This window comes from Balaenoptera acutorostrata, chromosome 15, assembly GCF_949987535.1.
Source record: "Balaenoptera acutorostrata chromosome 15, mBalAcu1.1, whole genome shotgun sequence".
Classification (NCBI taxonomy): Eukaryota; Metazoa; Chordata; class Mammalia; order Artiodactyla; family Balaenopteridae; genus Balaenoptera; species Balaenoptera acutorostrata.
This window is the reverse complement of record NC_080078.1, coordinates 71,041,596-71,618,311: the sequence shown is the minus strand read 5'-3', so window position 1 is coordinate 71,618,311 and position 576,716 is coordinate 71,041,596. Positions and strand designations below refer to the sequence as shown.

The window sequence follows — 576,716 nt, the reverse complement described above, 5'->3', positions numbered from 1 at the left end:
TACAAGAGACCCACTTCAGACCTAGGGACACATACAGACTGAAAGTGAGGGGATGGAAAAAGATATTCCGTGCAAATGGAAATCAAAAGAAAGCTAGAGGGCTTCCCTGGTGGCACAGTGGTTGAGAATCTGCCTGCCAATGCAGGGGACACAGGTTCAAGCCCTGGTGTGGGAAGATCCCACATGCCGTGGAGCAACTGGGCCCGTGAGCCACAATTACTGAGCCTGCGCGTCTGGAGCCTGTGCTTCGCAAAAAGAGAGGCCGCGAGAGTGAGAGGCCCGCGCACCGTGATGAAGAGTGGCCCCCGCTTGCCGCAACTAGAGAAAGCCATCGCACAGAAACGAAGACCCAACACAGCCATAAATAAATAAATAAAAATTTAAAAAAAAGAAAGCTAGAGTAGCAATTCTCATATCAGACAAAATGGACTTTATTATAAAGACTATTACAAGAGACAAAGAAGGACAGTATATAATGATCAAGGGATCAATCCAAGAAGAAGATACAACAATTGTAAATATTTATGCAACCAACATAGGAGCACCTCAATACACAAGGCAAATGCTAACAGCCATAAAAGGGGAAATCAACAGTAACACAATCATAGTAGGGGACTTTAACACCCCACTTTCACCAATGGACAGATCATCCAAAATGAAAATAAATAAGGAAACACAAGATTTAAATGTTACATTAAACAAGATGGACTTAATTGATATTTATAGGACATTCCATCCAAAAACAACAGAATACACATTCTTCTCAAGTGCTCATGGAACATTCTCCAGGATAGATCATATCTTGGGTCACAAACCAAGCCTTGGTAAATTTAACAAAATTGAAATCATATCAAGTATCTTTTCTGACCACAACGCTATGAGACTAGATATCAATTACAGGAAAAAATCTGTAAAAAATACAAACACATGGAGGCTAAACAACACACTACTTAATAACCAAGAGATAACTGAAGAAATCAAAGAGGAAATCAAAAAATACCTAAAAACAAATAACAGTGAAAACACGACAACCCAAAACCTACAGGATGCAGCGAAAGCAGTTCTAAGAGGGAAGTTTATAGCAATACAATCCTACTTCAAGAAACAAGAAACATCTCAAATAAACAACCTAACCTTACACCTAAAGCAGTTAGAGAAAGAAGAACAAAAGCACCCCAAAGTTAGCAGAAGGAAAGAAATCATAAATATCAGATCAGAAATAAATGAAAAAGAAATGGAGGAAACAATAGCAAATATCAGTAAAACTAAAAGCTGGTTCTTTGAGAAGATAAACAAAATTGATAAACCATTAGCCAGACTCATCAAGAAAAAAAGGGAGAAGAGTCAAATCAATAGAATCAGATATGAAAGAGGAGAAGTAACAACTGACACTTCAGAAATACAAAGGACCATGAGAGATTACTACAGGCAACTAGATGCTAATAAAATGGACAACCTGGAAGAAATGGACAAATTCTTAGAAAAGCACAACCTTCCGAGACTGAACCAGGAAGACAGAAAATATAAACAGACCAATCACAAGCACTGAAATTGAGACTGTGATTAAAACTCTTCCAACAAACAAAAGCCCAAGACCAGACGGCTTCACAGGCGAATTGTATCAAACATTTAGAGAAGAGCTAACACCTATCCTTCTCAAACTCTTCCAAAATATAGCAGAGGGAGGAACACTCCCAAACTCATTCTACGAGGCCACCATCACCCTGATACCAAAACCTGACAAAGATGCCAAGAGAAAAGGAAACTACAGGCCAATATCACTGATGAAAATAGATGCAAAAATCCTCAACAAAATGCTAGCAAACAGAATCCAACAGCACATTAAAAGGATCAATCACCATGATCAAGTGGGGTTTACCCCAGGAATGCAAGGATTCTTCAATATATGCAAATCAATCAATGTGATAAACCATATTAACAAACTGAAGGAGAAACACCATATGATCATCTCAATAGATGCAGAAAAAGCTTTCAACAAAATTCAACACCCATTTATGATAAAAACCCTCCAGAAAGTAGGCATAGAGGCAACCTACCTCAACATAATAAAAGCCATATATGACAAACCCACAGCCAACATTGTTCTCAATGGTGAAAAACTGAAACCATTTCCACCAACATCAGGAACAAGACAAGGTTATCCACTCTCACCACTATTATTCAACATAGTTTTGGAAGTTTTAGCCACAGCAATTGGAGAAGAACAAGAAATAAAAGGAATCCAAATCAGAAAAGAAGAAGTAAAACTGTCACTGTTTGCAGATGACATGATACTATACACAGAGAATCCTAAAGATGCTACCAGAAAACTACTAGAGCTAATCAATGAATTTGGTAAAGTAGCAGGATACAAAATTAATGCACAGAAATCTCTTGCATCCCTATACACTAATGATGAAAAATCTGAAAGAGAAATTAAGGAAACACTCCCATTTACCATTGCAACAAAAAGAATAAAATATCTAGGAATAAACCTATCTAAGGAGACAAAAGACCTGCGTGCAGAAAACTATAAGACATTGATGAAAGAAATTAAAGATGATACAAACAGATGGAGAGATATACCATGTTCTTGGATTGGAAGAATCAATATTGTGAAAATGACTATACTACCGAAAGCAATCTGCAGATTCAATGCAATCCCTATCAAACTACCAATGGCATTTTTCACAGAACTAGAACAAAAAATTTCACAATTTGTATGGAAACACAAAAGACCCCGAATAGCCAAAGCAATCTTGAGAAAGAAAAATGGAGCTGGAGGAATCAGGCTCCCAGACTTCAGACTATACTACAAAGCTACAGTAATCAACACAGTATGGTACTGGCACAAAAACAGAAATATAGATCAATGGAACAGGATACAAAGCCCAGAGATAAACCCACACACATACGGTCACCTTATCTTTGATAAAGGAGGCAAGAATATACAATGGAGAAAAGACAGCCTCTTCAATAAGTGGTGCTGGGAAAACTGGACAGCTACATGTATAAGAATGAAATTAGAACACTCCCTAACACCATACACATAAATAAACTCAAAATGGATTAAAGACCGAAACGTAAGGCCAGACAGTATAAAACTCTTAGAGGAAAACGTAGAACACTGTATGACATAAATCACAGCAAGATCCTTTTTGACCCACCTCCTAGAGAAACAGAAATAAAACAAAAATAAACAAATGGGACCTAATGAAACTTAAAAGCTTTTGCACAGCAAAGGACACCATAAACAAGATGAAAAGACAACCCTCGAGTGGGAGAAAATATTTGCAAACGAAGCAACAGACAAAGGATTAATCTCCAAAATATACAAGCAGTTCGTGCAGCTCAATATCAAAAAAAAAAAACACACAACCCAATCCAAAACTGGGCAGAAGACCTAAATAGACATTTCTCCAAAGAAGATATACAGATTGCCAACAAACACATGAAAGGATGCTCAACATCACTAATTAGAGAAATGCAAATCAAAACTACAATGAGGTACCACCTCACACCAGTCAGAATGGCCATCATCAAAAAATCTACAAATAAATGCTGGAGAGGGTGTGGAGAAAAGGGAACCCTCTTGCACTGTTGGTGGGAATGTAAATTGATACAGCCACTATGGAGAACAGTGTGGAGGTTCCTTAAAAAACTAAAAATAGAACTACTATATGACCCAGCAATCCCACTACTGGGCATATACCCTGAGAAAACCATAATTCAAAAAGAGTCATGTACCACAATGTTCATTGCAGCTCTATTTACAATAGCCAGGACATGGAAGCAACCTAAATGTCCATCATCAGATGAATGGATAAAGAAGATGTGGCACATATATACAATTGAATATTACTCAGCCATAAAAAGAAATGAAATGGAGTTATTTGTAGTGAAGTGGATGGACCTAGAGACTGTCATACAGAGTGAAGTAACTCAGAAAGAGAAAAAGAAATACAGTATGCTAAAACATATATATGGAATTTAAGGGAAAAAAAAAAAGGTCATGAAGAACCTAGTGGCAAGATGGGAATAAAGACATAGACCTACTATAGAATGGACTTGAGGATATGGGGAGGGAGAAGGGTAAGATGTGACAAAGTGAGAGAGTGGCATGGACATATATACACTACCAAACGTAAAATAGATAGCTAGTGGGAAGCAACCACATAGCACAGGGAGATCAGCTCTGTGCTTTGTGACCACCTAGAGGGGTGGGATAGGGAGGGTGGGAGGGAGGGAGATGCAAGAGGGAAGAGATATGGTAACATATGTATATGTATAACTGATTCACTTTGTTATAAAGCACAAACTAACACACCATTGTAAAGCAATTATACTCCAATAAAGATGTTAAAAAAAAAAAAGAGTCATGTACCAAATGTTCATTGCAGCTCTATTTACAATAGCCAAGACATGGAAGCAACCTAAGTGTCCATCGACAGATGAATGGATAAAGAAGATGTGGTACATATATACAATGGAATATTACTCAGCCATAAAAAGGAACGAAATTCAGTTATTTGTAGTGAGGTGGATGGACCTAGAGACTGTTATACAGAGTGAAGTCAGAAAGAGAAAAACAAATACCGTATGCTAACATATATATATGGAATCTAAAAAAAAAATGCCTCTGAAGAACCTAGGGGCAGGACAGGAATAAAGATGCAGACACAGAGAATGGACTTGAGGACACGGGGAAGGGGAATGGTAAACTGGGACGAAGTGAGAGAGTGGCATGGACATATATACACTACCAAATGTAAAATAGATAGCTAGTGGGAAGCAGCCACATAGCACAGGGAGATCAGCTCAGTACTTGTGTCCAGTTAGAGGAGTGGGATAGGGAGGGAGGGAGGGAAACACCACAAGGAGGAGATATGGGGATGTATGTATACGTATAGCTGATTCACTTTGTTATACAGCAGAAACTAACACACCATTGTAAAGCAATTATATTCCAATAAAGATGTTAAAATAAAAACATATTAAGCAACCAAAAAACATATATATCTGAGTTTTAGAAGAAGTAGGTTTTCTTTTTTTTTTTTTAACTGCTGCTGTTGCCACCACCTCTTGTTACCAAGTAAATTATCTTAATGGCCTTTCATATCTCATCAGAGAAACTGACAGGAAGAGAGCTCATCAAATGTGAGGGTGGCAAGTTGCTGAGAGGAATAGCAGACACATGGGATGGCAGAGAATGATGACCAGAATAGACCAAATCAAATGTAACAGGTCGTAGGACACATTCCTGCCTGGGAGACCATGAAAGTCTGTCTGCACAGCTCCAGGATGGGCAGGCTCAGCTTCAAAGCTTCGTGAATGAGTGATAATCTCCCTCCAAAGCCAGGCTACAACTTAGAAAAATTACATTAACTGCATTTTAAGAAGGACATGAACAAACTGGAATACGTCCTAAGTAAAAGGGGCAGGACCCATAGACAGCTGGAAGACATGTATTGAGAGACAGCAGAAGGAATAGGGGGTGTTTAACCCAGAGAGCAGGTGACAAATGAGAGATGAAGTAGGGGACTTGGGAGTGACCCTCAAACATCTGAAGGACTGTCATTCAGAAGACACTTGATCTAGAATGCAGAGCTACATCTCACGGATGGAAGTTTCTGGAAGACCTATTTTAGTGGAAAATAAGATGGAACTTTTCAAAATTAAAACTACCCAAGGATCTTCCTTGGCGGTCCAGTGGTTAAGACTTTTCCTTCCAATGCAGGGGGTGAGGGTTCGATCCCTGGTCGGGGAGCTAAGATCCCACATGCCTCATGGCCAAAAAACAAAAAAAAACATAAGACAGAAGCAACATTGTAACAAATTCAATAAAGACTTTAAAAATGGTCCACATCCAAAAAAATCTTAAAAAAAAAAACTACCCAACAATGGGATGGGCTGTCTTATAATGCAGTGAGTTCTCCATCACTGACAACATTCAAGCCAAGAATGGTTAACTATTAAAGTATTTTGTAATGGAATTTCTGCACTCTATGAAAATGCAGACTGGACTAGAAAAACCTCTGTGTTTCCTCCCAGCTCAAAAATGTTAAGATTCTAAAGTAGGCAGCCCCATGAGGGATAGCAGCAAGTCCCTCCTCACCAATTCATGCCCCCAATTCCCTAATTAGAGAAGCATTCCTTTGGCTTCATCTTCTTTTGATATTAAAATACCATTCGAGATTAAATACTATAAATTGTTATCAGTTCTGATCACCTCCACGTGAATGAGTCTATATGGTCCTTTCCCAAGAATAGGTTTCCCGGGAGGTTGACAAGAAGGATAATGTGGTCCTGAGCTATGAAAGCATCCATATTTTGGGAACCACTGAGAGGGAGGGAAAAAGGATGCTCCAAGAACCAAGTTCACAATCTTATATATCAACATACTGACTTGAGTCTTGAAATTCTGTGTTAATTTCCACCCCATGGTCCGGTGCACTCTCACTGTTTATTTAATCCAAGGGTGGTTAATGAACGCCAGACCAGGCCCTCTCCAACGACATGCGAGTTGGAGAGTGCCCACCCCACAATTGCCAACCAGCTGTGCCGCTGAAATTAACTTGCTCAGCTGGCCCTCCAAATAAAGCCATTTAAAGAGTGCAATGTACCATAGAAAGCAATTTGTTTCCTTAAGATTTAGTACCCCACGTGAAGATTGATTTTGATTTGAAAGACAGAAGTTTCTGCAAGGTGAATAATTTTAAGTTTAACATATTCTTCCTTTCAAGGAGCCAAATGTATTAAAATTAGGTGCAAAGTGCTTCTAATTTGTCAATCACTCCTTGGATAATTCTGTTCCTGCATTACCAGGGAAATTGCCCAAGAGACCTGGCTTTTGGCTCCTTTCACCTGCACTATTCTTTTAACTTGATCATGGCTGTAGAATGCAAATGTGACTCTGCAGCTGGGGGCTGGAGGGCAGGGTCCAGGATAAAGACAGCCCCATACCTATATTAAGTTTATCAGGAGGTCAGAGGTGCGACAGGCGTCCTAAGTTCTGTCACACATCAGGTTGTAGGACAGGGCGCTCAATGAAACAGCCGAAGTGGAAGGCATCCCTCTTTCACTGAGGATCTTGTGAGCGCTTGCTTGTTCATTTTGTCCATTGGTTGACACCCACCACCGAGGGCTTGCTCTGTGTCAGATGCTGTGCTCAGTCCCTTGGCACACAGATGACCAAGGACAGGCTGTGCCTTGAGGGGCTCAAACATCAGAGAAACAAGAAAACCACAACTGCTCCAGGGAGCGTTGTGTTGACGGTAAGCACAGGACACTCTGAGACCACCGAGGAGGGTATCTCTCCCAGCTTGAGAGGGTCGCCCGAGGCCTCTGGGGGAAGGGAATAATGATCCTGAAGTGATGTTCCTGAATGACAAGTGAGCCAGACTGTCCAGCTGGCATAGGACACTTCCAGGAGGAAGAAGGCGTATAAAGAGCATGTGTGCTACCATATGTATAACAGATGACCAATAAGGACCTGCATACAGCACAGGGAACTATGCTCAGTATTTTGTAATAACCTATAAGGGAATAGAATCTGAAGAAGGATAGAAGGATAGATAGATAGATACTAATAGTTAGATAGATATTAATAGATAAATAGATAAAGATATATGTATCACTGAATCACTGTGCCGTATACCTGAAACTAACATGACATGGCAAATCAACTGTACTTCAATTTTAAAAAAGAGCACGTGGAGTTACACCCGGCATTTTGGAGGTAGTTCTGGCATTCCAATCTTCATGCTAAGCACCTTATAGGTATTTTCTCATTCCATCCTCACAATGGCACTATGTAGTGGGTTCTATTACAAGGTAGGGACTATCCTCACTTCTATTATATAGATGAGGAAACTGAGGCATTGAAATGTTAAATAATATGCACAAGGTAACCCAGCTTCTAAGTGGAAAAGTCAGGATTCAAACCCAGTTAAGTCCAAGACAAAGTCTGTGTAAATGCATTGCTTTCCAAAAGACATGGATTGTTGGGGGAACTCATAGCTGGGGTGGAGGGAAGTGGTTCCAGGTGGTGGTCAAAGCACAGGCAGACCTATAGATCAGGTGGTTCTTGGAATCAGTGAGATCACATATGGAAAGCTCCAAGCACAGGACCCAACACACAGTAAGTACTCAATAAGTTTTAGTGGTGCTGTGGAGGAGGAGTGCTTGCGGGAAAGTGAAGAGATATAGAGCCAGACACTTCAGCAACTTGAGGAGCACCATGAGTCATGCAAGGTCTGGACATTACCTTGAAGGCAGCAAGGATTCATTCTAGGTGAGGAAGTGACATGCTTAAGGTTTGGCTGTAGAAAGGTGACAACATGAAAGGTAGATTTGCAAGAGACAAAGCAGAATCAGAAGGATCTTGTGCTCCAGGGTAGAAACACTAGAACTAGCAAACACAGAACAGAGAGGGAGGGAGATGGTTTTCAAAAGATATTTAGGTGGGAAAAGAGACTTAGCAAGAGATCACAAATGGCAAGGAAGGGAAAGGTTCCTGCCTCGGGGGATAAGGTGAATGGTAGTGCCATTCCCAGGAAAGGAAATGTGAGGATGGGAATACGGATTCTATTGGGATGTAAGACTGAAGTGGCTGTGGGATGTGCCTATGGGGATGTCCAACAGATCTTTGGAAACATATAGAATCCAACCCAACAGATTGGCAGGGAATAAAATGAAAGTGCCCATACTTACATGGCTCTGATAACCATTCAGGGTGACCCAGACTCATGCCCACAGAGCATGAAAGGAAGCCTCCAACACAACCTTGTCCCCTTCACTGCTTTAGTCCTGGACAGCTTGCCCTGACCCGCTCTGCATGCCACAGTGCAACCAGTTTTCAGTCTTGCCAAATTATGTCAACTTGATCTATACCCCATCTCCCAGCCTCAGGATTTGCTTCTTCTCTTTCTAACCTTCAGATCCTCTCTTTGGTCTCCCCACCTCAGGATCCCCCTGAAAAGGCCCCACAGCCTTCCCGCCCAGCACCAAGCCCCTAAGATCAGTGCCTCTGGGAGTCTTGACCTGGTGCTTCCACAGGGACATAAACAGGACTGGAGTAAGGTGGAGTGCAGTGGGCGTGAGGCCGTCAGAGTCTGAGGCAGTAATCACCCAAATGGTCCGCCCATGCCCATAGCGTGTCCAGTGCATGTCTTCCATGAAGCCAATCTCTTCAATCTCTTGGGATAATCTCGGCAGTGCATCTTTGAGACCCAAACAACCAAGTGCAGCACAGAGATGGCAAGAGAATTACTCTCCCCATTTCCTACACACAACCCTGCACTTCAAGGCATTTCAGAAAGGGGAAGGGAGAGGTCTTGCTGCACCTGCTCCAATGCACAAGGACAAAGTTCCAGCTTGGCTGGCCCTGATAGCCACACTGGCCAGGTCTAATCTGTGGACATGTCACAATCCTAGGAGGACTCCACAAGGGACTGCCTTCCTGCGACGGACAAGGTGTGACTATTTATGTTCCCATAGGTCAGAGAACCTGGAGATGTGGTTACAAATACGGCCAGCATCCAATGAGTAAAGGAATGAATGAACTCTGTTTTATGCTTGATATTCAGACTTCTTGGCTATTGAAGTAGGTGCCTCTCAAGAGGTAGTGAGTACTCCGGTCTTGGAAACATCCAAGCAGAGAGAGGCTGAGCGAGCAGAGCTGATGCAGAGCTGAGGGCCAAGCCACAGACGAGTTGTCCCAGCTCTGTGACTATGTCCTCCTGTGACCTGTCCAAGGTGGAGAAGCTAGGAAATGGCAGAGCTGGGACTGGAACGAGGTCTACTTCAGCCAAGCCCAGCTCCCTGGTATCTTGGCGACAGGAAACAGATTACTGCCAAGAGACAGGCATTCAGGGACCGCCCACACACGCACCCACCCAGAAAAGGAACAGCCATGCACAGCCAGCACTGCGCAGCACCTAAGGCTTACTTCTCGCCCTGCGTAACTGATGACCACCCCGTCTTGAACGTGTGACTCACCAGTATTAACTCCAGAGGAGCCCTCTGCTGCTTTTGTTCCAGAAATACTGCAAATTATTGCAAGTCTGTGAAGGAATGGAAATTGGTCGAAGTGAACTGGCTAATAAGCTGCTCCTTCCTCTGTTTCCATATGAAAAGCAAGAAAAAGCAATTAAGAACAAGGAACCTGGACCCACCAGCCCAGAGACGATTGGGCTAGCCCACAAGTGGGTCCAGCTAGTGCTTTGTTAGACACAACTGCACATGGACACATTTGTTTCAGGAACAAAGCAGCTGGCATCACCCGCCATCAGCCAAGGCTCCCATCCCACTCCATAGCCAAGCCTGAGAAGACTTTGCACCCACGTGGAGCTCTTGTCCCCGAACTGCTAAATCATTTTTCAATTTATATAGTAATGGGCTGTCACTGGGGTCATCTTCCCAGCTATCTGTTCCGGTGGTAGCTTTGCAAGAAGAGATTTGATCATTCCTGGCAGTAAAGTCAGTGCTCCAAGCAAGGCGTGAAATGACAAACAGGCACATTTGCAGCAAAGACACCCGGGTGGATTCACTGGCAACGATGATGACCGGGCACATCCCTTGATAAAAATCTCATCTTCCTCTAACCACCCAGGAAATCGTACCTTTAAAATCAGGGAGGCCAATTAGAGGGGAAGTTAGAGGGGACCATGAGAGGGACTGTCTCAGCTCTCAGCTGTGCTCCAGCTGACGCCTATGACTGAGATGGCAGCTTTGCTAAGTGTCATGAGAGGTGTTTATAATCGTCTAGAGGGGCACCTGCAACGGTGTGTGAGCGGGGACTAGGCTGCGGGGTTCCAGAAGCAGAGAAGGTGGAAAGTGGAGATGGTGCGAAAACTGAAGTGGGTTAGGGGTCTTCAACAAAGAGGCCAAGTGTCCCAGGTGGGCTGTGCAAGCTAGAGAATGCTAAGGAGCCTACTTCTGGGACCAGAATTGGCAGCCAACCTCTCAAATAGAAAATATATTCATGGTCAAAAAGGGAGCAAACAGGATATCCATGAATGGAGCCCAGCCAATGGCTGGAGGCACAGAATCAAAGACCCTCCCCAAGAAGGGGCACTAGCAGGGGCTGCACTCAGATCCAGCAAGGAACTAGGACGCAGAAGGGAAACTGAGACAGGTACCCTGGGCTACAGATGAGGGAAGACTGCAGCTCAGGAGATGACAACAGTGCCTGGCATAAGGTAAGTATTGATAGTTAACAATGCTGCTCAAGTCAGAATCTGTCATGTATTATATACTTTTTTATTAAGATATAGATAAAAGGCCAAGTCTTACGGGTCAGTGAGTTTTTATCTATGTGTACACCCATGTAACCACAACTCAGATCAAGATATATACATTTCTTGGGAGTTCCCTGGTGATCCAGTGGTTAGGACTGGGCACTTTTCACTGCCGGGGCCCAGGTTCAATCCCTGGTCAGGGAACTAAGATCCCACAAGCCACGCGGCACAGCCAAAATATATATATATATATGTACACTTCCAGATATAGCATGCTGCCCCAAAAATTTCTCATGCCCATTCTCAGTCACAAAGGAAGCACTTTACTGACTTCTACACCACAGATTAATTTTCCTTCCTTGTTGTTGAACTTCATTTAAATGGTATCGTACAGTATCTACTCATTGATACTAGCTTTTTTCATTCAACATGACATCTGATATCCATCCATGTCATTGCATGTAATGGTAGTCATTCTTTGTCATTACTGTGTAGTATTCCAACGCATGAATACTTTACAGTTTATATATCCATTCTATGTTGATAGACATCTGGGTTGTTTTCTAGTCTCTGGCTATTGTGAATCATGCTGCTATGAACATACTTACACTTGCCTTTGCCACTGGAGTATGGGGGACATATGTCCTCATTTTTCTCAGGTATGTAGCCAGGTCTGGAACTGTTGGCTCAAGAGGTAAGCATATGCTTAGCTTCAGCAGATATAGCTTTGCTGTTGTACTTTGTAATTTGTAGCCATGTCTGTACAACATGTGCCCTCTGTTATGTGTTCTCAGTGAATTGACCCTTTAATCATTCTGTAATGTTCCTCTCTGTCTCTGGTAATTTTCTTTATTCTGAAGTTCACTTTATCTTATATTAATATAGCATTTCTCAACCTGGTCCAAAAAAAATCTAATTGTCACAGGTGACAATTATTAGGAAAAGGCACTCTCACACATTGTGGTGGAGAAATATGATAACAAACCATCTGAGATGACAAATTTTGTAGTATCTACTGAAAAATGTAAATACATGCCTATTGACCCAGTGATTTTAATTACAGGAATCTATCCCTCAAAAAAAATAATTACACACGTGCAAAAAAAAGCTGAATGTAGAAGGATGCTGATTGCAGCATTGTTCATAACAGTGAAAAAACAGAAACAACCTGCATTGCCATCAATAAGGAAAATGGCTCAATTGACTATGTTGTATCATATTATGGAAAAGCAATGCAGCAAGTAAAATAATGAGGCCAGTCTCTGTACATGACCATGAATAGATGTCCAAGACCATTTGAGAGGAAAACAAAAGTTGAAGAATGATAAGCATGGTATGATACTATTTATATTTTTAAACTACACAACAGTATTACACTTTCAATGTCACGTGTGTGTGTGTATGTGTGTGTGTGTATGTCTGTGTAGTGACTACATATAGAAAAGGCTTGAAAAATAAATACCAAAGTGGGGGTAGGAATTGGGGTAGGGGTCCTGAGATTAGGGTGGAAGGTCAAAAAGAACGTTAGCCTAATCTACACTGTTTTATTTTTACAAGGAGAAAGTTTATATGAATTACTGCTGAAATTAAAAATTAATAAATAGGACCAATGTTAATTTCTTAGTTAGACAAATACACCACAGTAATGTAAGCTGTTAACATTAAGAGAAACTGGGTGACTGGTATACAAGAACCCTCTGTATTATCTTTGCAACTTTTCTGTAAACTAAAAGTAAAAAGTTTATTTAGAAAAACTTAAGATAATTGATTGAAATACAAAAAAAGAAAGCATAAATAAATTAACAAGGTATTTGTATTATAGATTACTATGTAGCCATAAAATATAAATCAATAAAATAATATTCTGCCATGGAATGATCCCCAAGACATATAATCACGAGGGAAAAAAAAGTCAGGTCTCAGAACAATGCCTATGGTACAATCTCAGTTATGTGCAAAATTAATAGAGTCTGTGAACATGCCTGGTATGTAGATGAATAGAAAACAGCATGAGAGTCCATATTCTAAACCAAGGGTGGGCAAACTGCTGTAAGAGCTGGATAGCAAATATTTTTGGCTTTGTGGGCCATCCTGTCTTTGTCACAACTATTCAGCTCTGCCATTGTAGCTTGAAAGCAGCCATAGACAATGTGTAACTGAATTTGGCTGTGTTCCAATAAAACTTTACTTGCATAAACAATCGGCAGAATAGATTTGGCCCGTGGGCCATAGTTTTGCCAACCCTTGTCCTAAGCTGTTAGCAGAGTAAGGAGTAAATGGTTTACTGCTAAAATAGTTTACAAAAAAGTATTAATGTATTATTTCTACTTTTAAAATATTAATAAACAGAGTGTCCTAATCCAGTGCCTGGCATAAAGAAGTCTTTGATTAAGTTTGCATCCTATCCCCTCTTCTGGCCATCAGCATCCTGCAGCTGACATCCCAGGATGCCTTCATGGTTAACCTGCTAAGTTGTCACAATTACTTGATCCATGCAACCCAGGCTGCCTTTCAGTTTTGAGATTATGAACCAGCTCCCCATGGAAGGAACAAGAAAACAGCAGGTGCCACAGCTCAGTACTAAAATGACCTCGGGCTCCCTCACCTGCTTCCCCTTCACAGAAGGCCCAGCCAGGTACAGGAATCTTCCAGAAATCTCCGGGCCCTCTCAGGGAGAACAGCTGAGGAGTGAGCTAATTGGCAACGAGGCTGAGTGACAGTTATGTTCGGGAATGATTTGCAAATCGTATTCTCCTGGAGCTTATTAGAGGACTCATTAAGAGTACAACAGTACATTACTTTCTGAAATTCTGATCTAAGCAGAAAATTAAAATTATCTGCTAAATGACCTAATAAAATTCAATAAAATGTGCTGAGAAAATGAAAGCTGCAATAGATCATCCTGCAGAATTTGGCTAAAAATAATATCTCTTTCCTGTCACCGAGAGGCAGTGCCGTGCCCTTGGTGCAGCCCTGGATGGACCTGGCGTGTGAGTCAGAGCCTCAGTGATCCCACCTGCAGAATGACTCACAGGCAAAGAGGACTGAACTGGATGCCAGTGGGGGGGCTGAGGGCACGTGGACTGTATTCCGTATGCTGAAAGCCCAGCATCCCTGCCACCTCCCCAACGTCCACCCCCTTAAACCCACCTAGTTCAGGCCACACCCATCATCTGTTGCTTCATCTGCTTCACCATCTAACTGATCTCCGACTGACCACTCCAACTAGGTCTCCATAATTTCTGCCAGAAAACTCCTTCCAAAAGGCAAGTCTGACTTTGTCACACTCCTTAGAACATTTTCAGAAGCAGCCCATTGCTCAAAGATCCAAACTCTTTAGCAGTGATTCTCAAAAGGTGGACCCTAGACCAGCAACATCACCTGGACATTTGTTAGAAATGCAACTTTCCAGCATAAACAAAACAAAAAGACAACCTACAAACTGGGAGAAATTATTTGCAAACGATGCAGCCGACAAGGACTTAATTGCCAAAATATGCAAACAGTTCGTACAACTCAGTATCAAAAAAACAAACAACTCAATCAAAAATGGGTAGAAGACCTAATTAGACATTTCTCCAAAGAAGACATACAGATGGCCAACAGGCACATGAAAAGAAGCTCAATATTGCTAATTATTAGAGAAATGCAAATCAAAACTACAATGAGATATCACCTCACTCTGGTCAGAATGGCTATCATCAAAAAGTCTGCAAATAATAAGTGTTGGGGAGGGTGTAGAGAAAAGGGAACCCTCCTGCACTGTTGGTGGGAATGTAAATTGGTGCAGCCACTATGGAGAACAATATGGAGGTTCCTTAAAAAACTAAAAACAGAGTTACCATGTGATCCTGCAATCCCACTCCTGGTTATATACCCAGAGAAAACTCTAACCTGAAAACATACATGCACCCCAGTGTTCACTGCAGCACTATTTACAATAGCCAAGACATGGAAGCAACCTCAATGTCCATTGACAGATGAATGGATAAAGAAGGTGTGATACATATACAATGGAATATTACTCAGCCATAAAAAGGAATGAAATATGCCATTTGCAGCAACATGGGTAGACTTAGAGATTATCACACTAAGTGAAGTAAGTCAGAGAAAGACAAATATTATATTATATGATATCACATATGTGGAATCTGAAAAATAACACAAATGAACTTATTTACGAAAGAAACAGATTCACAAACATAGCAAACAAACTTATGGTTACCAAAGGGGAAGGTGGGGGAGGGATAAATCAGGGGTATGGAATCAACGGATACACACTACTATATATAAAATAGATAAAGGACAAGGATTTACTGTATATCACAGGGAACTATTTCAATATCTTGCAATAACCTATAATGGAAAAGAATCTGAAAAAGAATATATGTTTATGTATACTGAATCACTTTGCTGTATACCTGAAACTAACACAATATTGTAAATCAATTATGCTTCAATTAAAAAATAAAAAAAGAAAGGAAATGCAAGTTTCCAGGCCCCACCCAGACCTACTAAATCAGAAACTCTCAAGGAGGGGCCCAGCAATCTGAGTTTTCATCTCTAGGCGACGCTGATGCATGCTCAAGTGTGAGAACCACTGCTTTCATAGTGTATGACACAAAGAAATTCTGCAGTCTGGCCTTGTTCTTCCTGATTTCTTACCCCTACGTCCCACCCACCCCGCCTTCCACCTATACCCAGCCACGTAGCCTTCTACCCCATCCAAAGAGACTGCAGGTTTGTACGTGCCGCTCCCTCTGTTGGGAAGGCCTCCCCCTTTTGCTTGGTGAGCATCACATCCTTCAAAGATCCAGCATGAAAATGTCCATTTATTTTCCCATTTGAACGGCCGACCTTCTACCTTGCTTGCGTCATTCTCCAAGTTTGCTGTTCAGCTGGTCAGAAGAACAGCCTTTCCTGGGAGCCCGGGGAGGTCATTTTCATCAGTCCCCACTGAGTTTTCTGTTTCCTTCATGTCTGTCTAGAGACTGGTTGCCCTGCTTAACTGTGAGGAACTGGGGGTGAGGCAGGGGGAGGCGGGGACAAAAACAGGATCTTCTCGGTACCTCGCATGGAGCCTGGGAGGGAGTTAGTGCTTAGAAAACACTTGCATAGAAAAGAATCTTACCAACTTCAGTGTTATGGGGAAAGCCTCTCAAAATCACTCCAATTCACAAACACATTTGGTTCTACATGCTCCCAGAGAGACAAAGATACTCAAAACAGCAAGTCCCCTCTCCCCTCCAATGGACGGGTAGCTGTTCAGCTCCAAGCACTGCATACAAAAGATCAAGCTCACATGTGTTTTTAGCATAAGCTAACAGTTCACTTAGCTGGAAAAGATGTGGGTACAGAGGTGTTGCCAAGGAGTACAGGCAGGATTTGCAGCAGCTAGCGGAGGCCCAAAGGTTTGGCAGCCATCCCTTCTGGGTTTAGTGAAGCGTAGGTGATACACTTATCAACATAAGACACATCTGCACTCATTCAGCCTAATGAGAATCAAAATCAACTCTAACTGGAAACATCTAAACCCATTAATCCTGTAATCTCTTTTAAAAACTAACGGCTCTCCTGGAGAACATATCTGGGCCATGAACCCCCAAATCGTTGAATGTACCAGCCCCAAACTCCAAAATGTGGTACCCCAAGAAATGACCCCAGGGAAGCCATGGGGACTTAACACCAATCTAAGAACCGAGGAAGAAGCTTTCAAAGCCACCCACCTGAACTTCCCGTTGATGCTGAGAGCTCCCTGGCTACGTCCTTGACAAACTGTGGGAGCCAAGGCTCACCACCCTCCAAAAAGTAACTCAAGGTTTGGCGTTGGGTCCTGAATATCCTAGAATGTCACATCTTTACGATATTTAAGGAGACACTTTATATATCATCTGACTCAGTGGCTACGGACCCAGAGATCCCTGAGCTACTGTCCAAGAGCTCAGAAAGACCAAAGAAAATCATATACTTGCCAAAAATAGAGTTAACCAGGCTGTTATTTAATTACACATTATATATCTGGGGAAAAAAATAATCTCTCAAAACATGATGTCCACCAAAGAAAAGCTGACTGAAGGAGACGCATTGTGTTGAAAAGATGATCACCAAGGATCTAATTTAACTTGTCTCCTTTTAGCAATAAGGAAAGTGAGGTCCGGAGAGAGGAGGTGACTTGCCCAACGCTCACAGCTACATGGAGTAGCAAGTAGCAAGAACTCAGGTCTCAGGACTTCCCTGGAGGTCCAGTGGTTAAGTGGTTAAGGTCCAGTTCGCTTTCCAATGCAGGGGGTGTGGGTTCAATCCCTGGTTGGGGAGCTAAGATCCCACATGCCTCACCGCCAAAACCCCAAAACATAAAACAGAAGCAATATTGTAACAAATTCAATAAAGACTTTAAAAATGGTCCACATAAAAAATATGTATACATTAAAAAAAAAAAAAAAGAACTCAGGTCTCTTATCTCCTAGCCTGGTGCTTTTTCAACACCATATCCGTTGTCATTCATAACATTAGTGAGCCCATAGGAGAGCAGTTCTCAAAGTGTGGTCCCTGGGCCAGCAGCATCAGCATTCCCTGGGAACTTGCTAGAAACTCAAATTTTGGGATCCATCCCAGACTTGCTGAATTAGAAATTCTGGGGATGTGACCTAAGAATTCGTGTTTTTAGCAACTCCTCCAGGCAATTCTGACACACTGAAAAATTAGAACCACTGCCATAAGGAAAGGATACTTCCATCCCCTGATGTTTTTCTCAATCTAGCTTGAAGGGAATGCCTTGTCTCAGTGTTAGATGAACAAATCATAGATTATAGCCAGCAGCCACCTTGGAAGCTTAGTCCAAACTGCTCCCTGCACACAAGTCCTCTCTATTGCATACCTGATAGATGGCTATCCATCTTTGGCCAGATGCCCCCAGGAATAGAAACCCATCACCCTTTAAAAATGCCCTTGGAATTCCCTGGTGGTCCAGTGGTTAGGACTCCACGCTTCCATTGCAGGGGGCACAGGTTCAGTCCCTGGTCCGGGGAACTAAGATCTTGAATGCCGCATGGCATGGCCAAAATAAAATAAAATAAAAAATAAAAATGCCCTTATCTTATTGCAAAGCTCTTGGGTTAGAAGTTTCTTCCTTATGGTCAACAAAGATCTGCTCCCTTAACCTCTACCCTCCACCTATATCAGCCCTGCACCCACTGGGTGGCCACACCACCCTGCAAACATGCCTTTCACTGAAGCCTCCATGGCTTCCCAGTCCCATGGAAGAGCAGTCACTGGTAAAGGCTGTTGAGTCTGTGCCCAAATAATCTCCCTTTCTTCTGGGGTGGGGGGAGGGTCTTAAAAGGAAAGTAAGGTCAAGTAGAAAGAAGCAGAGGGAGGAAAGGAAGAAAAAATGAAGGAAGGCAGGAGGGAAAGGAAGATGGAAATGCTTTCCAAATACTCACTTAGTATTTGGCATTTAATTCACAAAACAACACTGTGAGATAGACATTATTCTCCACCACTTTACAGATTAAGGAAGCAAAAGTTTCACGAGGTTAAGCAAATTAACAGCGTTGCCTACCCTCTCAGGAGTTCCTCCTCTCAGCGAGACCACCGGCAGCGGCTTCCCATTTAGCAGCCTAGTCATTTAACGCCCCCCCCCCCCCCACGGAAGGAGAACACCAGGTAATCAGTCTGTTCACCAAAGACCTGGGAACAGTTCTCATTGGGTTAGCTCATGTCACAGGCTCATGCCTGAACCAATCATTATGGCCAGGCGAGTGTAACGCTTTCATTGGCTAAGCCAGGATCATGTGCCCTCGCCTAGTCTGGGGGTGCGAGCAGCCTCAGTTAAATAAGGGAGGAGGGTTGCTGTTAGCAGTGGGGGAGGGAAGGAATGCTGGAGAAACAGAAAAAAATAAAGATTTCCACTACGCTTGGGAACAGAAGGGATTCCCATAGACACAGTGAATGTCTCCTTCTTCTGCCTGGTTAAGTGCATTCTGTTTAAAAACTCATATGGGAGCTTTCCTGGCGGCGCAGTGGTTAAGAATCCGCCTGCCAGTGCAGGGGACGCAGGTTCGAGCCCTGGTCCAGGAAGATCCCACATGCCACAGAGCGAGTAAGCCCGTGCGCCACAACTACCGAAGCCCGCATGCCTAGAGCCTGTGCTTCACAACAAGAGAAGCCACCGCAATGAGAAGCCCGCGCACCACAATGAAGAGTAGCCCCTGCTCGCCACAACTAGAGAAAGCCCGTGAGCAGCAATGGAGACCCATTGCAGCCAGTAAATAAATAAATAAATAAATTTATTTTTTTAAAAAAGTCATATGTATGTATAAGCACTCCGTATTGAATTATTAAAGTATTATAATAATGGTTAAGGGGACTTCCCTGTTGGTCCAGTGGTTAAGGCTCCGCACTCCCAATGCAGGGGGACCGGGTTCGATCCCTGGTCAGGGAAATAGATCCCGCGTGCTGCAACTAAGACCCGGCGCAGCTTAAATAAATAAATATTGATATTTTAAAAATAATAATAATAATCGTTAAGAATGAGCCAGAAAGGGAAAGTCTTGAGCAGTGGGACATTCCAGCCAGCACAAATGTACTGCTGGCGCCCACAAGCCTGACTGCTCTGTTCCCTTCACGTAGGTGAGTTGACACACATCTCTCCCAGGAGGAAGTTCAGCCTTTGCGGCTCTTTCCCATTTATTCTTCCCATGTACATAATCACTCTTTGAAACTCATTTTTTTTATTTTCTCAAATATTTCCAAGATGCTTCATTGGTTAAAGTTCGTTCACTTGTTCCCAGGATGTTCAACATTGGCTTAGTTATGGCCTCCAGCCCAGCTGGTATTTCACAGGAGGGGCCAGTAATGCACGTTTCCAGCTCGAATGCACAGTCTAGAACACATTTTACAGAAACCGCCAGTCCCACCCCAATACCAATCACTCATATCTAGTTACCATATATTTAAAAAGTAATTCACGACTTAGAAAATTTAAAACCACACAGTTCTTAGTATTATGAACACAATTTTACTAACTTTCAGTGACAATCATGTTTAATCTAATCTTAAAACTCCCTCTGGACTTAAATAGAAAACAACATTATAATTCTGGATTCATCTTATGTTTTAAAATAACATTCTTGGCATGTTCGTGTTCTGGGTTTCATTTCAGAGCCTCATAACAGATTAACAACTAAAACCCTTATAGGAGACTTATTTAATATTTCCTTTCACTCAAATCAGAAGCTTTTTAAATTCCTACTCAAAATATAGACAAGAGAAGCCACTGAATTCCTTCTCATGACTCCCTCTCATCTCCTTTGCCTCACATTTTCTTTAGACAAATTCAAAGAAACAAAGGAGAATGTATCATATTCATTCATTCATTCATTCATTCAACAGATTTATTTTTTCAGAGTAGCCACTGTGTATCAAGCACTGTGCTGAGTTCTGAGTGAATGATAGCAAAACAAATTTCCTCTGCCCTCATGAGGTTTATGGTCTAGTACAGGGGTCAGCAAACAACAGCTGGTAGGTCAAATCAGATCCACCACCTGATTTTGTACAGCCTGCAAGCTAAGGATAGTTTTCGTGTGTGTGTGTGTGTGTGTGTCATGCTTTATTTATTTATCTATTTATTTATGGCTGTGTTGGGTCTTCATTTCTGTGCGAGGGCTTTCTCTAGTTGTGGCAAGCGGGGTCCACTCTTCATCGCGGTGTGCGGACCTCTCACTATCGCGGCCTCTCCCGCCGCCGAGCACAGGCTCCAGACGCGCAGTCTCAGTAATTGTGGCTCATGGGCCCAGCTGCTCCGTGGCATGTGGAATCTTCCCAGACCAGGGCACGAACCCGTGTCCCCTGCATTGGCAGGCAGACTCTCAACCACTGCGCCACCAGGGAAGCCCAAGGATAGTTTTTAAACTTTGAAATTGTTGAAAACATCAAAAGAAGAATATTTCACAACACGAAAATTATATGAAATTCAAATTTCAATGTCTATAAATAAAGTTTTATTGGAACACAGCCATACCCATTCATTTACATACTGCCTTGGCTGCTTTCACACAGTGGCAGAGCTGACGAGTTACAACAGAGATGACATGCATGTCAAAGACTGAAATATTTACTGCTTGGCCCTTTACAGAAAACGCTGGCCGACCCCTGGTCCAGTGGCAATGGGAAAGGATGTGAGAAGAGCATGGCTACCTCCTCACTGTGGAAGGAAATCAGTCTCCCAGCTAACAGGTGGAGATGCCAGCCACTACACTTATTTTTGCAGTGAGAGGTCCCATAACACTCATTTTTCAGTCAAGGATTTACTGGCTGCTACCTTTCAGCTTTAACCTGACTTCACCATTTGATCGATTTTTTTTTTTTTTTTTTTTTTTTTTTTGCTATTGAGTTGTATGAGTTATTTATATAGTTTGGCTATTATTCTCTCATCAGACATAAAACATATGTCTAAAATATATGCAACTATTTTCTCCCATTCCACGGTGTTGCCTTTTCCTTTTGTTGATTGCTTCTTTTGCTGTGCAGAAGTTTTCTAGTTTGATGTAGTTCCACTTATTGATTTTTGCTTTTGTTGCTTGTGCTTTTGGTGTCACATCCAAAATTATCGTTGCCAAGACCAATGTCAAGGAGCTTTTCCCTGTTTTCTTCTAGGGGTTTTATGGTTTCAGGTCTTGTTTAAGTCTTAATCCATTTTGAGTTAATTTTTTGCCTGGCTTCACCATTTGAAGGCCACTCCCTTCTTGCCCATTTGTTAATCAACCTTTGAATGCCTCCCCTTCCCCCTCTACCCACACACATCCCCTTTGTCCTTCCAGACCTAACTAAGGGCCACCTATTTCTGGAGATATCTGATCAGGATCTTAGCAACGTAGAGCACTTAGAACAACTCCAGAGGGCACCATTCACATGGAGTTCAGTACACACTATCTTCCTTCTCTGAAATTCTTTGACTTTGGTAATGATGCCATTTAGCACTTACTTGCTACGTGCTTCCTGCCTTATCGTCTTAAAAGAGTAAGTTCTGGCAACTTACCTTACCTGTTGGTATGGCTTCCACAAATGTACAGAGCAGACACAGTTTCTTTGTTCACTAGTTGTATGGATGAGCAAGCGTGATGTCTGGGATAAGTACTAGTGCAGCTGTGCCAGGCCAATACTGCATGTTGAGCTCTGTGGACACAGCACCTTGACAAAGCCACCATGGTGTCAGCTCAATCCACAGCACTGCAGGATGAGAAGTGCAAAAGAAACTGGATTCTGGAGGATTCAACCATATATATGTAACTCACAAGAGCCAAATGCTATTTTATTAATTTCCACTGGGAAATGCAACTGCCAAAAAAAGGAATACTTTTATGTTAGTTAGCCAACATTTTCTGTTTCCCACTGGAAAGTTTTTTAAATGAAAAAATTATCACAATGTTATTTTCCATTGATCCCCACTATGTGCACGATAGACGATGTTGCTTTGATGTATTTTCTCTCTTCTTTATGATCACTCAACCATATATTGGTTATAGGTTCCATGTTAAACAGAACAATACAACCTACTTGGTAAGGCTGATGACAGATTAAATGAGAGAATGCATGTCAGGTGCTTAACTCAGCAGAGCACATAGCAAAGTGCTTGATAAATGCTCATTGTGGTTCCTATGGATTCCAAAGTTTTGAGAAGGATTTTCCATTATTTGTATAGACAAGAGCAGCTTCCAGTTTAGCCCTATAATAGCATATAGCAGACAGCTCCTATTTGCCTCTCCATGGCTCGTCTCTAACCTCTGCCAGCCCCTTTTGTGATGTCTGTGGTCCTGTCAAGAGGCTCCCTTGCCCTCTGGCTACTGGTTGGGTTTGCACAACGGGAAGCACCTGCAGGAATTGGGAGGGAGGGATACCAGTGAGGAAAGGGCATTTCTTTTCCCAGGTCCCTCTGTGCAGAGAGCTGAAACTGACCACGTCATACCTACTGTCAGGCAACCCTCTCCCGACAACCCTCTCTGTCTACAGTTGTGGTGACCAGTCCCTCCTTCCTTCTTCCTCCCAATTCCCCCATCCTCCTCTCCCTTTCTAACACCAGGATACTGCCTATTCTTTCTGATTTCTTCTACACTTTGCCCACACCTTTGGAATGAATTCTTTTCTTAAATGCTCTTCAAATTACCCAGTTAGAGTGTGCTTTTGGCTTCCCACTAAGACCTGACTGATACTTAACACAGAATTTCCCAAAACTTTTGCTGCTAACAGAATCCTTAGTGTCTCCATAATTTTTTCATGGGAGTACTAGGCTAACAGGAATACCTAACAATTGTTTATTTTTTAGGTCCAAACAATTTAACAAGATTTATGTCCTAACATAACTAAGTTAATAGCTAATTTTTTAAGTAATGTACATAAATTGATAGAAAAAATACTATTTTTTACTTCATTCTCAAATAACTGTACTTAGTAATGGAATGTATGTACCTGTTGAGCACTGCACAACTTCTCAAACTTTGGAATGAGACTGGACACCACCATCCTCACTGCTCACTATACACAGTATTTGATTTTTATCACAGCAACTGAAAACCCAGCTTTGCAAAGATATGATGTCATCAAAAGGAATGTAGTATGATCTAACGTTGAAACTGTGGATTACCTTGAGCTGGTCATTAGCATGATGTCCAGAGGATGTCAGGTTTCCCTCAAAGCATTTGAAATATCCCAAGGTACCCTCCTGAGTTTACTGTGGTGCTCTGTGGCATCCTGGTGTACAGTTTGGGAACCATGGTCATAGCATCATTCTCACGCTCTTGGATTCTTGTTTGCTTTTTGAGTAGGAAAGAAAGAGAAAGCGTTGTGGGCAGCTTAACAGGGATTGAACCTGGGAATCTATCTCAGCAGGGAAAAAAAGGAAAAGGTTGCAAACAGCTGGATTAGGATCATCAGTATAAAGGATCAACTCCATGACCCCATCCATTAACTTCGGCTTCTCCTAATCCTCCTGCATCTGACTTTGGCTCTACTCCTGAGAGTAACCCCTCCCCCCCCCATTTGGGGCCAGTAAGGTCCCCTCCTCTATCTGCAGAGAAGCCTGAAATGGCTTCCTCTGCCCCATCCTTCCTCTGCGTCTCCTGTCTCCTGTTGAGAAAAACCAAGCAACAATTTGGCTCTCATAGTCACTGTTCTGAAATTTATTTTTCTCTTGGTCTCTTATCTCCTCTGTTCAAAGCCAATGTCTGTTACCTCTTTGCAGCCAACATGGCCAGAGCTGAAAGTTTCTGTCATTATTTTCCCTTCATAACAAATCAGAGAGCTGCTTTATCCCATTCCTTGATTGCCTCTGTTTCAAGACTCATTGTTTCTAACTAGCAGAGGCACATATGAATTTCCTCTTTATGTCTTTTTTCTTCCATTCCCTGCAAACGCTTAGCCATTTATTCATTTTTATCAACACAAACATCGGTAACACTTCGGAATAATCGGCTCCACTATGATAGCTCATTTATTATTCATTGCAATAATCTTCAACTCACTCCACGTCAATAAAGCGGAAAGGGAACCAGCTCAGCCCTCCCACGTGTGGGCTGGGTGTGCGCACTCAGGGCTGCCACGGGAAGCCCTCTGTCCACAGCACAGTCAGGATGCCCAGACCCTGCCTTGGATTTTGTGCCTCCAGGTGCTTTTGGAAAGCAGAATGAGATCAACCAGGTGGTTCGAGGCTCATGACCAACCTCTCCATAGATTCCCTGCTGTTTCCTCTAACATGAGGCTGAAAAGAAAGGGGGGTTTTATGTCAAACAGCCTGAGTTTGAACCCCAGCTGTGCTGTTCATTAGTGATGGACTTTAACCAAATGACTTAACCTTTCCAAGCCTTCGTTTCTTCATCTGCAAAATGTAGCTGTTGCTACCTGCCTCCAAGCCTTGTTAACGATTAAATGGACTAGGTGAACTGCATGGTGCTGGCACACAGTAGGTGCGTTACTATCATTGGAGCCACGAGTCCACCCACACACTGCATCCAGCTTGCAGGCTTCCCAGTGATGGACAGAGGCAGCAAAGTGGTCGTGCGCGTGGACTTTCAAGCCAGACACCGGGTTTATTGGGACATTTCCTCACTTCTCGGGTCAGTGACCTGGTACAAGTTACTTAAACCTCTCTAAGCTTCTATAGAAAGAGGTTGAGACTAGCCCTCCTGTGTCGAGTTTGTTACGAGGATTAAATGTCTCAGTGCCTGGGAAGTAGTAACACATTGCCTGGACGCACTACATACACAGCAAGTGCTCAATGAGCTGTTTCTACAAACACTGGTAATATTTGCCAAAACTCCAGGCCACACTGGTCTGGTTGTAAAAATGGGTAACAATCTCACCACCTGGCGTATTTCTCTTGCTTTGGCTGTATGCACTACAAAAGGATATTTAAGCCCTCAAGGTCTCCTTTGTATTGGGGGTGTCCCTGGGAATTACCTACAGTCATCTCGGTTGCCTTCTCCCTCAGCTCTGTCTCTCGCTGCAGAGCGGGATCTGCTGTAGAGACGTCCAAGGCTGGCAAAGCCACTGACACTGACCTCAGCCCTTGGCTTAGAAGCCACACTGTGGCAGAGCCAGGGGGTATGGAAGGTACTCTACAAGGCTAAAGCCACCAGCATAGTACTTTCCACACATGGGACGGGGGCCTCCTGTGCCCTGACCACCAGGCCACAGGCCCCTGAGAGACCCAGCCCTTGCTCCCAGCATCTCCCAGGATTAAGGTAGGCTTCCCCTTTAGAGCTTGCCCGTACTCTGTTTACTCTTCGGCCCCTACCTCTGTTGGGCTGTACTAACTCCCTGCTAATGTGCCCCGCCCCTCCCAAAAAAATGGGTATCTGTACGAGCAGGACAGACTGCCAGGGTGAGGCACTGGAGAACGGGGAGGGGAAGAAGGACTCGAAACCAGGACAAGGTAGATCACCACAGGACAGGCATTGACTCCCTTTGCAGGAGCCCACATCCCTGGCTCTGGCCAGCCTTGCTGGGGTAGGCAGAGGACACCCTGGACGCCTCACAGGCCACTCCCATGTTCAGGTTGCCCAAACCTAGCAGGTGTTTTCGTTAAAAAGAGAAAGAACTGCAGTTTCCTCGGTCCCATTAGGAGATTTGAAGGAAGGGGTGTGTATTTGTTATCTATTGCTGTTACAAATTACCTGAACACTCAGCAGCTGAAAATAACAAAAACATACTGTCTTACAGTTCCTGTGGGTCAAGAGTCAGGACATGGCCTAGCTGGGTCCTCTTTTCAAGTCCTCACAGTCGGGCTGCAATCAAACTGCCCACCAGATCACGGCTCACTCATCTGAAGGCTTGAGCGTAGAAGGAACCACTTCCAGGCTCTCTCACCTGGCTGCTGGCTGGAGGCCTCCCTCAGTTCCTTGAACATGGGCTTGTCCACAGGATGGGACATGGTAGCTGACTTCCCTCAGAGCAAGCAAGAGAAAGCAAGCACCCAAGACAAAAGCCACAGCCTTTTTTTTTTTTTTAACATGTATAATTCACTGGGATTTCTTCTTTTATCCTTCGCATATGTAATAGGTGGTGATATTACCTACTCCACAGAGTTGTGCATGAGAAATAAACAAGGTAACTTGAGTGAAGAGCTTAGCATATCATAGGTGTTCGATAATGGTTAACTCGGGACTTCCCTGGCGGTCCAGTGGTTAAGATTCTGTGCTTCCACTGCAGGGGGCACGGGCTCGATCCCTGGTCAGGGAACTAAGATCCTGCATGCCACATGGCGCAACCAAAAAAATGATAATAATAATGGTTAACTCAATTCCCTTTCCCTAGACACAGGAGGCCTGGCCAGTAAGTCCAATTCTAGGAAAAATAGCTGGTTGCTGCCGACCCTAAAGACTTCTATTTCCTTACGGCACAGTCTTTTTATAGCATAACCTCCGAAGTGACATGCCATCACTTTTGCCACATTCTGTTTGTTAGAAGTGAGCCAGTAGGTCAGCAGATCCAGCCCACACTCAGCAGGAGGGAATTACACGAGAGCATGAACACCAGGAAGCAGAGATCCTCAGGCACCACCTTAAAGGCTGCCTCCCATAACGATGGTCTACAAAGAGACCAGAAAACGAGAGCCAATAAGAGGCTTTCTCTAGGTGGCTCCATGAAAGAAAAGCAAAATCACACAGAAAGGACACCTGAAGGGAGTGTTTTTGTAGGGAGCAGGAGTGACCTCTAAGACTTCTCAAAGTCCCGATGGCATAGTCCCTGATCAGCCAGGGCTCTGGCCTCAGACAAAGCTCAGTTCAAATACCAGCCCTGCCACTCCCTAGCTGTGAGCTCTTGGCCATGTTACTTAACCTCTTTTCAGCTTTAATTTCCTCCTCCAAAAAACGGGACTCGGCATAGAGCCTGCCTCGTTGGATTGCTGTTAAGATGAAATAGACACGCTCATGAAGAGATGGGCACAGCACCCTGCACAGAGAAAATAGGTAGTGAATAATAATTACTAACGAGCTTCACAAGCAAGAAATTGTTCATTTTGCCTCCCAGATACCCTCCATCACAAGAGGGCAACTTGTAGGGTCGGGGTGTTGTGGCCACTGGAAAAAATCTCTCCTCAACCAAAATTTAATCCAGTGGCCCCTGGCTCCTAAACGAGCATCTTAAGAGACTGACTCATATAGGTCCCCCACCTGCCCACAGGGAAATAAAAGATAGGTGTCTTACTCAGCCTGGGCTGCTGTAACAAAGTACCATAGGCTGGGTGGCTTAAAAACTAGAAATTTATTTTCGACCAGTTCTGGACACTAGGACTCTGAGATCAAGGTATTGGCAGGTTTGATCTCTTCTGAGGCTTCTCTCCTTGCCTTGTAGGTGTGTCTTCATCTGTTCTTCCCTTTGAGCTTATTTGTGTCTTAATCTCCTCTTATAAAGACACCAGTCAATGGATTAGGACCCACCTTCATGAACCACATTTTAACTTAATCACCTCTTGAAAGGCCCCTATCTCCAAACATAATCACATTTGGAGGTACTAGCGGTCAGGACTTCAACATATGAATCTGGGATTCATATGTTGAATCCCAGATTATAACCATGGGCAAAGCATTTCAAGGTGTGGAGTCCCGGGAGATCACAGCCTTGCTGCAGAAGCCCGTGCAATGTTGGCCTGCCTGACTCTGTTGCATGAACACAGGACTTGTTCACCTGCCACGGGGATCTCACCTCCACCCGGCCACTGAGGAGGCCCTGGCTATCAACAGCTGTGTCTCGAGTTCTCTCCATTACATGGTCAGCACTCACATTAGGAACAGCGGGAGAAATGCCTGAAGAGCCTCACAGGAGGATGTGAGAAAAACTGTCATCCCCCACCTGATGTGACACTGGTCTACATTCCTCTGCCAGGCCTTCCCAGGAGCAGAGAGCACTCCAGGGACAGCAGGTTTGGGACAGACATGGTTTGAATAAGGGAGGCGTCTCCGAGGGTGCAGGGCAAGGCCCCCTGACCACCACCATCTCTACAGTGGGTGAGGAGGTGGCCTCTCTGTGCCCAGGGTGGAGAGGTGGGACAGGCAGGCCCCACAGAACTGGGCCTCTTAGGCCATGACGATGCTCTCATCAGTGGGCGGTTAGAAATTGGACGTGATTGCTGCAATAATTATAATTATGCTGACCTTTGAACAGAGAGCTGGGAGAGGATTTTATAATAAAGCACTGATGAGGCTGAACAAGGAATGAAGAGCTCAGAGAGAAACTTGAAGAGGGTGCGCAGGCCTCTGTGTGTGTGTGTGTGTCTGTGTCTCTGTGTGTGTGTGTGTGTGTGTGTGTGTGTGTGTGTGTGTCTGGGAGATGGTGTTAACAGGTCTGCTTCTTGCCCAAGGGCATTTCTCCCGCAGAGCCAGCCCTTCAAAGAACAGAGACAGGAGCTCACCCGAGATGTAGCCTAGAGCCTCACAGCGCTCCCTGACAAGGAACAGGATGCCCAGCCTGGTGAGATGCGCTGGGACTGTCAGCCTCGTGCCAGGGCCTCAGGCTAGCCAAACTCAAGAGGAAGGAGAAAAACACTGATATACTTACCGTGTAGCAGCACTATTGTGCTTTAACACACTCCAGCTCGGTTTGATCCTCATAACAACCTATGATGTAGGGGCAAGCCCATTTTACAGGTAGGAAAATGAAGCGCAGAAAGGTTAAGTTACTTGCCCAAAGCTATACCACTAGTAAGAGGCAGTGTTGGGATTTGAAGCCAGGCAGCGTGGCTTGAAGGCTTGAAATTTCCACCATCTTAGACTATACTGCTTTCCTTGATTGAGAAACAAGAATGAGTTAGGGGGGCTTCCCTGGTGGTGCAGTGGTTGAGAATCTGCCTGCCAATGCAGGGGACACAGGTTCGGGACCTGGTCTGGGAAGATCCCACATGCCGCGGAGCAACTGGGCCCGTGAGCCACAACTACTGAGCCTGCGCGTCTGGAGCCTGTGCTCCGCAACAAGAGAGGCCGCGATAGTGAGAGGCCCGCGCACCGCGATGAAGAGTGGCCCCCACTTGCCGCAACTGGAGAAAGCCCTCGCACAGAAACGAAGACCCAACACAGCCATAAATTAATTAATTAATTAATTAATTAAATTTTAAAAAAAGAATGAGTTAGGAATCATGGCAGGTGGAGATCAGGAAACCAGGGATTGGATTCCACAAGCCCTCCAGGGCCACAAGGAGGGGTCTGGAGCAGGACTTCAAATTGCCAGAGGTGGCAGCTGCTGAAGAAGAGGGGTGGGGGAGGCTTGGAGGGTAAGCTAGGATGAGGGCCCCAAATGGGCTCCCCAATCCCCCTCTTTGGCCCATTCACAGGTGCTTCCACCTTCAAGTATATGCCCTCTCCTCTGCTCTGCCCTGGCCCTGGCTTAGCCAGACTTCACTTCCTTTATTCTCAGGGCAGGGCTTCCGGTTATAGCCCCATAGCTTATGTGCTGCTCCACACGGTGCCATTCACATCATAGTTTATGTTGTGCCAGTCAACCCTGCTCAGAAGAAAAAGGAGACCGGGGTTGGAGGAGCCCTCAGGAGAAGTCCATTAGCCCTTGCATCAGAGGACCATTTTACCTGGTATACCACGGGGTAAAAAGCAGAGAAATAATCAGGCTTGGGCTTCCCTGGTGGCGCAGTGGTTGAGAATCCGCCTGCCAATGCAGGGGACACGGGTTCGAGCCCTGGTCTGGGAGGATCCCACATGCCACGGAGCAACTAGGCCCGTGAGCCACAATTACTGAGCCTGCGCATCTGGAGCCTGTGCTCCGCAACAAGAGAGGCCACGATAGTGAGAGGCCCGCGCACCGCGATGAAGAGTGGCCCCCGCTTGCCACAACTAGAGAAGGCCCTCGCACAGAAGCGAAGACCCAACACAGCCATAAATAAATAAATAAATAAATAAATACTAAAAAAAAAATAATAATAATAATCAGGCTTGGTTGACACTCTCAAATGTTGTATAAAAAAGTTATTCATGAACTTATTCACCCAACACATTTATCAAGCCCCTATTATGTGCCTAAACACAAGGGAGACCCAAATGGCACAATTCTCACCCTCATGGAGCTTGCTAGAACTCCTCGTGGAGCAGGTGAAACTGACATCAGACAATCACATGAATAAATGCAGAATTACAACTGTAGTTAAGGGCAAAGATGGAGGGTTACGCTGTAAAATGAGAGCCTGGAAGAGGGAGCTCTGACCTAGCCAGGGGAGTAAGGGAAGGCCTCTCTAAAGCAGTGACACTTAGGTCAAGGTCTGAAGAATGAAGGGGGTCAAGGGAGAAAGATACCACCAAGCAAATGTAAAGTGTGTTCCAAGGTTCTATGGCTAGAGGGAGTGTATTAGTTAGCCATTGCTGTGTGACAAATCACCCCAAAACACAAATGTTGAACAACATAAGCAGTGATATTGCTCATGGGTCTATGGGTCAGTTGGGCTTGCTCATGTGTCTGCTGTCCACTGCAGGTCATGGAGGTGACTCTGCTGATCTTGATTGGGTTCTCTGACAAGTACGGTGTCAGCTGGCTATAGACTAGTCTAGAATGACTTCAGCCCAGACAATTGGGTGGGCTTTCATCCACCTTCCACATGGTCTTTCATCCTGCAGCAAGCTCACCCAGGATTAGAGTTAGGCAAAAGGGGTGAGTCTTACCAGTGCAGGGTTAGATGCCATCTTCATTTTAACTTTTGATGCTTTGTTCAACACAGATTTATTGTATCCATTTTTATTTTTTTCAAATATCCTCTATCTTGATTACTGACACTCTTGTGAATTCTTGTACACTCTTCTGGACACTCTTGTAAATTTCACCCCTCACCCTCGTCCCAGCCCTAAAAGAGGGACAATACTCAGCAACTACATGGAGGAAGGCAATTATCTGCACTTGAACAGACCCAGGAATTTTCTAGGGGAGGCAAAGCCTGAGGTGGCAGGAGGAAATGGGCAAGTGGACAAGGCAGGGCTCAGCATACCAGGCAAAGGGAACAGTGTGTGCCAAGACTCAGAGACGTGAAACAGCTGAGTCATAAGCTGCGGGGTAAAAAGGTACTGAGCAATTGATTTTGAAAAGGGAGGTAGAGGCCAACTAGCCAAGGCCTCACATGCCCAACTGGCCAGCTCAAACTCTGCCCTGTGTGATTGGGAGGGACAGAGTCTTTGAAGCAGTGAGACGATATCATCAGTGGATTCAATTTATTTAACAAATAAGCACTCTGTGCCAGGTGCTGTTCTAAGCACGTTACAGACATTAACTCATTTGATCATTGCAACAACCCTACGAGGTAGGTCCCTCTAGCAGATGAGGAAATGGAGGCACAGAGCGGGTAAGCGGCTTGTCCAAGTTGCCACAATTAACAAGGGGCAGATACAGGATTTCAACCCAGATAGCCTGTCTCTGGAGTTCCCATTCTTAACCACTACACTTTACTACTTCTCTGCCCACTCTTATTTTAGAGAGGTTGATTTGGCCAAAGTATGGATGAACAGGAAGACAGAAATTGAGGGGGCTGGGGGATGAAATGCAGGAGGAGACTGGTGAAGAAGTTGCTTTAGTTGTCCTGGAGGAAGACGTAAGTGACCTGAACTAGGCAGAAACATCATGCAAGAACTCTAGGTGCGTCAACCTCGTAGACAAGGGAGAGGCCCAGGGTGATGGCTCAGAGTGGAAAGGCAGGCTGGGAGCCAGCCTTCGGTGGATGGAGCCTGGATGGGGTCAGTGGGAGGATGGTGAATGGTGCATGAAAGGTGACAGCAAAGGGGGTGCCAGATTGCCACGGTAAGGGCTTCAAAGCAAAGGGGCATTTTGCGTCGAAAGGAAGAGCCTGGTTTGCAAGTGACAGTAGGAAATCAGGATATTATTGATGTTGCCTCCTGTGACCATGGAAAGCATGGTCTGTGGGAGAAAGAACCCCCTCCACTCAAGCAGGCAGCAAGAGGTGCTGCACCCTGGGGAAGAGCCAGGGTCTTGAAAGGCAGGAGACAGACAGAGCATCCTGCAAAGCAAAGAGGGTTTTGCCATGGAAAGGGAAAAGGAGAACCAGTAATGGGTCATGATGCTCTATAGGAGAATGCAGGGGAAATACAAATGCTCATTAGCCCCCCAATTCAACCAGATGACCAGTGTGCTGGCCCAACACCAGGCTGGACAGCAGGCACAGGTGACAAAGAGTGGAAGGGCCTTAAAGCTTTTTTAGTCAACACTGCTCACTGTATAGATGAGGTCTTTAGCTCACCTCTGCAGGCCAAGAGATGCTTACTGGAAACACATAACTCTGTCCAAAGACTTTTTTCCGACTGCAGAAGAGTCAATGCCCCCAGAAATTGCCCTCTATCAATGATGGCCTGGAAGTTGGGGAATAAATAACCCAGCTTCCTCGACCCTTGGGGGAGATAACTGAGGTGTGTCTTCCCCAATATTTCTCAGCAGAATTGTACCCCAGTTGCTCCGAGGGTAAGCTGCTTGATGTTACACTTCATTAAATTCCTACCTCTTTCCTGGTTTACTTTCCCAGTCCTTACTGGGGCTTCTGGTGATCACCTCCCAAATAAAATATTTGCACTCAAATCTTTGTCTCTGGGTCTGCTTCAAGGGATATCTAACTAAGACAGGGATGCTAGGGCCCAGAGAGGGGAAGAGATTTGCCATTGGTCACACAGCTTCTCAGTGCAGAGCCATGACCCAAAGCTAGGTCTCCCAACTCTAAGTCCATGAAGGCAGAGATTAAAAGCACAAAATATCTAATCACAAAGGACTGAATTCAATCACCTGTGTAGATTATATTATTGTCCTTTCTCTACCTTCCCTGTAAGAGGATTAAATATCTCTCCCCATTGCCACTAACTGCAGTACTTCCCTGTGGGAGAAGTAAACTTCCCTGCCCCATTGAAAGAAGGTTTGACCATGGACCTCCTTGGCCAATGAAATCTGAGAAGAAGCAATATATGCCAATGCTGAACAGAAACCTTAACAACTATGGCTGGCTACACCAACTTTCTTGCTTTTTTTTTTCCTCCGCCATGATAATAGCATGTCCCAAATAGGGGCTACTCTTTCAGTCTAGATCCTGGAATATAGATGGATAGAGTAGGGCAGCTGGTCTACGAGTGGTATAAGATAGGAGTGAAAAAACTTTAATTATTTTAAACCACTGAGATTTTAGGCTCATTTGTTACCACAACGTAACAAAAAGCTGACTAATACATTCAACACATATTGGCTATATTACCCAAAGCAAGTAACGAAACCTCTGTGAGCCTTAGTTTCTTCCTCTATTAAAAATTAGACTAGGGCTTCCATGGTGGTGCAGTGGTTGAGAATCCGCCTGCCAATGCAGGGGACACGGGTTCGAGCCCTGGTCTGGGAAGATCCCACATGCCACGGAGCAATTGGGCCCGTGAGCCACAACTGCTGAGCCTGTGTGTCTGGAGCCCGTGCTCCACAACAAGAGAAGCCACCGCAATGAGAAGCCCACACACTGCAACGAAGAGTAGCCCCCGCTGGCTGCAACTAGAGAAAGCCCGGGCTCAGCAACGAAGACCCAATGCAGCCAAAATTAAATAAGTAAAATAAATAAATTAAAAAATAATAATAATGGTATCTACTTAATAGGATTTTTGTGGGAATTACATGAGATAATGTATGAGAACACTTAATACGGTATCTAGCACAGAGCAAGCATCCAATAAATGTTAACTAATATTATTATCATTGTCATGATCATTATTATTATTATATTTTTCTCTACCCCACAGAGAGACTTCTTCAGAAAGCAAGTTCTCCTTGGGACTTCCCTGGTGGTCCAGTGGTTAGGACTCTGCGCTTCCACTGCGAGGGGCATGGGTTTGATCCCTGGTCAGGGAACTAAGATCCTACATGCCATGTGGTGTGGCAAAAAAGAAAGAAAAGAAAGAAAGAAAGAGAGAGAGAGAGAAAGAAAGAGAGAAAGAAAGAAAGAAAGAAAGAAAGAAAGAAAGAAAGAAAGAAAGAAAGAAAGAAAGAAAGAAAGAAAGAAAGAAAGTTCTCCAGAGAAAATATATTGTTCCTGCAGGGCTCGTCCCGGCTTGTTAGTAAAAAGTACTTACTTTCCCCTCCAACTGTCCTGCTCAGAGTGTGTTGCCCTCACCACAGTGCGAAGAGAAATGCCAAGGGAGGTGCTTGCCCACGTCCCAGCAGGCCTGCACACGGGAAACCCATAGTACTTAATGAATACCCATGGAGAGGTCCAGATTAGCCCTGGTTTATTACTCCAAAATGGCAGGGAGTCAGTTATCCATGAGCTATGGCCTCTCCCTGTTGCCATTACAACTTATTTATGAGGCAATTTGCACAGTGTCACGCTGGCTGGCCATTATGCTGCTGCCTGCTAACCACTAGGAGGGTGGCTGAACGCAGAGACAAAATGGTCCTCCCCTTGCCTCTGCTTTGCTAGTGAAAATGAGCCAGTGGTTCTCCCCCAGTGCGGCACGTTTGCTCTTCATGGAAGAGAACTCCTTCTCCATCACCAGCCCAGCAACTCAGAACACAGCTGGGGGTTTGTGATGAAAGGCCAGCCTAGAAAAGGCTGCTGGGAAAGCAGCAGAGAAGTTGGGTTGCAGAGAATTTTAAATTTAAATTTTACTCATGAATGATTTTTTTTTCTTTTTTTTTTTTGGCTGCATTGGGTCTTCGTTGCTGTGTGCGGGCTTTCTCTAGTTGCGGCAAGCAGGGGCTACTCTTCGTTGCGGCGTGCAGGCTTCTCATTGCAGTGGCTTCTCTTGTTGAGGAGCATGGGCTCTAGGCACGCAGGCTTCAGTAGTTGTGGCGTGTGGGCTCTAGAGTGCAGGCTAAGTAGTTGTGGCACAGGGGCTTAGTTGCTCCGCTGCACGTGGGATCTTCCCAGACCAGGGATCGAACCCGTGTCCCCTTCATTGGCAGGCGGATTCTTTTATTTATTTATTTATTTATTTATTTATTTATTTATTTTGGCAGGCGGATTCTTAACCACTGTGCCACCAGGGAAGTCCTGCAGAAGTTATTTTAATAAGCACGATGGAAAGACGGTTTGCAGGCTGCCATGACACAGACACCCCTCCAACTATTCTCATAGGAAAATGACATAATCTTGTGAAGTGTTTTGCACATGGCTTGGCACATAGAAAACTCTCAATAAGTGTTACCTGTTGTTGTCATGGTTATGACCTGCATCCCAGCTGGTTCCCATCACCTTGGGCATCATGCTCTATAGTAACTGGTCACTTGCTGCTACTACAACTTCAGCCCATGGATGCAGAAGCTTTTGATTCTAGGTACATGGGCATCATCAACTGTACAGAGGATCCTCCTACAAACAGGTTAGGACCTGAGAGACAGTTTCAGAGTCTGCATGTTTACACCGAAGGGACGCTATCTCCACAACGCTGTCTACTGCTGACAAGTTGTTAGCTTTGAAGTTTAACCTCATATCTTTGAAGTTCTTGAGTAGAATGGCTTCTGCGTTCCAATGGCTACTGCAAATTCTGTCCCTAATTATACTGCGGCTCCAATGCAATGGGACTCCACACTCGCCGCCCGCAGAAGGGGGTTAATAGATCTCCACATTTCAAGCATGAAAAAGAATCTATTGGAGCTGAACGTGGCCTGACTCCAGCGCCCTTTCTTCCATGGGTACTTCCTGTCTGCCATTCTCAAAACATCCCACCTCTGCAAGGACTGGCCCCCTAGGGTTTTGTTCATGAATTATTTCATTCTACATCACACAGCTATTGGACACAACCTTGGGTCACTATTTCTTGTTCCTTTTCCCCCATAACATCTTCTATGTCTGAATGTTCCCCATTCAATTTCAGTGGAATAAACATACTAGTTATTAACAATAATAGCTAAAATCGATTGCTTGCCTAGTGCCAGGTACCCTACAAGGGTCTTGCACACCTCTCTCTTTTAATCTTCATGATCACCTGGTAGGGTCTGTACCATCATATTTCTTATCCAACAGATAAGACGAGAGAGGTTAAGTAACTTGCCCAAGGTCACACAGCAAATATGTAGGAGAACCTGAGGTCTGAATCCTGGTAGTCTGATTTCAGAGTGGAAGCTTGTAGCAGTTTCTGTAGGTGCCCCACCCATGTTTCCTTGAGCCTCACCATTTCAGGACACATCAACCAACTGCTGTCTCTGGGGTCCACCAGCAAAGCAGACTAAAAATGCGAGTATCAGCTAGTGACGAATGGGAGTTGGTGTATAAATATCTCAGCTCCCTCTTCCTTTGTGGGGCATAACTCTGAAGTGTGTTTCTCTTCTGGCTCCCAGGGTTCCCCAAAGGAATTAATCTTCATTTGCCCACAGTGATAATTGCCTTGAAAATGCCTGAGAATGTACAGGCTTCCTTCCCTTCCCTGTCTCGCTTCCCAGTGTTTCCTACCAGTGTTTCCTGGAATCCAGTTCCAAATGGAGCTCTCGCTTTCCAATCTGTGTCTCAGAGTTGGCTTCCAGGGAAACCCAAACTAGGACAATGATCTTTTCCCAAATCAACTCAGTTCATTTCCCTTTTCCTAGAACTGAAATTCTTTCCTCATTGAAGCTACAAAATTCCTGAGCAGTTTTTAGGAATTCTGTTCTCATTCCACCCATAACTGTCCACATAGTTAAGGGGCAGCTGGTGCGTAAAGGTGGTTTAATCTGCCTCATGCAGGCAGAGTGACTATTCCACATCTTGATTGGCCAAAATCACCAGTGCCACAACTAGAAACGTTTTCAAACATACCATCTGGCTCCTGTATGGCTGAGTCTCATTCAAACGAACCCAAATTACAAGTGATTCCCATAATTATAACTCCCAAGTGTCCACTTTTCTGAAGCAGCTTATCTTTGTTTTACGGATGCACATCAACAAGAAGATGATGGGGGCTTCCCTGGTGGCGCAGTGGTTAGGAATCCGCCTGCCAATGCAGGGGACATGGGTTCGTGCCCCGGTCTGGGAAGATCCCACATGCCGCAGAGCAGCTACGCCCATGAGCCACAACTACTGAGCCTGCGCGTCTGGAGCCTGTGCTCCGCAACAAGAGAGGCCGCGACAGTGAGAGGCCCGCGCACCGCAACAAAGAGTGGCCCCCGCTCGCTGCAACTGGAGAAAGCCCTTGCACAGAAACGAAGACCCAACACAGCCAAAAAATAAATAAATAAATTTATTTTTTTTTAAAGTTAAAATATTAAAAAAAAAAAAAAAACAAGAAGATGATGGGTTTGCTGACAATCCCAGTCACTAGATAATGCAGGGGGGATTGAAGAGGATAGGATAGGATCTGATTAAACTGTGGAATTTCCACCAAGGAGGAGAAGTTGAGAGGAAGCAATCTTTACTACCTTCAGTGAAAACCAGTCCCAAACACCATAGGTCTTCCCAGAAGGAGAAAAACTTTATCCTCAGCAGGAGAACACTGCCCTTCATAACCCTTCCCACCTCATGCCTGTCCTGAACCCAATAGCTTCTACCATCGCAGGCAGCCAAGCCCTGAGTAAGTTACTTCACTTTTCTGAGCCTCAGTTTCCTCACCGAGAAATGGGAGTAACACTACCGACCTCATTCATTCAACAACTTCTTATTGAATGTCTACCATGTGCCAGACATTTGGAAGGACCAAAAAGAGATTAGGTATGTACACACACACTTAGCACACAGTGAGCGCTCAATAACCTTTAACTAAAATCATTATCACTGTTACTTTATTTGATCCCCAAAACAAAACTACACTGAGACTCTCTTATCTCCATTTTATAGATGAATAAACCAAGGCTAAGAGAGGATCCATGAACTTGACTAGGGTTGCACGGCCAGAATTTGTACCCAGATCTTCTGATTTTAAGACCAGGTATACTTCCACCGCTCAGTGTCTTGGGGGTCCCTGGACTATTTTAAAAAATACTCCCTAGGCTTCCCTGGTGCCACAGTGGTTAAGAATCCGCCTGCCAATGCAGGGGACACGGGTTCGAGCCCTGGTCCCGGAAGATCTCACAAGCCGCAGAGCAACTAAGCCCATGCGCCACAACTACTGAGCCTGCTCTCTAGAGCCCGTGAGCCACAACTACTGAGCCCACATGCCACAACTACTGAAGCCCACACACCCTAGAGCCCATGCTCCGCAACAAGAGAAGCCACCACATTGAGAAGGCCGTGTACGGCAACGAAGAGTAGCCCCCACTCAACGCAACTAGAGAAAGCCCACGCACAGCAACAAAGACCCAATGCAGCCTAAAATAAATAAATAAAATAAATAAATTAATTTAAAAAATACTCCCTAAGGGAGTAGAGTGTAGACCAGAGGTCAGCAAACGTTTTCTGTAAAGGTTCAGATAGTAAATACTTGAGGCTTTGGAACCATTCTGTCTCTGTTGTACCTACTCAACTCTGTCGCTATAGCACACAAGCAGCCATAACATAATGTAAATGGGTGAGCATGACTGTGTTCAAATAAAACTTTATTTACAAAAACCGGCTGTGGGCAGGAAATCACCTGTAGTTTGTCAACCTCTGGTGTGGACGAAAAAGCCTGAGCTTTGGAGCCGGGCAATCCAAGGTTCAAATCCCAGCTCAGACAATACTAATGCATCCTCAGGCTACCTAAACGTCCTAAGCTGTGCTTAGCCAGGCTTTCTATTATTAGTCAAAGCGGAATCATAATATTTAGTTTGTACGGTTTGTCAAAGGTTCAGGTTAAGGCTTTGGTGCTTAAACCCTCCTAGTCATTCCTCTTCCCCTCTGGGTTTCTGCTGAGGAACCAGTCACTTGAGGATCTGTGGACAGATAAGAAACAGAGTCTCAGCTTTATTAATGGCCAGGCACATGCACAATGAACAAAAGCAAGGGTCTCTAGGAGAGCACGGACAATTCCCGAGGTCTGAGTGAGACCTCCTATTTCTCGACCCCAAATCTAAATCTTGGGATGGGCATGCTCACCTATGGGAAGAAAGCCACGTGGCAAGGTCATCAGAGCAGACCCAGAGCCCATGGACCCCACCAGCCATGTGGACCTAGATGGCCAGTCCCTACTTCCCAGTGGCAGGAGTAGCGGAGATCTGGCTCATGGAAACGCAGTGACCTCACTCACTGGCAAGATGTGAGCCAATGCACATTAAGCTCTGGACAATTGGGTTGCCAACCATACAGGGGGCACAGAGGAGTCTGGAAGCCCCCTGTGTGGCCAGGGGAGCAGTGTGGGGCATTCCCTCCTTCGGGCATGGTTATGAGGACCCACCATGGCACCTGGCACAGAGAAGGCATCTTGGGGTGAGTCCCCTGGAAGCAGAGCCTGAGACAGGGATTCAGATGCACATGATGCATTGAGGGAATGCTCTCAGGAGAAACCAGCAATGGAGGGAGGGAAGGAGAGGGGCCCAGGAAGGATGGGGTTTGGGATAAAGTCTAGCCTTAACCTGATCCACAGGGGCCTCTGAAGCATAAGTTACACTGCAGTGTTGACCTGGTTTGGGGCCAGGGGCTGACATTTTGGAAACCTGGGACCTTTTACAGACAGAAGTTCTCACTAAATAAGCACTCTCTTCTCTTCCTCCCCACCTTCCTGCAACAGGTTCCCCAGCAAATGACGACAGAATGACCTTTGTCATAAACAGAAGATTTCTCAAATACAGCTTTATCTTCACCCATGCATCACTGGTTGCCAGTCCAATGAGAGTTTGAAGAAGGGAGATCAAAGTCTAGGCTTTCGGGAGTTCCCTGGTGGCATAGTGGTTAGGATTCCACACTTTCACTGCCATGGCCTGGGTTCAATCCCTGGTTGGGGAACTGAGATCCCACAAGACACAGGGCACTGCCAAAAAAAAAAAAAAAAAAAGTCTAGGCTTTCACAGGTGGAAACTGGTCTCATCCTACCCTTACCCCAAACCTCATGCCCCCTGTTATACAGGATCTAGTGAACCATTTCGTCAACACGAGGAAGTGTTGTCAGGTTCCCCAGGAGCTAGAAAAGATGTGTTTTGCAACCAGGGGGGAAAAAGGGAAAGAAACAAGAAACAAAGATTCTGCCTTGTGGTTGAGAAATATGAGTGTTTATGTGCATCCTACCTGAAATTGGCTCAGTTGCCATATGCACACCAAGAGGCTGTTCAAGACACCAAGACTAAACTAAAGCCTCTTTCAAAACACTATGCATTATGCAGGCTCCCGACACAATCATTTAAATACAATTATTAAATAGTCATTTCTGGTGGTTTATATTCCAATCAATTCCACAAATATTCATCAAGCACCCACTGTGTGCCCAGCACTGTGCAATAGTCTAGAATTAAAAGATGAATGAGTAAGAGGTCAGAGGCTGCTGGGGGAAATTGATGCATAAAAAAGCACATAGAATACAACGCAGCTGGCTGTCACAGAGGCAGGCACATAGAGAGAGGGGAGGTGTTGTTCCTGCCCAAGCACTTCATCTCCTTGGGGGTTGCTGATGGGGGGCTGGGTCTACAAGGAGAAGCAGGTCACAGGAAGAGAAAGGTGCTCTAATAGCATGGAGGCAAGACAGGGCATGGTCTAGAAGGGTGAGTAATTTGACATGGCTGAAGTATCACCAATGTGGGACGAGGGGAAGGAGATGATTATTATCACCAGCCAGGCCCCAGCTTGAATGTCACCTCCTCAAAGAGGCCTTTCCTGACGAGTCTACTAAAATATTGTTATTTCCTACGGCCTCTCCCTGTTTTGCTTTCTTTGTAGCACTTAACACTCTCTAAAGTTACCTTAATTACTGGTTTATTTGTTTGCATTCTCCCCAACCAGAATATAAATCGCTTATAAGAGCAGGGCCTCTGTTTGTCTTATTCACTGTTGTGTCTCCGGCTCTTAGAACAGGGCCTAGTAGGTACTCAAGACATAATGCTTTTAAATGAACATTGATTTAAATCAATTGAGATGAATAAATCAATCAATGGGGGATTTGCAACCTGAGTTTGTGGAACACTTCAAACCAGTAGATCCACTTTATATATGTTAGTTAGAATAACACGAGCTGCTATAACAAATAAACTCGACATTTTTAGTATCTTCACCCAATAGAAAGTGTTCTTGGTTGTAGGTGGTCTTCCTCTACCTGCTGATCAAGGACCCAAGCACCTTCCATTCTGTGGCCCCACCATGTCCCAGGGCCTCGATGTCCTTTGTTTCCAGCCAGTGGAAGCAGAAAGAGAGCCTCGGCTCAGAAGTGAAACACATCACTACCAGTTACATCCCTTTGGGAAGAACTAGTCCTATGGCCCCATTTGGAAGCAAGTGAAGCTGAGCTAAGGAATCTCTGGCTGGACAGGCACCTCTCAGTGACAACGCCACACTGTGGGAAGGGGAGAATGAGTTGATGGTGGACAAACAGCCGTGTTGGCCTCAACAGCCCTGGGCTCAGACAGGCGAAGCCATTTAGCCTAGAGCATGCCACTCACAAATGGTGTGACTGTCCCTTCAGTTTAAGAAGTGGCCAAGTCCCTCCCCTCCCTTAGCTCTCACTTATGCTAATTTTCCAAGCACTGGGGTCAGAAGGTGACATTTCTTGACCTTGCCCTAAGATGCTAAAGAAATTTCTTATCAGAATCCTGTAGCCCCTACAAGCAGAGGTTCATTTGTCCTGTTCCAGGGGCAAATACAGATCAAGTTTTTGAGCTAAAGGGTCAAGAAAGGAATGTGCTAGGATTTTGCCATGAGTGGAGAGAAGAAGCCAACAGGTGCAGAGGACAGGATGCTAAAGGAGAAGAGGGAGTTTGCTTCCATCCACAGCAACCCGCTAATAATAATAACAACAACGACAACTGGCAATGATTTAGCATTTTCTGTAGGCCGGGCACTGAGCCAAGTGCGTTATAATCATTCTTTCATTTAATCTTCAGAAAACCTAATATGATAGCCACTGTTATTCCCATTTTTGCAGATAAAGAAACTGAGGCTCAGGGACTTCCCTGGCGGTCCAGTGGTTAGGACTCCAAGCTTACACTGCAGGGGGCACAGGTTCGATCCCTGGTCGGGGAACTAGGATCCCACCTGCCACATGGTGTGGCCAAAAAAAAAGGAAACTGAGGCTCTGAGAGGCTAAGCAACTAGCCAAAGGAGACCCAGCCAGTCAATACAAGAGGTGGGATTTGAGGAGTTTGGTGCCAGAGCCTAAACTTTTCAGCATCTCATTCAGTGGTCTCAGCAGTTAGTGGGGCTGGTGGCCAAGGCTGAAACGTAGACCACCGAAGAGGTGTGGTCCAGCAAAGGTCGTCATCTTCAGTGATGGCCTACCATCTTTTCTCCGGAAGGTACCTGGGGGAGGTGGAACTCTGTTGGCTCCGAGCAGTCAGAGTGGCCTCTTTGCTCTACCAGGAGAATGAGGCATCTTTAAGCCTTGGGGTACCTCCTGGATCACAGCAGGGCTTGCTCCACCTGCCCTAACATCCCTGCTTTGCCTCTGATACACGAACATTTTTTCTTTGCCCTCATCGCAACAAACTGCGCTGCACTTCTAAGCCAAACAGTGTGACGTACATTCAAATTACAGTCCTCACTTATGATTATTCGGGCCTCTTAAGTAACCAATCATCGTGACTTTGAATGAGTTTAATTATCAGGGTACTTCAGTGCATAAGTAACTATGCACACCCTGTTAGCCAGGCTGACAGCTCTAATTAACTCCAGCAGTCTGGTCTCATCTGGTAGAAACCATTGGAATTTGGTCCTGACACTTTACACTGCATTGTCAGGACGACTGGAAGTGTTCACCCAGTGGAACTGCAAATCCCCAAGCCTGGACCTTTTTTGGAAAGACTCAAGTCACTTCTCTTCAAAGGTCAACTTGATTAAAAGCAAAAAGAGATGATAATTTAAAAAAAAAAAAAACTTCAAAGAGAGCATCCATTTTCGGAGCGCTTTCAGACACAGCATCTCACTTAATCCACTCAGTGACTGTAGAGGCACCATCCTCCTACTCAGTGCTAGAAGGATAATCAATACTATTGAATAAATGGAGATTCATAGATGAGGAAACTGAGGCTCAGAAGCCGGTCCAAGCTGACGCTGTCAGTCTGGGGCAAAGCCTGGCTCTTGATTTCAGATCTGCCAACTCAGTTATCAGATGGAGAATCTGGGACCAATGAGGCAGCCAGCATCCCCATCCTAGCTCATCCTCCCAGACCTACGTCCACCAACCTTGAACAACAGCTCCTGGCACCCAGGCCCTTCCAGCTCCGTCTTCTGCACTAGGGTCTGGAGCAAACCTGAGGACCACCCAGCCACAGACCGCAGCAGCAGTGGGTGGTCAAAAGTCCAGACACAGGTCCTAGCACATCCCAGAGCATCTTCTCACTTTTCTCTTTGACCGAAACCTCGTCCCCCTGGGCTCAGAGGGTAAGAGTCTCTCCAGCTATCTGCCTCCTTCCATGCCACGTTACCCAGAGTTTCTTGACTTTTTTTTATCCAAGGACTACTTTGGCAATCTGTTGAAATCTATGAATTGCTTCTCAGAATATTTCTAAGTGTGTAAAATAAAACACAATGGATTACAAAGGAAATGAAAGATAGTAAAATACATTTATCATTGTGTTTTTAAAATGTGATATGGAGACTTCCCTGGTGGCGCAGTGGTTAAGAATCCGCCTGCCAGTGCAGGGGACACGGGTTTGATCCCTGGACCAGGAAGATCCCACATGCCGCGGAGCAACTAAGCCTGTGCGCCACAGCTACTGAGCCCGCATGCCACAACTACTGAAGCCCGCGCATCCTAGAGCCCGTGCTCCACAACAAGAGAAGCCACTGCAATGAGAAGCCCGTGCACTGCATCGAAGAGTAGCCCCTGCTCGCTGCAGCTAGAGAAAGCCCGCGTACAGCAACGATGACCCAACGCAGCCAAAAATTTTAAATTAATTAATTAATTAATTAATTAATTAAAATGTGATATGGGAATATATTAATGCATTAAACAGAGGATCTATCCGAGGATCTAATAACTTTCATAACTTCAAAGTAGTGATGAACATGAATGATGTTTGAGATCTCTGCAATAACTACAATGTGAAATAAAATAAAAATATCGGTGATTTTCATTGGTAACAAAGTCACAGATACTGCTAATACTAATATAGTTTGTTATCTATGTTTAATCATTGAAGAAAATGGCAAATTTCAATTAGGTGTTAGTCAAAATAAAAATATAATATTTTCCTAAGTTCACAGACTCCCAGAATTCTATCTAAGACCCTTCAGTGGACCCCACGTTAAGAATCCCTGCTCTTGGGGCTTCCCTGGTGGCGCAGTGGTTGAGAATCTGCCTGCTAATGCAGGGGACACGGGTTCGAGCCCTGGTCTGGGAAGATCCCACATGCCGCGGAGCAGCTGGGCCCGTGAGCCACAGCTACTGCGCCTGCGCGTCTGGAGCCTGTGCCCCGCAACGGGAGGGGCCGCGATAGTGAAAGGCCCGCGCACCGCGATGAAGAGCGGTCCCCGCACCGCGATGAAGAGTGGCCCCCACTTGCCATAACCAGAGAAAGCCCTCGCACGAACCGAAGACCCAACACAGCCAAAAATAAATAAATAAATAAATAAATAAATAAATAAATAAATAAAAAAAAGAATCCCTGCTCTAATCCCAGACTGAATCACCCCCTTGTAAAAGGAAGGAGAGAAGAGCTTTCTAAGTCAGCATCCTTGACCGAGGCTGCCCCGAACCTGCATCCATCCTCACAGGCTCCTTGAGCCTCGTCATCCCAGTACCCTGCCTCCACTTGTCCATTTAGGCTATTTCCTAGAACCATGATTTCATACCTGCCATTCGTTTTATTCCTTCTTTTATCACATCCCTTCTTACTAACTTTTCTCTTTATTTGTACAAAACCACACCCCACAGTTCTTTCCAGCCTCCAGCTCACATCACCCCTTTTTATAGCATCTTCACTTGTGTAAAGTGCATATCACACTTTACACAGTCACAACACACAATGGCAAGAGGACGCCAGCCCCCACTCATTTACAACAGGCACCTCAAGTCCCAAGCTGGGGCAGCCTCTACCGCGTGATACCCATCACTGCCCCAACTGGGGGAGAACAAGCCACTGCCTTGGAGGTACCCTGTAACATACTACGAAGACCAGCCCTGTCTCCCTGAGCTGACCTTACACTGTGGTAAGACGCATGGACTCTGTGTGAACACGTAGGATAGTGACAGATTCGCCTCAGTTAAGTAAGAGTACGTGTTCATACACTGACCTAGGAACACTTCAAAATGAAAGGAAGCCAACAGGAAGTGCGTTGGAGAATTAAACAATCAATAGGCCAAGTGTGTGCAAAAGAGGAAACAGAGATGCCGCTAATCCCTGAAGACACACCTTCCCTAACCCAACCCTGGCCTCCAACCCGCCCTGTAGGAAGGGACTTGCTCTCTTGCCAAAGCTCTGTCCTCTCAAGTGTAGACTGAAAACTTTGGAAATTATCTGAGCATATGCTTGAGGGTTTTCCAACTCAGTTCCTTTTGCCATTTGCATTTGGGATTGAGCAAGGAGTGGCGTTTATTGGATCCACTCATGAGTTCTCTTGGCTTTTTGCAATTTGTAATCAAAGAAATGGTTAAGATCCACATCTCTTGTTCCAAATATTTCCAGATAGGCATGCAAAATAGCCAGTGTCTCTCATTGTTGCTGTTGTTGTTTGTTTTGAGGACATTCAAAGTTGTACAAACAATGGTTGATTTTTAATTAGGGAACTCTTCAAACCATCAAAACTTTATAACAAGGGGCGGGAGGAAGATAAGATCTCACACTGCTGTGTGCATTGTATCCAGAACCACCAAAAAAAAAGAAAAAACAGCTAACCTCTAGTGTTTTAAGTGTCTGACATGTAGTTTCTCCTATAATCCTCACAACAAAACTATAAGATAAATGGTATTTTATCCTCATTTGACAGTTAAGGAAATGAACTCAGGGAAGGGAAGTAAAAACTTAAGTTCACACAGCTAATAAGCAGCAGAGCTGGGATATGAACTCAGGCACTCTTGTTCTAGCCTGTGTGCTCACAACCACATAGATGTATAACATGATAGAAGAAACCCTTCATTTAGGAGTCAAAGCACCCAAGCTTTAGCTGTAGCTCTACCAGGAGTTAAAGCATCTAAGCTGTATCACTGGTTCTGCCACACACTTGCTGTGTGACCATGGGTAGGTCACTCCCCTTCTCTGAGTCCCATCCTGCCTTATTGTATCGAAGAGTATAACACTCATCCTATATTGTGAGGCAGGGAGTAGGTGTTAGCAGGCAATGAGAGCCTTGCTGAAGGTCAGGAAGGATGTGGAGGAAACGAGGGGATGCTGAGATCTGTGGCATCGTGGGAGGCAGAGAAAAATGCTGATACAAAAAGAGATTTTTTAAAAAGCAGGGTGCTGACAAACCTCTCTGAAACGTACCCAACGAAATACAGGTGCACCTTAGCCTCACCTTATCTTCATGGAAGTAGAGAGGAAGTGGGAGGCTGATAGCCCTACTGCCACTTGCCCAATTAGACCCAAGTACCCTAGAGAATTCACCAAACCTTGGTGCACCCTCCTTGAAAAATGATGCTGGTTACCCATGCAGACAGCTGGGGTGGTGTGGGCTTCTGCTGCACACCAATTTGCATCTGGGGTGGGCCCTCAGGTTCCAGGATGCAAGAAGGAGCACCCAGAAATGAGCCGAAGCTGCTACTATCAGAGGACCAAGATGCAGGAAAAGATGAAGGAAAACAGCTTTGCTAGATCTCTCCCAACTGACTAGTCCTTTAGGGGAAAAATTAAGCTGGATGCCTATCTCACTCTTTACACCAAAATAGAATCCAGACGAATCAAAGATGTAAACATAAAAAGGATATGCAGAAGAATACCATAAGGACATTTAGGCAAATAGTTTTATAGTTCCAGAATGGTGAGGACAATTTTTTAAACATCAAGTCAAGAATAGAAACCAAACAGGAAAGACTGACAGATTGTACTACATAAAAATAGAAACCTTCTGTTTGACCAATAAATAAACTTGGAAAAATATTTTCAACATATGTTACAGACAAAAGGTTACCATTACTCATAGAGACAGAGAACTTTACCAAAAAGTAAGGGAAAAAATGAACATCACCAAAAGAAAAATTAGTTAGCATATGACCTAGAAATTCCATTCCTAGGTATATATCCAAGAGAAGTGAAAACATATGTCCACACTAAAACTTGTACATGAATGCTCATAGCAGGATTATTTATAACAGCCAAAAAGTAGAAACAACCCAAATGTCTATATATAAAATGTGATATATGCATGCAATGGAATATTGTTCAACAACAAAATGAAATGAAGTACTGTTTCTTCATGAATACAACATGGATGAACCTTGCAAACATCCTAGGTAAAAAAAAAAAGCCAATCACAGAAGACCACATCTTGTATCATTTCATTTATATGAAATGTCCAGAATAGGCAAATCAATAGAGACAGAAAGTAGATTAGTGATTACATGAGGTTCAGAGGATTGGGGAAAATGGAGAGTGACTGCTAATTGGGGTGTAGAATTTCTTTTTTGGGAGCAGAAAAGTATTCTAAAATTGATTGTGGTGATGGTTACACAATTCTCTGAATACACTAAAACCCATCAAGTTGTAGTCTTTAAATGGGTGGATTATATAGTATGTGAATTACATCTCAATAAAGTTGTTATATTTTTTAAATATTTTTTTTAAATATGTATTTATTTATTTATTTTGTCTGTGCTGGGTCTTAGTTGCGGCATGCAGGATCTTTAGTTGCAGCATGTGGACTTCTTAGTTGCAGCATGCATGTGGGATCTAGTTCCCAGACCAGGGATTGAACTTGGGCCCCTTGCATTGGGAGCATGGAGTCTTACCCACCAGGCCACCAGAGAAGTCCCAATAAAGCTGTTATATTTTTAAAAAATCAATGTTCTTGATAATAGGATCAAATTTTGATTCAAAGTAAAAAGATATTAAACTGGAAGAATGGAGCCAATTATAGTGAAAGTTTAATTCCACAATGAAAATACAGATACCTCGAAACTTAAAGTACCAAATAGCATGTCATCAAAATATATAATACAAAGACTGTTGTAAATACAAGGAGAACTTGAAAAAAAAAAAAGGACTCAGTTCTTATCCCATGACATATCAAGGATACTAAAGATAAGCAGCTCTACACAGGACCTAATTAATCAAATTGATGAGAGAACCAATAGATAAATTTCAAACTCTACACCCTCAAAAAAGCATATTCTTTTTAAGTACCTATGGAATACTTACAGAAGTTAACTCTAAAGAAAACCTTAGTAAATTCAACGAAGTAGAAAGAGTACATAGCATATTTTTCAAATACAAGACATAAAACCTAATAACAAAAACCTAGCACAAAAGTTGACACAAACAAAAAAAGAAAGAAAACTGTATCGTTAAGAAATAAATTACCTCTTGAAATACTTTTGTTTCAAACAGAAATCAAAACTAAAATTGCACTAGACTGTATGCTCTACAAATTTTAAGACTTGGTTACTCCTTTCAAGTGTTTTGCAAACCATACTTTTCCAAAGAAGCATAACTAGATGGATGTTATGTTTCCATCCCACTATATGTCATTGGCTCCAGTTGGTGTTAAAACTAACCTATGCCCTTTGATCTGTCCTTGTACACCTAATTGTGCTTTTTTTTTTTAAATAAATGAATGTTGATCTTTTTTTTTAAACGTTTCTTTAATTAATTAATTTATTTATATTTATTTTTGGCTGTGTTGGGTCTTCGTTTCTGTGCGAGGGCTTTCTCTAGTTGTGACAAGCGGGGGCCACTCTTCGTCGTGGTGCATGGGCCTCTCACTATCGCGGCCTCTCTTGTTGTGGAGCACAGGCTCCAGACGCGCAGGCTCAGTAGTTGTGGCTCACGGGCTTAGTTGCTCCGTGGCATGTGGGATCTTCCCAGACCAGGGCTCGAACCCATGTCCCCTGAATTGGCAGGCAGATTCTTAACCACTGCGCCACCAGGGAAGCCCTAATTGTGCTTTTTTATTACTTTTTTACATATGTCCATTTATTTCTAAACCATCATGAAACCTACTTTTATAATTTGTTTATTTTCATTCTTTCTGTTTAGTAAGTCTAGTATTAAAGGCAATTGATTTTCCACTGATGGTAGCTTTGGTTGCTTCCCGGAAGACAAACATTTGAAACATTTTTCCTGATTATGAAAGTAATATTTTTTGTAAATAAAAAAGTAAACATTCAATAATGTATGACTTAGATGAGAAAGTACTCTGTTTTCTATCATTTTGCCCCCTACCACAACACCCACTCCCTTAACTAATGTTACTATTTGAATATTCCTTCAAATTTGTTCTAGAATATACATGTATATAATAATAATCTCTCTTTAACTGAAATGGAATTATACTTTCACACTTGACATAAAATTATTTTCACTTAACCATATAAATGGCAACTTTCCATATTAGTACATACAGGCTTCTCTCAATGGTAACATGTGAATACAATCATTAACAGGCCTGCCATTGATTGATGTTTTGGTTGTTTCCAATTTTTGGATATTACAAATACTGCTGCAATGAACATTCTTACACATCTTTGCACACTTGTACAAGTATTGATACTATAAGATTTGTAGTTTTCTCATTATTATTTCAACGGTACCAAACAAGATTGCCTAAGACCACAAACAACGTTGTCTAGGACCACAAACCCCATTTTAAAATAGCATGATAGGGGGCTTCCCTGGCAGCGCAGTGGTTGAGAGTCTGCCTGCTAATGCAGGGGACACGGGTTCGAGCCCTGGTCTGGGAAGATCCCACATGCCGCGGAGCAACTAGGCCCGTGAGCCACAACTACTGAGCCTGCGTGTCAGGAGCCCATGCTCTGCAACAAGAGAACCGCGATAGTGAGAGGCCCGCGCACCGCGATGAAGAGTGGCCCCCGCTTGCCGCAACTAGAGAAAGCCCTCGCACAGAAACGAAGACCCAACACAGACAAAAATAAAATAAATAATAAAAAAATAAAATAATAAAATAAAATAAAATAGCATGATAGGAAATTTCTTGGCGGTCCAGTGGTTAGGATTCCACGCTTTCACTGCAGAGGGCCTGGGTTCAATCCCTGATTGGGGAACTAAGATTCCCACAAGCCGTACAGCAAAAAAAAAAAAAAAGAAGCAGCATGATAAAAGAAACCACAATTGCATGCCTAAAATGGTTTCAGGATAGGTGGCAATGGAAGACTGCCCCCCCCTAAGACAGCTACAAATAGAGACCTAAATGAAGAAAAACGTAGGAGGATTTCAGTTTTCTAAATGTGTGAAACCAAAGTTGTAGGTTTCAAAACTTTGGGGCACCACAGACTGCCTTCTCCCTACTGACTCTCAGCAGTCAATGCAGGTAAAAATTCACAAGCACGCTGCTTTGACCATTCTACCAGTGCATGTGACTGCACAGAAGTAACCATGCACTGTAGAGGCAAATTCCAAGATCGAAGCAAGCAAGGAAGACTTCTGCTGGGATGCTGTTCCCACTGTTACTCTTGCCAAGGGAGACTGAGCCCACCCGGAGTGGGGAGCGGAATAGGGAGCCCACACAGTGAAAAAATCCTGTCTAGAGGGGACAACAGGAATAACCCAAGATAACAGGAAGGAATTCACTTGAAAACAGAAAAAAGACTGAGCTATTTATTTTTAAAAACTCCAAGAGGAAAAAAAAAAAAAAAAAACTCCAAGAGCTCAAATTTCAAAAAATGTTAATAATAAAATAGATAAACCAGTATACTATCAGGCTGAGCAAAGTCTACGCTGGCGTAGAAGAAGGAATACCAGTGGGGTGCAAGGCAAGGTGTAATGAGAGATAATACGGGAAAGGTAGGCAGACCCTAGATCATGGAGGGTCCTGGGCATCACAGTAAAGAATGTGGACTCTCTCCAGGGGGCGTTTGGGACTAATTGTGCCTTTCTAAACAGAGGAGTAAGTTTAATGAAACTTAAAAGCTTTTGCACAGCAAAGGAAACCATAAGCAAGACGAAAAGACAACCCTCAGAATGGGAGAAAATATTTGCAAATGAAGCAACTGACAAACCAACTGACAAATCTATCTCCAAAACTTACAAGCAGCTCATGCAGCTCAGTATCAAAAAAACAAACAACCCAATCCAAAAATGGGCAGAAGACCTAAATAGACATTTCTCCAAAGAAGATATACAGATTGCCAACAAACACGTGAAAGAATGCTCAACGTCATTAATCATTAGAGAAATGCAAATCAAAACTACAATGAGATATCATCTCACACCAGTCAGAATGGCCATCATCAAAAAATCTACAAACAATAAATGCTGGAGAGGGTGTGGAGAAAAGGGAACCCTCTTGCACTGTTGGTGGGAATGTAAATTGATACAGCCACTATGGAGAACAGTGTGGAGGTTCCTTAAAAAACTAAAAATAGAACTACCATATGACCCAGCAATCCCACTACTGGGCATGTACCCTGAGAAAACCATAATTCAAAAAGACGCATGCACCCCAATGTTCATTGCAGCTCTATTTACAAGAGCCAGGACATGGAAGCAACCTAAGTGTCCATCTACAGATGAATGGATAAAGAAGATGTGGCACATATATACAATGGAATATTACTCAGCTGTAAAAAGAAACGAAATTGAGTTATTTGTAGTGAGGTGGATGAACATAGAGTCTGTCATACAGAGTGAAGTAAGTCAGAGAAAAACAAATACTGTATGCTAACACATATATATGGAATCTAAAAAAAAAAAAAGGTTCTGAAGAACCTAGGGGCAGGACAGGAATAAAGACACAGATGTTGAGAATGGACTTGAGGACATGGGGAGGGGGAAGGGTAAACTGGGACGAAGTGAGAGAGTGGCATGGACTTATATATACTACCAAATGTAAAATAGCTAGCTAGTGGGAAGCAGCTGCATAGCACAGGGAGATCACTTTGGTGCTTTGTGACCACCTAGAGGGGTGGGATAGGGAGGGTGGGAGGGAGACACAAGAGGGAGGAGATATGGAGATATATGTATATGTATAGCTGATTCAATTTGTTATAACGCAAAAACTAACACACCATTGTAAAGCAATTATACTCCAATAAAGATGTTAAAAAAGAAAAAGATTATATAGATTGGGTTTGCTTTAAAGTTAACCTACACCCCACTTTGTTCCAGAGAAGATTTAATGCCACTTAAATGAAGGTAACAGATGTGGAAACCTGTAAAAGCTCCCCACAAGTGTGAAATCTAACCATTGATGACTAGCATTGACACCTTCTTGAACACCTGGGTGTTTAGTGACGGTTTGCAGTGTTGTGCAGGGCAAGCAGAGGGGTTGACGTTACCCAGCAGGTGGTTACAAGTGTGATCTTGGGGCCCAGAAGAAAGGCCAAGGTTTAAGAAACAAGTCTGGGAGTGGTGAGCTCAGTGGGTCTGGAATCAGGGCACTCACTGTGAGCTAGACACTACGCCAGACCTATTGTACCTGTTTATCTCATTTAATCCTGGAAGCAAACTTGCAAGGAAACTGTTATTTTTTTTTAAAAAGACATTAAAGATGAGAAAATGTGAGGCTTTCAGAGGTTAATTAGCCTCATTGGTGGGAATCCAAGGGACTCACGCTGACTTCTCTGTCCTTTTCCAATGATGCATAACACTCTGGGTCTGAAAGGGCAGAGCTGTGGTTCTACAGAAATATGACCCCAGCACCTCTGCCCAGCTGCAGCCCACACAGGGGTCGAGGGCTGCCTGGTGGGGGAAGGCCACACTAGCAGGCGGTGAGTCTGGGGGAAGAGCAAGCCTTGTCTCCTCTCTTTGTGGTTACTCATTCTCTTTCCTCTAACAGCAAGCAACCCCTGGATTCCTCCCTTCCCTGGCAGAGGAGAGCATAAGACCCTGCCGGTGGCTCTCATGCTCCCCTCTGTGGTCACCCCTGGCCTCATCTCTCAGTGATGCTGACCCCCACCGCCCCTCCCAGGGGCCTCGCTCAGCTACAGGTCATAGCTCAGTCTTGTGGCTGCAGCGGGACCCCTCTCCACTGAGGCTACGACTCTCCCACTAGGCTTGCACAACAAGGGTATTTCATTGTTAATTCCTTGCAGGTGGGTTAGGTAGGACTCTGGAGTTGGGAGGATTCTTTGCCACTCCGACAACATCTCCAAGGGAAACAGATGCTGTGTTGAACCAACAAAACATTTGACAAAATTCCCCAGTGTCAATTTTAACTAGTCACCTACTCTCACCTTTGACAGCCAGCCACCTCTCTGGTTCCCAACTCCACTTAATCCTAAACTTGGCGTTTCCGGCTGGCCCCAGGAGTGGGGAAATCCTGCTAGGACCCCTCCACCCCCGCTCACCCCTGAGATGACTCTCAGAGGTCAGGCATGGCTTGGCTCTATGCCAGGACCCCTCACACTAACCTGGCCCAGCCTTCATTCCGCTTCTACTGAGTCCTGTGGTGCCCACCCAAATTCCCCACCCCCCATATATGCACACACTTCCCATGAGACTGGCTGTCCTGGGTGACCACCAGCCACCAGGAGTCGGGATCTTTAGGGCTGGATCTTGGGCAGCCAGTTTTACCCAGGACAGCAGGAGGAATAAAAGAAGTCCGAGTCTGTGGGTTCAAACGCTGGGGGCAGCAAGTATAAATCCCTGGTCTAAAATCAGGGTCACGGAAAGAAAGAGGAGGGGGAGGGAAAGAGCCAGGTCAGAGCAGGGGAGGAGGTAGGGGAGGCAGAGCAGAGGCCCGGAATCTCACCAATGCTTTGTGGGCAGCAGGTGCAGGATGCTTGCGAGAATCCTGCCAGCAGAAAGGGCAAAGCCAGGTTTGGGGCCAACAATCAGGGTGTGCCAGGGACAGGGTATAGCCCCTTGTGACATGGTGTCTCAGCGGACCCATGTCCCTCCCCAAAGCTGGGGTTGCCACCTCAGTCCAGAAGCAAGTCCTGGAGCACAGATCAGCATCCAGAACCTGGAAGAGCAGGACTCAGAAGCAAAGAAGGTTCTAGAGTCTCAGGAGCAATGCTCAATGAGGCATGCTGGGAGCTCACCTAAGGTAGAGACACTGCAGTTCAGGGAGGCAACAGGACCTGCCCACAGTCTGGGTCACTCACTCAGCCTCCACTGGCGCTCCACAGGGAGGCATGGTCTGATCTTCGGGCACCCTTGGAGACCCCCGGGACCAGCGCTCAGCCAGGGTCTTAGAGACTCGCCTTGGGTTGGCTCTACGGGAGGTGAGGGTCCTGGGCAACCTGGCCCCCCTGCCAGGGGTTTCCAGTCCCCAGTCCTAAATGAGTACATGCTCATAAATATTTGCTTAATAAATAAATGAGGGGAAGGGACAGGAGAGACTGTAAGGGGAAAAAAAGGCAACAATCATAAGGAAAATGGGAATCGTTTTGAGTAGCTACTGTGTCATCGGCATTATACCCACACCAGCAGCCAGGGCTGAGTGAAAGGGGGAGTGTCTTTGCAAAACGCAAACCAGGTCGGGACATCCCCCTGCTTAAAAGCCTTTAATGACTCCCTACTGTAATCAGAGCAAAATCTAAATGCCGTAAGGATGCTTACAGGGTCTCCTGTGAACTGGCCCCGAGCTGCCTTTCCAGGCTCACCTCTGGCTAAACCCAGCCACACAGCCCACCAGCCAGCCCTGCCTGCCCTGCCCGCTGCATCCCAGTCTATTGAGTATCAGACTTACATTCATACTGTTCTGCCATTGCTTTTTTCATTTAATACATCATCGACATCTTGCTACACCCACATTTAGGTACATACCTGACACTTTACACGCATAAACTCATTTAATCCTCTCAACAAATCTGTGAGACAGGGATATTTATACCCATTTTACAACCAATGAAACTGAGGCTGAGAGGTTAAGGGACTAGACCAAAGTGATATCTCATGCTAAGCTATGCTCCTCCCATGGGGCACCGGCCAATCAGCTCCAAAGCTGACAGTAAGCACAGGACAGCAGGGGCTATAACAGGCTTCTCACAGTCTAATAATAGCTGGGATCTCAGAAATACTGGGTGGTGGTCTTCCTTTAGACAGGCCTGTCAGGAATATGACCGGGAAAACTGGCCTGGGGTGACCAACTTGTCACAATTTGCCTAGGACTTTCCAAGTTTTAGCATTGAAAGTCCCACATCCCAGATAACCTGTCAGTCCTTGTTTTGAAACTCAAAGTTCTGCATCCTGGGAATACCCCGCCCCCCCGCCTCAGTCCCAAACAAGTGGGGTCACCTAGTCACCCTCACTCAGGTCACTTCCTTGTCCATCAGATGAGGTGTCCAGGGATCAGCAGGGCTCCTGGAGATGAGCTCAGAGGCAATATTAAAGCTACAATTCATATAATCAAACTGGGTAAGACATCCATTCAGGCACAGCAAGACCCAGCCAAAAACTGAGGCAGAGGGAAAAGGAGCCCCCATGATGGTCAGGGGCTGGCCAGGAAAGGCTGGAGCAGGGCAGGGCAGAGGGGAAACCCCGGTCTGCATCATTGGCTGTATTATGTGCAGCTGTAACCCCAGTTGCTAGCACAGTGTCTGGCACGTACCAAGAGCTCCATGCATATTGCATGAGTAGATACAGGCATGCCATGCTGGGCCATCACAATTCAACAGCCGACTTCCAACAGATCCTCAGAACACCAACGGGACCCAGCTCAATGGTACAGCTGCTAACCCACGAGTTGGATTATGGGAGAAGATGCAAGGGGCCAGGATGGACAAGCCCATTTGAGACAGGTTTGGGAGCCTTTCTGCTAGAGGGCTGACAGCTGCTGATGCTTCAGAGGTGAGAGGCTGCCTTTTCAGGATCTGGCCATGTCTTCTTCTCTTAGGGGAGCCCAGGCAAACATAACCAACAAGACAAGCCTTTCACTGAGGCCTTCTCCAAAAGCCTTCATTGTGGGTAAGCCACCATCATTAGGTAAAATTCAAGGCCAGTCAAGCAGGGTTTTCGTTAGGCAATCACTTCTAACTTGTAAAGCGCTTTTAACAGTCATTACTGCAGCCACTACTTGCCTGGTCTCTTCCCGGGTCAGGCCTGGGAAGCAGCAGCAGCGCCATCTGGTGGCTCTTTTGAGAACATCAGAGGGCTGTTTCAGCCCCTTCACCCAACTGGGTATGTACAGCACATGCTGAGAATCCACAACTTTGGATATCTTAATAAGGACATCTGCCCTACTATTTAACAATCTGATCCACCCTTTATAAAGATCAAAACCATAAAATCCATCCCCAAATTCAGTGTGAATATTCAATGACCTTTGTGTTTTCAGGAAACTCAGAGCTTCCCACAGTAAATCCGCCTTTGCTGAGCTAACTGGGAGGCAATACCCAGGTGCCAACTAGAGAAAGGCTACACTTCCCAAGTATTCATTCTCTCCCTATGGTGGCACACCTATTTGCTCATAAAAGGAAATATGGTAGTTGTCTGCCATGCTGCTTATAGTCTAGTCGGGATGTCTGGCATAAGTCAAATGATTCCTGAAATAACAGTGCCCCGGAGAAAGTGCTATAAAGGAGGACACAGGTGCCGTGAGCCAATGTGATGGGGCAGGAAGTGTGATGTAGTCCAGGGGATCACATAAGGCTTCCCCTGTGATGCTTAAGCCCAACGTAAAAGTCTGAATTCTCTTCCAGGAAACTCAGACAGGACAAGAGCTTTTGGTGCATTATTCTACAAGCCTGAGGGAGATGATGGCTGAGAACAATGGGATTTGAAATGGTCCCCAGTTTTGGGGGTGTTTTATCTGGTTCCCTTTCACGACCCCACCACCACCATGAGATACACACACATCCACACACGTGCACATGCACAATTGATTTCTCATCTCTTTGTGCCGAAGAAGAATTAAATTACGTGCAGATGAGAACTGCAGTCAGATGGAGTCCTGTTCAGGTGGGGAAGAGCTAAGAGGTTCTTTAAAAGGAAACTTTATCTCCGAGGCTCAGACAAGGTAAGTGTGTAGAACAGAGGCTGAGACAGCCCCAGGGCAGTGAGTCTCCAGCCTGAGTCCCCCGAGGAAGGGGAGATGGGGTTACAGCTCAACACAGTTGGGTACTTCAGAGGTGCAGAAATTCAGGGACCTTCAAACTCAGCTCCTTCTGTTATTTGACGGATAGTGGAATGCATGTGAGTCTTAGAATCAGACAGACGTGGGTTCTAACCCTTTGGTTCCAGCATGATTTGACAAACTAAATTCTCTGAGGCATCTCATCATTTGAAAAATGAAATTAAGAATCTCTATGCTGCAACAGAGACACACTCTCTGTTCTGGTCCCCAAGGCTGGGCTCCTTCCCCTGAAAGCCCCTGCTTTCTCTTGCCCTGCATGATATGGAATTGTTTCACTAAATATTATTGGTTCTTTTTTTTTCTGGAAAAAGAAACCCTCAAAATTCAAGATTTTTACTTTGTATCAATGTTGTAAAGAGTAGATTTTTAGAACATGTTTTCCATACTGATATATATAAATCATTGAATAAATAAGCTAATAGAAAAAGACAGCTCTCCCTTGCAGAAGAATATCAGTTAATAAATGTAGAAGGAATGATGGAAATAGAAAATCACCAGTAAGCAAACTCCATGGTAATAACTGTCACAAGCAAATACCGTGGAAAGTACAATGAGAAACGGGATATTTGCATAACTTCAAAGTATCTCCCCTAAGATACTTATTAAATACAAACAGGAAAATAGTAACTTCATAGTGAAGAAACCTAGCAGACACAAGAAATAAGACATTTCAACATCTGTGATATGATGTCCTGAGAAGGGCATAACATGACCTCTGTGATATTCTTGCCAAAAATGCATAACCTCAATTGAATCATGAGAAAACACCAGACAAACCCAAATTGAGAGTCATTTACAAAAGAATTGGCCAGTACTCTTCAAAAATAATCAAGGTTATGAAAGACTCCTCCCACCCGCCCCCCCAAAAAAAAACCCTGAGAAACTCTCACAGATTAGAGAAAATTAAGAAAACACTACAACTAGATGCAATGTGAAGTCCTAGATCAGATCCCGCACCCAAAAAAGGGCATTAGTGGAAAAACTGGTGAAATTCGAATAAAGTCTGTAGAATAGTTAATAATATTATATTGATTGCTCAACATCACTAATTATTAGAGAAACACAAATCAGAACTGCAATGAGGTATCACCTCATGCCAGTCAGAATGGTCATCATCAAAACGTCTGTAAGTAATAAATGCTGGAGAGGGTGTGGAGAAAAGGAAACCCTCCCACATTGTCGGTGGGAATGTAAATTGGTGCAGCCACTATGGGAAACAGTATGGAGGTTCCTTAAAAAACTAAAAATAGAGTTACCATATGACCCAGCAATCCATCTCCCGGGCATAAATCCCAAAAAGATAAAAACTCAAATTTGAAAAGATACATACACCCCAATGTTCATAGCAGCACTATTTACAATAGTAAAGACATGGAAACAACCCAAGTGCCCATCAACAGATGAGTGGATAAAGAAGATGTGCTATATCTATACAATGGAATATTATTCAGCCATGAAAAAATGAAATAGTGCCATTTGCAGCAACATGGGCTAGAGATTATCATAGTAAGTGAAGTAAGTCAGACAGAGAAAGACAAATATCGTAAAATATCGCTTATATGTGGAATCTTAAAAAAGGTACAAATGAATCTATATACAAAACAGAGACAGACTTACAGGCATAGAAAACAAAGGGGAAAGTGGGGCAGGGGGGAGAAATAAATTAGGAGTATGGGATTAACAGATACAAACTAATATACATAAAATAGATAAGCAACAAGGATTTACTGTATAGCCCACAGGGAACTATATTCAATATCTTATAATAACCTATAATGGACAATAATCTGAAAAATATATATATGTATATATATATATATATATCCAACTCACTTTGCTGTACACCTAAAACTAACACAACATTGTAAATCAACTCTACTTCAATATAAAATAAAAGTTAAAAAAACAAAGATGATATTAAAAAATAAATAAAACAAATATATATATTTACATGTTTTATGTACATATACTTAAATGGAATTCTAATATATACATACATATATATGGTTCTATGACATGCTATATATCTTAGATTATATATCTGTCTTGTTTTCATGACTATATAATATTCCATTATAATGATAAATATGTATTTAACCAATCTCAGATTTGTCTCCAATTTTTCCCTATTATGAATGATACTGCTATAAAAGCTTGTGTATGTGTTGTATGTGTTTCAGTGTATGTGAATATATATAGAATATAGATAATTATATATAAATATTATATACACTGTATTATATAAGTATGTATTTTATATATATATATATATATAATAGAGTCAGAATGAGAGAACTTGAGTCAAAATGTAAAAAAAGTTTAAATTTGGAGCATACTTCCACCAACAGTGAATGAAAAGTGACCATTTTCCCATACCCTGACAAATAATAATTATCAATATTTTTCCAGTTTTTCAATAGAATGCCCAAAAAATGAATTATTTAGCCTATCTGAATGTCACTCCAAGGCCTCTGGCCATACTGCAAGGGAGATGTGGGTGCCTTGAGTGAAGTTCCGTCTCTCTGCTTGATGGCCAAGTTACTAGGCTCTGCAGTAGCCAGTCTCCAGGAAGGCCCCCAGTGATCCCTGTCTTCTGGTATGCATGTGGATTCCCCTCCCTCACTGTATCATGGTGGGTCTGTGTGCCCAATAGCATAAGGCAGAAGTGATGGTATGTGGTTTCTGAGGCCATTTCATAAAAAGGCATGTGGCTTCCCTTTGCTCTCCCTTGGATCACAGCCCTGGTGGAAACCAACTGCCATGTTAAATTGACCCTCAGGCCCCCTATGGAGGAGGTCTCATCAGTATCGCACAATGAGAAACCAAGGCCTCCTGCCAACAGCCATGTGAGTGTACCATCTTGAAAGCAGTTTACCCAGCCCCAGTTACATGTACAGACGATTGCAGCCCAGGCCAACATCTTGATTGCAACCTCATGAAAAACCCTAAATTAGAACTACCCAGCTAAGCCACTCCCAGATTCCAGTGCTCAGAAACCACGTGAGATAATAAATGTTTGTTATTTTAAGCCTCTAAGTTCTGGAGTAATTTGTTATGCAGCTATAGATAACTAATACACTCTCTGGGCCTCACTTTCCTCATCTGTAAGCTATGAGTGATCATAATATAAAGCCCACTTCACAGAGAGAAAGTAGCTGAAAGCAACTGCCACCTGCCTGGCCCATGAGCACAAGTGTCTGTTCACCTCTCTCATTGGGAGGCCCTTGTCACAGGCTGTCAGGTGCAACTAAACAGAGAGGAATGTTTTGAGTTGCAATGCCTTTGACCTTGTCATTTAAAATCCAGGTCAAATCAGCTTCTAATTCATTTCCAGACACATCATTTTGAGAATGAAGCGGGGAGTGAACTTCGTTGCAATGTGTTCTCTGCTCTTTTATGTGATGAAATTACAAAAGCAAACGGTCCAGTCGCTCTGGTCTTCGGAGAGCTGTCAAACTCCTCTCTCTGTGACCAGGGAGTGGCTGCTGGGGACCCTGGCCAGTGATGGGCTAGTGTAGTGTGGAGGGCTGAGGAGGGAGAGCCTGGCTTTAGTGTAGAAGTGTAGATGCCAGTACAGGAAACACACCTTAGTTTCCAAACAATGTGGACACACATACAAAAGATAAATTGCTCCTCCTTTCTCATCTGACGGATGTTCCCAGCGAATGGACTGAGCCCAGTGGTAGTAGGGGTAGACAGAGGGAAGCCAGGAACCATGAAAACCCCAAGGATGCTGGTCCCCAAGCATCCAGCCCAGTGGACTGAGCTAGGGACACAGGAACGACTGACTGCTCCTCTCCCCTTGAGTAGCCCACACTCTGTCAAGGCAGGGCAGCTTGGGGCCTCACTGGAGCATCCTTGGAAGCCCAAGCGCCTCCTGCCTCCCTCCCACAGGTCAAGTTCCACCCAGGCTGTAACTACCAGCGCTGCTCTCCACTCTGCCATCTGGTGGCCAGAGTCGGAAATTGCAGCTTTCCCGCAGGACAGCCACCTTCAAAGGCATGGGGATATCTCCCTCCAGTTGTGTTAGCAAATATTTCTCCTCTTCCCAAAGAGTGACCAGGATATTTCTGCTTAGTCCTCCATGCCAAAGAACTTAGGTAGATTTCCAAGGAAGGAGTCAGAATGTTTTAGATAGACACCATTCTGAGTCTAACTCAAAATGATTCCTCACCCTAGCTGCCAGCCAAAGCCTAGGTCAGAGCCTTTGTCTTGTCTCCAGCCAAGCTCCCTACTCCCCCCAGGACACTTTTCCTGGAAAGTGGAGTGGCCTCTGTCCCTGTCTTTGTTTCGTTCTTAATAACTATGTCCAGAGCCATTAATCCCAACAGTCTCTCCATCCATCCCCTGAAAGTACTGTGAGCTCTAGACACTGTGCCTAGTGGATAAATCCACCCACGCCAGATGCCAAAGGCCAGAGGCCACCTCTTTCAGACCATTCAGTTTCTCAAGAAAAGACTACCCCATTTTGTTGCTTGGCTACTCTGCGTTGGGGGAGGGAAGCTGACTTTTCTATAAACAAAACTCTGTTTAATTCCCATTTTTCAGCCACACGCCTTCAGCTCAGCCTCTGCTGTAGCCGACATCTTCAGGGCTCATGCACTCAAGCAAAAGTTCCTTCAGACACCATCTGCCATCTCCTTTCTGACCTCTAGAACTTTCTTGAAATCTTTTACCCACTAATGATCTTTCTCCCATTCTTTGAGTCACCGTGACTTGCTTCCTTTTTCATTTCTGTAGTGGGGTCTCAGGAAGGAGAAGAGATAAATACATATCATGAATCCACCATCTTTAACCAGAAGTCTCTTCACATTTTATCATTTAGAATGCTTTCAGCTGCATGTACCAGAAAAACTAACTCTAGTTGGCCTATTCAATAAGGAAAGGTATAGGCTTGTGTAAAATGAAGGTAAGATGGGCTCCAGAGTCAGCTTGATTTAGTACTGCAGCTCCAGCCCCCCGAATCCCCTGGGGATGCTGTTCTACCAGGGGCAAATGGCTGAGCAATTCCTAACTACACACCCACACCATGAACCCAGAGGACGATTCCCAGTCATTCAGTAGTGCCAAAGCCTCAAAGAAGCAGCCAAAGTGGCAGCCAGCTCTACGAGGGAAAGCATAGCTCTGAAGGGGACAGGACCAGCCTCGCAAGCTAAGGCAGATTGGGACATATGTTTCCTGAGCCCCTGAAGAGTGTCATTTAAAGAGTTCCCATCCTGAAACGAGGGCCATCTGGGAAGAAGCAGGACCACAAGCGACCTCTGTCTACTCAAGCAGATACAAGTAAGCTTTGGTAAGATGAGTCAACTATCAGACAGGCAGCTGATGGGAAAGGGTGGCAGGACCTGGAGAGTGAAGCAGGACCCTTGGCCTCAATGGACCATATAACAGACCAATCAGGTGCCCAGATAGGATCCTACTTAGACAGATCCTACCACACTGTATATACTGCACTGAATACCACCGTATTTCCTCATTTTATAGAAGGTGAAACTGAAATACGGAGAGTAATTGGCTTGATCAAGGTCATACAGCTAGAAACTTCATTTACTGAGAGTCGGCCCTGGAAATGACCCATCCTTATCTGAAAAAGGAGGGGGGCGGGGAGGAGAGGAGAAGAGGGACATTGGGATTTAAGATGGAAAGAAACATTCTCATTGAGGGAATGTGTTGGCTTCAGGTTCAGGGGCCTAGGATTCTGGTTCTCACTCAATGGTATCCAATGTGTGACCATGAGTGATGGCCATCCCCTTCTGAGACTCAGTTTCTTTCACTGAGATTCAGGGAGACAGAATAATGCCTAAGTGCATGTAAATAGTAAATGCTGGAATCAGGGCCCAACTCCAGATCAGCCAGCTGGAGAAGACCTGACTCTTGAATCCTGTGGTCTGGGGAGAAAGGGGGATGGGGAGCCCCAGGTGGAAGTGGTGTATGTGGCCGGCACAGAGGCTAGAAGTCATGTCCTGGAGACAAGCTGGGTGAGATCAAGCCCAGCTTCAAGAAACTGGCTGCAGTTAGGGATAGGAACCAGGTGTGGAGCCAAAATGTTAACGTAGGGGACTGAGGGCACCTAAAACTGAGGACCAGAGGATCAGGCAAAGGGTTGCAGCCTGGAGAAACCTGGAGGTGACGTGAACTGAGAGCAGCTGCTGCTTCTCCAGCCCCAGCACAGGCTGGCCGAGAGGAGCAACCCTTTCTACCCTACACAGAACACGTGGACCCTCAGCAAACCCCAGTGCACAGAAGCTATGGGACCCTAGTCATTCTGGAAAGTGAAGAAACTCCCCTCGGGCTCCAAGACCTCGGAAGAACTCATTCCTTCCTTCATTCTTCCCTTGGTCCGATATTTTTAGGTCAGCCATACAGAGGCCTTTTGTTGGATGCGGGGGCGGGGGGCGGGGCGGCCTCAGAATGGTCCTAGAGAGTTCAGATGCCACACTCCAAGGAAGGCAAGGAGGAAAGAACCATGGAGCCCATTGGGGGTGTGGTGATACCCAGCTGTGGCTCTTCATTCACTATTGTCCTGGGAACAACCCAGCAGGTGCAGATTTGCAGTGTGGAATGAAAAAGCAGGCATTGTGCTCACGCTGCTGGGGTTTTTGGAACCACACAATATGTTTGATTGAAAGGCTCTTTTAGAAGTTTAATTTTTTTAACATTAAAGAATTAAATCAATAATGTCCCCATTTTGCCTTCTCTGTGATTATGTCCTTTGTGTCCTGTTTGTTATTTAGTAACAAGCTTTCTAAAAATCACAATCTATGTCATCTGTACCAAAGATAGTCAAGGGAAGAGGGAAAGAGGAAGAGAAAGGAATTATCATAGAACAAATACCTACTATGTGCCAGGCACTGTTCCAGTGACATTACATCCATTGTCTTAGGTCGGCCTCCCCACAAACTCAAAAGGAATGTGTGGCTGTAATCCTCGTTGGATAAATTAGGAATCTGAAGCTCAGAGAGGAAAAGAGACTTCTCCAGGGTCATACAAAAGAGCAGAGCCTGGTTTAGAACTCTCCAGTCTGTTGGATTCCAAACCCATCCTCCTCCACTGCTTTCTTTGTTCATTTCCTCCACTTAGAGCCCCCCATCCAATAATACGACAACTTGGTACCAAGGACCTTCCTCTGGCAGGAAGCTCCCCTGTTTCCAGGAATGGCTCATGGAGCTGATGGGAAAGATCTTCGCATCTACCTGGCTGGGCCCCTCAGGTGATGCTGAACTTCCTGAATAGCCCTTGGGTTGGGAGGGGGAGGCCCAGGTCTCCTGTCTACAGAGGGTCAGGGAATTAGCCTGAATTCCTGAGAAGCAGGAATTTTAACATGCAGGGTCCTCAATTTGGGACCGGGAGTGGGGTGACTGACAGGGTTTAAATCCTAAAAGAAAATAAGTGATGTCCTAGGACTGAATGGCCAGCTATACAACTGGAGACAGGAATCTCAGCTTCTAGAGACATCTTTGCTACTATCTAGCTGGGAGACTTTGGGTGAACCACTTTTCTGAGGCAGAATTTCCTTGTCAATAAAATGAGACCAAGGCTATCTTCCACGAGGGTTGGAATGATTAAATAATAGGTTGTACAGAAGAGTTTTGGGGGGTTTTCCTACATGGTGTCCACAGAAGGGGTCAATGTTGCGACGCCCTATGCTGGGGCCACTGGTTGGCACGGGGACGCAGAATAACTCAGTGGTCAGTGTGCTGGGTGAGGTTTTCCTGTGTCTCGTATGAAGATGTGTCCTTGAATCATAGGTCAATTGTGTGGTCACAGATACCCACACTTAAGGTATAATAACAACTTAGATCAATTAAATCAAAATACTTGAGGGTGGCACCCAGGCATGAGTATTTTTTAAAGCTCCCTAGGTAATTGCAATATGCATCCAAGGTTAAGCTGCCCCCTGAACACCCTCCCCCAGGAGGCCTACCTTAGAAAAGCAGGCTCCTTAGAGCACCTAGCTGAGCCCAACCAGGCAAAACGATGCACTCACCTGCACTGATTGGGAAACCTAATTGCCTTAAGGTTCTGTGCAGAGCCGGCGGGGACTTAATCACTCCACTCACATCAAAATATTTACTACAAATAGTCATTACCATCTGGAAGGGGCTTGCAGGTAGTGAGGCAAGAGGGGGTGGGGGAGGCAGCAGAGTTCAGCATACCCTGAAGGGAAGCAAGCTGTTTGTAGAGGCTGCTGTCCCCCGTCATCCATTGCTCAACTATCCCTCCCACCCACCCCTCCCTGAGAGATTTCCTGAGTTAAGTGTTTGCACTTTAATGCTCCAAGGCCTGAATCATCCGATTCTGCGTGGCGCAGGTGCTGGGGCTTAGGAACATACCGTAGATGATTTACACAAAGTGAGCTATTTGCATGGAGTGGAAAATTTGCATGCAGTAAATAGCTAAGGGGAGGATAAAATGATGGCCCAGAAATGGCCTAAAATAATGTGTTAATTTGCAGCCCCAGTGTAATCTGAATGCTTCTCAGAAAAGTGAGCATCTATCTTCAAAGAGAGAGAGAGCTACCCACGACAGCTGGCAATCACGGCTCATGTCCTGAGAGTGTGACGGGACTAAGAATGAGGGGACACAGGACACATGGGACCATAGGTATCCTGGGGGCCAGGCACCTGACCCTTCTGCACCACCACTCCCTCTCAGCTCAGTATTATCAATGCACTTGGTTCATGTCCATATGTGGCTCCAAAGAGAAGCTCCTCCACCTGACTATGAGCTCACAGAGGGCAGGAGATGTATCCGATTCAGCTCCACACCCTGGCATCCAGCACAGGGCACAGCACTGTACTGTTTTCAGCTGCAGGTAACAGAAACCTCAACTAACAATGGCTTAAACCATAAGAACATTCGCTGTACTTAACAAGAAGTTCAAAGGTAGACTGGGGGAGGGGCAACTCGACAATCTCATCAAGAACCTAAACTCCTGGAATCCTCCCATCTGCCATCCTCGAGCCTTTTGTCTTGTTAAAACACTCAGATTTGAGGACTGATTTGTTATAGCAGCATAACCTAGCCTATCATGATTAATACAGCTGTAGATGCAGATTCTCATAGGATCCTAAGCAAAGAAACTGGAATCCTTTCTAATATCAAGAGGTCTAGATAGAGTCCCTAGGAGATTCAGGTTTCAATACCCTTTGCAGTCTCCACAGTGCTTAGCAGAGTTCCTTTTAATACACTCTCCACCAGTAATTTATTGCATGAGTTACTTAGCCTCCCTGTATTTCTGTTTCCTCATATATTCACTGGAAATTATAATAGTGCCTGCTTCATAGGATTGCTGTGAGGACCAAAGAGATAAGACCTAGCAATTTTACTTTTAGGAAATTTTTCTATGGATAAACTCACACCTATATGCAAAGAAATACATAGAAGGATTTTTCACTGCCCTGTTTTCTGTAAAAGCAGAGGACTGTGAACAACCTAAATACCCCTCCAAAGGAAAACAGTTAATAAGTTATGACATATCCACAAGATGGAATACCATGGAGCTTTAAAAATAAATATGTACAATAGATCTCTTTGGGCTAAAATGAAAAAAATTACCAAGATATATTGTTACATGTAAAAATCAAGGAGCCGTACAAAATACACGAAATACAATCGTTTGTTTTTTATCTAAAGGACATGCCCATATATGGTGGTTCATGAATTTTAAAAATTCTAAAATGAATCCAAGAAACAATCTTTGCTTCTTAAGGAGGGAAACTGAGAGCCTGGGGTGGGAGGGGGACTTATATTTTACTGCATATCTTCTTAAACTATTTTAAGTTTACATTTATTATTTTTAACAAGTGATCATGTAAATAAAGTGCTTAGCACTCAGTGCCAATGAGTATTAAAGATTATTGTCGTTGATGATGTTATTGTAATGGATTCGTATTGATTTCTTTTGGCTAACATGGCATTTGAGGGACTCCTGCCTCTGGCTCCCTTGAAAGGTCTGGCTCCTACCTCCTTGCCTTCTTCCCTTTTCTCCAAGGAGAATGAGAAACAGGAAACTATGGAGACCAAATTCCTATTTTCGGTCTTCTCTGGAAGGAACAATTCCACCTGGACATGTGTGCATGCCAACACAGCCCCACCTGCCTCTCAGAAAAGATAATGAGGTTCCGCTAAAGGTGCTGGGAATGTGACAAGATTACTCCAGCGGATGGAATCCTGCTGCTGCACTCCAGGAGATGGCTCCTGGAGAAACGCTTGTCCTTGAACTGAAGCCATGACTCCAGAGTCTATAGTCAAAGGTGACTTCCATTGCTGCTGCTCTATGTTCTGTCACCTGGGACTGGCACAAGCAGGGGAGGCTGGCTGAGAACATTTCACCCCCAATGTGGCCACCCTGCCAGCCTGGCAGGATCCAGCCGGGAGGCTGTCAGTATGGTAGGCTGAATAATGGCCCCCCAAATATGTCCATATCCTAATCCCTGGAACCTATGAACGTTAACTTATAGGGCAAAAGAGACTTTTCAGATGTAATAAAGTGAAGGCTCTTGAGATGGGGAGATTATGCTGGGTTATCTGGGTGGGCATGATGTAATCACAACGGTCCTTGTAAGAGGGATATAGGAGGCTCAGAGTCAGAGGAGAAAGCCACGTGAGAATGGAAGCAGAGATTTAAATGCTACACCACTGGCTTTGATGATGGAGGAAGGAGCCACGAGCCAAGGACTGGAACTCTAGAAGCTGAAAATAGTGAGGAAATACATTCTCCCCAGAGCCTCCTAAAGGTATATAATCCTGCCAACACTGTGGTTTTAGCCCAGTGTAATCCATTTCAGACTTCTGACCTCCACAACTGTATGGTAATAAATGTGTGCTGTTTAAACCCACCAAGCTTGTGGTAATTTGTTACAGGAGCCATAGGAAGCTAATACAGTCAGAATCCACTTCTCATTGTCTCTCTGCTCAGCTCTATTCACCTTCCCCTTTCAACTGCCTTCTCAGGCAAACGTCCCCCTCATGGTTCCAAGATGGCTGCTGCAGATCCAGACCTCCCGTCCTCTCAGCTTCAAGTCCCAAGGAAGATTCTCCTTGGCTAATTGATGCCACCTGCCACTCTCCAGCTCTACTGGAATGTGAGAGGAAAGATTTCTCTCAAACTGTAAGGACACTTGACTTTGCACAAGTCTGCATACCATGGCATTAAAGTAATGGTACAGAGCATGGATTCTGAAACCAGACTGCCTGTTACTACTGTGAGACCCTGAGCAAGTTATTTGACCTGCCAGTGCCTCTGCCGCTACACTTTAAAATAGGAATAATGATAGCACTCAGCTCTATGTTGTTACTAGGTTGAAACAAGTTAATAAACATAAAGCACTTAGAACTCGACCTGTGACATAGAAGGAGCTATAAGAGGATTTTATTATGATCTTCCCAAAGGAAATCAGGTGTTCTGAAGAAGAGGGACTAGATGCTGAATGGTCCAAAATTGATGAGTATCCACTATGGGGGCAGGAGATTCTGGGTAGGACAATGTGTATTTGTCTATTTCTAAAGTGCTAATGCAGGCTTTCCAAGGCTCAAAGCTTAGTACTACGGTGCAACAAAGAGTTAGAGCTCCTGGCCCAGCATGACTGCAAGTAACAAGGGGAGAGGCAGTAGATAGAGGAGGGAAGAGGAGATGGTAAGGAAGACAGAGTCTGGAGAGAGCTCTCAGTCAGAGCCTTCACTGCACATTCATACTGCTGATGTTGACTGGATGTTGGATACAGAGCAAGGAGGCACACACTGGCCCTGCCTCAAGGAGCAGAGGGGGATGAAAGACAGACTCAGAAATATAAAATAATGATGCAGTTAACCACTGCAAACATAACTGTATTTACAAAGAGCTGAGACAGCACAGAGCTGGCTCGCTGCCCACTTAATCCTGAAAGGCTTTGGAGAGGAGGTGTTATGTGCGCTGGGTATTAAAAGACGTGTGTGAGGGGGTGGGGGGTTGGAAAGAAGCTTAGATTGCTTAGTTGGATGAAAAAAATAAAAAAAGGATGCCTGAGCAATCTTTGGACAGAGAAGGTGAAGAGGGTGTCCTAGGCAGAGAGAACAGCCTGTGCAAAGGCACGGAGGTGTGAGCATTGTTACCACGAGAGAAAGGACACTTAGATCCTGGTCTTACGGAGAATCCTAGCCGAGGGCTACGTTGAATCAGCAGGCTGAACAAATAACATACAGTTTCCTCCCCCAGCCCCAAGACTCTCCAAGATCTGACCTTTGCCTTCTCTGATCCACTCTAAGATGATTCTCCCTCTCGTTGGCCTTCTGTTCCTCAGGTTCTCTAAGCTCAGTCCTGCCTGGTAACTATCTCTGCCTGGAACAGCAACCCCCATGCCCAACATCTTCTCATGGCTGGCTCCTTCTTGTCATTTACATGTTTGGGTGTCACCTCCTCAGAAAAGCCTTCCTTGATTACCCAACTAAAACAGTCACCCTCTATCATAACAGCCTATGGGGGAGGGTGGGAGCAAATGCAGACAGGCTTCACATGGACAGACCCACCCTTTCCCACTCTTGTAAATTTTCACTTCCCTGACTCTACCAAGTTCCACTCACCCCCTTCCTATCCCTTCATTCTCCCTTTAAAATGCCCAGCCACCTGTGTAAACACCCCTACAAATCAGAGTTGAGTTCAGTCCACGCTGGACTCTTTTCTCTATTGCAATACCTATGTTACTGATTAAAATCTGTCCTTACCACCTTTAACCAGTGTCCAGATTTATTTATCTTTGACACCAGGCACGAAGCTAAGAGTTTCCCATTACAGCATCTCATTTGATTCTCACGAGAACCCTATGAGATGAGGTCTCTTCTTACAGATGGAGAAACTGAGGGTCAGGGAAGTCATCTGCTGAAGACCACAGAGCAGGTGAGAAGAAGAGCCTGCAGTCCCACCCACTGCATACTTCCTACCAGGGCCCTGTCACAGAGAAGAAAGAAATCATTTGAATCAGAAAACAACATTCTAATCCCAAAGGTTACAAGGCTACAGGTTCCAAGCAGAGATTGGAGCTGTGCACAGGTGTGGGAGCCGCTGGCCCATCATCCATCAGCAGTAGGAGACAGTGCTGGCCGCCAGGACTGAGGTTTGCAGGGAGCCGGGTTCCAGGCTTCAGCAGTCACACCCATTTTCCTGAGATCAGCGCAGAAGCTCTGCTTCTCTGCCTCTCAAGTCATCGATTCTGACCCTGGCATCCAGCCACAAATGTGATTTTACAGCATCTTAGGGCTTTTGTGTGAAACCAGGTTTAGGTGGCAGGATGAAGGGCTTCCCATCCTCTTGCTATTACCTAGAAGAAATTTGCTTTGCCTCTTTTCTGTGAGATTAGAAATACAGCCCAATACTCCTGTGAAATCTACTGAGCCAAGAATGGGCATGAACAATGTTGCTGGGTCTGGTCTCTGCTCTAAATAGAATCACAGATCTTTGGATGATTTGACTGTTTAAAAACAATGTTGAGAAAGGAGCTCTGTACTTGAAATCCCAAGACTCAGGTTTGAGTCTTGAATATATCACATGAGCCCTCTGGGTCTCAGTTTCCATAACTCAAAAATGGTAGCAGTATCTCCAGCAGCACCTGCCTTAACTGCTTGGTGTGTCCATGCCCCATGGAAACGATGGTGGTCAATCCAAGGTCAACAGTGTCCATCCTTAACAACCCAGTAGCCCTTTCACAAGCAAAACAGAACCTAATTGTTGAAAGTCAGCCTGCTATCTCCCCCAGGAAGAGCAATGTGTTGTATTGAAAGCTCCATTATTTTAAATAGTTTAATTTCTATGCATTTTACCTTTGGAGAATAAATTCAAGTTTGAGAGATTCACTTTTTAATGCAAATTGACTTTGACTTGGAAAGAACTGAGACAGAGTTCTGGGGTGGGGCTTCCCATCTTAATGACCACATTTGCATATCAATGACCTCTCACTTCATTTGCTGCCTTGGCCACCCTCCGAGCTTAGATGGCTCTAGACATAATGGAAAGACAGGAGAAATGCTGGTCGTTCTTCCTTTTCAAAAAGTTTAAATATAGGAACCGCTCTGAAATAAAAATTTCCCCATGGACTTTTGAAGTCAGACTGAGCAGATAAAATAGATAATATTTTATCAAATTTACCAAGATTGTAAGAGAGTGTGGAATAAATCCTTTTACATTTGCATGGGCACACATTCCCTTTGGAATTCTCATTAGGCTCCAGAGAGGCCATTCATGCATCCCCAGATATTTGTTGAGGGCTAACTTAGTAGGAGAGCAGAATTTGCCTCCCCAAAATATAACTCTTTGGCAGATTAATTATTTTAAGCTGGTTATTTTCTAAGAAACAGCAGACATGGGAGAAAGTGTGAAAACTAAGTAGGAGTGACCCTTTTGTAAAAAACATTTACATTTACAGGGAGGGGAAATCTCCATTTGTAAGGGTGTCTCCCAGGCTGTACCACAAAGCAAGCTGACCAAATCTCTAGAAACTCATCAATGAAGAAGGCAATGACTTAAATCCGCATAACAACCTTACCTTTGTTTACTGTGCTTTTCTTGGTAACATCCCATAACTGACTCTCTCCACCCTCAACCTCTGCTTTTGTCTTTTGCTGGTATTTAAGGTAGGACTTCAGCCATTTTGGCGAGTCACTCAGTTTTTCTAGGTCTCTCCCACGTATACATGTTATTAAACTTTTGTTTGATTTTCTCCTGTCAGATTTTTAATCCGTTTCATGTCAATTTAATTCTTAGACCTGCCAGAAGAACTTAGAAGAACAGAGGAAATTTTCTCCCTCCCCAACAGTTGGCGGTGTCGGCAGGCTTCAACTTTACTTGCTGGATTTTACTTGCCCCAAGGCTGATGCAGTTAAAAGATCCTGGGACAAGGGACAAAACCAGCAGGAGGTAAGAATTCTAAAATTAGATTAGCAGGAGTAAATATCTGTGGAGCTAGTTCCTTGGACTTAGTAACTCTTGGTTGGTAAATTTGGTAGAGTACCTTTGGCTTTATCGATCCTTTTTCTCCCAGAGTACTCACGGTTTTTCTTTGTCTCTGTCTTTTGTGTCATTTGTCAAAAGGAGGAAAAACATTGGTCTGATTAGGCTTTCCTTTCATCTTGTTCTATGTCTTAAGAGCTTGGCTTTATAACCAGAGAGAATATTCTCTCTGGTCTCCACCATTCCGGAAGGTGCACGTACCAGCATGCATATGGCAGTCGTTGTATAGACTGGGATTCCAAGCAACTTTAGCCAGTTGGTCAGAAGCACAGGTAACAACCTGTGCTTGTGACTGGTGCCCCTTTGTCTGGCTGTGCCAGTTCTCAGGGGAGTTTATCATACCAAGTCCCAGTCCTTAAGGGGACTTTGTGGTCCCAACCTTTGTTGCTTTGTTAGCACACCATCCTTAGCACCTGTGCAACAAAGAACTTTGCTTTCTTAGAAATTTCTGTATCTTGTGAGGGCTATATCCTTTGCACTCTCTAGTGGGGATCCGCTTTCACCCATGGTTAAGACATAAAAAGGCTTATTGGCTTGAGTTGCTATTAAGATCCTACTCATCAATGACCAAACTTGAATCCTTGAATTGGAAAAACTTCTAAATTGGTAAATTTTTAGACAGCTCTCATCATAAACAGCTGTTTTACTGGTGCCTATGGAAAGATTAAGAAGTGGATACAAAGAAATAAAACAGCTAACCTTAAAAACTCCCTTAATTTAAAAAAAAAAAGTTTGGGAAGACTTACAGAAACTTTGGTCTCAGCTTCCCCTCATGGTCTTACAGATGTTAATAAAAACATTTTGTAATTAAAAAGAGAATGAGAAGAAGCCAAGGGGAATGTCAAGGGACTCCTCCTAACAAGGTGGAAATTTTTTGAAGGGTTATTAAGAAACGAGGTAAATAAAGCAAATATTGAAAGAGACAGAACAAAGAAGAAACAGAAAGAAGAGTCACAGGACTCATCCCAGCACAGTGGAAATTTTTTGATAGTTATTATAAATGGAATGAATAAAATGGACATTAATGGCGTTAAACAAAGGTCTTACTACAGCACTACCTAAGGTTGGGTGGACCAAAGAAACTCCCAGTTAGTCCCCCAATATTAAAGGGTCCCAAAAAACCCCACTCTATTTACCCCAGTTTGGGGAAATTTAAAAAGCCGAAAGGTAAAAATTACAGTGAGAAACTTTACCAGCAATTGCCTGAAGGCAACAGTTAGGCTGGCTAACCAAGTTAAAGACTGAAAAAAGGGCCTCCTGTAGGAATAGGTAATGTGAAATCAAATTTATATTTATGGCAAGACAAGAAAAATTTAAACATAAAAATTCTTCTCTGCCCTTTGGCCTCCCCTCTCTCCCTCTGTGCATTGTGTATCTGCATTATGCATTGACCAGACTTCCCCCATCAGCAGGAATACCTGCTCAGCCATAAACAGCAGCATTCTCCCAGCATCAACAAGACAACTCCTTAAAAGATAACATTCCTTCTTGATCTTGTGAGGGGTCACATGACCCACCACGATGGCACTTAAATCTGGATTATGTAAATTGTCAATACGTCATTTAATGTACAGCCCTATGTCTCAAAAAACTTATATAAACTGTGTCTTGACTTCTAACAGGTGGAACAGTTCTCAGAGCTTTCTGAGGTGCTCTTCCCGGGTTATAATCCTCAAATTTGGCTTGAATAAAGTTTTCCAGTTCTTTCTTAGATCAACTGATTAAATTTTTGCGACAGTAAAATGGCCAGGGGGATGGAGAGAAGTTTCTGGGATTTGTTGATGTCAGCATCCCATGAGCTGTGGTACTAAAACCCACAGCGGAACCCTGACTCAGGCTACAAGTAGATTGAGAAACATAAGTGCAAGAGTTGATAGGATTATAAAGGTTGGAATGTCTGAGCAGCTGTTACATGAAGAGGTTCTGCAACATTGCCTAAGTGTTTTATGGGAATGGATGTGATGTCTGGCCAATAACGCTTCCCCTACCCAGTATTGTAAGACCAAGACTTGCTGATGGGGTCCTAATGGAGGCTATGATTAGACATTAAGATTTGATGGAATTGAGCTAAAAGTGTAGAAAAATGATGTATCTGAATGGTGGTTATGTTAGGGGAACCACTGATCAAAACTGCCCACCCTGGCCAGGCAAGGCAGTAACCACTTGCATGAGCTATCTTACAACAGGAGGTCCTGGTAAGGAACTCAGAACTAACAAGTCACCACCAACTGGAAGAATTTGGGAAAGATCAAAAGGAGAGAGGAGACGCCAGTCCATATGTCCTACCAACCTCTCAGAATCCTTTTCACTAGACTCCATCTTGGCTGAGCTATGCGTGCACCACCAGGAAGGACCCTGAGTCAGAACAGTTGTGACCAGAGACAACCCAGAAACTAACCCCATTACCATAAACCCGAGACTGCGAGCCAAGTGGCAGAGCACTTCTCCCAGATTCCCTTACCCTGCTGCTCTCCGCCCAGGTGCCCCTTCCCAATAAAGTCTCTTGCATGGTCAGCACGTGTGTCTCCTCGGACAATTCATTTCCGAGTGTTAGACAAGAGCCCACTCTCGGGCCCTGGAAGGGGTCCCCTTTCCTGCAACAGTTATGTCTCTTTTACCTTGATTGTATTCTGGGGATGAACATTGTGTCTCACTGGTGAATATTCCCCTGCCTGGTATTGTAAACCAGGGTATATAAATCTGCCCCTTGGGCAATGTTAATTGAACATGCTAAAGGGAGCCAGGAGCGTTGCCTGAGCCCACACTCGTTAGAAGCTGGGAATTGATATTCCGGGGCTGGTAGGAGTAATAATGTAAGCTTTTTGCCCCTAAGGAGAATTGGTTTATGGTTGACTGATGTGCTCCGAAAGAGGACCCCTGTCAAAACGCCTTTGTGTTCAACTTTTTGTGCAGACTTTTTGAAGGCATGATGCACTGAACTCTGAAGTTCTAGAATATAGAAATCTTTGGATTTCCATTTCAATTGGAAATCTTCCCTCTGTATAAAGAAGCAACTTAAAAATGTAGTTGGATGGGCAGATCGGCCTTTTGATATCATTTAGGCAGCAGCCCAGTTCTTTGGGGAATTGAAAACAACTGTCTTTGTCTTGCAAATCACAGCCTCTTTAAATAACATTATATATCAAGGACAAAAAGAGTTTACCCTTGAACAACACAGGGGTTAGAGGCACCGACCCCCTGAGCAGTCAAAAATCCACATGTAACTTCCAACTCCCACAAAACTAAACTACTAACAGCCTACTGTTGACCAGAAGCCTTACCGATCACATAAACAGTTGATTAACACATATTTTGTATGTTATATGTACTGAATACTGTATTCTTACAGTAAAGTAAGCTACAGAAAAGAAAATGTTATTAAGAAAATCATAAGATGGGAGCTCCAAGTCCAAACCGCTGGACTAACAGAGAACCTCAGACCCCAGGGAATATTAATCAGAGTGAGGCCTCCCGGAGGTCCTCAACTCAGCACCAAGGCCCGGCTCTATGCAACCGCCTGCAAACTCCAGTGCTGGACGTCTCAGGCCAAACAACCAGTAAGACAGGAATACAACACCACGCATCAAAAAGAAAAAAAAAAATGAAATGACAAAAAATATGTTACAGATGGAAGAGTGAGGTAAAAACCTACAAGTCCAAATAAATGAAGTTGAAATAGGCAACCTACCTGAAAAAGAATTCAGAGTAATGATAGTAAAGATGATCCAAAATCTCGGAAACAGAATGGAGGAAATACAAGAAACATTTAACAAGGATCTAGAAGAACTAAAGAGCAAACAAAGAGTGATGAACAACACAACAACTGAAATTTAAAACACTCTAGACTGAATCAATAGCAGAATAAATAAGGCAGAAGAATGGATAAGTGAGCAGGAAGATAAAATGGTGGAAATACTTATATAGACTACCAAATGTAAAATAGATAGCTAGTGGGAAGGAGCCACATAGCACAGGGAGATCAGCTCAGTGCTTTGTGACCACTTACAGGGGTGGGATAGGGAGGGTGGGAGGGAGACGCAAGAGAAGGCGATATGGGTATATATGTATATGTATAGCTGATTCACTTTGTTATAAAGCAGAAACTAACACACCACTGTAAAGCAATTATTCTCCAATAAAGCTGTTTTTAAAAAAATGGTGGAAATAACTGCCAGGGAGCAGAATAAAGAAAAAAGAATGAAAAGAATTGAGGACAGTCTCAGAGACGTCTGGGACTACATTAAACACACCAACATTCGAATTATAGGGGTCCCAGAAGAAGAAGAGAAAAAGGAGGGGTCTGAGAAAATATTTGAAGAGATTATAGTTGAAAACTTCCCAAACATGGGAAAGGAAATAGTCAATCAAGTCCAGGAAGCGCAGAGAGTACCATACAGGATAAAGCCAAAGAGAAACATGCCAAGGCACATATTAATCAAACTATCAAAAATTAAATACAAAGAATAAATATTAAAAGCAGCAAGGGAAAAACAACAAATAATATACAAGGGAATCCCCATAAGGTTAACAGTTGATCTTTCAGCAGAAATACTGCAAGCCAGAAGGGAGTGGCAGGACATATTTAAAGTGATGAAAGGGAAAAAACTACAACCAAGATTACTCTACCCAGCAAGGATCTCATTCAGATTCGATGGAGAAATTAAAACCTTTACAGATAAGCAAAAGTTAAGAGAATTCAGCACCACCAAACCAGCTTTACAACAAATGCTAAAGGAACTTCTCTAGGCAGGAAACACAGAGAATGAAAAGACCTACAAAAACAAACCCAAAACAATTAAGAAAATGGTAATAGGAACATACATATTGATAATTACCTTAAATGTAAATGTATTAAATGCTCCAACCAAAAGACATAGACTGGCTGAATGGATACAAAAACAAGACCCGTATATATGCTGTCTACAAGAGACCCACTTCAGACCTAGGGACACATACAGACTGAAAGTGAAGGGATGGAAAAAGATATTCCATGCAAATGGAAATCAAAAGAAAGATGGAGTAGCAATTCTCATATCAGACAAAATAGACTTTAAAATAAAGACTATTACAACAGACAAAGAAGGACACTACATAATGATCAAGGGATCGATCCAAGAAGATATAACAACTGTAAATATTTATGCACCCAACATAGGAGCACCTCAATACATAAGGCAAATGCTAACAGCCATAAAAGGGGAAATCGACAGTAATACAATCATATTGGGGACTTTAACACCCCACTTTCACCAATGGACAGATCATCCAAAATGAAAATAAATAAGGAAACACAAGCTTTAAATGATACATTGAACAAGATGGACTTAATTGATATTTATAGGACATTCTATCCAAACACAACAGAATAAACTCTCTTCTCATGTGCTCATGGGTCATTCTCCAGGATAGACTATATCTTGGGTCACAAATCAAGCCTTGGTAAATTTAAGAAAATTGAAATCGTATCAAGTATCTTTTCCAACCACAACGCTATGAGACTAGATATCAATTACAGGAAAAAAAACTGTAAAAAATACAAACACATGGAGGTTAAACAATACGCTACTAAATAACCAGAGATCACTGAAGAAATCAAAGGGGAAATAAAAAAAATACCTAGAAACAAATGACAATGAAAACATGATGATCCAAAACCTATGGGATGCAGCAAAAGCACTTCTAAGAGGGAAGTTTATATCAATACAATCCTACCTCAAGAAACAAGGAAAATCTCAAAAAAAAAAAAACAATCTAACCTTACACCTAAAGCAATTAGAGAAAGAAAAACAAAAAACCCCACAAAGTTAGCTGAAGGAAAGAAATCATAATGATCAGATCAGAAATAAATGAAAAAGAAAGGAAGGAAACAATAGCAAAGATCAATAAAACTAAAAGGTGGTTCTTTGAGAGGATAAACAAAATTGATAAACCATTAGCGAGATTCATCAAGCAAAAAAGGGAAAAGACTCAAATCAACAGAATTAGAAATGAAAAAGGAGAAGTAACAACTGACACTGCAGAAATACAAAGGATCATGAGAGATTACTACAAGCAGCTATATGCCAATAAAATGGACAACCTGGAAGAAATGGACAAATTCTTAGAAAAGCACAAACTTCCAAGACTGAACCAGGAAGAAATAGAAAATATAAACAGACTAATCACAAGCACTGAAATTGAAACTGTGATTAAAAACCTTCCAGCAAACAACAGCCCAGGACCAGATGGCTTCACAGGCAAATTCTATCAAACATTTAGAGAAGAGCTAACATCTGTCCTTCTCAAACTCTTCCAAAATATAGCAGAGGGAGGAACACTCCCAAACTCATTCTATGAGGCCACCATCACCCTGATACCAAAACCAGACAAAGATGTCACAAAAAAAGAAAACTACAGGCCAATATCTATGATAAACATAGATGCAAAAATCCTCAACAAAATACTAGCAAACAGAATCCAACAGCATATTAAAAGGATCAAACACCATGATCAAGTGGGGTTTATCTCAGGAACGCAAGGATTCTTCAATATATGCAAATCAATCAATGTGATACACCATATTAACAAATTGAAGGATAAAAACCACATGATAATCTCAATAGATGCAGAAAAAGCTTTTAACAAAACGCTCCAGAAAGTAGGCATAGAGGGAACCTACCTCAACATAATAAAGGGCATATATGACAAACCCACAGCCAATGTCGTTCTCAGCAGTGAAAAGCTTTCCGTTTCCTCTAAGATCAGGAACAAGATAAGGTTGCCCACTCTCACCACTATTATTCAACATAGTTTTGGAAGTTTTAGCCACAGCAATCAGAGAAGAAAAAGAAATAAAAGGAATCCAAATCAGAAAAGAAGAAGTAAAGCTGTCACTGTTTGCAGATGACATGATACTATACATACAGAATCCTAAAGATGCTACCAGAAAACTACTAGAGCTAATCAATGAATTTGGTAAAGTAGCAGGATACAAAATTAATGCACAGAAATCTCTTGCATTCCTATACATTAATGATGAAAAATCTGAAAGAGAAATTAAGGAAACACTCCCATTTACCATTGCAACAAAAAGAATAAAATACCTAGGAATAAACCCACCTAAGGAGACAAAAGACCTGAATGCAGAAAACTATAAGACATTGATGAAAGAAATTAAAGATGATACAAACAGATGAAGAGATATACCATGTTCTTGGATTGGAAGAATCAACATTGTGAAAATGACTATACTACCCAAAGCAATCTACAGATTCAGTGCAATCCCTATCAAACTATCAGTGGCATTTTTCACAGAACTAGAACAAAAAATTTCACAATTTGTATGGAAACACAAAAGACCCCAGACAGCCAAAACAATCTTGAGAAAGAAAAACGGAGCTGGAGGAATCAGGCTCCCTGACTTCAGATTATACTACAAAGCTACAGTAATCAAGACAGTATGGTACTGGCACAAAAACAGAAATATAGATCAATGGAACAGGATACAAAGCCCAGAGATAAACCCACACACATATGGTCACCTTATCTTTGATAAGGGAGGCAAGAGTATACCATGGAGAAAAGACAGCCTCTTCAATAAGTGGTGCTGGGAAAACTGGACAGGTTGCATGTAAAAGAATGGAATTAGAACACTCCCTAACACCATACACAAAAAAAAACTCAAAATGGATTAAAGACCTAAATGTAAGGCCAGACACTATAAAACTCTTAGAGGAAAACATAGACAGAACACTCTATGACCTAAATCACAGCAAGATCCTTTTTGACCCACCTCCTAGAGAAATGGAAATAAAAACAAAAATAAACAAATGGGACCTAATGAAACTTAAAAGCTTTTGCACAGCAAAGGAAACCATAAAAAAGATGACAAGACAACCCTCAGAATGGGAGAATATATTTGCAAACAAAGCAACTGACAAAGGATTAATCTCCAAAATATACAAGCAGCTCATGCAGCTCAATATCAAAAAAACAAACAACCCAATCCAAAAATGGGCAGAAGACCCAAAGAGACATTTCTCCAAAGAAGATATACAGATTGCCAACAAACACATGAAAAGCTGCTCAACATCACTAATCATTAGAGAAATGCAAATCAAAACTACAATGAGGTATCACCTCACACCGGTCAGGATGGCCATCATCAAAAAATCTACAAACAATAAATGCTGGAGAGCGTGTGGAGAAAAGGGAACCCTCTTGCACTGTTGGTGGGAATGTAAATTGATACAGCCACTATGGAGAACAGTATGGACGTTCCTTAAAAAACTAGAAATAGAACTACCATATGACCCAGCAATCCCACTACTGGGCATATACCCAGAGAAAACTATAATTCAAAAAGAGTCATGTACCACAATGTTCATTGCATCACTATTTACAATATCCAGGACATGGAAGCAACCTAAGTGTGCATCGACAGATGAATGGATAAAGAAAATGTGGCACATATATACAATGGAATATTACTCAGCCATAAAAAGAAACAAAATTGAGTTATTTGTAGTGAGATGGATGGACCTAGAGTCTTTCATACAGAGTGAAGTAAGTCAGAAAGAGAAAAACAAATACCGTATGCTAACACATATGTATGAAATCTAAAAAAAAAAAATGGTTCTCATAAACCTAGGGGCAGGACAGGAATAAAGACAGAGACGTAGAGAATGGACTTGAGGACATGAGGAGGGGGAAGGGTAACCTGGGACAAAGTGAGAGAGTGGCATGGACTTATATACATTACCAAATGTAAAATAGATAGCTAGTGGGAAGCAGCCACATAGCACAGGGAGATCAGCTCGGTGCTTTGGGACCACCTAGAGGGGTGGGATAAGGAGTGTGGGAGGGAGATGCAAGAGGGAGGGGATATGGGGATATATGTATACATATAGCTGAATCACTTTGTTATACAGCAGAAACTAACACAACATTGTAAAATAATTATACTCCAATAAAGATATTAAAAAAAAAGACAATCATAAGAGAAAACACATTTATCAATAGTGTAAGTTTATGTTGTCTGTTTAAAGATGAACTGTCAGTACTTACATCAATATCGTCTTATATGATACAAAACACTGTATATGTTATATATATTACTAACACTAAGCATTAAAAATGAAAAGATAATGTGAAAAAGAAATTCATATGTATTTACAGGTATAACAATTCACACACTGATAATGAAGAAGCAGCAATGTGATTACTTTACAACAGCCTGGTGTATGATTGCCTCACAGGAGCCTAGTCTATAGATTAATAAATGAATCGTTATAAAATTTTCATGGCATACGGTATTACAGTCATGTTAATAATACAACATGGGAAACATTGTTACCTTTTTTTGAAACCACTTACCTGTGATGATAGGCTGATACACAGTTTCTCCAATTATGAGAGAGAGAAAGAGAGATGCTGTATGGTAATGTAATTCTTTGAAAGCAAAGTTATAAAACCGTAAGAAAACTAACACATTATTAACTTTGTATTACATATCACTCAGCTTATGCCTATGTAAGGATAGGCTGTCCACTTCAATACAAGTCTTGTATATGATGTTCTACATGACGAATACTTAGGTGTTGATGATGATGATGAGGATGGTGATGATGATGATACAAAAATGTCTCATACATTTCTTGATGTATGGTTATTAGATTTTCACACAAAGATATACTCATACACAACAGGTAAGTTTATTAACTGTATGGCACGATGGTCATTTACTATTCATTAAGTGGAAGTGGATCATCATAAATGTCCTTATCCTCATCTTCACATTGAGTAGGAGGAAGAGGAGGAGTTGGTGGAAGGGGAGGCAGGAGGGGCAGGCACACCTGGTGTAACATGTTTCTATAGGGTACCAATCCATCTTCCACCATCTGCTTTAGTTTCAGGGCCTGTATCATAGAAAGGTCCATGCTGTAAAAGAAGTCAAAAGCAGTCCTGAATAGTCGGAACCCTTCTGCCTGATTCTCTAATATCAGTTTGTTTTCTGGCGCTGCTTATTCATCTTCTTCCTCATCATCTGGCACTATACAGAAGCACTCATCTCCATCAAGTTGTCTTCTGTTAATTCCTCTATTAGCTCTTGAATTCAAGATCAATATCTTGAAACTGTTCAGTCCCCACCTTTTATGCCATATCCACAATCGCTTCTATGTTTTCCTTGATTGGCTCTGTCGTAGATCCTGTGAAGTCATGCACAACATCTGAATACAGCTTTCTTCAGCAAGACTTTACTATTTCAGGTTGGAAGGCTTTCATGGCTTTTTCTATAACAATGATGGCATCATCAATGGTGTAGTCCTTCCAGACTTTCATGATGTTCTATCAGGGCTCTCGTCCACAGCACTGACAAATCCTTTCCATAGAGTACTATGTGTAATGAGCCTGAAAGGTCCTTATGATCCCCTGATCTAGAGACTGAATTAGAGGCCTTGTGTTTGGGGGCAAGTAGACCACTTTGATGCCTTCCGTGTTGAATTCATGGGGTTCTGGGTGACCAGGGGCATTGTCCAGTATCAAAAGAGCTTTAAAAGGCAGTTTCTTACTGGCAAGGTACTTCCTAACTTCAGGGACAAAGAAATCCAGAAAAATCATTCTCATTATCTAGGCCTTCTTGTTGTACAACCAAAAGACTGGCAGCTAGTGTTTATTTTCCCTTTCAAGGCTCAGGAGTTAGCAGCTTTATAGGTAAGGGCAGTCCTGATCATAAACTCAACTGCATTTGTACAAACCAGTAGACTTTGTTTCTTTTGTTCGGTTGGTTGGTTGGTTTTTGTTTTTTTAAGACTAATGGAGACAACTCCCCATTGCCTATTTTTTTAATTTTAATTTTTATTTATTTATTTTTGGCTGTGTTGTGTCTTCGTTGTTGCACGCAGGCTTTCTCTAGTTGGATCGAGCAGGGGCTACTATTCGTTGCAGTGCGTGGGCTTCTCGTTGCAGTGGCTTCTCTTGTTGTGGAGCACGGGCTCTAGAGCACAGGCTCAGTAGTTGTGGCGCACGGGCTTAGTTGCTCCGCAGCATGTGGGATCTTCCCGGACCAGGGCTCAAACCCATGTCCCCTGCATTGGCAGGCGGATTCTTAACCACTGCACCACCAAGGAAGTCCCAAACCAGTAGACTTTGACTACCCCTTCCTGCCTTAAATCCTGTACTCACTTCTCCCTTACTAATAAATATCCTTTTTTCCAGGCATTTTTTTCCCAGAACTAGGCACTTTCATCTGCATTAAAAACCTGTTCAGGCAGACATCCCTTATCCTCAATGATCTTCTTAATGGCTTCTGGGAACTTGTCTGCTGCCTCTTGGTTGGCAGAAGCTGCTTCTCCTGTTATCTTGATATTTTTTTAAGCCAAACCTCTTTCTAAAACTATCAAACCATCCTTTTCTGGCATTAAATTCTCCAGCTTTAGATCCTTCACCTCCCTTTTGCTTTAAGTTGTCATACAATGACTTTGCTTTTTCTTGAATTGTTAGAATCTATAGGTATGCCTTTCTTATAGCAATCCTACATCCACATAAAAGCTGCATTTTTGATGCAAGATTAAAAGGTATTTTGCAAAAAGTGCAAGGTTTTCATGCCTGATAGAGTAGCTGTAGTGACAGATTTACAAATTTCCTTTGCTTTTGTTTTTTTTAACATCTTTATTAGAGTATAATTGCTTTACAATGGTGTGTTAGTTTCTGCTTTATAACAAGGTGAAACAGTTATACATATGTCCCCATATCTCTTCCCTCTTGCGTCTCCCTCCCTCCCACCCTCCCTATCCCACCCCTCTAGGTTGTCACAAAGCACAGAGCTGATCTCCCTGTGCTATGCGGCTGCTTCGCACTAGCTATCTATTTTACGTTTGGTAGTGTATATATGTCCATGCCACTGTCTCACTTTGTCCCAGCTTACCCTTCCCCCTCCCCATATCCTCAAGTCCATTCTCTAGTAGGTCTGCATCTTTATTCCTGTCTTGCCCCTAGGTTCTTTGAGACCTTTTTTTTTTTTTTTTTTAGATTCCATATATATGTGTTAGCATACGGTATTTGTTTTTCTCTTTCTGACTTACTTCACTCTGTATGACAGACTCTAGGTCCATCCACCTCACTACAAATAACTGAATTTGTTTCTATTTATGGCTGAGTAATATTCCATTGTACATATGTGCCACATCTTCTTTATCCATTCATCTGTTGATGGACACTTAGGTTGCTTCCATGTCCTGGCTATTGTAAATAGAGCTGCAAATGGTCCTTACACTGGATTCATTTATCTTGAGATGGCAAGCAACTACAGCTGCAGACCTCAATCTATGGTATGTATCAAGAATTTTTTCTTGTAATGTCATGACTTTTCTCTGCATTCAGCATCACTAGTGATACTTCCTATGGGTCCCCTGATGTTACTCAAGGTTAATGGTATTACACTAAATACAATGAAAAATATGTGAGAACCACGAGAAATCACTTTTTACTGTGATATGCCATTTACTACAGAGACAAACTGCTCACGTGGAGATGATTATCATCACACAGCATTTTAAGTGGACACTCACAAAACTTATGCTCACTGCAATAGCAACAGGAGGTGACTACAAAATTATTACAATAGTACAGTATGTACTACAGTTACTTTTATGCAGTTATGATTTAATACTGCATCTTTATGTTTGTTTCCATTTCTCTCAACTGTGAATGGCACAATGTATAGTCTATATGTGATTGTGTGCATGTTTTGATAAATTTTAACTTTTTATAATAGATTTGTGTATATTTATGGTAGTAAATAATAAAATGGACTAGTACCTAGATATATTTTAAGCATTGATGACATACCTAACTTTTTCCTAGTTTTTTTTAATATTTCTAAACTATGCAGTTCATCTGCAAGTTTTCTCAAACTGTCGCAAATCTCCAAAATATTTTCCAATATACTTATTGAAAAAATCCACATATAAGTGGGTCCATGAAGTTCAAACCCATGTTGTTCAAGGGTCAACTACACAAATCTTAAAAGTCTTTTCAAAAATAATAAAAAGCCTTAGCCATCTGAGCAGGTAAACTTAATTTATGCCAACTATTTAGAAACTACAAACTATTTATAAACTAGTGAGTTTTATATTGTACCTAATTCATGACAAAAGTTTTAAAATGAAAACTATGAGATCTGTCTGTATCTGTGTGTATAGATGTCGATGTATGTACATTATAGATATAGTATTTTTCTACCTCTGGATGTTATTGTCAAAATTAATTTATAAAAAGAGCTCTATTTAATTGGTTTTAAAACAAACCAGTGCTTATGAAAAACTCTCAAAAATATAGTAGAAACTAACCCAAATGTTTTCAAATTCACATGACCTAGGATTAATCTTTAGTAAATAGAAGCAAAATTTAAGTTATTGGTTTACTTAAAATAGTCATGTCTGTAGAGTTATCAGCATTAAAAATAAAACTTTTATTCTACTTGGGTGTACTAAAGTTCAAATAAGTTTATATTACCTCTGTTACAAAACTTGTCAGCAAGAAAAATAGCTTGGAGGGCTGCCTTTAGTCTCATGAAGTTTTCATGGGTAATCTAAACATAGTTGTTGAGAACAAATGATTTAAATGATGTAAATGGGCCAAAAGTTTAAAGGTGAACACCTTAGCAATAATTATGGTACATATACTTAAAAATAGCTTCTCCAAATCTTTTTGGTAACTTGAAACTTTAGAGTTTTGCTAAGTTAAGCTCAGTGATGGGAATTCATTGGTTGTCTAGATCATTTCCAAATAAGATAAAATAATGTAACGTTAATTGCTAAAAAAGTCTAAGTTTATCTACTTTACTCTTATTACAGAAAATCTAAGGATGTTGGATTTATTAGTAAACATTACTTTGTACCACACTGGAAAAAATTTATGCTATGTGGAAATGTATGTTTCTAGAAATTATGAAATGTATCTATAAGCTTGCCTATCAAAAAGTACTGGTAGAACAAACAGTTCACAACTTCTTCTTAGTTTTCACTAGAAATCAAGGTTTCTGAGGGCTAAGGATTCTAATTAATATATATAATTAAAACTACTAAACTTAATAAGGAAAACATCTTCATATGTAAGGAAAAATTTTTAATGTATATAAAAAATGGAAAAGCATTTTGTTAAAGGAAAAGAAAGTAATTTTGTCCTAAAAAAGGGGGCTTTTAAAAAAAAAGAGAAAGCATAGGACAAAATCCAAATGTAAAAGAGGGAGTTATAGAAGGTTTGTGGAAAGGAATCCTGAGAAAAGAGTATTGTGCTTAGTCAGGATGGGCTAAAATTAGAATGAATTTACATCTCACACCAGTCAGAATGGCCATCATTAAAAAGTCTACAAATAATAAATGCTGGAGAGGGTGTGGAGAAAAGGGAACCCTCCTACACTGTTGGTGGGAATGTAAATTGGTGCAGTCACTATGGAAAACAGTGCGGAGTTTCCTCAGAAAACTAAAAATAGAATTACCATATGATCCAGCAATCCCACTCCAGGGCATATACCCAGACAAAACTATAATTCAAAGAGATGCATACACCACTATGTTCACAGCAGCACTATTCACAATAGCCAAAACATGGAAACGACCTAAATGTCCATTGACAGATGAATGGATAAAGATGTGGTACATATACACAATGGAATACTACTCGGCCATAAAAAAGAATGAAATAATACCATTTGCAGCAACATGGATGCAACTAGAGATTATCATACTAAGTGAAGTAAGTCAGAAAGAGAAAGACAAATACCATATATTTGTGGAATCTAAAATATGGTATAAATGAACTTATCTACAAAACAGAAACAGATTCACAGACATGGAGAACAGACTTGTGGTTGACGGGGGGGAGGGGTGGGGGAAGGAAGGACTGGGAGTTTGGGATTAGCAGATGTAAACGATTATCTATAGGATGGATAAACAACAAGGTCCTAGTGTATGGCACAAGGAACTATATTCAATATCCTGTGATAAACCATAGTGGAAAAGAATATTTTTTAAAAATGTCTCTATGTGTAGAACTGAGTCACTTTGCTGTACAGCAGAGATTGGCACAGCACTGTAAATCAACTCTACTTCAATTTAAAAAATAAAATTTAAGTAAAGAATGAATTTAATTGAGTGAATGAATTTTACTATCAGAAGTAAGCTCTCTCTGTTAATAAGACAAAGTTTTCATGCACTATTGATCTGCTTTTGATAACATACTGTAAAATTTTCTTTATCTTTCAAGTAATCTGTTGTAACATTCTGTATTTGCCTTTGAAGTCTTTTATTGTCACTTTGGTTAAGTGGATAGCTAAGTATTACTTCACAGGGACCTATGATCCTCCTTGACCAAGTGTTTTAAAACCTTTTATATCTTTGACAAACTTCCCCAAATCAAATGAAGTCCTTTTGAACTCTAGCTTACTTGGGGATTTTTCAGAGGCCCCCTGAAATATCTAAAAGAGAGATATTAAACTAAGTAGGCTTATTTAGCATATTAAATTACATGGGAAGCATTGTCAAATAAGTGTTGATAAACCTTCTTAGGTTATTGCATGGAGGAATGTTATTAATATTTGTTCTAAAAATTAAATGAAATTCCTAAAAATCTGATGTCTTGGTATAATGTTATCAGTCATAATTCTAGTTATTACCTTAAAATGTTATGCATCACAGAAATAACCAAGTTTCCCTGTCAATTGCATTATTATGAATCAGATTTTTAACCATGTCATTTTGTCTTGTCATTTTTAGACAATTATTGTTTTACTCTGATGCTTTTACAAAAATGCTTCATATTCAAGAAGATTCATAGAAAGGACTTTTTGACAAGTACAGGTTTCTGATAACCTTCAGATCATACCACTGAACTGGGTAAGAAATTATAGAACTCTAATGGAAAATCTGATGGCTTCATAACACTGCTAACGAAAGATCAAGATTAATGAGAATTAATTACATGGGACTGAGTGAACTAATGAATATGATTATAATTTTTATGACTTTTTGTGTGAAATATTACTGGCTTTTTGATCTTTGTTTTCCAGTTATAAGGAAACCTTTTCTCTTATGCTAACTATTACTTACAGCAATTTGGTAAACAATGCCTTTGTAAGCAGAATTGAAACATTTATCTTTTTTCTCCCTACCTAATCCCTCCAGAATTCAGAAACTCTTAGTGAGGATTCTTATTTTCAGGGCAATATAGTTATTTACATAAGTTCACTAAGAATCTGCTCTCCTTGTAACAGGATACAACTGGAAACATTGATTATATTACCAAGGCTTTGACTGGAATGTCATATTTGAGAATGTGCATAGAATCAGATACGAGCAGACAGCTTTAAGGAACTAAGATTGACTTTACAGAGCATTAAGCCCCTTGGAGAAACTGCCTGGTATCTTGCTTAGTTGCTTTTGTTCTTCCCCCTATAAACTGGACTGGATCCTGAGTTCTTCTTTCCTCAAATGTTTGGCTACAACTCTCCAAACTAACATTTCCAATTTTTCTCCCACTTTTGATTCAGAATCACTGAGAACTAAAGCTGCCCTTTTCCTGAAGTCCTGCAAACTGAAGCTGAACAACTTGATATAAACTTAAGAGGGATCACCACAATAGCCCATGTTTAGACCAACTTCATGCCTGCTGCTGTGTAAGCCACTCAAAAAGTTTACCTAATCACCTGATGACATCATCAGAGACACTGCAAACTGCAAAAGATGCTTTGACCCTGACATCTAAAAATCTTCTCAGTTGCAGCTCTCAGGTCTCAAGACACTGGGTTTATAATTTGCTCCAACAATTAACCTTTGTTTTCTTTTTGTCTTTATTGCAATGTCTCTTATTCAATACCTGATTGCTTGCACCTTATAGGCCCAACTTTGAGAGCCCACCTGCATCACCACCTCCTAAAACAAGTAACCAGGCTGACCTATTGTCAGGACCAAGACGTGGGGTCAATGAGATATAAGGCAATCTATAAACTCAACTTCTGGACTGTGAAACTTCTTGGAGAAGTTTTAAAGGCAGGACTGTAGGGGAGCAAAATTTGCCTCTGCAAAATATCTCTTTGGCCTGTAGATAAGCCAGGCCCAAAAGACTCAGGAAGAACTTTTGACCTTCCCTCTAACTGCCTAAAAGGATTCAGATAGAGGGTCTGTTCCTGGAATAGACCAGAGACATCTGGAAAAAATAAAGGCTAGGTGCGGTGGGGGGAAACTGGGCAGAGCCTATAGATAAGAGTCCACTCTGTGTCCCACTGTATCTGCAGGGCCCAGCAAACAGATATCTACCAAATATTTGTTTTTCTATCTCCATGTGAATTGCCTTCCTCCCCTTTGAAGTCCCAAACCACTACTCCCAACATCCTCTTTTAGCTGGAGATGATATTTAGGGTGAGGGCTTTGGTCACTTTGGTGAGTTACTCTGTTTTCCTGGGTCTCTCCCATGTATACATGTTATTAAACTTTATTTGATTCTCTCCTGTCTCATGTCAATTTAATTCTTAGACCAGCCAGAAGAACCTAGAAGGGTAGAAAACCTTCTTCCTCCCCCACACCAGGCACTGTGCTACATGTGCTACCAAGGAGAAGAAAACAGATATGGTCATTGTCCTTCGGAGCTTGGCAGTCTGGGAAATAAATCTTAAGGAAACGTTGAACAACTGTGGAAGTATAATCTGTAATGAGGGCTAAGAATTAAAGATAGAGTTCTCTAAGATCTTGTAACAGGGGGGCTTCCCTTGAGGGAAGGGACTAACAAGCAAAGATGTAAAGAAAAAACACACATAAGGAGAACACACGTGCATGCATCTTGGGGAGCAGGAGAGGAGTTGTTTGAAGTTTAAGAGACTGAAAGGGGGACAGTGTGGCTGCAGAGCTGAGACCAAGGGGAAGAACGGTGCATAAAAATGAGGTGGATAGAGGCCAGGGGACTTTGCATAGGTTTTGGTCTTTTTTGAAAGAGCAATGAATATCCACTGAAAGTTTCTAAGTGGGAGGATGGTGTGATCAACTTTAAATGTTTAAAAGATACGTTGGCTGCTCTGTGGAGAGCAGATTCAGAAGGGAGCTTGTATGGAATCCTGAAGACCAGCTATGAGGCTATAGTACAATAGCAGCTTGAAGTAAGCTGGTGATAGAGAAGATAGAGAAAACAGATGGGCTTGACAGATACTTAGGAGGTCAAAACAACAGGAGTTGGTGATGGGCTGGCTATAGGAGGAGGGGAAAGAGAAGCCAGTATGAAGTATGATGTTCAAATTCCTGGCTCATGTAATTGAATGGGTGGTGGTACCATTCATGGAGACAGGGGACACCAGAGAAGGACCACACTTGGGGAGGGGCTGGTGTGGGGACTCACGAATTCAGTGTTGAACATGTTGAATATGAGGGACACTTGAGACAGCTTTGAGACGAGTTCAGTGTTGAACATGTTGAATATGAGGGACACTTGAGACAGCTTTGAGACGAGTTCAGTGTTGAACATGTTGAATATGAGGGACACTTGAGACAGCTTTGAGATGAAATAAAGACTGGGGAAGCAGTCTGGGCTGGAGATGGACATGGGAGAGCCCACTAAGCCTTGGGTTGGGCTTGGATGAAATGATGTCACAAGAGTGAGAAGATAAGAGAAGCTTTAGGCAACTCCAACATTCCTGCTCTGTAAAACTGTCTCCACTATGTGCTTTGGCCCTTGGCCCAGGAAATTCTTCCATGTGCCATGGGTAGCATATTTGTACCTCACTCCCAGTGTACTTTTTCCCTTTTCCAATCCAAACTTATCATCAAAACATCATCTCTGCAGTTTGTATTCTTTCCAAGGATGTATGACCTGAATCTAATCATGAGGAAACAGACAAATGCAGATCATGGGACAATATACAAGACAAGCAGCCTGGCCCCTTCAAAAGTGTCAATGTCATGAAAGACCAAAAAAAATCAGATAAAATAAATCAAGGGGACAGTTCTAGAATCTAGATTAAAGATGATGAGAAAAACATGACAATCAAATGCAATCTGTGCTCCTGGATTAGATCATAAGTCAAAAGGAAAAAAATTATAAAGGATATTTGGGGGTTGTTGGGGAGGAAGAAATTTTCCTCTACCCTTCTAGGTTCTTCTGGCTGAACTAAGAATTAAATTGACATGAGACAGATTAACAGGAGAAAATCAAACAAAGTTTAATAACATGTATACTTGGGAGAGACCCAGGGAAACAGAGTAACTCGCTGAAATGGCCAAAGCCCTCACCTTAAATACCATCTTCAGCTAAAGACAAAAGAGGATGTTGGGGGTAGTCATTTGGGACTTCAAAGGGGAGGGAGGCAATTCACTTGGAGATAGAAAAGCAAATGTCTCTGGGCGCTGCAGAGACAATGGGACACAGAATGGACTCTGATCTCCAAGCCCTGCCATGTTTCCCACCACACACCTAGGCCATATTCTTTGCAGATACCTCTGGTGGTAGCTCTATTGGGGAACAGACCCTTCACCTAAATTCTCTGGGCAGCTAAGGGGGAGGTGAAAAGAGAAATCTCCTGAGTCTTCTGTTTCTTAAAAATAACTTGTCTAAATTAATCCTCAAACCAAAGAGATGATACATTTTGGGGTGGCAAATTTTGCTCCCCTATAGGGACAATAGGGGAAACTTAAATATGGTATATTAGAGAATATTTATTGTATCAATGCTAAATGCCTTGGGTGTGATCATGATATTGGTGTTATGTAGGAGAATGTCCTGGTTCTCAGGAAGTATATGCTGAAGTGTTTAGGGATGATATGTCGGCAACTTTCAACTAGTTCAAGAAAAAAGAAAGAGAAGGAAAGAGAGAGAAATAAAGCAAACACTGGAATATGTTAACAAATTGGAGACTTTAAGTGAAGGTACATAAATATTTAGTGCACTATTCTTGGAATTTTTTTTTAAGTTTTAAATTTCTTAAATAGGGAAATTGCAATGACTTCTGAGACCAACCACCCAGAGTTAGGGCAAACTTCACAAGTTAAAGGTCCAGCCCTCCAGAAGGCTGCCTTCACTTCAGACAGTTGCCACAAGTTTGGGGGTCCCCAGGCCACCCTCACGTCTGATCAGCTGGCTGTGAATTTGGGAGTGCCCACTACCCCCTCAGATTTGGTAATTCACCAGACACAACTCAAGAAAGTGCTATACTTACGATTAGTTTTATATAGCAAAAGAATAAGCAGAACTAGCCAAACACGGCAAGGTCTGGGAGTGTCCTAAAAGCATAATTTTCATTGTTCTCTGCCTCTGGAGTCAGGACATGCTACGTTCTCGATGTGTGACAGTACACAGAGTATGGCCAACCAGGGAAGTTCACCCAAACTTTGGCGTCCAGAGTTTTATTGGGGTTTCATTACATAACCATGATTGATTGAATCCTTGGCTATGCCCCTCTCCCCTCCCAAGAGCTCGAGCTGATAACACATGGCTCAAAGCCCCAACCCTCTAAACACACCATTGGTCTTTCCGGCATGGCCTGTCTCCATCCTAGGTCATCTCATTATATAAACTCTTCATGGCCCTCCATGAGTAACAAAGACATTCCTGTCTCTCAGGAAATTCCAAGGATTTAGAGGTTATCTCCAGGAAACAGGGACTAGGGCCAGCCAACCTCTCTATTACACAGAAATAAGACAAAATATATTTCAAAACAAAAATTAAAAAAAAAAAAACTTGCATCAAAAAAGAAGTGGTGAAAAAAAAAAAAAAAAGAAGTGGTGGGCAGAAGACCTAAATAGACATTTCTCCAAAGAAGACATACAGATGGCCAACAAGCACATGAAAAGATGTTCAATATCTCTAATTATTAGAGAAATGCAAATCAAAACTACAATGAAGTGTCACCTCACTCCAGTCAGAATGACCATCATCGAAAAGTCTACAAATAATAAATGCTGGAGAGGGTGTGGAGAAAAGGGAACCCTCCTACACTGATAATGGGAATGTAAATTGGTACAGCCACTATGGAGAACAGTATGGAGGTTTCTTAAAAAACCAAAAATAGAGTTACCATATGATCCTGCAACCCCACTCCTGGGCATATATCTGGAAAAAACTATAATTTGAAAAGATACATGCACCCCAATGTTCATTGCAGCACTATTTGCAATAGCCAAGACATGGAAGCAACCTAAATGTCCATTGACAGGTGAATGGATAAAGAAGATGTGGTATATCTATACAATGGAATATTAGCCATAAAAAAGAATGAAATAATGTCATTTGCAGCAACATGGATGGACCTAGAGATTATCACACTAAGTGAAGTAAGCCAAAGACAAATATCATATGATATCACTTACATGTGGAATTAAAAAAAAAAAAAGATACACATGAACTTATTTACAAAACAGAAATAGACCCATAGACATAGAAAACAAACTTACGGTTACCAAAGGGGAAAGGGGTTGGGGGAAGGGATAAATTAGGAGGTTGGGATTAACATATACACACTACTATGTATAAAATAGATAACCAACAAAGACCTACTGTATAGCACAGGGAATTATGCTCAGTATTTTGTAATAACCTATGAGGGAAAAGAATCTGAAAAAGAATACACACACACACACACACACACACACACACTTAAAAAACTGAATCACTGTGCTGTATACCTGAAACTAACCCAACATTGTAAATGAACTGTACTTCAAAAAACAAAACAAAACAAACAAAAAAACACAAGTGGACCTAGAGCATTTGAATCAAAAATTACCAGACTCCAGCAACCCTGTCTCAGGTTCATGCAGCCTCTAACAGCACAGTCTGTTTGCATCTTAAGTTTAAAGAGGCCACTTAGATGTCACACAGTTCTCAGCTTAAAGGCGTCAGGATAAGTCATTTCACTTTTCTGCACAGGGTCAGCTGCAAACAGTAAATACGCAGCTGTGTAGGAGTAAAGGAATGGAAGAAAGTCATTTACATTTGTTGTCCAATACTTCCCAATTCAATTTAGTATGCCAAGTTCTTATGATAAGCACAGCCTATACTACTTCAGCCAGATCAGAACATTCTAACTCTCCAATTCAATCAGGGAGGAAGTCAGGGTTCCTTGAGCAATGTGAAAAATCACTGCGTCATTGTAAATTAGAACTGTCATCAGCCCTGTGGCCCCTGGACTGTCTTCATCACTAGGCTGTGAACCAAAATGACTTAGGGTGAATGTATCTGCAGGAGAAGAGCTTCAAGGCACAGGACAGAGGGAACTGCCTTGTTCAGAGAACAGAGGGAAGAAATGTTCATGAAAAATGAAAAGAGGAGGCTTGTTATCCAGCAAATAGAGGCTCTAGAAGCATCAGTAGTCTCTCTGTAACTAGTTTGTTTTTAAATATGAAAGTGAGGGAATTCCCTGGCGGTCCAGTGGTTACAACTCCACGCTCTCACTGCTAAGGGTCTGGGTTCGATCCTGGGGAACTTCTCCTTGATCCCAGCACCTAAATATGAAAGTGATACATGCCCATAGTTTTTTTTTTTAAAGTTCAATCAGCAAAAGGATATAACAGGAATTACATTCAAAATATTTTACAACAGCAAGAAGGGCACAGACCCATCAGAAGAGATTCCAGCCACTGTACAGAGTAGGACCCACTGAAGAGCAGTCTCTATGTACAACCCAAGAGTCTGGATATCTAGCACCCCAGAATCCCACTTGCACTCCCCACGGGGAACCACTGTCCATTTCTCAGGACTTGTTCCAGAAATGTTTTGTGCCTCTACCAGCATATCTGTGTGCCTATGGACTCCTTTTTGGAGAGATCCCTGTTTCTGAAGACACTATTCTGTTCTATAACATGCTTTTTTCTTTTAATCATGTATCTTAGACATCATTCTACATCTGCACACACAGAGCTATCTCACTTTTCTTAAGCTTTAGCAATGCTACTCAGAGTGTGGTCTGGGCACCAGTGTTAGGCCAGGAACTGTGTGTTCCGCTCTGAGAAAACCTAATGGAGAGCTTGCACCAGAATGCAAACAGTAAATACGTAGCTGTGTAGGAGTAAAGGAATGGAAGAAAGTCATTTACATTTGAAATCAACTCCATCTGTAAATACACGCTTTCCTTCAGGTGAGACAGACGTATATTTTTGTCAGTGAGATTTTGTTGTTAAAGTCGCTGCTTTACATTCTGGCTCCAGTTCCTTATCTCCTAGCAGACCAGCAACACACGAGAGAATGTCTACTTCAAGCAGCACCAGAATAGCCGTAGAGTATGTACACTGTAAGTTATTTGACCAATCCCCTCGTGATTGGCATGGAGGTTCATACAAGTGAGCATACATCTTATGCACCTGAGAGAATATTTCTATGGGAGAGATTCCTAGGAGTGGGATCAAGGGTTGTGCAATGGATGAGAATGCTGATCAGGACAGTGGCAGAGGTTAGAAGTGACCCCAGAGACAACTAGTCCAACTCTTGCATTTCATTGGGGAGAAAACTGAAGCCGGAAAGGTAAAAGCAAGCTCCAAAGTCAAACAAGTCAGTGGCAGAAGTAGGAATGGCCCAACTCCTCTGAAAGGCACTGGGTATCAGTGGAGCAACAAACTGGACATGAGGCCTTAGAGTCTGAGCTAAGGGGACTGGGGAGCAGTCCCAGGGACACGTCCAGTGACTGTCTCTGATATCAGTATAACATGGGACAGTTGAGGGTGTCTCAGGGTCATGCTGGGGCCTGATTGGCAGGAAATCCAGGTCCTGTTTTCATGGGTGTTGCTAGGCCTCTTAGGAAGACTTTGGAGCACACTGCTTGGGCCTGACTGAATCCATCTCGTGGAGGGAGGAAGGAAGAGGTTACATTAGCCCAGGATATCCTATGAAGGCAGATAATTCACCTGTGATAGTGGGTTGTGGTCAGAGGAAGAAATGGAAGAGTGAAAAGGAATTAGAGGCAAATGAAAGATTAAAAGGGCAGAAAACAAAGCTGTGTAAGACTATGACAGAGGGAGAGTTTCAGCAAAGGCTAGAGGAAGTCATCACAGATTTAGAAAAAGGAAAAGAGCCATGGAGTCTTGGAAGCCGAAAGAGCCAAGTTCCCAGAAGGACTAAGGAGACAGCTGTGTCAAAAGCTGCAGGGGTGCAAGTGAGATGAAAACTTTAAAATAACATTGGATTTGGCAACATGGAAGCCACTGATGACCTGGCTGAGAGTCACTACAGTAAAGCAGTGACAGCAGAATCCAGATTGCAGTGGCTTCAGGAGGGAATGGGAAGTGAGGAAATGGGGCCACTGAGTATAGATGTGCCGATGACTGGCAGACTGGTTGGGAAGGTGGGGGTGGGGGAGGCAGCTGTGGGAACCAAGGAGCATGTCCCAGAAGACCTTCGCTCCACTTCTGCCTCTACACGGGCAGTTTACTCACGCTCAAGGCCATAAGTAGCTGGAGAGAGAAAGCGGGAGCCCCAGCTTCCTGTACCAGCCTCAGCGGAATCATGGTTCCCTGGGGATTGGTATAAACTATCCACAGTAACAGATCCACAGTAACTATCCACAGTGCCCAGCCTGTTTGCAAGACCTATGCATGGGGTATGATCATAACAATAGTCACCATTTATCGAGAGCCTATTTATGCAGAGCTAAGAACTTTACGTAAATTACCTCATGTAATCCTCACAACAACTCTGCGAGGTAGGCCTTATTATTTCCTCCAGTTTGAAAATGATGAAACCTGAGATGCAGAGAGCTTCATTAGCCTGCTACAGGTCATCCAGCCAATAAACGGCAGCATCAGGATTCAAGCCCAGGTTCGTTCTCTCCCAGCAGTGCTCCTAACCATGAAGGTGGGGTCCCTCAATCTGGACCCTATGAACCACAGGCATCAGCGTCACCTGGGGAGCATCTGAAACATGCAAATCCCCAGGTTCCACAAAAGACCTACTGACTCCCAATCTCTGAAAGTGGAGCCCAGAATCAGAGCGTCTATCCGGCTCCTCAACTGATTCTCATGCTCACAGAAGTCTTCTTAGGTGAAGACTTTTATCTCCTTACTGTTCGAGCTGCTTGTCATTGGTTGTCATCCACATTGGGATTTACACTCTTCCCTGAGGTTAAAGACAGCCTGGACTGCTTGCTTGAGATAAAATAACTTGTCAGGCTTTAACTTGGGCCTGTTGAATGAGGATTTCCAGGGGAGAGGACTGGCCATCTGTGTATTTAGCAAGTTCCCCAGGTAATTCGTATCTTCAGAGAAGACTGAGAAATATTGTTCTGTTATTTGCAGCTGAAAGTATTGTAAGCACTACCCCAGACTCTAATTTAGGTTCTAACACTTAATTATTCCAAGATTCATTTTCCTTGTCTATAAAGTGGGCATAAGTATGCCCACCTGGTAGAGCTGGGGTGACGATGAGATACTGTACCAATTAGGATTAGATTTACCTGTGTATAACATAAAGTAATAATGGCTTAAACAAAAGGGTTTATTTTTCTCTCAGGTAAAATTTGGAGCTAGGCAATCCAGAACTGATATGAGGTCTCTAAGCATTAGGGACACAGACTCTTGCTGTCTGTCTTTCCATCTGCCCTGTCACTGAACAGGATTTCAATGAGGATTTCATTCAATCCTCATTCATTAGTAGCATATTGCCTCTTGGCACAAAATGGCTGCTGAGGCTGCAGCCATTTTTTCCATAGTCCCAGCAAGAGGGAAGGAAAGAAGGGATGCACCTGCTACTCAAGTCAGATCCCCTTAAGGAGTATTTCTGGCAGGTCTTCATAACACTCCTGTTTATGTTGCATGACCAGGAGTCACGCAATATAGTCACAGAGCCACACCTAGTTGCATGGAAGCCTGGGAACTAAAATCTTTTAGTTCAGAATCAGGTCTTTGCCACCCCCAAATAAATCAGGCTTCTGTTACATTAAAAAAAGAAGAAATTTAATAAAAATTGGAAGCCACAAGGGAATTCCCTGGCAGTTCAGTGGTTAGGACTAGGTGTTTTCACTGCTATGGGCCTGAGTTCGATCCCTGGTCGGGAAACTAAGATTCACAAGCAGTGTGGTGCAGCCAAAAAAAAAAAAAAATTGGCAGCCACAAAAATATTCTTCCACAAACTTCCTACTGCTGGGAGCTGAGGACACCTGCTGCTATGCTTTGAAATCCATTGGCCATGGCTCCCAGGAGCTGCACCCCACCCATGGCTGAGTTTGATGGCATACAAAGTCAGACCCAGTCCTGAGAGACAAGGGATTCCTTTATTGGCTAACTTTGGCTCAAGGACTCCCTGACATCTTTGCCAAACCTTCGTTACACTGAATCTTCCTTAAACTGCAAGGCAGTCTGGGACACTTGCTCCCACCTTCTCTCCCTCTCTCCTTCACTTGGGTTCTGATGGTCTTCCTGGCCTTCTCTAGATCCCACCCTATTTCCTTTCACACAGGCATTTCCCCCTCGTAAAATCCTTGCACGGTTAATCCCAGCTTGGTGTCTGCTTCTTGAAGGACCTGGACTGACAAAATTGGCAAGGCAATTCGCAGTCTCTGGCATAGATTTATTTAGATAATGCATATAGCAGTTGCATAACTCAGGGATGAGCATGTAGTAGGCGCTCAATAAATAACTGCTGTGTGGTGATAATGCTGGTGGTAGTGGAGGAGGAGGGAGACAAGGGGCAGGGGGAGGAGAGGGGGGAGAAGGGGGAAGTACAGAGCCAGCCATGGAGAAAGGAGTGTTTATAGATTGCTGGGACAAGAGTCTGAAGCAAATCACTCTGTTTGATTCTCTTCCACCCCCACAATATTTCTATTACAGTAAAATCTGGTTAAAATCAATACCAAAGTCAGTATGAAAGGGGCAAAATAGACCCTAAATAGTTGTCATCTTGGGGAGACTGAACTGTTATTACTTAGCATCAGCCATTTCAAGTCATTTTTCAACAGAAAAAAAAGGGGAAAAAAGAAGAAGAAAGAAATAGGGCAGGCCCCAAGACAAAATTGCACAAAATAAACCCAATGTTCTGAGCAACTCTGGTTCTCATATGGAAGAATGGTGACGAGGAATTACTTGTTGTAATGACCTAAGAACACTATTCCCATGAGAAAGTTTTCAGCATAAAAGTTAAAGCACATGCAAGTCTCTACAAAAATAATGAAGAATTCAAGGAGATAAGACGGTGAGGGAAGGCGCAATGGGGGAAAATGTGGATGTAATATGTATAGGACACAAAAGTTCCTGGGAACTTAATCGACATTATGTACTCGGCACATGGTAGAAGCTCAGTGAATGATGGTCGCCCAGATAACTGAATGGCTCACTCAAGGTTATAGTTCATCATTCATTCATACATTGAAGAAAGATTTGTAGAAAGCCTACTATGTGCCAGGCCCTGTGCTAGGCCCTGAGGGTGCCACAGTGAGCAAGACAGTAGAGATCCGTGTCCTTACCATCCTTTTGCCTAGAAATCTCCTTTGCAGACACTTTATGTGGGTCCCTCTACCTCTGTCTTTCCATAAACACAGCCTGAATTGGTGACCATGTCTATCAGATTAAAGCCTATACATTTTTTAAAATATTTATTTATTTATTTAGCTGCTCCAGGTCTTAGTTGCAGCATGCAGGACTCTTTGTTGTGGCATGGGGGATCTTTTAATTGCAGTATGCAGGCTCTTAGTTGTGGCATGCGGGATCTAGTTCCCTGACCAGGGATCTAACCCAGGTCCCCTGCATTGGGAGCATGGAGTCTTAACCACTGGACCACCAGGGAAGTCCCCAAAGCCTATACATTTCTTCTAAAATATTTTCTTTGTCTCTGAAACCAAGTTGACACACCCATACAAAATGATCCATGATGTCACCTTGGATTTCTGTTAAATAACTTTGTATTAGTTATCTATTGCTGTGTAACAAATTAACCCCCAAATTAGCAGCTTAAAATAACAAACATTCATTATCTCAGAGAGCTAAGGACTGACTTAGCTCAGTGGTCTGGCTCAGGGTCTCCCATAAGGTTTTGGTCAAAGTGTCAGTTGGGGCTACCATCATCTGAAGGCTTGACTGGGGCTGGAGAATCTGTTTCCAAGGTGGCTCACACACAAGGCTAACAAGCTGATGCTGACTGTTGCCAGGGGACCTCAGTTCTTTGCTACATGGGTCTTTACATAGGGCTCCTCCTGACACGGCAGCTAGCTTTCCCCAGAGCAAATGATCTGATAGAAAGACAGACACGGAGAGACCAAGAAAGAAGCTGCAATGTCTTTTATAACCTAATCTCAAAAGTGACAAACTATCACTTTTCCTGTACTCTGTTGGTCACACAGACCACACCTCTGGTACAATGTTGGCAGGGACTCCATAGGATCTGGAAACCAGGAGCAGGGGTCACTGGAGGCCCTCTTGGAGACTAGTTACCACAGCCTCCAAGGAGAGCTTCCTCTCCCCAAACTCCACTCAAACCCCACTGGGGAAGAGGGTGTGCATGCAAATTCCACTGTGTGAAAACACAAATGCACACAGCAGTAAATTCACTCTGTCCTGGAAACCCAGTATTTGAACCCCAGAGAACTGCCTTTCCTCAGTCCTACTTTAGCATCACACCATAGGCCTGCATAGAAGGACATCATAGAAGCAGCTCCAATTAAGTCATCGGTGTCTGTTTCACTGTTAGTGTCCTCTCTCTGAGGACCCACAGGAAAAATATCTCTCTGGTCTCAGGGTCAGGAAAAGTTTTGCTTCTCCTGAATAACTACTTTGATTTTCCTCATGTAAAATGTGGAATTTTGTTACCACTCACGTCTCCCTCTTTACTTTGGCTATTGGGAAGCTCGGAGCCAACCATGTAAGCCTCTGCTGGTGTCCATCTCCTTGAGCTAATGTCACCCAGGAATTATCTCTTCTACTTGTTCTATATCCCCTCCAATCCCTTCTTTTTTTTTTTTTTTTTGCCCCACCACGTGGCTTGCAGGATCTTAGTTCCCTGACCAGGGATTGAACATGGCCCTGGCAGTGAAAGCGCTGAGTCCTAACCACTGGACCACTAAGGAATTCCTTCCAATCTCTTCAACTTTTCATTTTATCCTTTTGTATGTTGTGTACTTTTGTAATTCCTCTCAAAGCTTTTGTGGATTGGAGTATAAATACACTGATAAAGTTTGTGTCCAAACGCTGATGACTTGCACACGTGTGCCATCTAGTGGTGACAGTGATAACTGCCAGAATAGAAACCTCCCTGATTTTTCAGATTTGTTTTTTCAGGGAAGTGGTGGTGTGGGAGTGTGGAACAGGAGGGAGACCAGAACCGCTCTCTGTGCTTTGTCAGGGAATTGAGACTGTGCTGGGCATTAAAGAGACTACAGGCAGGGCACAGGACATGATTTATTGGAATCTAAAGAAGCCAAAAAACAGCAAAGATCCAGCAAATGAGGAAGGCACTGGCAGTGGAAGTGTTAAGTGAAAGGTGTTAGAAAAACTGAACAATGAAAATAGACCTGATTCAGGCAGAAGATCACTTGAAAGGTACTTAATGTGGGTTGACTGCAGATGTGACCAGCCATTTTTTAAGCATTCACATTAACCATAGGAAGAAGCTTAGAGTCTAATGTTTTTGTTTTACTCAGGAGAAAACTGGGACCCAGAGGCATGGAACACCTTGTCCAAGGTCATACAGCCTGTTACTCACAGGTCCAGGATGACCCTGAGACCAGTCCTCTTCTGCCAGTACCACACTGCCTTTAATCATATGTAACAGGTGTTCATTTGGGCTTTCATTTTGCACACAGGATTTTAAAATAAAAAATTGGACTGTCACCAAAAATTGCTGGATCCACCAGGTTTCCAAGGAATTACTACTCACTGGTTTTGCAGCTGCCCCGTGGCACACCCACAAAGGGTCAGGATGAAGGTGGTTATGAAACACTGGCTTCACCAACCTTCACTAGATGGCTCATGCCATTAGTCCACAATGATGGGGAGGGATTCTAGAAGCCAGTCGCAGTAGCTGAGAGATCTCCAGCCTGGGGAAGAGAAGATAAGTTCATTCAGCCACAGTGTTAACCTAGCATCTTCTCTGCGCCAGGCTCCAGGCAGGATGCTGAGGTGGCAAAATCAGCAAGGCACTGGCCATATCCAGGAGCCATACACATTCCATTTGTCTGTACCCTGATGTGTGTTCCTGGGCACGGTTTGAGCTGCAGCTAAGGGATAGCTTGGATCTGGAGGGTCCTCGAAGACTTAGCCCAGGAGTCCGTAGTCTGAGGCTGAGCTGTCTTGGAAACAGCCTAGAGTCAGGGGACCACTGGGAGGACGGGAGCTACTATCTAAGCAGAACTTGAGACATTACCATATCAGACAGTGTAGATATAGAAGAGTTTCATCATCTCAGAGAGTTCTACTGGACAGCACTGGCCAAGAGCACCCTTTCCTGGATTTTCTGCATCTTACCAGTTCTTCCAGGCCCTTCAGATACTAACATAAGCAAGAGAGTGATATGAGTCACTGGTTTCTGGAAGGGGCAGAGCTCCATGGCTGTTCCAGATCTGACATCCTCAGAGGTACAGATGACCCATCTGAGACAGAGGGCACTTGGAGGTCAGCTCTTTAAACTTTTCAGACTTCTATGCCCATAAAAGATGCCAAAATAGGGGCCGGGGAGTAGAGGGAGTATTAGGGGCCTCAATTTTTGAGGTCAGAAAGACCTAGGTTCCTATCCTCTCAGGTTTGAGACAAAAATTAGAATTACAGTAAGTCCCCTACATACGAACGAGTTCCATTCTGAGAGGGCGTTCATAAGTCCAATTTGTTTGAAAGTCCAACAAAGTTAGCCTAGGTACCCAACTAACACAATCAGCTATATAGTACTGTACTGTAATAGGTATATAATACTTTTCACACAAATAATACATTAAAAACAAAGAAAAATAAAGAAAACATTTTTAATCTTACAGTACAGTATCTTGAAAAGTTCAGTACAGTACCAGCTACATCACTGCCACTTTTACGCTTGCTTCCGGACATCCTGGGCTTTAAATAAAGATATTGTACTACTGTACTCTATACAGTACTGTACAGTGAAGTACACAAAAGCATAACCACTTGTAGAGGATGCACGCATGTGACAACGTACGCCAGACACGTGACTAACTTATGTGATTGGACATGCGAATGCAGGTTCACATCTTTGAAAGTTCGCAACTTGAAGGTTCGTATGTAGTAGATTTATTGTAGTTCCAATTGTATTGAGTTCTAGCTACACTACTAGCTGTATAGTCTGGGCAGGTCAGCAACCTTTATCCACCACACCCTCAGATTTCCCCTCCGTAAAATGCAAATACCCCTGCAGCTGGGCAGAACGAATATCCTCAAGTGCAGAAACAGTAAGCCTAGGGGAGAGTCCTGGTGGCCCAAACAAGAACCAGCTACCGCTGAGAAAACCGGGAAGAACAGCGGAGCTCCCTGAGGGCGAAGGTCACTGCCAGATGCAAGTCCCAACATAAAATAGATCCCCCTACATGCGCAACGCCATGATTCTTTGCACCCTTGTAAAGTGTCCGGTGACCAGCAAGAGCTGGGGCTACCTTAGGGCCGTTATCATCTGTTTCTCTTGAAGTAGAGCCCCTCATTTCTCAGAAGATCTCACAAAAATTTGCTTAATAGAAACCTAAGCTTGGAGAATTCTCAGGACTACAATGAACCCACTAGTTCCCTCCTCACTCGCGACCCCCAGGGCCCAGGAGAAACGCCAGCCCCGGCAGGACCCGGAGACCTTCAAGTTACTACACTTCCCAGAGGCCTCTGCGCAAAGAGAGGGGCCGGACAGCGGCTCGCTTCCCCCGCCTCCACAGTGCGGGATGTTTTAATCCCAGAGGTTTCGCCCTCCTGACGCTCGCCAAGGTCCCCACGGACCCGGAACAGCCCCCATCTAATCAGCCGGGAAGAAATAAGCGCAGCAAGACACTCTAGGAAAGGTAGTTTCCAAAAATATTTCTGGGAAACGGAGTGAGGCAGCGAGGTTTGCCAGCCAATTAAGAGCCGGGCTCCGGGCTTGTCACGTGACTCGCGCGGTCAGCTGTTTTGGGGCCTTGGCTTGGCTGCGGGAGGGGGTGTCCAGAGCTGTGGGCAAAGCTACTGCCACCGCCTGGACTGGCCTCCTCAGCCCCTGAGCCGTCCCCGCTGGCCAATCACAGCGCTGACCGCATATTTGCATATATTTGAACTTGGCGCTGGAGGATCTTGCAGTGCTCATCTCCTGCCTTGGCCTCTGCAGCAGCCAAACTGAGGCACTGGAGTTGCTTCAAAGCTTTAATGGATAAACCATTCATCAGCTGTTGGGTTCGCCTCATCTTTGGGGACCTTTTCTACTCTCTGTTCTCATTCGGCTACTGTGTCTTCACGCATGACCTTGTCGCCTCAAAAATTTAAGTCCTGGGACCCGTCTATTTCTCGTTATCGGCCGCCTCTAGTTTGATTTCTTTCCCTACCCAGCCTAAATCCTCAGAATCCTGTCCTGCCTCATGTGCTTCTGTAACAACCCCAGACCGTCGATTAATACGGTTAATCGCCTGCTTTGGGTTTGCTAGGTGCTTCTGGAGGGGGAAAGATACAACACCAACTTAACAGGTTGGTGCCACTGGGATCAAGATCTCAGATGTCAGCTAAACCCTAAGCTCCGTGGGATTGGGACAGCACTGGGAGGCCAGAAACATAGAGGCAGAGAGTTTGCTGCTTAGACCTCTGGTGGGAGTACAAGGCTTTGCAAGGGCTATTTTTGTCGCATTCCACCTCGTGTTTGTCCTATTAGAGCCTGATAATGAAATGTAGAGCAAAGCAAAATATTAGTGATGAGAATATTCTAGAATGGCACGTTGGTGAGAAAGTATCAATAGAAGATCCTGTAAAGACTCAAACGAATGTTAAGTAACATGAAGAATGAAATGAGAAATAGCAAGAAAGCATGCAAAGATGCTAAATTGGTATAGTTAAAAGTTTAAAATAAACTCAGAGAGCAAGGTAAAAAGTCCTTTAAAAAGCATTATGATGGAAAGAGATTGTGTGTTTCTGATGGCCAGCCTTCCAGAAAGATTAAAAGATTATATCCAAAAATTCCTTTGAGAAGTGGCAGGTGTAAGAGGATCCTGGAAATCAGTAAGTAACCTGGCTTCAAAAATATAATTTTTAAAAAGGAGGTTTTTCGTGAGGGGAAAAGGAGATCCAAAACAAATATGTCTGGACATATCAGAGGCCCCTACTGTGTTGTATCTTAGAAGCAGAATCCCAAGTAGGCTGGGCTCCTGCTGTCATAAAGGCCATTAAGCAGGCTTTGGAGCCCCAGGGGGAGACCACACACGGCCTGAAACTTCTCAGGAAGTGTGCTGTCAAGCACTGGAGAGGAGATTTAGTTTGATTTTGTTCTCTTACAATGATTATGTGTTATTAATTTATATCTTTCTGTTCCTCTATAGCATAGGGTCCATTTGTTGTGTAAAAAATCTGTGAAATACCTTAAACCCTATCTAGTGTTTTCACATACCACATTGTATTTGATAAAGAAAAGCAGCAAACTTGTCTGTTAACTGGAAAGGGTATTGCTTTGAAAACAATACAATTTATTACACATCTGTATATAAACCTTGCCACCTGATTCTAAATTTAAATACTTGCTGTTGGGGACTTCCCTGGTGGTCCAGTCGGTAAGGCTCTGCGCTCCCAATGCAGGGGGCCCGGGTTCAATCCCTGGTGGGGGAACTAGATCCCTTAGTTGCATGCCTCAACTAAGAAGTCCGCATGCTGCAACTAAAGATCCCGCATGCTGCAACTGAGACCCAGCGCAGCCAAAATAATAAATAAATAAAAATTTTAAAAAATAAGTAAATAAATACTTGCTGTTTACCAACAGGAAATTACAGCTACATTTACATGTGTCTGTGGGGGAAATGCCTGCAGAGAATAACCATATCTTTATATGCAAAGCAAGTATCCGGAACCAAACAAAACAATTCTGGAATCCCAGGCTGGACATTAATATTTTAGGAGTAGAGCACAAGATCTCCAATAAACAAGAAAACCTACACGTTGTAGAAAACGAAATCACATAGAAATCAATTTTCCTTAAGGTAGAGCGATTCATCTCAGATTGTTCAGGACCAGTTTGGTTGGTTGTTTTCAATTCTTTGCACACCAATACTTTTGTAATAAGAGTTTATTTCTAGAAAAAATGAAATTATAATGAATTATAAAATACAAAATAGTGACCCCATTTTTTAGTGATTAGAGTCAACATACATAAAATCACTCTAAAATTGCTATAAGGGAATTCCCTGGTGGTCCAGTGGTTAGTACTCCACACTCTCACTGCCGAGGGCCTGGGTTCAATCCCTGGTCGGAGATCTAAGATCCCACATCCCACAAGCCATTTGGTGCAGAAAAAAAAAAAAAGAAAGAAAAAAAAATTGCTATAAAAGTTTTGAAACAGTCTCAATTCTATATTTAATTCATGGAAGACCAGATAATCAACCCCCCTTATCCAAGGACTATATTTTATATAGCACTGAGATAAAGCATCTAAAAATGGAGATCTTTCAAAAGCATATCACCCTCTGGCTCAAACTTCCATTATTTTGATAAGACTGACTTTTATTGTCAGTATATGAATATACCACAATTTATTTACCCATTGTCCTGTTGACAGACATTTGAATTGTTTCCCATTTTTTATTATTACAAACAATGTTGCAATGAACATTTTTGTAAATGCCTCGTCATGCACAAGTGCAAGAACCTAGGGTATAAACTCATATTATCCTATGTGATTCATATACCCATGAGTGAAATTGCTGGGTTGAACGATGTATGCATTTTCACTTTTAGATATTGCCTACTTGGTCTCCAAAGTGTTTGTACCAATTTACGTTTACTTCAGCAGCGTGGAAGAGTTCCCAATTCTTCGTTTCATCACAAACATTTAAAATTGTCAGACTTTTTAATTATCCCAACCTACTGGATATGAAATGGTACTTCATGTGGTTTAGTTTGCATTTCCCTAGTTAATAATGAGGTTGAGCATCTTTTCATACACTTATTAGCCATTCTGGCTTCTTTTTCTATGATTTACCTCTTTATCTTTTACTCATTTTTTTATTGAGTGTTCTTAATTTTTGATTTATAAGTTATTTATATATTCTGGATTTGAATCCTTGATCAATGATGTATGTTGCAAATATTTTTTCACAGTCTGCAGTTTGTCCTTTCATATTTTTAGTGATGTCGTTTGATACTCAGGCATTTGTTTATTTTAATGATGTTGACTTTATCAGCTTTTTTCTTTATGGTTGTGCTTTTTGTAATTTATTAAATCTTTGCTCTAAACAAAGATCAAATACATGCTCTCCTATTTTCTTCTAAAAGTTTTCTCTTCTTCCTGGGCTCTTGAATTCCACTTGGATTTTTGTATTTGGTCCAAGAAAGTGTTTCAGTTTTATTCGTTCCTATATGAATAACCAATTACTCATCTTCATTTTTGGAAAAATCTGTCCCTTCTCCACTGATCTGCAAAGCCACTTTGTTAAAGATGTCAGGTGTGCCTCTATGGCTGTGTTTCTGGGCTCTGTATTCTGTTCCAGTGGTGTAGATATCTACCCCTGATCCATTGTCACAATGTCTTAATTACCATACTTTATGGTAATTACTTAGTTATTATAAAATATTTATTATAAAATACTTATTTATTATAAAATAAGTCTTATTGTGTGCTAGAGTGAGTCCATCATCCTCTGCTTCTTTCTCATGTGTGTCTTACCTATTTTTGTACATTGCCATTTACATTTTAGAATTGGCTTGTTGAGTTGCCAAAGAAACATCAGGATTTTTATTGTAATTGCAATAAAAATCTATATATTCCCTTGGGGAATCTTTATGATACTAAGCGTTTCTGTCCAGGTTCACAATATGTTTTTCTCTTTATTTAGGTCATCTTTAAGATTCTTCTATCTTTTTAAAAATAATTCTTAATAAAGGTTTTAAACATCTTTGTTAGATTTATCAAAAAGTACTTTACAATTTTTTAATGCTGTAAGTAACATCTTTTTTTAAATTATATTTTCCAAATCTTTGTGTCTGAATTATAGGAAAACAATTGAATCACCTTGCTAAACTTTCATAGTTTTTCTAATAATCTGTTTGTAAATTATCTTGGCTTTTTCTATGTAGACAATCATGTAACCTGTGAATGATTGCATGAGAATGATGTGCAGTAGACTGAGTACCCACATCCTAGATGCCCACATGGCAGTCTCCTAAACCTGTGACTATGTTATCTTACATGACAAAATGGACTTTGTAGATGTGACGAAATTAAGGGTCTTGAGATGGGGAGATTTTTCTGGATTATCACAACGGTCCTTTTAAGAGGCAGACAGAATTGTCATAGACAGTGAAGGCTATGTGATGACAAAGGCAGAGAGAAATGATGTGATGATGGAAGCAAGGGTTGGAGTGATGTGCTTTGGTGATGTCAGAAGGGGCCACAAGCCAAGGAACACAAGCCGTCTTTAGAAGCCAGAAAAGACAAGAAAACAGATCCTTCCCAAGAGCCTCTAGAAGGAACAAGCCCTGCAGACACCTCAGTCCCATGAGACTAATTTCAGACCTCCAGAAGTGTAAGAGAATAAATTTGTGTTGTTTTAAACCACTAAATTTGTGATAATTTGTTATAGCAGCAATAAGAAACTAACACAGGAATGCATGGAAGATATACTTTTTGATACTTGTCTTGTCTGAACTTGTCTTAATTCTTCTCTCTAATTTTTGAGTTTGGCTCTAGAATTCTAGGCTGGAATCTTGTTCCCTCAGAACAAGATAGGGTTTTTTTCTCCCTTTATGATCTTTATATCATTTCTTTTTCTTGTCTTACTGTACTGGCCAGACTGTCCAAATGCAATGTTGAATAGAAAGATTTTATAGGACACCCTTGTTATCTTCCTGATTTTTTTTAAGATTATATCCTGACTTTTTAATTCAAATGTATTTGATATATACTATTATATAAGTTTAAGATGTACAATGTGTTGATTTGATAAGTCACCTTCCTGATTTTAAAGGGAATGTGTCTAATACTTCACCATTTAATTATTTTATATGTATAAATTATTGGTAGAAAATTTTCATCAAGTTAAAGAAACTTCTTTCTTCTCCTAGTTGGCTAAGATTATTTTTAGCATAAATGAGTGCTGAATTTTATCAAATGCCTTTTCTGTGCCTATCAAGATAATCGTGTAGATTTTCTCCTTTAAGCTATTGTTGTGATGATTTATAGTAATACTTTTTTTTTAAGTTGGACCAACTTTGCATTAATGAGGTAAGAACAGCTTGCTTCTGCTGTATTCACCTTGCTAAATATTAATTCAAAATTTCACAGCTATGTTTATGAGTCAACCTGGCTATAAATTCCTATCTTCGGCTGTCCTACTCTTGTTTTGGTTCAGGGTTTGATAGCCTAACAAATTGAGTTGGGGAGTGTTTCCTATCCTACTGTTTTGGTTGATTCTTTTCATTTTAGAACTTGAGCATTTACTTACAACTACAGAAGATAGAGATTTGATTCTCTTAAATTCCACGCACTCCTACCCACAAACATACTTTCAGTGCCTTCATTCTTCCTATATAGTTGTTTTGTAATTTTTGGTTCCATCAATATTCAGGATTATGTAAATATTATATACTCATGAGCCACATTGTATATTACATTTACATACCCTTTCCTGTACAACTTTTGGTTTTCCCTGGAGTATATAAGTGGAATCTTGGTTGGTTGGTTGGTTGGTTTTGGCTTAGTTTTCTATGTGCCAATCAGTAATTCTTCCCGAAGCTGTTGCACAAAACTGTAAATCTCCTCTGCATACACTTAAATATTAGGCAACGGTCAGTTGGATGTTTTTCATGGAGAAATCTCTCCTGGAGTTTTCTTGTTCTCTTGCTCCAAACTGGATTGTGCTGTGCCTGCTTCCTGCTGTTTTGGGGAAATTTCCCTCAACTAGCATCCTTTTTATTCCTTTTGTCTCTTTTCTGTCTTGGAATCCCCGTGTCCTGGTTTCCATGGTTTCCTCTTTCTTGATTTACTGTCTCATTTTCGGTGGAGCACAATTCTCTCATTTTGAGAAGGGATACACAGAAAATAAATTTTTTAAGGCCTCACTTGTTTGAGTTTATCTTAATTCTGTTCTCTCATTTGCTACTTTCATGGGCCTAGAATTCTAGATAGGAATCTTATTCCATCAGAATCTAGATTTGTTGTCTTCTAATTTCAGTCTTACTGATGAAAGGACCAACACTGTTGTGATTCTCAGTTTTTTAGTATGTGTTGTTTTTCCTCTTATTGCTTGTATGATATCTCTGATGTTCTGAAATTTCGTAAAGATGTACTTTGGTGTAGGGTTTTTTCTCCCTCATTGCATTGGACTCTAAGGCTCTATTAATCTAGAAACTCATATCCCCAATTCAGAGAAATTTTCTTATAGTGTTTGTGTGTGAGAGAGAGAGACAGATGGTCAGAGAAAGAGAGAAAGGGAAACATTTGACATATACTGGGTTGACCAAAAGTTCGTTCAGGTTTTCTGTTAACATCGTACAGAAAACCCGAACGAACTTTTTGGCCAACCCAATATATAAGAATATGAGTAATATTAGTTATGAAGCATCGTAGTAAAATAAACACCCATGAACCCACCACCCAACTTAGGAAATAGGATATTATCAATACCTGGAACTTCCCTATGTGCCCTTTTTTTTTTTTTTTAATATTTATGGCTGCGTTGGGTCTTAGTTGCGGCACCCAGGATCTTCGTTGTGGCACATGGGATCCTCTGCTGTGGCGCGCGGGCTCCTCATTGTGGTGCACAGGCTTCTCTCTAGTTGTGGCGAGTGGGCTCAGAGCATGTGGGCTCTGTAGTTGTGGCGTGTGGGCTCTCTGGTTGTGGCCCACGTGTTCAGGAGTTGTGGCGCATGGGCTTAGTTGCCCTGCGTCATGTGGGATCTTAGTTCCCTAACCAGGGCTCGAACCCACATCCCCTGCATTGGAAGGCGGATTCTTAACCACTGGACCACCAGGGAAGTCCCCCTTTGTGCTCTTTTCTGATCCCATGCCCTGCCTTCCAGGGCCACCCCTCATGCCCTAACACTCCACCAGCCACATAACCACTCTCATGACTTTTCTAATTCACTTGCTTTTCTTTATTGTTTTACTATTCATGTATGTGTCACTAAACTGTACCTTGTTGACTGTTGCTTGCTTCTGAACATCATAGAAATGGCATCACACACAGAAGCAGCACTCCTCTGTGGCTTGCATCTCCTTCCACGTTGTTCCTAAGAGTCATCTACGCACATAGCTATAGTTTAGTATCGTTTCATTGCAGTGTAGCATTCCATTGTATGGAGATAGTACAATTTATTTAACTATTCTCCCAAGGACGGGCATTAAGTTATTTCCTTTTTTTTTTCCCTATCATGTCTACTAGTCTGGTCATTTCCTTCCCTCATTTTCTCTCTTCTCTGAAACTTACATCAGTCAATTGTTGAATCTTCTGGGCTAAGCCTTGAATTTTCTTAGCTCTTCTGTCCTGTTTGCTCTTTCTTTGTAGTTTTTTCCTACTCTCAGAATTTCTCAAATTATGCTCTAAATCATCTATTGGCTTTTTTTATTTCTGCTAAGATATTTTGAATTTTTTAAAGCTCTTATTCTCTCTAAGTTCCTTTTCTTTGTTTACTGCTATCTGTTTGTAGTATTCATAGATACAAATGTCATGGAAGGGGAAATTTCCCCCTTTCCCCTCTTGAGTTCTTTTGGCTGCTCTAATAGTTAAATTGACACAAGACAGATTAACAGGAGAAAAGAAAATTAATTTGTGATCACAGAGGTCTCATAGAAATGGGACCCTCAAAGTGACCAAAGCAGACTGTTTATATATCATTTTTAGACAAAGAAATACATAATTATTTGTGAGGACTTCATAAATCAGCGGGGCTTGTGCTTAAGGTAACAGACTAAAGAATAAATAATGAAGTTTGTTTATAGCTTTCTTCACCTTAAATTCCCTAATTCTGGTGATAAGGTTGCTTTCCTCCTGGTTTGGAAAGATACTTTCATATGGGAGAATTATTTCCCACTTTCAGGGAGTTAGAGTGGGTTTTTCCATATAAATCATTTTTTTACCAGCTGTTTCTCAAGTAACCTTAATTGAAAATAATCAGTATGCCATGGAGACATATTTTGAGGCAGCCTGCCCTGGGTCCCAAAACAAACAAGGCTTAGAATTTTCTTGCAATTTTCTTTTGCTTTCTGCATTCCCTGTTTCCTCCTAGGGTGGTTGGTTGAGTGATTAACGGATTTATGTCTCTATCTTTCATGTTAGAAACTCCCCTTTCGTGTCAAGGGATGCTTAGCTGTTGTCTCTGACATGAGTAAAGGCACCAAAATGCCGATTTTGAGTCCTGGGTGCGTGGGTGGGGCTTGTCTGCACGTGGGCTTCACGGTAGGCTGATCAGTTGGGCACTCGGCTATTTCACCGGGGAAACACCAAATGCTAATAGGTCTTTTCTCTTGGCCTAGTCAATTTCCATAGAGAGGAATCTTCCATTCTTCCTCCCAGAGGATGTAAGCTGATCTACCATCATTCTGGCTGCTGGGCAGGGAAAGTGAGCGAGGCGTTCGCCACCCACCTCCAGGTAGGCTTTCACTGAATGCCCATTTTTAGTACAGTTCCCTGTTCTCAACTGTGCCTCCTGTCTCCAAGTCCAGAACCTCTTAGGTTTGACTTGCCCATTGTCTTCCACTGCAGGGGAGGGCAGTCGTCTGGTTGTGTGGGGCAGGAGTGGAGGTCTGGGGGTCTCCCTGTTCCTCAAACAGATGCACAGCCAAGACGCACTTCCTATTTTCAGTCCTACCCCTCCTCCCCATCTTCAGGGCTGTTCCAGTTGGAGTACTGTGGCAAGGAGTCCGCCTGTTGCTTCTTACTGTGCCTGACCTCCCTTCTCAGGGTTAGATGTCAGCCTTCTCTGCTCTCCTAAATCAGTTACCACTGACTTTTCAGCTTTTCTTGTCATCTCTCCTCTGTTCCTGCGTCCTCTCCAACTCTCTTGGTCCTTGTGGATATATGCTTTTTCCCTGTTAATTTCTCTACTGTCATTCTGAGGCTTTGGGGACGAGGTGGAAAGAAATGCACGTGTTTTCAGCGTCACTGCCCCCACAATGCACAGGCGTTGGAATGTGGAAAGTCCCCGAGAGGAGGAGCAGAGGAAACTGCAAGAAGTCTGCAGCAGCCTCCGGGTCTCAGAGCCTTGCCATGGCTGGCCAGATGCCTGGCACGGCATCCAGTTCTGTGGTGAGCAGAGAGGAGTTCTCTGCGCGTGTGCTCAGAACAGTGACACTTGTGCGGAGAACAGCAGAGGAGGGTGCTGTTGAAATGAGGAAAGGGAGTCAGGCTCGGCTGGAGCAAGCGAAAGTCTACTGGAAAAGCACTGATGGCCAAGATCCAGCTGCATCTCACCCACCCCATTCCCCCTGTTAGGAGAGTTAATCCCAGGGGAGGCAACGTTGTGCACTCTTGAGGGACAGCCCAGGGTCGCAGAGGTCACCAGCAGCCCCTCAGACTCAAGGGGTCCATGTGGCTATGACTCCGGTCCCTGAGGGTAACTTCATGAAGCGGGGAAAACAGCAGATTTCTCATCCTCTGTCAGAGGGCCGTCCCCAAAAGCCAGGACTTGGGCAACAACAACACCGGCTACCTTGCTTCCAGCATGGGGTAGATAGCCACAGGCAGGAGAGCTGTGTCTCAAACACGATGCTAACTTGCCCTTGGCATCTGGCAAACCAAAGTCAGGTGGGGCAGGTTCTGAAAGGGAACAGAGCAGTAGTCACCTGTGCAGCCAGGGCTCCATGACCTGAGGTGGGGACTTTATTTCCCCCTCTAGGAGGGGAGCTGAGTAGTTCCACGTGCAGGTTCTGAGGGGCTGATCCCAGGACTTGGTGTGAGTGCTCACCCTTCCTTTCCGACCGTGAGTGCCCTGCAGCCCTCCTGAGACGCTAACCCATGCCTGAGAGAGGCTGGAAAATAGGAGAAGGAAGAAGTATGCTCTGGGGTATTTTCAATACCACCAAGCAAGTCTTCCAGCTCTCAGCAGATACCGACTGGGTGTCCGACAGTTGAACTCAATTCTGACTATCTACCTAGAGTTAGCACCAGATGCCACAGGTTAAGGGCTCAGTCCCGCAAGACTGCCCCAAATTCAGATGTGATGCCAAAATTCGGCCTCTGTACACCAGTACTGAGTTCAATCTCGGAGACAGAGTTTTGACTGAAGTAGAAAAGAATAGCTTTATTGCTTTGTCAGGCAAAGGGGGCCACAGTGGGCTAATATCCTCAAAACTGTGTGCTCTGACCTGGAGAGGGTAGTGAGGAGTTTTATCATAATGGTTGAAAGAGGAGGGCATGATCAGCTCATGGACATTCTTCTGATTGGTTGATGGTGAGGTAATCGGGAGTCATCATCATCAACCTTCTGGTTCCAGCTGGTCTGGAGTCTACGTGCTTGTGGGCAGCATACAGTTAACTTCTTTCACCTGGTGGGGCTTTTAGTCTCTGCAAAACAGCTCAAAAATATTGTTATGTGCATCCCTTGAGGGGGAAGCAGGACCCCGCCCCAGGGCTGCACTATGTGCTTTGACTGCTCCTCCCTTGTCTCTACATCCCCTCCCTTCCCTGATTAGGGACTGTTTGAACCTGTCCTTTAGAACTCAGGGAAGGTCATGGAGGCTAAATGAAGCCTATTTCCTACAAACAAAACTCGGGGGACACAGAAAGGCTTTTGTGCCCAGGAGCCTCACGGGGTCCTTTTCGGTTTCAGGTGTAGTCCAGGTTGTCACCTCTGCTTCTGACCGACCGGCTATAAATTGGTTAGAACAGCTCACAAAGCTCAGGGAAACATTTACTTACATTTACCAGTTTATTAAAAAGGATATCACAAAGGATACAGATGAGCAGCCCACTGAAGAGGTCCACGGAGGTGAAGTCAGGAAGGGTCCTGAGCTCAGGAGCTTCTGTCCGTGGGTCTAGGGTGCACTACCCTCCCAGCAAGTGGGTGTGTTCACCAACCCAGAAGCTCATCAAATCTCCTTGTGGGAGAGTTTTTATGGAACTTGATCTGCAGCCCCCAACCCCTTCCCTTAGGTCAGGGGGTGGGGCTGAAATTTCCAATCTTGTCAATCACTCAGTCTTTCTAGTGACCAGCCCTTTCCTGAGGCTATGCAGGGCCCCCCCCCCAAGTCATCTCATTAGCATAAACTCAGAAGTCCTAGAGAGGGCTTGTTGTGAATAACAAAAGATACTCCTATCCCTTAGGAAAGTACAGGGGTTTTAGGAGCTCGGCTCCCGGGACCAGGGATGGAAACCAAGTATATTTCTCATTATACCACACATGCCAACACCGTATCCTCAGTGACAGCTGCTTCTGCTTTCTAAGGGGTGGCATGACTCCCATCAGTGAGGGAGTTATCCTCTACACGGCAGCCTTTCCCTCTCAGAGATGGGGAAGGGAGGGGAAGGGAAAGGCTCCGAAGCAGATACTATTGGTGCTGTGCCCAGAGCCCCCAGGACTCCTGGACTGTTTTTATGCACACTAGGTCTCCTTGTGATGTCGCTCCCAGCAGCCTGCACCTGATCTCTTGGTAGAGAACCTAGGAATGTGTGTTCCCCCCCCCACCCAGGACTGATGCCGAATCTGGCCTCTGTACCCCAACACCAAATTAAATCTCAAGAGACAGAGTTTTGGGTGAACTAGAAAAGAATAGCTTTATTGCTTTGCCAGGCAAAGGGGCTCACAGCGGGCTAATGCCCTCAAAACTGTGTGTCCCAACCCGGGGATTGGGGAGGGGGGAGGGTTGTGAGTTTTATAGTCAAGTGGCGGCGTTGCTGATAAGGATCCAGGTGCATGCAGGACCTGCATTCCTTCAATCTAGAGATCTTCTGGCATCAGATGGTCTCGTGATCTGTGGTTCTCGAGGTTATTGAACTGTGACCTTCTCTCTGGAACATCTTCCATTTGGTGGGGGTTTTAGTTCTGCAGAAGAGCTCAAAGATATTGTTATGCGTATCCCTTGAGGAGGAAGCAGGACCCTGCCCCAAGGCTGCAGTATTGTTTCTTGACTGCTCCTCCCTTATCTCCACATCCCCTCCCTTCCCTGATTAGCAACTGTTTGAACCTGCCCTTTGGAACTCAGAGAAGGGGACACAGAAAGGCTTTTGTGCCCAGGAGCCCCACAGGGTCCTGCCCAGTTTCAGGAGTAGCCCTTAACAAATGACTGAAAACATGGGGGTATAGCTCTCCAGCTTTCTTGCTCCTTTGTTATTTACTTACTTATTTATTTATTTATTTGGCTGCACCAGGTCTTAGTTGCGGCACTCGGGATCTTAGTTGCCACGTGCAGGATCTTTAGTTGCGGCGTATATACGGAATCTAGTTCCCTAACCTAGGGATTGAACCCGGGCCCCCTGCATTGGGAGCGCAGAGTCTTAACCACTGGACCACCAGGGAAGTCCCTGTGGGGTTAATTTTAAAATGTCTCCAGAGTTCCCATGAGAGATTGCTCCAGGCCTGCCCCGCCTTAGGACTCTTCTTGCTCTCGTATGTTTCCTTAGCCTCCTTTCTTCCCAGGTCTCACTTCCCCACTCACCCCCCAACCAGTTTTTTTTCTGGGAACACTTCTTTTTTTTAATTTAATTTAATTTTAGTTATATTTATTTTTGGCTGCATTGGGTCTTCGTTGCTGCGCGCGGGGGCTACTCTTCATTGCAGTGCGCGGGCTTCTCACTGCGGTGGCTTCTCATGTTGCAGAGCACGGGCTCTAGGCGTGCAGGCTTCAGTAGTTGTGGCGCACGGGCTTAGTTGCTCCGTGGCATGTGGGATCTTCCCGGACCAGGGATTGAACCCGTGTCCCCTGCACTGGAAGGCAGATTCTTAACCACTGCACCACCAGGAAAGCCCTCTGGGAACACTTCTTAAATAAATAATTTTTACATGAATCCTCTTCTTCAAGTCTCTGCTCCTGGAAACTCAATCTAAGACAGCCTCATCTTTCAGAGGCCTTGCTGGTTCCTGGCTACTGCAAAGTGGGACAGAGTGGGCAGCCCTTTGTTTATAAAGCGCTGTAAACATGCTGCAGGTGTGAAAGGTAGACCCTGAGATGAGGAAAGGGTGGAGACTTAAATTGTTTTTTCAAATCAAAGGGAGAGAATTGGGCTTCTGAAGGGAACCTGGAGGGGTAAGAAGAGGCAAAAGCTGGGAGTTTGAGGTGGAGAAGGGGCTGAGCCACAGGACAGTATAAAATGTCTCTGTTGCACCAAACCTTCAGTAAGGACTGCTACTCATACAGACACTGTGTGGGCGTGATGTTTGGGGTAAGGCTGCTTGGGATGCGATGCTGCAGTGCAGACCAGAAGGGCAGGATGAGAAGGCAAGACGGTCCTGAAACTGAGCTCATTCAGTGGAAGCAGGGATTCTGAGCCAGAGAAAACATAGTCCACCACACGTGCACTGCACACACACACACACACACACACACACACACACGCACATGCACCAGTCCACCAGGAGGCGAAAGGGATAAGATTCCTCCTCTGAGATCTGAGTTATGCATGAAAAGGACAAACTTGAAATAACTGAAGGATAAGTTCTTAAGTCATTGCAAGAATATCCAAAGGCAGCTACAGCATTGCAACAGCAGTTCCCAGTGAAAATCGATAAGTTGACTCCCACAGAAAACAGGAGTTCATGGAAGGTGGGGGAGGCAATGTCATCCAAACCCACCACAAGGGTCTTGCAACATAGCACCACCACCCCGCGTGACCTGAGCTCTTTCCCTGCAAGCCCAGCCCATGACAGAGTCAGGCAGCCCTCCTCCCTCTGCCCTGCTCACCCAGGGGCTCAGCAGCCAGTGCCAAGAGCCCTGCCCCTTCCCTGCCTCCCTCTCCTCCACCCTGCTGCCAGCTTCCTCTCCCTGTGTGCCAGGGTCTCAGCGGTGGGTGTGCCAGGGTGAATGAGGTCTAATGTGGTCAGGGAGCTGGGGACCCGCCTCTCAATCCACTCGCATCTCTGACTCTTTCCCCTTTTAAGTCTTTATTCCACAAACATTTATTCACCACGTGCAACTCACCAGGAACTGCTGTCTTTGTTCTGTCTCCATCCCTGTTCCTGTCTCTTTTTTACTCTCTCTCCCTGACTCCATTCCTGACTCTTTTTTTCCTTCTTTCCTCTCTTTCTCTCTCCACCTTTCTCCCCTTCCCTCTCTCTATCGCTTCTCCCAGTCCTGGCCCCTTTGAATTAAATTGTCCTGAATCTCTGAAGACATGACACAGCACATTTGACAGTGCCCACAGTAACTGACAAGTCACAAAGCAGTTTGTGGTAACAAGTCCTTATTTTTGTTGTTGTTGTTGTTGTTAGGAATAACCGTGTAACAAATGTGGTTTTAGATCTTTATCTATGTCTCTGATTAATTCCTTCAAGAGCGCTCCCTAGGAAGAGTATTTTTAGGTCAAAGGGTACAGGCATTTTTAAGGCTTGTGATATAATTGGAAAATTGCTTTGTCAGGAATATTGCACATGTAACTGGACTTCTTTAAGTTCATACCAACCTCAGATTTAAGATGGGGTCACACATGTTTCTCCAGGGTCCTTGAAGACACTCATGTTCTGGAATATCTCAGTGGATTGGTTGGTTTGCAGAGGACATGCCCAATCCCCTTTCTGCACACTTAAATATTCATTTGTTGATTTGTTCAACACACACTTACACCAAGCATGTGCCATGTGCTAGTAATGACCCTGGACTAAACTTTGGTGATTTGTTTGTTTGTTTGTTTTCTTTTGGCCACACAGCATGGCATGTGGGATCTTAGTTCCCCGAGAAGATATCGAACCCATGCCTCCTGCAGTGGAAGCTCAAAGTCTTAACCGCTGGACCTCCAGGGAAGTCCCCTAGACTTTGGTGATTGAGAGTTTTGCCAGAATCATGGGTGACTCCTTCCTTCAGACTAGGCTCAATTCTGGCATTTGGTATTTTTAAAATCAACAATGAGAATTTTCTTACAATGCGAGACAGAGCGTGATCAAAGATCATTTGACCAACCATTATTTTCCTACCCAGACAGTCATAAACAACATTCAGCTCTCACCCACACTGCCTTCAGACTTTATTGGTCAAGACTTCTCCTTTTTTCAAACATCAAAACAGCTTTGGATGTCCTATAATTTTTAATCACTGCTTGCTATAGACTGAATGTTTGTGTCCCTCCCCAAATTCATGTGTTGAAACCCAATCCCCAATATGACAGTATGAGGAGGTGGGGCCTTTGGGAGGTGATTAAGTCATGAAGGTGGAGCCTTTATCAATGTGATTACTGCCCTTATAAAAGAGACCCCAGGGAATTCCCTGGCGGTCCAGTGGTTAGGACTCCACACTTTAACTGCTGAGGACCTGGGTTCAATTCCTGGTTGGGGAACTAAGATCCCACAAACCACGTGGCATGGCCAAAATTAAAAATGATAACATAAATAAATAATAAAGGAGACCCCAGAGAGTTCCCTCACCCCTTCCTCCATGTGAGGACACAATTAAAAGAAGGTTATCTATGAACCAGGAAACAGACCTTCACTGAACACCAAATCTACCAAGTACCTTGATCTTGGACTTCCCAGCCTCCAGAACTGTGAGAAATAAATATATGTTGTTTGTAAACCACCTCCTCTATGGTAATTTGTTATGGCAGCCCAAACAGACTAAGACACTGCTTCAAAGAAGGGAGGTGTTTTGCCCCCTTTATTTCCTCCCCTAGGGTAGAATTCATGGGTCATGATCCCCATCCATATTCTTTTCCCTTTCTTGAGGTAGGTTCAATGGCTGGCCTCGCTCTGTTATCCAACGGGTACATGAAAATACCAAGCATTATATATTCAACTTGTTGCAACCTATGCTCACATGCTCACAGATTCATAGATCTTGGTGCAACTTGCTCACTAATCACAAATTTTAGCTATTCAGTGAGTGTCAATGGGTGTTTTTAGGTTTCCAAAGAGGAATTCAACTAAAGATCTCCCAGAACGTTTAGATGCACTTAGAAGCTTAACAGTGCATGTTAATCAGATAATCACAATACAATATGATAAAAACTTTTCTGAAGTTGTACTATATGGGAGGTAGGATTTGAGGGGGGACCCAGAGGATAAGTCCAAAACACAACAAGCAAGGGCGAAAGACCTTATTAACTGTGTATCAGTCAGCCACTGCTGCATAACAAACATAATAATAAATAATCTCAGTGTCAAGCAACAATAACATACAGTATTAGTAAGTTACTCAGGTGACTGGAGGTTTGCTGGGCATTGACCTTGATCTTGTCCGGGCTTACATGAGCATGGCTCTAAGCCATGGATTTGGTTCAGGTCTATTCCATGCATTTTGGACCTCATGTGTACTAATATCCCATTGGCCAAAGTAGGTCATATGGCAAAGCTGACAATCAAGGTGCAAGGAAATACATTCCTCCCATGGAGGTGTAGTGAGAAGCAATGAATATCTGCTGAATAATCATCTAATCTACCACAAGCAGGATCTTATAGAACCAAGGGATGTTGTTCTAGGGAAAAGTAATAGGAACGAGTAGAGAGGAACCACATCAGGAAAGACAGGGGGACACAGGGATGTGTGAGACATTTTGGGAATTATGGGTGTTTTGAAGGACAGAAGCCCAGGACACTTGTGAGAGATGTTGAGTATGTGTAGGAAGCTAAGTCAAAATAGGGAGACAGGAGCCAGTATTTCAGGGTTGGAGGAAACCTAAAAGATCTGGATAGACTGGGGCAAGATAAGATGCCTACCTTCCCTTTTGGATTTTCAGGGGCTCCTGCTCTGTCTCCTGAAGTCTCTACTTCCTGGATGGGGGGAACCTTCCATCAATCCTCTGTGCTCTCTAGGCAACCAATATTACCTTCTCTTCACCATCCAAGTGAAGAACTGCATTAATTCTCCTTTTCCTCATCACCTCCCATGCCCAGCATAGCATCTAGTAAATGTTTATTATATATACCCCAGAATATGTGAACAACTGGGAATTCTTTTTTGAAAATTACTTTTTTCTATTAAGGCATACTTATTGAAAGAATGGCACAAATGGTGAATAGGAAAGATGCATAGCCTGTTGGCAGAAATATCCACCCTCACACTTCAATCAATAGCCTTTCAGATTACATGCAATGTAATTACATAACTAGAATCATATATTGTTATCTTTAACCAGCTTTTTTATATCAACTCAAAACATAAACCTATCACATCCTTTTTAATGGCTGCATTGTATTTTATTATATGGCTATAACATCATTTATTCAATCTCTTAATTTTCACTGCTAGAAATGATATTCTGAAAAATATACTTTTAAATATATATCTACCTACTGGTCTAGTTATTTGTCTAAGCATAAATTGCTAGAAGTAGAATAGTTTGTTGAAATGCATACCCACTTAAACTTTTCATACATATTGCCAAGTTGCCTGCCAGAATGGTTGTATCAACATGCATTCCTATCATTGAGGTCTGAAAGTAGCTTTTCCTCACATACTTGACATCACTGGGTATTATACACATAGCTAATGTAAACACTTTTATTTCATTGTTATTATAATGGAATAATGGCATTTTTATGTCTTTGTGAAAAAAAAATATTTTTTGAACTGGAATTCTCCCAGCAGAGTCATCAACAAATGTGAGAGTAGAACACAGATATTTTAAGAAAGAGAACTTATTAAAGATAGAAATGGAAATTAATAAATTAGAAAGCAAAAAAAAAGAGTTGATAAACCTAAGAGCTGGTTTTTTTAAAAAGGAGAGGGTAAAACAGAAGAAGAAAAATTTAGAACTATCAAGCATGAGCAAAAAAATAGGGGATAAAACACAAAAAAACCCCACAATGCCAAGTATAAGGAATAGGGTCTTTACTTCCACATATAAAGAACTAAAAATTATTAGAAAATTCTATGTTAAAATTTATGTTACTATGTCTAAAAATTTATCTGAAATGGTTTTCTTGAAAATATAAGTTCCTAAAATTGATTCTAAAGAACCAAAACCCCTTGATAAAATGGAAAAGGTTGTAAATAATCTAAGCCCACAAGCAACAGCACCCAGATGGCTTTATGAATGAGTTCTAGGAAATCTTATTTTAAAATACCATTTCTGTCATTTTAACTAGATATTTAAGCTAGCATAGGAAAAGATGTAATTTATCATACAAAAATGCAGTGTGTTTTATAATACAAAAGTCTAAATAGGCATTTATAGACATGAAAGTCTTAAATAAAATATTAGTAAGTTATACCCAACAGTATATTAAAAGAATTGTGCATCAGGATCACGTAGTGTTTATTCCAGGAAGAATGATTGGTTCAACATTAAATAACGTGTGTTGAATCAAGCATTCTGTAATACATCAGATGGTGAAAGGAAAAAAACCTATGATCATCTCAATATATGCCAAAAATGCATTAATTAAGATGTGACATCTATTTCAGATAATGATAATGACAATAATGACAACAATGACGGTAAATATCTTAGTAAGCAAAGATCGGGAGGGCCAAGGATACACTTTTTTAATATATATCAGAAGCCACAGCAGCAAACTTAATGGTAAAACATCAAACATTGGGGCTTCCCTGGTGGCGCAGTGGTTAAGAGTCTGCCTGCCAATGCAGGGAACACGGGTTCGAGCCCTGGTCTGGGAAGATCCCACATGCCGCGGAGCAACTAAGCCCGTGAGCCACAACTACTGAGCCTGCGCGTCTGGAGCCTGTGCTCCGCAACGGGAGAGGCCGCGACAGTGAGAGGCCTGCGCACCGCGATGAAGAGTGGCCCCCGCTCGCCGCAACTGGAGAAAGCCCTTGCACAGAAACGAAGACCCAACACAGCCAAAAATAAATAAATAAATAAATTAAAAAAAAAAAAGTCAAACATTGTTTCCATTAAATGAGGTGCTATTATTGCTACTAATCAAAATGTTTCTGAAGTTTCAGAACAATGTCATTAGTTAAGAAAAAGAAATAAAAGAGATCGATATTAAAATAAATAGCCAATTATCTTTATGTCCAGACTATACTCTTTTCATTCTAGGAAATCCATGAAATCCAACTGAAAATATTACTGAAACTAATAAGAGAAGTCAATAAAGTGGTTCAATATAAGAAATACAAAAAAAAAAAAAAGAAAGAAATACATGGACAAATCTATGACTTTCTTCTATACTACCAATAACCAGTGAGTAAATGTAATGATAAACAATTCCATTCATGGGGCTTCCCTGGTGGCGCAGGGAATCTCCCTGCCAATGCAGGGGAGACGGGTTCAAGCTCTGGTCTGGGAAGATCCCACATGCCATGGAGCAACTAAGCCCGTGCACCACAACTACTGAGCCTGCGCTCTAGAGCCCATGAGCCACAACTACTGAGCCCGTGTGCCACAACTACTGAAGCCCACATGCCTAGAGCCTGTGCTCCGCAACAAGAGAAGCCACCGCAATGAGAAGCCCGTGCACCGCAACAAAGAGTAACCCCCGCTCACCGCAGCTAGAGAAAACCTGCGCAGCAACGAAGACCCAGCGCAGCCAAAAATAAATAAATAAAATAAAATTTTAGAAGATTCCATTCATAATTGCAACAATAACTGTAGAATACCTGTACGTATGATTATGACCAAAAATATATGGCTTACATGAGGAAAATGATAAAATATTTCTAAGAAAAACTTTAAAAGTTGGAGATACCCCATTTCATGATATAAAGATATTAGCTTTCACTGAATTATTTTATGAATTTAATACAGTTTTGATGAAGATTGCTATGGGATTATATTTGGAGCTTGAAAGATTGATTCTAAAGTTGTCTGGAAGAAGGTATGCATGAAGCCAAGAAATTCTGCAGGAGCTCATGGCCACGCAGAATAAAGACTACATTTCCCATTCTCCCTTGCAGCTAGATGTGTTCATGTGACTAAGTTTTAACCAATGAGCGTGTTATTTTGCTGCATCCAGAAATCTTCCTCAAGAGACTGCTTACATGCATCCTTTCCCCTTCTCTAACCCCTTTGTCTTTCCTGCTGCTTGGGACGTAAAGTCTGAGGATAAGTCTGGGTAGACTGGACTTTGAGGATGAAGGTCACATGTTAGTTACGGCAGAGCAGAAAACTGGAAGGAGCCTGGGTTCTAAAGGTTTTTTTTTTTTTTTTAATTTTTTTTTAATGCTATTCTTGTCTGCTTACATTCTTTTTATGTATGTATGTATGTATGTATGTATGGCTTTTGTTGGGTCTTCGTTTCTGTGCGAGGGCTTTCTCCAGTTGTGGCAAGCGGGGGCCACTCTTCATCGCGGTGCGGGGGCCACTCTTCATCGCGGTGCGCGGGCCTTTCACCATCGCGGCCCCCCCCGCTGCCGAGCACAGGCTCCAGATGCACCGGCTCAGCAATTGTGGCTCACGGGCCGAGTCGCTCCACGGCATGTGGGATCCTCCCAGACCAGGGCTCGAACCCGCGCGCCCTGCATTGGCAGGCAGATTCCCAACCACTGCGCCACCAGGGAAGCCCCGGTTCTAGAGGTTTTTATGAAAGAGAAAAACCACATCAGCTCCAGATTGCCTACATCTGGACCTTAACATGAGGGAAGAATGAGACTATCTTATTTAAGCCATTGTTATTTTGTGTTTTGTTCATTCACAGGTGAATCTAATCCTATCATAATAAACTTTCATATTCCCCTCATGCTTATATAATTATATTCAGACTTATTTAAGACATGTACACAAGTATTATACAGTAAGTCCCCTACATACGAACGAGTTCCGTTCCCAGAGTGCATTCGTAAGTCCGATTTGTTTGTTAAGTCCAACAAAGTTAGCTTACAAACCCAACTAACACAACCGGCTATATAGAACTGTACTGTAATAGGTTTATAATACTTTTCACACAAATAATACATTTTTTAAAACCCCAAAAATAAAACATTTTTAATCTTACAGTACAGTACCTTGAAAAGTACAGTAGTACAGTGCAACAGCTGGCATACAGAGGTTGGCATCGAGTGAACAGGCAAGAAGAGTTACTGATTGGAGGAGGGAGAGGAGGTGGGAGATGGTAGAGCTGAAGGATCGTCAACAATAGGAGATGGAGGGCAAGCTGCAATTTCACTCACGCCTGACGTTGATGGCTTAGGTTCTGGTTCCTTGCTGGATTCAATTCTGTCTACCCTCTTGAAAAAATAATCCAGTGATGTCTGGGTAGTAGCTCTTTTTTTCTCATCATAGATGACAATGGTAGCACTGGATTGCATTCTGAATGGCTGCTGCGACCTTCGTGTACTGTTCTACGTTCGGATCCTGTGCCTCAAAAACTAAGTGCCTCCTCAAATAAAGAAAATCCCCTTGCCATTGCCTGTGTCGTGAATCTCTTCGGTTCTTCAGTTACTCCTTCTTCCTCTTGTGTCTCTTTGCACTTCTTAGCAGTACCAGCTCTACATCCGCTGCTTTTACACTTGCTTCTGGATATCCTGGGCTTGAAATAAAGATACTGTACTACTGTACTCTATACAGTACTGTACAGTAAAGTACACAAAAGCACAAACACTTGTAGAGGATGCACGCACATGACAATGTACACCAGACAAGTGAACTAACTTATGTGACTGGACATGTGAACGCATGTTCACATCTTTGAAAGTTCGCAACTTGAAGGTTCATATGTAGGGGACTTACTGTATAGGTTTTTTTCATTATTTTCAGGGAGGGAAAAAATACTTTCTTCATCTTGTTTTCTTCAGTCAATACAACCTTGTGAAATTCTATCCATGTCAATTAGTATAGCTCTAATTCATATTTTTTGGTGACTTCAAACAAGTACCAGACCTGATTCCCCAATCCTCCCATTATTGGACATTTGCTTTGTTTCCAATTTTTCTTTCACTATTAACACAATGAAGTAGTAAACATATGTTCTTGTGTAGTGTTGCTGTTGTTTCTGAGGGATAGAATCCTAAAAGTAGGCTAGCTGGATGAAGGATGAAGGGTATATGTACTTTTTTTTTAGGGTGTATGTATTTTAAATTTTAATAGATGTTACTAGATTGCTTTCCAGAAAGCCTGCATCATTTACATTTCTTTTTTTTTTTTTTTTTTTTGCTCTGCCCCGTGGCTTGTCAGATCTTAGTTCCCCAGCCAGGGATTGAACCTGGGCCCTCAGCAGTGAAAGCGTAGAGTACTAACCACTGGACTGCCAGGGAATTCCCTGCATCATTTACATTTCCATCAGCAATGTATGAGAGCACCATTTCTCCACATCCTCACCAGCAATAGTTCCTTTTTGTTCTTTAGCAGTCTAGTGGATGTAAAATCTTGTTACCTCAGTTTGCTTTTCTCTATTAATTAATATCTGATGATATAAGACTCTTCATAGTTTTCAGGTATTTGTTCTTCCCTACGAGGTCACTTTATCCAATTCAAACAAAACCCTATGATAATCTAAATGGAATTCCAATAAATTGACATATAAATTTGGAGAAAATTAACATTTTTGTATTAAGCTTTCCCTCCACTTTTTATTGATTTCTTTATGTCTTCCAATAAACTGTACAGTTTTTATACAGCTTTTCCTATGCCTTTCCATTTTTATAATTATTTCTTAAGTTTTTGACTTTTTAATTTAATGTAATTTTTTTTGGCTGTGCCAAGTGGCTTGTGGGATCTTAGTCCCCCAACCAGAAATTGAACCCGGGCAGTGAGAGCAATGAGTCCTAACCACTGGACAGCCAGGGGGTTCCCTCCTATGCCTTTCTTATTAAATGTATTCTTAAATATTCTTGATGTTTTGAAGTTATTATTAATAGAATATTTCCCCATTTCCATTTCTAGGTATTTATTAGTAAAATGAGAGAAATGCTATGGATTTTTAATATATTTATCTTGTAAGAAGACGCCTTATCAAATTATCTTATTCATATAATTTTTTTTTTTAGTGGAACCTCTTGTATTTTGTTATTAAACAATAACATTAGAAAATAAGATATTTTTAGGGACTTCCCTGGTGGTGCAGTGGTTAAGAATTCACCTGCCAATACAAGGGACATGGGTTCGATCCCTGGTCCAGGAAGATCCCACATGCCACAGAGCACCTAAGCCCACGTGCCACAACTACTAAGCCTGCACTCCAGAGCCCACGAGCCACAACTACTGAAGCCCATGCACCTAGAGCCCGTGCTCCACAACAAGTGGCTTGGCATTTTCTAGAACCTCCAAAACCATGATAAATAATGACAGGCCAAGTTGCTTGGCTTTTTATTCCTCTCCTTAAATTGCTAGTGTTCCTCCACTCCTATCCTTTTTTTTTTTTTAATATTTATTTGGTTGCGCCGGGTCTTAGTTGCAGAAGGCAGGCTCCTTAGTTGTGGCATGCGAACTCTTAGTTGCAGCATGCATGTGGGATCTAGTTCCCTGACCAGGAATCGAACCTGGGCCCCTTGCATTGGGAGCACGGAGTCTCATCCGCTGCGCCACCAGGGAAGTCCCCCCTCCACTTCTATCCTTGGTTGGACCACTTCACATCTTATTTGAGGCTGAGAATAATGGAATAATGTCTGATTTTCCCAACACTCTATCCCTTGCACCCGGAATAGGGCTGAGCACATACTATAAAAATGGGAAATATATATATATATAAGATAAGAATTCAAAATGTATTTTAGATTTAACAAGAAGAAAGTCATTGATGAACTTGGTGATAGTATTTTAGTGGTTGGGACAGAAGCCACAGGACAGAAATTTTGGGAATAAGGCACGCGAAGCATGAAAGAATTTTTTTGTGCAAACCTTTGGGTGCCTGAGCTCCCCTCGTGCTTACGGGGCACTGACAGCATCTCAGGATGGCAGAGCCTGCGGTGTACACAGAGCTGAGATGAGCCATGCTGAGGACTTTGAGCTCCAGCTTGGAGGCCCTGGGCAGCTATGGAAGAACTTTAGAGAGTCATGCTATTCGAGGTGCTTTTTAGAAAGATCACTCCTTCTAAAGAAAAGAGAATACTGTTTCTTGAATTCAGCCATTTCCCCCCATCCTTATTTGCATCGCCTTTCCTCAGATCACCCCACTCATCTCCTCTCAACATATGGATTGTTGCCACACCTTCCTGGTCTCTCTCCATCCGTTCTTGTCCCTCGTCAGTTCATTTTTCACATCAGCCTCCAAGGTAATCCCTTTATTTTGTTTTTGTTGTTTTGTTTTTCAGAGTAACCTTTTCTAGGTTACAAATCTAGTCATGCCATTCTTCTGCTTAAAATACATTATTGGGAGTCAGTAAAGCATCACTCTGGCTTCTATGGGATCCAGACTTCCCAGGTGAGCTCCTGACTGTGTCAACATCCATCCTTTGGTTGATAGGAATGACCTATCTTTTATACTTACCTATATTTATCTGGGGAATGACCCAGATAAATATCTTTGGAATCCTAAGGAGAAGGTCAATTTCTCCTCTAGGGAAACAGAGCTCAATGAGGATCCAGTGGCCATTCTTTGAGGTTTTGGGGGTGAAGATCTCCTCAAAACTATTTATTCTCCCACCCCAGAGCCAGTTCAAATTGTGCTAAAAGCTGTTAATGGTGCTTATCCCATTCCTCTGCTGAATGTTCCTTATAGGAGGTCTTGATGCCCTATGTCTGCTGGGATGGGAGAATGAGTTCTCTGGAAACAGTCTGGTCTATAGGTCTGTGTCTGAGGAGAGAACCAGGAAGATTTGATGGGGTTTAGGAAAGAGTTCTTGGAAGAATCCACAATCAAACCAGTTCAAGGCTAGGATTCAGTAATAGATGATGCTGACAGTGATGTGGCAGGACTGTTTCCCTTCTCAAATCCTGGTACCTCCTGAGGCCAAGATAGCACAGGCGGTAAAATGGTTAGATTCTGAATATATTTTGAAGATAGAGCTGATAGGATTTGCTGACAAATTGAACATAGGGTAAGAGAAAAAGAGATAGACCAAGGTTTTGGGGCTGAGCAATTGGAAGCATGGAGTTGCTGTTTCCTGACATGGCGAAGCTATAGGATGAGCAAGTTTCGAAGAGGTCTGAAATTTAATTTTGGACGTGTTATGTCTGAGATGCTATTAGACATCTAAAGAAGGATATCAAGCAAGTAGTTGGATATGCAAGCCAAGAGTTCTTGAGAGAAGTCAGGGTTGGAGATATAAATCTGGGGGTGTTTAGAGCCATGAGACTGGATGAGGTCACCAGGAAGTAAGTGGAGATAAAGAAGAGGATCAAGGACTGAGTCTGGGGAAATCCAACTTAGTTGGAGACATGAGGAAGAAGCAACAGAGAAGACTAAGAAAGAGTAGTTATTGAAGTAGAAGGAAAACTAGAAGAATGCACCGTCATGGAAGTAAGCACAGGAAGTGTTTCCAAGAACAGAGAATCATCAACTGTGCCAAATACTGCAGGTAGGTTGTATTAGTCCCAGCAGAACTAAGCTACCATGATAGAGACATCCCCATGTCTCAGTGGCATAGGCAATATGTTTATTTCTCACTCGTATAAAGTATATTCAGCAGCAGAGGGGAAGGATAAAAGGAAAGGAGAAGCGGTTCTCTGCTCCATGATGATAATCAGGGTCCCATGATGCCAGAGGCTGAGTCATCTTCAGCTTGCAGTTTTCTTTTTCAATTTTATTTATTTATTTTTGGCTGCATTGGGTCTTTGCTGCTTGCTGCGCGCAGGCTTTCTCTAGTTGCAGCAAGTGGGGACTACTCGTCATTGCGGTGCGTGGGCTTCTCATTGTGGAGGCTTCTCTTGTTGCGGAGCACGGGCTCTAGGCATGCAGGCTTCAGTAGTTGTGGCACATAGGCTCAGTAGTTGTGGCTCACAGGCTCAGTAGTGGCGCACGGGCTTAGTTGCTCCGCGGCATGTGGGATCTTCCCAGACCAGGGTTCGAACCCGTGTCTCCTGCATTAGCAGGCAGATTCTTAACCACTGTGCCACCAGGGAAGTCCCTCAACTTGTGGTTTTCAAGGTCACTAAGGGTGCCGATGTCAGCCAGTAAATGGGGGTTGCAGATGAGGATGGTGCACGGGAAATGTATTGGTAAAGAGTCTGGCAAGAAACAGGACACATTCAAGCTGGGTAATTTGAGAAAGGTTTAACAAAGAGACTGCCTATAAAAGTGTGAGCAGGACTTCCCTGGTGGTCCAGTGGTTAAGACGCTGTGCTCCCAATGCACGGAACGCGGGTTCCATCCCTGGTCAGGGGACAAAGATCCCACATGCTGTGCAGTACGGCCAAAAAGTTAAAAAAAAAAAGCTGTGAGCAGGGGCAGGAAAACTATTACAGGATTCCTATAACTCTGATATGGTTGATAGTGGGAGCTATTACCACCCCAGGTCTGAAGAGACAAGAGAAAGTAAACGGTAGTAGAAATGGGGGAGAGAAAGAAATACATGGGGAGGGATGCCGGACTGAAGCTTTGAATCAGAGGAAAACAGCCAACTCAACCCCACAGGAGAGAGCCAGGGGAACAAATACCCTGACCTCACTCTGTTCTCTCCCTCCAGTCTCCTGCAGGTACCTCCCATTGACTCAACCCAACCAGAAACCAGAAGGCTCATTGATAAAAGTCCCTAGTGGTTAGCCTCCTGAGGCACATAACAGCGTGAGGAAGGTGAGGAGTGGATCTGGAGGAGCAAATATCCAGTACAAGACGTTTCCATGAGTCAGGCTTGGAAGTTGCATAACTCCCTTCCACCCACATTCCATTGGCCAGAACCCAGTCATATGGCCATATGTAACTACAGATAAGTTTAGGAGATATGGTCCAGATAGGAAGAAAGAGAGATTTGGTGGCCAGATAACCCCTCTCCAACTCATGGTCAAGCAAGATAATAACTGTCCATTGACCACTGGATTTAGCAATATGGAGGCCATTAGTGATTACAATAATCCAGTCTTGGTAGAGTGGTGGATGTGAAAACCTAAGTGGAGTGGATTCAAGAGAGAATGGAAAAAAAAAAAAAAAAGAATGGGAGGAGAAAAATTTGGACACAGCATTTATTAACAACTACTTTCAACAAGTTTTGCTGTACAGGGAAGCAAAGCAGTGAGGTAATAGCTGGAAAGGTTGTGAGATCAAGAGGGTTTTGCTTCTTTTTTTGGCCTTACCACTCAGCTTGCGGGATCTCGGTTCCCCGACCAGGGATTGAACCTGGGCCACAACAGTGACAGTGCTGAATCCTAACCACTAGGCCACCAGGGAACTCCCTGGCTTTGTTTTTTATAATGAAGAAATAAAGCATATTTTTATGCTGATAGGATGTTCCAGTAGAAAAAAAAATGATGCTGCAGGAAAGAGATAGTAAATTGCTGGAGTGATGTCCTTGAGTAAGAAAGAAAGGATGGGATCTAGTGATAAGGCAAAGGTTGGCCTTGGGAAAGAACACAGGCAGTTCATCTATAGTGACAGAAAGGAAAGCAGGATATATGGACAGAGTCCAGGTGGGGAGTAAATGTGTGCTTGTCAAAGTTCTTTTCCAATCACTTGTATATTCTCAGTGAAACAAAGAGCAAAATTATCCGCTGAGAGTGAGTCCGGAGGATGAACTGTTAAGGGTTCCAAGCAGAAACGAGACAATACAACATAGTTACCTAAGAGGATATGAGAAATTATACCCAGAAGTTAATCTTCCCAGTGGAGATGGTCCAAGTGTCTCTAAGATATTCCACTCTGAGTCCACACCCAGGTGAAGCCCTCTGGCCCTGCCTTTCTCCATTCTATCTATAGACCTTTCCTTGCCCTAATCCAAAGTCAGAACTAGATGGTAATAATAGATAGCACTTTTTGAGCACTTACAAATTCCAAGCAGTGCTCTAATCACCACACATGTATTTAGTCATAATCACTCTATGACGTGGATACTACTGTTATCAACCCCATTTTATAAGGGCACAACAGATGCTCACACTGAATTCAAACTCAAGCAGTCTGGCTCCAGAACTGCCAATCAAAGGTCTGGCTTTTGACTTCCTTTTTTTTTTTTTTTTTTCCATGCCGAGGGGCTTGAGGGATCTCAGTTCCCCGACCAGGGATTGAACCTGGGCTATGGCAGTGAAAGCCTGGAATCCTAACCACTAGGCCACCAGAGAACTCCCTTGACTTCTACATGTAGATCTATACCTACCAGAAGTGTCAGAGTGATAAACCCTAGAGGGTGCTGGGCTTGAGAGGAGTAAATGAAATTTTAAAAGGTCAAGGGGCTGGGTCTCATAGGTGGGTATGAGATGCTGTGTTTAGGAGGGGGTTTCTGGGAACTTGCTGCTGAGAGATGGGTGGCCACATGATGACCCAGAGAGCCTAGGTCCAAAAGGCAGAGCCAATATCAGGAGGACAGGGGATGAGCTGAATAGGCTGGAAGAGACCCTCACATCTTCCCCATCCTGTGTAAGCTCTGCATCAATCAGCACATAATGCTGGATTTAATGTTGGCTTAACGTTCCCCTGGTTCCATGTATGTTTCACTGGCTGAGAGAATCTGTTCTGTTTCCATGATAGGGAGGCATGGTGCTGTGGTGGCAACAATAATGATGATACTATGGTAAACTAGCTCCCAACCAATGAACACTTCATCAACGAACAATGAACTTCATGAACTTTATCAATGAAAAATTTATCAATGAGTGAAGAACCATGTATTTTTTTTACATTATATCATTCAATTCTTCTAATACCCCTGTGAGGCACACAACACTATTCCCATTTTCAGATGAGGAAAGTGAGGCTCAGAGAGGTTGTATCACATGTCCAAGGTCACAAAGGTGGTAAGTGGTGGAGCTGGGGCTTCAACCCCAGCCTTTTAGAGTCGGAAGCCTGCACTGGCTACACTGTATCACCTGACTCTCTATTTGGGAATGAAGCACCAGGAGCGCTAGGGAACCCTACAGGGCCCTGATGGCCTCCAGGGCAGGGCCCCTGGATGAGAGCAACTCCCTTTAATGAAGGCAATTGAGAAACAATCCTCCTCTTTATTTGCCTGTAACAGGGACTCAGCAAATCTAATTATCTTCCTGTGAACCAGTTAACTACTCAATTTGGGTAATTCATTACCAGAGTCAAATGCAGGATCCAGCTAATTTTGGAAAGATGCAGCTGTAGGGTCATCTGGGGAACAAGCCCAGTTGAGAAAGAAGGAAGAGCAGGCACCAGCCTCCTCTTGGAGGGAGAGGGGGGCAAGCTGAGGGGCCCCAGGGCCAGCTGGAGTGAAGGGCAGGGAGAAGGCCTGAGGCAGGCTGGCCGGGATTCCCTCGGTACCAGAGAGCAGCAAAGTCAGGGTCTTGGCTCCAGGAGGGCAAAGCTGCTATTACAGCTGCCAGCATCCGCTCAGGGTAGAGATGGGGGCACTTCAACCACGAGCTGCTTTAACTGTTTCCTCTTTCACTTCGAGGGACCGTGGGAATCCGTCATCCCCTTCGGCCTCACAGTCTCATTTGGAGCCAGCTCACAAAGATGTCATCCACAGAAAGAGAGAAATCTTAGGTCCTGCCTCTATCAACACACGTCAACATTGCTAACATTTATCAAAAGTTGGTCCTATCTCATACCGAGGAGGTTAGGTGCTGTCACTTCCTGTACTACAGTTGAGAACACGGAGGCTCGGAGAAGGGATGTACGATATATCTATTTTTTTTCAGATTCTTTTCCATTATAGATTATTACAAAGTACTGAGTATGGTTCCCTGTGCTCTACAGTAGGTCCTTGTTGGTTATCTATTTCATATATAGTAGTGTGTATATGTTAATCGCAAACTCCTAATTTATCCCTCCCCTGCTTTCCCCTTTGGGAACCATAAGTTTGTTTTCTATGTCTGTGAGTCTATTTCTGTTTTGTATATAAGTTCATTTGTATCATTTTTTTTTTAGATTCCACGTATAAGTGATATTACATGATATTTGTCTTTCTCTGTCTGGCTTACTTCACTTAGTATGATAATCTCTGTGTCCATCCATGTTGCTGCAAATGGCATTATTTCATTCCTTCTTATGGCTGAGTAATATTCCACTGTATATATGTACCACATCTTCTTTATCCATTCGTCTGTCAATGGGCATTTAGGTTGCTTCCGTGTCTTGGCTATTGTAAATAGTGCTGCAGTGAACATTGAGGTGCATGTATCTTTTCGAATTATGGTTTTGTCCAGATATATGCCCAGGAGTGGGATTGTTGGATCATATGGTAGTTCTATTTTTGGTTTTTTGAGGAACCTCCATACTCTTTTCCATAGTGGCTGAAACAATTTACATTCTCACCAACAGTGTAGGAGGGTTCCCTTTTCTCCACACCCTCTCCAGCATTTATTGTTTGTAGATTTTTTGATGATGGCCATTTTGACTGGTGTGAGGTGGTACCTCATTGTCGTGTTTTTGTTTGTTTGTTTGTTTGTTTGTTTAATTTTTTTGGCCGTGCCACATGGCATGCGGGATCTTAGTTCCCTGACCAGGAATTGAACCCGCACCCCCTGCAGTGGAAGCGTTGAGTCTTAACCACTGGACCAGCAGGGAAGCCCCCTCCTTATGGTTTTGAATTGCATTTCTCTAATAATTAGCTCTTTTTTTTTTTTTTTTTTAATTTTATAGCTACTTTATTTATTTATTTATTTATTTTTGGCTGTGTTGGGTCTTCGGTTCGTGCGAGGGCTTTCTCCAGTTGCGGCAAGTGGGGGCCACTCTTCATAGTGGTGCGGGGACCACTCTTCATCGCGGTGCGCGGGCCTCTCACCATCGCAGCCCCTCCCGCTGCGGGGCACAGGCTCCAGACGCGCAGGCTCAGCAGCCGTGGCCCACGGGCCCAGCCGCTCCGCGGCATGTGGGATCTTCCCAGACCAGGGCTCGAACCCGTGTCCCCTGCATTAGCAGGCAGATTCTCAACCACTGCGCCACCAGGGAAGCCCCTAATAATTAGCTCTTAAAGCAACATGCTACACATGCAATTTTCTAGCACCACCAGCGTAAAGAATGGGGGTGTTTGGGGCAAGAAAGTTTGGAGAAGCATTGGCTCACTAAACAAAATCCTGATCAAGGATGTTCAAACCCTCGGCAAGCTCCTCAGGGGAAGGGGGTTTTGGGACCATCAAGAGAGATGAGAGAAAACGTGGTGAATCTGTCTCTTGGGCCAGTTGCTGGGGGCGGAGGGTTGGGGTGGGAGTATGCTGAGTACTTATACTATATGCCAAGAAGTGCGATAATCACTTTTTCATGGTTTAACTCATTTAGTCCTTACGATGATCCATGAGGTGGTCATTCTTATCATTGCCGTTGTACAGATAGAGAAACAGAAACACAAAATGTAATCCCTTGCCCTTGGGAAAGGAAGCTGAATTCAAAATCCCGAGCAGTTTAACTCCACAGCCTCCCTCCAGCCAACTGTGCCCTGGCAGAGGTCAGAGGGAGAGCAGGTGGGGAGGACACCCAACCATGGACAGCTCCCTGTGGCCCTGTCCTTGAAGAGCCAGGTTCCTGAGGCTGGTTGCTTGTACCTCCTGACCACCACCAATATCTGCCCATTGTGAAGAGCTCTGATTTCTTGCAGAGGGAAATTCTCCTTGGACTGATACTGAGGGCCCAAATGCTCTGGCTTGATTCGACTTCCTGAAAAGCCCTGTGGAGTTGGGTCCTGAACCAGACACATCCGTCCTCAGGGTTCTGGAGACCCATCCTCTGAGATGTCAGAGTTTTCTCCAGGGTGGGTCAGACAGAGAACTGCTCCCCACATCAGCCCAACAGTCACTTCTCCTGTCCAGCCCTGCCCTTCCCACATCTGCCACTACTTCCCACATCCCATTACTATGGGAAAGCCAGTCCCCTCTGCCTCAGTTTCCCCATTTGTACCTCAGCCATCCCTGCAAAAGCCCAGGGCCAAAACTGGATGTGCCAAAATTAGGTCTTCCCCCTTTTGCCAGCCCTGATGGGAGTTTCCAAGTTCAAAGCCAAGCTCCCCAGCCCAAGCTGCCGGCCTAGAGCCCCAGCAGGTGCAGCCTAGTTGCTAAGCAACATCTGTGGATCTCTGTGTGTTCCTGTCACATGATTATCATTGCTAAGGAAACAAGTCCTCTGGCATCCCAGGACGCAGCAAGGCCTAGGCAACGGTGTGTTACCTGAGGTCTAACAAAAATCTTCCTGTCCCATGTTCCTGACGAGTTGTGAGTCCCTAAACTGCTATAGGAGACTATCAGATTGACCCCTGCCTTTTACCCAGGCATTGGCTCTTTGAAGGGAGTACCTAAACTGGAGTCTTGGTCATTCCCTGGGCACTCATAGAATCCAGTTCTTTGGGATGGTCAGTAGCAAGAGTGGCTTTAAAGGGATGTATTAATACACCAGGGTTCAGAAGACAATCTTACATTCCCAATTCCCCCACTTCTATCTATAGCTTCCGCTCTAGGGGCAGAATGAAAATGATTTGGATTGGAGGCTGGGAAAGCTGAGGAGGGGCTATGGACAAGAGGGTCATAGCGAGGTCTCAGTACTACAACATCAAGAGAGCCAGATGGGGGTTTGCTCCCAATACCGTCCCCCACACCTACAGCTCAAACACTATCGGAAGATGGATGCCACATCAGAGGATGTCACCATCTCCCTGGAGGGCTTGCCTCCCTGGATTCTCCAATCCAGACTTCCTGGGGTTCCCTAGACAGGACTGGCCCAGAAATGAGGTGGAAATGAGGAAATCTCTCTGAAAGACAAAATGATAAAGAGATGGGCAATAAGAAAGGAAATATGAGAGAATTTGGGCACCAATGAGGAGGTACAACAATTGAGTAATAGAAGTTCCAAAAATAAAGAACAGAGAGAACAGATGGAAGGAAATTATCCAATAAGTAGTAGAAAAATATTGAAAATAATTGAAATATCCCAGAAAATGTGAGTTTTCAGATACAAAGATTCTAAAGAATAGCCAAAACAAACACTGAAAATATTTCTACCCCCAAATCACATCTTTGAGGAATATCAGATCACTGGTGACAGAAGATCCTAAAAGCTTCTAGAGAGTTAAAACGATTTTCATAGAAAATATCAAAATCATAATGGCATCAGACTTTGCAAGTAGAAGAGGGAAGACCACGCAGCAACATCCTCTAAATATCCAAGCAAAATGATTCCATCCTTTCCATTATAACTGCTTTTATTTCCAAGACTTCTTTCTTGATGTGATTGATCCCCCTTTTATAACACCCTGTTCTTTTTTCATGGGTGCAGTGTCTAATCTTACCTCCTGTCTATCATCTTGAATTCCTTCAAATTGCACCTGTTAGTTTGGATTTCTATCTTTCACATTGGAGCTTTTCTCAAATGTTTGGGGATGTTTAGTGGTTGTTTGGATGATTAGATTAGATTTAGGTTTAGAAGTTTAGGTTACCTGATAATACATAAGAGGAAAGCACCAAAAAACAAATCAGAAGCTCTTTGCACTTGGCTTGGGCATGTGGTTTGAGAACTTCACTGTGAGGTGACCCCCAGGATCCATTTGTTAGACCCTTCTTAGGCTGGGCAGATTCCCCAGAGAGAAGGGTTGGCCACACTCCTGCCTAGAGGGTATGATCCTGGCATCCTAGCAGCTTTGAAAGAAGAAATGAGTGGGAGTTTCAACATGCAGTCTGAAAACATTATTTTCAGCAGAGGACACCCCTGGCCTCAATTGTACCTGGCATCCCCAAATCTAGAAGCCCAATTTTACCTTCTCTGAATAATCTGCTGGGGCTGTGGAGGAGAACTGGGGGTCCACATTTTAGACTTTAAACCAATCTTCCTGTTCTAGCCCCATCTGGCGGTGTTACCAATCCCTGAGCTTTTTTTTTGGAGCGGGGGGCGGATTCTGTTGTGAAAACAGGTCTCTGAATCTTGGCTTTTCCCACAGCCAGTTTAAGATAGCTTTCTGGGTCTCCTAAGTCAACCCGCATTCGTTCATCTGCTCTCCAGCTTCTAAAATTTTATTCCTGCTTGGGGACATTATCTCCTCTCCCACCCTCTTCATCTTTGTAGATTTAAACCTTTAAAAAATTCCTGCACTATTGTTACTTTAGTAGGATTATTTAATAGGATTTGGGGGAAGAAGGTTAGTAATCAGTTGCACTTGTTCAATCTGCCATCTTGAATAGAAAGTCTTGAATAACAACCGGCACTAAACACATGCATCCAGACTGCCTGGATTTGACTGCTGGCTTTAGCATCCTGGCTGTAGCATGTACTTGCTACTTAACCATAGGCAAGTTTCAGAAACTCTGCCTCAGTTTTCTCATCTGTATAATGGAGATAATAGTGGTACTGAGACAGGCCTGGGACCTGGGACCCTTTGCTGCAGTGCTGCCATGCTTGCACCTGGACAAATGTCTCCTTGAGCTACAAAATACAAAGAAACTATAAGGGACTAAAAATAACTGTGTGCATGCTGCAGTTGGGGCAAATTATGGACAAAAAGATACAAAAAGACCAAAAAACCCAACAGCCACTTCTGAAGAGCAGAGAGCAAAAACGGTGTCAGGAGCAAAAGCAGGGTACTGCGCATGCCCCTTGCACACAACACCACCAAAGGGGTGGGCAAAACACGTAAGCCAGCCCTCCGGCCCGAACCCTGGACACACCCGCTACCCTCACCCCATATAAGGAACCAGCTTGCCCCCTACTCAGAGAGTGTGCAAGGGAACCTGTTACTTGTTTTCACTCCCTCCTGCAGTCGCCAGAGCCTCAGTAAAGCCTTGCCTGAATTTCTTGTCTGTCCTCTAGTCCATTTGTATTGATTGGGGAAGGCCGAGAACCCTGGTTGGTAACAGTATATACTTCCCTTGAGCGTTGTGAGCTCTAAGAATAGTGCCTAGCACATAGTAAACCATTCTACCTGAGGTGATGAGAGGATGGTGGTGATGATGATGGTGATGATGATGATGAAGATATAGTGTTTACCATGTGCTAACACCTGTGGCATGGGGAGTGAGTCTGGGGAAACCAAGATGAACATATCATGTGAGCTTCCCACTCTTTCCAGTCCCAAACTGGTATGACTGGTTTTCCCACTCTGGTCTATACCATGTAAATACAGTATGTGCCCTAAGTAAACAACAAGCAGGTGGAAGTTCTCGTTGTGCAAATATGGCTGGTAAACATACAATGTAAACAGAGTATTCAAATGAACTGGAGGCTAGCAATTCAGGGCAGTTGTTTTCAAATATGGTTGAATCTCTTCTGTTTAAGTACAATGGCTGTGGGCATCATTTCCCAAATGACTTACTCACACATTTATTTCTGAGCATCCAAATCATGTTGTCTGTTAACTTGTTTTGCAGGGCAAATGACACCATCTGGACAAGGGAAACAGCACATGCTTGGGGCAGTGTCCCTCTCCCATTCCGATGGCTTAAGCAAAGTCTCCTCCCCCTTTCAGTGAGCTTCCTTCATGTTTCCTTTCTTCTGGTAGGCTTGGCTTTCATCTTCCAAGCTCTGCTCTGTTTGTCCTGCTGAGTAGGCAGCAAACCTGCAGGTTCTGTGATCCTGCTGCTTAGCTTTAAAACAAAGGAAAACAAAACAAAACAAAACAACACTCTGTTGCAATTTGCGAACTTCCCCTCTTGGAAGGCATAAGCCACCAGGTTTTGTGAAAGTAACTGCTGCAGGGTCTTGAAATAGATGAGGAAAAAACTGAAGAGGGAAAGAAAGAGAAAGATAGAGACAGACAGAAGAAGATAAGCATGGAGAGAGGGAGAGAAGGAGCTATAGAGGGAGGGAGGGAGAAAAAGAAGGGGTGAGGGAGAGAGGGAGGGAGGGTACCCCCTCACCCCCAGCCCCCAGGCTGAACCCTGCACTCAGCCTTTAAGAAACAAGGCTTCTTTATCATAAGTGTGTGTACCAGGCAAGGTTTTTCCACTGCAGATTCACTACCAAGCTGAAGATGACTAGACGTTTTTTAAAAGATAGCAACTGGGCTAGTCCTGGAAGATGCAGCTATTCATGTTATCATTGTCACCATGCCCTGTTTGGAATGTTCTTCAACCAATAACCTGTATTTTGACGGGTCTTGCCCCCAGCTTCAAACATAAAACTTTCACTTCCAGGGGAGAATCTCAGAACAGATTATTCAGGGGCCCAGGGATGTCTCACGTGTGTTTACAAGCCTCGGAGGTTATCCTGAGACATCCGCAGATATATTCTTTTTTGGTTCCAGCCACACTCTGGTGGTTGCAGCTACATCACTGGGCAGTGTTCTCTTTCTCCAGACATTACCCCTGATGCTGAGATGCACAGGAGCAAGGTATTATGCCCTGGGACCGACAGAAGACCAGCAGCTGTGCTCTGCTTGGGGACAGAGCTGTACAAAGTGTCTAGGGTAGCACCTCTTTCACTTTTCCCATTTACAGTATGTTTTCAGTTCTCTGAGTTCAGTCTCTCTCTCTCTCCACTCCACCTTAAGATTCAGGTATGATGTCCATTGGACACAAATCTAAGTGGGAGCCCCCTCTCTGAACTCAGAATTGCCCAGGATGAAGGCCTTACTCACTAGGTCATCTTGTTCTCTGGTTCCCTCTTTGCTTAGGGTGAATTTTCTCCCATGAAGCCCCTTATAGCCTCATGCCAATAGATATCTGGTTGGCAAGCCCATCAGTTCTATAGAGATATAACCAGACACTTCTACACCCCATACGTGGACACAGCTTAGACTAGGTTGGCAACCCTGCTACCCTCTTGATCCCTGTAAATCTTTTCCAGTCTCTTTCATGAGCCTCTGCCTTCACCTACCAATTCCACCTTAAAGAGTGAAAATATGATCCTTCTATTAACCAGAGCCCTTGAGTGCTTTTTTGGAGCTTGGCTTCCAGGAACAATGATACAATGTGCTAAATAACTCTGTCCTAAAGAGCTCTGAGTACAAACAAAAGCTGTACTAATGTATTGGAGAAACAAAGTAAGTAAGACTTATTCCTGCCCTAGGCTTTGGCCTCGGGTCTGGAACTCTATCCCCCATCCCCCCAATCTCATCCACCCCCATAATTGATTGGTTTGAGGATTCCCCTGTCAGGCCCCAAGTTACATGGAAGCAGGCAGCTGTCTTTGGCTCAAAGGTGGAAGCAAGTCCTTAGGGATCATCTGATCCCCAGCCAGTATCTCCAGCTACAGCCATGTCATCCTCACATTGGCCTTCATTTTGGTTCTTGCTCAGTTTCTTGGCTAGAGAAGGGAACGCTCCTGTTTCCTTCTGGGGCCACTCCTTCCTGCCTTACTCTTTATTTTTACTGTGGCCCCACGGTGCAAACAACACAGCTCTCCACCTGCTCTCTTTGGGGGGAAACTCCTTGCCTACATTGCACTTGGCCTTGGGGTCCTGCTCTCCCTGGACCATCATAAGCACTTAATTCATGCTAATTGGACCCTCTCCCTTCCTCCCTGGATTTTGAATCTGGAGCAGAATGATCCAAGGACAAAAGTGATTCCTATGTAGTAGAGCTACTCCAACCAAGCTTCCTAAAGAGACTGCTAATTCCTGCTCCCTAGATCCTGGAGCTACCCTTGTTCCCGATCTTTCCAAAAGCTGACTATTCTGCTTTCTTGACAATTCTGTGACTTTTCCTATAGTCTTCCAATAAATCCTTTTTATCCTTAAGTTAGCCCAAGTCTGTATCTGTTGCTTGCCACTAAGAGCCCTACCTGATTCCACAGGGATAGCGCTTTCTCCACCATGCTCTGTCACCTGGGTTCATTTCAGAGGCAGGAAAGTTCAGGCTCATCCCCCTGCCACATGCCCACAACTCCCAGGCAAACTACAGCTTCTGATTCTTTGTTACCTTCTTTCAGAAAGTAGCCATCCTCAGTTTAAAAAACAAAAAGCTCCCATCCCGTGACCCCTCTCCATCGATATTACCCATATCAGACAGGGCTCAACCAGGAAAACGGAACCACTCCGAATATTTAAAGGAGAGGGAATTCAAGGCAAAGAATTGGTTACATAAATGATGGAAGAACTGATAAGCCAAACGGAGGACTGCAAAGCAACTCAGAGCTTAACAATGACAGGAAGCCACTACCACACCTAGGCTGGAGGGACAAAGAAGGCACAACTACTGCTGAGGATGCCGCCCGTGGCAGAGCTGGGAATAAACCCCCTGGGTTCTCCTTTCCTCCTGCTCTCCAGTCTTCTACCAGTGCCTGCCATGCTCAACCCAACTGTCACCCAACTGACAGAGGAGGCTGGGAAAGAAGCCTACGGGGTCAGCCCTGCTGTGACAGAGCAATGCAGGGAGAAGACAAGGAAGGGATCTGAGAGCAGAAAGACCTTGTATAGCACATGCTTTGTTATTTCAGTGACTTTTGTGAGAGTATGATTTCATTTTCAAGCTAAATGAATTTAGCATTTAAATAGCACTTAATAAGTGTATGTCAAGGTTCAAAATGCATGCCTTATTTTCATTCCTTCTTAAGGTCAGATATTATCACACCAAGCAAAATAGAAAAGTGTTCTCTACTGGCAACAGCTCTGTCTCTTGACCATGGTCTCAACATAATTAACAAACCTGTTCCTTTCTTTACTGTTCTCTTTGACTCATACTTTTGTAGAGTGAAGGGATGCAGTAATCCCCACCACCATGACCAAGAGCAGTTTTGGGAGCAGAAGTAGTGCCCCAGTATCCCCACGCCTCCAGACCCTGGAGAAGCCAAAACACAGGGCAGTTACTATTTGGCAACTTAGGAACACAAATTACTCAATTCCTCCCCTACCCTCCTGCCTTCTCCTGGCTTATTTCCCAGCTGCCAACTACAAGACAGGCTGGCCTCACACGAGAGCACAGAGAAATGGGAGTGACGTGATCAGAGCACAGTGACAAAACAGGGTTCTGTTTCTTACATAAGGAGTTGTTAAAATGTGTATAAACAAACATTTTGTTAGGTGATTTGTTTTAATTTCATTTTGCAATTTTAACTCTAAAAGTAATGCAAGTGTGTGATTTGAGCACTCAGTTTTATCAGTCTGTGTTGTATTAAATCGAGGCTCCAGCATTCTGTCCTAGCTTACATAATTCTGAGAAAGAGGTTCTGGTGCAGTGCTTAGGCTCCGTCTCCCAAAAAAATCAGGGCTGGCTATCCTCCTGCAGTTGTAACAGAATGGTGAGCCTGGGAACGAGAGAGGGAAGAGAAGACATCAGGACCCGGCACAGAATAAGCCCTCGGTGTTTATTTAAACATTTATTACATAAATCTTTAATGGCGGAGTCAAGGGCAGAGACAGCACTGGAGTCTGGGCTGTGGAACTTCCCAGGGTCTCAGTATCCTGGGCTCATGTGTCCCAGCTGCCACAAACCCTAGCACTGCTCTCCAAACGAACTGCTACATCTCCAACTGTAGTCTATCTGGGTGTAGGTGTGCTTTCCCAGGGACCTCTCTTGTAATAAACTTCCCAAGGAAAGTTGCCACCTGGATGTCTCATAGACACCTAAAACAATGTTCTGACACGTGAATTTGTTCATCTCTACCCCAGTCTTTCATATCTTAGGTAATGGTACCCTGGCCATTCCTTTATCTAAGTCAGAAACCAGGGTATCATCCTGGATACCTTATTCCCCCTACCAGCATCATTACACCCCTACCAACATCTAATTTATTCTGTCTCCCAAACATGGCATGAATCTGGCCACTTCTCTCCATCACTATAGTTCAGAACACCTGTTATTTAATATTTGGACTCCGTGTCACCTTTTAACTGATGATCTGGCTACATTTTTCATAGAGTGGTCATTTATTCATTCATTCATTTCACAATTGTGAAATGAATCGAGCTCCTACTGTGTGTTAGGTGCTGGTGACACAGTGGAAAGCAAAACAAAGTCCTTGTCCTCATGGAACTAACATCCTTACAGGAGTCAGTTGTCTTTCCTAAAGCACAAACATCATCATGTCTGTCCCCAACTTATAATATATCAATGGCATCCCATTGCCATCAGCATAAAATCCAAACTCTCTACTATATTCTTCCTCTCTAGCTCATCTCATCCCACTATCCCCTTTGCTTATCTTCCCAGTCATATGGAAACAATTCCAGTGACTTATAAATTTATTTACTTATTTTTGGCTGTGTTGGGTCTTCGTTGCTGCACGCAGGCTTTCTCAAGTTGTGGCGAGCGGGACCTACTACTCTTCATTGCAGTGCACAGGCTTCTCATTGCTGTGGCTTCTCTTGTTGTGGAGCACGGGCTCCAGGCGTGTGGGCTTCAGTAGTTGTGGCACGCAGGCTCAGCAGTTGTGGCGCACGGGCTTAGTTGCTCCACAGCATGTGGGATCTTCCCAGACCAGGGTTCGAACCCGTGTCCCCTGCATTGGCAGATGGATTCTTAACAATGCACCACCAGGGAAGTCCCTCAGTTTCAGTGGCTTAAATGCACCAAGCCTTTGCATATCTTGGAAGATCCCTCCCCTCATCACTTTGCCTTGCTAATTGCTGCTCACCCTTCAGGTCTTGGCTTAGAGCTCTCTTGTCCAGGATTGCCAACTGTGTTAAGTCATGTTGGGGATAATGGAATTTGGAGGAGGCGCAGGATTCTCTGAGACCTGAAACCCATCCTGTCCCAACCACTTCTGCTCATTCCTTCTCCCCAAGTCTTTGAAAGAAATATGTGCCTAGAGAACAAGGCCAGATAAATGTACACTTTTGTGTGCATTTTTCTGAGGTTCTGGCCTCTTGCACCAGATTGAACAATGTGGATTATTTTGACCTGGGCTGGAGGGAGACCTAACTGACCTGAGAAAAGGACATTCACCATTTGAGCACCTGAGTACCCATTGTATTTGGAGGAGGCCAGAGCCCAGCACGTTGGAGGTGTTTGTCTAGTGGCAGCAGCACTGGTGGAAATGACCTAACAGGACTGCACCTGCAATAGAATCTTAGCTGGCTTTTCTGAGGCCAGTTTTCCAGCCCTTTCGTCAGTTCTATGAGCTACTTGATATTCTTCCAATGAGTCACTGTCTCTATTTAGGACCACTATGTCCACAGAAATAATAAACAAGTAGGAATAGAAAAGTTTTATTTGAGCCAAACTGAAGACTATAGCCCGGGAGACACAGACTCAAGAATTGCTTGAACTGTGTTCCTCCAGACTCCAAAATGGAAGTGGCTTATACAGTATAGGCAAAAATTGAAAAATTACATACAGTTGTTTGTCAAGAATTAGGATTGTAGCTGGCAAGAAGTAAGGATGCTTATTAAGCAAGGATTGGTTGGGAGTCAAAATGGTTACACAGTTACAAGGGGGAGACTTTGAGACCAGAAGTTGGAGCTGGCAGCTGCTAGTAGACATTGTTTTGAGAATGGCTGGTGGTGTCCTTGAGTTTGATACAGTTCAGAAAACTCAAGTTCTCAGTGATGCAGGAAACGTGTCTGAGACCACATCCACAATGGCCACCCAGCTCCATTTTGGATGCCTGAACCAGAGCCACTCCATTTTTATTTTTAAATGCATTCTTTAATGGTTAAAGCAGATGTACAATGCATATTTGACAGGACATAGGACAGGCTGTTCTAGTTAGCGTAAAGTTCAAGCCAAATCATGTATAAACCAGAATGACTTCCCCGTACTTCAGTATGTGAAAACTTCTTCCATCAACTGGATGTGGTTTCTATTGTTGGAAACCAGACAACCTGAATGGTACAATATCCTTTCTGTCTTATCCCCAACATGGGGCCAATCCCCAGTCCACACTCCAGTGGTACGAAATGTCAACCCCAAGGATGATATATTCATCCTTGAGCAGGATAGTTCCACAGCAGGTCTTGACCTACCCACCCACCCCAGGCTTTCACTGATGGGTTGGAAACACAGATCTTAAATGGGAACAAATCCAGGCCACTTATCTTCTCAGCCACATGGGAGGACCAGAGGTAGTATTTCAAAAAAGAGCTAATTGTAAAGGAGGGAGATTCACCCTTGGCCCTGTGGCCCAGTTAGTATCCTGGCCTGTGGCCCATGCATATTGGCATGCCTCCTGCTTGGAGGCAAAGCCAGGGAGAGAGGAGCTGGACCTCTCCCTGGAGTCCAGTAGTTGTGGATGAATAGAAAATGTTTGTTGTTTTTCCAGACATTCCGTTGTTCCCTGATAAATGGGCACCATTGCTCCCTGCCTTTGTCACTTCACCATGCTCATGATTTATCGCCTTTCTATCTCTACTTCCATCTCCTGGCTTCTCCCTCTGGTGGGTGTATTGATTTCTTTTACCCCTACCAACTATTTGCTCTCACTGGGTCATAGCTTCTCGCCAGGCTCCTTCTGCCAACCCCACAGCCTCTTCTGCCTGGTGACTTTCCTGCCTCACTGCTTCTGCAGGCCACTCTGCTACGTAAGTTGATCCCATAGATCCAAACTTCCCAAAAGATAGTGTGATTAGTCTGTGATCACTACTCATCCAGAGAGTCCTGCACAAGGCCTATGGTTTATGGCCACTTTGCTCAGAAAGGCTAAAGAAGTGTCAAACACACAGAGCAAATGGATTCCATTCTAGTCCAGCATTTCAGACTCAACGTGTATCAACGTAAGCCTGTCATTTTCACTTCCAGGTCTGTTCCTTCTCCTGTGCTCCTGAGCACAGTGAACATTCTGCTGTAGAGATCTGGTCTTCAAAATGAAGTTCTCTCCTATACCTTACCTCTCCAGCTTCATCTCTCTTTGCTCCCTCTGTATCACAACCATCTGAACTTCTCAACACGTAATTCTTAAAATGAAATCAGCTCTCCCCACCCTCTAGCCAGTGCTCTCTCCTTTCAACCACACTCCACACAAGGGGGCTTTGTTTGGACTTCTGTCTCAACTTGTATTTCCTTTTCTCTATGAGAGCCCAGTCTGGAGTGCTTGAACATCTTCATCTGCTGGACCATGAACCCTCCAAGGCAGAAATGATGATTTATTAATCTTTGGGGCTGGTCCAGAGTGGATATTAGTATCTAAAGACCAACTCAGCAATGACCCTCAAAGATCCTTCACCTAGAGTTCAGGATACATCACCCCCTCCATCCCCTGGTCCAGCAGCTCATCTTGAAGAGGTGTGTAAAAATGAGGGTCCTGGAGACAGCTGAGTAGGGTCCCATGGTCCTTCCCCTGTGCCAGAGACTGCTCAGGTGTGAATGGGTCTGCAGGCTAAGTCCTGAGAGCAAGTCTCTCCATAGAGTGGCAATAGCTGAGAGGACAACACAGTGACAATCTAGGTGGTCCTTTTCCTGGCCTGCCTGGGGCTTTGGGACTGCCTGCCTGCTCTAAGTGCCTCTCTGTGGAATGAGCTAATTTCCTCTCGCTCTGTTGATTTCGCTTGTGATGTTGCTGGGCTCAGGAGTGACTCAGCTGATTTGCCTTCTGACATGCTTGAAGTGGTGTAGGAGGGGGGCAGAATGGTAGGGGATCAAGTTGCAACCAAAGTTTGAGTCTTATGGTCATGAGGAGACCTCTTCTCACGCCCATAAGACCATGGAGAGGGCCAGAAGGGTTAGGGCCTGGTCCTGAATTTACCCCGGGAGTATGGCAGGAGCTGGGGAAACTCTGCCAGCTCAGGAAGGATTTAAAAAGTTGCAGGGTACACACGAAAGCCCAGGCTCTAGGACTCTCCCAGCAAGCAGCCAGAATTAGTGGCGGGAGTTCAGCTGGCAGGTGATACAAAGCAAGAGGTACATCAGGCCCTCATATCAACATTGAGACAGGAACCAGTCTTCGTGAAAGTTGGGGAAGGAAGCAAATTACTCAAAGAAACAAATTAGAGTGAGATCTAAAACAGAAACCAGCCCGGTGAGTCTGAGCACACGCTGGGTGGGGAGGAGAGACCTTAGGCTCAGAAGGACCATCATCCATTCATCACTCTGTGCTGGGCGCTGGAGGCGCTGAGGTGACTGAAGCCCCGGAGAAAATCCCTGTTTGAGCTGGGTGGCGAACCCAGACACAGTAAAACTCAGTCAAGGCTATGGCAGAAGTCAGCACAGGGGCTGCGGAGCATAGAGAATGAGGCTCTGCCTCTGCTTTTTCGGAAAGAGGGTCTAGAGGCCCTTCCTAATGGAGGGGGGCTCTGGGAGTCCTTTATAGTGGAGGGGAAGGACTGAGGGTCCTTCACAGTAGAGGCAAGTTGGTAATTGAAGGATGTATAAGCATTTACTAGGTGGAAGAGAGAAGCCTGTGTACTGGCATGGAGGTACGTTACAGCAAAGCCTGCTTGGGGCACTGCAGGTAATCAGATGGAACTGATGCATTGGGTGCATATGAAAATGTAGCAGCAAATGTAGCAGATGTGGATGGGAGGCAGAAGAAAGGGCTGTACTCCTGGTTATGATTTTAGTGGTCCTGACCCCCTTGCCCTTGCATCTGACCCGATCAAATTACAACTCTTCCTCTTAAGGAGAGAAGATGAGTGATAGCTTACTCCTCTTTAGTATGAGTTCCTTTTTTCTTTTAAGTGTAGGCATCTGACTTGGCCTGACCTCAGGGTGAGGAGGGGAAATTGCAACTCAGTGGGTACTCAGGTGTCCAGGACTCAACCCCAAACTCACAAGGTGCTGGAACAAGGACGGTATGATTAATGTTAGCCTACCCATTACTTCTGCCCAGTTGGTGTTGGTTCAGGAATGAGCTGGGGCTGACCCTGCATATGGGTTCCCAGATGTTACAGCAGGGTAGAGATTACGTGATGGTCAGGAGAGCTGGGAGCCTTCTGGGAGGGCACTTGCATGACTGAGAGGGAAGAGCACAGCTTTCACTTCAGAGTTCAGGTAGTCCTTGCTAGCTGTGTGTCCTTGAGCAAGTTACCCAGTCTCTGAGCCACGGGGTCCTCAGCTGTGAAATGGAGATTAGAGCACCTGTTTCCTAGGATTGTTTTGAGGATAAATGAGATAATTTATGTGAAAGAATCTGACACACAGTGGATATTTGGTTAAAGGGGATTCTCTTCTGCTTCTCCCCCATGACTTTATTCAATGTGTATAAAGGGTTAATAGCTGAATACATAGCTTTTTAAATCAATAAGAGAAATAATACCTCAATAGAAAAATAGGCAAAAGATAGAAGCAATTAGTAGAAGAATACATTTTAATGGCTATTAATCATATATAAATATAATACCAGATACATACAAATATACAGCCATATATATTGATATATATATATTTCATTAACAAAAAAGGTAAGTTATAACAATAATAAGATATCAGCTTGACAAAGTTTATAAAGCATTTAATCATAAGCACAGTGTGATTCCTTTCACAATTTATAAAGCATTAGTACTCTTTTTCTGTGAACTACCTATTTGTATCTTTTGCCAATTTTTGTGATGGAGCGTTGCTCTTTTCTTATTGGTTCATAAAAGCTCTTTATATAGATTAGATTTTAACCTTTAGATGGCCATATGTGTTACAAATATTTTTCCAGTTTATCATTTGTCTTTTGCCTTCATTTCTGGTATTTTGGTCGTACAGAAGTTTGAATTTTTTTATGCAGTCCAAATCACCAGTGAATGTTTTCCTTTTTGGCTTGGCAAAGAGGATAAAGTTTCACAGTACACAGCAGAGGAAAGGCTATCCCTAACGTGAGATTGCTGGCTCGGGGTAGCATGGACTGAGACTACTTATATAGATCTTCCTAGTCTCACTCCTAGTCTCTGACTCTAAGTTTCTTACGATCAAGTCTTCTTATGAAGACTTGGCTTCCCACATAGGTGTGAGCACAGGGAGAAAATGCTCTGATCACACAGACCTGAGTATGCTAGTCCTCTCAAAAGCTGTGTTTCTCATTGAAAATTAATTGACTATGATCTGGTTTATAGGTCTAAAGAGTTTGGTAACTGTGAGTCTGCCCTAGAGATGAAGCTGTCCTCAGTACTGACAAAATCAGGTTTCTGAGCTGTTAAGTCTGAGAATCAGGGTCTGAGTTGAGTTAATTCATCCAGACCTTTTTGAGACAGGTCAGTCTTACCACCTTTTCTTGGAGATAATGCCCAACATTTCCAGTGCTATGCAAGTACCTTTCTCAATAATAGGTGATGAGAGAGAATGTGCCAGAAACCCCATAACTAATAATAATTAATAATCACACTTACCCCCTAAATAGGCACTTTTTAGGTGCCTGGCACTGTTTTTAGCACGTTTAATGTACTAGTTAATAACCACAACATTTCTATGATGTCAACAATATTAGTTTCTAATTTACAGATGAAGGAAATGGGGCCCAGAGAAATGGAGTAAGTAACTTGACCAAAGTTACTAAGTCAGAAAGTGGTGCTGTCAGTATTTGAACCCTGAACCATCTGTTTTCCTCTGTGCTTATGTTGGTAATAGTTAATTATGACCCTGTCTTGAATTCTCCCTTTAGCTTCGAGATCTTCACCATAATTATTCCACTATTCCAAAAATAAGCTGATAACCTCTTTCTCACTAATTTCTTAATTTCCTTGTGAATTTTCAAATCTCCAGCACTAAATCATGCACGTGGGCACCTTGTGGGTAACTCACAGGTACCATCTGCCAAATCTTTCTTCCCAGAAAATGTGGACTTCCATTCTTCCACTAGCTTCATGGCTGCTGTGTGAAGTGAAATTTAAAATACAAAGAGTTCCTTGTGCATTGTCTCTGAGCCAGAAGAAGCGGCAATAGGCTGACATATTCCATACGAGATCTTAGGCCTCAAGGAATATGTCTTTCCCTTACCGTTTTCCAAAGTATTTCTTTAGCTCTTTATTTTCTGAATGTGAATATAGAACTTTATTTACCAGCTTCAGATGGTTTTAATAATGCTCAAATAACTAAAATTGACCAGTCTATAATTGAATTAAGTTATTTGAAAAATATAAAAATACTTTGCAATTTTGTTTTATGTAGTGCTGTTTTTATGAAGGCTAGAAAACGTTCTGTAGACAGAAAACTGGGAAATAGAAAAGGAGAGAACATTGTGCCGCAGGAAGAAACAAGAGAGAAAAACTTTGGGAAAAGAAGGAAAATTAATAATTGATTATCACTTACTGTTGCCAGTCACTGTGCTAGATACTTCATTTATATCATCTTGTTTAACCTCTGCAACCATCCTGGGACGTAGATTTATTGCATCCATTTCGTGGATTAGGAAACAGGCTCAGAAAGGTTAAGTAAATTGCCCAGTTCATACAGCGAGGTAATTTGAGGGCAGTTCTCTTAGACCCTCAGTGCCCTGGACACAGGAAGGAAGAAAATATCACAAAATTCAAGCTGAAGCCTAGCAGAGACCTGAAAAGATCAAAGTGATACTAACTGGAGATGAAGAAAAGAAGGATGATCAGAGTGACCGAAGAGGTTCTACTAGTCACTAGGAAGAGGTGTGGCCTCTGAATCTGCCGGCTTGGAGCAGGGCAGGGGCAGGTGGTTGGAGCTGGTGCTGATGGAGGTCAGGATGGAAGATGGCTAGAGGGCCTCAGCAAGTCAGAGAGGCTGTTGTTTCCAGGACAGCTGAGTGAGGAGGACCTGAGTTAAGGCAAAGACATGGTTGGCCCAGTGCAGAGACAAGGGCCCTGGTCCTCTCTAGCGCAGAAGAAGACTTGAACTCAGTGCATGGCTCCTCCCTTTTGGAGGGTTAGATTCTTTGTCAAAATCTTCCATCAGGAAAGCCAGACTTAGCCACCATGTTATCAATAATGCTCCAGCAACCCATCAAGATCTTTTCTGATGATATGAGTAGGAATGCCACAGGAAGGTTTCAATCCATTCAAAAAGGTACTTACCAAAAAACCCCACATTTTTTTTTTTTTTCTATGTGCCAGGCATGACTTAAGAGATGGGGATAAAATGGCATGCCCAAATACTTTGATCCTTGCCCTTTGCAACTACAGTTTAGTGGAGGAGACAGATACTAATCACATGATCATACAAATAAATGTAAAATTGAAATTTTAAAAGTGCTCCAAAGGAAAGGTATGCAATACTGTGAGAGCATAATAAATAAGGCATCCTTGAGAAAGCAATGCTTGTGCTATGATGCAGGGAACGAGTAGAAGTTAATTATTTGAAGGAATAATATTACATTCCAAACGGAGAAACCATCAAGTGCAAAAGTCTTTTTTATTTATTTTATTTTTTTCTCTTTCTTTTTTTTTTTAACATCTTTATTGGAGTATAATTGCTTTACAATGGTGTGTTAGTTTCTGCTTTATAACAAAGTGAATCAGTTATACATATACATATATCCCCATATCTCTTCCCTCTTGCATCTCCCTCCCTCCCACCCTCCCTAAGTCTTTTGTTTTAAATTGTCATTCTGGAGGATGGAGGCTTAGTGCAAGTTCAGGACTTTGTACATATTTAACAGTCCATCTGGATTTCTCCTTTCCTAACTGGAAACTTCCCTAATGGACAAAAAGTCCACATTTCAGGTCAAAGATAGTGCTTTTGTCTTTAAGCATAAGATGGTTTTTATTTATTCATGCATACATACATACATGCAAGTACCTATCCATCCAATCAGATCTCCAACCAAGTGTCTATTCATTTATCTATTCATTCATTACCCATTCATATATCCATTTAATCATCCATCATACCAATCATCAATCCATGTGTCATCTACCCATTCACCAGACAACCATCCATCTATCCAGGCATCTGTACACCAACTCACATTCTATCTCACCATTTGTTTATATATCCATTATCTGTCCACCCGCCTACCTATTCATCCATTCGTTTACCCATGTGTCCATCAATTCATTTATCCATTGATGTATCCATATATTCATTTACCCCTCTGTGATGTAATAAATATGTTTGGTCTCTACCCCTGGCTCCTGACACAGAGTTCCTAAATCCCTTGGAATTTCCTGGGTGATAGAAAAATGTTTTGTTCTCATAAGGCAACTCTTGGTGGCTCCTGTATAGCTTCAGAATGGGGCTGGTCACCAGGAAGATCAAGCCATGATTAGAAGTTTTGAACTTTCAGCCCACCCTTTCATCCTCTGGGGAGGGGAGAGGGACTGGAGATTGAGTTAATCACGCCTACAGTGATGAAATTTCCATAAAAATCCCAGCTATGGGGTTCAGAGAGGTTCCAGGTTGGTGAATGTATCCACATAGTGGGAGGGTAGAACACCCCAAACTCCACCTGGACAGAAAATCCTGTGCTTAGGACCCTTCCAGACCTTGCCCTATATATCTCTTCATCTGCCTGTTCATTTGTATCTTTTACAATATTCTTTATAATAAACTGGTAAACATAACTAAAGCATTTCCCTGAGTTCTGTGATCCATTAATAGCCAATTATCAAACCTGAGGAGAGAGTCATGGGCAACCCTGATTTGTAGCCCAGTTGGATAGCAGTGTGAGTAACCTGGGAACACTCTACTTGTGACTGGCATTCAAAGTGGGGGGAGCAGTCTTGTGGGGAAGAGCCCTTAACCTGTGGGGGTCTGTGCTAACTCCAGGTAGTTAGTATCAGAATTGACTAATGCGAGGGAAAAACCCACACATTTGGTGTCAGAAGTGTTATGAATGGAGAAACAAGTTTTCTTTTACCCACCCCTCCAACCAACCAATAATTTATTCATGTATGCATTCACCCATCCTTCCATCCATCCATTCGTCCACCCAACTATCAGTGTATTCATCCATTTATCATTCATCCATTTAATCATCCAAGTATTCATCCATTTTCCATCCACTTATTGACTCATTGATACATTCATCCATTTCTATTGCTTCTGTGACAAATTAGCACATACTTAGTGACTTAAAACAACACAGATTTATTATCTTACAGTTCTAGAGTTCAGCAGTCCAAAATGGGTCTTAAGAGGTTAAAATTAAAATGTGGGTAGAGCAGCAGTACTTCTGGAGGTCCTAGGGGAGAATCTGTTTCCTTGCCTTTTCCATCTTCTAGGGCCCACCTGCATTCCTGATCTTATGTCTCCTTCCTTGAACTTTAAAACCAGCAGCCTACCATCTTTAAATCTCTAAGTCTGTCCCTTCTGCCTTCCTCTTATAAGGGTACTTGTGATTACATTGGGCCAACCCAGATAATCCAGGATAATCTCCCCATCTCAAGGTCAGTTGATTAGTAAGCTTATTTCCCCTTTGCCATGTAATCAAAAATATTCACAAATTTCAGGGATTAAGACATCTTTGAGAGCCATTATTCTACCATACCATCCATCCATTTATGCATTCATTCATCCATCTGTTCATTAGTCCATCTTTGTGTTCATCCATCAATCCATCAGTTTGGTCATCCATTCACTCATCTAGTATCTATGTACCCACGTACGTATGTATGTATGTATGTATCTATCTATCTATCTATTCATCCATCCATTGTCCACTTATTTATCCATTCATCCAACTAATCATTCACTTGCCCACCACCCATTCATCTGTCATATAAGCCATCCATCCTAATTTCATTATTTCCATTTATCCATTCAATCATCCATTCCTCCACCAATCATTCATGCATCATTTTTTCTTCTTCACTTTATTGTGCTTTGCTTTACTGTGCTTCACAGATATTTCATTATTTTTCATGCATCGTTTTAGCTATCCAACTGTCCATCTAATCATTCTTGAGCTACCCTTATCTACCTTGTCTCTTTTAATTAACTAAACAATACCCTTCCAAGACCACACACACACACACACACACACACACACATCACCATTTGGACCTACTTACCAAAACAGATCATCCTACCTGGATCTTTGCCATTTGTTTTCAACCACCTATTTTTCTGATCCTAACTCCAAATGACTTGGAGCTCCTGGCTCCTAATCCTGACTCCATTTTGCCTGTGGTACTTTGTACTTGCTCGATGTCAATGGGTCTTCCAGGAATTTTACTTAGTTTACAGAGCTCTGCCTGTGTTGACCCTGATCTGCCCTTGCCCTTGTTAACGCCCAGAAGGAGTAAGGAGAATAAGCAAACTTGCAATATGTGAGTATTTGTGCAGGGAAGGTATTGGATCAGAGCTGTGTCTCAATGTTTTCTCTGCTATACCCCCTGTGACCCCAATGAGGAGGTTTGTGTTTTCTGTTGTTTTTTTTTTAACATCTTTATTGGAGTATAATTGCTTTACAATGGTGTGTTAGTTTCTGCTTTATAACAAAGTGAATCAGTTATACATATACATATGTTCCCATATCTCCTCCCTCTTGCGTCTCCCTCCCATCCTCCCTATCCCACCCTTCTAGGTGGTCACAAAGCACCAAGCTGATCTCCCTGTGCTATGTGGCTGCTTCCCACTAGCTATCTATTTTACATTTGGTAATGTATATAAGTCCATGCCACTCTCTCACTTTGTCCCAGCTTACCTTTCCCCCTCCCCATTTCCTCAAGTCCATTCTCTACATCTGTGTCTTTATTCCTGTCCTGCCCCTAGGTTCTTTAGAACCTTTTTTTTTTTTCAGATTCCATATATATGTGTTAGCATACGGTATTTGTTTTTCTCTTTCTGACTTACTTCACTCTGTATGACAGACCCTAGGTCCATCCATCTCACTAAAAATAACTCAATTTTGTTTCTTTTTATGGCTGAGTAATATTCCATTGTATATATGTGCCACTTCTTCTTTATCCATTCATCTGTCGATGGACACTTAGGTTTCTTCCGTGTCCTGGCCATTGTAAATAGAGCTGCAATGAACATTGTGGTACATGACTCTTTTTGAATTATGGTTTTCTCAGGGTATATGCCCAGTAGTGGGATTGCTGGGTCATATGGTAGTTCTATTTTTCATTTTTTAAGGAACCTCCATACTGTTCTGCATAGTGGCTGTATCAATTTACATTCCCACCAACAGTGCAAGAGGGTTCCCTTTTCTCCACACGCTCTCCAGCATTTATTGTTTGTAGATTTTTTGATGATGGCCATTCTGACCGGTGTGAGGTGATATCTCATTGTAGTTTTGATTTGCATTTCTCTAATGATTAGTGATGTTGAGCATCCTTTCATGTGTTTCTTGGCAATCTGTATATCTTCTTTGGAGAAATGTCTATTTAGGTCTTCTGCCCATTTTTGGATTGGGTTGTTTGTTTTTTTTGATATTGAGCTGCATGAGCTGCTTGTAAATTTTGGAGATTAATCCTTTGTCTGTTGCTTCGTTTGCAAATATTTTCTCCCATTCTGAAGGTTGTCTTTTCGTCTCCTTTATGTTTTCCTTTGCTGTGCAAAAGCTTTTAAGTTTCATTAAGTCCCATTTGCTATTTTTGTTTTTATTTCCATTTCCAATGAGGAGATTTGTATGAAACCTATACTTCTCACCATCTAGGTTGATTTTTTCTCCCAGGGAAGTAAGACAAATAGTACTGAAAATATTTATGGTGTGATGGTCATAAAACCATTTTGAAAATTACAAAAAATCTCAAAAATTGCCATTATATAAGGAAAAACTAATAAAATATGGCTAACTTTATTTTTAACAAGTTTTGTTCCTCTCCCAGACTTTTGCCCAACAAATACTAGTAATAAGTTAAGAAAGCATATACTACTGAAGCAAAAGCATTAATAGTGGCAATAACTATAAAATGACCACTCCCTCACCAACACCATCATGATTTATAGTTGTCAGAACTGGTAATGATCTCTCACCACAGGCTGAGCCATAGACAAGGTACACCATGGCTATGTGACATTGCCAGTGCTCAGCTAAATGCCACCCCCTGCTCTGTTGCTCAGGAGAGCACATCAGAATACAAATGAATAGGAGTGACATTATTATAAGAATATCTGCTCCCATTTATTTATTTTTTTAAAAGGTAAATAATTTAGACTGTGCTCCTTTGTATATGATCAGTGACAAATTACCATATACTTCATAACTGGCCATGTCGAGACCTAACACTGAGAACCATGGCTAACTGACTGCTAGATTCCTGTATGGTTTTAAGGTCAAGAATCCATCACGGGCACATGTTTAAATTGGAATGAATTGTCTGAGCAAGTCTCGGTAGCCCAGCTCTTCTCCTGCAAATGCCATTCACTTGTTGGGTAAGCAGAGGGCAGAAGTGCTGGTACTTCATGGAGCTCAACACTGGCCAGTCCTTTGAGGGCATTGTTTACACTTCTTCAAAACCATTCAAGAAAACTTTAATGAAAAGTGTGCTGTTATCCAAAAGAATATTTCAGAAATGCATGAAGAGGGACAGTGCCCTGGCAATTCTCTATGGCCGATCAGTAGTCTGGTCTGGGAAGATGTCACACCTTAGCAGTTGGAAGATTCTACGGCCCTGAGTCAAAAGATTTTGGAAGCACTGACATTTCAACAATGTGAGGACACTGGTTTATGAATATGGCCTCTGGTCATCACGAAGACACATGCAAATTATACATAATGGGTTTATACTCTGATGTCTCATGTATAAAATACTACACCTGAAATCCTCAATAATAATTCTTGGGTTTATGCCAAAGCTCTTTTACATGCTGCATCTCATTTGACCCTGACGGCACCCTGATAAGTTGCCTAGACAGGGCATTATCCCCATTTTACAGGTGAAATAACTACATCATTGTGGTCACTGTCAAAGTTAATGTCTGGAGATGGCAAATAGGTTTCACACTGCAAGCCCTTCCTAGTTGGCCCTACCCCATATAGGTGGGGACAGTATAAGGGTTTGAATCCCAGCATGTGGAGATCATTGAGGGCCATCTTGGAGGATGGCTACCACACTTTTCCCTGGCAAAAAACATGGAAACTAATTAATTAATTAAAAAGAAACTCTAGTGCTTTATTCCTAGAGTGAAAACAGCATTGCCTTTTTTTTTTTTAATAGTCAATTTGCAGATAGTCACGTCTCTAAATTGGTCAGTAATGTTGATGGCAGAATTGTGTACATAAGGAAAAGGATTCCACAGCAACTTGAGGCTTGGTAAAAAGCTTCAGCTTAAGCAAGTTTTTATGGCTAAAATGGTCTGTGGCTGCAGGAAAGTACACTTCTGAGTGAGAATGAAGGATTTATGGAGCCATTTCAGGGTAGGGTGACCAGTGTTTTCAAAAAATCCTGTCCAAGAACGTTTGAGGTGTGACTTTCCATAAATCACAGTTACCGAAAGTGAGCACAGTCATTTATACATATAAACTCAGATTTTAAAAAAATCAAAATAGTAGTTGTGCCGTACATGGGTGAGACAGCTCTACAGCACTTTAAGAGTTAAATCAGCCCAATTAATACACAAGGGATGGAGGTCATATATCAGCAGAAGGCACTTGAAAAGACAGAAGGTCCCTCAGGCCAAAGGCAAGAAGGACAGAGATGGACTTGGGGCGAATCAATGGAATTAATATGTTTCAAAAAAAAGCCAGTCAGCAGAAGGGGGAAGGTCTACACAGAACTTGGGAAAATAGGGGCCAGAGGAAAGGATGTAATTAACAATTTGTTCAGCAGTTACCATGTGCTAAGTAGTTTGTACGAATAATTTAATCCACACAACAACCCTATTATCGAAATCAAAAAACTCTAAGTTAAGTGACTTTCCTAAGGTCACCAGTGGTAGAGCTGGAATTGGAACCAGATCTCTTTGTCTCCAAAGCCTGTGGGCTTAACGATTCTTATCCAGTTTTGTCCTGGGGAAAGTGCTTTTGGCAGGCCAGGGCACTGCCACTGGCTATACATATTTTTTTTATTTCTTCTTTGGGAGTTACCTCCACACACCATGGGTTACTGGCATTTTCTCAGTGGCAAATTCACAGGCACACGATTTCGAGCTGTAAGGGGGAATAGAGCTGATACTGCCCACTCTCCTCCTGTTACAGATGATATCTGTGAGTTCATTTTTTATTTTTATTTTTAAAAATATTTATACATTTATTTATTTGTCTGCACCGGGTCTTAGTTGAGGCACGTGGGATCTTCGTTGCAGGATCTTTTAGTTGCGGCATGTGGGATCTAGTTCCCTGACCAGGGATCGAACCCAGGCCCCCTGCATTGGGAGCACGGCATCTTAACCACTGGACCACCAGGGAAGTCCCTCTGTGAGTTTATTTTTGCAAACTGCCATGAACCCCTCTCCACCAGCTCTTGGGGAATAAGGTCCACGATGTAGCAGGGGAATTCCATTTTTGGCAATTGGTGAGAGTGACTCTAAAGGGATGCAGTTGATTTTCTTATGTGGTTTGTTGGATTCGTCACGGTCTAATCAGAAAACAAAACATTCTGAGAGGTTAAAACACGAGGACTTTATCTGAGGACAAAGAGGTCTGGGACCAGCATGCTTATAAATTGGCTCAGAATTGTTTGCAAGGGCAGCATTATTGGAAATAAGTGTATGGCCTCATAAGATACTACTTTGAAGGACAAAATTCATTGGGGTGATCACCCTGGTATACTTCAGATCTCAGCTAATGGACAGCTTTCCTTGACCTCCTTGATCAAGGCAGATCCTTCCAGCACAGGCTCTCATGGCACCAAGTGACCTTCCTTTATGGCACTTACCACTGCTGTTATGTTTTACATTTGCTTGCACGATTATTTGACTAAACGTCTGTCTTCTTCACAGATTGCAAGCTCCAGGAAGGCTGAGTTTGTGCTGCATTTTATTCACCGTTGTATCCCCAGCACCCAGTACAGTGCTTGTCAGTTGCAGGTAATCAGTGAATGTCCTTTCAATGTATGTGTTCGATGGTAAGCATCGATCTCCTTAGGTATCCACCCAAGATAAATGAAAACGTATGTCCACACAAAGACTTGCACGTAAATGTTCATAGCACCGTTATTCATAATAGCCCCAAAGTGGAAACAATCCAAATGTCCATTAGTTGGGGAGGGGATAAGTATTGTAAAAGACGGCATATCCATACAATGGAGGACTCTGCAGCGATAATAAGGAATAAACAGATAATATATTCTACAACGTGGATGAACCGCAAAGATATTACGTTAAGTGAAATAAGCCAGACACAAATGACTGCATATTGCACTGTTCTGTAAGTATGAAATTTCTAGAAAAGGCAAAACTATAGAGAAGAAAGCAGATCAATGATTGCCTGGGCCTGGGAGTGGGAGTGGGCAGTGACTGCAAACAGGAAGAAGGGAACTCCTGGGGGTGGTGGAAATTTTCTAAAACTGGATTGTGGTAAAGGTTGCCCCACTGTATAAATTTACTAAAAATCATTAAACTGTACACTTGCAGTAGGTGTGGGGTACTGTATGCAAATTATCTTCAATAAAGCTGTTAAAAATGTTTAAAAAATCAGTCTCCTTACTTAGTCATTTTATCCCAACTTATGTTCTGGGAATACTATTTCTGTGGGACATTGTGCCAGAGACTGCTAAGTGAGTCTCTCAACTCTTTAGTGACAGAATCTCAATTTTTTTCATTGAATTATAGTTGATTTACAGTATTGTGCTAGTTTCAGGTGCACAGCAAAGTGATTCAGATACATATATATATATATATATATATATATATATATATATATATATATACTTTTTTCAGATTCTTTTCCATTATAGGTTATTACAAAATATTGAATATAGTTCCCTGTGCTATACAGTAGGTCCTTGCTGTTTATCTATTTTATAGATAGTAGTGTGTATCTGTTAGTCCTGTACTCCTAATTTATCCCTCCCCCTGCTTCCCCCTTTGGTAACCATAAGTTTGTTTTCTACGTCTGTGAGTCTGTTTCTATTTCGTAAATAAGTTCATTTGTATTATTTTTTAGATTACACATATAAGTAATATATAATATTTGTCTTTGTCTGACTGACTTCACTTAGCATGATTATCTCTAGGTCCATCCATGTTGTTACAAATGACAATATTTCATTCTTTTTTATGACTGAGTAATGTTCCATCATATATATATATATATATATATATATATATATAGCACAACTTCTTTATCCATTCATCTGTTGATGGAAACTTAAGAACCTCAATTTTTAAAAATATTTATTTATTTATTTATTTGGCTGTGCCGGATCTTAGTTGCAGCATGCAAGATTTAGTTCCCTGACCAGGGATCGAACCTGGGCACTCTGCATTGGGAGTGCAGAGTCTTAACCATTGGACCACCAGGGAAGTCCCAAGAACCTCAGTTTTTAACTTGACACATAGCCAAGTAAAATTTTTTTAAAATACCATATTTCCCAGCCTCCTCTGTAGCTTGGTGTGGCCATGTGACTGAGTTCTGGCCAATGAGATGTGAGCAGAAGTGATGTGTAGTATTTCCAGGAAGGCTGTTTAAGGAACATGACTCACTTTTTCCTATTTGTCTTTCTTTTTTTCCATCCAAAAAAATAGGGACTGGTGTTCCAGCAGCCACTTTGGACCATGAAGTGACCTTGGGAATGAAAGTCAATGATGGTGGAGCAAAAATACTGAAGCCTTGGGCTTCCCTGGTGGCGCAGTGGTTGAGAATCTGCCTGCCAATGCAGGGGACATGGGTTCGAGCCCTGGTCTGGGAAGATCCCACATGCCACGGAGCAACTAAGCCCGTGAGCCACAGCTACTGAGCCTGCACGTCTGGAGCCTGTGCTCCGCAACAAGAGAGGCCGTGATAGTGAGAGGCCCGCGCACCACGATGAAGAGTGGCCCCCGCTTGCTGCAACTAGAGAAAGCCCTCGCACAGAAACGAAGACCCAACACAGCCAAAAAATAATAATAATAATAATACTGAAGCCTGGGTTGCTGACGATACCACAGAGCTCCATGCCTCCCTTGCACTACCTGCTTCCCAGATTTCTTTTATGCAAGACAAAAATAAACTTCAATGTTACTAATGCCCTTTGTCCTTTTGTGTGTGTGTGTGTGTGTGTGTGTGTGTGTGCTATGTAGGCAAATCTAATCCTAATACTAGTTTAAATAGGTATTAAATGAAAAAGGCCAAATAATTTTGAGAAATATTATGTTAAAGTTTAACAGATTTCATTAATGCAGAACTTCTCAGAGTTTTTAATGAAAAATGGGAGCTTCCAAGAGGGTCTCAAGTATGCACAATGTCCAAACCAACCTGACCCCAAAACTCTTTTTAGTGGAGCATCTCATGAGAAGAATGATTTAAAGCAAAGGGAAATGTTTCTTTAAAAAAATCCACATTTTGGCCTCTTCCTTTCTAATCCATCCTTCTTCTAGGCTGCTAGAGAGATCTTTCTAAAACATAAACTTGATGGTATCACATCCCTGTTTAAAATCCTTGAATGATTCTTGTAGGAAAAAGTTCAGACTCCTTCATGTAATGAATAAGACCTTTTTTGATCTGGCCCCTGTATTCTCTCTAGCCTCACCCTAGCCATCTTACTCTCAAATCATGAGCCATTTGTACTGCTGAGAACTGCATATGTTCACCCATCTCTCTGCCTCTGCAGCACATGCTGTGTCTCCTGAGTGGAACACTTTCCACCTGCCACCTTACCTGGCATTCTACCTTTGATGGTTTAGACCAGGCTCAGGTATCAGCTCATTCATATCCATTCATACTTTGAGCAATTCCTACTATGTAGCCAGACATTGTACTAGTACTTGAGTTACAAAGCCAAATAAATAGTCCTTGCCCTGGAGGGACAAAGAATCAAATGAATGTAGATAAGAACTGCATTAGTCAGAGTGTACTAATGGCTATAACAAACAACCTTCACATTTCAGTGACTTGACATTTTGACAGTTTATTTCTCCCTCATAGCACAGTCCAGTGCAGGGAAGCACACGGGTTCTGCTCCGTGCAGTCAGTAGGTGACGCAGACTCATGCCATTGCCATTTTCTGGGGCCTCTTGATTCCTCCACTGGATAGTTTTTTTTTTTTTTTTTTTTTTTTAAACTTGACAGAGACATTGTGAAATCTTTTTTTTTAATTAATTAATTTATTTTATTTATGGCTGTGTTGGGTCTTCGTTTCTGTGTGAGGGCTTTCTCTAGTTGTGGCAAGCGAGGGCCACTCTTCATCGCGGTGCGCGGGCCTCTCACTGTCGCGGCCTCTCTTGTTGCGGAGCACAGGCTCCAGACGCGCAGGCTCAGTAATTGTGGCTCACGGGCCCAGTTGCTCCGCGGCATGTGGGAATCTTCCCAGACCAGGGCTCGAACCCGTGTCCCCTGCATCGGCAGGCAGATTCTCAACCACTGCGCCACCAGGGAAGCCCCCTCCACTGGATAGTTTTGCATCTAGCCAGCAGATGAGGATAGGAGAAAGTCTGGAGGATCACATAGGAAGTTTTAGGGGATGCTTAGAAATGGGATATATTTGTGTCACTTCTGTCCAGATTCCGTTAGAGCTCAGTCACAAGGACCTGATTACTGAGAAATGTAGTTTTGCTATGAGCCTAGGAGGAAAATGAAATAGGCGGGGGAAAGTAGCCTTTCCTCTGCCAGAGAGATATATTTATTTATTTATTTATATTTATTTTTGGCTGTGTTGGGTCTTCGGTTCGTGCGAGGGCTTTCTCCAGTTGCGGCAAGCGGGGGCCACTCTTCATCGCGGTGCGGGGACCGCCCTTCATCGCGGTGCGCGGGCCTTTCTCTATCGCGGCCCCTCCCGTCGCGGGGCACAGGCTCCAGACGCGCAGGCTCAGCAATTGTGGCTCACAGGCCCAGCTGCTCCGTGGCATGTGGGATCCTCCCAGACCAGGGCTCGAGCCCGTGTCCCCTGCATTGGCAGGCAGATTCTCAACCACTGCGCCACCAGGGAAGCCCTGCCAGAGAGATATATAAACAAGAACAATATAGAAGCTCACAGTCTAACGGAGGAAACAGACAAGTGAACAGAGGCAGGAAGGCAAGAGAGAACATGGTCAGGCAGGATGCAACTCGTGTTTTTAGAGTTGCTGTCACAAAGTTCCAGAACTGTTGGCAGCCCTCTCGTGGCTCCCCTTCAGAGCGCCTAAGGATTGCTCTTCTGGGGACCTTTGTAAACATGGATGTACTATGTGGTACAGAAAGTCATGCATCACCGATGTCACCCCCACGTCAGAACTTCAGGGCCTCTTAGTGTCAGCCATCTCTGTCCCAGCCGCTGCTGTGGCATCCAGCTGTGCATGGGCTCCAGTTCCACAAAGCTGCGTCCTGATAATCCTTTGCCCCATGTTCCTGCTGCACACTCCTTAACACTGAGTTTTGGGACACCACAGAACCCCACTTGGCACCTATGCGTGAAAAACTGGAATGAGTAAGAATTCACTCAAGATGAGCTGGTGGATAAAGTTCCTTCCCTTCCCTCTCCCACAGGCTGTACTGAGACTCATTTCATGTGGCTTCTCAGAGGATAATCCCTTGGGTGGGAGCAATCAGCCACACTTAGCGGAGGCCACATGAATAATCATCCTGGTAATGGCTCTTCCCTCTTCCCTACTTTACTCATTTAAAAAAATTTTTTTTATTTATTTATTTGGCTGTGCCAGGTCTTAGTTGTGGCATGTGGGATCTTCGTTGCCACGTATGAGATCTTCGTTGTGGCATGGGGCTCTTTTTAGTTGCGGCATGTGGGATCTAGTTCCCTGACCAGAGATCAAACCCGGGCCCCTGCATTGGGAGCACAGAGTCTTACCCACTGGACTGGCAGAAGGAGAAAGTCCCCTACTTACTCCTTTTGCCTCTCACTCCTGCCCTACAGAATCAGCCTCTGCATTCTGGAGAACCCAGGCTAAGACGTCCCCATGGATGGGTACAGCTAAAAGACACTTAGCTGTCTCTGTTTCCCCTCCAGACCCTGGATACTGTGGAAGTGTTTCAAGGGTCAGATTCCACTAACCTTGGTCGGTTCTACAGACTTGACTCTTTGAAGGTCAAGCCTGCTGCCTCTCCTGAGTATAGCTACCAAATCTTTCCTTTGCTTGTACCTGTACCATTCATTTGTGAATCAATCATGCATTCCTATTGATTTCTTGTTTAGTGATATAACATTTGTGTCTTTGCGTGTGTTTAAGTTCTTATGTGCTACTGACTTTTCTCAAGTTTAAGAACAGGAATTACTGACAAATCTACCTCCCTCCCCCCTCCCCCTCCCACACCTCACAACACTATCCTTGTTTTTATGCTTTGGCATACACACTCTCCTCCCTCTGCCTGGAGTCCCATTCCTCCCCCACCTCATTTGTGCTATGTCATCTTTTGTGGGCACAGGATTTGATTGTGTGAAAGGAGGGCCACTTGACTCCCAGGTTGGACTCACCAAGTCTGCCTCTGATATAACTCTGCTCCCAGCCCCTTTCCAGAAGCTAAAGTTCACAAACCCAAGTCCCATGAGCAGTTTTAGATCCTTGATCCTGGTGTCAGACTGAAGAGGCTGTAGCTACCAGCTGTCTGGTCCTGTTTCAGCCCCTGCAGCCGCTGGTTCAGGAGGGCAAGTCCGCTATCCCCGTGAGTCAGCGGGGACAAGCAGCTCTCTGCACACTCACTCCCAGCAGCTTGGCAGGACTGGAGCTCTTCAGGATCCATGTGTCAAACTCCGCCTTGTCCTCAGCTAGACTATAAGCTCCCTGAGGTCAGAGATGTCATCTGCCTTGTTTAATGTCTAGAACAATACCTGGAACATAGGTGGTGCTTAATAAATATTTGTGTAAGGAAGGAAGAAAGAGGAGGGAGGAGGGGAGGGCCGTGATACATCTTGGCCAGTCTTGAGTCAAATGAAAGAAATGTGCACAGGTGAGGTAGACAGGTGGCGGGGGGCGGGGGCTGCTATCTTTGTATTTTCAAACTGGAGAAATCTCTGGTGTCTGAGGAGAAGTGAAGAAGTGGTCCTCAGAAGAGAGTTAGGGCCATGGGATGAAAATCATAGGAATGCTGGGGTTTCAAAGACACTAAAAATATCCTCTCTCTGGGGGTGCAGTAAGGCTCTGCTAAATCATTACAGCTACCTCTGACAAAGTCAAACCATGTTCATCTTAAAAGTATCAGACAAACAGCTCTTGGAATCATCAGGACTCAGATCATTCCTACTTTAATTAAGGTAAAATGAGCCTCCACAGTCAGAAGCCAACCTTTTTTTTTTTTTTTTGTGGGTGTTAAGGAAACACCTGTGAGGGGGCAAGCAGGGGGTAAGGTGGTGAGGTGACTGCCACATCTGGGAGGGGGGCAGTAATGGATGCCATACAGAGTATTAAGCCAGACAGGCCCAACTCCCCATTCCTCTCTGCCTGCATCTATTTTCTTTATAACATTTATCACTACCTCTCCCCTTGTATTTGTTTATTGTCTTTCTTTCCCCTTAGCAGGTCCATTCCACGAGAGCAAGGTCTTTGTCTTATTGACCGCTGTATCTCCTGTCTTAGATCAATGCCTGGCATTTAGTGGGCATTCAAAAATTAGCTACTAACGAACGAATTAAAGAATATTAAACAATTAGTTGAATCACTGCCATATGCTGGGCCTTGTCCTTGAGGATGCTACAAGGATGGTGAGGGAGACAGGCCTGAACATAAACACACCATAGCTCGACACCTGATTTTACGGAGGTATATCCAAGGCGCCGCAAGACCCCCGGGGCTGAAAACTCCCCGGGTGTGCGGGGGGGTCCTTGGGAAGAAGCCCGTGTGCCAGGAGTGCCCGGGAGCCAGGAGGAGCGGCAGGGATGCGGCTGGAGACAGAGCTCGGGGCTCCTTGGCTCTTCGCCTGGCTTCTTGGCATCTTCTTTTCCTCACCAACGGGACCTCGGCCCCAGCGGAATCTCTCTGTCGCGGCACCCCAGTCACAACCTCTCCCAGCCCCGGAGACGTCAGCCCAGGATTTTCCATATGGCTAGCCCGCTACCTAAGAGACCTCCACCTGCTGGCTGAACCCCCGCCCCGCCCCCGCGCGCGCGCTCCAGGTCCCCGCCCCCTGCCCGCGGTCTGCGGCTGCAGGACCCCGCCCCGCCCCCTCGGCCCGCAGGACCCCGGCCCCGCCCCGCCCCCGTGGCCCCGCCGCTCTGTCCCGGGGGGCGGGGCCGCACGCAGCGGCGTCTCCAAGGCGGGGGGCGCGAGGCAGGGGGCGGGGCGGCCCCGGCGCCGGCCAATCAGCGCCGCTATCACATCCATGCAAATACGAGCACAATGGAGCGAGCCCATCACTCGCCCCTGCAAGCAAGCTTGAAATGGGTTTCTGTCTGAGCGGCAGCCAGGCTGACCAATGACTCTGTGTTTTGGGCCGGCGAAGCCCAATGGCATGGCAGGGAAGGCGGGCCCGAGCCGGGTTAGGGTGTCCTTGCAGGGTGTCTGAGCTAAACTTCACCAAATAATAGCTGTTTGTATTTTGGCTGCTGCAGGAGCCATTTTAGGTAAGTTCTTCTCTTAACTTTTTATTTTCCTCCCCGGCCTCGGCGGGTCGGTCTTGTCCGCTGGTCCCCGGCCCCGCACCGCCGGCCGGGCTGCGGTGCCCCTATGAATGAAGCCAGGATGAGGGGATGCGGCGGTGCCGAGGCCCGGCCGGGCCGGGGTCCGAGTGGGGCTGGCGGCGGGCGGCCTGGCGGAGGGCAGGCGGCGGCCTGAGGCCTGAGGCAAGGGGCCGGCCTCCGCCGCGCTCCGCTCCGCCTCGCGCTCAGGCCGGGCGGCTGTCCTTGGGAGTGCGCCGCTGCGGGCCGCGCGGAGGGTTGGGGGTCCGGGCAGCCCCCGGCCCCGGGCCAGGCGTGCGGGGGCGGGGCGTGCGGAGGGCTCCCCCTTCCCTCCCGCCTCCCCGGGGCCCGGCCGAGGAGAGACCCCCGGCCGCGCAGCGGCGGGGCGGGGGTGACCGCTATTCCCGCCGCCGCCCCCGCGGAGAAGTTGCACTATTGGCGTCCTGCGTCTCTTTGCAGGGGTGGAGGAGGGTGGGCTGGTGCCAGGCTGCTGCTCCGGGAGGGGGCGGGGGCCCCGGCGCGTCCTCCGAGCGCGCACCCCCTCCGCCCCCTTCTTACGCACTAGCGCGCACTCGCCCCGAGAATTGGAACCCTGGAGATGTCCAGCAACCCCGCAGCCAAGTTTTGTGCATTATTAGATTGCATGTTTGAGCCTTAAAAAACAAAAACAAAAAACGGAATCTGTCCCCTTCAGGGTATTTATTTCCTTCGCTGTTGAGAAGTAACGGAGTCTGTTCCCAAATTTCCAGAGACATGCCTGTCAGATGTGCAGAGGGTTGGCAGCTACTTGGTTTTTAAAAAGACGCTGTTAGGAAATCCCCTCACTAGTGAGATAATTGAAATTTGAGTTTGTTTGCAGCTTGTTTTGTTTGATCCAATTAAAAATGCATAAGCAGACTCGTATTTGTGTACCTAAAGTGTTCCTAGTTCCAGTTATGATTGATGTGACTGTGGTTTCGGTAGTGTGTGATCTAATAAGGCAGTATAATTCAATTTTGAACCTGTAGGCCCGTGATCTCCAAATTAGGGTTTATGGACCATTAGTCCGGCCAAGGTTTCTAGTGAATCCTTGGCATCTCCAGGCATCTTTGGGACTGTGTGTGCACCTTATTCTCCACACTGCTCATTTCTGGTGTAGCAGATCCATGAACGGAGAAAATACCCATTTAAAATTTTTTACAGTTTTTAGAGTGTCTGCAGTATTGCCTGAGATTCGACTATTGTTTCTCAAATGGCTTATAGGAATACCATCCCGGTAGGCTCCAAATTTCGACGTACTTTAAGGGGATATGCTTGTGACCCCTGGAAGAGTCCAGACAAGGGCCACTCTGCTGTGTTCCCAGGGCTAATTATGAGGTATCTTTCTTACTGGGGATTTGTACCCATCGACTGTGCATGGCACAGGAGAATCTGTTGGTATTACAAATTGGAAGATCAGGTTGGCAACCTCAGGGAGATAGTTCTTCTAAACTTTGTGGCTCTCTGGGAATAGAGAGAAGGTTTGAGATCCATGTGTGATAAAATGATTAGGCGTGAAATGTCAAGTAAAAGGGTTTATGCCAACCAGAACAGGTGGTTTCATATAAGCAATGCATGACTGTAACAAAAGGCCTGGGAAAATGTGGAGTTGTAAAAAGGTTAATTTTGGACTTCTTTTCCGTCCCAGGGCAGATTTCCTAGATGAATTATGATGAATTATTTAAACTTTTTTCTTGATTAATGGGCTATTAAAAGCTAACCTTTACAATTCCCCCCCCGCCCTTTTTTTTTTTTTTTTTTTTTTGCTAACTTTTTTTTTTTAGCTAACTCTCCCTTATAGTAACCAGACTATGATACTGTTCTTGCTGTAGTGTGGCCATGGGCAAAGTAAATCTAGATCGGTTGTGAAATTAGCTGTGTCTCATCGCAGTATTACCGTCTGCCTGGAGTCTCATCTTTTATACTGCAGTTATTTTTTTGCTTTTTACATTTAGCTCTTCCATTATAGCACTGCAAAGTCTTGGAATATGATCACTTTTCCCACAACTTTTTAATGTTCTATAGCTTTCTAATTATTTTTATAATTTATTATTAGTATAGTCCGTAGTTCTCTGAACTCATCAGTGTATTACTTCAGGCAAATCACGGGAGAAATTGAATGGCCAGTTGAAAGTGAAGTGGGAGGCCACAAGTAACGTTACTACATTTCTGGAAGATCCTTTGGCAGTTCGTTTTTTGTATTTATTGATTTACTTTTCTCATAACTATTTCAAATACCAAAGAAAACCTGAAGCAGAATCTTATCTCTTTAGAAACTACATCTCATTTGTGAGTTTTGCTATTATATTACAGAAAACCTATCAGAAACAACAGGCCCTTGGGCTACTGTGTCTTGGGGATCTCTGATTTAGAGAAGTTTCGAAGACGTTTTTCAGATTTCTTGGATGGATATATGGCTTGGGGCAGAGACTCTGAGGCCAGCGGGGGCAGGGCAGGGCGGGTGTCGGGAGGGTGGAGCCAGAAAGCAGCTGGAGATGTGATAAGAGGCCAGGACTTCATTCAGAGTGCTGCAGAGGCCAAGCAAGGAAGGGCTTGTCCAACTGGCTTTCTAGAAAGATCCCTTGGCTGCTGGGGAGGGGTGGACTATGGTGGCCAGAGGGCAGGAGGGAGCCGAGGGAGAGTGACCAGTGGTCGGGCAAGATGTTGGTGGCCTGGACGGGAGGGGCCGCAGTGGGGAGAAATGGGCAGACTGGGGGTGTCCTGGCTTGGGGGGGCCCTGGAGAGGAGCAGGGCCAGCAGAAGGACGTGCTGTGTGTGAGGTGCTGATGGGACATCACCACAAATGCTGCCTCCCAAGTTACTGTCCCCAGAGGCGACCACGTGGTGACCAGCGGGGGCAAGAGTGCAGCTTAAACTCCTCAGAATCAGAGCTCTGGCCACCTTCCTCCTCTTCCTTCTGAGCCCCCAGCCTTGTCTGCCCCTCGTCCAGCCCTGTGACCGCCGCCCCCCACCCCTTCTTGACCTTGGCCTTCCCCGACCTCACCAGCTTTTCCATTTCTCCTAAATGCTGCCCTGGGGGTCAGGAAAATGCCCCAAGCAGAGTTTGTGGTTATGTCTTCCTGTGTTAAACCATGAGGAAAAAGGGTTCCACAACCTCAGGCTTGATTCTCACTGCAGGTGCCTATGTTTTTCAACTTTCATGGGAAGACTTTGTAATAACCAAGTGGAGTCACACATGGATTCATGTTCTGAAACTTTTGAACCGGTTTTAGGATTTAAGGATTCTACCAGCATAAATATCTTTGGTATGTGACAATGACAGTATCTAGGACAATGACAGTATCTAAATCAACTGAGGAGAGTATGTTCTCACCCTGTTCTCTCGTCCCTCCAGTATAGCAAGGTTTGAAATCTTTTTTTTTTAAGTTGTCCAACAATACCATTTTATTTCATGTACATAAGCTCAGGCGCCAGCAGGATGAAAAATAAATAAATAAAACTTTGGGTAATAACTGATAACAACTACTTTTAAGAGAAAACATACCTCCATTAGTGAGTTTCTTGAAAATTTTCTTTTAATTGAAGTATAGTTGATTCACTATGATGTGTTAGTTTCAGGTGTACAGCAAAATTATTCAGTTATATATACATATATATATTTCAGATTCTTATTCATTATAGGTTATTACAAGATATTGAATATAGTTCCATGTGCTATGCAGTAGGTCCTTGTTTATTTTATATATACTAGTGTGTGTCTGTTAATCTCAAACTCCTAATTTATCCCTCTCCCCCGAAATCATTTTATTTTTAAAAATTATTTAGTATTTCTCTTTATGCTTCCATCCTTCATACAAAGCTTTAGTCTAATTCAGGCGAAAAGCTACAGTGGATTCCACGGGACTGCCTGCATTCCCCTGTACCAGGTTATTACTATATTGAAAACTCTTTGAAATACATAGAATATAGCTAGAGCTTAGATATCTGTTCCCTAGAGAACATTTTTGTTTGCAGTAGAATATAACACACTTGTGAGGGAAGCAAAAAAACTAGCATTGAATGAATGAATACCTGGTCTGTGTCCAGCACTTAGCCAGGTGCTGGGACTACAGGGATGAGAAAAAATATCGCTGTTTTCTTAGCCACTCCATGAGCTCCATGGTCTGCAGCTCAAAGAAATGAAGTAACTTGTTCAAGGCCACAAAGCTGGTTCAGGTTAGAGTCAGAATTTGAACCCACGTCATCTCGATCCAAAGCACATATTCTTTTCACCACCAGCACTCTCTAAAGATTTCTTAAAAAGCTGGGGTGTGCTGTCATGCTTTTGTGGTATGGTACTAGATTAACTAGCACACTTTGCGTGAGTTCTGTACACCCGTCCATTTTTACTTCTCCATTTCGAGAATTTGTCACTGAAGAGGCAAGTTGGAATACAGTGAGGGCACCCGGCCCCCCCTTGTCTCCATGGTGTAGGAGAGGTCTTTCTAGGGCACTTAGGAGTTCACAGTTAGCCTAGTACAGTAATAACCATGAAGTGCAGAGAGAGAATGCAGTCAGTTTTTCCTTGCCAAAATGTTCTTCTCTTTAGTTCATTTTGTGGAGGCTTTTGTGGAGGCTCATGAGAAATTCTGTTACTTCCATAAAAGTCTTGAAGGTAGTAAACCGGAGTTATTTTAAAATATCCACCTCTTTTCCAATTTCTGAACCAGATTATTTGCATAAAATCCAGAGAAAAATGTTTAGTTTTGCTTGTGGTACCTGTATTAGTTGGTTTTTCTAGTTTGTAATAGTGATTCCTTACATTCTCCTACTTTCATTCTTTGTGTCATTTGCCATCGAGACTGTTAGGATCTTTGATAATATATGACATTAATAGCTGATTTTTTTTTTTTTTTTTTGTCTGTGTTGGGTCTTAGTTTCTGTGCGAGGGCTTTCTCCAGTTGCGGCGAGCGGGGGCCACTCTTCATCGCGGTGCGCGGGCCTCTCACTATCGTGGCCTCTCTTGTTGCAGAGCACAGGCTCCAGACGCGCAGGCTCAGTAGTTGTGGCTCACGGGCCTAGTTGCTCCGCGGCATGTGGGATCTTCCCAGACCAGGGCTCGAACCCGTGTCCCCTGCATTGGCAGGCAGATTCTCAACCACTGCGCCCCCAGGGAAGCCCCAATAGCTCATATTTTGAGGAGTTTTTAAAAATTGATGAACCGTTTTCTTTATAGTAATAATGAAGGACTTAAAATTTTTAGCAAAGAAAAAGAACTTAACATACTGAGACAGTGTTTGAAAATTTCAGGAAAACTGGGAAGCAGAATTTTAAGATAACTTCAGGAAATGAATCCAAACACTTACAAAGTGATGGGTGCATGTTTGAATTTTGTGAAAGAGTAAAGGGAGATTTCTTTTTCTCTTTTTTTTTTTTTGGCGGGGCGGCATGCTGGCGCTTAGTTCCCCACCAGAGATCGAACCCGTGCCCCCTACAGTAGAAGCGTTGGGTCTTAACCACTGGAACACCAGGGAATTCCCAAGGGAGATTTCTGTTTGTCTACTTTTTTACTCCTTTATAAAAGATTCTTGTAGGGAGTTTTCACTGATCTAATTTTATGGATCAAATATATTATCAGTAAAATTTCAATATATTTTGAATTTTCTTGTACAACTGTGTGATCAAGGCATTTTATTTTTGGAATATCTATATTTTTAAATTCTAAAATTGTCTTTCTGTAAAAGGTCAAGCTTCAGGTTAAATGAAGGTCTAGCTATTGTAACACTGACCTTTGGTTCCTACCTATTTAGGTTGATGCTTTTTATCCTGGGATCCGTGGACACCAAGGGAGTCTTTAGCTCATCTGTGAACTGCCCAAAATAGTATGCAAAATATTGTTTGTGTGTGCATGTTTATGGGAAGCCAGTCCATCGTTTCTTATGATTCTTAAAGGGATTTGTGGTCGCCCCCCGCCCCCACCTTCTCCTCTCCCCCATCTCTTCCCACCTGCATGTAAAAATAATATTAAGGGTCATTGATTTAGGTCCTTACAAAACAGTTGTTTTGTTTGAGCAAAATCTTTTTGCCCAGAGGCTGATTTCTTTGGGCCTTTTTTGCCCTTTAGCAGTTCCTGCAGTCTTAGTCTGGATCAGTTGGCCTAGGCTTGGGGAAGTCCTTCTGCATCCTTCAGGGTGACATCCAGGCAAGGGTTGCCCCCACATGCTTCCCTACCTTGTTGTTACACATGGGAAGCTGTTCCATGCCTTTGCCCATGCAGCCTGATAGAGTGAAGGTTGGAGCAGGTGACAAGACAGTCTTAGAGGGTCCTGGGCCTCTCCATCTCAGCCATCTGCCTCTGCAGATGGGACTGGAGGGGGTGGCCATGGCAGGAGCTCCTGATATTATCTTGCTTTGGATTCTACTTCTTACTCATTCTGTTAGTGCTTCATTCGAGATGTTAGGAGCAAAAGGGTTTTCTTTCTGACACTGTAAGCAGAACAGTTAAAAAGATGGGGCTTCCCTGGTGGCACAGTGGTTGGGAATCCGCCTGCCAGTGCGGGGGACGCGGGTCTGAGCCTGTGCTCTGGAGCCTGTAAGCCACAGCTACTGAAGCCCGCGCACCCGTGCTCCGCAGCAAGGGAGGCCACCGCAGTGAGAAGCTCGCGCACCACCGGAATGAGGAGTGGCCCCCACTCGCCGCAGCTGGGGAGGGCCGCTGTGCAGCAGCGAGGATCCAACGCAGCCAAAAATAAGTAAAAAAATAAATTTATTTTAAAAAATGGTTAAAACAGTACATTAAAGAAAAACAAATCTCCCCCCATTTTTATATTCCCCAGGTGTTATATGAGATATATACCTTGTAACTTTTAATGTTGTTAATTTTAAGTGGTATTTTTCTTGAAATAATGTCTAGTTGAGCATGTAACCTTATTTTATACAGAACATGCATATATGTGGAGTTCTGTTAAACCAGATATTACTATAGGAAAAAGGATCACATATTAAAGTTCTCAGAGCCTTATTTTATAATTTATTTAAGTAATAGTCAAACAAACTGGTAAAACAAAACTGTAGAGCAATAAGAAAATTCTTAAGAGTAGTCTCTAGGAAGTGGCCGACCTGAAGTTATCCTGGAGATTTTCTCACAGAAGTCCATCTGTTGGGCCAGACCAGAAGTTGAGTAGAAGAAAAATCAGTTTGTTTGGTTTGGTATATGGATTGAGGAAAACACCTAAGCTTTAGATAGTTTGCTGAAGGACATTGAGTCCTAAAAGGGGATTCTGTTTGATGTGTTCCTTCCCTAAGTATACAAGAGTAAAGAAACGTACCTGGACTGTTCATTTTGGGTTTGGGGAAACCATCAGTATTCATAAGAAATCCTTTTAAGGATTGTGTCTGGAAAGGTAGGTCCAGATCGTTGGTTTTATTTACTGAAAGAAATTTTCTGTGATTTAACGCAGAGCCTCTATTAATGTTCATTGTGTATCTTGGCTTACCAACTTTTGCAGTGTTAGCAGTCTAAATTCAACCTTGGGTTAGCATGAAAAAGTCAAGCCATCATCTTTGTTGACCATGTGACAGATTTGGATCACATAAATGATGACCTGTCAGGTTGTTTCTTTGAGCAGACCCTGTATATTATTATTTTAAGGGACTGGGCAGGGGGGAGGTTTCTGCTTAATGGAAATAACATTTTTGCCTTGAGTTGTAAAAATACCTTGAGGAAATGGTAGAGGATAATGAAAGAGATCATTAATGACCAGCTCCAAAAAGATTATCGTAAAAAAAAAGTTCTTCTAGATCAGGGCTACTCACACTTAGTCTGGATCTGTGCAGGTCTGTGAACTGTTTGTTACCTGTCTGTGATGAGGTAAGTTCAGAACTTGAGAGAAGGTATTTAGCTGCTTTTACTACATTTTTTAGAAAAACGATTTGTCTGTTGAATCTGATAATTTAAAAAGTATAAGTTTATGGTATAGTCCTTGTTTAAAGTATTTTTTCCTGATAATTAACTTTTCTAGTATTTTATAAAAGTATTGGTCAATGGTGGATAGGAAAAAACAAAAGCTGGTCCTTTACCATAGAGAGGACTACTCAAGATGATAGGCAGTATCAGTATCATCTTGGAGCTTGTTAGAAATGCAGGTTTTGGGCTCCATTCCAGACCACATAAATAAACTACCCGGGGCGGAGACCCAGTAGTGTGTGTTAATGACAAACTATCCTGATGATTTTGTGTACCTTTAAATTTGAGAAACATTGTTCTAGATCATCATTGTCCAGTAGAACTTTGTGCTATGATGTAAAATGTCCTATATCTATGCAGGACTTCAAGTCACATGTGGCTTTTGAAGTGCCTAAAAGGTGGCTAGTATGACTGAGGAACAGAATTTAAATTTTTATTTAATATCCGTGAATTTAAGTTTAAATAGCCACATATGGCTAGTGGCTCTGGCATTTGACAGCACAACTCTAGACCCTTTAAAACCCCTGCCCCCCCCCCCCCCCGCTTTGTGGGGAAAATAGTGGACTTTTTTTTTCTTTTCACTTAGAAAGGAGAATACAATATGAGACAAGACTGTCCTTTAGGCTAAAATGAGACTAAACAAATCATATAATAAAGTTTAGCACTATTTTTTCCATTTATGCTTACCTATTTATTTTTATCTAAAAGTTGATTTGATATTAAGAAAATAATAGGATCAGAAAATAAATTTAGATCTGTGTCCTGTAAGGTGTTGCAAATACCAAGGTAGCTGTTCCAGCGAGGCCTTATGACCCTTCATGGCTGTGACTAACATGCATGTCTTTCAGCATGACTGCTGAAGCTTTTTTCTTTCATATAAAGATTTAACACAGGCAGCTTTTAAGTGTAATACTTAATTCTCAGTATAAAACGCTGGTTATTGAGGGTTCTCATTACTTTAGACTAGTTAATGGAGATTTTTCCTATGTAAAGTATTTCTGTTTTACCAGCTTACTTAGAGGATGGTTTTTCAGTTTATAAAGGTGTAATCTTTGTTTTTAATAATATTCACCAAAGCCCCCTTGAAGGATTGAGCCTTATCCTCTCTCCTCTTCCAATATATTTAAAAATTGAGGGCTTCCCTGGTGGCGCAGTCGTTCAGAGTCTGCCTGCCAATGCAGGGGACACGGGTTCGAGCCCTGGTCTGGGAGGATCCCACATGCCGCGGAGCAACTGGGCCCGTGAGCCACAGCTGCTGAGCCTGCGCGTCGGGAGCCTGTGCTCCGCAACAAGAGAGGCCGCAATAGTGAGAGGCCCGCGCACCGCGATGAAGAGTGGTCCCCGCTTGCCGCAACTGGAGAAAGCCCTCGCACAGAAACGAAGACCCAACATAGTAATCAATCAATCAATAAATAAATCTTTAAAAAAAAAAAAAAAAAAATTGAATTGTTAAAAGAAAGGATTTCTTTCACTCATTCAGGGCTGTATATGCTTCCCTGCCTCCAGCCCCATCTACTTGTACTTCAAATTTTAAGCTCATTAAAATCACGGATAGCATTGATTCTAATACATTGATTAATATCCATTGTAGAACTGGAAATTATTTTGTGATTGACAAGTGGAAGGAAATATGGCTATAGAAGTAAATGAAGATCCACATGTAGAATTATAGCTTTTTAGAATGCTGTCTAGACATAATAAAATGGATCTTTCTAAACATAGTGTAATTTTATTAAATTTATTTGCCAGGTTTTAAGTTTTCAAGCAGGAGATTTTTAGTCATTTAGCAGTGACTCTTGAAGCATGAGAGACAGTAAGGAGTGTCCCCATATGCTTTATACACTCACAGATGTTAGAATCAGAAGGCTTCTTAAAGATCATAAATAGGGCTGCAGGAAGAGCAAAATTACTGATGCAGCAGTGTCTCTTGCTTTGTTTATGGCATGAATTAATGTTGTATTGTTTCCCATTGGTGTTCATTAAAAAGCAGCACTGTTTTCCCTTTAATTCTGTTGTAGGGGACAGTCTTATACTCTCAGAGTGAGTTAATGTATGTGGTAGGTTGTATGGGCAGGGGCTACTGTTTAACTGAGACACAAGTATCGTTGATTGGGAGAGCTTAACATTTTGTAACATGCAGCTTTGAGCTCTTTTGTTTGACTTTCTCCAAAGGATTTCAAGTTCTTGATCTCTAGGCACATATCTGGATTACTGCTTTGGGGTCTTAAGGAATTGGAAAACCCAGTCTGTTGGAATTGAGATCTGGTAGTTGACAGATCCCAAGTCTTGAAGTTTTGGAGGCTCTTTGCTTCAGGTTTGTTCCTATCACCTTCACTGATTTGCAGAGCTACGGCTGGAATGTGGTATGAGATGTTACTAAAAGACTGATTTCATAAACCATGCTCAAATACCAGACTCTTTATTTACACATACAGTCATACACTGTCCACCCTTATCTGCTCTTCCTGCGACATTTCATGCTAGCAGGGCTCTCCCCGGGTGCTCCTGACTTTTCTTCCGTTGTTCACTCTTGAACTAAGCTCTGTTGCTACCATCATAGCTGTGGTTGTGGCAGTTATTTCTACTTTAAGATTAAAGTGTTGTCAAGTCTTACATGATTCAGCATCTTAACTAGATTCTGCTAAACCAGAGCTTCTTTCTGGTTTCTCAGGATTGCAGAAGAGTAGAGTTGGAAGGGATTTCAGAGGCCATCTAATCAATATTGTCATCTTATGGATGATGGAACAGAGTAACTGGTTGTGTCCTAGTCAAAAATTTTGGTAGGGGGCTTCCCTGGTGGCGCAGTGGTTGAGAATCTGCCTGCTAGTGCAGGGGACACGGGTTCGGGCCCTGGTCTGGGAAGATCCCACATGCCGCGGAGCAGCTGGGCCCGTGAGCCACGGCTACTGAGCCTGCGCGTCTGGAGCCTGTGCCCCGCAACGGGAGGGGCCGCGATAGTGAAAGGCCCGCGCACCGCGATGAAGAGCGGTCCCCGCACCGCGATGAAGAGTGGCCCCCACTTGCCATAACCAGAGAAAGCCCTCGCACGAACCGAAGACCCAACACAGCCAAAAATAAATAAATAAATAAATAAATAAATAAAGTAGCTATAAAAAAAAAAAAAAAATTTTGGTAGGTCATAGAACTGGTTTATGGTCAAGTAAGGATTAGAATTCAACTCTCATTTCACTAAATAAGACTCTTTCCCTAACTCTGATGCTTAGGGTCCTAAAAACCCACACAGGAGGATTTCACTTAAGAACTTACAGGGGCAGTAGGGGAAGGAGTGCTCTGAGATTAGAAGCGAATTTGTGAAAGGCTGCATAATATTTTCATATATTCTCCAAAATAAAATAAAGATATTGTCACTGAAATTTTACATGTCTTAAAGGAGTCAGAATAAGTGGTACTAATTTGGTAACTCTTGTTTATTACTTTTTGCTTACTAGAAACTTTTTGGCATGTCCCTCCATCATATCACAGTGAGATACTTATAAATTCACCTTTGCTTTATTGCAAATAACGTGCATGAGAGGTTGTTTTCACATCTGCTTGTTCATTCAGCTTTATGCCTTAGAGTTATTAGAATAAGTTTTTCCCAGAGCCCTCAATAATCATGATAATAATAACATCAGCTGCCAGTCATTGGGTGCTTACTGTGTGCCAGGTGTGGTCTGAGCTTCTTTCGTGGTGTGGTGGTGGTTAGGGATGTGCGTCGATATTCTCCTCTTTCTTTTGGGTACATGGTAGGATTGCACTTCTCCATTGCCTTGAAGTTGAGCATGGCTGTGTGGCTTGCTTTGGATACTGAAATTTGACTGGAAGTCATGTGAGACACTTCTAGGCAGATACCTTTTTTTTTTTTTTCTGAAAAAAATCTGCAGGAGTTACGTGTTGTAAGCAAGCAAGCCCATGCTTTAAACCACTGAGTTTTTTAAACAGGAATTTTAACTGCAGCATAACCAATCCCATCCTGATGAATATACATGGATTATTCTCCTTGATCCTCGTGGCTAAGTGCTGATATTAGCCCATTTTACAGTTGAGGAAACAGGCAAAGGAGTTACTTGTCTGTAATTTCAGAGCTAGTAACCTAGGCAGCTTGAGCCCTACATCCTTAAGCAGTACGGTTTGCTGCCGTTCTCTGTGCTGTGCCATCTCAGTACCACCTGCATCTGGAATATGGGCTCTGTCCGTGATAGCTTCATGCCAGAGCTTCTGTTGACCTCTCCGTTCCGTTCCTTCTTACAGATGCTCCTGCAGTTTTAGGTCCAAGGCTGACTATCTCTTAACAGCATTTATCCTTCCCAGTGTTGTGCTGCACACCCTCCATTCCTTTTCTGTCATCTGTTCTCTACTTTTACTGCCTTCTGGAATTCCATCTTTCACGTGATGAGGATAGTTCCTTGCCGTAAATATCCTCGCATCTCTAATATTTTCAAAGTAAATTTCTCAGAAGGTCACATTTAGCTTTATGAATAGGAAGCTGCCTAGCCTTCGTAAGGCACTCCGGCATAGTGGTTAAGTGCATGGATTCTCTAACCAGACCACTGGGTTTGGATCCTAGCTCTGCCACTCACTGGCTGTGTGACCCTCTCCATGCCTCAGTTTCCTCATCTGTAAAATGGAGATTATACCTGTCCCATATGGTTTTGTTGAGGATTAAATGAGTTAATTTATGTTATGCCTTGGAACAATACCTCACACACTGAAAGCATGACTTAAGTGTTAGATATTACAATTTCAAAGAATCGGATATCACAGGCCAAGATGAATGGAGGTAAATCATTACTGATTTTAATCTTTCTGAGGTTAATATTAAGATGTCAAAGGTTTGGGACTTCCCTGGTGGCGCAGTGGTTAAGACTCCGTGCTCCCAATGCAGGGGGCCCGGGTTCCCTGCAGGCTCCCTGGTCAGGGAGCTAGATCCCACATGCATGCCGCAACGAAGAGTTCGCATGCCACAACTAAGGAGCCCGCGAGCCACAACTGAGGAGCCCACCTGCTGCAACTAAGGAGCCCACCTGCTGCAACTAAGGACCCGGCGAGCCGCAACTAAGGAGTCCGTGAGCCACAACTAAGACCCAGGGCAACTGAAAAAAGAAAAAAGATATCAAAGGTTTAATACCACCTTTAATTTTTCCTTTTATTCAGTAGGAATTACTGAGCAACTCTATAAGGCACGATGCTCTGGGGGGAAAATGACCTAGAGCTTGCCCTTGAAGAATTTACAGGGGCGATAAGATATATATACATAAATACCTGTACACAGAGAATTGTGCTATTATGAAGTAACCCATAAAAAGTGTCCAAGATGAGAAAGATAAAGGGCTTTGGAAGTTCAGAAAGGGGAGGGATGGGGAGTCAGAGAAGGCTTTGAGTCAGACTGGGCATTTATTTGGGTCGGAAGGATATGCAGGATTTGGATATGTGGAGACTGGGTGAGGTAGGGAGCCAATCTCTGCGTGAAAGGAAAGATCAGATCAGAGGCCATAATAAATATGTTCTTTCATCCATTCAGCAAATATGTGTTGAACATTTACTTTGTGCCCAGCACTGATGTAAACCCTGGGGATGCAGCAGTAAACAAAACCAAGTTCCTGCTCTTCGGGACCTTATGTTCTAGTGGTTATTTGAATATGCAGAACTGTAATGTATCAGTTGGTGGTAAGGACTAGGAAGAAAAATAAAGCAGGATAAGAAGACAGAAAATAGATTTAAATAACTAAGAAAAGCATGATTAATTTCTAAAATTTTTTTAAATTAAAAAAAAAAATTTTTTTAAGGTTATCTCTTGAAGAAACCCAAGGCAGAGCCGAATGGCTTTTCTTGTGCAATGGGCCATATCTCTGCTGTTTTCCATGCTCCTAGTTCTCTGCCCGTTGTTTTCTGGCCTATCTAAATATTTTCCTTCCTTTGAGATTGAGAATAAGTCCCAGTGTCTTCATGGGGCCTTCCCCCTCTGCATGTGCCAGAAGCACCCTCTTTCCCCTCTATACTTCTGAAGTCAGGTTTTGCCTATGTAACTGACTTGGCATTTCATATTGAACTGCCTTTGTCTTTTCTCGTACTGTTACTCGTTTATTCCACAAGTATGTGATGCCCGTTCATTTAGTAAACAATTACCGAACTTTCATTTTGTTTCAGCCATTACTGGGCACTAGGAACTTGAAGATAAATGCACTTGGTCTCTGCCCTCAAGGAATGCACAGTCTATTAGAAGAGACAGGGACTTCCCTGGTGGCGTAGTGGTTAAGAATCCACCTGCCAATGCAGAGACACGGGTTCGAGCCCTGGTCCCGGAAGATCCCACATGCCGCAAAGCAACTAAGCCCGTGTGCCACAACTACTGAGCCTGTGCTCTAGAGCCCACAAGCCACAACAGCTAAGCCCGTGTGCCACAACTACTGAAGCCCACGTGCCCTAGAGCAGGGGTCCTCAAGGCCTGTTAGGAACTGGGCTGCACAGCAGGAGATGAGCGACGGGCAAGCAAGCGAAGTTTCATCTGCCGCTCCCCATCACTCGCATTACTGCCTGAACCATCCCCCTGCCCACCCCCCCCCCAGTTTTGTCTTCCATGAAACCGGTCCCTGGTGCCAAAAATGTTGGGGACCGCTGCCCTAGAGCCCATGCGCTGCAACTACTGAAGCTCACGCGCTCTGAGGCCTGTGTGCCGCAACTACTGAGCCTGCGTGCTGCAGCTGCTGAAGCCTGCGCACCTAGAGCCCATGCTCCTCAACAAGAGAAGCCACCGCAATGAGAAGCCTGCGCACTGCAACGAAGAGTAGCTCCCGCTCTCCATAACCAGGGAAAGCCCCACACCGCAACGAAGACCAAATGCGGCCAAAAATTAAAAAAAAAAAAGAGAGAGAGAAATGTAAACTGCTACTACAAACATCATAATAAATGTCAAATTAGAGCCATGTCCAAAGTTTTGTTAGAAGGCAAGAAGAGGAAGCAACCGTCTGCCCAGGGGAGTTGATGAAGGCTTTTGAAAGGAAGGAACTTTTAAATTGGTTCTTGAAAATTGATTTGGAGTTTAATAATCAGAGACTGGGATTGGTGTCTGATTTGAAAAGCCCTTTATGCATAGGAAGTGTCCTGCAAGGGAACAGAGGCAAATGGTTAGTTCATTGTGGGTGGAGTTGGGTGGGTAGTAGGGCTGGAGGAGTAGGTTGGAGGTGTCGAAAGGCTTTGGAGATCGTGGTAAGGAGTTTAGATTTGTGTTGGCAATGAGGAATCGTCAGAGGTTTTAATGCAGCAGAGTAGGTTGTATTCTACCCTTCGTAGCAGCGATTGCTTTAGAACAGTGACGCTCAAACTTTGCTGCATATTGGAATCACTTGGAAAGTTTGAAATAAATGCCAGTGCCCAGGCTGCATACAGGAAAGTCAGATTCTCTAGAAGAGACACCCAGGCATTGGATTTTTGATAATTTCTCAGGTGATTCCAGTGTGCATCCAAGTTTAAGTACCAGTGGTTTGGAGAGGCTTGACAACCGGTTAATGAATGAGGAGGCCATTGCAGTGGCCTGGCTAGGAGATAAGTCTTTGAATTGAAGCATTGGGAGCAGAGATAGGGGAAGACAGAGTCAACCATTATTATTGTTCTTCAGTTTGCTGTATGTCTTCTCCAATAAAGTTGTGGCCCCTTGGGTGCAAGGTCCAGTCTTTGTACTTTGAATTCTTCATAGAGGTCTGTGGGTGGTAAGTTCTCAGTAAATATTTGCCTTGATTAAAGTCAGTTTTCTTTTGTTCAAGTACCCATAGTTGAGCTCTTAGGGCATTTTTATTTCATTTGTTTCTTTCCTTTTTGTTATTAAATAGAAATTCCTTCAGGGATGAGAGTGGATGGAGATGAAACTTTTTGGTCAGTTTTACTTCCTTGTAATTCTGATTAAAGATTTAGAAAGTTAAAATCCAGTGATTAAAACAGTATCTTCATATGGACTTGGTTTATCTGTACTGTCTCTCATTAGCCCGGATAATTAAGTTGGCCTTTAATTCTTGGCATTTGTGTAAAACCCAGTAGTGTTAATATACCCTTTAAAATAAAGAATCTAGATAGAGTACCTAGATTCTTAAAGTATTCTTAAGGTTTACCTTCCACAACATGTGAAGGGTAAACCTCAAAAATAATACCCAGATTCTGTTAATCTATGTAGTAACTCAGGATGTGGTATAGAAACTGACTTGGTTTGCGCACTTGAAATAATTTCTCTTTGCCAAATAAATTTATTTATGCATGGGGACAGTATTTTAAAATGCTGTGAAGCATTTTTGTGTCAACTTTTCATTGTGTATTCTAATGGAGGGGAGTTAGAACATAACAGAAATTAAGAACTTTTAAAATATTTGACAGGATTTATACCCCCCTGCCATTTTGTATTTTAAAAAATGTCAAATCTGGGGCTTCCCTGGTGGCGCAGTGGTTGAGAGTCTGCCTGCTAATGCAGGGGACACGGGTTCGAGCCCTGGCCTGGGAAGATCCCACATGCCGCGGAGCGGCTGGGCCCGTGAGCCACAACTGCTGAGCCTGCGCGTTTGGAGCCTGTGCTCCGCAACGAAAGAGGCCCGCGCATCGCGATGAAGAGTGGCCCCCGCTTGCCACAACTGGAGAAAGCCCTCGCACAGAAACGAAGACGCAACACAGCCAAAATCAATCAATCAATCAATCAATCAATCAAACATACGCATCTGATTCAAGATCCTCATTAAAAAAAAAAAAAAAAAAATGTCAAATCTACAGAAAGTTAATGAGAATTGTACCATAACACCATCTCACCTTTACCTAGATTCACCAATGATTAATGTTTTGCCAAATTTGCTTTATGTCTTTTTTCCTGTCTATATATATATAGTTCTTTTTAAAACAATATCCTTTGAGAGTTCCTTGCAGACACTGTGACACTTCACCCCTAAATACTTTTGTTTCTTTATTCTGAGAGAAAGAGTACATAACTATAATAAAGTCGTGTCAGTCGGGATACTTGACATAAAACCAACATGTAGTGCATATTTAAATCTTACCCTTCACTTGTTCTCTAGTTTTTTTATTTTTCCTGATCTAGTATTCAGTCAAGGATCATGTGTTGTATTAAGTTGTCATGTGTCCTTTCCTTTCAGTATGGATTAGTGTGATCTGGTAGTCACAGGGTTTCAGGAATAGGAATGAAAACCCCCTTTAAAGCATGCTGTGGCCCAGCTTCCATGTTTACCTCCTTCCATGCCCCCCACCACTGGCTGGGAGTTGCCCTTCTTAGACTGATGGCAAAGTTCTAAAGTAGAACCTAGCACCCAGTGCAGACCTGCTTGTACACATCTTCCTGATGCTTGGGGAGGCTTTGTCCTAAGCAAGGAGTTACTGTCCATTTTAGGATTAAAGCCATTCAGGTTGCCTAGGTACCTGATTAAGAGAATGTGGTAGCGTTAACCTACTGTATAGCACAGGGAACAATATTCAATATATTGTAATAACCTATAATGGAAAAGAATCTGGAAAAGAATACACACACACACACACACACACACACACACACACACATATATAACTGAATTGCTTTGCTATACACCTGAAACTAACACAAAATTGTAAATTAACTATACTTCAATTTAAAAAATGGTTAAAAAAATAAAGAGAGAATGTGGTAGTGTTGATGAGACTTTGGGAAAAGATTTTCATAGTTGTCTCTAAATCACCTGAAACATTAGGAGTTAGGAGTTGTCTTCTGAGGACATTTCTTGAGGACCACTGATTGTTATGATCTTGTCTCTATATATTTTGTGGGGCTTTAATTTTTTTTTAGCTATTAAGAACCTCCCTACCCCACCCCCACCTTTAAATATTCTAGTGGTCGTGTCCTTTTGCTCCTTTACCCTTCTTGCTTTACACTCCGTCCTGGGTAGACTTCTTTCTTGCTTCAGCTCTTGATGACCCTAAAATCTTTTGTTTCCATCCCCATTCTCTTCTGAGCTCCAAACCCTCATTTCCAACCACATACTCTGCAGCTTCACCTATGTGTTCCACATACAAAACTGAACTCGGTATCTTTCTGTGTAAACCTGAGCCCTGGTTTGAATAATTGGGTGGGCGGTGAGAATGAGATGGTATTTGACCAGGACTCTAGGAACACTAGGCTCATGTTCCTTACCAGCTCCTGCCCACCCTAACGCTTACCCCTCCCTCCTCTCCCCCCGCCCCCCCCCCCACACACTTCCTGGGAAATAGGCCAACCAAAGGCAAGGCTTTGCTAACAAGACCATTTCCGTCTGAATGTGGAGTCTTGGAAGTTAGGTTTTATGAAATGTTTCTCAACATTTTTTTTTTCATTATCACTCCCTTTAAGGAGCCTTTTTACTTTTATTTTTTAAAAAAAAATTTTTTTATGTCTATTTTTTTAACACATTTATTGGAGTATAATTGCTTTACAATGTTGTGTTAGTATCTGCTATATAACAAAGTGAATCAGCTATATGTATACATATATCCCCATATCCCCTCCCTCTTGCATCTCATTCCTACCCTCCCTATCCCACCCCTCTAGGTGGTCACAGAGCACTGAGCTGATCTCCCTGTGCTATGCAGCTGCTTCCCACTAGCTATCTATTTTACATTTGGTAGTGTATATATGTCCATGCCACTCTCTCACTTTGTCCCAGCTTACCCTTCCCCCTCCCCATGTCCTCAAGTCCATTCTCTACGTCTGCCTCTTTATTCCTGTCCTGCCTCTAGGTTCATTAGAATCTTTTTTTTTTTTAACATTCCATATATATGTGTTAGCATACGGTATTTGTTTTTCTCTTTCTGACTTACGTCACTCTGTATGACAGACTGTAGGTCCATCCACATCACTACAAATAACTACAAATAAGAAATTTCATTTCTTTTTATGGCTGAGTAATATTCCATTGTATATATGTGCCACATCTTCTCTATCCATTCATCTGTCGATGAACACTTAGGTTGCTTCTATGTCCTGGCTATTGTAAATAGTGCTGCAGTGAACATTGTGGTACATGACTCTTTTTGAATTATGGTTTTGTCTGGGTATATGCCCAGTAGTGGGATTGCTGGGTTATATGGTAATTCTGTCTTTAGTTTTTTAAGGAACCTCCATACTGTTCTGCATAGTGGCTGTATCAATTTACATTCCCACCAACAGTGCAAGAGGGTTCCCTTTTCTCCACACCCTCTCCAGCATTTGTTGTTTGTAGATTTTCAGATGTTGCCCATTCTAACTGTTGTGAGGTGACACCTCATTGTAGTTTTGATTTGCATTTCTCTAATAATCAGCGATGTTGAGCAGCTTTTCATGTGCTTCTGGGCCATCTGTATGTCTTCTTCAGAGAAATGTCTATATAGGTCTTCTGCCTATTTTTGGATTGGGTTGTTTGTTTTTTTAATATTGAGCTGCATGGGCTGTTTATATATTTTGGAGATCAATCCTTTGTTGATTCGTTTGCAGATATTTTCTCCCATTCTGAGGGTTGTCTTTTCGTCTTGTTTGTAGTTTGCTTTGCAAAAGCTTTTAAGTTTCATTAGGTCCCATTTGTTTATTTTTGTTTTTATTTCCATTACTCTAGGATGTGGATCAAAAAATATCTTGCTGTGATTTATGACAAAGAGCATTCTTCCTATGTTTTCCTCTAAGAGTTTTATAGTGTCCGGTCTTCCATTTAGGTCTCTAATCCATTTTGAGTTTATTTTTGTGTCTGGTGTTAGGGAGTGTTCTAATTTTATTCTTTTACATGTAGCTGTCCAGTTTTCCCAGCACCACTAATTGAAGAGACTGTCTTTTCTCCATTGTATATCCTTGCCTCCTTTGTCATAGATTAGTTGACCATAGGTGCGTGGGTTTATCTCTGGGCTTTCTATCCTGTTCCATTGATCTATGTTTCTGTTTTTGTGCCAGTACCATTTTGACTTGATTACTGTAGCTTTGTGGTATAATCTGAAGTCAGGGAGTCTGATTCCTCCAGCTCCGTTTTTTTTCCCTCAAGACCTCTTTGGTTATGTGGGGTCTTTTGTGTCTCCATACAAATTTTAAGATATTTTTGTTCTAGTTCTGTAAAAAAATGCCATTGGTAATTTGATAGGGATTGCATTGAATCTGTAGATTGCTTTTGGTAGTATAGTCATTTTCACAGTATTGATTCTTCCAATCCAAGAACATGGTATATCTCTCCATCTGTTTGTATCATCTTTAATTTTTTTCATCAGTGTCTTATAGTTTTCTGCATGCAGGTCTTTTGTCTCCCTAGATAGGTTTATTCCTAGGTATTTTATTCTTTTTGTTGCAGTGGTAAATGGGAGTGTTTCCTTAATTTCTCTTTCAGATTTTTCATCATTAGTGTATAGGAATGCAAGAGATTTCTGTGCATTAATTTTGTATCCTGCAACTTTACCACATTCATTGATTAGCTCTAGTAGTTTTCTGGTGGCGTCTTTAGGATTCTCTATGTATAGTATCATGTCATCTGCAAACAGTGACAGTTTTACTTCTTTTCCAATTTGTATTCCTTTTATTTCTTTTTCTTTTCTGATTGCCGTGGCTAGGACTTCCAAAAGTCTGTTGAATAATAGTGGTGAGAGTGGACATCCTTGTCATGTTCCTGATCTTAGAGGAAATGCTTTCATTTTTTCACCATTGAGAATGATGTTTGCTGTGGGTTTGTCATATATGGCCTTTATTATGTTGAGGTAGGTTCCCTCTATGCCCACTTTCTGGAGAGTTTTTATCATAAATGCGTGTTGAATTTTGTCAAAAGCTTTTTCTGCATCTATTGAGAAGATCATATGGTTTTTCTTTTTCAATTTGTTAATGTGGTGTATCACATTGATTGATTTGCATATACTGAAGAATCCTTGCATCCCTGGTATAAATCCCACTTGATCATGGTGTATGATCCTTTTAATGTGTTCTTGGATTCTGTTTGCTAGTATTTTGTTGAGGATTTTTACATCTATATTCATGAGTGACATTGGTCTGTAATTTTCTTTATTTGTAGTATCTTTGTCTGGTTTTGGTATCAGGGTGATGGTGGCCTCATAGAATGAGTTTGGGAGTGTTCCTTCCTCTGCAATTTTTTGGAAGAGTTTGAGAAGGATGGGTGTTAGCTCTTCTCTAAATGTTTGATAGAATTTACCTGTGAAGCCATCTGGTCCTGGACTTTTGTTTGTTGGAAGATTTTTAATCAGAGTTTCAATTTCATTACTTGTGATTGGTCTGTTCATATTTTCTGTTTCTTCCTGGTTCAGTCTTGGAAGGTTATACCTTTCTAAGAATTTGTCCATTTCTTCCAGGTTGTCCATTTTATTGGCGTAGAGTTGCTTGTAGTAGTCTCTTAGGATGCTTTGTATTTCTGCAGTGTCTGTTGTAACTTCTCCATTTTCATTTCTAATTTTATTGATTTGAGTCCTCTCCCTCTTTTTCTTGATGAGTCTGGCTAATGGTTTGTCAATTTTGTTTATCTTCTCAAAGAACCAGCTTTTAGTTTTATTGATCTTTGCTGTTTTTGCTGTTGTTTTTTTGTTTCTATTTCATTTATTTCTGCTCTGATCTTTATGATTTCTTTCTTTCTACTAATTTTGGGTTTTGTTTTTTCTTCTTTCTCTAGTACCTTTAGGTGTAAAGTTAGATTGTTTATTTGAGATGTTTGTTGTTTCTTGAGGTAGGATTGTATTGCTATAAACTTCCCTCTTAGAACTGCTTTTGCTGCATCCCATAAGTTTTGGATTGTCGTGTTTTCATTGTCATTTGTCTCTAGGTATTTTTTGATTTCCTCTTTGATTTCTTCAGTGATCTCTTGGTTATTTAGTAACATATTGTTTAGCCTCCATGTGTTTCATGTGTTTGTGTTTTTTACGTTGTTTTCCCTGTAATTGGTTTCTAATCTCATAGCGTTGTGGTCAGAAAAGATGCTTGCTATGATTTCAATTTTCTTAAATTTACTGAGGCTTGATTTGTGACCCAAGATGTGATCTGTCCTGGAGAATGTTCCGTGTGCTCTTGAGAAGAAAGTGTAATCTGCTGTTTTTGGATGGAATGTCCTATAAATATCAATTAAATCTATCTGGTCTATTGTGTCATTTAAAGCTTGTGTTTCCTTATTAATTTTCTGTTTGGATGATGTGTCTATTGGTGTAAGTGAAGTGTTAAATTCCCCCACTATTATTCAGTTACTGTCGATTTCCTCTTTTATAGCTGTTAGCAGTTGCTTTATTTATTAAGGTGCTCCTATGTTGGGTGCATATATATTTATAATTGTTATATCTTTCTCTTGGATTGATCCCTTGATCATTATGTAATGTCCTTCCTTGTCTGTTGTAACATTCTTTATTTTAAAGTCTGTTTTATCTGATACGAGTATAGCTACTCCAGCTTTCTTTTGATTTCCATTTGCATGGAATATCTTTTTCCATCCCCTCACTTGCAGTCTGTATGTGTCCCTAGGTCTGAAGTGGGTCTCTTGTAGACAGCATATATATGGGTCTTGTTTTTGTATCCGTTCAGCAAACCTGTGTCTTTTGGTTGGAGCATTTAATTCATTCACGTTTAAGGTAATTATTGATATGTATGTTCCTATTACCATTTTCTTAATTGTTTTGGGTTTGTTTTTGTAGGTCCTTTCCTTCTCTTGTGTTTCCCACTTAGAGAAGTTCCTTTAGCATTTGTTGTAGAGCTGGTTTGGTGGTGCTGAATTCTCTTAGCTTTTGCTTGTCTGTAAAGCTTTTGATTTCTCCATCGAGTCTGAATGAGATCCTTGCCGGGTAGAGTAATCTTGGTTGTAGGTTCTTCCCTTTCATCACTTTAAATATGTCATGCCACTGTTTTCTGGCTTGTAGAGTTTTCTGCTGAGAAATCAGCTGTTAACCTTATGGGAGTTCTCTTGTATGTTATTTGTCATTTTTCCCTTGCTGCGTTCAGTAATTTTTTTTTGTCTTTAATTTTTGCCAATTTAATTACTACAGGTCTCGGCGTGTTTCTCCTTGGGTTTATCCTGTATGGGACTCTGCACTTCCTGGGCTTGGGTGGCTATTTCCTTTTCCATGTTAGGGAAGTTTTCAACTATAGTCTCTTCAAATGTTTTCTCGGGTCCTTTCTCTCTTCTCCTTCTGGGACCCCTATAATGTGAGTGTTGCTGCGATTAATGTTTTCCCAGAGGTCTCTTAGGCTGTCTTCATTTCTTTTCATTCTTTTTTCTTTATTCTGTTATGCAGCAGTGAATTCCACCATTCTGTCTTCCAGGTCACTTACCCGTTCTTCTGCCTCAGTTACTCTGCTATTGATTCCTTGTAGTGTATTTTTTATTTCAGTTATTGTATTGTTTATCTCTGTTTGTTTGTTCTTTAATTCTTCTAGGTCTTTGTTAAACATTTCTTGCATCTTCTCGATCTTTGCCTCCATTCTTTTTCTGAAGTCCTGGATCATCTTCACTACCATTATTCTGAATTCTTTTTCTGGAATGTTGCCTATCTCCACTTCATTTATTTGTTTTTCTGGGGTTTTATCTTGTTTCTTCATCTGGTACATAGCCCTCTGCCTTTTCATCTTGTCTCTCTTTCTGTGAATGTGGTTTTTGTTCCACAGGCTGCAGGATTGTAGTTCTTCTTGCTTCTGCTGTCTTGACGTCTGGTGGATAAGGCTACGTAAGAGGCTTTTGCAAGTTTCCTGATGGGAGGGACTGGTGGTGGGCAGAGCTCAGTAAAACTTTAATCAGCTTGTCTGCTGATGGGTGGGGCTGGGTTCCCTCCCTGCTGGTTGTTTACCCTGAGGTGACCCAACAATGGAGCCTACCCGGCTCTTTGGTGGGGCTAATGGCGGACTCTGGGAGGGCTCACTCCAAGGAGTACTTCCCGGAACTCCTGCTGCCAGTGTCCTTGTCCTCACGGTGTGACACAGCCACCCCCCCCACCTCTCCAGGAGACCCTCTAACACTAGCAGGTAGGTCTGGTTCAGTTTCCTACGGGGTCACTGCTCCTTCCCCTGGGTCCCGATGGGCACACTGCTTTGTGTGTGCCCTCCAAGAGTGGAGTCTGTTTCCCCCAGTCCTGTTGAAGTCCTGCAGTCAAATCCCGCTAGCCTTCAAAGTCTGATTCTCTAGGAATTCCTCCTCCCATTGCCGGACCCCCAGGTTGGGAAGCCTGATGTGGGGCTCAGAACCTTCACTCCACTGGGTGGACTTTGGTGGTATAAATGTTCTCCAGTTTGTGAGTCACCCACCCAGCAGTTATGGGATTTGATTTTATTGTGATTGTGCCGCTCCTACCGTCTCATTGTGGCTTCTCCTTTGTGTTTAGACGTGGGGTGTCTTTTTTGGTAAGTTCCAGTGTCTTCCTGTCGATGATTGTTCAGTGGTTAGTTGTGATTCTGGTGCTCTCGCAAGAGGGAGTGACAGCATGTCTTCCTACTCCACCATCTTGAACCAGTCTCCCAGCAGGCAGATTCTTAACCAGTGCACCACCAGGAAAGCCCTAGATTTTTTTGATGATGGCCATTCTGACCGGTGTGAGGTGATACCTCATTGTAGTTTTGATTTGCATTTCTCTAATGAATAGTGATGTTGAGCATCCTTTCATGTGTTTGTTGGCAATCTGTACATCTTCTTTAAGGAGGCTTTTTCGACACTTTTTTTTTAGTATTGTCAGCCTCCTACCCATGAAGATTTAATACCACAAATACACAGTGTATCTGTTTATGTACTGCATATATGTCTGCTTAATAACAAGTAAGGTATTTTAACCCCCAAGAACCAGTTTTTGCCCCCTTGGGGCAATATTGCCCCATTGAGAATGCATGTTTTAAGCTAAACTGGAGGCAGTCTAGAGTCTAGAAACAACCGAGACCAAAACGTCTGCTTGCTGTCTCGCCTACCCACAGAAAATTTACCTTAGGCTCACATCTGATTGCTGAAGCCAGGGTTTCGTCATCTGGTTGTGATTTTGACTCACAGTAATAACAACATAATATTGTGCACAGTATATACTCGTATATGTAATTCAAAGGTTTTAATACTCAATATTTATTCTTACTGCTTGTGATGTACTCTCTTTTTTTCTGTGTTCCTTGAAAAGTAGTTTTATTGAGATAATTTGCATACTGTAAAATTCACCTGTTTTTATTTTATATATATTTTGTTTTAAAAAGAAATGCTTGTTGTGACCCACTGACTTGCAAAAGCCTGACAGCCAGCCAGCAGAGCAATGCCAAGGCATAGCTGGTCTAGAGACTACCCACAGTCTACCAGAGAGGTGAGAGAAAGATGTGGCAGAGTCCTAACCTTGAACCCCTGTAGTTACTGTAGTCATTGGATTTTGTTTTAGTAAATGCCCTTGAACTTGAACAAACTGGCTGTTTTACTCCTTGGTAGGGGTGAAGGCTGGAGAGCTCACGGCAGGGGAGGGCTGCAGTGAGCTTTTTAAGCCCGCAGGTAAAAACTGCTTTGGTGGCAGCCAAAGGGCTTGCCTCCCAAGGAAGGTGAAATGGGCATTTTCGTTCTGTGTTTTGTGATGCCAGCACACATACCCCTCTCCCCACCGAAAGAAAGTGAGTGGGGAGATGGAGGGAGGGAAGATTGGGTTTATCCATAAGAATATTGGAGAGAGTGGAATCTGTATATTTGATTAATTTGCTGTCATTGATCTGTTAAAACGGGATAGAGCACTGAGGAAGTGAAGTAGGAAACTACTAAATTTTCATTAGGAGAACGGAAGAAGAGAGGGTCTGAAGAATGAGGTGTAGCTGTGCTTTGTTGGGGTCTATACATGGTCAAAGGGAGGCCTTGCCTATAGCTAGAGGGAATCAGCTGTGCAGACATGGAAGTGAGTGGTCGAAAGGTCCAGAGAGGAGATTTTGCCCCTGCTTACTATTTTTTTTTTTTTTTTGGTCACACCTTGAGGCATGCGGGATCTTAGTTCCCTGACCAGGAATCAAACCTGTGCCCCCCTGCAATGGAAGCGTGGAGTCTTAACCATTGGACCGCCAGGGAAGTCCCTGCCTCTGCTTACTTTTGACCCCGGTGCCAGGCAGGGCAGGAATATGATAGGACCAAATGAAACTGAGGCATCCCATCCCAGAGCAGCAGAATAAGAGCAAATATTCATGGAGTGCTTACTGCATGCTAGAAACTAAACATTTTATATTCTCAGATTTCATCTTTTAAAAGTGTGAGGCTGTAGGTTATGTTAGTGCTCCCCAACACCCCATTTTATGTTGAAGAAACTGAGTTACAGGGAGGTAAAGAAACTTGTTCAGAGTCACACAGTTACTTGTTCTTACATGTAATGTAAATGCAGGGCACTGGAGACCCTGCCTTGAAGTGGTGAACCCACTGCCTCTGGGACCATGTCTGCTGCGCCAGACTTCTGAGGAGTAGAGCCTACCTGGCAGATCCCGTGATCTTCATTTAAGTTGCTTAGTCTCCAGGTTGCTACCCTGAAGTTCACTCTTAGAGGCTGGTGACCACAATACTAAAAATAATATTGTCCTAGAGAATATTTATAGTTTTTTCACTCCCTCTTCTTGAGTACAGACTGTGCCTTATCTGGGAAATACCACTTATTTTAGGACTCTAGAGTTGGACATTTAAATGGTAGGACTTGTTAAGTGGTAGTCATATTTCAAGTTAGTTCTGCAGACATTTGCATGCTTCCTAAGTGCCCTGTGATATACCCGGTGCCAGGGTGACAAATGTTATCACAATCTGGTAGGGGAAATAGACACAACCAATGTTTAAATTGCAGTGAAACAATGTAAGTAGAACAGTAAAAGGAACATTAAGGAGTATGGGAGATTAGGAAGAACTTCCCAGAAGAGTTAACATTTGAGTTGTGTTTTGAAGGATGAATAGGAGTTTGCCTGGTAGGTAAGTAGTTGCAGAATAATTAAGTGAAAATTGCTAGAGAGATGAACAGAGGCTTCCTTCTGATATTATTGCCAGTGTGTTTAGATTCTTAATGATGTAGTAGAAGGAGTTTCCAGTTGTAAAATCTCCCCTTTTTCCCTAGTGTCCTGAAATGCCATTGGGATCCTATGCCTCAATGGTAGGGTTGGACACCTAGGGATTATACTTTGGGCTGGTTATAGGAGGGACAAAATTGCTACCCATGTAGCACCTGCAGGCACGCTGCAACTCTGAGCAGAGTTTTCAACTTGTGTGAGAAGATGATGGTATTCCCTGCAGCCTAGCTCCAACCCAAGACTGATTGCAATTGCTCGGTGAGATTTTTCTTCTCTCATATGAAAATAGTTGATTGATTGCTGTTACTGAGAAGGTATTAGGCATTCAGCCACAAAAGTTTATTAGGCACTGACTTTTTTGTATGGAGGGTAGGTGAGAGCCATACACAGAAATTGGGTTTTTGAAGTATAACATGCATTCAGTGAAGTGTACAGATATCAAGTATACTGCTTGATGGGTTTTTACATGTGTGTATACCTTTGTAACCACCCACATTCATATCAAGATGGAGAGCATTTCCAGCACCCTAGAAGGTTCTCTTGTGCTCCTTCTCTGGTAATACCCATTACTCCCCCACAATCTCCCCTTAGCACTATTCTGACTTTGTCACCAAAAATTAGCTTTGCCTGTTCATGAACTTTATTTAAATGGAATCATACAGAATGTACTGTTTTATATCTGGTTTCTTTTACTCAGCTTTGTAATTGTGAGATTCATACAAATTGCTGGAGAGCACTGATAACCTGTCAAACTGTTAGGAAGACACCCAGAATGTGATTTATGCCACTGAGAGTTGGTATGAATTTATTGGTGGCATTTGTTTATTCAGTACCCATTTACAAGTGCCATACACCAGGAGCTTTGCAAGGACCTGGGATCAAAGATGAAGACGTTCCTGCCATCAAGGACTTTCAGTCTAATGAAGGAGATAGACACATACATAATTAGACATAATACACATAATTAAAGTGAAGAATTGGTCAACTTTTATGGATGAAAATGGTTTTTGAAAGATTTTCTAGAGGAGGTGAAATGTCTTATGATTGTCAGAGGATTAAAATTTTTCCAGGTGGTCAAGTACAAGTGTGGAGATGTGAAGCAGCATGGTATCTTCAGAGACCTGCATTAGTGATGCTTTGACTTTAGATTGATTAAGATGTGTAAGACTGCCAAAAATATCACTTCGGGAAGAAATTTTGAGGGAAACTTTGGTGTGCAAGTTTGGCTTCTGTTTTAGGTGGAGCTGTGGGAGATGACCACTCCAGTGAACGGTTGTAAATGCATCATTATGGAGAAGTCAGAGAATGGAAGTCAAATTTGGTGATTGCTGTAGCCAAGGAAAAACTCCCTGCAGTGCTTTATTGTTGATGTTGTGGAAGACTTCTATGAGGTTAGAGAAAACTACGGAGATGCTTATAATGAATGTGGTATTTTTTTCAATAATTGAGATGACTTGAGATGTCCCATTAAGCCATCGAAAATTTCCTAAGGGTGGATTTTGATGCAGCATCTCTCCTTAATTGTGGGGTTTTGTAGCAAAGTGCGTTCCCCCTTCTATCAGTTTGCTGGGGCTACCATAACAAAATACCACTGACTGCGTGGCTTACACAGAAATTTATTTTCTCACAGTTCTGGAAGCTAGAAGACCAAGATCAGGGTGGCTGGTTTGGTTTCTTCTGAAGCCGCTCTCTTTGGCTTGCAATTGCTCCTTCTCACTATGTCCTCACGTGGTCTTTTCTCTGTGTTGTCTGTGTCCTGATCTCTTCTTAAAAGGACATCAGCCGTATTGGACTAGGGCGCACTCCAGTGACCCCCATTTTTAACATAATTATCCCTGTAAAGGCCTGCTCTCCACATACTGTCACATTCCGAGGTACTGGGGGTCAGGGCTTCAACATATGAGTTTTAGGATGGGGGAGGACACAGTTCAGTTCATCATACCCATGATTCAGAACCTGCTCTGACATTGTTGCCCTGTGTGAAGGCTGTCACCTGGGAAACTCAGGGGTCAGAACCACATCAAGACAAGTGGGGAGCAGTGTTGTAGACCAGAGTCTGCTGTGATCCCTGTGCGGGCTGGGCTTGCTCTTAAAATGCCGTCTCTGATTTCCTCGTGGCTGTCTGTGTACACATAAACCTGTGAGCCTTGGGTAATATGTCTAAAACTGTTAAGACTGGTATTTTGTCAATTAACAGAGGTTGAAAATAGGGACTAAGAAGAAAAGAACCCAACCTGTAAAGGCCAGGTGACTGTCACAAGGAAAGTGATTTCATAGCTTTCATAACTCTTAATCTGTTCCAGTGCTGAACAAACCATATCCCTCTCCTGCCATTTAACCCTTTTCTTTGATTAGCTGAAGTTAAACAGCCTTGCCATTCTCCTTATCAAAACATTTGAATACCAAAGAGCTATTTCTAAATCTGATCACCTTAAACTTCCTCCTCCTTGTGGGCAGAAAGTTGTTTTCTGTAGAGGATTTTTTTTAAAAATTTTATTTATTTATTTATTTATTTTTGGCTGTGTTTGGGTCTTCGTTTCTGTGCGAGGGCTTTCTCTAGTTGCGGCGAGCGGGGGCCACTCTTCATCGCGGTGCACGGGCCTCTCACTATCGCGGTGTCTCTTTTTGCGGAGCACAGGCTCCAGACGCGCAAGCTCAGTAGTTGTGGCGCACGGGCCTAGTTGCTCTGCGGCATGTGGGATCTTCCCAGACCAGGGCTCGAACCCGTGTCCCCTGCATTGGCAGGCAGATTCTCAACCACTGTGCCACCAGGGAAGCCCCTGTAGAGGATTTTATTTTGAATTTTTTGTTGTGGTGGCCACCTGAGAGGGTGGAGAGTGGGGATTTTTCTTTTAAGGAAGTATCTTAAGGAGGCGCTTTTAGATAGTCACCTCTTAAACTTGTTTCATTGGAGACAGAGAGAAGTCTTGTTAGGATGAATTTTGTAGGGGCTGCTTTTGTTTTAGTCCACGTTGGGATTCTATGGTGGCAGATGAGGCTTGTTACAGGTACCTGGGAACTGGAAATCTGGTTTTCAGTGTAATAGTGTTTTCTTTCATAAGGAGTAAGTTAGTTGTTTGAAATGGGTCATAGTTCAAAAGTGTACCGAGAATTTTAGTTAGTTTTTGAAGAAACAAAACTCTTTCAAATCTGTTACAAAGCAAAATTCAGCTGAGTAAATTTTAAAGATCCTATTGGCATTATTCGACGATTCATGAATTGGGCAGCATCCCATCCAGCAGACAGAAAGGAGCTCTAAAGAGCTGTACAAAATGAAAGACTTATTTGCAGAAGCGGGTGGGATGAGGAAGTTACTAGCAAAGAGTGGATTGTTTGTGGCAAGGTCACTTTCCTTTAGGGGACTGCAGGGGTCTATCAAGCACTAGGGCTGACCAGGTAATTCCAGATTGACTGGCTTAAGATTCCACTCCTGGGAGAGGTTGCAACTGTAAATTAGGTGTTAAGTCTTTGTTCCACAGGTGACTCCATTTTGGTTCAGTTGTATCTCTCTTAAAAAAGTTCTTTTCTGTTTAGTAAACAATATTTCTCATACCTTCAGCAAATTAAATGTTTTAACTTTCTACATTTTTCTACTTTGTTTCCTACCATTTCGTTCTCCTCTACTCTTAGATTTGACTCCATCGCCTTTTTTTGGTGGTCCTTGATTTTTTTTCTTTTTTACAAACTAAGTAGATAATACTATTCTTGAAAAGTGTTTTTTAACCACAAAGGTGCTGACAATGCTCATATGCTGCGGATATAGGGCGCCTACGACTATTGGACCCACAACAGACTGATTTGAGATTCAGTGTAACTTGGTAGAGTGGTATGTTTTATTGGCACCTTCTATCTGTGGAAATCCTTGAGCATTTGCTGCCATATTATCTAGACATGTCTCCTGACTTTCTTGAGTCCCCCCCGCCCACCCTTTTTAAATTAGAAATATTAAACAAAATAATTCAGATAATATCCTACTTCTTAAGAGAAGAAGAGGTAGGATCCATAGGTAACATTGCATTGGGGAGTGGATGCTCCCAGTGTAGTGTGTCTTTGAGTCTTTGACCCCAATTCTTCAGTTTTTTTAGTAGTATTTTACATTCATACCCTTGCCATAACGTCATGGTGGATGGAATTATGTCCCTACTCCTTGATTTTGGGCTTGGCTGTATGACTTGCTTTATAGGCCAGTGGGTTGTTGGTGAACATGATGGAAGCAGAGGTCTGCAGTGTGCTCATGCTGGTGGGCTTGTCCTCTTGTGCCTTTGCCATCACCGTGAGAAGAACCCTGAGTAGCTGTAGCCTCTTCAGTGTGGGCCTCAGAGTGAGACCATAGAGCAGAGCCCACCACAGCACATCTGTAGCTTAAAGCAGAGCCAACGAAACTCAGATGCCTGAGGGAAAATGAAATGTTTATGCCAGTGAGATTTTGTAGTTTGTTGTTGTACAGCATTACTGAGGCAATAGGTGACTAATACAGTCACCCTGCTGCATCCAGGACAGTTCCAGGGCCTTAGTAGCAGGCTTTCTTGGATGGTCTCTCCTCCTACCTGGCCATTTACAGGATTCTCAGCTGGCCCACCCAACCCTTTTCTTTCCACCTACTGTTTTCCTCATTCTACCTTATTGTTCTCCTCTACTTTATAGTTTCTGCTTACTTATATATTATGTTCTCTCCTAACTTTTCCATGTCCAAAGCCATTCATGACTCCTCCAGTTTCTCTTACACTCATAACTTCTCAGCTCCTACTCCTGTTGCTTATGCCTTATTCTTTCCATTTCAGATTTCTGAGAGAAAATCGACTTTGCCCAGCAGATTTTTTTTTCCACCCCAGAAATGTCATGTCCTCAGATGTTGGCCTGTTTAGGCATTGGCCGCCCTTAGGTTAGGGGCCCACCTCTGGTCCGGTTAAATGTGTCAGGGACGTGTGGGGATGAGGGACATGTCTTGAAATACATGAGTGCCTAATACTACCTTATTAATAGAGGCTGTGAATGTGTGGAAAGCTTAGTGATAAGACAAGTCTTTTACACAGTATGTCATCTGGGGATTTTAGCTAGTACTGAAGCTTGTCAGTTTCTGGCCTCATCAGTTCCCCAGAGGGGAAGCTTTTAATTTGGCTTTTGCAAGTTTAAAATTTTCTGGGGCTGCATTCCATTTTTCAGTTTCCGAGTTCCAAGATAACCAGCCATACAGCATGAGTTCTCAGGATGAACCTCTTTCAAGGAAAAATGTGAGAGAAGAGACCGTCTACTAGGAAGGAAAGCTGACTCATGGCAAAACATTCCAAAGAGTTGAGAAGAAAATAAGTTGGCCTTATTCTGAAGTTTTAGGCTATTTAGGCTTTCTCATAGCTTTTCTGTATAGGGGAAGAGACTGGTCAAGTTAAAGCTGATTTATAGCAGTTATATGGTTGTGCTTAATTTAGATTTATCTCTTAAGTATTTATGTTTTGGGGTACTATTATAAGTGGTACTTTAAAAATGTTAATTTACAGTTGTTCCTTGCTAGTATATAGAAATACAGTTGGCTTTTGTATGTTGATCTTAAATCCTATGATCTTATTAAACTAATTTACTGATTTTAGAAACTTTATTGTAGATTCTTTGGGATTTGCTGTATTGATAGTTATGTTGAGTGCAAATAAAGACAGTTTTATTTCTTCCTGTTTAATCTGTATGCCTTCTATTTCTTTTTCTTGTCTTATTGCACTGGCTAGGACCCCAGTATGATGTTGAAGTGATATGATGAGATTAGACAACCTTGCCTTGTTCCTGAGTTTAGGGGAAAATTATACAGCCACATTAACAGTAGGTTTTTTGTCAGTGCTTTTTATCAGCTTGAGGAAGTTCACTTTTATCCTAGTTTCCTGAGAGTTTTCATCATAAATGAGTATTGGATTTTGTTACTTTTTGTGTATCTGTTGAGATGATCATGTGGGTTCTGTCTTTAGTCTGTTGATACAGTGAATTACATTAGTTGGTTTTTGATGTTGAATCCCTCTTGCATACCCAGGATAAATCCCACTTGGTCTTGATGTATTACCCTTTTTATACATTGCCATATTCAATACGATAGTATTTTGTTAAGGATTTTAGTGTCTTTGTTTTGATCTTTGTCTTTGACCTGTGGCTTCTTGTATTGCTGTTGCTGGATTTGGTGTCAGCATAATGCTGGCCTCATAAAATTAGATGGGAAGTGTTCCCTCTTCTTCTGTTTTTTTGCAAGAGTCTATGTAAAATATTGGTATACAGGAGATATTGCAGGTTCAGTTCCAGACCACTGCAATAAAGCAAATATTGTAATAAAGCGAGTCACACAAATTTTTTGGTTTCCTAGTGCATATAAAAGTTATATTTATACTATACTATAGTCTGTTAAGTGTGCAATAGCATTATGTCTAAAAAACAATGTATGTAACTTAATTAAAAAATACTTTATTGCTAAAAAATGCTGACCATCATCTGACAACACAGGGTTGCCACAAACCTTCAATTTGTAAAAAATGTAATATCTGTAAAGTGCATGAAGTGAAGTACAATAAAATGAGATATGAAAAAAAAATGAGGTATGCCTGTAATTTCTTCTTTAATTATTCGGTAAAATTCACCACTGAAGCTGTCTGGGCCTGGAGTTTTCTTTGTTAGAAGGTTTTGTTTTTTTTTTAAAGACCAGCTTCTTCCTCATTCTTTTTTTTTTTTTTTTTTTTTTTTTTTAGAATTTTAAGTCATTACAACAGTCGCCTCCTTTATTTATTTATTTATTTATTTATTTTTGGCTGTGGGTCTTCGTTTCTGTGCGAGGGCTTTCTCTAGTTGCGGCAAGTGGGGGCCACTCTTCATCGCGGTGCGCGGGCCCCTCACTATCGCGGCCTCTCTTGTTGCGGAGCACAGGCTCCAGACGCACAAGCTCAGTAATTGTGGCTCACAGGCCCAGCCGCTCCACGGCATGTGGGATCTTCCCAGACCAGGGCTCGAACCCGTGTCCCCTGCATTATCAGGCAGATTCTCAACCACTGCGCCACCAGGGAAGCCCATAAGGTTTTTAACTACAAATTCACCATCTTTAATAGATGAAGGCTGTTCAGGTTTTTTTTTCTTTTTAAGTGAGCTTGGCTAGTTTGTGCCTTTTGAGGAACTCATCCATTTCATCTAAGATGTCCAAATTTAGAGGCACGAAGTTAATATTATTTTCCTTTTAACTGTGTAGGATTCCTAGAGCCTCCTTTTTGAGTCCTTATGTTGGTAATTTGTGTCTTTTCTCTTTTTTTCTTGATCATTCTGGCTAGAGGTTTATCAACTTTATTGATCTGTTCAAAGAACTGGGTTTTGGTTTCATTAATTTTTCTATTCTTATTTTTCTGTTCTCAATCTCATTGATTTTTTTTCTTATTATGATTTCTTTCCTTCTACTTTATTTTTTTAGACTTTTTAAAATATTCTTTTTCATTATGGTTTATCACAGGATATTGAATATAGTTTCCTGTGCTATACATTAGGACCTTGTTGTTTGTCCATCCTATATGTAATAGTTTACATCTGCTAATCCCAAACTCCCAGTCCTTCCCTCCCCCACCCCCGTCCCCTTGGCAACCACAAGTCTGTTTTCTATGTCTGTGAGTCTGTTTCTCTTTTGTAGATAGGTTCTTTTGTGCCATATTTGTCTTTCTCTTTCTGACTTACTTCACTTAGTATGATAATCTCTAGTTGCATCCATGTTGCTGCAAATGGCATTATTTCATTCTTTTTTTTATGGCTGAGTAATATTCCATTGTATACATGTACCACATTTTCTTTATCCATCCATCTGTTGATGGACGTTTAGGTTGTTTCCATGTTTTGGCTATTGTGAATAGTGCTGCTGTGAAGATAGGGGTGCATGTATCTCTTTGAATTATAGTTTTGTCTGGATGTATGCCAGAAGTGGGATTGCCGGATCATATGGTAATTCTATTTTTAGTTTTCTGAGGAACCTCCACACTGTTTTCCATAGTGGCTGCAGCAACTTACCCTTCTACTTTAATTTGATCTCCCTTTTTAGTTTCTTATGGTGGAAGCTTAATTCAAGTGAGCCGGGTTTTTTTCTTTTCTTTTTTTTCTTTAATAAACTTTTAGTGCTATAAACTTTCCTTTAGGCACTGTTTAAGCTGCATCCCGTAAATTTTTATATGTTGTGTTTTGATGTTCATTCAGTTAAAAATATTTTCTAGGACTTTGCTGGTAGTTCAGTGGTTAAGACTCTGCGCTTCCACTGGGGTGTGGGTTTGATCCCTGGTCAGGGAACTAAGGTCCCATATGCCATGCGGTGTGGCAAAAAAAATTGTTTTTCTTATTTCCCTTGTTGCTTCCGTTTTGACCCAGGGTTGTTTAGAAATGTGTTTTATTTCCCATTACTTGTGGATTTTCCAGATACCTTCTTGTTGATGATTTCAAATTTAATTACTTTATGGCAGAGAATATACTCTGGTGTAATTTCAATTCTTTTAATTAAATTTGTTGAGATCTGTTTTATGGCCAAGAATATAGGTTATATTGGTAAATGTCCCCATGCACTTGAAAAATATTCTGCCTTTGGGACTTGCCTGGTGGTGCAGTGGTTGGGAATCCACCTGCCAATGCAGGATTGGACACGGGTTCAATCCCTGGTCTGGGAAGATCCCACATGCTGCGGAGCAACTAAGTCCGTGCACCACAACTACTGAGCCTGTGCTCTAGAGCCTGCAAGCCACAACGAAGAGTAGCCCCCTCTCACCACAACTAGAGAAAGCCTGCATGCAGCAACAAGTCCCAACACAGCCAAAAAATAAAAATAAATATTCTGCCTTTGTAGGGTGGAATGTTCTGTAAATGTTAATTAGGCAAGTTGGTTGATAGTGTTATGCATACTGTCTATATCCTTGCCCATTCTTTGTCAACTTGTTTTATGAATTACTGAAAGAGGAGTGTTGAGTCTTCAAATATAATATATATAATTATATGCTATATATGATTTAAATTATAGTATATATATTTTATATATATATTTCTTCTTTGAGTTCTATCAATTTTTGCTTCATGTGCTTTGATGCTCTGTTGTCAAGTGCATACATATTAAGGATTATTATATCTTCTTGATGAATTAACCTCTTTGTCATTATGTGAATGACTCTTAATATTCCTTCTTCTGAAGTCTACATTGTTTGATATTAATGGAGCCACTGGCTTGCTTTTGATTAATACTTGCAGGGTGTATCTTTTTCCATCATTTGATTGGAAATTTCATTTTCTATCTTTTAACTTGTCTTGAAAGTAGATTTCTTACAGAACATATGTAACTGGGTCTTGTGATAATCTCTGCCTTTTAATTGAGATGTTTATTTTTTTTTAAGTCTTTATTGAATTTGTTAAAATATTGCTTCTATTTTATGTTTTGACTTTTTGTCCGGGCATGTAGCATCCCAGCTCCCCGACCAGGGACCGAAACTGCACCCCCTGCGTTGGCAGACGAAGTCTTAACCACTGGAGCACCAGGGAATCCCCTAATTGAGATGTTGAGATTATTTACATTTAACATAATTACTGATATGGTTGGATTTAAATCTATCATCATATTAGTTGATTTCTCTTTGTTCCATCTGATCTGTTCCCCCTTTTCTCTTTATTTCTTCTTCTAGACTGAGGGGTTTTAAACCCTCATTTTATCTCCATTATGGGTATATTAATTGTACCTCTTAAAAAATTTTTAGTGATAGCCCTAGGGTTTACAATATACATCACAGTCTACCTTCACATAATATTATACTTTTTCACATTTCACATGCTAACAATACAGTATGCTTCTAGTTTTTCCCTTCCATCCTGTGTGACTATTGGTGTTGTGTGTTTTACATATATTATAAACTCCACAATACACTGTTACTATTTTTGCTTTAGATAGTTTTGGAATAATTAAAAATATGGGGGAAAGGTTTTTTATATTTACTTACATTTTGATCATTTCTGGAGCTATTAACTTTTATGTTAATAGCTGGATCCTCATTTTTTGTCTGGTAGCATATGCCTTTTACTTGAAGAACCTCTTTACAATATCTTGTAGGGCAGGTGTGCTGACATTGAATTACCTCATCTTTTGTTCATCTGAAAAGCCATTATTTTGCCTTCATTTTTGAAAGATATTTTTGCTGACTATAGCATTCTGGGTCATGAAGTTTTTTTTTTTCCCCCTTTCAGTACTTAAAAGGTATTACTCCGTTATCTTCTGGATTGCAAGTAGTCTGTTGAATTTTTTTTTTTTTTCTCAGAAGGTAATGTCTTTTTCCTCCAGCTGTTTTTCAGATTTTCTCTTTAACTTTGATTTTTAGCAGTTTAACTGTGAAGTGTCCAGGTATGTGCTCTGTGTTGTATTTATTTGTTTGCTTATTGTTTATATTTATTCTGTAGGATTTTCTGAGCTTCTTAGATCTGTGGTTTGATGACTTTATTTTTGGAAAATTCTCAGCCATTTTTTCCTTCAAATATTATTTCTGCCTTGTTCTCCATCTCTAGTTACATGTCTGTGGTATCATTTGATCATATCACAGCTCTTGAATGTTCTTTGTGTTGTGTCCTTCCTATCCCACCCCTATTGCCCCCTCTTTGTGTTTTAGTTTGGGTGATTTCTAGTGATCTGTGTTCAAGTTCATTGATCCCTTCCTTGATTATATTGAGTGTTCTGGTGGGCCCATCAAAGGAACTTTTCATCTCTGATAACTTTATAAAAAAAGATAGCATTTCTGTTTGACTCTTTCTTACATATTCTAACCTTCTGTTGAAGTTTACCATCTATTCATGCATATTGTCTACTAAATTCTTTAACATGTTAAGCATTGTTATTTTAAATTCCCTGTCTGGGTCATCTCTCAGTCTGGTTCTCTTGATAGCTTTGTCTCTGTTTCATACCCATTTAGCTTTTTTGTATACCTTGTAATGTTTGATCAACTGCTGGACATTATTATAGAACAGTAGAGACTGCGTTGGACATTAAATATTGACATTGAGATTACTGTTACATTAGGGGTAGGTTTTTGGGGTAGGAAGGTCATCACATTTGTGCATATAAAATATTCAGGACCTGTTATAGGACTGGGAACATAATTTTACTTTTTCCAGTTATAAAATTTTACATTTCTATAACTTACTGTTCTTTTTATAGCATCCCTAGGAGTTACCTTACCAGGACTTGCCCTCATAGTTGCTTTCTCCTTTGTTTCTGCTCCCACTGTACCTGAAACTCTTCCTTAGTTCTGTTGGCATCCACACCAAATGCCATTTGTTAGCAGGTTTGTCTTTTCTCGCTAGACTATGATTTCTTAAAGTAGGTAGAGTGTCTTATTCGTATTTGGATCGCTATGATCTTTTAACTGCATTTTAAATATATATATATTTGGTTAGAATTGAATTGATTTTATTAAATGATTTTTATTCTTTAGCCAGAAATCCACACTGCCACCACCCACCCCTCTCCACCAGTTAGTGGGAATATTGTCTCTGGTTTTCCACAGTCAACTGTGATGTATCTAAAAACTGCTCTGGGGTGAAAAGTGAGGCCTGGACATGGATGAATTTATGAAGAAGTAGCTCTTTCATTACATTTTTTTTTCTCTACTAGTTTTATATATATATTTTGTCTCTCTACCTTGACGGTAAGGTTTAGAGAGGAAATAGCTGTCTTCTGCTTCTCCTCTAGTGTCTTTTAGTAAGTAGCACAATGTTGAGCACACGGTAGATGCTCAGCAAATAATTAAATTAAAAATTTCTGAGATTTAATGATACTAATGGATTTTGGAATGAGTTGCCAATAGCTTTTCTTTTTCTGTTTATCCCTAAAAAATTTTGGGTAATGATGAGGATGATATTTTTCCATTCCTTACTGGCTCTGTTTTCTTTGGCAAGTTTCTTAACATCCTGTGCTTTGGTTTATTCAACTATACCATGGGAATAATAACAGTACCTATCTCATAAGATTATTATGGTGATTAAGAAAAATAATGCAGTAAATGTTAGTTGCTGCATTCTAGCTTCTCAGTTATTATTAGCAGGGCATGTTAGAAGGGCATCTTTAAGTTTTTAGACGCTAAGTTCTTTCTGTAGGAGGGTTTTGCTATCTGAAAACCATCTATCTCAGGATGGATAAATATAACTACTTCTGTATTGAATAAGGAAGTAACCTTTGCTCAGAATATTAACAACAAAAAGGGAGCAGAGCTAATTAATTTCTACCTTGTTAGCAATAATGCAATGTTGTACCTTCTCTCTATTCCCAGGGGCATAGAGATCAATACAGAAATAGAGTTCCCAGATCAGCCTTCCCTAGGACCAAAGGTACTTCATCTTACAGATCATTTTTTTAAAAAAATTATTTATTTATTTATTTTTATTTTTGGCTGCGTTGGGTCTTTGTTGCTGTGCGCAGGCTTTCTCTGGTTGCAGCGAGCAGGGAGTACTCTTCGTTGCAGTGTGCGGGCTTCTCATTTCGGTGGCTTCTCTTTGTTGCGGAGCATGGGCTCTAGGTGCTCAGGCTTCAGTAGTTGTAGCAGGTGGGCTCAGCAGTTGTGGCTCACGGCCTCTAGAGTGCAGGCTCAGTAGTTGTGGTGCACGGGCTTAGTTGTTCCACGGCATGTGGGCTCTTCCTGGACCAGGGATCGAACCCATGTCCCCTGCATTGGCAGGTGGATTCTTAACCACTGCGCCACCAAGGGGAGTCCTACAGATCATTTTTAGTTACAGTTGACCGTTGAACAACATGGGTTTGAACTACACGGGTCCATTTACATGCAGATTTTTTTTTTTTTTGCTAAATATGTGCTACAGTACTACATGATCCATGGGTGCAGAACCTTGGATATGGAGGGTCGACTGTAAAGTTATACATAATTTTCAACTGCACATGGGGCGTCTATACCCCTTACCCCCACATTGTTCAAAGGTCAACTGCATATTTTAAAACTATATTAATCCTTACCTTTAGGCATTATTTATTGTTGTTTATTTTTACAGTCTCTTCCTTTTTACCACCATTATTGACCAAATCATGTTCAATAGATAAATAAAGCCCAGGGGGAATTACAGAAAGGTGATGATAGCCTGGTGAGAGTTATTTAAAATATTTGGCAGACAGCTATTGGGAAAATATTGTTAAAAGTGGTAAGGTGCAATTTTCTGGATTCACTGTTTTCCTTACCTAACAAGAAGGTACAAAACACACAATTACAGATGAAAAAGAATTCTCCTTTGCATAGCCTTGGTGCCTGTATTACTGAACCCCTTTGTTAGATTATTGATTATGGTACTTGAACAGTACTCTCTTCTCTAAATTCAGTACATTACTATTATATATGGGATAAGGATAATTTTTCATATACTTTTTAAGTTTTGGAAGGAAACAGGTGATATATTTGACCTGCAAATCTGTGGTATAATCAGTTAATGTTTTAACTGCTGTGATACCAAGTATAAGGTGATAATAACATAGCACGAACTATGTTAGGAGCAATGGGAATGGAGAAGAGATTGAAAGAAGGGAAGTTTAAATAAACCTTTTTTAACCACAGCGATTTTTTGTTCATTTTACTAAAGAGTATTTCTTATACAAAAATATTTATATGAATGTTGGAAAAAACTGAAAAGTATAGATAAGCTACTAAAGACTTAGGAATACATACACGCCATTAAAAAAATACGTATTTTGGTAGTCAGTTTCCTCAAATAACTTTTCTCAGGGTAAAGAGGCTTGAAGAGTTCAGTTTGGTGTCAGGACGTCCTGTTTGCACCTTGGTAATAGTACATTGCCTAATGGAAAGCACACCTCGAGAGGAATGTTGTAAAGAGAATTTGTGCTGACAAAAGAAATCTGCCCAAAGTATCTCACATACAGTCTTTAGGGGCCACTACTGTCAGCTTTTTTCGTGTTTGTTTTACATAAAGGCTTTCTGCAGTTTTTCATGCCTCGTGGATGGTGGCCAAACTTAGATTTGGTTATGAATTCCTGTCTCTTCTTTCCTTTAACCTCAAAAAAGACAGTTTTTATTATGGGAAATTTCAAACATACACGTAACTGGAGAGAATAATACAGTGAATCCTCATGCCATTCTTATGTGTCCCTTCTCACTTTCTTTTTGACCTAGAGTATTTTGAAGAAAGTCCCGATAACCTATCATTTCACCTATAAATATTTAGTGTGTATATCTGTTGGACACAAAAGCACATTATCATACACATTAACAGATTCCCTATAACCTAATTCCTTAACATTACCTAATACTGAATCTCTTCCCTTGATTTTTCTCAAAAATGGCTTTTTACAGTTAACTCTTTGAATCAGGTCCAAATAAGGTCCACCTAATGCATTTGATCGATATATATCTTTAATTTCTTTTAATCTGTAATAAATCCCCTCTTTGTTGTTGTTGTTTTTTCTGTTACGCCATTTATTTGTTGAAGAAACGGGATTGTTCCCCTTCCCCACATTATGGATTTTGCTGATTGTATCCTTGTATCATATAACATGTTACTCTTTCACCATATTACCTGTAAACAGGTAGTTAGATTTGGAGGCTTAACTATTTTTGTAATCATTCAGATTTTTTATTATTCATAGGTGGTATATTGTACTTCCCATTCACATTAGAAAGCCATAATGTTTGACTGTCCTACTTTGTATGCTAAGATTAATTGGCAGGTTCATGTTGGCATAGCCTTTTGTTGTCAAGTTGTATTACCCCGTTTGGCCAACAAAAATCCATGGGGTGACTTTCTGACAGCCTGCTGATTTCCAGGTCTGTCCGCCTTTCATCAAATGGTCCTAATTTAACCCTAACTGATGATTGTTGCCTGAATCATTTATTTCACTATTGTTACACTTTAAGAAGACAGAGACTTGTAGAAAATGAAATGAAAAATTTTGGCTAAGAACTTTAAAAGAAGCTGAGAGTAAAATGAGGTGTCTGAAAAAATTGTTTATGCAAAGTACTTTTTTGTCTGATTACATTTAGTGAAAGAAGTGTAGAAAGGAATGTTTAAAAGTTGTATGTTCAGGAATTCCCTAGCGATCCAGTGGTTAGGACTCTGTGCTTCCACTGCTGCGCGGCACGGCCAAAAAAAGTTGTATGTTTAGGTAAATTCCCCTCCATTTATTTGTTTTTGAATGAGTTATCTTTAACAGGTTTTACTGGAACAGTTTTGTTTTTTTAACATTTATTTATTTATTTGGCTGCGTTGGGTTTTAGTTGCGGCATGCGGGATCTTTTGTTGCGGTGCGCGGGCTTAGTTGCCCCGCGGCATGTGGGATCTTAGTTCCCCGACCAGGGATCGAACCCGCGTTCCCTGCACTGGAAGGCGGACTGTTAACCACTGGACCACCAGGGAAGTATGGGAACAGATTTTGAGCTAGACTCCTGCTTTTGGATTATCATGCATTTGTGAAATATTTTTATCTATGTTGGGGTTTGCTCCAAGGATAAGAAAGTTCTAAGGTTACTTTGGTTGGGGATTATGGATCATGAATCCATATAGGTCACTTGAATTCGTATAGGTCATTTTTTTCTCACTGCTGTAGTCACATATTTTTCCTGTTATTCTACCTGCATGGCTGTTGTATAAATATCAGTAGTAATATTTAACCTTATATAGTACTTCCTATGTGCCAGACACTGTACTTTGTTATTTGCATGTACTAGTTTATTTAATCCTTACATGATTATCATCCCTGTTTTACATATGAGGAAACTGAGTCAGGGAGATTAAGTGATTTGCCTAGGTCACGCAGCTAATAAATGGCAAGAGCTAGAATTTTGACCCAGACAGTTCGGTTGCAGGATTTATGTTCTTAGCAGAAGGACAGAGTGAATTATGTAGTGTCTCTGTTACTAGAAAAATAGCTCAGGTGCAGTGTCCTACTATCCCTGGAGGATAATCTATATTTGCATATAAATAATTTGCATATATACGTGTTTTGTTTGCTTGTGTGTGTATATATAGAGAGACATATATACACATAACAGGTCCACTTGGAAGGGCAAGTATGTAGGGTTTTCCCTTTAGGAAGGTCCTTCTTACTCAGAAGCCTTTTGTGACCCTCTTAACTGGACCTTAGTTGGAGGTGGCGGAAACAGCCCTCGGACTCTGGTATTATCATCTGGGGTAGAATCAGGCGGTCAGAATAGACGGTAAGTTCACAAGAGAAACTTGGCAGACAGCTTGAGGTCACAGTCTGATTCACACAGGATACTACTCTGGCCATTGGACCCTTTTTGCTTTAAAGTTCAAGCTACTTGCTCTCTGAACAGCCACCTGGATCTTAGCTACACAATTTCAGGTTGTTTTTGGAGCAGAAAGCCATATAGCTCATATTCAATACCATAAAAACTATTTTTCAAATTCTGCAAATCGTAATAAATAGCAGCCATAGGTCTCAATTATAGAACCAAGAGTCAGGAGGTACTATAGACTATTTGTCCCAAGTATATCTCTGCTATCTCTTTGCTAAGTAATTTTTTTTTTAATTGAAGTACTGTGTCTCATATTTCAACAAATTGTGAAATAATTCTCTTCCCCTCTTTTGCGTCCCCCATTCTGTTTTTACTTGAGCAAGTAAACTCATTATTTCTACCAAGTGTCAGTTCAAATGAATAATCTGAGCGGTCATGTTCTTTCACCAAAAAAGTCACTGCCTTTCTCTATGTTTTTATATTCGAATGGTGCTTGTTTTGTATTAGTCTGTTAAGAAGTTAATCTGTGTGGATAAGAAAATGACTAGATCCTCAAGGATCTGAACATTGTTGTAACAATCTGATGTTTTAAGCAGTTGGGTATCACTGATAGGGATGAGTTAATACAAAACTATGAGGAAGCCTCCTCAGGTCAGGAGCTGAATGAGCTGGATTTATCTAGTGTCTTTTAGTCTGTGTGTGAAGCTTCCAGCAGTTGTGTACCAGTGGTAAACTTGAACAGGAAAGGCCTCAAGGGATTGATTCTCTAGGTGTAAGAGCGAGGGTGGATTTAAAAACAACATATTTCTTAATTTTATTTATTCTATTTACAGATTCAAATATTGACACTTTTATGTAATTTTGGTAATCATCATTGCATGGTTAAATTTTCCCAAATTTATAGAATTTCTTAAAGTACTTAACGCATTTTGTTAAAGATGTTCATGCCTTCTAACAGAAGCAGATTTCCTAAATCATCCTCTTGACTTCCATGCATTCTTTCCTTTTTAGTAAGTTTCTTTCCTTTTTAGTAAGTTTCTCTTGGAGCAAAAAAAAAGAATTTTTTATTACCCTTCTATATTTAAAAAAAAAGCCTAGCTTTCTTATTCACCTGGAGAATGGAGAACTTGGTAAAACAGGGAATATGTTAGTGTTTTTGCAGGATTCGTTTCCCATAGTTTTTTTTCTCTTGGTGTGTGGTTATTATATATACTGGGTCACGGAATTAGACAATTTGAGGGCCTAGGATCCTTAGGAAAGGGTTTTTTAAAATCTGAGGTCAAATATACTCTCATTTTAAAGTTGAAGAAACAGAGTCGATTCTTTAGCTTCACTGGTGACTGTCCTGTATATCTGCTCTTGTTGGTTGCTTAGTGAGGTGGCCAACTCCTCAGAGATAAGATAAACCATAAAACCAGAGGGAGAAGTTGAATTTGGTGTAATAGAAATTCAAGGTGAATATTGTGTTGGGCACATACTAACACAGTTCTGGCTAGAACTGCGTTAAGAAAGACAAGCTGCGTGTGAGTTACCCTCATGCGGCTGAGGAGGCTGGCCTCACGTCTGGCCTGTGTAAGTGGGCCTTGGCGCCAGTCCCTTGAGCAGGTGGTCACAGCCGGAGCAGTAGAGTTGGTCTGTAGCTCGGTATGCATGATGTGAACAGCAGCAGCTACATCCTTGAGGAAAACGTGAGGTTGTTTCCTACAAAGTTGGTGATGTTTGTACAGGTATATATTTTTTACTGACCTTCTTATAAACTCTTTCTTGGTTCCCATAGTTTTGAAGTTGTTTCTTAAGGGCTCACAGGAAGAACAGTCACATCATATATAAATAATAATTTTGTATCTCTCTTTCTAGTTCATACGTCTCATAATTTTCCCGTGTGTTCTCTAGAATGTCCAGAGCAATGCTTGATGGATGGTGTCCTTGTCTTTTTCCAGACTTCTTAACAGGAGTGCCTGTAGCATTTCACCATGAGATTTGATTCGATTTTGGATGGATATTTATGAGTCGATACTACTTTAGCTAGATAAAGTGTCTTAGTTCAGCTTTTGATTTTGCAAATTAAGGAGGAAACAACATAGAAAGTTCAGGAGAGAGCTGAAAATATGTGAGGTATTAAATACATGGGGATATTTATCCTAGAGAAGAAAAAACTATGGGATAATTTCATTATCCTCAAGTATAGGTAGGACCTTTGCTGGCAAATTAAAGCTTCCAGGTGATCTTTGAATATGAGAAAACAGTCTAATGCTTTGGGGATGCTGCTGGGACAGAGCACCACTAGATGTCCGTACATACTCTCACTGGGCAAAAGCACTGCACCCTTGAACCTGAAAGACAAGCTTCCTTCCTCCTGCGATGCCCCTCCAGCGCCCTCTACTGACCACAAGCTTAACATCACGCTTTCTGTAAAGGGAAAAGACCAGAGCATTATCACAGAGCAGGTACTGAAGGGTGAATTTGGAGTTGAGAGGCAATAAATTGATAACTGGCACTGAAGCCAGACACAAGAGTACGTACTCTATAATTACACTTTTATAAGGTACAGAAACAAGCAAAACTAATCTGTACTGTTTGAAGTCAGGCTAGTGGTTACCCTTGGAGAAAAGTAGTAGTGACCAAAAAGGAGCATGGATGGGGCTTTTGTAGTGCTAAGAGTGTCCTCTTTCTGGATGTGGATGCTGGTTACACAGGTGTGTTCAGTATGTGAAGAGCTATACTTATTTTAATGCATATTATACTTCAATAAAAGTAAAAGTGTGGTACGGTCTGATTCCAAAAGTATAAACTTAAAAGCAAGATCCAGATCCAGGCTAGAACAGGGAAAATACAAAATAATCCAGGGTATCTCAACTTTATTTATTTTTAAAATTACTTATTTATTTATTTTTATTTTTGGCTGTGTTGGGTCTTAGCTGTGGCACGCAGGATCTTTCGTTGCGGCGCGTGGGCTCCAGAGCATGCGGGCTCTGTAGTTGCAACATGCAGGCTCTCTAATTGTGACTCACGGGCTCAGTAGTTGCAGCACGTGGGCTTAGTTGCCCCGCGGCATGTGGGATCTTAGTTCTCTGGCCAGGGATCAAACCCACGTCCCCTGCATTGGAAGGTGGATTCTTAACCACTGGACCACCAGGGAAGTCTCTCAACCTTATTTTTATTTCTTAAAACCTGTTTGAGGGCTGTTCAACTTAATGTCAAAAAACAGGTATCTAATTCATTCAGCAAAAAATATTAGGGCTTCCCTGGTGGCGCAGTGGTTAGGAATCTGCCTGCCAATGCAGGTGACACGAGTTCGAGCCCTGGTCCGGGAAGATCCCACATGCTGCGGAGCACTAAGCCCGTGCGCCACAACTACTGAGCCTGCACTCTAGAGCCTGTGAGCCACAACTACTGAGCCCATGCGCCGCAATGAAGCGTAGCCCCCATTCACCGCAACTAGAGAAAGACTGCGTGCAGCAACATAGACCCCACGCAGCCAAAAATTAAAAAATAAAGATAAATTTTAAAATACATATATATATTAATTGCCAGGCTACCTTTTTTTTTCCCCATTTGGGATCAAATAGTTAATGCTGAGGTCTTCTATAGAGCAACATACACTTCTTATGTTGTTGACGTTCTTCTTACCAAGTATTCAAACAGGAGCTTCTAAGTTTTTCTCTTTATGGCTTTTCAGATACCTCTTTGTTCTTAGTTTAAATAAAATATCACTGCTCTCCTCTGTAAGCATTATCTTTGCTTTTATCTTTGTCACCATATACCCTTCTTCTTGAAGCAGTTAAATCACCAGGTCCCCTTTTGCCTGGCTACGAAATTTGGGGGTCCACAGTGGTAACTCCCATGTAAATGTTAATGGGAATGAGAACCATAGATGTTCGATTCAGGAATTTGTGGTGATAGGAGAGTCTCAATGTGTGGCTTTTAAAAGCTGCAAGCAGAAGCAGGTCAGTACTGTGGTTTGTTCAGGAGTAGATAACTCGGGGTACAAAATCTTAGGAATTCACCAAGTTAGGAGTTGAACTTGGATCCACAAGATGGATATGGAATCTGGATAGGAGTCAAATTTCCAGAAAGTGAAGGTTGCTAAGAAACTCTGACATTACACTGTGGATAGAATTTAGGGTGAATTTTAGAGTCAGCTGTGTAAAGCCCAATCGTTGCTAAATCAAATTAAAGTAAATAACAGTAATAGACTTGGAATTACCTACTTTTGTGTACAGAGCTTGGTATCTTCACATATATAGGCTGTGGTTGTTTCTGTGCTTTGAATCGCTGGTGGCACTCTTGTATCTTGAGAGGCTTTGTCCAGGCTGAGAGAGTTACTACAAACATATAACACAGCAGGCTGAAAACATGGAGTGATTCCCTTGCAAAAATTGTTTCCTTATATTTTTTAGCCCTTAAGTCATTTGAGGGTAGAGGGAAGAAAATAGTGTGAGTGGTGAAACTAGCCAGTGAGGCTTTCATTTATAAATTCAATCCACGTACTCACCAAACAAATATATGGGTATTGACTATATCTTAGGCGCTGTCCTAGGCATCAGGGACTGATGCAGTCCCTTGGCCCTCTGGGGAGTTACTGTTTTGTATTCCTCTGTGTGAGGGCTGCTTTTATTCTACTTGTCTGTGGCATGCAGCTTTGTCACCAACTCCTTTAGGATTCTCTTGAGGCTTCAAGAACTGTTACTTGGATTTCATATCCAGGCTAATGAGAGAGTTTCCTGACTTTTATTTATTTCATTTTATTACTAACCTGAGCTTGTACTATGCTACCAATAAAGGGCTTCATTAGCAAATTTAGCATCTTAAAGAAAAGGTGCCTATGATGGAAGGTATGAATCTCATTCTGCACATGTACTCCAGAGTGGCAGGTTGGAAATTTGCTGTCCTCCACAACTGCTCATCTGTATCTAGAACAATTTTAAGTCACATCACTACATCTGGTTCTCAATGCTTGTGCTGATGATGGAAGGGAGCATTGGAACGGGTAATATAAATATAGTGTAATATGAGTGGGAGATTATGGGTATTAAGAAGTTAAATTTAGGGACTTCCCTGGTGGCGCAGTGATTAAGAATCCGCCTGCCAATGCAGGGGACACGGGTTCAATCCCTGGTCCGGGAAGATCCCACATGCCACGGAGCAGCTAAGCCCGTGAGCCACAACTACTGAAGACCGCGCGCCTAGAGCCCGTGCTCTGCAGCAAGAGAAGCCACCGCAATGAGAAGCCTGCGCACCGCAACAAAGAGTAGCCCCCGCTCGCCGAAGTTGAATTTATATTTCAAAATGATTGTCTTTTGATCTGGGAATTGGTACTATTTACCAAGTAAACTAACTGGCCCTTCTCTGTGGTTCTCTTGCTCATTCTGGACGTGAATTCTGTCATCTCCCAGACCAGTCCTCCTTAAATAGTACCACATACCAATCTGAAAACGTGCTGAGTTTTACTTCTAGTTAAGTGATTATTTAGGTGTTAGAAGTCAGTAGTTTTAACAATACGTGGTTTGCTAATACATTAATTTAAAATAGGTGACTACATCTATACCAATATTTAGGCAGATTAGATGGACCACACATAACATACATGGTGTTAGCAGACTTTAGTCAACTGGCTTAAATTTGCCTCAGGTGGCCTCTTGAGTATTCTGCTTATTGCCTGCAGTTTCTGCTCTTAGCGTAGCACAAGCAGATTTGGAGAACCAGGGCATTTTGTTGGCAGGAGATTCTGGTTGCCAGCCCCCCGCCTCACCATTCAGCCAGTGCTTGTCTGTGCTTGCTTTTGCAAGGGAGCTTTTCCCTAGTCCGTCACATCATGCAGAGTTTTTTTTTACGTACCCACCCACAGCCTGGTTCTGCGTTTATTATCACAGCGCTATCTTCCTTTTAGATTTCAGGGAAGGGGGGGAGTTGAGGGTGGGAGAGGATTAAGAGCTACTTAATCTTTTAAAAATCCAGAGCTTAAAAAAAATCCTTCTCAGATTCTATTAAAGAAAAATTCTTAGACCCTAAGGAAAGAGCAGGAGGTGCCAGAGTTGTACAGCTTTTAGGAGATAAAACGACCACGGAATCCATCAGGGTGCAGCATCCTCCTGGGTTTGCGGCAGGTGATTTAACGTAAGCTGTGGAAGTTCAGTTTCAGGATTGCACCTTAAAACTGGAATAGTAGGGAATTTGTGTCAGGTTCAGAATCCATTATTTGTCTCGTTTTTGAACAATAGAAAAAAAAACCACTTTGGAAAAATCCTGGGTTTTTATTTTACTCTTAACACAGCAGAGCTGTAGAAGTAGGGGAAAAGCCCGTCTTTGTAGTACTAGGAGTTCCACAAATTTATTTGATAAGATGTTTTCAGACAGTAGATTGGTGTGCACTTGGTCTGGCTCTCCTGTATCCTGTAGAATAAAGAGTACTGCGCCCGAATGACCATTAATATGTGATTTTTCTTCTATTATTTACCCCAAAGTAAAAACTCTGCTGAGTGTTGTCTGTGTTATGATTTTGTTAATGTGTTTACTTCGTTTCCTGTCTTGGCTAGCCATCAGATAGAGTTTTTTCCTTACTGTAAATTGCTCCAAAACAATTTTATCAATTCAGGATTCAAATGGCAGGCTTTATGAAAGTAGATAAAGAACTTAAACAGAATTACTCGCCAGTTATATCCCTAAAGATTTTTTTTTTTTTTTCCCTAAAGATTTTTATCTGTGTTTATCATATGAATTATTTGTATGAAATATTTTTTTCACTTGTATGTAATATTATCTGAAGGGTCCATCCTTCTTGTCTAAAATGTGCTTAAAAAGGTCTTCTTGAAAGATAGTTTTATCAGACTGTTTTAATTGCTTCCTCTTCACCCCAAGGATGGATGGAAACCATCCTCTGCTACAGCCTGCTTTTTTTCTTCCCTCCCTTCCTCCCTCCCTCCCTCCTTCTCTCCCTCCCTCCCTTCCTCCCTCCTTCCCATCCTCCCTTCCTCCCTCCTTCCCACCCTCCCTCCCTTCCTCCCTCCTTCCCACCCTCCCTCCCTTCCTCCCTCCTTCCCTCCCTCCCTCCTTTCCTCCCTCCTTCCCACCTTCCCTTCCTCCCTTCCCCTAGACTGTAGTAATTTGTCTGTACAATATCTTTCTAATCTCTGCCCGGTCTCCACGTGCCCCAAATAGAACATCTCCAGTCCTGTCCTCTCCCGCCATTTTCATATGCCTACAAGACAGCTTGATATAGTGCTAAGAGGGCTGAATCAGAACCCAGGAAATCTGATTCTTGTACTTGTTGCGTGACTGTGAGCCTTTGGGCAATCAGACTGCTCTGATCCTTAGTTTCATCATTCTTAAGATAAAAGGATTGCATTTCCTGAGCTTTTAAGTTCCCCACCCCTTCACTTTGCTTCAGTCTTTACTGTTCCTTCAAACTTAGCCTGTCCAAAATAGAACTCATCCATTTCCTCTCCCAAAAGATAGTTTTTGTCCCTATTCTGTAAATGAGAAACTAAGACCCAGAGATACTGAATAAATTGTACAAATCATACTACCCTTATGTTCAGAACCTAGATATCTTCGCTCAAGCCTACAGGTATTACTCTTCCTCTACAAAAAGCATTAAAGTGTAACGATTCAAAAAGGTGTTGCATTACCGGTGAGGTCTCTTGAGACTGAATATGAGTGTCATTTGTAAAACCCTCTGTCTTCCTACATAAGGTTATAGCTTGAATTTTCAGGGCTCTGAACTTTGAGTGGGCTTGGCTGTCAGAAGATTGGTTTCTTCAGTCCTGTGTTCACAGATGGGATCATTCCTGATCTGGGTCAGTTGACATTATAGTGTAGGGTCTAATGACAGAAAAAAAGTGCAGTCAGGTTTTACTTTACAATGTGTTATTTGATAGCTCTGATAATGCCTGGCCATTTGCTTCTACTACCACTGTTAATAGTGATTCTTATCAAGCAAGTTGATTTTCATCACCAGATTAGGAGTTGAAATGATTTTCTCTGATTGAAGAGATGAACTGGGGTTTGGAGTTGATTTTTTTATCTTTTGTATTATGCAGATGTGTCTCATTCATCATTAATATCAAAGTGTTTGTGTGATTTCAAAGGTCCCATTCAGTTCTGATTCTGTGAATGCAGCACTATTGAAATGTTTCTAGTCGATTCCAGAGAGCTTCCTTAGTTTACACCTTTACACCATCTAGGTAAAACAGATTATTGTGAGGAATTATGGCAGTGCTAGACATTGGTTGAAGTCAGTAGTAATGAGTTTAAAGTCCTGTTATTTTGCAGTTGACCAATAGGAAGCCTCTTAAAATGGACATTTCTAATACTCTTAATCCAGTAACAAGAGTTTTCTAGAAGGTTATTGCTCTTACTGCTAATTATGCTTTCTCTCATAGACAGGGATTAAAGTCACTACTCTTGATTTGCTTTTTGGCTTGCATTACCCATGTACAGGGTAACAAAGCTTTTAGTGTAACACTTTGAATGTTTAAAACACTTTTCTTTTGAGGAGCGAAGCATCTTAAGTTAATGTTTGAGGCGGTAATTGTACTTTCAAGCTGGCAAAACAAAGTGCTGCCTCAGTTTGGAAGTCGCTATGGTACTGGTGTCTTCTCCCTAGTTATGTTGGCAGGTATTTCGAATTAGGCACCTACATTTTTGGAGAGAAGGGTTTTTAGACTAAACCTGGTATATATACCAGTATGATCCTTCTCTTTTGACCCACCATTGATAAATCCATATGTAATATTAATATATTTATTCATTCACAAAATACTGTCCTACGAATTAGATATATAGTAGTATTCAAAATAGATGTCGTCCTTGTCCTCTTGGCCCTCTTTTCATCTTGAGAGATGTGAATGCTTTTGACTTGTAGTCATGAAATTAAGGTGGTGTGTTATCTCTAGCCTGTTGCAGAGAGCATCATAGCTCACCCTATACAGATTAGCTCTAGCCTAAATTATACACAAAAGATGACTTTTCAGAGAAAGCGATCTAATTTAAAAATTCTCTACATTGCAAAAAAACTTTCAGACATCAAAAAATTCATGTATCTGAACCAAAATCCTTTTTTGTTGCTGTGCCACCTTTGATGGAAATATAAAACTCATTCAGAGCCTTGAAAACAGAAAAATCCTTAAAATTGTTACAGAGGTGTTTTCTCATGCCAGTTGGACTGTTTTGGTTGTGTAGAAGTGTTTCTACTAGATCACAGCGTCGTCTTTGAAAGGAAAGAGCCACCGCCTGTCATTTGAACACCCTTCCATTGTTGGTTACTTGGCACAACCTTAGGAGACTATAAGAGTAAAACATCAGAGTCCCAAAAAAAGAAATATTGAATGGTGAACATGTTAGCCATAAAAAAAAAAAAAAGAAGAAGAAGGGTTGGAAGATAAAGTTGAGGAAACCTCCCAGAAAGCAGAACACGAAGAGATTAAAAAAAAATGTTTTTAATGTGAAAATTAGAGGTACAGCCCCGAAGGTCTATCTTTCAAATACAGTAATAGGAATTCCATTACAAGAAAACAATTCGGGAGGAAATTATGAGGAAATAATCCAAGAGGATTTCTCAGAACTGAGACAGGTGTTTCTAGTTTGTGAAAGAATTCACCAGGTGCCCAAACTCATGGATTAAAACAACCCCACAGTACATCATTATGAAAAGATGTTCCCTGGGGCTAAAGCTTTCTTTGAAGGAAGAGAGGTTACAGATAAGGGATTAGGGATCACAGTGGTTCAGATTCCTTAACAGGTGGTGGAAGGATCAGGACAGTGGTGAAATGCTCTCAAAATTCTGAGGCGATATCCGTCTCCAACCTGTGATTTGCTACCCACCAAGCCATCAAGGTGGACCATAACATATTGAGGCATGAAGGTCTCAGAAACTTACCTCTCGTTCATATGTTTCCTAGTCAGTTAGTGGACATTGTGATTCACCAGAATGAGAGAGTAAACCCTCAGAGAGAAGAAAGAAACTTGGGAGTTCACTCTTGAGAGGGACAAAGGGAATGAATGAATCCCCAGGAGGATGGCGATGAGAAGTCCTAGGAAATGTGCCTTTGAAACAGATTGAAGAGAGTTGTAACACTCCAGATATAATGATCCAAGGGGAAAAAAATGAACTTAGATTGAGAGGAGTTTTAATTTTGAGGCTTCGGAGAAGCATTTTTAGATAAGTTAGTGATTCATAGAAAACAAAGCAAATTTCTAAAATTTTACATTTAAAGTTACTTACTATCTTTAGGGAAAAAATTACACACAAAAAATTTTTAGCATAGTATATATATAGTTCATGTCTTAGCTGTGAATTGAATATTGATTTAATAAATAATGGTAATAATAACTATATTGGGAAGATATGCTTCATCTTCCATAGCAGGGGGCTACCTGTTTTTGTAGTTTCTTTGGAACCCAGACCAACCCATATGTTAGCATATTGTCTGTGGCTGTTTTCATGTTACAGTGGCAAAATTGATTAGTTGCAGCAGAGACCATGTGGCCTACAAAGCCTAAAATATTTATTACCTGACCTTTTAAAATTTATTTATTTATTTATTTATTTATTTTTGGCTGTGTTGGGTCTTCGTTTCTGTGCGAGGGCTCTCTCTAGTTGTGGCAAGTGGGGGCCACTCTTCATCGCAGTGTGCGGGCCTCTCACTATCGCGGCCTCTCTTGCCGCGGAGCACAGGCTCCAGACGCGCAGGCTCAGCAATTGTGGCTCACGGGCCTAGTTGCTCCGCGGCATGTGGGATCTTCCCAGACCAGGGCTTGAACCCGTGTCCCCTGCATTGGCAGGCAGATTCCCAACCACTGCGCCACCAGGGAAGCACACCTGACCTTTTATAAAAACATTTGCCAACTCCTATTTTATAGGGAGAAGCTGATAGAATAATGTTTAAAATTGGAAAAATCAATATAATAACACTATTAGCGTGTTTTTTAGAAATTTTATTTATTTATTTATTTATTTTGAAGTATAGTTGATGGACATATTTTGTTAGTTTCAGGAGTATGCTTCAAAATCAGGGAGTGTGATACCTTCAGCTTTCTTCTTCTTTCTCAAGATAGCTTTGGATATTTGGGGTCTTCTGTCGTCCCATACAAATTTTAGGATTATTTGTTCTAGTTCTGTGAAAAATGCCATTGGTTTTGATAGGGATTGCATTGAATCTGTAGATTGCTTTGAGTAGTATGGTCATTTTAACAGTATGATTCTTCCAACCTGTGAGCACAGTATATCTTTCCATTTATTTGTGTTGTTTTCAGTTTGTTTCATCAATGTCTTATAGCCTCAGAGTACAGGTCTTTCAGCTTCTTTGTTCAATTTATTCCTAGGTATTTTACTCTTTTTGATGCGATTGTGTTTTCTTAATTTCTCTTTCTGATAGATCATTATTAGTGGATAGAAATGCTATAGATTTCTATTATTAATTTTATATCCTGCAACTTCACTGAATTCATTTACTAGTTCTAATGGGTTTTTGTTGGCATCTGCAGGGTTTTCTATATGTAGTATCATGTCATCTGCAAATAGTGATAGTTTTACTTTCCAGTTTGTTTTTTAAAAGTTCCTACTGAAGGTTCAGGCAAGGCTCACGTTGGGCCAGCTTGGGTCATACGTTCTTTTTTTTTTTAAATAAATTTATTTATTTATTTATTTTTGGCTGAGTTGGGTCTTTGTTGCTGTGCTTGGGCTTTCTCTAGTTGCAGCCAGTGAGGGCTACTCTTTGTTGTGGTGTGCGGGCTTCTCATTGCTGTGGCTTCTGTTGTTGCGGAGCACGGGCTCTAGGCGCGCGGGCTTCAGTAGTTGTGGCGTGTGGGCTCAGTAGTTGTGGCTCACGGGCTTAGTTGCTGCACAGCATGTGGGATCTTCCCGGACCAGGGCTCGAACCAATGTGTCCCCTGCATTGGCAGGTGTACTCTTAACCACTTTGCCATCAGGGAAGCCCCTTTCCAATTTGGATGCCTTTTATTTCTTTTTCTAGTCTGATTGCTATGGCTAGGACTTCCAATACTATACTGAATAAAAGTGGCAAGAGTGGGCATCCTTGTCTTATTCCTGATCTAAGAGGAAATGCTTTTAGCTTTTCACTGTTGAGTATGATATTAGCTGTGGGTTTGTCATATATGACCTCTATTATGTTGAGGTATGTTCCCTCTGTGCCCACTTTGTTGAGAGTTTTTATCATGAGTGGATGTTGAATCTTGTCAAAAGCTTTCTTTGCATCTATTGAGATTGTCCTATGATTTTTATCCTTCATTTTGTTAATGCGGTATATCACTGTTTTCTAGAAATATTTTGGAAAGTAGTAAGAAGAATAGCTACAGATCTACCTCTGGGAAGAGTGAGTCAGGAATGGTGGGGAGTAGAGTCAGAGGGATATTTTTTGCTTTAAGCTTTATATTATTGAATTCTTAAGCTAAGTACATTTTTACTTTGAAAAGGTATGAATGATGCATGCTGAGAAATTGGACTAACAGAACAGAATAAACAGGAAAGGGAAAAAAGATAGAGGCCACCAATTATGATGAAGAAAGTAGGAGCTCAAAGCTTTTTCTGTAAACATAGCTTTCCCATTTATTCACTCACTCATTCCACAGATAGTCATTTATGAGTCCAAATGTCAGGCACTGAGCCTGATGCTACAGGACAGAGTCCCTTCCCCAGAGGGTGCTTAGGCCCTTAGCCGATGGCATGCACAGACAGGGAAAAGATGACATGGTGATATAGCTGCTATGGCTTAGTGCTTCTCACGAGATGCTTTCAGGGTTTAGGGAAGTCGGGTAAGACATCCTGGAGAATGTGACACCAGAGTTGAGTTTCAAAGGATAAGAGACAGGAGTGGAAGGAGAGTGGAAGGGTTTTCCTGGTGAAGCATAGCTTGAACCTCAAGTATTCAGTACCGTTGGGTGAATGGTGGAAGGTAACGTCAGAGCAGCAGACTCGGAATAGAGGCCAGATCGCTTACGCAGGGCTCTGTGCCATGAGGAATTTGTTTTCCTTTTTGAAGACACTGCAGAGGTATGATCTGATTTTGTTTATACTTTTGGAAAACATACTCTTGGTCCAATGAGGGTAATGGCATGAGGGTAGAAGGTACTTAGAGTAGAGACTTAGGAGGCTAGATCTGGTAAAAAAAACAAAACAAAACATTCCCCTGCCAAAAAAGTGGTAATAAACTAAAGAGGTGGACTGGGGAGGAACCACAGGATTCAGGAATTAGGAAGGAGTTAAGGGAAAGGGAAGTAGTTAAGGATGACTGAACTCTGGGCTGGGTGGCAGGTCGTGGGACTCTAGCCTCTAGTGGGGGACATAGGAGCAGGTGTGTGTGTGTAAAGGCAGCACTGAGTTGTGGGGGTTTTTTGTGGCATCTGTGGAATACCTACTTGGAACTGGCCAGGATGTGGATGGACATGCCTACCTGGAGGTCAGGAGGAGGACTTGGATTTGGAAATGTGCAGTCGTCCTGGTGTAGAGATGAAGTCTGGGAGTTGAGTGGAGAACTCAGGGAGCCCTTGTGGTATTAAGCGTGTTTAGCCCTGGGGGCGCTGACATTTAAGGGTTAGGCCTTATAATAGGAGGATCCTATGGAGGAAGCTGAGCTTTGGAGGCCTGCAGTCAGAGGCAAAGCAGGAGAGAATGGCTTCCAAGAAACCAGTGAGATGAGAAAGGAGGAAATGGTCCATAGTTTAAAATGCTGCAAGGAAGTCAGGCTAAAGCCTTGGATTTGGCAGCTAGGGAGTCATTGCTAAGAGCAGCTTTAGGAAGTAATATGGGAGGAAGTGAAAATTCAGGTGTGGGATTTGTTGGTATAGTTACTGTTCTGAGATAGAGTTGAGCCTGTTTGTTTGTTGAGAGAAGAGCTGTAGAAAGAGAGAGGCTTAGTGATGATTTAAGGAAGTGATTCTTCATGGAACAGATGTTTATGGAGCACCTGTTATGAGCCCAGTGCTGGTCCAGACTCAGAAAGTACAGCATGAACAAAACAAAGCTCACACTCGTGTGTGTGCATCTCACAGGTAATAAATTTATAGTCAACTAGACATAATGTAATGTCAGGTGGCAACAAGTGCCAGGATTCTTCAGCTAAATTGGGCTGAGAAGGTAGAGAGTGCGGGCGGGGGTGGGGGGAGTCGCGTGGTTGGGGAAGACTTCAGGGGTTGGGTGACGTCTGAGGGGCAGCCTAAACGAAACGAGGAGAGACTGACTGCAAAGTGATCCAGAGGCTGAGATGGCTGAGAAGTGCGAGAGGACGGACCCCCAGTACTGATGGAAGGGTAGTTGTCCTCAGGAGAGGGGGCCACCTTCTCTCCTCTGACCCTGGCAGGAAGCCCACGGGACAGGCGACACTAGAGGCTGCCAGACAGCTCACGTGCACCGTGCGACAGACACCGGATTCCGAGCCCTTCACGTTCTCCTGATACTCTCTGAGGTGTAGGTGTTGTCACCCTTTTTTATAGGTGAGGAAGCAAAGTCTGGAAGAGGTTTTACCTGGCTCTGGCTCATCGTTCTTAGAGCCTGGATCTCCTCTGCTTTTTGGCACTTCAGACCCTCGCTGTTACCCTCTCGTGGGCTGCTTCTGGCCTAGCAAAGGACGGAGATAAATCTGTCCAGTTTGTGCAGGTTGGGTGGGGCGGTGGGAAGTGAGAAGTTGAGGGATACTCCGCCCATCGGACCCTCTTTGTGGTCAAGGATGTCTGTCCCGAGTCTCGGCAAGAGGTGGTCCCTAGGAGCTCCTCGCTGCCTTCTTGATTCGCTCATCTCAAGTGGGTTGTTATTCCCCATGTCCTGTGCCTGCTCCCTTCTCACATCCCCACACCTCCTGCCAGCACTGTGGGATTGCCTCATCTGTGCCTGCTGCTGTAAGGGGGGCATGAATTGATGATAAAAGTACATGGTCATTGTGGAAGATTTGAGGTAGATCTGATTTTTGAAGTAGCTTCCCACTTACTCTCTGTCCCAAAGTGCCTGATAGCATGGAAGGGATTTGGTGGCCTGTTAACAGCGAAGGTCCCTGTCCCTCCTGCTGTCAGCTGTGTCTTCTGCTGTCCCTGTGGATATAAGGACCATGGCAGGGTCTGCTGTGTGTGCACTTGTCCGTGTTTCCGTAAACACACACTCTTGTAATGCAGTAGACCCCAGGTGGCAGAATTCTCCAGATAGAGTAAATTTAAATAATTTCCGTAAATGAATGGTAAAATGGTGTGTACCTGTTGTTTTATTATTTTTTAAGTGTCCATAACACAGCACTGAGGAACTTGGAAATGGTGCAGGCACTGGGGCAGAATTTTTGAACTGGAAAGAGAAAAAGTAATAAATTTCAAAATATTATTATTGAAACCTGGCACCCATTTTTCTTAATAGAAGCATCGTGAGGTAGGTGAGTGTAAGAAGGAATGGGAATTTTTATATTGTTTGCTTTTTATATTATTAGCAGCTAACCTTCCTGTGAAGGTAATTAAATGCTACTTTCATACATAAGCATTGAAAGGCAGTGAGGAGTCCTCCCAGTTTTCATGTAATTCAGAAGTTATACACTTTTCTTTTTTTACATACACTTTTTCCTCTTAACAAATTTCCTGGTTTGTCCACACAGTTAGGAGTTTCAGAATATATTTGTATTATGCTTCTAATTAAGTTGTGGGACGCTGAAATTACTGTTTTAATTTTTACTTTATCGAGCCCAAAAGATCTGTCTAATCACAACTTTTGGGTGATGGCAACACAGCAGCAGAGGCTCTAAAATCATTTCCAGTGGTGTGCAGAAGTACCTGCTTTAGGGTAGATCTGGTCATCCATTCCTGCTACATAACATTTAGCTTCACGAAAAGACTAGGTGGTTTTGTATTTTTTAAACGTGTGTCATCAAAGAAGTAAAAAAAAAAAGTAGAGGTAACCGAAGAAAGAGTGCCTTGTAGCTGTTTGGAGAAATAAAAGTCAACAGATGTTTATTGAACACCTATTGATTTTTTTAAAAATATTTATTTAATTTAATTAATTTATTTATTTGGTTGCGCTGGGTCTTTGTCACGGCAGGTGGGCCCCTTAGTTGCAGCTTGCCTGCTCCTTAGTTATGGCACGTGCATTCATTAGTTGTGGCCGGCAGGCTTATTAGTTGCGGCTCTCAGGCGCCTTAGTTTGCAGCATGCACGTGGGATCTAGTTCTCTGACCAGGAATTGAACCCAGGCCTCCTGCATTGGGAGCTCAGAGTCTTAACCACTGCACCACCAGGGAAGTCCCTATTGATGTTGTTTGTATCTGTTATCTTGTGGAGTGGCTGTGAGCTGGTGTGTAGCAATCCATCCAGGTGCTAGAGATGGTTTCACAGTAACAATGTGAGGTTGGCCAAAGACTGCGTTCAGTGAACTAGAGCAGTTATTCTTACAGCATCATCACTGGGATGCACTTGGATGTCACACACACCGTCTCTCTCAGAGAATGGGGTGGGGGTTATCTGTGCAGCGTGAATATCCCTGAGGGTGCAGGTGGCAGTATCTTGCATGTGAACAGATGGTGGGGGGCGGTGAGATTTGGTTTAGAATCTTTCACCCAGCTCTTTTCCTCCAACCCTTCTCTCTGCTGAGTAACCACATTCACACCACACTTGCGTCAGCCTCTTCCCGGTCTCTCCAGCTTGTGCTCATCTGCCGTCTCTGATCTTCCCAGGCCCTGTGATGACATGGGCCCAGGGAACGGTAGGCCCGTGTGACCTCCATGGCCCTCTGCAGTGCCCGAGCTCTGCTGTGACAGGCGTTTTCACGTTGTGCCCCACCTCACCGCTGAGCTTCCTCTCGGCTTTATTTCCTGCTGGCTTATTTCCTTGGGATGGATTCCTGAAAGCTGAACTGGCAGATCAATGGCCTGTGGCAGTTGCCTGAGTGCTTTCAGAAAGCCTGAAACAATGAAAGGTGCCATCAGTAGGGATCACTTTGGTCCACAGTTTTCCCCACATTCCTGGCAGTGCTGGGGCCCCGTTTTATTTGCACGCTAGTTTGTGGTACTTGATCAGAAATTGTGTCTTTTGATGTCTCTATTGCATTATACTTGATTTTTTTATAAATTAAAAAGTAATTTTTATTGGCACTGGACTTCTTCTGTATTTTGTAAATGATTGATTTCATTTTGTTGGGTAGAATTTTATTTGAGTATATGTGTCTGGTTATTTATAATATCCCTTTTTATTAGCCAGAATTTATTTTCCAAACTTCTTTCTTCGTTTCAGAATTTGTGGCAGTTTGTGATAGTTGAGAGTGTTGGTTTTCTGGGGTCTGATAATTTGAAATTGAGAGATAAAGAAGATAAACTTGTACTAACATAGTTTACCTAGTGCTGACACCACTGTAACGGAGTTTAGGTGGTAAAATCCTTTGAACTGCCCTGATTCAGAGCCCTTACCTTGCCATTTCTCAGGAATCTATGGTTTTCTTGAGATAATTGTTCGATCAAATGCTAGTCCTCACACTGATCCTTAGAAGCACTGTTTGCTGACTTGGCTTTCCCTTTTCTTGATTTGGCCAGTTCTTCTCTGCCCTCCTCTCCTTCCCCCTTGGTCTAGGCCCCACCTGCGCCCACTTTGCAGCTTGTTACCTCCTTGGATGCTATGCTCTTTGCAAGCAGCAATATCCTGGTAGCATTTTATGGTCCTTTTAATAGAAAATGCTTCTGACTCTTGGAGGAAAAAAAACCCCTGAAGTTACCAGACTTTAAACTGGTAAACTGTAATTGTGGCCCCAGGGATGATTGAAATCCTTCATTTTTCTCAGTTGCATCATACACACCATGAGCCCACTTAGAAGGTGGGACTGTCTCACTTTAATCTTAAAGTTCTCCCTGATGCCTGCACATCACATTCATTTGGATATGAGAAATAATTATAACATAAGGATAATTGTGTGCCTCTGGGATGTTTTCCTAGCTCTCTGGGATGTCCAGGAAGTCAAAGTAAACAATAAATATGAGGCGGTGTCTACATCCGGACTAGAACCGGAAGCCGGGATACTATGATCCTTCCATAGTTTGTCTATGGGGAAGGTGAGAGTGAGTGATTCAGGCCGCCCCAAGTTCTGGGTTTCCTAAAATAGCATTCTTTCTGTTCCCTGGGATGCCCTTAGTGCACTTCAGTAACCTCTCAAGCCACTTGCTGGGCTCTTGTCACTATGGTGCTGAAAAGTCATTTATGAGAAAAAGTTCAGGTGTCATTATGGTTGGAGTGGGGATGGGGCTTAAGTCCTGGGTACAATAAAATCATTTAAAAAGATCATATGAGGGCATCCCTGGTGGTGCAGTGGTTGAGAATCCGCCTGCCAGTGCAGGGGACACGGGTTCGAGCCCTGGCCCAGGAAGATCCCACATGCTGCAGAGCAGCTAAGCCTGTGCACCACAACTACTGAGCATGCACTCTGGAGCCCGCGAGCCACAACTACTGAGCCTGCGTGCCTAGAGCCCATTCTCCGCAACAAGAGAAGCCACCGCAATGAGACGCCCGTGCACCTCAACAAAGAGTATCCCCCTGCTTGCTGCAACTAAAGAAAGCCCATGTGCAGCAACGAAGACCCAGCGCAGCCAAAAATAAAATTAAATAAATAAATTTATTTTTTTAAAAAAAGATCATGTGAAATATTGGAATGGAACTTATTTTGTCAGTTTAAAGTGCACATTGTTTAAGACATCAAGTGATGTAGGAGAGCATGTGATGAAATGCAAGAGTGCCCTGTCCTGTCTCACACCAGCTCCTCTCTCCTTCAAGACGACGACTTTTAACTCTTTTAGCTCTATTTTATTGTGTATATTTCTTTTTATTTATTTATTTATTTTTGGCTGCGTTGGGTCTTTGTTGCTGCGCGCGGGCTTTCTCTAGTTGCGGCGAGCGGGGGCTTCTGTGGGGGCTTCTCATTGCAGTGGCTTCTCTTGTTGCGGAGCACGGGCTCTAGGTGCGTGGGCTTCAGTAGTTGTGGCAGGTGGGCTCTAGAGCGCAGGCTCAGTAGTTGTGGTGCACGGGCTTAGTTGCTCCGCAGCATGTGGGATCTTCCCCGACCAGGGCTCGAACCCATGTCCCCTGCATTGCCAGGCAGATTTTTAACCACTGCACCACCAGGGAGGCCCCTGTTGTGTATATTTCTATTTCTTGATTTCCAATTGTAGATACTATTTACTGATTTTCTTCCAAAAGAAATGAGGGCTTTGCTTAATTCTGCCCCCTCTCCACCCCTCTCAGTATAGTCATGTCATTATTTTTGGTTCCTCTTTTAGTTTCCTTTGTAATTTAATATGCCAGCATCTTTTATAACTTGTTTTATCTACAAAGACAGTATCTTTTTGACTCCACTCCATCTGGAGCAAAAAACTAGGGTTTAGGATGGGAGTAGGTAGGTTTAGGCCTATATGTAGGGCTCTGGGGGGTGCTGGTCTAGAAGACCACTAATTGTAAGTGTTCTGTAGAAGTAATCCTCTATTCTGTGTTTTCCTCATGTGTCACAGCTAATCTTGAGATAATCTAAAATGTTTCATTTTGGATTTTAGCATAATCTTTGCCTTTTTTATGTTTTACAGAAATAAAATAATTGCCTTTAATAGATGATAATGAAAATACAGAAGAAAGAGAAGCAGGTAAGAGGTCACATATCTTTTAAGTGAATGCATCCAGCATACACTGGTGCTTTTTTACAAGAGGTGATGCTGGCAGTTTTGGCTTATCTCTTAGCCTCTGGTAGTTACCCTGCTGCCTGTTTCCCATTCTCCACGTGGTAACTGAGAGCTGTGTTCTGAATGACTTAATACATAGATTTTTACTATGCTCAGGTCAGCTCTATTCAGGAATAAATGAAACAAAGATTGTAGATCAGAATATTATTCAAAATCAGCTATGCGAAAGAGAAATAGCTTACCAGGTTTTTATAAAGAGAGAAGTGATCGCTTCTTTATAGTTTACATATTTATTATTTTCGATGTTTGGTTAAACTAAAAGCATTCACTTATAGAATTCTTATTTATCATGATGTGCTGAAGTTTTCTCCTGCAGAAAATAGTGAACTAATTGGAAGTTTCCTCCTGCAGAAAATAGTGAACATTAACTGTTTGACATTTGGTTTCCTGAAGGGGAGGGGAGTTGATAAAAACATTTGGCCCTTGTGACGCATCCTGCTAAGATCTTTTTCCTTAGTTGGGACTTATGTGTTCCAGGTGATTACATTTTCAGAGGATCCCAGAGACCTAAACCAGTGTGGCTCAGGGAGGTGAGATGAGGGGACCTGCCTGTGTCTCTTAGAAACAGGCTGTCTCTGATAGGCTGGCTTTCCTTTTACAGAATTGAATGACAACCTGGTAACTGGGGAGATCTGAATCCCTGCCCTTCAGCTGGGACCGTATGCAAAGAGGTTGGGTGGGACCAGCCACTTTCCTCTCTGCTTGTAGAGCACTGAGTAGTCGGATACAGGCTGACCTAGGGATATGGTTACAAGGACTACTCTCTGTTCTGTTCCCAGTGGATAGATCCTTATGAAACCAAAACAAAACAGCCTGTTTTGGGAAAGAATTGAGTCACCTGCTGCCAATTTTAATAGGAAGAGCAGTGCCTAAACACTATCTACACGTTGATTTCCTCCTGTCCTGGCTCTGTAGAGTCAAAAGTTAGTAGACAAACACTGTAGAGAATGCAGTTCCATCTGCCAGGATTTTATCCTATGGATATACTCAGATGGGTGTGTAGGTTTCATTGCGACTTTGTTTATTATAGCAAAGATGGAAATGAACTTAAATGTCCATCAAAAAGGCAACTACAGGCATGCCTCATTTTACTGTGCAGGTATTACATTTTTTACAAATCGAAGGTTTGTGGCAGCCCTGCCTTGAGCAGGTCTATCAGCGCCATTTTCCCAACAGCATTTGCACACTTCGTGTCTTGGTGTCACATTTTGGTAATTCTCTCAGTATTTCGGACCTTTCCATTATTATTATATTGGCTATGGTGATCTGTGGTTCGTGATCTTTGGTGTTACTGTTGTAATTGTTTTGGGGTGAACTTCGTTGATAAATGTCTGTGACTGCTCCACCAACTGACTGGCTCTTCCTCCATCTTTCACCTTCTCCTCCGGTTTCTGAGCCCAGAAAGCAACCATTCCTTGAGACACAACAAGATGGAAGTTAGGCCACTTAATAACCCTACAGTGGCCTCTAGGTGTTCAAGTGAAAGGACCAGTTGCTTGGCTCTCACTTTCGATCAAAAGCTAGAGGTGATTAAGTTTAGTGAAGAAGGCACGTGGAAAGCAGAGACAGGCTGCAAGCGAGGCCTCTTGTGCTAAACAGTTTAGCCAAGTTGTGGATGCAAAGGAAGAATTCTTGAAGGAAATTAAAAGTGCCGTTCCAGTGAACACGCAAATAAGAAAGCACCACAGCCTTATTGCTGATATGGAGAAAGTGTGAGTGGTCTGGATAGAAGATCAGACAAATCACACCATTCTCTTAAGTCAAAGCCTAATCCAGAGCAAGGCCCTAACTCTCTTCAATTCTGTGAAGGCTGAGAGAGGTGAGGAAAGTGTAGAAGAAAAGTTTAAAGCTAACAGAGGTTGGTTCCCGAGGTTTAAGGAGAGGAGCTGTCTCCATAACCTAAAAGTACAAGGTGAAGCAGCAAGTGCTGATGTAGAAGCTGCAGCAAGTTATCCAGGAGATCTAGCTAAGGTAATTAATGAAGGTGGCTACACTAAACAACAGATTTTCAGTTTAGACAAAACAGCCTCCTATTGGAAGAAGATGCCATTTAGGACCTTGATAGCTAGAGAGGGCAAGTCAGTGCCTGTCTTCAAAGTTTCAAAAGACAGGCTGACTCTCTTGTTAGGGGCTAATGCAGCTGTTGACTTTTAGGTTGAAGCCAGTGCTCATGTACCATCCTGAAAATACTAGGGCCTAGTATGAGAATTATGCTAAATGAGATTATCCTAAATTATCCTAAATGAGAATTATGCTAAATCTACTCTGCCTGTACTCTCTAAATGGAAATTACAAAGCCTGGATGATACCACATGTGTTTACAACATGGCTTACTGTATGTGTAAGTCCACTGTTGAGGCCTACTGCTCAGAAAAAAAGATTTTCTTTCAAAATATTACAGCTCATTGACAATGCACATGGTCACCCAAGAGCTTTGTTGGAGTTGTACAGCGAGATTAATGATGTTTTCATGCCTGTTCACACAGCATCCATTCTGCAGCCCATGGGTCAAGGAGTAATTTTGACTTTCAAATCTTACTATTTAGGACATATATTTTGTAAGGTTGTAGCTGCCATAGATAGTGATTCCTCTGATGGATCTGGGCAAAGTAAGTTGAAAACCTTCTGGAAAGGATTCACCATACTAGATGCCATGAAGAACATTTGTGATTCATGGGAAGAGGTCAAAATGTCAACATTGACAGGAGTTTGGGAGAAGTTGGTTCCAACCCTTATGGGTGACTTTGAGGGGTTCAAGACTTCAGTGGAGGAAATAACTTCAGATGTGGTGGAAAAGACAAGAGAACTAGAACTAGAAGTGGAGCCTGAAGATGGGACTGAATTGCTGCCATCTCATGATATATCTTGAACAGTTGAGGAGTTGCTTCTTACGGATGTGCATAGAAAGTGGTTCCTTGAGGTGGAGTCTACTCCTGGTGAAGATGCTGTGAAGGTTGTTGAGATGACAACAAAGGATTTAGAATATGACATAAACTTAGTTGATAAAGCGGCAGCAGGGTTTGAGAGGATTGACTCCAATTTTGAAAGGAGTTCTGCTGTGGGTAGAATGCTGTCAGACAGCACTGCATGCTACAGAAAATTGTCTGTGCAAGGAAGAGTCAGCTGATGTGGTAAACTTCATCGTTGTCGTATTTTAAGAAATTGCCGCAGACACCCCAGCTTCAGCAGCCACCAGCCTGATCGGTCAGCAGCCGTCAGCACCGAGGCAGGACCCTCCACCAGCAAAAGCACTGTGACTTGCTGAAGGTTCAGATGATGGTTAGCATTTTTTTAGCAGCAAAGTATTTTTATTTTATTTTAATTTAAATTTTTTTTTTATAGAAAACATAAAGGAACTTTAATATCCAAACAGTCAGGGCAAAGAATACTGGATTAATGACCCATTAAGTGTGAACCACTTTAGGTTCTTCACAGTAACAGATGTATTTTAAAGTAAAATTTGAATGCATATTGCAGAGAATGAATTAAATCCATTTTAAAAACTTTAATTTCCTTACCCGATACTAATACCAGTACGATTTTTAGACTGTAAATTTTTTAAATGATTTAACACTGAGAGTAAGATTTAAAGCAAAGTTAGCAATGTTCCTGAATTACAAATTTGTTCAGTAGTAAGCCTTTGAGTAATAGTACTTTCTTCTCAAAAAGTAGTCAATGTACATTTTAGAATTGTGCAATAAGAAAATATTGGCTAATAAAAAGTGTTATTACTTGAGATAGTCAAAATGAAAGAAAAACTATACTTTTGCTTGGATTATTTATGCCCAGATAATTTACCCTGCAGTCCACAGATGTATAGGGCATAAAATAGTTTTGAATAAGAGAAAAGTGTGGGTCCTAAAATAGGAACATAAACCAGAAGAACCTAAAAACAGCATCCTGTTATTTTATGAGTATTTAAGCTGCTTTTGGTTGCATGCCCTGATCTGTAGAAGGTTAATTAACAAGGAAATAAAATTTCCAAGTGTTTAAAAAATTTAGTCATCTTCTATAAAGCAAGTTTTAATGTATCAGCACTTAAAAAATACACAGTGACTTGATGAAACATCAGTACAACTGCATAGAATTGAGCTCCAGAGAATTATACATTTACGAGCTGTCTTTCCTGGGCTCTGGTTTACAGGTGTATTGGCTTAGAGACCAGCTTCGAGTCATCTGCTCCTACCTGGAGGATACAGGCCAGGGAACTCTTAGGATTCCATGGGCCTTTTCTGTTCCTAAATAAAACACCAGGAGCTCTCTGGTCTTAAAAACAACCAAGCATCCAAATATGTATACTGGGGACCCTTCCCCTTTGTGAGTCAAAGAAGAGGAGAGTTTGTGACTTTCACTGAAAACAAAACAAAACAAAATCTCCCACAATTCTTCTAAGAGACTGAAATGTACTAGAAATTTCAAAACTAGAACAATGCCATCAAAGATTAAACCTCTTAATGCTCGGAGCCACCCCAAAATAATAAAATTGGGAACTCCAGGAGAACAGGTACCAAAAGAATCAAAGTAATGAATGCACTGAGGATTCTCCTCTTTGAAGGCTGTTTAAGGAGGTAGGATTTCACGGGTTTTTGTTTGTTTATCTTTTGGCCTCTGAACATTTTAAAAATGCTTTGCCCGGCCGGTCATTCAGGCTAATTTTGGAGTTCACAAGAAACCCTAAGCCTGACATAAGGATATTCTACAGTTTCACAGCTGTCATTTGTACATATTAAAATCAAGTTGATTTATTCTTTTTGAGTAAGTACAACTAGAATATGGCAAATTAATATATTTCTTTACATACAACTTTGTGTCTCAAAGTTCTTGAAAAACAAGAGCAGATAACTTTGTATTCAGAGACTACCAAAGTGTGTATTTGATATTCACATGCAAACAAAACCTTATGAATCTCCTGTCAATTCTGCATGTTGCCTTTAAGGAGGAAATTACATACAAAGTTGCTAACTGTGCAAAATGTTAAATTGCTAAAACATTTTACATAATGAAATACATGTAAATGTAGAAGTTGACACATGAACTTAACATGGGTTCATAAGAACTTAACACATTTCAGAGATTTTCTTTAGTAACAAGTTTTTGTTTTTATATTTCCTGGTACACAGCAAAGTTTATCACAGAAGATAAAAACCCTTTTAAACAAGTTCAACAGGGAATTCTTGAGGCACCTTCTTATATAAAACACAAGATGAATGCAATTATCAATCCATCTGAGAAAAGTTTTCAATCTAAAGATCATTTTTTCCATTTAAGTATATTTTATAGAACTTTAATAAGGCAAGACAAATTCGTGAAAAAATTTAGATACAAAAATGATGTAAACTAATAACTTATACTTAAAAACCCCAAAGGGAAAACAGTGGAGATGGGGCAGCTCAAACAATGCCTATTTCAGAAAAACCTAAAATAGAATTGAGCATAAGCTGAAGATTACAAAGAACTTCTAGACTCTGCACAGTTTTGGTTTTCCTTTTCTCTTTTTTTTAATCTTTATATTACATGTTTTAAATCATATCAGGAATGCAAACTATAACTGCACACTACTTCAGTGGAAAAAAGTTCAACATTGTGCAATTTTCTGCCTCCAGTTTTAAAAAGTGGCAGCAATCCCTGCATTTATATTTGAAACAAGAATTTGAGAAACTTTATCAAAAAAGGTAATGAAGGCAAAAATTGGCAGACATCCAGCATATTGTTTCTTTTTAAAATAATGTGGATGGTAATTTCATGATTAAAAAATGAATCTTTTAAATAAATACATTGTATCTGACATTTGCACTGACTGATTTGATAAATCTTTAAGTAAACAACGGCTTTACTACACTCCCTGTAGCCTTAAGCCACTGGCTTTAGGTTCTGGAGTCCTTTTTCACTGGGTTTCATACCCTGCAACTTGATACCCTGCAGGCTGATTAGGCATCATGCTGCCATTCTGTCCTGGAGGCGGCTGCACTCCATAATTTGGTCCCATCCATGGTGCAGAAGACTGTTTAAATCCCTGCTGGTTCCATAGCTGGCCATACATTCCATATGCGGGTACTTGCCAACCATTAGGCATATATTGGCCAATTTGTTGTGCATTCCCATACCACTGGCCCCACTGGCCGTAAGCTTGTGGATATCCAATTTGATTCTGCTGTTGCATGGGATTTATCATATCAAGAGTTTCTTTGCCCCAGTAGCATTTCACAACATGGCCTTCAATGGTAGTTCCATTAACAGAAACAACTGCATGTACTGCACTTTCATGGGAATTGAACCGAACAAAAGAATATCCTTTATCTGGAAAGACTCGAATTTCCGTTATTTGTCCAAATGGCGAAAAAGTCTGACGCATTAGTTGTTCTGTTAGCCCAGAAGTGACACCTCCTCCATATACAGTACAGTTGCTTGGACTAGACTGATTTACGACCTCATCATATGATAGCTGTTTGGTGTTCGACTCATATGTACTCTTTGGAACTGGAGGCTTTCGGGTTGCCCAGTTAGTTCTGATTTGTCTTCCACCAAGCCACTGGCCACCCATCTGTTGAATGGAGTTTTCAGCATCCCATCTGTTGAAAAAGGAGACAAAGCCATATCCCTTAGACTTTCCTGTTGCCATGTCTTTTACCACTTGGGCATCTGATATTCTTCCAAATGGTGCAAAAGCAGCTTTTGTATCTTCAGTTGTAATTTCTGGACTGAGATCACCAACAAAGACATGGAAATGACTTTGTGAACGCTGTGTGCTGACAACGGTACTACTGCTTGTATCCTTTTGACTGCTGTGGGTTGTTGCCCACTTCACTTTGACTTCCTTACCCATCATCTTCCGCCTATTCATAGCAGCTAGTGCTGCAGCTGCATGACGACGCTCAGAAAACTCTGCAAAACAATATGGATCATTTCCAGCTGTGTCCATAATCATTTTGGAGAATTAAAACTTCTGTCACATCTCAGGGAAGCTTACCGACATATAGAGTCTTAGGCATTTCGTCGTCCATGGCTGCTGCTGTTGTGGCAGCGCCTCTGGGTCCAGCTGTCTACCCTTTACTACCTCACAAATCTTTTGAGCGGCTATGGGTGCGAAATGGCGGAGTTTCTCGGCCGACCGGAGGTTACTGCGCCCTCTTCTTCGGCGGCAATTACACTAAACCGCCCAGCGCAGTGCGAACAACGAAGCCCCAGGTCAAGGTGGCGGTGAGCCGGGCGCCTTAGAGCAGCCCGGGAAGTGACCTGGGCCGTGCAGGCGCAGAAGAATCTTGCACTTTGGACCTCCTGTAATTTAATTTTTTTTAATCGAAGTGTAGTTGATTTACAATGTGCCAAGCAATAAGATATTTTTAAATTAAAGTATGTAGATTTTTTTTTTAGACATAGTGCTAGTGCACACTTAATAGACTACAGTATAGTATAAACATAACTTTTGTATGCACCTGTAAATTTGTGTGACTCACTTTACTACGGTATTTGCTTTCTTGTGGTGGTCTGAAATTGAACCTGCAATATCTGTGAGGTAGGCCTGTATATACATCATAGCACATCTACCTAGTGGAATATTATGCTGCTGTTAAAAAGAACACATTACTGAAGAGAATCCCAAGCCCTCGAAACTACTGTCGTTTATGATACATGGGCAGATTTTTATTTCTTAAAACAATCTGCATATTTAATTTTTTAAACATTATTTAAGGTAAGCTTTCATTTCAATAAAAACATTCTTTACCAAAATTACCCCAACATGAATTTAGGTTCTTTTCTTTTGAAAGTTCATATTAAGACCTTTGGTATGTCAGCCATTTATCATGTAGCCTCAGTTAGATGGTTTTCATTTACACCTCATAGTATATGTTGATGAACAGGGCAGAGTTTTTATTTAAAAGTTAATATTAGATAGGTGGAGGAGCAAGTTAATTAAGTGGAGGAGTTGATTCTGCTTCTCTTATAGGTACTGGTGACAGGCCATACCGATGACTGAACTGCAAGACGTTGCTGAGCATGCTAGAGCAATCCATGGGCTCTAAAACCTATGTTTTGACATACCTTAACATATTTTTGTGTTTCTTGTTCTAATTCATTGTGTGCTCTGAAACATATACTTGAGAGGCCAGAGCAAAGTGATCAGGATGGTAATAGAATGTTGACTCATTCAACATGGGGTATGATAGATGAAACTAAGATTACGTAGCCTGAAGAAGGGAATATGTAAAAGCATCTCTTGGAAAAGAGGTTGACTGTGTCTGTTGCTGGACCTGTAGGTGAGATTGGAGAGTTATAGGTGGACAGGCTTTAGCTCCATCTGAAGAAGACCGTCCTGAGAAGTTGAGCTGCCCAGCTGTGGCCTGCACCTTGTGGGCACTAAACTCCCCACTCCTGGGAGAGACTGGAGAGCTGTTTGCTTGTGTGTCAGAGGCCAGGAAGTGGGCGTTTGGGCTGGATGACCTTAGTGGTACATCCTGACTAGAATCCTAGGGTTTACCAGGGCATTTATGTATGGTATTTATCTGTGGTACCAATATAAATAGTAGTCTAAGTAGATACAATTTTTAATTAAAATATTACATAATAATTATATATTACCTAGTGGTTCTTTCAGCTCATGTTACTGATATTATTCAATATATCACTAGCTGAAACAGACACGAAACAATTTTTTAAAAATAGAAATAAGCGGCTGAGTTTTAAATTCTATGAATAAAGTGGCTTTGAGTCCGTCTACATGCAGAAAACATTGGAATAAAGACAACCACTTCTAAACAGTGCATAGAATTGCCTCATCTCCTGTCCTGACCAGAGGGGTCTGGGAATCTCTGGTAACGAGACCTTGGGCCAACTTCAAAGTGGCAACAAAAGATCTAGGATCCGTGACATTTGACAAGTGTCACTGTGACTGTAGAGAATTGCCTCCCTCCATCTAACTTGGATTCACTCTTGGGAAAAGTAGCCCAAAGCTAGTATTCTGAGTATTGTGGGAAAAAAGCAGAAGTGACAGCAGTGAACTTCTTTCCACTTTTGATATGGTTTATGGTTTTCTCATTAACTCACTGTCTTTTGCCTCAGTTAGCCTGTCCCTTTACTATTGATGTGGTTTTGGATAAATTTTGCCAGTAACACGTAGTGACCAAGGATCAAAAGTTCTCATTTTGGGAGGAAAACTGAAATATAGTACCCACTGCTAACAAAATGTGTTCTTAGGATGGTGGTTGTAGGTCTTCTGGTAGTTGGCAAGTCCACATTTGATGTTCTTTAACCCTCATCTTGGGATCCTTCTGGGTAGAGTTGAAAAGTCTTAGAGATCACTTATTTAATATTAAATGTTCTGCTGGATTGTTTGATTCTTCATGTATTATCCCATTCTGGTCTGGGGAACAAATGGATTTATAAAGAAATGGATAGAAGAGGAAAGTTAATGAGTTAACGGCTTTCTGGGGGAAAGGTTAGGGAGATACCCGTGGTGCTGGGGAGCGGATGATGGAAATAAAGTAGAGGTGGTTAGAGAGTCTTGCTGATTCTTATTCTGAGTTTGGTGTATGCAGAACATGAGGCAGTATCGTGAAGTAGTCAAGAGCAGTGGCTCTTAAAACCAGGAGTCAAACCCGGGTTCAAATCTTAGCTCTAGTACTCACTAGCTGTCTGACTTTGGGTGAGTTATTTAACCTCTCTGAACTTCTACTCTATAGAGTCGTATTTGGAACCATAATATACTTCCTCTTAGAGTTGTTTTGAGACATAATCTGTTTAAGAAACTTAGTATATTGCCTAATACTCATTCCTTAATAAAGTCAGGTATTATTATGATCATTGCTGACATCTATTTTATCTTTGAAATATCAAAACAATTCTGAGTACTCAGAGTGGCTGTGACTAAAGGTCGAGATATATGAAAAGCACCGTTCCCTGCCCACACATAGTATTCCTAACTCCAGGCCGTGGTCTTGCTGGCCCTTGGTATGTGGAAATGGTATTGGCCAGGGTTTGCTTAAGTTCTGGGCTCAGGGGCTCTAGTAACCCAGGACTACAGTGAAATTACAGGTGGGCCAGGAAGGAACAGGTAGGAAAATAGTCTTATTCTCTCTGTATTTGTTGATCTACTTGGCTTAGAAGATGTCACAAAAACATTTTAGAAGAGGTCTCTCTTAGCCTTGGTTGGCTGAAACAAACATCATTGCACTTTGACAGGTTAGAAAATTGAATCACTTTGAGCTTTTGGTTTGCTCATAAAAGCCATCGTTGTTTGGAAAAAAAAACCTCGTACTTTCTAGAAACAACACTTGTTAACAAACAGGCACTTATTAAGTATTTTCCTTCTCTCTTCCTAACTCTTTTCTGTCAGCATCTAAATTTAATAATCTACCTGCCCCCGGCTTTTGTTACCACTTGGAATTAACAAGGTTTAGGTTGACTTTGCCTAAAGATTTAGAGTAGTCAAAGAGTCTTGAAACATCGTAAGAGAAAAAACCACCACCACCCCATCCTGTTTTAAAAGCAAAAATATGAAAATAGAGGTGGAGACTTGACTGACAGGCTCAAGGACTTTGGGGTAGAGGGGCTTTGCAGAAATTACATCGTCAAATCTGTTGATCACTCTTCAGTCCTTAGCTTACATGCTCCTCAGCAGCATTTGACACCTGTGATCATTCTGTCTTAAAATGCTCTCATCCTCCGGTTTCTGTGAAGCAACTCTTTCTTACCCTTTTTCCCTCCTATATCACTCACCTGACTGCTCCTTCACCCTGGCTGTATGTTCTTCCCCCTCTGGGGACCTTAAGCATTAGTGTTCCGCAGGTTAGGTCCTGTTTCCTCTTCTCTCTTTATCCATTCTTCTTGGGCGGTCTAATTTATTCTCATAGACATTTCCCTTGGAAAGTATATCCAAGAGCGTCCTGGACACTTCTGCCTGGAACTGAACTCTTCTCCTCCTGGTGCTAACCAGCTGTGACCATGTGAGGAGCCATATAGGATTGAAATACCTGCTTCATCACCCAAAGCACAGAATTCCTGGGTGTGGAAGGATTGAATATGCTGAATACAGGGAAAAAACTCACAAACACAGAGGGGACACCCAGACACATGCACACACTGACATTGTCCCTGTCCCTCCTCAGATGGGTCTTGCTCACTCAGCACAAATCTATTTGCCAAATGAATGAGTCCCCGTGCAATTGCAGTGTGATAAAGGCAAGGATACGTGGGGTTTTCTGTCTTTACTGTATTCCACAGGCAGGTGGTAACTATAAGAAGAAAGAGCAGGTGAAAAAATAAGACAATTCTAATTCTAATTGGAAAGTAGCTTTGCCACCTGAAGTGTCCACAAACCAACTCATTAGTAGTAGTAATTACTTCTTATTTTGTATTTTCATTTTTGTTATTTGGACTTCTAAAAAAAGACAGGTCTCGGGCTTCCCTGGTGGCGCAGTGGTTGAGAATCTGCCTGCTAATGCAGGGGACACGGGTTCGAGCCCTGGTCTGGGAAGATCCCACATGCCACGGAGCAGCTGGGCCCGTGAGCCACAACTACTGAGCCTGCGCGTCTGGAGCCTGTGCCCCGCAACGGGAGGGGCCGCAATAGTGAAAGGCCCGCGCACCGCGATGAAGAGCGGTCCCCACACCGCGATGAAGAGTGGCCCCCACTTGCCGCAACTAGAGAAAGCCCTCGCACGAACCGAAGACCCAACACAGCCAAAAATAAATAAATAAATAAATAAAGTAGCTATAAAATTAAAAAAAAAAAAAAAAAAAAAAAAAGACAGGTCTCAAACTTAGTTAAGCTTGTCTGCTTATTTTTACGTTTAGCTGATTTCTTGATATTAAGTAAGTCTACACAGAGAACACTTTCCTCTCCCTGGGGAAGGTGGAAGACCCTGAAGCGATGGGCAGCAGGGGCTCACTGGGCCGCCCACTGCTGGGTTGAAATTGGAGGAAGCGCTTCTGGGTGAAGGGTGTGCAAGGGCCTTTGCAGCCCGAGTGCAAAGTACACTCTGCCCTGCCCTCAGTCAGATGTAATCATAGTGCTGGCGCCTCTCATATTCTGCCTTTGATTCCTGAATACTGATGATTTGGAGGAGTGTGAATTGTCTGGCAAACAATTTTTCCTTCATTATTAAAGTCTTTAAATTTTTTCTATTACATCTATGTGAAAATTTTTCTATTATAAGTATCTTGAAAGCAGTATTCTCATTATTGAAAATTTAGATGTCTATTTAATAAAAAAAATTTTTTAAACCCAAATTTGCACAGCCTCAAATGATTAACATTTTGTTTATTTTCTTACATTCTTTCTTCGGTACACAGGTATTTGTTGTCATTTTTGTTTACACGTACAATTTTGTAGACGTCTTTTTTCTCTTTTTTTCAAATTGAAAATATTCATTTCATCCAATAATCATATGATTGAGTTTTACTATAAGCCACAAAGATCTTGGGGAACACCACAAAGTCACTGTCTCATGAAGCTTACCTTCTAATCATGGGAAACAGGTAAAGGCAAACAAATAATAACTTTGAGAAAGTTTTGAAAAAATGAAGTGAAAGTTGCCCACAATCTTATCTCCCAGACATAATGATGGTATGTGTCCTAAATTTATTTTAAAAAGCTAATGTTGGGGGCTTCCCTGGTGGCGCAGTGGTTGAGAGTCGGCCTGCTAATGCAGGGGACACCGGTTCGAGCCCTGGTCTGGGAAGATCCCACATGTCACGGAGCGGCTGGGCCTGTGAGCCACAACTGCTGAGCCTGCGCGTCTGGAGCCTGTGCCCCGCAACGGGAGGGGCCGCGATAGTGAAAGGCCCGCGCACCGCGATGAAGAGCGGTCCCCGCACCGCGGGGATGAAGAGTGGCCCCCACTTGCCGCAACTAGAGAAAGCCCTCGCACGAACCTAAGACCCAACACAGCCAAAAATAAAATAAATAAATAAATAAATAAAGCAGCTATAAAAAAAAAAAAGCCTGGCCCCCTAACTCCCAGCGTTTGCCACCCGTCTAAAAAAAAAAAAAAAAAAAAAAACTGAGGAGAAAATGAGGAGTATTTCAGGTTATTCATTAAAAAAAAAAAAAAAAAAGGCTAATGTTGGTATAGCCTTCTTAAAAAAAAAATGGGATTAGATCATAGGTTTTCTTTTTTTACTTTCCCACATGTTGTGGACACTTTTTAAATGTCAACTAAAACTTTGTGTAACAATGGCTGTGTAGTAGTATTCTATATGATGGATGTGCTATTAATTTAAGCATTTTCCTAAAGGTCAACAAATAGAGTTTTTACAGTTTTTTACTCTATTAAAAATAATTCTGTATCAGATATTCTTATACATAAACCTTTGGAGTATCTAAATGTTTCCTTAGTTTATGTTCTCAAAGAGAAATTGCTCACTTTAAAAGCATATCCAAAATTAAAATTTTAGTATTATTGCTACTCTCCCCTGCAAAAAAATCTTTTAATAGTTGATGCTCCTGCCAGCAACATATGAGAGGACACTTTTCAGTATATTCTTAACATTGAATTTTTAAAAATTGAGATATAATTCACATGCTGTAAAATCCACACTTTTAAAACATGCAATTCTGTGGTTTTAGTATATTCACAAGATTGTGTAAAGATCACCACTTTCTGATTCCAGAACATTTCATCATCCCCCAAAGAACCTTATGCCCATCACCAGTCACTCTGTTTTTTCGCTCAACCCCTGGCAACCTCTACTTTTTGTCTCTATGGATTTGCCTGTTTGGGGTATTTCATGTACATGGAATTATACAATATGTAGTCTTTTGTGCTTGGCTTCTTTCACTTAGCATAATTCTTTCAGGGTCTATCCATTTTGTCGCCTGGGTGATTTTCTTAGATTCTAATTTGACTTTCAAGTACTTGAGTGATTCTTAGGGGGTTAACCCAGGTTTGTCCTTGGACCTCTGTTTGGGAACCATTGACCTAGGCTGTGATCTTTCCATTCGTTCTTAAATCCTTTACAACTGACCCAGAACCTGTTTCTCTAGATTCACATTTTTAAGTGTCTTTTCTAGGAGTATAGTAGGTTGATCATCTTCAGTCAAAGAAATGTGTTTTGTTACTATCAGTGCAGTTTATGAGTTAGCATTGTTGCATGTTTCATCAGTCAGTCTCTCTCAGTTTTATCCTTGTGTTCCTAGATGCTCGTCTCTTTAAATTGTCAATGTAATGTAAAATGTTGTCACTGTGGTCCATCATCTGAAGTCTGTTCCTTTTAGGGCCATTTTCAAAGCGGTAATTTAATGCCCTTCTTAGTAGAAGCTGAAACAAAGACTTTATTTAGGCTCTTTGCCTTTTCCCCCACTGACCTTGAGAACCATGGAAGAAATATTTTTTGTCTTATATTTTTAATCCTCAGCAGATATCTTTTCCAGGCTCCCAACAAGGTGCCTTAAAAATAAAAACATTTCTGGTGGATTATTGACTTTCGAGATTATAATTTCATATTTTTGGTTACTAATATCTGCCTTTTGGAACACTTCCTCCTTTTTAACACTGGCTGATTGTGTCTTGTCCCAGCTCTACCAACTTCCTAGGAATATATCTTGACAAATTGCTTTCTCTCTCTAAACCTCTAAATCTCTAAGCAGATTATCTTATCTGTAAAATGAGGAGTGGACTAGACAACTCTCTAGGATTCCTGGGAATAGAATTGCTGGGACATCAGGTAGGTATGTGTTTAGCTTTATAAAGAACCACCTGACCTTTTCCTAAAGCGGTTGTGCACACCATCGCATATAACGTTTCTAACCAAATGTCATCATGCTGGTCTGGTGGCCTGGTTCCCTGACATGTCACGAAATGCTCAACGAAACGAGCATTTGGCCAGAGGGCTCAGATCCAGGCTTCTCTGCTCACTAGTTGTACGGCCTTGGGCACATCACTTAGCATCAATAATCATTCATTTCTCCATATACAAAATAGGCAGCATGGTGCTAAGTTTGTAGGATTGTTGAAAAGATTAGAGATGTCATGAAACATGCTCTGCGTAATTCCAAGTATATCCATTTGATGTCTGTCCAGTAGCTGCTAGCTGCTGTTAATGTTACTGCCTAATGATTGAATATCAGTTACCACCACACCTGCCTGAGCTACCTGCTCAGCTTTTTGGAGAGCCCCAAAAAGAGAGACCTTGACATGAGGTATGAGTTGAGGAGAGGGTCTCACTTTGACCTACAGAATGCTGCCTTGATGGAATTAGGTCTTCAGTGTATTGTCTTTTAAAGCCTCTTTAATAAACAAACCTGTGTCTCTTGCTTTTTTAGTGTGTCCACCCTTGCATGATAAGCAAAAACTTATTCCTTGAGGGCCAAGTGTCCCTGGCACATAATTAAGTAACATCCCAGGGATGGTTATGCAGTCATAGGATCCCAGCTTTAACTGGATACCTGTTACCGTACTGTTGAGTTGCTTGCTGTCTTTTCTTTTCTCTCTTTCTTTTTCTTTCTTTCTTTCTTTCTTTCTTTCTTTCTTTCTTTCTTTCTTTCCTTTCTTTCTCTTTCTCTCTTCCTTTCTTCCTTCCTTCCTTCCTTCCTTCCTTCCTCCCTCCCTCCCTCCTTCCCTCCCTCCCTTCCTCCCTTCTTTTTTTGTCTTTTTATTGTGGTAGAAAACACATAATTATAAAATTTACCATCTAAACCATTTTCTTGTATTTGATTGATTTAAATTTCTTTTAAGTTTACTTAGCTCCTCTTTTTCCTAAGCCTTAAGTACTGAATCAGCAATGAGGTGTCAAACTGAATTGTTTTCCTCCCCCCCCGCCCACCCCGAGTAGAGAGTCCTGCCAGAATGACCAGTTCCCTCTGGATTTAGGCTTGTTTATGACACTGGACTTTATTTATGATAAAAAATCCAAAAGCATCCTCCTTTTCTTTCATCGTTTTCTCCTGGGATTCTCAGTGTTATGTTTGGGAGTATCAGACTATGAAAGGGAACTGGGAAGAACAGCAGGGAAATATGCAGCTGAGTTTTGCACTCCCCGTCAGTTCCAGGGTGGGCCAGGAAATCTCAGCAGAGATTGGGTAACCAGAACGCCAGAGAGAAACCACACCATCTGGCAAGTGTCTGTGCCCTTCAGCACAGGCCAGGCCCCTTGGTAAGAGAGCAGGCTACTCAAAAATGGGGCTGGTCCTAAGCCATCATCCAAAGATGATTGTAACCATCTTCCTGGAAAGCCTGCTTGTCTCTCCCTGAGTTATTTCTTTGTTCCCTGAAACTAGCACCCACGTTATTATCAGATTATTGGCAACCCCAGCCTTGTTATGAAATGACAAATGTACTTTGTGACACTAGGCCTGAAAACATGAGATATACCTTCTGCTTCCAAAGGGATGTTTCCTTAAAAGTTGTCATGTTAGGAGGCTGCACTTTTATTTGGTGGTGCTCCAAAACAGCTTTGAAATGTTCTTTTTAGCGTTGCCTTCAGCACCTATGACACTTTCTTTCTAAAGGCATGTATCACAGTAAAGCATCCTCCTGTACGTTAGTTGGTTTTTGCAAGTGGTCAAAGGTTATCTGCTACTGAGTCTGGTGACAGAGTTAGATGATCATACAGAAGAACGCAGGTATAGTTTTGAATGATCCAGATGTTCTCATTGACAGTCAAACCAGGTGAATGTTAATGCTGCTTGATGATATGTGAGAACAGAGATTTGGGGAAATAAAGCAAGATGTTGAGGTTGACCCCACATCCTTATCACCCTGGTGACATCACCTTTATTCATGAATACATTTGAACAGTAACTTGTATATCAGCATGATAAATGCCACTCGGGGTCAGAACAGTGTGCCTAGGATTCGTGCCTGCTAGCGGAATCTAAAGGTATTTTGTGGGAGACTGTTGTTGCCAGTTCTAGAAATGGAGCTTAAAAAGGTGTTTCAGATTTCTGCACGTAACATGGAAATCCTTCAGGTTTTTACATACAAATTACCTACATAATATACTAACGACTTAGTCCACAAGGGCCTTGCTCCACAAGGGCAAAAGCAAACATAATGTGTGTCCTGTTTGCCACTCTATGCCCATGACCTGGTACGGGAGGAACTACCACATTGCAGGCACTCAGGAGATGTTGAACAAGTTCATGCATTCAAAGTTAATATCACTATTTCTGTGAAGCTTGCAGTGGAAGAGTAATATGCTTGTCTCTCTCTCTTTTACAGTTGTCAAATTTAAAAGTTCTGAATCACTCCCCAATGTCTGATGCCTCTGTCAATTTTGACTACAAATCCCCCTCCCCGTTTGACCACAGCACTGATCAGGAGGAGAAAACTGAAGATGTTGCCCGTCCCTGTCTGCCCCAGAAGGACCTGTACGCTGCTGAAGAGGACGCTGAGACCCTTTTCCCCAGGAAAACGACATCCCATAATGGGACGGAGGACAGTGGAGGAGGAGGCACTGGCGTGAAGAAGAAACGGAAGAAAAAGGATCCAGGAGAGCAAGAAGGGGCAGCAAAGGGAAGCAAGGACAGGGAGCCCAAGCCAAAGAGGAAGCGTGAACCTAGAGAGCCAAAGGAGCCCAGGAAGGCCAAGGAGCCCAGGAAGGCCAAGGAGCCCAAGCAGAAGGACGGGGCCAAGAAGGTGCGGAAGCCCCGGGAGGCCTCGGGCCCCAAGGAGGCCAAAGAGAAGAGGAGCGGCCCTGACTCTGCAGCCAGGACGAAGTCCAAGAAGGCCAGGTGCGTCTCTTTCTTCCCGTCCTGAGCCCCAGGCTCTGCCTCCACAGAGCGGCTGGCCTTGGCCTTACTCCAGCCCCCCTGGACATGACTTCCCCACCTTCAGCCAAAGTAAACCACCTTCTCACCTCCTTAATTAATACTGTGCCTGCAATGTCTTGCCATTCCTTTTGGATTAAGGAGAAGTGAAGTATGTTAGCACACACAGGGTGTCAGGGAAGGGACGTCACAGGTGTGATACGGGGAGGGCAGCGATTTGGGGAACGGCCGCAGTGTAGGCTGGCAGAGGAGCAGCCGTCAGGAGGGCGCACAGTGCTGGGGTCTGGGAGAGCCGTGGGTGTGCGCAGAGCTCCAGACAGAGAAGGACTGCCCGGCTCCCCTGGGCTGCGAGCTCCCTCGTGCAGGCCCACGCCTGGTCTGTTTCTGTCGTTCGGCATCTCACACGGTGCCCGACATGTCAGCAGGTGCTCAGGAAACGGTGAGTCATTGAGACCAGAGGAGACAGACCGTAGTGACCTGTAGAGAGAGCAGAGGGCGTGGGGACAGATTGGCTGCCGGGGTGATGTCGGGGGCCCTGGCTGTAGATCCTATCAGGATCCAAACACACACTTTATTTGGGGAGTTAAATATTTGTCATCTGTATACAAATGTAATGTTCTTCATTGCATCTCTTTCTAAATTCTTGGTGGAGAATATTAGATTTAAACTTTTTAAGGACGTACAAAATAAAAAATATATAACCTCTATATATTTAAGGGGAATTTAAGGAATTTAAGTTTCTAAAATGTAGGTGCAGAGACAGAGTATAGACCAGGAGCACCCATAAAGATGCAGAGGTTGATGCAGTTGCTAACAGAAGGTAAAGTAATGGGGCCATCAGACCTGTACAGGGTCAGGCATAAAGGAAGTACATTTTAAAGAGAGAAAGCATTTTAGGTGGCGTGTGCTGCTACTCAGAAATTATTTTATGGTTCGGTTCATTTTCAGAAGGACAGTTTGTTGGGACCAGATGGATAATTTTCTAATCCAACTTAAAACTGCCTTATAACATTCACTCCCTTCTGCCTGGCAGGGGATTTTACCTTTTGTTTATCGTAGAGGCTTGGGTGGGATCCCAGGAATGTAGTTCACAGTGAATGGACATAAAATAACCTCACCAGAAGGTCAAAAGAAGTAGGTAAAATCAGGAGTCTGACTAATGAGCAACGTATGGGCCCTGTTTCCGGGTGAACCTCGTGCGCACACACTGATGTCTGATGTGGGTGGGGTGGTTTTTGTGGGGAGTGGTGGAGTTGAGTTTCTATCTTCTGCCAAAAACTTTCCAAATTATTTTGGAGAAGCTGAAGTGGTTCTTCAGTGTGGCAGCATGTGTGAAGAAGGAGATTCAGACATGAGCTAGTGGAGTGACTTACTTTGGTTATTATAGGAAACAAAGAAGAATCCTCAAGGATGGTGTTTTAGAATTAGGGCTATTAGAGGAGGGTCTGACAGCTCTAATAAGGAGTTTGGTTTGTGTCTAGAGGCAGTAGAAAGTCATGGGTATCAGGGCTCACTTCAGCCACTGGTCTCTGGTGCTTACAATTTTATCAACTTCTTAAAGGAATTCGTATTTACTTTGTGTGGGATATGAAACAAGGTGACGGGTATACAGACATTGCCATAGATTCCATTTGGGGGCAGTGAGGAGGAGGCATTTCACAAACAAGGTTGGATGTCAAATGTATGCATAGCAATATTAAGGGAAATGATTTTGATCTAGTTAGGTTGTATAAAATATAAGTGCGTTGGAGAAGTGCCTCTAAGTCTGCCAACTTAGAAGACAGCAGAACCTCTTGAGGTTTAGAAATCCAGGAGACACACTCTGAGAGGATGCTGACAGATAGGGCTGGTTATCCCTTTGGGAATGTGGACAAGTTTCACGAGGCTTTCAACCTTGATTCGGGGGCTGTGTAAGACTGACCTGTTAACATCATGGAATTCTTGCATGTAACCCAGATAGTGTTCTGGACTGGTGAGCCTTTCTTGTCTTTTATATATTTATAAAATTGCTTTGGCTCCTTTAATTTATGATCCCACTAGGCAGCAAAAGCAGTTCTAGTTCTGAAAGGACATTAATTGATAAAAAATATGTTGGTAATTAAGTCTTATTTTTTGTGCTCTTTGATTTACTCTCTTGCAGATTGGCTTAAGTACATGTTTTGATTTGAGCCCTTATTGATTAGCCCCTGGATAACACTCCGTGGTTACAGAGGATTCGCTGGATGCTTGGATTATTGGAGGAGATTCACAGCTGATTTAAGGGCTTCTGGTCTTTTCCTGCTTCAGTCCATCTTGCCAGCTGCCACCTGGCTAATCTTTCTGAAGCCCTGCTGTTATCTTACTTATGTTTGTAGCTGGTGGTGGTGGTCAGTCAAACCCCCTCTTCCCTCTCTCCTTTCCAAATCAGCTGGGAAATAGTCAACAGAGATGGAGATAGAGTTATCAGCTTTATTATTGATGGGCCAGATTGAAGAACTTGCACTGGCTTGTGGCCAGAATCGGGCTTCCTGTTACTCAGTTGAGTTCATCCACCAGAACTGCAGGCACGTCCCTGAAGCAGAGGGAGGACCCTGGGCCCTGGGTGCTTCATTCCTTTTCCCAAGTCTCACCAGTCCCATAGGTCCCCAGTCAGAGAAGGTCAGGGAAGTGAGAGGAATTCTAAGAAGGGCCGAAAATATGTGTCCGGTATTGATCCCTCCTTGGGAGTAGGGAAGCATGAAAACATGGAGGGCAGGGAGATGGGATTCCCTCTAACAATTATACCTGCTTAGACACTTCTGATTGTTCCTACTGCCTCCAGGACAAAATCCAGACTCTTTTTTTCTGTTATCCAAACCCTTTGGGGTCTGACCTCTCCCTGCCTCGTGGTCTCTGGCAGCAGACCTGGCCGGCTAGATGCATCTCCTTAGGCCTTAAATAAGGTACTTGGCTCCTCCTCCTCTGGATCGCTCTTCTTCTCCAACATTATGCCCTTTGTCCTCCTCTCAGACTCCCAAGTCCTTCCCGTTCTTCAGCTCTGAGTGCACGTCCCACCCAGTTCCTCCACAGAGCTCCCACACCCTGTGCTAGCGCGTCCCCTCTGAATTTCCACAGCCCTTGGGGCCTCACTTGTATCACAAATCAAAGACTTTTAGACCTTGAAGAATAAAAGAGATCTAGTCCAGCCCTGCTGCATGCAGGCAGGGAAACAGACCCACAAAGAAGTGACTTGTTTGCACAAGGGTGTGTCATAAACGCAGACCTCCAGATTCCCAGTCTTATACACTAACCTCTGCAGTGGGCTATCTCTCAGTCATAACCCAGTATTTTCTTGTATGTATGACCTGTCTCCTCAACAAAAGTGAAGTGCCTGAGGTCAGGACCACCGTGCTTTGTGTCTTTTATGTCCCTGGGGTTGGTCAGCAGAGAGGTTTGTTGGTTGTTGGACACATAGAAGGGGCGTGTGTGTGTGTGTGTGTGTGTGGTTTATATATTATTTTAAAATACTTTATATATATAATTTGTTTTCTTAGAACAAATGGATAGAGCTCTTCTCCCTGAAAATGAGATCCATATAAGATCCCATTGTTAAATAACAGGAGGTGGTTATAATGAAATATTTTATTCTTATAAACTTTATAATTTTAGAAATGAAAACTTCGAGGTAACTTGTCCAAGGCACCAAGCTAATGAGCGGCGCTGTCAGGATTGGGCTCCAGGCTCGCCCGACTGGAAAACCCACTTTTTTCTCCGCAGCTTTGTGCCTCTTTTCACTTTGCTAGGGAAGGTCAGGAATGGATAACAGTGGGGCGATCCCAGTGTCAGAGAAATTGGTTTTTTATTTGTAGGAAATGGCCCCTCTTCTACAGGATTTTAGTTTGCACACTCCATAGGATCCTCTCAAGGACTAAGATGGCCCCAGCTTTTTCCTGTGCTGTGTCTCTTTGCACTTGAGGCAGCAGATAGATAACTGAACACAGTTCCCCTCCTAAACAGATGACAGAGTCTAGCAGATGTTCCTTTTCAAGGATGATATTAGTAGCGACACATATCCACTTACTGCTTAGCGGGTAAAAACACTCAGGTAGGAGAAGCCTTTAAAAAAACAAAAACAAAAACTACCCTCTCTTATGGGGATATATGTGTATGTATAGCTGATTTACTTTGTTACAAAGCAGAAACTAACACACCATTGTAAAGCAATTATACTCCAAAAAAAAAAAAACCTACCCTCTCTGCCTTTCCCTCCAAACTATCTTGGAGTATGAGCCTAGTTCACTCCTTTATTATATAAAAAGCAAGAAGGCTCCTCCAGGAAGCCAAGTTAGGCTCTCATTTCCCTGACTCTGAAATTTAAAATTCACAAGTACAGTTTATTTGCTTTTACTCTTTTTTAATTATAGTACCTTTTCCCGAAGAGGATGGGGCCGCTGGCATAAGAAGATATACACAAATACACGTACACCTACAAACACATGCGCAGACCTGTACATACGTGGACACCCATGGCCTGCATAGCTGCAGCGAGGGGCTCAGAGAGGAAGGCAGGCCTCAGGTTTGCGAGGTCAGGTAATGTTGATAAGGGCTTTGGGAAAATGCTTTGAGATTAGAAAAGCGCTGGGCCAGTTCCTCAGGGAAGTCAAATTTTTACCAGTTGAGAACATTATGTGACGTAGTGGATACTGTCCTCAACAGTTTTTTACGTCAGATGCTTCTATGTGCCTGTGAATTTCATATTTCTTTTTTGAAATGGCCTTTAGTAAAAGTCAGCTTCATGGCATTAAAGCACGGCTTGGTGAGCAGGAAAGATGGGCCATTCCAGTGTGCGTGAGGGCGTCAGGAGGTAGGTCAATGGCCCTTTGGGTTGCCCTCTCAAACCGGGAGCCAGGCGCTCTGACTGAGCTGGAGGTTGCCTTTGTAAGCCAGGGTCTTGAGTGTTGGTGTCCATGTTGTTGGTTGAGGGCAGAGCATAAGTTTTGGAATTTCCACACATGTCAGAATGGTTTATGTTCTCTCTCAAAGTCAAGAAGTGAATCAGTGTGCTGGCCCAAGTGGAGGGCTATCTAACATCTGCTAGGAATGAAAAAACCAAAACGATGAAAAGAAATGAATGGTCTCATTAACCTCAGCTTTTGTGCCTCAGCTTTTTACCCCCATTTGTTTGGGTTTGTCAACCCAGAACAGATCTTCCTCCAAAATTCGGTAGGTTTGATAACATCCTGGTAGGAAAGTTTTATGTTTTCTGATTTTTGTCTTCGATGGTTGCTTCTAGAAAGGTAAGCCCCAAACCTGATTATATCACTGTTTGAGCGGTGAGTCAGCTGATAACTGTGTTGCGGGAGGGGTAATAAAATTCAACCACTTCAGCTCTGCCTCACTGTCAATCACCTGTCTTTGTTCAGCGTGCAGATCTTTATGGAGGCTCGAGAGTGTCCGTTGACAAGATTCTTTCTGTTGGGAGACTTTTTATATTCTGATCATCTATTAGAAGAAAGAAGACAAATATAAAGACATGAATGAGTTCTGAGTAGAGACCCTCTGCTTGGAACCCACTGGGCTTTATGTTAAGTAGGGAAGAAATCTAAATGATAATGTCAGAGACCCACATCTAAAGCTTTGGACTAAGTCACCATTCCTGTTTTTTTAAGAGCTCCTGGAGTGCTTACTCTAATTCCCAGGGCTTTCTGAATTAGGGTCTGGTGTATAGTAGACCTTTACTCCGTCTGTAAGGAAACAGTTACTTAAACAAAAATGCTTGATGAATACCTTCTCATTTACTTATCTAGTATGTATTTATTGCCTCCTGTGTGCCTTGTTTTGTTTATGAGTACTTTTGTTGGGAATGGGATAGTGGAGGAAGGAAGGTATCACAGTGGTATCTATGAGCCTTGTCATTGGGGAACTTTCACAAGTTAGAGAAACAGCCTTGCAAGTGTTCCAAAAACAGGCAAAAATATAAACAAATGAAAGAACCTAGTATAACTGTATATAGAATTAGCTGAAAGGATTTAGAGGATTAAGAGTATTTAGGGAGTTCCCTGGTGGCTTAGTGGTTAGTATTCTGGGCTTTCACTGCCGTGGCCTTGGTTCTATCCCTGATCAGGGAACTGAGCTCCCACAAGCCACATGGTGCGGCCAAGAGAAAAAAAAAAGAGAGAGTCTTTCAGTTCTAGTCTAGGGAGTCCCTTGAAAGAGGTGAGTATTGAGCTAGTTATTAAAGGAATTAATAGATGAGAAAAGACTTAAAGCAAAATGGTATTGAAATAAATGTTCTTTGCGGGATTTCCAGTTTTAAAATGGTAGGCCGAGCATACGTTTATTTTCCCTTCTTCGTCAGATCTTTAATGAAATGACAGGAAGAACAGAAGGGAATAAATTCTTCGAAGGTAAGAGATGTTATGAATTTCTGGATGAGGGAGGCCCATAGTATCATACTGATGGGTGAATACTGTGGAGGGAGTCCCAGCTCAGAGCACATGCAGGAGCTATGTCTGTAGCAGAGGTAGAAGTGCTTCCTCCTCACAATGGCCCTGGCAGCCCTGGAGAAGGGCCAGAACTGGAGGTGGCTGATCAAGGGACTATCTTCAGAGTAGCTGCATGATTTGTCAGCTCCAGGCTGAAGTCAGACAGTTACTCTAAAGATATTGAGCAGTTTGCTCTGGAAGAGGGTCTAGGCTCCAAGTGGAGACTGACATCCACAACAAGGGGGCACAGGAGCCCAGGCTTCTCTGCCTTTCCCTGCCCATACCCCTAAAAGGGGGAGAAAGGGGCAGCCACCTGTGTATGCAGAGTCCCAGGCCAGGCCTCCCATTCAGGGCTGAGGCTTTGTTGTAGAAAGTGACTTACTCAGCAGCAGAGAGCCTCATCAGCCACCTGCATTATCAACCTCGTTCATTTTAAATAGGAATAGTCCACCAAAGATCCCAAGACCATAGAGGAAAAGCAGCAAGGAAGCAGGAAAAAGAGGAATGACCAGGACAACTGTCCTCAGAAGAAACAATTCAAGGAAAAGGACTTGTAAAGATTTTAAGTTAGTATCCTCAGATTCAAGATGATGTCTTGTCTGCAAACAGGAATGGGTTATCACGAAAAAGGAACAGTCAGAAAACAAGAAAGGACTAATAAAAATTTAAAACACAGTAGCCTAAACTAAAAGAATTCATCAAACAACTAGAGTAGAGTAATAGGGGAGATAATATGAGGTCTAAATTCATCAACTTTTGTATCAGGATGTGAGTAGCTATTGCTTAGTGTTGATAAATAAAGAACTAGAGGCATGAACATATTTGGAGTTAGAGAGGTATCAGCCAAAAGCAAATCTCTCTGGAAAGTGGAATTTGGTGATTGTATGTTTCATTTGAAGCCCTTCTACATTAAAAAAAATTATTTTCATTTGCTTTTATCACTTTTAATAAGATTATTTGTTAAAACTCTACTTTTTCATCTTATAAGTATGTAATGTTTTTGTTTCATTTTTTACTATGATAATGTCACAAACTTGTATAATCTTTGTTTTGATGGTGCTAATGATATGATTAAAGGGGTTGAGGACAAGGAGATATGGTTCACATTTTGTCTACAGATGACTATATCTGCACCCAAACCATTTGTTTTGGGTATATGTTTTTCTTTTAACCAATATCTATTTTTTAAAATATTTATTTATTTATTTTGGCTGTGCTGGGTCTTAGTTGCAGCACGCGGGATCTTTGTTGCGGCATGCGGGATCTTTTAGTGGCAGCATGTGGACTTCTTAGTTGCGGCATGCAGTCTTCTTAGTTGTGGCACACAAACTCTTAGTTGTGGCACATGTGCGGGATCTAGTTCCCCGACCAGGGATCGAATCAGGGCCCTCTGCATTGGGAGTGCGGCATCTTACCCACTGGACCACCGGGGAAGTCTCTTAACCAATATCTTAAAAAACCTATGCTCAACTTAGCTCTCTCTATATAGACTGAACGAATATGGGCATTAAGTAAAAGTTGGATTAAGTGTGCAAATGAGCTCTCTGGGGTAATGTCCATGTTTTCAGTGCTGTACTTCCGGGAAGAGGATCAGAGCCCGCGACAAGGCTTGGGTTGGGAGCTTTTCTGGAGAGTTGTTCCACGAGTGGGGCAGTGGATCCCGGGCTGGACTCCCCAGGTGCGTGCACATCTGCGGAGGCAGTAATTGGCACTGTGAGCTGTTTTCAGTCATCCTGAATTTGGGGGTAAAGGCAACTCACTGTGGCAGTAACTGATTGTTTCCTGCTAAGACTTCGATGGACATTTTATAAGATTTAATTTTAAAATGGGAAGGGGAGTCATTTTGCAATAATGTACTTGGTTTGGTAGATTAAATTTTTTCAATACCTGGAATCCATGGGGGCAAAGTAATAAAAGACTCATAGCAGTGAGTCTCGTACAGTGTTTTGACATAACCAGACTTTCCTCTTCATACTCAGATCCAGGACTCCGTTTCTAACTCTCAGTTCTAGCAAAGAAAGCTGGAGGTTGGGAACTGGAGATAGAGATAGGAGGAAAGTTGAGGAAGTCTGTCTGTCTAGTGATTTAATAGTACAGTTCCCTATATGGAAGGCAAAAAAGGTACTTATTTTCCTAATGCAACTGCAGAAAGTAAAGATGTATAAAATCTTGGCTAATCAAGTTGTGTAGAAGACAGGGTGAGAGGGCTTTGGGGCCGAGGCCTACTAATAAACTGTTAATTGGTTATTCCTGACAGTTGTCCTGCATGAATGGTATAGTTGATATGTTGGAAATTTCTTGCATGTCATAAATACTTGATAGATGCTTCTTTAAAGCAGATATATGGATATATGTTTTATTATAAAATCAGTTTGGGTTTTGTTACTGAAAAAGGGACTTTGAGCCTCTAAAATCTTGTCTGCCATTTTTTTCTGTCCTCTAAGTTAGTTTGTTCTAACTCTGAAAGCTGGAAAAGCGAGGATTATAAAAATTAGATTGCTTCGATCCAGCCTCAAGTGCCATTAAATGGTGAGATTATTCGGCCTTTGTATTATTTAGAACTCTCTTGGTTACAAGTGACATAAACCCAACTTGAATTAAGTTAAAAAATAATAATAACAAGTGAGTTCAGTGGTTTTAAGGAATCAGAACCAAGGGCTATATTGTTGAGGGTTCCACAGAGATCTTTGTCTCCCGCCTTTCTGCATCTCTTTGAGTGTCAGCTCCATCCTTGACAACTGCTTTCCTTCTCAAGGTTGAAATGTGCCAGCCTGTAACGGTGGGCTCATAGCTTAACAGCCTTGTAACCTAGGAGGAAAGAGATTCATTTTCCCGCCCACTCCTACCAAAAATTAATCTTTTTTTTTTTTTTTTTAAAGGAAGGAGTCCCAGGTTCGCCTCTCTGGGTCATGTGTCCATCACTGTGGTAAAAGAACTAGGATACCATAGCCCATCCTGACCTTCTGTTCACCGTCGTGGTTTGGGGGATCAGTACTGATTATCAGCAAAAAGATGCTGTACAAACAGTATCCACTTCAGCCGTGGAATAGATATATATCAGAATAATTTATATTTATATATATTTATATGTTTTTTTCCTCCACCATTTGAGAGTGAGTTGCAAATATCATGCCTTTTTATCCCTAAATACTCCAGTGTATCTTTCCTAGGAGTAAGACTATTTTCTTATGTGTAACCATTTATCTAGTTACTGCTTTTGTTTATGTACAACTAATACGCAATCTGTGGAAAGACACCGTAAGATCATGCTAATATCCTGTTCCTCTTCAAATTGTTCTCCCCCCAGATTTAGCATTCCTTGATGATTCTGGACTGTACGTATGTTTACGACAGTGGTTACAAAATGATTTTCCAACTCCACCGATTCCTCTCCATTTACTGTTTGTATTCTATAAGCAAGAGCTTTCCTTTCTCCCTCATTTATTCATTATTTATCTGTCTATCTGTCATTGGAATGGATTCCTGTTGTTTTCAATGGCTTATAATTCATTACTGACCTTGATTACTTTGGTGCTCAAATGGCCCCAGTTGTGACCGTGAGCTCTTTAAGCTGACTCCTGTGCCTTTTTGATGTGCTGCCTTAATTTTGTTGAGCACTCGCTTTACTCTCTGACAAAACAAGATGTTTCAGGCTGATCTTATAACTTCCCTGTCTTGGAATCAGCCATTTTTGTGAGGAACTTTGGTATTAGAAACCAAAATCTGAGCGCTGTGTGTGCACATTGCTTTTGGAGCGTCTCTGCTTTTCAGCTCTTTCAGTTGTCAAAGCTAGGGAAAAAATACACAAGACAGACACATGTACATATACGTACATGCACATATATACACACCTACATGCACACAGTATATTCATAATGCATATGTACCCATTTATGTGCATGTGTTCATACAGATACTTATTTTAGAAAACATGTGATTACACTGAGGCCTCCAGTTTAGATTCATCCCACAATATCTTCCTTGCCTTACACCATTTCATATTTATGTCTTCCCACTTCTTGGGTGAGAACCACAGCTCCTAACACCAACACATTTACTCATTTGTTTAATCCTATACCACAACTAAAATGGTTTCAGAATTGCTTCACCTATACACCTACCAAAGAGAGTTCAGGATATGTTTGCTGTTCTCCCTACTTCTCCCAAAAGCTGAAAGTATATAGTCAGATATTGTGTTTATAAATTAATGAGATTTTTTTTCCATCTGTTCAGTGTGGTTATGTTTTCATTTGAAATACTTAGATTCATTTATTTCAGCTTGTTTTCATCTTTCATTTTTAAATTTTTTGATATGTAACATGCTTCCAAAAGTCAGATTTTATATAAAAAGATAGAGAAATGTCACTCCTTCCACCCCATTCCCTCCACTTATCCCTTGTGGATAATCATTGTTTTTTTGGTTTATCCTCTTTGTGTTTCTTTCTGTAAAGTAAGTAGATATATGCAAGTTTTCTTACTTCCTCTTTATTCTTTCACAAAAAGTAGCATATTACTATACTCTTTTGTACTTTGCTTTTTTCACTTAACAATGTATCTTAGAAATCATTCCATATTAGTTTACAGAATTCTTTCTTAATTGTTTTTACAGCTACATAGTACTCCTTTGTATGTATCCTCATTTATTCAGCACTAATGTTTGGACATTTAAGTCTTTTTTCTTATTTTGAAATTACCAGATAATGCTGAATAACCACGTACATATATATTTTCATATTGTTGGAGGTGTATCTGTAGAGTATATTCCCATAAATGGAATTGTTGGATCAAAGGGTACATACATACATACATAGTTTTGTTACATATTATTTGACCACTATTTTTGAAGAACGTAGAACTTCAAGGAGCAAACAAAACATTCATGGACCAAATGCATCTGTAGGTATAACAACGTGGAGGTTAAAATGTCTTCATTTGATAAAACTCAAGTATAACGTTTTCAAAGCTCATTCCAAAGATGGGAAAAACACATTTCACCTAGTCTTCCTGGAGGATGAATTCAGGTGATACTTTCTTGATGTCCTATTTGAAAATCCCATTTATAAGCTTATAAGAAACCTTTTCTTCCTGATATTTGTCTTTATCAGAAGAGCTCCAGGAAGAATTTTTGGAACTCAAAATTGATTCTGTTGTCAAAGGTAACCTCCAGAAAATCACTTTGAAGATTTTCCCAGGTAGAGTATCTTCTTGTTTACCCCCAGATAGATAAGTAGGTGTCACTAGACATTTTCCAGTTTTACTGACATATATTTAAGACGTATCCCTCTGCTCCACCCCACCCTCAGCTTCTGGCTAGGAAATCTCGTGGTGCCCCAGGCTGGACTTTGGAAGTGCCTGACTACAGTTCCTCCTTACTTTCATCACTTAATTTGTTTCTGAAAACATGGAAGGCAAATATATACAAGCCTTGTTGTAAGGTTTAATATTTTGAGGAGGTTCTGTGACTTCCCTGGTTGTTCAGTGGTAAAGAATCCGCCTTCCAGTGCAGGGGACGCGGGTTTGATCCCTGGTCAGGGAACTAAGATCCCACACAGCGTGGGGCAACTAAGCCCACGTGCCACAACTACTGAGCCCGCACACCATAAACTACAGAGCCCACGCACTCTGGAGCCTGCGTGCCACAAGTAGAGAAGAGAAAACCCGCAGGCCACAACTAGAGGAGCCCACGCACTGCAACAAAAGATCCCGCATGCCACAACCAAGACCCAACACAGCCAAAAAATAAAAATAAATTCCTTAAAAAAAAATGTTTTGAGGAGGTTCTGTTCCTTAATTGTGTCTTGAGCTTGGTTTAGTTTTCAGTGGGATATTTCACAATGAAGCATGTTTCTAGCCCATCTATATACAAATATTTAAAATGAAGATTAAACATATACAGACAAAGTTTTCCAATATGAAGTTATATTTAGTAGATAGATAAAATTGATTTCAGATGTTGGGAGAAGGATTTAAGATTTTACAGAAGATTAAATGGGGTTCTGAGCACGGGATCATTATGGTGACTTTCGGTATGTTAGCTGTCTTTAAACGTGTGTCCAAAAAATTAAGCACAGACCTTCTTTTGTTAAGAGAACCAACTATGGATTTATGAATTTTTCTGTATATTTGGGTCACTGGAATGTTTTGTTAACAATTCTTTTGGTCATAATTTTGAGATTCAAATAAGATTAAAGGAGATTTGAAGTTTTTGCATTTATTGAAAGGGAGCCTGGGGTTAAAAAAAAAAAGGAGCCAGGAAACATGATATGGTATAAACAGTGACAGGCCGTGAGTCACATGAGCTGAGCGCAGGCCTCTGCTCGGCTGCTAACTTTGGGGCCTTTGTTGCTTTTAAACCTGTTTCTTTATGTGGAATATGAAGCTCATGTGCCCTGGCTCCCTCATGGCCCCGTGGTTGTAACAGTTCAGTGAGACAGAAGCACGTAAGTGCTTTGTAGAATATAAATTGCTATGTAATTTTCTCAGCGAGAAGCCATGTAACATGAGAGAAATATTCCCGTGAAAATTTGGCATCTTTTTAAACTGTTTCACCTGAGTCTCCTGTCCTGAAACTGACAAGAAGTGCTTTTTTCCCTGGCTTGAGAGCACAGGTCTCTTGTTAAAATGTACAGTTCTCTAAAATGGCAGGATCCCTTGAGTTTCATTTCCTCAAAAAAATTTTCATAAAGAACTTTGCTGATAGGTAGGGAAGCCAGTCTTCAGCCCAGGGAATCGAGGGTGGGCTGGGTCTGCGCTCATGTGATGGGTGATTGCCCGTTGTCGCTGGGTGCTGTCCCGCTACGGGTTCATCCCATTGGATCTCCCGTCTCTGAACGAGGCCGGTGGTGTCCCTGTCTTCCCCCACACTTTCCAGTAACTCACCTGATGGGAAATACCAGTAATCGTGGCTCTTCCTCATTCTCCACATTCTGCCAAGACTTACTGGTACTACTTCTGCTGGATCTTTCAAATCCTTTTCACCGATGAGTTTTCATTGAGCCTATCTCGCCTAGGTCTTCATTCCCTCTTGCCCGGGCTCGCCATCATGCCCTTTTCACACAGGGTGAGTCTCAGCTCTCTGTCCTCGTGTACTCCTGGTTTCCTTCCAGCTCCATTACTTAGTGCTTCTGTTCACTTGCCCTGTCATCCAACCACACAGGCTATCTTTTACTAAATGTGCCTTTAACACTCTTCCATTCCCCAAGAATGCCATGGTGGTTACGAGCATGCCTGGTTTAAATACTTTCTCTACCATTTACTAGCCATGTTACCCTGGAAATCTTAACTCACTGTGCCTCTTGATAAAATTAGGTTGATAATACTATCTGCCTTACAAGGTTGTCGTGAAGAGTAAAGGAGATAATCCGTGTAAAGGATTAGAGAACGGTGCCTGCATGTAGTAGGTGTTATATACGAATTAGCTGTAATTATTATTATTCCTGTCTTTCTGTCTATCAAAATTCTGTATATATCTCTGCTCAAATGCGTTTTCCCAAATCTCCCCGATGACACGTAATCGTATCTATCCATTGATGCATCCATCTATCTATCCAGTAAATATTGAATACTTAGTATGTTTTAGGTATAAGACTACTCACTGTGAGGAATACAGAACTTAATCAAGTGCATACTCTCTGTCCTCTGGGAACTTAGAGTCTGATAGGACAGCTCAGAGAAGTGTAAAATATTCATCCATTCAGCAAAGGTTGATCGAGCCACTGCAGAGGATCCCAGGTCCTCTATGGTTCTGAGCCTGGTGTCACGTGTAATGACTAACTTTGGTGAAAGATCAAAGTTTGAATACCTTATACAAAGCACAGTTGAGGTGCTTGGGAGTGTAGAAAAGAGATTTTATCAGCCAGCAGGGCCCGAAAAGGCTTATTAGAGATGTTGCCATCTTAGCAGGGCCTTTCAAGGTGGATGGACTTTGCCCATTTCCACCTCTCCCAAGAAGCATCCATCTGCTGCATTGGGCTATAGCTCTAGGTGGTCTGTAGGAATTCTGTCATTACAACCTCCTCAGGGGCTGGGCAGTGTTGTCTTCAGTTTTGAGCTCCTGGTACTCACTCCAAGTTCTTATGCATAGACCATTCTCAATAGAGGGTGATGACAGATTAGGGAGATGTCTCTTCCCATGTAACTTAAAGGGAGATTGGAAGTGGATGATTCTCAATATCTGTGAAGCAATTAAACTTCCTAGAAAAGACATTTATGTGAAACTGAAAGTGAGGTTTTTTGGAGATGTTCCTATTATTTTATTTCTTATCACATTAATCATATCTATAGTAGTCATGATAGGGGGTATAAAAAAAAGTGAATTTTGCATCAACCTGTGTAGATATTTCTTCCCATATTTCTGCAAATTTCTGGGAAGAAACTCTTGTAGATTTTCCATTAAAGCCTATCCTGGCCCAAGAATTCCAGGATGTGCTATCAAAACTGTAATCACATGAGAAATCTTAGTTTTAAAAACTGCCCAACAGCTTTAATTCTGAATTTCTCCTTGTAGCAAGGAGCAAGGACCAACCCCAGTGGAGAAAAAGAAGAAAGGAAAAAGGAAAAGTGAAACCACAGTGGAGAGTTTAGAGCTGGATCAGGGCCTGCCGAACCCATCCCTGCGGAGTCCCGAGGAGTCCACTGAGTCTGCAGACAGCCAGGTACAGCTGTGCCCGGAAGCCCTGGTGGGCGTGACGGCTGCCGGGCGGGGTCTTGCTGACACTGATCCTGTTACTCCTCTCTCCCTGTCTCCAGCCTGCATCTCTGGCACACAGACCTGGGCTGGGCTTTCAGTGTTTTAGTGGGTGACGGACCACAGGCTTTTCTTTAGCATCCTGGTCCTTACATTAATAATCTCCCAGTTTTTTAGTGGTGTTTGCTTCCTTCTTGCAAAGTAGCATGATATTAGGCCGCAGTAAGAGTGAATGTGGAAAGTGGAATTGTGATCCAAACTAGGTAAGGCTCAGAGGGCCTGTTTTGCTGTGTAGGTAATACATTTAGGGCTCAGCGTGCTGGGCCAGTCTACACAAGGACACTTTCATAATCCCAGATGCTGGAGAAGTAAGGGATGGATTCATTTTGCCAAGATGGTAAGGAGACATGGAAACAAGGAGTTGCCCACCTAAGTGAGATTTCTGAAAACATGCCAAAGTGTGCCCAGGACATTGGTAGGAATTTTCTGTCTGAGTTGAGGCTGCCTCTCTTGGACGTGAGTTCTAATATTTGAGAGTGCTGTTTCCTCTGACATCCACAGCAGTTTGTCTGGGCTGTGCTACTGCATGGGGGCCATTTAGGGTAAGACCAACTTACTGCTCCTTAAGAATCATCTGGACTCTCATAGATTCCTAGGTGATCTTCGTTGTAGGAAGGTGTCAGCTCCTAAGGTCGTAGTGGTAAATAAGTAGTAGTGTCTGGAGTGTCAGATCAGAGACCCCCTTTCACTGCCTGTAAACTTGGGTTAGTGGCTCTTCAGTGTCCTGACGGGCAGAGCAGCAAGTCCATCAGGTTGATGGGAGTTGGCAGGGGGTTCAGTGTTTCTAGGATGGTGATCTGTACGCGGGATTGGGGGGAGAGCTTTTTATGTGGAATCCTTCATGTAAAATTAAATGTCATAGAGGTGACACAGTGAAGGAATGATGGGAACACAGAGAGAGCCCCAGGAGGTATCTTTTAGATGATAAGGGGGGGTGAGGTTTGGCTTTTCGTTTTGTTTTGTAAGGTTTAAGTATCTAAGAGTAAGCTAGCTGGTGAATGGTTCCCAGAAGTGTTCCTACTGCTTGGATATGATGTGTATGTAGAGATGAACCATGTGTTTTACTGTTTGAGGAAAGCCACTGGGTTGCTTTGTTGTAGAATGTTATCTCTCTAAAAGGTCACAAGCTACTTAATTACAGATGAGTCCTTTCATGGTGAGTCACGAATCTTATTTGGTCACACTTAAGATGTCTGCTTGCATTTCAAAGGGTGTTAGGAGATTCTCAGAATAAGTCCTAGTAAAATTGGTATTATTTAGTTGTTTAGAAGTACATGGTAAGTATGGTGAATTTGGCACACACAAAAAAAAATCAAAACTAAAAAAACTATTAAATCATTGTCATAAACCCTGAGCTTCCAGCTATGCTGGAAGGGACCTCAAAGATGATGAAGTTACTTCCCATCCCTGTTTTGCTGGAATAGAAACCGATTCCAGAAAGCAGGGTGGGGGAAGCAATGAGGCATAAAACACGTTTCCTTGGATTCTGAGGCTACACCTTCTTCTCACTGGATCCTGGTGATTTGGCTCCCCTCCCTCACCTGGGTCCCATTTTGAGTGAATTTAGTTCTGAAAAGAGTTATGTTTAGGGAAGATTCTTTTTGCGAAGTTAGAGAGGTCTCCTTCGATTGTGAGTGAGTGTAGGTGAGCGTGTCCTTGTGCAAGCTTTTCCCTCTGACTCACAGATAGTCTCTCTGGCGGGTGTGTTTGTCCTGTAGAAACGACGCTCAGGACGGCAAGTGAAGCGCAGAAAATACAACGAGGACCTGGACTTCAAAGTGGTGGATGATGATGGGGAAACCATCGCCGTCCTTGGAGCCGGCCGGACATCTGCCCTCTCAGCTTCTACACTGGCTTGGCAGGCGGAGGTACGGCCTTAAGATTGGGCTGCTGGCCTCGGCTGGACAGTCATTTTGAGTACTTGATGGAGCTGTACTGTGGCTCTTTTTTTAAGCGTAAGTTAGATCACCTTAACTGCTGGTTCTATCCTTCGGGTGGCTTCCTGTTGCACCTAGAATAAAGTTTAGACTCCTGACTCTGCCTAGCAGGCCCCTCTGTCATCACACTCTCCGTAATTCACCAAATTCATTTTTCAGATACGTGACTTTTCGCCATCTCTCTCATTACTCTCCAGCTAAAAGACTTGCCTCTTTTAATGCCATGAATTAGCAGTTCTTTCCCACCTACTGGCCTTTTCCTGTATGGTCCCTTTTGCCTGGAATGCTCTTTACCACATGCTTTACATGACTCTTTCATTTAAAGTAGATCCCTGCCCCTCATCCTAATGTTTCTTTATTTCACTCCTGTTTGTTTCTTTCATAGCTCTTATTACAGCTTATAATTGTGTTCTGATGTCTGATTTCATTTTATTTCTTTGTCTCTCCCATTAGAATGTAAAAGTCTGATACATAGTAAATAGCTGTTCCATGAATGGAATCACATGAACTAGTAATTACAGTTGGGAGTTGGATTACAAATGTGTATTGAGAGTCCACTGCAGGGCCAGGTCCTAGGATACAAGGATGAGTATCAAGGCATGGTCCCTGCCTCCAAGGAGTTTTATCTGGGAGAAGAGGCATATGGCTGTGCTGATATTGTGATAAGTGCGGTCTTAGAAGTCTGTGCTGGATGCAGTGGCTACACAGAAGGAAAAGTGGACAGGAGAGGGAGGTCAGGGTTTTAGGGGAGGCGTTTCTTTCTTTTTTTTTTTATTATTATTTATTTATTTTTGGCTGTGTTGGGTCTTCGTTTCTGTGCGAGGGCTTTCTCTAGTTGTGGCAAGTGGGGGCCACTCTTCACCGCGGTGCACGGGCCTCTCACTATTGTGGCCTCTCTTGTTGCAGGGCACAGGCTCCAGACACGCAGGCTCAGCAGTTGTGGCTCACGGGCCCATCCGCTCCGCGGCATGTGGGATCTTCCCAGGCCAGGGCTCGAACTAGGGGAGGCGTTTCTGACATGGACCACAGCCTCACAGCCTGATGGTCCCGGAGGATGTGGTATGGCAGCTTGATGAGCTCGGCCAGGTGGTGGGGTCTGATTTGAGGAGTGGTGGGAGACAAGCCTGGAGTGGTAGGAAGAGTCATGTTATGCAGGCTTTGGCTGTCAGCTAAAGTATTTGGCCTTCATTCATACTGTGGATTGAATGAGGGGCAGGAGGCAGGAGGCATCGTTGGGTTCGAGCAGAGAAGCAGGATGCCTGTATATGCGGTTTAGGAATTTCCATTGGCAGCAGTATCAGGGAGGAAAAGGATAGCATTAGGACCTGGGACCCCCGAAACTAGAAAGGCAGAGGGTAAATGTGGAGAAGGAGGAGGTCTGTGCCAAGGAGCTTACAGAGGAGGAATCAGAAGCAAGAGAAGAAACAGGCTGTGCGTGTAGGAGGCGCCTCGTTGCCGGCAGCACGTTCTGAGACACAGGCTGTCTTTTGTTACGGAGTCGCTGTTGCTGACTTGGCAGGATTCATGTTCTGCGTGTGCAGCAATAGCACAGATACCTGTCCTTCCTCCTGGACACTGTGTGGCTGGCTACTGGAGCTCATGATGCTTTATCTGTGTAAACCACCTTGCCTCCAGAGTAATGCATTTTCACATAAGATTACTTTTCAAGCACATAGTTAAGAATAGCCCTTGCAAGACTGCTGTGAAGTGATAGGATTACATTGTTTTACAGCGGGTTTCCCTTCCTTGGAGATTTTATGGTTGGTTTGGTAGTTAAAACAGTCTAAGGGATTTTATTTTCTCCTAGTAGCCATTTAGCCCAAGTCATTAACCATATTTCAGTTGTTGTTCTGTCTTCTCCCCTGGTGCCTGAAGGGCAGCATTAGCTGATCAGACAGAAATAATTCGGGAAATTTATATATATCCTAACAAGGCTCTTTCTGTCCTCTTAAGGGTGCAGCAAAGAGAAAGTTTATAGTGGTGAAACATAAGCTGGAATCTGAATTTGCATTAATTACGCCTCAAAAATTGTGACTAAATTTAAACAAGACAGAGGCCCGGTACGTGGTTTTGGCATTGATGTTTAGCACGGCAGCTATGTGGCTCTGGCCTCCACACCACAGGGCAGACTGGACAGCCTGCGCGGGGTCGAGCGGGTTGCGCGGTCAGTGCTCTGTGGAGCCCTCCACTTGCACCTGTTTTACATAGTGGGCTTCCTGGGGGGGTCTGAACAGAGATTTCCCAGGCCAACACAAAGCCCCGAAATCAGGGATCTCATCTAGGATTCCAAGCAATCCTCAGAGTGTCCAGTGGCACAGAAAATCAGTGGAAGAAGATGAGGCTTTTCCTTCATCCTTTTTCCAAGGCCCTTTGGAAGGGTGTCTGCCTGCTTGCTGGCTTTAGCTTGGGGCAGAGAAGGGTGTGCAGTCAGCACCAAAAAGGCTCCACTGCTACCTCCCTGCTTTCTTTGTAGTGTCTTATCAGCACGCTCAGCCCACTTCTGTGGCTGCTGGCCCCTGTCCCAGCCCCAAATTGCAACCTCAGCAGTGCTTACCTAGTGGTGAGTTGCTAAAAACATCTTTACGCATGATTCAGTCTAACTCAGGACTGGCAGATTAGCACAGCCCTGCTTCGGGGTCTAGAGGCCCGTCCCCTGGCTGAGATATGGGATTAGGGCTGGAAGTATGTTTCCAGCCTGACTGTGACTCTTTGCTTTCTTATTCTTTGTCAAACTGATGTCGGTGCCTGGAACAGAGACAGACTTTCATAGTTATGGTACATTTAGTGTATAGATTTTTCCAAGGCTGTCTCCGTTTTTGCCTCCTACAATTTGTGTGGTTTGTATGATTTTGCCTTTGGGACAGAAGGACTTGAATTTGAATGAGACATCCACCCCTGGTGTTCTCCTTTGCCTCCTTCTGCTGCTTTGCAGACAGTACCCTCTGCTTTGTCTGGTCTTTCCCGTGCCTGGCGGGCTGAGCGCGGTTGTTACCTCCCCCAGGAAGCTCCCTGCCCGCCCTGAGCTGGGGATAAGTGCCCCTCCTCTGTCTAACTCTAATATGTTTAACTTCGTCACTGTCCTTTAAACACCGGCCAGTTTTTGTTTCCTTCGTCTAAGCCATGAGCTACGTTAGGGAGGGCTTATAATCTTTTTTTTTTTTTTTTTTTTTAATTTTTTATGTATCTCTCTGGCATGAAAGAGCTTCAGTAAAGTCAAATTTACATTAACCCCCAGGAACTATTCAGATGAAAGTATGGCACTTTCCCTCTTCTGTTTTGTGGAGTATTTATTATATTATGCCTGATGTCCCCCGGACACTTGTTCACAGCCTGTGAACACTTATTCACAGCCTGTGACTGTTCTGATTCATCAGTGCCTCTGCCATTCTGTTCTGAATATCACTGCTGATTGTTCCCGCCATTAGATTGTAAACTGTTACAAAACAAGCCTCACTTTTTAATTTATCACAATTTTCACCTAACATAGGTAGTACTTTATGTTGGGTAGTAACTAACATAAAGACTTGCATTCAGTTGTACTTGTCATGTATTTATTTAATATGTGAATAATGAATAACTATGCTTAAAACTTATTACAGAAACAGGTGTGATTCTTAACTCCTGGATTAGAAAGACAAGAGTGAAGTGTTTTTCTTTTTTCTCGGGCTCTTGTTTTCTCCAGTTCTTCATACTGGCATAGTTTCCCCACTGGTGTTCATCCACATCTCACTCTGACACCGACAGCCGTGGGCAGGCCCCTTGGCAGAGCGGCTTCTGGCTGGCATGGCTCTAGCCCTGTACCAGCCCGTGTGACTCAGTGCTTAGGCTCCTATGCACTCGGCCCGAGAGGATGGTTTTCATTCTTCCCATTTCTCTGCTGGCCACACCACCGTTGCCCACCCCGCATCTTTCCTCAGATTGTCTCCTGTCTTTGTTTCCTCTTGGCTTCTGCTGCCACCTGTTGTGCTGAGGCCAGTGTTCAAATGACCACAGTTCGCACTTTTGTCGTTCGCTGCCCCAGGTCCCTGTCCTTCCCAATCCATTACTAGACTCATTCTCCCATAATACCAGAGAAGTTTTTGGCTTTTTTCAGTGTCCCACTCAAGAATCTAAGGTGGTTACCTCTTAACTCCTCTGTTTTAGATCAAAACTCCTGCCTGATTTTTTAAGGAATGTGACTGCATACTACCTCTCTACCCTCGTTTATCCCCACTCCTCGTTCTGTGTAATGCTTTTCTCTACTAAGACTGGTTCCTTAGTGTTCCAAGTCTGCATCCTGCTTCCCATATCCTGGTGCTTTCATCCTTCGGGTGCATTTCGAGTTTCCTTCCTGTTTGCAGTCCTCTTACGAGCCACCATTCTTTAGGGCCCAACTAAAACATTACTATTCTGTGAAATCCAAGCTATTCTTGCTTCCTGCACTCTTGCTGCTGGACTTAGGGTCACTGTCACACTGATTAGAATTTACCACTGGTACATTTCTAAGAAAAATATGTTTTATCTTGCTTTCACCGAGTGTAAGCCCCTGAGACTGGGCACCTTGTTGGATGCTACTTTGGACCTTCCATGGCACTTGGTAAATGCTTGTGTTTTGGAGTGGCTGCTTCTTGCTAGAGCCTTTCCTTACGGCTCGCTGAATAGAAGTGAATCAGGTGGTTGGTTGAGGTCGGGGGTGATGTGGGTTGAAAATTTTTGAAATTTTCCCTAAGAAAATAAATTTTTAATTTCATGAGGTTCTGACATGAAAGTGAATGAACTAAAATGGTCTCCTTTGAAGGATAATTTGAGAAAACTCCAAGCACTTGAGAACAGATGGCTGTCATGGAAGTATGTTTGGCAAGCAGATTTAGTTTATATCTGTGTGTATCTGTATACACTGAGTGTTTATACACACATGGTCATGCTTATGCACAATCTCTGTTTAGGGAAAAAAAAAAATCCTGATTTTCCAGTTTTCTTCCTACTTTGATGTGTATTTTGGAAATGCTACTCTCTTTTTTCCCTTTTATTAGGATAGGATAAAAACCTGCTGTCAGTATTTTGATGATAACCATTGATTTTTTTTTTAATACTAGTGTGTTTCCCCCTATTCTTTAACTAGTGCCAAAAAATAAATTAGTTTTTATTTCAAATACCTTAATTTTTACTTGAAAATTTTCTATAATGAAGAATGCTTTAAACCCTCCATCCTTTTAATCCTCAGAGTAAAGTCCTGTGCTTTCTTCATCCACATGTTAACATTTCCTTGGATTTGGTCCTAGTTAAAAACTCTGAGAGCAATCAAAATCCTATCATCAGAAACCACCTTTTTCTGCTCTTCATGGTAGCTAAGAATAAGAGACTATTTGAAGCAACCTGCTGGTGAGGAGAGACAGTTGTTCTCTTAGCATGGGTGTACACATATGAATGCTTGCTTGCTAGTCTGGGTTATACAGAATTGGGAGTAGGGAGGAAAGGTGCTCAGCAATTATGAAAGTTTAATGCTAATAGACAGCCAACTCATTTCCAAAGCCTCTCCTAATTTTCCAGGTACTCTGGCTCTGTGTTCCCATAGCACTTGCTTTATACTACTATTCCCATGTTGTATTGCAGAATCTCTTAACATTATTTATTCAAAAATATTTATTGAGCACCTACCACTATTCAGCGCCAAGGACTGTTCTGAGTGCTGGAGATAACATCAAGGAACAAAAGAGACAGAAGTCCCTGCCTTCGTGGAGGGAGCCTACAGCAAATGGAGAGGAGGCCTGCAGCATACACACAACCGATCTCCTCCTCCAGATATTTGCCAGATTTTGAACCTACGTGGGATGGAAAGCCAAAAGGCTAATCCCAGAACCTCCAAAGGGTAGAAATAACTAGGGAGAGGCTGATAATCAATCTGAAAATAATAAAATTGTGTAGTATGTCAATGGTGGTAAGTGGTATGGGAAAAAAAAATCAGAATAGGCGTGATACGGAATTCAGGAATGAAGCCTGCAGTTTTAAGTAGGGTGGTCAGTGTTGGCCTCACAAAGGTAATATTTGATCCAAGAAGTGAAGGAAGTAAAGGGGTGAGGGAGTTGTGTAGGGAGAAGAGTGTTTCAGGCAGAGGGAATAGCAGAGTTCCGGAGGTGGAAACATGCCTGGTGTGTATGAGGGATGGACAAGGAGACCTGAAAGGTGACAGAGGAGATGAGAGGCTGGGTACACATCCTGTGGGCTTCTGTAGAGCTTTGGGAGACTTTTGGTTTTACTCCAAGTTAAAAGAAAAACATTTTAAGCAGTTTAAGCAAAAGAGTGACTTAATAAAAAGGGCCATTCTGAACGTCGTGTTGCGAATGGATTAGTGGGACAGGAGTGGAAAGAGGGAGACTACTTAGGAGGCAGTTGGGAATAATCTGGGTAAGAGATGAAGGTGGTTTAGACCAGGGTAGAAGCAGAGGAGGGGGTGAGAAATGGCTGGATTCCTGATGTACTTCGAAGGTAAACTCAACAGGATTTCTTGGCTGATGAGATAGGGTGTGTGGAGGGGAAAGAACGGAGTCAGGATTACAGCAGGATTTTTGGTTTGAACACCCAGAGGGATAGAGTTCCTTTTAACTCAGCTGGGGAAAACTGTAGGTAGAAGGGGTAGGGGTGGGGTGTTGGCTAAGAGACTAGGAGTTTAGTTTGTGGACATCTTAGGTGTGAAATATCTCTGAGATATTCAAGTGGAGATGACAAGTAACAGTTAGATAAAGGAGTCTGTAATCATAGGAGAGGATAAATAAATATGGCAGCCAACACAACATAGCCAGTATTTAAAACCATGAGACCAGATGAGATCACCAAGAGAATGAGTATAGATAGAAAAGAAAAGAAAGCCCAAAAACTAGGCCCTAGGGAACTCCAAAAATAAAAGTTAGTGTTGGAGGATTCTATTCTCAGGTAAGGGTATAGTAGGGTATGGCAGGCCAACACTTGCTGCAAGGGGGGAAAAAAGATAAATTGCAAAGGACATATTTTTAAAGACATCAGATAGCTGTGGAAGCAACAAGAATCAGATGAACTAAAATTCCAGACAGAGAAGAGCTATTCCTAGATGAGCTGACTGTTTCTTCTCTTGAGGCATTCTGCAATTCTGGGCAGGGGCTGAGGATCAGGCTGGGCCCAAACAGAGACTATTCTGGGTTGAAGAGGAACCATCTGACCCTGCTGGTGATTGATTATGCAGGGCTGGTGAAATGATTGGAAACTAAAGGAATTCCCAAAACAGGGAGCTTTCCCCTGGAGACATTTGATAAATTCTGGGGTTGCCCAAGAAGTTAGTGGCTCAGCCAGAAGGCAGATTGAAATCTCACAGTCTCACGTTACTTTTAGGAGATAAAATCTCACTAAAAGGATGGGTCTACTGCAAAAAAAACCTGACTCTCCCTTAAGAGAGATTTTTAACCTGCTTGGGATTGGAGACTTCAGGGCTCAGGAGTAAAAAGACCTGCTGGACTGAGAGTCAGTGACCTTGGACATTCATACTCGAGGAACAGGTAAAACAAGAGATGGACTGAATCTTAGCAGTAACCCAGTCCTGACCCAACAGTCCCTGATTGGACCAATGGGACCTACTCCTTCCCCCTGTTTGTCTAAGAGAAAATAGGAAACACTTGTAGTAGAAGATATTGTTTGTAGCTGCTATGATTCTTTTATTCACAGTATTCACAGTATTCATCATACAGTAAAAAATTATTAGACATTCGAAAAGGCTGGGAAATTGACTGAAAATCAAGAAAATAAATATGTTGATAGGAGCAGACCCCAGATGATCCAGATAACAGTTAGCAGAAAAGAACTTTTAAATAACCATGATTAATGTGTTAAAGAAAATAGAGGAAAAGATGGACAAAATAAGTTCTAAAGTAAAGAATTCCAACAGAGAATTGAATCTATAAAGAGAATCAGATCAACACTGTAAAACTGAAATTTTCAATTTATAAAATTCAGAACACAGTGGATGAGTTTAAAAGCAGATTAGACACAGTAGAAGATAAGATTGGTGACTTTGAAGACAGATGAACAGAAAGTTTCTAAACTGACACACAGAAAAAAGAATGGAAAGAACAGAGCAAAGCATAAACGGATAAAGAGGCAATTGGGGTGCAGTGAAAAGGACTAACACATACATATCTGATTAGAGTCCTAGACATGGAGGAGAGAGTGAATCAGAGGAGTGTTTGAAGATAAAATGAATGGCCAGAAATTCCCATAAACTGATGAAGCTATCCGCCAGTACATTCAATGTCAGGTAACCCCCAAGCAGGAAAAATGTAAAAAAGAAAACCATACTAAGCATATCTTAAACTGTAGAAAACCAAATACTGAAAGAACATCTTAAAAGTCAGTAGATAAAAACTGACAGCTAATATTATATTAAATGGTGCAGTATTGAATACTTTGCCTCTGAATTTGGGAGTAAGAAAAAGATTCCATTATTCTCATTTATATTCAGAAATACACTGGAGGTCCTGGCTACTGAACTAAGGAAAAAGAAAAAAATACAGGACTTCCCTGGTGGCGCAATGGTTAAGAATCTGCCTGCCAATGCAGGGGTCACAGGTTTGAGCCCTGGTCCAGGAAGATCCCACATGCCTTGGAGCAACTAAGCCTGTGCCCCACAACTGCTGAGCCCGCATGCCACAACTACTGAAGCCCATGCACCTAGAGCCTGAGCTCCACAACAAAGAGAAGCCACCTCAATGAGAAGCCCGTGCACCACAACGAAGAGTAGCCCCCGCTCGCCGCAACTAGAGAGAAAGCCCACGTGTAGCAACGAAGACCCAACGCAGCCAAAAATAAATTAATTAATTAATGAAAGAAAAAATACAGGCATGCCTCATTTTATTGCTGTTCGCTTTATTGCACTTCACAGATATTGCACTTTTTTTTTTTAAACAAATTGAATGTTTGTGGTAACCCTGTGTCGAGCAAATGTATTGGCACCATTTACGATATAGTAAAAAAACCAAAACTATTTATATAAACTAGCAATATCAAATCAGGAAAGGAAAATTGTAAAATACCATTTATAATAGTATCAAGGTATTAGATAGCCTGTAATAACTCTCAGAGGATACAAGCCTTCTATATGAAAAACATTGCTGAAAGAAATTAAAGAAGACCTAAATAAATAGAGCGATATATGACATACATGTATTCAATATTGTGAAGATGTCTATAGTTCAGTCCCAGTCAAAATCTAAGCAGAGTGTTTTTCTGATAGAAATTGATGATGGAAGTACAAAAGACCTAGATTAGCCAAGGCAATCTTGAAAAGGAAGAACTAAATTGGAATACTTACCATAATCCAGACTTTGTAATCAAGCCACAATGAAGACAGGGTAGTGTTGCCATAAGAACAAATAGACCAATGGAACAAAATAGAGTGGTATGTACTGCCCAGCATGGCTTGTACTTAGCTGTGTGTGGCTATTAAGCACTTGAAATATACCTAGTCTGAAGTGAGATGTGCTGTAAGTATGGAATACACAGTAGATTTTTAAAGACTTAGTGTGAGAAAAATAATGTAAACTATTCCATTAATAATTTTACATTGATTACATATTGAAATGATAATATTTGGGGTATATTAGTTTAAATAAAATATTGTTAAAATCAGATTCATCTGTTTTTTAATGTGGCTACAAGAAGATTTACAACCACATATATGGCTTAATGAATGACATTGGTGGCAGCAAAGATTCCTTAAACAACACAAAAATATGTAAGAGAAAAGATTGATAAAGTGGATTATATAGAACTTCTGTTCATCAAAAGATACATTTTTAGGTTGAAAATGCAAACCATAGATTGGTAGAAAATGTTTGTATGGATTGTGACAGAGGACTCTTATCGAGAAATAAAGATATATATTAAACTCTCACAAATATAAAGAACTCTTGCCAATCAAAAAAGGACAATTTTTAAAATAGGCAAATGACTTCAACAGGAGCTTCACAGTGAGGATATCCACATGGCCAATAAGCATATGAAAAGGTGCTCAGCATCCTTAGTTATCAGGGAAATGTGAATCAAAGAGATGATAATACACATCCACTGGGAATGGCTAAAATTTTCAAGACTGACAGTATCAAGTCAGTTGCAACTCCCATACACTGCTGTTGGATGTAAAAATTGTTACAGCCACTTTGGGAAAAGTTCTGACAATATCCATTAAAACTAAACACGGGCTTCCCTGGTGGCACAGTGGTTAAGAATCCACCTGCCAATGCAGGGGACACGGGTTTGAGCCCTGGTCCGGGAAGATCCCACATGCCTCGGAGCAACTAAGTCAGTGCACCACAACTACTGAGCCTGCACTCTAGAGCCCGCAAGCCACAACTACTGAGCCCGCATACCTAGAGCCAGTGCTCCACAGCAAGAGAAGCCACCTCAACGAGAAGCCCACACACCGCAATGAAGAGTAGTCCCCACTCACCGCAACTAGAGAAAGCCCATGCGCGGCAACGAAGACCCAGCGCAGCCAAAAATAAATAAATAAATTTATTTGAAAGAAAAAACTAAACATATAACCAACCTCATAACCTAGCAGTTCCACTCCTACGTTATATCCAAGGTAAATGAGTGCATTTATGTGAACATTGAAAGCAACCCAAATATTCCTCAGCAATAGAATGGATAAATAAATGGTGGTGTATTTATACAATAAAATACTACACAGTAATACAGGAGAATGAACCACACACTATGTGATTCCATTTACATGAAACTTAATAATAGGCAGAACTAATCAATGGTGGTAGAAGTCTGAATAGTGGTTACTTCCAGTGGGGGTATGAGGGTCTTCCAGGATGTTGGAAATGTTATATAACTTGATCTTGGTGGGACTTAAACTTCAACAACTGTACACTTGAGATCTCTGCATGCTGTATGTATGCCATACCTCACTTAAAGCATGTGTTAGTTAGCATGTCTGGCAGTTCCTTGATGATGAAGACTGTAGCTCATTTATTTCTATAAGACCAGTGCATAAACACAAAAGGCACTCAATAAATAATGTGGGAGAAATTTAGGAAGGAAATGAAGTAGGAAGTTAGGAAGGAAGTTGGTTCATTCATCTAGTTTCTTGTAACCCAGCCCCTGTTCCTTTGTTCTCTGTCCACCTGTCATAGTCAGAGCTCTGTTTGGCTGCAAGGTTGGGGTAGTGATTTTACTGCTCAGGAAAGTACATCTAGCTTGGGCCCTTTGCTGTTACCCATCTGTACAGTAGAAGATAAGTCCAGGTATATGGAGAAGGGGGAGACTTTTTAATCACATGATGTAGATTAAGAATAATGCTTTATCTTTCCTTGTGTATTTCCATCTGTGTCTCTTTTCCTCTTCCCTGTTGTTTAGCATTCAACCAATATTCACTGATCACCCACTGTTGCCTGGCTTTTTCAAGGTATCTAGCTACATTAGTGAGTAAAACAAATAAAGATCCCTGCCCTCACAAGGCTTATATTGTGGTGGGAGAAGACGGGCAATCCACAGTAAACTGCCTCCTTCTCCTTTTCTTAACTTGTGCAGAAGAATCAAGCAGAAGAAACATACTGTCAGGAAAACAAAAGCTTAGTCTGTATCCCACCCCATCCTTCTATTGTATGGTAGGCCCAGTTCACTTGTCTTCTGGTTGAGCAGTGGGAAAAGACTTGTCATTTTGGATTAACTTCACAATGCCATGTGTCCAGGGGGACGTAATAAATATTTGTAGCCTTTGGGAGCATCTGTCAGTGCCTGCTGATTCCCATACTTCTTTTCTGCCATCCGCCCTACTCATCTTTTTTTACCATCACCTTTCTGGGAAAAGCTTCATTTAAGTTCTTAGAAAATATGTTTTCTGTAATGGTATGACTTTGGGACAGTTGAGCCCTAGAATGGGCACTGAGATGCAGCATAAACCATCCTTTTGGAAAGTTCTGATAAGGAACCCAAATAGTTATTTTGAGAGTTAGGGTTGTTGTGATGAGTGTTCTTTTCATATGCTGTTCTAAATCTCATATTGCGATAAATACTGGATCTGGAAAGGTTATGTAGTGCATATGAAACGATGGAAATAAAACTGCTCAAATAAAGTCGGAGGAAGAACATTTAACAGGAGAGTTGTGACCCAATGCATCCTTTTTTTTTTTTTTTTAATGTCCATCAAAGGAAGAAGACAAATAGACTCTGGTTTATTAATACAATAGAATATTATACAGCATTAAAATGGAATGGCTAAAGCAACATGGACAATATGGATGAATATTGGCAATATCATATTTAGTTAAAGAAGATTACATCCACCATGGCACCCTTTATATAAAGTTAAAACAAAATAAAATTTTAAAGAAATATTTGTAGATCCAGTGCATCCTTTTTTAAGTTTGTTGTTTTTTAAATGCAGATTTTTTAAGTCAAATACTCTGTCAAAAGAGATTTCATGGAGATTAGGAAATGTTGATGTGTATCTAGGGCAGAAAGGAAGGAATTAATTTGTTTCCAGTTGGGATTTGTAGTCAATGGATGATCAGTGAAACAGAAAGCCATTTCCAGGTACAGAGGGGAAAGATGGTACAATTTAGTAAAGAATAATTATACTTTGCATTTGCATAGCGCTTACTGTCCAAAAAATGTTTTCACATGCCGTTTTATCCTCCCAGTAACCCAGTGAGATATGTGTTTTTAACTCCTATTTTAATAGACTTGGAACTAAGAGGTGTTAATTGACTAGCCCAAAGTCAATAGCTGGATTGTGTCAGAATTGGGACCCTCTGATTCTAAAGCCCCCAGACTCTTCTATGTTAGGCCTTTCTGAAAATTTATGCAGCAACATGTAAGCAGTTTTGGCAGAGAAGGGAGGTCTTAGGGTCAATTTTAATGATGCTAAAGGCAGATCTGAAATGAAGAATCTGAAGCAAATCAAGAAGCAGAATAACTTCCCTGCTCACTTGGGAGGGGAAGGTGATAGGGTGTTATGCCCAGATGTTAGAATGTGTGTGATCTTTTGATCACTCTGTGGGCTGATAGGAGGGAGACCTCAGTACTCAAAGGTGAACTTTTGGACAAAGTAGTGCCTATTACAGTATTTCTTCTAGAATTATTTCATGGCTCCTGTGGTGCTGTAATTGTCTCTCTCTTTAACCTCCATCTCCAGGAGCCTCCAGAAGATGACGCAAACATCATTGAGAAGATCCTGGCATCTAAGACTGTCCAGGAGGTTCGTGGCTGATGTTTCTGGCTTGTACATCACTAGCGCAGTTTACACCCTCTGTGGAGAGATGTTTCTGGAGTGGTCATTCTTGGCTGGACTGAGAGCTAGGCAAGAACACTGTTTGGCTAGTTGACACTTATTTTCACCTCCATGAAAGATTTTAAGACATAAAATTCTGAAATATTTGAGTATGGCCCAAACCGATGTTTTTTGTTCCTTATGATCCTAGCAAAAGGTATTGATCCTTTAGTTGCCATAGCCCACTGAAAGTCATCAGAGGGCCAAGAAGAAGAGATGGGAAAAGACTCCCAATGAAAACATATTTTCCTTTCAACGTCTCAGGGCTGTGTAGAGAACCTCTAGAGAAAATTTCTGGCGTGAAGGAGTATGCCGGTGCCAGTGAGGGCATAGTTTCATCTTTACCTCAAGTATTTATGAAAGTAGACTTCCTTACTTTGAGAGTGAACATCACTGGAGTTTGTGGGGGACGGTTGGGAGGACGCCGGAAATGCATGTTCTCACTTCTGCACCAGCTCTCAGAGCCCTGGGCCAGTTTGGCTTTATCAGCTGAATGCTCTCCCAGCCTGGACCTAAGAATGACACCAGGAGGATCATTTTTTTTTTTTTCTAACCTTATAGCTTACCGTGTGTTCAGCCTTTAGAAAGCCTGCTCCAGACCTGTCAGAAAAAGACCTGGGAAAATGAAAATGTCCTCGAGAAATATGTTCTAAAACCAGGAAGAAGTATTGATTTACCTTTTTCGTTTGGCACATAAGGGTGATCCATGGGGATCTGGGCTGAAAACTGCTTGCTTTTGGTTACAGGTTCACCCGGGAGAACCCCCATTCGACTTGGAGCTGTTCTACGTCAAGTATAGGAATTTGTACGTCTATTTAATGTATTATTTGTATGTGTATTTTAAATGAACAAAACTTTCTTCTTTCATCACACCATTATCTTTTATATTTTCCAAGAATGGCCCCTAAGGCATGACCCACAGATCTTGATTGGCTCAAGTTCACCTTAGGCAGCAGTGCTTTACTTTGGCTGCGTATAGAATCACCTGGAGAGCTTTTTAAAACTATTGAAGTCCTTGCTGCACTCAAGACCCGTTGGCTCATACTCTGGGAGTAGTTCTCAAGGATTGGTGTGTTTTAAAAACTCCCTCTGCCGTTCCATTTGCACCCAGAGTGGAGAACCATGGTCCTATAGCCTATACTTTTCTCCCCACTTGGCGTTTTTCTTTCTTTCTCTGCTGTGTGCCCACTTTCACTAATGTGCATTAACGACGGCCTGCCTATACCTGCCCTCCCTCTGCTCTGAGCCAGTTTCTCTAGAAGCCACAGAGTGGTGACCAGTTGCTTGGAATTGCTGCATTGTTTTGTATTCTGTTTTTGTCCTGAAGGGCAAGGCCCTTCTAAGCCCAGTCTCCAGCAGTTCCACAGCAAGTCACTCCACTGCTGCTGTGTTAGACAGTCACCTGGTTATTGAAACACTTTAAAGCTTGATGGTTTGCTGGTTCTGTGCTTGTCTCACAATTTGTGTGTCTTTGGATAGTTCCTACTTACACTGTAAATGGGCCACAATGGAAGAACTCGAAAAGGATCCTCGCATCGCACAGAAGATCAAGCGATTTAGGAATAAACAAGCCCAGATGAAGCACATTTTTACTGAGGTGAAGCAATGTTTACTAATTTGATCACTGCTTTTCTTGCAGTATTAAATACCGGGTTTAAGTTTCTTAAAGTTGAAGTCCTGTGTAGATCTATTGCTCAGGTGTCTGCTGATTTGTGACAAGATTTGTCCAGATTTAAGCCAAAGAAAACAAATTATCCACCAAGGAATAAGGATCAAACCTTATAAACTGATAACTCATAAGAACGTGCATCTAGGTCACGTTCTAGGGCAGAATGTACACACAGAAGGAATGTGCACACAGTTCTTTCATTTCCTCCTCCCCCCTCCCCAAAAGGGCAATTGCAAGAAGACTTAAAGTTTGGGTGTAAAAAATAAAAACAAAGCTAAAATGTTAGAAAATAAGTAAATAAATATATAAATTTGGGTATTTCTAAGTATGGTACCTACAGCAAGAGGAAGGATTGATGGATTTGGATGTCAAAACATCTGTAGTGCCTGTAAGTTAGAAAATACCACAAATAAATCTTTAAGTACATAATGTACATAGACATATTCCCTAATTATGTACATGCACACATACATACAAGGCATACATTCTTCTTACCCAGTATGGAAACCTTATTTATATTTGCATACACACATGCATGATGCACATACATATACACATGACAAATAGCTTTAATGATAAGAAATGCTCTTATAGTTCAAAAAGAAAAATACAAAATCCCAAATAGAAAAAATGGACAAATTAATGGGGAATTCAGAAAAGAGAGGAAAATTACTTACCAACCATACAAAAATGTAGTCAGTTTCACTAGCAGTCAAAGAAATGCAAATTAAAATGGGAATCTTCTAGTTTTTACTTATCAAATATTTGAAGGTTTTAAACATAAGTATTTTCCACTGCTGGTGAAGGTGTAGGGAAGAGACACTGTCGTCGTCACTGGTTAGGAGCATAACTTAGGATGACCTGTCAGGACAGCAGGATGACAACAGACATCACATGTCTCAATATTTGCCTATCCTTTGTCCCAGCAATTCTGTTTCCACCATTTATTTTAAGGAAACTATCAAGTCTTTGTGCAAAGACTTAGCTATGACAAACAGTTGTTTGTATTGGTGAAAAATTGAAAACAAACAAAATGTTAGATAATAGACACTTGTTAAATTATGATACATCCCACAGAATGCAATACTGTGCAGCTAGTAGAAATGATATTGGAGGACAATTATTAACGTCATAGGAAGAGGCTTAGTGATGTTAACTATTGTTAGTTGAAAATGTCAAGCTCTTATATGAGACAGTTCCATTTTGGGGGGTACAAGAGAGAAGAATCACCATAATAATGCATAGAAAATGTCTGAGTGTATGTGAAAATGATGACATAATTTTCTCCATTTGATGGTATTGTGGTGATTTCTATTTTCTTTAACATGTAATTTTTCAATTTTATACAGATAACTTATGAAGAAAAAAGCAATAAAAATTATTTTTTAAATGTAGTCACAAATACTAGATAGACCTTAAGAGTGCACTGAGATGCCATCAAATTTTAGCAGATTGCTGCACATTCTTACCAATTCATTGTTCATGTTTTACTCCTTTTCCGCAAATGACAAAAAACTAGTTTAGGATAATGTCAATAAGTGTTCTTTTTGTCCCAGCATGGAGTCCTTTTTCTTTAGCCTTAACGTTTGGCCCCAGGCCTCTCCAGGATTGTTGTAAAACCTGTAAGAACTGTTTTTTATGGCATTGTTCCTCTGTAGAGAATCGGAAGGGAAGGACTAGAATTGGAAAAACCATCCTGAAGCCCTGTTGGATACTCTCCCTCGGTTCCTGGAACTTCTTATTCACGCCTCTATTTTAGCGAGCATTTGCAGTGCAGTGACTTGTTTACGTGTCTGTGTCTTCCATTTTGAGCCCTGCGAGACAGACAGGGCCACGTCTTCCTTGTGTTTCTATCTGTGGTATTAGGCGCAGGGTCAGTGCTCAGTCACCACTTGTTTGTGCCCAGGTATGGGAGGAGGGTTTTCTATGCCACTCCTGCTCCAGACCCTTCAGCACTTCCTGTTTTCTTGGAATAAAGTCCAAACTACTTAATGTAGCCTGCAAAGCCCCATGAATCTGGTTTCTGATTTATTCCCAAGGGAGTGATTTTTTCCCTTGGTTGGGAATAGAAAATTGTGTTAGGATGTGTAGAAATACTGTAATGGGAATTCATACCCTTGGGGAAGAAAATACTGTAATGAGAATTCATACCCTTGGGGAAGGAAAGGCTTTTGAGAAGATTGGAGGCCATGATGAAAGGAATGAGGAGTGAGAGTGGGGAGTAGTTGCTGTAACGCTGTCTTCAGTCTTGACCTAGTCAACATTTTTGTTAATAACTTGCATAAATGGTATTCTTATGAAGTAAATAATAACCTAGTTTTGAATAGAGCTTCTTCATACCCATTATTTCCAGCCGCTTTATGAGGTAGCCGAGGGCGCATGTGAAGGAGAGTGAGGCTGGAAAGGCTGTGAGTTCCCACGCCCCAAGGGGCTGGAGGCCTATGAGACCCTGACTCCTCAACACCAGACCCAGTGCTGGGAGAATAAATGACAGAATCAAAGTTCAGATTTACCTGGACAGGAGAGGATGAATGAAGTAATGAAAATGTCAATAAGTAAATGTAATGTCACACATTGGTATTTTAAAGATCTTTACAACTTTGGAGTGGGGAAAATGACCAGATAGCAGTTTGCCTTGGGCCAATTGCAGTAGCTCCTTCAGACTCAGTATCCTCCGTTTTTGTAAATCAGAACTCCTAATACTATCACCCTCACAGACTACCTGGGAGGATTAAATGACACAGTGTTGATAGAAGTGCTAAGCATGGTGCCCGACCCATAGTCACTATTCCAGAAAGGTTAGCTCTCTGCATCACCAGGGGATCTAGAAACGTGGCATCTGAAGAACATTGAACACCTGGGGTTAGGGAGGTGTTCCGATATGGAGGAATCAACTTGGTTACTGCTGCTGTAGAGGAAGCAGTTCATACCAATGAGTCAGTTACAGGAGGAAAATTAGGCTGTAATTTAATAGTAATAATGATAAAGATCATGATGCTACTACTGAACAGGCAGAGGTAAAGCTGTCTTGGCAGTGGGTCAGGTCTCAGAGGGCAATAAATTCCTGAACACGGGGATAATTGAATCTGAGGGTGGATTTACCAGGGATGCTGTAAAAAAAAAAGTGTTCCTGCGTTGATTGGAAGATGAAACTAGACAGCTCCTAAAGTGCCTTCTAGCTTAAGGGGTAATAAGAACATTCCTGCACTTCAGGAGGAGGGCTTCTGGGCAAGAAAGACCCGGGTAAACGTTCTGATTCACGTGGCTTTGCAACCTTGGTCACGGTACTTATTTAACCTCTCTGAGTCAGTTTTCTCATCTGTAAAGATAATTACGACACCTGCTACTCCATAAAGTAGCTTATAGGCTAAGCACTGGACACACATTAAATATTTCTAAATCTTGCTTATTATTTTGTAAGTACACTTTTTTTTTTTTTGAAGCGTAGTGTGTTTAACAGTAAGCAGTCCTAAGGGTACAGCTCAGTGAATTTTTGCAAAATAAACACTCCTGTGTAACCAGCACCTGGATCAGGAAATAAAACATTATCAGTACCCCTGAAGCTCCCCCCATGCCTCCTTCCAATATTAACCGTTATTGGTATTGGTATTAAGAAGAAAAACAGACTGTAATTCTGGGTTTCCGAGGGATATCTCTGGAAATCCTCCTTGTGCTGATTTTTGCTCAGTACTGTAATGACCAACAGGAAAGCCTCACCCTGGCCATGGGGCAACCTGTAAGGTGTGGTCGTTTCTTTAAATTCAGTCCTGAAGAGGAGAATTTGGGGACAGTGAAGAAATGTCGGTGAGGTGACTTTTATTTTCAAGCGAACCTTTTCATTCTGTGTTTCCCGCCCGATAGGGCCCAGAAGAGAGGGTCACTTCAAACACTGGATGCTGGGTTGGAGGGATGGGGGGACACTTCTTAGCTCTTCTTTTTTGTTTGCCTTAGCCTGACGAAGACTTGTTCAACCCAGACTATGTGGAGGTTGATCGCATCTTGGAGGTGGCCCACACCAAGGATGCAGAAACCGGAGAGGTGGGTATTTTGCTGTTTTGACTCTTCCGAAGTGTCTTTGCCGCTTGCCGAAGATATTTTGCACGTTTCGTTAACGTGTGGTCCTTGTTTTCATGGCATTCGCGTGCTGTATTGTAAGGGGGTTTTCATAGGTCTGTCAGTGTAGGACTGATTCCTGTAATGCAGTAGAAAGAACGTAAGCGTCTCTCCCATTTCCCACCAGGAAGTGACGCATTACCTGGTGAAGTGGTGCTCATTGCCTTACGAAGAAAGTACGTGGGAGCTGGAGGAGGATGTGGATCCTGCGAAAGTTAAAGAATTCGAATCTCTGCAAGTTCTCCCTGAAGTTAAGCATGTGGTAATGTACCCACGTCACTGTTTGGCGCCTCTCGTAACATGTGATTTTAGGAACTTGGCAATCCTGGGGGTCCCCTGGTCTGTGCTCCTGAGTGGTTTTTGTGGTGTCTTATCAAATCGGTCACTCCCATTGCAACTGCGGTTCGGGGTGTGTTTCTCCCCACATCACACTTTGCTAGCACTCAGGTCAGCTTTACGTCCGGGCTCTACTTTGATGTATGTGACGTTTCAGAAGCTTGGCTATGAGCTTCGATTTCTTGGTGTATGGCTGTCAGATGGAGTCAGTAAGATAGAAGGTAAGAAATGCCTGGCTTGGGAAAGAAGCTCAGTAAGTTGTTAGTATCTTTCTTGTTCCAGTTTCTTATCCCTTGCTCCATTGGTGATCTCTTTTCTTCAGTTTTATCCTTTGCCTTTACTCAAGTGGAATATTCTTACAGGGAAGAACTGTCCTTTCTCTATAGATCGCTGGGACTTTGCAGATAAAACATAGGTTTTCAGTACGTTTTTGTTGAATTGGTTTGTTTTTCTGATTCTGGATTATTACCACCAAGCTGCAAAAATGTCAAAGGAGGCAGAATTGGGATAGAGCCCAGTTAAGATGTGACTAACTTGGGAAAAGAATCAGAGCTGTGAAAGAATATAACTATAGCCTGGAATGATCATTTTCTATTTTTTTTTAAATCACTATTTTTATATGAAAAACTCTTATCCAGTTCCTTATTCTTGTTTTTATATACATCAGTGGGAAAGTTGGGACTCAGAAGGCAAGACTTTGACACTGAGCTGTCGGAGACCATCCAAAAGCAGTTTTGCTTTTGTTTCTTGGCTCTGAAGGGTGTAGAGGTATCTTGAGATGCGGAACTGTGATTAGAAACCTGTGTATTTTACAGTGTTTGTCTACATGACTGATTAATGAATTTTTCCCTCAAGCCTCTCCTATAACAGTTGTCCATTGAAAATTCAATTTGTTAGTCATTTGCTAAGCACCTGCTATAGGTTGATTCTTGTGTGGGACAGAGTAAGAAAGAAGGTGCAGGCCCTGCCCCAGGAGCTCACAGGCTGACGGAAGGGGCATGTGGCCCAAAGCAGAAGCAAACCAGTGGGGGAGCAGAGAGTAGAGAGAATTTCATTCTGAAGCTACTTCTAAGTTGTCATCTAGAAGTAATCAAGATTCTTACTCTCTCAGCCTGAATCCCACTTATTCCTTCAGACTGACTACATGCACTTGGCGAGAATGTGAATGCAAGTGTTTTCAGTCCGTTTCCCTTTTCCTTTCCTTCTTTGCTGTTGTGATGCTCCTGTCCTCCTCATCTCTCAGTGAACTGTGAGATCATTTCACACCTGTCTCTTTTGGTTTCTAATTTATTTGTTCTCTCATTTAAAAGGTATGTTTTGAAATTTTTCTCACCCTAAATTGGAATGGTAGCTCAAAATATAATGAAAGTTGTCTTTTTATGTTTTAAGAGAAGGGCTGGCTCCAAATGATACTTTAACTGAATAATTTTTCTTTTAAAGGGCTCTCATCCTGGGCTTTGAAGTTTAGAGATAACCCTACCAGTCTTGATGAATAGGACATTCCATCACTAAAAGCTTTTTGGTAAAAAATTGGTCACATGTAGGTCAGATATGGAATTTTGGGAGAGCAAGAAATGAGTGTCAGTAACGATTGTGCAAAGAGGGTAGCAGTCATTTAATAGTCAAGACCCACCTTGGAGACTCCCAAGAATCAGTTCTCTTTTGAATTTAATAGTAGCCACTAAAGGTTGTGGAGCCTTGGGGTAAGTTACTTGCTGTAGTCTGTACCACTTAGGGGCCAACCAGACTAGGCATCGGGAATTTCTAGCTGATTTCAAGCCTTATCCTTAGATGGCTGAAATTTCTGGTCATGTTAATGGTGATGTAAAAGTAAAACCTTTAGCACTGGAGAAAGAGGGAAAACCCAGAGGAGTGACTGGGTTAGAGCGTGATGCCGCTACATCAGGAGCGCTACCAAGGCAGCAAAGTGGAAATCTGCAACGCTAGGAGTGAGCCGCTTCAGTCGCTAGAGATGAGGAGCATTCCAGGAAGTCTCCCCATAGTATCTAGTAGAGTAGAGTGCCATTAAAATGAGTTACATGGACTTCGGGGATCCAGGCTGAATGATTCCTATAGGTTGAGAAGAATGTAATTTCTTTAAGGGAACAGAGCAAGAGAGTTTCTATAGGAATATCTTTGCTTAAGAGCTTTCTCTTTAAAATTAATTTTTTGACATAATAAATTATTTTCCCCTTTATTTCTAAAAACACCTGTGCCTATGTGCTGATAGTAATATTCAACAGAGTTCTATTTCAAGGGGCTTAGCCTAACTACAGCTATAGTAATTTTGTAGGTAAGTTGTGGTATGTAAGTTTCTGAAAGACCACACTTTCAGTGGTCTGAACAGATTGGACAGATTACACTTATCTCCAAATATCAGTGATATGAAATGGTTGGGGATATTTTATTAAATTTCACCTGTGAAAGGCTTCGTTTTAGTTAATAGCATATTTCAGGAGTAAACTTTATTGTAATACTCCAAAGTAGAACTACCAAAGACTACAATTGCTGTTAGAAACGATACAATCTCAAAATTCTCATTTATATAACTATAGGCATAGCTCAGATTTTTTATTTTATTTTATTTATTTATTTATTTTTAATTTATTTATGTATTTTTGGCTGTGTTGGGTCTTCGTTTCTGTGCGAGGGCTTTCTCCAGTTGCGGTGAGCGGGGACCACTCTTCATCGCGGTGCGCGGGCCTCTCACTGTCGCGGCCTCTCTTGTTGCGGAGCGCAGGCTCAGTAGTTGTGGCTCACGGGCTTAGTTGCTCCGCGGCATGTGGGATCTTCCCAGACCAGGGCTCGAACCCGTGTCCTCTGCATTGGCAGGCAGATTCTTAACCACTGCGCCACCAGGGAAGCCCAAAATTTTTATTTTTAAGACCTTGAAGTGTCAACCTAGGGGCTCAATTTGTCTAGAAGCAAAATAATCAAGTCTATGTCCAAATAATATAAATAAACAAAATTTTTAGATGGGAAGACTTAATACCTAAAAATTAAAATTAAAATTTTCCCCAGATTAATCAAAATTCCAATAGAATTTTAAGGGAACTTGAAATTGATTCTACAGTTATACAGAATACTAAATAAGACAGAATAGCCAAGATATTTTTGAAAAATAATTCCCCATCAGATATAAAGCTGTAGTAATTCAAAAGTGTGGTTTTATTGCAATAAGAGACAGTGCAGTAGGACAGAATGAAAGCTCTAGATAAAGCTCCCTGGATATATTAGAACTTATATGATAAAAATGGCATTTCATATCAATAAAGATCAATTACATTTAGAAATTGGTGTTTCATATGGGAAAATAAAGTAATAAGATTGCTATTATGTTCATGGTGAATTTAAGGAATTTACAGTTTTGATTATATAGGCTTTTGGCTTTACTCTAGAAACTAATCAACAAAATATTTGACCCACTGTACTTTCCTGAGCTGATTCCACAAGGACAAATAACAACAAAAAAAAAATTCTGTCTATAGAAGACTAAAAAACCTGACTAATACTGGCTTATAGGGAAATTAAAATGTAAGTGGGAGTGATTTCTAAGAGTCTCAGTAAAGCAGTATAATACTTATCAAGATTTTAGGTGGGTCTGTTTCTCTTCTTCATTAATTGCTTGCAAATTTTATAGAGGTGTTCTTAGTTTAATCTGCTGAAATCTAGAAAATACAGGGCTGGCTCATTAGTCAGAAGCTAGTAGCTGCAGTTTGCAGCCAGCTGTAGGACAGACAGCGTTTGAGATTTACCACCTGCCCCATCCTTGCCCTGTGTCCCTCTGCACATTTTGCCCCTGAAGCGTCATTCTCTGTGTCTTGTGCTCTCTGCTCTCCTTCCCTAGGAGCGACCTGCCTCCGACGCCTGGCAGAAACTTGAGAAGTCTCGGGAGTACAAGAACAGCAACCAGCTCCGGGAGTACCAGCTGGAGGGGATGAACTGGCTTCTTTTTAACTGGTATAACAGGTGCGGAACCAGAGCCGGTCCTGTCTTCAGGGATGATGTTTCTACCGGATGTTTGTGCCTGGAAGGAGATTGTGGGCTTAGCCCGCGTGGAGTAGCAATAGCAGAGTGGCAAGGATGTGCATCGGAGCCACTGGTTTCGTGTGGTGATCTTTGCACATCAGGCATACCAGGACTTTATTTTTTATGTCAGTTTGGTTTGGTTTGGTTTGGTTTCTCCAACTAAGAGGAATGATCTTTAGACATCACTGACTTTGTGCTTTTTTATCTTTGCCAGTCTAACCAAAAGGTTGGGCTCAACCTAGATGAAACAAAACCCAAAAGATCCTTTAAAACTGTTTTTTATCTCCCAGTCTTTAGCCAAAGTTGGCTCTAAAGGAGAATGGATCTGGATTCTAGCCCCGACTCTGCTACATGTTTGTGAGCCATGGGTGGCCTAGACTTGTAATACTCAGTTTTCAACTCTGTGCTTTAGTTCCCATCAGAATCTAAATGAAACAGATGAAATTTGAGAAAGATGGGTTGAGATTTTCTTAACATTCTAGAGTGTACCCCCGGTGTTGATTTTTAAAGACAGTATGTAGTGGAGCACACACCAAGCTGGGACTCTGGAGACCTGTGTTCTAGCCTTGTCTCTGCCACCTGTTCACAGTGTGAGTCAGGGCACAGCTCACTCAGACACTCCAGGTCTGGGGTTGCCCACCTGTACAGTCAGGAGTGAGACCGGACAGGGGCCACACTCTTCAGGGGTCGCACTCTTCCGGGGTCACAGCTGTGTGCAGTCTGTGATTCTGGGTCACCACAAGAGACCAGCGTTTTTACTCTTGATACGGAACTTAGTATGTGGGTTAAAAGTTTGTCCTTTGATAACGCAAGTAATAGACAATGATAATCATGCAACTTATGTTTCTGTTTTTCCCTTGGCTTCCATGAAGTTTGTCAGGTAGAGAAACTGGCTTAGATTTGAGGCATTTTTTTTTTCTCTCCTTGTTTCAGTATTATTTTAATTTTTGGTATTTTTAGTTTATTTATTTATTTATTTATTTATTTATTTTAATTTATTTATTTATTTTTGGCTGTGTTGGGTCTTCGTTTCTGTGCGAGGGCTTTCTCTCGTTGTGGCAAGTGGGGGCCACTCTTCATCACGGTGCGCGGGCCTCTCACTATCGCGGCCTCTCTTGTTGCGGAGCACAGGCTGCAGACGCACAGGCTCAGTAGTTGTGGCTCACAGGCCCAGTTGCTCCGCGGCACGTGGGATCTTCCCAGACCAGGGCTCGAACCCGCGTCCCCTGCATTAGCAGGCAGATTCTCAACCACTGCGCCACCAGGGAAGCCCTTAGTTTATATTTAAATGGACCTATTTCATGTATTTTCTCACAAGTTGCAGTAGTTCCTTTTTGGAAGTAGGCAGGGTGTGAACAATGATAAAAGAAACTTGCTTCCGTTGCATCTCTGGAAAATGCTGATAAAACCTTCACTGATGACCTTACAGGTCAAGGTGTGCTTCTGAAGTATCTTCTTATTTATAACCAACCTCTGCCTCTTTCCTATATTGATGATGAAGTATCTGTGTTTCTTACTCTGCAGAAAAAACTGCATTTTGGCTGATGAGATGGGCCTAGGGAAAACGATCCAGTCCATCACATTCCTTTCAGAAATATTCCTCAGGGGAATCCACGGCCCTTTCCTCATCATTGCCCCGCTCTCCACCATCACCAACTGGGAGCGGGAGTTCCGGACGTGGACAGAGATGAATGCCATCGTGTACCACGGCAGCCAGATCAGCAGGCAGATGATCCAGCAGTATGAGATGGTGTACCGAGATGCACAGGTGAGCCCTCCACCAGTCACAAAGACCTGGGGACAGCTTTCTGACGTCCTGGTTCAAAACAGCCTTTCTGTCCCTTGTCTTCCAGAGTTTAATGCCCTGCCTTGGGTTACTGTTGGCTTACTCTGTAGAGTCACATGATAATTGAGGCAGACTTCTTACTCCTTCCTGGTAATTCAATTTGTGATAAAACACAAAATTGGGGGGCTTCCCTGGTGGCGCAGTGGTTGAGAATCTGCCTGCTAATGCAGGGGACACGGGCTCGAGCCCTGGTCTGGGAAGATCCCACATGCCACGGAGCAGCTGGGCCCGTGAGCCACAGCTACTGAGCCTGCGCATCTGGAGTCTGTGCCCCGCAACGGGAGGGGCCGCAATAGTGAAAAGCCCGCGCACCGCGATGAAGAGCGGTCCCCGCACCGCGATGAAGAGTGGCCCCCACTTGCCGTAACCAGAGAAAGCCCTCGCACGAACCGAAGACCCAACACAGCCAAAAATAAATAAATAAATAAATAAAGTAGCTATAAAAAAAATTAAAAAAAAAAAAAATCTATTAAAAAAAAAAAAAAAAAAAACACAAAATTGGAGGGCATGCTTTCCACTCTGACATATACCAGAGGCTCTTTAGGACACGGAAAGCTTGGCTTCTTGGTTGGCTTACGAAGTTGCTTTTACATGCAGAAGATTTTATCTGAGTTGTTACGTGCTCAGTGAAGAAAGTGAGCAGAGGAATTCGTGTACAAAGGAAGGATTCTCAGCCAGGGAGTTTGGAGAGAGAGAGAAGGTTAACAGATTTGACATGGAAGGATAAAGAGAAAACAAATGGTTAAAAGCACAACAGAATTTTTTAAGACATTTTTGTTAAGTATAATCACTTTGCTGAGTATCCTTGTATGTTTGTCCAGAGCACTGATTTTTATAAATAAGGTGAAAATTAAATGAACTCAGAGGAAAGGCAGTGCTCACCCCAGAGATTTCACAGACGGCAGGAGGAGACACTTAGAAGAAATTTAAGACGTGCTCTAACGTGATGAAGCTGTGCTTTTTAAAACGATGGCAGCACTAAGACAGGCTGAAAGACAAAGGTGTGTCCTGCCTGGTAGCACTTGTCCTGGGTGAATCAGGATCATGATGTCGAATCTGTTCTAGAACCCAAGTTACAAGGTGAAATTAATTTTACCTGAAAAGTAGCAATGAGAGTTTCCTTGGGCATTCAAGCTATGCATGGTTTAGACCAGCTTCTGGCTGGGAATGTGTGAATCAGCACCCATCCGCTTTCCTTATCATGACAAGTAAATAAATAAAAAGCTTCCTTTCTCGGCCTTCCATGTTGCTCCTCTGTCTCACTTTTGTGAGGGTACGTGCTCTCTTGCTTTTGTTTCATTGATGTAATGGGGTCTCTCTCTTGTCTAAATAGCTGGTTCATTCTCGAAGTCTCTCAACTGAGGAAGAAGTGCTTATTGGCCCTCACCTAGGTCCTAGCATTTACAGTGTTGCCTCCTCTAACCCAGCCGGTAACCCAGTGGCTGGATTCTCCGGCCCTGCGTAAAGCTTTGTCTTTGGTTGTGTCATCCTCAGGGAAACCCGCTGTCAGGAGTCTTCAAGTTCCATGTCGTCATTACAACGTTTGAGATGATCCTGGCAGACTGCCCAGAGCTGAAGAAGATTCACTGGAGCTGTGTGATCATTGATGAAGCCCACAGATTGAAGAATAGGAACTGCAAACTTCTGGAGGGCCTGAAGCTCATGGCGCTGGTGAGAGTTAGCAAGCTCTTTGCATAAACACAGGCCCCTTCTGTTCACAGTAGAAGAAGCGTTCTTTAGCCATCTGCATGCAGCTTACTTGTGCACAGTCTGCTCACCCTAGATTTTCTTTTTGCCCACTATAGCTCTGATGGTGCAGGAAGCAAATTTTTTTGTTATGAACTGGGTCAACAGTTTGGCCTTTGCCACAGACTGATTCCCAGAGGGACCCAGGGAAATCTTAAATACCATGAAATTTGTGACCTGGAATGTAAGCTTGTTTCCAGGTCCCTGAATGATCTGGTACCAAAGGTGATGGCCTTCAGCATTACTGCCTTGGCACAGTGCCCAGTCTGTGGCAGGCAGGCACTCCATAATATCGAATGAATGAATGGATGAATGAAGGGGTGCTTTAACTAACGTGAAATTGCTCCTGGGCTCAGGGATGTGAAAGGAAGGTTGATCTGTTTATTGACGTTGTCACACTTATTCTGTAGAGTCACATGTTTTATAACCAACCTCTGCCTCTTTCCTATATTGATGATGAAGTATCATCATCTGGCAAAACAGAATTGCCACCAATAAAGCCCAGAATGCCCTAGCATCATTTTCCCACCAAAACCTGCTGTTTTGGTGGCTCAGACCCTGTTCATCCTGTGCTGTGAATCCATGCAGGAACACAAGGTGCTGCTCACAGGGACGCCCTTGCAGAACTCGGTGGAGGAGCTCTTCAGTCTGCTCAACTTCCTGGAGCCGTCACAGTTTCCTTCAGAGACTGCTTTCTTGGAGGAGTTTGGAGATCTGAAAACAGAGGAGCAGGTAAATAGGAGCCTGAAGGATTTGAGGAGACAATGTGGTAATGACCTTCACCATCAAGGGAAAAACAAGTCACCATGGGGACAGGAGTTAGCAAGTTCTCACATCCCTCATAAAATGAGCATTGCCTCCTTTATTTAATTTGTTTATGTTGAAGAGGATAAACTGATTCTTAGCAGTTCTTATTACTCCAAAGGATAAATGCATCAACATCCAAAATGCCTTATATCCGGCCTCTTGCCTTCACTGATCTCATATGTAAGTTCAGTGATTTTGTTCATAGCTCTGGCCTCAGGGGCTTGCTTCCCTCCTCCTCTGCCTTCTTCATCCTTCATCCCTCCTCCTTCATCACCTGCAACATGTTTCCAGGCTCATTTTCTTGAGTGCAACAAAATACACAGGTAGTGAGGAAAAGAAGGCAGGTGTGTATACTAGAGTAGTGGGCAAGTCCAGTTTTGTCCAAATCAACTAAATGTCCTGTTTTCAAAGATCTGGTCCTGAGTCTAGCTTGTTAGACTCAAAGCTGTTTCAAAACAAACGAGTCTATCTACTATGGGTAGAAATCTCAACTGGACATTGCAGAAGTAAGGCAGACAGGTTTAAATGCTGTAAGAGGAACAGTTAATAGTGCTGAGGACTTTAAAGGCGAGACAGGTCACATCTGTTTGGAAATTAGGAACAACTTCATGGAGAAAGTATAATTTGAGAATAGACTTTTAAGGGTGGGTACGTTTTCAGTAGGCAGAGAGAGATGATGACTGCTTTGCATAGGAAAAATATAATCATAATCAGCCATGGAATTTATTCAGTAGTTGGGAATCATGTGGTTGAGCTGGAAACAGGATGGATGAATTGAGGAGTATGAAGCCGGAGGAGTTTAGCGATATATTGTGGGAAGATCTTGAAAGACAGGTGGAAGGGTTTGGTAAGCATTAGAGAAGCAGTGCAGGGCTTTGATTGCAGGAATGACATAATTAGTTCTGCTAAATTAATCTAGCAATGGTGTGAGAGTGGGTTGGGGCCGAGAATTTGGGAACTGAGAAGGTTTGGGAATTTCACTAACAGAGAAATCAAGAGTACACTCTGTGGTCCCAGTCTGTTTGTTTCTACTTCTGTAGTGAGTCAGACTTTGAGAGCAGTGAATAATCAAACTTAATTCCACTTCTCGACATTTGCAGTATCTATTCATCTTTCAAAAGCCAGCTCCAGCCCTCTCTCCATTTTTGGACCATTAGAAATGCATCCTCTTCTCCCATTGCACTTATTTTGTGGTATGCATTTCTTCTTCTTCCTAGACAATGACCTCCTTGAGGACAAGGCCCACATCTTCTGCAAAGTTGTGTTTGTTGTATTGACCAGCACAGTGTCTGGCATGTAGTATACTCTAAATGATTCAAGGTATGAACCAAGTGAAGGGCAAAAGCTGAATCCAGCATGTGGCAGATTGGCATTTGTCCCTGTCTTTAACGATTACCTAGCTGTGTCTCTCCTCTTTGGGCTCTTACGTAGTAATTCCTAATCCATTTGGGGGATTACATTCCTAAGTACCATGATTGCTAAAACAAAGCATTCATTAAATGGATTAGATTTAAGATTGGGGTTAGTTAGGAGCAAACCACAAAAACGGCACCAACTATCTATGTATCTGGTTATAAAGTAAAGCATATTCATCATTGTTTAAAACCTGCTCCAGGAAGTAACTCTTCTAAATCACTCTCTGTAAATCACTTTATATTTCATCAGGAAGCATTGGTACAGCCCACAATTGATTTCTGCAGAATCTACCCCTTCTGAAATTTCTGAACAGCTCTTTATGACTTGAAACTTGATCTTTTGCACTTGCCTTTTCTCTTATTTTCCCACCAGGATTAATCTTATTGGTATCATGTTTTAGCTCAGGGTGAACTCAGGTGCCTTGACTTTGAATCCCTTCTCTGCCCTCCTCTTGGGAGAGTGAGCAAGTCCCCGTGCCATTGCGGTCAAGTGCATAGAGATCTGCTCTCCAGGCTTGGACCGTTAGGAGAAGAACAGACAAATCATAGCAAAGCATGTGATCAGGCTCAGAGTGCCCCTGAGATGACAGCTTGCATGATGGAGTGGGAGGTGTCACCTTACCACATTACTGCTCTACATATTGCTACCCCCAAACTTCTTTGCTGCTATCGTTATTTAGATGTAGGAGGAATCCATTTCCAGATTGCCTCTGCTGCTTTTTCTTTTTTTAATTTGATGTAAATGGCAACAACATTATATTAGTTTCGGATGTATGGCATGATGATTCAGTATATGTAGTATATATTATAAAGTGATCACCACAGTAAATCTAGTTAACATCCATCACCATACATACGTAAATTTTTTTTTTCTGGTGATGAGAGGTCTTAAGATCTACTCTCTTAGCAACTTTCAAATATACAATATAGTATTACTAACTAGAGTCACCTTGCTGTACGTTACATCCCCAGGACTTATTTATTTTATAACTGGAACTTTGTACCTTGTGACCACCTTCATCCATGTTGCCCACCCCCAGATTTCCTCTGCCTCTTACTTTGTTCTTTCAGCATCTTCCCTTTGTAAGGTATCACTTGTACCTTCTAACGTGGCTTAAAATGTTCCTCAGGTAATTGCTGCACAAGTGTGCGTGTGAGAGAGAGAGGTTTGCTTTCTCCATCCAGAAGAGGTCCTGTCTTTGTATCTTTCTCCCTTTGTATCTTGTAAGGTTGCCACATAGGTTCTCAGGAATTACTTGCGAATTAAAACCAGATCCCTTTTTTCCTTTCAGTCCTATTATAAGCTCCTCATGTTCAGGGATCAGGCGTGACCTGTCATTTAATCTGCTGCCACAGTACTATGATTAGATGCTCAAAAGATTGTAGTGAATGTTGGAATACCCCAGTAACAGTTATTGAATCGGGATTGGGGCAGGTGAACAGGTCTCATTTTCCTGGACAGGTGAAGAAACTGCAGTCTATCCTCAAACCAATGATGCTTCGGCGGCTGAAAGATGACGTGGAAAAGAACCTTGCTCCCAAACAAGAGACGATCATCGAAGTAGAGCTGACCAATATCCAGAAAAAGTACTACCGTGCCATCCTGGAGAAGAACTTTTCCTTCCTGACCAAGGGGGCCAATCAGCACAACATGCCCAATCTCATCAACACCATGATGGAGCTGAGGAAGTGCTGTAACCACCCCTACCTGATCAACGGTGAGTGGGGGACATGGGGCAGGCATCTTGATAGCCAACAGTCTTACGTTATCAAGTTCCCATGAAATGCCAGGGTGTGTATTCTGACCTTTTTACAGAGTATTAAACTGAGGTTCAAAGAGGTTGATGGATCTGCCTAAGCAGTCTGGCCAGTGAGTATACAGAGCCCTGTTTTGAACCTGCCTCTACCAATTCTCTGCCCATCAGAAGACGGATATCAGTTGTCAGCCTGCTGTGCTTTGTGTACCTGCAGTCTAGTCCACACTTTCCACTTTGGTGCAGGGAGATGTGTTACTTCATTGAAAAAATGATCATGGTGCAATGAGATTAAAACCCTCTGCAGGGGCTTCCCTGGTGGTGCAGTGGTTGAGAGTCTGCCTGCCGGTGCAGGGGACACGGGTTCGAGCCCTGGTCTGGGAAGATCCCACATGCCACGGAGCGACTAAGCCCGTGAGCCACAATTGCTGAGCCTGTGCGTCTGGAGCCTGTGCTCCGCAACAAGAGAGGCCGCGATGGTGAGAGGCCCGCGCACCGCGATGAAGAGTGGCTCCCACTTGCCGCAACTAGAGAAAGCCCTTGCACAGAAACGAAGACCCAACACAGCCATAAATAAATAAATAAATAAAATTTAAAAAAAAAAAAACCCTCTGCAGATAAGTTAACAGTTAACTGTACTGAGTAGAGAACGTGTTGGAAACTTTTTTTTTTTTAATTTTACAATAAAACTTTTTATAAAATTTTAAATCAAAATATGGTTTGGATTTACTGATCCCAAGCTTTTATGTCGAGAGGTATGTCTTTTTGTCAGCTTTCTCTGAAGGTTTCTTCACTTGCCTAAGTCAGCTTGGTATTTCAGATCCTTCCTCTCCTTGGTCAGACTTCCCAGGAAAGCAGAGCACCTGTGTTCTCTGCAGGACAGCCCTGCCGCTTGTAGAGCCCTCTGCTGAGGGCATGGGACGGACACACAGCATTCCCTCACTGGACTGTTGGTTTGGGACCTAAGAATTCATTTCATTTTTTTCTAGGCTCTGTCCAGCAGAGAGTAGCTATTACTCTTATAGTTTGTTCAAAGAATAGTTTTGTTCCATTCTTTTTCAGGGGCAGAGGAGAAAATTCTGGAGGACTTCCGGAAAACCCACAGCCCTGATGCCCCCGACTTTCAGCTGCAGGCCATGATTCAAGCAGCAGGGAAGCTGGTGCTGATTGATAAACTGCTCCCTAAGCTGATTGCCGGCGGCCACAAAGTACTCATCTTCTCCCAGATGGTGCGCTGTCTCGACATCCTGGAAGATTATCTCATCCAGAGAAGGTGAGCCTTGTGTCAAAGCTGTGCATCAAGCACTGCAAGCAGTTCCTTTTCTTTGATGCCTTTTTGATTCATTCAAAAATTATGTTTTAACAGGAAAAAAGCATTAAAAAGTAGAGATAAGAAATCTTCTCATAAAGATTGACTAAAATTCAGAGTTGAATCTTATGACCAGTTTTACCTGTCTAGAGTGAATTTCCTAGCCTATGATGTGGAGCCCTTGCTTTGCTTAAAAAATAAATTTTACATGTTTATTTATATTCTCTTTAGTTGGAAGAAACAATTCAGATAGCATTACAGAAGGTTAAGAAAATAATGTCGTTGTTTTTTTTTCCCTTAATAATGATGAGAAAAATACACCCTGGAAAGCATCACTGTATCAAGTTGCTGAAAGAGCACAAGCTGACAACTGCCAGAAAAAGAACTTGGGGATGTTTTATGTCTTAGCAAACCCTCTAAAGTTTTATGATATGCTAACTATGGCATCCCAACTTATTTTTTTGTTCATACTCCTGTAATTCCTTGAACCTAAGTTCCATTACTCATGCAGGTGAAAAGCCTGGGGTGTTATGTGGGTTGTTTGGAGTCTATGTGGGTACTACATTTGTTACATTATACACTGTACCTTCCATTTCCAGTCATTGGGATACATCAATCATCCGAATGGCAAATGGATTTTTAAAATTTACTCTTAATGATAAAGACGTCTCCAGATCTTAGAAACTATTAGCCAAGGCATTGCTGGGTTTAAAGGACATCCTTATTTTTATATAGTCATCATAGCAAATCTCTGTTGTGTTAAATGTTCTGATCCTTAAAGATTCTGTTTGTCCTTGTAACATGTAATTTATAGGAAAAGTATTAAAGGAAACGACCAATTTAACTATGGGTTATGCTGACATTTAACATTACATAAATAATTCTCCAAAATCGGATTAGGCAATAAAAGAATTTCTCAGAGCCCTGTAGTGGAGATCTTTAGGTTAGGAATTCTTGAGACTTACATTGTTTTTTTCTTTGAAGAATATATTGAAACTAGAAAGCAGTTTCGTATTTTATAAATTCACTATAGATGAATTACCAGAACACTTGCTTCTTATGTAAATATATTATCTCACTCTTCAAAATGTATGCAACTACCAGTTTGCAGTTTTTATTAAAGATCTCCCAAAATGAGTAACAGTGTAATGAACAGACTTTTGCTAAGTTCAGATGTCTTTATTTAGCTCCCTTATATGCTATTTTTCCTTATCATTTATTGCTTATTTTTGTTTTCAAATTTTCTAAATATTACAGTTTTTCTTGAAAATAGGGACACGTTGTAATACCACCACCTGCTCAAAGTTTCCATTCACACTTGGGCATTTATCTTTTTAGTCTTTTTTTCTTTGTGCATACATATATTTAGTTTTGTTGTTGATTTGTTTGAATTGGGATCATATTTTACATTCTGCTTTGTAACTCACCTTTTTATTTAATATATTATGAACTTTTTTCTTTAATTATTCTTCTACAACATAGTTTTGATGATCTGCATCATACTCTGTCTTATAGGTTGTTTCCAATTTTTCAGCATTTTAAGGAACTCTGTGAATATCGCTTTGCATTCATTGTGAACGTTTCCAGTTATTTCCTTAGGATAAATTATGATGTATATTTTAAAAAGCATTTGATTGATACATATTTCCAAAACACTCTCTAGAAAGACATTTTTACTGTGTCTTTTAATGGTGTATGAGAATGACTTTTTTTTCATACTCTGATCAATACTGTTTTTGCGTTTTAGTCTTTGCTGATTCAGTAAGCCAAAATTATGGTCTCTTGTTTTAATTTGTATTTCTGATTCTTAATGACAGTTTCATATTTATTAGCTGTTTATATTTCTCATTTTGTACATTGCTTTATTCATGTTCTTCCTCCATTTTTTTGTTACTCTTTGCCTTTTCGTTTATTAATTTATAAGAATGGCTTGTTTACTTAAGAATATGGTGCAAATACTTCCCCAGTGTTGTTCTTGACTTTTTCTTTATGGCTATGGGTTTTTGTTTGTTTATTTTATTCTTAGAAGTTTTAAATTTTATAATAGTCAAATCTCTCAGTCTTAAAACAGCTTTAAATAAACTTAAGTGCTTATTTATGCTTAAATTAATATGCTTTAAAAGGCTTCCCCCACCTCTCAATTATGCAGTATTCTGAAGTATTTTCTTTTCATTCTCTTATGGTTTCTTTACCCCAGCTCTGCACCCAACAGGGTCTTCTGACTTTAATATCATCATTACTTTTCTCTTTTTGATTTAGTTTTTAAATTTTCTTCAAAGTTATACATGCATATAGTTTAAAGAGCCAAATTATTCTATTAGACCTATGAAAAATAGCATTTCCTGATACCACCACATACCCCCAGTTTCTCCCCACCTGAAGCATTTACTTTAAACTCCTTATGGTATTTCTTTTGGTATTTATAGCTATATCTCTAAGTAATGTTAGTAGTTGTAATTTTTTTTTTTCAGTTTTAAGTATTATCTGTTCTCACTATGGAAGATGAATATTTCCCTTCTTTCACTGCCCCTCATAATTACCACATGTGCAACTCCTGTCCTCTCATCTTCCCAACCTGCCATGCAATACTTTGGGTTAAATTAATATTCAGTGTTTATTATGACTTATGGAAATGCTGAGTTATAGCTCAGCCATGTAGTATGCTGTTTGCTATTTCTTTCTTGCACAATTTTAATTTTTTCCTGAAGCTAAAAATTATTTTTTATTCGGTGCATATTTTTAAATATACTTATTATAATTCAGCTCCAAAATTTACTCTGGTTGTCTAAGTCTCCTCTTGTTACATTCAAGCACATCAGTTTCGTGTCTGAGCCGTCTCTCCCAGGACCTTCTGTCTTTTCCTCTCTGGGCATTTACCCTTCCTGCCTAGTGCACAGTTGCCATCTGTGATCTCTCTTCCTTTATCACGCTGACAAGTTTCTTTCCTTCCCTCTTGAATCAAATCTTGTTGGTGGATCCCATGTACCTCTTTTGGGAGCTTCTGAGAAAGGGTGAATGATAAGTGAATTTGAGACTTTGTCAGAATGTTTTCAGTTTACTCTCATTCTTGAGCAGTAGTTTGGTTGAGTTTGAGGTACTAGGTCAGAAATCACTTTCCCACAGAATTTTGAAGATGTTAGTTCACTGTCTTCTAGCTTCCAGGATTGTTGAGACGTTCACAGCCCTTCCAGTTCCTGGTCTGTGTATGTGACATGTTTTTTCTGTTTAGAAGCTTTGATATACCCTCTTTGTCCTGGTCCTGTGAAATCTGACAATGAACTGGGTTTTGTATGGTGTCTGTTGAACTGGATGCTTTGTAGGTCTTTCCCATTTGAAATTATGTTCCTTCAGTTCTGGGGGATTTTCTTGTATTTTATCTTTCATTATTTCTTTCTGTTTTGTTTTCTCTTTGTGAAACTCCTATTATTCATGTCAGACCTTCTGGTCTGATCACCTAATTTTCTCTTTTCTCTACTTTCCATCTCATTATATTTTGCTATACCTCTGGTAGAATACCTTTATTCTGTCTTCCAACTTTAATCCCTAGATTTTCACTGTGTAATTATATTTTTAATTTCCTAGTTTTCTTCTGTAATATTTCAGTCTTTATAGCACTCAGCTGGTTATCACACAGGTGCAGTGTTTTGTCATTCTGAGATTAATGATGATAGATTTTTTACAATCTTCCTACAGTGTCTGTTTTCTCAAGTCAAATTGTTCTTTTTGTTTATGTCTCTGTCTTCCATAGTAGAATTCTGGGTTGGCTTTTTTTTCCCCCTCCTTTCAGCACTTTGAAGTTACTCTATTGTGTTCTCACCCCCATGATTTCTGATGAGAAGTTTTGTAGTCATTTAAGTGGCTGTTCCCCTGTATATAATGTATTGTTTCACTCTGACTACTAAGATTTTCTTTTAATTTTCGATTTGCAGCAGTTTGACTGCTGTGTGGAATTCATCCTGTGCAGAGTTCACTGACCTTCTTAAATTTATAATGTAGATCTTTCATCAAGTTTGGGAAGCTTTAGGTCAATGTTTCTTTGATTTCTCTTTTTTCCTTTTGCCCTATTTTCTTGTTTCTCTGTGAGACTCCAATTACCTGTATGTTTGACCTTTAGATATTGTCTCACAGGTCCATAGGCTCTGTTCTTTTTTTTTTTTTGCAATCCTTTTTCTCTCTCTTCTTTTGTTTTGTCTGTCTTCAAGTTCACTGACTCTTTTGTCTGTCATTTCCATCATGCTTATTAAGCCCATCCATTGCTTTCTTTATTTTACAGATGATATTTTAGTTCTAAGATTTCTATTTGTTTCTTAGTGTGATGTTTTGTTTCTCTGCTGCGATTTCCTATCTTTTCATTCATTATGTACATTTCTTTACTTTGCTGAACATAATTATAAGAGCTGCTTTTAAAGTTCTTGTCTGTTAATTAAAACATCTTAGGTTTGATATCTGTTGTCTTTTCCTTTAAGAATGGGTCACGTTTCCCCTGGACATTGTGAATATTGTGTTGTGGAGATTCAGGATTCTGTTATATTGCTATGACGATGTTGATGGTTTTTATTTGGAGGCAGTTAAGTAGGTGAGTCTCAAAATGCAAATGCTGTCAGCGTCTCTGGTAGGTAGCCGCTCCAATCTCAGCTCAGGCTACTTTCAGTCTGCCCCAAGCATGTGTGGGTCAAAGGTCAACCAGAGACTTAGAAAGAGTTTATACCCGGTGTATGGGGTTCATCATCTCTGTCTCTTTACTTTTTGGCAGTCCCCTCTCACCCTCTGGCAGTCGTGGTTGCCCCAGACTCCTTCTCTTGCTGCCTCTGGTCAGAAAGATAGTGACTTCTCATCAAGATTTATAGCTGCCCTGCACCTTTGCCATAACTCTGGCTTCCTGTCTGGCCAAAACCACAATTTCCTCTTTCTCTCCAAAATCTGCCTGCTTTCCTTAACCCTCTGGTGCCCTCAGATAGGTTTTTCTGTTCATTTGTTTTGTTTTTGTATTTTGCCCAGATTTTGTGGTTGTTGTTTACTGGAGGATTGGTGTGTTAAGACCTTGCCCCTCCACACCAGAAGCAAAGCCTCAAAGGTCAGAGGCTTTCCTCAGTTGTCTGGTTTTGGCTGCCAGATGGTAGGCCCTCTCCAGAGTTTAGAAGCTCTGGGCATGTGGGCCAGCTTGTTGGCTACCTTATTCTCCGTCTGTGAACACTGTCTGTCTAGCTGGACCATTTCATCAGAGAACCTCCAGTGTCAGTGCTTTGGGATGTTTTTCTTCCTCTCTCCTGCCCAGAGGGTGGGAACTTGATTGGACTGGGAGCTGACTGTGGGGAAGGGGTGGAGAGAGGTAGGGAGGTCTCAATATCTCTGCTTCTCTTCCCTTTTTAAGTATGGTACCTCTGCCTTTAACTGTGTGGTGTCTCCTAAGGTAGAGAGAGGTACAGATCTTTTTGATCCTCTCAGCACTGGGGTGGATGATGGATAGGCTAACAGATACTTCAACAAATATTCAACTAGTTAGTTCCCTTGTTTTTAGACTCTCTGTATCTCCACTTTCAGGGATACCTGGTGGCACCAATGCCTGATCCCTTTGGATATTCTGCCATATTGAATTAGGTTATTTCTCACCTGGGATTCTGCTTTCTTCAAATCAAATATCACTTGGTTTACTTTCCAAGTCCCAGAATTTTCTCCTGTTCTGTTTGTAGGTTTATTGGGGGGAAGGCATTATTATGCATTTTTTTAAAAAATCCCTTTACCTATCATTTTTCTAGACATTTGAGGAGATAAAAGAATTAAATGTGCATGATAACTCATAATCTTTAATTGGACTTCTTCGATTTATGTTATTTTATTTTTTATATTTCAGTCTTCAGTCCTCCTACAGTTTTGGTAGAGGGCATATAAATGGGGGTCTAATTTAATTTATTTCCAAATATTTCTGATTGTTTGTTTATTAAATAGTCCATCTTTTCCCCCATTCATATAAGACAGTATGCATAAAATATACTGAGATATTATGTTTGCTGGGTGTGTATGTAACCTTTCTATTCTTTTGATCAATATTTCTATTCCTTTGCTCATATATTATTACAGATGAACTTCAGAATTCTTCAGAATTATTCTTTTCTTTTTTAAAAAATTTATTTATTTATTTATTTATTTTTGGCTGCATTGGATCTTCGTTGCTATGTGTGGGCTTTCTCTAATTGCGGCGAGCGGGGGCTACTCTTCGTTGTGGTGTGCGGGCTTCTCATTACGGTGGCTTCTCTTGTTGCAGAGCACAGGCTCTAGGCATGCGGGCTTCAGTAGTTGTGGTGCGCGGGCTTCAGTAGCTGTGGCTCGTGGGCTCTAGGGCGCAGGCTCAGTAGTTGTGGCTCACGGGCTTAGTTGCTCCGTGGCATGAAGGATCTTCCCAGACCAGGGCTCGAACCCGTGTCCCCTGCCTTGGCAGGCAGATTCTTAACCACTGCGCCACCAGGGAAGTCCCCAGAATTATTATTTTTTAATATATCCCTGACTACTCCAGTCCTCACTACAGAAAAAAAAATTATATATTTACATATCTGTATTTATCTATGTGTACCTATATCCATTTGTTGGGATTTTGATTGGCTTTTACACACGTAGTAGGGTAGAATTGACATCTTTGCAAAATTGAAGAACATGATATTCACTGCACTTACTCAGGTCTTTTATATACACCGTTGATTTGGTAAATATTTATAAGGTACCAACCTTGTGCTGAGACCTGTATAGGTGTTAGGGACATGGTGACCAAACCAACATGACCCCTATTGCCAACTCCTGCTTATTTCTTATTAAGGTTAATTGTAAGTATTTTATATGTTTATGGCAATCGTGAACGGCAGGTTTTGGGGGTTTTTTTTCACTCTTTGTGTTCTCCAGCTGGTTATTGCTGGGAGGTGAGGTGGTTCATTACCCTTCAGGCTTTCTGAGGTCAACATTTCCTGTTGTGCCAAAAATGTGTCATTTCCACATACACACACACCCCCCCTCGCCCGCCGAGTACCCAGAGGTTTTCCAGAGTGCCACCTGCTTCTTGTTGATATTTGACAGCAACTCAGAATTACAGTTTGATCGACCACATCAACTCCTAGGGATTTTGTTCAGAATGCAGTTGACACAGAGGGTTAATTGCTGCACTGATGTTTGGTGCAGAAAATTTAATGATGTCTGATTTCCTCATTCAGATTTACTAGCCCTCAAGATTTTCTTTGTTCTTGAGCCTCGTCACGCCAGCTGTCAGTTTGGTTTTGTTCCCATTTAATTTCGTGCCGTGCTCATACAGGGGTGAGGGCATAGCCAAAGGATCTGGCTCGGGAGTGAGGGGAGTGAGGAACAATTTAATTGAACTCTCAAATCACTGGATTTTTATTTTAGTTTTGTGTTCTTCGAGCGCAGTCCCTCAAAACTGAGTGATAGAAATGAGAATTAACGTTCCAATCATCCCGCCCAATTTCTAAAACTGTGTTCTATCATAGATGGCCAAACACTATCTAATTTTATGGGAATTTTTTTCCCTAGGTGATTGCCAAGCTATATCGTCTCTATTTATTGGTTTCTCCTCCCCTTAATAGTATGCTCATTCCCCGCCTCACTCAGATCTGCGGGCATCTGGCTCCTCTCTGATGGTTTAGGGGTGTCTTGTCAAAGAACATTGAGTCCTGTGTGCCTGCAGCACTAATTGTTCACACGTGTGATGGTGGGGTAGTGGCAGCTATCATTTAATTGAATCTCAACTCTGTCTTCTGACTCCAAATCCTGTGCCTCTTCCACTGCATCACATACGTGGCCAAACGTACGAGTAACTCGGTGCAGTTCCTAGGTGCATTGATTCATCACAGTCATTTTGGATATCTGTAGTTTCTCTTCTTACCTTCTGATAGAGTTACAGGTTTTCTAAGTTTACCAGAGTCTCTTACTTACCTTTATTTTGCTCTTTTAAGTTTTTAGGGAAATCTTTCTACTGCATTGAAATGTAGGGTACAATATGAAGGCCATACAGCAAACTGGTTAAGAGTGTGGACTTTTGAGTCAAATGGATCTCACTTACCAGCTAGGTGACTAAGCAAGTTACTTCGCTTGTGAGGCTCTTGTTGTTGTTGTTGTTGTTGTTGTTGTTGGGGTTTTTGTTCTTGATGTTTTCTCAAGTGTAAAATGGGGAACTACCTCACAGGATTATTGCCAGAAGTAAATGTGATGTTGCATATAAAGCATGTATCACATATCGCAGTGCCTGGCACAGAGCTTGACACTTAGGAGCTTACTGCTAATATTGTTGCTGTGGCTGGTATTAATAATGATGATAATTTTATCTAACTGCTTCATAGTTGTATAGAATTCAACATATGACCCTTAGCTTTTAGCTTAGGACAAAATCTTCTTAGTCTGCCTTCACGACAATCCTGTAACCACCACTGCTTTTATTTGCTACTGTAGTCTCATGTATTATTCTTAAGTTTATTGCATTAAAAAAGAAGGGAAAAATCTGCACCTGTAATTCCAGATATGGGTGCACTCTAGCTTTGTAAAAAGAAGAGTCTTTTTGGACTTGGGTCTTTGCTTTGTACGTGTCCCTTCTGAGCCTGAATTGGTCTGCTTTCTCTACCTGTATTTCCTTGGGTGATTCCTCACGTGGATTTTCCTTTTACTCAAGGAAGTCAGGATTATATTGCCCAATTTAGTTATCTAGAGCCACTCCCACCCAGAGTCATCTACCCCTAGAGGATCTATCCTTAGTCTCTTACCAGTTGTTTATCTGAATTTTTAGAGATCTGATTTCCCAGATTCTGGGCTGCTGAGAAGGTTTTTGTCAGGATTCATGTTCTTGACTATCGTGGGGTCTAGGATGTCGTCCTTTTCTCACATGGTTCCTATTACATATACTTTACCAACCAGTTCTTGCTTGTTGGTCAAAATTGGGCCCAGGGTAGCATCCCCATATTAATTTGTTCATTGTCAAGGGGTAAATAAGAAATAAATAAGACTAAGCAGCTATCCAGATTGGTACTATGTTTTAATTCTGTGCTAATTACATGATCTCCATCATAAACAAACCTTGTATGTTTTCTGATTGGATGGACAGATGCTAATAGGCTCCCATAGCAGTTTAATTTCCTACTCTCTTTCCTTTTACCTTCTCCTCACCATTCTTTCCACCCTTAATTCCTAACTTTCTACACAGGTAAATGCCTTCTTAATGATATTCAGCTTTGCTTCCTCACTTTATTTTCCTCTAAAAATTCTCCTGGCTTCTTTCCAACCTGACACAGCTCAGAAACCTTTCCTGTGATTTCTTCCTACTTGCTTGGCAGTATGCTGCCCAGAAGACCTTGGTTTCAGCTATAAACCTGGAGGTTTTGCTTTCTACCTCTGAAGCTTTGAGGAATTGTTAGGATAGAAATGACCAACCCAGACATAAAAAGACGGCCTGTCCATCCAGTCTTCTTCCCATTTTCAGTCCATCCAAAAGCAGATGGAGCCTGATTCGAACTCTGATTCCATGTTATGAGTTCTACTGAAAGTAGATGGTTGAGGCTTTTATTTGCTTTTCCTGGTCTTGTGATTAGATTCAGTGCAAGAAAATGGGGAAGCACTTGAGAGTAAGTTTGCCTGGGCAGTGGGGATTGATACTTTACGTTTACAGTTTCTCTAGTCCTCCGTAGTTCGGCTGGTTTTTTGTTTTGATTTGGTTTTCGTTTGATTTGAGAGAGGGGGACATATTGCAGTGCAGTTTTAGGTGTCTGCCCTGCTGCATATGTAGAGGGGGGATTCCTTTTAGACCGCTGACATTAGGTCCATATTTAGAAGTGATGGGTTTAAGGCCATTAGTCAACAGCTTCCTGCGTTGTTTCTTGTTCTCCACTGAAGTCATGATTAACACCTGGGCTTTCGTTCGTTTGGGTCCCCTCAGATACACCTATGAGCGAATTGATGGGCGAGTACGGGGAAACCTGCGCCAGGCAGCCATCGACCGGTTCTGTAAGCCAGACTCAGACCGCTTTGTCTTTCTTCTGTGCACCCGAGCGGGAGGCCTGGGGATCAATCTCACAGCTGCCGATACCTGCATCATATTTGATTCAGACTGGAACCCACAAAATGACTTGCAGGTAACCATTAGGATGATTGCTGTTTGCCTTAGCTGTCCCTGAATCCAAGAACATCATGACAGGGCCTGGCTTAGCTATAGAGAGTGTCTGCCATGCTCCATGCTATTGCTATGGCTTCGGCCAGATGGCAGGCTTAGGGCCTCGGTCAGGGTACAATTGAGTAAAAAGTAAATGTCGAGCCTTCCCACTAATCCAAGTGGTTCTTTCCTTTTACTACAAATCAAATGGTATTTCATTTAGTGGTAGCCTCCAAATGTAGATTGGAACTACTATTTATTATCAGACATAAAGAAAGATACGAAGCTTGACTAATTCTCTAATTCTTGACATACGGATTGATTCTGGCATTTTCACTCACTTCGTTTGTTAGGTGGTCATATGTCGTATACAGTACATGAGATGACCCAGAGGGCTAGGAAAGTTCCCTGGTGTGGCAGGGGTGACTGAGGCTTCCCCAGTAGTTCATTTGCTCTCCAATGAATGCAGCATAGTAGGGTTGATGTGGGCCCAGTTAAGTGTATTTGCAGATTAAATTTGCTCGTTTTAGCCAAACTGAATAATGGTGGCTTGAAAAGATTATGGCAAAGATGGGAGCTAATACATTTTAAAAGCAAGCGTAAACAAGCAAATGACAGAGCTAACACTTCTGGTTCAGAATTCCTCATCAACCCCGTGTGAAAGTAAAAACAATGACATTCTAGCCAGATTGCACAATAAGTCAGTCCAAAAGATTCTAACTTGTCAAGAAGGCTATTTTAGATGACAGTTTTACATCCATTATCATTAACAACAAACTTCATCCTGAGTGTGTATTGGATCTCGGGACATCTGCTGATACTCAGAGCGTGAGTGTGTGGCTCAGAGAGCGGTGGGGACCTCAAAACCTTTTTCATGATACCGGTGATTGATAAGAGAAGTTTGCAGGCTGCTGTTTCACAAAACTGAGGAGGTGCCCTAGGGGATACTGCCGGGAAGGGATGCAGAGAAAAGGAGCTAAGGTGATGGGTATCCAGGCTTCTTCCCCACCTACCATGTCACACAGAGCCGTCCTGCTTTGTCTTTTTCATTTAACGAGTTTCAAAATAACATTTTGTTTGAAGAAAACAATCTACTAGTTGAAAAACCAGTGCTCTAAATTATTATGTTGGTGACAACTGGGTAGAACGCAGGAAAAAAATCATTGTAAAACAAATTCTGTGGCACTATGTTCAACATCCAACTTGAAAAATCAGTGGCTATGGCCAGCTCACCATCAGGCCTTTCTGCTGGTGACAGGATATTTCGGTCAAAGATGAGTTGCTAGATATGACGAATAACCAATTTTTAAAGGAGTTAGCATAGTCAATGCCAAAGTAATAATAATCAGTAGAGACTATTTGATCAGGTCACCAGGAAGAACCTAATTAGGATAGTGATGTAGATCGGGGGTGGGAAACTATTGCCAGTGGGCTAGCCACCTGTTTTAAAATAGCCTCATTGCAATATAACCACACCCATTTGTATACCTGTTATCTCTGGGTGCTTTCTTGTTACAGTGGCAGGGTTGAGTATTGCAAGAGAGACCTCATAGCCCACAACGTCTAAAATATTTACTGTTATAGAAGGTGTCTGCCAACCCTGAGACAGATGGTTCCTTAAGTAGTACGTTCTTGACAGCTGTAAAGTTCTGTGCTCCTTTGCAGTGCTCACCTGACTGTGAGGTTTGGAACCTGGGCCAGTGCTGGTATGAGAAATGGGTGGCCATTTGGAGGCCATGTTAGCTGGGCATGCCTGAAGGACTTTCAGGAGAAAAACTGAAAGCACAGGGCTGGCATTTAGAGACAGGTCACTGTCAGAGGCAAAGATTTTGGAATCATCGTGCTTCACCTAGTGAAGTCTAGACATTGAAGGTGAAATGCCAAGAAATGGAAAAAGCAAGAACGAGAATGTCCAGGACTGAAGGAGAAGGTAAAGTCCTCTGAGGTGATTGATTTGTCTGTGTACCAGCCAGATGGGGTGGGTGGGGTTGTCCAGAATTAGGGTCTGGGGAGAAGGGAGCAACTTTGGAATGGCCGTTTTTAATGGCCCCTGCTGGGGGAGTAGCAGGAGATGAATAAAGGAATAGCAGTGAAGTCCAGACTGAAATTGGATAGTGTGAGAGTTCTGTTTGCCAAGTCAGCTTCTGAACTTCTTCTAATGCTCAACCTCAGTGGAGAAACAAAGACCATGAACATTCGGGCGACTTAGCTGGGAGTGGAGAACACTTGTAGAAGAACGTAGCAGAAGGTAAATGAGTGACGGTGTCGATGAACAGCCCCAGGTCCACGTTAGAGTTAGAATTCCTCAACTTGTGGTCTTCCAGACTGGCTGCTTTTTTGGTTATTTTTATTTACAGCTTGGTAACCAAGAGGAAACCCTCCTTTATTTTGAGATGTCTGACCAAACTAGGTAGGAATGAAAGAATTGGCAAGAATAGAGTAATTTTAGGGCAGGGAATTGGGTCTGTGGTCATTGGGGAGTGGGATTGGCGGGGTGGGCTGTTCTGAGTTGCCCCCAGAGACGGAGCTAGGTTCTCGGCCTGCTTGGCATGGGGAGGAGAGCACGGGAGCTGGAGACTACCCCCCAAATGGTGCGCACTCAGCACACTCTCCCTGGCATTTGCCCTTCACCCACGTGCTGTGAATGTGATGTAGAAGACAGCGTCTGGAGAACAGGGCGCTGAGACCATCATGTGGTTCACAGGACTGCAGCTAAATCATCTGTGAAAATCAGCGAAATGCATTCCTATCCCTAACAGAGCAGAAAACTCAACCAGGTGGCTCCCTAGTACTGTCCTTGCTAGGAAGTTAGGTCATGTTAACTTGCACATGGTCATTCACACATATGCACATATTCTGCTACTTTTTGTAAATGAGTGAAAGCTTTCAGTCATCTTTAGTTCTTCATGGTTATTGAAGAACAACAATTCCTACTCTGATACAAGATGATCGTATTTCCTTTGGAAGATGGGCTTGGCATAGAACATTCATCTGTGAGTGGATTGAAGCACATGCTACCTGATATAAACATCAGGGCCATGAAAAGAGAGTCCCATTACGAGCATGGTCTTACCCTCTACCCTAGTGGAATTTTAGCATAGCTCCAGAGGTCAAGTTCAGATGGTAGAACATGTAAGTGTTCACTCTGGTCTCAAACAGCCTGGATAGATGTGGTGCAGTCCGTGCTTTTCCGGAGTCGGGACAACATGGGGAAGCAGTGACAGTGCCAGGACACTGCTTCTCGACCCCTAGGCAGAGCCCCTCCGAGCCTTGACAGGGAAGCCAACCTGCTTAGGGGGAGGCTGGGCTCAGCCCAGTCCCTGAGGCAGGCCTGCAGACAAGCCAGCTTCCATGGCTGTGGAACAGAGCTGCACTGTCTGAAAACTCAGCTGGAAGTCAGAGAGCAGAGTTACCTTTTCTGGTGCTTTTTCGTTATTAATAAAAGTTCATTCATTCAGCCTTCTGATCTTTTTGCTGGGGGTTTCTGTGCTTTGGGGATAGAATTAGAGGCTTAGGACTTGCTAGAGAAATATATATGTTTTTAAAACCTAGGTCTTCATAAATCAGATGACATTGGATGTCATCCTGTTTCCTTTGGTCTCGTTAGAGTCTGAGGAGTCCAGTAAATTGTATTTCTCTCCCTTGCCTCCAAAAGAACCAGTTAAGGAATAGACCCAGGAGTGCAAAGGATCAAAGCATCAGCTTTAATAAATTGTGATGGTGGATTAGGTGGTACAGCTTGACCTGTAGCCAGACTTAGACTTCCAAGGACTCCTGCACTTGCGCACCCTCATCCCACAGTTAACCTTGCTCACTGAGAACTGCTGGCCGCCGCCTGCAGAGCAGAGGCTGTCCTGGTAAGCCTGCAGTGACAGAGGGGGGTACTGTGCCCTCCTCAGGGGATGGGGGGGGGTGGTGAGTCTATAGGAGCTCGGACCGGATCTCCCGTTTCACTGATGAGATCAGTCACTCCTTTGGAGTAGAGAGGAAGGAGGCGAAAGAGACTGTTGTGTTCCTACCTGGGAGCCGACATTCCCTCCTGGAAATACGAGGACAGAGAACTAGGGCTCCTGCTCTAGTATCTCCTCCATCAGCCCTTCCCCAATCCTCCTGCTCCCCTTTCCAGACAAGTGAAGGCACAGGTTCCTTAGGTTCCAGGGCAGTAGGTTCCAGTAAACCAATTTTTAGGTCCCTTTATTAGGGAGATGCTCTAGATGCTATCTAGAGCATCAAGTAAATGCCACATCCTCTCTCAAACCTTGAGCATGTCTGTGTTAGCATCAGTGTGTGTGAAAAATCAAACTGTGCCTTCACCCAGGAGGGACAGCTGTGATTCAGTCCTGGTACGTCAGCTGCAGCAGGTTTTGTGTAGGTTTTCTATAGTACCTGTGACCCCTGAGTTCAAAAAATGGCAAAGGGTGCTGACCGTAGCCTGAGAAGGGAAAAGAGCAGTGAAAAACTGGTTTCTTTACTTCTTCTCTTTACCTCTTCTCACTGCTGCCAGCTCTGAGGGCTGAGTGGGCCTGTGGGAAAAGCAAGGTACCGTGCCACCCTTGCAGAGGCCACAAGGTGACAGTGGTAGCGCTGCCCAGGTCCCGTCCTTCCTGTGGATAAGGTTGTCCCCGAAGGGAGAATTCAGGAAGCCTGGGCGCAGGTGTCCTAGCCGAGAGCACAGCCACAGGGTAATGCAGCTCCTGCCTGTGCCGAGGGTTCTGGAAGGGAGGAGGGAATCCAGCCTGAGGAGCTGGGGGCCTGACACTCTGCTCCAAGAAAGGAGAGGTGCTGGTTGCCTTTGCCACTTCCTCTGCCGCCATCGTATTGCTGGCATCACCTCTTGCTTGGTAGAATGTATGCCCGCACTTGGACGACTCAACTCTACTGCGTTTACTTTTCTTTGCTAGGAGAAAGTAAGACTTCGTGAGTGCTCCTTTACATGGTCCGGGCGTTCAGTGAATGTTTGTTACGTTTGTTGAACACTGGAATGTGCCGGGCACCGTTTAAAGTGTTGGAGACACAGCAGTGACCGAGACCCATGGTGTGTGCTCTCGTGGAGCTTTCATTTTCGTGGAGCAGGCAGGCAAAAAACAAGGAAAAATAAGTGAGATAGTCCCAGATAGCGATACTTATTACGAAGGAACGAAACAGGTTAAGAATAATGGGGATTGGACGCCCTGATGTAGAGGGTGGTGTAGGAAGACTTCTTCAAAAAGGTGACATCTGAGCAGAGACCTAAATGATGGGGGCGGGGATCTTCAGTTATAAAATCAGTAGGAAGAATGTTCCAGACAGAGGGAACAAGAAGTGTGACGACTTAGAGTGGGGTGAGCGTCGGTGGCACACCTGAAGCAGGTGGGACAGGTGCTCACAGTACAGCGTCAGTCCCAAATAAAGTGAGTCAAGTTTCTTTTAAGTACTCTCCTGCCTCTCTTTTCAGTGTCCTCTCTTTCTCACTCCCTGCTCCTTTTTTCTGCTGCCCAAAAGCTCCCTTTTCCCATGCTGTTAACTTGCCTCTCCTTCCTTCCTATTCTCAGCCAGGTCTTCACTGACTTATGACACATTTATTGAGCCCTACACACCAGGCCAGGTCCTGGGGAAAGAAAAGTGCTCAGGGCTTTTGAAGCACACAGTGGAAGTACAGTGCAATGAGCAGATATCGGCGTTCTTTCCCAGAGATGTTTACATTGTCAGAGGGGTTGATACCTTTCCCCAAAGAATAAATCTGGAGCTGGAAATTTCAGATTCCAAAGTAGGCCTGCAAAGGAGATAGTTGAGGAAGGGCAGCTTCTCAGTGCCCGTTGATCCATACTGCACTGAGAGCCCCTGATTCCTCTTCTGATGAGTAGGTGGCCTGCGGATACAGACTTTCAGTGTACCAGGAGAAATGTAAAATTGCTGGACTTGAAATAAAATACTCACGTGTAGAAAATGAACTGAGGAAGTGTCCCAGCATGCTAGACGTGGCTGGGTTCTTGTGGGACTATAGGTAATTTTTTTAACCTCTCTGATGATGTAGATTTTCATTGAGGTACAAATAGTATTTCAAAGTATTAAAGAAAATGTACCTTTAAAATGTAATAGGACTAATAATTTGAAAGAGTAATATAAGGGTCAAGAGAGGAATCAACATTATGCGTGGTTCTTTGTACCAGCTATTTAATTTTCACGTGATTGTAAAGACGTGGTGTAAGGTTCTGGACTTGAACCTGACAACAGTGAATTGAGGGCTGGAATCAGTTGGAAATCTGTCACTGTTTGGAGACTCCGCCTTTCTACCCATCACAGTCATTGGGATCTGTATCTGTTTAAAATTTTTCTGAACCTGACTACTTGTTTCTTGTAGGCTTTTGTTCACCTCAAATGTGTTAAAAAGTACAGAACAAACTAGGTGCCTACAAATCATGCAGGAGAGCATTGGAGCTCTGTAATTTCCCCTGGGATGGAGGGGCGTGGGAGGAAGGGGTAGCACCACTGCCTCCTACTGGTGGTCTAGCTCCAAAGGTTCTGTGTTTATACCTTTGCTGGTGTGTTTTGTTTGCACTTCACCTCAGTTGTTGACTTAGTTCTCAGTGTTTCTCTCTACCACATTTTTGTGTGTGTGAGTTCTGAAAAGGAAAATAAGGAATATATGAGATTTGACTGTAAAATGACAAGTCTCTTAAATGTGGCAGGACTCATCCTGTTATCCTTCAGGTAAGTCGTCTTGATAGAGCATGTGTTTATCTCCTGGTACCATCTAGCTGCTCGTGACAGTGCTCCCTGCCCACCCCCAGCCCCAAGAGAGGTTTTTTTTCCAGTCCTGTGTATCCCAGGACTAGTGAGGTGGCTTCATGGTGACATGAGAGTCCCAGGTCCCTTCTGTCTCTCTGCTCCACCATTCTCAGTGTGGTTCACACGCTCTTGGTTCCAAGATGGATACTTCAAACCCCAGGTAGGAAAAATAAGGAAGGAAGGTGTGACGCTTTTTTCAAGATAGCAGAACTTTTCCAGATATCCCGGATAGACTGCTGTTACATCTCATTGTCCAGAACTGTAATACCTCACCAGCCCTGGGAGGCTGGAAATGGTTTCAGTTGAATACATCGCTGCCCTTGTATAAGAGTCCGAGTTCTGGTATTGAGGACAAATGGGGATATGGATTCCAAGAAGGTAATAAATTAGTGATGTCTGTAGCTCTCCTCTATTAGACCTTTGCTCAGAATATTTCTTAAACTCCCTCTTGTAATTTGCCCTCAACACCAGGTAAGCCAAAAATAAGAAAATCAGTGTCAGTACTTAATGACCACATATTATTACTGCCTTATAGTTTCCACAAACCATATTATTTACCTTGATCACTTCCTTTATTTACCAGAGCTATCCATCAGATTTTCTCCTAATAATGAAGATTTATAGTCACTAAAGATAGTAAAAGAAGGTGTGGCAACTAGTTGTAATAGCCAAAAACAAAAGAACTTAGTTGTCCGTCAGTAGGAGACTTGTTGCCTAAAACAGTATGTTCAGCTTTGATAAAAGAATGAGGAGGGCTTCCCTGGTGGCGCAGTGGTTGAGAATCTGCCTGCCAATGCAGGGGACACGGGTTCGAGCCCTGGTCTGGGAAGATCCCACATGCTGCGGAGCAACTAGGCCCGTGAGCCACAACTACTGAGCCTGCGCGTCTGGAGCCTGTGCTCCGCAACAAGAGAGGCCGCGATAGTGAGAGGCCCGCGCACCGCGATGAAGAGTGGCCCCCGCTTGCCGCAACTAGAGAAGGCCCTAGCACAGAAACGAAGACCCAACACAGCCAAAAATAAAATAATAAATAAATAAATAAATAAATAAAATTAAAAAAAAAAAAAAAAGAATGAGGAATATCTCTGCATACCGCTGTGGAGTCATCTCCTGAATATATTGTTGGGTGAAAAAAAAGAAGGTGGAAAAAGTATGTATAGTATGCTAGCATTTATCTAAAAAGGCTGTCTGTCTGTCTGTCTGTCATGTCTCCCCTGCCATGGAAAGATAAACAAAAACCTTCGTTTTAAATGGTTACCTCTTGGGGGGAGGCGGTGAGGGAACAGGGAAGTGATGAATAGAACCTAGTTTTTCTGCATATGCCTTTTTGTATATTTGACTTTGGAACCATCTTAAGTATTTTATAGCGTTATAAAACAAAATCTTTTAAAAACTTTTTATTCTGAAATCATTTAAAACTTTTAAAAAGGTGCAAAATAGTGCAGAGTTCTAGGATCCTTTGCCCCGCTTCCCTTAATGTTAGCATTCTGTGTAACCATAGTGTAATTATCGAAACCAGGAAATTAACATCAATACAGTGCTCTGATCTACAGACCCTGTTCAGATTCCTTCATTTTTCTACCGGTGTTCTTTTTCTGGTCTGGGATCCAATTCAGGATTTCACATCTCCTTTAGAAGTTACAGCTCCTTAGCCACCTCCAATGTGTGGCATCTCCTGTCTTTCCTTAGCTTTCGTGACCTTGACACTTTGGAAGGATACTGACCAGCCGTTTTGTAGAATTGTTTCTCACTTTGTGTTTGCCTGATGTTTCTCTCATGATCAGATTTGAGGTTATGTATTTTTGGCAAGAATTTCATAGAAGTGATGTTATAGCCTTCTCAGGGGGTACGTGATGTCGATATGTCTTATTACTTGTGACGTTAACCTTGATTACTTGGTTGAGGTGGTGTCTGCCAGATCTCTCCACTGTAAAGTTACTATTTTTACCTTGAAACGTAGTCAGTATGTTGGGAGGAGATATTTTGAGATGCTGTAAATATCCTGTTTCTTATCATACTTTTGCCTATTAATTTTAGCATTCATCAGTGGTTCTTGCCTTCAGTAATTATTACGATGGTGTTTGGCAAATGGTAATTTTCTATTTCAGTCATTCCTTCTACAGTAGGAATTGGAATCCTACTGTAAAGAACAGCTGTCCTTTGTCCCCCGTTTATTTATGTACTTGTATTGGTATGGATTCCTGGATACCTATTGTATGTTATAGGTTATAGTCCACTACGCGCATTGTTTATTTTGCTGTTCAGATTTGGTCAGTAGGAGGCCCTTCAGGTTGGCTCCTCTGTCCTTTAGACATGCTCCTGTCAGTTGGTGAGCACTTCTTGTTTTCTGGAACCACAAGACACTCAGGTTCATGTTACATTTTTCCTGCCGTATCCGTGGAACTGACTATTCCTCCAAGGCTCCCTGGTTCCTTTTAGTTGAGAATGGCATTTAGAAACCAAGGTCTGGCTACTAGGTGTGCCCATTGCCACTGGAGTGTTACTGGTTCTAGACTCTGAGCAGACAGAACTAGGAAATATAGATGTGCCTACTGACACAAGCACTGGTACCACACCTCTGTATTTATTCCCTGTCTGTCCATCTGTAGTGAGATTTCTGATTCCAGTCCGACATCACAGGACTCCTCTAGCCTTCTGCACTCTTCCGAATTCGTAACTCCTTTCTCTGGCTGTGAGAAGCCTGGTCTCATTGTCATAACACAGTACATTTACTCATTTGTTCAATCTTAGTATACGCATAAAGTAGTTTCAGAATTACTAACCCATATTCTATGAAAAATAAATTTACCTGTGCATAGTGTTGGACTAAAGTGTTTTTTAGGTCGTTAGTCTTAAAGTATATAATCAAAATACCAATTTCCAAAGTTACTTGGTTTAGTTTTTTTCTTTCCCACCCCCTTCATTGTGGTTAAATTAATGTGGGAAAAATCAATCCCTAAAATTCAAAAGCGAAATGAAACAGTTGAACCTAGCTGTGTATGATGTGGACAGCATAACCCCAAGAGTTACGCTCAAATGTTTGTATTTCATTTTTCAGTATCTTCATTGTGATATAATTTCAGTTTGCAACTCCAATATACCCTTTATCCAGATTCACCAACTGCTAACATTTTGCCTCATTTACTTTATCACTTCTGCCCTAACTCTCTCCTGTCTCTCTGAGTACATACAGAGACCTACACACATGTGTGTGCACACACACACACACCACTTTTTGTCTGAACCATCTGAGAGTAAGTTGTCCCCTGAGTGCTTTAGTGTGTATTTCCTAAGTGCAAGGACATTCTCTTATATAACCAGGGTTCAGTTCTCAGAAAAAAGAAATAAGAATAGTATCTCTAATCCATAGTCCATATTCAAATTTTATCATTTCTTTCAACGTTCTTTACAGTTGTTATTCCCCCAGGATCCAAACTAGGATCACCCACTTCGTTTAGTTCTCATGTCTCCTTTAATGGGTCAGTGCCTTGATCTTTCTTTTCCTTTCACGACCTTGATGTCTTTGAAGGGTACAGGCTAGATGTTTTGTAGATAGGCCCTTATTTTGTGTCTGTATTTCCTCAGGATTGAGTTCAGGTTTAGTGATACCTCTAAGTGATATGTCCTTCTCAGTGTGTCACGTCAAGAGGAACTTGATGTCCATTTGTTGATAGTAAGTACTTTGAGCTTAGTTAGTGGCGTCTGCTGGATTTCTCTACTATGAAGTTGCTATTTTTCCCTTTGAAATTAATAAGTAGCTTTGGAGAGACACTTTGAGACTATGTAAATATCCTCCTGTTCCTCATCAGAGTTCCACCCACTGGTATTAGTTTCCTTTGATTATTTTTGCCTGGATCAGTCATCACTGTTATGGTTGCAAAGTGGTGATTTTCTAACAGTCATTCTACATTTTTTAGTTACTTTCTACTCTGAGGAAGAGTTTTCCCTTTTCTCCCATTAGTTTATTTATGTCAGTATGTACTCACGGATTCTTCTTTTATGCAGTGGGTTGTATTCCATACAGTATTTATTTTGATGTTCAGGTAGTCCTGGACCTAACCAGCGGAAGCCTCTTAGGTTTCAGGTGTTATTTTGGTGCGTCTCCATCACTCTTTGATTACTTCCTTACATTCCGGCACAGTGATATGTTTCAGGCTCATCCTGTACTTCGACTACCCTGGCCCTGGAATTAATCATTTCTCTAACATGCCTTGTTCTCTCTTATGGAGAATGGAGTTTAGAAACCAAGATCTGAGGGTTCGTTATGTTCTTTGCTACTGGGATGCCATTGCTTCTAGGCCCTCTCAGTGGACACAGCTAGACTACATACATACACACACAGGGAATAAATATACATATATACATAACATGCATTCATATGTATATGTGTATATATACATGCATGTGTCTACATCAACAAATGCACACACATTCATGTCCGTGTGTGGTTTTATACACATATGTGCACATCTAACCATGAGTTAATACTGATACCTCCAAATCCATTCTAATGCCACAGAGTTGTTCTAGTTTTTCTTCTTTCCATATTTGTAACTTCCTTTTTCAGCAGTGAAAACCCTGGCTCCTGTTACCCTCAGTATATTTACACATTTGCTCAATCCTAGATTACACAGAAAGTGTGCTAGAATTGCTGATCCTGCCACTGTGAAAAAGAAACCTATCTGCAAGTGTGTATTTAAAACACTGGAGTTTGTACATTCTTGGTGGGATATATCCCAGGGTGGGAGGGCAGTAAACCTTACATTGTTTTCAGTAATTATGTTTCGGTGGTGATCATAATGATACTGTTTTTCTGATATTTTATGTATTTGCGGGATAAATCAAATGAGTAATGATATTGGCATGGTTAAGAACTGAGCTTTTCTACATGGTTAAAAAGCGATACAGATGTATAGTTAATGAAGTTAAAATCCCGTAGTCTCAAATTTGAATTAAAATATCAGTATGATTTAATGATGTAATTTGTCTTTTGTGTGCCCATGATCGTATACACTACACACAAACGCTTCTACTTTTACCCACTGAGTAGGCCCAGGAACAATGACCAACCTAGTGGCAGGGAGCATCCCTAGAGCATCCAGACTGTTGTCTCTACTGCCACTTCCCACTGAAGGAAACTCTTGGACTCCTAGAAGAAATGGCTGAATCCAGGTCTGGGCAGGAAATATACAATGGGAGCATGGAACATGTTGTCATACCAAAAAGCAAGGGAGCTGTTAGAGACGGCTGGTCTTTGATATAACATACAAACATAAATACAGACATATGCATATCTTTTTCTTTACCTATGTGTATATTCACACACACACACACACACACACACACACACACACAGACACACACTCCTGTGACTTCATACTGATACCTCCAAATATAATACCAGAATTTTTCATAGTTTTCCTCCTTTCCATATTTGACTGAATCATGTCAAAAGAACTCAGGAGCCAACTTGAGGAGTTTTCCATAGGCCATATTTGAACAGCATTAAGAAACAGGGACTTCCCTGGTGGCGCAGTGGTTAAGAATCCGCCTGCCAATGCAGGGGACACAGGTTTGAGCCCTGGTCCGGGAAGATGCCACATGCCGCGGAACAACTAAACCCGTGCGCCACAGCTACTGAGCCTGTGCTCTAGAGCCCGAGAGCCACAACTACTGAGCCTGCGTGCCACAAGTACTGAAGGCTGTGTGCCTAGAGCCCGTGCTCTGCAACAAAGAGAAGCCACCGCAATGAGAAGCCTGCACACTGCAACGAAGAGTAGCCCCCGCTCGCCACAACTAGAGAAAGCCTGCGCACAGCAACGAAGACCCAACGCAGCCATAAATAAATAAATAAACAAACAAATAAATTTATTTTAAAAAAATAAAGCAGCAATGCAGTAAAAAATAGCACAAATATTATTTAAATGCATACTTGCATTATATTCCTTAAGAAACTAATTATAAAAATCTTCATTAGTCACATTTGGAGGGTGTTCATTTGGAAACTGATTAAATAAAGAGAAAGAATCAGACATTTAGCTTGTCTCTCCTATATGAACTGTACATCAGGGTAACCAAAAAATTGATGAGGGGAATTGTAACCACTAATGAAATCATGGATCTAGGCAATGATCATCAATTCAAAAGAAAGACAACCAGACATCATGTACCTTTTGATGGAAATTTATACACCAACTGTGGATTACACCTGCCAAAGGTAAAATCTTAACCTGATCAAGTCTCAAGGTATAACTCCAGTTTAGAGGAAATAAAGGGAACAGAGGAATCTATTCAGTGACACAGCCAAAGTGCAGGTGGCAAAATATAGACTGTGAGAAACTGTAGGACAGATACCTGGTCTCTTCAACAAATAAATGGCATTTGGAAAAAAGGAAAGATCAAAGGCAGAGATATATCAACCAATTACAATGCATGGGCTTTATTTGGATCCTGATCCATACAATCAAACTTAAAGAAATATATATGAGATAAGCAGGGAAATTGGAACACTAGATAGTTAGTACTTAGTATTAATTTTTTTGAAGTATAGCGATGGTAATAGGTTTTACAAGAGTCCTTATGTTTAGAAATACATACTGGAATATGTGAGGATGAATCGATATGATGCCAAGGGTTTGCTTCATAGTAATCTTGGAGGGTAGAGGCATAGCAGAGATGAAGCAAGAGTGACCATAAGAGGTCCTTATACTTTTCTCTTCTTTTGTCTATGAAAATTTCTGTAGTAAAATGAGAAAACTTAAGAAGTGGTGCTGCTTGCTCTGGGGGAGACATTTCCCCAGAGAGCGAGACAGCATCCTGGAAATGAGTGCCTGCACTCAGACCACAGGCTAGGGAGGGTAGGAAGTCACCTCCTTCTCATCACTTTGTCCCAGCATACAGCAGTCACTCAGTAAATAACGGGCAATGAAATGAGTGCTCTTGAAGGGGTAGCTGGCATTTGGGTGAATTCTATTCCAGAATCAGTCCCATGACTCGTAACTGAGAGCCAGCCACTCACCCCACATGGAATGTAAGCATTTCCCCATTCCTTGGGCTGCTACCATTCTGTCTGGTGACACGATGTGTGTGACCCTCCTTCCTTCCCAGGCTCAGGCCCGATGTCACCGGATAGGCCAGAGTAAAGCCGTGAAGGTGTATCGCCTCATTACACGGAACTCCTACGAGCGGGAAATGTTTGACAAGGCCAGCCTGAAGCTGGGTCTGGACAAGGCTGTCCTTCAGGACATCAACCGAAAGGGCAGCACGAATGGAGTGAGTATGCCGGTACCTGCTTTTGAGCCTAGAGAAGAATTTATCATGCAGCCCAGGGCCTCTGTGAATTCTTCATTCCTACAGCTGTTTTAAGGTTCCCTTTCACTAAATTGAGTCAGGCCGCACATCTTTAATGGGTAATTCCCTGCAATAGAGGGTAATTCCCTGCAATAGAGGGTAGTTCAGGTTCAGGTCTCTGCATTTTATAGATGAGTAAAGGAATCCATAGGAGCAGTTGGGTGGTAGGATTGCCCAACATTTCAGTAAATAAGAGTTTTACACATTGCCCGTTGGAAATCAGTAGATCTTAACACTTAACTCTAAATTATCACCATGCTTTTTATCTCATACTACAGACTTTGAGCTCCCTGAAGGTGAGCTATTTTATCTTACCCAGCACCCCAAACAGTACTTGGCATGTTAAAGACGTTCCGTGCATGATGATCAGTGAAAAAATGAATGAATGAATGATCAGCTTGAAATATGGCAGTTAATACAATCTTCTTTTCCCCCTCTAGAGGGGATAAAAATTGCTGCTAAGATTCTTGAATTGTATTAAAGTCTAGGCAAACAAAGCAGAATATCTCCTTAATCTCTGGCCCTTCTTGAGTTGTCTTTAGTCCAGATGTTCTACATCCTCTTAGCTATGCATGTGTTGCTAAGTTTAATACTTCAAGTTACCAGTGCTGGGAGTCATGGAATTCCCTTCTGTGATTGATATAAAGAGAACCAGATTCTTAATTAGAACCAGGAAAGGGTGTTTTGAACTCCCATTTCCTGTTTTCAGCAAGCAGTTGAGAAGATCACACTTGGCATGGGATCCTTTCTTTAGTTAAGAAATGACATCATTTCCAATACTGTTGTATTTATTTAATAATGAATAACTCATTATTCTTTAGCTCATTTGGTACATCTGGAGGTTTTTAAAGATACAGACTCAAACTAAAACATAAAATAAACATTAAATATATTCTCTTCAGTGGTGCATAGTTTTAATGGTTTGCGACACTTGATAATAACCAGCATCCTGAGGAATGTTCGGGCCACTGGGTCGTGTGCTGGGTTTTATTCCAGAGCTCCCTGGAGGATTGTCTGCCTGCCCTCCCCATCATTCTCTTGAGTGTCTTTATCTGGGTTTTCATTTTCTAAATCTTGTGTCTTTATTCTTCTGACATGTGCAATTAGTGGAGGACCTGGGTACTGAATCATGAAGGTCAGATTTGAGGCTGTTTTTCTCCCATGCATTTCCCACTTTGTGAGTAGCCTTTGGTGACCTGTCCAGGTACAGCAGCTTTCAAAAATGGAGGTAGAGGACTTGCTCCGGAAAGGTGCTTATGGTGCCTTAATGGATGAGGAAGACGAAGGCTCCAAGTTCTGTGAAGAAGACATAGACCAGATTCTGCAGAGGAGAACCCACACCATCACCATCCAGTCTGAAGGAAAAGGATCCACTTTTGCCAAGGTATAAGGCCTTCTCCGCAGAGTCCACGTGGGGTGGCAGTGGAAAGAGAAGCCTTTATTCTTTGACCCTCGTTAGCCAGGCTGCTGTTTGTCTAAATGCAAACCGTTGAAATTGTCTGGCTACACATCTGTTGTGTGTGCCACCCTGAAGATGCAGGTTCTTAGAGAGGCTTTGAATAATGAGTCACAAGCTAGAAAAGAAATCACCACTCTGAATCCTTGGAGCTGATCTTCCGTGGGCAGGATAGACACTTGGGTTTGCAGTTTGCCTTCTTCACTATTCACGGAGACTGCTCCAAAACCCTCGAATGGTCATCCCGAGTCCCTTGGAGAGCACTCCTTGATCAGTGTCAGGGAGTTGAAATTCCAGTGAACACGTATTTTGTTCATTTCATGAGACAAGAGATTTTATTCAAGATTCCCAGCTTCTAGTCTCAGTGCCTTTTTCCTCTGCCCGTCAGGTCGCTGGATTTAGAATTCAACTAACCAGACCACTTATCAGATCACTCTCAGGTTCTCTCACCACAGGTTCTGTGAGCTTCATGACCTGTGTGATTAAATCACCTGTTTGATGGCTTATGGGGGAAGGGCTTTTTCAGGGACATTTTGTGCGTTAGAGGCATAGCTCATCTCTGTACACCTCATACGGCCCAGCCAGGGCCTTTCCCAGAGTGGAAACTTGGGGATTGGTGAACTGAAAGAAAAACTATATCCAGGGAGGTTTTAAGATCAGCCCTTTCACGGGCAACTGGACATACGTTGCCATCGTCTCCCAGGGGTTGTCCTCCTGCTTCCCAGTTTAAGTTATAAAAAATGATCCTGTAGGTTGAAATTGTAATATCCTCACCCCACCTTTAAAATAAAATTTTAAAACAATAGCTTCAAGATTTTCACTTTCATTTTGTCAGCTCTGTTAGGGGTTTTGATTTTGAATGCGGATGGAGAATATTCTTGAGTCTCTGGTGCATTTGAGATCACACAGGTGTTTTACTGTTTGTGTTCAAGTACAGCTTATTGGCTCTTTCTTCTTCACAGGCTAGCTTTGTGGCTTCAGGAAACAGAACGGATATTTCCTTAGATGACCCAAACTTTTGGCAGAAATGGGCTAAAATAGCTGAACTGGACACTGAAGCAAAGAGTGAGAAGGTACAGCACTGAGAATATTTTATTTCATTGAACATTTCACTGGTGTCTTATGGGACCGTAAATTCCTACCAGCTCAAATCATTATTTACTCCTAAGCTTTAGTTCTTAAATAAAATGCTGTATGTAACCCACTTAAAACATGCCTGGCACATAGAGCTTGAGAAATGTTATCTTTAAAGTGACCTAATGGGGCATACAGTCTGCTGGGTGTCCAGGAAATTCGATAAAAACAATTAGAACTGGAAGTGGCCAAACAGGTCAAGATCAGCCCTCTGACCCAAGCCAAAATCCTATCCTTGGCATGTGACTATTTTCCTCTATTTCAACAATTCCTATGCAAGGAACTTTACCTCGGACGAACATTAGAGGAAAAAAGCATGATGAAGAAAAGTTTGTTGGGTTCACCTCCATTCTTTTCAGTATCTTGAATTTTCCTATTTCTGAACATGAGAAAGAGAATGGCCTTGGAATAAAACCAGTTTGAATACTGGCTCTGCCACTGACTAGCTGTATGTCTTTGGGCAAGGGAACTGACCTCAGTGAGAGAGTGAAAAAAGACATGTGAACAAAGGAGATGGTGAGGCCCACTTTGCAGAGTTAGAGATAACATTGTGAAGGTGGCTGCCCAGCCCATGTGAGGCAGCCCATACGTGTTAGTTTCCCCTCACTCCATCTCTGACCCAGTTACCTCCCTCGGGGATGAGCACACATCACTTTCTGCCTGTCTTCTCCTGTCTTCTTGGGTGAGTGTTGAGCTCTCATGGACTCACAGCCCCAGGAGACTGTCCCTGCGTACATCTAGCTGATTCAGTAACCAGCGTCCAGCCTTAACTATTCTTCCATAGGATCGCCAGAGGTTGCTTAATCCAACCTCTTTTCTCCTAGTAGGAGGATTCTGCAGTCCCCTTAATAACTTATTTCTAGTGTTTAACAGTGTCACAGTCAGGGAGTTACTCTGTGTGCAGGACAGTGGGCAAGAGGGGGAAGAAAAAGCTCTTGCCCCGAGACAGTATGCAGGAGCTTAGCTGAGCTTCGGGAAGAGGCATGGGGGGAGGGGCGAGAAGCATGAAATGATGGAGACCAGAAAAGTGATGGTCGTGGCCAAGGGAGCTGCCAGAATGGGTGAGTTTCCCGAGCTAGAGGTTATCTTTTCCATGAAAGACAAAAGGTTAGTGGCACCAGTGGAAGGCAAAATGAAGTGGCAGTAACTTGTGTTTGTCTTCCAAAAGTTGCTGAGCAGATGGAATTCTCCAACTCCTCCTGTCTCCAGAGCACAGGCGGCCTCCGCATGCCGGGCATAACAGCTGGGGTGCACCACTCCCATCCTTCTTGGCAAGAACAGGAGGCCACTCTGGCACTGGGGGCCCTTGCCTGCCCAGGCCCCTGTTAGACCGCAAAACCAGCAGATGGGGGCGGCCAGCACTGGGGGCAGAGGGACACACCAACTTCAGCGAGTCCCAGAGTGTCCCCTCTGCTTGTCGTGGACACGGCAGGTGTGCTGGGAAGAGCCTTTCCTGCTGGAGGACGAGATGGGGGTGGTTCTTTCCCAAACGTGTCCCGAGGAACAGCAGCAGGATCTGCATTGGGACACAGGGAGAGTGAAGAGGGGCTTTCTCCCCAGCAGTCCTCTGTGTTTGCAGGAAAGCTTAGTGATCGACCGCCCGCGCGTGAGGAAGCAGACCAAACACTACAACTCTTTTGAGGAGGATGAGCTCATGGAGTTTTCAGAGTTGGACAGCGACTCCGATGAGAGGCCCACGAGGTCCAGGCGCCTCAGCGACAAAACCAGGCGCTACCTCCGCGCCGAGTGCTTCCGGGTGGAGAAGAACCTGCTCATATTTGGGTGGGTATTGGCCTCACCTGCTGGTTCTTGTTGTTGCTGCTTTCCCCTCTTTTGTTCAGTCCCTGAGATTTGTCCAGTGTGTCTCTCCACTCTCCTCTGGGGTCTGGGCTGATGGGGGGTCTGCTGGCAGGAGAGAGAGCTGTGCCTTCTGCCCGCGGCCCCCCTCAGCCACCACACTCTGCCGCCATGTTGTAGACGGGCTGTGATTTTCTCATATGCTTGTCACGGCAGATCTCTGGTACTAATTTACTGCCTGGTACTGATTTCCTGCCTTTTTCCCCCAAGGACGTATAAGGAATCAGCGTAGCAGATGTTAGAGTTAAGGCATGATTCATGCAGGGCTCTGGCTCTGGTAGAAGTAGAGGGTTTAGCTTCTGGGAGCTTACCATTGCTTTCAAATACTGCAGCTGGAGTCAGTTGTTTTTTTTAAATAATTTTTTTTATAGATTTATTTATTTTTATTTGTTTTTTGGCTGTGTTGGGTCTTCGTTGCTGCGTGCGGACTTTCTCTAGTTGGCGGCGAGCAGGGGCTACTCTTCGTTGTGGTGCACGGGCTTCTCATTGTGGTGACTTCTCTTGTTACGGAGCACAGGCTCTAGGTGCGTGGGCTCAGTAGTTGTGGCTCGCGGGCTCTAGAGTGCAGGCTCAGTAGTTGTGGCGCATGGGTTTAGTTGCTCCGCAGCACGTGGGATCTTCCTGGACCAGGGATTGAACCCACGTCCCCTGCATTGGCAGGTGGATTCTTAACCACTGTGCCACCAGGGAAGTCCTGGACTCTGTTTTAATTCCAGATTTATTCCTCGCTCCAGATATTTTCGTCCCTCCCTTCTTAACATTCTAGTGGCCATATGAAGCTCTCTGTGTCCAGTGTCCAGGTCACCTCAGTGACATTTGGTGTGCTATAGTATGCGATCCTCGAAGGTCTTTCAGGACAGAGCCCTCAGGGTGATCAGTAAGCCCAGGGGTCGAGTAAGCATTCGGCTCCTGTTTGTCCTGCCGTGTCGAAGGCATGCGTGGCCCTTCCACCCTCTAACACCCTTCTGTATTTCCACTCTCAGCTGGGGCCGGTGGAAGGACATTCTGACTCATGGGCGATTCAAGTGGCATCTGAACGAGAAGGACATGGAGATGATTTGCCGGGCCCTGCTGGTGTACTGTGTCAAGCACTACAAGGGGGACGAGAAGATCAAGAGTTTCATTTGGGAACTGATCACGCCTACCAAAGATGGGCAGGCCCAGACCCTCCAGAACCACTCAGGTGAGGGGTGGCACGGGCCGTAGCCGAGAAGCGCAAACCCCTGTAGTTCCTTCTCTCTTCCCATGTTGGCCCATGTTGCTGTGCTTTGGGGACATCTCTTTCTCAGGCGTATTTCCAGAATGCTACCTGTGGGAAAGGATGCTGATGTTTTCCATTTCCATTCTCCCTCAGAATCATCCAGTGTTAGCTGTGATATTTTATTTAAGTGCAGTTGGGCCCTCTTGAAGTTCCCCACGTGCCAGTCCTGCCCACTGACCTGGGTGTCACAGGGGTTCCTTCTCTGATAAGTGGACTCACACGGCGTGCTCTGCCTCAGTTCCACCTCTGTCTGTGCGTTTCGTTGTGCTGCTCCTTCCCTGTGCTGAGACACAGCTCACCTTCCCGTCTCAGATCACGCATTCCTTTTCCCCGGCTAGGTTGTGAGGTCCCCACGGGCACAGGTTCTGCTACACCTTTCTTGTCCTGCAGTGATCCTACAGGACACTCGGTAGATTCTTGCTGCCTGACTGAATGGTCCTGGGGGGGACCGGGTGTCTCCTCGCCATCCCTGCCTGGGGGACGGAGGAGTGGGGCCTGTCGTCCAGGGCCACCGTGCATAGCCCGGCTGCCTCTTTGCCACCCTAGCCCAGCTCTGTTCTGACAGCCACGTTTAAGCCGTCTCAGCTCATGTTCGTACCTTCTGTCTCAGGGCTGTCCGCTCCAGTCCCCAGAGGGAGGAAGGGGAAGAAAACGAAGAACCAGCTGCTGCTCCCAGAGTTAAAGAATGCAGACTGGCTGGCCACCTGCAACCCCGAGGTGGTCTTGCACGATGATGGCTACAAAAAGCACCTCAAACAGCACTGCAACAAGTGAGTGTGCCCCCCTCACCCCGGGGTGGCAGCTCCGCTCTGACAGCGCGGCTTCCTGGGACCCCCACGGGGCTGTGGGAGGCCACTTGATGCCCCTGTACCACCGTGCAAGGTCTGGAAAGGCGGATAGGCTGTGTGCTTGAAGCCGGGTCAGGGTTCAGTCACACTGAAGCCTCTCTACTTCCTTTAATCATCTCTCTTCTCCCCTGGAACCCGGCCTCTCTTACCAGTGCAGTTCGTACAGCATCTTCTGACCTGACTCTCAAAATCCACGGAGGACACTGGTGATCTCGCTGCTTGCTCTTCTTTTCCTTTCCCTCCCTCCACCCCTGAGGGCACATCAGGGGGAGCAGAAGACCGGCCTTGGTGGCCACCGCTCTCAGCCACACCCCCTTGCCAGGTTGCTTCCTCTTCAGATTTGCTTTGACATTCATGGCCTCCCGGTGTTTGATGGACATTCATTTGGGATAGTATTCTTTATATCCCGAGGCTAACAGCTGGGGTGGGGCAGGCGCAAATAAAGGAGAAAGTGATAGAAAATGAAACTGTTCTTGTGAAGTTTAGTTTGGGGGAGTTAGGGCACCCAGCCACAAAACAATGACAGGTTTGCATGTGGGTATTTGCATCGTTGTACAGTGTATCTGTTAGAAGTAAAAGGACCCTTGGCAACCATCTAGCCCAGCTTCCTAGGCCAGGCAAGACTTACCTCCTCAGCATTCCTGGTAGGCAGTGAGAAGGCCTCAGCTTGCACACCTCTGGTTATAAAGAGTTTATTATCCTGTAAATTAAGATGTTTTGCTAGGTCTTTTCTTCCTCCCTGTAACATCAACCTAATGGTTCTGTAGTTGTTGGGTGGTTTTTTCCCTTTACTGCTGAAGTCTAACCCTGTCCGTTGATCCCTCCAAGTATCTGAAGATAGGTCTCATGCCCAATACTGTAATAAAAACTACCGCACACAAAGGTACAAGCTCTCTGGGGCAGTAGATTTCAAGCCAAGACTTAAAGGGCACTCGCTGTTGATAACAGAGCCTGGCTGGGGCAGGACCCGACGGCATGTTCACTGTGACTGAATCAGAGTCACTGTGAGGGAGCAGAAAGGAAGCTGGCAGGGACGAGGGCTCCTTGATGGGAGACCTGGTATGGCAGGCTCACCGAGGAGTCACTCTGTTGTAAGTACTAAGCAGCCATATTTCTTGAACAAGTGAGACATGATAAAAAATGACACTGGGGGAGAAAAATTAATCCGGTAACAATTTGCAAGATGGAGTAGGTGTTTACCTGGAGCTGAATGGCCAACTAGGAGAGCTCTGTCATAATACTAAGTATTGATTGTGATGATCTAGATTAGGGTGCTGACTGTAGAATTGGGGAGAAAGGGTCAAATATGAGAGATGCGACTAAAGAAGAATCCATCATGTGTGATGAGGAATACAGAAAGGAGGTAACTCTGTGGCCGTTAGCCTCGTAGGCTGGAGAATGGCGGTGCCTGTAGCCATGACAGAATCAGAATCGTTACATTCAGTAAACGTTGAAGAGCAACACGAAGGACTCAGGTTTTGCCTTATTAAGTCACAGCAGCAGCATTTGGCTCTCCCATCCCCAGCTGCAGAGGTGGGTCTGGAGCACTGAAAATAGGCTGAGTTGGAGAGATTAACATAGAACTTCCCTTGACACCCGCACAGATGATCACAGATGTTGAGCAGAACTAATTGTGACCTTTGAGGAATTCCTTAACATTTCTAACCACCAGCCCCAAGATCTTTCCTGAGTGCAAGCCTTACCCCGAGAATCAGAGAATAATGCAGTAAAGCACTTCTCTGGGTTTGAAGAAGCTGACTGCTGTTTATTAATCTGAATCTGATGGAGAGTATTGTCCTCTTTAGTTCAGGCTCAGCGACCAAGAGATTCAGAGCCGGCAGGGGCCTTGCAGCTCCTCCGACGCAGCGTGGGAATTCTGTGGGCAGTGTCCCAACAGGGACAGGCTCCAGCCTCTGCTCGAGCCTTCCTAGTGGTGGGAGTTTACCATTTCTCAGCCACACCCATTTAATTACCAGATGATTCTAATTAATTGTCCTTCTGTATATTGAATCTAAAAGCCGCTTCCTTGAATCTTCCACCCTTTGATCTTGGGTCCTGGTTCTGGCCTGAGGTGCACCAGAGAACAGGCAGAATTTCTTTAGCATAACTGGACTGTGAGCTTCTAGAATTGTGGGCTCTGTTGATTAGCACATTTACTGCCACCCCAATACCAGCTGTGCGTCAGGAAAGGCTCTGGGGTCAGGACTGCCTGGATTTGAGTCCTGGCCCCATTACTTACCTGCAGGTGAATTATTTTAAAAATGAGGATAATAGTTCCTGCCTCAGCATTGTTATGAAGATTAAGTGAGCTAATACATGCTGGCACATAGTGAGTACTCAAAGCATTTGCGTAATTAGTAATACATATAGTATTTAGGGGCGTGAAGATGTTATCAAAAGAACTTTAAGAGGTTAAAAAGCAGCTGCTTCAAATCTAAGCTCTAAGAAGTCAGGGCAGTGACTCTCTGTTCAGAGTGGGTATAGTGACCAGAAGGGACTACCAGGGGGCCTTCTGGGGAAATGTTCTGTTTCCTGATCTGGATATTGGATACACATGTGCGTTTTTAGTATGTGGAAATTCATCAAGCTGTACATGTATGCAAAATGCACTTTCTGGAAGTATATTTCATACCAAGAGAATAGTTTTTTAGAAAAAGAAAGAAATGAAAGAAAAGGCAATACCGCCACCCAAAAGTATTAATAGGTTTTGTTTGGCTGAAGTGAAGGGTGTCACAGACCAGCTCCAGCTCTCCTTCCCTGTGAGGTCACATGCCACCTGGGGTTATCATCTCAGCCTGGGAGGAAGTGGCTCTCTAAGAGGAGTTGTCTGTCTGTCCTCTGAGTTGATTTACTTCTCATTTGCAGTATAGGTGAATGCTACTGGCTTTCAGTTCTGTTCTCCTGTGCTGTAGGTACTGCTAGATATCAACACCTTTGCCTCTTTTTGGAGATGTAGAAACAGCTGCATCTTACATCTTCTGGAAGCCTTCCTCTGATTGAGGTAGATCCAAGCGGGCAGGAATCCTATACCTAAGACAGCCTCTTTCCAGTTCTCGCTAAGGAGGCCGTCAGCTACTGCCAGCTAGGCAGAAGGATCAGGGATGATCGCAAATTCTTAGAGTTCTCATTCTCTGAGCTTTGAAAAAACATCTCGAAATTGAGTTGATTGACAGCTGAGGTAAGGAATGGTATGGCAGAAAAGTAAGGGTTCTTTCCCATCTAAAAGTTTGAGCTTTTATGTTGCCACCTACAACTTAAGCCCACAGTGGCACTCTCAACCCAGATCTAAGAAACTGTGCTTTTTTAGAGGCCTCAACCCTTCGTTATTTAAACACCTTTTGAATAGGTAATACATACACGTGTTAACAAATATTTTTTTGTCAAAAGTAAGTTTTCCTCCTGCTCCAGCGCCCCGGTTTCCCTCTCCAGAGGCGACCACCATTAACCGGGTTCCTCCAGAGATGCTCTGTGCAGGGCCCAGCAGTGGGAACGCACAGCCGCCTCTTACCTTCTCTAAAGTAGTATGTACTTTACGTGCTGTTTGTGTTCTCGTCGCTCTTTTTAAACAACTTACATGGAGATCAGTTCCTACAGAAGTACGAGTGAACGGGCTTCTTTCTGCTTTAGTAGCTCGCCTTCACTCTTGCCTGATGTCAACACAGTGGCAGGTACTCTTGTAACCCTCACTGCAACATCTCCTCAGATGTGGTGGGCTTCTCTGTGCCTGTCCTTGGCTTTCACTCTGTGTTTTGCATACCTTAAGCCACCCGCCCCTAACCCCCCACGGCTGTCTGCTGTGCTCTGATTCTCTTGTGGCTGGCCTTATTTCACAATTGGACTGTTGTGGGCTCCTCAAGAACAAGGTTAAACTAACGTTTACTTGTGTTACATACTCACGGTACCAGCACGGTGCAGGACACACCAGTTGCCGAACAAATACTTAATTGCTTCATCTCAAACATGCTGGGGCATTCCCATGAAGCCTGAGTGTGGTCCACACCGAATCACAGGAGAGAAGACGGAATTGCTCTCTGGCAGTATCGCCATGAAAAAGACTTTAAAATATTCATGTAACATGTAACTATGTGCCAGTGAAACTATTTGAAAACAGCACCATTCAACATAACCTCACCTGTCACTAAACTCGGAAACTAGTAACGAGCCTCTTGGAAGGCAGCTCTGCCTGAGAGGTCATTGTGGCCGTGTGGACAGCGTGAGCCCTCTTAAGCAGGGGTCCCCAACGCCCAGGCCACAGACCAGTAGTGGTCCAGGCCTCACAGCAGGAGGTGAGCGGCGGGCGAGCGAGGGAAGCTTCATCTGCCACTCCCCATCGCTTGCGTTACCGCCTGAACTATCCCACACACCACCCCCTGGGTCCATGGAAAAATTGTCTTCCACGAAACCGGTCCCTGGTGCCAGGGATTGTTTGGGGACTGGGCTTCCCTGGTGGCGCAGTGGTTAAAAATCCGCCTGCCAATGCAGGGGACACAGGTTCGAGCCTTGGTCCAGGAAGATCCCACATGCCGCAGAGCAGCTAAGCCTGTGCGCCACAACTACTGAGCCTGTGCTCTAGAGCCCGCGAGCCACAGCTACTGAAGCCCACGCACCTAGAGCCTGTGTTCTGCAACGAGAGAAGCTACCGCAATGAGAAGCCCACACACCACAACAAAGAGTAGCCTCTGCTCACCGCAACTAGAGAAAGCCCGCATGCAGCAGTGAAGACCCAGTGCAGCCAATAAATAAATAAATAAATAAATTTATTTAAAAAAAAAAAAAAAAGTTGGGGACCGCTGCTCTTAAGGACCAGGTGGGATGCTGTTTCTGCTGCCCTCGCCTCCCACGCCCGTAGGGTGACCTTAACAGATGACTGATGAGATACGTTTTCTTGAGTGAAATGGAGATATCACAATAATTTCTGCCATTAATACCTAGTGTTTTCTTTATCTAGTGCTTTCTCATATATAACTTCATAGCCCTAACAACCTGGGAGCACCCGGAATTCCCCCAGGTCAGCTTGGGGATGGCAGTTCACAGGCAGCTTATGGGTTCTAATGTGTTTCATTACTGTGTTCATGTATCATAGGGTACTTTTGCGAGTCCGGATGCTGTACTACTTAAAAGCTGAAATACTGGGAGAAGCAGCGGATAAAGCATTTGAAGGAACTCCGGCCAGGTAAAACAGGTCAACCTTAGCTCCCAGTGTTAAAGAATTGCCATAAAGTGCCTGTTGATGGGAATGGACAAACCTGCCTGTGTTTCAAGAGGCCCGTGTTCCCTCCCACCCAGGACCAGTTCCTGGTAGAGCAGGCAGGTAGAATGAGGATGATTCAGCCAGATCATCTACGAGTGAAATAAAGGAAAAAACAGCTGCTTAAAAACACAGCTCTTGGTGAGGTTCTTATTTGGGTTTTTTTTCTCCCAGTAGTGTTGTAAAATTGCTTTTAAAGCAGTCATTTCTCTACCTTAACTAATCATTGTTGGATAGATATTAGTGACTTTGATCCAACAGGTGTAGACTAAAAGCTTTACTTGGAATCCAACTCTTGGCCTTAGTCCTCTTCTACCTTTGAGTGGTTCTCCTTTATTTGCTAGTCGTATTACTAATACTTTGTCACCATTTGATGTGTTGTGCCTTAGTTTTGTAAGCTAGTGTTTCCAAAGCTGTAGAATCCTGTGGGAATATCCCTGGATTTGGGGGAATGAGGCTGCTGAGCCCCCAGCTACTACTTGATTGGACTGTCAGAAGTCACAGTGTATAAGTGGGATCCCCAGACGGCCTCCTTCACCTTCCCCAGATCGGCAGTTTGCTCTGGCCCCTGCAACGCTGCTCATTCCCAGAGGACATAACAAGTGTTGGTATTTGAACTGTGCTTTGAGATTCCCTGGGGCCGTGGTTTCTTCTTTCTCTTACTTTCCACTGGGCAGTGCTAATGGCTTTAGTGGTCACAGGAGCACTAAAGAAGGAGAGAGGTGAAAGGCAATGGCAGTCCTACCCCTGAGGCATTTTGTAATTAGGACTAGTTACTACTTGGTAGTTACTATGGGCATTTCTAGTAAGGATAGGGAGGTTGGGTGTATTGGTAAAAGGTTCAATTTGTGAGTCATGTGTATGCAGCAGAATTCAACCTGCTTATTTATATCCAGTGTTACTGGGCAGAAGTAACGTATCTGAATTTACTCATCCAGGTCATGTGCTTTCTTAGATGCATAGATGCAGGGAAGTTAGTAGAACGTGGAGCGAGTAGGTCCATTGCCCAGCCCCTTCCCCCGCTTCCCTCCTTCCCTCTGCTTTCCTCTGTCTTAGCTCTCACTGGTCCCGTGCAGGTTAAATGCCTTATTGTGCAGAAAGCGCCATGAGGAATGAATCACAGCTCACCCCCAAAAAGTTGTTCAGCCCGCAGCACCACGCAGGCAGAGCAGTGGGCCCTGAGGTGGAGCCAGATAGGAGCACTGCCTGGAGAGGTGGGGGCCAGGGAGCCCCATCCCCACACGGAGAGCTGGGCCTGGCAAGGGGCAGGCAGCCCCGTGTCACAGCAAGAAGAACCTGACGGAAGAAGAAACTTCAACGTTGCAGAGGCACCATCCCAGGCAGCTGGGAGGTGGGAGGGAAGAGCCATCCACATGGATGTTCTCCCCCAAACCCCAGAGCCTTCAAAAGAGTAAGGACGGTGCTCAGACAAGTAAAGCCAGTCAGCTAAGGGTCCATGTGAGCTCTCAGAACATGGACAGAAACTCAGAGAGGGGCTGATGCCTCCATGTCTGCTCTCTGGGGTGAGCTGTGTGCATCCCTTTGGCCAGAAGTTTTACCCAGCGGACCGTTAGCAGACCCTCACCAGGAAGCACCTCTTGCTGTGGCTGGTAGCCTCTGAAGGGCTCCCTTCATACCCCGCGTGTAGCAGTGCAGGCTAGCTTGTTCTCGAATAGTGCTTGCGGTCTCCAGAGGTCGCATCCAGATGATTTGGGCACTTTGCAGCATTTGATCCTGTATGAATTCAGACACCTGAATGCATGTATCACGTACGAAGTCAGAAGGGGTGTTCTGCCTTCACATAACCAACCTATTGCTGGCTTTTGCCGCGGTTGTCAACCGAAGAGACACATTAGAACCATCTGACACGTGTAGAGCCCACAGCCCAACCCCAGGCTGGCTGGCTGTGCGTTCTCCACGAGGTGCTCTCAGATTCTGCATCATTCAGTCTGAGTGGAGCCTGAACACCAAGTACATCTGCTGATGTAGCTCCCTGTGTAAACCAGGGGCAGAGCCCTGGTTAAGATATCTTGGCCCCCAGCTATCTGAGTCCTCTCATTTGTTGTTACTTCTAAGCGTGCAGCTCGGGATGTGGCTTAGTACAAGGGTTCAGGCCGGGAGCTCTTGTGTTGTTTTCTGTCTGTGTTGAAGGCACTCTGAGTCCACGCCCTTCCTTCCACAGGGAGCTGGACGTTCCTCTGCCCGACATCGACTACGTGGAGATCCCAGTGGATTGGTGGGGTGCCGAGGCCGACAAGTCGCTTCTGATTGGCGTGTTCAAACATGGTGAGTATTTCAGTGAATATTTTCTCTTTCCTGAAAAATTCCATAGGCCTGTTGCATGTCTCTCTTAGAAAGTAGAGCCTCACCTCTGTCCTCTCAGAAATTTGGCCGGATGAATGTGTGAGTCATGAAAATATAGCAAATGTAAGTATCAGTGAGGCACTTTGAAAGGGTGGCCACAAGGGCTTTGTTCAGTGTGTATCTTCCTCACTCGCCTCACCGCACCATTGTGCGTGGGATTGTTCACTCGTACAGTCCCAGCCTCTGGCCCAGTGCCTGTCACGTGGTAGGCCCCAGGGTTTCTTGAGTAAAGCAGTAAATAAATGGGGGAAATGTTAGGTTTTAGCATGTCACATGCATGCAGAATTCTAAGGTCATTCTAGCTAATCTACATATTCCTAGTGTGTATTTTTTGCCCTATTGGTATAAAAATTCAAGAACAGTAGATGGCATAAACATCTTTTTTTTTTAAATGTGGTAACCTAGAGACCAAAGGGGACTGAGAGAGGTTTTTGAATAGCTTGGAAAAACTGAAATAAATGTCCTGTTTCTTCATTTCTGGCCTTGTTCTAACTACCTGCCCTTGCTTTCAGCCAACTGTTAAAATGAATAATGAAAGTCCCAGATAATATCCTCTGTAATGTGCCTAATACACACCTTCCCTGCCAGGTGAATTAGCCAAAATTTTGAACTGGAGAGCAGGGGTTAAAGTGGGAAGGGTTAGGTGTACTTGGCTTTCACTGCCAGCTCTGCCACTGACTAAATGTGTGACCTTGGGCAAGTCATAAACTTCTCTGACCTATTTCCTCACCTGTACACTGGGGAGAGTATCAAGACAACCTACCTGGAGAGTTTGAAGATTAAATGAGACAGTGTAGGTGGGCGGCCTAGTGCCCACATGTGCTTAGTGCATAACAGGTGCTTGGCGCTGTTCACTGTCACTTATTCCTCTGCCTTTGGAAGGTTAACTGTCTTTCTAACACACGCCCTATGAGTAGAATTCTTCAACATTTGCAGGCCAACCTGCAATATTTACGTAACAACCATGCGTGTACCTATTTTAATGAAGAATCCCTTCAAAACGTAGATTCTGGTGTTACAGATGCAGGCTTTGGGAGGCTCTGTTGAGAGCCCTTTATCAAACCACTGGGGAAAGGGAGTCAGAATCAAGATGGCAGAGCAGGAATGCCCTGAGCTCACCTCCTCCCACGGGCACATGGGAATTACACCTGCTCACAGAGTAGCTGTCTCTGAGAATGACCTGAGGACCAGCAGAAAAGAGGTTCCCCAGATGAAGACGTAAAGGAGGAGCCAGCACAAGATGGGGAGGAGAGGCGGAGGTGCAGTCTAGCCTGGGACCCACACCCCCGGGTTGGTGACCCACAAGCATCAGAGGACAGCAAAGCATGAGTGTGGACGAGGATGTGGAGAAAAGGAACCTCTGTGTACTTTCGATAGGACTGTACATTTGTGCAGCCACTCTGGAAAACAGCATGGAGGTTCCTCAAAAAATTAAAAACGGAATTACCATCCAGTCCAGCAACTCCGCTTCTGTATATTTACCCGAAGAAAACAAATACACTCATCCAAAAAGATATGTTCATTGCATCATTATTTACAGTAGGCAAGATATGGAAGCAGCCTAAGTGTCCATCAGTGGATGAATGGATATGGATATCCATATGAATGGATGTGGTGTGTATATATACAATGAAACATTATTTGAGCATAAAGAAGAATGAAATCTCACCATATGCAACAACACGGATGGACCTAGAGAGCAATATGCCAAGTAAAATAAGTCAGGCAGAGAAAGACAGGTGCTACATGACCTCACTTTATATGTGGAAACTAAAAATCAAAACAAATGAACAAACAAAACAGGTGCTTATAGATACGGAGAGCAAAATGGTGGTTGCCAGAAGGGAGGGAAGTGGGTTGGTGGGCAAAATAGGTAAAGGGGATTAAGAGATACAAACTTCTATTTATAAAATAAGTCACAAAGAATATGGTCAGTAATCCTGTATTAGCTTTGTATGGGGACAGATAGTTACTAGACTTATTGTGGTGATCATTTCATAATGTATTGAAATGTCCAGTTATTCTGTTGTGCACCTGCAACTAACATAATATTGTACATCAGCTATAACTCAATTAAAATTTTTTTTTTTTTTAAAGGATTTTCTTATTTATTTATTTATTTATTTATTTTTGGCTGTGTTGGGTCTTCGGTTCGTGCGAGGGCTTTCTCCAGTTGCGGCAAGCGGGGGCCACTCTTCATCGCGGTGCGGGGACCGCTCTTCATCGCGGTGCACGGGCCTTTCTCTATCGCGGCCCCTCCCGTCGCGGGGCACAGGCTCCAGACGCGCAGGCTCAGCAATTGTGGCTCACGGGCCCAGCTGCTCCGTGGCATGTGGGATCTTCCCAGACCAGGGCTCGAACCCGTGTCCCCTGCATTAGCAGGCAGATTCTCAACCACTGCGCCACCAGGGAAGCCCCCAATTAAAATTTTTAAAACCACTGAGGTTAGGCTAAAGCGATGCTGTCCACTAGAAGTACTACTGGTGACGGAAATATCCTGTTTCTGCGCTGTCCTCTACGGATGCCGCTCGCCGCGTGTGGCTGTTGAGCACTTGAAATGTTACTAATACAACTGAGCAACTGTATTTTTAATTTTACGTAATTTTAATTAGTTCAAATTTCATTAGCCATATGTGGCTCCTCTGCTGGACAGTGCAGGGCTAGAAATCAGCTCTGAAATGAGAAGAGGAACCATGTGACCTCTCCGTGAAGCACAACGAACCAGTCTCTTATCAGAAATGGTAGAGTCAATCTGATGATATCTAAGGTTACTTCCAAATCTAAAATTCTTCTGCTCAGTGAAGCAGCTTGCAGGGTTGCAAGTTAATAATTCCTAAGTGTTTCCTGGGCATGCCTGTGAGACTTGAAGATGGTGCATCACCCATTCCGTTCAGGTTCTCCCAGTTGAGTGAGCTCTGGTATTCAGGGTCAGAGGTGGGGGGCAGGTGCCGGGGAGGTGATGCACGCAGTGCCTGAAGTACCTGGTGTAATGTGATGAGCTTAGCAGACACGCTGTAAAGATGGGGAAGACTTAGCCTCTGTACCCAGTGCTGGGGGACTGGTGTTAAGCCACACATGCAGACTGGCTCACTCTTGGATGGGACCAGACCCGTGAAGTTGGACAGTGACACTGGAGTCAAACCTAGGCTGGATTGGACAGATGCCTGTGCTTGGCTCCATCCTCCTTGGCGTCTTGCGTCGTCCAGATCAGATCCTGCTCCTGGCGGGGTGCTGGTCAGCCCCCAGCAGACATTCTGTGGGCCTAGGCTCAGACCTGTCCTCACCTGGGTAACACACCTCATCACCCCACGGAACAGCCCTCTCCACAGGATAACCAAACCCACACAACGTGTCTTACCCGGTGACAAACTCCCAGGTACCCAGCAGCCGATGGAGATGTGGTATTTTCAGAGAGCCAAGCTGTCTGGTGTTTACTTTTCAAGGTTCTATCAGGAGCTCTCTCTGCCTTGCCTCCCTGCCCTGGAGACATAGTATGAGCTGTAGAGCTGCAGCCATTTTCTTTGTTAAGAAATACACAGCTGTTCATTGTCCAAGGTTTTGTGGATCTTCTACTACCCCCCAGACATAGCCTGCTGCGACCCTGCTTAGATCAGAAGACCAAAGCCCCGGTTGCATCTCCGAGCTGACCACTGTGGAAGAACTGGCTGGAGCTTCCGCTTACAGCAAGAAGGGCCCTGCAGCCAGTCTGTTCTGAATGATGCTCTTGACCGCATTAAGAAATGGCAGCCGCCCCTCTAGGGCAGCCTGGATTTATGAAATACTCATCAGGCTATGGATTTTAGTATTTCTGTTCATATTCTCATAGAGGAACTTCTAGACTAAGTGGAGAAAGGCAAGCAGCCTATGCCGCCTGTTGCTCTACTATTTATGTCTTTGTGTTGCTATTACAGCTCCTACTACTCTCTGTTAGGACAGTTGTTAGGGTTTTCTAGGGAACTGGGTCAATCACTCTTCCTCGCCTCCAGCTTCATAGCTGGTTGAGAAATAGAAATGCCGAATTTGTCTAGACTTCAGGCCTGCACATGACAAGAAGAAGTCTGCAGAGCAGAGACTCAGCCAGGTAGTAGGCACCTGGAGGGACCAGCCTGCTTCAAGCCCTGTCCAGCGCAGCATGCGTGAGGGCAGGACCCTCATGGACAGTTAACCTCCCTCCATGATAAAGGGTCAGAGGAGGAAGCTTTCACCACCTCAGCTATGAGATAAAGCATCCCTCTTTTCCTGGGGAGGGGGCAGATAGAGATGATGGCAGGCACGTCCTCAAGAGAGCAGGAGCATGAAGGGCATTTCTGTTGTGATGTGAGCTGAGGCAGACCCTGGGGAGAGGGTGAGAATGGTTCTTCCTACAGTGATTATTGGAAGAGAGTCTGGGCCAAACTGACACATCCAGTCAGCGGTTTGTTGAGTGTGTACAGTGCCAGGCCCTGTGCCAGGTACTGAATGTATAATGATGAGTAAAAACAGATACAGATTCTGTCCCTGGGGAGCCCGCAGTCTCATGAGAGAGGCTTACGGTAATCAAACAATTGCCCTAAGGAATAAGTGAATAAGGAAGAACGTAAGGCACCAGTTTCTCCTGCCATATGCCTCTTGCAGGCAGCACCTGTCATGGAGATGGCAGAAATGTCACTTTGAATTAAAAGATACAAGTACCTGCAGCTCCTCAGACAAAAAGTACCAGGTGCTGCCTACACGTGAGGGCTAGAACAGTGTCAACAGTGATATCAGAACAAAAACCAATATAGAAGGGAAATACCCAACAGAGTAAAATCAAGTGTGTTACTAGCAGCCAAGCCGGTACTCATTTTAGTACAGCATCTTACATCACCTGTGATGGAGTCTCTCTGTACATACTACAGAGCTAGAAATTGACTTAGTTAGGGGCAACATGGAAAGGGTTTTGATGATCATGAAGGAGTTTCCCCCAAAATAGTTCGATATGACATTAGCTGTGACCAAATACTCCTGTCTCATTATAGGATTACATTAGATACAATAAAATAACAAATTGTCGTGCATGGCATTATCAAATTAAAAGGGATATTTTTTCATTGTTTTGCCTTCTGTCTGAGGTCTCTATTCTGGATCAGAAATCCTCCATCTGTTTTTGACTCTGGGGATATGGTGAGAGGCAGTTCCAAAGCCCTGGCCAGTAGATTAGTATTTCATACTGAGTTTGTGAATATAGAGGGAACGGGTCTGTTTTAATCCAATCGACAATCACAGTAGTCCTCTTTATATTTCATCCTTTGCATCCATTACTTTGCTCAGCTTCCCTTTCTAACACATGGGATAAAATTGGACCATAAGAAAACTAGGCCTGTTCATGAGATGACAAGATAATAGGGTGTCCAGAGTTGGGGGGTTGGTGAGGGGAAGAAATTGCAAAACCAGCTTGCCTGATTCCCTTGCTGTCCAAAAGACGCAAACAAGTGGGAATTTTATCTGTATCTTGTGTGTCTTCACGGACACAAAATATTACATCAGCTTTGATTTTGGGGCAAGCACTACTTCCTCAAAGGTGTCCACTTTAGCACAAGGATCTTGCCCTGACAGGAAATCTTACAGGATCTGGTTATTTTTAAATCAGTATTTCTTTGTTTGTTTGTTTTGCTTTTTATTTAATAAGGGAAACAAAATGACTGTCTAGGGCGCAAGGCAGATCTTGTGAGTTCTGACATGACCTCGTTGTTCCTCATTACCCCTGATCAGGTTACGAGAGGTACAATGCCATGAGAGCAGACCCAGCACTTTGCTTCCTGGAGAAGGTTGGGATGCCAGACGAGAAGTCCCTTTCTGCAGAGCAGGGTGTTACAGATGGGACCTCAGACATTCCCGAAAGGTGAGAAGCTTCATGGGCCAACCACAGTGTGACTTGTCGCGCCACGAATCTCTGACCGCATACATCCAGCACGCTAATAGTCTCTTCCTCATGGTCTGGCATCTCCCTTAAACCTGAACTGCCTTCCAAAATTGCTGCTTTGGTTACATCCTACGATGCCTCAGGCTTTTCCCTTGAATCCCAGACACTTTGAACCAAATACCAGTTCCTGTCCTTCCTGAGTTCCCCAAGCTGCCCGCCATCCTGCCTACTCCTTAATCAGGCTCGTCTGGTCAGAGGATTCTCAAGGAAGAATTCAGACCTCTCATAACTTCTCATACTTGGCAGAAAGTTCAGAAGCGGTACAGCAAGTTCAGGCTTCCTGACCTTGAAGTGCCTCAGATGAAATTCCAGTGTTATTTAAAGATTTCATGGTCCGTGAGTAAGGTGGACTTAGGAGCCACTGCTTGATGGCCATGGCATTCAGGTCTTGTCACTGGGTTGTGTGCAAAAACATATGGAAGCATCCCCTTTGTCGAGTTTTAATTACTTTGGCCATAACTCCAAAATGTGTAAATTCATAGGAAAGCTAAATAGCGAAAAGCTGTGGTTTTCATCTATATATATTTGGAAAAAATCGCATATATCTCTTAGCTTGTGTTTGGTAAGCTTTTGACCTGATCTTCCCCCCAAAAGTAGCATTTCCTAGGGCCATGGGCAAGCCTGGACATGAGGGTACACAATGCCAGGCCCCCTAACCATGTGCTAAGGCTGAGAAAAGGATGAAATGCATTTTCCATCTGTCCTTAGCTCCTGATGAACACCCTAGCTATCATAACATTCTCTGCCCCAAAGATAATAAAGATGCATTCAGAGAGATACTAACAAATGCCCAAAGGACCAGTGGTGTTAATGTTCGGCACACGGGGTCAGAGAAAACACCACCTGGGGGAGGTACCCGAATGTGGCTTACAGCTTATATCTTTGGGGGTGGCTGTTCTTTCTGTGGTTAAGCAATGAAGGTAGGAGGCTCCTTCTGCCCCCAGGACCTGACCAACAGAGAGAAGAATATTTGAGACAGGAATCCTTCAAAGTTGATTTTACCAGGGATCGTGAAAAACAGGTAGGCATCAGCAATAGTTAAGCTCACAAGGGAGACGACATTAGGCAGCTAATCTAGGGGCGAGCAGCTGATGGTCCGGAGGGCAGTGTCCTTCCTCAGCAGGCAGAGCAGAGCTCCCTTTCAAGGAATTGACGGCTGCTAGACATGAGGAGCGATTCTGCATCCGTGGCATCCTACTGTGGGATCTGGGGGTCAGCACATCAGGACTCTTAGTTTGCATGGCTCTCAGCCTCTAGACTCTGTTCTTTTATCAAAGCCGCTTATTCAGACAGTTCTTGATGGGCAGTAATTACCTTTTTAAAGATAGCATCATTGTTGAATAGCCGGCCTCTGAACTTGCCTGAGTAGATCATGAGTCTCGTGCTAAAGTCTCATTTGAGTGGAAGTCGTTCCTTGTAGAAATTGTAACACTGGAAAAACCAAGATTTTGCGGCCTGTGGGGAAAGGGATCTACTAATGTTCTCTTTGGTCAGTGATTCTGGGGGATTTTCATGCAAGCATCCTAGTTGCAAAATAGCTCCTAGGTGGTGTGTGATGCTTTTTATTTTTATTTTTTAATTTTATTTAGAGGCAACACAGATAAAGAAGACAATACAGAAGACAAAGTAGATGGCCTCCAGAAACAAATGGTGAGTCAAATGTGCTGTGTTTGTAATCCACATGATCTTTAATATCAAGAGAGAAATCCCCATCTTGGTATATTGGTCTTTGGGAACTTGATTGCATTGCTGCAGTTGCATTGCATTTTCCCCAACATTTTATTGTAAAAATCGTCAACTCACAGACTGCGTTGCCCATTTATTCTAATGAAACTTTTGCTTTTGAGGTGACTGTAGATTTTAGATGGAATTGTAAGATACAATACAGGGTGATCCGATGTACCTTTTATCCAGTTTCCCACCAGGGGGACATCTTGCAAAACTATGATACAATATCACAGGCAGGATGCTGACATTGATAGAATCGAGATACAGGACATTGCCACGACCACAGAGATCCATCATGTTGCCCTTTTATAGCCACATCTACATCCCTTGTACCTTCACCTCTTTTTTAATCCCTAGCAACCACTAACCTATTCTCCACTTTTGTAGTTTTGTCATGTTAAGAATATTATATAAATGGAGTCATACAGTATGTAACCTTTGGGGCTTGGCTTTTGTCACTCAACATAATTCCCTGTAGGTTGATCCAGATTGTTGTGTGTAATGATAATTCATTCCTTTTTATCACTGAGTAGTATTTCACCCTTCATCCATTGAAAAACATCTGGGTTGTTTCCAGTTTTTCACTATTGCAAGTACCTCTGTAAACATCTGCATACAGATTTTGTGTGAACTTACATTTCCATTTCTCTGGGGTAAATGTCCAGGAGTATAATTGCTGAGTCATGTAGTAGTTATATATTTAATATTTTCAAGAAACTGACAAGCTGTTTTCTAGAGTGGCTGTACCATTTTACATTCCCACCAGTGATGTATGAATGATCCACTTTCTCCTCATCTTCACTGGCTTTTGGTGTTGACACTAATTTTTATTTATTTATTTGTTTGTTTGTTTGTTTATTTTCGGCTGCGTTGGGTCTTCGTTGCTGCGCGCAGGCTTTCTCTAGTTGCGGCGAGCAGGGGCTACTCTTCGTTGTGGTGTGTGGGCTTCTCATTGTGTTGGCTTCTCTTTGTTGCAGAGCACGGGCTCTAGGCACGCGGGCTTCAGTAGTTGTGGCACACAGGCTCAGTAGTTGTGGCTCGTGGGCTCTAGAGCGCAGGCTCAGTAGTTGTGGCACATGGGCTTAGTTGCTCCACGGCATGTGGGATCTTCCCAGACCAGGGCTTGAACCCGTGTCCCCTGCATTGGCAGGCGGATTCTTAACCACTGCACCGCCAGGGAAGTCCCTGTTCCTTAATGCTGTTCAAATATGGCCTATGGAAAACTCCTCAAGTTGGCTCCTGAGTTCTTTTGACATGATTCAGTCAAATATGGAAAGGAGGAAAACTATGAAAAATTCATACATATACATATACATATATCCCCTCTTATTTAGATTTCCTTCACATTTAGGTCACCACAGAGCACTGAGTAGAGTTCCCTGTGCTATACAGTATGTTCTCATTAGTTATCTATTATATACATAGTAGTGTATATGTGTCAATCCCAACCTCCCAATTCATCCCACCCCTCCCTTCTCTACCCTTGGTATCCATAAGTTTGTTCTCTACACGTGTGTCTCTATTTCTGCTTTGCAGATAAGTTAATCTGTACCATTTTTCTAGATTCCACATATAAGCGTTAATATACAATGTTTGTTTTTCTCTTTCTGACTTACTTCCTTTTGGATGACAGTCTCTAGGTCTATCCACATCTCTGCAAATGGCACTATTTCATTCCCTTTTTATGGCTGAGTAATATTCCATTGTATATATGTACCACATCTTCTTTATCCATTCCTCTGTAGATGGACATTTAGGTTGCTTCCATGTCCTGGCTGTTGTAAATAGTGTTGCAAGGAACATTGGGGTGCGTGTATCTTTTTTAATTATAATTTTCTCTGGGTATATGCCCAGGTGTGGGATTGCTGGGTCATATGGTAGTTCTATTTTTAGTTTTTTGAGGAACCTCCATACTGTTCTCCATAGTGGCTGTATCAATTTACATTCCCAGCAACAGTTTAGGAGGGTTCCCTTTCGCCACACCCTCTCCAGCATTTACTGTTTGTAGATTTTTTGATGATGGCCATTCTGACTGGTGTGAGATGCTCAACATCACTAATTTTTAGAGAAAAACAAATCAAAACTACAGTGAGGTATCATCTTGTTATCCTTTTGATATCTGCAGAATTTGTAATGCTATTCCCTGTTTCATTCCTATATTAGTAATTTGTGTCTTCTTTTTTTCTTATTATTCTTGCTAGAAATTTGTCTGCTTTATCTTTTTAAAGAATTGGAACTTTGTTTCATTGAGTTTTCTGTTTTCTATTTTAAATTTCATTGATTTCTGCTCCTTATTATTCTTTTCCTTCCGGTTTTGTGTTGTGTTTTTTTTTTTTTTTTGGCTGTGCTGGGTCTTCGTTGCTGCACACGGACTTTCTCTAGTTGCAGTGAGTGGGGACTACTCTTCGTTGCGGTGTGTGGCTTCTTATTGCAGTGGCTTCTCTTGTTGCAGAGCACAGACTCTAGGCACACAGGCGTCAGTAGTTGTGGCATACGGGCTCAGTAGTTGTGGCTCATGGGCTCCAGAGCGCAGGCTCAGTAGTTGTGGTGCACGGGCTTAGTTGCTCTGCAGCATGTGGGATCTTCCCAGACCAGGGCTCGAACCTGTGTCCCCTGCGTTGGCAGGCGGGTTCTTAACCACTGTGCCACCAGGGAAGCCCCTCTGTTCTATTTTCCTCTTTTTCTAGATATTTGGGGTGGGAGCTTAGATTACTGATTTGAGACTTTTGGACTTATTTAATGTATGCATTCAGTGCTATAAATTTCCCTCTCAGCATTACTTTAGCTAGGTCCCACGATTTTTACTATTTATTATAATCGTAAAATTTGTTGTATTTTCATTTTCATTCAATTAATTTTTTTCCCTTGAGACTTTTTCTTTGGCCCATGGATTATCAGATGTGTGTTATTTAATTTCCAAGTATTTGGAGATTGTCCTATAATCTTTCTGGTTTTTATTTCTAGTTTGATTCCATTGTGCTCAGAGAATACACTCTATTATTTCAGTGGTTTTAAATTTGTTAAGTTATTTTTGTGGCCCAGGATACGGTCTCTCTTGGTATATGTTGCATGGGCACTTGAAAAATATGTGTATTGTGCTGTTGTTGGGCAGAGTGCTGCATAAATGTCAACTCAGTCCTGTTAGTTGATAGTGTTGAGTTCTTCTGTATTCTTGCTGATTTTCTCTCTAGTTGTTGAGAGAGGAGTATTGAAGTCTCCAACTATAATTATGGATTTGTGTATTTTTCCTTTCAATTCTATCAGTTTTTGCCTCACGTGTTTTGCAGCTCTGTTGTCTGGTGCATACACATTTAGGATATGTCGTCTTGGTGGGTTCACTCTGCTATCAATGTATAATGTCCCTGCTTGTGTCTGATAGTTTTTTTTTTGCTCTGAAGTGTACTTTATCTGATATTAATATAGCTACTTCTGGTTTCCTTTGATTAACATTTGCATGATATAACTTTTTCCATCCTTTTACTTTCAACCTGCCTATTTGAAATGAGTTTTCTATAGACAGTATTTAGTCAGGTTATATTTTTTAATGCACTCTGTCTTTTTTTTTTTTTTTTTTTTTAATATTTTTTTTAAGGATTTTCTTATTTATTTATTTATTTATTTATTTATTTATTTATTATTTTTGGCTGTGTTGGGTCTTCGGTTCGTGCGAGGGCTTTCTCCAGTTGCGGCAAGCGGGGGCCACTCTTCATCGCGGTGCGGGGACCGCTCTTCATCGCGGTGCGCGGGCCTTTTTCTATCGCGGCCCCTCCCGTCGCGGGGCACAGGCTCCAGACGCGCAGGCTCAGCAATTGTGGCTCACGGGCCCAGCTGCTCCGCGGCATGTGGGATCCTCCCAGACCAGGGCTCGAACCCGTGTCCCCTGCATTAGCAGGCAGATTCTCAACCACTGCGCCACCAGGGAAGCCCTGCACTCTGTCTTATAGTTGGTGTATTCAGCCACTTACCTTTAATGTAATTATTGATGCATATTAAGCCTTAAGTCTGACATTTTGTTTTCTCCATTTTTTTATTCTCTGTTTTCTTTTTCCTGACTTCTTGTGGGTTACTTGAAACTTTTTTCCGATCCCTTTTTTGATTTATCTATGTTGGGTATGTTTTGGTTTTTTTTTAAGTTTCTTAGTGGTTTTTCTAGATATTTCATTACATATACATAATATATCACAGTCCACTGGTATCATCATTTTACCAGTTCAAGTGAAGTATAGTGTCCTTACTTCTGTCCCTTTATAATATGATTGTCTTAACTATTTTTTCTGCATACATTTAGAATCATATCAGACAATGTTATAATTTTTGCTGCAATTCTGAAATATAATTGAGAAGATTCAAGAGGATAAGGAACATCTACTGTATTTACTTTGTTCTTCTTCCTGGTGTCCCAAGATTTCTTCTTTCTGTTGAGAGAAATTCCATTAGCTTTTCTTCTAGGATAGGTCTGCTGGTGACAGTTCTTTTATTTTTCCTTCATCTGAGAATATCTTAATATCCCCTTCATTCCTGAAGGATATTTTCACTGGATATAGGATTCTGGGTTGACAGTTCTTTTCTTTCAGCTCTTGAAAAATGTTGTGCCACTTCCTTCTGGCCTCCCTGGTTTCTGATGAGAAATCTTCTGTCACTCAAGTTGTTTTTCCCTTAGGTAAGGTGTCTTTTCTCTGTTGCTGCTTTCAGGATTTTTTTTTTTCTTTCTTTAGTTTTCAGAAGCTTAACTGTGTTTTTTGTGTGTGTGGATTTCTTTGAGTTTATCCTGTTTGGTGTTTATCATCTTCTTGAATCTACAGGTTTGTGTCTTTCACCAAATTTGGGGAGTTTTCAGCCATTATTTCTTGAAGTCCTTTTTCCTCCCCTTCCAGAACTCTGATGGTATGAATGTTAAATCTTTTATTATAGGCCCACTGGTCCCTGAGGTTCTGTTTAATTTTTTTTTTTTTTTTTTGGCTGTGCCTCACGGCTTGCGGGATCATAGTTCCCTGACTGGGGATCGAACCTGGGCCACAGCAGTGGAAGCGCCAAGTCCTAACCACTGGACCACCAGGGAATTCCCTGTTTAATTTTTTTTTTAATCTGTTTCTCTCTGTTGGTCACACTGGGTACTTTATATTTTTCTCTCTTAGAGCTCGCTGATTCTTTTCTCTTTCTCCTCCATTTGCTGTTGAGCCTGTCCATTGTGTTTTTGTTTTTGTTTGGTCTGGTTCATTTCATTATTGTAGTTTTCAAATCCAAAATTTCCCTTTGGTTCTTCTTTGGATCTCTGTTTCTTTGCTGAGATCTTCTTTTTCTTTACTGAGATTTTGTGTTATCATTTGTAGCGGATATGTTCAGAATTCCTCATTGAGGACTGCTTTAAATTCTTATGTCAGATAATTCTAAGATCTCTGTCATTTCAGTGTTAGCGTCTATTGATTGTCTTTTCCCATTCAGTTGGAGATCTTCCTGGTTCTTGATATGATAAGTGATTTTTGATTGAAACCTGGACATTTGGGGTATTACATTGTGAAACTTGGGATCTTACTTAAAAGTTTTGTTGTAACTGATTGCCTCTGACACCTCTGTTGCAGGGGAACGGGGCGGGGTGGGTGGCAGAGTACACCACCTTTTTACTGCCTGGTGGGAGTAGAAGTTAATGTTCCCAGTCAGCCCCCAAAGATACCCAAGGCGGGGACGTTTCTCATTACTGTTGGGCAGGAATGGAAGTTTAGATCTCCACATGGTCTTTGCTTGCACCATGGGTGTTGGGGACCTTATTACCACCTAGCAGGGATAAAAGTCCCAGCTCCCTACTTGGCTTTTTGACACCACCCAGCAGGGGAATGGCGTGCCCTGTTACAGCCTGGCAAAGGTGGAAGTCTCGAGTCCACCTTTAGACTCTAGAGGCCCACTCAGCCTTTGCTGGCATGGATGTGGTGAGCAGAAGTTTTTTCTGTGATGTTGAGCTGAAGTGTAGCACATCTTGTCTTAACATTTTGTCCATTCCTTGCTTGCCCTTTTCCTAGTCCTTCACTAGAGAGAGCAGGCTTTTGTTGGGGCTTTTTTTGTCTGTACCCTTTGTCATTTCCAGATAGCCAGCTTCTTTACCTCCAGATCTAGGATATGTAAGGCAAAAAAGAAAACCCAGGAAACTCACCACTGTGTCATCCCATGTGTCCCAAAGTCCCTGGTTCGTCTGCCTTCTCTTCACCTTTCAGAGTTTTCTTAGGTTTGTTTTATATATAATGTTCAGGGGTTTTAGTTGTAAATATTGTGTGGAATAGGGAAATAGGCATCTTCGCAGAAGCAGAAGTCTATATTGCATTTTACAGATGAGTTTCTAGGGCTTTGCATAAGCAGACCAAAACCTTACTAGGGCCCCAGCACTATTTGACCACATTTTCTCTGGCTTTCAGTGGAGCAAATAAATCTGTTAGAATTTCATGGATTCTGTATCCCAGAGGTTACTGTAGCATTGTCCTCACTTGACTCCATTACTAGAATAATCTTTCTTCTCCTCCTGATCATCAACCAAAAGTTTTCAATTCTCTTCTTTTGGTTCTAGTTTGGAGAGTGATATTTACTTTGGTTTCCATCAGCTCTGATTCCTGTAACAGTAACAATGACATCACTTTCCCAAAGTAAGAAATAATTATTTTTTGAAGATATGTTTCCATATCTCCTTGAGGTTTGCGAAGCAGCGGATTGAAGCAAATCAGCATGAAGCTTCAGACCCTGGACCTGAAGGAAGTTGGGTTTGGTCTTGACAATTAAAATCTGAGCTCTGCCAATTTGGTAGAAGCTCTGCCTAGCTTCTACAGTTACTTCCTTTGTCTGGAATGTGGGATGTGTTTTCCCATAGAAATAACTTGAGTACCAAAGAAATGAAAATAGTACCTTAAATTCATATGGAACTTTACTCTTTCCAAAGCACTTTTCCCATTTGTTTCAGTTGATCCTCACCTCAGCCATGTGAAGTAAGAGCTTCAGGTGTTATTACCCTCATTTCAGAGCTGGGGAAATTCAGGCCCAGGAAGTTAAAGGACTTTGCCAGATTCTCACAGCTACTAGATGATAGAGTTCAGACTAGATATTCTGGCTTTTTTTTTTTTTTCTGATCAAATATTCTTTTCATAGTCAAGAGAGTAGGAAGTGTTTTAGCTGTACGTACATACCCCTTCTTCCAGCAGCAACCTCTCTGAAAAGGCAGCCCCCAGACCAACCGCAGGCCAGACCCAGCTCTGAAAGCTGTTCATAGTAAAGTTCACATGCTTAACTTCAGTCTTGGAGAGATCTAGGCACTGAAGTGGGAGTTGTGGCAGAATTGGTAAAATAACTCAAGTTCCCTTATAGTATGGTTAAACTCCTCTGGAACTACTTTTTTTTAAATTCATTTATGAAAGTAATGCCTGTGTTATTTTATTTTGCTCTTCAGATCCCTAAAACCTGGGCTGTAGAATATAATCAAAAGCAGAAGGAATGGGGAGTGCCTTCTCCCAAATTTTGAGGTGAACAGATTATAAACAGATTAAGATGGACTTCTAGTCCGTGTGCTAGAATAACCAACGTAGAGGAACAGCCAACATCTGAATCAAGCCTGCTCCCCCCACCCCGGCCCTTGTGCTGAAGACACTGGTTGGGTGTTTCCTTCTCCCAGTTCTGTTCTCGGGCAGATCAACAGGTTAAGGAAGCCCAAAGAGTGTATCATCCATCACTAAGTTAATTCATCTGAATTAAACAGACCTGGGCATAGGAGGGGGCCTGGTCGGTAGATGGGAGAATCTCAGCATTGCAAGGATCCTAACGCATGTCTGCATGGTCTCGGTGTTCCATCCCTTCTATGACATCGCTGTGGGGTCATTCCAGGCAGGTGTAGGTGCTTCCAGGAATCCAGGAAGGGAAAGGGGGAATGTGCTGTCTTCCAAGGAAGCCCATTTCATTGTTGGGTGATATTTCCTTATTCTGACCCAGAAATCTGACTCCCAGTTGGTTCCATGGACTCTGTCTAGTTTTCTTCTGGTCCTGCAAAGAGCAAAACTGTTCTTACTTTCCTCTCTGATAAGACTAAAAAATTTTGAGACCAACTAGCTACCATAATCTCTTTAAGTCTCTTTTCAGGTGAAGTATCCCTAATTCCTCTTTCTTTCTTCATATCATGTTGTCTCCAGACCCCTCGCTACTCTTGTGCCTTCCAGAGCTCACTGTACTGTTGTTCTCTTCACACGTGGCCGTTGGAGAACCACAGAATGTTAGAGGGACATGTGAGATGATTAGTCTACTCCCTTCCCCCACCCTCTCTGTTTAATACCAGTAGAGCTTTTGATTGGTAAACAGTTGCAGCTAGAGTCAGTGGACATGCCTTCTAAAGCAGTTAGTCAAAAAGTTTACTTGTGTTTGGGATGGTCTAGAGCCTAGAATGGTAAAGGAGATCGTTCTCTATCAAACCTAGTATGCAGGGAGGTTACCATCTCCTTTAACTGAGATAGTAATAAGTAGTGGCCCAGCTCTGCCTGGTGTAGGCCTTGTGTCCTAACCAGCAGTCTTGTCCTCGCTCTGCAGCACTTCCTACAGCAGGTGCTCTCTGTAAAAGGAGGGTGAGGTCACATGCACAGTGAACTAGGAAGCAACTCCTGCAGGGAAACTTAATGCCTAAAATGGTCAAATCCCACTATAAGAAAAGTTCAGTGAGGAACTAAACAATGACTCTTTTCTTATGAGTTGAGAGTTTGAGGGGTCTCTGAACTCAAATAGTGATATTTGAATGTAGATGGAGTACTTCCACGCTTACTTCCACGCTTACAAAGCACGTTTCCCCTTCAGTTAGGCGTTGTTCTTATCCCCATTCTAGACAGGGAAGCTCAAATAGTTTTAATGAGCTGCAAAAAAAAGTTATACTCGTCAAGAGCAATGTCTGCCTGCTCACATCTTTTTCTAAATCCTGCAGTCTTTCCATTATAAAATCCTTGAATTTTGTGTTAATGACATTTGATGTGTATCTACTTTCTACATGAAATTTATGAAGGTAGTAGGATGCTTGATTTTTCTGCAAAATGAAAACTGCTGTGGGATTTTTTTTAACTCTGCCTTCATGCATCCTGTTACCTCTACACAAAGAGTTCTTATGTTCTCCTCCTGGCAAACTCCTGTGTCCTTCAATCTGAAGCTCAAAAGTCACCTCTCAGATGTCTTTCCCCTTCCTGATTTGGGCCATGCAGAGTTGGTGACACTTTCTGGTTTTCCCACTGTGTTTAGGAGCACTCATCACACTGCATGGCCAGTATTTATTTTATGTCTCTTGTAATGGCCAGAATGTGGGCTCTAGAAGGATAAGGACTCCATCCTTCCCACTGTCAGAGCTCCTGAACCCAGCACAGTTCCTGGCGAACAAATGTAGGAAGGCAGCTCATCGCCGCTCTGTTGGCCCTGGGGTTTTGTAAGGGCTTAGAGGAAATTCCCTGGGTCTGCGGGTCTGTGCTACCGCGCTACTGCCTCCACCCACACCCAGACCAAAGAGGGGAGGCAGCTGGGCCTGGAGGAGCAGCCACAGGCAAGGGGGATCTGCTGTTCTCAGATCAGGAAACAGCCCTGCATCCTCGGCGGAGAAGGATGCCGCTCGGGAAGCTAAGTTACTCTTAGTGACTGACAGTGCATTTGATTCAGCCAGGTGTGTCTTCAGCCACCGGAGGCAATACAGCGCAGTGGTTAGAGCTCCTCGTCTGGGGTCAGGCCTTCTAGGTTTGAATTCCATCTTCACCACTTAATAACTATATGTAGTATTAGATAAGATTATCAACCTCTCATTCTACAATTTCCTTCTGTCTAAAAATGGTCATTTAGTCATTTAGAATGAATAAATGAAAAACGTACATGAAGTACTCAGTATAGTATCTGGCCATTTATTTACCTGTAGACTTTTGTTGTTATTGCTGCTGTTTTCCACTGTGTCATGAAGCTATCCTTAGAGAACACACTTCAGTTGAAAGATAGAAATGCTGAAGGATCCTCCAGCAGTTGGGCCTGTACGTGGGTATCTCCTCAGTGCCGGCTGCCGTATGTCGGGCATTTGCTTTGTGCCAGCGTTTGGTTAAACACTTTGCATGATCAACTCATTTGTGCCCCATGATCACCCATAAAGTACTATTATCTCCATTCTGCAAATGAAGAAATGAGCTTGAGAGAGGTCGAAACAACTTGCCCAAGGCCAGAGAGCAGTGGACTGTCAGACTGCAAACACAGGCGTGCTCAAGATGGAGAAACGGCAGGTTGGAACTAATCCGTTGCCCTTGCTTTGACAGTCTTACTTGTCAGCACTCTCTGGGACCCTGCACTTGGGAATGATTGATTCATACGTCTTCTGAGATGAATATGTCTTTCAGATTGATTCGCAGAGGCAGAAACTAGGATACTACATGTTCACCTGCAGACTGCAGAGGCAGGGCTTTCCATGTGCTCCCTGTGATACCGGTCTGTCACACTCACATTAAATTGGTTATGTGACCACAAGATTATGACATCTTTTTCACTTCGGCTGCTGCTAAGCCAGGTCTTCTCCTTTCTGTCAGTGATAGAGAGGGGACCTGCCATCCAGAGAGGGCAGGAGACAGAAAGGCACTTACGGCTTCCAGAATCTTTGCTTACTTGAGGGTTTGTCTAAGGCCAACAGAAACTGTTAGGGAGGGTGGAAAGGAAGCCCGGATGGCGGGTGTGCCTGCCTCGCACCAAGCCCGGAGCTACCCCTGTGGATTCGGTGCCCACGGCAGCCGCACATCCCTCGTAATAAGGAGCCGTGGTAGCCCTGGCGCCAGACCCCACATCTCATAGGCTGTACAGCATTTCTCAGTCTAGAAGTGTCTATGATTACAACTTTCAGCATTCTAAGGGTCTTCATGGGTACTCTAAGAATACCCAAAAATGTTCTCTATGGCAGGAAGGATGGAAGGCATGGTTGTTGGTTTTTGCTTGCTTTTTAACCACCTAAATAGTGGGAAAGGCTGCTTTGGCATATTTAAGTGTCACTTCAGAATGGTACAGTAGATCAGCTTGAAGTTCCTTCTCTTCACTGATATTACATGGGCAAAGAAGAGAGATTAAACTGGTGTTCTCCAATTCTAAATATGTTGCACTCTCTAAATCAGATTTTCAGCCAGGACTCTCTTTTTGTTCTTTTTTGGGCAGCTCAGTGGTTACAGTATAGGTTCTCATCAGACTGCTGTGTTCGAAACCCAGCTCTGCCCCTTGGTAGCCATGTGACCTTGGCAAGTTACAGAACTTTCTAGGGCTTGTTTTCTGCCTCTCTAAAATAAGGATAGTAATACTTTCTACCTGGGGAAGCAGTGCTGATGAGCAAAGGAGATAAGCCGTGTAAAGGGTTTTGCACAGCAACACATCGTTCTCGGTAACGTCAGCTATTACCACTATTCTAGTAAGAAAGAAATGCATTCAGAAAATGAACCCCTGCCCCTCTGCCTTTCTCAGGTCCTTCCCCGGTATTAGGGGCCTAAGAGAGTGGTTTGAATTTTAACTATTGCCAGTCATAGGTGTCTGTCCATCCCTCCTGAACCGAGGTACTGCTCTCCTGGGCTGTGTCCCAGTTTTCTGTGAAGGACCAGACAGTAACTATCTTAGGCCTGGGGGCCAGTAGAGTCACATCTTCTTCACCTCCTTCTCTTTCTCCCCCTCCTGCTCCTTCCTTCCTTCCTCCTCCTCCTCTTCTTCTTCCCTTTAAAAACCATTCTTAGCTTAAGGGCCACACAAAAACAATCTACAGGCTGCAGATTGCTGACCCTTATTCTGACAGAATCTGACCCTGCGCTCCACCATGGCCGAAGTCATGAATCCTGGGGTTATTCTCGCCTATCATTCAGGTCAAAAGACGCAAGTCAGGAAAACAGTAAGAGGGCTTCCCTGGTGGCGCAGTGGTTAAGAATCCGCCTGCCAATGCAGGGGACACGGGTTCAAGCCCTGGTCCGGGAAGATCCCACGTGCCGTGGAGCCACTAAGCCCATGTGCCACAACTACTGAGCCCATGTGCCGCAACTCTTGGAGCCCGTGTGCCTAGAACCCGTGCTCCGCAACAAGAGAAGCCACCACAATGAGAATTCCGCTCACCGCAACGAAAAGTAGCCTCTGCTCGCCGCAACTAGAGAAAGCCATGCACAGCAACGAAGAACCAAAGCAGCCAAAAATAAATAAATAAAATAAATAAGTTTGTAAAAAAATAAATAAAAAGTAAAGTTAGTTTTTAAAAAAGAAAAACAATAAGATAGGTGGGAAAATGGGTGAAATACGTGAAGGGGATTAAGAAGTACAGACTTCCAGTTATAAAATAAATAAGTCACGGGGATGTGATGTACTGCATCGGGAATGTAGTCAGTAATATTAGAATAACTTTGTGTGGTGACAGATAGAAAGTACACCCATGGTGGTGATCATTTCTTAATGTATAAAGATATCGAATCACTGTTTTACACCTGAAACTAATACGATGTCGCAAGTCAACTTTACTTCAGTAAAAAAAAAAAATAATAAGTTTTTGTGTTAAAAATGGAGTAAGTTGAAGACTCGCACTGTCTCTTCGCCCACATCCAAACTCCCACACGCTTTGTGTATAAGGAGCCTTTGAAGTTCCATTCCTGAGACCAAGAAAGGCTTCATAAAGGAATCCATTAGAGCCAGGTTGACATATACTCCAACTTGGATAAGCTCTGTGCCTGTGATATTACTTCAGATTCTGAGCCTCAGATCATGATTTTAATTTTAAATTCCTGGAGGTTTGTGCCATCAGGTCTCCTGTCTGGAGCAGTCATGTTTTAGGAAAATAGCGTCTATTGCTGTGAAGTAAATGAAGCATAATGAACATGAGCATGACAGTTTTTCACAGCAAAAATCCAAAAATGCAGGCACATGCTTTGTGAAATGACAGTATTAGACTGCAAGTGATGATAGTAAAGCAAATATTTAATTCTCAACTAAAATAGTGCGTGTAAAATGTAGTTGCCAGGGGAGCATGCCAGTTCATCATTCTTAAAGCTAATTCTCTACGGGCAGAATCATTCCACACAATTCCAGGGGGAAAAATGCTTATTTTAAATAAACTGCTTTCTGGCTCTTTTAAGACTGTGCATAAGTAAGCTTTATTCATCAGGGACCATCTTGATCTTTGAGATGGTCTTGGGCAGGGGATGTCTCTTGTGCATCTTTACTCCTTCTGTGTAGGGACTGGGTTTCTGAGTTGGTTTCTTCAGAGCTGCAGTTTTGCTGATGGCATGACTTCATTTATCCCTAGGAGAGTTCCAGTGATGGAGGTGATGGCATTTTTGGTGAAAAGAAGGATGACAGCCGGGCAGGTGAGACTGTGTCCTTCTGAAGGCAAAGAAAAGTAAGGTCCCTGTTTGTAGTTATCCTGGAGTTCATGTGTAATAAAAAAGAAAAAAATGCTGTTTTTTAAGGAGGCTCTTTTTAAAAGCCAATTAAGTTGACCTTCATCAAACTCTGCGGGAGTCACACAGGGAGCGTTAATGTGGCTCTGGCCAGCTTTCTCCACCTGGCACTAAATTCAACAGTGAAATAAAGTCAGGATGGAGTCTGAGAGATAAAAAGGAATCGTGGTTTCAGTGATTTTTTTTTTTTTCTTTTGAGAAAAGTTAGGGATATTTGGTTTGTTCTTTTGTTTGTTTGTTTTTCTGAATTCAAACTTAACGGAGGCTTTGATGTTTGGAAGGCCCAGCTACACAAAAGCCTGTATGTAGTTCTAAATGGAGACGGCCACAGAGTGTCCACTTAAGCCGATGCCTTAGAGCAAGGCCCTTGAGTCAGTTCTGCCCCCACAGATAGGCACATTTGTACTGGAGAGAGAGCAGAACCCACCCCACCTAAAGGTGCTTCTAAAGTACAATTGCAGCCTTTCCAGCTGTGCCTAGCTTCCGAGCCAATTGTTGAACAGCAGCTACTTGCATTAAGGTTACTGAGTCAGCTTTAGTTTTCTTTAAACGAAGGGGAAGAACAACTACCAAAAAACCCAGTTGCCTTTGTTTTAGTTCTGTTTGTAAATACTAATATCCTCACTGATGTTTGAAGCCCAGGATGGCTCCGACCCAGACAAATCACCCTGGCCAGTTTCGTCTGCACTCACAGCTCGTCTCCGACGCCTGGTCACCATTTACCAGCGCTGTAACCGCAAGGAGCTCTGCCGGCCTGAAATCCTGGGACCAGGAAACCAGGGATACTGGGTCCAGGAAGAGATGTTCCGGAGATCCTCAGAGATGGATCTCATCAACAAGGAAGCCCAAAAGAGGTAAAAGCCAGTGACCAAAAGGGCGTGCTGAGCTGCCCACTGGGTAAAGGTGACAAAGGGAACCCAGCAGCTGGAGGGCAGGTGTGTCCAGTGTTCTCACATGGAGTCAGGTTGTCTCTAGAGTGAATTAAATCCAGCCTCCGACTGCAGTGGTGTTTTCGTGCTGACTGGGGAGTCTGGTGATATCTAGGACACCCTCTGTTCACAGTTCCCAGACTTGTGTGATTTTCCAACCTTACCCTCTTCCCTAAGTTAGACCCCAGTCTCTGGGGATGTGATTTAAACACCACACTAGCATGTATCAGATCATATTCTTTCAGCAGCAAAGTGAATAGTGTGCATTGAAGTTGTCTTATTGTAGCCAACGGTCCTTATCAAGCCTTTGAGAACAATAAGTACCATAAAATGCCAGCCCAGAAGGAAGGAGTTACTTGCCCATCTGAGAATTCAGGTAAAAATGTCTGCCTAAGGCCAGCACAGGCTAAGAATGATGCCATGAGAGCAAATCAACAAAGCTGCTGTTCTTTGAGTCTTTATATCTCTCCATCCTTTTGATGTAACATCCAGTGAATTAAAAGAATACCACATAGTGAATTCAATTATTGATACTTCTGTATACTCCTGGCTTTATGAAATTTGGTAATTCAGGGAGTAGATTTCTCCCATCTAGCTCCAAAGAGAGAACCAGAGCCCCTTCTTCCCTGCTTCTCACTCTTCCACTGACCCTCTCACCTGACTCCTAGCTGACTGCCTCTGGGGGTGGCGAGTACCGTGCCCAAGAGCCCCTGGTAAAGACTACAGTGGTATATAATAATCCATTTTCCTTAAGTCATTATCTTAATCCTGCAGGATATAAAATCTAGAGAACCTTCATGTCCTAGGAAAGATTATCGTTGTGGGCAACCTGCCTACGTAAGACCAGGAAGAAAGCCAGTGTGAGATACGGGAGTCAGGGAGGTGGGTGGCTGAGGTAGTCTCCTCCCCGCTCTGGACCAGTTTCTCCATCTGTAAAATGAAGGAAGTGAATTTAATGGTTTGAAAGGTCCCTCCAGGATTCTGTGATTCTCCGTTGTCGTACGGCAGAATGTTTAAGCATATAGAGTACTTTTAAATTAAAATCTTTATCTCCCACAAGAGGAAATGAACTAGGTAATTTGTAAAATTAATGAATCAAGGGGACATCCCTGGTGGTCCAGTGGTTAGGACTCCGCGCTTCCACTGCAAGGGGCGCAGGTTCAATCCCTGGTCCGGGAACTAAGATCCCGCTGCGCAGGATGGCCAAAAAATGCTGCACAGTATGGCCAAAAATAATAATGATAATAAAATAAAATTGATGAATTAAGATCTCAAGTACGCACACATGATTTGAAAGTGGTGGTAGGCCGAGGGACTGTTTTGTTATCAGCCACTCCACCCAACTCAACTTGAATAAAAATAAACAATAAAATAGACCAGCTCTGCCTGCTCTCTTGACTTCCTGGGCTCTCCCAAGTAGGTGCTCAGTAAGTAGTTGTTGGCTTTTTTTAACTGAAAAAGAAAACAGCTCACTCTCCTTCTCTGATTCCCTCTCCAGGTGGACTAGGAGAGAGCAAGCAGACTTCTACAGAGCAGTGTCTTCCTTTGGTGTCGTTTATGATCAAGAAAAGAAAACCTTTGACTGGACGCAGTTTCGCATCATTTCCCGTCTGGACAAGAAGTCGGACGAGAGCCTGGAGCACTACTTCTACAGCTTCGTGGCCATGTGCCGCCACGTCTGTCGTCTGCCAGCCTGGAAGGATGGTGGTGAGGGCACTCTCTGTCACTGTATCCCAGGTGGGGCAAGGAGAGAACGTGCTTATTTTCAAGGTACAGAGTCAGGTATAACTATAGACGTGGAGCCGACGTGATGAACTCAGGTAAAGACCAGTGAGTGGGTTTTCACAAATCCATGGACTTCTAATTGGGTCCACCCTCATAAAATAAAATCTCTCTCCCAAAATGATGTGATTCCAACGAAAATTGAAATTCAGATTAAAATGTCACAGAAATATTAAGAAACTACTATTAATTACCTTTTCCAAAGTGTGTTTTTTTTTTTTTTTAAGTCTCACAGAATTGTCCTACTATGAGCTTTGCGCTTTCCTTAGATTAAATCTCAAATGTCATCTCATGTGTTGACTTGTAGCTATGGAAAACTAGTGGCTGTCATTTAAACTCCCTGGGCTCCACTAGAGACCTTGTCCAAGAAATTTCTTCCTGGTTGGAATTTGCAGCAGCTTCCTCCTTGTCCCTCTTCAGTCCCGTACTCATAGATTAACTCGCTCTGGACCGTATGACTGTATTCTGGGAAAACTGAAACAAATGTCGAGCCTATTCAGTGTGGGTTCTGGGCTGGCGGCACCATGTACAGACACCCCACCTTCTGCCCGCGTGTGGCACAGTTAGGCTGTTTTCACTAAAGCCAGGGAGCTGCATAGATCGGAAGGATCTGGACCTCGGAGTCATGCTGACAAGACCTGGACTGGAGTCCTGATTCTGCCACCTTGAGCAAGTTAGCTTATCTGAGCCTCCTTCCTCATCCTTACACAAGGGTAATGATGGTATAGCATAGAGTTCTTGTGAGAACTAAATAACAACCATAAAGTACCTAGTTAGAAGGTACCTAGTCCATGCTTATTGACCGGGAACTAATATTTCCAGAACTGGAGTTTTCAAGCTCTTCTTTCCCCTTCACTGGTCTGTCTGTGTTTCATAAAAACCTTCCCTTCTCTTTCAGCTTTTCATTTTAGTGGGGCCACTAAGGCCCTGCCTTGCTGAGGACCCAGGGAGTCAAACTATAAGATCAAAGATGCAGGCACTCAGGTGGGCAGGAAGTGTCCAAGGGCCACCTTAAGTGACAGGCTCTGTGTTCACCTTTGCAGGCCCCCCAGATCCCAGCATCTGCGTTGAACCCATCACTGAAGAGCGGGCCGCGAGAACCCTGTACCGCATTGAACTGTTGCGGAAGGTCCGGGAGCAAGTGCTGCAGTGTCCTCAGCTGCACGAGCGCCTTCAGCTCTGCAGGCCCAGCCTCTCCCTCCCTGTCTGGTGGGAGTGTGGAAAGCACGATCGGGACCTATTGATCGGCACTGCCAAGCACGGGCTGAACCGCACCGACTACTACATCATGACCGACCCCCAGCTGTCCTTCCTGGACGCCTACAGAAACTACGCCCAACACAAAAGAACCGACCCCCAGGCTCCAGGGAGTCTCTGTTGCCTTTACCAGACCAACTCCAAACTGTATGAATCTCTTGCATACACTCAAATGAGCAGGACTTCCGAGTCCCTTGAAAATGAACCTGAGAATCTAGTGAAAATAGAAGGTAGGGATGATCATCTTGGTCCACCTCGGGGCAGCTTATCTGACATGACTTGTGAAAACTTTATTTCTAAAGTTCAGGATGTCATTTCCATCACCCATGATGAGAGTCTGCTGCCTGAGTCCTTGGAGAGCATGATGTATGGTAAGAAAGCACTAAACCAGGAGCCAGTCTCTTTTCAGGAGAGCCCAGGTACCAATACTGAATCCAGACAAGATGCCGTGGCTGTCGCAACAAGCAGAGATGGGAACTTCCAGCTTGGTGGCCACGAGGCAGAAATAGCCTCAGGCCCCTCTTTTATGGATACATTAGAAGCAGGAGTAGCTCAAATGAACATTAAAAATGGAAAACATTTGCTGGTGTCTCTTTCACAGGAAGGGGAACTCTGCTGCAGCGAGGCAGGGCAGAGGCCTGAAAGCCTTGGGCAGCTGGAAACCAAATGCATAGCCTCCCCTTCCTTGGACCAAGGAAATGAGAGCGGGTTTGTTGACATGTGCAATCTGAGTGTCTATGACTCCAAAAGAAACCTGTCATCAGATCAGCAGTTGATTGATTTATTAGAATGCAAAAGTTTAGAAAGTAAATTGATTTTGGGTCGGAACCACAGTGATGAGGAGGAGGAAGAGGAGGAAAATGAGGAGGAAAACCTAGACCTGGCCGCAGGCATGCGGGAAAGGCCGGAATTGTCGCCTCTTACCGAGCCCACTGCTCGTATGGCAGGGGAGAAGAACCTCAGCGGCTTTCTTGTGGACGAAGCCAAGAAAGGAAGCCTGGAGGCCAGAAGCCAGCATCCCGGACCGCAGGGCGCTTTTCTTCCCGCAGCCTGTCAGTGTCACTGCAAACACATGGAGAGGTGGACGCAGGGCCTCGAGAATGACAAGTTTGAAGTGGAGAAACCCCAGGGTTACAACCCAGACCCATACAAAAGCAAAGCCAATAATGTCACACTGGGGGGCAAGCTCACTGCTGTTCCACCAGAGCTGTTTCAGGTGAAGCAGGAACTTTTGAAAGAACCCTGGAAAGAAAGTGCAGAAGGGAAACAAGGTTTCCCTACGTATCTCGAAGGGAGTGAACTCAAGGCGGAAGACGTGGATTTTGAGAGTAAAGATGATTATGATAGAGACGGGAACTGCCAGAGTCAAGGTACAGTGTGTGGGAATCTTGTATTTTGGATAAGCCAGTTCTCGCAAGACAGGGAGGGGCAAATGTGTTGTGGAGGGGGGGGGGTGGTGTTAAGGGTTTTACAGCTTCTGAAAGGGACCTGCTTACACTCACCGTGTGGTTTAAAAGCGAAGGTCACAGGCCTTGGTCTGAAAGTGAGGCAGAGTAGCTTAACTCTGATCATTCCAGAAAACTGAGGATGATTGTAGACAATCGTAGCACCTTGGCTGTGTCAGCTGCGTGATTTGGGCAGGGGCTGTGTGCTGTTTTATGATAGATGCCAGATACAGTGTCGAGGGGAAGGAATTCATTCTTCCACCAGGTAAAGTGCTACAAACTGCATTAAAGTAGAACAGCAGGGAATGCCAAGAACCTGCAGTGTTAACGGAGGTGCAGGTAATTTTTCAGAACGCCACAAAATTACAAATAAACGTGATCTTTATTAAGGTGAGCCAAGACTGTGCCCTTTATTCACGTGTTTGTCAAAACCCTGTGTTGTAATGTCGGTACATTGGGTTGAGATTCCTTTAAGTAACTCAACAGAAATAAGAATAACCAAATTACATGCCACTCAATAAAAAATGCAAATAGATTTGATCTTTTTAAATAGGGAAATCTTAGGTAAGGAAAGGATTTTAAAATGTTAATCTAGGTGACCCTGAGATTTGTATATGCTTTGCAGGAATATGAATACAGTGATTAGAGATCCTGAGCCAACAACAAATGGGTCTTAACTTTTTCACTGTTGTCTTTATGTCATCAGACCCAAGAGGACATATTAGGGTGAACAAAAGATAGTTCTGTTTATCCGTGTCAAAAAAACAAAAAATACCCTGTAGGTGCCTGGCCTGGTGCCAGGGGCCGAGTGATGCTCAGGGATGCAGGCAGGCCGGCCCCTCCCCCCAGGACGGTGACTTCATCTAAAGAGGGAAACCCTGCCTTGGGTTGTCCCACTTCCTTTTTACTTCTGAACTCCCACCTTTGGTTTTAGCCTCGTGATAACTTGGGAAAGGTTTTGAACCCAGATTAAAATGTACACACCAGCCAAGCTGAGGACATAGAAACTGAACTGAAAGGAGCTTCATTGGCCTGTGGCCCCAGCCGACCCAGGAGGAGCCAGGCCAGACCTTGCCCCAGGCCACGAAGGGTCCCTGCCACGTGTGGAATTACACGTATCCATTGCTCTCGGAACTCTGTGGTGGGGGAAGTCAGCGAGTACTCAGTTCTGGGCAATGTAGACAGTCCAGTGAGGATGGGCTAGAGGAGAGCTGCGCTGGCCTGGACTTCCTCTGGTGGCCGTGGCATCCGGCTGGGCTGGGCTGGGAGACAGCAGTGAACTTGATAGGCTTTGGTGAGCATTGCGCACACTCGGCCGGGGTGGGGGTCCCTAGCACCAGTGCTTTTAAAGACGCTTTGACACACCCCAGGGGGCTCCTCCACACATGAGATGTGGGAGAGGTGAGGCAGAGGGGGTTGCCCTATTTCTGAGGATGGAGCTCGGCCGCTGAAGGAGCAGTGACTGGCACGGCTGTCAGGGCCAGCGCCCGGGCTCCTGGCTCCTTCTCCAGGGTTTTCCCTCACACAGCATTCCGCTTTTTTCTTAAAATTTAAGTTCAGCTTTTCTGCTTAAAGCCTTTCAGCGGTGCTCCCCATTGGATCTAGAATAAAATTCAAATTTTCTGTCCTGGCTTGCAGAGCCCAGCATGCTCCAGATGATCTGGCCCCTCTGCCTCATCTTTGTACTTTTCCCCCAGGTATCTCGAGTCCCCTTTCCCCACTGCCTCCTCATCTTCCTGGGTGGTCTCTCTCCTTTGAGAGGTCCTCTCTAACCAGCCTTCCCTTCTACCAGTCGGATTTTCCCTCTTATTCCCTATCATGACACCTTGTTTCTTTCCCTTTATGGCCCTCACCCTGGTTTATAATTTAACTATTCATTTATAATTATTGCATTTTCCCAACTGTCTTTCCCTCATGGAGCTGTAAGAGCCTAGAAAGCCAGGGCCACATCTGTCTTGTTTATCCTTGAATCCCCTGGCCTAGCAAGGCCCTGGTCCTGGTGAGGCGGGGGGGGGGGGGGGGGGGGGGGGGGCGGGGGGGGGGGTCTCTGCGGCCCCCTGGGAGACTTGTTGCACAGTCAAAAGTGAGACCACCACGTTTCAGAGGATAGACGTTCCGTGTCATTTCACCACGGAGGAGGTTCACAACTTTTCCTGGACGTTATGCTACACACAGTTCATTCCCTGTCATCTCCGTTAAGTGGATCTTTGAAGATCCATTTCACAAGTGATAGTAAACATTCACCACTGAAGACTGAAAGAATGAGTCGCATTTCCATTTCTTTCCATCAGTGAAGTACTTTAAACGGTCTAGGTTTCTTTGCATCATTTTTTATGTAAATCAGGTCTGTTTTATCTTCGTTGTAAGTTTCAGGACTTTTCTTCCTTCATCATTAATACCAGCCTCTTGCTGTGTTACATTTCCTACACTATCCCCACTTCTGTATCAGAGCATAATGTTCACGTTCCTCTCATCCACTGCACCAAACGGGAAAGCCTCTTTGCGGTCCTTCATCATCATTGGTGTTGTTTGGTTGTGGATGCAAACTCTTATTGGATGACTTGCATGGGTAGCCCTAGAGCAGGTTGTGCCTTTATGGCTTAACCGACAGAGTGCTTCTGGAAATAGAAAGTATGGTAATTAATAATTCAATTTAAAATAAATTAGCATACACTGGGCTAATTAAAAAACAAGATCAGATGTCCTCATCTTTCAGATCACTACTATCTCCCGAGCGCCTAATTCATTTTTTTAACCTTCCTTCCTAGATTATCCAGGGAAATACTCTGAGGAGGAGAGCAAGAACTCGACCTCAGGCATCGTAGGAGACCTCAGGGACAGCCTGCAGGAGGCACGGGCTCCCACCATCGCTCAGCTGCTCCAGGAGAAAACCCTCTACTCCTTCTCCGAGTGGCCGAAGGTACCTCCCAGAGCCTGCATGCTCCACCCAGAGTATCCTCAGCTTTGAATCCTTTCCTTTAAACCTTTTAGAATATTTCTGAGAAACAGACTCAGACAAATGTTTAGTATCTTTAAAAGATACTAGTTATGTGACATTAAAGATATATGCGCCTAATTAGACCATAAGACAGAAGTGTCAGCTTATCTTTGTATTTACAGCGCTGTGGCTTTTAATCTTCATTGTCCAGACTTTACCATTTCTTTTAAGACTTGTAAAGTGAGTCCATTTGTGTGCGCCCTTTTCTAATCAATTCCTTCTGGTTAAGAAACTTGCCACTTGATTTCAAGGGATTTTGTGAATTTGGGTAACTTGGTACTTATTCCTCAGAGCTTTTGTTCTTTTTTTATAGGATCGCGTGATAATCAACCGCCTGGATAACATCTGCCATGTGGTGTTAAAGGGGAAGTGGCCCTCCAACCAGCAGTATGAGCCCTCGGCCGCGCTGCCCACCCCCGTGTTAACCGGCGGCGCTGGTCCCCGCAGCAGCCTTTCAGAGCCAGAGGCATCGGAACACGTCTTCAGCAGTGGCGCAGCGTTGGTGGCCCAGATGCAGAAGGTGAGGCTGTAAGAATGTTCTTGACCTTGAAACAAAGAAGGAGGACGCTTTGCACTTCTCGATTGAGTCATTCATTCAACAAATACTGAGTGGATAGGAATTTTTGTCTTTCTTTTTTTTTTGGGTCAAGCCATTAGTGTTCATTGAGGAATCTGGATTTTATCCTGTGGGCAGCAGAGGCTGTAGTTTTGGAGCGGGGAAGTGCGTGATAAGAGTGCGTTTGCAGCTCAACGGGAGTGGTGTGCAGGTTCATGGGAGATGGGGGTCAGGGAGGGGCTGTGCCTCCAGGGCTGGGAGGCAGGTGGGCATCTGAGGAAGGGGTAAGTTCTAGACCAGCTTAGTGGCAGAGTGGCTCCAAAGAAAGGGGGGGAGTTGGCTGGCGTGGCGTGATGACTGACGACTGTATGAGGAAGGGCAGGCGTGAACAGATCGGGATGTTCAACACTTGAGGACTGAGAACGGTGGCAGCAGATAGAAATGAGAGGAGTCAAAGCAGGCATGAGTTTTATTTGTGGTTTATAAACTCAAAGGTCAAGTTTAAGGACGCGTGGTTATTAGCACACTAGCTCTCACTCTCAGCTGCTCACTGGACTCTGCTGGGGACCTTGAGAAGCTCCGGATTCTGACTGAATTGGTCCAGGGTGTAGACTCGATATTGGCTTTTTTTTTTTTTTTTAACTTCCCAGTTGATTCTGATGTACAGCTGAGGTTGAGATTCCCTAAACTGTGATCTTGCGATTCCAGGTGTATAGTTCATGGACTCGCCGCTTTCACAGCATCTGAGAACTTGTTGGAAATGCAGAGACTCTCAGGCCCGCTGAAGTTGGATCTGCATTCTAACAAGCTGTCCAGGTGATTTAGTAGTCAAGTTCGAGAAGGTTTGAGTTAGAAGAAGTTCTGAGAAGGTGATCACTAGCCCCAAGGAAATGGGGCCTAGAAAGAGCTGGCATTCAGCCGCAGAGGTGGCGTTCAAACCTCTCTTGCCACTTGTGTGTGTTCGCAGGAGAGCTTCTTGGCTTCGGTATTCACAAAGGATGAACAGAAGCACAGGCGTCCTTATGAGTTCGAGGTGGAGAGGGACGCAAAGACCCGGGGCCTGGAGCAGTTCCCCGCCACCCACGGGCACCCCCCCATCGTCCTCAACGGCTGGCACGGAGAGTCAGCGATAGACCTCTCCTGCCCATCGGAGGGGTCCCCGGGGGCCACATCCCCTTTCCCAGTGAGCGCCAGCACCCCTAAGATTGGGGCTATCGGTTCGCTTCAAGGAGCCCTTGGCATGGACTTGTCTGGGATTCTGCAAGCCGGCCTGATCCATCCAGTGACTGGACAGATCGTCAACGGAAGCCTCAGGAGAGATGACGCTGCCACCAGGAGGCGGAGAGGGAGGCGGAAGCATGTAGACGGAGGCGTGGACCTCATCTTTCTGAAGGAGCAGACACTCCAGGCGGGGATCTTGGTGGGTATATGAGCCACAAAGTACAAACATTGACCTCTGTACACTGAGCAACAAACCCTTCTTCCTCAGACACAGCACTTTTTGATTATGGATCTTTTATCCCTATTTCAATTGTCCTGCTTATTTTCTCGTCCTCAGTTGCTCTCAGTCTCTTTTAGAAATAGGTATTAGTCCATCGAGGGCCCTTAACCTGCATGCAACCTGGAAAAACGAACCAGGAGGTCTCACCATTTCACACAGTAGCAGCCCAGCCTCCAGTGTCTCGGAGCCACTGGTGATCCAAAGAGTAAAGCAGAAGCAGGGCTGTGTTTGCAACAGCGTTGTTCCAGGTCAGTGGGCTTTCCAGGAGCTGGGATTTGGGAGTCAGGACGTCCTGAACATTAATCCTGGCTCTGCTGCTTGACCTGCTGGCCACCTTGAGCGCCCCCCTTTGCTCCTCTGTAAAGAGGGGGCTACAGCTTCTACCACAGAGGGTCGCTGTGAGGCTTCCTAAGGTGTTCTCAGCTCAGAGATCCTTGTAAACCACAGAAAAGGGCAGAAACTGCACACCTGGTCCAGAGAAGTCCCCTCAGACTTTGTTTAATGTGTCAAAGACCACTGACTTCTCTCTTTGTATTTTGATTTTTCCCATTTATTGAATTTTGAGCTCTGAAACAGGAATCACGTTTCATGTTTTCTTACTTTAAAAGGAGTAATAATGAACAGTACTTACTGAGTGCCTTTGCCAGGCACTGCATTCAGGGTTTTACATGACTGTCCTGTGTGATTTTCACAAAAACCCTGTGAAGGTGTTGTTACTATTCCCATTTTGGAGATGAGCAAACTGAGGCTTACAAGCATTAAATAATTTTGCCCAAGATTATCCAGGTGGTAAATGGCAGATCAGGGAACCAAACCAAGGACTTGGTTCTCTAGAGCCAGAGCTCCGCTGTATCGCTTGGTATATGTTTCCCTCTTAGACTTTCTATAGAATTTGGGAAGCTGAAATGACAGGTTCTTGCCCTGTCCAATCCTCCAAGTCTATAAGAAGGTTGTCTCATTTTTTAGAGGTGCAAAGCCAGTTTTCCTATAATGATTGTAGAATTCTAATGGAAGAAGTGAAACTTTTTTCCTTGGCCTCAGAGTATTTTGAAAAATTTATTATGCAGATATTTATTTAGCACTGACATTGTACTTTATCAGCAGACCCCATATAGGCATTGGGAATACAGAGATGAGTAAGACAGGCTTTGGCAGTGTTGAGAGAGAACTATGTAAGGCAGCTGCAGTAAGGTACTTTCTGTTGTGTGAAAACCTGTGACGAGTGCTACGGGGGAGAGGAGCGGGGTGGCCGGTGTCGCCGGGACTGTCAGTGATGGTGACAAAGGCGGCAAGAGGGAACCTGAGCAGACAGGACGGTACGGAAGTCTACCGCGGAGACGAGAGGGGAGAGGAGCCGTCAGGTGGAGGGAACGCCCAACACGTCAGGAGCTTCTATGGGGGCTTGATAGTCAGGCACAGGCAGAGTCATGTTCTGGTGGGAAGATGCAAACAGCACCATATGTGTTTTCCTTTGAGAAACTAGTTTTCATTCTGTCGTGATGAACTGCACGTACTTGTCTTCCCTTCGTCCAGGAGGTCCACGAAGACCCAGGGCAGGCCCCCCTGAGCACCTCACACCCTCCTGAAGGGCCAGTGCCTGCCACGTCGACCCCGGAGCCGGCCCCGGTAGCCGGCAGCCAGGCCGAGAAAGCCATTCCCAGCAAGAGCCTGCTGGACTGGCTGCGGCAGCAGGCTGACTGCCCCCTCGAGGTCCCCGGCTTCAGCGCGGTGAGTGTGTGTCGGTGCCGTCTGTGACACGGAGATGCTGAGGGGGGGCCGGGAGGACCAGGAAGCCTGAGGGAAGTCGGTGTCCACTGAGGACATCACTGTAAAGTGGGGGAAAACAGTTTAAATTCGGGTTACGTTTTCCAGCAACAGAAATTACAGCCCAAATCAGAATGCCATGCCGGAAAGTAGACGTGGAAATCTTACGAGGACAGAACTTGCCTCAGCTCAGCACCCCCTTCCCCCAAATGATCCCATTCATGAGCTCACAGAGAATTCTTTAGGTTGCATAAGCGCTGCCACTTCGTGGAAATGTTCCTGTGTATTCTTCTCAAGTTACTGCATCACCACTTTCAGGTGATGGATTAGTTTCAGTTACTGCTCAGGAACTTTTCCTCAGTTCCTCTTACTGCCTCTGCGCTCGGTCCTTCAGACTAAGAATCTGGAGGAGAGGGCTCCTGAGCACCGAAATCGTCTCTTGGTTTTTCGTTTCTCATTTGCTCGTCAGCCCCACCACCACCTTTGTCCTGGGTACATCTCATTAGTAAGACGTGTCAGGAGAAAGCTCCCAAGGAAAGGAGAAGGATGCACTCACAGATGCACACCCTCCAGAGACAGACGAAGCCCGCCAAGTAGGGAGCAGTGAAGAGAGGATCTGAGACAGTGATCAGGGGGAAAGCGGAGGGATTGAGCAGTGCCCTGGGAAACGGGTGGGTCAGCCAGGTGCTCTGGTCTGGAGGGCCAGGAGGCCCCCACAGGAGACGTGCCTTCCAGCTTGCTGCAGGAACACCGTGGCTTCAAGGACAGAGCCTGGCTGAGGGCCAAGGGGCTGTTCCCTTCAGCCTAACCTGACGGGTCCTGTGCAGAGGGCCATGAGCGAGAAAATAGCAAAACCAGCTGAGAGAGAACCACCCTCATCAGAAGAATCTGTGGCAGAATGTTTTGTAATGTTGGTTTCCATTTACCTCCTAGAATTTTTCAGACAAACCCAAGCAGAGGAGGCCACGCTGTAAGGATACTGGAAAATTAGACGTCAACTCCCTGAGTGGGGAAGAGAGGGTTCCTGCCGTCCCCAAGGAGCCAGGCCTGAGGGTAAGGAACACGGATATCGCGGTGGAGCCTGGCTTTACAGACTCAGAGAGAAAGCTCCAGCAGGGAAGGCGGTAGCCAGGCGACCTTACCAGGGGCACCAGGAGCTGCACAGAAGGTTGATAAGCAGTGATAAGTGGTGTTGGGGTGTTTTCACCAGCAGCATGACCTCCCTGGTCGTTTGTTTTCAACCTTTACCTCCGAAACTTTTGGGTTAAGTCTGTACTTAAACCATTCCTAAAGCCTGATTCCCAACCCGCTCCCCCCGCCTCCCCCCGCCCCATTTTAGACAGTTCAGGGAAAAATACCTTTTAACCCTTATCAGGAGTCTGTTTCCAGTGTTTAACGAACTTCATTACTGGAAATTTTCATTTTCCAATCAAAGTTTTTCTGGCTACCATTTAAGACATTTCCTCCTATTCCATCCTCGCTGGCAATGAAAAACAGCTGACTCCAAGCATTGCCCTTTTCCTATTATAGAATCATGAGCCTGGAAGCGACTTCAAAGACATCTGCAGATACTTGTAGTGGAACGAATCTGAGTTAATTATAGTTTACAGATGAGTACAAATTTGGAATAGAAAACTCGTAACCTCTAGGGGGCGGTAACATTTCAACCTGAAAATGTGTTGAGCTTGGGCAAATGATACACAAATGTGCCTTTAACCTCCTCAAAGTGCGCTCTGCCCAAATAGGGAGCTTCTGAGGATCCTCGTGGGGCTCTGCCCTCCCTGGGTTGTCCTCTGAACTCGCAGGCTCTCCTGACCGCCTTCCTTAGCGCTCTGCCAGCTACGGCTTTCCTGGGTATGAATTCCCTTCTTAGGGGGATTTCCTGGATGCCGTTTCTTTTTTTAATTCCAAGAGACCACCCACCCTAGTCATTTCCTGCTCGTTAAAGTTTCCAAGGAGCTTGTTTCTAATTTGGTCACCTGGAGGGTCACTCCTCCAGCAGCCCGACAGACACTGCCCTCTCTCATCCCCACGCGCTGCCGTGGCCACCGGGGAGGATGGCTGGGGCCCACTGCTTGTTAGAAGGTTTGTCGCGTTGGAAAAGCTGCCCTTTGCCCCCCTCTCTTGCTTTATCCTCGGGAACCCACACCTTAGACCCGCACGTGCTGTACAGACTGATTCTGCATTGGTTCTCATCCCTCTGTCTCTCTCGGCCCCACTCGCGGCCTCCCCTCGCTCTCCTTTTGTCAGGAGAGAACCCCAGTCCTTACTTGGTGGAGTCTCTGACCTCTTGGTTTAAGGACGTGGCTTCCCCCTTGACTTTCTCATTTCTTTCTACACGTCTAACAATTTCCCTCATGTTCTCTGGAAATTAACATTCATCACTCCCCTGCAAACGCTGAGCCCCTGCCAGAAAACTCATTTCTGAGCTGTCCTTACGAGCCAGCCTGTTACCAGAGATGCGCTTTCCCTCCTTTGTTAAATGAACTCAGGCCCTGCCTCGGGGTCCTTTGCCTGCAGTAAGGCCTGAACAGAAAGCACGCATCTGCCTGGTCCTCGGGACTGCTCGGCTTTCCCGAGACCCCTCCTGGGACTGGAGCCTCTGGGGCGTGCTGCACTCTGTGTCCGTCCCCTAGACACCTTACCATTTCTTATAGAAACACATTCAGATCCCGCAAGGAACTTCTTCCTGCCTTTAGCCTCTTCTGCCGTGTGTGCAGCCAAGCCCCACAGACAGCATCACACGGGCTGCGGTCAGGCTGCGGGACTCGGCTTTAAGAATGCCCCCTGGGGGACTTCCTTGGTGGCCCAGTGGTAAAGAATCTGTCCTGCAATGCAGGGGACCGGGTTCGATCTCTGGTCGGGGAACTAAGATCCCACATGCCACAGGGCAACTAAGCCCATGCGCTACAACTACTGAGCCCACGTGCCTCAACTAGAGAGCCCACGTGCCACAAACTATAGAGCCCATGTGCCCTGGAGCCCATACGCCACAACTAGAGAGAAGCCCGAGCGCCGCAATGAAGATCCCGCGTTCTGCAACTAAAGACCCGACACAGCCAAAAAAAAAAAAAGATGCCCGCCCAGTACATAGTGGTTGCTCATCATTAAATGTGTGTACACACACGCACATGCCTCTTATTTTATATGTGAAGTTATGTTTGTTTTACATACTTGTGCGTAGTGGGGGGGTTTTTTTGCTTGTTTCTTGCTGAGCCATTTGACAGTAAATTGCAGAGATGACATGTCACCCCTAAATACTTCAGCATGTGTCTCCTGAGAATGTTTTCCCCCATCACTCTTACCACCATCACACACGTCATTATTAGTAATATCTTGTAGCTAGCCCATATTCCGATTACCCCACTTGTCCCAGAAGTGTCTTTCAGGGCTAGTTTTTGTTTTGTTTTGTTTTGTTTTTAGGACTTTTAAACCAGGGTCCTCATACTGCGTTTGGTTGTTAGGCCTCTTTCCACTCAGGGAATGTTTGTTGGCCGAGCCTACTCACCTTCCTGGGAGGAGTAAGGAGGTTTTGGTCACCACCTCCTTCTCTGCCTCCGCCCAGGAGTGAAGTTTTAGAGCTGGAACGCGCAGGCTTTGGAATAAATGCTGCCGTGTATTGGTGAAGAAAGATGTTCTAGGGTTGGAGTGCCCGTGCGGTCATCCATGCCTGCAGCGTTGCTGAGCGTCTGCCCCTTCTTGTCTGCCTCTCCTTGCCCTCCCCCCGCCACCTCCCCAGGAAGAGGAAGCAGGTCTGTTCCCAGGGTGTAACTACCAGGAAGGAGAGCTGCCAAAGCCCGCCTTGCCCACGGTGTGTGGTCGCCGAGCTGCTGGGAGGGGCATCGGCCCGGGGTGGGCAGCCGCGGGCTGGCTGGGGTGACGCTCGCACCCGCAGGAAGAGGTGGAGCCGACTTTCTCTGCAGCTCAGCTCGCTGTGCTGGGGGTGAAGCTCTGTTCTCCTTCCCCGAGCCTTTCTGCTGCTCCCCCACTCTGAAGGGGGGCAGGCAGCCAGCCTGGGCCTTCTGGGCAAGTTCCCAGTTCTGAAAGGGCCCAGCGCTGTCTATGTCAGTGGTTCCCAACAAGGGTGGGGACATCCTGGTACCTGAGGAGTGCGACTTGAACTTGCTGAGCAAGGCCACAGGGACCAAAGGTCCTGCAGGATGCAGGCTGCCCGAAGTGAGCTCTCCAGCTCCAGATGCCCTGATGAGCTCAAACTAAAGCATGTTAAAGAACGTCTGCTTTATATATAGCAGATTGTTTGAAAAGAAGATGGAGGCATTATTCATCAAGATCGAAGTTTCCTTTCTTCCCAACAGAAAGACTTCCAAGATTGAACAGGCCCTCCCACTGGAGAGTAACGAGGAGGGTGAGGATGAGCCTTTGGGAGTATAAAGGGAAAAGACACAGCTGGGACCTCCCCCTGGCTCCCGGCTGTGGCTGGGCTACAGGGAACAGGTCTTGGAAAGCCTGTTAGTCGAGTGGTGGTTACCATGGCCAGGCCCTGGGCTGAGGTGGGCTTCCCAGCAGGGGCCTGAGGCTGTGGTCTCTCCAGAATGAGGCAATCTGCGCCGATGGGCTCAGGATAGACCAGTGAGAAATGACACTTTGAGCCTGGCTCCATCCATCGCATCCAACCGTCTCTCTTAGAGGCAGGGGCCAGGCAGGAATTGCTCCCCAGGCAGCATCCCCAGACCCAAGCGCAGCTGAGGACAAACCGGCTTTCAAAGTGCAGGTGGCTGGTCACGTGTGAGAGTCAGGTGGGCTGGGGCCACAGGGCCTGGGCTCTTGCTGCCTCTGTCACTCACCAACTGTGCCCTGGGGGCAAATCCTGCCCTTCTCGATTTGTGACGGAGAAAGGTGACTAAACACGACGGTTCCAGAGGTTTCTCCCTCTTCTGCTTTTCTTTTTTTGGCCACGCTGCGCGGCTTGTGGGATCTTCATTCCCAACCAGGGATCAAACCCAGGCCCTCGGCAGTGAAAGTGCAGAGTCCCAGCCACTGGATTGCCAGGGAATTCCCTCTGCTTTTCTAAACCAAGGCCTTTTGAGAAGACTTTTCTCCTCGAACAAAGTTCACCGTCGTAAAGCTTTTTGCCCATGATGACCTGGTTTTTCTTTAATATTCTTTGGGAAATTCTTCAAAGGACAAATGTAAGACCTCAAAAATAGCATTATTCCTGGGGACTTGGGAACATTCAAGTGCACATTTTTCGCATGTGTATGAATCTCTGAACTCCCTGTAAAATGGCTGTAACAGTAGTAGCGACTCGTAGGGTGGGCATGATGACAAGTTGAGATCCGACACACGGAGCCCGTCGCCCAGCGCCCGACCCAGGGCAGATGCTTATTTCGTGTTGCCACCAAAAAGAGCAGAGAGCCCTGCCGCTCTTCCGTTATCACCACCCCCTTCGTTAGCACCTCCGACGGCCAGTTTCCCTCACTGTTGAGACCCTCACTACCGAGACCCTCACTACCGAGAGGAGCAGCGCGTCTGAGCCAGTCCTCATGTCGGGGCAGATGTGCACACGTGTGCACGCAGCCCACTGAGAGCTTGACCCGTGTCGCCCACTCACCTGCCGCTGTGATTGCTTCTTAAGCAGAGACCTGTGGCAGTCATCTTCTAAGGATCTGACATAGGTACCATTGTCCTTTCTCACCCCACAGCTGGGGGTTTAGGTCAGGACTGAGATCTTCCTGCTCCCAAGCCCCATCCTCCTGCCCTGCTTTGTGGCTTCAGTTAAAAACCGTCCTGTGTCAGGAGGGAGGCGAATGTGGGGTCTGGCCGAGGGCTCGCAGCCACAGGTCTCAACTGCCAGCCTCAGCAGCACATGCGCTCAAATCAGGGTGAAGCAGAGAAGACTGGCACAGCCCTGTGCAAGGATGACACGGAAACTCATGAAGTTGTCCTTTTTTGTTGTTTTTACATTTTACAAGTGAAACTACTGTAATATTAACGTCAGTTATCCCTCGATAAAAAAAGTCTCGACTAAGACTTGAGGTCTCTGGCTGGTTCCAGCTCCCAGTGCTCCAGCAGCCTCTCCGCAGGGCGGGCGCCCCTCTGCCGTGAGCACATTGGAAGCGGCTCGGTGGTTTCAGGCTCTCAGCCTCAAGGGAGAGGCCCTTGGGGCACAGAGCTGGGCAGCTCGGGGTGGGCAGGCGGACAGGCAGGGCCGGTGAGGAGCCCCCAGCTGCTCACCCGCCATCCAGTAACCTTCAGCATCTTGTGTCTCTCTGTCCTTTTTCAGGGGTTTCTCCCGGAAAACAAGTTCAATCACACCCTTCCTGAGCCTGTTCTCCGAGACTCAGGCCCCCGCCGGAGGGGCAGGCGGCCCCGGAGCGAGCTCCTGAAGGCTCCCGCCCTCGTGGCGGACTCCCCCTCCGGGATGGGGCCTCTGTTCATGAACGGCCTGATCGCCGGGATGGACCTGGTCGGACTTCAGAACATGAGAAACATGCCCAGCATCCCCCTCACGGGGCTGGTGGGGTTCCCGGCCAGCTTTGCAGCGATGCCCACGGGCGAGGAGGTCAAGAGCACGTTGAGCATGCTGCCCATGGTGCTGCCGGGCATGGCCGCCGTGCCCCAGATGTTTGGGGTCGGGGGGCTCCTCAGCACCCCCATGGCCACCACCTGCGCCTCGGCTGTGCCAGCGCCTTTGTCAAGCACAACGAAGAGTGGCACGTCGGCGGCTGAAAAGACTGCAGAAGACCAGCCCAGCGGCCGCGACGTCACAGCGGACACGTCAGCTGAAGACAAGCCCGGTCCTAGTCCATTTTCCGATCAGGCCGAACCCGCAATAACTACGAGTAGTCCTGTGGCTTTTAACCCGTTTCTCATCCCAGGAGTGTCCCCCGGACTCATTTACCCATCCATGTTTGTCTCCCCCGGCATGGGCATGGCTCTGCCGGCCATGCAGCAGGCCAGACACTCGGAAATAGTAGGTCTGGAGAGCCAGAAGAGGATGAGGAAGAAAACAAAAGGGGACGACCCGGACCCCAGCCCAGAGCCTGCACCCGGGTTGCAGAGGGAGCCGGGCAGCGCCCAGAGCCGCCCCGAATCCCGGGCCCCCGCGCCCCCAGAGAGAGGACACGCAGCACAGGCCGGCGAAGGGGGCCCCCGAGACTCTAACAGTGTCACCAATTAGAACTTTTTCATTGAAGAAATTCTTATGACTTGTAAGTTTCTTATCCCATCAAGGTTTGTTACTTCCCTCACTTCACTGTCATAAGAACCTGTGTTTCCATAAGTACTATTACCTACCTGATTTCCCGTCTGAGAACTATGGTAACAGATGTTAATAGTCACAGGGTCTTGCCACGTCATCAGCTAAGTGTCGTTGACCTAGTGTAGGAGGCGCAGAATCCTCACTCCGTTACCCAGTCGTTCATTCCAGCAATCGTAGTTAGTGCAGACGTGGGGACACGCCCTGCCCCCTTCTCTTCCAAGTTTCCCACTTATTTGAGGAGGAAAAATGGCAAAGGAAAGCCGTCTAGGGATTTACCAGTGAAGAAGGGCCGAAGGAGAGGCAGAGAGCAGCTCTTTTTTCCGTGAGCTGTGCTGAATGGGAAGAATGTGATGGGGAACCAAAAAGCACAGAGAAAGAAGTGCTGGTGCATATTTTCTAGTTAAAATATTTCCCAGTTTTATCATGATTACTAAACGAGTAGGATAGGCAGAAGTATATAATTAATGGTTGAAACCACGTATGTTCATTTCTTTCTAAAACCTTACTGGTAGTAACACCTTTGTGGGTTTTCAGGCACCTGCAGCAAGAAGAAATACCGATGGGGCATTACTTGATACACACGCATCCCCCCTCTCCCAAGTTACCGGGGGGTTCTCAGTACGAGAGAGCTGTACACACCTTGAGCCGTTGCCGGCGACGATGGGGGTGGAGGACTGCACATGACTAGTGATGCCCCCACCGAGGCCTCTTAGGGACCGCTCTGGCCACTGCCAGGCCTCCTGGCTCCTTACTCCACGCTCCCCTTCGCCAAGAATCAGGCTCTTTCTGGAGCCTGCAAAGCAAACAGTCCCTCGGCACTCTTAGACTCGCCAGGGTTTGAGGTTTGTACCACCTCTTGGAATGCGACTGTGAAAAGTTTTTTTTCTTCTCTCCGGATTTTTCTCTACTCGGTTTATATTTTACAGTCGGACCCGGATCCCAAAGCGTCAATTTAGTGGAGACCGTGTTGCAAATTAACATTATTCCCCCTTCTTCCTCAGCTGCCCAGGCCAGGAAGAACCCTCCGGCCCCGGCAACCCTCACCTGCTTTCCTTTGCCCTCCCAGGTGGTCCCTCCCTTCTGATGGTGTCACTTTTCACCCACAGTTCACACTCTGAGACTTGAAAGAAGCTCGTGGTTCAGTCCCCAGGGGCACAGGGCTGTGCAGGACCGTCAGAAATGTTGGAAGTGTTACTAGTACCAGTTTCACCTTTTGTTGTCACAATTTACTGTATTTTTTACTTTTTCTGTTACAGTTTTGCTATAATTTATCAGAAGGTCCAAAAGTTTGACATAACTATTTCAGTTTGCATTATTTATTTATGATGCTTTTGTCATTGTCTTTTATACATTTGGGATTATAAATTATGTAAATGTCAAAATGAGCATCTCAAAGAAGTCTGTTAAATCATGGCCGAAAAAAAAAAAAACTCAATCAGCTGTATTTTCAAAAATTGGAGTCCCAGTTTTATGAATCAGAGTTATAGATCAGAAATTCTATAAACTGATCATATAAGAAGAAAGAATCCAGTAATTGAACAAATTCTATTTAATGACATCTTTGTAGCATAGGTCATCTCTAATGCTGACAACAGATTTCTTAGAAATGCTGCTCTCTCTATTTAACTAACATTTTGTTCAGTTTTGCCTCCAGTGGAAGCAGAAAAGGTTTTTTCAGCTGTTAAATCCTGAAAATCAATATAATTTATTTATGTAAAAAAAAAATCACTCAATTGATATATTTTTTGAACCTTTTAAGTACTAATTTTCTTTTTATCAAGTAGAAAAAAAACTGTATTTGCCCTAAATCCTTAAAATACAAATGCTATAAAAATTCATGTATCTTGAAAGCCTTACTGCAAATGAGTATTATAGACATCCAGCAGAGCCTGGGTTTTCTTTGTTGTCGTTGTTTTGTATGGAAAAGCTGCTTTCCCCAGGTTCCACTTAGAACCTACAGTAGGTCACAGGGTTCAATATGGATTTGATTTAAAAACCCACCAGCATGCTAAATCCCGTGTTATATCTTATCGAACCTGTATGTTAACTCTCTGGGTGTTTAGGCTTCTCTTTGACTGCTATTGTGTCCCTGTTTGCAAAATGAAAATGACACTCTGTGGATTATTTGCTCTGTAAGGCATAAGTGCTTCTTATGATTATTTTGACGTTTCCAAGAGCAAAAGCCAAATTTAAACTCTCTTCAGCAAACCTGAGCCTTTTCATCTAATTCCATGTCACTCACAGCCATAACTTTCCTTGATCATTCTTCACCCCATGTCTTACATAATAAATTGTCTGTGGTCTTGATCCTGGATTTTAAAAAAAAAGTTTAAAAGTCAAATTTGTATTTGAGGACTTAAGTGGCACTTGGATATCTCTTGCTGCCTGGGCATTTTTATGAATGCATCATATGCACACAGGAATCCACTGTCTTTCCTAGGTGCCCAGTTTATGCCGGGCACCCTGTTGGGGGCTTGTTAAATATCATTCATGAGGGTTGGCTTGATTTACCTCTTGAGCTACCAGAGCACCCAGTTAAAACAGATGCCGTAGAAGGGGTTGCAGCACTGCACCTGCTCCCCAGACTTGGGGCCTGAACGCTCGCAGCTGATGCCTCCACTCTCTTAAGCCCCATTTCATAGGCCCCACCTCAGGTCACACACCTGGGGCTTCAGGAGGGAAACTCTGTGGGTTGGAACAGGCCCCAAAACACAGAAATGCCTCAGTAGCTGAAGTTCTTACAGCTCGTTAAGAACTTCGTGATCCTTAGCTTTGGGTAGCTGTGTCAGAAGTTACCAACGAGGCTGGCAGGAAAGTGCCAGAGTCTCGGTGAGGCTGAGCAGGAACCCCACCAGCCTCACCCTTGCTGGGTCCCCTGCTGGTACCAGTAGGTGGTGGATGAACAGCCTAGAGCATGGGTGGGCCGTGGTTCCAGAAGGCCTTACGGACCTCTGCTACAGTTTGCTTTGTAGATCTTTAGACTTGGGGAGCCCTCCTTCTGGGTAGAAGAATAAGTAGTAAAGAGTCTTGGTTTCACTCTCGACCTCCAAGCCTGCCCCAGTAGATTCTACCTCCTCGTATGAGGGTGGGAGAGTACAATTAGTCATGTACGTTGGGCTAGTGTTTTAGTGTTTCATGCGTGTTTACCATAAGTGACCTCGTTTGTTCTCAGAGCATCTTGGTTGCTGGGTAGAGGGATGCTGGCGTCCAGTCTGCCTCACAAAAGCCAACGGAGAGGCTGCAAAGCTATCTCATCAACCACAGAGAACAGAGCTGGGATAGACAACCCCCCAACCCCAGCAGCCTGAGGCCAGGACGCTCCAACCTTTGTGATACTTAGTCTGGGACCCCCTCAGCCTCAGAGACCAGCTCTGACTGAATTACACTCGGGAAAATTGGCATCGGGAAACATGGAACAGTTGTGTCACACCCTCTGGAAAACTTTATGCTCTATTCATTTATACCTTAAAATGGTTTCTTGCAAGAATTACTGTTCATTTGCCTGGTCTAGAAACCACAAAAGGACCTCTTAGGTCAGCAGTGGGGTTCACCCAGCCCAGTGACTATCACCTTGGTTCTGGACCGTGGCTACTCAAAACCCAGTCTCCGAGGGACAGGAGTGCAAGGGCAGGTCCTCAGGACACACGGCTTGTGCTACCCAGTGGCCGGCATTGTGACCACGCTCAGCGGGGTATCTGTGGGGTAAGATAGGAAATAAGGGAAAGGGATGAATAAAGTACCGGCTCCTACGAGGAAGGTGTTCCCCGCGGTGCGTTTGGAAATGACTGAAGTTGGTGCTGTGGAAGCCCGTCCTGGTGTCCGAGCTCCCAAGGTCAAAAGGACAAAGGGAGCAACTAGGATGGGGGGCGGGGGGAGGAGAGTGGAGGCCCTGGAAGAGCTGTGGTTCCCCTGGCGGAGGCAGGAGCAGCATTCCCACCTTCTCTAAGCTTCAGTTTCCTCCTCTGTGGAACAGGGATTATTATAACTTGAACCTGTAGGGTTGTTGATGGGGTTGATGGAAATGATCGATGTCAAGTGCGTACCACTGCTTGTTATATTTGAGTCATATACCTTTACTCCTTTTAAATAGCTGGTGAGGTGAGGATTGCCAGTCCCGGAACGATAAGATAGTTAAATTAGGGGTGTAGCAGGGGAATCAAGGGTGAGGAGAATCTTGCTCCAAGCCCCGAGGCAAGTACAGAGTAGATCTGGGGTTGGACTCAAAGCACCTGCAGGAAACAGGTTTTCTGACTGCCTCTGTCCCTATGACTCTACACACAGGAAAGAAGGGGCCTTTCCACGCAAGCCCGTTGATCAGAGTGAACTAAAGGGGTGAGGAGACTATTGTGGGACTGGGGGACAGGGCAGCTCCCGGGTCTGTGTAGCCTCCCTCGGGGTAGGGTTGCCAGATTTAGGGGAAAAAAGACACCCAGTTACATTTTAATTTCAGATAAACTAATATTCTTGGTACACGTATATCCCATGCAATATCTGGTAGGTAATTATGCTAAGGTGTTTTTGGTTTATCTAGATTTCAAACCATTAAGGGACCAGGCATCCTGTTTTCTCTGGTCCCTTAATGTAATGATGCACATTTACTAGGAACTTCTTTGAGTGGGGCTTGTGCTTTATGGCCATATTCCCAATCCCCACAGTAACTCTGAGGTTATACCCATTTTACAGATGAGAGAACTGAGGCCCAGAGAGGCTAAGTAACACCCAATCACCCAGCTGATAAATGGCAAGGGATCTGGGGACACAGAGAAACCAATTCCAGAGCCATAAACTGGCCAGTAATGGAGTCAGGGTGGGCATCTGGTCTGAGGCGTGGAGGAGGCTGCCCCTCAGTGCAGCTTTGTAAAGTAGCAGTAAACAGGGATGATGAGCAAGGGGAGAGGGGCTGATCTGGCCCGTGCTGCCCCCTGGCTACAGTGGCCAGCCCTGAGGCCGGAGGAACCAGGTCACCCAGGGAAGAAGGTATTTCCTTCCCATCCTGCTGTGCGAGCCTGGGGGCGGTCATGGCGTCTGGGTGCTTGGACTCCCCAGCCTGGGTCCAAGGGGAAGCATCCAGCCTTAGAAGGTGGAAAAGAAGGATGGCAGTGGGTTGTGTAACTGCTCAGGCAGAAGGGCTTGGGGGGAGGGGAGGAGTCCTCTGAGGCTAAGAGGAGAGAGGCAACTTGGCTTGCGGGTAGTTCCCCAACCAGGGATTGAACCCGTGCCCTCGGCAGTGAAAGCGAGGAGTCCTGACCACTGGACCGCCAGGGAGTTCCCAAACTGTACTTCTTTTTTTTTTTTTTTTTTTTTTTTGCTGAGAGGCAACTTGCAAACAGACCATCTCCAAAGGCCAGAGCCTCATTTCAGCCCAAGCTTTGAGTAAGGACCTGGAAAGCAGGACCAGAAACCCCAACTGCGAGAGCTTCGGTCTGGCTTTTTGTGTGAAAACTGCTCGCCTCTCGCCCTAGGGTGCCGTCTGCACCCACCAGGCCCTGGTGACCTTCCTCCCCCTGCGAGGCCCAGCCCCACGTCCGCTAAGGGTCCCCAGCACCACCTCCCGCTGCCTGCTCTGCGGCCCGCTGTGCCAGGCCTCGACGCCCATGATCTCATCCCAAACGTGTTCCTCAGACGAGGATGAGGCCCAGGTGGTTGTCACCTCCTCCAGTGGCCCCGTGAGTGGAAGGACAGGAACCTAGAGGGGCGTCTGATTCCAAAAGCGCAGGCCCCTCACAGTCTTCCTAGAGCATACAGCCCATCGCCTGGTTTGGTACAGCCCACAAGCCAAGAATGGGCTTTTACATTTTTTAATAATGGAAAAGTCAAAAGAATACTATTTCACGACCCATGAAAAGCATACCAAATTCAGATTTCAGAGACCACGAGGTTTTCTTAGAGCACAGCCACGTTCCTTTACGTACTGTCCGGGGCTGTCTCCACCCCACACAGCGGGCTTGAATGGCTGTTCCAGAACCACATGGCCTGTAAAGCTGAAAATATTTGCTATGTGGCCCTTTCCAGAAAAAGCTTGCAGACTCCTGTCCTGGAGCATCCATTGTATTCACAGATTCAGTGCAAAAACTAAGTCATTTAAAATATTTTTATATTAATTCAAACGTGGTTTTGGGCTTCCCTGGTGGCGCAGTGGTTGAGAATCTGCCTGCCAATGCAGGGGACACGGGTTCGAGCCCTGGTCTGGGAAGATCCCACATGCCGCGAAACAGCCGAGCCCGTGAGCCACAATTACTGAGCCTGCGCGTCTGGAGCCTGTGCTCCGCAACAAGAGAGGCTGCGATAGTGAGAGGCCCGCGCACCGCAATGAAGAGTGGCCCCCGCTCACCGCAAATAGAGAAAGCCCTCGCACAGAAACGAAGACCCAACACAGCCATAAATAAATAAATAAATAAATTTCTTTAAAAAAAAAAAAAAACAAAAACGTGGTTTTGTATAAATATGAACCATACACTAGTATAGAAGAGTGACATCTACTTTTGAGATAAAACAGACTTCAAAGAAGTGCTGGACTTTGGGCCTGTCTCAAGTTTCCGCCTCCAAACCCCCAGGGCATCCTTTCACTTCAGAGGGAAAGTCAGAACCGCCTGTCCTGCACTCTCTCTCCTCCATGCCATGTCCTATTTGGGGCAAAGAAGAAGGAAGCCAGAGGACAGATGTGAAGCTGCCAGCGATAGAAAAGCAATTTTTAGAGAAAGGACCCAAAAAGGGCAGCTAGACGTGTGTTCGGAGAACACAGGCAGAGGGAGACACACGACGTGGGTTAAGGACCAGGAGGCAAAACCACCCATGCCTTGGGAAGGGGCCCGCAAGACGGTCCTCAATCAGGGGCTGTGGGCTGACTACCTGCAGTGTGGGCTGAAGATGGGCCTGGCGGACGAGCCAGCTTGGGTCATGGTCCCACCTGGAGCTCAGGCAACAGGAAGGCCAGATGCGGGGAGCTGACTGCAAGGCAGCAGTGGCTGGGAGCTGCCGGCAGGTGCCCTGGCCAAGGCTTACTGGCAGCCACGTCCTGGAAGCCGAGTTCAGAGGAAACAGGAAAGAGCAGCTGGGACCAAGTCTCTGCAGGGACAAGTGAGTTCCCGTCACACACCCGCCCACATTGTGACTAAGGGCAGCCGGCACACCTCATTGGGCCCCAGCCCATGGCCAGCTCGACCCTCTTGTGACAGAGAGCTGGTGAACTGGCCTCCCAAAGGCACAGGGCCCTAGGACACTGCCTGGGGACTTCCGGCCCGTCCTGCTGTGCCGCAGGCTGGGCTGTGCTCCGGACACAGATCAGATCGGGCACCACCCTGCCGCTGGGGGCCTCAGAGTCTGGTTGGGGGACAGGACTGACCCACAGAACTACCGAATCTGCCGGACGTTGCCCTCTCCTGACTCAGCACCAGGCAGAGGGACGTGAGACACTGAATGGATTCAAGGCTCCTGCGGGCCAGCATGGATTGTGCATGGGAGCAGCTGCCGGGGAGCAGACGTGGGCGATGACAAGGGGGAGGGCACGGGAGGGAGGAAGTGCCGCAGTTTTCAGGGGAGGAAGATGGGCGATTCGGCTAACGACTTCCTGGTAAATTTGACATCAATGCAAGTGGGCAAAAGTGTAGAAAGGAGTTTTAAAGCTGTGCCAAGGGTTTACCTAGAATAAATCAAGCCCCATCCGCCTCCGTCCTTTTTTGGGGGGGATGACTCTTGGGTGAAGAGAGCCGTGCTGGGTGTTTTTCACAGTGATGGAAAAAACAGAGAGCTGTGGGCATGTGTCCCAACCTGAATGGCCATGCCCAAGGAGAACTAAGAAACAGGTATGTGTCCCTCTGGGGAGACCTCAGTGGCTCATGGGCCCTTTTATTCAATATATTGCAGTGTTCGTAAACTCACATGCCTCCCAGGTGAGGCAGGTGACACACATGAGTGACACGGGCCAGAGTTAAGGCAATAAATTTAAGATTTAAGACAAACTTAAGACCGATGGCAACTAGAAACCTCTTGCCCTGACTAAAAGGGTCAGTGGCTACCAGCTGCAGCCAATTGATGCCATAGAGGAATTTGGGCCTGTGTTGCCCAATACCCTGATTGTTTTTCAACAGAGGATGGAAATTCAGATATTTGTATAGAATCCCCAGATTTTTAAGTGTATGCAATAAATTCAGATTTTCATAAACTCCAGGGGCAGACAAATGTCTGTTGACAGGCTGGATCCAGGGCACTTGGGAACAAGTCTGCTACTTGAGCGATGGCAGAGCCGTGGGCGTTGTCAGGCTCCCCAGGTGACATGTGAGAAAGCAGAATCAGGATGCGTTTTTTTTTGTTTTTTTTTAAATTATATTTATTTATTTATTTTTTATTTTTGGCTGTGTTGGGTCTTCATTGCTGTGTGCGGACTTTCGCTAGTTGGGAGGAGCGGGGGCTACTCTTCCTTGCGGTGCACAGGCTTCTCATTGCAGTGGCTTCTCTTGTTGCGGAGCACGGGCTCCAGGCACACGGGCTTCAGTAGTTGTGGCTCGCAGGCTCTAGAGCGCAGGCTCAGTAGTTGTGGCGCGTGGGCTTAGTTGCTCCGCGGCATGTGGGATCTTCCCGGACCAGGGCTCAAACCCGTGTCTCCTGCATTGGCAGGCAGATTCTTAACCACTGTGCCACCAGGGAAGCCCTCAGGATGCATTTTAAGGGAGGTGACTATCCTGTCCCCCACTGGGGTGTTCAGCTGGCTCTCAGAAGCAGGACACGAGGAAAGGCTCTGGAGTTCACGTCGGTGCAGTGCTGGCAGCTAGCAGCCCCCGGAGGACTGAGCTCTCCCCCCGAATGTCCAGGAAGGCACTGCAGTCGCACATGGGGGCGACCCTGGGCACCTGCCAACATCTGATGGGACCCCCCGACCCCCCGGACTGAAGCAGCCGTGTGAAATCTCCTCAGTCTCATCACTGGGCCCCTGGAGCTCGGGTCCTGGCTGGGTGCGTGTGCCTGTCGTGTTGACACTTGGGCCTCACCCTTCTCCGTCCCCAGCGCATGCAGGTTCCTGAGAATCCTTGGGGTCTTACAAGGAGTGAGTGATCTCACCTGCGGCCACCCTGCAGGTGTGAGTGGGGGAGGAGAGCAGGATGGGGGAGGGGTCCAAGCTGCGCGCAAGCGACGTTAAGCCTCGGTCCTGGCTCTGACTGAGGGGAGGCCAGACCGGGAGATCGAGATCCCGGTCCCACGGCCCACCCCTTCCCCCATCCCCGCTCCAGCTCCGATCCAGGCTTTTCCATTCACAGATCCTAAACGTTCCAGGCTGGCAAAGAGCCAGGGGGGCTGCCAAAGCCCCAGTGAATGCCTTCGGGGGGACTGGGGTGGGGGGATGTGCAGGCCTCTCAGGTGGATTATAGGGGCCTGAGGAAAGCCCCCAACCCCAGTCCCCGGGCCCACAGTTGGGAGACCCTCCAACTCTCACCACGGTCCCTTGTCAAATCTCCCCATCGGGAAGCAAGCCGTGTGTCCATAGGGAAAGGGCCCTCAACTTGTACTCCTGGCGTGCGTGTGCATCTGAGAGACAGAGTTGGAGGGCGGGGGGCCTGGGGGAGCAGGAGCTCCCGCCAGCTGAGCCCCTCTGGCCACTTCCTTCCTTTCCCCAGACAAGTTGGAGATGATTAGCCTCCACTCAGGGAGGGGATGCAGACGCAGCCCCCCACCGTGGACTGGGGTATGGGAGGGTTTGGAGCCCCCTCCAGCTGTGCTCTCAGCACACGACCCACCATCCCAAACAGGCCCAGGGAGCAGCCATGGTCCACTGCCCGCCCCCCGGCCCCGCTGGCCCTGGCACCCCAGCCTCGTAAGCAGCAGGAGTTGAGAGATAAGACACCCATCCAAAGTGGCACTGTCTCTGCCCATTCGACTATGGGGGCGCAATGCTCTTCAAATCTGACCTTGTGATTTTGGGTTCTCGATTATTCCTTGCGCCCTCTGGCTCCCCTCCCTTTCGTGCTAAGCCAGTCAGCGGGTCTGTGCTCATTTCTCAGGGACTTGATATGACAATGAGCAGAAAAGAAAAGAAAAGAAAAGAAAAGAATCTCCTCCTGTCTTTTGACTTTCAAAAGCAGCCCCTGGCCTGGACACAACGTGACACCGGTAAGAGCAAAGCTTCCCATACCGCCCCTCCCCCCATCTAGAAAAAGATTCCTGAGGGCAAGAGGAGGGTCTGTCAGGGGGGACCTGCGGGGATTGGGCCAAAGGAGCCAGCCTGTCCCATCCCCGCCCAGGAGCTCCTGGACCCCAGCTGGCTCTCGGCAGCAGGACGCGACGTCAGCCCCACAGACCTCTGGGCTCCTCCCTGGGGGCCCGTGGCGCTGCCCTTCCCGCGTGGCTGTGGCACCCCCAGCAGCCCAGCAACACGTCCCCGGGCACAGACAGTGAGAGTGGCTGTCACCTGTGCCCCGGGCTTCACTTGGGGTCAGACCTTCTCGCCCCGTTGGACAACCCTCCTCCCAACACCCAGGACACCAGCCGGAGCCCTGCGCCGTTAGAGGGTGGGGCCCGGGTATCGGTGGGGGGAGGGCAGTGCGGAAAGCCCACCCGCCCACTGTGCTCTGAGGGGCTGGGAGGAACCAGCCCAAGGGCCCCGCACCCCAAGTCAAGTGGGTGCTGAGTAAACCCCGCCCTGTGATGCGGGGGCTGCTCGAACGCCCACTGACCGACTTGGAGCCCAGCGGCTGTGAGCTCTCTGCAGGCCAAGAGCAGAGAGCCCAGCCAGGCCTCGGAGCCCCCCTGCAAGGCTGCGCGAGAGAGGAAGCAGCGCCCACCTCCCTGAGGGTGGGAGGGCTCGGAGTTTATCCACAGAAGGATCTCCGGGGGCAGCGGGATGCCCGGAAGGGACTCAGTTTCTGAATGGCCCAGGGCACCTCTCTGGGTCTCTCCTTCCCTGTGCTCAGTGGGGTTCCTGGGGTCCCTGCCAGCTCTGCTGCCCTGAGATGATGTGTCCCCCTCCCTGGGGGTGGAGGGTCCTCAGTCTAAGCTCAGCCTCAGGACTCGAGGCCCTCTCTCTGGCTGAAGCTCAGTTGACTGATGCTTCCATTTCCTCCTGGAGCTTGGAGCGGGGGTCCTGAGCCCCCTTGGCAGGGTCTCCACCTTCCTGTTCGGCTATTCCCCAAGAGCCTTTTTATAAAGAGTTCGGCTGGGATCCAGGGAACTTTGGGAAAGTATGTATGGGACAAGCCAAGCTGTACTAACCTGTCTTCCTCCCGGAGCTGAAAGGGGCCAGGTGGTTCCCAGACAAATGCAGAGGCGGGCTTGGGGGTGGGGAGGAGGCTTGCACATGCTCAGGGCGGAGGTGAGGGTGGGGAGGCATGGCCAGAGGCAGCAGAGATGGGGGCCTGCTCCCAGGTGTCTTGTGTAGACACACATGAAACACACACACACACACCCCAAAAGTGCTTGGTTACGCAGCTATATAGGCATGCAAACATGGACAGTTGTGTGCTGTGTATACAGAAATATGCACAGGCACATGTACAGAGACTGCAGAGACGTGCTCAAACGTGTTCACACATACAGACCCGCACACACACGTATGCACGTGCATACACACAAAGGATGCAGATTGAGAAATTCCAGGCCAAACCTAGGAGGAGGGAGAGGGTCTGACCACCCTTATGACCCAGCTCCCTCACACACAAACACACACACACACACATACACAAACACACACACACACACCCCTTGGGAGGGAACCACTTCCTTCAGAGGAGCTTTTGGACTCAGGGCAACATGCAATCAAGACCTTGTGCTGGGAAAGAAGGCGCCTTTGTGTGCTGGGATGGGGCTGCAGGAGCAGCTGCAGTTCCTCCAGGATAAGGGCCAGGCCCACTCCGTTCTGTTCCTTGCCCCAGGGGAGGAAGGTCAGGCGGGGCCAGGGATGGAGGGCGGGAGTGGGAGCGCCAGCAGGCCCTGCACCAACCCTGGGTTACTGTCTCTGGCAGGCTGCCCAGAGCCCAGAAAGCCACTCTGACCCCCAGCCCTGGTCTGGCCCTGTCCCCAGAACGCCCCGTGGCTCTGCCCCCAGGTCTGGTGCGATGCTGACCCAGACCGAAGCCTGGCTCTGGCCTCAGGCTCCACGCTCGCCTTGTGCCAGTGGCCTTGCTTTTTTTTTAGCAGAGTGAGAAAAGGTCAGGCTCTCGAATTATAAAGACGTGAGGTTGAGTGCTGGCTCTGTCGCTCGCCAACGGGATGAACCTAATTTTTTTGAGCCCTAAATTCAAGTTCTTGTTACCGTGCTCAGAGCCTGGAGGCAAATCCTCTTTATTGATCCCTCAGAGCCTGGCGCCCTCTCTGTGTGTTTTATCTCCAGGCCTGGGAGGTCGGGCTGGTAGAGCATCCTGCCAGCTTCTGTTGCCCTGGCCCAGGGAGGAGGGCAGAACCCAGGCCCAGTCCCTGGAGCTGCCCCCTCTGAGTTCCTTCCTCCCTTTGCCCTCCTGCCTTTGTGGTCCTTGCCCCCAGCTGCAGGCACCCAGGGCCCCTCTGAGCCTCCTTGTCAAACTCTGAAGGTGCCTCCCCCTCCTCCCTGCTCCCCCGCCCCAGATCCAGCCTGCCTCCTGCTCCCTCCGAGCTGGGTTCTCTGCAGGCTGAGCTTCCAGCAAAAACAGCCCTGTGATCTAACTCAGGATTCAGCAGAGGGAGACCCAGAGGTGACTTCAGCACCATCTCCAGACACTGTGCTGGGACTATCTCCAGTCATTCAGTCAACAGATATTTACTGAAGGTCTACTATGCACCAGATGGTGTTCCAGATGCTCGACATTCAGCAGTGGACAAATAGACAAAAACCTCCGCCCTTGTGGGCTCACGTCCCAGTACCATTACCATAGCGCACGCTGTTGGGGGCCTTGAGCGTCACACGGTCCCCCATGTCTACCCTGAGAGCTGTAATCATCCTACGCCAACAGACAGCACTTCCTTCCTGTGACACTACAAAACTTGGGCATGTCACTATCATAGCTCTTTCTCTCCCCTCAGCCACCCTGCCCCGAGACCATGGGTATCTCAAGGGCAAGGGGGAGCCTGGCATAGATCTGGTATGAAGCCATGACTGTCGGACTCAGCAATGGCTTTCAGTAGTTCAAGTGTGTTCAGCTACCACTGCCCCTTGGTGGGTGTCTTTCTTTTGCTCTAACTGTAACTAGGCACTTCTCTTTCAATGTATTTTTAATGTGTTATGTAATTGTGTATAATTACATAATAGTCAATGAATCTGTGTCCCTATTGTTAATAAAATTGTTCTGTTTTAGGAAATGACTTACCCTGAAGCTCAACTAACCTAGCGTGGGGCGTGTCAGGTCAAGTGCTCTGCTCTGTACCCGAGGTACGATTGATTCATCTGTTCATGCAGTATTAGTTGAACACCTGCCCCACGCAGATCCGGAGTCGGGGAGCGGGAGGCCAGGGAGACCCCTGTCTAGAGGGGCCCCTGTCATCTAGCAGGGGACCAGGACAGGTAAGCAGAAAAGTGCAATTAAGTGGATGGAATGATGGGCTGGTGCTGCAGGAGCCTGAAGGGAGACCCCTGGGAGGCTGGGTGGATCAAAGATGATTATGCAGAACCGGGGACATTGATCTGAGACTTCAAGGAGCAGTTGGGTGTATTTTTCCGATAGAGATGAGAGAGGGCTGTTCCAGACAGAGGCACCAGCGTTTGCAAAAGTCATGGAAATGGGAAGTGCCTGATGTGTGTGAAGGAATGGGGAAATGTTAGATGTGCTGGGTGGGGCAGGTGTGTGTCAGGCTGGGCTGGAGAAGAAGCTGGCACCAGATAGGACTGTGGACGCCAGGGAGAGCAGGGAACCCCTGCCACATGGAGGGCACCCAACCTGGCCCCAGAGCTGCTCCACTGAGCTCTCCCTGTTCCCATCAGAAGGAACCCTCTGGCTCAGCCTTGCCGTCCCCACCTCCAACCTGCCCTAGGAAACTCAGGTTTCGCTGTGGTCAGATTCCCTCTATTCTTGGCTTAGATTAAAAAAAAAAAAAAAAAAAAAAATTATGGACGGGAATTTTTGTAAGAGCTCTTTATATATGGAAATTCTTGATTCTTTGTGACATAGCTACCTTGTTTTTTGTTTTTCTTTGCAGTTTGACCTTGATTTTGTTTTGATGGAAAGAAACCTGACATATTTTTGTTGTCGTATTCATCAATCTGTTCATTTGACGTTGTCTTAGAAAATTACTGCCTATCCTAAAATTGTATACGGATTAGGATTCTTTTCTGGTTTAACTTCCAACATTTAAATCTTTAAGCCATCTGAGGTTTATTTTGGTGTAAGGTAGGGATCTAACTTTATTTTTTCCGAATTGTGAGCCAGTTGTCCAGTCCTGTTTAGTGAGTAATCCATCATTTCTGCACTGGTTTGTTTATTTTGTTCAAAATTCATTTCCTCTCTTCTTGATTTTGAAAGTCATACTTGCAATCTAAAAATTAAAAAAAATTTTTTTTGTAAATTTAAAAAGAGGAGTAGGAGGAGGCAGAGTAGTCCAAATGTCATGGACGTGTATGACATAAAAGGTGAGAGCCCTCCCCTGGACTCAACAGTTTGTTATATATCATTTTATTATTAGTTTTATAACACTTATTAGATTTCCCTTTAAACAGAGAAGTACAAAGGAGAAAACCCAAGAGGAATCAAAATCTCTAGATAACATATACTGACATAAAATTATGCTGACATTAAAAAAAAAGAATAATACATAATAGGGTTGGAAAAGTCAAGCCATCCTGAAAGATACAAAATGAAAAATCAGGGAATTCCCTGGTGGTCCAGTGGTTAGGACTCCGTGCTTTCACTGCCGAGGGCCCGGGTTCAATCCCTGGTGGGGAACTAAGATCCCGCAAGCCTCGCAGCATGGCCAAAAAAAAAAAAAAAACACCTCTCTCACTCACTATCCTCTCACACCAAGTGCCTTGCCCCAAAGGTAACCAGCTACATTTCCTATTTGCTTTAGTTTGAAATGCATTTCTTTACCACACTCTGTGTTCATTTGTGGATGGGTCTATTTCTGGACTTTCAATTTTCCCTGCCATTGATCTCTTTGCTCTTCTGGTGCTGGTACCATACTGTTTAAGGTATTAGAGTTTCACCATATGTTTTAACAGCTGGGAGGGTAAGGCCTCCCTTACTGATCTTCATATACAGGGATGTCATGATTGTCTTGGTCCGTTCTGGCTGCTCTAACAAAGTACCATAGACGGGGTGGCTCAAGCAGCAGACATTTATTTCTCATGGATCTGGATGCCGGAAGTCTGAGATCAGGGTGGTAGCATGATCGGGTTCTGGTGAGGCCCCTCTTCTGGACAGGCAGTCTGCCAGCTTCTCACTGTGTCCTCATGATGCAGAAAAGGAGCAAAGGAGCTCTCTGGGGTCCCTTCCATGAGGGCACTAATCCCATTCATGAGGGCTCTGACCTCTGTTACAATTATCTCCCAAAGTCCCCGCCTCCTCATGCCATTACACTGGGGGTAGGATTTCAATACATGAATTTGGGGTGAGGAGACACAGACATTCAGTCCATAACAATAGCTATTCTACACTTATTTTCCATGTCAACTTTATATTGTAAACCTCCCCCATTTGATCGAAAATTTGTTGGACTTGCATTATTTTTATGGGTTAATCTGGGGCTGGTTATCTTCTTTGAGGGACTGAAAGTTCCTGTCATGAGTAAGGGCATGACTGTCTCCTGGGACTACATTCAGGTTCTCTGATATTTCTTGTTCAGGATCTTGAACATCCCTCCTCACGGCACCTTAATCTTCATCCACGGGATGCTATAGCTGCCGCCCCCTGAGAGCAAGAGGACTTGAGGGGCTTGGTCACTTTCCTCTGGCACCCGAGGGCCCTCAGGTAGAAGAGGGAGTAGACATGCTCGGCAGGGCTCCAGGGATGGACCTCGGACCTCTGGGGGTCACACAGAGGCCGCCTTTGGCTCCACAAAAGGAAGAATGTTCTGTCTGTTGGAGCTGCAGGGCCACGGAACGAGGAACAAGCTGCCAGGGGAAGTGGGGAGCGCTTCATGGATGGCACTTTTCCAGTGTTCCAGGGAAAATGTCGCCTGTGCTGCCCAAGGGCTTGCTGGTTGGGTGGGGGGAGTGGGGGGAGTAGGGGCGCTGGGTCACAGGGCCCAGCCCTTCCACTCTGACCAAGTGGGAAGGTCCAAGGCTTCCCAGCACCCCCTCTGTGCCCCTCACCTTGCTTCAGTCTCCACAATGACCCCTCATGATGGGATGGTGTTAATCAACTTCACCTCCGCGGACAGTGAGGCTAAGCAAGGCCGAGAGACGTAACCAAGGTCACCCGGCAGCACTGGTGCGACTCGGATTCCCAAGCACATGCCCCCGCAGGCCGCCTTTCTGTGACTGTCCCCCGGGGGCCCCTCTTCAGAGTCAGGGCTGACCAGTAGGAGGCTGGATCACGCTCCCCACCCCACCCTCAGTCGGGGCACAGCTGCCGGGCAGGTGAGTGGCCCAGTGGACAGCGGGAGGCACCGCCAGCTCCTCTCCCATGCCTGGTCCCGCACGTATGTCTGCCTCTCTCCCCCGGGCAGCTCTCCGCTTGGCTCTCAGTGTCCTCCGGGGGCCAGTGGGCTTCTTGATTCCAGGCTGCACATCTGGAAGTTGATGCTATTAAAACAAACCCCATTATATAACAAACAGACATCTGGAACCCGTTAACGCCGAGCTTTTAGAAAAAGAAATTGTTTTGGATGTGCTCTCTCCTAAGAATGTGGCAAGGAGCCCTCTCCCTGGCTGTCCAGGAACCTACCGGCCAGGCGGCTCCTCCTGGGCCCGTTTCTCAAGGTATCTCAGGCCAGACCAGAGGTGGGCCCGGGGAAGAGGCGGGGACAGACTCCCCCCCACCGGCCTGGCAGCTTCACCATCTCCTGAGGGCTACGGCCTTGGAATGCTTCTTTCCAATTTCATTCAAATATTTATTCAGCACTTGTGTACCTACTATGTGCTGCTAACTCCATATCATTCACATGCCCACCCTAACACCCACACTGAGCCTAATTTCTCCATGATGGCTCAAGAAAACAGATTATGGACTGCCCTGGGTGCTAAACAGTCATGCTTTAACAACTCTGCACCTCTGCTTCCTTGGATGCGGAGCCTGAACACCTAAGCTAGTCCCCGGAACTCCCTAGCACCCTCAGGCCTCTCCCTGGATTGTCTTCCTCCCCTTCCTCCTTGGACCAGGCGGACTGGGGCTAAAATATTGAGGGGGCATTCATCCACAAATGATGGCATGGGGTTGTGGTAGTTCCCTCTATGAGTGGACCTTGATCTAGCAATGAGGATGCTTTATGAGAAATGCCTGGCTAATATTTTCAAGTGGAAATTTTACTTTTTTAATATTTTTCCCCAATATTTTGTGATGAAAAATTTCAAACATGCAGAAAAGTTGAAAGAACTGGACAATGAACACCCACGTGAAACCACCACCTAGATTCTGCAGTTGTTAACACACTGCTGTATCTTTCCATCTATTCACTCATCAGTCAATTCAAAAGCAATCTGCAGGTACCACTATACTATTCCCCTAAACACTATGCTTGAGTATCATTAACTAGAGATCAATCTTTGTTTTTGGATTTCTTTGAGGTGAAATTGACATTCAATGAAATGAACAAGTCTAAAGTGTAAGATTCCAGCAAGTCTGACAAAGGCAAATACCTGTGACCCAAACCCCTATTACCATAGACAATTCACCATCAGCCCCAGAACATTCACCATGGCCCTTCCCAGTCAAGCCCCATGCGTCACTCCTTCCAGAGGCAACCACTATGCAGGTTATTCTCACCGTAGATTAGGTGTTATGGGCTGAACTGTGTTTTCCCAAAATTCATATGTTGAAGCCCTAGCCCCAGGACCTCAGAATGTGGCTGTATTTGGAGGTAGGACCTTTCAGGAGGTGATGAAGGTAAAATGAGGTCATATGGGTGGGCCCTGATCCAGTATAACTGGTGTCCTTAGAAGAAGAGATCAAGACACACATATGCACATGAACGGAAGAAAGACCACATGAGGACACAGGGAGAAGATGGCCATCTACAAGCCAAGGAGAGGCCTCAGAAGGAACCAACCCTGCCCAAACGTTGATCTTGGACTTCTAGCCTCCAGAACTGTAAGAAAATAAATTTCTGTTGTTTAAGCCTCCTAGCCTGTGGCAGTCCTAGCAAGCTAATACATCAGCTTTGCCTTCTCTAGAATTTCATACACTATGTATTCTTTTGTGTCTGCCTTATTTTACCCAGCATAAGGCCTTTGGGATTCATCTATATTGCTACATGAGTCAGTACTGTTTTCCTTTTCGTTGGTGAGTAGTATTCCATTATATAAACATTCTAGTTTGTTTAGCCAGGGCAATTTATTTTTTAATGACAGAAGAATCATTTTATAACGTTTCTCTCTATTGTATGTTCTATATGTCATCCCAGCAACAGAGAAGACGTTCCACAGCTAGCCCTACTCAGCAGGGAGCTTTAGAACTATATGCGAAAGTCTAATCATCCTGAAATGTATATAAAACACATTATACATCCTGAAGTGAAAAGATGAGATTAAAGAAGTGGTGCATCATTTTTATCTCAGTGAATGCAGTTTACCTGTTTGGTTAATGACACTGGTTTTGGTGTCGGGGGCTTCGGGTTTGAGTCTTACTTGCTGTGTGACCTTGGGCAAATCACTGAGCCTCACTTTACTCACCCAAGAAATGAGGCTAATGATCCCATCCCTAAGGGTTGCTTGAAGACTGAATGAACTAATGAGTTCAGGGTGTTCCCAGTGGCTGGAAAGAGTAAGGACTCAGGAAGTGTTCCCTGTTGTGATTTGTCCCACTCAGCAGCCGTCAGAGCCAGAACTCTCTCATGATAGGGCAGCAAAAGTAGATTTCTAGGCCACAAAGGGTAGAAAATGAGCTTCCTGCACTGACACATATAATAGCTGAGACCCAGGAGCAGGGTGGTGAAGACCATGTCAATGTCAAATCAACAAGCTGCTGAGATCGATTAGGCTGATGCAATCACCACAGAAGTGATGCTTTCAGAGTTTCATAAAACACACTCTGAATTCTGGGATCCAAAAAGTGCTTCCAGTCTGCGCAAGTCTTACACATGTTTGGCCATTTCTATTTCTTATTTTGTTCTGTCTGAATGGGGCAGTTCAAAAATTTGTTTCACTTGGTCATGATTTTTTCTAGGGAAGTGGAAGTTTAAATCTGATAATCTAGAAACCCATCTTTTATAATAGATTTTAATTGAATATTTTCCTTCTGACCCAGCAGGAGAAATACATAATCCAAATGGCTGTCATTTTATTTTATTTCCGAAGTTCTTTTTCCTCCTGAAAAAAAATTTATTTTTCAACTTTAAAGTCCTTAGGAATTATTTTTTTGGCATAATTTATCCACTCTGCCCCAAGCGGTTTTGAAATGTTCATAATTCCTCTCAGATGATCTTTTCTGGCTTTTAAAGACAAAGAAAATATCTATAGTTTCACTTTGAAGCTCTTGAGAAAAAATTCCTGGGACGCTTACCATGTGGTAAAGGAATTTAAAATAAAAAAGATACATTCGGATTTGGAAACAGGGCTATCAATTGGACCCACTGATTACCTGCAGGATGAGAAGGATCATTTACCACAACTTCCCATGCCCTCATGGGATCTCAGAGTTGTCCATCACCCATCACCGCTGCAGGTGTGTTAAAGAAATCCCCTTCCTCCTGCACGTTTCATGAGCACCCCGCTTCCAAAGGTTTGCAAAACTCTTTTGGTAGGTACATCATGCTATGCCAAAAACAGAACTGAGAGCATCTGACAGCCTTTCCTTTCCTCACAAAACTTCACTATCACCAGACCTCAAAGATGTACAGAAAAACCCCAAACTTTCTGCTACCGACCAGGGTTCTTGGCCTTCCCCAATCAATAGAAATTGACTAGAGGCCAGACAAGAAGTTCAGGCAAGGCTTTGTCGGGGCCCCTGCTGCAGCAGATGGGAGAGCAAGCAACAGTTTCCCTTGCTTGCTCTCCTCCTGAGGGGAGGCAAGCTTATTTCTTATACGGGGTGAGGGTAGGGGTGTGTCCAGGGGTCAGGGCAGAGGGGTGGCTTCGGTGTTTTGCCCACCCCTTAGAGGGTGGCGTTTGCAGGGCGCATGCGCAGTACCCTGCTTTTACTCCTGACATGCTGTTTTTGCTTCCGGGCTCTTCAAAATTGGCAGTTGGGTTTTTTGGTCTCTTTGTATCTTTTAGGTACAGAATTTGCCCCAACTGCTCATGCACGCAGTTATTTTTAGTCCCGTACAGCTTCTTTGTATTTTGTTGCTGGAGGAGAGGTGTGTCCAGGTGCAAGCACTGCAGCAAAGGGGCCCACGTGCCAGCAAAGGGTCCCAGGTCCCAGCCTGTCTCATTTCCATACCACTCAGTATCCACACACTCAGATGTCCTCTCATAGACCTAGTAGTGCATTTTATTCAAGTCAATTCCATTTGGTTGCTTTTCCTTTTTCTGATATATTTTTATAACGCTGCACAAGATGATCGATCCCAGTCATCTCTTCGACAGCCATGAAACCCGAGAACCTCTCTTTTTTTTCGGGGGGGAACCTCTCTTTAATTAAACCTCCTGGATTAGGACCGCCCTCCTTCCCAACTCCAAAAGTGCTACTACAGCAGAGCTCAAGGTCAGTCAGCAGCCAGGCCTGGCCAAGAGGGCTGGCTCCCTGCAGGCTGGACGGTAGGGACCCGCAGCAGAGACAGCCTTGGGTGAGAATCAGGTCTGCTTGGTTCCAGGAGAGGGCTTGGATCCACCAGAGAGCCGGGGCCGGCAGCTTTGGGTGCTCCTGGGAGGACCTGAGGAATCCCTCCCTGTCCCTTGGGACACAGAGCACTCCCTCCTGGGGCACCACAAGGCACAGCCAGCCTATCTGTCGGACCTGAGCCCTGGGGGTGATTAGAGCTGCAACAAGGCAAGGGGATAAACTTCCCTCTTGGTACTGCATTTGCAACATCCCGTACGTTTTTTTTTTTTTTTTTTTTTAATTAATTTATTTATTTATTTTTGGCTGTGTTGGGTCTTTGTTTCTGTGTGAGGGCTTTCTCTAGTTGCGGCGAGCAGGGGCCACTCTTCATCGCGGTGCGCAGGCCTCTCACCATTGCGGCCTCTCTTGTTTCTGAGCACAGGCTCCAGACGCGCAGGCTCAGTAGTTGTGGCTCACGGGCCTAGTTGCTCCGCGGCACGTGGGATCTTCCCAGACCAGGGCTCGAACCCGTGTCCCCTGCATTGGCAGGCAGATTCTCAACCACTGCGCCACCAGGGAAGCCCTCCCGTACGTTTTGGTATGTTGTGTTTTCATTTTTGTTTGTCTCAAGATATTTTTTTAAATTCCCTTTTGATTTCCTGTTTGACCCAATAGTTGTTCAAGAGTGTGTTGTTTAGTTTCCACGTATTAGTGAATTTTTGTTTTCTTACTGTTACTGATTTCTAGTTTCATTCCATTGTGGTCAGAAAAGATGCTTGGGATCATTTCAGATGAATGGATAAAGAAAATGCGGTCTGTTCATACCATGGAATATTATTCAGCCTTTAAAAAGAAGGAAATCCTGCCATTTGAGATTTGGCTGAACCTGGTGGGTATTATGCTAAGTGACACGAGCCAGACAGAGAAGGACAAATACAGTATGATCTCACTTATATGTGGAATCTAAAAATGTTGAACTCAGTAAAGCAGAGAATGGAATGGTGGTTGCCATGGGCTGGGGGGCAAGGCGGGAGATGTTGGTGGAGGGGTGCAAAGTTTCAGTTATACAGGATGAATCAGTTCTGGAGATCGAATGACAGTGTGTGACTATCATGAATAATCTGTATTATATACTTGAAATTCACTAAGAGAGTTGCCCTTAAGTGTTCTCACCACCACCAAAAAAACTGTGAGGTGATGCATGTGTTAATTAGCTTGACTGTGGTAATCATTTTACAGTGTATACATACATCAAGATGCCACGCTGTATACCTTAAGTATATACAGTTTCTATCTGTCAGTTATATCTCAGTAAAGCTGGGGAAAATGTGGAACTTAAAAAAAATTTATATTGAAGTTTGGGGAAAAAAACAAAGACAAAGGGAAAATAGGCACCTGAAGGAAACCAACAGCCAGGAGTAAGAGGCTGCAATTTGCTCAGAATCACAGGAGTCAAACCACAACCTGCACAACAACATGAAAAAGAAAAAACAATAAGAGCATTAAAAAAAATCAGATGTGAAAGAAAATACTTTCTTGAAGTAGGAAACATGATTTTAAATTTAAGACGAGTTGGAGGAGAGGATGAAGACCTGGGAAACCAAATGGAAGAGAGAATGCAGAACACAAAGCAAAAATAGCAAACAGAAATCATGCAGGGAAAACCCAGAGCCTAGGAGGAGAGAGACCCAGGAGACATCATATGGGAATAATACAAAGCCTAGAAGGAAAAAAGCAACACATGGAGGAGAAACCATAATTTTAAAACGAGAAAGAAATTTTTCCGTGGTTTGAAGACAGACTTGGGTTTGAAAGGGCTCGTGGAGTTCCAGGCAGGAATGATGGAAAAAATCAGACATCTAGGCATAGCCTGGGAAGATTCCTGAATTCCATGATTAAAGGGAAAACTCTTATGAGCTTCCCGAATGAGAGAACAAGTTAAGAGAATCGGACTGAAACCACACATTTTTAAAGTTAGAAAAGAGAAAAGCATCCTGTGCCAGCCAAGGTGCCCTTTACATACCTGGGATAGAAGAAGCTCAAAGGTCCAGAGACTCTCCCTGGACCCCGTGGAAAATGCCTGACAAAAAAATCTAATCAGGTAATAAAAGAGTCAGTTTGGAGACGAGGTGAAGAAAAGAGGAAGCCATCCATGGTAGCTGAGAACCTACCAATTTATGTATAGTTAGCTCCAAATGGATAATGACAGATGAGATGGAATTTGTAATATAAGCACTAAATAAGTTAAAAAACAAAACAAAACAAAACAGAAGAGAGATGCGATAAGACCCATTGCTAACCTACAACTGAAAGTGCTGAATTATCTTGACAAAAGGTAGGAGTTGAGGAGGGGGGAAAGGGCCAGCAAAAGCATTTAAAATATTTCTTATTGGGTGGGGGAGAAGGAAGAAGGAAAAAAGAGACCCTGGGTGGGAGGAATTGATTGGTACTTTGTTGACATATAATAGAAAGTGGTTTTTTTGTTGGTTGGTTTGCTTGTATTTTATGAAAACCAGAAAAGGAAGGGTCAGCACCGTGGAAGGCAACATACAGTAAAGCTTCCAAAATGAGAAAGCAAAAGAGGAAAGACCAGCACCTATTGTCAATTGTTCCATCTGTTCCTTTTTTTTTAATTAAAAAAAAATCTTTTATTATGGAAACTTCTAAACACACACCACAAGAGAGAGAATAAGACAAAGACTCTCCATGGACCCACTCCAGGGTTCAATACTCATTTTTTTTTAAGCTGGGAAAATTTGATTGTCACAAACCCTGTACCATTTCAGTTTTTAATTTTCCCAGCAGTTTATTTAGAATTTGCACACTTTTGTAGAAACTGGCACTCCTCCTCACTGATCAAAAGATTTCTTCTCCTTTAGTTCTTATTCTGATCTCCAAGAACTCCAAAAATACACCGTCAGAAAAAGACAAGGCACGGTCTTTTCCTGGTAAACATTTTAGCTTCTTCAAGATTGACTTTTCTATGGCAGAAAACTGGCAAACACAACATGCTAAATCTTTCTGATTTCCAAGATTTAAAAATCCTGAAGTTTGCACAAAACTTGTGGATTTTTTTGACAGGCTATATTAACCAGCGTTTACCTTCATTCACTAAGTAAGTGACACTTGGCTTGGAATGGTATCAATCACTCGATTTTGGTGCTAGGTGTTAATGATTCTGGAAAACTCTGTACCATCACTTAACTCCCTGGATAGCCTCTAGATCCTTGGTGGAAAATGACAACAGACTGCCCTTAAAATAATCACAATTACCAAGAAAGGAACCACAGTCAACGTTGGTTAAGATGTCAAAAACTGAAGAAGAATGAAACATGTTTGCAAGCACAGAGATAGACAGGCCAGGCGGGTGGGTAGGCTGATGACATCAGCCAGGTAGGAAGGGCCACGGAAATGCCAGCACCAGTTGGGTTGTTGCCAAACATTCATATTTTCCTTTGTTTTTTCTTTTCTTTCAAGTTGAAAACCTGTGGGTTTTTTTGTTTGTTTTTACATTGCCACAAAACATATAGCAAAGCCGTGTTTAATAATTTACACACCTGGTTTCAGGTACTTTTTGAAGGCGCTGTCATGTTTCTGCTGATTCTAAATTTGTTTTCCTCTGGGAACCTGGGTGAGGGAGCACCCAACCTTTAGGCCCTCAGGTCTCCCCTCCCCAGATCTGCACACACAGCCCGGGATAAGCCCTATAAGCCTCGGTTTGGGCCCCGCCCTCCAGCTGTGGAGGGCTGTGGTTGGTGGAAAGTCACTGGGGCCTGGCGGCCACTGCACACCCTGTGATCCAGACTCGCCAGGGCCCTTTCCTTGCTGCCCTTCCTCAAACCTGCACTTCTCCTCGGCCCCGTCTAAACATCCCTCCATCCTCACCCCAAATCCAGGGGGAGAACCTCACCTGCCATTTAGCACAAGGAGCCCCTCCGCCTCTCCCCATTGCACGTGCAGGTACCCTGCTTCCCGCACCTTCCTGGTCCTCCTCCTCTTCCATCCTCTTCCCTTGGGCCTGGCTCCTGTCCCTTTGGGGACCTTGCTTCCCTTTCTCTGGGCCTCCAACCTCTCCCTCTCCCTGGCTCCTTCTCCTCACCTAGAAACACGCCTAGCTCCTGATCAGAACCCCCAGCTGCCTCTGGACCTTCTCTGGACTCACTCGTCCATCTGCCTTTGCCTCCCCGCACCCTCCTTCCCCCACAGGCACCGTCTCCACTCCTCACCCCTTCATTCTGTTTCAGCCCAGCTTGGTCCAGGCCAAGGGCCCCACTGCCCTCTCATTTGGTCAGGAAAGCCAAGCCCTCACCTGTTGCTATTCTGAGTCTCCTTCTGAAGATGTCTCCCCTCCTGGTCTCAGCTGGCATCTCTCCCCACTCCCCACTCCCAAGTCCCTTCTGCTCCTCTGCCCTCATCTTTCTTATCTCCTTCACTGACTCTTGTTCCTCGGTTTTTACCTTAAACATCCCAGCTTTCTTTTCACACCACACAGACTCCTTTGGAGAGGGATCTCTTCATTCCCATGGTCTTAACTTTTGCCAATAGTTAACTTCTCTCCAATTTCGGACAAACCAGATCAGGCAGGTTATGAACCTTCAATTTGTTTTTTTTTTTTTAATAAATTTATTTATTTATTTATATATTTATGGCGGTGTTGGGTCTTCGTTTCTGTGCGAGGGCTTTCTCTAGTTGCGGCAAGCCGGGGCCACTCTTCATCGCGGTGCGCGGGCCTCTCACTATCGTGGCCTCTCTTGTTGCGGAGCACAGGCTCCAGACACACAGGCTCAGTAGTTGTGGCTCACGGGCCCAGTTGCTCTGCGGCATGTGGGATCTTCCCAGACCAGGGCTCGAACCCGTGTCCCCTGCATTGGCAGGCGGATTCTCAACCACTGCACCACCAGGGAAGCCCCCTTCAATTTGTTTTTGTTATGAAAACTTTTTCATGGCCGGTGGGAGTCTTCATTTCCCCCTGTATTAGGAGCCATCAGCCCCTTCCAGGGAGGGTGCCCCTCCCCAGGACAGAGTGTAGCCATCTCCTACCTCCTCCTGGGAATGCCACCCGCCTGGACCTTGGGTGTCTAAATTCTGAGCCCTCCAAGTGGGGGAAACCACTTTTTCTGTTGCTGACAATTTGGGTTCTGGATATGATGGGCAATCATGGCTCTTCCTTATTATGGGAAAAGGAGAAGGAAGTTTGGGGAGGAGAGAGGGAGGGACAGACTCGGGGGGAGATGGGGGGAGAGGGGAAAGGATGGGGACACAGTGACCCGAAGCAGAAAGGGTGGGTGGTGGTAGAGCAGTTGCCTGGGAGGTGCCAACTCAGTGGAACAAAGGGCGGCTCGGGGCCTCAGCCAGCTGCCCAGGTGGAAAGAACCCTCACGACCTCTGACCTGGTGCCCTCCCCCCCAATATCTGGGAGGCGTGAGGTCCCCAGGACCACTAATTGGCCACCATCCGTGTGGGATGGTGTGTATGGGGGGGCTCTGATCTTGCCCTAGAAGCACACAGCCCCCCACCTCAGCTGGGAAGGAGCAATGGACAAACAGGACACCCAGCTCCTCCAGGGCACCTGCAGGCACCTCCAAGTCAATGTGACCGCCCTCCACACTTTTGTCTCCTCTCTTTCCCTGTCACAGCAAAAAAGGTCCCCAAGCTGGAAAACTGGACCCCTCCTGGAGCCCCTCAAAAGTCACTGAGGCTCCCTGTTCTCCTCCTAATCCTCCCGGACGCTTTCCACTCCCTTCCATCCTTTTTTTTTGGCTGCGTTGGGTCTTCATTGCTGCGCGCGGGCTTTCTGTAGTTGTGGCGAGCGGGGGCGACTCTTCATTGAGGTGCACGGGCTTCTCATTGCAGTGGCTTCTCTTGTTACAGAGCATGGGCTTTAGGCACGCGGGCTCAGTAGTTGTGGCTCACAGGCTTAGTTGCTCTGCGGCATGTGGGATCTTCCCGGGCCAGGGATAGAGCCCGTGTCCCCTGCATTGGCAGGCGGATTCTTAACCACTGCGCCACCAGGGAGGTCCCTCCCTTCCACACTTGACTGCATGCAGCAGTTCCGGCCTGTGCCCTTGGTGCCAGCACAGCCTGCTGCCCTGTCCCCCTCCCATCACCCACCCGGGGACTCCATGGCCGGTAGCTGAGGGGGGACAGAGGGAGGCATGGGAGGAGGAGGTGTGAGGGAAGGGGCCTGCAATTGCAGACGCACTCAGTAATGGTTGGACCACATGGGCAGTGATGAGACGCAGCAGGGGAGGAGGGTGCCCTGATCCCAGCACAGCCCCCGGGTGGGGGAGGGAAGGGAGGGATAAAGTCCCACCGTGGGAGCCTCCTGCCTGGCCTTTCCCAAAGGAACTGGGGCTGCCGGCCAACATCTGTGCAGCCAGGAATGTGGGAGCCCCTGGCTGCGGAGGCTCAACCTGGGGAAGGCCCCGCTGGTCACATGGTGGGTGGCAAGAGCAGGTGTGTGGGCCGCTCTGGCTGGGGGTCAGAGAGGTCAGACCCTGGCTGGAAGCCCTTTGAATAGATGCCAGATGTATTGTCTAGCACTAAGTGTGAAACGGCAGGGAGACAGAGCCTGGGACCTCGCAGGGGTGCTGGCCCATGACTCTGACCTTGGCCCTGACCCAGCTCTCCAGCCAGCTCTTGGAAGCCTGATAACTCTCCCTCCAAATGCCTGTCCTCTCTCACCCTCAGCATCTCTTGCCTGGACCACCAGCCAGTGTACCCTCCTCATGGCTACAGGGGGACCCACAGTTCATCCACTCAGCAAACACAGGCAGGAGGTGGTGCCTGCATCACGGACTATCTCTTGGGAGGGCAGCTCGATGCAGAAAGACAATGACCATGGCACACAGGAAGTGGCAGGCGAGTTGGATTCACAGGGTGAAGACCAAGCATCTCCATGCACCACCCCCAAGCCTTCAGCCTGAAAACGGCCCTCCCCATCCCAGAAACATCCCCTCCAGAGAGCCCCGCTCTCATTGGAGCTCACGCCCCACCAGGGATTCTCTTGCCCCTCCCCCTCCCCAGGTCCCTCTCCTGACCTCCCCGCCAACCCCCAGGCTTCTCCGGACTCTCAGCCACCTCTGCCTCTCAGTCCCAGGTGCCTTGAGCACAGAGCCTGGGGCCCACCTGTCTGTGCTTCCAGCAGGGAGCCGGTGCGCGGCAGAGGTCCCCGAGCGTTAGGAATTAAGGCAGAGAAGGTCTGAGATCAGGGCAGTGTCTGGGCAGAGGTCAGGTTCTGCCTACCCAAGCGTGAGTTTTCCATGGCAACGACCACCCCTCCCACCCCCGCCTGGTGAGGGTAGCCCCTTCCTCCCCGGCCTGGCTCAGCTGCTCTTCACCCGCGCACCCCATGCCTGCCTCCTCTGTAAGCAGTGGTAATCCCGTGTGGTTTTTACTCTGGTGTCCATGAATAGGAGAGAGAGGAAAGCAGGCGAGTGTTCCCAGGGCCTTGCATCCGCCCCTCCGGCGGGAGCGGCTCCCGGCCGCCTGCGGGAAGCAGGCCAGCTTGCCATGCACTCCCCTCAGCGCCTGCCTGCACCGAGGCCTCCCGCTCAGGACCGCCTGGCTGTAGCTGCCCTGAGGCCGCACGGGGACCGCAGACCCCTGCCCAGCGCAGCTCGGGACACCCTCCTCTCTCCCCACACTTGACCACACGTGGTCACCCAGCCCCACCCTCATGTGCCGTCTGACGTCTGGTGTGCCTGGCACCTTCCAGAATCCTCCCCACACCCACAGACTGCTACCAAGGCCTGTCAGCTCTCTGTCCTGAAAGCCTTTGGGATTCACCCTGTTCCCCCCACCCAATCCCCCTCCCCATCCCTGTCAGCCTGGTGGTAGAATGTTGCAGGCGCTGCCTCCCTGGCGCCCTGCCTGCTCAGAGCAGTGGTAGCCAAGGGACAATTTTGGAGGCAGTTCTGTATGTGTCGTTCCCCTGCCGTAAAGTCCAGACTCTTCGGAGGGGATTCAAGGCCCCTCTTTTCTGGCGCCTGTCAGTCTCTCTTGGGGCCAGGCCCCCCTGCTGGAGCTCTGCCAGGCCCCTCAAACCCGCAGGCTGTCTCCTGCCCCCAGGCCTTGCACATGCTGCGCCCGCCACCTGGATGCTTTCTCCCCACAGTTGATCTCTAGTGGTGGTTGTCTGTGGAGATGTCTCTGATCCTTTCTCCCAACTCTGGTCACTTCTTCCTCTGCGATCCCATACCTCCCTGTGGTCCGTGACATAATGAGTATCGCATTCATTATCCCTCTCTGATTGCAGGGCTGTCTCCCTGTCTTGGGTTGGGTTTCCCAGAAGCACAGCTGGAAATAGGGATTCAGGAACATGAGATTTATGAAGGGAGGCCTCCCAGGAGAAATGCATATGGGAGGGAGGGAAGGAGGGAGGGAGGGAGGGAAGGAGGGAGGGAAGCAGGAGAGGGAAGGGGCAGAGCAAGAATGGGATCCCAGGTGGAGTCTAGATGTGGCCTGACTGGGGGGCAGGGGTGCTCTGGGATATAACCACACTGCTGGACTGTCCCCTTGAGGTGAGGAGGGCAGCCCGTCATATCCCTGTATCAGCCAGTCACTGGCTGTGGGATGGGAGGGTTTGGAACTTCCCAGGGGAGGCAGCTCTCATTAGCCAATAGCCATCCGCAGGAGGGGCAGCTGTGGGCATTAGGCATTAGCAGTGGGGGTGGGGGGGTGGGGATTGTGAGTGCACTGGCCAGGGACAGGGGGTTCTGGCAGGGTACCACCAACATCCACCACACCCCCTGTCAAGCGGGACATTTGACAGATTCTGAATGAACGAGGAGTATGTGGATTCTTGACCCATCCAACCCTGACCTTCCCCAAGCCCACAGCTGTGATGTTGTCCTTGGAGGTCCTGCATTTCAGTGAGTGAAAGAAGCCCAGACATCCACCACCCAGGGAAGGACTCTGAGCCCGGCCCCAGGTGTCTCTTATGTGCCTGGCTGTGCAGGTGGGACCTTTAGCCGATGTTCTCAATTAGTCCTCGTAGTCGACCATTTTACAGATGAGAAGACAGAGGCTCAGAGGGGTGAAGTGCCTCCATGAAGGTCATGGGACTTGTGATTGGAGGTCTGATTGACTCCTTCCGCCAGTGTGTGAAAGGCCTCAGAGCTGAGCCCCTCCTGCCCACCATAAGAGACTAGTCCCGGGTCATCTCTCAGCCCCACAGCCTGGCTCAGCTAAACCCAGGATCCCCAAGGGCCACATCTGGCATTTGCAATGGTTGGGAGGCCCACACATGTATTTTGCATATTATTTGCATAGTGATCACATCTGGTTTGCATGTGTCCATGCTGAGGGCCCGTCAGCGCTGCACAATTTTTAAGTTGCTTCTAAGCAACTCTCATAAGGCCATCACCCGGGCTTTACTGAGTCCAATTTCCCGATTTCTGGACTCTCTCTCAGGCACTCACCTTGGGGCTGCATATCTACCCACTCCAGGTCCCAGAGAGGCCATGCTTCTGCCCAGCTGGAAGGGGCCACTCCAAACCCCTGCTCTGAAACGCATGTGGATTTGACAGTAACCTCTTTTGAAGGTGTGGGTGTAATCAAAATACTAGCTGGGCTTTGAGCACACTAACGTTTATGTTGAGGAGAGAGTGGGCCCGGGTAGAGCCTTGCTACACAGCACTTCCAAAGGTGCCTCACGTGCAGGAAGGCTGAGCTGCACAGGTGGCTCGGGGAAGGGGGAGGTGTGCTTCTCCCAGTGGCAGGGGCTCATCTGCGATGGGAAGGGCTTGTGCCAGAAAGTCAGCAGTTTCAGTGCTATTTCTGTCTCTTTCAGAGGAGCGACATTCCAGAAAATTTTGTGAGGCTCTCAATGATCTTATGTGGTGGGGCCTCAAGGAAAAAGGAGAACACATCCTGGAGCAGGTGGATGGAGCCCGGAGAGGGGAGAGGAACCGCCTCGGATTCTGAGAAGTGCGTGGAGGCAGGCAATGGGATGCCAGGCTCCACAGGAGCTATGTGTGAACTCACCATCTGTCTCACTGCAGCTTCCTGGGATCCATTCTCTCGTCTTCTCTGCTCTTAGGACGCAGTTCTTCCTACTGCCCCTGGGAGCCGGTGGAAGAAGGAAGGAAGCTCCGGAGTCTGGCAGACGTGCCCACTTATGATCGCCCCCCTGAACCCTAAATGCAAGACTACACTCATTCCTGTCCAGGTGTATCTTGTCATCCTGATGGCATCCTCCATTTTTTCCTGAAGAGAGAGGTGGCACATCTGTCACCAGGGGCTAAGGAAAGTTGGGAAAATCTGCTTCTGCACGTGTCTGGAAGTGGGCTGGGGTAGACAGGCTGCGTCTGGATATGGCTGTGCACATCCCTGGGAACAGAAAGCCTGATCCCGTGTGTGGCCCCTCAGCCCACCTCCATCCAGGTGCGGAAACTCCAGCCCGAGTGGGGGGAGGACACAGCCATCTGTCTTCCTCCCTTGCCTCTGGCCTCCCTAGGTTTCCTGTCTGGCAGATGCAAAGTGGCCTCATCATCTGCGGTGGGGGGGACCCCAGCCGCTGGCTGGATACAGCCAAGACCCCGAGCATCTCCTCCACCCATGTCCTCCTCCCCTACCAGGATGTGGCCCCAGTGCTGGCTCCCGAAACTGTTCCAATTAGAGAGGGAGCATGGTGTTTGATGTCAACCACCTGGGGAAGGGGGAAGCAGGGTCCATCTGTCCTTTCGGCCCTTTGTTACGTGGGCTTTTCCAAGTTCAGACAAGGCCCAGCCTCCTCCCTCTGAGTTGTGGGTCCCACATCTGGGTTGAGGAAGGGAGTGAAAGGAAGGGGTGGGACCCCTTGGAAAAGGATCAGAGCTCTGGGGCAGGGAGGTGGGGAGTTTTTTCCAGAGCCGGATGGGCAGTGCTGCCAGGCAGTCAGAACCCAGCCTAGGGGGAAGAGCCAGGCTCCGTTCATCTTCCACTCAGATGTCTCTCACTTTCTGAGAAGTAGAAATTCAGTGGCTACAAGATCAAGATCATGTTATGGATACTGTGTATCTTGCCCAGCGAGATGGACATCTTTGTTAAAGTCTGGAGCACATTGGGTGGATTTGTGGCAGAGGATGAAGGCTGTCTTAGGCATCATTTGCTGGGATCAGAAACCCACTGGAGCTGGCTCAAGTGAAGTGGGTTATTGGAAGCAGACAGAGGAAGCCAGTCACCAAATGGCAACTCACCGTACTTCCCCCTGAGTACATAGCCCCTCCACTCTGCCCCATTCTCCTCCTGCAAGCTCTCTTCCTCAGCTTCCCTATAACTCCCGCGGAGCTATGGCTACAGGGTGCCCTGGCCTGTCCTCTCACTGCCCCTCAGGGACCCTGTAGTGGGTTGAATGGCGTTCCCACAAAATCCATGTCCACCTAGAACCTTAGAATAGGACCTTATTTGGAAATAGGGTCTCTGAAGATGTAATTACTTAAGATGAGGTCAGACTGGATTAGACTGGGACCTAAATTCAATGACAGGTGACCTCGTAGGAGGAGAGGACCCAGAGACACAGAGAGATGAGGGCCTTGTGAAGAAGGACATGTAGAGACAAGAGAGAAGGCCACGTGAAGACAGAAACAGACATTGGGAGATGCAGCTACAAGCCAAAGAGTGCCAAGGATGCCAGAAGCCACCAGAAGCTGCAAGAGGCCAGGAAGGAATCTTCCCTGTGGCCCTGCTGACACCTTGATTTCAGACTTCTAGCCTCTAGGATTGTGGAAGAATAAATTTCTGTTGTTTGAAGCCACTATATTTGTAGTAATTTGTTACAGCAGCCCTAGGAAACAAACAGTCTCCACCTGGAAGCCGGATCACCCTCAGCCTCTGTGTTTCAATTTCAAAGCCCAGGAGAAAGAACAATTGGCCTGCTTGGCTCAGGTGTGTGCCGGCTCCGCCCCCTGCTCCAAGACCCGCGAGCCAGCATGGCTGGGAGAAGGCAGGGGCGCAGATGTGGGCTTCAGATCTGCCCTAGTCCAGCACCACTGATAGCATCACTTTCCCCAAAGGGTGTGAATTCACATCTCAAAGTCCGGTTGGAGAGAGGCCTCGCCAGGTGTGCCTCAGGGTTCTGTGCCTTCTGCACACCTATCTTTACTTGGGGAAAGACACAAGTGGCTGTGATCACCTGTGTGGATGAAACCAAGCCGGGAAGAAGTGGCAATCTGTTGGAGGACAGAAGCAGGATTCAAAAGGCTTTTTGCAGCTTAGAAAGCCAACAAGATGACATTGAATGAGGATGGCTGTAAAGGTCAACTCTTGGGTTCCAAGAGTCAGTTTCACAAGGGAAATATGGAGGAAGCCTGACTTAACAGCAACTCCTTGTGAGAAAGACCTAAAGGTTTTCTTTGACCAGACACTGAAAATGGGCCAGTGCTGCAGTCCAGCCTGCTAAGAGCTTTAGTTGCACAAAGAGAAGCAGAGCATCTTTGGCTGGGCTGGAGGGGTGATGGGCGTTCAGGACTCCGTGCAGCCAGAGACCTGAGAGAGACAGAGATAAGATGCACTCCACCAGGAAACCAGAAAGTCAGCCTGGCCACCAGACTGGGTTGCGGAGGATTCGCGAGCAGAGAGGGGTTAAGATGTCCGGGGAGGGGTAGGCAGAGTTATCAGTTGTCCTGGGCACTTCGGGACAATGACGCTGCGGGGAGGCAGAGCTAGCCAACAGGGACGATCTGGGGCCTATTCCAAGGAAGTGGCTGCGAAGGTGTTGCTGGCGCGTCCCCAAACACGGTCATCTCAGCTTCAGAGCCCTGGACCGCGGTCCCCGGGCGCACACGGGTTTTTAAGAGCAGTGTGTCCCGCGGGTGGGCGCTCTTAGACGGCCCCGCGTCCAGGCCGGCCCCAGGGTTCTGGCTCTGCTTCTCGCCCGGGTGCACGCGGGAGACAGCGGCGGATGGGTGTGTTTGGGGGGCCTCCCGGGGCGCGACGGCCTGCGCCCCTGCCACCACGGGGCTGCTCTCTTCTTAACCTCTCGCTTGCGGGCGGCCCCTCGGGCGTCAGCTCGGAGCTGGGGCGGGGGGCCGGCGGCGGAGAGGGGGCCGGCGGAGGAGAGCGACGCAGCCCCAAGTTTATGCTAATCCGCGCAGAGCCCGCCTCCCGCCTCCCCTCGGCGGCCCCAGGCGTGAGCAGCGCCGGCCACTCGGCGGGACGCAGCCGCCGCGAAGCGCCAGGCGGCCGGGCCAGCGAGCTCCGGGGGCCGCGACCGGCGGCGGGACCCGGGCGGGCGAGCGGCGGGGCGGCGGGCGCACACCCGGCGGGACACACTGGCCCGCGCGGGGCCAGGTGGAGACCCGGGGGCCGCGATGGGTCGCCGCCGCCTGCCGGTCTGGCTGTGCGCCGTCGCGGCGCTGCTCTCGGGGGCGCAGGCCAAGGGCACCCCGCTCCTCGCGCGGCCCGCGCCGCCCGGTGCCTCCCGCTACAGCCTCTACACGACGGGATGGCGCCCGCGGCTGCGCCCGGGGCCGCACAAGTAAGCGCGGGCCGCGCCGCGGGCGGGAAGCGGGAGGGATGGGCCCGGGCGGCGCTCCCACCTGCCCCGGGCGCGCGCGGGGGCCCCGGGCACCCCAGGACGAACCCCCGCCCGGGCGAGCGCCCCACGCTCCGGGGGGCTGCGGGGCTGGCGAAGGAAAAGAAGCCGACGGGGCCTGGCGCGGCGGCTGGGGTACTGGCAGTGCCCGCGGAAACCTTTCCAGCGAAGTAACATTTTCCAGCTGCGCTGTGTGCAGACTCCGGGCGCTGTGGACCAGGTGGAGGGAGAGGAGGGAGGGCGGGCGGTCCGCGACGCGGAGCATGCGGGGCCACCCCCATCCCGTGCCAGGGCCTCTCATCTCTTCCCTGCCCCGCCAGGTAGGAGATGGAGGCCGTGCGCCCGGCGGCTCGACCCCTCCCGTGCTCAGCCTGGACCCCTGAGACCCTTTGGGAGGCCCAACGTAGCTGGGCCGGAGAGCTGGTGGGGGCTCCTGGGTCCTGGGCCCGTGTTGTGGCTCCAGAGCCCAATAGCAGTCCACAGGTGGTCGGCTTATGCCAGGCAGCAGCCTCCCTAGCCCTTGTGTCCTCCCCTGCCTCAGCTTCTGGTCTTTAGCAGCTTCAGGTGAGTTAGGGCCTCTGCCTGGGGTGCTAGCTGAATGTGAACTCTAGCTGAGTTTGAGAGGTATTATAGGAGGAGTGTACCCAACCCATGGCTGACACTCAGTAGGCCTGGGCACATCAGAGCAGGCTTCCTGGAGGAGGTGGTACAAAAAGTAATCTGAGAGGGAGCAACCAGAAGCAAAGGCAGGGGTGGGAAAATTACAGGGTGGGATGTATTTTCCCAGGAGTCAGTCAAGAGGAAAGATGAGAAGTGTGGTCTCAAAGGCAGTATGTTGGGATCTCAGAAGCTTCAATGCCGAGATGAGGAGTTGAGAGCCAGTGAAGGAGTTGGAGGAGGGTGGGGAGTGTGGCAAGGCTCTTGAGGGGGATCCAGGGTGGGCCTCTTCCCCAGGCAGGGAGGCAGCTGCACTGGGCTCCTGGTTCAGTACAGCACTTACTTAGCCCAGTGACCAACCCACTGGCGAGGCTGGGATTGGAGAGACCAGCAGTGGGGCAGGACCCCAGGCCAAGGGCTCTGGATCCCAGGAGAAGAAGGAGCAGAGGAGAGATGGGAGTCTGGTCTCCTTCCTAGGCCCACAGCTTGGGGAGGGGAGGAGTAGAAGCCTCAGTGGGCCTGGCACAGGCCAGATATTCCAAGGATGCCATTTCCCCCTGCAGGGCCCTCTGTGCCTACATTGTACACAGGAATGTGACCTGTGTCCTACAGGAGGGAGCGGAGAACTACATAAAGGCTGAATACCGGCAGTGTGGATGGGGGCCCAAGTGCCCCGGGACAGTCACGTGAGTGCACCCCCATCCCACCGACTCAGGATCCCTGGGCATAAGCCCCAGGCCTGCCTTCAGCTGAGGGTAGCAGCCAGCTCCACAAGGGTTATAACTCCTTGGACTCCAAAGAGCCTACCCCTGCCCCAACACAGGCCATTTGGAGGGGGCCGGGGGGCGAGCCAGGGCAGGCTCGGTTGGAGCCCCCAAGGGGACCCAGGGGAGGGCTCCCAGGGGAGAAGCAGCGCAAGGCAAGGAAGAAGCAGCAGAGGCAAGGGGGGGGTGGCTGTGGGCAGGGGAGAGCAGAGGGTCACACCAGCAATGGTTGATCCCTGGGTAGACTCAGGGAGGGTTGTGGTGACCGTGGAGAAGGCAGGCCAACGGTGAGAGGAGGGAAGCCAGATTTCTGGGGCTTCAGCCAGACAGGTGGGCTGTGAGGACGTGTTGCATGCAGGTGTGATGCACATGTCTGTACTTGGAGACGTTCAAACATGTGCTTGAAAACAGACCTGTTTATTCCCATGTGTCAGTGGGTAAACAGGTACACGGCTGAACAGGGGAGAGAGTACATGTGGTGAGCGCTGCCCTGCACCCCTGGGCCTTCCCCGCTGCGCTCGAAATCAGAGGTGCCATTCCGCCAGCTTCTAGGACCAGAGCTGAATTCCCAGAGTAGGCCAGGAAGGAGGGGAAAGAACTAAGTGGCCCCCAGGTAGGGAGTGGCCCCCAGGCAGTGTGAAGGGCTGCCTGCCCCAGCTCCAGTGCTGTACCCCTCATCCACCCAGAGGGAGGGGCAGGGGTTTTGTCAAAAGTTTTCAAGGTACCCCCAAAGCCAGAGTGGAATTTCTGATGGCAGTATGAGCCAAAGGGTGTCCAAGTGGTCTTGGGAGTCTTGAGGCTAAATTCCCACTAGCCTTTCCCCAAGCAAACAAGATGGGGCAGGGCTTCTACCTGCCCCCTCCCCTAACGCATCTCTGAGCCTCCGCAAGGCCTGCTTCCACCCCACCGCCTGTCACCTTAAGCACAGAAGAAGGAAAAATGCTGGTGGTGTAGTGAAGCTGGGAGACATCTAGACCTTCTGCCAATGTCTGGAGTGGCCCTGGACCCCAACCAGGGGGCAAGGTCACTCGCCAGGAGGCAGGAGCCTCAGCCCACAGGTACAGAGCCCTGCCCTCTGCCCGCCCCTGGCCCAGGTACCGCACAGTGCTCAGACCCAAATACAAGGTGGGCTACAAGACAGTGACGGACCTCGCCTGGCGTTGCTGCCCCGGCCTCGCTGGAGAAGGCTGCCCCGAGCATCTCACGGACCATGCGGCCACCCCACCTCAGCCGGAGCCTGAGCCCCAGGTTCCCTCGGGGCAGGTGGGCCCAGGCCCCAGGCCCCTTCCTTCTAGCAGAGCAGCCTCGAGCCCCCACGGTGAGTCTGCCCATGGAGACCCTCGCCAAGGTGATCGGTTTCTGGGGACTGACACAAGCTGGCTGAGCCCAATCAGGGCTGGGGAGGGTGCATCTCGTGCTGGACGTGAGGGTGAGCCCCCAGAGCCCCCTCCCACAGCTGGGGGAACCATACCCAGCAAGGTTGGCTCAGACCAGAAAACCTCTCAGGTGGCCCGGCAACAGGACAAGCTGAGAGAGCCAGGCCAGTGATGACCCTGGGGTTCTCTCCTCCTCTTTCCCAGGAAGGAAAGGCCCAGGGCTGTTTGGTGAACGGCTGGAACGCCTGGAGGGTGATGTCCAGCGCCTGGCACAAGCATATGGTACCCTCAGGGGCCTGGTGGCCAGCCACGAAGACCCCAACAGGGTGACTGGTGGCCCCAGTGCTCCTGCTGCCCCTGTGGGCTTCGGGGTCATCCCCGAGGGGTTTGTGAACCCCAGAGACAGAGCTGGAGGACCACTCACTCCTCCTCTGGATGAGATCCTGAGCAAGGTGACAGAGGTGAGCAGCACACTCCGGACCAAGGTGCAGCTGCTGGACGAGGTGCATGGACTGGCCCTCGGCCACGAGGCTCACTTGCAGCGGCTGCGGGAGGCCCCCCCGTCTCCGCTCACCTCCCTGGCGCTGCTGGACGAGTATGTGGACCGACGGCTGCACCGACTCTGGGGGAGCCTGCTGGATGGCTTCGAGCAGAAGCTGCAGGGTGTCCAGAATGCGTGCGACCTACGGGTGCAGGAGGTGCGGCAGCAGTTGGAGGAGGGCCAGGCGGCCAGCCAGAGGCTGCACCAGAGCCTGGATGGCCGGGAGCTGGCCCTGCGCCGGGAGCTCTCACAGCTGGGTACCCGGCTGCAGGGCTTGGGCGTGGCTGGCAGGGGCAGCTGCTGTGGCCAGCTGGCCTTGATCAGTACCCGCGTGGACAGCCTCGAGAGGAAGCTGCAGGCAGTGACCGAGGCCCAGAGGGGCCACAGCCCCCCCGACGGGAATGACCTCACGCGGCTCTCTGCTGCCATGCTCGAGGGGGGCGTGGATGGGCTGCTGGAGGGCTTGGAGACCATCAACGGCACAGAGGGTGGAGCCAGGGGCTGCTGTCTGGGGATGGAGGAGGGGGGCTGGGGTGTGCGTGGCTTCCACACCACGCTGGAAGAGCGTGTGCAGAGGCTGGAGGAACGCCTGCTGACGCTGGCTGGGGAGCCGAGCCATGATAGCGCTCCTCCAGGCAGATCGGCTCGGCCCCTCGTGCAGACGGAGCTGGCCGTGCTGGAACAACGGCTGCTTTCACTGGAGGCCTCGTGTACCCCTAGGACCACCTCAGCCATCCTGGACAATCTCGTGGCTGAAGTGAAGGCCTGGCAGAGCCGGAGCGAGGCCCTCCTACGCCAGGTGGCCAGCCATGCGGCCCTGCTCCAGCAGCTCAATGGCACCGTGGCTGAGGTCCAGGGGCAGCTGGCAGAAGCAACGGGCGGCTCCCTCCAAGGCGAGATCACCCTGCTCAAGGTCAATCTGAACTCTGTGAGCAAGTCGCTCACGGGCCTCAGTGACTCTGTCAGCCAGTATTCTGATGCCCTCTTGGCCGCCAACACATCCCTGGATGAGCGGGAACGCAAGGTGGAGGCTGAGGTCCACGCCATCCAGGAGCAGGTCAGCAGCCAAGGCTCGTGGCTTCGGGCCGGCCATAGGCAGGTCCTGAGCCTGCGGGGGCAGCTGGAGCAACTCAAGGCTGGCGTGGCCAGTGTGGCTGGCGGGCTGAGCCGCTGCCAGGACACAGCCCAGGAACTGCAGCTCGCGGTGGGCCACTTCGACCAGAGGGTGGCGCAAGTGGAAGGTACCTGTGGGAGGCTGGGCCTGCTGGCTGCGGGCCTGGACAGCTTGGCGGCTGAGTCCCTTGGGCCCAGGGAGGGCCTGTGGGACCACGTGGACCAGCTGAACCGCACGCTGGCCCAGCACGCAAAGGACATTGCCCGCCTCCGGGATGACCTGCTGGACTGCCGGGCCCAGCTGGCCGAGCAGGTCCGGGCAGGGCAGGCCGACTAGGTGGGCTGGACAGGCCAACCCCCAGATCCCGCCAACCCTGGGCACCCTCCCCCAGAGCCCAGCCTTGCCTAGCAGTGCCTCCCAGCCTCCCCTGGCCAGCGCGGATGCCATTTCAGAGGGTCCTGAAGGAACAGTGTTGGTCCAGCTCCACCTGACTGTCCAGGCACCAATATCCACGCTTGGTGCTGCACCAACTGGGCAAGTCAGGATCGCGGTCAAGGCCAGTACGTCGTGCCTGCAGGCCGGGGTGGCCCCAAGAGACCGCACCATCCACGGTCTGTAAATTGCTGTTCTGCAGACACGCCAGTTAGCATCTGTGCAGACCTTCAGGTCCCTTCTCAGACAGCAGTCTCTCTGCATCTCCCTTTGCCCATGGACAACAGCTCCAAGCCCTTAGAGGCTTCTGGTCCCCCTGCCCCCTTGGCTTCTCAGCCACCTGGGCTTGGTTTCTTCAGGAAGGTAGTGCCCACTGGCACTGTCCTCCCACCTGGCAGCTTCAAGGATGCTGTTTCTGAACTAAGGACCAGAGGTTTCCACCACCCTACAGGTCCTTCAGGACAGAATGGAAACACAAGGACTCAGTGGAGAGTTCTCTTTATTCCTTTTGATTCCCTCCCAAGGTGAGGGCTTAGGCAGCCATGGATTTCCGGAGGAAAGGATGGGGTCCAAGTGATCTGTTTGGACATGCCTCCCACTGTAATTTATCCTTTTCCTTCCCCTCCCCAAAGATGTTTTTGGGGTACGCTGGTCCCCACATGATCCTCTCCTTTCCACTTGGGGGAGAATCTCCCCCCACCCCACGTTAGGGCCTCTCTCCAAAGGGCGGCCCTCATGTACATCATGGCCTGAATGAGGCCAGACCCTGGGCAGGAGGCCACAGCTGGAGGGAAAGGGCTCCAGGCCTAGTTTCCAACATCCTTGGAAAACCCCAGCCCTGCCCGGATGTTCACAAAGTGGTGAGAAATTCAGGTATGAAAACATGAGGACACAAGCGTTCATCTGGCCCGTGTACGCCCCAGAGGCCCATCCCTGCTGAGGCTCCCAGCCTCAGTTTCCCCACGGCAGCTCGGGCCCTTCCGTGCTGTTTTGCAGGTCCCTGCAGCCCCACCTTCTGGGTTCCTGACATTTGGTGTTCTGCCCTCCACTTTGGTGCTGTTGGGGGAGGGCAGGCCTGGATTAAAGCTTTTAGCCTGTCTAAAGGAACTTTCTTCCCCAAAGGCAGTAGGCGGGAAGGCTGCAGTGGGGTGTCAGCCCTGCTTCCCACAGCTCCTCGGGCAGGAGCTTACTCAGCAGCTGTGTGGGCAGTGAAATGACTGGCAAAGGCTGGGGGAGGCCAGGCACCTGTCCTGGCAGGGTTTGGGGCTGTGTCCTCAGTGGAGGTATGGGGAGGGGCAGGGATGGCAGCTGGGTGTGTACTAAGCCAAATGGGAACCACACCCCCTCAGCCCTGGCACTGCCCTGGGATCCCCGCTTCCCAGATGTTGGAGGGGCCCTAGAGTATCTGGGGTTGGGATGTGCTGAGATATCAGGGCACCAGCGTGGGAGAGCAGTGATGTCTGGCTCCAGAGCTATGGGAAGGGGCCGGGGCTATGTAGGGTCTAGCTTCAGAGGGTACGGTCCAGGCTCCCCGAAGTGGGCCGGGGAAAAATTTCTTCCCTGATTGTTGGCTGCCACCAACCCTTTCCTGGGCTCACAGGTCTCAAGCCTCATAGGGGCTTCCCTCTTGTCTCTGTCCTATCAGGAGTTGAGGCAGGGTCCCAGGGTGACCGGGACAGATATCAAGGGTATGGAGAACCCTGCAAGGACCCAGTCACTTAATGGCTACAGGGCAGGGCCACGCTGAGGCCTGTAGCACAGCTCAGCTGGTAAAGGCAGGGGACAGGAGAGGCCACAACTAGCCCGCAGCCCCCTCCTCCCCTTCAGTGGGTTGGCCCTGCAGCATCCAACTTCCAGCCCCCATGCCCTGGGACACACAGTTCTGGGGAGCAGCCAGGGCTCGTTCAGGCCAAGGCGTCGAGGTCCACAGGGGCCAGTGGCTCCCGCCAGTAGCAGAAGTTGCTGTATTCAGGGTTGGCCAAGTCTGTGCTGGGGCCACGGGCCACAGGTGGGAAGAGGAGTTCAACCACCTCGCCGAGCCGTTCGTACCTACGGGCAGGAGGTGCTGGAGTGAGCCTCAGCTCCTGCTGGGCTTCGGCCCCATCACAGCAGGTGGAGACCTTGCATCCTGCCTGGGAGCCCTGGACCGGGGAGGGGGTCCCTGGCAGGGGTGGGGTGGGGTGGCACTGGGTCCCAGGGAGAGGCTGGGGTGTGTAGGCACGTGGCAGGGTTTGGCCTCACGTGGACTTGTGATTCCTCATGAGCTCCTGGCTGAGCTCTCCCCGGGGGTTGACTGTGAAGATGCGGGATGTAGGCAGGCCGACCTGCCGGTAGGCAGTGACATCCTACAGGAGACAAGGAGGGGTCGGTGGGCTGGGAGGTGCGGAGAAGGTGGCTCAGGCTCCCCACCCCCGCCATGGAGGGGACACTCACATTGGGCCTGTTCCCAAAGGCGGCATAGAAGGGCTGTTCCTGGGGCAGAAAGAGCTGCTGGATGTCACTCAGGCAGGCAATCTTGAACACCTCCGGCTTCTTCTCAATCACCTCCCTGTGGCAGTCGGGGCCATGGGCAGGGAAGGGGTTAGCGACCAGAGGATGGCAGGGTGAGGTGACAGTGCTACAGGGTCTGACCCAGTGGACACCTGAGCGAGGCCTGATGCCGGCCCAGCCTGGGCTGGGCTGGGCTGGCAGTGGGCCTGTGCAACCCCCCGCTGGGCTGTGGGCTCACATCCCGTGGGGAGGTTACCTATGCGGGGTGGTTACCTGTGCAGGGCGGTTACCTGTGCAGGGCGGAGAAGAGGCTGCTGGGAGACAGCAGGATGGGGCCCTCGGGGAGGCCACAGCCCCGCTCGTTCACCCACTGCAGGTACCCCTTGGTGAGGTCAGCCATGCCGATGGCCCGTGCCGAGCAGTACAGGAACTTGTACCCATTTCTGGGGGGCGGGACAAAGGGGTAGCACAGAGCCGTCAGAGACCAGCCATCCCCATCTCGCCTTCTGGGCTTCGGCCAGCTCAGCCCAACCCTGGCGCCTCTGCAAGGAGGGGACTTAGGAGAAGAGCTGAGCCAGGCCTGAGAGGTAGAAGAAGCGTGCACAGAGTCCTGAGGCCCAGGTAGACCAGGATAGGTGAGGACTCGGGCAAGTCTGTAGGCTTTGCCTACAGCAGGAAGGCCAGCAGCTAGACTCAGAGCCCGACCACAGCCCCAAGAGACAAGTCTTTCACAGGAGAACTGAGGACCAGTAGGTCTCAGCATGCCAGGGACCTGCCCCGGTCTCCTTCCCTGTGGGTCCCCAAGCCTGGCTTCCCGGGGCTGAGGCCAGGTCATTCTAAGACATCTTGTCACTCCCTCCCTGGGGTCCCACCCCAGCCCAGTGCAGGCACTCACAGGTGGATTTTGTGGTAGAGCCTAGTGATGCCCTGATGTGTCCAGTCTTTCCCCAGCTGGGGCAGAATGTGGCCCAAGGCATCCGACCTAGACCCACAGAGTAACGGTCACGCCAAGGCAGCCCCACGTGGCCCTCCTGCTCTGTGGGTGTGGCCCCGCCCCCGTCCCAGGATGGCCCATTGGGAGGGGAGGGCCTCTCTCCCTGTCCCCCCCACCCCCCAGCACAGAGGGAGGCAAGTCCCCAGGCCCTCCGTCTCCCCCTCCACGGCCGACCGGGTCTCACTTGGTGATGGTGCCGTCAATGTCTGAGATGATCACCCTGTCATCCCATTTCCACAGGTAGACGGTGGCCCTACAGCGGCAGGTGCCCTGGTACTGGGTGGTCACGCTGAAGACCACACTGTTGGCACCTTCTTGCAGGTTCAGGCGCCGCTGGGACCAGGCAAGGGGGGAACTGTGAGCCGCCTCAGCTGGACGCTGTCCGCCCACCGCCTCCCCGCCCCAGAACCGTGGCCTTCCATCTCCACGGGCCTCTCTTTCTCCTGTTCCTCCCAACTCAAGAACCTTCCTGAGTTCATCAGAGGCAGCCATGTGGGCAGAAGGTGGCTGCAAGGAGGAAGTGAGGGGTGCTGGTGGGGCCTGCAAAGCTCCAGGCATAGGAGCTTTGAGATGGGGCTCACGGACCAAGCCTGGCCCATGACCCTGTCCAGGTTTCTCAGGTCAGCCTTGGGGCCAGCACTGCTCTGGGCAGAGGGACACCCCACTCCACAGAGGGGGCCCTGTGGGGATCTCCACAGGCAGCCTCCTGCCTGGGGCTAGGGTACCTGGGACATCCCCCCCAAAGAGAGACCTAGCCCTGTCCTTGGTCCAAAGATAAGGATCAGGGCAGCTCTTAGCCACAGCCTGTGACCTGGCTGACCCCGAGTTGGGTGTGAGCCCCAGGGAACCACACAGAGGGCAGCCACTCTGTACCAGGTGTGCCAGACTCTCCTGGGCACCTCTCTGACCACAGAGTTCCACTCAGGAAGAAAACATTACAGGAGCCACAGTTACTCAAAGGTGTGACTTGGGGGTCTGGGGTTGCCAGAATCTGAGAGGCTGTCATCAGCCATTTGGTTCCTGTAGCTCCCAAAGGCAGACCAGAGCCAGCCAACCCACCGCAGGTAGGCATTTTAAGATGACATAAGAGGGGGCTTTCCTAGCGAGAACATCCAACAGAGCATGGGCTGGCACGTGAAGAAGCGGCACAGAAAGCTGTTCCCGGATGACGCAAGCAGAGGCCGGCAGGGGGCTGCCACAGAGATGGATTCTGGGCTTTGCTGAACACAAGCCGCTCCTCAGCCGGGCCCTGAGGGCCTCGGGAACACAATCATCTCAGGCCCGCCACTCCCACACCTGCACACACTTACAATCTGATTGGAGGAGAGGCGGAGGGACTTCTTGTAGGCAGGAGCGTGGGCCGGAGGCGAGAGGGGCGGGGAGGGGGCATTGTCCTCACTGCTCGGGGCTTCGGTCTTCTCCCTGCGGGCAGCCCGGCTCTTGAGCCACTTCCCCCAGCCAAGGCCTTCACTCCTTGGTAGATGCCCACCCCTCACTCAGGCCGCAAGGAGTCTGCTGCTCGTCCCTGCCCCTCTAAGGACCCCTCCCTCTAGATGCCACCCATTTTGGGGGTGGCAGCAGACATCAGGATATAGGCCAGTAGTCTACACCCAGAACGGTGACTGCAGAGCTGGAGCAGAGACCCGGGGCGCCCAGCCCCCAGGCTGCTCTCCATAGCCAGGATGCTGGAACCTGCTTTGGGGATGTGTACCAGAAAAATCTAGAATTGCATCGTGGCCAATCCCACCTGCTGTGGGAGGCAGTCAGCCCGTCCTTGATCACCCCCCACCCAGCCTTGGACATTCTGGGTCACTTCAGATGTGAAAAAAGGAAGCAAGGTCAGCTGGCCCCTGGTGGAGAGTGGAAGCCCTACTCCGCCTTCGTATGGTAGCCCTTTGTCTGGGTCGGGAGTCTGGGTACCCATTCCAGCCCTGCCACTTCCCGGCTGTGAGAACTTTGGTGTATCTAGGTTTTCCCATCTGTGACATGGCGACATGTCCCAGGAGAAAGAAGAGGTGTAGAAGTGATTGCAGAGTGACAAAGACCCATGGCAGGGGAGGGGTTCTGGTTCCACCCCCGCTCCCACAGTGATCTTTCCCAGGCTGAGCTCCAGCTGCACAGCCCCAGGCAGGAGATCCAGCTCACCCCAGCTGCTGCTGCTGCACTGTGGTTTTCTCCCTCCGGGCACTGCACTGTGGGGAGAATATCCATCTAGTGAACCCCGCCTCCTGCCTGTGCCAGCCCCGCCCTGTGGACATGACCACCCACCTCCTTGGCTGGAAAGTCCCTGCATCGCCAGGAAAACCACCACCGCCCTCCCTTCCGGGGCATCTTTTCCTTCTCCAGCTTGTCCACGGTGCTCTGCGGGCAGATGAAGGCCATGGCATTATTTCCTGTACCACACAAACCCACCTTACATTGCCCTTGGGGCCCCCATGGGCCCAGAGTCTGGGGCTGACCCTACAGCAAGGTGCTATCAACGTCTGGAGGCTAAAGAAGCATACTCAGCCCCATCTTGGGATTCTGAGCACTGATTCAAGGAGATAAGCATGGGAGAACAAGGGCCACTTCTGCCTGCCTCCACTCCACCCCAGCCCTGACCCCTCCAGCTCTAGCCCAGCCTTGGCCTGGCCTCCAGATCTTGTGGATCAGTCTCCCTACTCCAGTAGCTAAAGGCAGCGCTTTGGGAGTTTCTCAAGATCTGGGTCTCCCTGCATGATGCCACCAACTGGTGGCAGGGACAGTCTCTAGTCAGTACCACCCTCAACCTCCAAGACCAACATGGGCAATTCCTAAGGTCAGTGATCTATCCCGTGAACAGCCTCCCTCTCTGCTTGTTACCGTCATTGTCTGGTGGGGACAACATGACCCTGTGAAAAATTCTGATTAGATTTGTGCTAGATAATCCCAGGGAGGGCCCAGGCCCACCTAGGAGACATATCAGCTTCCTGCAAACACAGAATGGAGAACCCGTCAGGAGGAAAACAGCCAGGGTGTCCACTGGGGCTGGGAATAGGCTGGGGGAGTTTCCCCTAGGTGGTGGGTCTGTCTGGGTAAGGTGAGGAAAGGCAAGCATGGGGGGACCCTCTCTCTTCCCACAAGCTCTGGGTCCTTGCTCAAACCCAGAGCCAGCCAGAGGACAGAGCTGGGCATCACCAAAGGGAGGCACCAGCTGTCAACATCAGGTGAGTGATGTTCTTTGGGCAAGCCAAGCCAATAATGATGGGTCAGACCAGGGTGGGGCACTGAATGGCTCCCAGAGGGGCAGAAGGGGCAGGTGCAGGCCAGCCCTGCACAGGATAGAGGTTCTGGGAGGGACTATAGAGGCTGCTCCTTCCCACCTCTGAGCATCTGCACATGCTGTTCCCCACCCCTTGCCTACTCATCCTTCAGACCTCTACCCGGTGGGCACTTGCTCAGCAAACCCCCTGTTGGAGGTTCTCAAAGCACCCCAGACCTCTCCTTCCCAGTACTCACAGTTGAATTTTATATTCATTTGGCTGAGTCTTTCATTAACTGTCTTCCTATGAGGGCATGACTGTCCCCAGTCTGGGCCTGGCACACAGTAGGTACTCAATAACTGTGTGCTGATAAAGCAAGCCCCTGCAGCCCAGCCTGGAGAGGGTCTCAGAAGAAAGTGAGGGGTAGGACCTCCATGTCCCAAGACTGTCTCGCAGGTCCAAAAACCTCCTGTTGAAGGCATGTCCCTGTCGCCTCTGGTTTGTCCTGAATTCCTTTGAAGTAAAGTCTAAATCCAATCCAAATGGATTCAGCCATGCCAGGAAACCAGGGAAGCAGGGGGGGTGCTTCGTCCACACAGCCTGGGGCAAGGCTTCAGAGGACCTGGGTCTCTTCTCTCAGAGTGGGTCCTGCAGCCCCAGGCCCATCTCTGCCCACCCTCCAGTTCCTTGCCAAGGGCCCCCGACCCCAAGGCTATGGCCACGTCCCCCAGGAGGCCCAGGGGTGCTATAACCATTACCTTGGGCAAGTTTCTCTGGAAGGCTTGCAGGGAGAGGATCATGGAGGCGGCTACAGCCCAGTTATAATGCCTAGAGAGACAGAAAGGGTGTTAGGGCCGTGGAGGGCAGGGCGATCCAGCCGCCCAGCCCTGGTACCCACTTCTCGTTGATCTTCACCACCAGGTTCGGGTCGTCCAGGAGGCCGGGGTTTTGGGCGAGGTCCTGGTAGGAGACGATGTGCTGGTTGAACTTCTCTGGGCACAGAGGCAGAGAGCGAGGGGTGAGGCCAGCACATCCCACGTGACCCGTTGCCCCTGCCCCTCCCAGCTGCCCCACCTCTGCTGCTCAGGCCTCCTGCAACTTGGGTCTTCGACTTAGCAGGGCTCCTTGCTACTTGGGGTTTTGGCACCTGATGGTCCCACCCCAGGCACTAGCCATCCTGGATTCACAGGATAAGTCACAGCTTAGCATGACTCAGCATTTGCTTCATGGGGTCTTGGAGATGCCCAGCGCTTGCTGGCCGAGGGTGGGCTCCACAAACCCCAGACTCATGCACACCTCTGCTACCCCCACCCCCGCCCCGGGGTCTTCCCTCTCTTCTCCCGTCCCCTGGGCTCAGTCCTTGGAGGGGTGGGGGCCACAGTTGAGCATACCCACAGAGATGTCTCCGCTGTCAGCCAGGCCCCCAGAGAGGGACAGCACTACTGTGTCCGCTGTGTCCGGAGCGGGCTCTGGCTCCCGCTCAGGGTTGCAGCCTCCCAGAGACTTTTGGCTTCCGGCTTCACTCCACTTCCTGGCCCCCCGCCCACAGTCGCTGGGGACAAAGGGGCCAATAGTGACATGAATACAAGGAGGCTGGGAGGAGGGGCTGGAGCCCTCCCAGGCCCCTGATAGCCGATTCCTAGCCCCACAGGCCCCAATCCCAGGACACCCTGGTGTCCAGAACCCAGGCACCTCTGGGGGAAGTAAAGGGCTGCATTCTCAGAATCCAGGGAGGGCAAGTCATCCAGGTAGATTTCACTGGGGCCCAGGTGCTGGCTTCTCTTCAGGGAGCCTGAGAGCAGAGGAGGGGACATCTGTAGACCTAACCTGTGAGGACTACTATTGTGATCAGTGTGTGTCCCCCTGCCTTTGAACGCCTTAAGGTGGCACTGTCCAGTAGAACTTCCTGCAGTGCTAGAAAAGTCCTATGTCTGCACTGTCCAGTAGAACTTCCTGCAGTGCTAGAAAAGTCCTATGTCTGCACTGTCCAGTAGGGTAGCTGCTGGCCACACAAGGCTATTGGGCATACTTAAAATGTGGTGTGATGGAAAAATAGAATTTTAAGTGTTATTTAATTCTTCTTTTTCTTTTCGCCACGCCGTGTGGCATATGGGATCTTAGTTCCCCAGCAAGGGATCGCACCCGCACCCCTTGCAGCGGAGGTACAGAGTCTTAACCACTGGACCGCCAGGGAAGTCCTCCAAGTGTTATTTAATTTTAATTCATTTAAATTTAATTTTAAATAGCCACATATAGCCAGTAACTACCCATCTGGATAGCACAGGTGCCAGCTCCCCCTCCCAACCCTCTCCCTGGCCTCGCTCAAGACACACCACCTGCCTCAGTTCCTAGACATGAAACCTCTCTCCCTCCTCATGGCCTTGCTGTTCCCTCTGCCTAGAATTCTCTTCCCCTGGTCCTCACTTGGCTGGATCTTTATGGCCCACGTCTCAGCTCAGGCATCACCCGCGCAGAGAGGCCATCCCTGGCCACATGATTTAAATAGCCCCCGTCCCAACCAATGATTCTGTCCTGCGTCCCGCCCCCCCAACATCATGCTCTTCCTGTTATGTGTCTGTCATCTGTCTGCCCCTCTGGACTGTGAGTCCCATGAGGGCTGGAGCCAGAAACAGTGCTCAGAACACAGTAGGTGCTCAAACATGCTTGAAATTCCAGAGTCCACCCAGGGGATAACGTGAGGCCAGGGAAGCAGTGGGAGGGGTCCAGCCATCACTCACCTTTCCTCCTGGAGATCCCCTCTGGCTGCCCTGTGCAAGCGGGGGCCTCCAATGCAGCCCAGCTCCACGACTCAGAGGGAGGAGGGAGGCCCACATCCCCGGAACTCTGAGTCTTGGTTTCCTCTCTCTCAGGGGGTTGGAGAGGGGGACCCACCAGAGCAGGCACCTCCGTGTCAGGGTGAAGAAGGTCGGTGCCAGGCCCTGTTTGCAGGATTGGAATTCCCGAAGGGTTCACGCCAACCACAGAGGCAGAGGGGGTGCTGGGCACCCCCTGAGGTGGAGAGGCTGTCTTGGAGCTGCCATCAGGGACCACTGAGGACTCAGGCCACTCAGCTTTGCCCACCTTCAATCAAACAAACGGGGGAAGACAGGGGCGGTGCAGGGCCTGCCCCCCACACCCCACAAGGCCTCAGGGAGGTGGCCCAAGTCTCAAGTCACTCCAGTCCTGCCCCGCAGGGGCCACGGAGCCCCTGAAAGGTAAGGATGGAGGGTTGACACAGGGGAACTCACCTTAGGCAGCCTCCCCCAGGCCCACTGCATGTGGGACTCAGCTCTCAGGGGGATGGGTTCGGGGGTCCGCAGCTCCAGCTCCGAGTCACTCTTGGGGGATGTTAGCCCACCCGCTGAGAGGCTGCAGGAAGCAAGAACTCAGAGGCCCCCAAGCCAGCCTGCCACCCCCTGCCGCCCTCCTTGGCCTGGGAAAATTTTTTCTGCAACACGTATTATGCCAGTGTTGGATCCAGAATGTATAAGGAACTCCTATAAATCAACAAGAAGGCAATCCAGTAGAAAAAACAAAACAAAACGAAACAATGGGCAAGGTTGTGACTTCTTAATGGGTGTAGGGTTCCCACTAAGGGTGATGAAAAAGTTGTGGAATTGGATAAGGGGTGATGGTCGTACAACATTGTGAATATACTAAATGCCACTGAATTGTGCCCTTTCAAATGGTAAATTTTATGTTATGTGTATTCTACCACAATAAAAAAAAATGGGCAAAAGACTTGAATGTCAACACTTTACTGAAAAGACATACAAATGGCTGGTAAACACAATAAATATGTTCTATGTCATTATTCATCAGAAAAATGTAAATGGAGAGCCCTCTGAGACCTTGGCTTTGAGTCTCTGCCTGTAGCCCACCTGGACTCTCACCTGGCTTGGGGGGGCCACTCTCCATCGGAGTAGGGGTAGGTGTCTTTCGGCTGCGGTGAGGACTCTCCTTCTGGCTGGACACTGCTGCGGGACCACAGGGAAATAAATGGTCACTGACAGGACAGGCAACCTGGGCAGGGCATGCAAGCCTGGACATCAGGGGCTTGATGAAGCAAAGCAACTAAAGGCCAGAGAGGTCAAGGACCTTGCCCAGGGTCACACAGCATCAGCAGAGGACACTGTGCTTGAACCCCAAGTGGCATTCCTACACCCTCAACCCCCTACATACCCTGGGGGCTCCGGCCTCGGCTTTTCCAGCAGGGATAGCTCACTCCCAGTGCCTGCCTCCAGCTCCTCCGAACTAGAATCGGCTGCCACCGTGTCCTCCTTCCGCCTGGGTTTCCTCCTGCGACGCTTCTTCTTCCACCCCGTGGAGGTTGTGCCCGCGATGCTGGCCTCAGGCTCGCTGGCTGTGCCCAGCTGGGAGTCCGAAGGGAACCCAGACAGGCCCCCCCAAGGGATGGGTGATGTGCACAGGTGGGGAGGCATGTCTTCCTGTGGAGCAGACCAGGGGCAGGGCTGAGGGGTCTGCAGCTTGGGGACAGGGGGCAGGAAAACAGGCCTGGAGGCTGGACAGAGCCAGCGGTAGCATGGCCTTGTAACTGTTGCTGGCCTCAAAGTTCCCTAACAGAGATAAAGCGGCCCCAATCCCAGGGGTGCCTGCACCTCTGGCAGCCCACGGCAACCACACAGTCCAGACAGAAACCTGGGCATCAGCCTCTCATCTCCCCTGCCCACATCTACCACAGCAGACACCTACTTCCCCTTTTAAGACTCAGCCAGGTGTCACCTCCTCCAGGAAGCTTGCCCTGACTTTTTTCAGCCTCAGTTCCAACCCCCTTCACTGCAATAACCAAATAGTTCTTTCATCTGTTGTTTACATGTCTGTCGCCCAGGCTAGTCTGGGAACCTTCTTTTTTGGCAGGGGTCACCCCTCATCCAGGTCTACTGCGGTGTCTGGCATACAGTACAGTAGGGGCTCAATTAAAGTTTGTCAAAACTTTAAACACCTCTACTGGCTTCTGCTGGGCCCTGCCTCCCTTCTGCAAACACCCCTCTGCTCCTTCCCCGCTCCCACACGTCCATGTTCCAGCCGCCCCGAGCCGGCACCAGATCCACAACAAGCCATCTTATGCTTTCCAGTCCCGGCCATTGCTCAGCACCCTCCTCCTCTCCAAGCTGCCCAGGGAGGGCCTCCTTTTCCCCCTTCAGGGGCCCAGCTCAAGTGTCCTCTTCTGAGAAAACTTCCCCAAAAGAAGCGCCAGCCCTTCCTGCCCCCATCCCTCCCCAGGGTCCACCAGCACATCCTGATGCCCCTGCCTCAGACCCTCGCCGATGGGGTCCTCCCCACGGTGGGGACAGTGACAAATCCCCAAGCCCCGCCTGGAGGGAGCACTAGTGAAGAGACAGGGCCAGGCAGGCCCAGAGGCACTTACCACATCGCTCTCCAGCTCCTGGATGAAGAAGGCCTCCCCGCTGTCCCCCAGCTTCATGTGCAAGTCCACTGGCTCCCCATTGATCTCGATGTCTACCTGTAATGTGGCGTGGTGGGATGGGGGTCCCCACCGTCAGATCTTACTCCCATGCTTCAGTCCACTGGACTCCCAGCTGGTCCTGGAGACACAGGCTCCCTGCTGCCCCAGCACTGCATTCTCTGGAACTCTCTCCCCTCAGACCTCGGGGAGCCCCCCTGCTCCCCACTCTGAGGGTCTCTGCTCACCATCTCAGTATTCTTGTTTATGCCTTGGTTTCTGTGTTCCTCTCTCTCCCACAGCCCATAAGAACAAGAACACGATCCAATCTTGTCACTGTGTGTCCCCAACCCGCAGGAGAGTGCCCAAACATTTGTGGGTAACATGAACAACAGTAAGAATGACCCTTTCCTGGGCACTTTGTCCAGTGTGTTACATAGACCATCTTGTTTAATCTTCCCAGCAACCCCTGGCAGTACCTCCCATCATTATCCCCACTTTATAGATGAGGAAACTGAGGCTCAGAGGGGTTAAGTAATTCTCTGGGAATTACTATGAACCCAGAAGTTCTGAATCCACAACGCAAGCTCTTAACCACTTAGCATACTGTCTCCCGCAAGGTTACACTCTCCCATTAGGATTCTGGAAGATTCACAGTCACTCCAGTGTGAAGGGGGTTTGGGCCCACCAAACCTCTATTCACACACCAGAACTCAGTGCTAACAAAAATCTGTCACGTTCACCTGAGCCCCATGAAGACAGTGCCGGTTTCCTAAGAGTGAGGAGGTAATTTTTGAGTATCACCCCCATGCCTCGCCCTGGGACAGTGTTATCATCTCTTATTTAATCACCAGGTAATGAGAGTGTATCAATTTGTTCAGGTGAGGTGACTTACCAGGAACACACAGGTAAGGTCTCAGGAAGCTGGAGCCAGGTCTGATGGCCCCAGTACAGAAGGCTGCCCCGCTGTGCTGCTTCCAGGGGAAAATAGGGGCCCTCCTGGACCAAAACCCCCAAACCAACCCAAAGCCTTCCAAGAAAATACAAAGGAAGGGAAGCCTGTCCAGAGGACACATCCCTGCCCCAGGGAGGTCTGGTTCGTGTCCTGGGACTACAGTGACTACCCCGGCTTCCTGAGCGCGCCCTGCAGAGGTCCCTCTACCGCCATCACTCACCACCTTCTCCCGTGAGCGCAGGACGCCCAGCTTGCCGAAGCGCACGTGGAAGGGCGAGCACCGGAAGGAGCCGTCCGCCTGCCTCACCACCAGCACATCGATGCCCCCGGTCAGCGTGGCCGGGTTCAGGCCCTGGTACAGCCCCTTCACCGTCCCAAACACAGTCTCCGCCAGCTGCCCCACGTAGTTCATGGCTGTGCTGGTAAAGGGAGGCGGCGCTGGGACCAAGGCCTGGCCACCGCCCTCCGTACGGGGCTCCGCAGCCTGACCCCTGGGACCCCAGGCTTACAGCGTGTGGTCCTCGGGGTGCCTCTGCAGAGGGGCAGCAGTGATGGGGTGGGAGGTGTGCCTGAAGACGTGGGCTCTAATCCCCACCGGCCGTGGGGCTCTTGGACGGCTGCCTCCCTTCTCCAAGGGTTGCTGCCCACATCTGTCAAATCAGGGCACCGGCTAAGGCCATCGGGGCGCTGTGAGCCTCTAAATGCCATGAGTAATGGTAATGACCGCAGCTCATTTCATCTTTACAACAACCTGCCAGGCTGGCCGAGCAGGTTTCATTATCCCTGTTTACAGACAAGCCAGCCGAGGCTCAGAGAGGTGGAGTGACTTGCCCACGGCCTCATCACTAGCCAGGAGAGGAGCCAGGGTTCGCATACAGGCCTGTGTGATTGCAGAGCCCTCGGTGTGAACCACTGGGATGGCCCAACTGTGGGGACAGGCACCCCTCCCTGGGGTGCAATGAGGGGCAGCCTCATGATAGATCAGGCCCAGGGCCCTGCTGGGTAACAGGTGACAGTCCTGAAGGCTGATCTCTTTCCAGGAAGTGGGGAGGAGGGAGCCTCAGTTTTTCCATCTGAGAAATGGGTTCAGCTGTCTTGCTGCCTCCTGGTCCTAGGAGTTGGAAGGGACCTTGCTGGGCTATTGTGGCTAATTTGTGGGGGACCAGGGGTGGGGGTACCCCAGGTACCTAAGGCTCTGCCCAGCTCTCAGATGTTTGCAGTAGGGCACCCCCTATAGCTGGGCCCAAACTAAAAAATTTAAGGCCCAAACTCCAAAATTCTTCCCAGTCTCCCTGGGACATGTGGGAAGCCCGTCCATGGCTACAACCTGACCCCAGTGTCTCTAGGACATAGTTCTCAGCCCCCGACCCCTACTCCTCAGACCCACATTCAGGCCTTGGGCTGGCCCCTGGCCCATCAAAGCTGTTCCTTCTTCACCCAGCCAGACTGGTCCCTCCAGCTCTCCCACACCAGGCAGAGCTGGGTGAGCCAGAGGCAGGAGTTGTAGCAGCCGCAGAGAAGAGCCAGGGCCATAATGAGAGCCACCTCTACCCTGGCATGGTGCCCACCCCGCCAGCTTCAGCTCGTCGCCCCTTCCCTGCTGGCCTCGCCAGTGGCCTATGCCCTTCTGGCTGCCAGGACCCAAAACCATCCCAGCTCCACAGGGCACTTCCCTCTGACCTTGCATCAGAACCCCTGGAGGTCTGCCTGCCACGCAAGATCACCCTTCAAAAAAGTCAAGCGACTTATCCAAACCTTATGAAGCTAATAGGCCATAGATGGGGGGAGGGAGTGATGACTCATATCCTGGTTTCCTGATTCCATACCATGGTTCCTTCCCCTCCATGGTCCCCAAACCACACCACCGTTGTCGGCAGAGAGGGCCGCCCAGCCCCCAGCCCACCTCTGCACAGCCCTGTAATGCCTCGACACTCAGAATGTGGTCCAGGGCCCAGCATCGCCTGGGAGCTGGTTAGAAATGGAGAGCTTCACAAACATAAGGTCCTGTGAGATTTGCTAAAGAGAAAATTTGGGATAAAAAATGAAACCCTTTGGACCCCGAAAATGTCACTCAAATTGAATACATCTTTTATCTGCAAGGCACCTGCTATGTGATAGGTGAAAACTCCCACTTTGGTTTCTCTGTCCCTAACACCAAAGTCTGAATATGGGTCTGGGGAGACAGACCGACTGACAAGGAGAGACATGTGGTAGGCAGGGCTCTAGACCACTGTGCCCAGGAAAAGCAGAGAAGACTCCAGAAGCTTCCAGGAAGATAAAGAAGCATGCATGGGAGGGGCACACCGGGAGTGGGGGCAAAGTTCTGCCCAGCTGGCAGCCCAAGTCTGAGCTATCTGCTCTGCTGAGAGCTAAAGTGCAGGTGGTGGGTGGGTGGATGGGGAGGGGGCAGAGGAGACAGGCTCAGCTCCATCTACTACTGAGCTTCTCAGCTTCGCCACCCCTGCTGCTTGGGGCTGGATAATTCTTTGTTGCAGGGTTGGCGGGAGTGTTGTAAGACATTTAGCAGCATTCCTAGTCTACCCACTAGATGCCAGGTAGCACCCTACCTCCAGCTGTGACAACCAAATTGTCTCTAAGCTTTGTCAAATGTCCCCTGCTGGACAAAATTGCCCCCAGTTGAGAGCCACTGAAATAGCAGAAAGAGCTGAATGGCAAAGGGAGCACCTGGGGGCACCTGGGTCCTACTCTGATCCACCCATGGAGTACTCTCGGGCAAGTAACTTGCTGGCCTCAGTTTCCCCTTCTATGAAACGAGGCCTGGATTTCTTAGACCTTCTCAGCTCTAATGTCATGGGAGCCTAGAATTCATTCCTCTCCTTGCTCCTCCCGCCCCACGAGTGGATGCCCCCATCTCTGCCTGCTTAGCATTGTGGAGAGGTAGGGGGACTGCTGTGAGCCAAGCCCTGGGCTCCTCTCCGCTACCTGCACCCATCCCTGACGGCATCTCCTGCCCCCAGGACCAGCTCTGCCTCCTTGGTCTGCTCCCGATGGAGGAGAGCTCCTCTTGGCTCCCCTATACCACCCTTCACCCCCAAACTAACATGTCTAAAATCAAACACTTCATCTTCCCCTGGGGAACCTGGTCAGCTGAATTCCTCTCAGGACTCATGGGTACCCCTCCCTCCCAAGCCCTCTGAGTCCTATTCCCCAATTTCCTGCTCATCTGGCCCCTCCTTTCTCCTCCAGGTGCCTAGGTCAAGGCTTTATGACCAATGCCCAGATCCTGGGTGACAGCAGGCACTGTGGTTAAGGCACGAGACTGTCTGGATTCTAATCCCCTCCCTGACACTTACTAGTTGTGACCCTGTGCAAGTCACTTCACCTCTCTGAGCCTCATTTTCGGCCTCTGGAATGGGGATAACATAAGGGATGCATGAGGAATTCATGACATAATTCGTGTAAAGCAGTAGCATGCAGTAAATGCCCACCCACGCCACCTAGCAGCAGCAGCATAGTTTTTGGAACCGTGACAGCCCCACTCATCCGGGCTGGTCCTGAGGGCACGACAGGTCAGACTCCAATGCATTGCCCCTGCCCTGAGTTGAGAGTTTAGACTTCTTAACTTGGCATTCAAGGTCCTGCATGATGGTGGCCCCGCTGTTTGCTCCAGGAGGGCCTCAAGAGGTGCCCAGGCCTCAGAGTCTACTCTGGGAACATCCACATGCCTCCCAGGCCTGCACACAATCCCACCACAGGAAAGCCAGAACAAGCTGCCCTGGTTGTCAGCCCTCAGCCTTTCTGGGCTCCCAGATTCGGGGAGGGGTGGGGATGTGGCTCTCCGTGTAGGACCACAGGGAAGGGAGACAGCTCCACCCAGGATCCCCAGTAGCCTTCACGGCTACTTCATCTGACCTGCCCAGTCTCAGGGCAGGTGGGCAAGGGTCAGACCCTGTTTTGCAACTGAGGACACTCAGTACCAGAGAGGGTGGGTGTCTTCCCCAAGGTGACTCAGTTAGTCTGGAGGGAAGTTGGGGTGAAACTTTTCCCCTGAGAGGTTTTTACATCTCATTCTCTCCCGATCCCACATTCTGGATGTCCGGGGAGCCCCCGCAGCCCCTGGATCGGGGAGAGGGATGAAGTGAAGCCGGCCCCTCAGGCCCGGGAACGGGAAGGAATGAGGGTCAGATGGCAGGACAGATGGGCGGGGCAGGGTGGGGCGGGGGAGGGGTACCTCATCTCTGGCTCTAGTTGGACCCTACCTGAGGAGCTGCCCACCGGACTCCGGGCCCCGGAGCTGCCGCTTCTACCTGAGTGCACAGGATCAGCAGGTGTTTTCGGCCCCGCACTCACTAGGCACTTCCGGCTCCTCTCGGACTGGGTGAGATCCCGGTTCCGCCCCTTCCACGAGCCAAGGGCGGTGTCTGCAAGTCCCAATCCGTCTAGACTCCACCCCCCAAAGAGATCCCGCCCCCGCCCAGTCCCCACGCCCAAGGGCGTCCTTTCACCTTATAGAGTGCGGGGCGAGGCCAGGCTCCAGGCTCCGCCCACTCCGGCTCCAGCCCGTCCTGCTCCGCGCCCTAGCGTTCCTCGAAGGAACGTCCCAGTGGCCCGCCACCAGCCCTACCTCCAGGAGCGGCGGAAAAGCAGAGACTTTCCAATCGAGCCGACCTAAACCTTCCTGGCTTTGCTCCTAGCTCGCTGTGTGACTGGTAAATTCTTTCCCCAATCTGACCCCATTTTTCTACTTTGTCAAAGGGGATAGCCACCTTGCAGGATTTTCGAGATTACCTGAAATGACTTTGTGAGGCACCTGGCGCTCAAAAGTCCCCTCTCGGGGGCAGCTTTGACTCCCACCCCCACCACCACCCCGAAGGCTGGACCGGACCCTCGTATTATACACTCACAGAGCCCACAGCTGTAATTTCATATTCGCTTGAATAACTATTTGATTATTGTCAGCCTCTCTGAATTTGAATTCCGTGAGAGCAGGTCGCGTTCATCCTTACACCCCAGTGTCCAGTTCAGTCCTGACATACATACCGCAGGAGCTCAATAAATGCCCACTCTCCATTCCATCCAGTTGATGCCCTGGTGGAGCGGAAGCGGGGTCAATACCTCCACTGGCCAGCAGAGGACAGGCGATGACCAGCCTTCTCGCCCAGTTGCGCATCCTCTCCGGCGGCAGGCGCCAAGAGGGAAACAGGTAAGCCCGGGTGCGCGAAGATTTGAAGGATCGAGGCTTGGGCCAGGGAATGGTTTTATCCTTTGAATCTGTGGTTGGTGGCTTGTCCTGTACCAAAGACGTCTCCCACAACCTGTGAGGATGGACGGCCCCTGCTAAGAAGATGCTCCGAGGAAAGTCAGGAGGTGAGGGAGTTTGCTGTAAAGAGGGCGGGAACCCAGGAAAAGCTCGGAGGGGTGGGGCACAATGGCAAAGAGTCAGGCTTAGAAAGTACTGGGCGGTAGGGAGTGAGAAGTGTCCGCTATTGTTCTGACTCAAGATGACACGACCTGTCTGGAAGTGACTGGCCTCAGTTGTCCTTGCTTTAGCAAAAGTCATTTGGTGTCAGTCCTGAAACCAGGCTGTGTCTGGCTGGTATCTCAGAAGAGCTCTGATGGGAGCAGAGCTATTTTAAGGTGGCCAGAGGGCAGAGCCATGCCACAAACATGTCTGTGGAAGCATTGTATATAGCTACTATATTCAACAGTGAAAAACTGGAAACATCAGGTATCCTTCAAGGGAGGCTGGGAGGGAAGGAAGGACAGATCGGGAGTTATGGCTACAGATGCCACAGTAACACTACCTCTTTGAGCCTCAACTTCCTCATCTGCAAGATGGAGATACAATCTACCTTGCAGGATTGTATTGTGAGGATTAAACAGGATGAACTAAATCAGTGGTTCTCAACCTTGGCTGCACACTGAAGTCACTATGCCCTTGGCAAATACTGATGCCTGGGGTGTGGAAATTAAAAAAAAACAACTCTCCAGGTGATTGTAATGTGCAGCCAAGGCTGAGAACTACAGAGCTAAATAAAACGCTGAACACAGCGCAGGGCAAACACTAGGTGTTCAACAATGTTTATCACATTAAAAAAAAAAAATTGAATACACATTGTTTTCATTGTTCCTTCTTAGAGAAAAAAAAAAAGTTGACATAAAGGTTGTTGCAGAAATTGGATTTCCGACAGGCTTGTTTCCAGAACAATGAATCATCTGGGATTTGATGCTTATGGTGGTGGGGAAGACAGGCAGCCTCTAGTATGACTTGTCCTAACACCCAACTGAAATGTAAGAGGCAGGGACCACCCTGTTCTAGCCTGCGGTTTACATCACCATTTCCGAGGCGTCCTTGGAACGTGCAAGCAGCATGAGCGCTTGTGTATGCCCATTTCTGGTGTTAGGGATAGAGGCAATTTTCTCCTCTCCCTCACCGGTTGTGGGCAGGGGGGCGGGGCTTACACCACTGTTTGTTTTTTGAGTAACCCATCAGTGTAGGGGGCACTGCCTTCTTCATAGAACTTGGTGGCCATATGTTCTTTAAGTCTCAGACCCAATGATTATTTATTGCGCCCCACTGCTTTCTTGCTGGGTGAACCTGGCATGAAGTGGGAGGACGCATTCACCCAGGCCTGCAGCTGTGGCCACTTGTCATGGGCAGCAAGACTGGCTGCAGGAGTGTCTCCTCAACCACTCCTGGTGGCCCCGTTGAAGGTGGGAAGGGAAGCAGAGGAACCTGCACGGGCTCCCTGAAGGAGGCAGACTCGTAGGTTGGGCGACAGGCAGTTGATGTCTGGCCAGGATGGTTAGATTTAGCAAATAAAAATAAAGGATGCCCAGTTAACTTTGAATTTCAGATAAATAGCAAAAGATTTTTTAGTGTAAGTATGTCCCATGCAATATTTGGGACATACTTATACTAAAAAAAATATTCATTGGCATCTGAAATTCAAATTTAATGGGATATCCTTTATTTTTACTGGTTGAATCTGGCATCCCTATGACTGGTCAAACAGCCAAGGAGTACTCAGCACATGGGGTTTGCAACGGCCTCCTGCTTAATGTTGCCACATACAGCTTCCACCTGTCACTGCCCTGCTCCAGAACTATGTGTGGCTCCCAGCTGCTTCCATAGAGCAACTAGGACTCCCTGGCTGCTATGCTGGGCCTTGCTCTTCTGCCAGGCCAGCTGCCCTGCTTGGGCCCTTTCCCACCTCTGCCCCTTCTCATGTTTTCCCTGCCTGGCGTTTCTCCTGCCCATTCCCTGTAGTAATTGCAAACACTTATTGAGCACCTACTGGGTGCAGGCAACATGCTGAGTTTTTCATTTGCATTGTCTCATTTGATTGTCACAAAACCTAGTACAGGAGGGACAGTAGTTATCCTATTTTACCAGTGCAGAAACTGATGCTGTAAAATGTGATTCTTCTTTTTTTTAAATTGAAGTATAGTTGATTTACAATATTGTGTTACTTTCAAGTGTACAGCAAAGTGATTTGGTTACACACACACACACACACACACACACACACATATATATATTCTTTTTCAGATTCTTTTCCATTACAAGTTATTAAAAGATATTGGATATAGTTCCGTGTGCTATACAGTAATCCTCGTTGTTTATCTATTTTATACATAGTAGTGTGTATCTGTTAATCCTATACGCCTAATTTATCCCTCTCCCCCTTTCCCCTTTGGTAACCATAAGTTTGTTTTCTATGTCTGTGAGTCTGTTTCTGTTTTGTAAATAAGTTCATTTGTATCATTTTTTAGATTCCACATATAAGTGATATATAATATTTGTCCTTCTCTGTCTGACTAACTTCACTTAGCATGATAATCTCTAGGTCCATCCATGTTGCTGCAACTGGCAATATTTCATTCTTTTTTATGGCTGAGTATACCACATCTTTATCCATTCATCTGTTGATGGACACTTAGGTTGCTTCCATGTTTTGGCTATTGTAAATAGTGCTGCTGTGAACATTGGGGTGCATGTATCTTTTTGAATTAGAGTTTTCATCTTTTCTAGATATATGCACAGGAGTGGAATTGCAGGATCATATGGTAGCTCTATTTTTAGTTTTTTAAGGAACCTCTATACTGTTTATCATAGTGGCTGCATGAATTTACATTCCCACCAACAGTGTAGGAGGGTTCCCTTTTCTCCAACCCTCACCAGCATTTATTTGGCCATCTGTATGATTCTTTGAAGAAATGTCTATTTAGGTCTTCGGCCCATTTTTTGATTGGGTTGTTTGTTTTTTTGATATTGAGTTGTATGAGCTGTTTCTATATTTTGGAAATTAAGCCCTGCGTCGTTTGCAAATATCTTCTCCTAGTCTGTAGGTCATAAGACATGATTCTTCTTTTTTTTAAAATAAATTTATTTATTTTATTTATTTATTTTATTTCTGGCTGTGTTGGGTCTTTGTTGTTGCACGCGGGCTTTCTCTAGTTGAGGCGAGCAGGGGCTACTCTTCGTTGCAGTGCGCAGGGTTCTCATTGTGGTGGCTTCTCTTGTTGCAGAGCATGGGCTCTAGGCACGTGGGCTCAGTAGTTGTGGTGTGCAGGCTCAGTAGTTGTGGCTCACGGGCTCTAGAGCACAGGCTCAGTAGTTGTGGCGCACAGGCTTAGTTGCTCCGCGGCATGTGGGATCTTCCCAGACCAGGGCTCGAACCTGTGACCCCTGCATTGGCAGGCAGATTCTTAACCACTGTACCACCAGGGAAGTCCCAGACATGATTCTTAAAGTGTGGTCCCTGGGCCAGCAGCTGCAACATCACCTGGGAACTTGTTAGAAATGCGCACTCTCAGGCCCAACTCCAGACCTACTGAATCAGAAACTCCAAGGGTGGGGCCCAGCTCCCTTCCCCTACACCAAAGGGTTTCTAGTTTGCGACCTGTTGTTCTAAGACATGAAGTAACTGCAGGAGCCTCCCATCCAGGCAGAGGTATAGAGGATATAGAGGTGTAGAGGACCGCCAGGCAGGGCATTTATGATCATTCTGAGCCCCATGCCTGGGTGAGGCACTGGAGATGCTGCAGCGACGGCACAGTATTGGTGAAGGGAAAGAAGAAGAACAGACAGGCAGTCAGGCAATTGTGATGGAAGGTAGCAGGATGGAAGGGTCCAGGAAAGCTTTCCCGAGTAGATATCTATCTAAGCCTGAAAAATAAATTGGAATTAGTTAGATGAAGAAGGGTGGGAACGGTGTTACAAGTGTACTGACTAGTTTGTACAGAGGCCGGGCAGAGCTATCTGGAGATAGTTCAGTCTTTTTTTTTTTTATATTCATTTATTTTTTGGCTGCGTTGGGTCTTCGTTGCTGCGCACAGGCTTTCTCGGGGGCTGCTCTTCGGTGCCGTGCACAGGCTTCTCATTGCGGTGGCTTCTCTTGTTGCGGAGCACGGGCTCTAGGCCCGCGGGCTTCAGTAGTTGTGGCACTCAGACTCAGTAGTTGTGGCTCACGGGCTCTTGAGCGCAGGCTCAGTAGTTTTGGCGCACGGGCTTAGTTGCTCCGCGGCATGTGGGATCTTCCCGCACCAGGGATCAAACCCGTGTCCCCTGCATTGGCAGGCGGATTCTTAACCACTGGACCACCAGGGATGTCCGATAGTTCATGACGGAAGCTGTGACAGTGTGAGTAGGGGGCGGGGGGAGGAATCAGATAGTGCTTGTTGGGGGAGGGAGTGCAGGGTCCTCTGCCCTCAAAGCAAAGGAAGAAGCTTTAATGGGTATTGAGAAAAAGCCCTCCGGCTTCCATGTGGAGCGGGCACTAGGGAAGATAGTAGGGGAGGGGAGGGCGGCGAGGAGAGACCCATGGGGTGTCAGGCCTTCCGTCGCCCCTAGATCCAGCCTGCTTCTGACCTCCAAGGCAGCTGCAGAGACTCAGCCCCCAATCACAGCTTTGGGCAGGTGGAGTTGCAGCGTCCAAGGCCTGCTCCTTCCGGGGCTAAGGGGTGGGGCTGGGGAAGCAGCCACCCCCGACCCCGCCCACCACTACCGGCCCGCCCCCCATGGTCCGCCCCCAGCGCCGGCCTCGCCCCCAGACTCAGCCCCTCCTGCAGCTGCTGGCTGGAGGAAGCCAGCTTCTGGGCTGCGATCTGGGTTGCTTTTCCCTCCCTTGTTCTCTTTCCCTGCTGATGTGGCTAAGGCTGCGGTGCTACTGAGGCCTCTTCTCCCAGGCCCTTCAGGGACAGGCTCTGGATGCGGTCAGGGATCCCTAGGCTGGAGGGCAGGAGACTTACGTTGCTGTCCCCTACTCCTGCCAACCAAGCCGTTGGTGCCAGCCGAGGACTGGCCCGGCCTGGCCTGGCCAGGTTGCCTGGCAGTGTGGGCTGCGGCTGGGCAGTTCCCCGCTCCAACTGTCCTTCCCGTAAAAACGTCAGTTTGACGGAACTCTTTTGGAATCCATTTGTGATTTCTAGCCTAGGGAAGTAAACGAAAAGATCATTAACCACTCTATGAAGTGGAGCTTTCTGTGTGTTCTAAAATCCCTGCAGGACTTACCAGCTGTCCCATGGGCTGGACCTTCAGCAAGGGGACCTCTTATTTTTCCTCTTTTTATTTAGATATACTTTCTGGCCCCATTCCCCTCCATCTGGCATCCAGAATCATGTCTCAGTATGCTTTTCAATTCAAGGAGGGTCTAGCATGGATGTTCAAAAGATTTAAATTTTGTTCGTAAATAGAATGATAATAGATGTTCAAAAATATTGTTGAGAGATCAGTTGATGCTGGGCCTTGAATTATATATAGATGGAGTATGTACAGGAGGGTCAGGCACACTGTAAGTGGGTGGAAGTGGTGAGTGAAACCATGAAAGTGAGTGCAAGGAGATGGCCTGTCTGACCTTGAATATGGGGCAAAACCACGGGCATTGAGGAGCCATTGATGGTTGCTGAGCAGGGGAGTGACACAGTATTGGTAGTCACTGTGCTAGATCCTTTGTGAATGTTATATGCACTGTCCTGCCCACATTATTCTCTCTACCTGGGCAGTGGTTCCCTCTCCTGTCCATATAGTTAACTCATTTTTTAGATTCCGGCTCCATTGTTCCTTCCTCGGTAAAGCTTTCAGTGGCAGAGAGACTCTAAGGTCACCCACTGTATCCCCACCTCCTGGTGTTCATGCCTTTGTGTAATCCCTTCCTCTTGAGTGTGAGTAGGGCCTGTGACTTGCTTTTAACCAGTGGAATATAGCAAAGGTAATGATGGGATGTCACCTCCCATAGTACATTACATCATATAAGAGTCTTGGACTTCCCTGGTGGTACAGTGGTTAAGAATCCGCCTGCCAATGCAGGGGACACGGGTTTGAGCCCTGGTCCAGGATGATCCCACATGCCGTGGAGCAACAAAGCCCGCGTGGCACAACTACTGAAGCATGCGCGCCTAGAGCCCTTGCTCCACAACAAGAGAAGCCACCGCAATGAGAAGCCCGTGCACCGCAACGAAGAATAGCCCCCGCTTGCCTCAACTAGAGAAAGCCCACGTGCAGCAACGAAGGCCCAGTGCAGCCAAAAATAAATAAATAAATAAATTTACTAGGGGCTTCCCTGGTGGCGCAGTGGTTGAGAATCTGCCTGCCAATGCAGGGGACACGGGTTCGAGCCCTGGTCTGGGAGGATCCCACATGCTGTGGAGCGGCTGGGCCCGTGAGCCACAATTACTGAGCCTGCGCATCTGGAGCCTGTGCTCCGCAACAAGAGAGGCTGCGATAGTGAGAGGCCTGCGCACCGCGATGAAGAGTGGCCCCCGCTTGCCACAACTAGAGAAAGCCCTCGCACAGAAACGGAGACCCAACACAGCCATAATAAATAAATAAATAAATGAATAAATAAATAAATAAATTTACTAAAATAAAGAGTCTTGCTAGCAGACCAGCCCTGGAGACTCTCCTTGCTCACTTGATGAAGTAAACAGACATGTAGAGGAAGCAAACATGGCAAGGAGCTCTGGGTGGCCTCTAGAAGCTGACAGTCAGTGAGAAGCCAGGGTCCTCGGTTCTACAGCCACAGGGAAATGAATCCTGCCAACAACCTGAGGGGGCTTGGAAGCAATTCCTCCCCAACTGAGTCTCCAGATGAGAATGCAGCCAAGCTGTCACCTTGATTACAGCCTTGTGAGTCCCTAAGGCAGAGACTCAGCTAAGCCATGCTCAGACTCCAGACTCTCACAGAAACTGAGATAATAAATGTATGTTGTTTAAAGCCCTAAGTTGGTAGTGATTTGTTATAGCAATAGCTAACTAATACACCTTCTGGCTAGGTTAAATTTCCCTTACATAGGCTCTCATAACATCATGTGCTTTTTCATCTTAGTCTTTTATGTGAACTTTATATATATACCATTTGATGAATGCTATGTCTTCATGAGGGTACTTTCTGTTCATCACTGTACCCTAGAGCCTCACTTGGTGCCTGTCACTTAGAATAAGACCCGTAATAAGTATTAGTTGCATGTGTTAGTGAGTGAATGCTCTTATTTAAGCTTTACTCAACCTAGTAAAGTGGGAAGCATTGTTACATATGAAGAAAAGGAAACCAGTTATTAATATATACTCAAAAGTATACTGAGCAAAATGTTATTATCTTATACTTAATAAAATTTTTGTTGTGTATACCACTTTACCCTAATTTTTAGTATGACTGAAGAATAAATGATTTGGGAGCAGGGTATAGATTACATGGTATGACCTCCTTCATGGAGCATTGCGTTTGCTGAAAAAGCACAACTATCAAAAATTGCTTCTGGGCTCCTTTGGTTTCCCCAAAGCCTTCTCATAACCCTTACTTATTCTTCTGAAATTCCTGCCCTGTTAACAATGACAGGCCGTCATCTTCTAATGCTTTGTATGATTCTACCTGTATTCAACGGCACTCTCATCAACTTCATAAACTCTACGCCTTCGGCAAGATTGGCACTTTCATTTTGCACTCTGCTGGCATTGGACTCTCAGCGATCAAAGCCATCTGACAGCGGGATGTCAGTTCGGGTTAGATCTCTGCTCAGGACCCCCCAGTGGCTCCCACCCTCCCACCTCCCACCTCTCTGCTGTGCCCTCCCACTACACTCCCCGCAGGCACTTACTCTGCAGCCACCAGCGTTACCACCTCGTGGATGTTTAAGCACACAGGCACACTCCCCCTTGCCCTGGAGGTTTCCTCTGTTCAGAAGGCTCTTTCCCCAGACATCCACGTGACTCACTCCCTCACCCGCTTAGGAGCACTCAGATGTCACCTTTCTACCGTGACCACTCCCATGCATCTTTCCCTGTTCTGATCTTTTAAAGTAACACTAACCACCCATGCACATGCTATATAATTGACTTATTTCTGATATTTGATGTTTATCTGTCTCCCCCTTTGAGAATGTAGGCCCTATGAAGATAAGACTCTGGATCTGTCTTCACTGATACATCCCAAGAATGGGGTCTGGCACATAGTAGGTATCCAATAAAGAAGCCTGGGTGAGAGTCCACATCTTCGAAGGTCTTGCCTCCACCTTGGAGTCTCCATCCCTTGCTTCTGTCCTGTCTCCCTCTGGCCTCTCTCACCGTGCTCTGGACCTTGTACAGGTGACATGACTTGTTGCCAGTATCTGCCTGACACAGTAGGGCCTTCCTAGGGGGTCAGTGTTTGGATCTTGCTGTATCTCTGCCAAGTCTCCCACTGAATACTAAATTCCATATTTTTAAATTTCTTTAAGGGCAAGAGAATTCAAGAGGAAGGAGCAAGGAGAGAAGAGATGATGCAGGAAGCAGTAGGAGAGGGTGGAAGGGAGAAGACAGTCACGGATTTTCCTGGGGTCCCCACCCAGTCAGCTTTCCAAGCGGCTTGAGGAGCAGCCAGCAGTGAGTAAGGGCTGCGTGCCACATATTCTGAGCTGGGTGCCACGTGTCATGAGCTGGGGGCCACATATTGTGGGCTGGAGGGCCATGTGGCAGAAGCAGTCCCGTTAAGTCACGGGACACACAGCCACACTGCTTTGTAAAGCTTGGTGTGTGGAGTATTTTTGTTTTTTACAACCCAGCTGTCTGTGTAATGACTTCCTTCCCTCTGCCTTGTTCACCGAGGTGTCCCTGGACGACCAGCTGAGTCACCACATTCCTTGCAGCTTAAAACACTGGCCTAAGCACAGGGGCCCAGTTCCTTCATGTAGGTGGGACCTTTGAAGGCTGCCAGGGAGTGCCTTGGAAAGACAGGCTACAGAGCTCCCGTCTCTCACCTGCACCTCTCCCCAAAAACAGGATTTATAAAACAAGTGAAAATATAAATTCCATCTGTTAAACACTAGGGAATGGCCAAAGCCATGTGTCACATACTGAACAATTATTTGTCAGCAACCATGAAGTCTATACCAAATTGAGTGTGGGGAGGGGCGGGGGACTGGGCAGCGAGAACGACATCCATGCCTTCTGTCCTGTTGCTGCATGAAGGGTCAGAAATCCAGGTGAAGAGACTGGGAACTCTCATGCTCAGCCGGCAGAAATGGAAACTTGCTTAGTCCTTCCATAAAATAAGCAAAATAAACAGGCAGTTTTCAGCGAAAGTAAGTATGCTTGGGGCGGAGAATTCAGCAATCTTACTCCTTGAAATATGTTTTAAAGAAAGTTTGCTCAGATACATAAGAAGACAAGATAGGTGAGCAAGAGGCAGAAGTGAGTTAGTAAACCATGGTGGAGGCAGAGCTTGGAATTCTATACAGCACTGAGAAATGATGAGTTAGATGTACATCCAACAGCATGGATGAAACGTAAAGTGTTAAGTAGGGAAAACAGTAAAAGAGATTTAAAGTACAGTGCTTTCCCAGTTTTACTGAGATATGAGTGATATACAATAAACCCCATATATTTAAAGCATACAATTTGAGTTTTGACATGTGTGGATACCCATGAAACCATCACCACTATCAAGCTACTGAATATATCCATCTCCCCACAAAGTATGAAGTTCAACAGATGTTGAACACCTATTAAGTTAGAAAAAAAAAGTTCAGCAGTGTGTGTAATATAATCCCATAGTTATAATAACAAAAAAATGTTTAGGTACCCTGAAAAAATCCGGAAGAACGTATACCAAACTAAATTGTATTTGTTATTGGGAATCTTGCAAAAGCTGCATGGCCTCATTGCACCTTACACCTCAGAAACTATCCATACCTGTTAGTCCTTATCATGGTCTCCAGGTTTCCAGTGAAGGTTTAACACACTAGAAATTTGTCATTATGGTCCCCTAACTTTGAGTAACTTTATTAAAATGTCACTGAGGCCATCACAATGGACCCTGACAGAAGGGTGCCTGACTCTATCATTCTCCACCACGACATCAGAGAGCTGTGTCAATAATTTCCTTCAGTTCACCTCCCAGTCATTTTCTCTTATCATCCCTCCAAACAGGAGATATTCCAGCAGTGGGCTGATTGTGGCTGAGGGCAAAAGAATGATTCCTCAACTTGTTTTCAAATTCATCTTTTGTTACTGCTCTTCTCATATCTCATACGTACAGGAGTGGAGGAAGTCTGTGGGGGCAGGGGCATATTTAGTTTTGTCTGGTTATGGGTTTTATATAAAGGCCATCATTAAGTGTGTGCTCTTTTCTGTCTGGCTTCTTTCACTCCACATTATTTGTCAGTCTTCCATGTTGTTGTGTGCAGCTGTAGTTCATTCACTTTTAGTGCAGCATATGGCATTCCATTGGGTGAATATACCACAATTTATTTATCCTGTCAACTACTAATTGACATTTGGGTTGTTTCCAACTTGGGACTATTATAAATAATGCTGCTGTGAACATTTTGCTACGTGTCTACTGCTCTACCTGAGCATGTTTTTCTCTTAGGTATGTACTTTGGAGCAGAATTGCTGGGTTATAAGCATGCCTTATGCTTAATTCTGAAAAATAATGCCAAACTGTTTTCCAAAATGATTATACACGTACACTGCGCCCCAGCAATATATACGAGCTCGCCTTGTACATTCACCAACAGTTCTCACCAGCTGTTGGTACTGTCAGAGTTTGTACTTTTAGCATCTGGTGGGTCTGTAGTAGTTGCTCACTGTGGTTCATTTTCTTGATTACTAAGGAGGCTAAACACCTTTCATGTTGTTGGCCATTTGGATTTTCTTGATGTGAAGTGAAGAGCCTATTCTAGCCTACTTTTCTATTGGGCTATCTTTTCATTATTTATTTATAGTAGGTTTTTTTTTTGTATATTCTGGATATAAACCCTTTGTCAGTTATATTCATTGCAAATCTTTCTCCTCTGTAGCTTCCCTCTTCACTCTGCTAATAATGTTTCTTGATGAACAGAAGCTCTTAACTGTAAAAAAAAAAAAAAAGTCCAATTTATCAGTCTTTCCTTTGTGATTAGTGCTTTTTCTGTCTTGTTTAAGAAAACCTTTTCTACCGTGAGGTCATGAAAATATTATTGTATGTTATCTTCTAAATCTGTGTTGTTTTACCTTAGATATTTAAGTCCATAATCCAACAGAAATTGGTTTTTTGTTTATTGAATAAATGAAGTTAAATTGGAATAACGCATCCCATATATACACCCATTCATTTATTGAGTTTCTTCTGTGTGTCAGGCCATGTTTATTGTTTTACTTTTCATATTTAGGTCCATAATCCATCAGAAGTTGGCTTTTCAGTATGGTGTGAGATAGGGTTCCAATATCATTTTTCCAATATGGATATTAAATTGACTCAACACTATTTATTCAAAAGATCATTACCCCACACTGTTCTGCAGTGCTATCTTTATTATTAACCTGGGGTTTTTTTGGGGGTGTCTCTCTTCTGTCCATTAGTTTTCGTCTACTCTTATGCCAATACCATACTGTCGTAGTTATTAGAGCTTTATTATAAGTCTTATTAGCTGATAGAGTAAATCTTCCCACCTTGTACTTCTTCAAGAGTATCTTAGCTGTTCTTGGTTTTCTGCAGTTTCACATAAATTTTACATTAGAATCATCTTGTCGTGTTCCATATGAAAATAACTGGGATTGCTTTGACTCTATAGACCAACTGGAGACAATGATAGCTTTACATTATTGGGTCTTTTCATCTAATTAACATGGTATTTTTCTCCATTATTCATTTATTCTTTAATATCTATTAAAGTGTTCGTGGCTTCTGCCATAGAGGTCTTACATGTTTTTTGTAAGATCCACCTATAGGTACTTGGTTTTTTTTTTTTTTGCTATTTCGAAACTATTTTGACTATTCTTTTTAAAAACTCTTTTCTGATTCTTGCTGGAGTATAGAAATAAGGTTGATTTTGGTATATTGATTTCGCAACCCAGAAGAGAGCCTTCATCAGAACCTGACCATGGTTGCACCCTGATCTCAGACTTACAGCCTCCAGAACTGTGAGAAATAAATTTCTATTGTTTACAAGCTACCGAGTGCTATTTTGTTATAGCAGCCAGACTAAGACAGTCATTTTTTAGTTCTAAAAGTTTGTTTGAGATTCCTTAGGATTTTCTAGCTACACAATCATGTCATCTTTGAATAAAGATAGTTTTATTTTATTCTTTCCTGTCTTTATGACTTTTTCTTTTTTGCCTTACTGCCCTGGCTAGGACATCTAGTAAAATGTTGATTAGAGGTGGTGTTAGCTGATATCCTTGCTCTGTTCCTGACTTTAGGGAGGAAAATATTCAATATTTTACCATTAAGGATGGTGTTAACTCTAGAGTTTTTACATACCCTATATCAGATTGAGAAGTTCTTTCCTATTCCTAGGTTGCTGAGAGTTTTTATTGTGAGTAGATGTTGAGTTTTATCAGATGCTTTTTCAGCACCTATTCAGATGATCAAATTATTTTTCCCTTTTATGCTGTTAATGTGGTTGGTAGTTTTTAAATGTTAAACCAATTTGCATTCCTGGGATAAAATCCACTTAGTTGTGATTTATTACCATTTTTATTTATTGCTGGATTTGATTTGGCTAACATTTTGTTAAGAGGTGTTGCATTTATGGTCATGAGAGATATTGGTCTGTGATATTTTCTTTTTGTCATGTTCATACCAGGTTTTGGTAGTAGGATTATGCTGACCTTGTAAAATAAGTTGGGAAGTGTTTCCTCTATTTTCTGAGAGAATTTGTATAAGTATTATTTCTTATTTAAATATTAGCTAGAATATTTCCATTCTTTTATCTTTTAAACCTATATGTTCTTATAATAAAGTATGTCTCTTATTAACATCAGATAGTTGAGTGTTGTTTTTTGTTTGTTTGTTTAAATTCAGCCCGTCAATTTTCTTCTTTTTATTTGAATATTTAGTCCACTTACATTTACCATACTTACAGGTATGGTTCCAAATCTTCTACATCTATAATCTTGTTGTTTCTCTTCTATTTGTCCTGCCTGGGTTTTGTTCCTGTTTTCCTTCTTTTGGATCAGCCAAATGTTTTTTATTATTCCATTTTATCTTCTGTATTAGATTTTTTAAATTGTGGTAAAATGTACATAGCACACAATTTACTGTTATAATCATTTATAAATGTACAGTTCACTAGTTTTAAGTTCGTTCACATTTTTGTGCAACCAATCTCCAGAACCATTTTCATCTTGCAAAACTGAAATGCTATATCCATTAAACAATAACCTCCCATTCATCCCTCCCCGGAATCCATGGCAACCATCCTTCTACTTTCTATCAGTATGAATTTGACCATTCTATGTATTTCATATAAATGGAGTCATACAGTATTTGTCTTTTTGTGACTGGTTTATTTTCAATTAACATTATATCCTCAAAGTTCATCTATGTTGTAGCATTTGTCAGAATTTAATTTTCTTTCTTTTTAAGACTGAATAATTTCCACTGTGTGTATATACTACATTTTGTTTTTCCTTTCATCTGTCAATGAACATTTGGGTTCCTTCTACCTTTTGGCTATTGTATGCCGTTTGGCTAATGATGCTATGAATATGAGTGTACAAATATCTCTTTGAGACCCTGCTTTCAATTCCTTTCCCATTGGATTTTAGATAAACCATTTTTAATACATATTTTAAGTGCTTGCTTTAGAGATTATAATATACATTCTTAACTTATTGCGTAATAATTTGAATTAGTATTTTACAATATTCCACACAATGTAAGAACCTTATAACAGTGCAATTCCCTTTACTGCTCCTATCTTGTATGGTATTTTTGTCATATGTTTTACTTCTGCATGTTACAAATCCACAGTACATTGTTGTTGTTGCGTTAAATAGTAATTTATTTTAAATTTAGAGTTTTTATATTTATCCACATATATACCCTTTCCTATGATCTTCATTTTGTCTTATAGATCTATGCTTCTACCTAGAATTGTTTTTCTTTGACTTGAAAAACTTTTAGTTCTTGTAGTATAGGCTTGTGGCATTGAACTCTCCAAGTTGCTTGTCTGAAAATGTCTTTATTTAATTTAATTTTTGAAAGCTATTTTCACTGAGTACAAAATTTCTTGGTTGGCAGTTTTCTTCCCCCTGTAAACTTTAAAGATATCATTTTAGTCTTCTATCTTCTTTTTGATGAGAAGCAGGTTGTCATTCTAATTGTTTCTCTGTTGTTACTTTTTCTTCTGCCTACTTTTAAGTAGTTTGACTATGTTGTTGGCTTTTAGTAGTTTGACTATGTTGTGTCTAAGATGTGGTTTTCTTTATATAGTAGTCAATGTATTATTTATTTGCTGAGCCTCTTGAACCTGTGAATATCTTTCATTAATTTTGAAACATTCTTAGCTATCATCTCTTCAAATATTTTTTTTCTTTCCACTCTCACTTCTCCTTCTGTGACTCAAATTACTTTTGTTTCTATTTAATTGGGAGTTTATTGGCAATAACTCTAATAAACATGTATGGTTTGTGATTTTACTATGAAATATCAGTTTGATTCAAATATGTTAGCAATATTTGGCCTGTAGAGTATCTATGACATTTAAAAAACCCACAAAGTGTTAATTTTGGGCAACCACTTTAAAGAAAGAAAAAAATTTGTAAAGATTCTAAAGCCATAGAAAATCAGACTGGATGTATCTTTTTTAATTAATTAATTTATTTATTTTTGGCTGTGTTGGGTCTTCGTTGCTGTGCGTGGGCTTTTCTCTAGTTGCGGTGAGTGGGGGCTACTCTTTCACTGCGGTGCACTTCTCTTGTTGCGAGCATGGACTCTAGGCACGCAGGCTTCAGTAGTTGTGGCACACAGGCTCAGTATTTGTGGCTCGTGGGCTCTAGAGCACAGGCTCAGTAGTTGTGGCTCACGGGCTTAGTTGCTCTGTGGCATGTGGGATCTTCCCAGACCAGGGCTCGAACCCATGTTCCCTGCATTGGCAGGCGGATTCTTTTTTTTTTTTTTAATTTATTTTATTTATTTATTTATTTATTTATTTTTGGCTGTGCTGGGTCTTCGGTTCGTGCAAGGGCTTTCTCTAGTTGCGGCAAGTGGGGGCCACTCTTCATCGCGGTGCGGGGACCGCTCTTCATCGCGGTGCGCGGGCCTTTCACTATCGCGGCCCCTCCCGTTGCGGGGCACAGGCTCCAGACGCGCAGGCTCAGCAGCCGTGGCTCACGGGCCCAGCCGCTCCGCGGCATGTGGGATCTTCCCAGACCAGGGCTCGAACCCGTGTCTCCTGCATTAGCAGGCAGATTCTCAACCACTGCGCCACCAGGGAAGCCCGGCAGGCGGATTCTTAACCACTGCACCACCAGGGAAGTCCTGATATGGTATGGTGTTTGTCTTTCTCTTTCTGACTTACACCACTTAGTATGATAATCTCTAGTTGCATCCGTGTTGGTGCAAATGGCTTTATTTCATTCTTTTTTTATGCCTGAGTAGTATTCCATTGTATATATGTACCACATCTTCTTTATCCATTCGTCTGTCGATGGACATTTAGGTTGTTTCCGTGTCTTGGCTATTGTGAATACTGCTGTTATGAAAATAGGGGTGCATGTATCTTTTTGAATTATAGTTTTGTCTGGATATATGCCTAGGAGTGGGATTGCTGGATCATATGGTAATTCTATTTTTAGTTTTCTGAGGAACCTCCATACTGTTTTCCACAGTGGCTGCACCAACTTACATTAGAGGGCAGCATGTTGAATCTTAGTCCTGTGGTCCAATGTGGGAAAAGGAGGAAGGCAGGCTGGGCCAGACTAGGGCTAGGGAAACAGAACCAGCCACAGAGATGGGCTGTCCTGACTGAGGTGGTATAAGGCACAGGGTCTAGCAGGTGGAAGAGGGGAGGGGAGAAGCCAGGACTGTAGAGAAGCTGAGAATGTGACTGGGGATGAGTCTGTAGGCCAAGGCCTCTGTTCACCTGGGCCAGAAGCAAGTTCTCTTCCCTGGTCCTGGGCAGCTTGGCTGGCCAGTGTCTCCTCCAGGCCAACCAGTGCCCATCTGTATAACCTGGGCTGAATCTGGACACTCTGGACAGCTTCATTATTTTTCTCCCTGCATCCATTCTGAGCCCTCCATTCTGATCTGCACCCAGCACGTTGTCCCTACACCTTTACTGAAGGGCTCTTAGGATACATCTCAACTTATTACCACTACCTTCAAGGCCCTGCATGATCTGGCCACTGTCCACCTCTCCAGCCTGATCTCCTCCCATTATCTGCCTCATTGTCCGTGTGCCTTCTCCCTCTTTGTTTTAATCACCATGTGCCCTTGACAGCCACAGGGCCTATGCATGTGCTGTTTTCTCTACAGGGAGCACTCTTCTTTCCCGTATTTTCCTAGTGTTATGGACTAAACATATGTGTACCCAAAAAATTCATATGTCGAAGCCCTAACTTCCAGTGTGGCTATATTTGGAGTAAGGAAGTCATTAAAGTTAAATGAGGTCATGAGAGTGGGCCCCTGATCCCATAGGATTAGTGTCCTTATAAGAAGAGATACCAGAAAGTTCACTCTTCTTCTCTCCCCATGCACACATATGAGGACACAGCGAGAAAGCAGCCATGTGCAAGCCAAGAAGAGAGTCTTCAGCAAAACTGAATTGGCTGGAAGCTTGATCTTGGACTTCCAGCCTCAAGAATTGTGAGAATATTAATTTCTGCTGTTTAAGCCACCTGGTCTATGGTATTTTGTTATGGCAGCCCAAGCACACCAATACATCCAGTTTAACCCCTATTTTCCCCTTTAGATCTCACACCAACTATTTCCCTAAACATCTTTTATCCAAAGCCTATTTCTGGGTCTCATGGTACCATGCACCATGTAAGATTTATGTTTTTGATTATTTGACCAATGTCTGCCCGACATACTAGACTGTAAATTCCATGAAGGTCTTTGGTTTTATTCAAGGCCGCATACCCAGAACCTAACACACAGCCAGGTACATAGTAGGTGCACAATACATATTTACTGGGAAAAAGAGTGGTGGGTGGGGACAGACAATGCCTTGAGCTGGGAGGCTTTTATGGACGTTCGAGTTCATCTCTGGTCTAGCAGCACCCCTCTAGCACTCTCTACTGACAAAGCCAAACATTGTGCCACTGACAAAAAAGAAATGTTGACAGAATTCAACTCCAGTATCACAAAGCAAGGCAAGGAAGGGTGGATTTAGAGCAGAGAGGCAACAAGTTGGCATAACTGGATTCAGAACTTTTCTTAAGAAGACTAATGGGACTTCCTTTTTAACTTTTGAGTTCTCATCATGCATCAGACACCGTGGTAACAGCATCATGTGGATTATCTCACTCAATTCTCACAACATTAGGGGGTTAAGTCAGTTTACTCAAGCTCACACAGCAAGTAAGTGGGGAAGACAGGATTCAAACTCAGGAGTTCTGGATTTAAATCCTACTTACTTACATACTATATTAAACTAACTGCCTCCGGAACTCTTTCTAAAGGCAACATAAGGATTCATGGAGAGCGATACGACCCTTGCTCTGAAATGAACTATGTACTGTTGATTAAGCTAAGGGGTTTGTCACTATCCTGGTCCTATAGAATAGAGGTCGGGTTGTAATTCTATTGCATCAACTATACTTCTGGCAGTTTCTTTTCTGCTTGAGAAAGCTCTTCAGAATGTGAGTGAGTGCAGGTGACATTATTATACAGATCACCTCGAATTCGTTTAAAATGTTTTTTAAAGGAAAATGATTTGCCTCCCTGGATAAACATTATTTGCCACATACCTCCCAACACTGGTGTCAAGTGCATGCTGTTTCCTCTGCCTGGCGTCCTCTTCTCATCTACTCTTTAGACCCAGCCCCACTGTCACCTCCTCTGGGAAGTCTTTCCATGGTCTCCTATATAGTACGAATGATGTCCTTCTCTCTGCTTCCGAAAGCAGTTGACACATACATCTAGTGTTACATATTTTCTTCCAGAATTCTTTCTTTCCATGTCTGGCTCCTCTGAAATACTGAGTTCTTAGTGGTTGGGAGAGTGCGTTGTTTATCTCTGTATCCCACAGTGCTGGATCAGAATAGATGCTCGAAAAAGTTTGTTGAATAAATGAAATTTTAAACGGGAGTAACATATCCTATATACAGCTGTCCCTCAGTATCTGTGGGGGGTTGGTTCCAGGATCTGCTGCAGATACCAACATCCATGGATGCTCAAGCCCCATAATTGGCCCTCTGTACCCCTGTTTCCACATCCTCGGATTCAACCAACCAAGGATCGTGTAGTACAGTGGTATGCCTTTTTTGTGTATGTGTGTCATGCTATGGAACTTGAACTTTATCTCATTGGTGATTTTTCAGCAGGGGAATAGCATAGGCAGAATCAGTGGTATGTCTTTATTGAAAAAGATCCGTGACATGTGCAGTTCAAACCTGTGTTGTTCAAGGGTTAACTGTATATATACTTACTCATTCGACAAATATTTATTGAACAGCTAAGCACATCAGGCCATGTTCCAGATGCTGCAGGTGTATAACACAAAGTTCCTGCCCTCAGAACATTACAGATGCTATTGAGCTCATAAGGGCTACGAGGAAAAGTAAAGCAAGATGACGGGAATGATGGGGCTTGGGACTTGATGTTTTAGGAGAGTGTTCTGGGAATGTCTTTCTGGGAAGGTGACTTCTGAAAAGAAATTTGGATTAAGGGCATGTGTGTTTCTGATATCTTGGGGGAAGAAACACTCAGTGCAAAGGTCCTGGGGTAGGAGTGAGCCTGCACATTCCAGGAGCAAGAAGGAGGCTAGTGTGACTGGAAAGAAGTGAGGGGGTTGAGTGGACAGAGATGCAGTTAGAGAGGTGGGGGAGTGTAAGGAGGGTGGGAGGGGGGAGATCAAATAGGATCTTGGAGGCCCTTGAAAAAATTTTTTTGGTTTTTGCTCTGACTGAGATGGGAAGCCATTGGAGGCTTTAGAGGAGGGAAATAGGTTTTGACTTAGGATTTAAAAGAATCTCTCTGGCTGCTTGAGAACAAGCTCTATGAGAGCAGAGTGGAATCAGGGAGAGCAGTTTGGAAGTTATTGCAATATTCCAGGACAGAGAAGATGAGGGCTCAAATGAGGGTATTTTAAAGGTTGAGCTGACAGACTTTGCTACTGGATTACATGTGGGGTATAATAGGAAGGAGAGGAGTCAAGGATGACTTCAAGGTTTGGTGGAAGCCACTGGAAGGATGGAATTGACCTTAACTGAGGTGGGGAAGACTGTGAAAGGAGCAAGTTGAGGGGCAAGTTTCACAGTTTGGCTTTGGACATGTCAAGTTGGACATATTGCTCAGCACTTATGTTTATGTTCACTGGTTTTCAGGATCTGAAGGTTATAATGCAACCTGAAGTTAAAGTCAGTGTTGTTTATTGAACACCAGGCACTGTGCAGAAAGCTGCACGTGTGCTGTTATTTAATCCTTTCAGTCATTCCTATTGGCTTCATTACTGATATTTTCATTGCTCTTTTATGGATGAGAGATTAAATAACATGTCCAAAGTCACTCAGCCAATTATTAATCTGCTAGTATAATGCAGACCCGGGATTCCAACCTAAGTATGTCAGACTAGAGAGATTCTAAAGGTGGGGACCACTTTCTGGGCATATTTGCTACAGACATGGACTCCATAACAAAAAAGGTGCCTGGAACATGTGACAAAAACTCAGAAAAGGGTCACCCTCACCTCAGGCGTTACAGGTTCCACAACAGAAGCTGTGAAAAAAGAGCATTATTGTACCTGAGGGGGCTAACTGATGCTTGAAAGTTCTCAAGTACCTGAAGACATAATGTTAAGAAAGCAGTCATCGGAAGTCGTCGTTGTTGTTAAGAAACAGAAGAGATAAAAAATTGCGGTGCTGTGCTGGTGGGATAAAAGAAAAACCAACTCGTAGGCGATGCTCGTTGGGAAACACGGGATTGGGAGGAGAGGGGCCGGGAAAGGGCCAGGGTCCCTGCCCTGCCTGCATCTTTTTGAAAGTACAGCCTGGCGTGGCTTTCCTCAGGTGGTCCTCTAGAAGGACCAGGATACGGAGTACAAAAGCCGGGAACCTCCGGAGCCGCAGCATCCGCCCCCGGTCCCCTCCTTCCCCGCCCCCTTCAGCCTCCACGCGGGGAGAAGCGGGAGCGGCGCCCGCGCATGCGCCCGGGGTAAGGTCCGCTCTCTGCGACGTCAGGGGGCTTGCGCCCGCACGAAAGCCCCGCCCCCCGGGCGCCAGAGGCGACCTGGGCGGGGGGCCTCGGGCCACGCCCCCAGCCGAGCCGAGCGGGGCCGAGCGGAACCGAGCGCCTCCGAGTGCGGCCGAGCCGAGCCGAGCGGCCCGGAGTCGGTTGGTGCAGCTGCGTCCCCGCCGCCCAGCAGTCCGCGGCTCCGGCGTCGGCGTCTCCGCCGCCGCCGCTGCCGCCGCCGCCGCCGCCGCCGCCGCCTCCGCGAGGCCTGCGCCGGCCGGCCGGCCGGCCGCCCGCCGGGAGGGAGGCCCGGAGCGCGGGGAGAGCAGCCCGGCCGCGGGCGCCCCCGCCGCTGCCGCTGCCAGGTGAGCGCCCGCCGCGGCCCGCCGGCCTCGTGTGCCCCCGCGACTGTCAGTCCCCGTGTGTGTGTGTGTGTCTCCTCCTGTCAGCCCCCTGTGTCTGCGCGAGCTCCTCCCACCACACCTGGCCCCCGGCCCTGCCCGCAGTGTCCGCCACCCCCTCCCGCCGGCTGCCCCGGGTCTTTCTGTCAGCCGCCAGCACCCCCTGGCTGGGACGCTCCGCCCCTTCCCCCCGAAGCCCCTCCCTCCGCCCCATCTGTCATCAACCGCCCCCCCCCCCCGCCCCGACCTCACTGCTGGCTCGGGCACCCTGGAGGCGTGAGGGTGCCGCCGCCTCCGCTCCCGGGGGTCCGAGTAGCCCCCGCGGGCCACACGGCTGCAACGAGGGGGTTGTGGCGGGGCAGTGGGGGTGTCCGCAGATGCCCGCCGGACCATGTGAGGGTGCGTGTCCCCGTGTGCGCCGGCTGTGAGCACCGCGTGTGCGCCCGAGCGCCGGGAGGGGAGCGCGGGGGGCGGCCTGACCGACGTGGGGCGGAGATGCCGGGCGGCCGAGAGCCACTTGCTCCAAGTCCCTCGGGCCGGCTGCGTTCTGCGGGGATGGGGGCAGCCCCAGGCTCTGGTCCGCTCAGGGAGGCAGCTGAGCCGGGACTCGAGCCACTCGGGGTGCAGTAGACTCCTCCATCCTGGGACCGGTGTTTGCCCTCGAGAAGGCAGCGAAGCTGGGCTCTGGGTCCCCGGATGCCGCAGGTGGCATGTGAGCAGAGTTTGGGGGCTTGCTAAACCTTCCCAGTTTGGGATTTCCATTCAGAGAAGCCTGTCGGAAGTGATTGAGGAGTGGGTGGGATGAGGAGCTTAGGTGGAAAGTGTTTTGAGAGCTTGAGTCATTTTGAGTTGCGTGGTTTGCATTTCTGAGCAGTGATTGCCCTGGGATTTTGCCCTGCGAGAAGATGTTATGTGGTGGGGCGGGGAGGGAGGGGGGGAGGGGGGTGTAGAGGAGGAGGGAGGGCACACTCCTTTCCGTCTTTATCTGTGTCATGTGGACGTATAGTATGTTTATTCATGAGACCTCCACACATCCTCAGTTTTAAGAAGGATTACAGTAGTTTCCATTTATACACGCTCTTGTATGCTGTTATCTTGATGTTCTTTATTTGCAGTAACTTCGTATTGCATATTTCAAAACTAAGAGAAAATGCGTCCTAAAACAATTGGTATTTTGCCGGATAATTCTCAACCACGGGGAAAGAGCCAAAAGCGCACTTCATTAGCTGGAACAACTTATTCGGGCTTAATTTGTTTCTAAGAGACATACAGTGGAAAAATCCAGAAGCGGCGTAGTAGTAGCTAAGAGTGTTAGGAAATTAATGAAAAGGGCCCTTCTATTGCTGCCTTGGAAAGATGGTGTCAAAGTTGCTGTAGAGGACAGAGCTGCTATGTAATGATAAACATATTAACCAAGTTGGTTTTGTGACCTTGATACATTGAGTGGTGCTTGATTTGTACAGTGCTTCGTAACAGGAAAACATTGCATGGGAAGCAGGGTAATTTGGGGAGAAAATGGTCCCCATTTTTTTTTTTTGGTCATATTTAAATAAGATTTCAGACTAGGGCAGTCTCATGTGGGAGTGGGTTTTTTTCTTTTCTAAGATAACATCAAAAATTACAAAAATAACTCATGGTTAAGGCAGAAAACTAGGAAAAAAAAAAACCTAAGAAAAGCATAAGAAAAAACCCACCATCCCACAAACCACAGTAAGCCATAGTTTGGTATTTATCCTGTTAGTCTTTTGTTCCCATATGTATTTTTTTTTCTTACAGAAATGCTATTGTACCATAAGATTCTTTTATTGTCTGCTTTTTTACATTTATAAATAGATTGTGAGAGGTATGTCTTGTTTTTATAAGAACTTGTTCCTTTTTTGAGCCTTTTAAAAAGATTAGGTCCTTTGCTTAGAGAGCTCCAACAACTTCGTATCTTAAAGTAAAATCTGAAGTCCTTGCCGTGGTCTACGAGGCTACCTCTCTGTCCTCACTTCCAGCCCTGCCAGACAGATCTTTTTGCTATTCCTTAAAAACTTCAAGCATGCGCCAGCCTCAGCGCCTTTGCATTTGCTATTGCGTCGGCTTGGAACTCTATTCCCTGGATACCATGGTTCTTCCCTCAGGATCTGCTCCAATGTAACCTTTTAAGGCCTTTCCCTGACCACTCTGTGGAGGATACACCCCATTCCCCTGTCCTCCTTAACCAACCTTACTTTTCTTCATGGCACTTACCACCACTTGGCAAATACCTATTTATTTGCTGGTTTATTGTCTCTTTCCCTCGATTAATCTGGAAGTGCGAGGCTTTTTTCACTGGTGTATCTTCAGGGCCCAGAACAGGACCTGACCCATTTTGGTGCTTAATCAATATTTGTTGAATGAATGAATGCTTATTACCCACCCATGCATGTAACCTTCCTGGTAGCCTTCTAGGCTTTTATTTAATTAATTAATTTATTTTTTAACATCTTTATTGGAGTATAATTGCTTTACAATGGTGTGTTAGTTTCTGCTGTATAACAAAGTGAATCAGCTATACATGTACATATATTCCCATATCCCCTCCCTCTTGCATCTCCCTCCCACCCTCCCTATCCCACCCCTCCAGGTGGTCACAAAGCACTGAGCTGATCTCCCTGTGCTATGCGGCTGCTTCCCACTAGCTATCTATTTTACATTTGGTAATGTGTATATGTCAATGCTACTCTCTCACTTCGTCCCAGCTTACCCTGCCCCCTCCCCGTGTCCTCAAATCCATTCTCTACGTCTGCGTCTTTATTCCTGTCCTGCCTGTAGGTTCATCAGAACCATTTATTTTTTTCCTCCTAGGCTTTTAGATTGCTATATCATGAAGTGGGATAACAATCCTTTAAAAGTCAGGATAGTCCTCTCCTTTACATATCTGAGGAGAAGAATTTTACAAAGTGAGGCTTATGATCTTAAAAAGAATTACAATCTTGATTTAACTTGAACAGTTGAGGGAAGGAACAGTTTTGGCAAATGTTACTGACTCCTTCTATGCATTATACCTTGTGTAACATTGGAAATCTTTGAAATGTATAAAGTATCTCAGTTGTGTTTACTGCTATGATTTCAGTGTGGTAGTTCTTAGTGATAGTATTAGCCTCAAGAGGATAGTGAGTTTTCTGTGTCAACAGATACCCAGAGATATAATTACAGCTTTAATGCATTTTCATTTGAGGAGTAGCTGTTATATTTACTTATTTTCCTGGCAGTTTTATCCTTTTCAATTCCCTGGTTATCAGTTTTTGGATGGCCTAGCAGGTAACTTAAGGTTTTTTTTTTTTTTTAAACATTTAAAAATAAATCCGTGATCTCTTGAGCATTTTACAACTCTCACGTGACTCTTGAACTGTTTGAAAGTACCAGCTTCATCTTTCAGGATGAAATGACATCTGTAGTAGAACATATAATTGCATTTTCATTATAAGGAAGGGAAAAATTGTATATTGGGGTAGAATTTTTACAGAGAGAATATAGTGTGAGTGTAAGCTTTCTAAAAGCTTAAATTTCAAGTAGGCAATCTTTAATTTCAGTGAGTTTTTGAAAAGAATCCTTGCTTTTTGCTCTAAAGGAAAAGAATTCCTTTGAACACAATCCAAACCTTCAAAATCTTTTTTCTTATGCCTCAAACATATGAGAACTTGGGGAAAAAAAAATCCTAAATGAAAAATTTTATTCTTTTAAGGCCTAAAGGGAATGTGTTAAGAATTAATTTTTCTTTGTTCCACGGGCATTTATCAGGCACATAGTTGGGGCAGTTCTGTGTCGTTTTGTACGGGCTACATTACCACGTTTCGTTTTAGATTACCGACCTGATTTGGTATTACTTCTTCTCTTTTCTCGCTTGGCTACCTCCCTTCTCTCATCATAGTCTCTTCCTAAGTGATCTCATCCATTCCCAGGGCTTGATTACCCTCTGGATGCAGATGACTACCTCAGTAACACCTCCCGCCTGGACCTTTCTTTGGTTCTAGACTTACATTTTTACCTACCGCCCCCCTTCTCTCTCTCCTGGCAGCCTCACAGTGATCTCAAACTTCACGTGTCCAAATCGATTGCTCAATCTCCCTCTCAAACTTCCAAATTTGTATTCCTCATTCTTGACCCCTCTCCCCTCTCTCATCCAGCTTTCCCCTGCCCTGAGCCTTCCCTGTCTCAATGTCATTACTGTCCATTCATTGTTTCGCCAGAGACCTGAAAGGCGACCTGGATTTTTCCCGATCCCTCACCCTACCTCCAGTCGGTCGGCGTGGCCTGTCGGCCTAGCTTCCAGATACTTCAGATCCTCCCTTCCCTTCGTCCTCCTAATCCAGCCACCGTCTTCTCTCAGCTGGATGACTGTCCCAGCCTGTCACCTGGTCTCCCAGCATCCACTCCTGCCTTCTCTAACCCGTTCTCCTGCCAGCAGCCAGTGAGCCTACCAGCCCCTGTCACCCCGCTCACCCCCTGCCCACTTCGAGGCTTCCCACCGCCCCCAGACCCATGTGCACACTTACTCAGGTGCCGGCCTCTGTCTCCTCTCTGCTCCGCTCCTCGCTCGCTGCGCTCCTGTCAGGTGGGAGCATCATCGGTTCCTCTCAATGCCAAATTCTTCTCCTCTTCTGTACAGCCCTTCCCTCTGCCCGGCACTGTTCCCCCGACTCTTCTCATGGAAGGTCCTTCTCCAACATCTGGGCTCAGTGAAAATGTCCCTCCTCAGAGGAGCCTCTTCCCTGATCACCCCTTTACAGTAGCTTCCTCCCCATTGTCCCCCTCTCAGTACGTGTGCATTTCCTGCTAGCACTTCACTAAAATTCCAAGTATTTCATTCATATGTTTGTTTCCTTCTTTATTGGCTACTCCAGTAGACTGCAAGACCAAGAGGGCAGGGACAGCCTTGGCCTGTTTATGGTCCAGTCTGGGCACCGTGCTCTGCCTAGACTCCACCAGCTGCAGGTCCCCAGTACCTTCTGAATGATAAGAATTATTATAACAGCTAACCTTGCTTGAGACTATGTGCCAGGTCTGTGGCTAAGTGTGTTTGTGCATTATCTCTAAATCTCTGGGAGAACCTACTAAGGTGGTGATGGTTATTATATTATCATTATATTATTATATTACCATCATTATATTATTATATTACCATCATTATATTATTATATTATCATTTTGGGGGTTTTTTTGTTTTGAGAAAATTGAGCTTAGAGAATTAATTTTTAAAATACGCAGCTAAGAAAGTGGTGGAGCTAGAATTTGGATCTGTATGATCTGACTGCAGAATTCATTGCTTCCCTTTGATTCGTTGCTGCCTTCTGATATGAATGTAGGAATGAGTGAATGAATGTGGAATATGCAGTGATATTAATATTAGGTGGTTCCTCATGTTTGTGTTTCTGAGCATATACTGGAGTATAAAAAAAAATGCTTGGGTTAGGGTGGTGCATTTCCTGGGAAGTTTCTGTTGATAACCACTGTGCCAAAGCACAGAGATTAGTTTGTGTTTGGGCTCTGTGTTTTACTTTTACCTTTGCCACTTTCTAGCTGCAAGCTCTTGGGCAAATTCCTTAACATGTCTAAGTCTGTTTTTTTCAGCTGGAAATGGAGAAACATAATAGTTCTTATCTCACAGGGTCATTGTGAGTAGCATAATTATACACAAAAAACCGTCAATGTTAGCTATCAATATTAATATTATAAGGAGGAAAAAAAAGTTAGGAAAAGACGTTTAGCCCCATCCACAAACTAGAGTTTGGTTAAGAGTGAAAGACAGAAACCATAACTAACAGTAGTGTTTCACTGACTCTGGTTTTGAGTTTATAAAAATTATCAGGGAATTAACTATTTGGCTTGGGATTTATAATCATTCTATTGATGTATGCAACTTTATGTTTGTATTTAAACTTGTTCAATGCTTGTAGGTAAGATAGTTTTGTTTTCTTCTTTTTCTTTTTAAACTCCTCCCAATCTTAAAAAGATTCTCAGGGTAGAGGGATCCTTTGAGAGGCGGGCTATTTTTTTTCCCCATTCACCACCGTTACAGATTACTTCAGTTATGATTATCACCAGGGAGTTTACTTCAAATAACCAAGCAAACAGTAGGCCCAGTACAGGCATGGATGGGCTTGGCAGCCCTTACGATGGAATATCTGGGCACAGTTGCATTTTCTGGTGGGATGGCTCAAGAGCAAGTGCCAGTCTGATGACTTCCATCATCTTTGTGAAATAGAGGGTGAGGTTGTCCTCTAAGAGTAAGAGGGAAGAGGTCAGAGGAAAAACAGGGAGATTTGACATACAGTTGAGGTCAGGAAGAGGAAGAGTGAACTTGGGGCAACGTCCATGACCTCTCGGCAGTATGCAGGGCTCCGTTGAGGTAGGAGACCGTGGATTGATCAGGGCGCCAGGAGCATTCAGCTGCCTGGGTTTAGGAGCAAAGAAGACATATAGTTGGACTGAGCCAGGGTTGAGTTTTGCTGGGGGTGTGCAGCGGAAGGACAGTGGAGTAGAGGAACTGAGGGTGTTGAGCAGGGAGTGATTAACACGAGCGGTAAGGGGGTCTCTGCTGCACGTGGATGAGAAAAGGACCAGAGGTGTGGATGAAATCAAGCAATGGATGTATTGGAGCGATGGAGTAATAGGAGGATGTGGTTAGAGAGCAACATGTGAGTGGAAGATTTCAGAGTTGGAGCAATTAATTACTGGACATGACAGGCGCCTGGGTTTTGCCACAGACATAAGTGGCTGAAGTGAAGCGAACTCAGTGAAGGAGGTCAAGTAACTGAGGCTTGAGTGTTGTTTGGGTCATCCATGTGGTTATCCAAACCATCAAAAGGGTGGCGGGACATTTGGGGTGGAGAGAAGGAAGGTGTGCTAAATCTTCGGTGAATGACATCCTGGCAATGAGAAGAGGTGTGATGACCAGCCTGCAGGAGCCGCAAAAGATCAGGGCATTGGCAGAGCAGTGACCTGGAAGCTCTGTTGGTTGCAAGGTCTCTTTGGAAGAAGTTGGCCTCGGCCCAGGTTCATTATGCTTCTAAAGGAATCCCAATTCCAGGTGGGCAGCATGGATGGCATATAGATTTGTGTTTCTAAACCTGGTCAGGGAAATCATCTGAGGGTCTGTGTTAAAAACACAGATTCCAGGGCTCCACCCCAGGCCCAGTGAATTAGAATTTCTAGGAGAGGAGTCTGAGAATGTGCATTTTAACACTCCGCCCTCCACACATACACCTGGTCGTCCTTTATAATTAGGCAAGTTTGGGAAATGTGGCTGTAGTGGGTAAGAACACGGGGTCTGGAGGCCGACTGCCTGGGTCTGAAGTGAGGCTGGTGAGAGAGAGCCTTAGCCGGTGACTCTTAATAGCTTGCCTTTCCAGGTCTAGCTGATATCAGATGCACTGAATTAAGAGACCCTCCATTAGAGGCAAACCCCCTGACGAAAGCAGGAAGAGACAGCTGGTGATGACAGAGACAAAAACTCTCCACAAAATAATTCAAAGTACAGCAGTTTGGGGACATTCATAGAGGAAACAGTCTTGTTTGCCTCTGTGGTCTCCGAATACATTAATTAATCATAATTGCTCTCCTGTTCAGCAGGGATAGGTCAAATTATGGTTTGATTAGTTCAGAAAGGCTGAGAAGGAAGTAATGCGATTGAATTTAGAAAGCTTTCTGTTCTAATCTTGCATGTTTTAGTGCTTCAGTTATCAGTACAATTAACCTATGTGACGCAGTTCTGTCTCTGAAGATACTGGATTAAAAAACCCTTTACTCAATGACAAGGCAAAGACAAGAGCAGTTATTATCCCTGAGTGGCTGCAAACATGCCTAGATACTTAATATCATGATACCAGCAACCCTACCAACCCATTCTCCCTATTTTTATGAAGAAAATTCTGTTTGTTTCCATGACAAGGAAAAGGAATCCTGCAAGAGAATAGCTGCTGGGGAGGGAACTTGGAGTTCACCATCCTGGGGTGACCACTTAGAATGCCTTGTTGCTGGTGAGGAGGGTTTGAGTTGAGTGTTTGGAATATTAAACTATACTTACCACCTGTTTTGTCATGCCCAAACACTAAAGCTTTGGGAAAACAATGTTGTTACCCTGCTAGAAGTGGTTGCTTTGGACCTTGAGCCTGAAACTTGAATTGCTCGATTGCGTGCTCTGTTCCTTATTTCCAGACTGAGGAGTCTGGCTTTCAAACTGGTGAACTGGATGTCAAACATGGCATAGCATCTCGGCTATATTCCTGTCACTTACCACGTCCTTCCATGCGCTGTCTCATCTCCCTGCTGAACTGCAGACAGCCATTCGAATGCACATCTTGAGACCAGTGGAGGTTTAGCAATGCCAGCTCCACCAGAGCTTTCTGTTTGCAAGTTGAGATTAACTAATTCCCTTTTAGGAAAAAAACCCAAACAAACAGGAATTTAGAGTATTTTTACCTTGTAGAAAAACACTTTCTCTAAAGCTGAGAAATACTGACAGAGGCCAAAGAGGATTTTAATGATACTAATGTGTTCTCTAATGTCACACTTTCCTGCCCTCCAGAGCTCGGGAACCCATGAAGGCTCTGCTGTGTTATGGTGCCCTTTACAGCGTCTGAATCACTAAGAGTATCTCAGTTTGTGAAGTGTTTGTATGCCTGCCTTGAACTAGGCACCTTGGTATTAAAAAAGAAGGTCTCTGGTCTCCAGGAACTTTTTTTTTTTTTTAAGTTAGACAAGGTGCATTTAAATCTCTAAGCTCAAGCAGACCATGTAGTGTGCTGCAAAGGAGGTATAATCAAAATGTGGGATCACAGCAAAAGAGAGGTTATTTCTGGTGGTGGGTAGAGGTGGCAAGAGGGGGTTGGAGGCTGCTTTCAGGGAATGTTTGTAATCAGACTGGATCTTGAAAGTTGGATAGAATTTTGAACTATTTTTTATATTCTCTGTTTACTAAGGCATCATTTATTTTAACAAGACTATAGAAATATTTCGGTGCTTAATGAATTTGCGTTCAGTTATCTAAATGACTCACTCATCCAGAATGCCTCACGCCTTAATTATTTTGGATAACTTGTCTCTGTAAGTAAAATATGAAGTATTAAGGAATGTATGATGGAGAAGGGCTTTTATGGAAGCCCTTAAAGGTAATCTTGGAATCACAGTGGATATCTCAAATCCCTGAAGAAATGGAAATACAGTGCTGTGGTGGTGACTAGACAATCAGAATGACAATGGAAGGCATATGTTTGGATGTGTGGTTTAGGAACTGGGGGAAGATGGAGCTCTAAGTGATACTGGTGAGAACTTCATAGGAAAGGAATAGTCTGCCGGGTTAGGAGGCCTCTTGAACACCATAATAAACTGAAGGCGGCCAGCTTCTTCTTGTTCTCCCTTGCTCTAGCATGGCTGAGCACACGAGGTTTTACAGGAAGGCTGTGAAGCCATGCCCAGAATTTCTCTTCCTGCCCCAAGCCTCTGTGTTCCTTGTTGCGGGGCTTGTCCTGCCTCAGACCTGCATCTTCGTGCCACAGATTCTGTCGTGTTGATGTGTGTCCTTCTGGGTGAATCCACAGTCCTTTAGCAAGCCCATTTCTTGCCATGGTAAGTTAGCGACAGCTGGACCATTGTACCAGCCTTGCAAATGGTTATATTATACCAGAGACCTTGCAGTTTTTTCTTTCCCACGAGAAGACTCTATTTTCAATCTTCCACTTGCTCCATCAAGCCAACACTTAATTTTCTAGGAAGGTGAAAAACATACAACTTGCTACCTTTTGTGCTGAAATGGGGCCCTGGCTCAGAATTCTGATCCCCTTGGGAATCAACACATACAGTTTTGAAAAGATAGTATTTTTTGCTTATTCCTGATAATGCCAATAGCATTTTAAAAGCCAAGATATTTGGCAGTGCTGTATGTACCAATCTACCATGCAGGTGGCTAAAGCAACTCTAAGAAAATGAATTCAGTTGCTCACCAGTAATGTACTTTTTATGTGTCTACTGTGTGTCAGGTACTGTGCTAGACACCGTGGGGAGCAAGTCAGACGTGGTCTCCCTCTGGCCTCATATCACTGACAGTCTGGCAGCTCCATGGCCAGGAAGCCACCGTAGCTTTGTAGTGTAACGGTAGGCGGAGGTGGAAAGGCCTGGTGTCTAGTCCTGCTTTTGCTTTTTATCAATTACATGACCTTAGGCGTTTGCCCCTCTTTTCTGTCAACTGGACTAAAACACCTTTTAAAAAGGTTTATAAGAGTTTTATCATACTTAAATGACTGTACATAAATAAGAGTTTTGAAAAGGTCAAGTTACTATATATGCAAATAGAGGTGGGGGTAATCAGCTTTGTTCAGTAGGAATAGCTAATGGAGAGTTTCCACTACTCTATGGCTTCAGAGAATCACCAAATATAATATTTGGACTATATATTATTAATATTTCACTAATTCTAATGTTTATTAATAATAAATAAGAAAACCAGCGATTTTTTGGTGCCTGGGGTTAATACAGACTACTTAGTCATCCCTAAAGAACTATAGATTTAATACATACTGGCAGTATTTCAGAAAGCAATATGTGCTTCTAGATATTTAGTATATAACTACAACAATGTATACATGATAATGCTAATAATCTAATATATACCATGGAATTATAGTACAGTAAGACAAAAATGTATCTGAATAATAATCATAATAAAATAAAAAGTATCCCTTGTAAGTAGTAGAAGATATTTTTAGTTTTTGCAGATTTTGATAAAGAGTTTTGAACTGCGTGGGTCCTTTTTGGTTCTGACCTTCTGTTGTTTTTATGGTCCCCTTATACCTGTCACTGAAGAACTAAGACCTTTCATTGTAGATATTTTCTGTAGCAACCTAGACATGACCCTTAGTTTTTCTGAGCCTCAAATTACTCATAAAATGTGGCCTTTTCTTGGCCACACCAACTTCACAACGTTGTCAAGACATTCAAGTTGGAACTGATATGCTACTTTCAGTGTGAGGGTACCCATTTGGTTGTAGGGATAGTGGTCAGGTAATTCTGGCAAGTGAATGCCCTGGAAGGGCTGTGTCTTGATTTACAGCACAGCCCTTGTTCAAGTTTCCTGATTCTTCATCACAATTCAGTGCCTTCTACATCCTTTTGTCCCATTAGCATTTAAAAGCATTTCAGGGACTTTCCTGGTGGCGCAGTGGTTAAGAATCCACCTGCCAATGCAGGGGACATGGGTTTGAGCCCTGGTCCGGGAAGATCCCACATGCCGTGGAGCAACTAAGCCCGTGTGCCACAACTGCTGAGCCTGCATGCCACAACTACTGAAGCCCGCGTGCCTAGAGCCCATGCTCCGCAACAAAGAGAAGCCACCACAATGAGAAGCCCGCACACCGCAGTGAAGAGTAGCTCCTGCTCGCTGCAACTAGAGGAAGCCTGCATGTGGCAATGAAGACCCAACGCAGCCAAAAATAAATAAATGAATAAAAGCATTTTGTTTTATACCCAGTTGGTTGTTAACCAACATTTATGGAGCTTCTGCTGTGTGTCAGGCATTGTGTAGGGTGCTGTGGATGTAGAGGTGAGAGGGCCGGACCCTGACTCCAGAGTGCCTGTTTAAGTCCAAGGCTGCTCATCAACTCTGGCCTGCATTCCCAGCCTGCTGGTCTTCTCTTCCGATTTCAGACTTGCCAGCCCCTACAATCATGAGAGCCAGTTCCTTAAAATAAATCTCTTAATTTGCATGTGTGTGTACACACACACACACACACACACACACACACACACACACACACACACACACACACACACACCTCTTCTTGGTTCTGTTTTCCTGGAGAACCAAGACTGATATGGTACTCAACAAATGCTGTCATTATCAGTGCAGAAAGATGTGCAACAAGTGTGGTAAGCAAGATGCTTAGTGGTTTGGTTTTAGCCGTGTTGAATTTGAGGTGCCCATGGAATCCATGGGGAGATACCGGCAGGCAAATGTAGCCAGGGTGTGGAGAGATCACATGAGTGGTCTGGACTGAAGGGATGTAAATTTGGAAGTCACCGGTCTATAGCTATCAGTTGAAGCTATGTTTGTGGGTGATTTCAGACAGAGAGAACAGAGTTTGTAAGGTAAGGCGAGGTATCAAAATGGAACCCTAGGAAACACTAACATTTAGGGGAGAGGCAGAGGAAGAGGAGCCAGTAAAGGAAACCAAGAAGGAGCAGAGAGGAGGAAGATCAGGAGAGAGTGGATCATGGAAATCATAGCAAGGGAGAGTTTCAAGAGTGCAGCACTGTCAAGTCCCATATAAAGGTCGAGAGAAATGTTGCTGTCTCTCCATTGAACCTAGCTCTTAGGAGGTATCATTAGAGGTGACTGTTTCAGTGTCATAATTCATTACAGTGGGTGGAATAGAGGACCTGGGGTGATGAAGTGGAGATGCATGTTTGCTGCTGCTGCTTCTTAAGGAGCTCAGTTACAACGTATGAGGAGAAGAAGGGGCTGTGAACTTCCTGAGGAAGGGATGATTTTAAGATGTGAGGGGTTCTAGCATGTTCAGAGGCTGAAGAGACAGAACTAGAAGAAAGGAAGAAGGGAGAGAAAGGACAAATGATTGATCAAGGTTTCCTCCATGGATAGAGGGATGTGCACAGGGTCAGTAGTTTTACCAGAGAAGGGATGCCTCTTTCACTTGGTATGGAAAGGGGAAAGGCTATTTGGGGATACAGATATGTCTATAGAAGCTAGGGGGCTGGAAGTTTTGCCCTTGTAAAAGCTTCTATTTTCTTTGTAAAGTGGACCTCTGGCAACATCTGATAGCCAAGGGGAGAGGGTGCAGTAAGGTCTTTGAAGACAGAGGTGAAGATATAAAATTACTGCTGTGGGGCTTGAAAGTGGAGGCTGATTATTGTTCCCCATTGTCTATTGAATGAAAGTTATACTCCGCAGTCTGATGTTTATAAAGTCCTCCAGTCTGCCTTTAACCAGTTCTGCCAGACTCCCTATCTTTCCTTGTTTTATTCCAGCACCCTTGTGTACTTTAGCCGAGAGTGTCTCCTGTAGCACTGGCGTGTGGCTTTGAGAGACTGGATGCTGCAGGGGAGATGCCAGTGGACTATGAGTCAGGAGTCCTGTGGTCCATCTTGGCTCCTCCATTTACTAGTGATGGCACCTTGGACACACCTTAACTTCTCTCAGTCCGTTTCTTCATTTGTAAACTGTTAATTATAACAACACCAATGATAAGTGATGATGATGATGGTTGTGTCAGATGAGAAAATGTATTTTAAAGTATTTTGAAGAGGATAAGGAGTATATAAATGGAGCTGGTGTCATCAGGCCATGAATAGTCCTAGAGCCAGGCGTTTGTATAACCTTTCTTCTTTACCACTAGAGTCCTGTCCCCTTCTCTTCAACTATCTAAATTCAGCCTGTATTACATAGAGAAATGCTAGCTCCTGTAACAGGTAAACTCTGATGGAATCTCAGTGGCTTAAAACATTTTCATGCTCATTTCAAATCCAGTCAGCCATGGGGGCGGGGGGGGGCCCAGACTGGTGGATGTTCTGCCGTCTTCAAACCATGGTTTCCATGGTTGCCCTGGGTATCGATGTCCAGGCAGCAGGGTGGGGGAAGAGGAAGTCGATGATTGGGAGGCTTTGATGCATCAGGCCTAGGATGGGAGCTGGTGACTAAGGCCAAAGGAGAGATGGTTGAGAGGAGGCATTTACTGGATGGAGATGAATTTGGGGTGTGTGGGTTTTAGTGTGCACAGAAGGGTGGAGGGGGCTGAAAAAGAGTGAGGCAGGACCTGTGGAGCCTAGGACAGAATGCAGAGGCCACTCCTCCTGCCTTGAGAGACAGAGCTGGGGAAGGGGGAAGGGCTGAGGGGCCCAGGACTGTTCCCCATGAAGGCGGGGCACCACAAAGGTAGGAGAGAGGCCCCCAGGGCGGGGGGAGACAGGTGGGCGAGAACCCGGGTGTCTACACACCTTCTGAGATGAGCTTCCTAACAGCTGGGGAGGCAGACCCTGTGAGGTGGTGCCTTGACAAGAGACACTCAATTAATAGGCCGCAGAGAAATGAGATAGGACTTGAGGTTTTTGACATCAGAGCCCCTGGTGGTGAGAGCCAGGAAATACCCCACCTGGAGAACCGGAGAACCTGGACTCTGAAGTAGGCTTGAGGGGGGAACCCCTGGGGTGGGGGAGGGGAGCACCTCTGTGGCAGCTGTTTCTTTATAGGTGATTCACCCTTTGGCTGCTTGGGTTGGAGGAGGGAGGGCAAGAGAGGAGCATTCCAGGCAGAGGGAGCAGCCTGAACAAAGATCCTAAGGCAGAAAAGTGCTTAGAGGGTTTGGGGACTGAACAGAGGCCATCCTGGTCCATGCTGAGCAGGAGGGAGCGTGCGGGAGAAGGTGCTGGGGAGGGAAGCGGGGCCCGGATCGCACAAGCGTGTACAGGCCATGGCCAGGGGGTGAGACTTTATTCTAAGGGCAGCAGGAAACCGTTGTACACTTTGCCTGGGGGCAAGATGGTCTGATTTATAGCTTAAGAAAACTACTCTGGCTGTTGTATGGTGAATGGGTGGAAGGGAGGTCACAGGGTATATTGGATGCGGTGGGTAAGGGAAAAGGAGGAATTCAAGACGGAACTGAGTCTGGAGCTCAGAGCAGAGGTTCAGGCTGGCAAAGAAAATTTGATGCTGTATTTCCTGTTAGCTCCCTCCCTGTTCTCAGCCAAGCTTCCTGTGAGTAGCCTTATCCACAGTCTCTACTTCCTCACCTCCTCAACTCAAGCCTCTGTGCTCTGGCCTCTGTCACTGCCACTTCCCTGAAATGTCTAGGGCGAAGGGCACTTAAGGCCCTTTATGATTAGCCAAGTCCAGGCCTTTGACCCTCTCCTGGCTTGAGCTGCATCCAGTCACACTGTGAGCCATTCCTGCCTTGAAATTCTCCTTAGCCCTCTGTGTCTCTGGCCCCTTTGTGGTCCCCAAGTCCTTAGACCAGTTCTGAAACGATAGCATTACCCAGGCTTCTGACCTTGGTCCTCCTGGATTTCCTCTGTGCCTCTTGGAAAAGAAAGAGCCCTCCCTGCTTTCATCAGGGCAATGCCTACTTGCCTTTCAGCTTCATGTCAGGTGCCCCCCACCTTCAGGAAGCCTTCCCTGACCCCTCAGGCTGGGTTAGGTGCCGCTTCTCCTCCATTTCCACTTCTCCTGGAGCATAAAGTGGATATGGTAGCACTTAGCACCCTGCTTACTTATTAGTCTACCCAGTCTAACAGTACTGGAAGGATAGGATTACAACGAAATACCCTGTGATCTAGGACAAAGATTGCTTTCTCCAGTTCAGGTGAAAGCCACACTTTATAATGAAGGTATCTACACCTGATTGTATGTCCTTTAGTAGATCATTCATTTCTCACTGGGTCTGAGTGCTGTGAAGTCTGGTATAATGTCTTCTGTGAACAGAAGGAATTCATTTAGCTCCATAGAATTAGTAATTGTCTCCATCTTCTGAAAGGAAGAAAAGCTGAGAATTTAAGAATATGAATTGCTTCAGAAGAGCTTCCGAAGACCAACATTGCCTGGTAACTTGGTTCTCCGCTCCCTTGCCCCCACCCCGAAACCTGTCACAGGTGCCTCACGTTTTGAGATTCCACAATTCTGGGTTTGACGTTCCAGCTGCCTCTATGGTGATGAGCACTAACGTTCTCCTGGGCTCAAGTGTGATCGCCTTCAAAGGCAACAAATGGGCTGAATGAAAGATGTGCTTCTGCCTTTATATCCTTCCCTCCTGCTAACCAGGAGTGAAAAAGAAGAGGTGGGTAGAGACAGAAAAGTATGCACATCACGCATCTGGAATTTCAGTAAGGTTCTGGGTGGTTAATGTCACTAAACTCTCATGCTTCTCTTTCAAATGTCTTTTTCTACCCTTTCTTTCTTTTTGTCGTTTCTCTCAGTTCCAAACCCACTTTATCTTTGTTGGCAGGTAGAACAAAGAAAAGAAAATGTCGAATCACTTTCTTCCCAGTGGCTGGATTTTTAGAATCTTTAAAAATTTTTTTTCCTGTGTTTAGTTTTCTGAGACTAACAGAGCAAAAAGCAGAGATGCCTTTGACTAAGTGGAACTCTTAGCTTCATTACTCAAAATAATGCTGCAGGTTGTACTTGTGTTTTTTGGAGGTAGTGTTGGGCTGATTATTTTCTAAGAAAAAACACTGTAAGATTGTTATTTATTTTTAAATTTAGACATCTCTCAAATGAAATAAGAATGCCTAAGTGTGTGTAATAAGGGACTACGTTTGAGTCCCCACATTACTCTCTCGAGGGTTTGCTGTTCTCAGGATGAGAAATGCTTGCACACACACGAACTCCACTGTTTTGATTCCCACTTATGTTTATTTCTGGTGTCCAAACAAGACATTAGGATTACAGATGCTCAGATAGGAAAGGACGCAGGGTTTTCCAGTGTGCCCACCAGTGAGATCCCTTCTTACGTGGGGGACCTCTCTGTTAGCCTGAGAACATTCTTCCTCACAGGAAACTACAGTCTTTGACCCTTTGAATTTACTTAGTGAGTCTCTTCCACCACATATAGCATGTTCAACCCTTTAAGTACTTGAAGACAGCTATCTTCCCTTTTATTGCCCAAGTCCTTCTTTATAGACTGTGGATTCCTGATTTCTTCAGATGTAACCTCCTTCCTTTTTCTGCGTATTGTGGTCCTAATAGAGCAGCCCACGGTTTTGTTAGCTTTCTCTGGTGGCTCCATCTCTTGTTAAACTTACTGTCAGCTGAAACCCGCCCTCGTGGAGCCCGCCTCTGAGTGGAGGTTCCAAAATGTCTATTTAACGGAATATTTTTTATCTGAGTGGTCTTATGTAACAGGAAAGCATTTTGTTACATTTGATAATGTTGTAATATACTTTCCCTTAAAAGAAAACAAAGGCTTTTAAGTCCTAGGGTGCAGGTAAAATACCAGTAAGGCATGGAATTTGATTTCTTGCCAGAGGAGGCTTAAGCAAGTTTAGTTGCGTCTGATAATAAAGGCTGGCATTGACTGTGCCCGCAGAGCATGCCTGCCACTGTGCCAGGGATTGTTACACATATCATTTAGTTTCCTACTCACAATGACCCTAGTTAATAATGATATCATTAATAGTAGACACTGTTACTGACCTCATTTTGATGGTGAAGAAATGGAGTCTTAGAAAGGTTGGGACTTGCCCATGTTTCACATATCATAGTGTGACCCAGACCTTGAGCTCCTCCTATGCCACTATCCTCCCTCTCTGACACCTTTCTGCTGGGTAAAGCTCTGTGTACCATGCCCTTCTCTTGTGCCTCACGTTTAGCTCTCTGGTCTTAATTAAAAAGTAAATTTTGAAAAGAAAGAATTGGATGGTTCTTTGCAACTCACCAGGGCCCCTAGAAGAGTGCTCTGCATATGGTGGGTGCTGACAGGAGAACTGAGGTCCTTAGTTCTGTGTCTCCGGGCCCAAGAAAAAGAGAACTTAGCCTTGGGATGACTAGGGTCACTTCAGACCCCATAAGTCCATCTTAAACCAGTAAAAGTCTAATGCTGTCATGGTGGGCTAGGACTAAACCTTTGATTTGCCTTTGGGCAGCTGGCTAGCACAGACCAAAGGGGAGACTATGGTTACTGTCGTTAAGGTTGGACCAGCAGCCAGGACTGAATACAGGGATCTGATACCCAGATCAGTCTTGGCTCTGTCTTCCACACTCACCCTCTGTGAGCCTTAGTGTCCTCCTTTCCTGGGAGTTGGAGGGAGAGAAATGTATGAGGGTAGCAGGGAGCTGTTTACTCCACGTTCTTTTCCCACTCTTTCAGAGGTTAAAATAGCCCATTTGGTGTTGGAGAGTCAGTTCTTGTGCCGTATTTCCCAACTCCACACTTGAGACAGTGGCACAGTTGGAAGGATGGGACTTTGGGAAGCTGCTGTTTCCCCTCCCCCAGTCCCTAAGAAATTGGTGAGTTGGACACCATTTTAAACTTGGGGTAAAACTGGAACTCTTTATTTTATTTATTTTTATTTTTATTTTTTTTCCCCATATCTCCTCCCTCTTGCATCTTGCTCCCACCCTCCCTATCCCACCCCTCTAGGTGGACACAAAGCACCGAGCTGATCTCCTTGTGCTATGCGGCTGCTTCCCACTAGCTATCTGTTTTACATTTGGTAGTGTATATATATCCATGCCATGCTCTCACTTCGTCCCAGCTTACCCTTCCCCCTCCCCAAGTCCATTCTCTGTGTCTGCATCTTTATTCCTGTCCTGCCCCTAGGTTCTTAAGAACCATTTTTTTTTTAGATTCCATACATGTTAGCATGTGGTATTTGTTTTTCTCTTTCTGACTTACTTCACTCTGTATGACAGTCTCTAGGTCCATCCACCTCACTACAAATAACTCAATTATGTTTCTTTTAATGGCTGAGTAATATTCCATTGTATATATGTGCCACATTTTCTTTATCCATTCATCTGCCAGTGGACACTTAGGTTGCTTCCACGTCCTGGCTATTGTAAATAGAGCTGCAGTGAACATTGTGGTACATGACTCTTTTTGAATTATGAAAACTGGAACTCTTTAAGTGAGCCTGGACTGAGGAATTAAAATCTAGGTCTGCCCAGAATCTCACCCCCAGTTCACAGGGCCCCAAGGGTTTAGGAACTGATGTTAATTCCCCTGTGGTCTGAGAAGAGGGGCTCAGTTGTAGGACTACTTCAGGCCTAGTGGGGGAGCACAGGCTAGTCCTGCCAGTCAGGTATCTTAGAATCATCAGGTCCTGCCTGTGTGTGCCTCTCAGCCTGAGATGAACTCTGGAACTGCCCATTCTCCCTGTGATTCAAGGTATAAATGCTGGAGATGGAATGCTGTCGATAGGACTTTATTAGTCAGAGTCCCAACAGGAAAAGCTGGTATTCTCAATTTAGGGAAATTATGGGAGAGTTAAAGAGGTGTGGATAGGTGCTCGCTTCGGCAGCACATATACTAAAATTAGAACGATACAGAGAAGATTAGCATGGCCCCTGCGCAAGGATGACACGCAAATTCGTGAAGCGTTCCATATTTTTGACACAAGAGGGAAGAGATATGGGAACATATGTATATGTATAACTGATTCACTTTGTTATAAAGCAGAAACTAACACACCATTGTAAAGCAATTATACTCCAATGAAGATGTTAAAAAAAATTAAAAAAAAAAAAAAAGAAAAAAAGATGTGTGGATAGGATGTAGAGGAAATCTCAAGGGACAGAGCAGGAACCCGGAGTTGTGGTAATGGTGGAACTAATACCACCCCTAGCTGCAGTGAGACAAGTGGATGGAGTGGCCATCAGAAGCCAGAAGAGATTGTCATTTAGAAGAGGTCACCTTGAGAGGAGCAGTGACTTCGGGTTGAGGGATACAGCCGGCAGAAGTAGAATATTCGAATTCCTAACCTCACCCTTTCCTCGCCCTGTGCCCCCACCCCCCTGTTTCCTTCCCTGACCTCTTTCTGGGACTCAGCATTGGACAAACTCAATTAGAAGTCTAGGGCACAGGGGCTTGTTGATGGGATCCATAAAGATCAGTCTGCGGGGGCAGGAGCAAGGTAGGGAAGGGTGGAGAGTGCACCTGGAGAGCAATAGAAAGATACTAGACAGAAGGACCACGCGACTTCACGATGGACAGAACCTCTGTGTGTGTGTGTGTGTGTGTGTGTGTGTGTGTGTGTAGTGCAAGGTGGGAAAAAAGGATAAGGTAAGCATTTCTTACCATAGCCACATGCTAGGTACTTTCTCCTGATCCTATCACCTTGCGGGGTAAGTAGAAGTATTTATATGTTATAGATGTGGAAAACTTGAACCCAAATCTCTTGTCCCTAAGTCATTTCAGTCCTGGTGATCCCAGTGGTGACAGATGGTAGCCAGATAGCTCTCACATCTGACTTTCTCTGAGCCCATTCCAGAAAGCCACCGTTCATGGCATTGCTGGGAGAACCGGGGGGAACTGTAAAAGAGCTGCTGTGTATTTTTTTTTTTCCTTCACATCTGTGAACTTGAAGAGAAGGGGAAAGAGGAGGAAAAAAATTCAACTTGGCATGAACGATGTTAACTGAGATCAAATAAGGTGAAAAGCAAAATAGAATCCAGAAATTTAGTTTTGCTTTTACCCGAAGTTCATGCGCAGCTGCTGTACAAAGTCCTTTTTACTTTCCACAAATGTTAAGCACTGTTCATAACATGAATCTCATTTTCTTTTACTTTTAGTTGTTTATGAAAAATAGCTTTATAAAAGACAAAGAACCAATTGAACATTAAGCTCCAACTGTGTCACCTTTGTGATTTCATTTCTTGCTGATATACAAATTATTACGCTTATAAGTTAAAATTATTTTGATTCCTAATACATTCATTGTAAAATTATTTATTGAACAGTCAACAGTGAAATTGAAATTTTAAATTAAAAAAAGAGGAATTCTAACAACCTAGAAAGTAAACTTTAAATTTTTCTTTTTTTTCCCTAGTTTTCATTACATGCATGCATAAATTTTACATGGCTAGAATTGTGCAAATTTATGTTGTTTTCCTGTCATTAGGTGTATATTTCCATGTTGCTATATAACCTTCATGATTATTTAAAATAGTTTTTCAATTCACCTTAAACATTCTCCTACTTGTTAGATATTATTTATTTCCCCTGCTTCATGCCATAAAAAGATTGGCGGTTTTGTTGAACATTTAAGTGGTTTATTTACTATTTTTCTTTATAAACATTGTTCATTTGAATCTCCATGCATCTAGTTTCCCCATCCCCTCCCTCTTTTGTTCTTTGTGGCAGAGGGAAAGGAATTGTTATTTTTTAGGATAATTTCTCAGCAGTGGGATGAGCAACTCTGAAGGTATATCAAGGGACATTAAACAGAGTAGTTCTAAGGGTCACTGAGAGAAGTAAGATTACAGTTAAAATGAGTCATTAAGCAGAGTTGTTGCTTAAAATGTTATTGTGGAATTTTATTAAATCCTAGGTTTAAAAAACTACTGCTAAAAGAGAAATTAGACACCATTTACATTTACATACAAAATTTAGCTGAAACCCTAAGTTGTGATTAAGTTTTAAAAAATTTGTTCTTGGCTAAATTGAATATAGTGTAATTCTGAACAAATTTTGTATTTGATTAATGATATTGGCCCCGGTTATCCTGCATCCCTGGAATATAGCATTGGCCCGGGAGTCCCCTGGGCTACTCCCTGGGAAGCATGCATCCCCTCCCTAACCCATTCTGCTCAGCCCAGGGGGGCCTGGCCACTTTCATCTGTGCCCTCTTTACGAAGGTGAAGCCCCCTGGCCAGAGGGGCTTCCTTGTATGGTGCCCTTGCCCTTCCACTTGCCTTGCATCTGCCACAGTTCTGCTTTCTGGAACAACAGACAAGTTTCTTCCTCTAGTCGGGAAGCTTTAGAAAATCAGAGAGCAGTTCTGGTTTTCGCTCTGTCCTTAGCTCCTGGCATAGTGCCTGGCACATAGCAGATGCTCAAAAACACATTTGCAGAATGAAATGTCTTGAGACAGTTCTTTAAATGTGTGAATACAACCATGATGTCCCCACCTAGTCGCCTCCTCTTTGGGTTTAATGTCCTCTAGGTCAGCCATTCCTCATAAAACACTCTCCGGATCCCTTTCTCTCCCAGTAGGGTTCTTACCATTGTCTGTGACCACAGTTTGCTCTCAGTCACACTTAGAATATGTGGCCAGATCTGCAGCCTGTTCTCCAGAAGTGGTCTGATTTGCAGTGATACAGTCAAGTGTGCACTACTTTTTTTTTTCTTTAGCAAATTGCTGGTTGCTTACATCTTTTCACGTGATCTGCTATCAAGCCTGGCCTGCTCCAGGAGATGCTTGTGCAATTTAGTGTTTCCTTCTAGATTAGTGTCACTTGGGATTTGATGAAGGCTCTTCAGTATCTTCATGTGAGTCATTAGTAAAAGTGAGAAAGAGGGAAGGCCCACGGAAGAGCTCTGGAAACCTCCCTCCACATTGACAGTAATCCCCTAATCCCATGCTTTTTTCAAACTGTGATGTGCATACAAATTACCTGGGGGTTTGGTTAAAATGCAGATTCTGATTCAATAGGTCTGGGTGCACCCTGAGATTCCGTCTTTCTAACAAGTTGCCAGGTGATGCTCATGCTGCAGGTCTATCAGGTCATACTTTGAGTAGCAAGGCCCAGTTTTGGGAAAGAGTTGTTCATGAGAAAAAATCCTTCAGTGTTTGGATAGCTGTGCTGTGCGCATCAGAGCCCCCAGAAGATACTCTCTGATACAGATACTTGACCCCATACTCAGAGGTTCATCTCCTACCTCGCTAAGTAAATGAAGAAAACAAGAGTGATGCTATTTCGCCAGCTTCCAAGTGGTATGTACCTCTCCGTGCGTGTTTGGTTGGACCCTTTATTCCAGCCTGACTAGTCGTTATCCAACATATTTGGTATCTTTTCAAGTTTCTTGTCATCTGGACATTTGATAAAAGTGCTCATGTAAACCGAGCACTTAAAAATTTTTTTTATTGATATGGTATACCTTCATATACCAGAAAGTTACCCGAAGAGAAACTAAATGGATACTTAGTTTTTAAAACATTGGTTATAAGATACAGTGTTCCTGATAAAATTCTTTTATAAGAAATATTATGGAGCATCCAAATTTTTTTACTCTATTGGAATTTGGAGAAAATGGATGCATTGTTGAAATTACATTCCTAAGCTGAAATATCCTCATGTAGCTGGCAGCCTTTCAGTAACAGATTTAGCAAGTGAGTCTGTAGAACACAAGGCAGGGAGGTCATGAGCACCTGACCCCCCTTTTCTCCAAGCTTTCTCTCTCTTAGCTCAGGGGACAGGTACTTTTCTTTTGCCCTTTGTACAAGGCAGGTAACACTGTGGCCAAGACTTTTTTGGTCATTTCAAGGAATGATTATTATGTCAAAATGTAGAGAAAAAAAATATCGACACTTACTTATTTTGTAGAGCTTATTGTGACCTGGTCACCTTTTCCTTTTTTTTTCCCCCCCAATGGAAACAGAAGGAATTTTGATTTGATTTTATTATTATTTTTTGATTGGAATATAGTTGATTTACAATGTTTCAGGTGTACAGCAAAGTGATTCAGTTATATGTGTGTGTGTGTGTGTATGTGTGTGTGTGTGTGTGTGTATCTATCTATCTATCTATATATATAGTTCCCTGTGCTGTACAGTAAGTCCTTGTTGTTTATCTGTTTTATATATAGTAGTGTGAATCTGTTAATCCCAAATTCCCGATTTATCCCTCCCACCTTTTCCTTTTTTGAAAATAGTAGGTGTGGCCACCACCATGGAAGGTATGCAGCTCACTGAATATCAAAAAAACCCCTCTCTCTGGGTTCTTAAAGCCCCTTAGCCCTGAGTTTGTCATTTGAGCCTGTGGGGGGACAGGTACTGAGCGACCTGTAGTTGCTGCTGTAGTTCACCCATTAATTTCCTCCCTTTCTGTGATGGTTTTCCAAGATCGGTCAGGTGTCTCTTTGTTCTTTCAGCAGCTCACATGCAAGCACAGGTGCAGCAGCAATTATGCCTTCCCTTTAACAATTTTTTTTTTTTTTAATATGTCAATCCCCCTCTCCCAATTCATCCCACCCCCACCCCCCCACCTTGGTGTCCATACATTCGTTCCCTACGTCTGTGTCAGGCTATAGGCTTTTTAAAAAATTTTATTTATTTATTTATTTATTTTATTTTTGGCTGTGTTGGGTCTTCGTTTCTGTGCGAGGGCTCTCTCTAGTTGCGGCAAGCGGGGGCCACTCTTCATCGCGGTGCGCGGGCCTCTCACTGTCGCGGCCTCTCTTGTGGCGGATCACAGCCTCCAGACGCGCAGGCTCAGTAGTTGTGGCTCACAGGCCCAGTTGCTCCGCGGCATGTGGGATCTTCCCAGACCAGGGCTCGAACCCGTGTCCCCTGCATTGGCAGGCGGATTCTCAACCATTGCACCACCAGGGAAGCCCGAAGATATATTTCTTAATCTATCTTTTATTGTTTTCACATAACCACTGCTTTCATACAATGCTTATGCTCTGTGCTTGCTAAGTTAGTAACAAAGACAAATGTAGTCATTTTTATCATAATTATTGCATCTTTGGTTAGAAGAGAGGATATTTTAAAAATTGATTCAGCCATCTTTTCCAAATCTGTACTAACTTGGTTTAGTACAATACCAATTTACAGACACTTCTATAACCCTCCTTCTGCAAAATCAATTGTATTATTCTGGATTTGCTTTTCTCTGGCAGTATTTCTCATCTACTTCCACACATTCTTAAAGTTTTATGTAAATTCTTTTCTCTTCCCTTTTTCATGTGGGTAGCCCACCTTGAGGTTATGTGACTCCCCTTTCAGTAATAGAAGGAGCACTACATGGGGGAAAAGAAGCCTGGGTTCAAATCTCAGTTCTACCACTTACTGTGTGACCCAAGGTGGTGTATTTAACCTCCGCAATTATTTGTAACATGTCTACTTCCTTTTCAGTGGCCTGCATCAAACAATACTACAAATTGTTTAAAATATCCAAAAGCTCCCCAAATTTGTAGGCAGGGAGGAAGCAAATTATCAGGTCATGGCTTGGCTTCCCAAATTACAACTTAGGGAGCATTGCCTAAGGAGCCAGGATGGGAGGCCCCTAGATTCACAAAGTGGGAGAGGGGAACCAGGAAGGGAGATGGTAAATAGTATTTACTGAGTGCCTGTAATCTCTTTTCCATGTGCTCATTTGGACCTCATAGCTGCCCTGGTAATTTTGTGATCAGTGTAACATTGCCTCTGCCAAGGTAGCCAAGTGGTTAAAAGCCATAGTCTGGTTTGAAATTCCTGCCTTGCCACTGTGTGACATAAGACAGGTCCCTTGGCCTCTCTGTGTCTGATTCCTCATCAATAACAGGGAGATAATGAGAATCTGTTTTATAGGGTATTGGTGAGGATTAGATGAAATAAGTGTGTGAGGTGCCAAGCACAGTATCTGGTATGTAATCAGCATTCAACAAATTAAGCTGCTGTTTATCCTTTACTTCTTTTTAGACTTAACAGTCTTTCTAAAGGAAGGCTGTAGAGTTTTAGTAGCTTAATAACATTCAAAATTGTGACCACAGATTTAGCAGATTTTCCAACAACCATAACAGAACTTTGTCAAACACATGAGTGCTTTCCTTTCAAACTGGTCATCTTGAAACCCTCTTACGTATTCCAGTGTTGCCTGTGCCTCAAAATGTGTTTGGACTTCTCATTACTAATTTTTAGTCTATGGGTGTCTTTTTGCTAAAATTACGCCTAGGATAAAGGTGAATACTCACATAATTAAATTTATTTATTCAACAAACTTTTATTGACCACCTACTCTTTGTCACCTACTGCTAGACACTAGGATAATAACAGTGAACAAGTAAGATGGGGTCATTTCCCTATGGCATTTGTAATCTAAGGGGCAAAAAGCTTTCATCAGCTTGGATTGTATAAAAAATGTGACAGCACTAATTGACATTGTTAAAACAGCTGAAAAGAAGAATGCAAATTTTGGAATATTTTGTAGATATATCCAATACCTCCATGATATGTTATCCAAAGGAAGACAGATGCCTTCTTTATGAATAAATGAGATGTACTGAGGGAGACACTGATCTGTATCTGTGCAATGATGTAACCAGCCCTTTAAATTCAAATTTTCAATAAAACAAGGAGCTCCTTTATCTCTTCTCTGCTTGACTGTGACTTTGGAGTCATTCATGAACTTGAAATTGGAAGCACAGTTACATTAAACAACACAATTGAAACTAAATTATCACTCACCAGTAGCCTGGTGATGATTGAAAATAATTCTTGGTTATGCACTCAAGAGTATTTGTCCGGTTCCAGGTCTGGATTGGAGCTGGAGAGTCCCAGGCACTCGTCTCCTCAGTGGATGCCTCTTGGCCCCACCACCGCCCTGTGCCGCGGGACAGGGAGCCCGGAGACCCAGCTGGGAACTTAGAACGGTAGAGGAAAAAGATATTTTTTCTCCCCTACAGTTTCTGGTGACTATGAAGGGATGGCTGGGACACCCCACTTGCTCTGGAAGCTGCAGATGGGATCTTGCAAAAATTGACAAAAGTCAATGAAAAATAAGAATTCTTACTAAAGTCAGCCCTCCCAGATCTCTGTCTATAGTGCTCTGTTAAGAGAGGAAGACAGTTGTGTTTTACTCCTGATTCTTCCCTGAAAGTGTTTACAATCAGCTATAAGTAAGAATGCTCCACGATGCCATCATGTGAATAACTTTGAGACCAGGCCAATGGACTGAAAATGCCCCTTATTAAATGCAGGATTACTCACATCATACAGAGACCTAAGAAGTGGGCATTTACTCTTGTCTATACCACCACCTCCTGAAATGAGACACAACTGTTTGAAGGGACTGACTGAATTCCAGGACTGAGATTGATTCAGGTTAATGGAGACGGAGCCTAATCCCTAAAGAATGGTATCTAAGTTTGTGAAGAACCTGCCAAGTTTGTTGTGGTGACACATGTAATGGATCTTTTGGATTTAGATACCTGCAGTGTTTTCAACATATGTTTAGTATTAAAATTATTCCTGGGTCCTTTGAAAAAAAAAAAAAGACTATTTGTTAGGTTCCATTGGTTAGCATGTCTAAAAAGTGTGTTGATTTCTTAAAACTTTCCAAATATTTGTGTTTATTCAATTTTAACACCCTAATGTTAAATAATTGCAAATAAATACATAAGTAACATATATAAATAAACATAATTATGGAGTCCCGAAATTCACAGGAGCTTTAAAGATAATTTAGGATAGTCACCCTTATAGTGCAGAAATGCCTTCAAGCCTACGTCCAGCACCTCTGGTGATGGAGAATGTTTAACTATAGACCAGGGGTCATGGGCATATAATAGAAAGGTGGGGGGACTTCCCGTTCTATTGGTGGGGGGGGCGCAGTGGTTAAGAATCCGCCTGCCATTGCAGGGGACATGGGTTCAAGCCCTGGTCCGGGAAGATCCCACATGCCGCGGAGCAGGTAAGTCCGCACGCCACAGCTACTGAAGTCCGCGCGCCTAGAGCCTGTGCTCTGCAACAAGAGAAGCCACCACACTGAGAAGCCCGCGCTCGGCACCGAAGAGTAGCCCCTGCTCTCTGCAACTAGAGAAAGCCCGCGCACAGCAACGAAGAGCCAACGCAGCCAAAAATAAATAAAATAAATAAATTTTTAAAAAAAGAAAAGAAAAGATTAAAAAAAATAAATAAAGGTGGGAATTTGTCTTTATAAGACAGGAGTGGTAGTTACCTATGGGAAGCTTTTGGGCCCTATCTAAGTACAGTTGTTTTTCCAAGTATCATCTGGCCAACTAAGACTTGTCTTCCACAGTCCAGTTTCTGCCTCTGGACCTCCAGTTTGTAGCCCTTCCAGTAAACTCTGGCACTGGCTAGAGAAACATCCTAGGATCTTTTTAGTTTTCTAAACTTGTAATTACCATTATAGCACATGGTTTTAACCTTGTTTTAAATTAGCTAATATTTATTAAGTGTCTATTGTGTACCAGTCACTCTTCTAGGGGAAAGATATGATAGCACCAAGCAAAAAGCAACTACCATTATGGAGAGTTCATGATTGAGTGGCCCTAAAGTTGCAGTCGAACGTGAAATAAAGGAAATGGATCAGGTCTGAGGGAGATGATGATTCTGGCTTGGGACATGTTGAACACGGGAGGCAGTGGGCCATCTGAGAGCAGATATCTGACGCGTAGCTGGCTCTGTAGTTGAGGGAAAGCTGGCTTTGGGGATTGTTGGCATGGAAGGTGGAATTTGAAACAATTGGAGCAGAGAAGGTCAGCAAGGGAAAATGAGTGATCTGAGAGAAGAGAGTCTAGCATGGCATGATGCTTGGTGCCTTGTAAAGCACCAAGTAGATGTTTATGAATTCATTTATTTGATCTACAGCTGTGTTCCTTTTGAAGTAACTATGTAATAAACATTGCTTTTTTTTTTTTTACATTTTTGGCTGCATTGGGTCTTTGTTGCTGCACACCGGCCTTCTCTAGTTGCGGCGAGCAGGGGCTACTCTTTGTTGCAGTGCACGGGCTTCAGTAGTTGTGACACGTGGGCTCAGTAGTTGTGGCTCTCACTATTGTGACCTCTCTTGTTGCAGAGCACAGGCTCCAGACGCACAGGCTCAGTAGTTGTGGCTCACGGGCTTAGTTGCTCCGCAGCATGTGGGATCTTCCCAGGCCAGGGATCGAATCCGTGTCCCCTGCATTGGCAGACAGATTCTTAACCACTGTGCCACCAGGGCATTCCTTATTCGGTAATTGTAACATTATGAAGCAAGTACAATTTTCTTGTTACTTTGGGGAAACTTTCTTCTATTACAAAGGTTTGAGAAATGGAGGTTTTCATGTAATAACCTTTCCTTTTTTTTCTCTTTAGATTTGGATAAGTAATTCACAAACTTGTAACAGCGAAAAAATACACGAGTATAGAGAACAAAATTTGTCCCTTTACCTCTCTCCTCACCCTTTTCTCACCCAAGACTTTTCAATGACTTTCCATGTACTGTTCCTAAGAGAAGCTATGTTCTGAACAGCGTCTAGGTTGGAGACTGGAGAACACGATTCCTCTTGTGTGTCTTTGACTCACAGTGACCATAGATGAGTTATATTAATATTCATTCACTGCCTCCTCAGGAGATGTACTTGCCTTTGCCCTTAGTGGTGGGCAACCTTGCCTTTATAGGAAGTCATTCAATTGCATAGTTAGTGGATAGCTGGAGCTCCATGTTATGGACTTTCCGAAGCTCTGTTACAGCTGGACAGATGCAGGTTAGGGGAAATATCTCACTTCCAGGGTATAGAAAATCATTGACGTGTGAACACGTGCATATGTGTGCGCACGTGCGTGCGCACACACACACGGGATACCTAAAGAGTTGTGAAGTATCTTTGGTGAGGCACTGAATCGTGGGTGTTATTACTTGTACCAATCTCTAGCTGATGAAAATAATCATCTTTAGGGAACGTTAGTGAGAAGTAGTCACGAGACACTGTACATTTTATTAGGTTCCTTATTTGTCCAGTTTTACTACATGTAATGGACCTAGGTTTCTAGAGTTGATGCTTGGCCATCATTTAGAGGTGACCTCGTTAGAGGCGCCTAAATGTGTCTAATGGATCTCTGCGGCATTGCCTCCATAGTGTTTAATATGCATAAAATAGGTGCTTGAGGGAGACTGTTACTTGGCAGGGAGGATGAGAAGAGAAATGTGATTGCCCTTAGTGTCTGCAGTATTACCACAGGATCCAGAGCAAAAGCACTGAAAGGGTATTTAGTGTTTCTTCGACAACTTGCTGATCTCTGGTCTTCCCCATCTTGGTAAAATAGTACCTTCGCGGACTTGGTGGTAAAGTCAGAAACCTGGGAGTCATGCTTCACGACTCTGTCCCTCATGCCCACTCCACCAAAAGGCCTGTGGATCCCACCTCCAACACACAGAAAGCCCACCTCCCCTGCCAGCGCCCTAACGCCGGTCGCTGTCATCACCGTCTGCGACTTCTGCAGTAGCCTTCTGCCTTCCTTTTCGGCTTCCTCTCTTGTCTCGCTCCCATGCATTCTACACTTCAACCAGAGTGATCTTTTTGGAAACATAAATCAAGTGTGGATTTACTCCCCTGCTTAAAACTCTTAAATGGCTTCCCATTGCGCTTAGGATAAAATTTTTAAATCTCCAGTTTGGTCTGCAAGGCTGTGTGACACGGCCTTGGACTCGCTAACGTTATTTTGAACCCTCTCACCTCCGTTTGGCACCATCCATCCTGTTCCTGGAGCCAGGTTATCCTTTTATTTGAACCCAGCTTTCTCTGTAGGCATCAAAATTAAGTAGCATTTATGTTTCCTCCACAAATAAGAAAAGACTTTAACCTTAACCTATGTCTGCTTCTTTTTTCCTACTCCTTTGGTTCCCAGATTTTTTTTCAAAGTTTCTGATTAATTTTCTATATTATGCCTGTGCTCTTTCAAGAATTCTTTTTTTTTTTTAAAGATTGATTGATTGATTGATTGATTGTTATGTTGGGTCTTCATTTCTGTGCTAGGGCTTTCTCTAGTTGCGGCAAGCGGGGGCCACTCTTCATCGCGGTGCGCGGGCCTCTCACTATTGTGACCTCTCTTGTTGCAGAGCACAGGCTCCAGACGCACAGGCTCAGTAGTTGTGGCTCACGGGCCTAGTTGCTCCGTGGCATGTGGGATCTTCCCAGACCAGGGCTCGAACCCGTGTCCCCTGCATTAGCAGGCAGATTCGCAACCGCTGCGCCACCAGGGAAGCCCAAGAATTCTTATGAGCAGTTGCATTGCACTTCACATTATATTTGAGCAATAATTGTTGAGATTTAACTATAAGTTTTACTTATTTCTTTGATCAACACTGCTTCTTGTATCTCAATTTGACTTTTATTTCTTAAATTTAAATTAAATTTTGCTGAGGTACAACTTTAAGTCTTATACTTTATAAGCATGTCTCTTATACTTCTTTCCCTTCCAAAATGCATGGGTGGTGATCTTCATGGAGCTCTTGCACACCCCCAAATGTCTTCATTTTGCCGTCATACTTAAATGATGGTTTTAGGGGGATCTAGGATTCTAAGTTTAAAATGATTTTTTTCCTTCAAAAGTTTGTAGAAATTGTTTCATTTGTGTTCTAGCATCTGGTGCTATAGATGAGAAGTCTGGTGCAAATCCACTTTTCCTTTTGTTATGGTTCGCACCCCCGCCATCCTTCCCCACCTTGGATTGTCAGGGTCTCTTTATTTTTGCAGTTTAAAAATTTCACCAAGTTGTGTTTAGGTGTTTCTTTTTTCAATGTTGTTATAAACCATTGGCAGACCCTTTCAACCTCGCACTCAGGTCCTTTTTCAACTCAGAGAAATTTGGTCCTGCTCTTTCTTTGATATTTTTTTCCCCTCCATCCTCTCCCTTTTAAAAAACTAGATGTATATTAGATATACATTGGATCATCTAGATTTATCCCCCCCCCCCCCCCATATTTCTTATCCCTTGGTTTGGGAGAATTTATCAGTTCAGCCTTCCAGATCACTCCTTCCATCTTTGATCATGCTCATTTTTCTATACAGGGATTTGCTGTTGAGGGATTTAAAAAATGATTTTTTTTTTGTAGTTTTGTTTCCTTATTCTCCACTGGTAACTTTTAGTAGTGCTTTTCCCCGCCTTAGTATCTTATCTTTGAAATGGTATCTTCATAGATCTTTCAGAGAACAATAAAATTATTTTGTTTCCTTTGTTAACTCTGTTTCCTCTGGGCTTGGTTCCTCTATTCAATTTGGTGCCTCTTTTCAATCTATTGTTTTTCTTAGTGTTTTATTCTTAGTTAGTTTTCTTTCTTTCTTTTTTTTTTTTTTGGTAAATTTATTTATTTATTTTTGGCTGCGTTGGGTCTTTGTTGCTGCACGCGGGCTTTCTCTAGTTGCGGTGAGGAGGGCTACTCTTTGTTGCGGTGCGCGGGCTTCTCATTGCGGTGGCTTCTCTTGTTGCAGAGCACGGGCTCTAGGCACACAGGCTTCAGTAGTTGTGGCACACGGTCTCAGTAGTTGTGGCTCGCGGGCTCTAGAGTGCAGGCTCAGTAGTTGTGGCACACGGGCTTAGTTGCTCCGAGGCATGTGGGATCTTCCCGGACCAGGGCTTGAACCCGTGTGCCCTACATTGGCAGGCGGATTCTTAACCACTGCACCACCAGGGAAGTCCCCTTAGTTAGTTTTCTGTTCACATTTCTAAATAAGGATCCAGGTCAGAGGTTTTCAGTCCTAAGGGTGCATTAAATTATCTGGAGAGCATTTAAATACAAGTGCCAGCTCCTCATTCCCTCTATAAATGCTAGTTTAATTGGATTAAGGTGGGGCCTAGGCAATTGATATTTTAATTTTTTTGAGATATAATTGACATATAACATTACGCTTCAGGAGTTTCACATGTACAGTATAATGATTTGATATGTGTGTACATTGTGAAATGAGCACCACAATAAGCCTAGTTAATATCCATCATCATATATAGTTACAAAAGTTGTTTTTTTCTTGTGATTAGGACTTTTAAGATCTACTCTCTTAGCAAATTTCAAATGTGCAATTATTAACATAGTCACCACGATGTACTTATCTATTTTATAAGTAAATAAGTACACCCATGATTTGTGTTTTCTGTAGCTGGAAATCTGTACCTTTTGACCCCCTTCACCAGTTTCACCAACCACCCCTCCCGCCACCACTTGTCTCTGGTAACCACTAATCTGTGTCTGTATCTATGAGCTTGGTGTTGTTATTGTTGTTTTAGATTCTGCATATAAGTGAGATCATATGGTATTTGTCTTTCTTTGATTTATTTCACTTAGCATAATGCCTTTAAGGTCCATCCATATGGTCACAAATGGCAAGATTTCATTCTTTTTTATGGCTGGATAATATTCCATTATATAAAGATACCACGTTTTCTTTATCCATTCATCCATCGATGGACACTTAGGTGGTTTCCTAAGTGTCCTATGTATGGGGGTGCATATATCTTTTCGAGTTATGTTTTCGTTTTCTTGGGATAAGTACCCAGAGGTGTAATTGCTGGATCATATGTGTCATGGTCCGAGCGCGGTTGGAAAAGAATTTCCAGACATGAGGCAGAATGTAAGGAAGATAGAGTTTTATTAAAGAGAAGGGTCGCTGCAAGAACAGCGGGCCGACTTCCTGGTAGCCAGGGAAAGTCGACAATGAGCATGGGTTGCTTGTCTGTTTTTATAGCCAGGGAACCTGCAAGTCATCTGCTGACTGGTCAGAGTATGTATACTTTCAGTGTGCTAAGCGGGAGAAAAACAGGGCAAATGTCTTTCCTTATATGGGATGGGAAAGGGACAGGGCATGCTACTTGGGAGGCTCTGGGACAGTGCAATGGTTACATTGTGACAAAGCGGTAGGAGTCCTGTAACTCTTTGTTCTGACAATATTGGCCCTTTGAGTTTATCTTGTTCTTTGTCCTTGGAGCACACCACATTGCCCCCTCTCTTTATTTACAGGGCCAATTCTTTGGCCCTATTGGATACCCTGCTCATGTCTACCTACCTGCCTAGCTCCTTCTCAGGCGTTCGGGAACCCTTTTTTTAAGAAGGGGCGACGATCTCTCTGGCTACTTCCTTCTGGGTGGGAGTGTCGTAGGGGCCCTGGGTTCCTGATGCCTGCTCTCTGTCAGGGTATATTTATGGAGGGAGATGAGAGCCCATGGAATGATAAGACGGCTTGTTCCAATGTGGTCCATGTGCCAAATGGCTGGTACCCTTGTTGTAGCACCATCTGGAATTGAATCCTTTGAACCTGTCAGGAGATGAACTTAGATAATGTGTTAATAATGCAGGGACCAGGCTTCCCTGGTGGTGCAGTGGTTAAGAATCTGCCTGCCAATGCAAGGGAGACGGGTTCAAGCCCTGGACCGGGAAGATGCCACATGCCACGGAGCAACTAAGCCCGTGCGCCACAACTACTGAGCCTGTGCTCTAGAGCCCACGAACCACAACTACTGAGCCCATGTGCCACAACTACTGAAGCCTGCATGCCTAGAGCCCGTGCTCCGCAACAAGAGAAGCCACGACAATGAGAGGCCCACGCACCGCAATGAAGAGTAGCCCCCGCTCACCGTAACTAGAGAAAGCCCGTGCACGGCAATGAAGACCCAACACAGCCAAAATAAATAAATTAATTAATTAATTAATTAAAAAAAATATAATGCAGGGGCCAAACAACAAAACAAGGGCTATCAGGATTAATGGTCCCAACAAGGACAATAGCCATGTCCATATCTGGATCCCCATAGAGGAGAGGAGGCTGGAAAGCCAGCTGGGGCCCTGTCTTGCTCTCTCTTTTAAATCTTCTATTAATTTGATGTTTTTCTTTAGAATCTGAAGGTCTTCTTCAACCTGGCCAGAGGTATTAATATAGAAGCAGCATGTTCCATTTAGTAGGGCACAGACATACCACCCGCCGTCAGCTGTTACGACATTCACGGCCCTCCTATTTTGTAAAACTACCTTGGCCAGAGTGCCTAGGGCTGACTGCTGTTCCTCAGTGGCTGCTACCATAGCCTTCCAAGGTTCCTGGACCATGATGGTGAGATGGAGAACACTCCTCTCTAAGGGGTATGCCTGCAAACCAGGAGAGCCCTCTAAAGATGCTATGTATTATTTCGGGCCGATCAAGAATTGGGTTATAAGCATGTCCCCCGCAATCAGTGGTTCGTTTTTGTGTCTCCCGGACAGGTCTTATGGCCTCCTCGAGGAAGGACCCAAGGTTGGGAATGCCTCCTGAGGAAGCTAAATCCTCTGTAGTCATAATGGTCGCCTCTGGGACTGCAGCAATAATTGTGCAGGAGCCCCTCCAAAGTGTGAGAAGATCCAGATAGACCCCGTTACCGCATAGAAATGAAAATCCGGTGCCCCTCAAAGATACCCCCATTGTAGGTCCCCAGAGCCAGGCCCTGACCTTTTGGTAGTTTTCCTCTGGGAATAGACTGGGGTCCCATGGCCTAGGATTATATTGGGAAGGCCAAACTCCAAGGAAGTAATCATCTATACATAAAGGGGAGAATCCGGGCTCTGACTGATTATGAGTGTGACTGGGGGATTAGCATAACAAATTTCTGAATGTTAGCTGAATTATGTTATATTTTGGAGGAGAATCTTGCCGGGAGGTTAAACTAAGTAAGTGTCCAGTGGTCACACCGATCCCCACATATTTAGTTCCCAGGGCCGAGCTGTTTATGGGAATATGGTCTTCATTAATACATTTCTTAGTCGCATTTTCCTTGAATTTCCCCAGCACAAAGTGAAAATACCTTCATGTACATCATATTTATTTTCCTCTGAACAGGGATTCCACTCCAGGCTAGTCCGATTAGAATTGAGGGTGTAGTTACAAAGAGAGTCATTTAGCCAGCCCAAAATGGGTCCCCATCCATTTGGGTTTTGGAAACAGAGCTTTGCCTCATCTGCCCAAGCTTGGGCTAATGCCCATATCCTGTTTTTCTCTTCATGAGTACAACAAGCGGTCGGGACTACATGAATGTCTTGCCAGGTCAGGTCAAAGGCTATAGTGAGGGCCTGAAATTCCTTAATAAAAGTGGTGGGATCCTGACTAAAGGAACCTAACTTGTTTTGAATTTGGGAAATGTCAGACATGGGGAAGGGAACATGGACTGTAATAGTGCCCATGTCTCCATTTGCTACTTCCCTCAAGGGAAGCATATCAGAATCTGTTTCCTGGCTTTGGGCAGTTCTCGATCTTGTGTGGGGAGGGGAGAGGGGGCTTTTGCCCTGATGAGGGGGTGCCTGTCGGGGAGCTGTGGGTTGAGGTGAGGGGGCGGGGGCTGAAGCAAAGGGGGTTGATGGGGTGGGGGAGAGGAAAGGTCGAGTAGAGGGTCATCTAGGAGATCTGCTGGGGAGGGAGACAGAGGGGGTCGGGGGGATAAGGCGGCAACGGAAAGACACATGCGGCATGAGTCCCTGAGATCCGGATTCTGACTAAGGGCCATAAAGGTCTTGACATAAGGAACCTCTGAGTCCTTTCCTTTTTTCTGGCAAAAGAGATCAAGTTGGAGGATCGTGTTATAGTTTAGTGTGCCATTAAGGGGCCATTGTTCTCGGTCCCCCACTTGATACTGGGACCAAGCCGTGTTACAAAAGAAAGTGAGCCTCTTCTTTTTGAGATTTTTAGGGTCAAATTTTTTCCAGTTCCTGAGGATACTGCCAAGGGGTGAGTCTGAGGGAGGCTCCCGAGATGTACCAGAACCTGTTCTTAGCCTATGTGCCGTAGAAAGGGGGTACTGAGAGTCACCGGCTGACAGAAAGGCGTCCCCTTTGTCCCAGTGATCTCTCCGTGCGACTAAGGCACAAAATGGGCCGACCGTCCCAACAGTCGCGTCCGACCGTGAGAGGTGACCCCTGAGTGTGCGACTGAGGCACAAACCGTGTGACTGAGGCACTGTGTGACTCGGGCAGGGGAAGAAAGAGAGAGAGATTCCCGGGACCCACCAGGTGACTCAGCGTTTGGCGATTACCTGAAACGTGAAAAGGCACTCCTGGGATGGCTCCGAGGCAACACCTAGGCTCCTGTAAATCAATCCGGACTGAGAAAAAAGTGAAAGTAGCAGAGAAGACAGGCTGAGGAGTTGGCCTCGTAGTCCTGCCAGGAAGGCCGCGGCCGAGGCGAGGGGTTTTTCTTGAACCCATATGTGCCTCATGGGTGCACGGAAGTTGTCTTGCTGGGGGCAGATGCTTTAACAGCCTGGTCTGTTCCGTGACCCCCTCATCTTTTCACGGGAGTCTTCAAGTGGCAGGCGCCCTATTGGCTTTTAAATGCCTGACCCGTGCCCGCACAATACCAATTGGCCTAGTCCTCAGCCAGAAGGAAGACAGAGGGACCCTCACCGGTTCTGGGCGGTAGTTACTGGGGCGAAGTGAGCCGTGGAGTCTTCAGAACACACCAGGGTGTGGCCCTGGCCAGAGTTCCTCTGTTGCTTCCCCAGCAACTTGCCTGTTCACAGAGGGTCCCAAGAATTGAGGAGAGGAGATGGGGGAGGAGATCCCCCCAAGAGATATCCCCATACGGGCCACCAAAATGTCGTGGTCTGAGCGCGGGTTGGAAAAGCATTTCCAGACACGAGGCGGAATGTAAGGAAGACAGAGTTTTATTAAAGAGAAGGGTCGCTGCAGGAACAGCGGACCGACTTCCTGGTAGCCAGGGAAAGTCGACAATGAGCATGGGTTGCTTGTCTGTTTTTGTAGCCAGGGAACCTGCAAGTCATCTGCTGAGTGGGCAGAGTATGTATACTTTCAGTGTGCTGAGTGGGAGAAAAACGGGTCAGATGTCTTTTCTTATATGGGATGGGAAAGGGACAGGGCATGCTACTTGGGAGGGCTCTGGGACAGTGCAATGGTTACATTGTGACACAGTGATAGGAGTCCTGTAACTCTTTGTTCTGGCAATATTGGCCCTTTGAGTTTATCTTGTTCTTTGTCCTTGGAGCATACCACAATATGGTAGTTCTATTTTTAAGTTTTTTGAGGAATCTCCTTACTATTTTCCATAGCGGATGCCCCAGTTTACATTCCACCAACAGTGCACAAGGTTTCCTTTTCTCCACACTCTCACCAAAACTTGTCATTTCTTGTCTTTTTGATAATAGACATTCTAACAGGTGTGGAGTGATATCTCATAGTGATTTTGATTTGCATTTGCCTGAGAATTGTTCTTTCAGGAGTAAGTTCAGAGTACAGGTCCTGCTGAGTGGCCAGGAGATCCCTCTAGAGTCCTCGGTGGGTGTGTGCCTTGTCATCTGTGGTGCTGTTTCTTCATCCTCTTGTGCTGGCACTTACGTGGGTGGTCCCCTACTGCCGATCCCCACTTTATAGAGAGCTGCCCTCACAGCTTAGCCTTTCTGAGAACAATGGAGGATGTAGCTGTTCCATAGACCTTCAGTTATTCTCTTGACCGTCCCTGGTGCTCTTCCACTCCCACATCCAGCTTCTGCCATCTCTGGATTTAGGTTTGTTTTCCACCAAGCTTCTCTTGGGCACACACATTTTAAAAGCTTTCTTCTTTTGCTTGGTTCATGTTGGAGGTTCCTCTGCATGGCTAAGCACTGCCATCATTCAGTTCTGATGGCTTTTTTTTTGCCCACAATTCCTTGCTCTTCTCCTGATGGCATTGTTCCTGTTTATCCTGTGCTGCTGTGGACTTATTCTTACTTTTATATTTTTATAATATACATTCTTACTGTTACAATAAATAACTAAATAGTCTGTTATATTTGACATTTTAAAGGAGTGGAGAAGTACTTCTAATACTCTATTATTTGTCATGAACCAGCAGTCCCCAAACACTTTTTGTTTACCTCTGAAAAGCATCAGATATCCAAGGAATTCAGCAGGCTCGTCATGGAAGAGGAACTACAGGCAGTTTAACCAAGTGAAAAATGACTTCATTCCATGAGTGAAAACTGCATTTAAAGTTGTAAGATACCATTTGCACATATCAAATTAGCAAGGTGTGTTTTTTGGGGGCATATGGTGGGAGGTATGGTAGGGAGTAATAAGGAATGGGTAGTGTGTGTATGTGAGGGACAGAGAAAGAATTTAATGCCAGCAAGGGTCTTATATACTGCTTGTGAAATGCAAATTGATACAACTCTCAATGCATTTTGGCAATATGGGCCTTTAAAAAAGTTCATACTCTTTGACCCAGGGATTAAAATACTGGCAGTCTATCCCAAGGAAATAATTATAAGTTAAGACAATATTTTATGTACAGAGATATTTATCTCCACATTGTAAAGTAAAAAAAAAAAAAAAAAAAAAGCAAAATGTACATGTTCAAGTGCCTGACACTGAGCAATTGCTAAATTTTGGTACATCTACGCAGCTAACAAAATTCTACAAACAAAATGAAGCTAACAAAAATAAATGTTTAGAAAGACTTTAATTACATAGGGAAAATGCTTATGTAGTTTTTAATGATGCTAAGTGAAAAAAGATATACTCTAAAATGGACTTACCTAGAATATCAATTCTATAAGAAAAACATATGTGCAAAGAAAAGTAAAAATTAACAGTAACGATTGTTTTTTTGATTTGAATTATGTGAGTTTTCCCACCTATAGTTTTTTTTTTTTTAATTAATTAATTAATTAATTTTTGGCTGTGTTGGGTCTTCATTGCTGCGTGCGGGCTTTTTTCTAGTTGTGGCGAGCGGGGACTACTCTGTTGCGGTGCGCGGGCTTCTCATTGCAGTGGCTTCTCTTGTTGCGGAGCACGGGCTGTAGGTGCGCAGGCTTCGGTAGTTGCAGCGCGCAGGCTCAGTAGTTGTGGCTTGCAGGCTCTAGAGCGCAGGCTCAGTAGTTGTGGCGCACGGGCTTAGTTGCTCTGCGGCATGTGGGATCTTCCCAGACCAGGGCTCGAACCCGTGTCCCCTGCATTGGCAGGCGGATTCTTAACCACTCTGCGCCACCAGGGAAGCCCCCACCATAGTCTTATGCTCTTTTGTATTTTCCATATTTCAGCAGTAACTATATTATAATCAGGAAAAAGAATCAGTATTATTTTTTAAATTGCCAAGCTGTCTCACAGAGAAATACGAATGGCCAATAATCACATGAAACTATTTAATTTCAGTAGTAACAAAAAAAGCAAAGAATGCTCAATGACATGGAAAATGTTTGTTACATAAATTTAAGTGAAAAAATAGTAACAATATGTACACTATGATCCCAATTTGGTTAAAATTGTGTGTGTGTGTGTGTGTGTGTATCAAAATGTTGACAGTGCTTAGCTTTGGGTAGGGAATATTTTTCAGATGACTTTTAATTTTCTTCTTTATGCTTATGATTTGGATTATGTGAGTTTTCTTCCCCTATAGTCTTAATCTTCTGTATTTTCCAGTTTTCCTATACTAAATGTGTATTGCTCTTATAATCAGGGGAAATTTTTTTCACACATTATTTTTGTCTTTCTATCCTCTACACTATACTTTCTGCTCTAAAGCATTCTTAAAATATTTAACTTGGATGTTGAATAAGAGAAATTTGAGGGACTTCTTTACCTAATTCAATCTTAAGAATTAAATGAATGCATTGATATAAATTTCATGTTACTTTGAGATTTATCTTTGTTTTGTCTATAGGAACATATTTGAGTACTTTGAATATCTTGTCTCTTTCTCAGAATGTTAGCCACATAGGTGCAACATGATGGAAAACTATCTTTTTGCCATTTTTTAAAAAAATTAATTAATTAATTAATTTATTTTTGGGTGTGTTGGGTCTTCGTTTCTGTGTGAGGGCTTTCTCTAGTTGTGGTGAGCGGGGGGCCACTCTTCATCGCGGTGCGCAGGCCTCTCACTGTCGTGGCCTCTCTTGTTGCGGAGCACAGGCTCCAGACGCGCAGGCTCAGTAGTTGTGGCTCACGGGCCTAGTTGCTCCGCGGCATGTGGGATCTTCCCAGACCAGGGCTCGAACCCGTGTCCCCTGCATTGGCAGGCAGATTCTCAACCACTGCGCCACCAGGGAAGCCCCCTTTTGCCATTTTTAATAAAGCCTTTTGAACTTTTTATTTTTAAAAATTGAGATATAATCTACATACAGCAAAATGTGCAGATTTTAACTGTATAGTTTAATAAGTTTTGGCAAATGTTTCTGCCCATGTAAATACCACCTCAACAATCTATAGAACTTTTTTGTCACTCCAGAAAAGTTCCCTCATGCTCCCTTCTTGTCAGTCTTCACATCTGAACGTTAAGCTCTGTTATAATTTTTACCACCATAAATTAATCTTGTTTCTTCTAGAGCTCCACATAAACAGAATCGTATAATATATTCTCTTTCACGTCTACCTTATTTTGCTCACCATGATTTTGAGATTCTTCCGCATTGTGTGTATTGGGAACATTTTTCTTTTTAATTGCTGAGTAGTATTCCATTGTATGAATACCACAATTTGTTTATCCACTCTCATGTTGACAGACATGTAGGATGTATCTGGGTTTGGACTCTTTTAAAATCAGGGATGCTGAGTTTGTAGCTGTTCCCTAACCCCCCACTTCTCTTTTCTTGACTAGCAGTGCTTGCAAATCAGGGCTTGTTTCCAGGAGCTTGTAACTAAGACCACCACAAAGAGATCAGAGAACAAAAGTAAAGTGGGCCCGCCAAGTCCAGAGCAGACGCCCCAGGAGTTCAGCTCCTGGGCACAGAATGGCAGGCCTGCAGATTAACTGAACGCTCCTTTTACAGAAAGAAAGAAAAGAAAAAGCTAAGCAGTGAAAGAGCTCAGAGCACCCAGTTGGGGACCAAGAGAGCCATTACCACATTAGATCCAAATCACAGCAGTTGTTTGAGGTTACTCAGGATGCTGAGTGTTAACTACACCGAGAGTGGGGTGGAGTGCTTCCTCAACCCAGCTGGCCCTGCAGCAGGTGTTGCCCGAGTGCCCATCTGGGCTCCCTTCTGCTGGGGTTTCTGGGGTGAGGGGAGCAGGATGACTTGAAGCACTTGCTATATGGCTCTGACTGCTCTGCCAATAGAGCTACATAAAAAACCCCACAGCCTCTTGGGGCATGTGATTTGATAATTGGGAAAAAACTCCTCCCAGACCCAAGGGGCTATCGCACATTCAGGTATTTAGCGTTATTACAGAAGAGCAGAAATTACGAGTTCTGGGTTTGAGAGGCCCAGGATGTCTCTCTCTGGGACAGAGAAGGGCCCAGCACTCCCCTTCCCCATTTCACTCCTCGTAGAGTTCATTTCCATCTGTCCTATTCCCACCAAGGAAAATATGGCCTTTAGCCCACTTCCTCGGGCACTGCCTCTTTCTCCTGCCTTTCCCCTGAATCTTGACACAGGGTCAGATGAACTGAGTGCAGATAGAGCTGAGGAAGCATGGAGGGAGAAGTACAGTTGTTCAGTCAGTGTGTGGAAACTGCTCCTAGAGGGTGGGAAATGGTGTGATCTCTGAAGATAGGACCCCCATTAGGCAGTGGCAGGACCAAAGGAGAGGGTGCCCTCTCCACTTGCCATGTGATAAGGGCTTTCCAGTTCTAGAAGAATTTGTAGCAAAAGTCATGCCATGAGAGTGAGTCTACTGCGGATGTTATACTGACCAGCTTTGCTGATAACTGTGCTGAAAGGATCCTCTGATGTTCAGCAGTGAACTCAGCCAGCAAGCTGTCCACTCCATGTACCCCCCAGGCTAGCTGTCCCCACCCTGGACTGTTGTTTGTTACCTCAGCGTGTCAGGTTCTTACCTGCTTATCTGGCCCCCATTTCTTGCCCGGGTCTATTTTTCCCCCTTGCCTCCTTATTTTTTGCCCTCTTCAACTTAAAACTATCTGGTTAAAAACTAGACCTTCTAACTTTGCCTTAGTTAGCATTCCCTGCCAAGGCACTGACCCTGAGCACCTGCCAGAAGATATTTTTATTGCCTTTGGTTTTATTATAGATGACAAAATACATGGAATTGGATTTCTTTTTCCCAGGATTTGTTTGCTAGTTTATCTCAACACCAGATGGTTTTTTCTGATTGATTTATTATTATAGGCAGTTTGATTCTTAAAGCCTTTTTTGATCTTACTGGAGCACCTTGGACCATGAGTCCCATGTGACCCATATGTTGAGAGGAGGTATAAATGGAAGCTTCAAAAAGTTGACACCAAACATGGGAACTGAAGCAATCGTTACACCTCAGACTAATAGTCTACTGGTTTTAAGATGACTTTTACTTTGGGGAATCTATAAATTCTTTGAAATTGCTACTCTTAGAAAAAGCCACAGTTATTTTTCCTGGGCTACTATATTGTCTTCAGTTCTAATTTTGATGGTGAGTGTAAAGAACAGATTGTGTCCAGCCCAAGTTACATTTATAACTTCAAACAATTGTTCTCTCATAGTCTTTAGCAAAAATTTTTTGGAGAAAAGACTTTTAAAGACTTCCTCCCCTCCCTCCCAATTATAGTTGATACTTTAAGCTCTAACTAACCAAGGGTGTTTGAGCACAATCTTTGGCAAAGTAGCTAATGTTTCACAATCAATTTTTTTTTATTTGAACTATATGAAAGAGAGCTCATGATACCATTCTATGAAGTCTACTAAACAACTTACTCTTATCAGGGAATATACAGGATTCATGTGTGTCGATTTCTCTACTAGGAACTGAAGATGAAAATTAACTATAAATCAAGGAAATGAAAATCCTTGAGTTCTAACCTTTTGCATAGACAAAAGCAAACAGCAAGACCCTGAATAGTTGACATTCCTTCTCTGGAATATGAATACTGGGCTCTCTGTGGTAAATATAAACTTCATATTTGCGACTTATTCCAGGCTGTACTTAGTAGATTACCTAGATATCCGTAGACAGACAACTAAAGGAAGTTATGTCATTACCTTATCAAGGACATTTTAAGGTAACTTAAAATTATGTCACAGAATGGAAAGATATCCCATGTCCATGGATTGGAAGGCTTGATATAAAGATGGCAATACTACCCAAAGTGCTCTGTGGATTTAATGAAATCTGTCCCAAAATCCAGGCAGCCTTTTTTGCAGAAATGGAAAAGTTGATCCTAAAATTCATATGAAATTGCCAGGGACTCCGAATAGTCAAAACAATCTTGAAAAAGAAAGATATAGTTGAAGGACTCATGCTTCCCAATTTTAAAAAAGCTACAATAGGCCTCTCGCCTTCTGAGATGGCCCACACTCTGTCTATGGAGTATGTTTCTCCTAGGGCCATTCTTGCCTTTTGAGATGGACCGGATTCTGTCTATGGAATGTGTATCTCTCTAAATAAATCCACTTCTTACCTTAAAAAAATAATAATCAAATAATCAAAACAATGTGGTACTGGCATAAGGATGGACAACATAGATCAATGGAACGGAATTGAAAGTCCAGAGGTAAACCCATTTATCTATAGTCAATTGATTTTTGACAAGGGTACCAAGTCCATTCAGTGGGGGAAAGGACAGTCTTCAACAAATGGTGCTGGGATAACTGGATAGCCACATGCAAAAGAATGAAGTTATATTCCAGCCTCACACCATATACTAAAATTAACTCAAAATGAACCAAATACCTAATTGGAAGAGCCAAAACTCTTAGAAGGAAACATAAGGGTAAATATTCATGACCTTGAATTTGGTAATGGATTCTTAGAAATGACACTAATGGCATGAGCAACAAAAGAAAAAATTAGATACATTGGACTTCATCAAAATTTACAACTTTTGTGCATCAAATGACATTTTTTTTTAACTATTTTTTTTTTTTAATTTTTTTATAGCTACTTTATTTATTTATTTATTTATTTATTTTTGGCTGTGTTGGGTCTTCGGTTCGTGCGAGGGCTTTCTCTGGTTACGGCAAGTGTGGGCCACTCTTCATCGCGGTGCGGGGACCGCTCTTCATCGCGGTGCGCGGGCCTTTCACTATCGCGGCCTCTCCCGTTGCGGGGCACAGGCTCCAGACGCGCAGGCTCAGCAGTTGTGGCTCACGGGCCCAGCTGCTCCGTGGCATGTGGGATCTTCCCAGACCAGGGCTCGAACCCGTGTCCCCTGCATTAGCAGGCAGATTCTCAACCACTGCGCCACCAGGGAAGCCCGACATTTTTTTTTAAACATCTTTATTGGAGTATAATTGCTTTACAATGGTGTGTTAGTTTCTGCTTTATAACAAACTGAATCAGCTATACATATACATATATTCCCATATCTCCTCCCTCTTGCGTCTCCCTCCCACCCTCCCTATCCCACCCCTCTAGGGGGTCACAAAGCACCCAGCTGATCTCCCTGTGCTATGCGGCTGCTTCCCACTAGCTATCTATTTTACATTTGGTAGTGTATATATGTACATGCCACTCTCTTACTTCGTCCCAGCTTACCCTTCCCCCTTCCCGTGTCCTCAAGTCCTTTCTCTACGTCTGCGTCTTTATTCCTGCCCTGCCCCTAGGTTCTTCAGAACCATTTTTTTTTTTTTTAGATTCCATATATATGTGTTAGCATACGGTATATGTTTTTCTCTTCCTGACTTACTTCACTCTGTATGACAGACTCTGGGTCCATCCACCTCACTACAAATAACTCAATTTCGTTTCTTTTTACGGCTGAGTAATATTCCATTGTATATATGTGCCACATCTTCTTTATCCATTCATCTGTCGATGGACACTTAGGTTGCTTCCATGTCCTGGCTATTGTAAATAGAGCTGCAGTGAACATTGTGGTACATGACTCTTTTTGAATTATGGTTTTCTCAGGGTATATGCCCAGTAGTGGGATTGCTGGGTCGTATGGTAGTTCTATTTTTAGTTTTTTAAGGAACCTCCATACTGTTCTCCATAGTGGCTATAACAATTTACATTCCCACCAACAGTGCAAGAGGGTTCCCTTTTCTCCACATCCTCTCCAGCATTTATTGTTTGTAGATTTTTTGATGATGGCCATTCTGACTGGTGTTAGGTGATACCTCATTGTAGTTTTGATTTTCATTTCTCTGATGATTAGCGATGTTGAGCATCCTTTCATGTGTTTGTTGGCAATCTGTATATCTTCTTTGGAGAAATGTCTGTTTAGGTCTTCTGCCCATTTTTGGATTGGGTTGTTTGTTGTTTTGATATTGAGCTGCATGAGCTGCTTGTAAATTTTGGAGATTAATCCTTTGTCAGTTGCTTCATTTGCAAATATTTTCTCCCATTCTGAGGGTTGTCTTTTCGTCTTCTTTATGTTTTCCTTTGCTGTGCAAAAGCTTTTAAGTTTCACTAGGTCCCATTTGTTTATTTTGGGGGTTTTTTCCCATTTCTGTAAGAGGTGGGTCAAAAAGGATCTTCCTGTGATTTATGTCATAGAGTGTTCTGCCTATGTTTTCCTCTAAGAGTTTTATAGTGTCTGGCCTTACATTTAGGTCTTTAAACGATTTTGAGTTTATTTTTGTGTCTGGTGTTAGGGAGTGTTCTAATTTCATTCTTTTCCATGTAGCTGTCCAGTTTTCCCAGCACCACTTATTGAAGAGGCTGTCTTTTCTCCACTGTATATTCTTGCCTCCTTTATCAAAAATAAGGTGACCATATGTGCTTGGGTTTATCTCTGGGCTTTCTGTCCTGTTCCATTGATCTATATTTCTGTTTTTGTGCCAGTACCATACTGTCTTGATTACTGTAGCTTTGTAGTATAGTCTGATGTCCAGGAGCCTGATTCCTCCAGCTCCATTTTTCTTTCTCAAGATTGCTTTGGCGATTCGGGGTCTTTTGTGTTTCCATACAAATGTGAAATTTTTTGTTCTAGTTCTGTGAAAAATGCCATTGGTAGTTTGATAGGGATTGCATTGAATCTGTAGATTGCTTTGGGTAGTATAGTCATTTTCACAATGTTGATTCTTCCAATCCAAGAACATGGTATATCTCTGTCTGTTTGTATCATCTTTAATTTCTTTCATCAGTGTCTTATAGGTTTCTGCATACAGGTCTTCTGTCTCCTTAGGTAGGTTTATTCCTTGGTAGTCTATTCTTTTTGTTGCATTGGCAAATGGGAGTGTTTCCTTAATTTCTCTTTCAGATTTTTCATCATTAGTGTATAGGAATGCAAGAGATTTCTGTGCATTAACTTTGTATCCTGTAACTTTACCAAATTCATTGATTAGCTCTAGTAGTTTTCTGGTAGCATCTTTAGGATTCTCTATGTGTAGTATCATGTCATCCGCAAACAGTGACAGCTTTACTTCTTCTTTTCTGATTTGGATTCCTTTTATTTCTTTTTCTTCTCTGATTGCTGTGGCTAAAATTTCCAAAACTTTGTTGAATAATAGTGGTGCGAGTGGACAACCTTGTCTTGTTCCTGATCTTAGAGGACATGCTTTCAGTTTTTCACCATTGAGAACGATGTTGGCTGTGGGTTTGTCATATATGGACTTTATTATGTTGAGGTAAGTTCCCTCTATGCCTACTTTCTGGAGGGTTTTTATCATAAATCGGTGTTGAATTTTGTTGAAAGCTTTTTCTGCATCTAATGAAATGATCATATGGTTTTTATCCTTCAATTTGTTAATATGGTTTATCCCATTGATTGATTTGCGTATATTGAAGAATTCTTGCATTCCTGGGTTAAACCCCACTTGATCATGGTGTATGATCCTTTTAATGTGCTGTTGGATTCTGTTTGCTAGTATTTTGTTGAGGATTTTTGCATCTATGTTCCTCAGTGATATTGGCCTGTAGTTCTCTTTCTTTGTGACATCTTTGTCTGGTTTTGGTATCAGGGTGATGGTGGCCTCGTTGAATGAGTTTGGGAGTGTTCCTCTCTCTGCTATATCTTGGAAGAGTTTGAGAAGGATAGGTGTTAGCTCTTCTCTAAATGTTTGATAGAATTCGCCCGTGAAGCCATCTGGTCCTGGGCTTTTGTTTGTTGGAAGATTTTTAATCACAGTCTCAATTTCAGTGCTTGTGATTGGTCTGTTTATATTTTCTGTTTCTTCCTGGTTCAGTCTTGGAAGGTTGTGCTTTTCTAAGAATTTGTCCATTTCTTCCAGGTTGTCCATTTTATTGGCATAGACTTGCTTGTAGTAATCTCTCATGATCCTTTGTATTTTTGCAGTGTCAGTTGTTACTTCTCCTTTTTCATTTCTAATTCTATTGATTTGAGTCTTCTCCCTTTTTTTCTTGATGAGTCTGGCTAATGGTTTATCACTTTTATCCTCTCAAAGAACCAGCTTTTAGTTTTATTGATCTTTGCTATTGTTTCCTTTGTTTATTTTTCATTTATTTCTGATCTGATGTTTATGATTTCTTTCCTTCTGCTAACTTTGGGTTTTTTTATTTTTTGTTCTTCTTTCTCTAATTGCTTTAGTTGTAAGGTTAGGTTGTTGATTTGAGACGTTTCTTGTTTCTTGAGGTAGGATTGTATTGCTATAAACTTCCCTCTTAGAACTGCTTTTGCTGCATCCATAGGTTTTGGGTCGTCATGTTCTCATTGTCATTTGTTTCTAGGTATTTTTTGATTTCCTCTGATTTCTTCAGTGATCTCTTGGTTATTTAGTACTGTATTGTTTAGCTTCCATGTGTTTGTATTTTTCACAGATTTTTTCCTGTAATTGATATCTAGTCTCATAACGTTGTGGTCAGAAAAGATACTTGATATGATTTCAATTTTCTTAAATTTACCAAGGCTTGATTTGTGATCCAAGATATGATCTATCCTGGAGAATGTTCCATGAGCACTTGAGAAGAAAGTGTATTCTGTTGTTTTTGGATGGAATGTCCTATAAATATCAATTAAGTCCACCTGGTTTAATGTATCATTTAAAGCTTGTGTTTCCTTATTTATTTTCATTTTGGATGATCTGTCCATTGGTGAAAGTGGGGTGTTAAAGTCCCCTACTATGATTGTGTTACTGTCGATTTCCCCTTTTATGGCTGTTAACATTTGCCTTATGTATTGAGGTGCTCCTATGTTGGGTGCATAAATATTTACAATTGTTATACCTTCCTCTTGGATTGATCCCTTGATCATTATGTAGTGTCCTTCTTTGTCTCTTGTAATAGTCTTTATTTTAAAGTCTATTTTGTCTGATATGAGAATTGCTACTCCATCTTTCTTTTGATTTCCATTTGCATGGAATATCTTTTTCCATCCCCTCAGTTTCAGTCTGTATGTGTCCCTATGTCTGAAGTGGGTCTCTTGTAGACAGCATATATACGGGCCTTGTTTTTGTATCCATTCAGCCAGTCTGTGTCTTGTGGTTGGAGCATTTAATCCATTTACATTTAAGGTAATTGTTAATATGTATGTTCCTATTACCATTTTCTTAATTGTTTTGGGTTTGTTATTGTAGGTCTTTAACTTCTCTTATGTTTCCTGCCTAGAGAAGTTCCTTTAGCATTTGTTGTAAAGCTGGTTTGGTGGTGCTGAATTCTCTTAGCTTGTGCTTATCTGTTAAGGTTTTAATTTCTCCGTGGAATCTGAATGAGATCCTTGCTGGGTAGAGTAATCTTGGTTGTAGGTTTTTCCCTTTCATCACTTTAAATACATCCTGCCACTCCCTTCTGGCTTGCAGAGTTTCTGCTGAAAGGTCAGCTGTTAACCTTATGGGGATTCCCTTGTATGTTATTTGTTGTTTTTCCCTTGCTGCTTTTAATATTTTTTCTTTGTATTTAATTTTTGATAGTTTGATTAATATGTGTCTTGGCGTGTTTCTCCTTGGATTTATCCTGTATGGGACTCTCTGTGCTTCCTGGACTTGATAGACTATTTCCTCTCCCATATTAGGGAAGTTTTCAACTGTAATCTCTTCAAATATTTTCTCAGTCCCTTTCTTTTTCTCTTCTTCTTCTGGGACCCCTGTAATTCGAATGTTGGTGCATTTAATGTTGTCCCAGAGGTCTCTGAGACTGTCCTCAATTCTTTTCATTCTTTTCTGTTTATTCTGCTCTGTGGTAGTTTTTTCCACTATTTTATCTTCCAGGTCACTTATCCATTCTTCTGCCTCAGTTATTCTACTATTGATTCCTTCTAGAGAATTTTAAATTTCATTTATTGTGTTGTTCATCATTGTTTGTTTGCTCTTTAGTTCTTCTAGGTCCTTGTTAAATGTTTCTTGTATTTTCTCCATTCTATTTCCAAGATTTTGCATCCCCTTTACTATCATTACTCTGAATTCTTTTTCAGGTAGACTCCGTATTTCCTCTTCCTTTGTTTGGTCTGGTGGGTTTTTACCTTGCTTCTTCATCTGCTGTGTGTTTCTCTGTCTACTCATTTTGCTTAACTTACTGTGTTTGGGGTTTCTTTTTCACAGGCTGCAGGTTTGTAGTTCCCGTTGTTTTTGGTGTCTGCCCCCAGTGGGTGAGGTTGGTTCAGTGGCTTGTGTAGGTTTCCTGGTGGAGGGGACTGGTGCCTGTGTTCTGGTGGATGAGGCTGGATCTTGTCTTTCTGATGGGCAGGACCATGTCCGGTGGTGTGTTTTGGGGTGTCTGTGGCCTTATTATGATTTTAGGCAGCCTCTTTGCTGCTAATGGGTGGGGTTGTGTTCCTGTCTTGCTGGCTGTTTGGCATAGGGTGTCCAGCACTGTAGCTTGCTGGTCGTTGAGTGGAGCTGGGTCTTAGCATTGAGATGGAGATCTCTGGGAGAGCTTTTGCCGTTTTTTTTGCCGTTTGATATTACGTGGAGCTGGGAGGTCTCTGGTGGACCAATGTCCTGAACTTGGCTCTCCTACCTCAGAGGCACAGGCCTGACACCCTGCCGGAGCACCAAGACCCTGTCAGCCACACGGCTCCACACTCTGGAAACCCATACTCCAGAGGCCCTCCTTTCGATGTGCTTCCTCTCCCTGCTGCACAGGTCCTAACCAAATGACATTATTAAGAAAGTGGAAAGACAATCTATAGAATGGGAGAAAATATGCAAATCTGAGAAGGACCTAGTATCCATAATACATTAAAAAAAAAAGAAACCTCTAACAACTCAACAACAAAAAGAAAAACAACCCAATTAAAATATGGGCAAAGACTTCATTGGACATTTATCCAAAGAAGATATACAAATGGCCAACAATTATATGAAAAGATGTGCAACGTCATCGGTCACTAAGGAAATGCAAATCAGCCACAATGAAATACTGCTTCACACCCACAAGGATGGCTATAATTTAAAAACATCCCCAACGGAAAATATGAAGTGTTAGTGAGGATGTCGGACCCTTGTGCTTTGCTGGCGAGAATGTAAAATTGTGTAGCCACTGTGGAGAACAGTTTGGCAGTTCCTCAGAAAGTTAAATATAGACTTACCATATGACCCAGCAGTTCTACCTCTGGATACATACCCCAAATAATTGAAGACAGGTATTCAAACAAGTACTTGTACACAGATGTTCCTAGCAGCACTATTCACAGTAGCCAAAAGGTAGGAACAACCCAGATGTCCATCAGTGGACGAATGGGTGAACAAAATGTGATTTATCCATACAATGGAATATTTTTTAGCCATAAAAAGGAGTAAAGTACTGATGCATCTATAATGTGGAAACACCTCAAAACATCATGCTAAGTGAAATAAGGCAGGCACAAAAGGTCACATATTGTGTGATTACATTTATGTGAAATATCCGGAATAGATAAATTCATTGAGACAAAGAGCATATTAGTGGTTGCCAGGGGCTGGAGCAGGGAGAATGGTAGTGACTGCTTCATGAGTACAAGGTTTCATTTGGGGATGACTAAAATGTTTTGGAACTAGATACAGGTGAGGGTTGTACAGCATTGTGAATATACTAAATGCCATTGAATTGTACACATTAAAATGGTTAATTTTATGTTATGTGAATTTTCCCTCAAATTAAAAAAATTACATCATATAGTTTTTGTGATCTCATAAATAACTGTGGCTTTGCTGTCATAGTTACCTTGTGACTGTTGGAATCCATGTGCTTTGTAGCATTAGTACATTGGGAAAGTTCTTTCCAGCTGTGGGCAAGAAAACACGAAGACAGATGATCCCAAGTGGGTTTCTTCGTAGAATAACAATTAAGGAATATAGCCTTTTCTTTTTTACTTGTGGAAGCTGTTAAAACTTCTACCTTGAGTGGGCCCTTGGTTGTTTTAAAATGTGATCTGGACTGATAGGATTTGGTCTCTTCATTTAATTTGAAAAAGCATGTTTAAAATAACTTTATATTATTTGGAGATGGAGCAGCTTTTGGTTTTATGAAAATTAGGAGTAATTTTTAAAGAATGTGAGATATACATATGGAATTGCCATAAGATTTTTCTGGTGGTTTGCTGTGTTGCACTGCCAGAGACTTCTGTGTCACTTTCGAAAGCCATTACGAGTGCTTTTTATTGTCAGTGGAATTGGTGTCAGGAATAAGAAATTTTTTTTTTTCAGATCAAGCACATCTTGTGCAAAAACTAAAAACCTTAGTTTCTTATTTTAATCTTATACCTGTTTTGTTTTTTGAAGGAGGGACTTTAGGTTAGATTCTGGCAAAAAGATCTGAGCTTGAGAAGGGCGTCTTACTCAGAAAAGTAGAAGTGCTTTGCCAGTGATCATGAAGCTTTTCTTTATGTATGGAGTTGATGCTTCTGCCTCAGGGTCATGCTCCTGCCCCTGTGGTGTATGTGGACTTGTTTCTCAAGCAGATGTTATTTATGCTAGTTGTCTTGCACGCTTCCACCTGGCTCCTCTTATGACCCACAACGTGCCATCCAGGCTAAGGGTTTGCAGACTTGAAGCAAACAAAGCGAAGTGGTTTGTAGTGGATTGAACCCAAAGCTTTTGGCGTCATTAGCATCGGGTCCCAATCAACTGAACTAGAGAGCAAAGAATAAATGCCTTGCTTGAATGAGGGATTTGAAATTTTAAAGTTAGAAGGGATCTGGTAAGCATGGCAAAATATCTAGAATAAATGTAATAATCTGTAGTGGGTGAATGTAAGCAGCTGAAAATCATGATTGCTTCTGAGTTCCACAAAATTAGGAAGAGTTCCTTTCTGTGATGTTCACTGGATAATTTTTTAAATTAAGAAAAGGTCAGTTTTTTAAGTGGTGGAGAATTTAAAGTTTTTAATAAATTATTAATTAGGACAGTTTTCCAACAAGAGCTAATTTAGCTATTGAGCTACTACTATACCATGAGAGCAATAGAAGAAAGTGAAATCGGTAGATGAGACTACAGCTTCCTGCAAGATCATGTGTGCCCAGGAACCCCTGCCTGTGAATGGCAGCATATAGTGCATTTCCTTGCACAATTTTCTTAACCTTTCTGTGCTTTCGTCTCCTCCTCTGAGCAATTAGAATAATAGAATCTATCTCACAGGGTTGTTATAAAGGTTGAGTTAGTTAATGTAGTTAAAGTTCTTAGAACAGTGCCTGACACAGAGTAAAAGCTTGACAGGTGTATGCTACAGACATGAGAATGATGGGGAAAGATCACTCGGAGCTGCGCTGGGTCTTTCTTGCGGCGTGCGGCTTCTCTAATTGTGACGCATGGGCTTAGTTGCCCCGCGGCATGTGGGATCTTAGTTCCCTGACCAGGGATTGAACCCACATCCCTTGCATTGGAGGGTGGATTCTTAACCACTGGACCACCAGGGAAGTCCCCAGGGTGCTTTTTTGAGGGGTAAACTTGTTTACATTCAGATACTCATAGCCCCGACTCTCTCGTGTACCCATGCACCGTTCGAAGTTCTGAGACCCTCTGGTATACTCACTTGAGGGCCATTTTACTGGGCATCTCAACCAAAGAGAATGCTTTGGAAAAGAAATAAAGAATTCAAAAGCAGTGGTTTTTCAACTGCTTCTCAAGTAATTTTAAGATCATGTGAAGCATTTCTGGTCATTTGTTGAAAACGTAGTTATTGTCTCATTCATTCACCAAGAGCTACCATGTGTCTGTCATTGGGTAGAATGGGATGACATAGGGATAGGGGTCAGAGACAAAAGATGAAGATAACATAGCTCCTTAGCCTGGAGCTCAGTCTAGACCATTTTTTTTTACCTCTAGAATCCATGTGAGGAAAACCCCAGGGCTTTGAATGGAAGAGCATCAGAAAATAGCACATCCTTAATGGTACTCACCCTTGAAGTTGTAAGGCTACGCATCAGTTAATTTTTTAAAATATTATTTATTTATTTATTTATTTGGTTGCATCGGGTCTTAGTTGCGGCAGGCGGGCTCCTTAGTTGTGGCTTGTGGGCTCCTTAGTTGTGGCATGTGAACTCTTAGTTGCGGCATGCATGTGGGATCTAGTTCCCTGACCATGGATCGAACCTGGGCCCCCTGCATTGGGAGCGAGAAGTCTTAACCACTGTGCCACCAGGGAAGTCCCACACATCAGTTAATTTGATCATTTCTGCTAAGCCATCTCAAACTTAGCCAGGAGAGAAAGATGGAAACTCATTGGTGGAAAGAGATTTTAATGAATCATCTTGTTCTGATCTATCATCAGAGACAATCAAGTTTGCCTTTTTTCCATTGATATTTTTCAGTTACTACTAGCATTTTTAATCATTTAAAATGGCTCATTTGTATTTTAGTGACCTCTTCTTACTCTCCCCACCCCCTTGGTTTTTCTGTTTGTGTATAGTTCTGGAGAAAATGAGTTAGGAAAGGAGATTGATGAGATTGGATAGCTCAGCATCCTAAAATACACTTTATCTCTTTTCTCATGAAGTGAGGATATGTCACTTCTTTTTCAGGACTGGATACAACTGCAGAAGCAACAAGTGAACCTTTAAAGATGCATATGGGGCTGCACAAAGAGAAGAGAGAAACTGGAGAAACCAAGGAAATGAGGAAAAAGTATGTTTCCTGGGTAAATAGTACACTTCTGAATTTAGGTTTCTTGCCATATCAATTACCATTACTTTGTCATGCCTAAGTCTTTATGGCTGTATTTAATCTTTGTATTGCTGTTAAACATTCTTTATTTTCTCCTTCCTTGACTTTATTGCTGAGCTCTTTGATCAAATGATTCTTTTAATCATTTGGATTAATCTAAAAATATCTGTATTGAATATACAATTTAGGTGACTTCTTAGATCACTTGATAGGAACCTGTTATATCTTAGGTTGACCACTGGGTATTATAAAAGTAGAGTTGTGTGTTGTGTCTCTTGTGATGTGCAGGTTTAGTTTAAGGTCAATTTTTTAGTCTGAGTGCAAAACATACTTCTGCTTTATTAAATGACTGACTTGAAAAACACTGGTTTGAATACCAAATTATCCAAGCCATGTTCTCAGGCTATAGGATGTGTGGTACTGCTCTCTGGAATATGAAAATTAATACTACAGACAAAGCTGACTGGCCAATAATTAATGTAAATAAGCGTAACCTCCCCTTGATGAACTAGATGTGCCCTAGTAAAGTTATATACTCATGTATGTATATACATATACATCTATACATATACATATATGAGTTGGGAACTCAGTTTATTCTGTTATTGAGCCACTCACAGGCTTAGATTTTGAGGGGTTTTGTTGTTAAAGTTTTTTAAATAAAGGAAATTTACTACCTTATTTATCATTATAAAGTTAAGAACCTTTCTGAGTAGAACTTTTTGGAAAGAAAGGAGAGGAAATGGAGTCAGGGTCATTGCTGGTATATAATGGAAGTTCTGTGCACAGCAGCCTGACTTGGACAACTCCATGGCAACATCACTCCCTCCCCACAAGCCTGGGCCACCCAGCCCATGGGAATTTCCTCACAACTGTCACTTGTGGAACTTCCTGTCTCATGGTGGATTGTGGCAGGCCTACTGTTAGATAGAAGGTATATTCCAGTTTTCTCATTCTTTAACTTTGAGTTGGAAGGTGGAGTAAAAACTAATGGCCTTTGTATATCAATCCTCTAAACTAAAAACGGCATAAGACAAGTTTATTACAAGTGCACTTGTGCACACATTTTCTAGTGCTCACCTTCACACCGACTCTGCGTCAGTCACACTGATCTCCTTACGGTTCTTCAGTCAGTCGTGGAATCTTCTCCTCCCAGGTAGCCACGTGGCTCCTGGCCGCCTTCTCCTTCAGGTCTCTGCTGTGGGGGCAAAGTGAATGTGAAGGCCAAAGCCAAATTGGAATCACCAGGAATTTTCTGTGATGTCAGTCTCCCTACCTACCCTGGCAGCACTGAGCCACCTCGCCTAGCTCCAGCTTCCCTCCTTTCTCCCGCTCCACTCTTCCTACCTATCAAATGTGATGTTTTGTTTATTCTACACATCATGCTTTTGCTATTTCACCTTTAAGATCTTTTAAAATTAATCTTTCACTTTCAAAGGCACATACCATTTGACTCAGCAATTGCATTTCTAGGAATTGATCTCACATGTGACCTCACACAGATATGCAAGTAATCTTGAACCTCCTCAGCCTCTGTTAAATCTTCATGCATGCTTCTGATTTCAGTAGCACTTGGACTGAGACTAATTATCTCTTGCTGCCACTGTTCCGCTGTTGCCATGGGTCATGTCCCCGTCCAATAACTTGGGCGGCTGCCTGCCTCTTTGCCTGAACTGCAGTGGACTGGAGACTCTGGCACAGGAGCTAACTATGTCCCCTTTCGGGCTTCTTCTTTTGCACTCCTGTTGCCTTACAGCAATCTTTCTCTTCCCATTTGCGAATATTACAAATGGTTTTGCGTTGCGTTTTTTAGACACTTAGATAATTACGTATAGAATAGTGGTATCTCAACTTAGCTGCACATTAGAATCAACTTAGAAGCGTTATAAATTACGAATGTCTCGTCCCACCACCAGAGATGCTGAGGCAGTTTGTCTGGGGTGAGTTGTAAGCATTGGCATTTTAAAAATCTGCCAGGGTGATTTTCACTGCAGTCAAGTTTGAGGACCAGAAATAGTGTTGATTTTTCTATACTGGTGATGACTTTGGTCACTTTAAGCTCATCGTAACCATTCAAGTGATTCCTTTGGGTTTGCAAGTTACAGTGGTATTATATATATTAAAAATTTTGCCTTTTCCTTTACTGTATTTGTATTTCTTATTCGTTTTCATGTTGCTTTGTATTGGAAGGCACTTCTGATCCTATATTAATTAACAGTGATGATAAAATGCTGCTTCACTTTGTGCCTGTTTTTAATGACTGCATGTCTCATTTCTTCCTTGAAGTATACTGTTGACATTTGGTTTTAAATAGATACTCTAAAAAGGGTAAGAAAGTATACCTTTATTATCAGTTTTAGAATTTTAAAATTAAGAATATCTGTTGGAGTTTAACAAATGAATTTTTGGTATCTGATGACATGACACAATTTAAAATTTTAACCTATTCCTAGATTCTATTTACTGTTTTTTTTTTTTTAATTTTATAGCTACTTTATTTATTTATTTATTTTTATTTTTGGCTGTGTTGGGTCTTCGGTTCGTGCGAGGGCTTTCTCTAGTTGCGGCAAGTGGGGGCCACTCTTCATCGCGGTGCGGGGACCGCTCTTCATCGCGGTGCGCGGGCCTTTCACTATCGCGGGCCCTCCCGTTGCGGGGCACAGGCTCCAGACGCGCAGGCTCAGTAGTTGTGGCTCACGGGCCCAGGTGCTCCGTGGCATGTGGGATCTTCCCAGACCAGGGCTCGAACCCGTGTCCCCTGCATTAGCAGGCAGATTCTCAACCACTGCGCCACCAGGGAAGCCCTGTTTTTTTTTTTTAATTTTTGAGCATAAATTTTAAGTACGCTTCATCTGTAGTTTTCTCTCTTCATTTTCTCTGCCAGTTTTAGAATTGGGTTCATAGAATGAACTAGATAATCTATATCATGACCTTTTTTAGACATGTTTTCAGTAATATGTTTTGTTTGTTTCTGGAGAGTTTGAAATGATCCACTAATAAACCATCAGGGGCGAGTTGCTTTGGGGGCGGGGGTGTAGTTATTTATTTTTTCAAAGATGTTGGTCAAGTATTTTAGAATCTCTGTTTTCTGACAATACTTAAAGCAATGCTTGTCCTCTGTTCTTTTTTTTAATAGTCTATAAATTTCTTGTGCAGTGATTTTGTTATATTTTCTAATTTCATTATTATTTCAGAGCTCTGTTATTTCAAGCAGAATGTTGTCGGATTTTGTCTTCTGTTCAACCAATCTTGAAGATTCTATAACTTATGTGTGAATTTAGCGTCTTTAATTTATGGTTGCTTTTGCATTTGTTATGTTTTCTATGTATAATTCGTTTTTAATTTTTGTATTGCTTAGTTGTCTCTTTCCTGTTACACCTTCTGTTTTATGGAGTGTCCTTTTCTTCTTTTTAACTTTAAGACAAAATTTAAACATGAACAATTCTCTTAGTGCTACAAATAACATTTGTTCCCTAAATTTATTTACTATCATCAAAGTAAAAGCAGGAACTTTCCTTTCCTTCCATATAAGGAAACTCAGTTTTTCCCTGTTTTGGCATCCCCTCTTTGTACTTCTCATCTACCCCAGATATTTTTACCCTTCACATTTTACATTTGTTCTGTGAGGTGCACTAATTCTTCTAGGTTTCAGCTTGATACTCATAAGTATTTTGTTATTCTTGATTAAGTTAGTTAACAACCACTTAAGCCTCACTCTGAGCTGGACAGACACTGAGCTAGGTGCAGTAGATACAAAGAGAAAGGTAGCTCTGTCCTTGCCTTTAAGGTCCCTTTCTGGTTGAGGAGGTGGCATGCATGCAAACCCACAATGGCGAAAGATGTGATGTGTCAGGTGTCCTGGAGACACAGGGAGGGAGGGGATGATGTTCGGTGAGTCAGCGAAGGCATCCTGAATGCTGAGTGTTACTGTGCCAGTAGGGCTTTGTGGGATAGAGGATAAAGCGAATGGGCAAAAGCCTAAAGGTACCTAAGTGGCTGGAGATGAGACTGGACAAAGGGATGCTGGGGCCAGATTGCGAAGCACCTCGAATGCCTGGCCAATGAGTTTTGGCTTTCCGCGGCCCCACCAGAAAGGTTTTAAAGCAGGGGAGTACTCTGTTCAAGCCTGTTTTTAGGAAGATAACTCTGGCTGTCATGTGACGCACGGACTGCAGGGAGGAAGTCAGTTGAGCAGCTGTGGCAGTCATCCAGGTAAGAGATGATGAGAACTTAAACAAGGTGGAGGCAGCGGCGATGGAGAAGATGAGGTGTTTTGAGGCGGAATCTAAAAAATCCTAGTTCCTGACTCAGGTGAGATTGGGATTAGAGGATGACTTAGAGGGTTTTCTTGTTTGTTTGTTTTAGGGAAGGTAATAACAGATGGTGGAAATATCGACTACCTTATGTCACGGGGTGGATGTTGTGGAGGGGGTCACAGAGACTACTTTGGAGAGAGACAGAGCATTTTAGGACTTCCTGAGTTTAAAAAATTGTCAACAGATCTAGGAAAACATATCTAGGAGTAATTGGAAATATGAGTTAGAAACTCAGTTGAGATGTAGGGGCTGGAGATAAAGGTTGTGAGATATACTTGCTCCAAGGAGGAGGTCAAAGCCATGGAATAGATATAAAGTTCCCCCTGTTAGAGCATGTAGGCAGAAAAAAGGGCTTAGGTTGGCCTCCTGGCCAAGACCAGTCTTTATGTGCAGGAAGTCAAAATGTACTGAGCCCTGTAATACATGTCCTGCACGGGGTGGTGAGAGCTTTTTCAGATGGCTTACTTTATCTTTTTAATAGCACTGTGTGTAGAAATTATTACTACCCTACTTCGTGGGCCAGGAAACTAAGGCTCCAAGGCACTGTTACTAAGCTAGTAAGTGGGATTGCAAACCAGGCCTGAATGCCAAGCTGATGCTAGAGGAAGAGGTAGGGGAGAAGCAGAAAAGAGTGGTGTGGAAGAGATGGTTTCCTACGAGGGGCAGTGGCCGGCAGTGGCCATTCACCCAGAGGATCCAGTAGGATAAGGATAAGGAGAAGCTCAGCCACTGGTTTTCTCAGTTAGAAAATTGATAGTGATCCCACCGTGCTCAGTCCACAGGGTACGGAGGTCAGCTCACACTGGAGTCAGACCAGCTGAGGAAATGCAGACAGCGCTGTTGACCGCAGCTCTTGGAGACATCTTGGTGGTAGAGGAATGACAAGAGCATCTGGCCTAGGGGGTTGGCATCATTTTGTTTGTTTAGAGATGACAGCTTGAAGTATTCTGATTCACTCATCTCTTTTCCTTTGAGGTCTTATATTTTAGATCGCCTTGTCCTTGGGCTTCTGTTACTTAAAAAAAAAAAAAAAATCAGAAGTAACTGCTGGATTCCCTTTCACATAACCTGCTTGTTTAACTTGTCAACTTGGAGTCCTTTTCTACGCATTGTTTTCAGATGTTTCCAGGCTGTTGTCTTAGTGACCCACTTTGATTGCTAATTATGTGTGCGATCCTGAGAGCCCCTTCTTGTTTCTTCTCTCAGGTCTTTCCATTCTGGAAGTGGTTTTCGTCTGTCATGTGAATCTTTTGCTCAGTTCAGCTTCGCCCGGAACTTGAATTCATGGACTGTCTCTCTCTTCTAGATGATAGTGTGTTCTTGCATTCTCTGACAATAGGAGAGCATAGTGCTAAGAGCCTGCGCTCTGGAACTAGGGTTGCCTGGGTTCATATTCTGGCTCTACCAGCTACTAGCTGAGTGACCTTGAGCAAGTTACTTTTTGTAACTTCTTTGTGCCTCATTTTCCTTATCTGTAAACTGGAGGCAATAATAATACCTCCTAGCAAGGACTGTGATGAGAGTTGAATGAACTAGTGCACGTAACGGGCTTAGAAGGCACAGCGTCCAGTGCGAGTCGTGTGTTCCACCATTGTTAGCTGTTCCTGTTGTTGTTATTGTTCTGGGGGAAAATAGTGGGAGAGGTAATAACCTTTTCCTGATTGTATTTGGGCCACGCAAATAAGTGATAAATTTACAGTCTGTTGGAGCCTCACTTGGTAAACTGGAAATAGGCAAATTGTGGGGACCCAGTAGCAGTCCTTCCGGTCATTAAGGAATTCATCAGTGAACACTTTGAACCTTTGTCCACATGTGGCATCTGGAGTTGCAGATGTCTACTGTGTGACCTCACCTTCCCCATGGCTGTGTTCAGTTGACTTCCATTAAACACAGACCATAAAATTTTTACCTCTACCTTTCTGAATAGTTCTTCCCAAAAAATGTTATTTAATTTTGCTCATCGCATCAGCAAATAACAGATGCTGGGCAAACCAGCACACAAATTAAGTAACTTTCCTGAAGTCCATGGTGGGGCAGGGACTTAATGAATAAGCCCATGGTATCTGACTCCAGTGGTATTAAAAGAGGAAAAGAGGTTCACTGGTCTCTATATATCTGTATCTATATCTACATTTATATAGAGAGTTGCTATTTCAGTTTAGGCTGCTGTAACAAAATAGGGGTGGCTTATAAACAAAAGACATTTTTTCCTCACTGTCCTGGTGGCTGGGTGCCAGCATGGGCGGGTTCTGGTGAGGGCCCTCTTCCGGGTTGCAGATGGCCTTTTTCTTCTTGTAGCCTCGCATGGCATGGCGGAGAGGGGTGAGAGAGCTCTTTTGCGTCCCTTTGATAAGGGCACTAATCCCATTCATGAGGGTTCCACTGTGATGACCTAATTATCTCCCAAAGGCCCCATGTCCTCATACCATCACATTGGGGGTTAGAATTCCAACATGAATTTGGAGGGACAAACGTTCAGTCCATAATAGGTACCAATCTCTAAATCCATGTTTATGAACATGCCATATTTTCTTTGACAATGAGGATGTGCTATTTTTACAAGTAGAAGAAAACTAAATCTCATTGAACAAACAAGAAAGTAATAACAAAGTGTTTGCATGACAAACATAATAAGGGGAAATACTATCAACTAACCTCTTGGAGTTTTTAAGGAAAGCGAGCAGGCTTGTGAATGAGGGAGCCAGTAATCCTTTAAGAAACCTTTGCCAGAAATTTGCATAGTGTCAAATCAACTCCTTCAACTTATTTATTATCTATAAAGGAAAGAAAAGGTAGTAACTTTACAGTGCAGAAAGCACCTTAGCCAAGAGATCAAGGTCAGCATCACCAGTAATAAGACAAGCAACATCAATGAACCCCATGATATGATGCACTAAGAAGAACCCAACATCATTTCTGTGGCATTTTTGCCAGAAATGCATAACCTCAGTGTAATCATGAGAAAACATCAGGCAAACCCAAATCAAGGGACATTCAACAAAATAACTGATTAATACTTTTGAAAAGTGTCAAGGGCATGAATAACAAGGAAGACTGAGAAGCTGTCACAGACCACAGGAGACTAAGAAATAACGATGAAATACAGTGGGGATCCTGGATAGGATCCTGGGACAGAAAAAGGACATTAGTAGAAAAAAACTGGTGCAATATGAATAAGATCTTTGGTTTAGTTAATAGTACTGTGCCAATATTAATGCCCTGGTTCTGTTCAGTTACTATGGTTATGTAAGATTTGGGGAAGCTGGGTCAGGGACATAAGGAAACTCTCTGTACTATTTTTGCAACTTTTCTGTAAGTCTAAAATTAGCTCAAAATTTAAAATTTTCTGTTTTTTCTCTATCTCATTTTTCTTTTAAGTAAAAAGCCATCATGGGATAGAGAAACTGTTTGATTCTGGGTAGAAACTGTCTTAAGAAGAGGAAAGAAAGCTTAGAGTTATGGTCCCTTCTCCAAGTGGGTAAATGTTAATGATGACCTCTCACAGTGTTGCCTCGAGGCTCATTCCAGATATGTTGAATTTCCTAGACCTTTTTAAAGGGTACAGTAGTAAAAAGCTATGCTGATGGGAAATTTTTCTGAAAATTTTATGAAGCCAAGCGGATAGAAAATTAGACAATGCAAGATACTGCACTTAAGGAAAAAAAAAATCCAAACCAGTCTTAAACAGAGCCATGGGTGGGTATCACTTAGTACCCTGGGGTTCTCTGAAGATACTGCTCAGCATTTGCTGCTGAGCCCAAAATGGCCTGAAAATTGGTACACATCCATGCAGAGATGACCAGATCCAACTGATCCTCTGGAGGCATATGGAGATGAAAGTCCCTCCTTGGTCATTAGAGGCCAAATTAAAGCCCTATAAACAGAAAATTCTTAAAAGCGAGGGGTTTATGACTTGTTCAAATGAAGAATGCTGCAAAGGGACACCAGATTGGGAGTCTGCATGGAGCCTGGGAAGGGTTTGGAGGGTTGGACTCCGTCAGAGTACATCTCGCTGTGTCCACAGGAGGCGAGGTGCCACAGTGGCCTGGGGCGAACATTCTGCTTGCTGCAAAGCGGGGCTTGCTACATATGTAGGTTGAAAACCTTCTTAGAAGTTCTAAATTTGTTCCTCAGGCAACCACCTGATTAGGGATTCTGTTTCCCAGGTGCCCTCATGTTAGGAAAGGACAATTCTGGGTAAATTTCAGAAGCAGTGGGGCTCCTGGAAAGCTATACCCCCTCTAAAATGGGGGGGTGGGGTGAGATCTAATGTGTCTCCATTGAGTTTGGTTGGAATTAAACCGATTCTACCCCCACTCAACTAAGAATTTAATAATCTCAGTGAACTAAAACAAATCATATTTCTGAACTTGTAAAGCTGGGGACTAGATCATTTACTTATTGAGTTAACAGATATTTTGTGAGCACCCTTTGCAGGCCAGGCACTGAATTAGGCCCTGAGAACACAGAGGAGCAAGACAGCTGAGCTCCTCACAGAGCCCGCAGGCCAGGAGACTGTGCCTCCGAGCCGGAACCAGCCAGCGCACCAGCCCACTCAAAGGTGCCTCCGCTAAAAGGACCTGGTTCACACTAAGATAAAAGTTTCCCTGTATATAATCCCGTAACTTTTAAACCTCACTGTATATATTTTATGTTATTTTAAGTTCCTTCCAATAGTGCTAGAAAGAAAAGGTGTTTTCATGTGTGGTTCATATATTTAAATTACATAATTTGGAAGCAGCATTTGCTGCCTTTAATCGTAAAACCTTCCCCGTCCCCTGGCCGCTCCCCTCGGGCTCTGATGCTGAAGACACTTGGGTAAGGCTTAGTGGGCTTGCTCAGTTCCTACGGCCATCAGAAATGTGTTTACCAAGGCAGAGCGAGCTCTGAGAGGCGCAGCGCAGCCAGCTGGCAGCATCCAAAGGGAGCCAGCCCTTTGCTGCTGCTGCCTGGACTTTTCTCCCTTCCTGAATTTAATCTCTTGGGTCAGATTCCAAACTGAACCTCAAAGCAATGAACCAGTTAGAGTGGTGCTAACTAACTTGATTCCACAACACTGTTAGTAAGCTTTTCCCTGGCCCTCCCTCTAGAGGCTCTGGGCCTTCTTATCCAGTAGAGATGCCTTGAATTGGTAAAATAGTTATTGTAATGAATTTTTAGTTACTTTATATAAAGAGTGCAGTGGATAAATGATTAGCAGTATTTGTTATTTATCAGATAGAAAAATCAAGAATTTTTTTTTTTTTTGGTCAACAATTAATTTTGAAGACTCACCTCTTCTAACCCATGGAATATATGAATGGATGATCATTTTTTTCAAAGTACTTTTGCAGAACAAAGTCCACATTCATCAGTAGAGCTTTCTGCCATCTGATCCCAATCTCTTTCCAGCCTCAAATCTTTTAACCCGCCCCTACCTATCTTTTATTAAGTTCTAGTAGGCTCTCTGTACCATGTATTTTCACATTACCAACCTTTTTCTTCCCCTTCTCTGCCTGCAGGTTCCACATCATCCAGTGCCACTACCTTGAGGCCTTCCTTGTTCATTATCATCAGTCTGTTTTTCCGGTATCCCAAGGCCATAGTAGCACGTCCCCTGTGGCACACATCACACACCACTTTGTGATGCTTCTGTTGACATGGCCTTCTCCTCTCCTGGATAATCAACTCCTTGAGGTGTCAGGGACTTGTGCATTCCATTCATCTTCATATTCTCTAAATATCCAGCATAGTGAGTTTGCTCACATTGATTGAGTGCTTATACAGTTCCAGCCACTGTCTAAGCATTTTGTATATATTATCATGTTGAATTGTCTTAATAACCCCATGAAAGAGAACACTTATCCCTTTTTCACAGAATAGGAAACTGGGGCACAGAAAGGTTAAGGATTTTGCCCAAAGCTACAAAGTGGTAGAGTTGGAATTTGAACCCAAGCAGTCAGTTAGGGGTCAGGGCTTCTAGCCACTACTTGCTACTAGAATAAAACACTATAATGCCCGGGCTCTTTATGTAATACTGACATAATCATAGCTAGCTTTTATTGAGCACCAGCTACAGGGCAGGTACTGAGCTTAAGCGTTACACGTTTATCATCTTAATCCTCACAGAAACCCCATAAGGCACATGTAGTTATTATTCCACAGATGAGGAAACGTATTCAGAGGGCTTGGGGTTAAGCAACTTGTACTAGGCGATTCTGTGGTGTGTGCCTAGGAAGTGTTGGCAGGTAAATGATCAAATGGATGAATGAAGATAGGGAGAGGGTTCGGGAAGAGAACTAATGTGTATTGAGTGCCTTCCATTCTTTTCCATAGCATATGTTTTCCCAACATTTTATTATGAAAAATTTCAAACATACTGCAAAATTGAAAGGATTTTACAGTGGGCAGCCATCCACCCACCACCAGGTTTGACCATTAACATTTTACTCTGTGCTTCCTATTTCTCTGTCCGGCCGTCTGTCCATCCTATTTTTTATGCATTCCCTCTCAGTGCTTCGGCATGCATATCACTAAGTAGAGGTCATTATTTGTTTATAGTTTGTTTTTTCTTTTGAGGTAAGATTGGTACATTTCATTGTAGTTAAATTTTAACTGTACATTTGCTGAGTTTTGACAAATGCATACACCTGTGTAACCCAAACTCCTACGAGGGTATCATTACCCAGAAAGTTGCCTCATATCCCTTCCCAGTCAGTGCCCACCCCTACTTCCCAGCAGAGTGTCTACTGTTTTTATGTTGTATTTTTATGTGCTTTTTTTTGTTCCATAAGAATTTAAGGTGACTCATTTAGGTCCATAAAAACATAAAGCATAAATCATAAACGAGAAGTAGTTGGAAAAAAAGAAACTAAGGTAGGAATGTTAAATGGATCCAAGAGAGCACCTATGATATGCTAGGCACTTTTATAAGTAATATATTACTTAATCCTCATAGGAGGTATGCATACTTATTTCCATTTTATAGATGAAGAGGCTGCAAAGTTATGTGGCTAATAAGTAATAGGGATACTCTTTGACTCCAGAGTCCATGCTTTTTCCACTCTAGCCCCAAAAAAGCAAGACAACAGGCAAATCAAAAGTTTATTTAAAAAGTTAACATGGTCACCAATATGTGCTCAAGTATTTGTAAAATTGTGTTACCTCATCATGTGCATAGTTTAGATATGGGAGATGGCAAAGGCAGAGACACTGAAATAGTCCTGCAGAGTTTGCAAAGTGCTGTAAAATCAAGGTTGGCTTTGAGTTATCCTATATGGCCATAGGGATGGGATTGCATGTCCTTAGTAAGAGAAAAAGGCAACTTTCCCAGAATTGGTCATAACAGTGGGAAGTCTTGAAATGGTCCCATTGCCTGTTAAATCAACAAGGAAGCATCTTATACATGAAGGAGGCTTGGTTTCGACTTTGACTTTAAGAGGGTTTGTTTATTCATTGCATTAAGAAAGGGTAAAGGTAATCTTTGGTAAAAGAATTACAGATCTCTAATAGGGAATCTTAGAAATCATTATATCTGCTACCTTCTGCATTCTATGTTGAATCTACTTTATGATAATAGATTGGATAGACAAATAAAGGGTAAGGAAGAATTGAAGATTACTTTGAGTTTTCTTACTTGAAATGCCAGAAAAAGGATTGGGTCTGTTATAGTAGGAAGCTTATCACTGGGCTCCTGGATAAAATTAGAGAGAGACTTTGAAAAAGGAAGGAAGACAGGGGTGTTAAATTGATACCGACTTGGCAATATCAAATAGAAGAATTTCCTCTTCTGTACTGTGGCCTCCAGCGTGGTGGGATGATCCTCGTGTTAGGCTCTGTTGGGCTGTGAGGACCAAGACATGCTTGTGTGGCCTTGGGTGATGGAGTGAAGAAACATGGGACCCAACTCGGTGGTCAGGCCTGTGGAGACTTACAGCAGTGACTCTGGAGACCAGTGGACATGAGGCAGGTTTCTAACAGTCCTACTCTGCTGTCCCTATCTGTCAGTTCCCTCCCCCTTCCTACCCCCGTCTCCTGGATCCCATGTACAAAGCTTGCAGAGAGGACACTTTCTGAGTCTTTCAGGCCTTCTGCCTTGTACCTTTGGTCCTCTGGGGAGCAGGAAGGGGAGAGGCAGCCAACTCACCAGTAGAAAGAGCCACGTTAATGGTGGCTGCCGATGATACATATTAGTTCTTCCTCCCCAGGCAGCAGCAGTTATCTTTTTTTTTAATTTGATAACTGTATCTTTTTTTTTTTTTAACATCTTTATTGGAGTATAACTGTTTTACAATGGTGTGTTAGTTTCTGCTTTATAACAAAGTGAATCAGCTATACATATACATATATCCTCATATCTCCTCCCTCTTGCATCTCGCTCCCACCCTCCCTATCCCACCCCTCTAGGTGGTCACAAAGCACCAAGCTGATCTCCCTGTGCTATGTGGCTGCTTCCCACTAGCTATCTGTTTTACATTTGGTAGTATGTATATGTCCATACCACTCTCTCACTTCTTCCCAGCTTACCCTTTCCCCTCCCCGTGTCCTCAAGTCCATTCTCTACGTCTGCGTCTTTATTCCTGTCCTGCGCCTAGGTTCTTCAGAACGCAGCAGTTATCTTTAATAGACTGCTTTAATTGAAGAGAAGTTTTAGAACATAATGTTGTTTTCTGATTATAAAAGCCATTCGTTCTATGGTAGAAATCTGAATAATATAAGAAAGCATAATGAAGATAATTGAGATTCTTGCTAGTGGCACCCTAACATGCATTCTTTTTTTTTTTTTAATTTATTTATTTAATTTATTTATTTTTGGCTGCGTTGGGTCTTTGTTGCTGTGCGTGGGCTTTCTCTAGTTGCAGCGAGCGGCGGCCACTCTTCGTTGAGGTGCGCGGGCTTCTCATTATGGTGGCTTCTCGTTGCGGAGCACAGGCTCTAGGCGCGCACGTGCTTCAGTAATTGTGGCACTCAGGCTTCAGTAGTTGTGGCTCGCGGGCTCTAGAGTGCAGGCTCAGTAGTTGTGATGCATGGGCCCAGCTGCTCTGCAGCATGTGGGATCTTCCCGGACCAGGGCTCGAACCCATGTCCCCTGCATTGGCAGGCAGACTCCCAACCAGTGCGCCACCAGGGAAGCCCCCATGCATTCTTTTGAGGCATTTATTTATAAATTGTTTACATACAGTGTGAAGTCATGCTATATATACATTTTGTGTCTTGTTCTGAAAATATTTACTTATTTAATTATCATGTCTTATAAAATGTAATATTTTAAACATTTTCCTATATCATGAAAATTATTCATAAGCACAATTTAAAAGAGCTATTGATATTCCATCTACTGTATGGACAGCACTCTGTTTTCAGCCTACTTATCTCATTGAATTTGAAGTGAGTTTCGTGTGAACAGCATATAGTTATCCATTCTGACAATTTCTACTTTTTAATTGGTGTATTTAGACCATTTACATTTAAGGTAATTATTTATATATTAGGGTTTTAATCTGCCATTTTATTATTTGTTTTGCTTCCGGTTTCCCTTTTCTTGCCTTTCTCTGGGTGACTTGAAGGTTTTAAAGGATTTTATCTTATTTGTAATGTTTTTGAGTGTATCTCTTTGTATCATTTTCTTAGTGGTTGCTCTGAGTATTACAAGATACATATTTGACTTATAACAGTCTACTGGTATCAGCGTTTCACCACTTTGAGTGAAATGTGGAAACCTTACTTCCATCTAGGTCCCTTTAATCCCCACTTCTAAATATAATTATCTTGAGCATCAGGTGGTATTATAATTTTTGTTTCAGTCATTAAATATGATATAAAACTCATGAGGAGAAGGATAGTCTAGTTGTATATACTCATTCTCTTTTTCTGTTCTTTATTCCTAACTGATATGCCAAGATTTCTTCTTTTATCATTTCCTTTCTCTCTGAAGAACTTCCTTTAGCCGTTCTTTAAGAGTAGGTCCTCTAGCTACACATTCTTTTAGTTTTCCTTAGTCTGAGAATGTCTTTTCCCCTCCAATCTTGAGGTATAGTTTCCCCAGATATAGAATTCATGGTTGACAGTTCTTTTCTTTCAGCGTTGAAAATATTGTGCTACTTCCTTCTGGCCTCTGTGGTTTCAAATGGGAAATCTGTTTCATTTGAATTGGTGTTCCCTTATAGACAATGGATTGTTTTTCTCATTTTTCAAGGGTTTGTCTTTGTCTTTAATTATCAGAAATTTAATCATCATGTGTCTTGTCATGGATTTCTTTGAGCTTATCTATTTGAGGTTTGCCCAGCTTCTTGAAGCTGTAGGTTTATGTCTTTCACCAGGTTTGGGAAATTCTCAGCCATTATCTTTTTGAATACTCTTTCAGCCCTTCTCTTTTTATTCTCCTTCTGGGACTCTGATGATATGAACATTGGATCTTTTGTTACTGTCTCACAAGTTCTTGAAGCTCTGTTCATTTGTTTTCAGTCTCTCTTCTCTCTTTTGTTCACATTGGGTAAGTCCTACTGATCTGTCTTCAAGTTCATTGATTTTTATCCTCTGTCATCTCTGTTATTAAGCCTATCTAGCAAGTTTTTATTTCTATTATTATGTCTTTCAGTTCTATAATTTGTATTTGGTCCTTTTTATAACTTCTGTTTCTTTGATGAGATTTTCTATTTTTTCATTTATTTCTAGAGAATTTGTAATTGCTTGTTGCAGCATTTTTGTGAGGGCTGCTTTAAAATCCTTTGTAAGCTGATTCCAACATCAGATTCATCGTGGTATTGGTGTCAGTTGATCGTCTTTTCTCATTCAAGTTGTGATTTTCCTGGTTCTTGGTAGGAAGGGGATTTTCCCTTCTGTTCTGGACATTTTGTCTATTATGTTAGGAGACTCTGGGTCCTGTTTAAACCTTTTGTTTTACCAGGAAGTCACTCTCTTTAGGTTTAGCACACAGGTTGGGATCTACTTTTGTGGGCTGTGATTCCAATGATGATTTACTTTTCAGAGCCTTTGCTGTTACTGTTTTGGTCTGCTTGGTTTATCTGGTACAGCTGGGGCTCCCACTGGGCCCTGCTGGTGCTATCTGATGGAAGGAAGAAGTTTCCCCAGGCCATGCTGCCTGGTGCCTTCAGGTGGAAGAAAGGAGTCTCCATCCTGCTGGAATAAAGAGTACTTCCTGGGGGCCCTGCAGGGAGGGAGAGTGTTTTCCTAGATTGTTTTAATATCAGTGGGCTCCTGAACTATCCTCCTTGTTGGTGCTACCAGCTGGCCTGGTGTTGTCTGCAGAACTCCCATTCTGTCATAGGGAAGGATAAGCCTTCCTGAGTTGCCTTATGTTGCTAGACTGGGGCTTGGGAAACATTTGGCTTGGGCCACCTTCTTCAGTTGGATAGGGGAGTCATAAGATGCCCTGCTGCTGTGTTGTTCCTTTAGCCCTGGGATCCCTAACCTGTTCACCTTCCTTTTCCCCCCTTTCAGACTTCTCCTTTGGTTGCCTCTTGTATTATTTCCAGGGTTTATGGTTGTACTTAGCAAAGAGGCTGGGGGAGAAATGGTTTACAGCATCTTGTCCAGGACTGTGACAGTGTTCTATTTAACCATTCATCTTTTGCATGATTAGGTTGTTTTAAATGGTGACTACTATAGACATTGTGATGGCGGGGTTGGGGGGGGGGTTCCATTGGCCTTGAAATGTGAAAGGCTTCCTTACTCCGCAGACCCACAAGCCTGGGCCTGGTTGGCCGCCCAGTGCAGGCTGTTACTCATCTGTCTTCCGTTGGCTTGGCTGTGATGTCAGCTCTTCGTGTCTGCTTTAAAGGCAGGCATTTCTTGTTGTTCTTATGCTCGTTGAATAATGCAGTAGTTTGTCACACTTCTAGCATGATTAAAACAGATAAACTATGGCCTTTGTAGAGCCCTTTTCTCAGCGTCTCTTTTGGTTAATTTTCTCTTTTGGCAAAGATTTTGTATTAAATTCAGCCCTGCAGATTGTATTTAATTGTGATTTAACTGGGAGATATTTAATTTTTTATGTGAATATTTCTATTTCAGGGCTGCAAAACAGTGACCAAGTTTTTTCATAAATTAGTGTGAAAAAGTTTTTGACAGTTTTCCACTTGCAAATGAGCAATTCGAGGTCATCTCAGTTCTTCCACAGTAAATGTGTCTTAAAAAAAATCAGAGTGGGAAATCCTTTGTATTGGAAGCCATGGGTCCCTTTGTATAGTTCACAATAATAGTTTTGCACAAATAATTTCAGGTTAAAATTGCATACTATTTATTCCCACCCATTTCCTTTATTGGCTGTGACACACAGGAATTACGCCCATTGCTTGACTAACCTTTCTGACCTTTTGTTACTTGGCTATAAATTGACTTGGGTCTTTTGCAAAAACACTGTCAGGGGGGAAAAATCTTTTTGTTAGAACCCAGCCAATTCCTGCTTCAGTGCAGAACAGTTTGTTCTGAAGAAATGAGCCAGTTCAGTGAACAGAAAAACATAGCCATGAACTGGCATCGCCGAAAACTGCAAACGCGATTGCCCACGATCATTGCACAGAGCAAGGGAACTTTTTGAAAGAATGAGGCTATGGGGAGAAAAATACAGTTTGGAGTTCCACTGGCTTTAGGTAAATGTAATTGACTTGTTAGAGTTGTAACCACATAAAAAGGGTTTCTTTTTCTGAGCTCTGGCAGTCACCACCATTTTACCATTTTCAATGGGAATTTTGTTAAATTCTCCCTCTGCCCACTCTCACAGCGGCAGGCTGCTCTGGTAGGTCGCAGCCCCTGCATTTCAGTGGCTCTTCCCACCAGCTTGGAAGCTTTTTCGGCTCAACACTGTAAATATTTCCTGAGTGACTACTCTGTGTAAGACCAAGTCCTGGGTTCACCCCCCAAAGAAGATATTTATAGTGGTCTAGTGAATTACAAGAAAACATGAAAAATAATTACAACATGGCAGGTGCAGTAACAGACAAAGGTACGAGACACAGGCGGTACTTGACAGACTGTCACAGAAGTGGGGCCATTTGAAAACTGTCTAGGACTTTGCCAAATAGATGAGAGGAGGAGGGTATTCTGGGCAAAAAGGGGAGTGTGTGTAAAGTTGAAGAGTGATGAGACAACATAGGGTTCTGGTACTGTAAGTAGAATTGCTTGGCTATAAAGTATGAGGAGGCAAAGGAGTGGTAGCCAGTGAAACTGGAGATGGGCAGGGACCAGATAACATGTCTCAGATGCCACATGAAGCAGTTTAGAGTTTATACTGTAGGCCGTGGAGGCTGTGTAAGAGCTTTGAAGCAGGGCGATGGGCAGAGTTGGAGCGGGAAGACTTGGGTTTGCAAGGGACCATGAGCTCAGAAAGGGTGGGTTGGGCCAGACTAAGAAAGGACCATGACACCAGGCTCAAGTGGGCGGACTTTATGCTGCAGGGAATCACTGAAGACAGTGATCTGTGTGTCTAAAGGCTAATAGGGGGAAGGGGGCATGTGTGTATGCAGGCGGTGTAGGTCACTGAAGTCACCGCAGCTGTTTGCAGGCGAGAGGAGAAGGTCAGTACTCAGAAACCATGCAGAGGGGCCACCTTGGTGATGGGACAGTGCAGGGAGTGAGGAGGCAGGAAGCCTGAGACTTCTGCCTGACTGTCAACATGCCTGTCCAGGATGCTTTCCCATAGACTGTCTTGTTTACTTTTTGAAGTGAACCTTACCCTATATACACTGATACCATTCCCATTTTATAAAAGAAAACTGAGGTTTGGGAGGTTAAATACATCACCCAAGACCCAAGTGACCTGCCCTAGGAAGTTGCTGAGTCAGGGTTGGGACTCAGGTTTATCTGACTCCCACTATAGTGACAGGCCACTTTGGAATAGAACCTGCTAGAACTGAGCTGCCCGCTGTCAGCAAGTCTCACAATGTCTACATACTCGCTATAGGAGCTATGCTTATAAATAATAGCTCTGCTAATACTTAGATGTTAGTATTAATGTTAATAAAATTAATATTTTAAAAGCCTGTTTTTCTTCTTAACCTGTCATCTTATGAAAACATCAGGTTCATGATTTTATTTCTTAAAAATTCACCATTTTGGAAGAATTGGTCTGGAGGAAGTCCCAAGCAAATTGGTAAAAAGTTAAAGGACTGAATATACTTAAAGGAAATGTCATGTTTTAATGTTCAAGTGAGTATGTGTTATAACAGTTTGTATTAGAATAACGAACTATGGCTTTCAGTAATTAGAGAACCTTTTAGGACTAACATGAAGTTAATGTGGTGATTTTTAGTAAATATATGTTTTTAAAGGTCTCAGAAAACATTTTTGAGGTAAATCTACTACAGCTAAAGAAGGGGTTTACTAAGTAAAACTTATCTTCAATTAAGTCCCAGGACAAATGAATGATTCTATGAAATATTCATTCTATAGTCATGAGGTCATGGATTCCAGGGTAAGGGCTTACGAGGCAGGTGAGAAAGAATCAGAAACAAACCTGGCCTACTCTGTATAAAAAACGCATTCTTGGGGCCTTCCCCGGCGGTCCAGTGGTTAGGACTCCATGCTTCCACTGCTGAGGGCCCGGGTTCAGTCCCTGGTTGGGAAGCTAAGATTCCACAAGCTGCGCGGCCAGAAAAAAAGGTATTGGGGGGACATATTCTTGGTTAATGGATCAGCCCCTGTTTAGTTACCAAAGGGTAACTGTCCCATCTGGGATTGGAACCTCGAAAAGGGAAACACTGTCCCATCTGGGATTGGAGCCTTGAGGTTCCAGCATCAAAGGCTGTAATTATGGGATGTTGCAAGCTGTCTCTTTGCCATCTCATTTTCACCCTTCCTTTGCTTCTTGAAGCGGAACCAGAAATACTGTTTTTGAGAGAGAAAAATTCTGGGAATGTGGGAAAAGTGTCTAAATCTTACGCCAAGTCTGTCTTATTATTTTGTGGCATCACTAGTCGAAGAAAATTTGCTGGATTCTTAAGAAAACATGAGTATCTCCTGTGAGTGAGCTGTGGAACTGTAGCAAGCTCCTCTGCCAAAACAGAGATTATATATAGCACAGGGGAGGCAAGAGCCCCGCTCTCCTCCCGGGCCTGAGCAGAGCAGGAGAAGCACTTATGTAACGGGTGTGCTCATTGCTTCTGCCCTCAGCTCACACAGCTGGGCCTCGCGGCTCTTTATTTGCCTCCGCATTAACTCTTGCTTGCTTCCTCCGAGGATGCAGGCCCGTGCCCGGCACGTAAGGGGATGCTGGACATGCAGAACCCAAAACACAGCCCCTGACAGTCTCAGTCCAGTGGAGCAGGCAGGCAGGCAGGCCGGCAGGCAAGGGGAGCAAGAGGCTGTGGGCCCTGGAGCCGAGGGGAGGCACAGCAAAGGGGGAGGGGGACCCGCCAACCACTCCTGGGGCCTCTGGTCATTTTGGGAGGCCCCTCCGGCCGGGAACAAAGAGAAATTCCTCGCCTCTCTACACCTTACTTTCCTCTGCTCTAAAAAGATTGTAATACCCACACCGCTCATAGGTGTTGAATGATGCTGTGAAACCCGAACGTGTAACTCATGCAGTGGGCCTTGCCCAGAACTGGCACTCGGTGGACATTTTGTAAATATTAATTTCTCTGCCTCTTTCCTTTCCTCAAACCCTCAGACCCAGTTCTACTTTGTTGTTACCTCGCTGAGAAACATGGTCCCCTTTGTGAGCTCTGTCAGTATATCTCTCTTGAACCTCAAAATTCTTTCATCTTCACCCCCTTTCTCCTTTTTGCTTCCTGTCTCCCAGGATAAGTATCCCAATTCCTTTCCGCTTTTCCTGGGCGACTGTGGTCCAAGGGTGAGAGGTGCGGGAGTGGGGGATGGCTTCTGGGGGGAAAGATGGTGTTGCCGTTACAGGCAAATCGCAGCTCACTCATCCTCCTAGTCGAGGTCCCCTTAAAGCTCCCAAATAGGTTTGGGAGTTCCAGGCTCCTGTAGCTTTCCCCGTGTCATCCTCTCTTGCTTCAGTTCACTGAAAGGAGAAAAGAGAGTATGGGAGTAAGGGTGCCCTTTGCAAGTTGCCTAGTCTAGAACCCTTTCTTTCCTGCAAATGTTCTCCTCCCAGCCAGGGTCCTGCTGGGCACCCTTCAAAGGGACCTCATCCTGGGATCACAAATGTTTGGCCCCATTTGTCCTAATGTCGTCAGAGGCTGTACCTGAAGGGCTTAACGAGAGGACACTCAGGGCACACATCTGTTCCCTTCCCTGCCTGGTTCGTGGCCTCCCCTTCTTTCTCTGCTCCTCCCCAGACCCCCTGCCAGCCAGCCCGCAGTTGCTGACACATCATTGTCTAAGGCAGTGGTTCTCAACAGGGGATGTTTGGCAATGTCGGGAGACTTTTTTGATTGTCACAAGGGGCAAGATGGGAGGTGCCACAGGCGCCTAGTGGATAAAGGTCAGGGATGTTGCTAAATATCCTACAGTGCAGCCCCCAGAACAAAGAATTATCTGATCTAAAATGTTAGTACCAAGGTTGAGAAGCCCTGCTGTAAGGGGTTTCCCACACGAGTCCCTTTCTTTGTGCTTTCCTCTCCATGTCTGCGCTTTTAGGGGCTTTTGTTAACCCCCAGAGCTCCTCCTGCCCAGTGGGTGGCCTCACCTCTCTGAGGTCTTTCCATCCCAACTTCACTCAGAGCTGATTCTCACCCCAGGGTTTCCACACGGCTTGTGTCCATTCAGTGCAATACTTACTGCCCTTGGCCTTCTAATAGCCCCCTTCAACATGATTTATTCTTTCTCCTTTGAAAGCAAAGTGAGAGCTTGGCTATAATGAGGATGACCATCCAAACCCCAGTTTATATAATAATAATATCCCAAGGCCCCAAACCTTGTATAACATGGAATGAACACTGGACTTGGCATCAGGAGATTCAGTCTGGTCCCCAACTATAACACTCCAGCTCTGTGACCATAGACATAACTATTTCCCTGAGCCCTGGTGTCCACACACGTAAGGTAGAGATAATGTCCATTTCCTAGGATTGTTTGCAGCTATGAGGAGATGTTCGCGCAGAACCTGGTACACAGTGATCAGTCCAATGTAGGTTGAAACTGGAAATGATTCCAGGGTCCCAGATGTGACCCTGAAAACAGAATTGTTTCCCATTGCCTTGATAGCAGCAATCCTAGTTCCAGATCACATCTCAGTGTTGCTCCTTACATGAGAGTGAGTAGGAGCCGTAGTACCAGCACGTCCTGTTCATTGAAGAAGCGCTAGAGTGTTGATACTTTCCCCTAATCCCATGGAAGCAGAAATCCCATATGCTTCTGATTCCCTGCTGTTTTAGGAGGAGATATTTCTCCCTCACTTGGAACATCAGAGCCCTGGAACCATAGTCTGGAGGTTGGGAATTCTGCCCTGCCCTGAGGTAACCAGAAGTCGGCTGGCTGCCTGGTAAAGGGGCTGCTGAGGCATGAGAAGGGACACTGCCTGCATTCACTCTCACCACTTTCTGGTACACGGAGACCAGCACAGAGGAAGTAGTATCACATTTTGTTCAGACATTATGGTACATTTACTTTTTGCCACAGTGCCAAGAGGTTAGAGCTAGGGCTAGGGTTATACAAATCATCAGCAGTGGAAATAACATCTAGTATTTGCCTAAAGAGTTTCAAACTTAATTCCTCAATATGTGGTCTTATCTCTAGAACAGAGAGGAAATCTTTGCACATCAAGGAAGAACTGATTCCATCCTTGGAGATAGCTATGAAACATCCTAAGGCCTGCACAAATGTTGCTGGCCTTCCATTTTTATCAATGCCTAAGAGTGAAGAAATACTACAGGAGGTGGCCATGGGTGCGAGGCCAGGGGACAGATGGTGTATTGGCAGTTGGGCATCAGCTCACATGAGTGACAGCAGCATGGGATGGCTTATCCTCATCCTCACACCACGTGCCTTCTTTGGCTTCCCCAGAATCCGGAGGTGCTCAGCTCTGCGTCCCAGCACTGAGCCCTTCACTCTAACGTACTGTCTTGTACTGTCTGTCCACTCTTACAGGATGTTTGTGCTGTGGGTTAAGAGCGTAGTTTTGCAATGAGGAAGACCTAGGTGTGAATCCCAGCTGTTGCCTGCTGCTTGTGTGAGTTGAGTCAAGTTGCTTAGCCATTTAACTTTGGTTTCCTAATTTGGAAAATCCATTGATGATACTTAGCTCATAGGATCATTGTGAGGATAAAATTAAATGAGGAAATAAATGTAAAGCAGTTAGCACAGTGCCTGACAAATAGTAATTTTACTCAGCTGGTGGTTGTACTCCTTGAGGGCAGAGACGTGGCCTTGAATCCTCCCATTTCCACCCTGTTAGCACAGAGCGGAGCACCTAGTAGCCCTCAAATATTTTATTTAAAATAAGTGACAGGTACACACATGTACATACAAACACACTCTCAGAGGATAATCTGATAATGACAATAACTTGAAAAACTCTAGGGGTCAGGTTTTTAAAGTGTTGTAGCTAATTTTTAGAAATTTGATATATAAGAAGGAGTCTAAGACAAGTCGATCTCTATTTGTAGTAAGTTAGATCATTTGAAGAGAAGCATCTGGACCATTTCATCTCAGCCCTCTGCTGAAATAACTTCAGTTGGTTTTGATTTACTGTCATGTCCTCTGCCTTCTGGAGGATCAATGTAAGAATGGCCTGTTCGAGTGGGTTTCACTGCATCTTTCCAAACTTAGCCTGCTCTCCTCACCTTTACCTATTTTCCCCTACGTAGAGTTCCAAGACATATGTTTCTTGAGTTTACCTCCAAGGGAATTTGTCTCTGTGTAGGAATAAGTGTTCCTCTTTGTTAAATGATAAAGTATCACTCAAAATGCACTTTTAGGACTTCTCTCGTGGTGCAGTGGTTAAGACTCCGCGCTTCCAGCTCAAGGGACGCGGGTTCGATCCCTGGTCAGGGAACTAAGATCCCACCTGCTGTGCGCCAAAAAAACAAAACAAACAAACAAACACAAAATGCACTTTCACTTTTGCCCTCAATACTGGGTATCTGAGTCAAATTCAATACCAGGTGATGTGTGAAGGACTTTATAATTGTCCCCATTCCTCCCCCATGCCTTCTACCTCCCCACTTCCTCCCATAGCAAACAATGTTTTTGTCTTCTGGTAGATAGGGATTGGTCCCGCCTCAGCTCCAGGGGTGGCCCTTGAGTGTTTAAGCCCAATCAGGTAACCCCTCGCATGTCACCACAGTGATTAACCCAGTGGCAGTCAGTCAGTGTTCTTTTTTTCTTGTGGGATCTCAGTTCCCCCACCAGGGATTGAACCTGGGCCACGGCAGTGAAAGCCGGGGATCCTAACTCCTAGGCTACCAGGGAAGTCCCTTCTCTGTTCTACCACTGATTCTTGATCAGTAATTCTCAGCCTTTTTTTTTTTTTTAAAGCAATCCACAGCAGTTTTTTGCCATAGAACCAAAATTTTGACACCCCTTCCAGTCATGCACACCTAGAGAATTTGCTGCAAGTAAAGCATTACGGTGATCATAATTGTAACTCTGTCATGGAAGAGAGGCTGCTGTTGGCCCCGCCTAGGTACAAGCAAGCTTCTGAAAGTCCTCCTTTCTTTCCTACTGAAGAAAGTATGGCTGGATACAGGGGAAAGAGACTTGTCATAAGCACAACCTTGAATTGCCTCCTAGTTTGTTCAAAACAAAACTTACCAACTCTGGCTATTCCACGTCAGCCGTGACAGAGGCTTGCTGAGCGCCCAGTAGTTCTAGAATGCCAGAGGGAAGGTCAGGCCGAGGCTGGCAGCTGGCCGTGGAGCCCTTATTCTAAGATGGTGCTGCCGCTTTCTTGTGACACTGGAGTCAGAGGCAAAAGGGGCTTGGCTGCCAGTAACCCAAAGGGCTATATTCAGGCAGTGACCTATTTTTACACCGTAATCGGGTTGGGTTTCTCTTTTTCCCTTGTGAGGAGGTAATCTCACATTCTTCTGGGTGTGTGGGAAGCCACTTCCCTGTCACCTCTTTGGCTTAGTGGCTTTTCCATGTGACATAGGTCACTCTCTTTTTTAAATATTTATTTATTTATTTGGTTGCGCTGGGTCTTAGTTGCGGCTCCAGGGCTCCTTAATTGTGGCATGTGAACTCTTAGTTGCGGCAAGCATGTGGGATCTAGTTCCCTGACCAGGGATTAAACCTGGGCCCCCTGCATTGGGAGCGTGGAGTCTTACCCACTGTGACACCAGGGAAGTGCCAACATAGGTCACTGTTAACTGGGGGCACAGATATGTGCTCCTTTTCCTCAGTTGGAGGGTCAGGGTTGATTTGTGAGGATAGAATGAAAGAATAGGGAAGCCTGAACCAGGTGAGGATGGATAGCTTACGAGGAAGAACAAAACAAGGTGAACTGCATAGGGGAAGGTACTGGGGTAATAGGTCCAGGCTCTGCCCTTTTAAATCCTATCACACGTATGAGCTGATGACTTGGTGTACTCATCCAGTTTGTTTGAGCTCCATGTGTGCGGAGTGATCGAGGCATAGTGATAAAAGGATGACTGCTCTTGCCTCAGCCCATGGCCTCGTGGGGGAGGAAGCTTGTACGCACAGTCACAGTGCGTTGTCGCCAGTGCTGTAAGGGAGAGAGCCGCCAAGCAAGGCTGGGACTCGCTGGGACAGAGGGGGGGCGGAGGAGGGTGTCAGGGGAATTCCTGTTGGAGCTTTCCAGCCAGACGCCTTGCCTCGCAGAACTCTCCACTCGAGCCCGTTCACACCTTCATCAGACCAGTGCCTGGTCTGCATCATTTTTGTTTATTTGTTTGTTGCCACTTAGGCATGCGCTTTGTATAGTGTACAGAGGTCAGGTTGTTCGGGTGCATTTCTCCTGCCTCCTCAGGAGACCCTGGGACAGGAGGAGTAGTGTGTTACATGGCTTTGTTCTCCCAGTGGTGACATGCCTGGGGACCATTAGATCTTTACACCTAGAGTGATACCTGCGCCTGCCTCCTCTGCCTGGACAATGCCTCTCACCCTTTGAGACCTGCTCCCACAGGATGTCAGTTCTGCTCTCATGTCCTGAGGAACTCCCAGATAGTACTTCTCTGGTGTTTCCATTGCCTTTTTTCTTTGCTCTGTTAGCACTTACAGCTTTGAGCTCCAACGATTTACACCTGTATTTATCCATCTCCCCCACTGGACTGTGGCTCTCGGACACAGGGCCTGTGATTTATTCATCGAGGACACACCAGCTGCTTTAGCAGTAGTGAGCCACATGAATGAAGTGTACGTGTCATGTAATGAGGTTCCACCCAGCACCAAGATAACTAAAGACACGGGGAGGACCTCAAAACATCCCTGACTGATTCTCAAACCTTTTGAGCTTGGAAGGTTCTGGAGCATATAGCCTAGGAAGATGTAAAAAGTGACCTGCTGGCATTCAGGAGACAAAGAGGGATTGGAAAGGAAGGGCCGTGTACACCATGGCCGAGCAGAGGGACACGTTAGAGGAGCACCCCATTCGGGTGTTCCCTAACGCTGTATGTAATGTACTCCTGAACGGCGTACAGCATGAGATGTTCACGTGCCAGGTGATGTATCAGAGTCTGAGTTCAGCATTCTAATGTGATTGGGATGCAGCCGTGTTCAGTGTTCACAGAAGTGAGGTTGCCTGTGTAAGAGCCTTCCTGGTACCAAAGGGGAAGTGCAGAGGAGGTGCTTGATACAGATGGATGTAGGGATTAAATGAACATTAGGACCAGTCTGGTATAAGTTTCTCTGGACTCTGTCATGGTTTGTACCCTATATTTTGAGAAATACATATGTCAAGAATCTTCCTTGATTGGAGGACAGTTATGTACACCAGAGGGTGCTGTGTTTCAATTTTCGTATCTTTATTTCTTTTCTATTCCTATGGTTGTGCATTACGTGATTCGTTTGATGATTAGCCAGTTGAGGATTTGCCCTCAACAAAGGATTGTTGAAGGCCTGAACAAACTCTACCCACTTGCTGCTTTCTTAGCATAATAAAGACTATAGCACGCACTCCCTGGGTCTGCTTTGCTGTAAGCTAGTTCTTAGCCATTAAGTTCCTTCTTTAAAACTAGACAGCTTTTGTTATGCTTCAGCTTAAGTCCATTTTCAGTGTATTCTTTCTTTGGTGGAAATGGAGACCATCTGGTCACCATCATCTGTGTAGTAACAATGATTGAAGATGGTTATTAAGTCACCCTTTGGCCTTTTCTCTTGTCTGGGCAAAACTGTCTCTGTTCCTGTGGCCATTCCCCATAAATCTCATTTTCCAACCCTTTAATCATCTTGGTGGCTTTCTTTGGAAACTACATCAAAGGCTCAGTTTCAGGGCCTCTATTCTGGTAGGGTCTGGGCTGTCAGCTAATGGATATGGAATGTGGTTTTAACCATTCGGTTTCCATAGCTAGTCCCCCCTCATTTCCAAGCCAATCAGAATCCACTCACCATTAGGGACTGGTTTGCCATCTCTCAATTGTGACACGCTTTATAAATGTTATTACAGTGTTGATTTGACTTAAAAAACAAATGTTAACTTGTGAATAGTTTTAACTATTGGTTGATATACTTCTGCAGCCTGGTTTGTTGCATTTAAGATACTTTCTGAGCTGTCTGATGTTTAAGTGGATATCTTGTATCTTATTGGAGGATAATCTGAATTTTGTAGTGTTTTCTTCATTTAGTCATTCAACATCTGTGAATGCCTACTGAGTGTCAGGCTCTGTGCTAGCGATCGAGGACCCAAAGATGAACAAAACATGGTCCCTAACTTCAAGGAGCTCAAATCTAAAGGGAAAGTCAGGCACATAAAAATTTACAGTATGGGAATTCCCTTGTGGTCCAGTGGTTAGGACTCTGTGCTTTCACTGCCGAGGGCCCGGGTTCAACCCCTGATTGGGGAACTAAGATCCCACAAGCCATGCGGCACAGCCAAAAAAAAAATGTTTACAATATAAAGTGCAAAGTGCTGTAAAAGGTGACTTAGGTGCAGTGGAAGTTTAGAAAGGCTTCACTGAACATGTCATATTTGAACTGGGTCTGAATATGAATTAGTCTTCAGGGAAAAGGATGGTAAAGTCTAGTGAGGAGACTCTAGTACATGTGAAGGGGAGGAGGCTGGCATGTCATGGGGCAGGGAACTCGGGGCGGCCAGCCATGAACCTGAGTGGCTGGAGAGGCAGGGAGATGCCAGCCTTTGAAAAACTGCCCGTGCCAAGCCAACAAGTATCCAACAGAAATGTAATGTGAGCTGCATAAGTCATTTTAAAATTCTAAGAGCAACATTTTAAAAAATAAAGAAGACATGAGCCATCAAGCCTTGAAAAGACATGGAGGAAGCTTAAATGCATATTATTAGGTGAAAGAAGCCCATCCGAAAAGGCTACATGGTATATGATTCCAACTATATGACATTCTGGAAAAAGCAAAACTGTGGAGATAGTAAAAAGATCAGTGGTTGCCAGGGGTTGGGGGGAAGGAGGGATAAATAGGTAGAGCACAGAGGATTTTTAGGGCAGTAAAACTATTCTATAGGGTCCTGTAACGGTAGATATATGTTGTTATAAATTTGTTCAGACCCATAGAATGTACAACATCAAGAGTGAACTGTGATGTAAGCTGCGGACTTTAGCTGATGATGATGTGTCCTTGTACGTTCATCAGTTGTAACAAAGGTACCATATGGTGGGGGTGTTGACGATGGGTGGGGCTGCGCATGTGTGGGAACCGGGGGTATATGGGAAGTCTCTACACCTGCCACAAGGTTTTTCTGTGAACCTAAAACTGCTCTTAAAGAACTATTAAAAATTAATGAACAAACAAGGGGAGTTTATTTTAACAATATATTTTATTTAACCCAACTATCAAAGTATTAAAATTTCAACATGTAATGAATATAAAGGTCATTAATGAGATATTTTACATCACTTATTTTGGTACCGAGTCTTTGAAATCTAGTCTGAATTTTACACTTGCAGTGCATCTCCGTTTGCACCAGCCACATTTCAAGTACTTAGTGGGCATATGTGGCTAGTGGCTGTTGTATTGGACAGAGCAGGTCTTGAAGACTGAAGCCTGAGCTTCCCTGATTCAAAAACCTCACTTTTCAACCACACTTCTCTCCTGCTCCCTAAGCACTGTAATGATAAACACAAAAGGAAGGGAGCTTGCAGACTGTCATTGAATCCCCCGGCATCAGCTTTTGCCTGGTGGCCTGAGTTCAGAGCATCTAGAGCAGCACTGTCTAATAGAAATATAATGCGAGCCACATGTGTGATTTAAAATGTTTTAGGAACCACATTGAAAAAGTGAAAAGAAACAGATAAAATTAATTTTAAGACTGTATTTAACCCAATATATCAAAAATATTGTTTCAACATGTACTTGGTATTAAAAACTATTAACGAAGACATACAGACCATTGGAAGAGAATAGAAAGCCCAGAAATAAACCCTCACATGAAGTCAAATGATTTTGACAAGAGTGCCAAGACCATTCAATGGGAAAAGGACAGTCTTTTCAACAAATGATGCTGGAAAAACTGGATATTCACATGTAAAAGAGTGATGTTGGACCCTTACCATTATACCATATACAAAAATTAATTAAAAATGGATCAAAGGCCTAATTTGAAGACCTAAAACTATGAGACTTAGAAGAAAACATAGGGGAAAAGCTTTATGACATTGGATTTAGCAGTGCTTTCTTGGACATAATACCAAAAGCATAGGCAACAAAAGAAAAAAATAGATAAATTGTACTACATCACAATTAAAAACTTCTGTGCTTCAAAGGACACATTCAACAGAGTGGGAGCCCAGCCTGTTGAATGGAAGAAAATATTTGCAAATCATATATTTAATAAGGGGTTAATATCCAGAATATATAAAGAACTCCTGCAACTCAACGACAACAAAAGCACAACCTGATTTTAAAATGGGTGGAGGACTTGAATAGACACTTCTCCAAAGAAGTTATACAAATGACTAACAAGCACCTGAAAAGGTGTTCAACATCACTAATCATTAGGGAAGTGCAAATCAAAACCACAGTAAGATAACCATCTCACACCTCTTAGGATGGCCACTATCAGAAAACCCAGAAAATAACAAATATTGGCATGGATGTAGAGTAATTAGAACTCTCATCACTGTGGTAGAAATACAAAATGGGGCAGCTACTATGGAAAACAATATGAAAGTTACTCAAATAGTTGAACATATAATTACCATACGATCTAGTAAGTCTACTTCTGGGTATATACCCCCAAAATATTGAAAGCAAGGACCCAAAGAGATATTTGTACACCCATGTTCATAGCAGCATTATTTACAATAGCCAAAAGATGGAAGCAACTCAAGTGTTCATTGAAGGATGAATGGCTAAATGAAATGTGTTATATACATACAAGGGAATATTATTCAGTCTTACAAAGGAAGGAAATTCTGACACATGCTACAACATGGATAACCTTGAAGACGTCCTGCTAAGTGAAATAAGCCAGTCACAAAAGCACAAATACCATGTGATTCCACTTATATGAGGTACCCAGAGTAGTCAAATTCATAGAGATAGAAAGCAGAAGGGTGGTTTCCAGGGACTAAAGGGAGAGGGAATTAGGAGTTACTGTTTAGTGGGGACAGAGTTTCTGTTTTGCAAGATAAAAAGAATTCTGAAGCTGGATGGTGTTGATGATGGTTACACAACAGTGTGAATGTACTTAATGCCCCTGAATTGTATACTTAAAAATGGTTAAGATTTTATGTTATGTGTAACATAAATTTTGTATTATATGTAAATACGTACTTTTTTTTACATTATTTTACCACAATATTTTTTTTAAAAATCCCTCTCCTCTATAAAAGATGTAATTACTTCGGAGACCATAGACATTTCAGATGGAAAAAGAGAAAAAGGAGACATGAGTAAGGGACTAAGAAAAATAAGAAACTACCAAAAAATGTAAGCATGTTGATATAAAAAGGTAATTTAAAAGGTACTGAATTGGCATTTGTTCTGTCTCTGCTTTAAATGAAGAACTCTGTTCTACTAAAGAAAATTATTAGTGAGTTATTTTACATTCCTTTTCATACTAAATCTTCAAATCCAGTGTGTATTTTACCCTTATAGTACATCTCAGTTTGGACACACCACGATTGAAGTGCTGAATAGCCACATGTGGTTGGTGGCTAAAGTATCGAACAACATATGTGTAGAATCTTCTGATTGGAAGTAAGAAGCCTACAGAAATTCTTGAAACCAAGGAGTGACATGAACAGATTTGTGTTTTCAGATGTTGAGCCTGGTGGCAATGTTAGAAGTGGACTGAAGGGGGAAAGAACTAAGGGCTGGGAACCTGAAGGGTTGTTCTAGGACTCCAGGCCAGAGCAGACGAGGGACTGAATTAGGGTAGAAGACACGAGGATGATGCCAGTAGCCATCGTTTATGGTGCACTTGCTAGGTGTCACGCATGGTGTTGCACCCGTTATACCCAGATCTTCATTTTTGTAACAACTCTGAAAGATTGAGACTGTTATTTCCACTTGCAGAGGAGGAATGGAGACAGAGGAGGCATGAGCACCTTGTCCAGGGTACCCAAGCTGACAGGAGGCAGAATCAGAACATAAACCAGGACATAAACACACGTAACCACTGGGCTGTGTCTTGGAGGAATGGAGACAGGTCGGATTTGAAACATTCTTCCATGTATAAGATTTGATGGCAGCCGGATAAGGGGAAGATGGGAGAGGGCTGCATAAAGGATACAGGAGTGATTTGGAGATCAGATCTCGTGCTTGGGAATCTGGATGGTTGATGAGATGTGAGATGAAGATCTAGGCAGTAGAACATGGTGACTGAATTTTTTTGTTTTGCTTGTTTTGTTCTGTTTTGAGGGGTGAATGCCAAGATAAGGGGAGGTAGAAACTGTGTCTAGTTTTAAAAGACCTACAAGAACCAATAGCAGTTGGAAGTGATAGATTTGGAGCTTGACAAGTACTTTATGGCTGGCAAGGGCAATTTGGAAGTCACTTGGGTACAGGAGATTGCAAAGCCCTAGGCAGGGGTGAGTTTGCTCCCTTGTGGAGAGCTTCTCGAGGTGTGGGTGTTAACCTCCTTTAGGTCCTGAATGACTTTGAGACTCGCCGCCCCGGCGTCAGAAAGAGCCACTTGACTGGTGACCTTAGTGCAAGTAGTTTGGGCAGAATAGGAGGGAATGGAGCCTGCAGTGTGCCAAGGACTGACTGAGCAAGGAAATTGAGTAAGTGTGAGAGTGGGAGCTGGCTGTGTGGGGGAGGCGTGGGCGAGGGCCAATTAAGGGGATGATCTCTGTTCTTATGAGAGTTAAGTCATATTTTAAGTAAAGTCAGATGAACTTTTGTTGTCCAGGATTATCATAGAAATACCACCACCGTGTAATATTTTTTTTTTTTAGAGATTTTTAAAATTATTTATTTATTTATTTATTTATTTATTTATTTATTTATTTATTTATTTATGGCTGTGTTGGGTCTTCGTTTCTGTGCAAGGGCTTTCTCCAGTTGCGGCGAGCGGGGGCCACTCCTCATCGCGATGCGCGGGCCTCTCACTATCGCAGCCTCTCTTGTTGCGGAGCACAGGCTCCAGACGTGCAGGCTCAGTAGTTGTGGCTCACGGGCTCTAGAGCGCAGGCTCAGTAGTGGCGCACGGGCCCAGCCGCTCCGCGGCACGTGGGATCTTCCCAGACCAGGGCTCGAACCCGTGTCCCCTGCATTGTCAGGCAGACTCCCAACCGCTGCGCCCCCAGGGCAGCCCCCGTGTAGTATTCAAGCAGCCTTTCATTTAAAAACAGATGAGCAGATGGGTGATGGCAGGCACATCACAGCAGTTCTCATATATACCATCAAGAGGCGTTCTTAGAAACTTTTGATTTAGGCTCCTGAAATCTCATGGCAAGAAAATAAATATGTTTACTAGTTTGCAGCAGAAGTCACACCTCCTCAAACACTCTCCTGAGTGTAGCAGTGGTGGGTGTGTGTGTGCGCACACCGACGCACGTTCCGTAGGAGGAGGGCTGAGGTGGGAGTGGGGAGATGTGTGTACTTTATTCCTGGTTTGACGATGTTTGTGAGTAAATAGTTGTGGGAATTTTATATTTTGCACAATCATAGCCCCTCTTATTACTGCTTTATAGACTAGAGAAGGCGTGAGTGCTGAGGCCTATTGCTCCTCCTTACCCCTGGGCGACCTTGGCACCCTACGGTTCCTCAAAACAGAGCCACGTGCCCCCAGAAGGCCCCTAATGTGTCTTCCATCTGGCTCTCAACACCTCTGTTCTGTTGCTCCTCAGGACAGTAATGTGAAAGTGATCCTGAAGAGTTATGAGAAAACGTGGAACTTTGTTGATCACATCCAGTTGGGCCCTTTGGTTGGACATCATAAGATTGGAAGTGGGTTTGCATACAAATACCCTGGCTCTGTCACAAGGCTGTTAAACCCAGTGAATGTTATTTAATCTTACCGGTCAAGGGAAACGAATAACTTCCTGATGAGATACTAGCAGCATTCAAAACATTACTCATCGAGAATTCCCTGGCAGTTCAGTGGTTAGGGCTCGGCGCTTTCACTGACGGTGTCCAGGTTTGATCCCTGGTTGGGGAACTAAGATCCCGCATGGCGCAGGGGAGAAAAATTACTCATAAACTGAACATTATTAAAACTGTACTGGACCAACTGAGGTTATGCCACAGCCCTGCACTGTTCCAGGGGCCTGGGCCCTGGCCTCTTGCAGCTCCGTCCTGCTTAGGCCTGGGGCAGGGCCCTACTCCAGAGGAGGGACCTGGAGATTTTCCAACAGAGGGGAGAAGGAGAGGCTTAATAGCTTCCCTCTCTTCTTGACAAAGATATAAATTCAAATTTTGACCTATGGAATTCACTTAAAAATAGAGGAACCTGGAAGACATCAGAAAGGACTAGGGAGTGAACTTGGGACAGAGATAACTTGGTGACAGGAGCAGAAAGGTGAAGGCCGATATGACCTCTGTGACTATTGCTGCTCCACTGGCATGATTGGTTTGTGGGGAGTTTAAAAAAAAAAAAAAAAAAAAAAGCGATCTCTATCCAAAAGTATCGAAAGCAGCATCTCGGAGATCTGCACACACTTGTTTATATGAAGCAACATTTTCACACTAGCCGAAGGTGGAAGCAACCCAAATGTCTGTCAACAGATAAATGGATAAAAACATGGTCTACACATACAATGAAATATTCGACCTTAAAAAGGGAAGGGCATCCTGTCACATAGTACAACCTGGGTGAACCTTGAGGCCATAATGCTAAGTGAAATAAGCCAGGCACAGAAACACAAATACTGCACAGCTCCACATCTCAAGTAGACAGACTCTTAGCAAATAGAATGGTGGCTGCCAGGGGCTTGGGGGAGGGGAAAGGGGACCCATTGTTGTTCACTGGATATAGAGTTTCAGTTTTGCAAGATGAAAAGAGTGCTGGAGATGTGTTGTTCAACAGTGTGGGTCTAGTTAATCCTACTGTACACTTAAAAGTATTAAGCTGGTGTATTTTGTGTTATGTGTTTTTTTAACACAACTTTTAAAAAAAGCAAACAGGATAAAAGAGCGGATGTACCTTTTGCTATTCCAGTTAATTGTCATCCTCCAGTGGCCAGCCTCTGAGTGGAAGGTGGTAGAATTAGGGCAGCCGCAATTGCTGCAGTAACTGTGATTTATTGAGTGCTTACTGTGAACGAGGCGACATGCTAAATGCTTATGTGAGCTCATCAATTCACTGAATATCATGTCAGCTCTGTGAGGTAGGCGTTATTGTCTCCATTTTACCAGTGAGGAATTGAGTCATTTGCCCAGGAATACGCAGTTCACAGTGGCAGGGCTCTGGGACACAAACCCAGCTCTGTCTGGTATTAGAGTTGTTAACCCCATTCTCAGCTCCCATTTATTCATCCATTCACTCACTGAAAATCATTATTGTGTGCCAGGCACTGAGCTGGATGCTGAGGACACTGGGGGTTTAGGCCCCGACTTTATCGAGCTTACAGCCAACTGTGAGAGACAGTAAGCAGGAAAAGATGTGAATAAGGAGCCAATGACAAATTTTGATAAGTGTTATGAGAGAGACAGGGCGCTGTGCTAGAAGACTGTTCAGGGTGGAGGTTGGGCTGACTTAGATGTTTAAAGAGGGTTTTCAGAGAAGATCTCGCAAGGGCTGTTATCCCTGGGGAGAGAGGTGTTAGCGGCATGGAGGGGCCCCAGATGCCATCCCCACCCAGGCCCTCTGGAGGCCACAGGAGCCTCGTTGGCCACAGAGCTGTGATCCATGTGGCATGGCTGTAACGAAGACAAGAAACTGAAACATTCCCTCCTTAAGACAAGAAGGTGGGTATGTGAGGGGAGGGGGAATAGGATGAAGGCAGTCAAAAGGGACAGACTTCCAGTTAGGAGATAAATAAGTACTAGGGATGTCATGTACAACATGATAAATACAATGAACACTTATGTATGTTATATAGGGAATCTGTTAAGAGAGTAAATCCTAAGAGTTCTCATCACAAGGCAAAAAATTTTTTTTTAATTTCTTTTTCTTTAATGTTGTATCTGTCTGAGATGATGGATGCTCACTGAACTTACTGTGGTCACCACTTCGTGCTGCAGGGACGTCAGATCGTTAGGCTGTACGCTGTAAACTTAGGAAGTGCTGTAGTCAATCACGTCTCAGTAAAACCGTAAGGAAAAAAAAAGAAGACGAGAAGGTAGAATTCAAAGGGGAAGAAAGCAGAGCACTAACTGCTCTATCAGAATTGTAAAATGTGTACTCCAATGGCCTCGTGATGAAAGAATCCCAGTCCCACCAAATTCCAACGGTGTTCCCTTGTCCCACTGGGTCACCTCACCTCTCTGGGCCTCAAATCCCTCATTTGTGTGGGCAGAAAAAGAAAATAGAACTTCTCCCTGGATAGATTTCTGGTAGTATTAGCAGTGGTAGTAGAATGATTAAAACACTGCCTGGTTTAATTCTCTTCTGTTTGGGCTAAATCTTGAATGCTTGTTTGGTTCTAATTGCCACATTTTGAGAGAGACATAGAGAAAACAGAGAGTATTCAAAAAGCAGGTCACTAGAGAGAGAGTGGGTTGAATTCGGGATGCTTACACTGCAGAGGTGAATACTAAAGGATGAAATGACGACCTTCAGGTGCGTGAAAGGCTGATGTATAGAGAGAGTTGACTGCTCACATAGTGAAGAGCGTTGACTTGTTCTGTGCCTGTTCAAAAGACAAATCTAAAACCTGGGAATCAGGTCCAACTAAGAAAAGAGCTTTTAATGAATTGTTGTAAGTGATAATGAGCTCTCAGACCATGGAGGTACTCAAATGGAGACTGGATAACAGGTTGCTGTAGGATTTTTTGATTGGGAAAGAGGTTGCTCTGCATGTACTGTCCCATTCCTCCATCTTGGATGCTTCGAAGTCACTTTACAACCATGGCTTTAGGCTGGAGGCAGGCGGAGTATATTTAGCTGCAGGTATTCTGTTTAGCCCTTGCGCACCACTACAGAAGTTAAACGCAAGCCCATCTGTATTGATTAGAAGTTTGAACTCTGGAGGAGCTCTACATGGTGTTGGGCCCCAGTCACGTATTCTTCAGGGCCCTCTGCCCAGCCCCAGCAGCCACTCACTGCTTCACTTGTTGCTGTTTGTAACAACTCACATACTTTAGGAAAGGGGCTAACATTTTTCCATGTATATATTTATTCACATTTTAATCTTTTGTTTTGAATATCTAGCACCTTCACATTGTTCGGCATTTAAAACGGTTCACAGGCAAAAGCTTCCCTGTCACCCCGTCCCCCTCCCCAGAGGCAGCCGCTGTTACTAGTTTCTCACGTCCTGGTCTGGGGAGATTTGAAGTGCGTGTATACATAAGCACGTGTATGTTTTTTCTTCCGCACTGTGCTTTTTAAAAGACAGCATATGTCAGGACATCTTCACACTACTATGTATAAAATAGATAACTAATACGAATAATAAGAACCTGCTGTAAAGCACAGGGAACTCTACTCAATACTCTGTAATGGCCTAAATGGGAAGAGAATCTTAAAAAAAAAAGAGAAAGAGTGGATATATACGTATGTATAACTGATTCACTTTGCTGTATACCTGAAACTAACAGAACATTGTAAATCAACTATACCCCAATAAAAATTAAAAAAAAGAAGACATCTTGAAGCTTAATCCACAGCAGTGTAAAAAGTGTGCCCTTCTCTTTTTCACGGGTGCATGTTATTCCCCTTCCCCTATTTGTGGGGCAGTTAGGTTATTTCCAGCTCTTTGTTACTGCAGGGTTGGCAGTGGACACCTTATACCTGCAACACTGCGCTCACGGACAAGCACATCTGCAGGCTCCGTTCCTAGAAGCAGACTTGCTGAATCGAAGCGAGTGAGCGTTTGTAATTTTGTTAGCTATTGTTAAATATTCTCGGTAGAGGTTTTACCAGTTCTCACTCCCACAAGCCGTGTGTGAGAGCGCCTAACTTCCTCACTCCCCTGCCAACTCAGTACATTGTCACATGTTTCCAGCTTTTCCACAGTAAGTGAAAGAAGGAGAATCAGAGTGGTTTTAATGAGTATTTCTCGTACTCTGAGTGCAATGGAGCATCCTTTCTCGTGTGTGAGCTCTTGCTGGGCTTTGTAGTGGGGCCACTGAAGAAAGTCCACGGTGCAGGCTGAGCCTGGGAGGCGAGAGGAGAACAGGGCCCCCAGCGGGGAGAGCCAGAGAGTTCGCTTTAGATGAATGTTCCTGAGAGGCTCAGGCGTGCCCACTGGCCTGCAAGCTATCTAGCCTGTAAAGTCTCTGACCCACGCTGGAAAAGTTCAGTTAAAACAAAACCAATGCAATTCAGAAGTAAAACCATATCCAGAACAAACCATTTCCTATTTTGCTCTCTTGAATTTTTAGTTTTAAATTTAATAAAGTAATTTACTTTTGTACTTGGAACAGCATTGGGGATTCAAGTACATTTCCCTGTAACATGATTAACTTTGAAATGTGCTGGTTCTGACTAGTTGGCTTTCAAAGTAGCCTTGGTTTGTCCCCAGCTTCCCCCTGTCCCCACCTCCTCATCCTCCAGCCCCCACCCTGCTTCCCATAGTTTCTCTGTGGGTTCGAGCAGGTTTCGGCAGACACCAGAGTTTTCACTGGGACACTGGCCTTGCACAGCCTCCCTGCTCATTAGCAGCCTGACCCATCAGTTCTCTGAAATTCTTATGTCCAAAGCAGCCCAGTCCAGTTTTCCACCTAGAAAGGGACCTTCCAGTCTCAGTACACATTTGCTTTGGCTTTTGATAGTAAGCTTCCCAGGTTCAAACCTATCTTGGTTGATGGCAGCACCACTCTTCCAGTTGCTTAGGTCAAAAACCTCAGAGTCATCCTTGATTCCTGTGGATGCAATGTTCACATGCTCCATCCTTAGGGAATCTTGTCAGCTCTACTTTCAGAATGTGTCCAGAATCCAGACATCTCTCTTTACCTCCACCTGTACTATCCTGGTCCAGGCTGTTGTCATCTCCTGCCTGGATTGCTGCCATACCCTCCTGACAGGTTTCTGCTTCTCCTCTTGCTTTTCCTGCGGTCTGTTCTCAACACGGCCAGCAGATGCGTCCGGTGGGACACAAGTCAGATCACATCAGCCCTCTGCTCCAAGCCCCCCCAGGGCACTGCCCATCTCAGAGAAACCCAAGTCGTCACAATGGCCCTGCACAGTCTGCCTCCTCACCTCTTTGACCCTGTCTTCTCCTGCTCTCTCTTGACTACTCCCACTCAGCTGTACTGGCCTCCTTGCTGTTCTTTGAACAAACCAGACACATTCCCACCTCAAGGTCCTTGCACCAGCTTGTGCCTGTGCCTGGGACACTGTTCAACTCCAGAGGGCTCACTTCCTCACCTCTGAGTCCCTGCTCCAATGTCATGTTCTCAGCAAAGCCATTCCAGCCACCATATTTAACATGGCCACCTCATCGCCTCCCCACCTACCACCATTCCTTGTCCCCCTTCCCTGCTTTATTTTTCTCCATTGTACTTACTCCTCTTTAACACACAATTTCACTTATCTACTTGGTTTATTGTCTGTCCCCTAAACTAGAATGTAAACTCCAGGACGGCAGAGAATTTTATATCTCTTTTTTGTCTTACCCATATTCTAGCATCTAGGACAGTGCCTGGCATGGGGTAGGTGCTTAGTAAACATTTGTTAAATGAATTAACTTTCTTTCTTTTCTCTGTCAAACTTGTTCTTCACAGTCTGCCAAACCTAAAGGGAAACAATCAAGTGTTGTATTTTGGTACTGGTATTGGGGGTGAATTAAATCCAAGAGCAATGCTTATATTTTTCTGGGGAGTTTCACAGTGTAAATAATCTGGCATCACTGGGTAACAACTTTTATGGAAGGATTAAGTATGATGCATGAAACTCCATTAAGAAAAGTGATAAATGCATTCAGACTCCATCTGGAGAATTCGATTTGGATTCAGGTGCCACTCTTAAGAGGGCTCTAGGCAAATAGGAGCACATTCAGAGAAGAGCAATTGAGATGACGCCAGACATTCCAACCCATGACCCCAAGTGCAGGAATGAGAATGACTGGCTTGGGGGGTAAAAGACTCTTAGGGAACATGATTCCTTTTTTCAAATGTTGAAAAAGGTGTCATGTGGAAGATTAATAGGTCTTCAGATCTTCTCTGTAGACCTGTTGTCATCTCCTACTCCCCATCAGAAGCAGACCCAGCTTTGGTGGAACCTGAACATTAGGAGGGCGGGTCTCCTGAAGGGGGGAAAAGTGTCTAGAATATAAGCATAAACTTATAAAAATATAGATACATTCCTTGGAAAGTGCCCATCAAGTGAGGGTCCCTGAAGCTTCAGCTTCTTTAGCTTCATGGGAAATCCACCACATTCAGACTCATATGCCAGCAAAACCGAACTCCTCGGTAGCTCTCCAACCATGTCCCCTCTTTCCTCTGTGGCTTTGCATAAAGAGTTCCTCTGTCTAGAACACCTTTTTCTCAACATGTCTGCTTGGCAGTATCTACTCATCCTCCAATGTCTATTTCAAAGTCTGCCCCTTCTGTGAAGCCTTACCCAACTCCTCCGGAAAACTTAGGTGGTGGTGAATCTTTTCCTACACCCTCACTGAATCTTGCGATGCCTCCACTGCAACACTTGGCTTGTCATTTGATTTTTGTTGATTTATTTGTCTGGCTTCCCTTATACTGTGTATCCGTCAGGATGGGTTGGATTATGCTGTAGTAACAAGCGACTCCAAAAACTACAGTGGCTTAAAACAACAAAGGTTATTTCTTGCTCACGTTATGTGTACATTGCAGGTCAGCTTTTGTTCTCCCTAACCCAGGCTAACAGTAACCATGATCTGAAACATTGCCAGTTGCCGGGCCAGAGAGTAAACAGTGAAGCAAAGCATGTACTTTCTCTTAATGCTTTCCCCTAGAGATGACACATTTGCTTACATTTCACTGTTTACACCCAACTGCAGGTGGGCAGGGAAATCCACTGTGTGCAGAAGGAAAGTAAGCCCCAGATTACAGATGAATAGCCTAATAACTACAATAAGTGATAAGCTTCTTCAGCACAGGGGTGGCATCTTTTAAAAAATCCTTGCATACCCAGTGCCTAGCACATAGTAAGTCCTCAAATATTTTTGAGTGAAAAATTAAATTTAGTGAGTAAAACACACAGGAAGGTAATTTGGGGGGTGCTGACTACAAGGAGCCATTTCCAACATGTTTTCAAGCCCAGTAGGTGCTGACCTCCCCGTCTCTGGAGATAGTCAAGCGTAGGCCAGCCTGACCACCTTGAAGGACTCATGCTCACCACAGTAGTGATACTTTCAGGATGATTCATGCAAAGAAGAGCGATTGGAATATGTGGTCTCTAAAGTCCCTTTAATTCTGAGGCCACTGTATTTTTTATCATCATCGCCTCTCTGAGCTTGAGAAAGAGTGAATTACTGTTCACTGTAGAGGTGATAACATCTGACGGGAGCAAGCTATTTCTGTTGGTGACTTGACAGAAACAAGAATTGTTTGAGGGGGACAAATAAGTAGAGAGCTCTGGCCCTGAGCCCTACGCTGGATGGTGATTACTAAATGCAGGAAGTATTGTGACCCGTAAGTATCCAGAGAGCAAAATGAGGCCAGCTCTGGGCTTGACGTGGCTTTGACACTGGAGGCCTTGGGCTCAGAGACAGACTTCAGTTCTTTGTAACTCCTTTCTTTGTTTCAGCAGAAATCTGACAATTCCAGCCAGCAGATCTGCTGGGCTGCCAAGGTCCTGCCCATACACATTCCTGAGGATGGATGGTCTCCCTTGTGTTCTTTTTGTTGTAGGTTCCTGCTGACTAACCTCGGTCTAATCACTTAGCCCCACTGTAACAGAGTTCTCTAGTCATACTCGAGAGTAAGTAATCCCCCCCCTCTTCTGTCAGTCTAAAAATGTTATACATATTAAGGATCATGATAGCCCTGTCAAGTCATTTTAATCTTTAAAAATAACAACACTGGACAAACTCAGCTTGTAAAAATCTTTGAGCCCTCTGTAAGAAGGCCCAACATTATGCAATTAATAATGTAACTAATGTAAAAAATAATTAAAGGTAGTGGGTTTATTATTCAGTTGGTATTCAGAGTGAATGTGGCCTAAAAAAGAACATAGGAGTTAGAACATCAGGCTCACATACGAATCTGCGTGTGACTTCGGTCCTGTCACCTCCCCTTTCTGCTCAATAGCTCCTCAGTGCTATGGGCACAGGGGCAATAATAACCAACTCAGGAGAGGCTACTGGGATGAATTGAGAGAGATGAAAGCACTTTGCAGGCTATGAAGCACTTTGAGAGAGAGAATTGAAGTAAATCCAGTTTCCTGGTTGGCATGGAAATTTCTCAGACTTTCTAGCATAGCGGTGGCGCCATTAGTGCAAATTGATCCACTTTTGTGTGGTATTATCTTATACTTCACAAGTCTCTGGAGATGGAACCCATTGATTTAATTCAGAGTTTATGGCAGTGGTTCACAGTACCAGCCACTGCTGCTACTGGGATCACTTGATTCATGCCAAGCAGCGACTCTAAAAGGTATTTATACGTTCTGTCACTTATAGCCCAGACTGAATTCACACGAGAACCTTCTGGGTGTTTTGTTTCATTTTTCTTGCACATCTGGCCCCCATACAACTTTTTGACACTTCCAGTGTGTAGGGTTCACTAAATTTTTCGGCTATTATGTGTGACTTCACACAGATATGTAATTTTTAGGATGTTTGTAACTCGGGCTATTTTCAAGGGTAAAAACTGCACTTCCAAGGATTCTGCCTAATCAAATTGTGCCCGTATGGATTTCAGGATGGCAAGGGTTCAACAAAATGGTCAAATCCACTGATGACTTGAAAATGATACTTGAAAACAGTGAGTGGTCCGATTCCCTCCACCTCTCTGGTACAGGGAAATCCATGGCAGTTATCATTTATTGTTCCAGTTGAATGACTTCAACAAGGCAAGTTTGCTAAGTAAATGATAAGATAGTGGCACAAAATAGGGCTCCATTTTGACAAGGCCTTGGGGTATCAGGACGCCGCTCGCATTCCCCCTCTTGGACCTCTTGTGCACAGAATGGTTCACGTCACCCTGAAACCTCCCAGCTGTAAATGAGCAAGCAATTCACAACCATTCTGTATGCTGGCTACCCTATTTGCAGGGTGTACTGCTCACTGGCACTATTCATTCTATTTATTTTAATCCTTACTGCTATTTTAAAAATTAAAAGCAACACGTGATTGTAACAAATGCAAACAATATAGAAGGCATAAAGTTAAAAAAAAAAAAGTAAATGCTCTTCTCCTTCCTGATAAAGTCATTATTGTTTAATGGATCAGTATTTATCCTTTGTTCTTCTAAATTCTGTTCATATTCAAACAAATACAAGTCTAGATAGATTGTTCATTATATGATGAAATCATGTATTTTATTATGCAGTATATTTACATATTTTATTGTTTAAATATGTCTTGGAGATATGTTTACATCAGTACACATAGGTCTTAATACTTTTCAGTGGCTGCATTTCATTTCCTAGTACATATGTTCTGTTTTTTGTTTTATCACTACTTTACTAATGGACATTTTTAATGCTAAGAAATGATGCAATGAATGACCTTATTGATATCATTGTGATCATGTGCCTGTATTTTAGTACTTCATCAGACTATGTGGGTTCTTAGAAGTGAAATGGCTAGATAAAAGGATATGCCTTTTAAAAATTTGATGGCTGTTACTAGATTGACCTTAATAAAAATTTCACCAATTTATGCTCTCACCAATGGTGCATGAATACTGTCTGGTCTGTCTTTCCAATTTTTGCCAATCTGTGAAGAATGGGGGAAAAAAAATCTCATTTTTTATTTAATTTCAATTTCCTTAATTACTAGTGAGGTTGAGCATCTTTCCTAGTTTATAGCTTGTGTATTTTGCTTGTTCATTTTCTTTGCCGCTTTCTCTATATTTTTGTCTTATACATTGTAAATATTAATTGTTTATAATGTGCTTTATAAAATTTATCCCACTATGTCACTTGTGTTTAACCCTTATTAATGGCTTCCTTTACTATTCAAAAGTTTTTAGTATTTATGTAGTCAAATCAATCAACCTTTTCTTTTGTGGTTTCTAGGTTTTGAGTCTTGCATAGGAAGAACTTTAAAATGTTCAGCACAACTAAAAACTTCTCTTTTTTTTTTCTAGTATGTTTGTAATTTTGCTTGTTATATTTCTGTTAAATTCACTTGAAAAATATTGTTCTTTATAATGTGTTGAACTCAGTTGTCCTAATACTTACTCATTTGCCTCTCTTTCCCAACTGATTTAAAAATAGCACTGCTTTCATAGCCTGAAAATCCCATGTATTCAAAGTGTATGTAAATGATCCATTCATCCATTTATCAATTCTTATGCTGATCATACATTATTTTAAGCATTCTAGCCTTAAAATATGTTTTGATGTAAAGTAACTTCCTCTAAATAGTTCTGTCTCAAAGCTTTTAAAGCTATTTTGTACTTTTTTCCTTCCAGAGGAATTTCAGATTCAGCTTGTCAAATTCCATGAAAAATCGTGATGCATTTCTCCCAACATATTTTAAATAAAAAGTTTCAAACATACAGAAAAACTGAAAGAATTTTATAATGAACATCCATATACTCACCACCTAGATTTTACCATTAACATTTTACAATACTTGCTTTACCTGATAGAATTTTGGTTGTGATTATAATTCTTCTGAATTTAGAGATTAATCTAGAGAGAACTGACATCTATATAAATCCAAATCTTTATCTCTAGGAATATGCTATGACTCTCTACTTATTTAAGTCTTTTTTGTTCTTATTAAAGTTTTATAGTTATTGTCATATAGATTTTGCACATATCTTATCAGGTTTATTTAAAAAATTTTTTAAATTGAGTATAGTTGATTTATAATACTATATTAGTTTCAGGTATACAACGTAGTGATTCAGTATTTTTATAGATTATACTCCTTTTAAAGTTATTGCAAAATAATGACTATATTTCCCTGTGCTGTACAATATATCCTTGTTGTTTATTTTATACATAGTAGTTTGTATCTGTTAATCCCATACCCCTATCTTACCCACCCCTTCCCTCTCCCTACAGGTAACCACTAGTTTGTTCTCTATATCTGTAAGTCTGTTTCTGTTTTGTTATATACAGTTGATTGTTTTACCTTTTAGATTCCACATACAAGTGACAACATAGAGTATTTGTCGTTCTCTGTCTGACTTATTTCACTAAGCATAATATTGTCTAGGTCTATCCACATTGTTGCACATGTCAGAATTTCATTCTTTTTTATGGCTGAGTAATATTCTATCACATATATATGTGTGTGTGTGTTTGTATATACACACACACACACACACATATACATGCACATACACACACACATACATGCACTACATCTTTTTTATTCATTCATCTGTTCATGGACACTTAGGTAGCTTCCATATCTTGGCTATTGTACATAGTGCTGCTGTGAACATTGGGGTGATGTATCTTTTCAAATTTGAGTTTTCATCTTTTCCAGATATATGCCCAGGTGTGAGATTGCTGGATCATATGGTAGTTCTATTTTTAGTTTTTTGAGGAACCTCCATACTGTTTTCCATAGTGACTGCACCAATTTACATTCCCACCAACAGTGTACCAAGGTCCCTTTTCTCCACATTCTCACCAACATTTGCTATTTGTAGACTTTTGGATGATAGCCATTTTGACAGGTGTGAGGTGATATAAGGTTTATTCTGAAGTCTTTTCCACATTTGCTTGTTAATGTGAATGGACTCATTCTCTCCCCACCTCCATTTCCTTCTCTAATTGATTACTTTTGGCATATGGGATACTTAATGATATGTGTGTGTTGCAGATATATCTCATCATCCTGTCAGTTCTCTTATTAGTTATAATAAATTTTCAGGGGGTTTTCTTACTAGACAGTCCCCTCATATGCAAGTAACACTGCTTTGTCTCAACAGTTTTTACCATCTAGCATCCTATTACTGTGTCAAATGATAATAGTGGGAATCCTTATCTTGTTCCTGACTTGAATGTTTGCTGTGGTTTCTGGGAGAAATCCTTCATCTAAGGACATGTCCTTCTTTTTTCCTTTATTTCCTTCATTTCCTAAATCTTTTCAAGAATGGTCATTTAGACTTGAATAACACTAAAGAACAATTGCACCTAATGGACATATATAGAACACTCCACCCAGCAACAGCAGAATATACACCCTCTCAAGTGCACACAGAACATTTTCTAGGATAGATCACATGTTAGGACACAAAACAAGTCTTACAAAATTTAAGAAGATTGAAATTGTATCAAGTATCTTTTTCAACCACAGTGAAATGAAACTAGGAACCAATAGCAGAAGGAAAACTGAAAAATTCACAGATACGAGGAAATTAAACAACACATTCTTGAAAAACTAGTGGGTCAAGGAAGAAATCACAAGGGAAGTTAGAGAATACCTTGAAACAAATGAAAACAAAAACACAACATTCCAAAACTTAGGTATACAGCAAAAGCAGTACAAAGAGGGACATTTATAGTGGTAAATACTTTCATTAAAAAAAGAAGAAAGATCTCAAATCAACTAACTTTATACCTCAAGGAACTAGAAAAAGAAGAACAAACTAAACCCAAAACTGGCAGAAGGAAGGAAATAATAAAGATTAGAGGGAAAATAGAGAATAAAAAACAGTAGAAATATTCAAAACAGAGTTGAGGTTTTTTTTTTTTTTTAAAGACAGACAAAATTCACAAATGCTTAGCCAGACTAAGAAAAAAAGAGAGAAGACCCAATAACAAAAATCAGAAATGAAAGAGGAGACAGTACAACTGATGCCACAAAAATAAAAAAGATCATAAGAGACTATTACATGCCAACAAATTGGATAACCTAGAAGAAATGGATAAATTCCACAATACATACAACCTACCAAGACTGAATCACGAAGAAATAAAAAATCTGGCCAAACTTATAACTAGTAAGGAGATTAAATCAGTAATCAAAAACCTTTCAACAAAGAAACGCCCAGGACCAAATGGCTTCACTGGAGATTTCTACCAAACATTTAAAAAATTTGAATTCACCTGTACCTCAATAATAAATGAATGAATGGGACTTCCCTGGTGGCGCAGTGGTTAAGAATCCACCTGCCAATGCAGGGGACACGGGTTCAAGCCCTGGTCCAGGAAGATCCCACATGCTGCAGAGCAACTAAGCCCGTGCACCACAACTACTGAGCCTGCGCTCTAGAGCCTGCAAGCCACAACTGCTGAATCCCGCATGCCACAACTACTGAAGCCTGCATGCTTAGAGCCCATGCTCCACAACAAGAGAAGCCACCGCAATGAGAAGCCCACGCATCGCAACAAAGAAGAGTCCCCACTTGCCGCAACTAGAGAAAGCCCGCGCATAGCAATGAAGACCCAACGCAGCCAAAAAAATAAATAAATAAATAAAATAAATTTATTTAAAAAATAAATGAATGAATAGATGAATTTTAACACCAAACCTTCTCAAACTCTTCCAAAAATTGAAGAGGAGGGAATGCTTCCAAACTCGTGAGGTCAGCATTACCTGATACCAAAACCAGACAAAGATACTACAAGAAAAGAAGACTGCAGACCAGTATTCCTGATGAATGTTGATATAAAAATGCTCAACAAAATACTAGCAAATTGAATTGAACAGCATATTAAAAGGATTATATACTATGACCAAGTGGGTTTATTCCTGGAATGCAAGGATATGTGAAAATCAGTCAGTATAATATACAACATTAACAGAACCAAGGACAAAAACCATGTGAGCATCTCAGTTGATGAAGAAAAAGCACTTGATAAAATTCAACATCTTTTATGATAAAAACATTCAACAAACTAGGAATGGAAGGTAATTACCTCAGCATAATAAAGGCCATATACGAAAAGCCCACAGCTAACATTATTCTTAATGGTGAAGAACTGAAAGCTTTTCATGTAGGATTAGGAACAAAGCAAGGATGCCCACTCTTACCACCTCTTTTAAACTACTGGAAGTCTTAGCAGAGGCTTCTGACTTGGAAAGGAAAAAGTAAAATTGTCTCTGTACACAGGTGACATGATCATATAGATAGAAAACCCTAAAGATTCCACCAAAATAACTGTTAGAACAAAGGAATTCAACAAAGTTACAGGACACAAAATTAACACACAACAAAATCAGCTTCTATATACTAACAGGGAAAAATCCAAAAAGGAAATTAGGAAAATAATCTCATTTACAATAGTGTCAGAAAGAATAAAATACTTAAGCTTAATCAAGGAGTCAAAAGACTTGTACATTAAAAACTACAGAACAATTCCAAAAGAAATTAAAGAGGATGCAATAAATAGACATCTCATGTTCATGGATTGAAAAACTTAATATTGTTAAAATGTCCATACTACCCAAAGTAATCTACAGGTTCCGTGCTATCCCTATCGGTATCCCATTGACATTTGCTTGCAGAAATCGGAAAAAAATTTCTAAAATTCATATGGAATCTCAAAGGACCCTGAATAGCCAAAACAATCTTGTGAAAGAAAAACAAAGCTGGAGGCCTCACATATCCTGATTTCAATATATATTACAAAGCTACAGTGATAAAAACAGTATGGTACTGGCATAAAGACAGGCACAGACCAATGGAACAGAATACAGAGCCCAGAAATAAAACTCTCTCATATATGACCAAATGATCTTCAGCAAGGATGCCAAGGCTACACAGTGGAGAAAGGATAGTCTCTTCAACAAATGTTCAACAAATGGTGATGTGGGAAAACTGGATATCCACATGAAAAAGAATAAAGTTGGACCATTACCTTACATCATATATAAAAATTAAGTCAAAAATAAAGACCTAAACATAAGACCTGAAACTGTAAAACTCCTGGAAGGAAACATAGGGGAAAAGCTTCATGATATTGGTTTGGCAGTGATTTCTTGGCTGTGACACAAAAAGCACATGCAACAAAAGCAAAAATAAACAAATGGGACTATATTAACCTTAAAAACTTCTGTGCATCAAAGGAAACAGTGAACAGAAAGAAAAGGCAACCTATAGAATGGGAGAAGATATTTGCAAACCATATATCTGATAATGGGTTAATATCTGGAATACATAAAGAACTCTTACAGGGCTTCCCTGCTGGTGCAGTGGTTAAGAATCTGCCTGCCAATGCAGGGGACACGAGTTCGAGCCCTGGTCTGGGAAGATCCCACATGCTGCGGAGCAACTAAGCCCGTGAGCCACAACTACTGAGCCTGCGCGTCTGGAGCCTGTGCTCAGCAGCAAGAGAGGCCGCAATGGTGAGAGGCCTGCGCACCGCGATGAAGAGTGGCCCCCGCTCGCCGCAACTGGAGAAAGCCCTCGCACAGAAACGAAGACCCAACACGGCCAAAAATAAATAAATAAATAAATTTATTTAAAAAAAAAAAAAAGAACTCTTACAACACAATAACAGAAAACATCCTGATTAAAAATGGGCAAAGGACTTGGCTAGACATTTCTCCAAAGAAGCTATACAAAAGGCCAACAAGCATATGAAGAGATGCTCAACATCACTAATCATTAGGGAAATGCAGGTCAAACCAAATCAGATATCACCTCATGCCTGTTAGGATGGCCACTATCTACCCCACGCACCCCCCCCCAAAAAACCCAAAAAACCACACACACAAAAATAATAAGTGTTGGTGAGGGTGTGGAAAAGTTGGAACCTTTGTCACTGTTGGGAATATAAAATGGTGTAGATACTATGGAAAACATTATGAAGGTTCCTTAGTAAATCCATGTGACCAGCAAACCTAGTTCAGGGTTTATATCCAGAAGAATTGAAAGCAGGAACTTGATATTTGTACACCCATGTTCATAGCATTATTTACAATAGCCAAGATATGGAAGCAACTTAAATGTCCATCACCAGATGAATGGATAAAGAAAATGTGGAGAATATATACACACACACACACACATATATATGTATACACATATATATATACACATGCACAATGTATATATATGTATGTATATGTATACACACACAATGGAATATTATTCAGCCCTTCAAAGGAAGGGAATCCTGTCACATGATACCACATGGGTGAACTTTGAGGACATAAGTGAAATAAGCCAGTCACAGAAACACAAGTTCTGCATGGATCCACTTACACGAGGTGTCTAAAGTTGTCAAACTTGTAGAGGCAGAAAGTAGAATGGTGGTTTTCAGGGGCTGGGGAAGGGGAAAGGGGACCCATTTTTGTTCAGTGAATATAGTGTTGCAGTTCTGCAAGATGAAAAGAGGTCTGGAAATCCGACATACAACAGTGTGGGTGTAGTTAACACTACTGTACACTTTAAAGTAGTTAAGATGGTAAATTTTAAGTTATGTGTTTTTTACCACAAGAAAAAACGAGAGTGTAATCCTATTAAGTGCTGTTTTGGTTTCTCTCCTTTAATTTATTAATGATGTTAATGATTTTTAGAGATTTCCTAGTTTTAAAACATCCTTGCAATGTTGGTATAAACCACAGCTTCCTCTGATAGATGATGAAGAGCCAATTTCCTTAATATATAGAGAACTCTTAAAATCCATAGAAAAATGGACAAAAAATTTATCACAAAATGTCAGTAACGTGAAAAGATTCTCAGCCACGCCTGTAAAGAAATGCAAGTTAAAACAGTAGTGACCAGTTTTTCATGTATGTATTAGCAAAGACTAGAAGTAGTGATGACATGCAGTGACACTTAGATCACTTCATTCTCTGGTGATGGGGGTGAAAATCAGTACCACCTATTTAGAGGGCAATTTTGTAGTTTACTGACAGTATTTTAAATGCCACAGCAATTGTACTTATAAGAAATTCAGAATTTCAGATATTTTCAAATGCGCAAAAGTATTTGCAGGGATAGCCATTGAGCCATTTTTGTAAGAGTTAAAAAAATTGGCGAAATGCAAATGTCTGTTAAGAGCTAGGTTGGTTAAGTAAATTATGATGCATGCATAAATTGGAACATTGTTTAAAAGAGTGAGATAAACTGTAGGTTCTGACATGGAGAGATCTTGGAACTACATTGTTGTGGGAAGAAAAAAAGAGGATCAGAATGTGAAAATACAACTCCTTTTTTGGTTTTTTAAAAAATGGTTGTAACTTATGTCTAGAAAACATATCTGAAATAATGGGCCCTAGATTGTTAACAGTGGCTATCTCTGGGGAGAATAGGAAGGATTTTCACTTTTCTTCATTATTTCTGAGAGAAACTCTACATAGAGCACCATTTGAAATAGAAAGGAAAAAGGATAAATTTCAATGTAAATCTGTATTGCTAACAATTACAAAGAAAAGGGAATGCTACCGCAAATTTTTATTTTGGAATGAGTTGAGGTTTCCTTGTGATCCGTTATACCACATGATCCACTTTTAAATATGTCTCATGAATGTTCTTAAAAGAATATGAAGTTGATTACTGTGGAATATTCAAGATTACCCAAATCTGTCAAATCATCCTCGTTACAGAGGTCTCATTCTTCACATCCTTTCTTGTTGTCTACTTGAGCTTTCAAAACCACGAGTAGTATATTGAAATCTCTGATTATGTTTCTGTAACTCTGTCAGCTTCTCCCGTTATTCCTGTTTCTATCAATAAATTGTGGGTTGCATGTCCAGGAGGGCCGAGGCCCGGCCACCATAACACATGGAAAGCGTCTACTGACAGTAGCCTTCTAAACATTTGAAATCTTTTGTTGAACTCTTATTGTCCTTTCAGTTCCTTCCTGAGAATTCAAACAACAACAGAAAGTTCCTGACTTATCTATAATTTAAAGCTAAACACTTTAAGAATTTGATCTACAAACTCATTTCTAGCCCCCATATGTGTGATATTTTGCAGTGTTGAAGTACAGTGACAATTAGCTGCAGCTTTGTTAATTTAGGGAATTGAGCAATTCCCAGGTTAGAAAGACAGATTCTGGGGGGAAAGTTATGTACTTTCAGTCTTATTTCCTCATTAAAAAAACAATCCATTTATAAGACAGAAACTTTCGAGACAGGGTGTAGAAAGGATTGTACAAAGAATGAAGAACCTGCAATTGTCATCTGGTCCTTTGCTGCGAGTCTCTTTGGCAGCACAGAACCTCACATTTATACAGCTCACCTCACTCGGTGCTCGACTCGGCAAACAGTGTGTTTCCTCACAGTAATTACTGCCTTGCTTGTCAGGCGCGGTCCATGAGTGCCTTCTGGAGGAGTGGTTTCTAGATAATTAGAGCTTTCCCCTTTAAGCACTGCTTTTATTGGGTACCCTTTAAAAAATGTATGACAAATAGACCAACCCCAGCTTACCTACATGGGTCATGTTGCTGGAAGTAGCCCCGTGGCAGTAGCCAGGTGGTGAGTATGTGGGTATTCACTGAACAATTCTTTCAACTTTGCTGAATGTTTGAAATCTTTCCTAATAAACACCGGGGGGAAATAACAGCTCAGGAAAGTCATGCAGGCCTTCTTCCAGCAATGTTGTGGTTGCTTGGAGAGCTCAGCGCGAGGAGTGGTTGAGGGCAGTCTCCGTAACCAGCTTGCCAGCCTCTGCTGCCTCCTAGCTATGTGCCCTTCAGGTGGTTACTGCACTCCTCTGAGCCTTGTCTTTCTTGTCTGTACAACGGGAGTGATAATAGTTCCTCCTCTGGGGTTTGCTGTGAGAGTAAAATGAGAGGGTGTGGCTAAAAGCACTCCCTATGGTATTAAACACTCAGTGACCTTTGGCAACGGCTGCCCCTCCTCCCCCCTCCCCCGCTGCTGATGTTTAGTCATCTTCATCATGGATGATGGATGGCTGACTCACTCAGAGAATGGTAGGCAGTGGCGCTCCCCTCCATCACTGATTTGAAAGACAGTTTCGGGCTACCCTGAGACTCAGTTGTGAATGACATTGGGACCATTTCCCCAAATCAGATGCATCTTCATGTTGTCCCCTTCTCAGCCTTAGTAAATAAAATACGAGGGACATAATGTAACTCTTCCTCGGTGCAGCCCAGTCCCCATAGCAAATGTCAGTTGGGCCTGAGTGTCAGGTGCTGAGGACCTTGGGCCTGCACTTCCCTGCCCCTCAGCTCTGCTGCTCCCTGGCCTCCTGGTGAGCACGCTTGCTTCCTTAGCTGCCAGGTCTGCGGTTCTCTTCCCTCTCTCGCCTCAAATATTCACAGCCACTGCCTTTCACCTTTCCCCAGGGCAGAAGTCAGGAAGAGGAAGGCAAATCAGGAAGTCATAAATCAATGGCATCACCTGTAACCTTAGAAGTGAGAATGATGACCCTCTTCTACAGAACTGAGTGCGGAAACTTTCTGTCCTCCACCTTTCTTGGGTTTTTGAAGTCCTTTCAGTGGTTTTTAGTATATTCACAGTTTTATGCAACCATCACCACTACCTAATTTTAGAACATTTGCATCACCCCCAAAAGAAACCTCATCCCCATTAGTGGTCAGTCCCCGTGCTCCTCTCCCCTCAGCCCTTGGCAAACACTAATCTATTTTCTGTCGCTATGGATGTACCTATTCTGGGTGTTTCATATAAATGCAGTCACATGATATGTGGCATTTTGTGTCTGTCTGCATGATGTTTCTGTCCTTGCTGTAGCATGTGTCAGTACTTCATGCCTTTTTGTGGCTGAGCAGTCGTCCGTCATAGGGACATGCCGTATTGTGTTTATTCATTCACCCATTGATGGCTGTTGAGGTTGCTTCTACTATTTGGCTGTTATTATGAGGATGCTCTGAATATGTGTGTGGACATATTTTCATTTCTATTTGGTATATACCTAGGAGTGGAATCACTGGGTCTTATGGTAACTGTATATATAACTTTCTGAGGAACTGCCAAACTGTTTTCTGAAGTGCAGCAATGGCTGCGCCATTTCACCTTCCCACCAGCAACGTAGGAGGGCTCTAGTTTCCCCCCCTTCCTCACCTGTAGTATTATCTGTCATTGTGATTATAGCCATCCTGGTGGGTGTGAATTGGTATCTCATTGTGGTTTTAATTTGTATTTCCCTAATGACTAATGATGTTCAGCACTTTTTAAATATGCTTATTGGCCATTTGTATGTCTTCTTTGGAGAAATGTCTATTCAAATCCTTTACCTATTTTTAAATTGGGTTTTTGTCTTTTTATTACTCAGTTATGAGCGCCTTACCAGATATGTGATTTGCAAATATTTTCTCCCATTCTGTGGCTTGTCTTTTTCACTTTCTTGATGATGACCTTTAAAGCACAAAAGTTTTTTAATTTTGATGAAGTCTGATTTATCTGTTTTTTCTTATGTCACTTGCACATTCAGATATTCTATTTGATGTCTTCAGTGTCTTATCTGAAAATCTGATTGGCTTACTGGAAACATAACTGTATTATTCTTAGTTTTCCTGATTTGGAATCTAATCAGGTGGCAAAGCACTTGATTTAAAATGTTTGCCGGTAATATATAGGTAGAAGAGCTTAGAAATGTTGATACTTGTTGAGCTGGTAAATTACCCGTTTCTGTGCGCTCAGCCTCAGGAAATAATATGATAGAAGAAATACATCCTATATGCCCAGAGGTCATTTTCACTGTCACCTATGAGAGTGACATGCTGAAAGCCAGTTCACAGCAGAGGAGGTTAAGTCCATAGTGGTACATTATTAGGCAGCTATTGCATATTATAATTATGAAGCTGATTTAATGACACTGTTGATGATGAAATGTTTAGTGAAAAAAACCAAAACACAAGTGTGTGCCCATTAATGATTAAAAATGTGTATAAAATATCTGGACTAGATGGAAGATTATAGGTGGCTTTCTTAAATTTCATTTTCTATTGATATATATTTTTTTACTATTAAAAATTAAGTTAAAAAAACATGCATGACATTTCACGTCAGTGGGGGAAATGGTGACAAGTGGGTACACTGGGTATCTGTTTATCCTTATGTCACACCAACTATTTTTTTTTAAATTAATTAATTAATTTATTTTTGGCTGTGTTGGGTCTTCGTTTCTGTGCGAGGGCTTTCTCTAGTTGCGGCGAGTGGGGGCCACTCTTCATCGCAGTGCGCGGACCTCTCACTATCGCGGCCTCTCTTGTTGCGGAGCACAGGCTCCAGACGCGCAGGCTCAGTAATTGTGGCTCACGGGCCCAGTTGCTCTGCGGCATGTGGGATCTTCCCAGACCAGGGCTCGAACCCGTGTCCCCTGTATTGGCAGGCGGATTCTCAACCACTGCACCACCAGGGAAGCCCCCAACTATTTTTTTAAGAGTAATTATTTTTTATCATCATGATCACCAGGACTAGTCTTAAAATCAGAAAAAATAGTTTGCTGTGTTTATTTACTAAGAATTTGAATAGAAGTATTTAATTTTCTTTACATTTTTATATCAAATCCAAACACTGATGATAACATGATTCTGGTATTAGAATTACTATTATTTTAGTCATTATCAGCATTGCAATTTGCTAAAAGAAAGGTAATGATGATTGTGGTGGTATGTTAATAATAGAGATCACAGAAATACTTTTCTCTTGGCATCTCATGAAAGAATTAGTAATAGTAGTATTTTACATGTAAATAAATCAGTCATCCCAGTTTTTGAAATAAATTTGAAATGGAACAAAGATGTAAGGGTTTTTGGGTTTTGGTTTTTTTTTTTAAGGACTAATAAAGGCACTGAAAAAAATAAAAAGTAAGCCCAATACAAGGTCACGGGTAGCGTGCACACCCAAGGTGAGGCTATTTGTGGGGTTGCTGCCCCAGAGAGAGATGTACAGTTCATGGGCCACAACCCGCGTCTGTGGATCCCCTGACCCTCCGACCTTGGGCTTCACCTGAGCAACAGGGGGCCAGGGTGACAGGGTAGCAGGCAGGGACGGCCCGCAGAGCCCCGCTCCTGTGGCATCAGTGCCCCTCCCCGGTGCACGCACTGCAGTGGGCTTGGCCTCTGGGCCTGGAGCGGGCGTCCTGCTCTCACACGTGGGAAGGCTATGAAAAGAAAACCCTTGTGGGCCCAAACATTTAAACAAGAATTACACTAGGATCTTTTGTTCTCGCTATGACATGGTCAGAATTCATTTGGAGGTCCAGAAGAGGGTTTTTTTTGTTGTTGTCATTTTTGAATCTGAGTTATTTTATGCGAGGAAACAGAGGGAAACACAACACAGAAACACATGGCTGAAGTCTGTCCAGTGGTGTTGGGACGTCCCCGCGTCATTCCTCAGGGCACTATTTTGTGAGTGTTTGGGGGGGCTTCTGACTCAAAAGTCACATCCGAGGTTGGATGTTGGATTCCTTGGGAAAAGGCCCGGGTGATCGAAGGCAAGCAGTGGAGTGTGCCTGGGAATCTGGGAAATACATACACAGCCCGAGAGAGGGATGCTCACTGTTTCTCTTTTCCTCCTCAGGTTTAATAGGGAAAACCTGCTTTCTGCAAACAACTGAAAAAGCCGCCCTTGGAAGCTGTTTCTTTGGGCCTCATGGAGCAGCTGGAACCTGTGCTGTGAGGCCTCCGACAGGAGGAACTGTCGCCCACTGATCACCCAGCGCGGCTATCGCCATGGCCAGCAAGAGGAAGTCCACCACCCCGTGCATGATCCCCGTGAAGACTGTGGTGCTGCAGGACACCGGCGCCGAGGCCCCGCCCGCGGAGCCCGTGCCCGAGGGGCCCCCGCAGGAGCCGCCCCCAGAAGTTCCCACCGCCAGCGGCGAGGCCACCCAGGGCACCAGCAGTCCGGACAGCGCCGCACTGGCCAACGGGCACCGGAGCACCTTGGACGGCTACACATATGCCTGTAAATGCTGTGACTTCAGATCCCAGGACATAACCCGGTTTGTGGGACACCTGAGCTCAGAGCACACAGACTTTAGCAAAGACCCAAACTTTGTATGCACTGAATGCAGTTTTCTGGCAAAAACTCCCGAGGGGCTTTCTCTGCACAATGCCAAGTGTCACTCGGGGGAAGCCAGCTTTGTGTGGAATGTGGCCAAGCCAGACAATCATGTTGTCGTGGAGCAGAGTGTCCCCGAGAGCACCAGCCCTCCCGACCCGTCGGGGGAGCCAAACATGGAAGGGACGGATGGACAGGCGGAAATCATCATCACCAAAACTCCAATCATGAAGATAATGAAAGGCAAAGCCGAAGCCAAAAAAATTCACACGCTCAAGGAGAACGTCCCCAGTCAGCCTTCTGGGGAGGCCTTACCGAACCCTTCGTCCGGGGACACGGAGGTGAAAGAGGGGGACCACGCCTTTGTCAACGGGGCAGCCCCGGTCAGCCAGGCCTCTACCAACTCCGCAAAACCCCCGCACTCGGCCAACGGGCCCCTGCTGGGGACGGTGCCGGTGCTGCCCGCGGGCATCGCCCAGTTCCTCTCCCTCCAGCAGCCGCCCCCGCACGCCCAGCACCACGCCCACCAGCCCCTGCCCACGGCCAAGTCCCTCCCCAAAGTGATGATCCCCCTGAGCAGCATTCCCACGTACAACGCGGCCATGGACTCCAACAGCTTTCTGAAGAACTCCTTCCACAAGTTCCCCTACCCAACCAAAGCCGAGCTCTGCTATTTGACTGTGGTCACCAAGTACCCGGAAGAACAGCTGAAGATCTGGTTCACCGCCCAGAGGCTGAAGCAAGGTATCAGCTGGTCCCCGGAGGAGATTGAGGACGCCCGGAAAAAGATGTTCAACACGGTCATTCAGTCCGTCCCTCAGCCCACAATCACTGTCCTCAACACCCCGCTGGTTGCCAGTGGCGGCAACGTCCAGCATCTCGTCCAGCCCACTCTGCCTGGCCACGTGGTGGGCCAGCCAGAGGGCACAGCCGGGGGACTTCTGGTTACTCAGCCACTGATGGCCAACGGGTTGCAGGCACCCAGCTCATCTCTCCCCCTGGCAGTCACATCTGTCCCCAAGCTGCCCGCTGTTGCGCCCATTAACACTGTGTGTTCAAATACAACGTCTGCCGTGAAGGTGGTGAATGCTGCCCAGTCCCTCCTCACGGCGTGCCCCAGCATCACCTCCCAAGCCTTCCTGGATGCCAGCATCTACAAAAACAAGAAATCTCACGAACAGCTGTCAGCTCTGAAAGGGAGCTTCTGTCGGAACCAGTTCCCAGGACAGAGCGAAGTTGAGCATCTGACCAAAGTGACCGGCCTCAGCACCCGTGAGGTGCGGAAGTGGTTCAGCGACCGCAGGTACCACTGCCGGAACCTGAAGGGCTCCAGGGCCGGGCTGGCCGGGGAGCACGGTACCCTCCTCGTCGACTCTGTGCCCGAGGTGCCCTTCTCCCTGGCGTCCAAGGCCCCGGAGGTGACCTGCCTCCTGACAGCGGCCACCCCGGCTACCCCCCCTTCTGCCAAGCGACAGTCCTGGCACCAGACCCCCGACTTCACACCAACCAAATACAAGGAGCGGGCCCCCGAGCAGCTCAGAGCCCTGGAGAACAGTTTTGCACAAAACCCCCTTCCTCTCGACGAGGAACTGGACCGCCTGAGGACTGAGACCAAAATGACCCGCAGGGAGATTGATGGCTGGTTTTCAGAGAGACGGAAAAAAGTGAGTGCCGAGGAGGCCAAGAAGGCTGAGGAGGGTGCCTCTCAGGGGGAGGAGGAGGCCGCCGAGGACGAGGGGGAGGAGGGCTCGGCCAGGGACCCGAGGGTCCCCGGGGAAGACGGCTCCCTGGAAGCGCCCGGCAGCCACGTGCTGGCAGAACGCAAAGTCAGCCCCATCAAAATCAACCTCAGGAACCTGCGAGTCACGGAGGCCAACGGCAAGGGCGAGCTCCCGGGGCTGGGCACCTGTGAGCCCGAGGACGACACGCCCAGCAAGCCAGCGGAGCAGCTGCCGGGCAAGGTGAGCTACAGGAAGACGGCCCAGCAGCGGCACCTGCTGCGGCAGCTCTTCCTGCAGACGCAGTGGCCCAGCAACCAGGACTACGACTCCATCATGGCCCAGACGGGCCTGCCGCGGCCCGAGGTGGTGCGCTGGTTCGGGGACAGCAGGTACGCCCTGAAGAACGGCCAGCTCAAGTGGTACGAAGACTACAAACGGGGCAACTTCCCCCCCGGGCTGCTGGTCGTCAGCCCCGGCAACCGGGAGCTGCTGCAAGACTATTACGTGACCCACAAGATGCTGTACGAGCAGGACCTGCAGAGCCTCTGCGACAAGACCCAGATGAGCACCCAGCAGGTCAAGCAGTGGTTTGCCGAGAAGATGGGCGAGGAGACCCGGGCCGTGGCCGACATGGGTGGTGAGGGCCAGGGCCCCAGCGACCCTGCAGCAGTTCACAAAGGGATGGGCGACACCTATTCAGAGGTGTCCGAAAACAGTGAGTCATGGGAGCCCGGTGCCCCTGAGGCCAGCTCAGAGCCCGTTGACACGCCGAGTCCCCAGGCTGGACCTCAGCTGGGTAAGGAGCCTGTGGGGCTGTGCCGTCCTCTGTGGGTCTGGGGGGCACCTGTGGCAGGCACTGAATCCAGTGCCAGGGCATTTGCTGTTTTTAAGGCTGTCTGGCAGCAGGACCATGTTGTCTGGCTGCTTCAGGGGGCACCTGGCAGCAGAATCCGTTGGAGCATCGTCATATGATAAAGGGTTGACAGTTGGTTTTTCGTTTCGTGTTTGTTAAACCTGCACAGGGGAAGGAGTGTAGTGAACCTCCAAGGGCCCACACTTTTCTAGTCATTTCTTAGTCAAAGGAGAATAGGTCAGAATGTCATCTGAGCCGGATAGAACCACGACCACTGGGTAAGAGAGAGAATAGGACTTACGAGGAAATTCAACCCAAATTGGTGAACAAAAGCAGAGGGAGCCTTTAATTGACCTTAGATACATGAAGTGCTTTTTTTTTTAAATGATGAAAAATCCTGTAATTTGCATTTCAATTATTCTTCCTGATGTAGAGGTAGTGGAAAATCTTCTTCCCTCTTAGACATACATGGAATCGAAAGCTTGAATTTTGTTCCTCAGTTTCTCTGGATCAGGACATTAGTACTTGAAAGAAAGCTTTAGAAGATTATTTTACTGAAGACAGTTTGAAGCCTCAGACAAATCACGTTATTGGGTGTTGATTTTCTCGGGTCTTGATCTCTGAGTTCCTGGCCTCTCCCTTCCCTCCCACCCTCCTCTTGGTTGGCCTTGTCACAGGTTGGCCAGGAGCGAGGTAGCTGAGCTCTTCATGGGAGGCTGTGGAAACCAAGGAAGTATCTGGATTCCCAGATTCCCTGATTTGGGACCTTTAGAAGGTGGTTCCAGGGCCGGCGTTTCTGGACTCGACCTTGTTTCCTCCAATCCCCTGTGAGTCAGTGAGGTACCCGCAAGGAGCATCATGGGCACCAGGGAACAGGTGTGGGCTCACAGGGCGGGTTGCCTCAGGCACCTTCTCCAGCACCGGGCCTGCCTACCCCTGGCTTTGGCTCTGCCAGCAAAATGGCAGATTGCTGGGCACTAGGAAAAACTAATTTCTTTAGGTTTTTTTTTTTTAATTGAAATTCTACTGAATTATATTCTTTTTTTTTTTTAATTACATTCTTGTAGCTGGAAATAGGGTGGTGGTTACACAACATTGTGAATGTACTTAATGCCACTTAATTGTAGACTTATTAAAAATGGTTAAAATGGTAGGTTTTATGTGATGTATATTTGACCACAATTAAAAATGCTAACCTGGAGTTGGGATGAATGGGTTTAAATCCACCGGCTCCCCTCAGCTGGTAGCTCCAACACTAAGCAAGGAGCTGGTGTCCTAGGTGGGACAGAACAGGAGTGGCCGGGGCGGCTGTGCCATCGTGGCGTCACCCTCTTCTGGCTGAGGGAGGTACCCGAGGGGACAAGGAGGGCCTGTCTGTCTGTCTGTAGCTGGTTTCTCGCAGCTTCCCGAGCCAGCCTCGACACCGGGGCCCCACCTGTAAGCATCGAGGGTGAGGGCCTCTCCGAACAGCCCCCCCCCCCGACAAATGAAGGGAGGGCATCGGTGGGACACACATTAGGAAGTAGACCAGCTGCTGCTGTGCGACAGCAGCGTTCCCTGGAGAGCCGGGGATGGGGGAGGGCGGCGCACGGTGAGGGTTCCCGGCCCAGAGAAGTCAGGCTCCCGCCCCGGCTCCACACCCCGGTTCGGGTGGTCCCTGGGTGGTCCCAGTGCCCCGCTGTCCTCAGCCCACACGCCCTTCCCCACCTTCCCTCGGGCTGGAAGGCAGGGAGGGGCTGGTGGGAAGGCCGGGGCGGTGGGATTAAGTCCCCAGATGTGGGAGGACGGGCCATCCTGGCGATGCATGCAGAGGTGACGGCCTGTGTTTTCTCCTCAGAAACTGACTGAACCGGAACCGACGGCTGTGAAGGCCTGGCCAGGGCGGCCGCCCTCCACGTGGAAGGGCCTGACCCCTCTCTGCTGCCATGGGCCGCTGCCGTACCCAGCCCGCCAGGCTCACACAGGTCTCCACACGGCCAAGCCTGCCGCCGCCCGCACCCGGCCCGCCACCCGGCCCGCCACCCCAGCGAGCAGGGAGGAGCGTCTGTCAGTTCTTCCGCCCACAATGTAGGACCTTTCCTTTGCCTTCCAGTGGATAAATAGTTCAGATTTCATATTCATAGACACAGAATCAAGTTTTTAACATATAAATCTGCCTATACACATTTAATAAAACATCAGATTATAAACACTTTCATTACATAGAAACTTTGGTTAGCAAAGCAGTACATGGTCTTTTACATCATCTCTGGAAATGCCCCATGTCTGTTCTCTGGAGATCGCTGAGCTGCGTGTTCCCGCACCTTCCACGGTCAGGCCGGGGTTATCACACGCTCAGAACCGCACCTGCAACCGCTGGGGCCCCCTCTGCGCTCCTCCAGGAAGGCGGCACCTTTGAATAGACCTCTGCTCCTTAAGCGGTGACCAGCAACATTGCATAGCAGGTTTGCCTCGCCTTACGGGATGATCGGTGCAGAACCCGCTGTTACCCGCAGTTCAGAAAACTGACCGGTTATGTGATTAGTGTTTGATGCTTACCACTCTCGTAAGTTGTTACAGTAATTCTGCTTTTTCATGGGAGTTTGAATCATGGACCATAACTCTTCAGTGATCAGATCAACTAAAGAAACATTTGTTATTAAGCCTAATGTACTGACCTACGTGCCGCCTTTTTTTTTTTTTTTTTTTTCCCAGTCTAGACACGTTTAGAGGAAAATTGACAAGCGAAACAGGGATGGGGGATGGGAGTGAAGGCACACAGCCGCTGGGGCTCTCTCTGCCCTCTATCCACCCTCACTCCAGAGCCGTCTCTGGTTTGGGAAGGAAGGCCCACGCTCGCCTGGTTAGACTGAGAGCTGGCGGGATTCGGGGACTTCTCGGAATTATCGGAGCCGGGTGGCCCTCAGCACAAAGACCTGCATGTGGAGTTCCCAGCAGAAGACCCAGAGTCCTCCTGGCCCCCGTGCCTGGGGCCTGGTTGGCATGCTGGACATCGCTGGACAGGTCCTTGTGAGGATGTTTTTAAAGTTCTATATTTATATCCCCAAACTTGGAAACAGGATCTCTGTCTACTTTAGCCTAACCCTCATATCCATCTTTTTAATTGAGAAAAGTCACAGGAAAAGGTGCCTTTGAAACATTGAGAAACTTGCCTACAAAGCTGTGCTAAATGGTAAATCCCTATCTCCCCAAGACTGGCTGCCCTGAGAGCAGCAGGTAAAGAGGGGGCTGGCAAAGGTGCATCACCTCCCAGAAACCACCTGCTTCTCAGAGCACCAAGGCCTCGGAGACCCCAGAGAGAGGGCAGGGGCTTTGGGCAAGAAATACTGGGGGGTGGGGGCTGTTCGGCACGGTCCTTCTCCCCCACCCCACCCCCCGGGAACTGGGTCGGGCAGGCACCTCGTGGGTTTGGCTCTGAGCACAGAGATGGGGGTCGCGCCTCCTGCCTCCAGGAGAGGCTTTTCTTCGTAAACCAAAAGCCCTTGCACCATTGTTCTTCTAAAGTGTCTCCTCTCACTTGCCCTGTCCCGTTAGGGACCACCTCTTCTTTGTTTCAAACAGGTGACTTGTGAGGACTTGGCAAGTTTGGCAGCCTGTTTTTGTATCCTTTCCATATTTAGCCCCAAGGCCTCTTTGCGGAATTGCCCAGAATGGCGAGTGATTGCCTTCCTTCAGAGAACAGACACCTAGAACTTTTCCTGTAGTGGTTATGTACATGCAGATTAATTTATATGTATCCATATACAGCACAGATACTCGTTTGATGCTTTACTCGTGACGCGTACGCCTGACGTGGCACGTGGGTGTTGGGGAGAGCAGCCCGTGTCGGGGAGTTGCGGGGGAGGCCGGGGCGGCCCCGCGCGAAGCCACCTCCGAGTGTCCGCGACACCACCCTGCCGGCGTCACTCCCAGAGCCCTGCGTGCCCCGGCCGAGGGCCGTGTCTTTACAGAGGAGTTTCTTGGTTATTTTATTTGTATTTACGTCATTTACAACCCAAACAGCGAAACAGAAAACATAAATTACATGGTGGACAGGTTCACGCAGGACGTAGGGCCCCGACCTCAGCACCAGCTCGTCCTTAAAAGGTGGAAGCGTCACGGTGCTGCCCGCGGGCAGGTTTTGCTCACAGGTGTCAGCCTGCCCGCTAGCCAGGGCCACCCCCCAAACGGCGAGACTGCCCAGGCTGGACAGACCCTCCTCCTTCCTTTGCTCTCGGACCCGAGTGACTAAGGAATGAGGTGATGGAGACAGAAATGGTTGGTTCATCGAGCAGGTGCCTAAAGGGACATCGCAGCAGGTACCCAGGGCCCTGGGGGCAAAACCAGGAACACAGCCAACCGGCTACAGAGACGCAGGCACAGCAGCCTGGAGCCGGCGCGTGCCAGAGTTCGGTGGGGATGCAGGACGGCCACAGCCAGCCCCGTGGCCAGGGAGGTCACCACGGTTTGTGCCCCACCCAGGGTTAGACTGTGCTGCTGCCTTCAGGAGAGGGCAGTCTGTGGGCTCTAGAGTTGAGGGAAGTAGGGTGGGGTTAGTCTCTCCCAAAGAAAAAGCTTGTTTTGTAAGGTGACTAATCTTTCCCCTCTTCTCTGTATGCACTTGGACTCATCAGAGATGGTGAAATATGTCAGTGTTTCTTGTTGCCTGTGTCTTGTACATGTTTGGTTTATTATATTTTTTACATGGGGTTGTAGATCCAGTTTTAATAGGTGTGCCCAGATCACCATTCTGATAAAGGAAACCTGGATTTATGATACAGATACTTTGCATACTTTGATTACGTATATTAATTCTTGACTATTGAGGAGCTTTGTGATTTGGAAAGTGGGCTCTCGTTTTCCTGAGTCGTGGGCTCCTGAAGTGGAAAGCCTGGCTGGAGGACTCGTGGCACCTGGGGTGGGTGGCCCTGTATGACTTGGAGCTCCTTTTGCAGCCAAGTGCCCGCCCTGCTGTCGGGAAGCAAAGGTGGGAGGTGGGCGAGGGTCGGTGGTACCTGCAGGCTCCCGAATGCGCTCACGGCCCTGGGAGGCCGTCCCACTGGGAAGTCTCAGCATGTTCTCCAGGCCGAGATGTGTGTGCCGTGGGCTTTGTCCTGCTCAGTCCGTGGTCCCGTGGCAGGTCCTGTGACACTCCCTCCCCCGTGCGCCAGGCTGCCTTCCACAGAGGCTTAGCATCGCCCTTTTAGTGCACCTCCTCACAGCTCCCTGCTTGTGCCACCCTGCCTTGGGCCCGGTTGCCTCTTGTCTTCCTGCGCTCTTCTCGGGCCAGAATCCTCGGGTTGGAGTGGCTTTGTCTCTTCAGACATCGCAGCCCAAGTGGATAAAGGCACTTTGCAGGAGAGGAGAACCAGCCAAGAAGAAAATCTTAAACAAACCAAACCTGGAGTTTGGGCTTTTCCTAAAGTTTCTTCCCCCTTTTTCCTTGCTCAGACTTTACCTGGGGCAGGTTATTGGTTTGACTAACCTTTTGTATTATGTCTAGATTGTCCTGTATCCCATTGATTGGCAAGGCTCAGTTATGTGCTGGAGAAGAAAAGTCCTCTAGACACGTAAAGGTCCGCGTGGCCAGCCCTTCCAGGCGGAAGCCGGCAGCCTGCCCAGGTCAGGAGAGTAACGGGGCTCCATCCTCCCCACTCCCACTGGAGGCCCCTCTCCAGCTCTCCTGAACCGGCTTCCTTCGCTTCCTTTCTCGGGAGCACAGGCCCTCCCAGCCTTCCTGCCCGGGACTGGGGGGCCATCTCCGTGTGACTCGGGGAGCACCTGCCCTCACAGAAGCTCCAACACCCAAAGAAGTGGGGAGTGTGGAGCCCACACCCTCTCCTGAACGGGCCCCTCCCGGAGCAAGGCTTCAGTCTGTTTTGTCTCCTGTGGTCCATTCATAGTAGCCGAGCCGTGCAACAACGCTGGGGCTGAGGCGGCTGCAGGCAACCTCTCAACCAAGGGTTGGTTGCTGACTTGGGCCGAGTGAGTGGAGGGTGGAGGTGGGGATCATAGAGCCGCTGGGCTTGCTGCCCGGCCCAGCTCTAGGTCTAGATGGAACCCACGGACCTCGGTTGGAATTCGTATCTGCTGCAATCTGTGTGTGTTCCCAGTGCCGTCACGCTGGGGAGGGGGCCGAGGGCTGACGGCAGCTCCCCCAGGTTGACCCAGAGTCCGAGCGGGAGGAGGAGCAGGAGGAACGCTCCCCCGGAGGGGGCGGGAGGCGCGCTCTGTGGTTCTTCAACCCTGAAGAACCGGTGACTTGCCTGTCAATCCGGCCTCTCCTTTGCTTGGAGCCCCAGTCCTGCAGTCAGACTGGAGACCGACAGCCTGGACCCCGCGGGAACCAACCATCCTACCTGAGCAGGGGTGGGGGCCCAGAGTGGGGGGGTGAGCAGGCGCCGCTGACCCTGTGGACAGGGGCGGGGCCAGCACCTGCTGCCTCGCGTTGTGACTATCCTATCTTGTGGTGTGCGGGACCGTGAGGATTCCTGCGTTGCTGTCCTGGGCCCCAGGCTTTCACAGCCCTCAGGCTGCTCGGGCCAGAGCCCCATGGGGTGGAGCAGGAGTCTCTCCTGCTGCGCACTCGGGGCAGGTGGCAGGCGGGGACCTGAGAGGGGTCTGCGTGCTTACCTGCCGTGAGCGCCCTTTCCTGAATTTGGGAGCCGGGCTCCGCCGCGTGTGTGTTGAGTAGCTTTTCTTGGCTAATGCTTTATGACGTCTGTTCCTTCCCTTAATGAGTGGTTTGAAGGCCCCCGATGTGACCGGAGTTGGAGGTGGAATGTCTCGGGTGGAGGCCGTCTGGAGTCGAGGAGCACAGGAAGCTGCAGGCCCGTGGTCTTTCTCAGGAGTCGGCGCAGAGCAGGCACCCGCAGAGGGGTGCCTGCTAATCCTGTAATTTGTGTTCAGAGAGAGACTGTCATTCATCCCCGGCTCCGGCTCCGGCTCCGGCCTGGCCCGGCCCGCGGCCCTGTCCCGCGGTTTGCTGCAGACGTGGCCCGGAGAGCCAGCGCCACCCTCAGCGGATGCAGCCTGGTCGGCAGGCCACTGGGCGATGCGGGCGGGGAGGGGTGCTCACCCCCCGGCAGCGGGTTCCCACCCTGCTCCCCAGCACCGCCTTGTTCAGTGCGTCGGGAGGGCCGGACTGTGCCATCGTTGTTGTTGGAAAGAGACCTCGTCCCCCCCCCAACCACGTGGTTGACTGAAAAGGTACTGAGTGGCGCGGCCTTTGTGCAAGTCGGGAAGAGGTTGCCAGAGGCCTGCAGGTTCCTGGTTTTCTGCCACCCACTACCGGTCTGGTCTTCAGCTCAGACCCTTTGTTCCCTGAGGGCGAGGGTATCTGTGGAAGGGAGGCTGGAGAGGGCAGGGGCAGCTGGCTTGTGGTGCGCTTCCCGTCTCCCGGAGACGCCGAAGAAGCCATCGTCTTGGTGCTAAGAGGCCACTGCCCGGCTTCTGTTTGTCCAGAGGGCCCGTCCTCCTGCAGTGGCTGCATGTGAGAGACCAAACCGAGAGAGAGGCACAGGCACACTTCGGCTGTCACCGGGCCTGGCTGGAAGGGGGTTCTTCGCCCTGGGGAAATGTTTTTAACAGAAAGATGGAACTTGCCTTTGGACCGGGGCTGTGCCGGGGCAGGAGGAGTGGGCTGCCCTCTCCGGGCTGAGTCTCCGGGCCTCACAAGGTCCCCTGTGGGGATGCTGCTATTTCTAAGATGCAAATTGCACATTTCCTAGATTTTGTATCTGTGGATTTGGATAAGGGAGGGGAACAGGGACAAACTGCTTGTACAATTTGAAATGGGCCGAAATGGTACTGAAAATCTTTCGATTGCTCCTGAATAAAAACGTAAACACATTTCTCATCTGCTGACTATTTTGTGGGGGAATCAAAGAAAGCTGAGAACACTTCTATCTCCTGATTTACCCTGTGGGCAAGACCCACAACGTGGAGGGGTGAGTGAGGCAGTTTCCCTCAGGCACTCCAGGAAAGTTCCAGCTCGCCCGTCTCGCACGCGCTGGTCACTGGAGTGCCTCCTTGGGGAAGGAAGTGCAGCGTGGCAGAATTTATGCTGGACAAAGGGAAACTGAGTCAGACCTGGAGCCATCAGCCCTCTGGGAGGAGGGTACTGATAAGCTTGTCATTTGCTAAGGGAGGGTGGCGAATATGTCTTAAGGACTCTGGGGCCTTGAAGGAATAGGATTAAAGGCCAACTTCTAATGTTCAAAGCAATTGAATCTTGTTGGGGTGACGCTCAGGGCCTGTGCCAACGGGAGAAAGGGCCCCTGACAAAGCCCCTGGGGCGGGGACACACCAAGGCAGGACATCCAGGGGCACACCAGGCCCCGTTCCTGACCTGGCCCTCTGGAGGCCAGCTTAAGTCTTGGGGAAGCAGCTTTGTGCCGAACCTAAAAAGCAAATACTCGGGAGCTAGACCAGCTGAGTGTGGAACCCTGAAGCCCGACAGCTGACGCCGTGGTGGCTGCAGACACAGGCAGCAGCTCGCCGAGGACCCAACCGTGGACGACGGAGTGGGCAGCAGTGGCAGCCAGGGGTCACTGTGGGTGTCCTTGGGGCAGCTGCAGTGGCCTCCAGCAGGGAACAGAACCCCAGACTGACCCTGGAAGACCCACTGAGGACTCTCAGGCTGAGACAGGATTCGATCAGTTCAGCTGACATGGCCCGGAGGACGACCGCGTTCTGTTCCATGAGCTCGTTCGGTGGGGTGACCTGGTACTACTTAGCGTTGTTTTCTCGCCCAACAGAACCGAGGTAGTGAGAGATGATGAGCTCAAGCCGGGAGGCCAGTGAGTGTCTAGCCCTAGGCGCAGCCGTGGGTGATGACGTTCAGGTCCGGAGGGAGGCCCTGCCCTCAGCGCTGAGGACCACAGACCGTGGAGGGGGTCCCCTGACCTGAGCCCTATGCTCAGGCTGCAGAAAGCCCCTGTCCTTGTAGGCGGTGCTGTGTGCGCGTGTGGTGAGGCAGGCCACTCCCCACCGTGAGCCAGGACGTCCCATCCCCAGTGAGGGTCTCCCCCCAGTCCCCCCCACCACCAACACTGGGCCTCCTGGGTCATTCAACCATTGTCATGTCTGCAGGAATTCGAGGTGACGCTGATCTGTGCATTTGCTCCAATTTGCTGTCCTGCTTTCCACTAGGAAGAAGGATCAAGACACTTGCA

The 576,716-nt window shown here is 44.4% G+C and overlaps 5 protein-coding genes, 1 long non-coding RNA gene and 3 other non-coding genes across 22 annotated transcripts; 5 read left to right on the top strand and 4 right to left on the bottom strand.

Annotated features, from left to right (window-relative positions):
* The first annotated feature begins 104,627 nt into the window (after nucleotides 1-104,627).
* On the top strand, nucleotides 104,628-162,496 carry LOC130704943 (uncharacterized). Its single transcript, XR_009005501.1, has 4 exons — nucleotides 104,628-104,741; nucleotides 113,375-113,490; nucleotides 160,374-160,460; nucleotides 162,120-162,496. It is a non-coding gene; the product is annotated as an uncharacterized LOC130704943 (long non-coding RNA).
* Nucleotides 132,070-132,141, bottom strand: TRNAD-GUC (transfer RNA aspartic acid (anticodon GUC)). The gene has a single exon. It is a non-coding gene; the product is annotated as a tRNA-Asp (tRNA).
* On the bottom strand, nucleotides 161,825-161,897 carry TRNAG-CCC (transfer RNA glycine (anticodon CCC)). The gene has a single exon. It is a non-coding gene; the product is annotated as a tRNA-Gly (tRNA).
* Nucleotides 162,497-167,937: 5,441 nt separating the features above from the next.
* Nucleotides 167,938-379,316, top strand: CHD6 (chromodomain helicase DNA binding protein 6). Of its 4 annotated transcripts, none has more exons than XM_057528677.1 (38): nucleotides 168,016-168,058; nucleotides 207,273-207,330; nucleotides 230,753-230,809; nucleotides 248,062-248,573; nucleotides 263,559-263,706; nucleotides 265,517-265,666; nucleotides 278,883-278,945; nucleotides 279,764-279,822; nucleotides 280,497-280,614; nucleotides 284,638-284,724; nucleotides 284,927-285,061; nucleotides 288,983-289,104; nucleotides 290,689-290,932; nucleotides 292,505-292,681; nucleotides 293,345-293,488; nucleotides 296,441-296,696; nucleotides 297,795-298,005; nucleotides 307,961-308,156; nucleotides 322,049-322,213; nucleotides 323,496-323,675; nucleotides 324,710-324,820; nucleotides 326,461-326,663; nucleotides 327,722-327,921; nucleotides 328,610-328,769; nucleotides 333,931-334,020; nucleotides 336,278-336,381; nucleotides 342,190-342,319; nucleotides 343,990-344,050; nucleotides 357,402-357,462; nucleotides 358,193-358,409; nucleotides 359,983-360,191; nucleotides 361,310-362,893; nucleotides 365,737-365,888; nucleotides 366,280-366,486; nucleotides 367,490-367,942; nucleotides 369,557-369,751; nucleotides 370,721-370,840; nucleotides 376,032-379,316. In XM_057528677.1, exons 3-38 carry the CDS (start codon nucleotides 230,777-230,779, stop codon nucleotides 376,926-376,928), a joined length of 8,154 nt encoding a protein of 2,717 aa, XP_057384660.1. In that variant the 5' UTR covers nucleotides 168,016-168,058; nucleotides 207,273-207,330; nucleotides 230,753-230,776; the 3' UTR covers nucleotides 376,929-379,316. The 4 variants fall into 4 exon arrangements, with proteins under 4 accessions (XP_057384659.1, XP_057384662.1, XP_057384660.1 ...); XM_057528678.1 differs by lacking the exon at nucleotides 207,273-207,330 and adding an exon at nucleotides 196,233-196,385 and having other exon boundaries at nucleotides 168,037-168,058; XM_057528676.1 differs by lacking the exon at nucleotides 207,273-207,330 and having other exon boundaries at nucleotides 167,938-168,058.
* On the bottom strand, nucleotides 236,790-237,845 carry LOC103015365 (cytotoxic granule associated RNA binding protein TIA1-like). The gene has a single exon (XM_057528680.1). The coding sequence runs from the start codon at nucleotides 237,828-237,830 to the stop codon at nucleotides 236,790-236,792; it is 1,041 nt and encodes a 346-aa protein (XP_057384663.1). The 5' UTR covers nucleotides 237,831-237,845.
* A 31,518-nt stretch (nucleotides 379,317-410,834) lies between the features above and the next one.
* On the top strand, nucleotides 410,835-416,653 carry EMILIN3 (elastin microfibril interfacer 3). The gene is made up of 4 exons (XM_057529517.1): nucleotides 410,835-411,215; nucleotides 412,493-412,615; nucleotides 413,788-414,011; nucleotides 414,274-416,653. Exons 1-4 carry the CDS (start codon nucleotides 411,049-411,051, stop codon nucleotides 416,058-416,060), a joined length of 2,301 nt encoding a protein of 766 aa, XP_057385500.1. The 5' UTR covers nucleotides 410,835-411,048; the 3' UTR covers nucleotides 416,061-416,653.
* A 576-nt stretch (nucleotides 416,654-417,229) lies between these two features.
* Nucleotides 417,230-433,607, bottom strand: LPIN3 (lipin 3). 5 transcript variants are annotated; one of them, XM_007193113.2, is made up of 20 exons: nucleotides 433,510-433,607; nucleotides 429,462-429,660; nucleotides 428,251-428,346; nucleotides 427,044-427,309; nucleotides 426,755-426,838; nucleotides 426,110-426,230; nucleotides 425,600-425,942; nucleotides 424,554-424,653; nucleotides 424,253-424,413; nucleotides 423,760-423,853; nucleotides 423,620-423,689; nucleotides 421,909-422,001; nucleotides 421,786-421,832; nucleotides 420,951-421,062; nucleotides 419,825-419,973; nucleotides 419,542-419,628; nucleotides 418,937-419,089; nucleotides 418,590-418,704; nucleotides 418,398-418,501; nucleotides 417,230-418,205 (listed from the first exon to the last, which is right to left on the bottom strand). In XM_007193113.2, exons 2-20 carry the CDS (start codon nucleotides 429,651-429,653, stop codon nucleotides 418,061-418,063), a joined length of 2,532 nt encoding a protein of 843 aa, XP_007193175.2. In that variant the 5' UTR covers nucleotides 429,654-429,660; nucleotides 433,510-433,607; the 3' UTR covers nucleotides 417,230-418,060. The 5 variants fall into 5 exon arrangements, with proteins under 5 accessions (XP_007193175.2, XP_007193174.2, XP_057385497.1 ...); XM_007193112.2 differs by having other exon boundaries at nucleotides 433,462-433,600; XM_057529514.1 differs by having other exon boundaries at nucleotides 426,755-426,835; nucleotides 433,462-433,600.
* A 214-nt stretch (nucleotides 433,608-433,821) lies between these two features.
* Nucleotides 433,822-575,391, top strand: ZHX3 (zinc fingers and homeoboxes 3). Of its 7 annotated transcripts, none has more exons than XR_009005398.1 (6): nucleotides 433,822-433,911; nucleotides 434,283-434,405; nucleotides 508,997-509,099; nucleotides 564,505-567,504; nucleotides 569,399-570,106; nucleotides 570,256-575,391. XR_009005398.1 is itself a non-coding variant. In XM_007193115.2 (4 exons), exons 3-4 carry the CDS (start codon nucleotides 564,657-564,659, stop codon nucleotides 569,407-569,409), a joined length of 2,859 nt encoding a protein of 952 aa, XP_007193177.2. In that variant the 5' UTR covers nucleotides 455,441-455,579; nucleotides 508,997-509,099; nucleotides 564,505-564,656; the 3' UTR covers nucleotides 569,410-570,209. The 7 variants fall into 7 exon arrangements, 1 of the variants encoding a protein (XP_007193177.2); XR_009005400.1 differs by lacking the exons at nucleotides 433,822-433,911; nucleotides 434,283-434,405 and adding an exon at nucleotides 455,441-455,579 and having other exon boundaries at nucleotides 570,256-571,162; nucleotides 574,292-575,391; XR_009005396.1 differs by lacking the exons at nucleotides 433,822-433,911; nucleotides 434,283-434,405 and adding an exon at nucleotides 455,012-455,144.
* LOC114235433 (U6 spliceosomal RNA) lies at nucleotides 474,149-474,255 on the top strand. The gene has a single exon (XR_003621612.1). It is a non-coding gene; the product is annotated as a U6 spliceosomal RNA (small nuclear RNA).
* Nucleotides 575,392-576,716: the final 1,325 nt, after the last annotated feature.

What these genes read in the sequence shown, in the direction of transcription:
- CHD6 (XM_057528676.1), top strand. Translation starts at nt 230,777, where the DNA reads ATGATAATGAAAATACAGAAGAAAGAGAAGCAG. An exon ending in CGGGAACTGCCAGAGTCAAG is followed by an intron (nt 362,894 to 365,736) that starts GTACAGTGTGTG and finishes CTTCCTTCCTAG; the next exon opens with ATTATCCAGGGAAATACTCT. An exon ending in CCTTCTCCGAGTGGCCGAAG is followed by an intron (nt 365,889 to 366,279) that starts GTACCTCCCAGA and finishes CTTTTTTTATAG; the next exon opens with GATCGCGTGATAATCAACCG.
- LOC103015365 (XM_057528680.1), bottom strand. Translation starts at nt 237,830, where the DNA reads ATGATTATGGACACAGCTGGAAATGATCCATATTGTTTTGCAGAGTTT.
- LPIN3 (XM_007193113.2), bottom strand. Translation starts at nt 429,653, where the DNA reads ATGAACTACGTGGGGCAGCTGGCGGAGACTGTGTTTGGGACGGTGAAG. An exon ending in CCTGGGGGAGGCTGCCTAAG is followed by an intron (nt 425,943 to 426,109) that starts GTGAGTTCCCCT and finishes GTTTGATTGAAG; the next exon opens with GTGGGCAAAGCTGAGTGGCC. An exon ending in CCTTTGGGAACAGGCCCAAT is followed by an intron (nt 418,502 to 418,589) that starts GTGAGTGTCCCC and finishes TGTCTCCTGTAG; the next exon opens with GATGTCACTGCCTACCGGCA.
- ZHX3 (XM_007193115.2), top strand. Translation starts at nt 564,657, where the DNA reads ATGGCCAGCAAGAGGAAGTCCACCACCCCGTGCATGATCCCCGTGAAG.
- EMILIN3 (XM_057529517.1), top strand. Translation starts at nt 411,049, where the DNA reads ATGGGTCGCCGCCGCCTGCCGGTCTGGCTGTGCGCCGTCGCGGCGCTG. An exon ending in CTGCGCCCGGGGCCGCACAA is followed by an intron (nt 411,216 to 412,492) that starts GTAAGCGCGGGC and finishes TTCCCCCTGCAG; the next exon opens with GGCCCTCTGTGCCTACATTG. An exon ending in AGCAGCCTCGAGCCCCCACG is followed by an intron (nt 414,012 to 414,273) that starts GTGAGTCTGCCC and finishes CCTCTTTCCCAG; the next exon opens with GAAGGAAAGGCCCAGGGCTG.